General features: G+C 35.6%; 1 protein-coding gene across 2 annotated transcripts; it reads right to left on the bottom strand.

The window, feature by feature from the left end:
- Positions 1 to 96,774: 96,774 nt before the first annotated feature.
- EMB2771 (E3 ubiquitin ligase) lies at positions 96,775 to 410,354 on the bottom strand. 2 transcript variants are annotated; one of them, XR_016358446.1, is made up of 37 exons: positions 409,961 to 410,301; positions 395,354 to 395,417; positions 376,911 to 376,995; positions 373,848 to 374,128; positions 364,082 to 364,187; positions 363,786 to 363,949; positions 357,892 to 358,076; positions 357,737 to 357,806; positions 341,893 to 342,078; positions 311,438 to 311,928; positions 310,379 to 310,838; positions 292,127 to 292,477; positions 263,275 to 263,349; positions 258,159 to 258,251; positions 257,928 to 257,987; positions 240,152 to 240,250; positions 239,609 to 239,749; positions 214,338 to 214,418; positions 202,060 to 202,131; positions 186,137 to 186,208; positions 169,505 to 169,598; positions 169,268 to 169,353; positions 169,051 to 169,098; positions 168,822 to 168,899; positions 168,563 to 168,684; positions 168,308 to 168,471; positions 159,631 to 159,707; positions 159,424 to 159,537; positions 158,808 to 158,914; positions 129,611 to 129,751; positions 129,357 to 129,530; positions 129,165 to 129,228; positions 128,877 to 129,016; positions 128,393 to 128,550; positions 97,925 to 98,003; positions 97,709 to 97,807; positions 96,775 to 97,563 (listed from the first exon to the last, which is right to left on the bottom strand). XR_016358446.1 is itself a non-coding variant. In XM_089808665.1 (37 exons), the coding sequence occupies exons 1-37, from the start codon at positions 410,164 to 410,166 to the stop codon at positions 97,132 to 97,134; spliced, it is 5,514 nt and encodes a 1,837-aa protein (XP_089664791.1). In that variant the 5' UTR covers positions 410,167 to 410,354; the 3' UTR covers positions 96,775 to 97,131. The 2 variants fall into 2 exon arrangements, 1 of the variants encoding a protein (XP_089664791.1); XM_089808665.1 differs by having other exon boundaries at positions 158,813 to 158,914; positions 409,961 to 410,354.
- Between the last annotated feature and the right edge of the window lie 60,906 nt (positions 410,355 to 471,260).

Here is a 471,260-nt window from a genome sequence, read left to right as displayed (position 1 = left end):
TTAAATTAGATATGTTTATGTATGACATTAAATTCAGTACCTAATATGTTCGAAACTTTGATAGAATATTGAGTAACAATAAAATTTATCACTGTTTAAGCATAAGTTAATCATTTGCAATATGTCATCGTCATATGATTTATGATCTTGTTCATGCTTAAAGTTTTCCTTCTCTATCATTTGTTTATCAAGTTTAATTCAATACCTAATTAGTTTGAATTTTTGATACAATATTGATTAGCAATAAACTTTATCAGTCAAGATCGATTAGGACCTCCTGGCAATAAACTTTATCAGGCAATATTCGTGGACCTCCAGGCAATTGGTTACCTAAATGAGAACCTTGAGATTTATTAGGAACTCCATGAAAGAAATCAGTAGCTTGAGAAGCTCTCCATTTGTTAAGCTTCAATACATAACCACCATTATTTATCATCAATTTTAAAATGTCAGAGATAGTAGAGAAAAGATGGATTATTTGCAAAAAAAAGTCATTTTAAATATCATAAATGAAACATAATCACTGATAGTTTTCTGTGTTTTCATACATTAATGATTGTAACATAATCACCAGTTGATTGGAATGCATTGTTATTATTCTATAGTAACTAGATTAAGGTAAAAATAAAAGTTTAATAAATAGTTGTTATTATTCTTACATTGTTGGAAACAGGGGCAGCGTGAAGGATCTCTGATATTTTCCAAAATGGTGTTCCCAAATGCACACAATGCCACCAAAGACTCCAAACTTGGATTTACCTTCACCAATTGTTTCCTCCACCTCTACACACCTTAAACAACTTCAACCAATATGTTTCTAAGGTTTCCAAACCCACAAATCTTCAGTAGATACAAAAAAAGAGGAAGAGGGATTCTTTTTTTAGTTTTGTAATAATGGTAGAGGGAAAATTATAAACATTTTTTTCATTTTTAGATTGGGCTTTCTGCGTGAATAAGAACGATAGTTTGTGAATTGTTATCTTTTATCAGAGAGGAGATGCAATATATTTCAAATATTTGTATTTAAATATATTCATTTGAGATGTGTTGTTCTTTCTACTAGTTTGGTTATCTCTGATAAACTTTATAGAGTAAATTGTGTTTGTGCATATAAGGAAAACTTTGAGTTTCGTGTATCACACAATCTAAAATAAATCATTTTGATCTTTCCCCTTGATTTGCTGATTGTGAATATTTAATTTAGAATCTTTGAGTTCTTAGTTTGTATTTTCTTATTTGTAAATTCTCTCATCTACCTCATGTCTATGGATAGATGATAGCTTGCCTTCTGTGCCTTCCGATTAAAGGCATACCATCAATGTTATTCATTGAATATCCTTTGAGGGAGCTGTAACTTTATATGCAAGATATATCATTATTGGCAATCATAAGAAAAGACTCAATAACAACACATTGCTTAAGTTTCTTCAAAAATATACCAAGCCCAAAGAGCCATTTTGCATTATAAACTTATGGTTGCAACATTTTGGCATCATTTGGAATGAGCTAGTTCGTATTGCCAACACCAAGATCCACCATCTCAAAAAAATTAGTTACGCCTTTGACAAGAGAATGTTTGGGGAAAGACGTGTTTAGAGTGCTATCTTTGTAGTCTAAATATAGGCTCACTAAAATTTCATCTACAATGAATACACTTCCAAGTTCTTCTTCAAAGATAAATATCTCCAACACCAAACAAGTACTAAGCACTTCATCCTCGTATTCCACTTGGAATAATTCCATTAATCCTGTTATGGAATGGCATAAAAATGTATAAACCTTCTTCATATTTCTTTTGAATGTCTTCATGATCCTCCAATGCTTCTAGTAGCAACCTTTCTTCTTGATGTGGTGTATAATCAAATGAGAAAGCCTCATATTCTATCTGTCTGTTAGGATGAGGAATATCTTTTATCTTCTCTCCATCAATCCCTTCTTGCTTGTGTTGATCTATCAAGTTTCTTGGATTAACATCAATGGTTGGAATGATATTAGAAGCTTCAAATATAAAAGAATCAAATTCTAGAAAAGGGGCATCCATTGACAAACTTTCATTAATTTTATTATCAACAAGTTCCTTCTCAATAGGAGGAATAGCTAAGAAAGTCACCAAATCAGTTGGCTAAGAGATGTGTTCATTGTCATATTCAACATGCAAATGATAAGCTCTTGCACTGTTAGAAAATCTCCCTTCAACAACATGAGGTGTTTGAAAGTCTCTTTGATTGAAAATCATTAAATTTTTATAATGAAAAGGAAAGGGGGATGAAGGTTTTTCTTCTTTCTTTTCAACCTTATTTTGTAAAGGCATCTTTTTGGGATAAAGATTATGATAATTTTCAGATTGTGTTGCCTTCACATAGCTTGAATTTTTATATTTCATTCTACTAATCAGCATAGCATCATCTATCTTTGCAACTTCTTTTTTAGCATCTTCCAAATTATGCATTTCTTGGAACTTTAACTAGAATTTAATTTCAATTTCTAAAGATACACAATTGCTTATTTTCAGTTGGTTAATAGGATGGAGGAATTTTTCTAGTACATCTATTGAATCTATATACAAAATCCCTCATAATTTCACTCTTCCTCATTTGAATTTGAAAGAAATCTATTAATAACTTGCCAACATCAGCTATAGGCTTAAATATCTAAATAAATCTTACCTTGAGATCATTCCAACAAGTGACACAACCATCCTACAAATTCTAAAACCATTTAGCAACACTCTCAATAAAGCCATGAGAAAATAATCTGATGAAGACATCCTCTTCTTGCACGCCAAGAATTCCACAAGCAATTGTAACTTCTTTGATGTGGTCATCTAGATCTTGTATTTTTCCTCCATCAAGTGTTGGGATGATTTCTCTTGACCCTTGGGTAAAGATGAATACTAGACAAAGCAAAGGGCCCAATATGAGCTTCCCATGGTTCTCTCGCAACCAAATCCATTGTATATAATGAAACCCTCTATTCAAATATTATACAAGATAAAATACAGAGTCACCAATTTCGCATGAATAAAGGATAGCTAAGGATATCTAATCCTACACTGATCTTTGTTTTTGAATCCCCAAAAAAGCTTCCAAAAATTTGTTAGTGAACATATTTGTCTCCTTCACAAATGCTCACAAGCTTAACTCCATTAACCTCTCATGGATACAAATAAGCCACAACATTTGGATAAGTGTAAGATGGTCACTTCCCTCTGAATTGGCGTGCCTGAGATATGCCCCGTCAAAGATCACAACCCTATGGCATTTAGTGACCCTTAGCCACATTCTCGATTGGCGTGCCTGAGAACGTTCGAGCATTGAAGGGGATAGGACGAGGTTGGGGATAGGGTTTACCCAGCCACTCGGAGCTAACGGAGCAGACAGTTCGATCCCATGATGAAAGGTGAGAGAGATTTGGCAGTTGGCAACTTTGTACTGGCCGACACTGCAAGTTTCAGCATCACCCGAGATGGCATTGTAAAACAAAAATGGAGTGTGATCTCCAAAAAGTGAGAGATATTATTGTAGGTCTCTGCAACACGGTCCTGTAGGAACTGGAATCGCATCCATACCTCGCACGAGCTCCAAGATATGCCCCATCAAAGATCGCAGCCCTATGGCATTTAGTGACCCTTAGGGACATTCCAAATTGGCGTGCCTGAGAACGTTCCAGCACTGAAGGGGATAGGATGAGGTTGGGGATAGGGTTTACCCAGCCATCCGGAGCTAACGGAGCAGACAGTTCGATCCCATGACAAAAGGTGAGAGAGATTTGGCAGTTGGCAACTTTGTACTAGCTGACACTGCAAGTTTCAGCATCACCCGAGATGGTGTTGTAAAACAAAAATGGAGTGTGATCTCCAAAAAGTGAGAGAGGTTATTGTAGGTCTCCACAACACGGTCCTGTAGGAACTAGAATCGCATCCATACCTTGCACGAGCTCCGAGATATGCCCCATCAAAGATCGCAGCCCTATGGCATTTACTGACCCTTAGGGACATTCTGGATTGGCGTTCTTGAGAATGTTCCAGCACTGAAGGGGATAGGACGAGGTTGGGGATAGGGTTTACCCGACCACTCAGAGCTAACGGAGTAGATAGTTCAATCCCACGATGAAAGGTGAGAGAGATTTGGCAGTTGGCAACTTTGTACTAGCCGACACTGCAAGTTTCAGCATCACCCGAGATGGCATTGTAAAAAAAAATGGAGTGTGATCTCCAAAAAGTGAGAGAGGTTATTGTAGGTCTTTGCAACATAGTTCTGTAGGAACTAGAATTGCATCCATAACTCGCACGAGCTCCGAGATATGCCCTGTCAAAGATCGCAGCCCTATGGCATTTAGTGACCCTTAGGGACATTCTGGATTGGCGTGCCTAAGAACGTTCGAGCACTGAAGGGGATAGGACAAGGTTGGGGATAAGGTTTACCTAGCCACCCGGAGCTAACAGGGCAGACAGTTCGATCCCACGACGAAAGGTGAGAGAGATTTGGCAGTTGGCAACTTTGTACTAGCCGACATTGCAAGTTTCAGCATCACCTGAGATGGCATCGTAAAATGAAAACGGAGTGTGATCTCCAAAAAGAGAGAGAGGTTATTTTAGGTCTCCAAAAAGAGTGTTTAAAAATGCAAAAATAGCGGGGGGTCCTTTGTATGGTTTGGGAGTTTGACCGTTAAAACGAGAAATTGTCCGAGTAGCAAGTGCTGGTAACAGTTTTGAAATTTGATTGTTGAGTGTTGAGAAACCTCAAGTTTGGGATTTTTCTTATTGTTTTGAGTCTATAATAACCATTTCCATCTGAAAATTTGAGTGTTGAAACCATTTAAGAAGTATTTGCATGGTTTTCCCTAAAATTTGAGTGCATAAAAAGGGGTATGTGATTGCTCCCAAGGTGGATTTAGTGTTTTCTCCAAACAAGAGTTGCATTTTATGTTTGAATTCATCTAATATAACCAAAGTGAAGGTGTTTGAACCATTTTGGGGTTCTAGAGACGTTGCAAAGTAAGAGTTCTAGAAAGCCCTAGGGTAAAGGGGCTAGAAAGGAGGGTTTTGTAAAAACCATTGTAAAGTTGATCATGAGACCAAAAAAATAGAAGAATCCTTGCATTTGAGTCGTGTATTAAGACTTTTTTGGGTCATGGGAGTTCCAAAAGTCAAGGGATTTGTGAGTTTCTTTGTAAATGGCCTCAAACTAGGCCTAGTTGGCAGACTGAAATAGCCAGTTTTGAGTGATATTTTACAAAACAAGTGTAGTTGGCTTTGGAGTATATTTTAGAGTGAGGAAAAGGGTATTTTAATCACCCAATAGTTTAGGAAGTTCTGTGGAAAATTTTGGAGAAAACAACAAATTAGTAACTGGCAAGGGCTAGTTGGAACAAGCCTAGAAGAGGCAAAATTGAGAAAGTGTAAGAGATGAGTTGCTGAGAGTGTGCAAGGAGTTGGAACATGTTAGATGAGATGTTTTGAGATGATCCAAGGTGTTCAGGCCATGGTATGATGCCAAGGATGAGTTTTGGTACTTGCATAGGGTGTTCCAACCAAGCTACAAATGCATAGGATAGGACCTTGTAAGGTACTTGCAAATTATGGTTCTAATGCCGACAAAATAGAACTCCCACCAAACTTGGAAATTTACCTTATCTTTAATGTCAAGGACTAAGTTCAATATAAAGGGCCTACATTCATAGAAGGACAAACAAAATCAAAGGTTGAAGAAGTCACTATCCCATTATAATCTCAGCCAAAAGCTGAAAAGGTTATGGATTCAAGAATCAAGAAGAAGACTTGTCATGGCACCTATATGGAGCATCTTATCAAATGGAAGGATCAACCAGAATCTGAAGTAACATGGATAGATGAGAGTGATTTTGGAAAGAAAGGTATTCCTACGAAATTCCTTCAGATTTATCCACCATGAGTTCTTTGTCACATGGGGAGAATGGTGCAAGAGCACCTAGTGAGTTTGAAAATGATGATGCAACTACTGTAGATGATGCAAATATTGATGAGTTGTAAAGCGAGGGGGAGGAAATCACTATTGAATCCTTCCTAAAAATCAATGGCTTATTAGATGAACCAATTAACACTTTGTTGAGGAGTTATGGACAAAATATGTTCAATGCTCTAATCCCTAGATTAGGAAATATTCTTACTTAATAAGTGTAACCCCAAGCATTGTCACCATAGTTGGCAACAAATGGTGAGAGTCCCAATCAACTAGTGAAAAAAATGACTAAGTTGATGGAGCTGAATCCTACATTACACACATCTCCTAGTAGTGGACAGGAGGATGTTGGGATTGGGAGCATAACACCTATTCCCTTTCCCAGTTTTATGGACAATTGATGGGAACTCAAGTAGATGGGAGAAATTCCAATTTTTTTGAAGCGATAAAGTTTTGTGATGTATTTAGAATATCTAAGATAGACTTATTTTTTATGTGAACTAAACCATTCTTACATTACTATTTAAATGTATTTGTATTGTTATAATAGTTTGATTGTTGGTCATGGTGTACTACTAGCATACCTAAAATTTTAATTAATTTTTTTGGTAAATTTAGTTGAGAGATATCTAATTTAAAATATGTAAAGTTTAGAAATATAAATAGTTCATCATAGAAATATTATAGAATTAATTTATTTTAAATAATAGAAATAATCATAACAAATAGATAGAAATAAAAAATAATAATTTTATACAAAAAGTTTTAATTTATTTTAAATAATTAAATAATAGAAACATCGTAGAATTAATAATTCAGTAAAATCATAAGAAATAGACACTAAACAATCCCAAATTCAAACATATGAAGGTCCAACTAGAATAATGACTTTAAATAACCAAATACCAAAGCCAAACAAAGGAAATGGGACTTTTACCTTAAATGAATAAATTACATGAAGAAGGGTGGCTGGCTGTTTGGAAATCTACTTATTTTTCTTCTCTCCCTCCTGTCATCCAAGAGAACATGCAATGAAAGAAAAATATCGTCACAATAAGAAAATATGAAAAATATTGTTCTAGCTTTAAAAAAATTGGAGACATCAAAACATAAAATCTAGATACTAAACAAATCAAAACATAAAATCTATGATTTAAACTAAATCTAATCACTTACGCATCATAACAATACGGTCCACCTTAGTCATGTGGACAGTCTTGGGGAAGAGGTTGCAACAATGTATTTGGATCCAGTTGATCACTCTTTATCTCTCTCCCTCTCTCTGTATTCAATCTAATGAGCCAACTGGATCTGCTCGACATTTTAATGTCTCAAGTATTGCCTCATGGTCTAACTCGAGAACTTTCCAAAGATTCTTATTATGTGGTTTTCCACCATATTTTATCAAGTGGACATTTGATGTGACAAGAAGATTTGAATAATGAAGAATCTTCCTCTCTGTTTGCCAATCCTCGAATAACCACAATTTAGGGTTCTTCATAGAATATCGTCTAAGCCATGTGCCGGTTACAACCATCGCACCGACATGGTACTCTAACCCTTCACCATCTATAACCGAGTGATCCAATTTTTGTTTGGCTTGAACACAACGACACAAATAATAATTTGTCCCTTCTTCATTGTCTTTAGGTGCAATAACAACAAAAACATGGCTTGGAGTGACAAATATACAAAATGCGGTCATTAATTGAGAAAATAATTGGGTAAAAGTTATAAAGTTACATATTGAAATTACAAAGATATATAAATATATATATTACCAGGTTGTACTAGATCAGACAAGCGGTCAAAGTCAATAGACAATTCCATCTGTACAATTTTTAGTGCTTGTGGGAGACGATAGGTGTCAATTGCGTCCAAAACCCGTATATCCCATTTGTCCACCCATTCAGTCGACTCACAGTCATCCCAATTTTCCTCTGCACATGATGGACAACAGCATGCCATTTTTCGTGTGTGGATACTCCATGAACCTGCATCAGAGCTTCTAAAAGAGTGCAACTCACTGGATCCTGTTAGTGTGCAACAATCCTGATATGGTGCAATGTTAGTATTATCTATCAACCAAAAAAATCTACGAACCGTAGACTCACCTTCCTTACCTGGACCCATTGTAGCGTTACACCACTGGACGATGGATTTTGCATTTGTCAATATTGCTCCATCTTTGTACTTTAGTTCTTCATGAGCTAAGGCTCTTTTGATGCATGCGCCTGCACCATCGTGCTCTCCCTTTTCATGACCAGCCTCTGTGAAATTCCACATGTATTGAATTCTACACAACTTGTGCATCCTGCTCAACCAATAGAACATCCGTGCATTCTTGAATTGAGATGCACAATTGTCTGACCAAATAATGTGCTGACGATATGTGATGCCCCTATTAGCCAAATCTCCATAAAATAGTTGAAAACAACCATGTACGAACTCCGTAGAATGTGATCGATCATCGCTGATGTAAAAATGGTACTCCCTCAAAATCTTCCTATCATCCTCTATACTTTTAGGTGAATGCATGAATGTTATGTGAACAAATATGGAAACCTGTTGAGAAGTATAATACTTTTCTTGCACCTCATTTTGTGGTTGTAGTGTGTAGTTCTCTGTGAAATCTACAACCGAAACAATGGTATCCAGTGGAAACGTATCCTTGCACAACTTGAATTGCAAATCCAGCCATCGAGCTCTATGGGTATGCCTTGCATACTCATAAATAATGTTTTCACAAAAAATCTTCATGAACTCATACACTGGAATCTTTTCAATGACTAAATCACATCTTTTACCATGTTTCCCATCTTTTAGAGCATATGTCACTGTCTTAAATTTTTTTTAATCTACTATTTCATTTCCAATTGCATGTGTACTATCCATATGTTGACAAGTTGATAAAAGTTGCAAATAACCACAAAATAAGCACATACCATCCAAGCATGATGTCTTGTAAAATTGTTGGCCGTCCCCTATTTCACATAAAATGTTGGATATGAATTCCCTTGAATATCTTGGTGGCTCATTTATGTCACAATCTTGCAAAACAAACTGAGAATGCAAAATTACACATATATGCCTAAAAACATCAAAATGGTTAGAAAATTCAATATGTATCCTACAACAACAAGTTGTGCATGTGTGATTTATCTTCACATAAAAAGGTTTACCCATCTCAAAAAATCTTTGACTTATTCGAATTTGAGGATACATACCAATAAATTTTGCAAAAAATTGTGTCTGAGTTGTGTCCAAAAAATGTTTCGCATGTGGTTCGTGATTTTGGCTACCAATCCTCCTTCTTACAACATCTCTTTGATTAGGGGAAACACGTGTGTTATTTTTCCAAAAATCTTCGATCAATGATTTCAAGGCTTCACTAATTTCTTTATCCTTTCGCAGTAGTCTACCGCTAAATGTCCATAACTCATTTTTTGTTGGATCTTCCAATCTCTCACACCTTAGCATGGCTCTCCTTAGAGTACCTCTCCCAATTTTTAATTTTTTGCTTGTCTTTCTCATGAGTCGAGCTTTCTTCATTTGGCTACTTACTATTGTCAATGTAAGTACTCATCTTGCGATATTACTATCTTTGGTGCGTGATTTAGAACCCACTTTGTCATAAGCATTCATTAGATTCTTTACAATGTTTTTTTCATTTGAATCATCCATCGTTCTTAGCCCAAGAATCTTCATGATAGGCCTAAATTTTAAATTCTTCATCATTTCAACAAATAATTGGCATTGACCTGTAATATTTAATTCATCAAAAAATAATCTCCACATACGATTAACTTTTCTTTGACAAGTACGCTTACTAATCTTGTCAGGCATTGATTTCAAAATGTTACTATCAATATCAATCAAATATTTTGGTCTTCTAAAACGAATTCTAGAAGGTGTTATAATCTCTTCAATTCTCTCAACATTTTGAACATCAACATAAGGTTGAGTGTATTGTGTACCTTGAATCGAAGATGATGTGCCTTGGCAATAAGATGCAAAAGATGGAATATCACCTACTTGATGTGTTGATGTTGTGCCTTCAACATGACATGATGGAGTGTGTATATTGTCGGATCTACAAATTGGTGTCTCTTCAACATGAGAGGACGATATGACTTCAACATTGGAAGATGGTGTAGCGGACGATATGACACCAACATTAGAAGATGGTGTAGCTTCACAATTCAATTGTCTTCTTGAGCGTAACAGTCTCATTCGTTTTCTTTGTCTTTCCAATTCTTCCTCTTTGTTTCTTGGTACCGGTGGTTCTTGATCCTCTTCGAAAGTCAATTCTTCATTATTGCTTTGCAATTTTCTTTTCTCACATAGTAATTTCATTGTATCTCTTTTAATTGCCAAATCTCTCTCCCTATCTTCATTTGTTTGATTTTTTGGTTTCTTCCTTGGCATGATGATGATTTCTACATGTCAAATTATTCAAACATTTGAATTACTTAAAATGTGTAAATTACAAATTATTCAAATACATATAAAAATTATAATTATTTGAATGAATACACAATATATATATAAAATGACTTGTCAAATTTCTAACCATTTCGAAATAACATTTCATTGAAACATACAAATTTCAATGAATTCACTATATATTAAACAACATGTCAAATTATAATCAAATTTGTATCTATATATCAACAAACAATATTTAAAATAGATTGCACTAACCTTTTCTATACAAGGAATATTCAAAAAGTCTTCAAATCGTGTATCCAATGATTGAATTTGGTGTTTGCTAGCTTCCAAAAGTGTTTGCCACCTTTAAATAGTGTTTGTTAGCTTGAAATAGTGTTTGCCACCTTGAAAGACTATTTGCTATGTTGAAACCCATGATTTCTATCGAGATAACAGAGTGCAGAATAGACCAAAAGCAGAGAATGAATGAAACGGGCCCCAAAGTTGCTTTTTGACCATTTTTAGGTGATTTCACATAGTGCGTACGCGCTATAGTGCGTACGCGCTATAGTGCGTATGCACTATAGTGCGTACGCACTATGTGAGAACACATCACTCTCCACCCTCCATACTCTCTCTCTCTCCCTACTCTCTCTCTCTTCCTACTCTCTCTCCCCTCTCCCATCCCCTACACTTTCTCTCTCTCCCCTCTCCCATCCTTTACTCTCTTTCGCTCTCCCTCTCCCACCGCCTACTCTCTCTATCTCTCTCACCCTCTCTCCTCTCCCATCCCCTACTCTTTAGATCTCTCACACACACTCCCATCCTCCCTCTCCCACTTCTTACTCTCTCTCTCTCTCTCCCCCATCCCCTACTCTCTCTCACACTCTCACATCTGCTAATCTCTCTCTCCCATCCCCTAAACTCTCTCTTTTACAGATACACACTCCCATCCCCCTCTCTCTCTCCTCTCCCATCCCCTACTCTCTACTCTCTCTCTCTCCCATCCCCTACTCTCTCACACACTCTCTCCCATCCCATACTCTCACTCTCTCTCTCCCATCCCATTCTCTCTCTCTGCCACCTCCTACTCTCTCTCACACTCTCTCCCATCCCCTACTCTCTCTCTCTCCCCTCTCCCACCACCTACTATCTCTCTCTCTCTCTCTCAAGTTCTCTCTCTCCCTATCTACTCTCTCTCTCCCATCCCCTACTCTTACTCTCTCTCTCTCTCCAATCCCCAACTCTCTCTCACACTCTCTCCCATCCCCAACTCTCTCTCACACTCTCTCTCATCCTTTCACTCTGTCTCTCTCATCTCATACTCTCTCTCTCTCTGCCACCTCCTACTCTCTCTCTCTCACTCTTTCCCATCCTTTCACTCTGTCTCTCCCATCTTGTACTCTCTCTTTGCCACCCCCTACTCTCTCTCTCTCTCTTGGGCTACTCTCTCTCTCCCCTCTCCCATCCCCTAAACTCTCTCTTTTGCAGATACACACTCCCATCCCCCTCTCTCTCTCCCCTCTCCCATCCCTTACTCTCTAGATCGCTCACACACACTCCCATCCCTCTCTCTCCTCCTCTCCCACTCCCTCTCCCACCACCTACTATCTCTCTCTCAAGTTCTCTCTCTCCCTCTCTACTCTCTCTCTCTCTCCCATCCCCTACTCTTACTCTCTCTCTCTCTCTCTCCAATCCCCAACTCTCTCTCACACTCTCTCCCATCCCCTACTCTCTCTGACACTCTCTCTCATCCTTTCACTCTGTCTCTCTCATCCCCTACTCTCTCTCTCTCCACCACCTCCTACTCTCTCTCACACTCTTTCCCATCCTTTCACTCTATCTCTCCCATCTCGTACTCTCTCTTTGCCACCCCCTACTCTCTCTCACACTCTCACACTCTCTCCTATCCCCTACTCTCTCTCTTTCACACACACACACACACACACACACACACACACTCCCATCCCCCCTCTCTCTTCTCTCCCATCCCCTACTCTCTAGATTTTTCACACGCACTCCCATTCCCCTCTCTCTATCTCCCTCTCCCTACTCTCTCACACTCTCTCCCATCCCCTACTCTCTCTCACACACTCTCTCCCATCCCCTACTCTCTCTCTCTCTCTCTCTCTCTCTCTCTCTCTCCCATCCCATTCTCTCTCTCTTCCACCTCCTATTCTCTCTCACACCCTCTCCCATCCCCTACTCTCTCTTACACACACTCCCATCCACCCCTCTCTCCCATCTGCTACTCTCTCTCTCTCTCTTGGGCTACTCTCTCTCTCTCCCCTCTCCCATCCCCTAAACTCTCTCTTTTGCAGATACACACTTCCACCCCCCTTTCTCTCTCCCCTCTCCCATCCCTTACTCTCTAGATCTCTCACACGCACTCTCATCCCTCTCTCTCCTCCTCTCCCACTCCCTCTCCCAGGTCACCTACTATCTCTCTCTCTCAAGTTCTCTCTCTCCCTCTCTACTCTCTCTCTCCCATCCCCTACTCTTACTCTCTCTCTCCCATTCCCAACTCTCTCTCACACTCTCTCCCATCCCCTACTCTCTCTCACACTCTCTCCCATCCTTTCACTCTGTCTCTCCCATCCCGTACTCTCTCTCTCTGCCACCCCCTACTCTCTCTCACACTCTCACACTCTCTCCCATCCCCTACTCTCTCTCTTTCATAGACACACACACTCTTATCCCCCCACTCTCTTCTCTCCCATCCCCTACTCTCTACATCTGTCACGCACACTCCCATCCCCCCTATCTCTCTCCCTCTCCCTCTCCTACTGCCTACTAGATCTCTCTCTCTCAAGTTCTCTCTCTCCCTCTCTACTCTCTCTCTCTCTCTCCCATCCCATCCCTTACTCTTAGTCTCTATCTCTCCCATCCCCTACTCTCTCTCACACTCCCATCCCCTAATCTCACTCTCTCTCTCCCCCATCCTGTACGAGCTCTCTCTGCCACCACCTACTCTCTCTCTCACTCTCACACTCTCTCCCATCCCCTACTTTGTCTCTCTTACACACATTCCCATTCCCCCTCTCTCCCTCTCCCTCTCCCACTGCCTCTCCCACTGCCTACTTTCTCTCCCCCATCCCCTATTCTCTCTCTCCCCTCTCCCATCCCCTACTCTCTCTCTTTCATAGACACACACTCCCATCCCCCCTCTCTCTCTCTCCCTCTCCCACTCCCTCTTGCACCACCTACTATCTCTCTCTCTCAAGTACTCTCTTTCCCTCTTTACTTTCTCTCTCCCATCCCCTACTCTCACTCTCTCTCTTCCATCCCCTACTCTCTCTCACACTCTCTCCCATCCCCTACTCTCTCTCTCTCTCTCTCTCACCCCCATCCTGTACAAGCTCTCTCTACCACCCCCTACTCTCTCTCAAACTCTCACACTCTCTCCCATCCCCTACTCTATCTCTCTTATACACATTCCCATTCCCCCCCTCTCTCTCTCTCTCACACTCCCTCTCCCATTGCCTACTCTCTCCCATCCCCAACTCTATCTCTCTTACACACTTCCATTCCCCCTCTCTCTCTCTCCCTCCCACTCCCTCTCCCATCGCCTACTATCTCTCTCTCTCTCACTCTCTCCCTCTCTCTCCCATCCCCTACTCTCACTCTCTCTCTCTACCACCCCTACTCTCTCTCACACTCTCACACTCTCTCCCATCCCCTACTTTCTCTCTTACACACACTTCCATCCCCCCTCTCTCTCCCTCTCCCACTCCCTCTGCCATTGCCTAATCTCTTTCTCTTCCATCCACCCTCTCTCTCCCTCTCCCACTCCCTCTGCCATTGCCTACTCTCTTTCTATCCCATCCCCTACTCTCTCTATCTCTCTCTCCCCTCTCTCATTCCCTACTCTCTCTCTTTCACACACACCCATCCCCTCTCTCTCCTCTCCCATCCTCTACTTTTTCTCTCACTCGCTCTCCCTCTCCCACTGCCTACTCTCACTCTCTCTCTCACTCTCACTCTCTCCCTCTCTACTCTCTCTCTGCTACCCCCTACCCTCTCTCACATTTTCACACTCTCTCTCTTTCTCTCTTACACACATTTCCATCCTCCCTCTCTCTCTCCCTCTCCCACTCCCTCTCCCATCGCCTACTCTCTCTTCCATCCCATACTCTCTCTCAAGCTACTCTATCTTCCCCCTCTCCCATTCCCTACTCTCTCTCTTTCACACACATGCACTCCCATCCTCCTCTCTCTCGCTCTTCCTCTCCCACTCTGTCTCCCACCACCTACTCTCTCTCTCCCCCATCCCCTACTCTCAATCTCTCTCTCCCAACTTGTACTCTCTCTCACACTTCCTCTCTCTCCCATCCCCTACTTTCAATCTCTCTCCCCCATCTCGTACTCTCTCTCACACTTCCTATCTATTGCATCCTGTATTCTCTTTGCCACCCCTACTCTCTCACATTTCCTCTATCTCCCATCCTATACTCTCTTTGCCACCCCTACTCTTTCTCACTTCCTCTCTCCCCTCTCCCATCCCCTACTTTCTCTTTATCTCTCTCACACACACAAATAGCCATTCCCTCACCCCACCCCCCCAGCTCTCTCTTGGTTTTGGTTTGCAATTTAGGTCTCAATAGTGCATGCACACTATAGCGTGTGCGCACTACTTCGAATTCAAAAGCGTTTTAATAGCGCATGCGCACTATAGGGTGCACACGCTATTCAAAGCTTTGCATTAAAACCAAGCCTAAGGCTTGGTTTTGCCTTGGAGATCCAACCCAAAGGTTTGGAGTTTATAAATAGGTCTGAGACGTGTTTTCTAGCAAACATACAAAAAATGATTGATTTTTCTTGTGTGCTCCCCTTCAAGATTCCTCGTGGTTGGGTATTGATAAGATCAGGTTACATAACATTATAGGTCTTTGTGTTAGCTATCTAACCATATAATTTATTTTTAATTTGAACTATTTTAAGTCTTTCATCTATAATTTCTTTTGAATGTATGTTCTTTTTTTGTCAAAAACCACCATGTACTAATTGGGCTGTAGATTTTAGCTCATTCATCGAATTTTGTAACAACTTAGTTTTTTAGAAACTAGACTCCATTCTACACACTTTGAAAAAAAGAAGTTTTGATTTTAGATTAGTTTTCAATCATTTCTAGGGGGAGCACACAGATATTTCACATTTTTGGGATGGGTCTAATTAAAAAATTCATTAAAAAAAAAATACACATTATAAAATTACCCAAAAAATTTGGGATAAACTACATAGTGTTAGGTAACTTTTGACTGGAGCGATTAAAGAATTTCAAAAAAAAAGTTAAAATTTTAGGGGGGCCACACTTTGTACTATGTTATGTTTTTTTGGAATAAATAGTACCACTTTTTGTGGGCCCCTTTTTTGAGGACCTAAAACTAAACCATTTTGAAAAAAAATTAGTAGTTTAGAAACTAGATTCAAAGGACTATGACTTTTGTTTTTGTCATATCTTAAAATTTTGAGCGTAACTATCTTCAAATCCTTGTTGAAGTCCAGAATTTGCTGATTTCAGGAAAAAGGTGTCCACTTATACCCCCCTTTTGGCACCACAACTTGGTGCACTTACCCTAAGTGAGCTTGGTCAAGAGATGACCCTATTAAAGGTTACAATATACATTGTTAGGTGTGACCCTGTTAAAGGACTTAATCACCCTATCAAGATTTTCCTAGTTAAAGGGCTTAAGAACATCTCATTAGAATTCCACCTTGATTAAATGATTTACAAATAACTATTAGCTCAACCTTGATTAAAGGATTTTAAATAATACAATGGTTAGAAAGTAACAATGGGTTGATCTGATAAATACAACTCACTTTTGTAAATACATATCACAATGTAGCTTAGCTACTAATTCATTGGTTGGATTCATGTCATGTCTCCATCACTGTCTTTTGATTTTCTTGGAAAATCCTTCAACAAATCACTCTTCACCTTTGCTCTACTTCTTCTTCACAGCCTTTTTCTCAAGTTCGCAAATTAGAAAAAGTAACAACTACTAAACACTTTAGGTTATCCCTTATGCCTCCTTAAATAGCTAGCTTTAATCTTTTTCCATTTAAACATCACCATTGATCTTATGGTCAAGTTAGATTCATTGAATAATTCTATCATTGCATTTCCTTCTTCTCCTTCTAGATACTTCTCAAAACTTCTCTATGAATCCATGCCTAGGAATGCTCAAACATGGTTTATCATGAATTAAATGCTCTATCTCATCAATACTTATTCTTCACACACTTTTCCCAATCCAAAAATTCAATAATGTCAGTTGGGAATCTAAATTCCTTCATAGACTACCAATGACACTGGGTCAATACTAAGTTCCTTCGCCTCGATCATCACTAGAAAACTCAGTCAATGCAAACTATTTTTCTTGGCATACTATGTCTTTGCTCGATCTAACTTTTATGATACTCAGTCTTTACTAATGCCTAGTTGATACTATATTTTCTCAACTTATATTGTTCACTCAGTCAACACTAGCACAACTCAGCTTCAACTATAAGTTCTTAAGATTTATGCTCTATTTCTTGGTTTATCCTATGCATTTGGTCTTTCATTGATAATCTCAACCAAGCTTCAATTTAACTAGCTTATCCACTTAGTCTAATGGCTAAACAACACATTTTCTTATTAATGTACCAACTAATCAAGTTCCTATTGTAGTTCCACATAACTCAACCTTTCCTCTAGGTCTTCTTGTTATTTCTTCTTTTCAAATCCTCTTCATCAATCAAATGATATGGCACTCTACTTAGGTAGAACCTATCTCACTAGTAAGGTTTGACATTAATGACAATATAAGAATTGTTCCAATTATAGTTTCCAAAAATAGGTACAATACATGGACTCAAACATTCTCTGATCAAGCCTTTATGCAATAGGTGTCAATCTATAAGGTTCTTTTTTCTTCAAACTAGGGGTAAATTCATGAATAATTGTAACACCTTTGGACAAGCATTGTGCAATACTTGGTTGAGTACTACACGGTTGCGTATGGCTCACTCAAGCCCAAGTCAATGCCAATTGGCACTTACACATTAGGGAGTACTTATTTTCTTGACTCTAATTTATTTCATCTTAAAATTTGTAACCATTTAATGACAATATGCATCCAAGAGTGGAAGTCTTTTTAAAAATGCACATTTCAGTGTTTGTTTAGGAAAAAGAGTGTTACCCATTATTGTGGGGTTCACCCATATAAATTATTGCTTTTGGTAGAATATTGGATGATAAAGCATGTTATTTAATTTTTTGAGCATTAATGTGGGTCATGGCATGTATTTTTATAATTATAATTATTTTATACTTGTAAAATGCGTTGTATGCATCTTAGCATGGGTCTATTTAATCATTTGTCCATTGGAGAAGTCCTAACAAGATGACTCAATTACTTACTTGTGACTTGTATAGAGGAAAGTAATTTCCTTAGGTAGAATCTATGTGAATGTGATTCTATGTGTGATCTTTGATGTTGGATATCAAATCAAAGCTTAACGATTGTTATATACTTTGCTAGAGGTGTGAGTAGAATCTATTATCATCCCTAAAGTCCATTCTTTGAACCGTTTAAGATCAATGTGTTTTCATTGGCAAATTCATTATTCAAATTTGTACATATTTGAAGGTGGCTTTAGCCTTCACATATCAAAAAAGTCTTCTTGAATGTTGGTTTAACCTTTTCTCTTCAATCAATGTTCACTATTAATGAACATCTTTCTTCTCATCAACTCCTAATAGGGTTGGGAACCTTTTCATAGGGGCTAATCACTTTAATAGGTAAGTATCATTTAATAGGGACACATGTAATCAATATATTATATTAATTTTTAATAGGGTCAACTCTCCTAACAAGGGTACTTTCATATCAGTGCATGATCTTGTGGGTATCATCACCACCAATTTTTTCTCTTAGCAGGTTTGTTAGATAATTGAGAGGGAGGGTAAATCAGTTATAACTAGTTATCCTTTGAGCTTTAAAACACTTTTCTATAAACTTAAACTCTTTAAACTTTCTTATCTCTAACTCAGTAACTAGATCTAACATTTAGCTTAATCAACCAACAAACGTTAAACTTCATATACCGAGTATTAGAGTAAACATTTAGCATATATTGAGTTATAGTGTTAAATAGTAAACATGAAATAACATGAAACAAAATAGGAATCTATACAAGTTTGACACAAGTATTTTATCTGGAAACCCTTTTAAGGGAAAGCCCACTTGGGAGTCGGAAACCCAAAAATTTCACTCTTCTGAAGTGAGCTTTGTTAGGAGCCTAAATTGTTAAAGGTTACAAGCAAATTGTTAATGTGACCTTGGTAGAGGATTTTCACCAAAGATCATCTAGACCTTATCACTCCTATAGAGTGGCCTAATGTAAAGGACTTAAAAAATATTCAATAGAATGTCACCATACAATAGATTTACAAATAAGACTATTAGGTTCACTCGTTAAGAGATTTTATTCTATAACGGTCAAAATGCAACATTGAAATTATCAGTTAGGTTTAGCACTACCTTTCTTATTTTAATCTCTATTTTTCTCAATCTATTTCCTCTTCCTTCCTTATGCTCCTTTCGAGATGATCCACACACCCACATCAACTTAGCACTTCTCTTGCTTGATCTTCACAATGTAGTTCTTCTCTATTCTCCTCTAGATATCACTTTTCTTCTTCAACTTGATTAGCAACAATGAACAATGCTTTCATCCCTTAAATAGAAAAAAAAAAAATCTACTACTTGAGAACATTCCAAGTTTTATCGCTTAATCACAATTGTCATGTCTTCATCTAGATAAGACACATTGAATCTAGATACTCAAGTATCATACCTTCACCTTGAAATTTTTGCTTCAATTAAAATAAGAAAATTTCCTTCATTACATATTATTTTAATTTCTCTAGTTATTGATCTCATAAAAAAATTCATCCTTATCTTCAAAACTTCTCAAACAATATTTATTTTCACTAAATGTTGACCTCTCATTAAATCTTTTCAATGTTTTGTTTCTTTCGATTGCTTGATTAACACTACATATGTGCAGTCAATACTAGGCTTGGTTAACACTATAAATTTTTTTTGAATATTTCACAATCGTCACTTCTTTATCAAGTGCTTGGTGACATTTTTTGTAGCTCGATTAATATTGAACTCCTTCATTCACTAACCAAACTATCTTTCTTAAGCATAATCTCAATACTAATCAAATCATTACAAACAAAGATTATACTATCAAAGTATAACTCGTTCAATTTCCCATTTAATATCATACACTTATGAATACTTAAATCAACATTATATACTTTCTTCAAATCTCTTTCATTGATGAAATGATATGGCTTTCTACTGAATTAGCATAATGCCTCACCACTTAAGGCTTGACATCAATGACAACATAACAATAGATATGACACACTCATATACATTTAACAACATTATCATTTTGGGCTCAAAACCTCCCCCTTTTTCATTGATGGATACACATACATAAATTACATTGCATTTAGACATTATAAAATAATTATGTCATATATCAACATATCTTTAGCTCTCTACCTTCATTCAAGCTCTCTATAACTTTGTGATCTCTGTGTCAGTTCTCTTTGCTAAATCTGCAACATATGCTCTCAACAATTCATCCTCTTTGACTATCTCTCCCCTTTTGGGTGTACTCACTTCCATACATACTTCTTCTTTAGCAATATTATTCTATGACAACAATAAATATCACCTTCTTACTCAAACATCTCCCCCTAACTTACTCATCTCCCCATACAATACTTCACTCCCCCTTTGACAACATGCCAAAGGTATCTATAAGATTCAATGAGAAACATATAAAACCTTGTAGATGTACCTTGTATCTTTCATGTACTAAATACATCATCTTCATTACAAACATTTTCATACCTCTAGGAATAGTCCTAAAGAGTGAACTCTTTCATCAACTCCAAAAAGATATTTTGATCATCCATGAATTGATGCAACATACATCCTTTCTCAGTGAATCTTGAATAGGGGAAGGACCCCTAAATTTCCTCTCAAATACTCAAAAGAATCCTTAGGCAATGGCCTTGTGAATATATCTGTAATCTGGTCCTTAGAATTCGCATACTCCAATCTAACTTGTTTTTGTTGAACTTGTTCCCTCAAAGAGTGATACTTGATAGATATGTTCTTTATTTTTTCATGCATCACAAGATTCGTTTATATGTTGATAGTACTTGTGTTGTCAAAATAGATAGTAATAGGGTCGGTGACTTCCTCTTACATAACGTCCAATAGCTTATTGATCTATATAATATTGAACAATTAATAGCAGTAACAACATACTCAAATTTAGTAGTAGATTGGGAAATACAACATTGTTGCTTGCTCAACTATGTAATCAATCTTTCTCCTAAAAACAATGCTCCACCACTAGTACTTTCAATCCCAATCAGCATCAGTATAAAATCTTAACTCAAAATAGCCATCTTTCTTATACCACATCCCATACTCTTATGTTCCTTTCAAATGTATGAATATCCTTTTTATTGTAGTCATATGTGTCTCCTTAGGATTGGCTGAGAATATTGCAACAATACTAATTACATGTGCAATATTAAGTTAGTTGTGTACAACATATTGCAACTTTCCAATCATTTATTTGTACTATGTGTCAGCCACTTCTGCGGTATTGTCTTCTTTAGATAATTTGCATCAAATGACCATAGGTGTGTTAACTATCCTTGACTTATCCATAAAAAATATTTTCAATATCTCCTTTATGTACTTAGACTGAATCACATATATTAAACCATTTATTTGATGAACTTGTAAACCATTAAAGAACTTAATCTCACCAAAAATAGACATTTCATAATCTTTACTCATTTGATTAGCAAATGACTTGTACAACAAATCATTGCTACCAAATATTATGTCATCAACAAATATTTATGCAATCAATTCCTTATGCTCATCTTCAATTTTGAAGCACATGTTACTCTTGTCCGTTGTTCTAACAAATCCAATTTCAATCAAATATGAATGAAATTTTTCATAAAATGCTGTCAATATTTGTTTCTATCCATACAATTCCTTTTTCTATTTACATACCAAGTGCTTCTGAGTTGGCTCCACAAATCCTTCAAGTTATTCAATGCAAACCTCTTCTTGAGAATTCTATTTATAAATGTAGACTTAACATCCATTTGATAAATTTTGAATCTCTTGTAATTGCCATAAGTCAATGGTGTTTGGACTCCTTCCAATTTAGTAATAGGTGCAAAGGTGTCACGATAGTCAATTCCTTCTTCTTAGGCATAACCTTTACAAACTAGTCTAGCCTTGTTTCTCACAACTTCTCCTTTCTCATTCAATTTTCTCCCAAATATCCACTTTATTCTAGTTACATTTTTTTCTTTGGGTCAAAGTCCCAATGTCCATGTATTATTCTTAGTAATCTAATCTATTTCCTCATTCACAAAATTGATTTGGTCATCATTCTCAAGTGCATCTCTCATAGTTCTAGGTTCAAATTCAGCAATCAAATATGGATTATCCTTCAACTTACTTATTTTCATGACTCCATCACTCTTGTCTCTAATAATTTGGTCTTGTCAATGGTTCCTTCTCATATACTTTGCTAAAATAGTCTTAGTTCTATGATCTCTATAATTATCATCACTTGGTTAGGGCTTAACATTCTACTCAAGTTGTTCTATCTATGGCTCGAGTAATGTAGGTAGTTTCTCGGTATCTCAATTTTATTGCTTGATTTCTTTCTATTATTTCTCAATTGCTTTCTACTATTTTTTGGTGTACCATTGCAATGACTTAGTTAGGTGTATATGTGTAGTATCAAGTGCATCATCTTGAACATAAACAAAAAAAATTATAATCCTTAGGTTATTTCTTTCTCTCCTCATCGTTCTTATCTACAAACTCATCATTTCTCACATGTTCACTTTCAATCATTGTGTCAGTCACTTTATTCAAACATTTTTATGCCTTGCTCCTATTAGAGTAACCTAGGAATATGCATTCATCTCCTTTTGAATCAAAGTGTCCACTTCTTGAACCTTTATGAATATAGCACCTATTTCCAAAGATTTTGAGATAACTTACATTTGGTGTATGACCATATCAGAGTTTAGAGGGTGTCTTATTTTTTCCTTTCTTTAATTACACTTGGTTGAGGGTGTACATAGTAGTGCTTACAGCTTCCCTCCACAATATCTATGCAACTCATTTTTCAATTAGTAGTGTTCCATGACAATCACTAATAGATATATTCCTTCTCTCTACAATTCAATTCTTTTGCGGTGTCCTCGGTGTAGATAATTGTCTCTTAATTCTATGCTCAATTCAATAGTTAGTAAATTCATTAGACATAAACTCACCACCTCTATCAAATCTTAAACATTTCAATTTTCTACTAGTTTCCTTCTCAACTCTAGCCTTATACCACTTGAACATTAGAAATGCATTAGTTTTAACTTTTAGATACACAATTTTCATCATTCTTGAATAATCATCAACCAAAAAAAAGTATCTATCACCATAGTAACTCTCAACTTTCATAGGACCACACAAGTCAGTATGAACTAAATCAAGAATGTCACTAGATGAATGTGACTTGCAATAAAAATAGAGTTAGTCATCTTATCGACTTGACATTGCTTTCATATTGCATGATCAACTTTGTGCAAGTTTGATAGGCCTCTCACTTTCTTATTTCTACTCACTTTGACCATATTGTCAAAGCTTACATGAAAATTTTTCTTATGCCACAATCATACATATTCAACTTTAGAAAATAGGCATGTACTCATAGTAGGATCTAGGTAAAGTAGATTACTTCTTGTTTGTTCTCCAGCTCCAATCAATTTTCCATCAGCATCATATATTTTCAACTTTCTATTCAGAAACTCCAATCAATGGCTTGTGTTATATAGCTCTACAAAACTCAACAAATTATACTTCAGTCCTTGAACCCAATAAGAATCATCACATCTGATCTTATCATTTTAGCATCAATGATCCTTTGCCTTTCATAGGACATCAAACATAATTTCTAAGTTTAATAGTTCCACCATAATATTCTTCTAACTTATCAAACTTATCAATATCACCAATCATGTTATGTGAGCATCCACCATCAATAATCCAAGTATCATTTTTATGAACATGAGATATAAGATCTTTTTCATTCTCATACCTTTCCCCATCTGATTTTTCTTTCACTACAACATATAGAACTTCCTTGCCTTGATTCTCATCATTCGATCTTGACTCGATGTGCTCTTCCTTAGCAATGTATCATGACTTCTTTCCTTTGTCTTTTTAATCCTTATTCCTATGTTGCTTTCTCTCCTTCTTATCATTATTGTCACTCATGTTCTTTTAGTATGTGATATCCTCATTTTGACATATATAATTTAATAATAAATAAGCATAACATATAAAGTTATAATATAAAAATGATTAATAAAGAATATAAATTATTATATACCATATATATTATCATACATATATATTAGATATTTAAAATAATATACTAGTGAATATGTGTGTGTGTGTGTGTGTGTGTGTGTGTGTGTGTGTGTGTATAATGAATTTAAAAAAAAACACTAATACTATTAACAGTAACAGATTTCCACAATCCATTTGTAAAGTACTGAGTTTTCTGGATTAGATTGTGTTTGTTTATTTCATCAACGTTTCGGATCACACTACATGATCCATCATCAGGATAAGAAAGTGCAGGGTAGTAAGATATGCAGACTGGACCTTTCTCAAAAATTATAAGAAGAGAAGGGGGAAGCTCGTAAAACCATGCAAAGCTAAAAATAGAAAAAATAGCAAAAAGGTACCCCCACCAAAAAGTATAAGAAAGAAGAAAAAATGAAAGAAAAAGGTTTAAAAGAAGGAAACTAAACAGAAAAAATAGCTACATATATATAGAAACAACAATTAACATATATCCTGCCTCTATATATATATATATACACGTAAAATAGCTATTAATATATAGGCTATTATATAATAAAATAGCTATATGGGTAATGTATAGCTATGTAACCACTTACAATAGCTAAAGGATCAAAATATAGTAATGTACAAGAAAATACGATATACTATGAAAGAAATATATAAATAAATAAGAAATCTCTAGGAAATATATGCCAATATATATATATGTCTATATGCGAAATAAGTAAAATATACTAGACATATATATATATATATATATATATATATATATATATATATATATATATATATATATATATATATATATATATATATATATATATATATATATATATATATATATATATATATATATATATATATATATATATATATATATATATATATATATATATATATATATATATGAAAAAAACCAACAATCTATTTGTATACAATTGGTATACAAATAGATTGTTGGTTTTTTTCAACCCTTTATATATATATATATATATATATATATATATATATATATATGAAAAAAACCAACAATCTATTTGTATACAATTGGTATACAAATAGATTGTTGGTTTTTTTCAACCCTTTATATATATATATATATGTCTAGTATATTTTACTTATTTCGCATATAGACATATATATATATTGGCATATATTTCCTAGAGATTTCTTATTTATTTATATATTTCTTTCATAGTATATCGTATTTTCTTGTACATTACTATATTTTGATCCTTTAGCTATTGTAAGTGGTTACATAGCTATACATTACCCATATAGCTATTTTATTATATAATAGCCTATATATTAATAGCTATTTTACGTATATATATATATATATATATATATATATATATATATATATATATATATATATATATATATATATATATATATATATATATATATATATATATATATATATATATATATATATATATATATATAGAGGCAGGATATATGTTAATTGTTGTTTCTATATATATGTAGCTATTTTTTCTGTTTAGTTTCCTTCTTTTAAACCTTTTTCTTTCATTTTTTCTTCTTTCTTATACTTTTTGGTGGGGGTACCTTTTTGCTATTTTTTCTATTTTTAGCTTTGCATGGTTTTACGAGCTTCCCCCTTCTCTTCTTATAATTCTTGAGAAAGGTCCAGTCTGCATATCTTACTACCCTGCACTTTCTTATCCTGATGATGGATCATGTAGTGTGATCCGAAACGTTGATGAAATAAACAAACACAATCTAATCCAGAAAACTCAGTACTTTACTAATACTATTAATAACTATATCACTATAGATATAATATATGTTATTAAACTTATATAAATAATATATATATTAATATAATATGTGGCATTATTAATATAAATATATATTATTAATATAATTATATTATTCTTAATAGTATAATTATTATCAAACGACATGACTCTATGAAACATGCATATATATATATATATATATATATATATATATATATATATATATATATATATATATATATATATATATATATATATATATATTCAACATTGAGAGGGAAAAATAGAAAATCTATACACAACATTGTTTTAAAACCTAATGTTCCAATTGGAGATATAACAAGTGGTATTAGAGCATAATGTCCTACCAGCCTATGAATGAAAATTTGGGAATATCATAATAGAGAGGACATAAAATTGTGAGTGACAAAACTTAAAAGAAGAAAAACTCTCTCCTACATGGCTATGAATTATTCTCTCAAGCAACTTCCTAATCCTATGTGATGAACTGAATAATTTGAAAAGGTTGTTTGATTAGAATATTATAGTGATCATAGAAGCTTCTGCAATGCTCAATACTAACAACCATGTTCTATCAAACATTTGTAGAATATATATTACAAAAACTATTGTGAGCATCACCCATCGCTATAATTGTCTGTAGAAGTTTGAAGCACCACCGAAGATAGCAGAATTAAGACATTGTCGAAACATAGTATGGAACTGCCATCAAATTCAAAGAATCATTTTGAGGACACCAAATAATAGATTCAGATTAGACTTTGATAGGCAAAACTTAGTCTGATTCACTGAGCAAAATAATATCTCCTGCATAAACGTTGAATATTAAAGAAAGGTTCAAGTAACCGATGTATTGGGTAATACATAGAAATAAATAATACAAGGATAATTCAAGGTAATCTTCTGAAATTACCATACTTAGAGGACAAAATACGAAAAGATAAAGGAAATGAGGGTTTATTATTTTCCATCTTATAAAATGATGAAACTAAGGCAGGAGAATAATATTGTACGCAATGTCAAATGAGAACAAGGAAGAAGGTTTAGTTATGAAGCAATCCATCTTTCTAATCTATACCATTGTGAAGGAGTAAAATATTTTTTTTCAATCAACCTCGATCACCAGCATCACTTGGCTGACTTGATGAAACCCAAAATCAAATATTCATAGAAATTGATGAGATACGTGGATAATAAATATCAAAATAGTCAATTGTGAGCAGTTTGACGAGCCTTGATTGGATAAATGGTTTAATAGTTTATTATCAGCATATCAACAAATAATGAAGAGCAACCTTGAATGATCAAAAAGCTCATCAACAAAAGAGGAGACATGGATTGGAAGGAGAAATACATTTGTGAATCATAAGTAAGACTGGTGCTACATAAGAAGGTAGCAAGACCAACACCAATGCTGACGGCTGAAAGAAAACCACACCCTATATGCAAGTAGTGGATATCGAGGATAAATAGTGGATAATATGTTCCTCTCTCCATTATTGACTATTTAGGATCTGCTAAAGCCTAAGAATATTCAGACTAAGGCTCAATAGCCAAATTTCTCATATAATATAGCGACAACAAATATGAACTATTTAGGTATGACGTACATGAAGCAAGACGCCATTAGGATACTATTAGGGATAAAGAGAATTATTATCACACAAAATTAGAGGAGTCATAGGCTACCATTATTGGCACTTCATGAGATTGAAGGATGACAATAATATTAAGCGAAGGCTGGCTATGAATACAATCCATCTAATATGGAAACAATAAGAAGAGCGAATATCTAGAAAAGAAAGGAAGACAAACGATGAATGGATCAGTAGAGAGATGAGCATATACTGCAAGAAAATGAAATTATCATGGGAATTCAATTGTTAACATACCAATATCACATCCAATATATACAATAGAGTTATCGCAGATAACAACAAAAATTCAAAATTTTAGGGTAATTGGCGACTATCACTAATTTGGAATATCATGTGGCCACTAATCAATACCATCTAACATTGAAGATATCATTAAATAAGACATCAATACCTAACATTCCAAGTGTAAAATATCATCAAAGGATTAGTTGAAGACACGGATGATAACTGAAGATCAATCAATGGTAAAATCTATGGAAGGAAAATAATCACATTGTATGAACAATAAAAAAACTTGTGTACAGCTAACACAAGCTTATAATACAAAAGGATATTTGGTGACATACTTTCAAGACTAGTTTATTAGAGAGGTCATCCATTCAAGATAAATGCCAATAAGTATATGTAAAGATGTACCAAACATAAAGCAATTCCATGGACTTCATGTAGATGGAGGTTAAGGTAATAAGGTAATATAGAGGTATGTATTATTTTCATGTTTTATTATGAATATGTAGTTTAAGTTGATTCTTGGTTTTTAAATGTATTTGGTATTATAATTAAATAATTATCAAGTAGGATGATTACAATTAAGTAATGATTGATTAGAATTAAGTTTCCAAATTCTAATATTGAGTGGGATTAGTTTTCAATCATTATCACAAATACCGTTGTAAACTAAAAACTAATTTAATTATCTAAGATCACCATCTTCTAGGATAAGATAAGGTCGGGGGTGGAATGGGCTGGGTTGACATGACTCGGAGGTACTAGGTAAGGCCTGCAGTGAGATGGACATTGGGCCACATCATCCAAAGGTACTAAGTAAGGCCTATGGTGGAGCGAATACCCTAGAGTACATCATACAAAGGCACTATCTTGGAGATGATCATTAGAGAGAGATAATAGTAATGAGGGAGAATGGTGAGGCCCATGATTCGGTAATAGGGCACCCTATTATAGTTTCTCCTCCTATACTCAGACATTGATGAGTTAATAAATAAGCTATACTTTTGATTAACAAGTCACTAAATTGAGACCATGGATACCTTGTTAGGGGATTGATATAAGAAAATCCTAAAAAGGAAAATTTATATATAAATGTGTACTAATGATTCTTTGTGGTTGTAGGTCCACAATCAAGGAATTGCATAACGTGTGTCTTCATCTGTCTGCATCATGTTTGCTTCATGTCTTCATTTGTCTACATCGTGTTTTCTTCATGTCTTCATCTATCTATATCGTGTTGTTTTCTGTCTTCATCTGTTTGCATTGTGTTTGCTTCGTATTTTCATTCATTAAAGATGTATATCTCATAAAAAATTTAAGTTTTTTATATGCAAATATGTTTTGTAACTATGAAGAAGTTTGTTTGAGGACAAGCAAATTCGAGAGGGAAGGATTGTGATATCCCCATTTTGGCATATATTATTCTATGATAAATAAGCACAATATATAAAGTTATAATATTAAAATGATTAATAAAGAATATAAATTATTATATACCATATATATTATCATACATATATATTAGATATTTAAAATAATATACTATTGAATATAAATTATATATATATATATATATATATATATATATATATATATATCAATACTATGATATATAAGATTAATGAATAAATAAAATAATACTAATACTATTAATAACGATATCACTATAGATATAATATATGTTATTAAAATTCTATAAATTATATATATATATATATAATATGTGGTATTATTAATATAAATATATATAATTAATACAATTATATTATTCTTAATAATATAATTATTATTAGTCAAAAGACATGACTCTATGAAACATGCATATATATAATATTCAACATTAAGGGGGGGAAATAGAAAATCTATACACAACACTATTTTAAAACCTAATGTCCCAAATGGGGACATAACATAGGTCATCTAGCAACAATGTGACTGACTTCATTGAATTTAAAACATATCAAGGGTAGTTTACCTTTGAATCTTCCTTTACCTCTTAGTATCCTTCTATCCAGTAATGCTTCAATCTCATCCACCTCATTATCATTCAAATCTGAAACACTGTCATCTACTCTTTCCTTTCTTTTAACTTCCAATAGCCAGAGCTATCTTGAAAGCATTCTCAATTTTAGGTACACTATTATCAAAATTACTCAATTCAAATGTAGTCAATCTACTGATGAAACCATCAAGAGTAAGAACATTACCATACATAGCTCTAAATAACTAAATAAAAGATACTCTAATAGCATAAATAGGTAGTAAGGTTCTTAATACTTTACTTACAACTTCTTCATCACTGATGACTCCTCCAGCTACTTTGATGACATTAACAACTTATTTGATTTGACTACTATATTGTACAATGTTCTCTCCTTCCTTCATCCTAATCTCATCATATTTTCCTCTTAGGATTTCAGCTTTGTCTCTCAACACATTTATATCTCCACCATGCACAAGTGTAAGCTTTTCCCACATATTCTTTGCGATGGCACAGTCTTTGATATCATAAAATCGACATCAATAAGAGAAGAAGCAATCTAAACCATCAAGTTGTTGTGATCTTGTTTCTTCCTCATCTGATCAATAGGCATAGGTGGGGTAGGAGGTACATCCTAATGATCTAGATAATGTAATACATTGTCTCTAATTACTAATAGGTATAGTCTCATTCTTATTTGTAGTAATGTGAAGTTCTCCTTATTCAACTTAGGAACCTCTATCTTATACATCTTAGGATGTTTAGATCAAGTTCCTTCAAACACTTATAACCAATTATCCGATAGCCCTTAAAACACTTTTCCACAAACTTAAACTCTTTATACTTTTAGATCTCTAGCTTGGTAACCATATCTACCATTTAGTTTAAATGATCAACAAAATGTTAACTTCATATATAGAGTATCAAATTAAACATTCATCTTATACTAAGTTGCAACAATAAACAGTAAACTTGAAATAATATGCAATACAACAAGCATCCACATAAGTTTGACACAAGTACTTAACATGGAAACACTATTAAGGGAAAACCCACCTAGGAATCGGGAATCCAAGAATTTCACTCTCCTGAAGTGAGCTCTATTAGGAGCATACCTTGTTACAAGTTACAAACACATTATTAATGTGACCTTGTTAGATGATTTTCACCAAAGATCATCTGGACCTTATCACTCATGAATATCTATAGTTTCTTGATTTAAAGGACTTAAAAAACATTCAAGAGAATGTCACCATACAATGGATTTAAAAATAAGACAATTAGGTCCACTTGGTTAGGACATGTTCTACTACAATAGTTAGAATGCAATAGTAAAATGATCTGTTGTATTGAGCACTACCTTGCTTGTTTATATCTCTATTTCACTCAATCTATTTTCTCTTTCTTCCATCTACTCCCTCTAGTTGATCCACACACGAACACATCAACTTAGCATTTCTTTTTCTTTATATTCACACTTCATTTCTTCTTAGTTCTCCTATGGCTATCACTTTTCTTCTTCAACTTGATCAAAAATGATGAACATTGTGTTTATCCCTTAAGTAGAAATGTGTTTCCACTCCTCTAGAATCTTCTAAGTTCTGTTGCTTAATCACAATTGCTAAATCTTCATCTAGCTAAGATTTATTTAATCTAGACACTCTAGTATCATTCCTTCACCTTGAAATTTTTTCTTCAATTCAAATCATCAAATCTCCTTCATTAGATCTTCTTTAAATTTCTCTAGTCATTGATCTCATAATACTTTATCCTTATCATTGAAACTTCTCAACCAATCTTTAATTTCACTAAATTTTAACCTCAAATTAAATATTTTTATAATTTTATTCCTTTCCATCACTTAGTTAACACTAGGAAAACCATCAATACTAGGCTTGTTTAACCTTGTAAATGTTTGGTTAATATTGTGCAATCTTCACTTCTTTATAAAATGCTTGGTGACAACTATAATAGCTCAGTTAATAATGGACTCCTTCATTCACTAAATAAACTATCTTTCTTAAGCATGATCTTAAAACTTAACCAAATCATGTCAAACCAAAATTATATTGTCAAATTTTAACTCATTCAATTGCCCATTGAATACCATACACTTATCAATACTTACATCATCATTATACTTTCTTCGCAAAATCCTCCACATCAATAAAATGATATGGCACTATACTAAATTAGCATATTTTCTCACCAATTAAGGCTTGACATCAATGAAAATATAACATATAATATGACACACTCATATACATTTAACAACATTATCAGTTGGGTTTAAGAGGGTTTTCCTTGAGAATGAAAATCTTTGTATTATGGTGTCCACTTTTTACTTGTTACACATTGCTATATTCTTTGGTTGTGATTTGATTAAGTAATTTAGAGTTTATAATTATTACGCACAACTAATTGAAATGGAATATCTTTCAGAGAAAGAAATTCTCAACTAAAGGAAGATTAGTTCTAGTGCATACAAATCTATGTGGTCCTACTAAGCCAAGAATATACTATGATGAGAGACTATTCATTTTTTTGGTTAAAGATTACCCTAGGGTAAAATGGGTTGCATTTCTTTAGGATAAATATGAGGCATTTTATAAGTTCAATATTAACAAAGAGAAAGTAGAGAATGAATCAAGTTTAAAGTAGATGTGGAGGATTCACATTAGACAAGTTTAATGCATATTGTAAAGTGCATGGAATTTTAAAGAAGACATATGTTGCTAGTACTCCACAGTAGAATGCAGTTTTTAAAAATAATAAATATAATAATACCTGATTCTTTAAGGACTATGATTCTTTAAGGTAAATTACCTCATGCTCATTCGAGAAAAGAAGCTACCACAATATTCTATGCATTGAACAAAGCACATATCAAACATAGTACAGGCAAAACTTCATATGAACTTTGGTTTGGTCAGATATAATTAGTCAATTATTTTGGAATTTTTGGAACCAAGTTTTATATGGAAATAGATGATGAGATGGGAAATTTTGGCCCTAGAAGTGGTGAAGGCATATTCCTTAGATATTAAATGAAGAGAAAATTATGTAGATGTTATAGTCTGAGATTGAGGAAGATAATTAAAAGTATAACTTAAAAATTGATGAGAGATTTTTAAAATAGGAAAGGAAATTTGACCATGATTTAGATAACGAAGAAAATCAGGTATCTATAAATGAGAATCCAAATCAAACCTAGAGTCAAGAACAACAATAGTTCTTTGAGATTCATAATTAGATACATGATCAGATTGCAGAGCCAAGAGTAGTACCTAGAACTCCAAGTTATGTTACTTGTCATCATTCAAATAATTGTATTGTTATAAATTCTATTAGTGGTTTGATGATTAGAGAAAGGATGGGGAATTAACTATGTTTTAATTGACAAGTTGAGCTTAAAAATAATGATGAAGCTTGTAGAGATGAATCATTGATTAAATAAATGTAGGAATAATTATAACAAATTGAAAAGAACAATATATGGGAATTGGTACCTAGGCCTAAAGATAAGAATGCTAAAACTAAGAAAGTATTCTAGAATGAAATGAATAAAAAAGGTGAAGTGGTGAAAAATAAAGAAATCAGTTTGTAAAGGATATTCACAACATAGAGACACATATCTCGAGGAGACATTTTCTCATGTAGATAGAATTGAAGTAGTGAGATAATTTTTATCTTGTGTAACTAATAAGGACTTCAAGGTCTATTAGATGGATGTGAATTCCACACTATTGAATAGGGAACGTGAAGGAGTATACATAGAGTAACCTGACAGGTTTCCTTTGATCGAATAGGAAGACATGGTATGAAAGTCAAAGAAAGAATTGTATGGGTTAGATCAAACTCCAAGATCTCTCTACGTGAGATTGGACAAGTATCTTGGAAAACTTGGTTTGAGGAAGGGTAGTGTAAATAAAAAAAAGTATTGGAGAACTAATCCTAAAGATATTTTGATTGTTTAAGTCTTTGTGGATGATAATATTTTTGGTTACAATGATGAAATGAGAAACAATTTTTTTTGAGATATGAAGATGTTATTTGAAATTTATATGATAGGAGAAATGAATTTCTTTCTTGGTTTATAAATAAGTCATAATAAGGATGGGATCTTTATATCACAAACTAAGTGTCTTAAAGACTTGTTGGTAAAGTTTGGGATGAAAAATTGTAAACCAATAGGTACTAGTATGGTGATTGGTATGTTAACTTCTACTAATGATCCATCTAATACTTTTCAAAAAAGGTATAGATCTATGATAGGTGGATTACAATATCTAGCACACACAATGCCAAACATATCTATTGTTGGAATTATTGCAAGATTCCAAGAAGAACCTATAGAAACACACTTAGCAGTCATAAAAACTATTCTCATATAATTAAAGAGAACTTTCAAATATAGAATATAATTTGTAAGATCTAAGGGTTTCACATTGTATGCTTATATTGATGTAGATTGAGTAGGTACTCTTGATGACGGGAAGAGTACTAGTGGAGGAGCCTTCTTCATTGGTGCGAGATTGGTTTCTTGGTTGAGAAAGAAGTAAGATTGTATATCTCAGTCTACTACTAAAGTAGCTTATGTGGTTTTTGAAAAAAATTGTATAGGGATGGTATGGATGAAGAAAATGTTGATCTACATTTATTTTTGATGAACCTATTAGTATACATGCTGATATACATTCTAAGATTAAGCATATATCAATCAAGTATCATTTATTAAAAGAGAAAGTGGTTGAGAAAGAAGTGAGGCTAGAATTTGTAATTCAATGGAGTAAATAGATATATTTACTAATCCTTTAACTAAAGACACCTTTGAGAATCTTATATGTATGATTAGGGTGATGACCTTAAAAGAACTAATTAATGCAATAGTACATCACTGCAAAATTATTAGATCTATTTATACACTTGGACTTGATGCTTGTCATTTATCCCTGAGAGAGATAGTCACAATGGGAAGAGATAACCATTATATCTCATTTTTATTTTTTGGTGGAAATTAATTTGTCTTGTGATAGAAGTTATGCTTCTTAGATTAGAGGAATGGTAGGGATCTATGCTCAAGAAATTTGACATCAAATGGGATAGAGTATTTCATTGAGTTTGAAATCATTTGGAAGTCTTTTTCATTAATAATAAATGGGGGGATATCTTGTGAAAAACATCCATCTATTGGAATTATTTCTTAATAGGAAGAAGTAGGTCTAAGAGAGATTGTTAGTGAGGATATTCAAAAATTTATATTAAGATATTGGCAAAAATGCCAAAGTGTGATATTGTTGATTATTGGAGATATTGTTGATGATAAGGGATTTTTTTAGTTGGAATCTAATATATTCTTCATTTGATCTCAACAAATGTTCAAGACTTTCAGTAAGAGTTAGAAAAACTTTGATTATGTGTGTTATAGGCTATTGATCATAATAGTATAGATAATGTACAATATACATAAGTATGTGAGATTAGATATATGTTATAGGATGAGTGTAGAGATTATGTCTATACTAGAAGCTTTGGATGTAATGATTTGAGTAACTTACTAATGTTTTAGGGAAGATTGGTTGTAGGCCAGTGAAAGGGAAATGTGCCAAAGGTAGTGTTGAGCATCCGTTTTTTATGATTCTTAACGATAGAAATCTTTTCAAATATTTCTCTTAAAAATTTGATCAATGACCAACTCAAAGGTTCTAGATGGCTATTTTTCAACCTTTAAGTAACTCAATTGACGATAAAGGTGAATATTCACAAGGAGGCCTTTGTTGGTACCTACCAATTCTTCACAACTTTGTTGAAATGTAACCACACAAAAAAAAAATTATTTTTTGTATTTTATGTTTTATGATGAATACAATTTCTAACCAATGCAAATATATGAATTCCTATTTTAATCAAGAGTTTTGAAAAGTAAATAATGAAGATAGAGTAACGAGGGATTTAAAGAAAATTATTGAAAGGAAAATTCTTAACGAACATAAGCCAAAGTAACAACACATCTACGAATTAAATTATCAAAAAGATTTAGTAGGAAAATAATGAAATAAAAAGCAACACTTCCTCAACTCCATTGATACAACTGTCAATGGGAACTTCAGTAAAAAAATAGAAAGATGTTTCATGTTTCACCAAATTGGGAGGCCACGAAAAGTGTGCTCAGATGAGACAAAACTCTATGTAAGAACAATAATGATTCTTTCTCTAATTCATTGCAACAGAAAAATCCATTAAGTTAAACACCAAAATTAAAAGATTACACAATTATAACAATGCAATAAAAATATTAGCTCCATTATTATTCATGAGCATGCATTCACAAAAATAACACATTCTGGCAAGATTTACTACACTCATAATGAGAGCACCAATAGCATATATTATTGCATCAAATATCAACCTTGAATACATATTGCATGCATGTATTTAAAAGAAATCCCCTACTCATGCTAAAAAACTAATAAAATAAAGCTATTTACATACAAACTAACTCTCTAAATGGTGATAAGTAGGTCTCCACCCTTGTTTATATCAATTAATAGGTGTATGAGCCTTTACATGACTTAAAACAATAAAATAAGAAGAAGTTAAGAAGAGAGAATTCATGAGATGATTTGAGAGTCACTAAGAGCTCTAGAAATGGAAGTTCGACCTTCTCTAGGTGTCTTTAGGAGTTGAACTATTGTCAAAAAACATTTTTGACACATGGAATGCTCAACAATAGAAACTGGTAGTTAACACTTCTTCAAAATTGTTAGTACACCTTGCAAAAAGTGCACCTCTATAATAGGACCAAAAATTACAAAATTCTACCAAGTGTCAAAACTTGATTTCCAGCATTTGGGTTTTCTCTCCCTTCATACCAAAATGATGTTTGGATGATTGCTCTTGAATTTCTTAATCATCTCCATTACTTCCTTAGCTTTTGGTAAATCTAGTGATTCATACTTATTTTGTACTACCTAGCAATAGTTACTTACTTCTATCCTTGTGTTAGTAAAATCCTCTAGCTTGGAGTCTAGTTCCAACAATGCTTCTTCTATTGTGAACACTTGTTTGATGTCATCTTCAAACAAAGTTATTTCAAATAAAGCCCTAAATTTTTGAACTATTGTTTGCACCAATAAAATTTTGGTTCTTGGTTCATCTTCAAAAATCTCAAGGCTAGTGGTGTTGTAGTACTTTTTGACTTCCAAACATTTCACTTGAGATTTATTCTTTATTTCCTTGATATCTTCATATAGAATTTCTATGAATTTATTTCTTGTTGATACCTTCTCTATCCAATCATCTAGCTTATCTAACTCCTCTGGCAAATAAATCTCCATTAACATCTAGTAGCTTTTCCATTTTATAGATTTAAGCACTTGTAAATCATTGGCCCAAGTACACACTTCATCCATCAGCCCAAAATCTTGGTTTACAATGGTAACCAATTTGTCAACATTACTCTAGATGTTGTGCAGAAGGTTCAAATTATCTTCATTATTTGTACTCCTCTTTCTTCAAAATTGTGACACCATTTCTTACATGTGTCCAAAAATGAATCTACATTAGTTGCTTGCCCACCTCTTTTCTATCTAGTCCATCTCCAAGAGAAATCTCAAGGTTATTAGGGTCTATAGGATCCACTACTTTGCTCAAATATTCCCTCAACATTTCATTCTATTTTCTTAGCATCAAAAGCTCTGATTCATTTTCATCAAGATGTGTAAACACTTGTTTGAGACCTATAGTGACCAGAAGGTTTGTTGTATCCACTGTGGAATTCCCTAATACTACCTCCTTTATTTGGTAGTCCTTAGGAATCAACTCATTTGTATCTATGTGAGGAGGAGGAATATAAATATGTGCCAAGAGGTCTTGGTCCTAGTTCTTCATAATGAAAGCTAGTGTTTTGGCATCATCCTTTGGTAGCTTAGGCTTCTTGATTTCTCTTATCAACTCTGCCATGTCTTCCCCTTATGTCAACTCTAACTATATCTTATGTCTAAACAAGACCTCCTTCTTTAGCCATCATGATGTTGTCCCTATTGGTGATATATACTGAGCCAAAGAGGTGGATTCTAATCTAGGTCCCTTTCCCTTATCACTCTTCTCTAGGGTCTTCTTGTGTTGTGGAAGAACTTTAGAGTGAGCTTCTATATCAAGTTGAGTTGGGGACCAGCCTCTATACTAGGAGGATAATTTTTCCTTTCTTCCATAATCTTCCCTAACTCTGATACATCATCGGCATGTAGTTGAACACATTCTCCTTCCTCTAAAGTTTGACTCTCATATTCGACAATTAGAAGAGGTAGGGAAACTTCTCCTTGATCCATTATTGATGGAATATTCTATGTTGGTGGATGAGGATTACCAAGAGGCCATTGTTGTAAGGGATGACATTTATCCCAATCTTCTACCATTGGCTCATTCTAAGGAGTATATTGTATCTTCTCGCCTACCATTTCAGTTCCTATAGGCATCAAATCAAAATCTGAGATGTCAAAAACATATTCTCCCTCACCTTCCATTTCTACAATCCACTTTTTTTGTTCCTCTTCTGAGGTCTCAACATGGATAGGCTCTTGAGGCACAGAAGGTGTCATTTGACTAAAACTCTTTCTTCTCTCTTCATTGATGGCTGTAGCCGAGTGAGTCCTCTTGTTCAAGGGAAAAAATTCTATTTTCTCCCCTTCCTCCTCATCTTCCACCTTGGGGATGGTTTTCGAAACTTAAGGTGATGGAGTGCTCTTTTTCTTAAATTTCCTCCTCTTTATGCCTACCACCATCATCTTTGTTTTGGATCCTTTTGGTACTGCCAACAAAGCTTTTACTACAAGGTATTTGGGTGTAGATGCTCCTTCATGTGTTGGCTAAGGCTATTCTTGCTTAGGTTGGGCTTGTTCTAGCTTAGGTTGGGATTCTTCTCCTTGGGTAGCCAATTATACCAGAGCCTCTTCTTCTTGATCCCTTTCCCAAGTGGTCCTCTTCCTCTTCTTTCTCTTTGTCTTCTCTCTGTCAAAGCACCCTACCTCCTGCTCATGGTTGTGTACCATTTCTAGCCTTGCTGGTGATTTAGTATGGTAGGTTGCTGTAGTGAAATTTTCTCCTTTACCTCTCTTAGGTTGAGTTATAGCCTAAATATTTGGGGCTTGAGGGATTGGATCCATACTGAAAGTCTTTCTAATCCATTCTCTTATTATCATGACTATATGTTGAGCCCAATGATTGATATCATCATTCTCTTCCCATCCAATCTTTGCATTCATTATGGGCCTTTCATAAATCTTATCCCTATTGTATAAGAGATCTAATACCTCATCGGCATCATTGTCCCATACTTTAAGAGGTATCTCCATGTTTAGCACCTTCTCATTAAGATGTGGACTCATTCTACAATAGAGGATAAGGATGATTATGGGATTTGAGAAAATATGCAAATCAAATCCACGAAGCCCAAGAATACCTGCATGTAGAAAACCTATCACGAAGAAGAAAAAGACAAGAAAAGGCAAGGGTTTGATCTAAAAACATGAAAATTGTATATTTAGATGAAGAAGAGATTGAAGAGATAAAAATTACAAAGAGATCAATCCTTATAAAAGGAGATCGAAACCTGAAAAAGGGTAACCTAAAGGTGAAAGCCATTAAATAATTATTAAATAGAAACAGTTAAAAACCACATAAAGAAAAATCTTAAGAAGGGAGAAAAGGTAATTTAATAAATGAAATGAATTTATCCTTTTTCTCTAACACCCCCTTAAGATGAGCAACAATATAGAAAGAGCAAGGAACTACAATGCAATGTTGAAAGCAAACTTGGGTCCTGGAAACAAGGCTCGATGAGGTACCCAATCACAAAAAAATCTCTATGAAATAGAGAAGTAGAGAAACCTAGTGGGAAAAACTCTACTTCAAAAGAGATAACTAAAAAATCTAGTGAAGAACTACAAAAGCCTCTAACTAGAGAAATGTTCCAGAAAATAGGAACAAAGAGAGATCATGAAGAAAACCACTGAAGCATGAAGAAGCTGCAAACTCTTTCAAAAATAAAATATTGATCTAAATAATCTCCTTTGAAAATGAAAAGAAGAGTGTCTATATGGTAGATGATCCATCTCATTGAAATGCATAGGTATCCAACCACTGCAATCACCTAGTACATAGGATCAAATATTAAATACATAGCTCACTCCAATAAGCCAAGGAAGCATTAGAAATAACAAAAGAACCCCCCCTTAATGCAGACAAGGGTGAGGTGATAGGAAACTGAGAAAGTGGGCCAAAAATTGCCTGCAAAGCAGAAAGAACCAAGAACATCAAGAGTGAGGAAGAGATATAAACACCTATAAAGGCACATGTCACTGACACATCATGGGGCTAATGTCATGGAAGGGACACTCACTTGACAAAGGAAGAGGGCACTAAATGGAAATCAACTATCCCCCCATGGTACTTTATAATATAGTGCGAGTACAATAAATCACAATGATGAAAAAGATCCTAAAAAGCAAGGAGAGGCACTTTATCTCTGTGTGTTTTCATGAAAATTCTTACAAATTATGATATCAACAATAATTAGAAATGGAAAAGAGCTGATACAATGGATAGTACAACCCAAAAGAAGAGATCCCATGCCATGAAAACGAAGCCCATACCTGAAACATCCAAGATATCCACCATAGAGAAAAAAAAAAAAAAGAACATGATAGAAAGGGCATGGAGTAGAATCTGAAAGAAATTATAGCATTTCTAAAAAGTAGACAGAACCAACTTTCTAAAAATATACGTTTTCAAAAAATGGAGATGAGACGCTTAAGATATGCCCTCTAGAGTGAAAAATAAACATTCACTTTGACTACCAAAATAGGACACAAAACTCACCAAAACCAAAAAAAACCTACATCAATGTCTCTGTCTTGAAACCATCTTTCCAGTGCATTTTTTAGATCAAAAAAATACATCTATATGATCAAGTTATGGAAAAAAATTGATAGGGCCCCTGGAGATGCACAAAAAATTATTTTTTTAATAAAAAATCCACCACCCCCGCACCATCGGTGGAGTGGCGGCCAGGCAATGGGAGGCAGACCATAAAGAAATGCAATAGTGCATCACTAGTAGAGCCATTGTGGGGCCATTGGGTGGACCGCAAGCAGTGACCCCAATGGCACTGCTAGTGGTTAATTAACCATTGTGGCCTCAAAACCACTTTTTAAATATATTTTTTGTGATTTTTGAGAATTTTTCTGCCTCGTAACACATGCCAAAGGTTGTACAACCCTGTCGAGGAAAAAAAATTCCTCCCAAATCAACGTTGTCCAAAATGGATAAACTTTATATGGAAATGAGGGTTTTGATACCTTCTGGATCCATCCATGAAGTCTATTTGGCCTCAAGCAGCTCCAAAAATTGGTGACCCCCCTATTTTCTCAAAAAATACTTGAAAAAACTCTAGATCTAATATGTCAAACCCTTATTCTTTCTTTTTTTCCCAGTACCAAACAAGCTATAGCAGATTTGGCTCTAATACTGTGTAGGATTTGAGAAAATATGCAAATCAAATCCACAAAGCCCAAGAATACTCACATGTAGAAAACCTGTCACGGAGAAGAAAGAGACAAGAAGAGGTAAGGATTTGTTGAAAACGTGAAAATTGTATATTTAGATGAAGAAGAGATTGGAGAGATAAAAATTACAAAGAGATCAATCCTTATAAAAGGAGATCGAAACCCAAAAAAGGGTAACCTAATAAGATACTAAAGCTAACCTAAAGGTGAAAGCTATTTAATAATTATTAAATAGAGAAAGCTAAAAAATACATAAAGAAAAATATTAAGAAGGGAGAAAAGGTAATTTAATAAATGAAATTAAATTATCCTTTTTTCTCTAGCAATGATGCCATTATGTTTGCACAAAAGAGAGATGTCAGTATCATGATATCATAAACCTATGACAACCCTAAAGTGTGACTTGAACTATTGAAAAATTGACTGAAATAGATAAAACTAGTTAATATCCCCTTTTTATGCCTAAAATGTGTATATCTGCACCTTGTGAAACTAGCACACCTATGCATATGCGCTCCTTATAGTATTAAAATATTTTAGAGTATAAAAGTGTGCAGTTGCAAACTTAGCACATGTGCACACTTAGCACAACTACACATATGCAAACTTAACACACTTGCACATAAGTCCATGTGCAAAACTATGCACATGATCCATGCAAAGAATTCCTTGGGGGGAGCAACTAGGCTTGGTCTTTATGTGCACATGCACACCTGCACATGTGTGCATCCTCAATAGTTGAGTTTTACCTTTAAAAAGGGTGGATGTTCTTCCTCAGAGATGCATAGTAGAGGAGTTGCAAGGGGTGCACAGGTGTGATGATCGGAGATTTTGAAACAATGAACCATGTGACATAGATGCACACTCAATGAACATAGATGCACACTCAATGCATAGATGCACACTCAAGGTGTATTTTATTAACAAAATAACTTGTATGTGACAATGCTTATTGGGTTGAAGGACTAAAGCATAATCTATTGAGTGTGGCATAGTTGAATAACATTGGGTTCAAGGTAGAATTCATGAATGGACAGGCCAAACTATTGAGTGGAAAAGGAAATTTGGTTGGATCTAGAAAGCAAACAAAAGGTAATCTATTTTATCTTGATCTTAGTCATTGTTCATGTTTTATTGCTCAAGTAAAGGAAAGCTAATTATGGCACAAAAGGATATGTCATGTGAACTTTGATAATCTGGTTAAGATAAGAAAACATAGAAGAGTAAGAGGTATTCCTAGTTTGAAGAAACCTAACATGGGTCTATGCAAGAATTACCAAATTGGTAAGATGGGAAAGACTAGCTTCAAAAGTAAAAACTATCAGTCATAAGAAGTTTTGGAAATTGTTCATATAGATTTATGTGGACCTATTGGAAAAGAAAGCTATAGTAGAGAAAAGTTTTCATTCCTTTCATTGATGACTATTCTAGAATGATGATTGTAATGTATCTAAAAGAAAAATTGGAAGCCTTTCAAAAATTCAAGTAGTATCTGGCAAGAGTAGAAAAGGAAACTAGAAAAAGGTTGAAATGCTTAAGATCAGACAGAGGTTGTGAATTCATCTCCAATGAATTCAATAATTTTTGCATTGAAAGAGGAATCAAAAAACAAGTATCAACCCCTAGTACACCATAGCAGAATGGTATAGCTGAAAGAAGAAACCAACCTATCATGGATTGTGCAAGAACCCTAATGATTGAAAAGAAGGTTGCTCTCAAATACTAGAAGGAAGCTATCAGCACTGCAATTCATACCTTGAATAGAGTTTAGTTGAAGAAATATTCAAATAGAACACCTTATCAGCTATTCTATGGCTATAGATCTAATGTAAGTTACTTGAAAGTATTTGGCAGAAAATGTTATATATTGAAAGAATTTAGAAAAGGAAAGTTTAATGTAAAAGGTGATGAAGGCATATTTCTAGGATACTCCTATAGAAGTAAAGCATACATATGTTTGAATTTTTCTACTCATAAAATTATAGAAAGTGTACATGTTAGAACTGATGAGTTTGCAGAAAAGAGTGAAGAAGAAAGCAACAAGGAGCTAAAAGATTATAGAAGATTTTTTTACTATGAACCTAATACCCTACCAAATCTATCTAAAATAAAAGAAGCTTCACCTCCCACGTACCCAATAGTTACTAAGTTGCAAACAGTGCAACCCGATTTACAACTTGAAGGACCCGAGTCACAATCAAAGGCTACTAAGCTAGTTCAAACTGAGCCTGATGGACCTGAGTCACAAACATAAGGACCTAAACTTGAAACTAAAATTCAAAATGAAGATGATGGAACTCATTCAAAGCCCAAAGAGCTTCAGTTAGCAAGATATGTTAGAAGGCATCATGCACCTAATCAGATCACTAGAGACAAATTAGATGGAACAATGACAAGAAGCAAATTAAAAGGTACATGTTTACTTCCTGAATTTGAACCTAGAAGTGTTAGGGATGCTCTGAAAAATTAAAGTTGGATTGAAGCAATGAATGAAGAGATAGAATAGATAGAAAAGAACAAAACTTGGACTCTTGTTCCTAGACCCAAGGATAAAAATGTCATTGGTACAAAGTGGGTATTTAGAAATAAGCTAAATGAAGATGGAAAAGTTTCAAGAAACAAAGCAAGATTGGTGTGCAAAGGTTATTCTCAAGAAGAAGGTATTGACTATGGTGAGACTTTTTCTCCTGTAGCAAGACTAGAAGTTGTTAGAACTTTACTAGCATATGCAGCACATAAGGGATTTAAAGTATATTAAATGGATGTCAAATCTACATTCTTGAATGAAATTCTTGATGAGGAAGTCTACATTAAACAATCAAAAGGTTTTGTAGAACCTAACAAAAGGGACATGCTCTACAAATTACACAAAACATTATATGGTCTCAAGCAAGCTCCTAGAGCTTGGTATGAAAGATTTCATAATTACTTGGTACATATTGGTTTTCAAAGGATAAATGATAACAGTAGTCTATATATCAAGGAAGGACCAAATAAGAAGATTGTGTTGACAGAAATATTTGTTGATGATACTCTATTTACAGGAAATGATGACTTGTGCAAAGCATTTTTAGAAGATATGAGTAAAGAATTTGAGATGTCCATGTTTGGTGAAATAAAATTATTTGTTGGATTGCAGATACAGTAGAACAAAAATAGTATCTACATCACTCAATCTAATAATATCAAGGAGATACTAAAAAAATTTAGAATGGAAGATTCAAGACTAGTTGGAACCCCTATGTCTATTAGACATAAGCTCTCCAAAAATGATGATTCCAAAGAAGTAGATCAAACCACATATAGATCAATGATTGGAAAATTGTAGTATGTAGTACACACAAGACCTGATATTGCTCTATTAGTTGGAATAGTGGCAAGATTCTTAGCAAATCTTAAAGAAAGTCACATGATGGCAATCAAGAGAATCATGAGATATCTAAAAGGTACTGAAGATTATGGAACTTGGAGGCAATCTAGACTTAAAAGTGTTTACTGATGCTGATTGGGCAGGAAGTCTTGATGGCAGAAAAAGCACTAGTGGAGGAGCATTCTTTCTTGGTAAAAGATTGGTATCTTGGACAAGTAAGAAACAAAATTGTACATCTCAATCCACAATAGAAGCAAAATATGTGGCAACAGCAGTCAATTGTTCTAACATTATTTGGTTCAAACAACTATTGGAAGGAATGAAGGTGGAGATCAAAGATCTAGTAGTCATAAATTGTGATCACACTAGTGCAATCAATATATCAAAGAATCCAATAATGCATTCCAAAACAAAGCACATTGCTATAAAATATCACTTCTTAAGAGAATTAGTGCAGGTTAAAGAAGTCAAATTGGAATATGTGAATACAAAAGAATAGATTGCAAATATATTCACCAAGTCATTACCTAAGGATGCATTCTTGTATTTAAGAGGTAAGCTAGGGGTCATTCCCCTATCTGAAATTAACCAAATGAAGTTTAGTGATGCATCAACCAGAACCTGTTGAAGATTAATTAGTTGGTGCAAGATTAGCAAAGGACATATTCAAAATGAATTAGTACTTGAGGTACATTGGTATTTATAGAATTATTTTCTTTGGCATGTGTTGTCGAAGAGGGAGAATTTTATTGTCATATCTCTGAGAAATTTTTGAAACTAGAATAAAGTAAGGAACCAAATAGGAGAAGTTTTCCAAAGAAGAAGTTTGTTGAAAGAGGGAGAAAATTCTGAATGAACTTGGTAGCAGTTGTTGTAGATAGAATCCAGTGAAAGGAAGAGCTCATACTAAAAGAGGGGGTTCTCAAGTCTAAATCCAAAATTTCATTGTGCTATGACATGTTGTGTTGCCATCAATGCTAAAGAGGGAGATTATTGGATACAATTGATTAAATTGTGTATTGTCTTTGATGTTACACAAATGGCATAATCATTATCAGTCAGTATATGTCAAGCTCACTTGGGAAGTGAAGACAGTTTTTTGTGCTCATGATTACTCTTTTGGTGATGATACATGTATGTTCATACAATGATTTTCAGTTATCTCATGATGATGGTAGATGGATTATTTATATGCAGTTCTATAGTTACTTACCCATACTTGCATGTGTATGGTGTACTTGTCTATTTTACTTTATGATTGGCATTCCTAATGTGGTTCAGGGAGGGAGTCATAATCACTTGCTAGTTAGTATCTATACGATGTACCACTCCCCACCATTTCCTGTTTAGTTTATAATATATGTGTTTGTACATGCATGGATTTTATGCAGATTGCAAGTACCTAGTATCGACTTCCCTGAATTGTCAGGATGAGTGTACCCTATAGCAGTATTTCAATGTTATAAGTGGGGAGATAACTCTTCAGTCCAAACCCTAACCTAAGCCAATTGTCCTAGAAAGTAGGACAAGTATTTGAGTTGTTTACCCATCTGAATTTATCAAGTAATGTGAATTCGTGATTTTGACCCTGGAGTTTAATTATGTTCTTTGTCTTGCAGTTGAGTTGTCATATTTAGTCTTGTGGGTCTATAACGAGCCATTGAAATTAAATCAAATTAAAAGATAATTTAATGAATTTTTTATAAAGAAAAATCAATATTTAATTATATCTAAATAATTGAGAAATTGATTAAATAAAAGAATTAAATTTAAAGATTTTTTTTAATTTCTAATTAAGGTGTATTTATATTTATTTAATTTAATAATTATTATTTAGGATTTTTATTATTTATAATAAACTATAAATAATATTATTAGTTGAACTAATAAATATATTACTAAAATGTCTCAAGAATTTAATAAGAGAGAGAAAACATTAATTTAATAAATTTATTTTAATTAAATTTCTTAAAGCTTGTGCATGAAATTAAAATATAATAAATTAATAAAAGAAAAGGATTTTTGTGTGATTGCACAATCAAAGCCCTAATTTGGAGAAAAAACTCTTTATTAGGAAACTCAGATCTCATTTCTTGATACAGAGGTTTGGAGGAGCCATTTTCTAAGACGAGGGTTTTCGAAAGAAAAAAAATTGTTTGCGAGTTATGTGCACTCTTTATTTTAGCATCAGATACAGGTAGGATCTTGTGGGTTTTACACAATAGATCTCATTTCTTGATATAGAGGTTTGGAGGAGCCATTTTCTAAGAAGAGAGTTTTTGAAAGAAAAGGAATTGTTTGCGAGTTATGTGTGCTTGTTATTTTAGCATTAGATCTAGGTAGAATCTTGTGAATTTTACACAATAGATTCATTCTATCTATCTATCTATCTATCTACATATACATATGTATATGTATACATATACACATGTGTATATGTATACATATACACATGTGTATATGTATACATATACACATGTGTATATGTATACATATACACATGTGTATATGTATACATATACACATGTGTATATGTATACATATACACATGTGTATATGTATACATATACACATGTGTATATGTATACATATACACATGTGTATATGTATACATATACACATGTGTATATGTATACATATACACATGTGTATATGTATACATATACACATATATATATATATATATATATATATATATATATATATATGTCTTCTCCATCTCTGATTGAAATTGATACAGATTTTTTTAGTAGGTTTCCATTTTGGAAAAGTTTTTATTTTTAGTATGTTTTCATTTTGGAAAATTTTATGTTTTTAGTAGGTTTTCTTTTCGAAAAAGTTTGTCCAAAGTTTAATAAATTTAAAATTATCATTATTAATATTTTTAATAAGTATTGTTAAAATTTTAATGTTAATTATTTAAAAATTTGATTTATTACTTTATTATTTAAATATAATTTTAAAGTAAATTGAAAATCAAAACAATTAATTGGGAGAATTAATGTTTTCTTTTATAAGCTTGGATGTGTTTATATGGTTTAGATACATGAAAATGATTTGTAATACTAGGGAAATTTTATTACTCCAAAACCTTGGAAATTATAATACTTTGAGAAGATGAAAAATGTGAACCCTATATGTATATTGAAAACTCTATAAACCGCAATACATAAAAATTGAAAAAAAATAAATGGAAACTTGAAAACCTTTGTATTTTCTAAACCTTATATATTGAGAAAGTTACATTGTGTGTACTATATGCAATGTGTGGTTTCTTGTTATGGCTTTTGGGGTTGACTTAGCTTTGACAAAATCAGGATGTTTACAAGAGGCTTGGGAGTTTTTGTTATGTGATGTTATGATGATGTTTTGATTACGATCTTTTATACCCGACCATGGTGATGCGTCATGTGTGTGCTTTATGCTGAGTTGATCAGATGTTTTGTTATTACTTTCAGTTTCTCTTATGTAGAACTAAAGTGAATGGTGTGACTTTTCTGATATAACCTTTAAGTCTCCTATCAATTATCTTTGGATTGTTTCCCAGTTTCTTGTATAGGACTGAGGTGATTAAATGATTTGTTTTTGGTGATGTCATGCTATGACATGGATTTGGTTTATGTGTACTTGATTTTGGGTTAGTCTTGTTAGGATGATTGTATTGGTGAAATCTGTGATTATGATCAGTAATATTTTAGTACTTTCTAGTTGCTTGTTTAAGAACTGTTGTGTGGGTTATGGTCATTTGAGATCTTTTTCTTTTTCTGAGCTTAGAGCAGGTTATTTGCATGTCATGTTGGGAAGTGGCTTGCAATGGAGGCCAAGGCCCTAAAGAGTCTAGCAGGTAACCCATTGTAGGTTATTTTAATAAGTGATAACATTTCATTAAATGGGTTTAAAATGAATTAATAAGATATTTGTACCATAGAAAGTCACTAGGGGGTCTAGAGCATTAAAAGACTACCAGGGTAACCTTAGAGCTGATTTGTTAGTATGCCTTGTTTGTATGAAAGGATACTAATGCCACATAAAGACACTAGGGGGTCTGGAGTTTGTAGTGGCTTCTAGGGCAACCTTAGAGTTGGCTCATGTGATGACACTTGCCCACTTGCATAGTAGATTTCCTACATGTCTATGTTGCCTCTAGGATTACTTGATACTTGTGTCTTGGTACCCTTTGAGATAGTTTTTTTTTTCAGGCATTTCCTTGACCTATATGTTGGTTATGACTTGTGGTTTGATTCATGTATGGAACTTGAAATTTTCTCCTTAGTGTGGTAGGAGTGAGCCATTTAGATTTCACGAGGTCAGGTGGTAGTGCATTTTCTTAAACCATTGAATCTGATTGTTAGATGTCATTACTAGATGTGTTTGTGCAGATGTTCCTTTCTATTTGATCTTGTATTTTTATGATGGATGGTGATACCCTAATTGTATTATATTTCATTTCATAGATCTTACAAGATGATGTAATTTATTTTATGATGTATATTCTTTCAGCCTCTCATACCCTGTGACTTGTATAGTGGATGATTGTGCATTCTAATTATTGCCAAGTGGCATCTCTTGTAATTGTATATAATTTAAATGAATTTGTACTTGTAGTGATTCTTTGATGTGGATTTTTTATGTATTGGATTTAGTATTTAATTAAACTTAAATTTTATTCAACGTCATGGGACCCTTAAGAATTGTAATATGTTTTATGGTATGTTCTTATGTGTATGTTATTTCTTCCACTATGTTATTTTTTTTTTGGTAAGTTATTATCTTCTTTTTTAAATGCTTGCCAAACTTAGTGAAACTTTACGTTAATTTCTTTTGGGTTCGCTGGCTGGGCGTTATAATCTAACCATCTATCATAGCTAGGATACTTGCAACCAAAATAACATAATGTCATTGAATGCATCTCACCATGTAGATCATCATGAAAAAAAAATAGCAATGTATTTCTTATCAAAATAATCACATATTGGAATGCAAATATAGGAGGCACTACAAGAGTGATCACCCCCTAATTTGTTGAATATTGTTCTTCTTCCAACTGTGGTTGTGTTGAGTCAACACAAGTGGTTGAAGCATTGAGAATGTGAGATAATTCCATTGGTTTCTTCTTGTTTTATGGAAATCAAAATAATCTTAGCATCTTAAAAGCCTTGTGACAAAAACCCAATGAAGGAGCTACTTCAACTGATCATTGATAATTTTCAAAATCTTGGGGACATCATAAGTCACCATTTCTCTAGAAGGATTTTCATGTTAAAAGCATTTGTAGAAATTAAATTTAGAAAAATCATGCTAGACATGGGATTTCATTATTTAATACATACCATGTTTCAATATTTCTTGGTCATAATCATGAAAAAATACAATGTAGATGTTATTGTAGCCATGAAAACTATTATGGTTATGTCAATAAATGAGAGTGATGTTTGGTTTCAGCCCCTTGTATATATGTTGTTAGCCATATCAAGACAAGAAAAAATGTCTTTGAATCCACTTATGAGGTTTTCAACAAGGTGTTCAAACAATGTGAGTAAAAATATGATAATTTCAAAAAATAATAGGTTGAAGAAGAATTAATTTCACTACAATCATAAGTTGTTGGATCTCCCAAAAATATTACAAACCAAATGAGGAAAAAGAAGATTTTCTTCACATGTTAAAATGCATGGACGGGTGATCCCACAATAATGGGTTCCACTTTTTGACCAATTTTGACACTGAAATCAATATTTTTGCAACAAACGTCACGTTCAAGTGACTATATCTCCAAAACTATAAATAATTTCAAGATGACATAAACTAGTGATTTTGAATACTTTGTTCCTACTTTGTAACTATATTTTTTAATCTTTAAAAAAAAAAAATTATGTCATTTTTTTTTATCTCCTCTGAAAAGTGGTACATAATAAAATTCAATATTTTAAAGAGTGATAGTCCGTTTGACACACATAACTTTTTTTCTAGAAATGATAATGAAGTAATTCTTTTGGCGTTGGATTTGTAACATCAATATCTAGTGTCTGCATTTGGTTTGATTTATTTTTGTTGAATATTGTATAGTTTATGAAGTTTTGAAGTGACACAAATCGTAATTTAGACATACGTTCCGTTTGACACAAATAATTTGAAGTCAATTTATCATAAACCTAATTTTTTTTTTTTGAATAGTAAGGTATCTCAATAAGCTAGTGCCTACATATTTTTCAAAAAAAATTTGACCTAATTTACTAATTTTCCCGAAGTGTTGAAGTCGATTGATGTTCAATCGGTAATGAACCTATAATGAGTTAAACTCATATTTGAAAGTCTTAACGACTAAAATATGTATTAAAATTATAGTCGTTGGAAAGCTTGCTCTGAGCAGCACATTTTGACATTTTTTATTTTATAGTAGGAGATCATTCTCCTGCAATTATGGGAGTCAAAAGAGCACAAAAAAAAAAAAATTTATGAAAAATGAGTTCAAATTTTCCTAATTTTGAGTGTTCGCTCGAACACTGTGTTTGAGAGAACATATTATGCATGTTTGCACGAACACATGTTCAGGCGAACATGTTTGTTGCACTTTCACAACGGTCGAAAAAATATCTGGCTATGTTCGCGTGAACATAGCTAAAATTTCATGTTCGTGCGAACAATCAAAAAAGCCAAAAAATTATCAAAAATGGGCCCTGCACCTACATGCATGAAACATCATTCTATCCGCGAAACAAAAACCACCATGTCTCACATTTCAATCATTGATTGCAAATTTTCATTATAGACGTCATTTTGTGCCATCAATCTTCGTATTTAGTATCAACCTGATAGTGCATTGCAGGCCTGTCTTTGTCACGAATTTTGTCCACAGATAAATCAAAGGTAGGTGAGAGATTTCTCAATATTTGCAAATTAATATTCTTCCTATATTCGTTCACGCTTTCATCAATATTTCTTATCTTCATTCACATTTAATTGAATTTTTTAATTTTATTTTCAAATCAAATTCATTTGATAAAAATAAATGTGTCATAACTCTTTATGAATTCTCAATTTCTATAAAGAAATAATCTAAGGTTTTCATTTCCTTCTAGAACATAGATTAGATGATTTTGTGTTACTAATGGTCTCCTTGCAGCATGTGGCAATTGTGGGATGAAGACATGATCATAACAAACTACTAATGTTTGCTTTGTAGGACGTTGTCGAAGACCATTGTGTGTTTGTCAAAACCATGTGTGTGGATTTATTAGATTAAATAACTTTTCGTTTGGTGCTTAAAATGAACTTTTTATTTTATGCCTAGCGTATTTACAGTGTTTAAATCCCTAGGAGTTGCATTGGACGTATCCTCTCCCCTCGCCATTCATGGATCTTGGGTGTAAGAGTAATCCATGTAACTTTTGTAGGAGGCCTGCCTTGGACCAAGATACTCGATATTGGGTATGCTAAGGGACGACCTCAGAGCGGTAACGGGCCAAAAGCCAGGTCAACATTCCAGTCACTATATAAAACTCAATTACGGTGAAAGTCGTGTCGGCGGTATTGCTGAGTGATAGCTCTCCTCCAGTATCCTTGTGGTGTGTCAAACCCCAGTTCTCGAGGCTGGGAGACCTTCTGAGGAAGTTTATCACTCACTTGTTGAACGGAATGCCCTTATTAAAAACCATGTTTTAGTGGCCAAAATCCTTTCTATCCACTGGCTCAAGGGGTCACCCATGCCCGTGAAGCCATCCTACATTCTCGCGGTCCTTAGTAGAGACAACAGTCCCTTGAGAAGTCATGCCCCTTGGGAAGTGGATCTTGGTAGCCCCGAGAAGTGAATGCACTGTAAGGGGGAGCCTGTGGTGCCAAGGTCCTAAGTTGTCCACTCTAGATAAGCGCGGCTAAACTTTGGTTCAAGTAGGAATTCAGTGGATACAGTCCTAAAGCCTAGGTTGTGGTGTGATTGTTCACTTTTAACAACAGCTATTCTTGTCTTAATGTGTCTTGCGTGTGTGTAAAACATAATCAAGATAAAAGACAACATTCAAATTTACACCTTGAAAATTTGCAAAACCTTGTCAAAATATCAAACATTGTCAAAACATTTTCAAAACATTACAAACTTTGGTTCAATACATTCAAACCTTGGAAAACATAGCAACTTGTGCTCCCAAACGTACTTGGCAAAACATAGATTTCACTCTTGCATAGCATCCACTTGCATTCTTCATAGTTTGAGCCTCATACTTGCATCATATAGACTTCATATAGCACCTTTTTAGTATCCCTCATATTCACATTGCAATCATTAGCATTTAAGCTTGCATCCTTTGCATTTCACCTCAAAAATTATCACTTTGCATCTTCCATCTTGCATCTTTGCATACCCAACCCTCATCTTGACTACTTTAACCATCATTTTGGATCTCCTACACATCATTTTGAGCATTCATTTTGAATTATCTCCTTCAATGTCTCTCCCTCACTTCTCTCTCCCTCTCTCACACACACACAAACACTATTTACTTGTGTCTCATTTTTATATTCATCCCTCCATCTCTGTCTACCCCTTTCACTTCTCTCATCACCTATCCATTTTTTTCTCCACATACACCTCTTCTCTATATCCATATTTCTTCTCCATCTCTCCCTTTATCCATCTCTATCCCTATATCTCCCTCTCTACCTTCTCTTAGTTATATATTTCATTCTCACTATCTTTGTTTATCTCTTCCTTTTATCTCCATATCCCTCTTCTTCTCAATCCCTTCACCAATTGGGCCTTTTCTCCATCTCTATAGAGGCACTAGTAAAGTTTGACCCATTTTTCAACAAAAAATTTGGAAAGCATAGCTCTTAGAATTGCCTTAGTTTCAACCCAGCTTTCCAACTGCTACCTATGTCAAGGTAGATTTGGCTTTGTCATTTTGATCTTATCTTTTTTTGTCATTTTTTTGATCAAGATCCAAAGTCTATTGTCATAACGTTAAACTCTTAGGTTAATACCTTGTAAAGATTTCACCTAAGTTCAAAAAACCTTATGTATACCGAGCTATCATTAGCATAATCATATTTCTAAATGTCATTTTTGACTTACCCTAGTGGTATATCCCCCTCATATTTCATTTTTCAAACCCTAACATCATTTTCACTATCAAACCCTATCAAATTGTCCATCAACCAACTTGTCTTCTAGATCACCTATCCTCATTTTGCATAGCCTAAACGTCATTATCAACCCTAGGAAACCATCCCTTGCATAGTCCACTTTGCATACACCTACCTTTAACATCCTTACCAAGTCCAAAACATAACCCTAACCTTCATTTTGCACATCATAATCTTCATCTTGCATACCTTCAAAACGACACCTTGCATTTGCACTTGCATAACATCCCTAGGACATTTGTACTTTGCATATCAAAACCCTAGGTCATTTAACATTTCCTCACATTGCATAACATCCCTAAACACTTAAAAATATAAAAAACACTCATATCTTGCATACCCACATCTTAATTATCAAGTTTTGACCTCTTTTATCAACTGCAACCCTGTTTTACCAACTGCACACTTCATGGGCGCACTTGGTAGTTTCAGGGCGCACTTGGTAATTAGGTGTTTCATTCTAGGTTCCAAAACCCTAATCTACACTTCCACGCCTTGCATTGCATCCCAAGACCTTAAGAAACACTCTAAATCACTCAAAACACTCAAAATTTGCATTTTAAGAAACTTTGGAGCTACATCATTTGCAGAAAAAAGAAGGACATGGGAGCTACAAATAAAAGAGGGGGTTTCTAACCTTGTGTTTACTTTTTTTGATTAGTTTGGCTTTCATAGTAGACTAGTGGGTGTTAATGTATGTTGATTGAGTTTTGTGATTTCTCATAGTATATTATGCGTTTAACCCGTTTTTCTAGTCCTACAATAAGAACGAAAAAATTAAAGAGACAAAACAATTATATATTTTATAAGAAAGAAAAATTTATTTTTTAGGACAAACATTATAGTATTCATACCATGTCATTTGTTTGTGATTCAATGATGGCTTAAGAAGGATTTGGTGCTTTTCTACTTGTAAAGAATGTGACTCACAGATTTTAGTCATATAATGAAAAATATTTATGTCTTGTTGCAGACGACTACATTCTATTGATTTTTGTCAAATAATTTAAAAGTACTGACAGCGACAGACAAATCCGTACAGTGATTTTTTTATCTGGTTACTGCATGAAATTTATCTTGAGGCAAGGGATAATTTTTTTTTTTTTTTTTATAATGGGAAACAAGAGAGGAAGGCAAAACAAATATGCAAGGAAAAGATCTGATGAAGCAGAACAAAGAAATATTCAGAAAACTGTGGCACGTTATCATTGAATTAAACAAGGTGAAGGAAATGTTGAAGAAGGCTCAACAAAAGTACAAGTAGTGCCTATGGGAGAGAGGTCAGGAACACTCCCTACAGAATCTCAAACAATGAATGTTGAAGAAGGTTCAAGATCAGTCCCTACAGAGGTTCAAATAACAGAAGTCGGGGAAGGGTCAGAATCTTTCCTTGTTGAATCTCAAATAATGGATGTTGGAGAAGGCTCAAGATCGGTCCCTGTAGAAATTCCAGTAACAGAAATCAGAGAAGGGTTGAGATCAGGTGCAAGAACTAGTATGGATGAACTCTTAAATATTGTCCAATCTATAAAGTATGGTATTTCTCATAAGAATTTAGATCATTTGCTTAAAATGGATGTAGATAAATTGAGAAAACTTGTAGCTAGTGTTCAACCATTAAGTTTGTCTAAGAGAAGGTCAATGAAGAAGAAGATAAGAGAAATTATGACTCAATTTGATCATAGTGAAACACTTGAACAAGCTCAGTTGCTTTCACTTTTGCTTACACAAAAAAAGTTGCAAGAGGCATTGAAATTGTTAGGTGTAAACACAACATCAAAAAAGAGAAGATTTTCTAACATGCAAACTGTTTTGATTGAAAATGTTAAACAAGGTTTGAGAAACATAGGAAAACACTCTCGAACTAAAGATAAGTCTGTAGCAAGAAAAGTGATGTTGATGTCTATTGTAAGTAAGAATATGACCCAAAATAGACAAATATCTTCAATTTCGTCTGAAATGGGTTTTAGTAGGAAAACAATGCGAGAATACGTTAAGAGAAGATTAATTGTGGATGACAGTACTAAGGAGGGCAATTGGGCAATCATGTGCAGAGCACCTCGTTCTGATAGGATTGAAGAGTTATTAAAAAAATTAATCATATCATTTTGGATTGATAACACTCATCCTTCATCAAATAGTAGAGATGTTATTAGGCATAGGATTGCACCTGGTCAATATGAACATCATACAAAACATTGGTTGGACACAACACAGCATGAGTTATATGTGTCGTTTTGTAGTCAACATCCTAATGTAAAAGTTGGGCAAACATTTTTTGAAAAATTGAAGCCATACTTTGTGAGGTCAAACAAAGTGTTTGAAACGTGTTGTTGTCGTCATCATATTGAGTTTGATCTCCACTATTAGGTATTTCGAAAGTTTGTAGAAGACACATATGGTTTTCATGTTACTCCTCCTAGTAGGAGAAGTGAGTTTATATCATCCATTTTGTGTGACAACATAGATGATCTAGCTGGTCAAATAAATTGCATCAAAGGATTATGTGAAACATGTGGTGAATTGGCTCTATTTCCTTTGAAAACTGAAAATATTGATGTAACAAAAATATTGAATTGCAAAAGTTACAAGTATGTCAAGAATGAAACAAAGTTGGGGAAAGAAACAAAAAGGTTGGAATATGTTGAAGAGGAGTTGCCTGTTCTAACATTTATGGACAGATTTAAGAAATTGATTCAACCTTATATTTGTCATGCATTTTTTGCAAAGTGGCAAGCACAACAGTTTCAAACTCTGAGAGATAATTTTCCACTTGGAACAATTGTATCAGTTGTTGATTTTGCAGAAAACTATTCATTTGTTCATCAAAAAGCAATTCAATCAAATTATTACTTTAATAAGCAGGTCACTATTATGGTACATATTTTTTATAGACATGCACAGTTAGATTTGGATGGTGTTCAGAGAATAGTTCAAGCACGAGTAATTATAAAGGAATATCATTTTTATATAAGTGATGATAAAGAACATGGCATTCACTATGTAGAACATTGCTTCAATACGTTCTTTTCTTATTTGAAAGAAAGAAACATAAATGTTGATAAACATTATGTTTGGTATGATGGATGTGCCGCGTAGTTTAAATCATCTAGACCATTTTATGCATTGTGTAGATATCATCGCAATGAGAATATAAAACACATATGGAATTTCTTTGAGAGTGGTCATGGAAAAGGTGAACATGATGGTGCTAGAGCTTGCATCAAATGTGCTTTGCAAAAATATCAAATGAATTATCAGGGAGTTCGTGTAAATGATGCACATGATGTTGTTGAGTGGTGTAAGACTCATTTTGCATTAGATGAGGTCGGGACATCATCAACAATGAGTCGACAGACACCATATAGAGTCTTCTGGGAGATAACAGGTATGGATGTGTACGTCTATTTAACTTTTATGCACAATTAAATTATAAAATTTTATTGTTAAGTTTTATTTTTGAATTCATTGAAGTTTAAATTTAATTTTTCTATATTTTCAATTTAACAAACTTTCAGGTGTCAATAGAAAAAACATGCATGGTTGCAAGAGGATAGAAAAGACACGTTCTTTACATTCAGTCATGAGTACAGATAATTGCAATTGGACATTGAAGACAAGAGAATACTCATTTTTTTGTGACAGTTGCATTGATGAAAACTATGAAGAATGCATCAATCAGACACATGGATATACAGGTGCATGGATTTCGGTACCACTTGATGTTACTGATAAATTTGATAAAGAAGATGAAAATTTTGATGATATTCCATTGATTTTTGATGATTATAATCATATCTCTAGATTGGTAAAAGTGGGTAAGTATCATAAAAATTAATCTCAAGTTTTTATTTAATTATCGATTTCAACTATCTTATATATATTGTACACATGCATTCATGTATACTTGTTATGCAGGAGATGTCTTTGCAGTGATTGTTGAGCCTGGAAATCATGAATGTGTCAGTTATTATTTATTGTGATGTACTGCAGAGAGGACAAAGGTATATGACCCTGAAGAAAGTGATGGAATGTTGTTCCCCATAGGTAAATTATACATATACATATGTACATGCACATATATATTTAAATAAATATATATATTTAGGTAACTTCATATCTGTCAAATTTTAAAACACTTAAATTTGTGGTACAGGTTCTGTTGTGATAGAGGGGACATATTTGAAGCAAGAGAAAATAGTCCAATATGGAATACACTTTGTTGATTATCAACCTGACAAAAAAGTTTTACAATATAGCCACCTGGTCGTTGCTACAGGGCTTTGTCTGCATCCAGTCAAACTTAAGCGTGCACGTCGCAAGTGGAGACTAGACAATGAAGATCATGAAAAAATATTGCATGTTATAAGTGTACATCATGGTTGATTAGACCTTTTAGATTTATTTTATAATAATCTGAATATCAACTTTGGTGAAATGTGTTTTCAATTACATACTACGATGAAATTGTGAATATCAACTTTGGTGAAATTGTGTTTTTAATCTGAATATCTGAGTTTCAGTTATCATTAGTTTATTTTAAAAACTATAATATTAATTGTACTATGGATGAATTTAATAATTTAACAACTCGATATAAATAGGCTAGAAGTTAGTTCGAACTTACATAATTTCATTATCTATGTTACAATTCTTAAATATCAACTTCTTTTCAAACTATTGAATTTCATCTTGAATTAAATGTGTTTAGATTAATTGTACGATCATAAGTTCTTTATTTTCATTAATTTATTAAAAATTTATATAATTTAATAATTTAAATTAATTGTACCATGGATGAATTTAATAATACTTCACCTTAAAAAGTTTCAAGGAAATTCAAGTAGTTGCAAACAATAAATATGGTGATTTTGTATCATTGTAAAACAAAACGCATACTTTCTAAGCCCACGGAGGTCCTCCAAAAGTTATAATTAAAAACCATTTGTTAAAGAAGATCAGAAACATTATTATTATGATAAACTTCCATGACAAACCACTTTAGAGTCGGTTCAAAAAAATTCGTTGGACGACTAAAAATTGAACTCTCGTTAAAAAAAAAGTATTTTATGATTGTAAACCTTTATAAAATTAATTTGAAAATGAAAAAAATTACTATTCTTAGTTAGGGTATGTAATCCTTTGATTTGACAATTTAAAATCAGTAGAGAACATTCTGTTCTGGTTAAAATCAATTTTCTATTTTTCAAGTAGTTTATTAACATTGAGTTATTTACAAAAAAAATGAGCCTACACATTGATCAAGAAAAATTACTAGCTAAGGCTTTTGAGTGCATTATTTCTCTCACTTCCATCACAATGCGAGGAAACTCATAATTTAAAACAGATACAACACAACTTAAATGTATTCCAAATCAATGAAGAGCAACTTCTCCTCCACCAATACCAGAAAATAGAGAAAGTACTCTGATGCCATCAGGATATAATGCTTTGAAGACTAATAAATGATATGCAACTGTATCTATTTGGAATGAATTACCCAAACAACACAAGCGGTCAGTCAGACAAGAAGTTCTACGAGTGTGATCACTATCAAATTTTAATATAAGCTCTATCTCATGGAGCTCTAGAGGGACGAGGTCACCTGGCCCCACCCATACCAAATTCCACTCTTCACACTTTTGAAGTATATATTTCTGCGCACTATCTTGCAGTTGCCCTCGTGCATTTTGAATCATAACTCTCAGTTGATCAATAAGGACATTGCCACATTGTCTTGAGTCTATGGAATAAACATATACATATCTAATATACACGTCTCACATCTCATATACTTGTACACATATACACGTCTCAAGAATAAACATCTACAGATCTAATATATCTCTATGTATCTGAAATGCAAACCGTAAATCTCGAATAAATATACGTATGTAGCAAAATATAAAAAGTCATATATACGTACATGTGATGGTATCTAACACTGAAATACTCAATAATCAAATAAAAAGTGAAATTACATGGATGTCATCAAGGAACTGAAATACACATGTGTACATGTAAACTGGACCTCCAATATATATGCATCAAAAAATATATAAATCTGATCTACTACTAGAAGGACCCCTCAAGACACATACAAACAGAACGACCCTCTGATCGAGTCTCCTGTACATCCTCTCACCGAGGCGCATCAACCAAGCCCTGCAAATATATATACATATATACATACATGTGTTAGAGTTCTATCTTTAAAACATATACATATATATACATACGTGCATCATGTACGTATACATTCAAATTAAATACAAATTTGCATATATATAGATATATATCTAGTTTTCAAAATATTTAAATAACTTTAAACAAAATATTTAAAACTCAAGTACCTGAGCACTACCAAGTGCCTCAATAGAATCATCTCTCTCATGTATATGATGCCCTGAACCAACAGTATGTGTAACCATGTGCTCAGCAACCTGTGCCTACATGATTTATTACGAGTTAAAGATTAAATTAAATATCTGCATATATATCTGAACTAAATTTTTCAATAAATGAACATATTTTTAATTTCATATATATTTAAAATTAAAAATAAATTATATATGTACCTGGGTCTCCGGAGGTGGAGGATGATCAGCAGACTCCATCATATCATCTATTGATGCACTTGAGCCTAAAACTCCATGTCCAACTGCTAGTAAATCTGAGTGAAGTGGACTGTGTAACTGGCTGAGTACATCTGGTGTAGAATTAGTGCTACCAGGTTCGAATAATAGGTCCATGTATGATGAAAGACCCAGGGTCGAACTAGTATCAATCTCAGATAGGCCTCACAACTGCTCACCAAAATCATCAAGGCCCTCAGCTGTGATATGGACATCTCCAACTCGTATGCTCGAGTCATCTATAGAGTTTCGTGAGTCTGGTGCCGAATGCTGTGAGCTATGCACAGGTGTATCATCTATCACTAGTGTGGCGGCCTGTGTCTGTGGAACTGTGTCGGGGCTCTGATGCTGTCTAACAACATCCACCACCACGTGTACTGGAATCCTCTGTGTATCATAAATATAGCTAATAAAGTGCAACATATCCTCCAAAAAATACAGTGACATATCCATATGTGTCTGCTGTCCTGAAAGACCACGAATATCGCCTGGCAGTGGTAGCCCAGCAGCTCTATATGCATCATCAAAGGAGGCATCTAAGGTGCTACTAGATGCCTGTGAAGATGGTCGACCAAGTGGACGAGGATGTCGACTATGAAGATAACGACCAATAGAATCTGATGTGATACTAGCTGCCGCAGATGCAATGTGCCCAATAGTGTCAATTGCTTCCCTTTGGGAAGCAATGACAACTCTATCTGCAATAGGCGCATGTGTAGGAATCACAAGAGGCATCCTCGGTCCAACAAACTGTCTAAGATCTGCAGGTGGCAGACGATCTACACTGCGGTACTGGTCACGATCTGCCACCCGGCCACGCCCCTATCCATAATAATCAGGAATATCCAAGTAGTTGACATTGAGTCCTATACGGAACTCAGCGTACAAATGTTGTGCAAAATAAAGGGGTATTTGGTCGTTATTAGGATAACGACCATATGCAGCTAAAAATCGTGGATAGATCATGATAGATCTTTGGTTGGAGTGTAACTGTCAGATCTTCTATAATTCCAACTTGAGAGCCACTAAACTATAGCAGTTGATCCTAACTAGGCTTCAAGAGACTATCTCTGCTAAATGTGATATGTCAGAGCCGGTAGATCCTGGTGATTCTCATATTATCAGGAATTTAGGATTAGTGGATAAAGGATTTGGAACTAGTAGCAATAAGAGATCTCAGCCACGAAAGAGGAAGGTTTGTAGAGTGGGGAGATGGAGTCTTCCTCCTGATGCAGTCCTAAAGATTAACACTGATGGCTCCTCCCGTGAGAATCCTGGACTGGCTGGAGTGGGGGGGATTGGAAGAGACGCAGATGACAATGTTATTTTCATATTCTCTATTCAGAAAGGAGTTCAATCCAATAACGTGATGGAGGCTTTGGCCATTAAGGTGGCTATGGAGCGGGCTTGTTCTCTTGGTTGGAGGAGAATGGTGTGTGAGTCTAACTCTCAGATTGTTGTGATATGATAAATAACCGGAGAGTGGATGAATCTAGCTGGCAAATTGCCTCTATTGTTAGAGAGATTCTCCACTTGAGTAGCTTTGTGGATGGGATCTCTTTCTGTCATATTCCTAGGGAATGGAATGGAGTGGCTGATGTCTTGGCAAAATGGGCATCAGAGAAAGGTGTTGGTTGGGATATTTCTGTTAGGGATGATCTTCCTACTGATCTTGCTGGGACTTTCAAGCAATTAGTAGAAAAGGACAGAATGTAATTGGTTTTGGGTTGGTTTTTTGGTTGGTTGGGTTTGAGGCCTTCTGTAATTTGGTTTTATTTGAATAATTTTTTACCCCTTTTCTTAAATAAATAAATAAAAATGTTTCGAGGTTTAGGTTTCAAGTTGGGTTACATATATATCATTTAAAACAAGGGTCATACTTCATGTATGTGCATGTATCTCAAATGTAATTTTTAACAATTTAGGATTAGGGTCAACTTGTTTTAATTTTATGTAAGTTAGGCTTCAATTAGGTTTTCAAATAGGGTTTTAGTGTAATTAGGCTCAATTTTAGGGTAAGATTTAAGACCTTATGACACTGTCAAGGTTTACACGAACTTACATAATTTCTAGCATTAAATTTAAGGGTTAATATTAAAGTCCATGGTTAAGAATTTAGGATAAGGGAACTTAGCATATGAAGTTTATGATTTGGTTCAAGATTATGATTTAGGGTATTTATTATCATTTATAATATTGGGTTTAGAAATTAAATTTTAAGGTCAAGGTTAGGGTTTGGATAATGGTTAAGGTTAGGGTTAGGATTTGGATGTACATGTATGTTATATTCATACAGGTAGAAATGCAAATTAATCTACATTCTTATATATGTATAATTTAGGATCTCCCCTTAAGACATGTCATTGAATTATATAGTTAATTATATACTTCTAATTATTAAGACATTAAAAATAATACCATATGTACATTTAAACATGAATATTGAAAACATATGTATGTACATCTATATCTACCACATGAACATATTTACATGTACATTTATGAAATAAAATATACATTTTAATCTACATTCTTATGTATAATTTAGGATCTCCCCTTAAGACATGTGTTATTAAATATAGTTAATTACACTTAGTTATAAGATAAATTAAGATCAATAGTTAACATATACACAAATTATACATATAAAAATGTGAATTTATTAAAAATATGTACATACATTTACTTTTAACCATGAACAAATATACATCTACATCTATGTTCAAAATAAAAAATTATACATTTTAATCTATATTTTTACATGTACAATTCAGGATCTAGACCCTTAAGATATGTCACTTAATTAAACTTCTAAGATTAAGACATTAAAGTGAATTTGACATATTTACATTTAACATTAACACACACACACACACACACACACACACACACACACACACACACACACACACATACATATATATATGTTTTAATATTTTTTTAAATTTGACTTCTAAAATTTTGTAATGTTTTTCTAATTTTTTTAAAAATATTTTTTCTAATGTTTTTCTAAATTTATTTTCAAAATATTTGAAAACTATAATTTTTCTAATATTTTTCTAAATTTTTTTTCTAAAATTTATATTATTATAAATTTTCTAACGTTTTTCTTATTTTCTTCTAAATTTGTTTTTAAAAATTTATATTAAATTATAAATTTTCTAATGTTTTTGTAATGTTTTTTCTAAGTTTATTTTCTAAATTTTATATTAAATTCTAAATTTTCTAATGTTTTTGCAATTTTTTTTAAAAAATTGTTTTCTAAATTTTATATTAAATTATAAATTTTCTAATATTTTTTCTAATTTTTTTAAAATTTATTTTTTAATATTTTTAAAAATTTTTATATTAAATTATAAATTCTCTAATATTTTTGTAATTTTTTTTCTAAATTTGTTTTCTAAATTTCGTAATGTTTTTGCAATATTTTTTTCTAATTTTTCTAAATTTTTTTAATGTTTTTTCTAAATTTTCAATTTTTTAAAAATATTTTTTTTAAAAATTCTAATTTTTAACTATTTTCTTTCTAAATTTAATATTAAATTATAAATTTTCTAATGTTTTTGTAATATTTTTTTATAAATTTTTTTGTAAATTTTATATTAAATTATAAATTCTCTAATGTTTTCGTAATTTTTTTTTAAATTTTTTTTCTAATGTTTTTCCTAAATTTTATATTACATATTTTTTACTATTTTTTCTAATGTTTTCTAATGTTTTCTAATGTTTTCTACATAATATTTTTTTGTTTTCTAAATTAATATAAATAAACAATAAAAATATTAAATTAACATTTAGATATGTTTTATAAACTATTAAAAACGTAAATAACATTCAAATATATTTTCAAAACTATTAAAAACTATATAACATTCAAATATGTTTTAAAAACACAAAAAGAATGCATTGAAAACATTAAAATCTATTTTGATAATATAAAAAAAATACTTAAAAAATGTTGAAAACATTAAATTAATATTATTTTGACATACCCGATAATGAAAATGAGAACGAAAATGAGAAGATGATGTCAACAGAAGTTGCTCAAGTCACACATTCACCTGAACGCTCAATGAACAGTGCTCGCCGTAAAATGAATTTGGAAAAGTGAAGAAGACGTTTTAAGCCGCTGGAAATTTTGTCAATATATGTTTGTGCGAACATGTGCTACGTACTTGTTCGCACAAACATGGCACGATATGTTTGCGCGAACACTCGACAGAAACATGTTCGAGCGAACATGTCTAGGGTGTTCGCGCGAACGTACAAGAAATGGAGATGCAAAAATTTGTCATTTTTTTGAAGTTTCTTCCTCCCACAAAAGTGGTACCTAGTATTGTGGGTTCACCCGGACACTTGATATATGTGTAATTAGTAAAGGAAAAAACATATTACAACCAAACAATGATGAAGGAAAAAGTACATATGAGAATGGTACCATGATGCATGAGGAACAAGCCAAAATAATAGTCTTGCATACACCCATTACTATGAAAAGTGATGACAAAAAGCATAATGGTGTCCAAACAAATAATTTGGATGGTATGGAGGAAGAATCAGTCGCTAAGGATGAGTACCCAAAAATATTTGTAGGTAATTTGCACATTTTTATTAATAGAAATTGTGCAAAAAAAGTTCTTTGATGATTCCATGCATGGTCATAATGTTTTCCCATATGTGGTATATGAAGAGTGTGTGATATTTTCTAGAGAAACAATGGAGAATGATGAATATAATATTCTTACAACTAAGCTATGTGTGATAAATGATGTTCTCTAGATTACTTTGAATTAAGAGCTTTACCATTGCAAGATTTGACAGATATAATATAGGTCACAAAGTATAGGGTTTTTCAAGTATTAACAAGGGAAATTAATGATTCTCACAAATACATTGAATATCTTATGTGAATTGGAAGTAAATTTTAAGTGGAGTCAATAATGTGCAATTACATATAAAGAAACATTTAAGGAGATCAAATCAAACTGGTTGCAACTATTAATGAAAAAATATATTGCCATCAAATTTGTGGAAGACAAGAAAAAGGAGGTTGATTGTTTGTGTTACTAGCTAAGTATGACTCTTTTCTCTCTATATAAATTAAAATATCAAATGACTCTTTTCTCTCTATATAAATTAAAATATCAAAAGTTTGTTGTAACAAAAATGAAGGAATAAGAAGTTGATACAAGGGAGATAGAAGTCAAACAAATAGTAGAGGGACTTGATGGACTCCTTAGGGAGGAAATTAGGCATAATGATTCTAATATTTTATATACCAAGGAGATTCAAAATTTGGATGAAAAGATTGAAGAGCTTCACTAGGAAACACCTTGCAAGTGCCATCATTTGAAAAACCCACCTTTGATTACTTGGGAAGAGCGTGTGAGAATTCAAGCTTTGGTGATGTTTGATGAGTACCAAGGATGGATATAGGAGGAGGTTAGGCTTCTTATATTTTACAATATAAGGTTATCTTCCATTTCACATGGGAAAAAGATAAATTAAAGAAGAAACAATGAGATTTGTTACTCAAAGTACAAGTATTGACCATAGAATTATCAATGATGAAGTGCTTGTGAGAGGTAAAGATATGACACAAGTGTACCACACAAAAAAAAAAATTACAATAGATTTATGCATTTACATTATCATATGGTAAAAAATTTCTTGACATGAGAATGGTGAGAAGATTTTTTCTCATTCTAAAATTTCACTTGATGGTGATCATTTCATTATTAGCGACTATAATGTCCCATGTTTGATTGTATGCAACTTGAAGCTAAATTCGATTACAAATACCCCTTGGGTAAAACACATATGGAAATATGTTTGGTTTATTCCCAAGAATTACGTATTTTCTTGTTCAATACAATGTAATCTCTAGGTATAGATTTAGAAATTAAGCTATTTGATTTTATGTAATCAATAGATATAAAAGACACAACTCCCATATAAGTAAAATATGGTTATGAGAGAGTATGAATATGTTAGATAACTCCACAATATATAAATTTTATTTTCTTCCTTCATTCTCCCTAAGATTAATTTGTTCTCCTTTTGATTCCAATGATACTACGTGAAAATTATTTAATGTGACACCTTTTCTATAGTGCAACTTCTCTGCTTATAATAATTGATGTCATCTCTAATCTCCAATTATATACTTCCACCATATTAATTCTAGTGAGAGACTTTCTTTAGTCATAAAATCTAAATATGGATATGTAAGAGATAAAAAGTTCCAATCTGATCCAAGTTGAATGATTTTAATCTTACTCTTATTTCTTGTCAATGTTTCCATATAGTAGGTTGTGTCCTAATACAAATGTCTATCCTTGACTAATTTTCCTTCTAATCACATGATATGGGTTATCATTAGAATTTGCATTCTTATTTAATATTATCATAATAATTACTAGTAGTTTACACAATCTTTACCATTGTTGATTCCTAACATACATTGGTTGTAAAAACATCTATGTGAATAGAGTTCCTCATGATGCACCAGGACAAATGGTCTCCATTAGACTATCACAGGTGATGAAGAGTCTTATCTTCCTAAATCATTACAAGATGAGTCATAGAATTTATCTTGATTGAATGTAAATTGTTTCAATCCCAACACTCTATGAGAATAATGAAACTTACAATCCCCTACTATGAAATTTTAACCATGTAAGCATGCTAAAGATTTTTTTTGTCGATATGATAAATGATAAAAATATAATTGCATTATTTATTTGTATTCTACAATTTAGTGGTCTATATGGCCTCTAGCATGGACTATAAACTATGTCATGGCCATGTCTTTATTTAGGTGGATGACAGTTCTAGCATCAATTAAGATCATAATTAGATATTATTTTATCATCTTAATTATTATTATTATATATTTTATTATTACATTAATAATAGTCAATATTATATTTTTTTATGTAATTTACTTATTTATTATCATATTTAATATTTTAATATTCTATTATTGTAAGAGTTTATTGTTATGAGGTCCACTTCATGAGGGATCATGACAATCTTCTCTTCCCAAAATTGCTTGTCCTTATGCAATCACTAATGCAATGTAAGGGGTTTCTTAGATACTCATTTGATATCATCTTGTCTTGTGACTTTGACTAAGCCTAAAATGATAATTTCAACTTGAGTTCAGAATTGTAACACCATCATAAAATTATCAACTTTGAAAATATTTCATAATTTTATAACTTAAGAAAAAAAATTGAAAAGATAAAATTGATCTTAATTTATGGTAACACTTATGTTCTTCTCCAGGTAAGTATTGATTTGCTTCAAGAATACCATAATCAAGTTTGGAACTTAACAAAAATGCCTCTTGAACAAGATTTGACACTCACCAAGAATGCCTAAACCATGTATTGACACACCATGAATATCCCATCAAGCTTTGATGCTCACCAAGAACATCTAAACCATCCTTTGAAACTCACCAAGAATGTATCTTGATCAAAATATGACACTCACTGAGAATGTCCTTGATCAATTCTTGACACTCACTAAGAATGTCTAAATCATATATAGATACACACCAAGAATGCCCCTTGATCAAGCTCTAACACTCACCAGGAAGGTCCTTGATTAAGACTTGATGTTCACCAAGTGCAATGCCTACCCCATAGTTCATATTTTAGTTCTTATTATCAAACTCTTTTAGGTTACCTTCGTGTGTGTTGGTTTTTTTAGTGACATTGGAGATTATTGACACATGGCATTATATTATGATTTGATTTATATCATGACTTATGGGATAGGATGAGATGTCATGTGTTGATGATTATGTATTCTTAGTTACTTCTACATTATTATTAATGCATGGTGATAATAATGTTTTATGTTATGATTATGAATTACTTACCCCATACTTGCATGTGTATGGTGTACATGTTTGTTTTATACTTTTGCTTTAAGTGTTTGATATGGTTGAGGAAAGGAGTCATAGTCACCTACAAGTCAGGCTCTACAAAATGTAGCACTTCCTGCCATTGCTTGTTTAGTTTTGATGTGTGTGTGTGTGTGTGTGTGTGTGTGTGTGTGTGTGTGTGTGTGTGTGTGTGTGTTCGTCTTTTATGCAAGTTTGTAGATACCAAGCATTGACTTTCCTGAACTGCCAAGATGAGCTTGCCCTGTTGTGATATCTCAATGGTAAGAGGGGAGATAGTATAAAGACTCAAATCCTATCCTAAGTTATCATTGTCTTGAAATATGGGCAAGTATCTAATTGACTACCCATCTCAATTTGTTAATTCATGAACCTAACCTTGAACACGGTGGTCTTGTGAGTTGTTGTTATGTGGTTTAGTCTCATGAGTTATGTACTATGTTCACTTGGTGCAATAAATTCATTAAGATTAATTATGATGTACAAACAACTCAATCTTATAATTATTGAAATATTAAATATTAGAACATTAAAGTATAAAAGATTCATTTAATATCTTTATTTAAGTAAAAATCTTTAGCTACAACTTTAATTGTAAAACTAAATATTTAATTAATTATTAAATCAAAAACCCAATTAATTTCATAAATAATATGAATTGATATTAAATGTCAAATTGCATATTATATTATATGCTACATTTATTAACTATAATCTTTCAATATTATAGTGTGCCAAAATTATTATCAATTAAATATTAATATGAAATTAAAGTTGCACATTCAATTTAGTAGATTGAATAATGATTTGAGTTAAAAGTTTAGTGTTTTGTATGAATGGGGATTTTTAGTTATAGTAATCACATTTATCCAATTTTAAGTTTAGTTAAATTTCAAACTTAATCTTTTAAAATTAAAGTTGAGTTAAATGACTTAGAATTGGAATTAGATTATTAAAATATTATGTTTTCTTTTTGAAGGGTGAGTTCTATTTTTAGAAAACCTAATGAGAATTTTCTATATATTAGATGAGATTGTCATCTTAAGGATTCATTATTATAAGGTAGAGGAATTTTTGGGATTTTCGAGCAAAAGGAAGAGTAACTCAAAGCTAGAATTTATGGTTGAAAATTTGTTCTCTCTTCTTTTCTAATTCGCTTTGATTTTGAGGTAAGGTTTTGAACCTTTGTCATTTCAATAAGAAAAAGAAATAACTTTAATTTTTGGGTTAGATTTGGTCTCTTTATTTTTGAAATTGATGATTTGAGGTTTTTTTCTTCAATTTTGGTTATTGCCTTCTTGTACTGGTATGAGCTTTCATGTATTATTTTATATGTGATTTTTGAAAGAATTATTCATGATAAGGTTTTGATGTTTAGAGTTTGGATATAATTCTTTTAAAGCTCTATTTTAAGAATTTTCTATTTTTAAAAGTTTCTATTTTTAGAAACACCATTTTTAGAAATTCAATTTTAAGAAAATTCAATTTTTGAGAAAATAACTATTTTTAAAAATTAGAATTTTTAGAAAATTTTATTTTTAGAAATCTAATTTTTGGAAAACCCATATTTAAAAAAAATGATTTATAGTTATTCTATTTTTATATTGAAATTGTTTACAAATCTTGTGCTTATTCAAGTTCTTTACGAGCAACAACGCTAGAAACAACAATTAGAAGACCAAGAGTCACAACTTAGAATCCACCTTTGTAATGTCCTGTCTTCTGGATTAAGGTAGAAAGCTTGCCTCTGTAAATAGAATTGTGTGCCTTGAAGTTTACATATTGATGAATCCTTCAACTCTCTACCTAATGCTCTTGTTAACACTTTGTTGTTATTATCTATGTACTCAGATGAGATTGTACATATTCAATTGGTAACATTATTTCCTATCTATTGGTGCCTGTGATGGCTACATAGATGAGGCTTCTTCCTTACTATTGTTTCCAATTAGTTTTATCGATTGACTAGCTATGTTCTTTGTCTATTATTACTGGAGGCTTCTAATTCTCCCTTCAATGGTGATTGACTCTTCTTGACCAGTGATGGGGTGCAATTATTGGGTCTTAATTGGTGTTTGTCAACATTCCCCCATGGTCTAGGCTAGTCAAAACATAACGTTGGCTAGAGTCTTAAGTTCAGGCTTTGACTTCGATCGTTCCTTGTTCAATGTTATTTTCTTTTTCTTTCCTAAATATCCTTGTTCCTACTTTGTAAATATCCTTCTTCCTTCTTCCTATTTTTTTTGTTTTGATGCCTCATTCATTTCGTAGTTCCCGTGGTTATATTCCTCCCACCTAGTGGTAATGGCTTGTCCCATTCTTATTGTTGATACTAGATTTGCAAACAGTCACGACTTTAGTTGCTCACCTTATATAATTGACATTGTGAACTTAATTAATAATTACTTTCTTTTATATTAGTTTAATTCAATTTTTATTAATATTAAAATTAAAATTATCTATATTTTATTATAATATCAATTAGGATTCTATTTTTTTTTTATTGTTATTATAAGAATTATTATTATTATTATTATTATGTTTTATTTTGTATAATAGATCAATGATAAATTATTTTCGATATGTATTTATACTATTTATTAGAAAATTATTATTTATTTAATAAGATATTATTATTTTATTTTTATATTGATTATTAAATTCTATTATAGAAATGGGGACATTATAGTCCACCTGTCCCCAAAATTTCTTGTGTTCGAGCAATTCAAATCTCTACCATGAGTGATTGCATGTTATGTCAATATCCACTTTGGTGATCGTGAAACAATAATTTTAGCTAGAGGTTAGAATGACACATAAATCTATCAAATTAGAAAAAACTTAATATTACAAAAGTACTGAGAATAATTCAAAAATACAAACTTATATTTGATGTATTAGGTACTTCCCGCTCTTGTGATGATTGCCTTGTCCCATGCTAAGTCCTGAGGAATAATCCATATGAACCCTGGGAGAGACTTTACCTCTTCTTAGCTCTGTATGGATATCTCTTTAAGATTAATCCTCTCTATTCGATCCTTAGGAGAGACTTTATCTCTTCCTGAGGCCTCTTATGGATATCCATTTAGGACTATCCATATCCAGAATCCTTAGGAGAGATTTTATCTCACCCTAAGGTTTCTATGAGTATCCCCTTCGGACATACTCATCTCTTTGATCCTTAAGAAGATACTTTATCTCATCTTGGATCATTAGGGATATCTCTTTAGGATCACACCTCTCTATTTAATCCTTAGGAGAGACTTTGTCTCACCCTAAAGCCTCTACAAATATCCCTTTAGGATTATCTGTCTCTATAATCTTTGGGAGAGACTTTATCTCACCCTAAGGCCTCTAGAAGTGTATGGTCTCTATAGTTCCATACAAGAATATTCTTTGAAAATAATTTGAGTTTAAGTATAACTAAGTGTTTGGCATTAATTTGCCTATTTTATTACAAATTTTCTTTCTTTAATCAAATGTTCACTAACTTATTTGTTGTTCTAGAATAGTTTCCCTAACTGCAAGTGAATAATTTTACTAATTACTTATTCTATTTTGTTTTCCCTTCTCTAGTATCGGTTACTGATTTCATTCTCAAATTTATTCATCAAGTGGAATTTCCTCAAAAGACCATATATTCTCTCCTTCATTTTGTGCTTGGATACTATTCAGATCTCCTGGATCATGTCTTGATTTCTTATGTGACTCTTCTATTTCTCTCTCGAATGTTGCTTCTATTATATTAATTTAATTCCTTTTGCTATACTTGTGACCTAATGCCCATGGTTCTCTACACCTAAAGCATAAGCCTTTCTTCATTACATTCTCTTTTTTCTTGAGAGCATCATTTCCTTGGCATTGATGCCCAACATTCCACCGTCCTTTTCAAAAATACCATTCTTTTTCTTTATGATCTTTTTTTGAGTCATTGTTTCTATGTTTTTTCTTTGCTAAGAAATTCATAGATCTTTCCTTTGAAGGATTTGATTCTACCATTTTTTCTTTTTGAATGGCTTCTTCCAAGTTTTGTAGCTCATGCAATTTAATAGAGTTCCTGATGGAGTCTTTTAATCCTTCTATAAATATATGAGTGAGTCTCATTTGGGAAAGGTCTGGAACCATAACTAACAACTCTTGGAATTTGCAAGCATAGTATTCCACCATTCTAGTTTGTCTGAGTTGAGTTAGTTCTTGGAAATACCATTTGATGCCCTTATCATCAAATTTGTTCATGAGCTTTTGGGAGAATTATTCATATGATGTTACATCTTTATGTCCCAATGAGATATGCCGATGGGTCCATCAATCATGTGCTAATCCCTCTAGATGAACTATATCGAATTGCAAGGCATCTTCTTCCATCATGGGATTTAGAATAAAAAATGTGTTTGATTTTTCTAACCATTAGTGAGGTGTAATCTTTTCTGAACCATCAAAATGTGGAAGCTTTATTTAGTTAATTTTATGTTTGAGTTCTTCATTTGCAGTCCTTCTAGATGTCTCCCTCTGTCTATCATCACGAAATTCTCTGAATGATACCACTTCTCTAATGTTAGGTTCTAGAGAAGCATATGCCCTCACAATATCTTCTATACTAGTTAGTGGTTTCTTGACCCCTTCCTCTTCTCTTAGATTTACTCTTCTAGGTAGGAATGTGGGTTGGGGTAGGCTGGAGCTTGAAGTTACATTGTTATTTTTAGAATGGACTGAATTGGTTTATCTCACTATGTTAGGTTGACTTCTCAAATTATTGATCGAGTTTCCCATGTTCTGTAATGTTGTAGAAGGGCTTGATTTGACTTCTCCATTTGATTCAATATAGTTTGGTTGTTTTAAGGAGTTTTCTCCATATATGTTCTCACATCATTTGCTAAGTCATTCATTGTATTTTTATTTTTCCTTTTCTCATAATTTTTCATAAGCCTTCACTCACATGATAGCAGGATTATGCTCTGATACCACTGTAATGTCCCCTCTTATGGGTTAAGGTAGAATGCTTGCCTCTATAGACAAAATTGTGTGCCTTGAAGTTTATGTATTAACGAATCATTCAACTCTCTACTTGATGCTCTTATTAACACTTTTTTGTTATTATCTATGTACTTAGATGAGATTGTACAGATTCAAGGTAACATTATTTCCTATCTATTGGTGCCTATAATGGCTACATAGATGAGGTTTCTTCCTTAATTTTGTTTCCAATTAGTTTTATCGATTGGCCAACTATGTTCTTTGTCTATTATTACTGACAGCTTCTAATTCTCCCTTCAATGGTGATTGACTCTTCCTGAGCGGTGATGGGGTGTGATTACTAGGTCTTAATTGGTGTTTGTCAACATCCTTCGATAGTCTAGACTTGTCAAAACATAACATTGGATGGAGTCTTCAGTTCAGGCTTTGACTTCGATCGTTCCTTGTTCGATTTTATTCGCTTGTTCTTTACTAAATATCCTTCTTCATACTTTGTAATTGGTAGATGCAAGAATTCCTTCCCTTGCTATTTTTTTGTTACTCAGACTTCAATCTTCATTATCGATGCAAAAATGTTATATTTATCTTGGATTGGTTTCCTCAACTTCTTTGATTATTTTCTATCCAATCTAAATTGTGTATCTTCTATCTGGTTCTTCTGATGCTAATCAATATCTTCTTCTTAATTCTTTAATGTTTATTGTTGATGAATGGAGAATGGCAATCCATGAAATCTGTGAACAGATGAGAAAGAAGAGATTATTTTTTATTTTTTATTTTTCGATGGCTCGTTCGTTTCGTAGTTCCCTTGGCTATATTCCTCCCCCATATTGGTAATGGCTTGTCCCATTCTTATTGCCAACACTAGATCTGCAAACAGTCGTGACTTTAGTCATTCACCTTATATAGTTGACATTGTGAACTTAATTAATAATTACTTTCTTTTATATTAGTTTAATTGAACTTTTATTATTATTATTAAAATTATAATTGTCTATATTTTATTATAATGTCAATTAGGAATCTATTATATTTGTTATTATTATTATGATAATGTTTTATTTTGTAAAATAGATCAATGATAAGTTATTTTGGATATGTATTTATACTATTCATTAGAAAATTATTATTTATTTAATAGGATATTATTATTTTATTTTTATATTAATTATTAAATTCTATTAAAGAAATGGGGACATTACAACATTTTACAATGAGACAACTACAGCCAATAAAAGACCAAGAATCACAACTTAGAATTCCACAAAGATGTTCCTATTGAGATTTGAAATAGAGTCTCCATAATAAGAACTCATTGTTTCAACCAACTATGCTAAACCCCTTGGATGGTAATTCTATTTTTAGAAAAATACATATATAACTAATGCCAATAATTTTATTTGATGAGGTCTTATATGAATTATTAATTAGAGAATTAATGCTTTCTATTAGTGAACTTTATCATACAATGAGAAATCAGCGAGACTCTACATCAAAAAACTATTAAGCATTAAAATAAACTTTTATAATCAAATTAAATCCTTAGAAAACAAGTGAACTTTTATTCATCAAGAACTATTTATGTGAGTGTATGTGTATGTTTATTGTATATGTGTTTGTGGGTTATTGTATAATTTAAGTTGGCTATAGGGCTCTACATAGAGGCTTGGGAAGTAGTTGATTTTAATGGTGTCTTTTATGTGATGTTTTTAGTCATGATTATTATTTCCCAACCAATGTTCTAAACTCATGTCTTATGTTCCTATTTACCTTCTTATGGAACTATACTTTATTATCATTCAATTTATGAGATTCTTTTTATGTCCGAGCTTAGGGTAAATTATCTAGATGTATGGATAAGGGTGGCTTGCAATAAGCATCAGAGCCCACAAGTGGTTGTCAGGATGACATACTATAAGTGGCTTAATAAAGTGGTAACTTAATAAATTTTACTAGGATATAGATATTAATAAGACATTTTCCTTGCCCATTATTGAGGTCTTAGCTAAGATGGTAGTGGGAAACATTGCTTGATTGAACTCTTGCATAGTTAGTACCTTGCTTGTAGAAGAGGTTTAGTGATGCCGCATATGGTCACTTGAGTGCTGAGGTCTAGAGAGGGCCTAGCAGAATGAAACTCAAGGGTTAGATGTATGTGGTGACACTTCCCTATATAAATATAATGTTTATTATTGTATTTTTTACTCTAGTTTAGTGTATACTACCTATTCAATAGTGTATTGACCTTGAGATTAGATACCTTTTTGGGATTCAATCTTTTGTTATGTGATATTTATTTGTGGTTTGATTTCTATTTGGAGATAGTTATTATCTCCTCAACATGAAGGGAGTGGCCTTCTTTGGGTTCCACGAGGTCAAGAGGTACTATCAGCTTTACTATTAAGATATGTGGTGTCTTTGTGTATCGATGCTAGATGATCCTTGTAGTAGTTATATCATTGCAATTCATCTTGGAGTTTCATTCTATCTTCTTGCCTTATTCTTATATATTGACTATTGTGTATGTGCTTGATTTGTATTGTATACCTTGTAAAATGTGCAATAAATGTAAAGTTCTATGTATTTGGCTTATGTATCAATTAGATTTGGGATTTTCATATATGATGATGTTCATTTGCATTGTGAGTTGTACTTACTATTTGTACTTAGTAGATTTTAACATGTGTAATTATGGAACCTTTGAGATTTGTAATTTATATTTGAGTTGTAATGTATGCATGCATTACCTTACTATCACTTGCTTCGACATTTGTTATTACATTACTGTTTGTAAAACTTTTTTTTAAAAAGTATTCAATAAACATAGTTGCGTTATTTAGGTTAATCTCTCTTGAGTTTCCTAGTGGGGCATTACACCAAGAATGTTTAAACCATGTTGTGACACTTACCAAGAATGTCACTTAATCAAGCTCTTACACTCACCAAGAATGTCCTTCATCAAGCCCTGATGCTCACCAAGAATGTCAAAACCCTTTTTGGACACTTACCCAAAAATGTTGTTATTTAAAACTTTAACACTCACTAAGAATGTTTTTACCCTTCAATTCTTGATAGTCACTAAGAGTTCCTCCATATTTGATCCAAATTTGACCTATATCTTTGTAATGTCACCTTTTGAGTTGTTAAGATTCATTGAGGCCATTCATTATAAATTTCGTTACATCTACCTCCTTTTGTAATTTCATCCTTGAATATATTTAATATATGCATTGGCTCATGTTATAGTTATTTTATGAAACACACTTAAATCTTCTTAAATATTTTCCCATATTTGGTATCTATTTTTTTCTTGTCATCAATATAATATATATAGTAAAATTTATAATTAAGTGTTATCTTCTTATAGTCTATGTCTGATATTTATTATTATAAGAACTTCCAATTGTTGTTATTACGCAAAGAAACTCTTATGCTTGTTATGTTGGTTGTGTCTAAATTACTATGTATTATGAATTGATCTTGTCAACTCAATGTTTGTCTTCCTAAATTATCTTTAGTGTTGCCTTTAATAATGGAAATCACTCTATTTTTATAATTTTTCATGTGAATGTTGCCATAGATTGGCCATTCCATTTCTAAAACATTCCTACGACAAGGTTGCATATTTCTTGTAATATGTCATTTTAATGAGTAAAGACATGTTAGTTATTTCTTTACTATCATGATCTTATGATGTTTCTATTATCAACAATTTCCTCTTACAAAAAGGTATTTTGTAATGTCTACTCAATATCTCACATTCTATCTAAAGCTTTCCTTTTATCCATAATTTCTATTGTATCAAAATCTATTATTCAGATCACTATATTTAGTTTATTAAATACCAGTTGTGATATGTTCTATGATTATTTTTTAGGCACTTCGAAAATCATCCAAATATGAATTCTCAATGTGGTGGTCATTTTATATTATAAAGTTGGAAGCTTTTGTATGCTTCCATTTAGTATCGGTCCTTGGAAATTTATTCTAATGTCTTCTACGTGATATGTTTTTTCTTCTATTTATCTACCACTTTATAAAGAACATTAAGTTTGATTTTTCTATTCGTATGTTATGTTTTGAGGAGTTGTTCTATTATTCAATGTTTTCTTATATGCATGAGCTGATGTATAAACACTTACCTCAGTTCTTTTAGTAATAATAAAATAGCTTCCAAACATTTACCTTCAAGAGTTTGTTTTTTTGTGTGTTTAATGTACTTCAAGAAATAATTTATTATTTATTTTTTGATCTTGCAATTAAGATGCTATCAAGATGCTTATCAATTCATATCTATGATGAGTTTTTAAATAATTATACTTTAGAAATTTAGCTAAGATTTTTTTCTACCTCAAGGATGGCAAGATAATGCTTTGATAGCACTGCAATGTCCCATATCTCATTATATACAACTTGATAGTAAATTCAATTACAAATACCCCTTGAATAATACTTATATAGAAAGATCATTTTTTCCCCTAGATTTGGCTCTTTTCTTGTTCAATACAATGTAATCTCTAGGTATACATTTTAAGATTAAGCTATTTGATTTTAAGTAGCCAATACATATAAAACACGCAACTCCCTTCTATAAATAAAATATGATTAAGAGAGAGTATGAAAATGTTAGACAACTTCACAATATATAAATTTTATTTTCTTCCTTCATTCTCCCTAAGATTAATGTGTTCTCCTTTTTATCCAAGTGATACTACATGAAAATAATTGAATCTAACATCGTTTATAATATGCCATTTCTAATCTACAATTATATACTCATAATAGATTAATGTCAGTTAAATACTTGCTCAAATCAGCAGATCTAAATATGGATGTGTAAGAGATAAAAAATTCCAATTTCATAATGTTTGAATGGTTTTGATCTTCCTCTTATATCTTATCAAGGTTTCCATATGATAGGTCATGTCCCAATAAAAAAGTCTATTCATGAATAATGTTCCTTCTAATTCCATGACATGGGTTATCATTAGGATTTGCAATCCTTAATTAAAGTTATTATAATAACTACCAATTGTTTACACAATCTTTATTATTGTTGCTACCTAACATACATTGGTTTTTAAAAGTACATCATTGCTAAACTAGGAGGAATGGTCTCCTTTAAACTATTAGGTGATGAAAACTTATCTTCCTAAATCATTGCGAAATGAATCATAGTTTTTATCCTGATTGAATGTAACTTGTTTGAAGCCTACCACTCTATGGGGATAATGAAACTTAAGATTGTCTACTACAAAATTTTAATCAATGCAAGCATGGTAAAGATTATTTTTCATTGATATGATAACAAATAAAAAGACCACCAACATTTTAATATTATTATTCATTTACAATATAATTACATTATCTATCTATTTATATATTCTACAATTTAGTGGTTTGTATGGCCTCCAATGTGGACTGTGAATTGTGTCATGGCAATATCTTGTCTATATATTCAAGATTTATATTTATCATGATATACTCATACTATGATTATTATATTATTGTTACAAGGATAGCTTACTGTGAGAGTTAGTTAAATTAATTCCGAAGAGAGAGAGGTTAATTCCCAACTATTCAAAACTACCTCTTTCTACGTACTTTTCTCTCTCCACGTACTAAATTTTTTTATCTCTCCCCATACTAAAATCATCTCTCACTACGTACTACCTCTCACTACGTACTAAAACCTTTTTGAAAGTTAAGGTTAGAAAGTTAGAATTTGTTAATTCAAGTCAATGTTTTCTCCTTTTCATTCTCTCTTCCTAAACCTTAACTTTTTGACCTAATCCTAACATATCTCTTTTCAACATCTCAATTCCATATATTATCTCATGGAAGATGCAACCCATGGTGGGAATGAACTGTAATGTCTCAAATATATACTATATCAAATGATGTCACGATTAGAGGAATAGAGGTTGATATGTTTGGCTCGATTATTGGAATGTTCATTGATTCTCAAGACTGTCGCAGACGTTTGAGGAAGGATGCTTAAGTTATCTATGGTACTACGGTGCCAATCACAAGTGAAGTTTTGACAGGATAAGCCAAGCGACTGCTAGTGTAGAAAGGCTCAAATTTGCATGTTGAATGTGATCACGTGTTTGGCAGATAAAGAAAGGCATCGTTAATCTATCAGTGAAATGATTCATCAGTTAGAAACATAGATATTCAGTCTTTTACAAAGAGGATGGTGTCTCTCCACTCACTGTGGAGGTATGGAATGAGACAAACAAGTTGTGCGAACTATTTGACAGAATGTTGTAATATTCAACCTATTCAAAGAAAAAGACAAGGTGCCTGAACACTTGGAAACTCTGTCCATCATTTCCCCAACCCACAACCTTGATAGGAGTTTAGAAAAGGTTGTCAATGTTTGACATGAATGTAGGGAAGCGTTTGAGAGTGTGCCCACCATGTCCAATAGAAAGGATCACCTTCACCAGATTTATGGAGCAATTTGAAACCTTTGCATTGCACGAAGATCAACTCATACATATCATTCTTCCCATTTTGTTGAGTGTCAAAGGAGGATCCTCGCTGGAGCAATGAACAAGTTGATAGAGAAATGTGTGCATTGATTGTCTGTCAAAATGTTTCAACTCTCAGCACATGACATGATAATCTCCAATGATGAATTCTAGCTCGATGGGAATAATCTTCTACACACGGTTTGTTCTACATAATGGTTATTAATGTCCCATTAGCATGCCTAGTCCATCACATGAGAAAAATGCAGATATGACCATGCACATGAAACATTTCACATAATGTGTCACTACTAGCTTGTCATCTGTGTATCCTTATAAACACATACCTTAGAATCTCCATGAGCATGAACATAATCCAAGCCTCATACCCAGCCCGTGGCATTATATGACATCAAATAATTAGTAATCCATGTGGGAATGAGCTTGATGTTCTTAATGGTTGAGAATTTCCTTCGAATGTTGAACTAGCAAGCATGATATGCACATGAACTATTTGACATAATGTTCCAATACATCACTGAGCTAATGTTAACCTTCAAGCGTAGTGAATGATCAAATCATCATTGAGCTAATGCTAACCTTCAAGCATAGTTCTTGATACTAAGCAAGCTAGCTTCTTGAAGAGTTTCTATGGTGGACGAAAACTAGATCTAGAAAAGATTCATCCATCTTTGCTCCAGACTTCGCAAAAGATAGATGAAGAAGATGATAAAGATAATCATTTTTTCTCTCACAAGCCCAAATCATTTTCAGAAAGAAGTTCAACATGCAATTATAAGGAGGACATTGATCAGAAAAATGATTCATGTGACTCAAGGATGGATAATGGTGGTAAAAAAAGTATCCCAACACTTGCACTTATTTCTCATCAAAATCATACTTCCATTGATCCCAATCAAGTTGAGTTTTTAAAAAGTTTCTACAGCAATGCATGCCTGGATCCTGAAAAAGTACATCCTTCTTTACTTCAAACACTGCAAGAACTTGAGAAAGAAGACCCATGCAATAATTATTTTCTTGCTAACAGGACATCTCCTGATCCAAATGTTAGAAAGGACTCATCTGGATATTCATGGATGAAAGAAGATGGGGATTCTATGTCTAATCAAGAAGATGGTTGACAAATTGAGTCTGTAGAAGAAGAAATTTCTGCTAATGTATCAAGGCATCACTATAAAAATTTCAAAACCTAGGAGAAAGTATTCAATCATCTCGATCCTAATGAGAAAGGGAAAAAAATTCAAAATCTCAAGAAACTATACAACATATGATTGAAGATGAGGGAAATGTCGATCAAGGTGAATTTCATAATACTTTGATTCCTACTTGGTGCCTCAATGCTTTAGATGATGACTTCCTATGTGGAGAAGATCTTCCTGGTCATCCTTCCATGATCATTCAAGGTGATGAATCTATTGACAACATCAATACTTTAGATATTATGGCACTAATTGAAACCACTACCATTGATGAAGATAAAGACACCAATGAACCACTATAAATATCTACTTCCCCTGTGGAAATGGGGACCTTTACATTTAATGACATTGATGAACTTGTGATTAAAAGATCAGTTGATGAAAAAGCTAAAAATCAGCTTCAAGGAGAAGAAGATGAATCATCTAGCCTTCATTCTTTATCATGCATGCTACAAGAATATCAAACTTTCACATTTCATGAAAGATGTCTTTGAGAAGAATCAATGATTCACAAAGACATAGATATCATTGAACACATTGAAAATGAAAGCTATGTGGATTTGATGACAAGTTCATCTAATCCAATGAAAGTGCAATTAAAATCCTATGGATCATTCAAAGGTCGAAGAAATCCTCTTTTCGAGCCTTCTTGTCAAATAGGAAATCCTATGTCAAAGAGCTTCTATGAGAAGAATAACCATGATAAAAGAAGTAATGATTTAGCAAGGGATATCATGGAGGAATATGATGAAGGAAACTCTTATGATGTTTTTATCCCAAGTTTGTGCTCAAAGGCTTTCAATGGTAATTTCCTCTATGGAGAAAGTGTTTACATTAATCCTTTGTTTCTAGACGAAGGCATTTATATTGATGCTTCTCAAGTACGTATTCAAAGAAAAGGTTCAATGGCTATAGCTCCATAGGTTGCTTCACATCATAGATTGTATGAAGGCAATCCAATACGAAGTTTAATATATCCTAGCCTTAACCATCAGAATACCCTTCAAATAGAGAACTTTGATATTAATGCGATGAGACTCAAAGTTATGTCCTGCAATGTTGAAGATGGTACCAATGTAACTCAAAAGTGCCTAAAAATTCAAGATGATCTTTTGGAAGATGAGGAAGAAGAAATAGATCATGGGAAGATTCAATCTAACATAGATTTGCATCTAGGTTGGAATAATTTTACAGAAGATTCAACCATAATCATGCCCATGGAAAATAAAGAGTATCTAGTGTCAAAAATGAGTTCAAGATTTCATGATGACAAATCACCAGAAATTCAAGTAGAGGAGAAGATCAAAGATGTATTCAGAAACTTGAGAATCTAATTATGAAATTCTTTCAAGATGAAATCATTGATGATATGCGATAGAAAGAAGGCTAGATCCTAAAGTCAAAGATTTTTAATGAGGCATGGTTATTTGGATATATTCCCTATTCCAAAGCAATGGAGCATGTTAGGAATAAAAAATTTGGAATCCAAGGAGAAAGCCTACATTTGAGTTCACAAGTAATGAGGAGTTGTCACTTGTTAAGTCGCCAAGGAATATGCTTTTCTTAGCCAATCAATGGGTTTGCGTGATTCATCTAGAGCTAAAGCTATCAAAGGTAGGGGTTTCCTAACATGTACATATGTTAGCTAGGAGTTTTCGTTGTGCCTTTCCCTCCCTTTTGTTTGGTTTGTATTCCCAATTTTGGCGTGCTCAGTCCCTTTTCATGGATTTATCCATTTTTTGGGTGACTCTATAGCCCTTGTGATAAAGCACTACTCTTTCTTAACTTTGAGTTCATTCAACATCCTGCATAGTCCTTGTCCCCAAATAGAGCCAATTGTTACACGGATAGTTTACTATGAGAGTTAGTTAAATTAATTCCGGAGAGAGAGAGAGAGGGGCTAATTCCCAGCTATTCAAAACTACCTCTTTCTATGCACTTTTCTCTCTCCACATTCTAAATTTTTTATCTCTCTGTACTAAAATTATCTCTCACTATGTACTAAAACCTTTTTGAAAGTTAAGGTTAGAAAGTTAGAATTTGTGAATTCGAGTCAATGTTTTCTCCTTTTCATTCTCTCTTCCTAAACCTTAACTTTTTGACCTAATCCTAACCTATCTTTTTTCAACATCTCAAATTCCATATGTTATCTCATGGAAGATGTAGCCCATAGTGGGAATGAATTGTAATGCCTCAAATATATACTATATCAGATGATGTCAGGATTACAGAAATAGAGGTTGATATGTTTGGCTCGATTACTAGAATGTTCATTGATTCTCGAGACTATAGTAGACATTTGAGGAAGGATGCTTAAGTTGTTATGGTGCTACAATGCCAATCACATGTGATGTTTTGACATGATAAGTCAAGCGGTTGCTAGTGTAGAAAGGCTTGAATTTGCATGTTGACTGTGATCACACGTTTCACAGATAAATAAAGGCATTGTTAATCTATCAACAAAATGATTCATCTGTTAGAAACATAGATATTCAGTCTTTTACAAAGAGGATGGTGCCTCTCCACTCATCGTGGATGTATGGAATGATATAAACAAGTCACGCGACCTATTTGATAGAATGTTGTAATATTCAACCTGTTCAAAGAAAAAGACAAGGTGCCTGAACCACTTGGAAACTCTGTCCATCATTTCCCCAACCCGCGGCCTTGATAGGAGTTTGGAAAAGGTTGTGGTTGTTTGACAGGAATGTAGGGAAGCATTCGAGAGTGTGCCTACCATGTCCAACAGAAAGGATCACCTTCACCAGATTTATGGAATAGTTTAAAACCTTTGCATTGCACAGACATCAACTCATACATATCATTCTTCCCTTTTTGTTGAGTGTCAAAGGAGCATCCTCATTGGAGCAGTGAACGAGTTGATAGGGAAATGTGCATGCTGATTTGCTGCCAAAATGTTTCAACTCACAGCACATGATATGATAATCTCCAATGATGAATTCTAGCTTGATGGGAATAATCTTCTACACGCGGTTTATTCTATATAATGGCCATTAATGTCCCATCAGCATGCCTCGTCCATTGCATTAGAAAAATGTAGATATGACCATGCACATGAAACATTTGACATAATGTGTCACTGCTAGCTCATCGTCGGTGTATCCTTATAAACACATACCTTAGAATCTCCATGAGCATGAACATAATCCAAGCCTCATACCCAGCTCACGACATTATGTGACATCAGATAATTAGTAATCCATGTTGGAATGAGCTTGATGTTCTTAATGGTTGAAAATTTCCTTTGAATGTTGAAGTAGCAAGCATAATATGCGCATGAACTATTTAACATAATGTTCCAATACATCTCTCACCCGTGGCATCATAATCTTTAAGGAACTAATGCTCAAAATCAGTGGTGGATAACATGGGATCATAACCCGTCTTACTCTCTAGCCTGCTACCAAAGACTATTCCATTACAAACATTGGATAGTCTTCAAAGAACATGTGATTATCTCAAAACCCATTTCCCAGCTCGCAATTTGAATATGTTTGATTGAAAGAGCAATCCAAAGAACCAGCTTGTGGAAGATTAGTAACTCTTGTCTATAGTGAATCCCACATGGACAAAGAGTATCTGAATGCCAAAACTATAAGAAGAATGTTGCATGTGATCTATTTCACACAGTGCTCATCCCTTCCAAGCATATGTTCATCATTGTTTCATCATGCAGATGAAAGCTTCAAGGCATTTGATGATGAGGTTTGAAGTCTCTAGAGAATATGTGAAGGTAACCCATGCCTATTTCCAACTAATGTGTAGATGAAATCTATGAGGTTGAGCGAATAATATTATGGTGATAACCATCTTGATACCCAGGATGCTGGAAAGGGAAACTCATGGCACAACTCTCATGGAACTTTCAAATCTTCAAGTGGTGAAATGATAAGAAGATGAATATAGATGGAGCTAAATAGTATTGATAAAGTTTTAAGAACCTCTTGTGAATGCAGCAGGTAGGTGTAAAGTTTAATCTCATTTGCATAATTTGATGCTTCACGATGAGGAATATAAATGGAAGTGATGAAGGCCTAAGTTAGTGGGATCAGTAAGATTGCAAATTGTCAAAAGAATCCAAAATTGTTGAAGAACATGTGTGTTATGGTGGAAAGTGATATGTTTCACTTATTGTAACCAAAGTAAGGATGTTCTGTTTCAACTTCGTAAAAGGTTGAGATTGGTTGTGAAATGCATTCCCAATGTCCAAATCCTAACCTTTTTTAGTAGTTACGAACCCGAAAAGTTAGTTAAGCCAAAATGACATATAAATTTAGGAACAATACATGTAATAGGGGACTTTTTGGAATTTGGATTAAGGGAACACTTATGTTTTTTATGATAAGACAATTTTTGGAAAGTATGTACAGAGGTTGTCTTTGTAATTAGTTTCTTCTTATCTTCTTGGTGCAAGGAAATAAAGGAACATGCATTTTGTATTCTCTTTTCTTCAAATTCTGAACTGTTTGGGTGTTGATTCTGATTGTAATTAATGTTTTCATGGTATGGTGTAGATGTTAGTGAATGATTGAATCATCACTGAGCTAATGCTAACCTTAAAGCATAGTTCTTGATCGTTCTTATTGGTGGTTTAAGTTATTCAAGAAAGCTATGAAGCCATGTGGTGCATTCGTCATCAATAGCTTTCTCTCTATCTTTTAAAGTTTTAATTCATTTATGTTCAAAAATAAAATACACCCATCATACGAGGGAGCTACCCCTTTGAAACACAAAAGAAGATTATAATCTAGTAATGATCAGTTTCTATCTCTCCAACTGTTCACAGGGTGAACAATGTCAGTTTTAGAAGTAACTATCATAGTGACAAATTTGTTTACCAATAGTTATATACTACTATAGTAATTAATTAGCTTGATTGATAACACTTGGAGTGAATTAAATAACGAAGAGGTGTACATTTGATGAGTAATGAAGGCGGATTTAATTCATCTTTCAATTTTTCACGTAAACTGTCGTCCCTATTTATGGGAAATATTTAGTAAAAATCTAAAACAAATATTATTCCGGGAAGATTCAACCCTAAATCTTGAAGTAAGAAAAAAATTAAATTAAATTAAATGAAAAACTTGGTCACTAAGCACAACCGCGTCTATTAATAAAGAAAAAGACAAACAAAAGAAAAACTCCTCAACTTCAATGACATAAAAGTGACATTATTGTTTAGAGTTTTAAAATGAACTATACTAAAGAAATGTGTAGAAATGGATATAGTTTATGATTTTGAAAGTCAAAGGGTCTAGTTCCCACCAAAAAACTATATGTAAATAAACTCTTTCCCATCTAATTTCAAAATATGTTATAGATGAAATATATACCTAATGAAATAAAAAAGAATAATTAGTTTTTAACCTATATTTTCTCTTTTGTAACAATTTGAATTCCAACTCATATGAAATCAATCATTTTCATCCTCCAACATATTTTCATAACAAATCTAGCCTAACCAAAAGAAAATATACATTCTCGAAGAGGACTCTCTCCTCTAGTGAAAGGTATCTTTTCTTTTTTTTTTAATATGATTTATTATTTTTATTCCTTCTTAGAATCACCATCTTCTCAATTGTTTAACTGCCTACCTATAGTAATTTTTAATTACAATATACTATCTCTAATTAAATCACTATAAAATCTATATGACCAAATTCTTGACATTGAGCTCTACAAAAGGGTATTTTTGTGTTTGTTTGTCAAATATCAAATAAAAGAGTATAGTTATTGACCCATCACTTTTTAAAATAATTTATTTCTTTACTATTTGACCCAAATTGGTATAAAATATGTAGATATTTCTAATTGAGAAAGTTGGAGCACTTATATAACCTAGCTAGAATGGGTCTAGCTAGACGATAGGTTTGACCAAAATTGGTTTTTAGTTAGAAATACTCACATTCGGCTATGATAATAAGTTGGTCTAGAACATGATATAACTTAAGTTCACAAGGGAAAACTTTCACAATCGATTTCCTAAAGAAACAATTGAAAAGCACACTTGGATGAATAAATGACAAACTAGATCAATGTTTTAACATTTAAAGAACTTTACATAAAGCTCCAAGATGGCTCAAAATGATACACCACCCTAGGGATGAACACATAAGGTCATGACGAAAGAAAGATGGGTAAGACTCAAAATATGGCACATTAAGTTCATTTCAAACCCAAGTAAGGATTTCTATTCTTATTCTACCTTAAATTTCATTTTATCTTTTAAGTGAATCACCATGAAATTCTACTAGACTCTAGCTCCATGCTATGTAAACCATATTTAGCATTAAGGTCATTTACATTACATTTCGTCTCTAAGGCATATCCCAAAAATAATATTACAATTGCATCTTTTTCTCGAATATCCTTCCACATTGTAAATTAGATAAAACTAAAACTAAAGTGCATAAAGTAAATCTAGAGCCATTGAATGTTCAATCTTGATCCTTAGTCCTCTTGTCCCCACATAGTCCCCAATGGTGGCTTCCATTCCACCTAGAGTATAATACTAATAAGTTAATCACATTGTACTAAGAGATAGCCACAAGGCTCAAACACACTTGCATAAGACACATGGGAAGGAAGGGTATGCACAAAAAAAAAAAAACACATAATATACACATCACACAATATTCACATAACCATGATGTAAGGTGCATCTAATAGAAGTCCTGGTTAGGCTCAAACACCAAGGGCACAAACAAAAACACTTCATTGCTCACATTCACCAAGGAGACAACTATAAATCCTTATTGGACAACTTCGCCAGTGGCATGGCAATCAAATAAACACTAGGATAAGATGTTAGAGAGGATGTACAATCTCATCACAAAGCTCATTAATGTGGTTAAGTGGTATAAAGTGTGTTCAACTTGCACCTCAAGCATCTCAACTATAAGCCTACAAACCCATGGGTTGACATGTCTTCCACATTCATCCATGGTCATGTTCATTATCTTGGTTACTTTAATTTCCCATGCATCGTTAGTTTTCACTTATTAATGAATTCCCCAACATGATTGTCAAGGGGACACTTTGGATCAAGGATGTGATTGAAGCCACTCCAATACAACTTCCCAACACCTTCATCCTAGACTCATAACATCACATGATAAATGAGTGGCACAAACAAAAATACATAATTTACATCTTGCACCAAAATTCATGATTTCAATGGCTTTAATTCAAAATTTCATGAATTGTCCCCACATACCGAAAAATCGCAATTCATTTAAACCAAAAAACACTAGCTAAAAATGTTAAAGACATGCACAACACATTAAACACATGGATAAAATGTTAGAGAGGATGCACAATCTGATCACAAAACTCATTAATATGGTTAAGTAGTATAGTGTTTGATTCGCACCTCAAGTAACCCAAACTACAAGTCCACAACGTTTGACATGTCTTCCAGCTTCATCCATGATCTTTTTCATTATCTTGGTTACTTTTATTTCCCATGCATCATTAATTTTCACTTAATAAGGGACTCATTGACACTTTAGATGAAGCATGTGACTGAAGCAAATCAAATACGACTTCCTAGTACCTTATCCTAGGCTCACAACATTGCATGATAAATAAGTGGCACAAAAACCAATACATAATTTACATGATGCAAAAAACTTTACATGATTTCAATGGCTTTAATTCAAAATTTCACAAATCAACATCACATAGCAAAACATCATAATTCATTTAAAACAATCAAATTTTCCATATTTTCAATTTACTAAAAATATACAATTTTTTCAAAACCATCATTACAATATCTTGAAAATTCATCAAAATAAAAATTTGCACAATTCAAAAGACTAAAAGTACTTACAATGCCAAATGTGCCAAAAAGCAATTCTCCATTTTGGAAACAAATTTTCATTCTATCTACAAATGTGGACACTATAACAAGGGCAAGGTCAATCACTATGGGACTGAACTATTAGGTTTTTGTAGGCTTTACAACATAGTCACATGCAATGGTATGGAAAGATGGCCTAAATCTAGGAGCCATCACTTGTAAAACCTACAAGAGACAAAATGTGGTTGACTATGTCATTTTCTCTCAAGGCTACAACTCAAGGATAGTTGAATTTGAGGTAGGTGAATGCCCAACTGGGCTAAATTTCATGATCCAATTCTATTGAAGTTGGCCACTCACATAAAAGGATAGCACAACATTCAAACTGCAAGGAAGGAAAGTGCCTTCGGTTAGTAGGATTTCATGACACAAGAAAATCAGAAACTTTTTAAGGTTCACTTAACCAATTATCTAAGAATCAAGAAAATGTTATTAATATTCTAAAACGTCTTAGGGAATGTAAAAGATCAAGGCCCAAAAGAGACGCCAAGAATACTTTCTTGACTAATCATTGTTTTGATAATGAGTGCAAGCTAGCCAAAAGGTGTATGAGAGGGAAAACAAATAAAGAAAACAAAAAGGACCTAATGGAAAATTGTTAATGTGAAAGAAAGAGAATACATGGACATAAGAATGCTTGAGTTGATCAACCTTAGGAAAGCAATCCAAAAATGTTTTGAAAAGAGCTACAACAACAAAAGAAGCAAATAGAGAATAACATCATAGGGGCTCAATGGGTGGAGTATGCAAAGATACTTTATGAACGTGGGATGGGAGAGCATAGAACTCTAATAATTAAGTCCATTGATGATTTACTCAACAACAAAGATATTACTTAAGGCATAAGGAGGTTATTTGTAGGAAAAGCCTACGATACTGATGGGATGCAATCTAAATATTCAAAATGGGGTATTGATATTTGTACATCTCGTATCAATCGTATCTTCATCAATGTTAACAAGGAGGGTTTCCCTTAAAACTAGACAACTAATGTCGTGATAAAACTTCACAAAAGTGGAGACACAAAGAACCCTTCAAATTATCATACTATCATCGTTAATCCCCTCCTCGACAAATTATTTGGCAGCATGGTAAAACAAAAAAATCAATAGATGGGCAAAATAGAAGGAAAAAGAGCTAAGGGGCAGGCTAGCTTTTTACCAAAGTATTCCACTATCGATCACAGGTTCACTCTCACATTCTAGTTGAAGAAATGTGGAACACCCGAGGGGCTAAGGCGTTTTGTTGTTTTGTGGACTTTAAAAAAGATTTTTACATGGGGTCATGTGACAAACTCTGGGATAGAATGGAAGCGATGGAAATTCCCAAGGAACTTAGGGTTGTGGTTCATAGTTTCTATGAGCAAGCCACTACTAAAATGAGCACTATGAAGGGGGTGTCTAAATGCTTTGGCAATAAGAGTGAGGCTAAACAAGGGTGCTTGTTACCTCCAACTTTGTTTGGGCTTTACATTGACAAGTTGAGAGAAACATTAAACAAGTCCAATGGTGAGGGGGTGAGGCTGAGTATGTGATAAAACTACTTTCATATGTGGATGATCTCATCATAATCGCTAAGACAACCAAGGGTTAAAAGAACACCTGAAAACACTAGAAAGATTTTTCAAGAAGTGGGAATGCAAGTAACCACCAACAAAACCAAAGTGATGATATTTTCTTTAAAGAGAAACATGAAGCCCTAAAACATGTTTCTCTTTGAGGGCAACCTGCTACAAATAGTGAATGAGTACAAATATTTGGTAACTAATTTTCAAAACAAGCTCAGTTGGTAAACATGCAGAACAAAAAGACTTCAACGGGGCTAGGAACCATTGTATTCTCTACAGAATGAATGTAGGAATGAAGAATTATGAGATTAGATAAGATAAGATAATTTTATTAATGTCCAACAAGAGACTACAAGGGTGTATGGGACTAAAAAGCGTACAAGATAAAAGACCACTAGCTATAAGATACCCAAATGGTGCCAAGGAAAGAAAGAAAATCAGAAAAACAAGAGATACAAGAAGCAATGAGCACAAGAACGAGGCAAGGACTAAGGAACCTTCGTCGGTAAAAAGAAGCCAACCATTAAAGGGTGTGGACTAGGGCAAGAAGGTGCCCTAAATTGCTACCGAGAAAAGATGGGAGGGTGTCATTGAGGAGCATAACAACTATGAGGTCTCACAGATCTAGAGTGGTTGGCGATGGTGGCACTGGAAGGTTGCTTTGTCCCACGTGTTGGAGACAAGGGAGAGAAGAAAGTTGTCATAAGCTGAATCATGTCACTCTCTGGGGGAATAAGAGTTGTAAGGTGTGGTCACATCGCTGCATAATTTCTTTGAGGTACAACGCAAGGCATCTCTGGTCCGTGTAACTGAAAAAGGTCACGAGGGAGTTGCACTCCCTAAATAAGCAATAGAATCTCCCATGGATCTTGTAGTAGGCAGGATAGTGAAAAATGAAATGGATCTCTGCCTCTGTCGTGCCCAAGGTACACAAGTGACAAGCCCTATCCTCTTTGTCCATGTGGTGATCTATCTGAATTTGAAGTTGGTGGGAGCCAACCCTAAAGGAGCCCAGAGAGATGAGTTAAGGCATGACACCAACGTGAGACAAGTAGCTAGGGGACACAATAATACCATCTCTAAATGGCCATCTTCAGGTGTAACCTGCCTGCAAGGTTACACCAAGTCATGGCAATATATTGTCTATAAATATTAAGTCTAACATGTTGGTTCAACCCCTATTGTGAGGGGAGGAGGTGGACAAGAGCATTGAGAGAGAACTAGGAGGGAGGTGGTCAATATCAATCACAATCGAGCTTAATAAAGATGAAGCTTGCACGAACCAACAATAGGCCCAAGAGGTCAGATCAAAATCTGCCACAATGACAGAGGAGCAATAAGCCAAGAGTGAGTATCTAAACCAATCACCCATAGAGTCAACAAAACCACGCAGACGATGAAGAAACCAAATCAAGTCAAAAATGGTGGCCAACCTAAAGGGATGGGCCCCGAACTCGACAATAACAATATTGTGAAGGGTGAGCCAATAACATCTAATAATATGCCGAAGGAAAAGGGTATGGACATGCTTGATGGAAGCCTAGTTAGAATCAAGGAGAGAGGGCCCCCAAACCGTCGAGCTACCCAAACTGTCGAGCTATAGAGAACCATTAGTCTGAACAAGGAATCCAAGAGGGACAACTTGGACGAAGTGTCCTGGAAGTGATGTCTGAAGCACTGTCTCTCAAGAATGGCAAGGGAGCCCATACCCTTACAAACCCTAGGCTAGATGACAGGCCTCAAACTGGAGCAAGGTCCAAAGACGTTGACCCCAAGGTACACATGATGTGGTGATTTCGGTCTCATGACCTTAGAAGTGTAGATGAGAGGTCTTCAAGCAGTTGAAGATCATAACTCGAGTCTTGCTCAAGTTCACTAAGAGGTGATAAAGGTCACAAAAGGAGGCCAAGCCATCGAGAAGTCTCTGAAGACTATTCATAGAGGAGACTAGAAGGATCATGTCATCAAAGAACAAGAGAATGGAGATCAAGACTTGATGCAGGTAGCAACCGTCCACAGGGAGTGAGGAGTCTCTGAGGAGGTCTCCAACTCATCAATATAGATACCAAACAAGGTGGGGGAAAGAGGGCAGCCCTATTTCACTCCAATAGTGCTCTGTATAAGGGTTGAGAAACCCTTCGACATCCTGAAATCTACTAGTAACACTCATATAATTTCATAATGGCAATCAACAAAATATCTAAAATATCGATGTCTCTCAAGCTCTGGAAAAGGGTACTCGTGGGACAGTATCAAAGGCCTTAGGAAAGTCCATGAAGTAACAATAGACTTTCTCCAAGCGATGACAAGCCTCCTTGATGATGGTTTGCAATGTCAAAATATGGTACATGGTTTGGTAATTAGCTCGAAAACCAGCCTAACCCCTAGCTCTGCACGCTCTCCTATCAAGCTCGCTAGAAAGAATAATGATAGCTTTGTAGTTACATGAATCTAAAGCTAAGTTAGTCTTGAGAATTGGATAGATGATGTGCCTTGACCATGAGTTTGTGAAACTGGTGCAAACAACACTATTGAAGAGCACAAGAAGAAAGGAAACCAAGATCGGGACGTCGAGCTTGAGGAGCTTAGCTTGAAAATCCTCCTCGTCTGCAGCTCTACTAGGGCTCATGAATCGAATGGCCTCGCGAATGATGGTTGGGGTAAAGAGGAGAGGACTAACCAGGGATATCATAGAGAGTGGAGGCATGGGCAATGAGGGAGCGGAGGTTGAGAGTAGAGGGTGGGGAGGAGTGGGGAGGAGCAGCAAGGGAAAAAAGTACACCAAAAGAGCTTTAGGTTGTAGGATGAAGTGTCACAAGGGGAACGACACTAGGAAGAAATGAACCAATGCTTCTTATAGCCAAGGAAACGACTATAAGAGCAATGAATACTAATGAAATCATCAAAGTGTGACAAGAACACAAAGTGTAAGCAATGATGGAAGAATTTACAATCATCATTGAACCAATGGTTCATGGGGCAAGTGCTACGACAGAAAGCATGGCAATGAGGGCAATGGGGGATTGAGAGGAGAGAAGACTCCCAGATCGCAACAGCCAAATCGTCAAACATGGAGAAGACCTCGTCAGACAAGAGGGAACCAACCAAGGGAAGGAGTCATCTAAGATGGAAGAGGAAAAGGTCACCATCACTCTCAAGGAAGCAGAAGCAAACAAGGGTGCAAATAGGCACCTGCCGCGCATAGAAAGGGGGTAGATGAGGAGAGGAGGCGAAAGGTCTTGGGAGAAGCGAAGCACAAGATTGAGAAGAACATGGTCCGCTAGGGGAAGGTGGGTGACGATGAAGCAACGAATGATGGGAATGAAGGGGACACAAGCGAGGGCATAATCCACAACATTGGCACCACCACCATAGCACCTACAAGTGAACAACTTAGAATAATCCACAACATTGGCACCACCACCATAGCACCTACAAGTGAACAACTTAGAATTGTGAAAACAAGGGAGGCCATTTAGAATCACCAAGTCAGAGGACTCATAGAGCTGGAGGTGACGACTGTAAATATAGTGACCCTTGGCAATCCTTTGATGTGCGCTCAAGACCAATCAAAGCAGTGGTCGTGCATAGGAGTTTGCAAATCTCTAGTCCTGGCATTAAAATCCCCTAGTAAAATGATCTTGCCCATAGCCACTAACTTGGAAATGCATTCATACAAGTCAAGGAATGGGTCCCTATCCTTCATGTTGTGAATGGCATATGAGGAAGAAGCACAGGAGAAGTAACAAACAATGATAAATATGTCCCTCTAATGCTGACTAGTAGGACTAATATAGATCCACATGAATCTAGCATGGACGTCAATGTGGACCAAAGAGGTAGCACTTAAGAGATCATCTCTAACCAAACAGCCCACACCACCCAAGCCCTGAACACCACCAGAGGCTTACACCTCCTCCCTGTTAGGAATAAGGTGTCTCAACCTTGTATAATTCCTATTCATTATTATTTGTTTTGTAAAATGTATTTCTTGCAAATAATGTTGGTGTGTCGACATCTTGAATTGTGTGTAAGGAGATCATGGCTAAAACGGTTATGACAGATTCCTATGACACGTAAGAGCTATGTTAGGAAGATTCAATGACAGGTGAAGACATGTGGCAACTAAAATATTTGAGTACTGTACACTCTACCCCAATAGTGGGGTAGAGTGTACAGTACTCAAATAAATTTTTTGGGGTTCTTATTTTCTCGGAAAATGGTAAAACCCTAATACGATTTACCTTTGGGAGTAGCCCTAAAGTGAAGCACATGATATAAGCGTTTTTAGGGTTGTGAAGAGATGCGATGCGAAAAGGTGTATTGTTGGTACTGTAAGTAGCTACTGGAGTCTTTTGTTGTCGTTGTTGAGCTTGCACTGCAAGTGTATTGTAACCTCTTGTTGAAGATAATACATTGTGCAGGTTCTAAAGGGGTGGGGTTGTTTTACCGAAAGGTTTTTCCCCACCGGCAAATTCTTGTGTTATGTGTTTCTTTCTCTGTCTATTTTTGTATGCATGGTTGGCTGCAATATTGTTGTTTACATGATATTGAATCTGTAAGTGTAGAAGATTTTAATAGGATTTGCATCATACTTTCCTTATGAGATTAGTGTAGGAAGTTGTTTCTGCACCTGAGTTTCCTTACACTCCCTACAAATAGATAGCCACTGATACCCAGCAAAACCCAAAAGAGGATGAACGAAAGTCTCATGCGTCTCGATGATGACTAAGAATCTGCATAACCAAGAACATCATGAAGGAGACCCGAGAGGGACCACAAAGAGTTATTATTGTTCCAGCAGTTGACAAGAAGATAGACAGAGTAGGGTCCACCCTTGACCCTTGATTAGAAGACTGAGAAAATGTTGTTTGGCCTGCTAGTCACCTCTATGGTCTTGTATGAGTGAAATTTGGAGAAGCAATTTGTTGGCCTAAGTCATGGACGAAAGGCTAGATATGACAAAAAGTACATGAATGAAGCAAAACAACAATTTGATGAAATGGGTTGTTAACATTCTAGAGTGTTTGATTAGTAATGAAGAAATCAAAAAGTTTGTTCGTGAAAAGTTTCAAGATATCATGTGGACAAGGCACAATGGGTGGAAAGAATCTTTTTTTATATCAAGGAATTTAATCCCACAACAAATCACAAGGAAAATTATTAAATGGAGAGCAAAAATGCTCATAGCCTAACTTGGAAGTGGCTCTCATCAGCTGAGATGTGAAATGGGTTGATAGCTAGTACCAAAGGGATGGAAAAACACGACATATCTTTTATGTGACATGGGGGTTATTGAAATGCAGCACCATTTTGTCATGGAGTGCTTAGAATACAAAGGCATCAAATCCGAGTATGTAGAGGTTTTAGAGGAGGGCAGTTTGTACTACATATTTGAGGAAAAATAGTTAGGCAACGCCGCAAACCTGATTATCAAAATCCACTGGCAAAGAGAAACTAGTCAAGAGGTTACAGCTTGTCTAGGTTCTCTTCCTCCTTTCAAGGGGTGTGTGCTAGTTTGTGGGCCCCGTAGGCTGCTTTGACCTCATAGACATTATTAAAATCTCTCATTCATTCATTCATTCATTGCATACGTTCATGAACAGACTGCCCCATTACATTGCCATGATTCTTCTCTATATATTTGTTAGGATTTGAAGAGGCAATAATGCCAAATACTTATTTGCTATTAGAATGAGTATGAGGGAAGTAAAATAGAATAACACAAATAAAGGCAATACTAGTAGGTTACAATAATGATTGTATAACAGCTGCTAACTAACAACCATTGTTGGAAACTAACCTAGAAATTACAGATCAACTAATAATATTATCTGCATACTAGAACACACAAGCACATCTAGGAACAAATAACAAAATGAAGACAGATTACTTTTCTCTACACTGTTAGAGCTTAATTTCAGTCCAAATAGTGTAAATCAAATTCTGTCATGACTTTCCCATAATGAAGCCCGATTCTTGTCTTCATAGATCTTGCATAGAATTTTGGGTTATCATCATATTCCAATGTGTACAACGCTAAACTCACTACAAAATGATATGCCATACTGTTTTCAGACTTTGCAAAACAAATCAAAGTGTTACTAAATTTTCAACATTTGATCTTCATCATCTACGTCTCCATTGCAGTTAAACCACAAAATATCAGGTGTAAAAGCAGTCTTATACAGATGTGAACTTTTTTTTCAGTATCATTTTGCATATAGTTTAGCCACTTTCCCATCAAACTTCGGCCACCTTGAAATATTTTCATTGATAGGTAAGCATCATTTTTTTGTTTTGCACCAAACAAATTTGCATAATATTTTCAGTTCAAAAATACAAATTTATCATACTATTCTATAAAAGTTTGTACCAGACTGTAATTACTCACTATGGGCTTTTCAATACCAGAAAATCATGCAGGTCAGTGGTAAAATCATTCTTATATTTGTTAGAATACAAAGAACTGGACAATTATTTAATCATAAAATATTTACAGAAGCAGAATATAAAGCAGGACATTCTGATGTATAGAGTTAAAATGGCTTGCATCTTAGATGTCATGTCACACGTCAAAGAATTTTCAATCTTCTTTAAGTAATCTGATACATAAATAATTGTTCATATGTTTGGTATTAGATCATTCATTAATATGTATCCTTTATGTAAGACGAAGGTAAGGCAGGTTGGATGCTGGGCTGAGACACAACCTCTAAGTTAACAAGAAATATATACGTTTTATCCTTTCTGCCGATGCCTTCCAATGCAACTGAAACAGTATTGGAAATTAGACCAGAAATGTTAAAGTCAATGTCCCAGGACAGCTGACCAATATTTGTTGAATGGCAAGTTCCTACGCACTTAATGATAGCATTCATCTATGTGAGCAAGAGCACGGACATTTGTGCCTGGTAACATTGATGCCAGGAAAGGCATCCTAGGATGATCCTTTGAAGATGCAAGAGATCTGGGAAGGCTCTCTGTTAACCTTTTCATGGCTAAATTTACAACAGGTGGAGGTGGCATGTCATACCACCTAAGATAAATAGCAAGAATCATGCCAGGTTGAAATCTATTCTGATTTGATTCCACTGGGGAAGGCCATTTTCCATTGAGCAAATAATCAACAAGATCAATGTAACGATTATCTCCATCCATCCGCAACCAATGGCAATAATCAAGTATGTCTTCCACACGCTTTGCAAGAGCTGCAAGAAAAGAAGATTGAATGAGCTCTCCACTGGCATTCTGTAGTTTTCCACTAAGCAGAGCTCCACTGTAAGCTACTGCAACCTGCAAAAAAATTTGGGACAAAAGATAACTTTTGTTGAAATTGATAGAGCAAGTCATATGAAGATAGAAACACAGCAGCGGACATCTAGTTAATGACCATATCGAACATTACGATGATCTTGTTTTCATTAAAAGAGTAAAGAACCTGCAGATTGGAAAGGGCCAAGGTGTTATTGCACATTACTCCTTGACTTGATGCATACTCAGCAAGCGAGCTAACTGTTGTGAATAGGTAAAGATATGTCTGGGATTGAAACAGAACAAATTCAGCCATGTATCATGCTTGTTCCAAATAGAGAAAACATTATAATGCCTGAGGAAGAGAGAAATTCTCTACAAGATGCAAACAAATGAAAGGCACCTGCAGAAGGGCTGGCCGATCTTTGCTGACACATTCAAAGAGAACTTGTACACAAAACTCTTGGAATTCATTTTCAGTCCTGCAAATTCAAGGATAATCTCTTACAGTTATGATCCCTCATTGATATAAAATTTCTCCAATTTTCCTCAACAATATTAAAATCTACTACTCAAGGTGTTGCATTTATGTCTGTGTTTATCATATAAAATTAAAAACTTTGAAAATCATAACTACCTTAACTAATAATATGTCTATTGAATTGTGATAGATATAAGCAAGCTCTGTTGAAAAGACTGATGCAACAGGATCCAATTTGAACAATTTGTTTATATCTCATCCTGTTTGATTTGATCTTATTTGACTCTTCCTCCTTTCATTTTCCTTTTTGGCTGATTCACACATAAATTGAAAGAAGCCATGTCCCAAAAAAGGAAATTTGATAATCGGAAAAAGAAACTGAAAAGCTAAGGAACTTTTTCAACAGCTTGGAAAGAGACTGATGACCAACTCAAAGACAAGCTGTAAAGTCACGCAAAGAGAAAATAGATACAGAAAGCACAAATGAGAAAATTAAATGTTGCAAAAGATGACTGTCTTATTTAAATTGTAACACTGAGAAAACATTAAGCCTCTTACTTAAATAAACCACTAGCTAGATGCTTTATCACATCTCCTTTAACTACCTTCCATGGATGCTGGCTTTTAGGCAATAACTAAAACGTGAGATATGGCATATTTATAGCTATTCAGAGGTAGCAAGAAAAAAGGCATATATATACAAGCTGGCAATCAAGTTAATGTCACAGTGGACTGTGCACTCCTGCAGAATGGATTTTACAATAGTATAGTTTTAAGATGCACTACTGTCGAGAAGGTCAATTTTTTAGAACTTTTAAACTTATTTCATATAATACTAGAATTGATATATATAATTCACATTATATATACATCTAAATGGAAGAATAGTTGACCAATCATACATATTTTCACTAAGCAATGCAGAAAAACTATTAAACATTTAATTGCCAAATCAGTATATTCCCTTGTGCCTTGATATTTTGTATAAAATATCCCAAAATGGATCCATCTAAAGTTTCACACCCTCATGATTCAATGCCATTTTTAGACCAATTATGGACCAATTCTTTGGATAGTTTCTACATTTATCCAAAAAAAACTAATCTTTTTTATTTAAAAAAACTAAAATGAAGCATTTTGCGGACTCATTTGATGGCTTTCATCAGTTTTTCCTTACATAACATAAAGTGAACATTATTCCAGTTTCATAGCAAAACAAGAGATGTGTTTTCATGCCATTTTTTACACTTGTAAGTGCATTTCGAAACAAGGAAAAAGTTGAAAAACATGAAGATTAAAAACACAATACACAGTCAAAATTAGTGAATACATTCCATTAGAAAACAAAATTAATATTTCATTGGGACTACAATAAACATTAAAAGCATGGTTATGGGGAGATTCGTCTCTCCCCTAAAAGATATGTCTTGGAGACGGAGACGAGTCTTGGAGACTTTTTGCGGCTCCAGAGACCTCAAAAAAGGTTGGAGACTTCATGACAAGTCTCCCAATCTCCTAATCCAAAAATTGAGTCTCCCCGAAGTCTCCTGAAAAAAAAAATGTAAAATATAAAATTATTTTATTTTATGTATTTTAGCCCTCAATTTTTTGGAGAGCATGATTAGCTGAAGACCTTGAGATGGATGATCACAACCTTGTGGAGTAGATGATAGTACAATCAACCTACTAGTACTAGATAGATTTCTGGTTTTTATTTATTGTACTACGTTTGTTCATTTTTGTTTTCATATCAGCAATTTAGCATCAAACTATACTTTTTTGAATTTAAAATTTGAATATGCAATGATATTCTCAGTCATTGTCAATCTGATATAATGATGATCATATGCAATATTCAGAAAACAAGTATGACTATGAGATACAGTAATGTGATTATGTGAGTTTTGAAATATTTGACTCTACATTAATGTGACATTACTATTATTATTTACTTTAGTCTTTTAGTTTTACAATATTACTAGTTTGTATTTAATATTAGACTCTTAAAAAAAAAAAATTGTGTCTAACCATCTCCTATTTTTGAAAAATTGTCGTACCGGTACCAATACCAGCCTCAGAGACATTCAAGTCTCCGTGTCTCCCAGTGACCTTGATTAAAACATTAATAAACATGAATTTAATATTTAATATCAACATTTTTTTATTTTATTTTTTAAAATGGACAGAGCCACTATATATATTATTAAAAATTAAAAACAGGTTCAAGGGTTCATTCGGGAAAGAACTTGAAAGAAAACCTGAAATCGTCACCCGATACAAAGATGCCAGGAGATTCCATAAGAAGTGTCGAGAAAATTTACAGAATGATTGCACATAGTAATAATGATTTTCGGAAGTAGACACAAATTTATCTGATCACATGGCGAGCAGAGTTGGAGCATGTAAGGTTAATGAGAACTTTGATCCTTAAAAAACCATCCAGCAAAATTCATAGCCCAAGAAAGCAGGATGCACAAGGTCATTAAGCCACGTTGTCCTGAGACACATGCCACAAGTACATGACAAGGTAACTCAAATACAGCCAGATCAAAAATGAAGATATCAGGTAGACAAAAAATCTCAAGGGTAATCATTTCCAAAAGTGCCAGCACATCCATCTCAATTAATCATTTTTTGCAAGGCACTGAATGACGACATGGAGAGTGCCAAATGATAAATCATGACAACCTTGTTTCATTGTTAATGATATCTAATAAACTTGGATATAGCTCTGCCAGTGTAGTTGGATGCCAACTATCTAGTTTCTTTCCATCACATCCTAAGTTTGAAAGGTAGTCAGCCAATTGGTTACCTACACGATAAGTATGAGTGAGGAGGTAATTTTCAAAAGCATCAATTAGGTGCCAAGCCTGTTTTAGCTTGTATGCTAGACTTCTGCATTGAATTTGTCTCTTAATACAAGCCTGAATAATAATGAGAGAGTCCCCTTCCACTTGGAGCCGAGGTATCTTCATAGATGATGCTATGACAAGGCCGAGGAGCAAAAATGAAACCTCTGTATTATTGTTGGTGCCCCATGGAATAGGTGAAGATTTTATAATTAGAGGTATGCCCAAGTGATTTCATAAACACACACCTATACTAGACATCCCTGGATTGCCACGAGATGCACCATCAAAGTTCAACTTAACAACACCTTGGTCTGGCGGTTGCCATTTCACACTCAACCTATCTTTCTTCAATGTATTTGTGAGGCTTAAAAGATTTGGAATAGACATAAGCTTCCAGTTTTTGAGAATTTGATTATCCCAATTGGAGAAGCCAATTTGCGAAGACCTCTTCCTAATATTAGTTATAACCAGTTCGGAAATTGATTTTTCAATTATGTCAATGATAGCACTAACTATAGATTGCTCCTACCTGAAGATACGCTTGTTCCTTTCCCACCACAATGCCCAAACAACCAAGGATGGGGAACATTTCCAAAGGTGTGCTAGGAGAGATTTTGCATGTAACACTAGCCAGGCTTCAAACAAATCCCACAAGGAGTTTGGCAGTGGCATTGAAAACCTAAGTTTGCCAAGAAGAAACAACCAACAATCTTGAGCAAAAGCACACTGAAGAAAAACATGATCATCATCTTCAAAAAACTGCCCACATAGAAGGCATTTAAATCGTGGGCAATATTGAATCTTTCCAACTTGTCACTTGTTAATGGCCTTTTTCGAAGAGCTATCGAAGAGAAGCAACCTGCTTTAGGCAATGTACAATCATCCCAACAGAAAAAATAAGCCCTTTTCTTTATTAAATTATTCTCCAAACTACTAAGAGCCAAATATCCATCTTTGATTGAATAGCATCCACTAATAGTAGGAGCCCAAAAAATCCTGTCTTCTTGTTCAAGGAAGAATACATCCCTATCACTAACAGCCTGATTGAATAGAAGAGCAATATGATCTGGTATAGGCAAATTGGAAGGATCTTTCCAATTGACCTTGTAAGAGAGAGGATCCACTTGAGACACATAATCCACAACCCTGTCTCCCCAATTGTCTTTAAATATCTGAATGAAATCTGAAAACTCGTCTGGCAGCCAAAGGAGGTAGGCCATTCCATGAATCCTCTCAAAAAAAATGCTTGATGTCCATTATTAATTTCCCAAGAAACATAGTCAAGTATCACATGCCTAGATGCAGTCATAAACTTCCATATTTCAGAGCCTTGAGGTAAGTTTGATGCATTTAAGATTCGAAGAGGATCTAAGGAGTCAAGATATTTTGATTTCATAATCTGACACCATAAACTATTTGGTTTGTGGATCATTTGCCAAATCAGCTTTCCACCATAAGCTTTGTTTCTAAGTGCCAAGTTATGAAGACCCACTCCGCCACATTTCTTGTCATGCATCATATCCTCCAATGAAATTAACTTGATTTTTCTATGTCCAAACATATTTCCACACCACAAGAATTTAGTAATTATTTGTCTGATCTGTTTAATCACTGAAGAGGGAGCATGCAACACAGATGAAATAGTTTGGTATAGCAGAGAGGACAGATCTAACGAGTAAAATTTTACCCGAGAGGGAAAGCCATCTAACTTTCCATGCTGATACCCTACTTTTGATGCTATCAATGATTGATTTTCAGTATACAGCCTTGTTAGCTCCCATAAAAAAGGGGATTCCTAAATATGTTGATGGTAACAATTCTTGCTGGAAGCCTAAAATGTTAACAATCTTGTCTGAAAGGATTGCATTGGTGAAGAAGATGTAAACTTTTGATTTTGGATTACTGATTTGCTGACCTGAAACGGCAGTATAAAGGTCAAGGACTTGCTTAATTGACTTGGCTTCCTGAAAAGAAGCAAACCCAAATAACAGGGTATCATCTGCAAATAAAGAGTGTGTGATGGATATAGTAGATCCAGGCAACTGAATTCCTTTCCAACTTCCATTTATGTGTCTAGAGGTAACCAATCTGCTGAAGGCCTCTGCCATAATAATAAACAATGAGGGAAATAGTGGGTCACCCTGTCTTACACCTTGGGAAGAGGAAAAAGAACCCGAAGGAAACCCATTAATCATGACTGAAAAAACTGCTCCAGAAATACAGGCCTTAACCCATTTACACCACTTAGGAGAGAAACCAAACTTGAGAAGAACCTTAAACAGGAAATTCCAATTGACCTTGTCATACGCTTTAACCATATCCAACTTCATAACGAATGATGGAAGCTGATGAGAGTTAATAGAATGCAACATTTCATGTGCAACAAGAGTTCCTTCAATATTGTGCAAACTTCTTTATTTGACATTTCTAATTAGTCTCACTGATTCATCGTCAGAAAAGGGAAGTAAGAAAAATGGACAGCAAATCTGGTTACTAAGATAGTTTCTGGAAGCAATAAAGAATAAAAAATTAAAAAATGTAACTAACAAATTATAAACAATTAACAGCAATTGCAAGAACAAGAAAACAAATAAAAACAAAAATAAAAGAGGGATAAGTAAAACTAGGAACTAAAACCTAGTCAATCAAGAAACTAATAAAATGAGAGGGTCAACAATAAACAATGTGCAATAAATCAATTTTTATATACATTTAAAATGATTAGTTATTGAATAATGTAGTTGTGGAGAAGGAAAACAATAGACCAACCTAGAGGTCAGTTATAGTCTCAAGGGATGCATCTTCCTTTGCATCAAGTCCTTCAACTAGCCCCGCAAAGCTATGAGAATCAAATGAATGTTTGTTGTAGAAAGGTTTAATTAATTGAAAGTGTTCAAATGCAAGATAAAAATATTTGGATTACAAAATCTGAAAGAGCTAACTATGACAAGCAAACACTAAGGCCTGCAGCTCATTGCCTTGAATGTGGTGGTTGCTGGTTTGACAGGGTTTTCACTAACAGAATAGCTATCAATACTCTCCAACAAATCCTATGGAGAAGCCATCTCCAAATAGCAAACCTATCAGAGAGTTAGACCAACAGGGATAAACTATCCCTCTACACTTCTGGTTTTGCAAAACCAAGTTGGATATAGAAGCATTCACAATATAACTCCATTGCACACTCAAATCTGAATCTAATCAAGCAGATAAACTCATGTAATGCATCAAACATAACATGGAGCTACTGGCTAATGGCGAAGTATCCATTGAACTACAACCTGAATGGAGCATGAGATAGGGGTAGGACAACAACAAAAAGTAAAGTAAAAGTAACTCTGGAATTTATATCAAGTTTACAAAAAGATGAACTTGAAACAACAATATAATAGTAAAACCCTCAAAGCTGAGATCAGTGCCTTATTCCCATTAGGCATCTAAGTCATGAGAAATACAACATTGCATAACAGAGTTCAATCAATAGCCTATGATCCAAGAGATGTTGTCTACAATATTCTTTACTAGGAGTTCTAACTCAGCCTACTTACCAAATCCCTACACAATCTCAACCTAAGTCACAGGATACGCCGAATTTCATCCATGAAGTTTGAACTTGAGCAAATTTTACCCCATCCGAACTTCATCTGAATTTTATGAAATTTTATATAATTTTTTATTTATGATACTATTATTTTATTTTAAAATAATATTGAGCTATTTCATTTAATTATTTAGCAATATCAAACTATTTTGACAATTTTGTGGATATATTACTTGTATTTGAAAATAAATAAATTGATATAAGTTAAAATTTATGTCAAAATTTTCCCAAATTTTTAACCTTTCCAAATTTCATCCAAATTTTATGATCAACGAACGCGAGCTCAAACTCGAACCTTGTGACTTAGACCTCAACCAATCTGTACTTTCCATCAAGCATTTAATTGACTCTTTGAATCAAAGCACAGACAGGAAACTAAGTATCTCATAACAGGACACCAAATGACACAAATCCTTGATTTATTCATTTGAATCTTGATCAAGAAGCACAATGGAGAGATCTGGACCAGAACTTTATATTCACTAAACTCTTTGCTACCTCTGATACACAACAAAAATACAACTCAAAGACCTACTGGAATCTCGACACAAATCCGTTAAATCTGCTCAAAGAATGACTTTGCAGTGTTGCTCATAACACATCAAACTTTCTGTCTGAAATCACAGAAGATGGAACCCAGCAATAGCCAAAATCTAGTTGGAGATTTTCCCCAAATCAATCTCCTGCAAAAACACACAAGGCCTCCCTTCAAATGTTGGAGAAAACCCATTTGCAAAATGATAAAAATCCTCACCAAAATACCCATGTTCTCCTCTATGTAACTTTTCACTTTTTGTATGCTTCTACTTACTAAGCTGCACAATTATTTTACCAATTTTTACAATAATAATTTCCAGCACAATACCTACATTTTATCTCTTTCATTTGACCTGTTGTCGTGACCCTCACTTTACCTTATTATATGCATATACTATGTTTGCGGTATTTTATTACTTACCATATGCACATTACATATTTCATTAATATTTGGAGCCCTAACATTGTATAGTCCCCTTTATTCTCACTTCAATTTTGCACATTAGCTCTCCAATCTAATACTTTACTCATTTAAACATCTCAAGAGTGCATTCCCACTCATTTTTGGGCCAAACTCTGGTCAACTGCCTTCAACTGCCACATGGAGGGCCTTGATTGGCCCTGTCATTCCAATGCTACACCACTTCTGTGCACTATCATTGCCACCTCACACACTGATGCATCAACAACCTCCTACCACCTCTGCCATATGTTGTTGACTCAAATTGCAAGACCACGCAAGCACACCACCTATCATTTGGACCCACAAATCATCCTAACCCACACGCCACGTGTCACCTTCCTATTTCTCCTTCAATCCTCATCATCACTCAACTGGGTGCCACATCACCACCTGCCTCGTGGCCCACACCGCCACATGGCAGCGTCTCACGATCTTGCACTGGATATCGATTGAGCAATGTCAATCACACAATCACTCGAGCCATCCAATTTTGCTCGAGCATTAACATGGGCCCACAAGTCAACCTCTATCCTTTGCCACATGGCACAATCCAATTCATCCATTGGTCTCGTCGATGTCCACTTGGCCACCTACATTATCTTTAAGTCGTATCTCATGCCCACACAAACGGATTTTTGCAATCTCGCAATGCCAATCGACAACTGCTGATTAGGATTGTGGGATCGCAGGGTGTTGTGATCTAGATCAAGGCCTACCTCGCCTGTCTTAGAGGATGTGCCACGTGTCACACTCTTGTTGGTTTGTGCATGCTCGGGTCGTAACTCTATCGTCCTCCACATTGGCACCACATGTTGCACAAAACTCCACTTCCTTGCTCAATCACCATCCTGAGCATCCACGTTATCCACCTAGAAGTGTCAACCCACCAAGTCACCAAATCTGATTACCTCCCGCTCAGTGGACCACATGCACATGGTCTTCTTGGCTTCCCAAAACGGCTCATACCTTAGGCATTTTACTAAGCAAGTGCACTCACATAAAAGACCTATGAGAGCCCTTACACGGGTAATGTGGGACAAAGAAAATGAACCTCCAATTGGCATGCTACCTGCGCACACGCTCACTATTCTCGACCTATGAAATGTTCCCTCTTGCACTAGAGATGTGGGATATTATAACTTAACCACCCACTTTGCAGGGCAATTGTCTCGATTTTGGATCTGAGGTTCTTGCCTTCTATTGTACCCCTTGTGCAACCTCAACTCACTATGAAATGCACTAGAATTAGCTCGCACACCTTCAAAAAATAAAACATCATTTTAGCATGTTGGGCACTGTCATTGCCCATTTGACTACCTCCTCATCATGATCTTTGGTGAACAACACCATTCTGCAAAAAAAAACTTCCTCAAGTTTAGTTTGTTGGTTGTTCACCCCTTGCCAAAGCCCTCACATCATTTGTCATGTCGAAATGCCATTACTAGCAATTGGGCCCTGCCTTACTAAAACATGAGATGTCGGTTTGTTAATCACTGCCCAAGCTCCACACTCCCCAACACTATCCTTCAAAATATTGATTTATAAATAGGTGTCCATTTATTGCCAAACTATGCCACATACATTAATTATTTTTGTCCTATTTCGTGGAGTGAGCTAGTGGTAGGCTATGCACAAAATGAAATGTGTTGTAATGAATCTTAAGACACTCCTTTGCAAATCCAACTGGCATGTGCAAAGCTAGATTCATAAACTAATGCCAATCTCCAATGGACTACCAACTTTGTTAGTACAAATAGCTCCCCCCTCCAATAGGCACTGTTTATACCCTCTACAGTGTAAATTTTTAAATTAAAAGCCCCTCTGAAAACATGATCAGATCATCCTATGTCACTCATGGACATTCTATAGAACACATTACACAGTTTGGAGAACATTGATGACTTCCCTGTACTCTACCATGACTTGAAAGAAGATGGCCTCATATGTGCCAATGGAAGGTTCAAAGAGGCAACAACAAATCCACATATTTTCTTAGACAATTACTAACATTATCACTTAAACCAAAATGATTTGAGCAATAGAACATTAGTATCCATTCTAAATGTGCAAGATCTTAATGAGGCAACTCAAGTCCCAAGTGGAGTTTGCTAAAACAAAATCGATTTCATTTAATTTAGCCTTCCTAAGATAATCAAGGGATCAGTTTCTTCAGATTGAAAGATCTGATTAAGCATGTTATATCCCTAAACTGAATTAGCCTTTAAATAAATTAATGTCTTCATATGCATCGACGTTTATTTGGGAACATTAAACTAATGTTTGGTTGCCTAATTGTAGTTAGGTAATTACTAACTATTAGTCATCAAATAGGAGTGCCGATTTTTGAAGGGTAATCTATTTTGCAAAGGGGCCGACCTAGACAAGGTCATGTCCCTTCTAAGGACATGCTCCTTGGTTAGACTATAAATAAGGGGTTTGAATGTGGATAGAAGACACACTTTCAATATACAAGTCTGCACTTCTAGCATATCTACCTTGGGCAATTTATAGCAGGGATATAAAACAATTTTCAAAATACTATATTATTCTCCAAAGTAATTAATATTTTGTCCTGAATATTCTAAGGACCATTAGCAGCAAGAAGAAGGTATTTCATCAGTATTATGTTATCAGAATTTGCAAAAATCTTACATGGTATCAGAGCTCTGGTAGTTGAACCGTGGCTCTGCAAATTGATAATTAGATTTAAAACATATCTAAGCGATATCCTTCTACCTACAGTGGCCAATGCAATCAGACCCGAAGAGAGGTTTGATGGAAAAGACCACTTCATTGCATGGAAATTCAGAATTATGATGGCTCTTGAAGAAAATGATGTAACACAATTTGTTGATGAGGAATCCAAGCAACCTAATGTTGATCCTTACAAAACTATCTGGATCAAAGGAAACAAGGAAACAAGAAAGCCATGAAAATCATATTAGATGGAGTTAAAAATGAAATAGTACCTATGCTTATGAAACATCAAACAACATTCAATATGATGAGTGCATTAATAAATGCATATGAGGTTAATAATGCAACTAGAACCCTTTCACTAAAAAGGCAATTAAATCATATAAAAATAAGAAAGGGAGAATCTATGAATTCATATTTCCTAAGGGTGGCTAGTTTAAGAGATGAACTTACAAGCATTGTGTACATAATTGATGATAAAGAACTAACATTAATGACAATAAATGGATTACTAGATTCATGGGAACTATTCTCACAGGGAGTAGGTGTTAGAGACAAACTTCTAGACTTCAATAGACTTAGAGGAGATTGCCTTCAAGAAGAATCTATGCAACTCAAGAAAGAAAAGAAATTGAAAACTGAAGATGAAAAACTTCATGTTCTCAACACAAATTCCTACAAAGGTAAGAAGAAGCACTTCAAGAAGAAGGCTCATCGAAGAAATGACAAACCTAAGAGAGATCTATCCAAAGTAAAATGTTTTGAATGTGAGAAATTTGGACACTATAAAGCAAATTGCCCAGAGAATACAAAGCAACAAGTAAGCTATACAAACATTACTAAGAAAGAGGAAAATTATGATCCTAAGAAACATGTATTGTATTCAGTGCTATCAAATGAAGTATCAAGCAAAGCATGGGTAATTGATAGCGGATCATCTCGACACATTAAAGGATACCAAGAAGTACTAGACTCGATATAAAAAGTAGTGACGAAGTTACGATAGGTGATAATTCCACTCATTCTGTCAAAGGAATTGGAAACTGCACCTTGAGACTGAAGTTGGGTATTTCTTTTCATCTCAAAAAAGTACTCTATGTACCAAGAATCAAGAGGAATCTAATCTTTGTTACAGCACTTGAAGAGACAGAAGGTTGCATTCATAAACGGTAAAGTACAAACCTGGACTAAGAACTCTTCATTTAATAAATCAAAGTTAATTGGTCAAAGAAAGGGATACATTTATGAATTAAATACAGAACCTATTCAAGCCTTAATTCATGAAGTTGCTGATATAAATGAAATGTGGCATAGAAGGTTAGGAAATCTAAACTTCAAAGCCTTATCGACTATGGAGAAGATGGTTACTGGTTTGCCTAAGTTGAATAAAGATCATTCGAGCATATGCAAAGGATGCGCTCTAGGTAAGAACACCAAAAGTCCATTTTAGGATAGCACTAGAAAAACTAACAATATTTTAGAATTAGTCCACTCATATTTATGTGGACCTATGTCTGTTCCTTCTCTTGGAGGATTCTGGTATTATATACTTTTTATAGATGATTTCTCTAGGAAAACATGGATTTACTTCTTAAAATGTAAACAATCAAAAGATATCCTTAAGAGATTTAAAGAATTCAAATCCTTAACTGAAAACCTATCAAGACACAAAATTAAAACAATTAGGTTTGATAACGAAGGGGAATATACTTTAAATTTGTTTAAAGATTTTTGTAAAGAACCATGAATTAGGAGGGAGTATATTGTTCCTTATAACCCGCAACAAAAAAAGGTAGCAGAAAAGAAGAATAGAACAATTATAGAAACAGCAAGAGCTATGATACTTGATCAAAATTTAGAACATTATTTTTGGGCAAAAGCCTCATGTATGTCATGTCCCGAAATTTTGATGTAATTTTTAAATTAAATTAATTAATTAACTGGTCCCAGAATTTAAATAATATAAGGACCTTTAATTAGTTACTTTAATTAATTAATATGGGGCCCAAGTTAATAATTTGTCTTTGTGGTTCCGATTGATTTAATATATCTCAGACCTATTTTTATTTTAGTTTCCGTTGCTAAGTGTTGTCATCAACTATCTTTGTACACCATCGAAAAGGTTTTCCCCAAAGAGTATTTTAGCACAGCTTGTATGTAGTTGTAGGTATGCATCCTGATTAGTTATTTTGCACTGCGAATTCCCGTTGGGATTCTTTGTTGTTCATCATTTCGAAAGTGAAAGATCTTCCCTACTTGGCTTATTTAGTTTCAGTGGGATTTAACCCTCACCCTTTTTCGTCGCCTGTAACACTTCACTCGAATCTGGCAAATCAGAGCACCATCTTTTGGCAAATATATATTAAAAGTTATTCCTGTTCACTTCATTCTTCCACTTCACTCGAATCTAGCAAATCGGAGCACCATCTTTTGGCAAATATATATTAAAAGTTATTCATGTTCAATCTTCATTCTTCCACTTCACTCGAATCTAGCAAATCGGAGCACCATCTTTTGGCAAATATATATTAAAAGTTATTCCTGTTCAATCTTCATTCTTTTGGTGTATCTACTGAATTTGGATCTATAAGTTTTGTTGCATGACCAAATATTCTTCTTTTCTCCATTCGTACATCGTCTGTTTCTTTGCCCTACCGTACAGACAACTCTACATTCATACCATACCCCACCTCACCATCACATCGTCTCCTTCACTCCACCGTACATCCTCCCCACAATACTATACGGCCTGCAAGCTTGTCGTACGACCTTCTACATGTACTGTATGGCTTCCATTTATCTACTGTACAGCCTCACCCATTCACCGTACGGACCTGCATTGACACTGTACGACCAGCATCTGAAGATACCGTACTACATTTTCTCTCCATCGTATGGCCAAAAACCTTACTGTACGGCCATCAATTTGGCCTCCCAGCAACTACCGTACAGCCTCTTTCAGGCTTTCTTCCATGTGTAATAGGATGAATTGATTCTGACATTCGTCAGATTTATACTTGTACAGATCTATTCTAGAGGGGTAGTTGAATAACGAAACATGACACCTAAAGCACTGACCTGAAGCACTGACCCGAAGCACTAAGGGATACTACTTGGTGTACACAACCAAACTGCCTAAAGCACATGACAAGACTACCCTAAGCATACTATGGGACTTCATCAGGAAACCCTAGAAGGAACATTACAGTGGTATCAAAACATAAACCTTTCGAGAGCATCTTCGAAACTTTCGAGAACATTATCGAAACCGTTCGGGGGCTTATCGAAACCGTTTGGAACATTAAATTAATGTCCCCAAATTTTAATGTAATTTTTAAATTAAATTAATTAATTAACTGGTCCCAGAATTTAAATAATATAAGGACCTTTAATTAGTTACTTTAATTAATTAATATGGGGCCCAAGTTAATAATTTGTATTTGTGGTTCCGATTGATTTAATATATCTTGGACATATTTTTATTTTAGTTTCCATTGTTAAGTGTTGTCGTCGGCTATCTTTGTACACCCTTGGAAAGGTTTTCTCCAATGAGTATTTTAGCATAGCTTGTATGTAATTGTAGATATGCATCCTGATTATTTATTTTGTACTGCAAATTCCAGTTGGGATTCTCTGTTGTTCACCATTTCGGAAGTGAAAGATCTTCCCTACTTTGCTTATTTAGTTTTAATGGGATTCAACCCTCACCCTATTCCGTTGCATGTAATACTTCGTTTGGATCTGGCAAATCAAAGCACTATCTTATTGCGACTACTAATTGAAGGATATTTGTGTTCAATCTCCGTTCTTGTTTGGTTTATTGATGAATTCGGATCTATAAATTTATAGTTGCATAACTCAGCATTCCTCTATCCGTACATCATCCCCCACATTACGAAGTGCATCTTCCGTACTACAATCGTACGACTTGGACAACTCTGTCACTATACCGCTACTATCACACCGTATGACTTATCTTCTCCCCACACCGTATAGCCGTTGTACCTCCATCCCGTAAGGCCATAGTGACATTCCACTGTACGGCCACCACACTACCGTATGACCTCCAAGGGGGAACTACCTGAAGCACAAACCCGAAGCACTGGCCACCCAAAGCACTGAGGGAGAACTACCTGAAGCACTGACCTGAAGCACTGGCCACCCGAAGCACTAAAGGAGAACTACTTGATGCACTGGCCACCCGAAGCACTAAGGGAGAACTACCTAAAGCACTAGCCACCCGAAGCATTGAGGGATACTACTTGGAACACACAACCAAACTACTTGAAGCACACAACAAGATTACCTAAATCATACTACGGGACTTCACAAGGAAACTCTAGAATGAAACATTACAGTGGTATCACAGCAAAAACCTTTCGGGAGCATCTCTAAAACTTTCGAGAACATCGCCAAAACCATTTGGAACGTTACAATGCACTGTTGTCTATATTCAAAACAAAAGTCCTCAGTCCCACCTTAGAAATACAACTCCTAAAGAAGTCTTTTCTAAGGCTAAACCAAATATAAGTCCTCTTTAGATATTTGGGTGCCTAGTATACATACATTTTCCAAAAGAAAAGAGAACTAAGTTAGAAACCTCCGGGGGGAAAGGTATTTTTGTCAATTACAGTGAAACATCTAAAGCATATAGAATTTACATACCTGGTCAAAAGAACACTGAACTTAGTAGAGATGTTATCTTTGAAGAAGAGCTTGCATTCAAAAGAACCCTAAGTTCTAAAGATCCCTCTCATATACCTAGTTCTGAAGAAAATCATGAATCTGAGGTTTAGAGGGAGAACATTGAAGAAATTGAAGGTGAAATTCAAAATCTTAATCCTGCGGAAACTCAAAATCTTAAGAAAAGACCACATTGGGCTATTAAGACTATAGAGGAAGCACAAGACTTCGCTGCACCATCTGGAACCTTCAAAGAAAGCAAAAGAGCCAAAAGATTTCTAGCTATGCAACAAACATAAGTTACCTATCTAAATCAGAACCAACAAATGTTTCAGATGCTATCAACATACTACTTGGAAAGATGCCATGATGCAAGAATACCAATCCATTATTAAGAATGATGTTTGGGGAATTGTTCCAAGGCCTAAAGGAAATTCTATTCTCTTCTAAATGAATATTCAAAATCAAGCATGTTGTTGACGGTAGCATTGAAAAATATAAAGCCAGATTCGTAGCCAAAGAATTCTATCAAAAGGAGGGAATTGATTATGAAAAAACCTTTGCTCCAATTGCCAAATACACCTCTATAAGAGCAGTCCTAGCTATTGTAGCATCGAAGGGATGGAATGTACATTAGATGGATGTGAAAACAACATTTTGAATAAAAAGATTACTGAAAAGGTATATTTGGAACAACCTAAAGGATTTGAAACTCATAACCCTAAACTCTTTGTTTGCAAGCTCAAGAAAGCTCTCTATGGGCTTAAACAGGCTTCAAAGGCATGGTATGAAAGAATTGATAAACATCTCACCAGTTTAGGATTCTCCAAGAATGAAGTTGATCCAAATCTCTATTATAAAAAGGATAAAGATGATATGATAATTTTGATACTATATGTTGATGATTTACAAATAACAGGTGATGATCATCTTATAGATCAATGCAAGAAAGATCTACTCAAAGAATTTGATATGAAAGATTTAGGACTTCTTCATTACTTCCTAGGACTAGAAGTATGGCAGAACTTTGACAACATCATACTTAATCAAGGAAAGTATACATTAGACATCTTGAAGAGATTTGGAATGTGGAACTGCAAACCTATGTGTTCTCCAATGGAGACTAATCTACACAATCTTAAGAAAGTAGCAGCAAAATCACCCTCCAGAGATTCTACTCTTTACAGATATAAAATTGGGTCTCTTATGTACTTGGTAAATACAAGATCTAATATTTGCTATGTTGTTAATGCCTTAAGTCAGTTTGTGTATGAGCCAAAGGAGATTCATTTGGCTGCAGTCAAACACATTATGAGATAATTACACGGCAATCTTAACCTTGAGCTCAAGTATGAGAAAGTTCACTTGGACGTACATGGATTCACAGACTCAGATTGGGTTGGAAGTATTATTGATAGGAAAAGCACTTCAGGATGTTGGTTCAGTTTAGGCTCAGCGATGATATCATTGATATGCAAAAAGAAGACATCAGTAGCACAAAGTTCCACAGAAGCATTATGGCTTCTCAGGAAGCAATTTGGCTTAGAAAGTTACTTGCAAGATTATTTGGTCAACCCATGAACCTCACTATTACTCACTATGATAATCAGAGTTCCATCAAACTTTCTATGAATCCAGTTTTCCATGACAGATCCAAGCATATTGAAATTTCTTACCATTATGTAAGAGATACGGTAGACTACAAAACTGTCAAGTTAGAATACATGTGCACTAGAGATCAAACAACATATATTCTTACCAAACCTCTCTCTTGAATAAAGATAGATCACTACAGAAAAAGACTTAGTATGGTTGAATTATAATACACTTGTATTCTTTAATTATTAATGAAATAATTTTGTATTAACCATTGAAATTTGGCTCAGAGACTCGCCCAAGAACATGAAACACTGCCTCCAAGTGTAAATCGACAAACTTCCAGTGCCACAATTTGAAATCACAATTTGCAATCTCACCAACGCTAGATGGTAATTTGATCCTCTTCACCAATCTGTCAATATTGCAGCCAACCTGCAAGACACGGTATGAACAATAGGAGGAAAATAGAAAAATTGTTTATTAGCACAATTTGCAATGGAAATTATCAGGAAAAACCCTTATACTTCAACAAGGGCACCCAATTCAAAAAACTCAGAAAAGCCACAAAGGCATCAAAAGCTAATAAAATATCCAAGCGTGCTTTTCCCAATGAAATGAGCTCATTCTTATAATGCCTTTGTTGACAAAAGTTTCCAAAAGAACTCAACTCTTAAAACTTTCCAACTTAACTTTTTTGGCAACATTTAATACATGGCTTGGCATAATATTAATAATTAAAAAGGCCCCTTCCAATGATTACTCAACCCTCAAGTAATATTATAAAGTTAAATTATAACTTTATAATAAGTCATTTAATGATTTAATAATAATGTGCCCACTAATATATTATAACTCCCATAATACTCATCATTTAAATATGTCGTCTGAAATAGGAGTCACACCTATTATTTCTCCATGTGACCAAATGCACTTTCCAAAAATAGAAAGGGTCCATCTCAATCAACACCCAACTTACCACAAATAGTGAGTACACAAAACTAAGCCCAAATGAAGTCCGATCTGAGCCAAACGAAGACCAACCTGTAACTTACTGAATTGTGGAGAAGATAAGACCCTTCCAAGCCAACTCACTACCTCAGAAGACCCTCTATCCACCATAATTAGCCTACGAGGATCACAATTATAGGCTAATCTCTCAAACTCTGATATTGGCAAAAATAAGGACGTTACATATTGCTGAAAATTAGTTCTACCTTGTTCCTAATAGGTGTTTGAGATTCTAGAAAGTTAGGAATTTGTTCCATTAAATGCAGTTGAAGACTGTACTAATTAATAGTTCAAGCTTAGTTACCATTGGGATTAGTTTTGGGATTCATGAATAAACATTGTTGTGGTTTTAGATACAATAGTCAAAAACTTCTAATTTTGGCCTCCATTAGGGATATTAGTTGACAAAATTCTTGAAAGGAAAAGTGAGAAACAAAACTACCATCTTCCAATGACAATATGGGAAAAATGCCAAGTCTACAAAGTATCATGAAAAACCTTGGTCAAGTTCAGTGACAACTAAACCAGAATTTACAAAAAGATTAAAGGGAAGAACTGCTCAGCATACTAGATGAATATAATACTCTTCCTATGCATGTTAAAAAAGATTTACCTTCATTCATTACATGGGCTTTCATCCAAACCTACAAAACAGGAATAATATGGCAAAGAAACAATACCATGAGATACCTTATGCACTTTTGACATAGGGAGCTTGCAAAGGGTTGAATGAGAAGTTTTCAACAGTCAGTAGTCAACCTACAAGCAAACCAAATTTCAAACAACCTACAAGCAAACCAAATTTCAAACAGGTTTTGGAAGGCAATGAAGGAAAACACACTCACAGGTTACATGTAGTCTTGAAAAATGTTATTTGGAAAATACAGCAATGATTTGCAGCTATCTTGTGATCATGTGAAAGATGTTAAATATGGCACAAGTTTATGGATAGATAGCATAGAGGTAGAGGTTTTCCGAGGGGTTGCCTGCTCTAGTGCTCTTGATGGGCGTACAGATAACACATTGGAGAAGGTTGTCCAATCAACCAATGATGATGACTCAACATCTTTTGTGAGTGTTGATGCTGATTTTGGTCTTGACTTAATGTTATCTACATATGGTATGGATTCTTCTTATGAGGAGTTTGTTTTGTAGCATAGTGCTTCCCTAATTCCTTTACACATATAGGTATGAAAGATGACATTTATGATGTGGATGTGTATGATGAAGTACATTCCCCCACCTCATGTACATTTGATTCTCTCATACACCTAATAGTTCACCTTATTTGAAGAGTCAAATGAAAGGAACTAAAAATAATATTATTGCAGCTATATAACATATATAAAATGGTTGAAAAGCATTTTTGGAGGGAACAATTAGAGAAAAGACAAAAAGGACTCAAAGAGGAGTTCTCACATTTGTAGAAAATCATATTGATGAGCTTACTCAGGAATTAAATTTGGCACACTCTACCTTAGCTCAACATTTAGATGTGAGAGTTGAGGAGGTCGTCAGTGATGATAGCAAGAGTGTTGATCAAGTAGGGTGTGTTTCATCCACATTCGGTGGGCACAGAGTACCTTATGATGAACCATTGACCGAGGTTGAGGTTATTTATGGTGACTATACAGTGAGGAGTGCTCGTCATTTTTCATTTTATCCACATGTGAGAGGACTTGATGAGTCGCAAATATGGATTGGTTCAGAGAAGGTAACATCCATTGTGGGATGGTGGTCTAACAGCTTCAGTAGATGGGATCAAAGGCTACATTACACCTAGGGGCACCAATCATTTTTTTGTAGCGATATGTATTCGAGAGGGTTCAACTACTTCTATATCACAAAGATCTCATGCAGATACAAGGATGCAAGGTGATTATGGTGTCAACTGCTACACACTAGGTTATTTGCAGAGTCGGCCTAGAATCCGAACTCTCATAATAAGCCCACATCACCCGGTTAGCCTTCCCCTTAGGCCTCATAGGATAGTCATGACCAAACTCATAGGGACCTTTGCAAAAGAAGCATAGCTTCTTCTTACAAAGGTCATTAAGCATCTCCTTATCCAAAGGTGCAGCTAACTTGCCTTGTGAGTTACTAACCTTCTCTTTACCCTTGTTGAATCCCCCTTTATTATCTCTAAATGATGAAGAACCCTTCGAACTAAACCGGTTTGTCGAAGCTGCAAGTTCCATACTACGGACTTTCTTCATGGCTTCCTATAATGTAGGAGGATCAAAGGCCTTTACCCACCCCTTGAGTGGTTCAGTCAATCCCTTTGTGAATAAAATGACTAGCCTCCGTTCTGAAATGTCAGGCACCATCACTGCAAGCTTCTGGAAGTCATTGATAAATTGTTCTAAGCCTCCTAACTGTCTCAATTGGGCTAACTCCTGGAAATAAACTTCAGGATCCTTTTTATCAAACCTTTCTATCAATCTATCCACAAACTCCTGATAAGTGGTTACCTGATTGTGTTCCAATGTGATCATGCCATGTGTCCACCAATCATGAGCTGCCTCGTCTAAGTGTAAAGTGGCATACTTGAGTGCTTCAAATTCTGTCATAGTCTTCAGAGATAGGAAAGTATCCACCTTATGAATCCAAGCATGAGCAGTCATTTTCCCACTGCCATCAAATGTGGGTAATGCCAACTTGTTGGTGACTTGTTGCAACTCATTGTGTTTATATGCCTACTTCTGCCTGGCAGCTTTGTAGTTCAAGTACCTATCAAATGTCCATCTGTCCTGTACATATGCTAGTAATGAATCCCACTCATTCCTCGCTTATCAGAGTTCATCTGCAATATCTGTTACCATTGCATTAGGTGTGAGTGATGGAGTTTCTTCCCTGAATGTAGGACGTGTGGGTCTATCAGCTGTCCCAAACCGTGTCCTATATTGCGATCCTACTATGCTCCTGTCTTCCTGGTCATTATTATGATTATTTCTCTTGTTTTCCCCAATCAAATGTTGCATCATAGCCATCATCGCCTATGTACTTGCCTCTATTGACTATAGAAGCCTATCCTAATGCTGTAAAGCCTCATCATCTCTCATAATTTTGGGTGGGCTTTGAGAATGTCTATCAGCCATGTTCTCAGCTGTGTTGGTTCCCTGTGTAAATAGAGCCCTTTTGTTTTTGCTTTTGTAAACTAAATTGAACAGTGGCTATATAAACCCTGTCAAGCTGCCAGGAAACCGCTCTGATACCACTGTAAAGACCCCTACCAAATAGGCCTTTAAAACCTCTAAAGTTGGACTGAGAAATTTCGTCAAACACTTGGTATACTACTGCTGTTGTTCAACAAATCCAAACTAGAATCTGATGTAAAATGATGCAAAAATGCACTAACTGAACCAAGACAATTTCATAAACACTTGGCTAGCAAAGTAGAGATTAAGCTGGAACAATATACTCAGAATTGCAAAATAGTTCTAATGCTGAAAGGAATTATTTATTAATTCTTCTTCAAGTTCGAACATTACATCATATGCTATTTTTCAGCCAATATGCAAACCCTTAGTCTTCAGTTCCTTCAACTCAGCAAAAAGATACTTAGCAAATATAACTGTAAGTTCCTTTCTTCTATTCAAATGATTTTGCAAATTACCAACAATAAGAACCTGGAATCAAACTGGCAAAGTTGGACTGAACGTTTCCTGAAGAGACTGGATGTTGATGCTGGCTCGTACAGGTCTGAGAATGTAGCCCCAACTACGATTTTTGGCACTGCCTAGGAAGTGACGAAATAGCACAAAACTGAGCCACCAAACCACGGATCCCTACAATTCCTTGTAGAAATTTTAATATTTTTTATCCTGATCGAAACTGCCAAGAAACTGTGATGCAGGTACAGTACAGACTGGCAGGTATAGTACAGACTGGCAGAAATTAAAACCCTACTGAAACCCCTCCAAAAATGACACCAATAATTTGCTAAATATCCCTGGATAAAAATCGAACCCTTTGCTTGCAAAAACATGATTCCTCTCCTTCCCAAAAGGATGAATTTCTGAGTACTCCAGGCTGAGAGCAAACAACTGAAAAAACTTCTAATTTAGCACAACTTGAAATGGCTGAGTGCCACTTCCAAAGAGCAACCCTTCAAAGGATCTTTCACCCCCTCAGTTATGCAATCACTTAGGAGGTATTGTTCCCAATGATCAAGCTGAATACTTGTAGACCTTCAAGCCCCACAAATGCTCAAGTAGACACAATAGAGAAAATAGACTTGGATAATCAAATGAAAGACCCATAGGGTCTACTTATTCACCCTTTTTTTTTTAGAAACTTCCTCTAGAAGCCACTTAACTTTCTAGAGACATCCAAAATATTCTTATGAAGTCCATTTGCACTTTTTAGAAAAAGGTAACTTTATAAAAAATAAAAGTGCAACTCAACTGAAAAAAATATAACATTTTGGCCCCATATAAAAAGTAATGATAAAATATAATAAAAATAATTTCTCCAAGAGCATAATAAGCCATCCAATCTCCAAATAAACACCAAAATGACTCTCTCATCAAAACCATCTACCTACGAGAGTCTGTAATAGGCAAATCCACGAAAAATATCATGTCAAACTAAAGAGGGGAAATGACAAAAAATCTTATGCAAAACCATCAAGTAAATCTCAAGTTATGATCAAAATCGGGCTTTTGGAGGGCAAAAGCATGTTCTTCAAAAACGGACTTTTGGAGAGTCAATGCATATATTAAAACATGTTTTTTGATAAAAAAACGAACCTTTTTGGATCACTTACATATTTTAAAACATGCATCTCTCCAAAATTGCACTTTTTGGGTGTCATTACATGTTCTAAAATGTGCTCATAGACAAAAATAGACCTTTTGAGGGAGGATGCATATTTTATAATGCAACACACCTTTTAGATGTATAAGCATGAAAACTTCACTTTTGATACAATAGCATCAAAAAGGTCCACTTATGATGATTTGACATCAAAAAGGTCCACCAAAGCAAAGTTTATATGAAGTGACATGTAAAATGCACACTTTTGATGGGTTTTACATGTTATTGCATATAAAATATCCACTTATGAAGACTTCAAGTCATTTAATTCACTTAAAATTATAAAAATGTTACAAAATGGGCCATAAACAAAATTTATTTATCATATTTAGAAATATAGCATATAAACACCATTTAAAAGTAACATTTAAATAAACAATTGATTTTTAAAACCAAAAATTAAACTGAAACTATATAGTTATGCAGTTACTTTAAGTGAAAAATTAAAAAGTAACTCAACTTAAAATTACAACATAAAGTGCACTATAATCATTTAAGTTAAAAATTTAAAGTTAAAGTAACTTAAAAACATAACAAAAAGTGAATATAAGTTTTATTGATCAAAAAGTGGAAGTCAAATTGAAAATATAACATCATATTTTTAATTCGTGTCGTTGCACCCAAAAGGTCCACTTTTGAAGCACTAAAATGGACATATCTTTTGACTAACAACTCCAATTGAGCTCTAGGTTAGACTTGACGAAGGCCTTGAGTAAAAGGATTCATTATATCAATTGGTACTGATTGGTTGATCAATACTAACCAATTAAATAACAAACTAAACTCAGAGAAATGTGAAACTAAATTTGAAAAAGTTTCGTGTTGTTACCAACATTTTAAGGAGACAAAACGCAAGACAACAGTTTGTATCTTCTTATAGTAGATAGATGTGACAGCAATTTTTTGGGACCTGGGTATTGACAGAATTAGCTTCACCACTTATGGCATGGTGAAGATGAGGTTACAATTGAGCAACTAGAGTCTGATGATCTTCTTGGACTTGTTATGCTCTTGTGTGCGGGATATGGATGGTTTGTATGGTATATATACTTGTGCAGTCAAGAAGGTGTGACGGGTAGGCTTTCTATGTTGCCCTCTACTAAGACGTTCACTCTTGCAACACATTTTGTTGGATTACACCACCATTTCTAGCATGATGGCATGGTGATTTTGTCAATTGGGAAGGTATTATCATCTTCATTCATGCAAGTATTACACAAGTTAGTTAATGATATCAAGGATATCACACAGGTCTTCACTTGTGATCCAGGTGGAGCACTCACGTGGGTGGTTATGGATCAGGCAGCTAGGAGGAGTGATTTGTTGCATTCCTTTCTTGATGGATATTGACATACTGTTAAGTTCATGCCACCTCCATATATTAGAGGTGTATGTAGATACAACAAGAGTGAGGTACTTAGTTGGACAGAGGCAATTTTCTCTTATAATAGCAACGCATGGCAAGTTGCCCTGGCTAAGTATACACCTGAGATGTTTTTGGATTGTGGCATTCAGTTGCCTAGTGTTTTGGTTCATGTTGTGTTGCTTCACGGCTATGGGGTTGGAGATTTTTACACCAATGTAGCACAACAGGTAAATAGAGCATCAACTTTGAAGTAGATCTGGGATCCAAGCATTTGGTTCCAACATATAGATGCAGATTGCTTGGGAGCAAGAAATCTTTAGGGAGGGAGCACTATCATGTCCCCTTTATTGAGTCAATAAATTTCATTGGGCTATTAGCCTTTCTTCCTTGGTCTTGTGGGTTAACTGTGTTTTCTTTGGCCTAGGTAGTTTCAATTACTAGCCAATCGAGATTGTTTCGGTGGGGTTTCCGAACACTTACTATTTATAGTAAGTTAGTAGACTCGATATTCTTGGCAAATCGGTGTTGGACTAGGAGTGTCTTGCCGAGATCTTTCCAGCAAACTCACATATGCTCATCCGAGTCCATCTAATTAGCGATTTTAATGCTTGGAGATTTAATTGATTTATTAATAAAGTGACTATTAAATGTCACTATATTATTATGGGCATGTTATCCTCAATTTTGGCTTCACAAAATTTGGGCAACCCTACACAATTTTCTTATGGATTCGTAGGTACACCCTCTTAATTTTAATGTATAGATAAAGTATCATCAAGACAATTCATTATCCTTGAATTGTACTCAATGTTCCTCTATCTTCCATTTCTTTTGAAGGTTTCTGTTGAGTTGAATCCCATTTGTTTGTTGGTAAGAGTTTTTCTTCTTTGATAGAAAATGCTCAATTTTTGGCAAACCATCACATCCTTTCTTTCGTTTTCTTTGTGATGTAAATAGTTTTAGTCTTGTTTTTTCGTTAGGTGAATAGCCCTTGAAATTCTACTCATTTCTAGCTAGTTTAAGCCGAAATCAGAGTTGTCTAGCTCAAGTTATAAAGCTAAAAGTGGGGGTTTTTAGGACAACTGCATATTTTTATTTAAAGCCCTCATAAAAGTGATTTTTATATTGGTAAAAGCATGATAAAAATTTATATTTGATATTTCAAGTGGATTTTGTCATCCATTTTCAAATTTCAACTCATTCTGAGTTTATTTGACCATGGTTTTTTGTTTTATGAAAATAGCCTATTTCAAGACTATTTTTCATGTGACTTTATTAAAAAAATATAACTAGATATTTAATTTAATTACATAAGACAAATGCATTTTAAGTGGGATTTTTATTACATTGCATTTATCATTAGCATGTGAAAACCGATTTCCAATAAAATATAAGCCCCAATGTTAATTTAAATGGATCTTTTCAATGCACTAACACATTTTAATGTGCTAAGTGGGTTTTTAATATGTATTTGCATATTTAAAACTTATTGATGTAAGTGGGAAATTCTAACTCATTTACTTATGTTGTTGCATGTATAAGTTTATTTTAAAGATATTAATGCATTTAAATGGGGTTTTTCTAATCCATTGCATATGCATCTTTAAAACTTACCACTTAATGGACTTTTTAAACCAAATTGCATGTTTTCATAACATGTAAATGCATGTCTAAAGTGAAGTTTCACTTAACTTAGACATAAGTGGTGATTCTGGACCCAATTACATGTGTATGTGATATTAAAAAAACCATTTCTACCTAGCCTAAGCCAAAGTGGCGAGTTTTAGCCCAATTGCATATCTTTAAAATACATTAAATGATGATCAAAAGTGTGTTTAAGTGACTTTCAAAAACATAAAACACAAGGTGGCAAATTTTTACTCAATTACAAGTCTTTTAAAACATGTAATTGACCTTGAAGAGTGTGTTTTGCACTAAGTCTCTTATTAAAAGCACAAACTAGCGAGTTTTACCTCATTGCATGACTTTTAAAACATGTTTTTTTGCTCCCGAAAAATGCGTCCAAGGGCAGTGTTTGCATAAAGAGGCATTGTGGCGATTTGCTAACACATTGCACACATTTTAATACATGCATTTGCTCAAAGAAATCCCATTTTTTACTTGCAGCATGGATTTGGAATTTTTTTGTGCATCTTTATCATGTGCAAACATTCCCCAAAAGCGCATCCATGTAGCAACACATTGGCATATGTAATCCTCCAAAAAAGTCACATTTTTTTGTCAAATTACAAAGCATTTTTTAGCACTTTTGAGGAGTGGTGAACTTGGAAGTGAAAGCACATAATTCTGCACATGCATTTGGCCATAAACAGCCCGTCTAGGACACATTTTCTACCAAAAACGTTGCATTTCTTGGTGATTCTTGGTTTTTAATCATTCCAACAAGTTTAGGCTATGTATTTTATTTCCAGCTTCTTCTTCATCATTTTCAAGCCAAGAAATATGCCCTAGACATTGTTTTCCCAAGCCATTGCATATGGCATTGCTAAGTCAAAGTTTGTTGCAAGTTTTGGGCATTTTATCTCTCTAGTTATCTACACTTGTCCAAATTCAACCTTGACTATCATTAAGGTTTGAATTTCGAAATCTATATAATTCTTGTGATGATAAACAAATCTTAGTCCAAAATCTCTTGGATTTATTTTCAGATTTCTCAAAGATTTTAAAATGACTTGTTCTTTTGTGGTTGGTGAAGAGAGGCATTTTTTCCTCTTATTTTTCTTAAGGCATTTTGTTCTTGTTGAAAGTCTTGTTGCAAACCTTTCAATTTCCATTATCAGATTTGCATAATTTTTGTATATATGTTGCTCCATTTTCTTTCGTCTACTTCTCTAAGTTGCATGTGCAAGGTTTCATTTACTTGCATATGCAGTCGGCGTAAAATCTCATTCAAAGGAAAGACAAGTTCTTCATTTCCCTTATGAGAATGCAAGTATAATTCCCACCAATATGCATTCCATGAACCTCCATATGACTGCCCCATGGTTGAAAAGGAATTTCCCACATGCTTGTCAAATAAATAGCATGACTTACACCTATTAAAGCATGCTATGCTTCCATTTCACTATACTTTACTCCTCATTTGCACATTATAAAGCTTGCTATTCGCATGTGTAATGTACTTAGAAAATATAGGTTTTTGCTTCTCTAGTCACATTTTAGCTATTGCAAGCTTGACCCATTTGTTCCTCTGTTGTTACCTTGCCCAAAATCTGTGTTTTAACACAACAAAGCTTAATATAGACCCCTCATATGATGATGTTCTTACATTATGGGATTTTCATGTAACAATTACACAAGCACAACATTCTGAGATCTCAAAGGAGATTGCGCCAACAAAAAGCAAAGACAACAAGAAAATGAAGTACTAGGACGATCAATACCAAAACTCCATCCCACCATCTCAAGTGACTTCTTACACTGAAGAGGTTTGTGATACAAATATATCTCATATGAACATTGAAGATTTCCTCACAAGGGTTAATGTTGAAGCCACCAAAAATATGACTTGGATCAAGAGAAGTCATATACACTTGTTATCTACTTTTCCCTTAGTGATTCCTGAACCTGAGTTCATTCTTGCATGTGCTAAACACTTTCATGTGTCTTCCATAACTATCAAAGATCAAGATGGTAACACAATCATTAGTCTTGATCAAGAGACTATTGACTGTATCTTTCATGTTCCTCATACTCTAGTGGTAACCAACATTACCAAACTGAAAGCATTGGAAAGATGATAGAGTGACATGGTTGAATGTTGCAGATATGTTAATATCAATTGGTTGATTACTAAGAGGCCGAATCTTGCTAGATGGCCAAAGGGTGTGCGCCGCCATGATTTCAAGGGGAAGATTAATGATCTTATCACGTTGCTTAGCCACCTAGTTGGACTCAAGGATTCAAATGTTTTCGAACCTTGGTTGTACAAGTACATTCACCTCACCATAAGAGAAAAATAGAATGTACTCTAGGTAGAATTGATAAGTGATTCAATCTATAAACAATTGGTGAGTATGAAAGACACCACAGTATTCAACCTGAAATCTTACATGGTGTATATTGTTGCTGCCCTGGGTTCTTTTTTAGGTCTATCAACCAAAGGTGACAAATCATTGGTGCATTTTGGGAGTATTATGGTCAATTGCCTCTCAAACAAAGCCAAATACACTGTCGCAGAGTACAAGATGCCTTCTTTGGGCAATAAATGTGCTTGTTTAACAAAGAACTCCAAAACAAGCACATTTTTGATGAAGCGTGTAATAAAGTCAACAAGTATGGTTGCATGCTCCTCCAATTTTCTAACTTCACACATCTACGAGTTGGACATTTCAAAGGAGAGCCTTCCACTCTACCTAGATACCCTATTGACAAGATTGTACTCATAGAGCTAGCCAGACAACTCATGAAGGTACAAGCATATCAGTCAAACTTGCACAGGCCAGGTGTAAGAATTTCTTCAAGAAATCCTATGAAGATTGGCAGATTTTCTATAGATGCTGTACCAAAAGCCAAGAACATAGATTTTGAGTTTCAAACAATCACTCTAAAGAAGTTCGTGGTAAGGAGTTGTTTTGATTGGAGAGGACTAAATGATAAGATGAGGAAGTAGTTTGTACATGTATACAACCTTTAGGATTTTTGGATTGATGTGCATACCGAGGTGAACATTCAGCGTTTAGATTATAGTAGTGATTCTAGGATAAGGATGCCGAGGGGGCATCCCCCTATTGAAGATGGTAGAAATGATAGAGATATTATGATCATACCTATACCATTTGTGTGTTCTTCAATCATTGCACTTGCTCATATTTTCTTGTTCTCTTCGGTGTCATGGTTTGCTACCAAGTTTATTTGATTGTCATATCGGAAGTATTCTTCATATCATATGTATTTTACAGATGTCTCATGTATGGTCTCATGTATGCTGTCGAGAACTTTATTGGTGTGTAGTCATATAGTCTGTAATAGGCTTTGTTTCATAGAATATCATATTTTGATATTTAAGACTTCTAGATACATATTTGAGACATTTTGATATTAAAAGACCATGGACATATTATGTTTGAGCTGATACTACTGTTATAACACTTTATTGAGTTTTATTATGCTGGTACATTGCTGCTCTCTTGATTTATTTACTTATTGATATTTGTTATTCATTATTGACATGTCTCTCTTTCCTCCTCCCTCTATAATTTATTAATATATTTGAATATATGTATATATACACACACTAAGTCACAGGATATGCCAAATTTCATTCATAAAGTTTGAATTTCAGCGAATTTTTACACTTTTCGAACTTCATCCGAATTTTATGATATTAAATGCGATATTGTTATTTAAAATAATATTATTTTATTTTAAAACAGTACTGAATTATTTGGTCTAATTATTTAGCAATGTCAAACTATTTTGACAATGTTATGGATATATTACTTATATTTAAAAATAAATTAATTAATGTAAACTAAATTTAATGTCGATTTTTATCCAAATTTTTACCCTTGCCAAGTTTGATCTGAATTTTATGGTCGACGAACTTGAATTCGAATTCGAACCTTGTGACTCAGCACACACATATTTGTTACCTGTCTTCCCTTAATAAAGGCCCTCTAGGAAATGTCCAAGAAAAGCATCACCTAATCTACCCCCACACCCATCCCTGAAATGCCATAGAAAATAGAATACTTTTAACAGTAAATTCATAGATAAGATTAATAGCATTTTCTTAAATCTGCAAATTAAGAATCTCTCTCTAAATTTCCATTTAGGGAGAGAAGGATAATAGAGAGAAGCACTTCTAGAACATCAGAAAAGCTTATTAAATTTTTGGGGCCTTCACATAGAGGCAAATTGTGTCCTTCATAAATTATGACTTCAGTAGGTAAACTGTATAGCTTTGGCTAGTCAAGCCTTTATTATGTCCTTAATAAAGATATGAAAGTCATTTTTACCTCGTTAAATGATCAAGTTGTATTTCTGTGTTTATAGATTATGTACATGGAAGACACTTCAATTTTCTAACATGCTCACTTCAATTCTAGAAAGGGGAACGACAAAATTTAAAAAAGCTTAACATACAAACACCGCATTGGTGGCAAATATTTTCTAATTTATGAACATAATATGACAATAATATTTTAAAAAATTCCTAAGTTCTTGATTCAGGTTCAGGGACGGATTCGAGTTCAGGGTTCGGGTTTGTGGGTTCAGGCAAAAAAAAAAAAATCCCATTTGGGTTCGTGGGTGGGTTTGTGAGTGTGTGTGTGTGTGTGTGTATATATATATATATGCAACAACAAAAAAAAAAAAAAATGCATAGTTGTAAAACTAACTTATGAAGTCATTTCATAGTATGAATATATCAATGTTACTTGATCATTGATCAATGCCCAATGTCAAAGATAAAATTCATAAAATTCAATACTTGCTCATTAATCAATGTTAATATTATAAAGAAAATCATACATTGAAAATATTTTTAAAATGATATTTTAATGTAATTTGAAACACTTTTATGGCCCACAGTCCCAATCAGGGACCCTGCCCAGATCCGGATCCAGACCCAAGCACGAATCCAAACCCAGACGAATCTGGATCCCGACCTGAGCTCCAGGGTCCAAACCCGATAACTAAGAAAAATCCATTAACATCCAAGACTCTATGATGACCATTTAATTATAAAGAAAAGCTATTTCAACTTAGATATCTAAATATTTCATGAAGGCAGCCAAGATACCTATTTTTCCAAGTGACATCGCAGCAGAGTTGTGCAAATGCCTGTAGACTTGGATCAGCTGAAAATGTACTAACTAACTGGTCAACCTTCGAAAGGGGAGATCCGCAACTTTTACTAATGCTTGTACCAGTACTCAATCCTTTGCTTCTGTCAGATACCTGATTGATAAAATATTGTTTGAAAATTTTAAGCATCCGACTGACAAAATATTGTTTGAAAATTTTAAGCACCCGATTGATAACATATCATTTGAAAATGTTGATTCTATAGAACAGTTGTGTTTGTGCTGAACTGTACTGTTCTCTACTACTTGACTTTTAATACAGAAGATTTCTTGTTTGCAAACCAACTTGAATCCATCTCAACGTGACTTTATAGGGAATAATGGAGCAGTGACACACAAGATCATTGAGTCAAAGGAAAAAATCTACCTTTGAGGTCACATTAATTAACAGCTTTGCACATACTGAAGGATAAACCTAACCTTGTGCATCACACGAGACAGCAAAGACTGGCACCCTGTTGGATCGTCAGCATATGAACAAACTCCAACTTTGCGTTTTACATAGAGTACACCTCCACTGAATGGGTCATCTTTATCCATTGGCCCCCACCATGGATCGTCTGTGTAGACAACTCTTTAGAAAAACAAAAACTGAGACCACACAATAAAGAACATTCATGTTTACAGATTATTGAGTTTTCTTTGATCAGATGTGTCCTATAGACAGGAAAGTAGCTACATAGCAGTGTCTTTGAAACGTGTCCTTACCAGTAGGATAAAGTTGAATATCTTGAGGCCAGTACCGAGGTCCACAAACTTGTACTCGCTTTAACTGTTGAAGACATTGCCAGAAACCTTAGTAATTATATATATATAAAGGTTGATATGACAAAAGAATAATTTTACCAAGATATGTTCTCCAAGAAATGAAACAAAAAGAAAATAGACTAAAGAACTCACAATAGAACGCTCAGGCAAGGTACAAGGAGTCACTTGGCAATATGTTGATTCTAAATGGTTGGTTGTTTCCCTGATTGTTATCTCCAAGGGGACATATACATCTCGACCAGTATCCACATCAACAGCTTGAACATAACGTGCTTCTGTAGCCAAGACATAGAGGTGGCGGAAAGCCTACAATATATGATATTAACCTATGGAGCATTAGTAAAAATTGACCATATTGAAAATTGAACAAAAAATTAAAATTTCACCTGAAGATGTGTGTTGTTGTCATTTGGCTTTGTTGGAAAAACAGGATACAAGGAAATCAGCAATGCAGCAATAGCGCCCTTGTTGGTTGAAAATGTAAACCTCCCTCCTCCGAGGAATAGGAAACCAATTGCCATACTAACCTGCAGTGAACTCTTACAAGTTAAAGTAGCTTTCGGTACTATTGCAATGTCTGAAATTTAAGTATTCACAAAATCATTATTTCTTGAGCAATTAAAGCAACCAAACAATATTCAATAATGATAGGATAATACATGGGTTTCTAAAGGCAGGTTAAGGAAAAAGAAGAGGACACTTTCAGAGACACAAACTTAATGAGAACAAAAACCTAACCAATAACCAGAGGGCATGTAGAATAGAAATTGGAAAAATAATATAATACACTTGACAATTTTATAATATTTTCCATCTGAAACTGTAAAAGAAAAAGTAGAAAAGGAGGAAAAGATTATTCCAAAGTGATTGCAGCAAAAGACCATAAATTGATATTACAATACTCCACATAGAACAACATTATATACACCAATAGGTTTGCTCAAAACTATTTTAAAAGGTGCATGCAAACCTAAGATTTCCATCAGTTTTAACATTAATTTACAACACAACTCAACTTGATTTATACTCAACATATTGCAGGTATCATTAAGGAAATACATTAGATATTTATAGTTTTATCTCTGGCTTAATTAAGAGGGGTCATGGAAAGAACAGGTTCAAAATCATGATCAATTCCTTTCTCAAATCCGGCTGCAGCTGCACAAGCTCTTCCTGCATGCCACAAATGACCTACGAAAAAGAAAAATCCTAGAACAAAATGAGAAGTGGCTAACCAACTTCGAGGTGAGACATAATTGACCGCATTAATAAGATACTATTCAGTTTCTCTTTTTAAGTGATGTAAGTTCTTATTATTATTAGTATTTTATAATGTAAATTCATATTCTCATGTGTGGCATGTGTTGGGTTGATGTTTTGTTAGTTTTGGATTTCTTTTTATTTTTGTTTTAGTATAATATTTTGGTACATAGGTAATTGGTGAGCGGGTGCTTGAGTTCAATAGTTTCTGAATTAATTATTGACTCCGGAGATATGATAATATGGAGAAGACTTAATTGTCTGGAGCAGAAACAACTAAGGTAAAGGAACCCTTGTTCTAAAGAGAAAAACAAGCAAATCACATTTGATTTGATGGTCAAAGGCAGATTCGAAGCTGAACAGTGACAAATAGTTTTTTATAAAAAAAATTGATATTTCAAATGCCTCCTACGTTATCCAAAAGATGCAAAAGCATTAACGTATTTTAAGATTTTTTTTTTTGTTTGCTTATGGCTCTATTTCAAAGACTTATGTCATTAGTTTCCTTTTTGCTTATGGCATTTTTTACTTTATTTAAGTTGCTTATGGCATTGGTTACTCGTTTATTTAATTTTCTTATGGCATTGGTAAGTTTCTTCTCATCTGGCTCCTTGTGAAGAATCTATGGGATCATAAATAGTGAGGTCCTAGAAATCAATCAGTATTGACTCATTACACATATTAGTTATTCATATAATATGAGGATACAAATACCTCTATATGTCCAATAAGTATCTTACAGGCAAATATTAACTCTAGTTATTTGGGGTTTACTTTTGGACTCCAATGAAATTTATTCTTTATTGGTTTATTTTGCCGTCCTATCCAATGAATGATTCAGGAATTGAACCTGTGACTTCCCAATTATGAGTTGGGTGCTTTTACTATTCAGCCATGGATGCTATGGTAAAGTGATTTCATTATAATAAATATGGTAACCAATTCAATTCTATTTCTCTTTTATAGAAATAACAAGAAACTTTTTTTCACAAATTGTATAATAGTTGAATCACTTGTATTGAGGCAAAATCTAGGGTTAATGGAAATTAAATCAATGATCTACCTATTGAATTTGACGTTAAACCTCGAAGGGAAGAGTGCTTCAGGAATTCGGTTTGATCAATAAGAATCAAACGAGTTTTATTTATAGCGCTATTGTATAATTTATCAAATTAGTAACTCAATTTACAAAAATTGTGTCATGGTAATTTTCTACAAAAATTTATCGTTTTAAACGCATTTTCATTTTATTTTTTAAATTTATTAACAAGGGGGAATTCTAAAAAATGTGTCTACGTTTAGCTTTACATCATATAAAATTTAGTTATTATATAAATTTTGTATCATGGTTGTTTTATTATTATCCATTTATATTTGTTTTATTATATCTTCATTTCATGTATTTGATTCCTCTGTGATCTTATATAGGAAACCACATAAGGATTTTTGTTAAGCGGCTCTTCAAGAGAAGAAGAAGAAATGAAAAAGATTACAATTGCGAGAACGAATTGAATGAATGACACAAAAAATGATAAACAATTGCTATCGTTTTTATTTATTATATAAAAAAATAAATTTGTACATTTTTTAAATTTACTGTCATTTCTACCTATCTTACATGTTCATATACCAATCCACAAAAAAAACCTTTTCATTTGAAAAAAAAATACCTATATTCAGTAACAATTGGAATCAAAGGCGAATCACCATGGGTAGCATTTCCTTTGAGATAAAAGAAGACGTAATTGCGTAGGCGAGTGGGCTGTCAACTGAAGGCCGAAAATTGAAAAAGACAGATAAGGTTCCTAAGGAAACTAGTATGAATATATTTTCCCGAAGAAATAAGGAGCCTATCAAGTTATTTGGAGGATTCAACAAAGAGGAGCTACCCAAGTCTTGGGATCACGCATGCATGGTCATTATGAAGTACTTCACCCTCAAACAAAGATTTGGGGTTTGCTATCACTATCACTTTCCTTTGCTCAATCATTTTAGGCATGACAACATTCTTCCTTTCCTTTTTTTCTTGCTTTGTTCACTTGAATTTACTGTTAATGATGTCAAGGAGTGTCATAGCCAGGGAAAAAAGTACAGCATTCTCCACCAAGGTCTTATTCTGCATCTATACAATTTCCACCATGCCCTTTGTCTCCCCAAGAACATTACAGTTGAAGTTACTACCCCTCCCGAACCCTCCAAGAATCCTATTAAAACTTCCTCTAAGAAAATGATCCACAAAGGTAAAACCTCCCCTTGTGTTGGGTCCTCGTCAGTTACACCACCCAAATCTAGGAAAAAATCTTAAAAGGACACCACCAATACTTTTGTTACTACTAAGAAACCCAAAATTGAACCCGAGGTCTATGTGGTGGATTCTGAAGACAACACTCGAGAAACCCTCATAAGTCACGTAGAATTGCTAATAAACCCAAGCCCGGAATTAAGGAAAAGGCTTATAGGGAGAAGTTTATAGATGAGAACCATAAAAATAATGACAATGAGGAAAGTTCTACCAATAGCTCTACTCACATTGATGATGTTGCTATGGGAAGTGGAAAGAAAGGTATTCATGTCTATGAAGGATGTGTGGCCAATGAGGAGGCTATAACCAAACTAAGGGTGGAGCTGGAGACTATGGACATGGACATGATATACACCAGACAAGCAACCTATGCACTCAAGGTTATGCAATCCTCTAGTACTACTCTAAGCTTGTTGCAAGAAGCTAAAGACAAGGAGGGCTCTAATCACGATGCTTCTAGGGAGTTGTTTCCCTTCTTGGATGAAGACTAGATACAACTGATCATGATAAATCCCGAGGGCAATAATTTGATTTAATCGTTTTAATTTGGCTAAGTTAGTTTATTGCCGGAGGATCTCTGGTAACCTAGTTTTTATTTTGAATACGAGCCCTGCGTGCGCAAAACTATTATTATTATTTTTTAGTACAACTCTATTAAAAGCCATAATGGCATAGACATTTCTTACAGTACGGTGTTAAATTAATAGATAGCTATTTCTTTTTTCTTTCAATGAATACTCTACTTATTATTAGTCAAAAAACTATGATGGTTATTTGGTTCTTAAGGGATGGGTTTTTGAAATTAAGGGAAGGGATAGGTTGACAATTTGTTGTGAATCTCTGCGATTTCGAGTTGTTGTTGATGTGTTGTAATTGATGTTTGTCCTTCATGGGCTAGTCCCCTTGTTTTGTTTGCATTTAATTTCGAAAACAATACTCATATCCACAATAAAATTTGAGAGTTGTTGAAAACAAATGTATTAAAATGTTGATTTTTTAATACAATAAGTTTCTAATATCCTTATTAGTACATTGTACATATGCACATCAAAAACATGCAAATATGTGTGTCAATGCACACAAGTAATACAAATGCACAAGCACATATGTTACCCCTAGCAAGAAACCGATGCTACTGCAACAAAGCCAACATGCCTAGAAATGGAATGTTTAGAGGTGTACAAGAAACGGGTCTTATATACATACACATTTTCAAAAATTATAAATATTAAAGATTTTATATGCTTATATTTAATACAAATTTAGATTTAGGCAAGAGCCTACAACACAATGATAAATTGTGAGCCTCTCATTTGGGAAATCTCGAGTTCAAGTTTACTCAAGCAACATACAATAATAGATAATCTCAACAAATAATAATAAATACTCTAGGCTTTGGCCCATTACCTATCAAAAGAAAAAACTTCTTTAAATTAATTTAGTAAAAAACCAAAATTGTAATATAACTATATAAGAAATTATGCATTCAAAAAATACTCTACAAATATGGGAAAAATGCAAGGAAAAAAGCTTTTAGCCCTTCTCCTTAGATGGGATTTAGGGCATGGTGTATGCAAACACAGAGCAGGCAAGTCGATAGACATTATCAAGTTGGTGTCTAGGAAGGACCCAAAGTTCTTCCAGACTTCATCATGTGAGTCAAGAGGATTGCTCTGGGAAAAGGAAATCGGATTTGAGTATAACAGATTATTTACTTTTGACGAGAGATAGCAAGGGGTGCACATGAAACTCAAGATTAGATTAGGACATGAGTGTGTTGAAATCAGCTTCATAGGGTTTACATATCCGATTTACAATAATGTTTCAAATAATACAACGTATTATTTGATACAATAATTAATAAATTATTTAAATTAATTACTTATCATAACTATTCAGATATATCTCCCTCGTAAATAAAATAAAATAAATATATGTCCTCTACAATCACTGATTATAGGAAATGTAGTCATTGATATAAAACAATATTTTATAGTTTAAACTCAACAGTCATCATGACCAAATTAATACATCAATTAATCATAACCCAATATATGACTAATGTGTTGGTTATCTAAACAAACCCATACTCTCGAGTGTATAGTGTACATTTAGGTAATCGCTTGTTGAAGATAGTGTCAAAAGAATGAACTAGAAGTTATCAACAATAACTCCCCCTAGCTATGAGTGAGTATTGATGTTATTATAATATGGTCAATTTCCTTTGAGCCGACGTAAATAACATAAATAATTATGATAAAATTACTCTTGAAATAATATACTTATTAAGATATAATTAATTCTATGATAAGATACTATTATTGATTGATAATATAATAATTATATCAATTATTATTTTATTATAATTGATATATTATTTCTTAATAATATAAGTAATAATATAATAATAATATGCTATTATTAATTATATGATATAATGGTAAAATTATTATAAGTGGTGACCCTTGGTGAAGGCGCACACCAATAAATATAAAAGAAATGTTTTTTCTGCTCGATATAGCAGAAAAAATAAATTATATGTATATCTGTTTATAATCAACATGGTTTCATAGAAAGTAACAATTCAAGGAATAAATTATACAATCAGATCTTAATAATGAAACTCCAGACCAACTTGGGCAAAAGCATCACCTATAGACAAGGATTGAATTAAAATGTAAATTTAACATAGTATTAGACCATATACAAACCTCCTTTTTTTTTTTTCGAATGAATGTTGGTCTCAGAATGACATAAGATATAGAGGAAGATAAATAATCGGGAAAAAATCAACATTTGAAATGGTCAATTACTAGTCATCAATGCTCATAATTATTCATTGCAGAGGTGCAGGAAGTCAAAGGCGCACTAATGAATGAGAGTCTTCAACAAAAATAAAGACTAGAGTAGATATATCACGTCAGACCAATTCTTCCACTACCCAAAAGAAGTAATTTTAAATCTAATAATTTCAAACTCTCTATTCTTGCCCAATGACTAACACAGAATGATCTTTATATTGGTATTTTGGTTTAAATCCATTAATTTGTATTAAGCCACTTTCACGGGGGCCAAAAACTATTGTTGTATTATTATTTTATGAGACTATTTCCAAAGTATTTGGTTGAAATTTATTCATAAAGTTGCATATATATTGGTATTGCAAATACTAAATGCAAAGAGGAATATTAAGGCAAGCCAGCAGTGAATGAAAAATATTGTCGTGGGCCAAGAAATTCAATATGTAAGTATCATTCTTCCCGGAATAATCAAATATTAGTGTTTGCAGATTATTTGCGGCATGGGCTCTGATATCAGAAGTTCAATTATCCTTGCTGAACATTAACATGGTAATGGAAAATGTAATAAAGTGTTTGGGCCTTTATGAATGTAGACTCTGGAGCTAACAGAATATTGTCGTCATATTTAGTATTGCAGTTTAGGGAGATATTTAAGTTGAGCTATTATCTTTTGGTATGGGCCCAATATACATGATATTCATGATATTAATTCTTAACATTACAGGAAAGAGTTACTACATTAAATGGAAAATATTGGTAGACTATGGTGCTTTATATTCACTCTCTCCTTGTGGCACATTAGAAGACTATTAATAATGGTTCTCTGCTTATTTATAAATATTTGAAGAAGCCATAAACGTTGACAGTTATAGAGAATTGCAAAGAAGTTTGTCAATTTTTTAGAGATATTAACAAGGTCTAGTCAAATATCGGGTTTGCAAAGAATACAGACAATCATCTATGCTTAATGTCGTATGAGAGCATTTCATGAGATTATAGAGTGAGACTCTTTAAACTCAATCATGTGAATAGAGGAGCCAACAACGTTAAGTTAGCAAAATAAGGAGGCACCACATTCAAGTTTTACAAATCAGAGAAAGCAATAATAAACTAGTGATATTGCTATCAGGATTTAACTCTGTGATTTTGAGTCAAACTCATTGACCCATGTTTCATGAGTAGTGATTCGACATGAATCCATCTCTCATGAGAATAAATGGAACACTTAGCACTCATTGGATCTAGGTGATGCTTACAAGGGTGAAGCACCGAGACTTCCTGGAAGGTCACCCATCTCAGTACTACTCCAGTCTGAGCAGGCTTTACTACAGAGTTTCCTCCATGGTTAAACCCAAAGCTTGCAACCCATTTGCAAAACCTTCACCAAGTGTAGTGCCTTATGAACCATTCATTATTAAGCCCCTTAAGCTCGTCAATTGATAAGTACAAGATAATTTCCACAACAAGTCAAATTGTGATATTGCTATCAGGATTTAACTATGTGATTTTGAGTCAAACTCATTGACCCATGTTTCATGAGTAGTGATTCAACATGAATCCATCTCTCATGAGAATAAATGGAATACTTAGCACTCATTGGATGTAGGTGATGCTCATAGGGGTGAAGCACCGGGACTTCCCGGGAGGTCACCCATCCCAGTACTACTCCAACCTAAGCATGCTTAACTACATAGTTTCTTCCATGGTCAAACCCAAAGCTTGCAACCCCATTTGCAAAACCTTCACCAAATGTTGTGCCTTATTAACCATTCATTAGAAAGCCCCTTAAGCTCATCAATCGATAAGTAGGAGATAATTTCCACAGCAAGTCAAATTGTGATATTGCTATCAGGATTTAATTGTGTGATTTTGAGGCAAACTCATTGACCCAAGTACAATATAATATCTCCTTTGAAGCTAGCAAACATCAACACTCCCTCTTGACTTTTTTATAGTTTTTTGTCAACTCCGAATTAAGTCACCTTTAATAATTTTATTAATTAGCTTATAATTTGCTAATGTCCCAAAAAGGGGGACATTACAGTCCTCCTTCCTTGAGATTGCTTGCCCTCAACCAATCATGAATCTATAAATCAATACCAAGATCCCATATCAATATGCAAGCTGCTCCAAAGTGCATTCTAGCATGTCTTAAATCAAGACTTATCGTGTTACGAACCCAATTGTTAAGATGCAACTCATCCCTCCATAACATTCGTGGGCCCAAATTGTTAATCCACTCACCTAGATCCCAAATCAGCCCATTAACTTGACCTTGGAAGAAGGGAAAGATGTCCATCAATCTATTACCTTCCTATATCGACAAATTGAATAAGTACATCCCCTTACAAATGCCAAAAACATTTCCAATATGCATAAAGATTATCTCCAATATGCTTGGCTATCATAAAGTAGATTATCTCTAAAGGTCATAATTCCTCTATTAAGACCAAATAAGGACAGTCATAGAGTAACAAGATTTTGGGAATCTCAACAATCAACCCTTAAAAACCTGAGTGGAAAGCTTACCTAGCTATATGAAAGACAACATGAGAGAATCTATCTTACCCAATATAATTAAACCTTCATCGCAATAGAAAAATATGAGTCTCAAAAAGTAAATTGGGTAGTGGTTCAAACAATATAGACTACACTCTTAGCAAATCTAAGTCCGATATATTGTTGTATATTTTGATATTATATACTAAATTTTTTACTATGCTATATATCAATTACGTACTACTTTATTAACAACTTTATAGTATAAGTTTTCTTGATTATATTTTTTTAACATAATCAAGTGTTATCAATAGGGCATAGCTCCCTTACATTCTATGTTTTTATTAAATAGTTATAAACAAACTATTGTTCAATCAGGCAATAACAACGCAATGCCCACCATATAACCCGCAACAACCGCTCTGAACCATGTGGAGATCACCATCCACAGACATTCCAAAACCAACCTCAAGTTCAAATTAGCCCCCAATGACTAACCATTGATTTGCTTCAACTAAACTGCAATCAACCCAAGGTTTAAAATGTTACCAGTGGACCAGCATCCCTCACGAAATCCACGACATAGCTTAACTACCTACTATACATTCTATAATTCTAGTGGTTGTATTAGGCATTAACAGGTCAATCTTTTTGTGCAACGACAACCTTAACTTGTTACAAGTGGAATCAAAGCTTAATCACAGGTTTGAATATTCACAAGCTACAGTGAGTGACGTTGAGAGGGGAATTGTTGGCAGTGAGCCAGCACCCCTTGCAGAGTTTGCGTCATGGCTTAATTGCTTCGTCTAGATGCTATAAGTCTAGTTGTTGTATCGAGCACAAATAGGTCAATCTTTTGGTGCAATGACAACCCAAGCTTGTAACATCAAATCCAGGCCCACACACTTATTTTGTCAGCCTCTATACAACACCCTTCATTTTACCATACAAGGAATCATATTTTAAACCCTATGTATAAATCATAGTAACAAAAATCGCCATGAAATCGCCGAAATCACTGGTTTGGCAATTCGATTCATGGTTGCCAATTTTTTTGGAGCTAGCAAATCAAATCGCCAAATTCTTGGCATGAATTGGTGATTCATGGAAAAAAATTACATGAATCGCCTCTAGGAATTGGCCGTGCGAGTAGCCAAAAAGTGAAGTCAATTTTTTTTTAAAGACATTTTTTTAATATATTTGTTTTGCCTTTCCTCTTTGTTTTAACCCTAAAGGGCCTTCTAATTGTTTACCAAGAGTAGAAGAGAGAAAAAATGAGAGACAAGAAAAGAAGAGAAAAACCACAGGTTTGCAACCAACAAGAAGGAAGAGCACCAAAGAGATCAAAAGTCCATTTGCAAAGGCCATAAGATTGCATTGGGAGCATTAGAAAGTCAATAGCAACACTCCTCAACTCATTTGCAAGACGTAAGTGTTGATTTGTTTTTGCATGTTAGTGTAATATTCATTTTTTGTTAAATTTTTTTAGTTTTCATTTGCAAATCTTGAATGTTTTTAGTTTTACTAAATTGCAAAGTAGGCTTTGTTGTTTTATTAATTAGTTTGAAACTTTGAGGTTTTAATTGAATTTTCTTATTTCGGCAACCTTAACTTTCATTTTCCACAATGGGTAAAAAAGATGAATGTTGAAAATATACCAAAGACTTTCCTAGAAGAACAAAATTTCAATCTAAATGTATGTTTTGTAAAGATATAAATTTTGGTAGTATTTATCAATTCAAATACCACATTTTTGCTATACCTGGACATGATATTACAATTTGCACTCAACAAACTACTAAAGCAAAATGCACTTGTTTAGTGGTATTAGAAAAATATGAACAAGAGAAATTAAATAAGAAAAGGCGACTTGAAGGGTTAACGGTTATTGGCTCCCATGCTCCCGTAGCCACATCAACATCCACATCCATAGGTTGTGTTGGAGAGGGTTCTTCTAAGCCTCCTTTTCATCCTAGTTCTAGTGCTTGTTCTAGTGTTGATGCTAGTGCTAGTCGTTCTTATACTAAGATTAAGTCCAACCTATTGCAACCTAGAGTGTGGAAGAATAGATTGGATAGATACTTTGTGCCTCGAACTATTCTTGGCTCACAACCCACACTTGAGGGCATGGGATTGAACAAGGAGATTCATGATGCTGCTAGAAAAGAATTTTGCTACTTTTGCAACATTCCATTTATTACAGAGAGGCAATTGATTCTTTTTTATTTGTTTCCTTTAAGGTTAAAATAAAATTTTAATAATATCTACGTGTTTTATCATTCATTGAATAATCATAGATTCACTTTGCAAGCTTGCATAATGATTTGTCATATAAATTTCTAATCATAATCTATTTGTGGCAGGGCTCCTTATTGGCAAAACATGATAGATGTGGTCGCCATTTGTGGTCCAAGGTCTACAGGCCCAACTGAGGCTGAGTTGAGTGAACAACTCTTAGTTGAAATGGTATAGGATGTGAAGGTTGAGCTTGAGGACCACCTAAAGGAGTGGATTGAAAAGAGTTGCACCATCGTGACTAATGGTTAGACGAATATGAAGAATATAACACTCTTCAATTTTCTTGTTTCCTGTAGAGGTGATTAAATTGTGAATTGTGAATCATGATTGAATAATTCAAATTTTGATTTGTTGATTGCTAATTTGTTAATAATTCATGATAATTCATCGTTTTGTAGGATATACCCTATTCCTCAAATCCATTATTTCTTTTGATCATATCAAAAATGTCACATACTTATGTGAGGTTATTGAGGAAGTCATAGCGGAGGTGGGGGAACAAAGTGTGGTGCAGGTGGTGACAAATAATGCAACAAGTTATGTTGATGTAGGTAAACTTTTAACTTTTCAAATTTTGATAATAAATTTATTTGAATTTTGAACTTCTTCTAATTCTAAGTTTCCTAACATGTTTGAGTTTCTAATTAATTTAAAATTGTTGTAGGTAAACTATTGATGGAGAGGCACCCCACCATATTTTGGTCTCCTTGTTGGAGGAAATTGGCAAGCTTGAGTGGGTCAAATCATGTGTAGAAAGGGCAAAAATAATATGCAACTTTATCTACAATCATTCATTCGTCAATAGCACAATGAGGGACTACACAGGAGGCAAGGAGTTAGCTCGTCGAGGCATCATGAGGTTTACCTTGAATTTCATCACACTGCAATCCTTGTTGACATCAAGGGCAGAATTGAGAAGCATGTTTGTTCGGTGGGAGTAGATTACATCTTCCTATGCTATGACCACTGTAGGGGTAGATGTGGTGACTTGCATCTTTGATGAGGATGGCTTTTGGAGACCTACTAAAGAAATCCTTGACGTAAAGTTCTTACAATTTAACAGTTAGTATTTACTATTTGATGTTTATTATTTAATTGGTTAATGATTTAGTTTTACTTTTCATTTTATATTTAAGTTTTGACTCAAATGGTTTTTTTACATTATATGTAGGTCACTAAGCCCCTTGTACCTCTCCTATGAACTGTTGATGGGGAGAATCCCTCTATGCCCATATTTGGGAGATCATTGATTGACCCGTCCATACAACAGCTTATTATCTGAATCTAGCATTTTGTTTTCATTCTGACTTCAACGCGAATAAGGAGGTTCTCATCGGCCTATATATAGTGATCCAGAGGTTGAGTAGTGATGAGGATAACACAACTACAACCATTGAGCTACACATATTCGATAATAAGGGCCAATTTTTTCTCGCAGGATGGCCATAGATGCTTGGACAACAATTCAGCCTGGTAAAAGTAATATATTCTTGAATCTTAAGTTTATGGTTTATAAGTTGTGCATTTTTTATTTTTTATTTTGTAATTTTAAAATTGCAAATGAGACTCAGATAGATGGTGGCAAATGTTTGGGCCCAGAACCCCAAAACTTCAAAAAATTGACATTCGTATTCTGAGTCAACCAAGCAACGCTTTTGGATGTGAGCACAGTTGGTCCATGATCGAGCATATCCACTCAGAAAAGAGAAATAGGTTGTTTGTGCAAAGGTTGAATGATCTTGTCTTTGTTCATTACAACCTGTGTCTTAGGATCAGAGAGATTTTGGCTATTGACTCCTCTTCGATCATTCTGGAGGAAATTGATCCAAAGTCAAAGTGGCCCATTGAGGCTATGGATCCAGTCTTCATTGAGGAAGACCATGAGTGGGTTGACGAGGTAGATAGAGAGATTGAGGCTATGGCCATTGCAAAAGAGGCAGCTAGAACACGTTCAAGCACTAGTAGACACACACGCACACAAACACAGGCCCTAGTGATGTTGTTCAAGACCCCATCTTACATGTAGGCGCTATGACTCAACGGTCCTCTGGTACCTACGTTAGATGCCTTTCTAGAAGGTAGATAGGATAGTTAGAGGTTGAGGCTGAGGTTGCGGCCGAACTCGAGGATAATGATGAGGCTTGAGCTAGAGCCTTGTTTTTTCATTTTGTTTACATATACAAATAGACATACATTTCATCGATCTTCATCTTAGATTCTTACATACATTGTATAATATGAATCATTATGATCCTATGATTTCTATTTACTTCAGCTATAGCCTACATTTTACATTTTATGTGTTACAAAGTTATGTATGTGATAGATTTATCATTTATGTTCCATGTTTATGTATGTTAACTTCTATTTGATGATGTTATAGTGTGTTTATGTTATATTCAACAAAGGGTGCATGAAATAAGATTCAAATTGTTGAACTCTCTAAATTTCTATGGTATTTTTAATTTGCCGATTCAGGATTTGATTCGGCCTTGTTGATTCTGATTCTAGTTACTTTGGTATAAATTGCATTTGTTTATATCTTAGTTCAAAGTATCCTAGAAATATCTGCGATAAGTCTACTAATCGAGATATTTTTTGGCTCCCAAGAAGAAACATCGGCTTATCTCAAATTAGTCATCGTAAAGAAGTTTCAAAATCTCACAGAGAACTTGGTAAAATAATGACAATGTTTCTCTTTTTTATTGCGACAAATATCTAACTTATTGCTTGATGCCCCAAAAAATAGAAAAACAAATTGTTTTGATTAGAAAAGCAAATTTCCAAAGGATAGAAAGGGCAAAGAGGAGAAAGAAGGTTCAATCAAAATTGGCAAAACATATTTTTGTCTAGAAAACAAATTTTAAGTTCTCAAGAGGTTTCCAATCTCCAATGTTTTCTAATATCTTTCTTTCCACCCTCAGTGATAAGTTGTTGATAATGATATTTTGAGCTCTCTCTCTCTCTCTCTCTCTCTCTCTCTCTCTCTCTCTCTCTCTCTCTCTATATATATATATATATATATATATAGATACACACACACACACACTTTCTATATATAAATTTATAAATTCAACTCATGAGCATATATTCCCAATACAATTTATTTATTACAGCTATAGACTTATTGGTTTCTATATACTTCATTTTAAACAGAAGAAAATACATTATTATTTTTGTAATAGTTTTTTCCATTGTCTCTTGCAGTGATAGGATGACCTTTCAAATCATTAATTAGATTTCCCATATTTTGTAGAGCTTGGACAAGGGCCCGATTTAACTTCTCCATTTGATTCAATAATGTTTGGTTGGTTTGCTCCATACAGGATCTTATCTTTTTGGCTAGTTCATTCATGGTGGTTCTTTTTGTTCTCCTCTCGTAAGTTTGCATAAGCTTCTACTCACAAGATAGTAGGATTATGCTCTGATACCACTGTAATAACCCACTCTTGACTATCTCTGCTAAAGCTAGAATAATTACCTCAATATTTCAATTTTTTTCTATCATATCCTTATAATTTAACAAGGTTAATAGAGATTATAGAGTTGTCAGCTATTATTTCTGATGTAAATGATATATGTGAATGATATGAGATATGAAATGTAATAATTAGAAATAAGGAATAGGATTTACGATGAATAAAGATAAGAATCAGAAATTCAAAATTCAATAATCAAACTTTATATATATCTAGCAACTATCTCCTATCTTCAATGGCATACACAATCAAACCCGAGGACAGGTTTGATGGGAAAGAACACTTTGATGCCTAGAAATTCAAAATCATGATGATTCTTGAAGAGAATGATGCAAAACAATTTGTTGATAGAACATCCAAACAACCTCCAGTTAAACCTCATAAATCTATCTGGAGCAAAAAAAAAATAGAAAAGTCATTCAAATCATATTAGATGGAGTAAAAAATGATATCGTACCCATGCTTAGAAAACATCAAACTGCATTTGATATGATGAAAGCATTACAAAATGCATATGAGGTAAACAATGCAACTAGGGTTCTCGCACTGAAAAGGCAACTAAATCACATTCAAATAAAGAAAGGAAAATCAATGAATTCTTACTTCCTAAGGGTTGTCAGCATTAGAGATGAACTGTCATATAGGAACCATTATTAGTGACACAAAATTAACACCAATGGCTATAGATGGATTACCAGATTCATGGGAGACTTTTGCACAAGGAATAAGTGCCAGAAATAGTCTTCCTGACATCAACAAAGTTAAGAACGATTGTCTTCAAGAAGAATCCAGAAAACTAAAGAAAGGAGGGAAACTAAAAAGAGAAGATGAACTTAATGTTCTTAATACAAACTCCTATGAGGGCAAGAAGAAGCATTTCAAGATAAGATAAGATAATAATATTAATGTCCACGAGAAACCAACAAGGTTTATGGGACTGAGCATACAAACAGAAGAGCCAGACAAGCAGAAGCACCAAACTATGATTGACAAGAAACAAAACAAGAGAGAAGACAAGGTAAGGAACTAAGGGTCCTTCCTTGTCACAAAGAAATTAGTAAAAGATGGGTAAACCCGTGAACGGTCCAAAAAGGAAAATCAAAAGAATGGCGAACCCAAGACAGATCTATCCAAAATAAAGTGTTTCAAATGTGAAAAGTTTGGACACTACGAATCTAATTGTCTTGAGAATTCCAAACAACAAGCAAACTGTACAAATGTTACTAGGGAAGAAGATACCTATGATCCTGAGAATCGTGTATTGTACTCATCACTATCAAATGAAATTTCAAGTAAAGCATGGCTAATTGATAGTGGAACTTCTAGACATATGGCAGGATACAAAGAAACACTAGACTCTATTTCAAAAAAGGTTAATCGCGAAATTACCATTGGTGATAATTCAGCACATCCCGTTGAAGGAATTGGAAATTGTACCTTGAAACTAAAATCAGGAAATTATCTTCTTCTTAAAGGTGTACTCTACGTACCAGGAATTAAAAGAAATCTAATCTCAATTACAACACTTGAAGATGATGGGCATAAATAACTTGGGCAAAGAACTCCTCAATCAAGAAAGCAAAGTTGATTGCTCAGAGAAAAGGATATTTGTATGAATTGGATCCAAATTCTAGTCGACCTATTCAAGCCTTAATTCATGAAGCTAAAGACATAAATTAAATTTGGCACAGAAGATTAGGGCATCTAAACATCAAAACCTTATCAACTATGGAGAAGATGGTTCCTGGTTTACCTAAACTCAATAAAGACCACTCAAGCATATGCAAAGGGTGCGCACTGTGTAAGAACACCAAAAGTCCATTTCATGAAAGCACTAGAAAAACAAATAATGTATTAGAATTATTTCATTCAGATTTATCTGGACCTATGTTTGTTCCTTCTCATGGAGGATTTTGGTACTATATTATGTTCATAGATGACTTCTCTAGGAAAACATTGATTTACTTCCTAAAATGCAAAGAATCAGAAGAAATCCTAAAGAAATTCAAAGAATTCAAAACATGAACTGAAAACTTATCAAGACATAAAATTAAAACTCTTAGAACTGATAATGGAGGGGAATACACCTCTGATTTGTTTAAAAGGTTTTGTAAAGAAATGGGAATTAAGAAGGAGTACACCATTCCTTATAATCCAGAACAAAACGAGGTAGCAGAAAGAAAGAATAGAACGATTATAGAAGCTGCTAGAGTTGTGATATTTGATCAAAATCTAGAATATTACCTTTGGGCAGAAGCTTCTTGTACTGCTATCTATATTCAAAATAGAAGCGCTCACTCTTACCTTAGAGATAAAACTCCTGAAGAAGTATTTACTAAGGTTAAACCTACTATAAGTCATCTTAGGATTTTTGGGTGCCCCGTATATATCCATGTTCCAAAAGAAAAGAGAACCAAGTTAGAACCCTCTAGGAGGAAAGGCATTTTTGTAGGGTATAGCGAAACATCTAAGGCATATAAGATTTTCATACCTAGACAGAAAAGTATTGAACACATTATGAGATACTTACAAGGCACTCTTAATTTTGGACTCAAATATTAGAAGGTTGGCTTAGATTTACATGGATTCATTGACTCAAATTGGGCTGGAAGTGTTAAAAACAGGAAAAGTACTTCACGATGTTGTTTTAGTTTAGGATCAGCAATGATATCTTGGATATGCAAGAAGCAGTCTTCAGTAGCTCAAAGCTCCATGGAAGCCGAATACATTACAATGGCAGTGGCCTCTCGAGAAGCAGTTTGGCTAAGGAAGTTACTTGTGGGATTATTTGGGCAAGCCATGAATCCTACAATTATTCATTGTGATAATCATAGTTCCATCAAGCTTTCGGTGAATCCAGTTTTTCATAACAGGTCCAAGCATTTTGAAATTCCTTACCATTATGTAAGAGATATGGTAGACAGGAATTCTGTAAAATTAGAATACATTTGCACTACAGATCAAACAGCAGACATACTCAACAAACCTCTATCTAGAGTGAAGACAAACCACTTCAGGAGAAGATTTGGTATGGTTGAATTGCAATATATTTGTATTCTTTAAATTATTAATAAAATAATTTTATTTGTCAGGCTATTTACTATTATGGGCTCCACCATTTGTATTCATTATTTAAGAGGTGATGATCACTAAGATAATGAGCACTTGTATAAAAGACATTATGAGAGATGACGATATCTTAGATAATGTGCTAAACAGTAGAGTTCCACTTTAAAATCTAAATGAGTTCAAGATCATATTGTGATAAGTCACAATTTGGATAAAGGAAGAATTTTATTATTCTCTGAGTTTATCCTGTATTCTGGTAGGTCTTAAACTCAGGATCATGTTGTGATATAGAAATACTAGTATCAATGAGTCACAACTTGGATAAATGAAGAAATTAAATTACTCTTCAAATTTATCCTGTACATTGTATTCTTTGCAATACTACTATCACTAGTAGTAGTGATTTGTCATACTACAGGTTTAGTAATATGACATTGTATCATGTGTTCTATGATACCACAATCTAAGGAGATTTGGATAGATATATCAATTCTTGCTTGTTCATCTTTATTGATGTTGCTAAATATGATATCTCTCAGTATGATTATCAAGCTAAGAGGGAGTGTTAAATCTGCAACTTGTTAGCATACTGATCTGATAACAGATCAATCAGATATGATATAGCATGGTAAGTAAAGGACTAAGTCTTTGCATTGTTCCCTTTATAAGATCGGCATCTATCCTTAGGATTTTGCTTTAATACTAATCTAACAACATTGTTATGTTTGTGATTAATATTTAATTATTCTTAGAAAGTCGTTGACTTCTAGAGGTTAGGCAAATGACTTTGGAACAGACATTTCCTTTCTAAGGACATGTCCCTTGATTCCTATACTTATAGAGGGTAAGGATGAAGTCTAAGAGCACACAAGAACAAAGACAAATCTGCTCCTTAGTCATTACTGCCCACATTAAAATTGCAAAAGTAAAAGACAGAATTCTGAATTACATTTCTAATTCAATTAAAAGAAATACTTTATAGTTATTCTCAGCAAATCAAAGGAGAAGAATAAGATCGAATCTAGTCTATATTCAATCACAGGAATTGCAGAAACTTTACAATATTTATAATTTAAAATATTAACTTTTGATTTTTCAAATAATAAACATAAATGTTTAAAAATCTTGCTTAGAGTTTAAGTAACTATAAACAATATGGCATATAATTTTAAAATAATTTAATTTAATATAAAATTATAATTATAATTTACAATATAATATCTCCTTTGAATTTCAAAAAAAATTTAAGTTTGGTGTAGTAAGGAAAATGTTGATAGACTAGAAATTCTTCATGCATTGATCATCGAGAGTTTTTTTTGCGTCTACAATTCTTCCCCATGATCATTGATGATGTCAACCTTGGTTTTTGTTTTGATTGAAACGTGTGTGTCATGATGTGTGCCTTGTGTTATTCGTACTGCTTGGTCTCATCATTTTGTGTGTGGTTTCGTCCTTCATTTTTAAGCTCTTTTGTTTTCATAAGTGTGAACCCTTGTGTGTATCTTGTGTAATTTTCCCCCGGCCTAGTTCGCCCATGCCACGAGGAGAGCCGAATCATGGTGAGGGGAAAGGAAGTATTTCGCAAGATGATGTTATTCATAGTACGGCGGAGAATGCTATTATTAATCCTGAGGATGGTAAGGTGGGCAAACCAAAAGGAAAACTGTTGTATAAGCAAGTGGTGGAAGATAGTTCTCCAACCTTTTCTGCAACCATGGAGTTTAATGGAGTTTTTCACAGGAAGGTAGTGGACTCTAAACAATGAGGAAGGGAAGGAGGACGGTCCGCAACCAATGGAAGTGGACACTCCGACGGAGGAACTGCCAACATTGGTAGAGGTGGAGGAGAAAATGTAAGTCTCCTTCTCTCGACCCTAAGATTCTTTTGCTTTCTCCCAATGAGGACATGGTGTCTGCCATTAAGAATGAGAGGTCTAGGTTTAAAAGCATTGCTATTTTCTTTGTTTGCCTGGCTAAGGAGGCTATGCCTGCTAGGAATTTTTTTGATGAATGACTTGCTTCAGTTTGGGGTAAAAAACTTGGTATTTATGTTACGTACTGTAGAATGATACAGAAAGGATTGTTTCTTATTTTTCTGAAAAATCATAATATGCAAGAAAGGGTCTTGGAGAAGTGGTTTTCAAAAGTTGGAAGGTCGATGTTCAAGGTTTACCTGTGGTCCCCTAAGGGCAATTTTGAAAAAGTTGTGGCTCGGTCTCCACCGAACTGGGTGGAAATTAAGAACCTTAATGTGGAATTTTGGCCTTTCATTCCCCAGATTCTTAAGCTGTTAGGTTCTGTGTTACAGGTTGAGCAATCTAGGGTAACCTTGCCACACCTTAATGCCAAGGTTCTTTTGGCTTTGGCTCCTGAAGTTGAATTCCTCGATAATATTTCTCTAGATTTTGATGGAGAAAGGTTTTGTTGGGATATTGCCCTGTAAGGGCATACTAAAAAGGATTGTCCGGCTCTGCAACATACTTAGAAGGAGAAATTTAATGTGGTTAATAATAATGAGCATACTAGTAACCCGGTCTTTGGTAAGACTGAGGCTAGTGAAATACCTAATAATGATGTGGATACTGTTAACCACGCCAAGAATGTAGGTGTTGATAATTCTGTAGAATTTGATTCTAACTCTAGTCTCCAGCCTAATGCCTCTAATTCTATTGATGTTCCAATGAGTAATAGTTTTATCTCATTATCGAACCCTCTCTTTGAAGAGGAATTTGAAGTGGTTTCGGCCAAGGTTGGTATCTCGGATGTTATTCCTTGGTCCGTAGCTTCCCACCTGCCAAGAGGTGACCTAGAAGCTCCCCTGACTATTAAAGAAAGAGTTATCAAACTTCAACAAGAAAATAAGGACGTGCATGCTCTGCCTTTGGCTCCTTCCTCCTCACCTGGACCTTTAGCTATTGAAGCTTCTAATCTGGAGGGTCAATTCACTAAAGTTGTTAGGAAGAAGAGGAAGACTACAGAAACATGCTCAAGTCCTAGTGGGGACAGAGGGAGGAAGAATCTTCTAGATTGTTTTAATAAGTTGTGCAAGAGCACTAAAACTCCTCCTAACTATGATGATGATGCATATCCATAGTTGGAATGTCCGAGGGTTAGAGATGCCTGATAGAAAATACCTTGTTAGAAGATGGTGTAATAACTTGAAGTTTAAGGATTCTATTTGTTTGCAAGAAATTAAGGTGGTTGGTTTCCAAGCCTATTCCATTTTGAAGTTCCTTTGGGACAAGTCTATAGGTTTTCACTCAAACCATGAGAGAGGGAAAGGAGGTGTTGCTATTCTTATTCACCCCAAATGGGAAGGCCTTATTGAAATTCATGGGTGTTCAGATTGTTAGAGGGTAATTTGGGTTACAGTCAAGCAAGGGGAGAAGACTTTTGGAATATGTAATGTGTATGCCTCGAATAATTATAGAGAAAGAGCAAGACTATGGGAATGGTGTTGTGTGCATTTGCCAAAAATTCCATGGGTGGTTGTGGGGGATTTTAATATGGTGGAGCACAAAGTTAATAAATCAAGAGGTTTGACACATTCTTGTAAAGGCAATAAGATGTATTTTTGGCATAAATTTAAAAGGAAGTTCACTCTTTTGGACCCTATGGAACATATGCATGGTAAGTTTCATGACATTTGGTACAATTGGTGCAATAACCAGAGGGGCAAGCAAAGAGTGTATTGTAGGTTGGACAGGGTGTATGGAGATGTCTCTGTAGTATCTTTCATTCAGGAAGGTAGTCATGCCCCAGTTCAAGTTGCCCCTGCTTCTCTTTCTGATCATTCATCTATTCATACTTGTTGTAAGATAGAGGGTAATGATAATACTCAAGACTTAAAAAGGATGTATAACTCCTTCAAGCTTAACTCTGCGCTCCTCGATGATCCTAATAATGTTGATGCTATTGTAATGGTAACTGAGATTATTAGAATTGGTAATCCTTTGCTAGATCCAATAGTGCTTTGGAACCTGAAGGTTGATACTTGGAAAAATCTTCTTCAAGTCACTGGTAAAAAGCTGGCTATGGATAGGAATAAAGAGGAATCATATTGGCAAAGTAAATTGAACTGGGTGGAGAAAGAATTATAGGACAAAGGGACTAATGAAGAATTGGAAATTCATCTGATCAATATTAAACATCAATTGAGTAGTATCCAGAGATATAAGATTCAAGGGCAAAGAATTAGAGCAAAAATGAATTGGATTAATGAAGGGGATAAAGGTTCTAGGTACTTTAATATTATTAAGGCTAAGCACAAAAGAGAATTGATTAGTGAAATTCAGTTAGAGGATAGCCTTCCAAGGGATTCTGAGGACATTCAGGAAGCTTTCTATAGTTTTTTCAATAATTTATTTTCCTTAGAAATGACTCCAGACAGTCTAGTGGAGATGGAAGATTGTTTTAAGCTTATCCCTTGCAAAATTTCTGATTTGGAGCAGAATATTCTCAGCAAAGTTATCTCTGTGAGGGAAATTGAAGCTTCTATTGATGCCTATCCTAATGGAAAATCTCCTGGTTTGGATGGTTTTCCAGCTGAATTCTACAAGAAAAATAAAAAGTTGGATTTGTACCGAACTTTTGGAAGTATATGTAGAAGCCTTCAAGAAAGGTTCGCTAGGGGAGAATATCAACATAGGAGTTATTAAGCTTTTGCCTAAAGTAGGGGATAAGTCTTTGGTCAAGAATTGGAGGCCAATCACTTTGTTAAATCTTTCCTATAAAATCCTTGCTAAAGTTCTTGCAAGGAGAATCACTTCTTTGTTGAATAAGTTTATCTTTTGGACTCAAACAGGTTTTATTCAAGGGAGGTACATTTTGGAGAATTTGATCACTTGTTGAGAGGCTATAAATTGGGCAAAAACATATGGTCAAGAGTTAGCCATGATTTTGTTAGACTTTGAGAAAGCCTATGACAGGATAGAATGGGGATTTTTCATCGGTATGCTCAAAGCTTTTGGGTTCCCGGAGATTTATTGTAGATGGATAAATGTTTTATTCAAGGATTCCAATACTGTCATTGATGTGAATGCTATCTTGTCAAAATCTATTGTGTTGCACAGATCTATTAGGCAAGGTTGCCCGATTGTCCCCTTGCTATTTGTCATTACCGCGGATGCTTTGTTTTATATTTTAAGGGCAAAGGAGTTGGGACCTCCTTTAAAAGGTATCTCTTGGCATAATAATGAGGACATGATTATTGCTCAATTTGCTGATGCTACATCCCTATTCTTAGGCCTTTCAAAGGAGAACTTTGATAATGCCTTTAAGAGGATAAACTTTTTTTGTAAAGCTTCAAGGTCCAAAATTTCCCTTTCTAAGTCTAATGTGCTGGGTTGGTCTATTGATCCACCAGATTGGTTGACTAGTAAGGGTTGGCAATGGTTTGGACCTAATCAAATTGTCAGATATTTGGGTATTCCCTTTTCAGTAGAACCCAACCTCAATAATATGTGGGACTAAGTGTATGGGAAAATCAATAAGAAACACTTAAAATGGTAGACTCACTCTTTATCTATTGCTGGAAGATTTCAAGTAGTTCAAAAGATTCTTTCTTCTTATCATATCTATTATGCCTCGGCTTGGTTGTTTCTCAACTCCCACGTGAATATGATAGAAAAAAAATCTTCGTGACTTTCTTTGGTCAGATGAGAAAGGGAACAAGAATAGACACTGTGTTAAATGGGAATGATGTTGTCAGGTGTAAAGGCAAGGAGGATTGGGTTTGAAGGATCTCAAAGTTCAAGGTATCGCCCCTTGCATCTATATGGGTTCTAAAAGCTTTATGGGGTAATGAGCCATGGAAAATTCTCATTAGAAATAACCTTATGAAATCTGTTATTAGGAAAGGTAAACAATGGAAGGATATTCCAGTGATTGACATTGTTTTTGGTGAGTTTAAGATGAGACTATTTGTGACAAAGGTTTTTCAAACTTTTTGGAAGGCTTGGATCCAAGTGAGGCAATTTCTTCAAGGAAGAGAAGCAGCAAGAGGACCTTCTTATTTTCTTGTTAAAAATAGATCTATTTGGTGGGGGCTTTCATATAATAATAAACCTTTGGCCCTTACTCAGAACTGTTCTGCTAAGGCTTGGAATTTAAAAGGGATCTCCTTGATTCAGGATATCTTGGTGGGTGGGCAGTTAGGGGAGTGGGATGATTTAAAAGGCAAATATAACATTCCTGATTCTCAGAAGAAGACCTACACTTTGATTAAGAAAGCTATTAACTTTAATAGCTCTTGTGAGATTATTGATTCTAATGCTTTCCTCGATAAGGTTAAATGGTCTGATGGCATCTTGTTGACTGATACCACTACTAAAGGGTTGTAACTTTGCATGAAGAATGATTCATCTCTTATTGCTACGATGTCCCAGTGCTAGGGGCAAATTAATCCCTTTTCTAATTGGTCTTTCTTTTTTGATTATTTTTGGAAAGGTAAAGCTGAACCCAGAAAGATTTTCTTTAAGTGGTTGTTATTGTTAAAAAAATTGGTTGTTGGTCAAGTGCTCTCTTATATTGGTCTCTCTCTTGTGTCTTGCAATTTGTGTAATGTTGCTGAGTCTTTTAAACATTAATTTTTTGAATGTGTTTATGCTCGCAAGATGTGGGCTATTTTTCTTGGGTCCCCTTGTCTATGGAATTGTGATGATAGTATTTCTTGGAGCGAAATTCTTGCGGGATATGTGGAAAATTTTGATTTTAAACTTAATACTTTCTGGTTTTCTCTTTCAATTGAGGTTTTATGGACTCTTTGGAAGGGCAGGAACAAAGAAATCTTTCAGGCTGAGAGAAGGGAACTTACTGAGTTTAAATTTAAACTCACACATTTTAATATTATGTCACAGGTTGCTGTGGTATTACACATTTCTAGGAGTGATTTAATAGTTTTGATGCGAGAAGGCAGCCTGGTGATTAATAAAGATAAAGTGCAGGCAGCAAATTATATTGTTGGGTACCAAAACTTTTTAGCTCCTACCGAGATGGAAGATTTGAATAATGCGATCAATGAGTTCCAGGCCAATAGTGTGTCCAACCAGGGTAATGCTTTGGCCGGAGGGGAAGATGAGGCCCCTGCTGATGTGATACAGACTTCTGATGAGGTTCCAGGGGTTCAGTATGACCAAGGCAGCCACAATGATGGCTAGGATTAGATAGCATTATCTTTCATAAATGTTTTTTGCTATGCAATATATGTAAAAGGATGTATAAATCGGTGACTCTGTTTTACTTATAGTTCTTTTGCTTTCATCCCCCCAAACTTTGTAACTGTATATGTAATTGGGGGTATGATCAGGTTGTTTATTCTCAGACTCAGCTCTATACTTGTAACTATTTCTAGACTATCTTAATAGGGAAAAAAAAAATTAAGTTTGATATACCTTTCACTAATAAAGTCAATTTTAAAAATAAAATACATGCTACTTAAAATAATTTGCCTTTTAAAAAAATAATAAAAAAGTTGGTTTTTATAAATAAAAAATCTTGTTTATTTAAAACATTACCAAACTAAAAAAAATTAAATTATTAAAAATTTTTTAAAAACTTATTCCAATTCATATTTCAATTGTTGCAACCAAACACAAAATATGCATCTTTCGACTCCTCTTCCAGGTCAACCAAACAGGTCCAAATGATATTCCAAAACTTATTTTAAGAATGTGTGAATATCAGAAGAGAGCTTATTCCAGCATAGATGAATGTTGCATTCGGCAATTCTTCCAACCAAATAGGCCCTAAAATTACAACAGTCCAAGCAAACTAGGTTTCCTTCTCAAAGTCACCAAGCTTGACTTCTTTCAATTGTCCTCTCAAAGATTATTGTTATGTTTTTCCAAAGATCACTGCAAATGTACTAAGCACTGTCATATTGGTATGTGTTTTCCAAATGTCAACAATCTCTTATTTAAATGAGAATAAGCCATGTAAAGACATGTCCCTTCATGAGGCATGTCTAGTTGTTAATCAAATAATTAATATAATAACAAATTTAATCATATCTATCTATCTATCTATCTATCTATCTATCTATCTATCTATATATATATATATATATATATTTTGCTCCTATAACAATAAGCATATATCTCAAATATAATGAGCACAAATATATAAATTCTATCTCATATATAATTATATATAAGTTTATTCGCTGAAGCTTTCAAACTTCAACACTCCCTCTTAACTAGAGAGAATAAACACAATTAGACCATTACTAATATTAGGAATGGCAAATTTTAAGGATATCTTTGATGAGAAGATATCCACCATTTGATATCACGAGTATTGGTCTTCCAGAATAACAACACATGATATTCACCAAATACTCTAAGTAACATTGTCAAATCACATTTATATATCATGAGTACTGGTCTTCGAGAATATCAACACATGATATTCACCAAGTGCACAAATAAGGTTTGATATCACATCTAATATAACAAGAATTGGTCTCCCAGAATATCAACACATGATATTCACCAAATACTCTTTGAGTAATGGCCTTCCAGAATGGTGAGATGCAAGATATTCACCAAGTACTGTGAGTAATGGCCTCCAAAACATCAAGTCGTGTGATATTCACCAAGTACTCTATCTAATGGCCCTCCAGAACATCAATTTGCATAACATTCACCAAGTACTCAAAAAAAAAAATTAATAAGGTATGTGCACACGCATTCTCATAATGCTTACCATATAAACATCCACCATGCAAAGTATAATCTATCATGATCTACATAGACATCGTAAGATATCCATCATAATACAAAATTAAGTTACTATAAGATCATCACCTTTCAATAACTTTTGCAAATACAAGTGATGATCATTTGGAAATTGTCACTTCCTCATGATGTATACAAGGGGTAGGCCCATTAAATTATGCAGTCATACGCATGATACCAAATGTTTACATGAAGTCAAAACTCCCTCTTATTTTGATATGATCAAGATCTTCAAGGATCAACTAAAACATATCCTTTCTCTGCTTCTTCAGACGAATGTGTCTAACTCCCTGTGAACATCAATCTTATGAGCTCCTTTACCTATGAAGAAATGTCAGACTCCCTTTGAATTTGATATCAATCTCTCTTTTCGTACAATAACATTCTCAGACGAAAAGATCACGACACATAGCTCTTATAGCACTTATTATAAAAAAAACAAAGACACAAAGAGAGAGAGAGAGAGAGAGTACAACAATACACAAGGATAATAAATAATTCTGCATAATAAGACCATTCCAATAAAATATAGATAAAGTATATATTGAACATATATGCATATATTCAAACTTCTATATATACTTTAGATCTATATTTTCAATATATTATTTCTTTATCAATGCCAGATACTAATCTAATGTGACCAATTTCCCAATCTATGTTCACTTATATTCATAAGAAATAAATAATTAATACTTACCTCAAACAAATAAAAATTATTTATCTTTAATAAAAGTTATTGCCATCCTTACTAATGTATTTATCTCTGTTTTCTTAAATTGTTTTTCCTTTCTATTCTCATTCATGCTCCTTTATCACTTTGTTTATAAATCAATGTGTTTTACATCCCATTTCGTCTACCCTTTCATAATCATCTCATGATGGGTTAGGTTCACTCTTACCACGAGGCATATGAATTTCTTAATCTCCTTTTCGTCATCCATTTTGTTCAATTGATTTAATGAATTGATGCCCTATCTCTTCACCTTTACCTTGTGTGAAAAGCCATGCATGAGTCACGGTTTTAGCTTAGACCAAATACCTTGAAATGAGACTTCAACTCACTATACATAGTGCTAGTTAAACTAACAAGGTGGAAGGAAGTAGTTCCCTCATATGGGTGGACTCTGATGTCTTCACTCCCCCAATGGCTTATGTTGGTTTGATGTTATCCTTCTCTGTCACAAATTTAGACTTAGTAATTTATCTGGTACATCAATCATCTCAATGGTTTGGAAAGTTGCAAATGCGAAACCACTATAACTTCATTGATTGACTCATATAACGATTGATGGTGCCTGTCTCATTCCATTGATTGTCATAAGACTAGTTTAGGGCGTTTCGATACATTTTTTGGTTTCCATGAGTTGACAATTCCGCACAGATTATTATCATTTCTCGTATTGAACAAGGTAATGAATAAAGCCTTTAGGAAATTATTCTAGACCAATTGGAAGTCTCCAGTATTCTAGGACACAGCTCTACTTTGACAACCTCGCAAGTCAACATGCAAACTACTGCCTAAATAAATATTTGTCCAGTGGTTAACCTGTGGTTCTTGCCTCTTGTTCAAGGAAAGGAGTCTTCACCCATGTCGACCTTAGCCTCCATGAAGGTTGGGCATTGCCTTTTCCTCCCATGTGGGCATAGAAAAATTAACTGTTACATAAACAAATGTTTGGTTAGTGAATGTTGGACGTCACCTTTTCCTCCCTTTACCGCCTACTATGTGTTTATAGTTACAACTCGCACTTGTCATTAAATTTGTCGACGATGTGATTTGGTTGGAATAAGAATTTCACTTCTGTATTGAAGGGCCCACAATTAACCATCCACTCCCAAGGCATGGATCGTAGCACTGGCAAATAATTGCATATAGTTCCTTCTTACCATGTATAGATGTTATGTGACCTGATTTCTCAAGGACCTCACGTAACTTTGGACGTGACTGTTTTTATATATTCAATGGTACCCAACACCACTATTTGCTCATTCACTTTTGGAGTATAAGAAAATATTCTCTGTCATACGGTAATTATGTATATCACTGTTTGAAGGCAATTAACCAAGGTGATATTGCACCAGTGCAAGTTCACAACACTGGAGATTTTTGACCAAATTTTTATTGAACTTTGATAGGCCAAACTTCAATCACTACAATGGACCAGCAGCCAAGTTTGCAGCAAAGTTGAACGGATGCTAGGCATCCACATAACGCAGCAGTCTTGCCTTGTACACACACTCATCCTTGTCTGTTTTTTAATTTCTCCTAAGTGTCGTCCAATATAAAGATGCTTCATCAGATGTTTCCATCAAATATACGTGATTCCTTCATGTATCTTTGTTGATGTATCTATTTATTAATTTCTGATTTGAATTTTTCTACCATATATTGAATCATTTTCTTATATTTGCAGCCTACTCTGATACCATATTATGTTTTTTTGAGGATCGCTGCAAATGTACTAAGCACTGTCATTTTGGTATGTGTTTTCCAAATGATAGCAATCTCCTATTTATATTGAGAATAAGTCACGAAGAGACATGTGCCTTCATGGGATATGTCTATTTTTTAATTAAATAATTATTATAATAGCAAATTTAATCATAGTTATATATATTATATTAATTTCTCTCAGATAACAATAAGCTTATATCTCAAATATAATGAACACACATATAAAAATTATATCTCATATATAATTATATATAACTTTATTCGACTGAAGCTATCAAACACCAACAATTATAGCTTGTAAGAGAAAAGATTTCTTACCTTAACAAAGCAAAAATAAAATCACAAGTCAATTTCAATTATAATATTCATACTTGAATACAAACATCACATTACCAAAATTTCCAATTGGCGTTATTTTTCAAATGTTCTCCTAGAAGAAAACCAAATAGTACACATGGCAATCGGTATTTCACAAGCACACTTCAAAACAAACAGCAACTTATTAAAAATGCTAAAATAATCCCAGTTATATTTCCAAATGGCACAATTTTTGAAAAATAAGCTAGAATGAAATAAAAAACTGCACATGATAACAGTTATTCCACAAGCACAGTTCATTTCTATATAAATTCAAACATATTTAATACCCTAAATAAAGATTCAAAGTCACCAGGAAGATTTACAGTACAGCCATGTGGTTTCCATATTTGGTATGTCCATGAAGATCAATCCGGCTATGAAGATATCGTAACAATTTAAATGTCCCTAAGTGCCCTGTGCCAGCCATAACCTGGTCAAGGACACAGAAGAATTGAATTAGACATTAACATAGAAAGCTGTATATATGTTTCATTAACTAAGACTAAGGCTTACACTTGAAGGCAAGAACGGTAGTGTTGCCAAGTATTATTTTCAATACCATTCCTAAGTATGCTTTATGAAAAATCCATGCCACACTATATATAATCAATCACCATGGCTAAAATAATAAAAGATGAAACCATTTTCTGTAGCATTAGTTAGGAAACATAGAACATGGCATTGAAACTGCAATATATTCCTTTACAAGCTTACTGATGATAGATTAACACTGTGTTTTTCTCTTTACTTGTGTTGCCCCTAGTGTTGTGCAGACTTTCAAAGATTTAAGTGAATGTAAAATAATGTAACATTTCTGGAATGACTCTTGAAAATGCAGATCATGTTGGTCCCTGTAGTTTACAAACAGAAGCAGAAAACTGAAATGGACATTTGCGGTGCAAAACAATTACAAATCTTGATAAAGTCCAATTCCCTTACCAGAGAAAGGGAAAGAATTATGACACTAAGACATGCCTCCAAAGTTGCTCGATCAACATATTTTGAGAGGCCCTTTGGATGTCTAGCTATATTCGATGCTGCAACAGGCTTGATCTGAAAGATTCATGCAAACAAATCAGGATGGAATCAAAACAAAAGTCCTGCATAATTGCACCGACAAATAAAATTCATGTAAAAATGCATCACCTCATTCAAAAAATATATAGAATAAGAATACAACAACTCCTGAGCATCTACATTTGCTGTGCCTGCATACCTCAAACCTGTGACAATGAAAATATTGCACAGGCAGAATCAAGGTCACAAAATATTCCCATGTACACAACGTAATGAGACAATTTAAACTGTCTACCTGTATTTTGTAGCTATTTTGGAATCAAGGTCATAAAATATTCCCATGTATATAACGTAATGAGGCAATGTAAAACTATGTCTACCTGTAATTTTGTAAAGCGTAATAAAGAATTACTTTATCATCCCAATTCTCACTTCATGGAAAAATTGATGAAAACACTCGAGAATTATATTTATATATGATCCATTACACATAGAGCATCAGCACCTGTTAAGTAACATGGATCATGTCTGCAAATGTAATAATATTGCCATTGTTGTAGATATGTTTCAAATGCAGATTTGGATCTCATATAAGTATGAGAGAAGGAGACATGTCTTTTGAAGAGACATGTCTCCAAGGTTAAAACATCATTAGTTAGTATAAAATAATATAACTAACCATATGTATAATATATACATTATTATATATATATATGATATATGTAATATATATATTATATATTATATATTTATAATATATATAAATAAAGGAATATTTATATTATCATCAATAATGAAACTCATGATCATATCAATCTGACTATAATAATACAAAACATATTATGTTCTTGAGTATTCAAAGAGATATCATCCCAGTATGATATTCCTAGAATGGCATATTTAAGGATATCAACATAAACCCATTGACACACACATATATTATATATGGAATTTGCTAAATTCATAATGAGACTTAATTTCTCAACACATTTCCTTTTAGCAAGGAGGGAAATTAAGCGAATACTATAACTTTAATATAAGTTTGAATACCACTTTAAGCGTGGTCTATAATAGATTTAAGTTATGGTGTCCGACAATATCCAGCTCAAAGAAACATAACAATTTTCATGGTGTCCGGCAAAATCCAGCCTAATAACCACGATGGATATCAATGTTTCTAGCAAAATATGGCCTAATAACAATGACACCAATAATTTTCATGGTGTCCAGCAAGATCCGACCTAATAACTATGATGCATATCAATGTGTCTGGCAAAATCCGGCCTAATAACAATGACACCAATAATTTTCATGGTGTCCAGCAAGATCCGGTCTAATAACCATGATGGATATCAATGTGTCCAGCAAAATCTAGCCTAATAACAATGACACCAATAATCTTCAACACTTTTGGTGATCAAAGGTTGGTCATCTATTGATAAGATCATCACCTTGCAATAGTTACCTTTTGTTCATTATCATAACTTCCGGCACACCAAGACAACAGTCATGATAAAAGGTCCAGTTATTGATAAGATTGTCACCATTCAATAACTCCCCTCTAAATATATACATCAATGAAAGATCATCATCTTTCATGACATAACTACAACAGCATCACATAGTAACTCACATGATATCCACCATGAACCAAGTCAGAGGGTGGACCCAACATAGCTTCTACTAGATGGTGGAACAAAGGGTTTTCACCTCATACTTCTCCCTCATAGAGAAGAGTGCATTACGAAGGATTTCTCTTGGAACTTCACCTCATAGAAAAAATATCATCTATAGAGGATCGCATCTCAAACTTTCTCCCTCTGAACATCAATCCTAGGAAATCAGGTCCTCTAGTTACTTCCTCAAAAAAACTCTCTTCACCCAAGGATACCTGTCGAACTCACTCTAAATTTGATATCAATCTTTAGATTTTCTAGTGATAAGCCAATACTTTCTCATAATATACATAAGAGTAGGCCCATTAACATGCAGTCACCCACATGTATTTCTAGACTCCCTCTGAGTATCAATCTTTTAAGCTCTTGTGTTGCCTTTGAAGAAGTGTCATACTCCCTCCTAATGTAGAAGACTCTCATAATCTTAATCATCAAAGATAAGAGCCTCATTTTATCCATCTTGATCATCAAGATCTTTGGAGCTACTATCATTAGGTTGATTCTGCACTATATCTGGCAGCTTGTTTTAAGTACCAGCTTTCTTTTCCTGTAAAAACATCCTCAACCATAAAGGAAAAGATCAAGGCAAATAACTTTATAGTATATATAGAAATTACAAATAAGAGAAGATAAATGTCATAAATAAGAATACTTATCTACGCATAAAGATTCGAAATTTTCTTCTTAGATTATTTGAGGATGAAACATCTCCCCTCTAAAAATGGGAATGGAACATTGAATATTATACCCCCCACAATGTAAAATTTCCTCTTATTCTTATAATTCAATTATGATAAACTCTAATAAGACACATGAGAGATATCAATCTCTAATAATGTTATCTAAGGAGAGCTCACATTGATACCATGTCCACCACCCAACAAAGTTTTACTTTTATGCCAATATCATATCTTTGTACCAATTGTATAGATTTTCTCCCCTTGCAAATTCAAACAATTTGATGCCAATATAATCAAACTCCGCTTTAGATTACTATTGTATTTTGTAACATAAGTTGCACATTACTCAGAAATAATGGACTGCACTACTTTAGCTATAATTATCTTAGCAATAATCTCCACCAAGTATGCCAACAACTAACATATAATGAACTTTAGAACCTATATTAGCTTAGATCAATATATGAAAACCCTCAGTATTTATCAATCAAGGTAGATAGGGTCGCACTTCTAGTATAGTCAACTTGGGCTAGCTCCTTTTTCAAGTTTCCACTGTGGTCGTACATCATCCCTTTGAGTTCATATAATGTTTTGAGTCCTTGTCTGAATCCAACACAAAACACTTATTTTTCCATAACCATCTCCAATGGAAGCTATGATGATCATACGAAATGGAAGTTCCTCATTCATATAAATGAAATATAGCTCCCAAATCTTCAACATCAATTTTTATGACTCACAACAATACAGTGAGGGATAAAACAAACCTATAGTTATAGTCCATACAAAAGATACAACAAAAGAAATGTGTTTTGTATCTTTTCACATAAAGAAACTATTCTTCCATTGAGTGTGTTAAAAAATGACTTCTCTCATGTGACCAAATAATTGTCATTGGATCTTCCCCTAATCGTTGCATCAGACAGTGTATATCTTTATGCTAAGAATCTCAGTCAATATTGAGTATGATTTTGAGTAGTAGGTGGGGCATAATACACTGGGATTTATCTGGTTGTTTATGTATGGAAATAGAGTCTGCTATAGTTGCTTCCTCTAATGATCATGACATGATACAGTGATAGTCATGCTCTCTTTGAATATAAACCTCCCTCTTCCTACAATAACATTCTCGAAGGAAAAGATCAAGGTACATAACTCTTATAGAACGTAAAAATAAGAGAGAGAATACTATAATACTCAAAGATCCTAATAATAATTAGAAGTAAACATATATTAATAATAATCATAATGGTGTAATATTATTCCTTCAAAATAATATAATTACTCTATTCAAGATGATATTCTTATTTGATGTTCATAATAAGACTATTGGAAACTCCCAATAATAATTATTCAACATGTTCATCCTTACTTTACTTGGAGCTCACCATGCACATAAAAATTATACTAATATCTTAAACATATTAATAAATGAAAACAACTCAAAATAGTGTTTCTCATAGCTTAATAGGACCAGTAGGTACTTCTCATACCTTGTAGGGTTGTAGTTGCCCAATCCCTTTGTTCTTTAAGGCCTCAGTATTCGGTATGGTTTTATTTATTGCATGCGATCACTATTGATTGGATGGCATATTTCATCAAGGTCTATATTACAAGGTTGTTGCCTAGCCAAGGCTCATTTCCTTGCCTTATCAGGTATGTAGGCTGATACTATGACGTACCTTGTATAATAGTAGTCTTCTCCATAATGTCTTAGATGGTCAACATCCCTTCATCACCGTGGATCTTCTTCATTAATCATATAGGATGCCAACAAGGAACATGCACTTGTCAGTTTGTACAATCTCTTCACATGGGTGCCTACCTTGCAAATTCTTGTGTTAACTTTTGCCAAAGTTATATCGTATGCCACAGTCATTCCTATTTGCACTATCTTCTCCATGTAGGTAGCATCATAAGCTAATTGGATGAATATTATATTCGTGTTCTTTGACCTTCGATTACAAAGTGGTGCAGGACCACATATGCGACAGGAAGATAGCATACACCATTATTAATGCAAAATTGTATTGTGACAAGAAGTCTAGTGGCGACAAGAAGACAACCTGCAATATAACTAAAATGCAAGAGCACAAAGCAAATATCAAAAAGATTTGAGTTTAAAATCTGTAATTTGAAATGTTAGTGTGTGTGTGAGTTTAGAGTTTTATGTTTTAAAATAAATGTCCGTTTTTTATGTGGTGGAAATGTTTCGGTGACATTCTTATAAGCTTACCCAACATTATCCACTTGGGACTTAGTATGACTTTATTTTAGTTTGTTTTGGGTGTGTTAAAAGTTTCTAATTTTCGAAAATGTTTTATGGAAAAAACAAAAAGGAAGAAAATGATGAATATTCCTAAAGCATCATGTATAGGCATTCAAAATGTAACTACCACAAGAAAGCTATGATGGTTTCTTGGGAGTTACATTAGAAGGTTTTTCAAAAAGAGAAAGAGCGCATATTGTATGAGAGATTTTTTGGAGAGAAATTTTGGAGAGATTTTTGAGAGAAAGTGAATAGAATGAAGTCCTTGAGTTTTCTTGTAATTTTCTTGAGCTTTTAGTGTTATATAGTTGTGATTGTGTAGTATTCTACATGCATCTTTTTGTTTTTATTTAGATCATCATTTTGGAAGAAATCTGAAAATCAGATCTTAATAGTTTAGTATTTTCTTATTTTTCATTTCCTATTGGCTAGATTTCTCTGTTGTTTTGAGAGTGGCCTTTGCATAGGGGTTTTCTAAAGATCCTCCAATGGTCTTTGTCAGCCATTGGAGGATCCTCAGTAATTTCATGCATTTATTTGTTTATATATTCTTGTCTCATATCATGTTATAGGAAAACCTAGTTGTAATGCAGATTTGAATGGGCAACACAATCATGTGTTGACCCTTTGTTGAGAGAAATTTATGAAATCTGCATGCATGCATGTGCAATTTGATTTTCTAAAGGTTTTAAAATCCCTCTGCATAACAAAGTGGGCATGAGACTTCCTTCCTATTCATGTAGGTAGAATTCAATATCAATATCCTTTTGCTTGAAAATTGTTTGTATCGTAGTGTAAAACCTAGGTAATCAGTATCAAACATTATCTGAGGTCGTCAGACTACAACATCAAACACTACCCAATGTAGTCATCTATTCAAGAAATGAATTGACGCTTAGAATACTTCTGATCTCTTTTTGGGCTAGCCAAACCAGATGAAAAAGACTAAGGCTCAGAATCTTTGTGATCTCCTTTGCGAATCTGCAGACCAAAATATCGAAAAGCATTTGCACTAAAGGCCCGAATACAACCAAAACAAATAGAGATATGACTCTTGTAGATATTCTTGCTCCACTTCTTGAGCAAAGTGCAAATTCAGGAATACATTAACAATTTGCAGTTTGAGCAAGATACAATTTTCATTTAAATAGGATTGTTGCAGATTCAATTTAGTTTCCTTCTTGGTATGGATTTCATGCGATAAATGAGAAAAGGAAAAAATCTTGCCTGGGTGGGTCAGGCGGTTTATGAGCCTAGTTGATTAAATATGGGAGTCTGCATAGTTCCACAAGTTGGATCAGGCCTTGTGAGTCGGAATCACTGCTAGGATCAGACCGGGTGTCACAGTGGCAATAACTTGAGGCTTGTGTTGACACCAAATGATGAACTGTAGTGGACATCAAATCTTAGATGAAGACATTCTTGAAAACCTTTATCTGCATGAGCAGAGATCTGCATTGATTGGCAGATTGTGTGAGTGGAATCTTCAGATATGGTGATCAACCAAGAAAGGATTGGTTGGGCTCGTATTTGTCGCATGAACAAAAATATCTTGTCACCAAACAATATGGGAGCTCCATATGATCTAGTTTGTCATCTGAATCAAAATTTCTATACAGAATAGGCTTCCAACTGGTCTACTGATTTGAATTAGAATTTATATCCAATATAAGCAGTCAACTAGAAACTTGTATAAATCAACTAACTAATTTATTTCCTCTGATTTTCATTTATCTCCCAATCATGTAGGTGTGAAAGAAAATATCTAACAATCTCCTTCGACATCATGTCTGCAATAGTATTCATTGTTGGTACTTCCATTAGATTTTCCCTATCATGATGCCCTATTCCTATTCTATCTTTTTTTTTAATTCAATTTACACCTGCAATTATGCTCTAATACCATGTTAAGTAACATGAATCATGTCTGCAAATGTAATAATATTGCCATTGTTATAGATATATTTCAAATGTAGATTTGAATCTCATATAAGTATGAGAGAAGGAGACGTCTTTTGAAGAGACATGTCTCCAAGGTTTAAACATCATTAGTTAGCATAAAATAATATAACTAACCATATGTATAATATATACATTATTATTATTATTATTATATAAAATTAATATAATATAATATATGTAATATATATATTATATATTATATATATATAAAGGAATATTTATATTATCATCAATAATGAAACTCATGATCATATCAATCTGATTGTAACTACAAACTTAACAACACCAACCACTTTGAACACAAAAATGAAATAAATAGCCACCTTTTGTCTTGATGCAGAAATTTTATTAATTGAAAGCTAAGTGGTTCAGCCCATGAGACCTACAAATTCAAGTTTGATTTGGCCCAAATACGGATCCGAGTTCAGTGCATAGAGAAGTTTGTTAAAGTACTGTTAAAGATGTGAGCTCCTCAAGGGTGAGCCTAAGCAAACCTACGCCAACTTTGATGCATAGCAAACCTCTTAACAATAGATGTGTCACTTTTTTTGGTTTTTTGTTTCCTATTGTGGCTATAAACCCAAAACACCCTCATAACTTCAAAAAAAGCATTCCAAGACTTTTTAATGACAAAAGAAGCAATTTCACTCATTGTGAAAGCAAAACAAAATACCAATCATCCTTGCAGAAATTCTATTCTTGCTTACCATTGTATGAATAGAATTGAAGACTATGTAAAGAAGTTTCGAAATGATTAGCTGTGATTCTTACACGAGCAAAAGCCCATTTTTTGGAAAGGAGATCATAGGGGATCTTTGCACAAGACACGTTTTTCCCATATTCTTGATTTTTTGTTTTCCCTACATTTGTCATTTTACAAATGAGCTCTTGTTTTTCTTTGAAATTCCTATTTTATACTCATTCTACTATGGAACATGCTTCTTATTTTAATCAGTCAAAAAATATAAATATTATTTTGTTTACATTTATTTTGAATGTATTTTTTATTGAACTTGTCGCCATATTGGTTACAAGCAACCAATTCTAACTCCACAGGCCAATCCACTTCAAAGAAGACTCAAAATCTCCTCTTTCAAAACAACAGTTGTATAACCCCCTTTCTAATGACTTTGTAACCTCCGTAATTCTTTTTGTTTTTATTCATGCAATAATTGAACAAACAAGACAACAATAATTAAACCAAATATATGCCAATATTTATTATTAAGTATTTGAATTTTTATAACACTTCAAATGATAAGCATATGTCAGTGTTGTGAAAACTAGGATAATACTGATACAATGTACACTCAAAAAGCCTCATTTGCATTGCACAACAAGGACCAGATATTATTAATAAAACCTACTAATCTTGAGGTGCCTAGCCAAGCTAGGATTAGGGGTGTACTGCTTTTCAATAACCATGATCCCATGATGGTGAGATCAGAACATACTATTAACACACACAAGGGATCAACTTATCTATCTTGTGGGATATGACAGCTGCATAATCTTTACCCAACTTCGTTATAACATTAGGCTGGTTATCATAATGTAGTGAAGGGAGACCTCTAATCATCCCTTGGGAAGTCAGGCCGTGGTTGGCAATTGACTAAGCACTTAGAAAAAATTTCTATCACAAAAACATGGATGATCTCAATGATCCATCTGACCTACTTTTATAAATTCCTTTTAGGCCCTTTTATATTTGAATTTATTTTTCCCTCCAAAAGTGCTCAAAAACACTTCCAACCAAATATTACATGAAGCCTTATAATGTTTGATTTGGATGGCCACTTTATTGCACTAAAATTGTCTTTATAAATAAGCTTGGTGGTTCCAATAGTAAATATGATATTAGATTAACTAATTAAATTATTTTCAAAAGAGAAGATCAAAACAGTTTTCAGGTGGTGGTGGTTATATTTAGATTTTCAATGGGTGTTGTATCAAATATTCAAGCTAATAGAATTGGGTGAGAGCTTAATTTCAATTTTCTATTTCTTTACAAATATTTTTAATTACTAAATAGAAAAATTTCTTAATATGCAAAAAAGTCACTAAACTATAATTCTACTGGACTTTATGTATTTAAGAAGCACTTTGACAGCACAAAAAAGCAAGATTTGAAAGGAAAAAGGTGACTTGATATTAGTGAAACAATAATTTTCTAACAAAAGAAGTATCGTTAGACAAAATTTTAAATGGAAATAGCCTACCAATTGAAAGGCAAGCCCCACACACAATATTAGCAAAAGACTGAATGATAGCCTCCATATCTACATTGCCTGGTATGTCATCTGAATTCTCTGCCATAATCCTAACTCCTTCCTTCATTATAACTGGAATCTGATTTTGTACCCACGTCTCACTAGGGTTGATTCTGCAGGTTCAACGAGAGTGTTAGAATCTCACTAGAGAATATTATGCAAGTCTATGAGACCTAGTGACAGATTTTAAAAATATTACTGTACCTTTCCCATAAGATCATATTACAAGCAATAACTCGCAACAAAATGAAGTCAGGCCTCACAAACTGCAGCCCGTAATGAGTATCTGGAACAGAAAGTCTTGATGCCACAACTTCACAATCTGACTGGATATACAGATTAAAAAAACATTTATGTAAATAACAACAAAGAAACATGTCCCAAGATTTCTGTAAGTTGAAGAACTGCAGGCTTTATTAGCAACAAATAGTATCCTAGGAAGAACATTGTATTTTGATGTTACCTTTAAGAACATCAAGGCTAAGGCAACTGTTGCAGCAGGTGCAGTCACATCAAGGTTTATAAACGATCCATCCATTACCTAAAGAAAAGAAAATATAGTGATTAGTGTCTCTACTAACAAACATTCTATCACCCATAATAATGAAGATTGTCCAAATGCTTTCTTTCTATTCTCAAAACTTTAGTGTTTACTAGATAAGCAAAGACAATATGCAACTTAGTAAACATACTTGCCCAGTACTAGGCATTTCCAAACTGTACTCCATAGAAAATGACTCCTGAAAAAGAGTTGTTCCATTTTTTTCAAATTAAACCAACAAATGCCATCACAAAATCATTTTCCTAATTATATGTATTCAAGTCATTATCAATTTTGTTAGTTATTATATTATTTCTCCTTTATACAATGTAAAAGGTGTTAGAAATTAGCTATCAGTAGGAACATACATTATGTGGTTCAATGGAACCTGAAATGTACTGAAATAAACGGTTCACCAAGGTTTCTGCAAATCCAGATGCATCATTCCCTCGTCCTGAAAACAGAAGTTATTCCACAGTTTATACAATCATATTAGTCATTGTCAAATATAAGGCACTAAGTTTATTGTTATGCAAAAAGAAAATAAGCAAAACAGGAAATCAAGATCCAATCCAAATATTATTAGTGCATGCCAATGTTCTCACCCAATGTTACTAAGCCCAATGCAAGGCCTGCAGCAATAGCATAGCGTTCCCGTTCAAGCACATTGTCACCACCACTTCTACGTCCAATTTCATCCTTCATAATCCAACATGAAATATTTTGTCAAAGATCCTTTACATTTTACAACAAGATTTCATTCTCAATGCTAAAAATCTAGCACAATGGCTTCCAAGCAATGTTAACTATGCATGATTTGCTTCTTATTTTCTAACAATCACCATACACCACTATAGCATGCAATGTGACAACATAAACTCCATGCTATTGGGAATAGCAAAAATCGATGCAATAATGGGGTAGAATGAAAATGGGAGTGAAGTGGGAACACAAGCATGCATGATACAACTAGAACATGCCCTTGCCATGGCCACAAAGTTTACAGCAGATTTTTACAAAGAAAGAGAAGATAATTTTAACATCCACGAAGCTAAACATAGCCTGTGGAACAGAAATTAACTTCCTGTGATCTAAGACCCATCATACAACATTATGACATGAAATGTAGCAATACAAACTCTATTACTGAAATACCAAAAATCTGTAATGCCCCTTTTAGGATATCTTGGAATATCAAGACAATTACTTCAATGACCACACACTTACACTATCTAATCTTTCCAATTAAACTATGTAATGGAGAATATGAACAATATCACTTGCAATTTTAGATATATCCAATAATACATATGCTAAAAGTGAAATTTATATGATTATGCACTAAATGCAGTGATCTCTACTATGTCAAGTACAACAAATATGAATACGCAATGAGATATGGTATTGATTAAAGAAATATGTACCTTTTGTCTCTAATATAGAAGATATCGCCTATAGTTATATAGATTCTATATCTGACCTGATATAATAACTTGGAACAAATGGTTGATGATATTTCTGATATAAACCTTCTTCACCTGCAATCACAAGTGTTGTCTTGAATTTGTAATATGTGCTTGCAACCGGTTTATGTCAAATAGGCACATGCTCAATTGAGCAGATCCAATTAAGGGTTATATAAATTTCCAAATCAATGACTAATTGAGTGGAAGGAAATGTCTTCTTATATCTTGTGAAATGGAATGATAAGCTATGTTTCAGGCAGTGTTCCACAGGGTTTAGGTACCTTTCATTGGGGGGATGAGGAAACACATTTCACAGGCAGGGGTCCTTAGGACCTAGGTTTGGGAACCTACGTGGAACAGCAAGGAGAGGACAGCAGGGAAGTGGTGCTGACATAATGATACTGATAATACATATTGTATTACTATTAGCACTTGAAACAATAGTATTTAAAAGAAAAGATGTATAACATTATTTCTAGAATCTGGTATTAGTATTCAGAAGACAAAGGTCAAAATTGGAAATATCAAATATTGACATTATAACAACAATTTCCATCATTTTTATTGTTGTAATGTCAATATTTGATATTTCCAATTTTGACCTTTGCCATTTGAATACTAATACCAGATTCTTGATATAATGTTAAACAATTTTCCTTTAAATACTATTTTTTGAAGTGCTAATAGTAATACTATATGTATTATCAGTATCATTATGTCAGCACCACTTCCCTGCTAGTGTCTCCTTGTTGTTCCACCTAGGTTCCCAAACCTAGGTCCTAAGGTTCCCTGACCACGAAATGTGTTTACTCATCCCCAAATTAGAAATTGGTATCAGAGGAGGAATTGGAACTGATTGGGATGGCGAGTGGGGAGGGAGAAGCAAATCTGAATTTGGGAGTGAGTAGGAACTCTGCTAGGTAGGGCGTGAATCCATCGAGTAAGAGTAGTTCCCATGATTCTAGTGCTCCTGAGCAAGCTAAGGAAGTTGAGCCTAATGGGGACCCACGGTAATTCCAAAAAGACCTGGGGAAAGGGGAGATTCAGAAGGAGTTTGCTGAATCAGAGATTCTCCAAAAGCAAGCGTTCTCTTGAGGTGTTAATAGTAAGGCTGGCCTATCCTGTCATCCACTACGTTCTCGAGATGATCAGGTTTGGACAAAGTTGTGATCAACTCTTTTTGGGTCAAACCAACAAGCAAATCGAGTTTTCTTGATATCAAAGACATTTCAAATAAGGAGAAAGGGAAATTCGCAATTGTTGTTTCAGACAAGCTTATTGACCATAATATTGAGCTGACAACAACGACTCTGGTTGGTAAGTTCATTGGCCCTAGATCGAATATTGATGTGGTTAGAGCCTTTGCTAAGAAGAAATGGGACCTGAAAGGTCATGTGGAGACTTCAGCTATGGCGAAGGGGTTCCTTTCCTTTGCCTTTTCCTGCCACAAGGACTTCACAAGCATTTTCTATTTTGCACCCAAGTTGATTGGTAAGTCTTCCCTGACCCTTCAGAAATGTTCTCCTAACCTGGATTTGAATGATTCATTTTTTGTCCAGGCCCCTCTTTGGGTGAGGTTTCCAGAACTCCCTTTCAAATTTCGGTATGAGGATGTTTTTTATGGTACAGTGGGGCTTTCAGTGAGCTCTTGTCTATTGACCCAATGTCGGTGTCTTGTAGAAGGCTAACTTATGCCACGATTTGTGTGGGAGTCAAACAAGGTAAAGATATGCCAGAGGTCATTAAAATACACTCTAAACTTGGCAAGTGGCTAAAGAAATTTGATTATGAAAGCATCCCATATGCATGCTTTCACTACAAAAAGGCAAGTCATATAGCTAAGTTTTTCCCCTCCTTTATTGCGAAGGACAAAGCTTGGAAAGCCTCAAGGAAGGATGATAAGATGAATTTCGGAGAATCAAGGAAAGAAGGACGATAAGATGAATGAAGCTCCCATTATAGCTAGATCTAAATCTGAAAAGTATGCTGATTTAGAGTCCGATAAGAATGTTGAGTCAAGGCAGAAGGAGCGTAACCCAATCACCTAGGTGACAAGGAGCCCTCATTGTGAAGGCAAAGGAAATCATATATCAGAGGAGAATGAAAAGGAGGAAGGTACGAATATCTTGGAAGAAGGTGGTTCTAACTCAATGCAGGAAGACATAGAGAATGTCTTGATGGTGCCTAATTCAACTGGAGATCAATCTTTGGAAGAGCGAAAGTTTCAAGATAAAGGAGACTCTCAGGAAAGTGTGACCCCTAAGGGTATTCCTTTGAGAATGCCCAACCATGTAATATTTTGGGAGGCTCAAGCATGCAGTCCTCTGAATCAGATGAAAACAGGAAGACTAAATTTTTGAATCCATTGGTAAGGAATATGGAGCCACTATTTGCTCAATGTGAAGGAGAAGAAGCTTCAAATGAGGAGTGGGAAATTGTTTCTAAGACGAAAGTAAAGAACAACAACAGAGGTCCTTCTCTTGCTGCTACAAGAAGCACAATCAAGGCTAATGTAGGAGCCCAACGGGAAACTCCAAGAAGTAAAAGGGCAATCATGGTTAGACAAGATGAACCATGCAAGAATATAGCGGATGGGACTCATCTAACCATCTAGGAAGCCTACTCCCAAAAGAGAAAATGAACATCATCTCATGGAATATTCATCGTCTAAATGGACCACATAAGCAAGATGTTTTTAGAAACCTTAGTAGGGACCATAGACCTGCTATTGTTTTGATCCAAGACACTAAGATGAATAAGGAAAGAATGGATTCTCTAAAATTAGGTAAGAATTTTGTTGCTATCGGTTGAAAATCTAAACAGGCTTCTGGCAACGTAGTTATTTTCTGGAATGCTTCCAAATGTAAAGGGGAGATTCTTTTTGAAGGAGATAACTTCATGACTGTTAAGTTTTCCAATTTGAAAGATGGAGATATGTGGAATATTTCTATTGTGTACGCTCCTAACACTAAGCGTGGACTTGCCAGATATTGGGACAAAATCAGAAACTTTAATACTATTATGTAGAATAGGAGATGGATTATAAAGGGGGATTTTAATACTCCATTTAAAACTCATGAGAAAAAGGGTGGCTCGGAGGTGGATCTAGATAGCAAAATGCATCTTATGTATCTTATCAATGATCTTGCCCTCATTGATGTTGACCTTCAAGGGGTTAATTCACTTGGTCTAATAGAAGATTGGGAGATGAACATATCCAAGTCAGATTAGATAGGGCTTTGATTACACCTAATTGGTTATCTTTCCTCAATTGTTCCCTCTCAACTCTGGCTAGAATTGGTTTGGATCATTCCCCCATATCTCTGGTGCTTGACTCTTTGAATATTAAAAGGAGCTTTCAATTTAGATTTGGAAAAATGTGGCTTGGACATCCAAATATTAGGGATAAGATCCAAGAATGGTGGCCATATCAAAATGATGGTACTGCTATGTTTAGAGTGGCCAAGAAACTCAGGAATGTTAAAGATAAAATATAAGACTGAATTTCAGAATATTTTTGAGACCAAGGTTGGCATCCTTATGGAAATTAACCACATTCAAGAAGTTATCATGACATCATAGCTAAAGAGGAAACCCTATTGAGGCAGAGATTCAAATCCATTTGGTTGAAAGAGGGTGACAAAAACACCAGGTTTATTCACCTTACTGCTCTTAAGCACCAAGATACCAACAGGATATCCAAGCTTGTCAAACATGACACCACAATTTGGGAGGAAGAAGCTATTGTCCTAGAAGCTAGGAATTTTTGTGCGGAACTACTTCCTGTTGATCCTAATTTATCCAAAGAAAATCAAAGGAGTCTTTCCCACATTACTGTGATCATTACTAGTGAACAAAATAAGAAGCTTTGCGCTATTCATTCAATGGATGAAGTGGAGAAGACTCTTTTTTCTTTTGAAAGAGATAAAGCCCCTGGCTTAGATGGGTTCCCCTTGTTCTTTTTTCGGCATTTCTAGGATATTGTCAAAGATGATGTTGTTAAGGTTAATCAAGAATTCTTTGGATCCAAGAATGTTTTAAAGGCCGTCAATGCTACTTTCTTGGTTTTGATCCCGAAGTCTCTGTAATTCTTTCTATAAAATTATATCAAAAGTTCTTAATCTTAGACTGTTGGAGCTTCTCCCCATGATCATTTCTCTTCAACAGTCTAGCTTTACTCCTGGAAGGCAGATTCTTGACTCTATTATCCTGGCACATGAAGCTATCCATTCTTTGCAAGCAGCTCAGAAGCAAGGTTTTCTTCTTAAACATGATCTCTATAAAGCCTTTGATCAGGTGTATTGGGATCTTTTACTCAATGTTCTAAATTCTTTTGGCTTTGGCAATAAAGTCTGTAAATTAATCTCTCAATTGATTTCCTCTGCCTCTTTGGTTGTTATGGTTAATAGAAGGCCGCCTTCTTTTTTCAAACCAACAAGAGGCTTAAGGTAAGGGGACTCTCTTTCTCATGTCCTTTTTGTTATTATTGTTGAGTGTCTTGGAAGGTTGGTTTCGGCAGGCATTCAATCCAAATTTTTGGAACGGATTGAACCTTCATCTAATGATGCTATCTTCTCCCATCAACAATTTGTGGGTGATACCATTCTTGGTGGTCCAACTACTATTAAGGATGCAAGAAAGATGAAGGAGATTCTGAATTGTTATTGCTCGGCAACGAGACAGCTTATCAACTGGAGCAAGAGTTCCTTTCTTTTATTCATACCTCGGTGGAAAAACAAAGTGGGATTGTTGGCATTCCTCCTTGTGTTTTTGCTGAGCTTCCTTCTACCTACGGTAGCCTCCCTCTTGGATTAAAACTTTAGGCTCTTTCTAGAATGGCCTCATTGATAAATTATATAAGAACTTGGTTGGATGGAAGGGGTTCTTCTAAGTCAAGAAGGAAAGGCTCAACTCCTCCAATCAACTCTTCAAAATCTTCCTACCTATGCTCTTAGCCTTTCTCATATTCCTTTCAAATTTAAAGAAGCCATTGAAAGGATTCAAAAAAGGTTTTTATTGTTGGGTGTTGATGATCACAAAAGGCTTCCTCTTATCTCTTGAAATAAAGTGCGTCTTCCTACAAATCAAGGAGGGTTAGGATTGAGGAAAGTTGTATTGTTTAATGAGTATTTACTAGCGAAACAAGTTTAGAGAATTTATAATAGAAATGGCGAATGGAGCAAAATCTTGAAGTTCAATTATCTTTTTGTCAATCCTCATTTTAGGGGTTTCTTGTTCTCAAATGATATCCCTAGAGGATCTTGCATTTGGAACAAGCTTCTTAAGGCTTGAGATGTTGCTTCTAAGAAGATCAAATAGAAACTGGGTAATGGTGAATCCATATTTTTTTGGGAGGACAAGTTGTCGTGTGGTACCCAAGAAGACATGGATTTGTTCAAAGAATGGAAGGATCAAAGTGTGGCTAACTATTGATCTCAAGGAGGATGGGTGAACTTATGTGAGGTTTCCCCTAGACTAAAGCCTCTTATGACCATGTTGTCTTCTGTAGTGCTTATTAACAGGCAGGATTCTTTGGTTTGGGTTGTCACGGCTTCTAGTTGCTTTTATGTTGCTCCTGCTTATTAGACGATTTTGAGACTTGGGAAAGTCCTTAATGGGCCAAGGCGTGGTTTCCTAACCTTATTCCTAAAGTGAACATCTTTTTTCTAGATCCTTCTTCAAAACAGAGTTCTCAATACAAACTTGTGCAAACGTGGCTTTCACCTTCCTAATATGAGTATACTATGTCACTCTAAGGTGGAGTCTGTGAATCATCTATTTCTTCATTGTTCCTTTCCAAGAGAGATTTGGTTCCTTTTTTTGGAGAAAGTCAATCTTGCTAGGACCTTGCATGCTGAAATAACAATGTACTTCTCTCAATGGTCCCCCCCTTTCATGTCTATGGAATTCAAATCTATGTGGGACATGGCGCTTCCCCATATCCTATGGGGTATTTGGAAAGAGAGACAACATAATATTCAAAGAAAAAATTGATCCTCCTAGGGTGGTCTTTTCGAAAATTGATAATATCATTTTGGATAATCTTAATAGAAAAGGACTTGGTTTTCCTCGACTTAAGTTTGTTATTAAGAATTTGCACAACTATAGTCCAACTAATAATAGGAGGTTGGAAAGTAGATGGCCTTTCCCTTAGGAGGGTTGGTGCAAAGCAAACTTTGATGTGGCAACCATGGGAAATCCTGGGTTGGCTAGGTGCGAGGGAGTGATAAGAAATCAATTTGGCCATTGCATGGCAGCAATGGCACTTCCCTTGTGAATTAAGATGAACCACCTTCCTGAAGCGATGGTTGCCCTCTAGGTCACGAAATTGGCTAAAGATATTGGTGTTTCTAGGCTCTGGCTAGAGAGTGAGTCAATGAATATAATTAAATGTCTTAAAGGTTTATCTAGTACTTCATGGATTATAGATAATATCATAAAGGAAATAAGGGACATTCTTAGAACAATGGATGAATATAGGGAATCAAATATGGTTGTTGATTTGATGGTTAATGTGGCGGTGAAGTGTGACTTAAAGATGACATGGCAAGGTGAAAGGAGCTTGCCTACGGAGGTCATGTCAAGCATTGAGTATGATATAATAAATGGAAACGAAAGGGTCATTATTAATGAATATGGAGGTACTTAGAAAGGATTTGTTGGTAATTACGATGCACCAATTGGGGTGTAAGGAGGGTTGAAATAATTATTTCACTTCAACTCCGCACATATTCTAGGTGTATTTCAGAGCCTTGATGTTTATTTTCATTCAACTACTTCTAGTTTTTTATGCAAAAACTTTCGTCTTCTGTGACAAAGTTGTTGAGAGCAATTAAAATAGTAAGAATATGAGTGGGCAATGGAAATGGAGGGAGTCATCCAATTGTGAGAAATGTTGAAGGCGTATGAAGGTCTAGAGTATCTTACAAAGAAGTGGCTTGACTACATTCATGGAGAGGCTTCATGGTAGTAGACCGGATGTAACAAAGTTGTTCCTAAAGAATTGGGATGAAGGCATGTTAAATGGGGGTAGTTAGAGTGTTAATGTGACCGAGGAACTTATTTCCAAAGTCATGGGCACCCCAATTGTGGGAAGTAAGTTTTATAGAGACCAGAAATTCTCTGATCTTGCTATTCATGAATTTCCAAAGGAGGCGATGGAGAGCGAAGCCCTAAAAAAAATTGAAGGTAAGACCTACTTCCAACCAAGTTGTATTAAGAAACTATGGCATTTCGTTCTTCATGTCATTGTTTACTATGTCACTTTGGATGGCTTTTTTTTTTGGGGTTTGTTCTGATCACTTTGCTATTTTAAATCATTTTAGGCATGGGATTAAAAATTTTATTCCTTTTTATTTGTACTCTTCCATGAATGCTAGCATTAATGGTTTGAGGGATAAAGAGCTCTCTAACCCTCCTCTCCATGATGGCCTTGTGTTACTTATGTATGAGTAGATCAAGGCTCACTCTGTTTGTTAAATTTATTGACGAGAAGCGTGTGATGGGTGATGAGCAGGACAAGTCTAAGGAGTCTCGAGGCTATTTTGAAACTGAAGATAGCGAGGGTATCCATTCGGAGGAAGAGGATACAACAAAATCCAAGGGGAGGGGAAAGCGGCTGATTTCCAAAACCCCTATGAGCTCTATTAAAAAAGAAAAGAAAATTACTCTGGTTAAGAAGCAAGTCAAGATGGATATCTCCTTTCAAGAAGAGTATTATGAGGAAGTGTAATGTCCCCGTTTTGTCGGTAATTTGATTTAATTAATTTAATTAATTAAGTTGTCCAAAATAATGAATATTTTATGAGGATGACTAATTAATTATTTTAATTAAATAAATAAGTGGTATTAAGTTAATTATTTATAAAGTTATCAAATAAAATAATATTAAAAGATAACTTTATATTTAATTAATTTAATAAAGTGACTTGAATTATAAAAAATATTTTATAAAGTCACTTAATAGATAAAATAAAATAATGTTCTAGAAGTTTTTGGAGAAAGTGGAGAAAAAGAATAAATAGGCATCCTGGGCTTCATTCTCATCATCCAGTTTTTATCATTTCTCTTGACATCAAATTGTGAATACAATCACATGGTCTATTGTGAAGCCAAGGGTTTCAAATAGTCTATTGGTCTTTGGGAACGATACCTCCCAGTAGATCGCATAACTGAGGAAGTGAAAGATCTTCTGAAGGGTTGCACATTGGAAGTGGTATTCAACCATTTCATGTTGAGCTTCATTGAGTTTTCGGACTAGGGTTGAAAGTGAACATTTCTAGAGTCATTTTGGTGAAAAGATTGCATCATATTTGTTAGAAGGGTTTTGCAAAGAGTGGAACAATATTTATGCACAAATCCGATGCAGAACTGGTCATTTTCGAAGATCAGACTGGAAGCATATTTGGAGTCATAAATTCATCATACCTGGTTCGAAATTCAAGTTGCCAATTTCTTCGCATTCCTAAGACCTGGGCGATTCAGACTATGCATGATTTAGCACCGTTTTGAGAAGGAAATAATTTATACTAAAATCGAATAGGGCCGTACAAGTACAGCTGTACCTGCAGACCGTACAGTTGCTGGATTTGGGATAGATTAAGGTCGCAGTCTGATCATTGTATCTTCAGCATATAGATAACATGATTGCATCATTTCCAGGTTCTTCTTTTCAATTACAATTATCTGAATACATGTTGTATATGAGAGTTTAATGAATAAAGTCACTTCTGTATATGCTAGATGCATTTCTAAATGTCAATTGTTGTTCATGTGACAAGAAAGATTATGAATTTAGTCTCTGTTTGTACCCAGCTGCGTAGGACATTGGTATATCTTGGATAGTGATACAAAAGCATGTTCAATCCTTTGTAATCAATCTTGTCAATGCATTGTTTATTTAGTAGAAGACCATAAATTACTGGTAATCTGAAGTTGTAATTGATTGTAAGAGCGGCAACATCTTAATTGAATGCGTATATATATATTGGCACTGTTTGGGTATCATGGAGTAGTGTGGAATTGTAGCTCAACAAATATTTCCTTCAGCATTTTATATTTCAGTAGTGTAGTTGATTGCTTGCCAAGTGTTTGATGAAATTGCTTAGTACATATTCAGTATTTTACATTGCACAGTTCAGACTACATGCCAAGTGTTTGACGTAATTACATAGTTCAGTATTAGTAGTTTTTAGTGACCTTTGAGTAAGGGGCATTACAGGAAGAAGATATGAAAACTCAGGAAGAGGAAGTGAGCTCCAACAGGAAGAAATATGGGAAAAAGATTCAAGAGAAATAGGGAAAAGTGAGTCCTCCAAGAAAGAAGACCCCTACGACCAATAAACAAACAAAAGTGGTCATTTCCTCTAATGACTATAATGAGGATGATATCGAGATGGATACTAATACTGAAGATGTGGGAACTACCAAAAGAATCCAGCTTTCCAAAAAAAGACAAAAGGAGTGGGGAAGTGAGTGAAACGTTGGTCATGGGTACTCCTTTACATAGTTGGAAAACTCACAAAAGCCAAAAACTCGCCAAGGCCCAAATAATAAATTCGAGGAAAACTCAGTCAGTTTTCAGCAAAAACTCGTCAACTTGAAAAATTGCTTAAATTTAATTAGACATTTTTTTATTATTTTTTTGCAAAATTCAATGAGAAGATGAATCGAAATGAGTCAATAAAAGAGCACACAAAAGAAACAAGCTTAGTCTAGATATACTTAAACACAAACTAGATACAAAATCGCATTCTCATGAGGAATGATCATTGTTGTAAGCAAAATGTTATATAATTTATGTAAAACTAAAAGTAAACACATCATTCAAGCTACATCTTCCTCTTCTTAGCACTGGGCATGATAGTGCCTCCTCGCTTGGTATGTCTAGCTCATTTTGGTGCGTCCTCATCCTAGATGTAGCTCAGCCTCTAGCTTCTCCTCGAACTAGAAATGACTACCTATTAAACTCAATGTCATCTAGTGTGAAACAAAATCAACCCTCTCCTCCATAGCCTACCTTTCCAAGTCATTGATGTCATCCTCGTCAAAGACTCAGCTTCAAATGTTCCTCAAATCAGCTTCAAATCAATAGAAATCAGTTTGCAAGTGTTTAGAAGACTATTTTTCCCCTCAGCAAAATATAATTGAAGAATGAAGAATGAAATAAAAACAGGACTTTTTTTGCCTTAAAGTATTCATATATAACTATGACCGAGTTTTTGACAAAAACTCGCTGAGTTTTTGGCAAAGTTTTTCCCAAAAAATTGGCAAGTTCTTTTGGGCCAATACAAGTTTTAAAAACTCGCTAGGCCGCAAAACTGAGCTCGTTTTTGTAACTCAAAGACTACTCTGCCAATAGTACTTCTATGCTTCTCTGAAACTTATTCACGACCAACATGGGGTTGATTCCCCTCCAAGCGATGAGGACAACCCGAGTATGAATGTTTAATCTGATATACAAGATCAGCCTCCTGTTCAAGAGACCCATGTCCCCCCACCTGTGTTTGGTTCCCTTCCCAGGGGAAAGAAGATTGTTTGGAAGAACATGGACATGAATTCTATGAGGCTTGGTTTTGCTAGAGAAAAAATTGACCTAATGGTTAGGGAAGTGGAGCCTGGCAAGGTTGATCTCGGTGAACTTATTGATCCCTCGATGTTGATCATCAATGATTCCAGCAAAGAGGCGAATATCAATGTTCACAACAATGCCCCTAACAGCATGTTGGATAACTTCAGGTCCATCAAATGGCTGGCCCATGAGATAAATGATATCAAGGATAGGATGGTGGCCCTAGAGGGTAAAGTTAATTATTAGAAGGCTATTGTTGTTGACAAGTAGAGCCCTGGTATGGGATCTTTAACTGATATGGCAGCTTTCTACAGGTTGTAGGCTAAAACGCTGGAGTTGGACAACAAGGTAAACAATAGAGAGGACTCCTTGAGAGGCATTGCAAATCAAGGTTACAATATTCTTAAGGCGTCCAATGAGCACATTAAAATTCTCATAAGAAAAATGGAGAATTCACCTGAGAAGAAGACCATAATTGAAGTTCTTGATGATCAAGGTGGCCCTAATGATAGTAAAAAGGCCTGGGAAGAGGACCAAATCCAATACCAGAAAGATGGCTTCTGCTGGTTCTACTGAGGTTATGCAAATCAAAGAGGTTGCGGGCAAGATGGACCAGCCAGAAATACAGGCTACGGAGCCCCTCAAGAACATGGATTAATGTCCTTTTTGGGTCTCTTTGGTGTCGTTTGCTTGTTTGGTTTCCTATTGTTGTTAGCTTTCCTTCTGTTGTTTTCTTTTGTCATTTTGTGGTTGGCCTTTGTTTGGTGGCTGGCCCTGTCTAGTTTTGTTTCCATTAATTTCTTTGGGCTTAAAGGTTAAATCTCTTAGTGCTATGTACAAAGTTTCAGGGGCCCTTAAAAATCCTGTTTTCTTAATCAAAAACAATTTCCGTCATTTCAGATATTTCATTTTACAATCGTATTAATAACAATCCAATGTTCATCAAAACTAAAGGGATTGGTAGAAGGCAACTGGAAAATCACAAAAACAACAAGAAAGCTAAAAGACATAAAAACCTCAAATCTGCAGCTAGACTGAAAACTTTATTTCTCTATCTTGACGATAGTCTCCTCTAATTGATGGCAGCAAACTACTTGATGGAATGTGTAATGTCCCCTATTGTTAGCAATTAGCAGGTACAGTGAGACCAGTCCATCATTGTCATCGTCGTGGTTTGGCAAGATGTTTTGAGGATCCACGGTATATATTGAGTTTAAGTTTTATAAATTTCTTTGGGTGCCTTATGGGGGTATTAATCATTATTTCCCATGGAATATAATCCGAAGTCTTAAAAGAAATGATTTTAAATGAATGGTGTTTTGAAGAAGCCTTTAAATTGAAAAGTGCCTTCATGAAGCTTTTAGCTTGGGAATACTTGCTTTTGATGTTTTGAAGAAGTCGCATTTATTTATTATAAAAGTAATGTTTAGTCAGAGTGGAATTCATTATTCATGTTGCTTATCTTTTTTGAAATTGGTGACTTCAGCCATTGGAGACTAGGGATTCCCCAATTGTGCAATCATTTGAGGTCGTCAAATAACTCCTGAATTTTATATTCTTTGACAGCTTCAAGACAGAGGCTCTAATTGTGGTTCAAATGGTGATGTAAATGTTTAATGAAATTGAGTGATGAGGGTTTGAGAATATTTCTTCAAGCATGTATGGGTGTCTGTATGCAAGGGTTTGAATCAAATCGATCAGTGTGGATTGACAAAAGAATAGCACTTTGGGGCAGCTTATTTCTGCAATTGAAAGTCTGTGTTTTCAGAGGTAACTTGCTGCAATTTCTATTGCCTCTTACTGCTGCGATTTGGAGTTGTGGGACAGCTTCTTGGTGTTTGAATTCTGTACAAGAAATTGGTGCCATTTGGGGTTTCCTTTGAGTACGAACTGGTCTGCCTTAGCAGTGTTGCAAAAACTACACCTGCTACCTTTCTCATATTTTGGCATTGCCATTACCGAGGGCTGCATCTTAATTCTGGAGGATACATTACTGATCTGCCAAAGAGCATTGATGTGGGATTACATATTCAGCACCAATTTGTTCTTTTTCACACTCCCAACATCAAACTTCTAACTCCAGGTTGTGAAATAAATTAAGTTTAATTCATACGAATCTTACATTGTAATAATTGAAAGTTTCAATAATTGCAATTGAATTGTTGAATCGGTGTTCCAAATTAATCATTTACTTTGCATTTCAAAGCATTGTCATTTATATATTGTGAAAATTGCCAAATCATATACCTTGAAACACATGAAAATATAAAACTTACAAAGGAAAAGAATTATTGTTAGCATAGTCGGGAGTGAGCCACCAGGCTCATTACAGCATGAGCTATCATTAATTTGTTGTGTTGTATCAGTTATTGGCTCAAGATACGTTCAATGGGTGTGAGTCTATTGAAGAAACGGCTTGTATTTTGTATTGTGCTGATATTATTCATCACGGAGTGAAAACCACTTGTTAGAAAATTGAAAACACTCCAAATATTATAACACATTATCTTGAAATTCTGAAATTTGAATGAAAGAGAAGGAATGAAGTGGAAATTGTTGTTCATTGTAGTCACCCTAGTCACAATGTCAAATCTTCTATGTCAATGGAAATTGAAGGTTGTTGCTCAAAAGGTTGACACTAGAGAATTAATAATATTTCTACAAAACATCATTCGGCTTAGTTTTGAGGGTGTGATGTGAGACTAAATCTCTTTTATAATATTTCTTTATGTTTAAAAACAATGTAGGGTTGGTTTAATTAAGGTTTTCTTTTGTTAAGTTCATGATCTTTTCAAAGGAAAATGTATGAGAGTTTCTTTCATGTCAAAGGGATTTAAAAGCATCTCAGAGACTTCCCAATGTCCCCCAACGACATTCCCTCTAAACGAAACACCTCTTCTTGGCTTGAAATCATGGTAAATGTTCTCGAGAAAGAAAAGAAATGTAGCAGAGGTGGGGGGTAGCAAAGAAACACTTTGGAGGCATCCTCCTATCCCAAAAATGTCCTCATCCAGAAAATTACACGATTTTTTGGGAGAAGGTGCACCCCCGTGGAACACTAATTTCCAGAGACATGTTTCATGTCCATTCATCAATATCTCCCTTCATTAATTACATCCTCTCATGATTGATAATTGTACCTTCATACCTCAATCACAAACTCAAACAATAATATTGTTTATTATTTGTCTTTCTAATCATCAACAATTAGTAATTATTTCAACTCATGTGAACCATAAGTGCTAACTAATCATATCGGTGACTAATCTTTTGATGAGTCAAATCATTCTTGTTATCAATAGATATTTATGACTCAATAATTGTTATTAGCATATTCCAATCGTTGCACTTGTTAGTAGATACATTCTCATAAATCATGTGGTAGTATTATAGTGGTTGACCATAGTATTGGTGAATCTTATAACCATTGATTAAATCTGTTTGATGATACGATTAAGCGTATTTTATTATTATTCAATGATTTTCATTGATTTATTATTCATTAATATTATCGATGTCTCAACAAGGCTAATCTTTGTCTTCTCCTTGAATTGATTGTGCAATGTTCTTCTTGATATTGTGTGTTGTACTAAGCATGTTAGTTTGTATGTGGATACATTTGGGTATTTGTTGGGTACTTGATATGGCTTATTCAGAAATTTTTCAACCATGAATCGGCATTTAATATTTATCTTTTGCACTTGGTATTGATCCATGATCAAGTATCAATGTATCATTATATAAAATGATTTACTTTTACAACTTCGTACTTTTCTCTTCTTCTTCTTCTTTTTTTTGTATATATATATAGTGTGTGTGTGTGTGTGTGTATACATAAATGTGCACCCATACATACCAAAACCCCAACGTTTTCATGTATCCGGTTCACGTGCATGCCTCCATCACTAAACCTCAAAAGGTATCTTAGATTTAGATTTTAGGAAATATGCCTAGTTCCCTGAAAATTTGTGTCCAAGCCTTTTTGTAATTTTTTTTTTGATACTATTATCTTGTGAACCAAATACTTTTAATAACTATACCTTTTATAGTTTTGTATGCGAACCTCCATATTCAACTCAATAGAATTTTATGTGTCTTTTTACTTACTCAAATCTATAAACAATTATTAATGTTATCTTTGTAGAGAAATATCAAAAATGGGTTCCTATTGTGTATAAGTATATTTAAATCTTGTGTGCTTTCCTAATAACAAAAAAGATAGGTTTTTCTTCAAATTTGCTTCTACTGAATATTGGAAACTAATTGCTTCAAACTCTAATGTTTAATTCGTTTTAAGAAAGCTTTGCATTCTAATTTCTTCAAATTTGCTTCTACTGAATATTGGAAACTAATTGCTTCAAACTCTAATGTTTAATTCATTCCAAGAAAGCTTTGCATTCTAATTTGAAATAAGGTATATCTTTACATGTTATTTTTTTGTTCTGAAAATGTCAAGTAAAAAAACTAATAGGAAACCAGTTTTTGCCTTGATGACTCTAAGGACTTTGATAGTGATAATAACAAGAGCAATTTAAACATGTTGAATCCTCATATTTTTGAATAAGCTTATTCACTATAATATATATATATACCAATCCATACCATCACCTTGATCTCACACGCTATCCATTCCCTAGCATTTAGGGACATGAGCTACTCTCAAAGTTTTTCAAAATATCATCCTTTATAAGTTTACTGCTCTAACATAGATAATAGTGAAATTGGAATAAGATGACCCTAGCTTGAATGGTTTACAATCAATTTGTGGAGTCAAACCTTAGACTGAAAATCTGTTTATCATAAGCATTAAATTTTCAATCAGCCAACAGAATTCCTTTCTGCATATAACACAATATATATTTGTTAAGGCCGACCAACTCGTTAAAGAGTTCTTTGCTTAAAATTTATAAATTATGTCCATCCCCACAAATAATAATATTTTATGTTGGCACAAGAAAAGCTTTAATAAGAAATCCACATGGTATCCAAAAGTTTGCTCCTATATTAAGAGAAAGTTGAAACAAAAGTAAGTCTATTCACCAAAGAATGATTATTTTCTATGCATGATTGGAAGAATACAAAAATAGCTTCTGATTGAGGATTTTCCTTTATTTTAGTATATGAGAATCATTATTAAAGTAAAATGCAGCAAAAGTTTAACTCAACAAAAGAAATTAGAAAAATAAATAGAAAGCACATACAAGAAGAATTTTCATAGTCATCGGATGTGTTGATTCCTGGTAAAGTAGTCCCACTGCCAGTATTGCTGCAGACTGTAATAATAACATAGTGTGAAGCTCAGTAACATTCAAGTACTCAAATAAGGTAAAAGCCTGGATCCATTATTTATGCATAATAAAGGAAACAAGGACAAATTCATCAGAAGTCAATGTCAAGCTTAATGTGTTGAATACAACAAAATACCAAAAGATTACTTTTCAGATTGTTACAACAGATTGAAAATACACCCTAATTATTGTTATCATTTATAAGTATTTATCTTTGCGCTACACTAACAAAAATAAGGAAAACAGAAACAAGGCTCTCTTACAATACAGAAATCAATAACCTATATTTACTAAAACAATTTAATAGTATCGTTCTTATTTTGTGATAAAAGATTAGTATATTATATTATATAAAGGAACATTGTACACAACTATGTTTTTAAAAACCTTTGATTTTAAATTTAAAAAATACAAATCAGAGGAATTTCAGAAGTATTCTCTGGCTACCCCCTTGATTTACAATGCAAATTGCAGAAGCCCTAAACCAAATCAATTATCTTGGAAGAGATAATGCAAATGTCTCCCGGTGATTCATCGCCCCTAAAATTGTCACAACTTCTAGGACAAGAGATCCCAAGTTGAAAGCACTCAGAAACAATTTCCCCTCATTGTGCCATCACCAATACATAAGGGACGTCTCCCTTAGAGAAGAGATCTTTCTAAAGCATTGTGATAATTTGGATACTTGAATTAGAGAGCCAGATATCCCTAGAACCCTAAGGAGACTATTCATATCCCTCAAACACACCTATAAAAATTAGTCATCCCTTGCATCATATATCCAAGCAAAACAGCCTTTATTAATATTGCATGTTTTTTTAAAAACCTGGAACGCCAAGCCTACTAAAGGGCCAAACTAACATTTTAAACACTTAAAAAAAGCCATATAGAGTATACGTGGTATTCTAGGAGTTAATTTAAATCAGTTCACTCACTGCTAATTCTTTGAAAAGTGAATATTTGATTAGAAAGCAAGAGGACTTAGCATAAGAAAAATCATGGTGACAAAATTATGAGAATAATGTGTCATAAATACCTACGTGGGCTTGAAGGCCTTAATTTAGGTTGTGTCAGACCCTTACAAGGGTACTTCCCTTTGACCATGACAGGCACTCTACACTCACTCACCCACAAACCACACTCCCACCCAAAATCTAGGTCATTGGTCCTGCAATATCCCCATTGTGGTTAACTTAGGATATAGAAACAATTACCTTCCAAACATAATTGCAAGAGACTAATTTTCCTTAAAGTCTTACTTGACACTGTGAATGAGGATCAATCATACCTCATATGGTTGCTTATGTATATAGTTGATATATATATAGATATATATAAGATAGATAGATAGATATACTCAATATTATCTTTACAACATGTACAAATCACTGTTGTATGCAAAGATTAAATATACCTATCTGCAGATATACATGTATGGTTCTGTCCTTTCTGATATATCAATATAAACTATGCAAGAAACTACCTTTCGCTTATGTTGTATCTGATATATCTATATAACTCTGCAATGACATACTATATGAGTTATATTAAACGAGCGAAAAAGGAGATTGTTTTCCTCACCTCTATGGATTTTCAGGAGAACCACTTTGCAACTAGGTGAAAAAAAACTTGTTTATTTCAGGTTATTAGTTCATTTTGTTTTATATAATCCTGACAAAAGTATAATTGTCCTTGTTGATTTGTGATGGGGTAATTTGGTGCAAAAATACCTAATCTTGACTCTTGACATCTACATTTTGTCACAAGACATTAAAACTTTTGATTGTTAACAAAATTATTGTCTATTTTCTAGCCAATTCATCAAATGATGCTAGACAAAATGACTTAAAAATACTTGAATGACCTTGCCATTGTGTATTAAAACCTCTAATTGCATCCAAATAAGGTACAAAATCCAAGGACACATCGCCTCAATGACATCAATCCATATCTTGTTTAGGTTGTTCGTGATGTGAATTGAAAATGATTGATAACAAAGTATGATATGTTTGATTTGGAGAGGGAGAAACATGAAGAGGCTATAATGTCCGCATTTTAGCATGGCCATGATAGTGGACAGATTTAGCCTATTTATGGGTCCTTAAACGCTAATACTAGTGATTAGAGGACCATGTTTAGGGTTATGGCTTCATTTGGTGGGACCTACTATTTATAGCAAGTCAATGGATGATTTTCATGGGCTGGGATGAGTTAGGGGACTTGAATGATGCTCTAAGTTTTTATTTTTTGCTTCTGGTTTGGGTTCCAAGAATCTTGGAGGGACTGTCTATCTTTAATAACTCACCTCGTCTGGTTCATTCATAGTCTTTCTTTATCAGGATCACTCAAATCTTGTCAGATGTCGATTTTGATGCTTCTTCAGCCATTTTTGCAAAATGGGTGAATTATGATTATTATTTAATTAAATATGATAAGGTTGTTATTTTTGTCGGTATCGTATATTAGTCACCTTAGTGCCATAGCTCGTTGGAATAAGGTTGAAAATTTTAAATCTTGGGAAACAATGATCTTGTGTGTCAGAATATCATGATATTGATGAAAAGGTTGTTTTTGGTGGCAACTAGAGTTAATAAATTATATTATTCAAATATGTGTCTAAGTATAAAGCAAAGGGCATTTAAGTGATAAGGGTCTTCATCAAGTAGATGTCAGGATTACAGGGACAAAAATAACAATTACATGCAAATATAACCAATATTAAAAAATAACAAAGCACACAAAAGAGAACACAAGAGATAAAGATTTAATGTGGTTCACCCAATCCCTGGGTTACGTCCACCAACAACGAGTCCAATATTAATATTATCCAATGATTTCAACTTAAATATAGTCTGCAATCCCTTACAACTTAATACGCCACAAGAAGCTACTAAATCATCATACATCATAAAATCCCTTACCCTAAGCCATTTTACACAAGCTTTTTGTCGCTTACAAAATTAGGGCTAGTATAAGCCAATCAATAGAAAAATATAACTCCTGACGCCTTTTACAATAGTAAAGGGGTTGCTGACCCCAGGACCCCAAAAGGGGCGCTTCCCTTTTGACCCCGCCTATGGTGCTACCCCAGGACCCTGCAAGGGGCATTGCCCCTTGACCCCTAAAGGATGGGGGCACTGCCCCCAAACCCCTGTAGTAAAATTTGGGGGAACCCGCATTGAATTAAGTATGGAAAAATTAACCTCTAAGTCTAATTAGGCTTCACATAACAACAATCTCCCATTTGAAGATTGATCATAGAACTACTAAACCTGTAGTTCCCATTGGAATGTAAACCACCCTAGATTCTTTTGTTCTTTTATTCTGTTTAGTCTAGAAGACCAACTGAAGCTAAAGAGGAGTTCAATTTTCCCCTTGTCACTGCCTTTGTAAACATATCCGATGTAGTACAACCCCCAAAACGTAAACATTTACTGGATGTGCCTACTAAATATTTGAGAATACACTTGATTACATTCCAATCCTCAATCCATTGTTGATTCATATACCTATTAACAAATCTTGTTGCATGTGCAATATATGGCCTAGTACAAACCATTGCATACATTAAGCTCCCTGTAGCTGCAACATAAGGTACCTTGGACATTTCATCCTCCTCTTCCTATGCCTTTGGACACATCTCCTTGGTCATTTTCAAATGACTAGGCAAATGTGTGCTGACAGCTTTGGCATTCTGCATACAAAAATGTTTCAACACCTTCTGAATATAATCAATCTAAGATAAAGTCAAATTCTTGTTCTTATCTCTGAAAATTTTCATACCAAGGATTTGTTATATTGTCCCCGAATCTTTAAGAGCAAATGTGGTTGTTGTTGTTTCAATCCCTTAATGTGATCCAAGTTAGACCTAGCTACAAGTGTATCATCAATATATAAACATAAAATAATGTAGTTGTCGTCATCCAACCTCTTAAAATAAACACAATCGTCTGAATGACACTGAGTGTAACCATGCTCATTTGTAAAAATGTCAAATTTAAGATACCATGGCCAAGGTGCTTGCTTCAAGCCATAGACACTTTTCTTCAATCTGTACACTAAATTTTCCTTAACTTCGACCTCAAATACCTGTGGTTGTTCCATATATATTTCTTCATCCAAATCACCATTAAGAAAATTTGTTTAAAATCAAGCTGCTCCAAAATCAAATCTTCAATAGCCACAATATTTAAAATAGTATGAATAGAAGTCATTTTAGCAACTGGACAAAATATCTCATCAAAACCAATGTGTTTTTTTTCTGTGCATATCCTTTTACAACTAACCTACCTTTAAACCTTTTCTTACCTCCATCCTCTTCTTTCAGCCTATAAACCCATTTATTCTATAAAGCTTTTTTATTTGCAGGCAATTTACATAAATCCCAAATCTGATTGTTCAATAAGGAGTCCATTTCTTCTGGCATTGCAGAGTCCCACTAAAGCTTTGTGTCCACCTACACAACTTCGTCATGACATTCAAGTTCACCAGCATCTGTTAATAAAATAGAGTATAAAGACAGAGAAAATCTTTCTTGAGGTCTACTTAGCCTTGAAGATATTCTAACATTCACTAGGATTTGTGGTGTTTGTTGTTGTTGTTGTTGTCGTTGTTGTGGAGTACATCACGAACTATTGGAACCTCATCTTTTAGATTATCATTTGCTACTACATAATCATTTTTTTTCTTCTAATGCTATTGCAACAGACCATTGTACAACACATTCTCATTAAATATGACATCCCTGCTTCTTACAATTTTATGATTTTCGAAATCATACAAAAGCCTATAACCAAATTCATAAATGCCATATCCAACAAATACACAATTCTTTGACTTAGCTTCTAGCCTTGTTCTATTTTTCAGAATCTATATGCGCAAACTTCCTCTAGAATACCACAACCCAAAGGAGTAGAGGGACCTCTGTTGATCAAATATACAACAGTATCGACAGCCTCCGCCTACATGTTAAAGGGTAGCTCAACATGCAACCTCATATTCCTTGCGCACTACATTATTGTCCTATTCATGCGTTCAGCCACAACATTTTCTTGTGGGGTCCTTGAAATTGTTTTCTATCTATGAATACCATTAGTGGAACAATCATCTTCAAAATCATTGCTACAATACTCACCACCATTATCAAATCTGAGACATTTTAGTCTTTTAGCAATCTAATTTTCAACCAAGCATTTCCATTTCTTAAAAGTTACAAATATATCAGATCTTTGTCTAAGGAAATACAACCATACTTTTCTACTTGCATCATCAATGATTGTAACATAATGAGAGCCACCAAGGGCCATTTGTATGCACAAGTTCTAATTTCTCAATTTTCGTTTCTTTCCCACTCTTCACAAGACTTGCTCTCTTTTCCTTTCAATACACACAACATTCACATAAATCCATATTGACATTTGAGACCTGATAAAACTTTCTTTGAATGAAGTAATTTCATACGTTTCTCACTCATGTGCCCAAGTCTGTTGTGTCATAGTATTGTTTCAATATCTACAACAACTGTTTGTTCTCCCTTCTCAAAATAAATGCCAGAGAGATCATTGCATTTGAAAAAATGGAATAATGAAACATCAAAAGATTCATATCTTGTTAATGAGTTCTTCTCAATGAGAAAAGTTCGAGGTGAAAGCCCTTGTTCCAACCTCTGTGGTGAGGCATTCTGCAAATGCATCCTTCTCTAGGAGAAGGTTGAGCTGAAAGCCATTGGTTCCACCCTCTGCACTAAGGCCTAGTGGATGTCATGTGAGTTACTACATGACTTTGTGGTTACTATAGTAAGATGACGATCTTACAATATCGAGCCTTCTACCATGATGGATATCGTATGTTTCATGTCTAAGCAGATCAAATTATATCTTGTAAATAAATATCAACTGAGAGATAGATATCTATGTGTTATATTGTATAGATATATGTCATGTTGGATTAACATCCTTAAACAAACCATGAATATAATGTTCCTATGGTAAGAATCATTGAGAATACATGTGTAGATACCTTATGGACAATTTTGACTATTTGGTGAATATCATGTGACTTGATATTCAAAGGTCATCACTCCTGATATCATTAGATGATATCTAATGGTGAACATCTTTTGCTCAAGGATATTCTTAAACATACCATTCTTGATATTAAGTTGAGGTAATATCATATCTTGTATTTATCCTCCCTAGCTAAGAGGGAGTGTTGATGTTTTGTAGGTTCTATTGGATAAACCCTATGAAAATAAACTATTGAAATATATCCCTAGCTAAGAGGGAGTGTTGATATTTTGTAGCTTATGTTGGATAAATCCTATGAGACTAAACTATTGAAGACATATATACACATGTGTGTCTGTATTTATTTATTTTATCATGTGGGATATTATATATATATATATATATATATATATATATATATATGCTATTACGAGAAGTTAATATAACCATGATTCAAAGATATTATATATATACACATAATCAATTGAAATCATATTAAAAAATTAAACATGTCTCATTGAAGGAACATGTCTCTCCTTGCCTCATCGTCAAATACAAATGTAAGAGAGATCGCTAAATTTGAAAAAACGGAAATAACAAGCAGTGCCATTACATTTGTAGCGATCCTTCTTCTTAAACAAGGACATTTGAGGAGAAGGATAGAGAGGTGTTTAGTCAGTTACACCAATCTATTATTTAGAAGAAGATCAAGAAGGAAATGGAGCAGTTTGCCTTGAAGAAATATTTTACAAAACAGAATATTGACAAAGGCTAGAGCAAAACATCAAGCAAAACAAGCTGGCAAATTTGTTGCTACCGCAACAAGAGATGAAGAAGTTGAAGTGTTATCTCCAAAAACTGCTAAGGCTCGTACCAGGAGGCAAACAAGAAGCACTACAGTAAAGGAGAAATTCATTCCACCAAAAAAGCTGCCAGTGAAAAGAAAGGGAAAGGTTTCTAAGGTTGATAAGCCTAACCTTCCACAATAAAGAAAGCATCAGAACTAGTGAGGACTACTGGAAAGAGGAAGAAGGAAAAAGCACAAAGAGAGTAGATTGAAAATCATAGTGTAGAATAAGGTATTTAATTTGATGAAGGTCATAAGGAAATGAAGGCTAGCGGAAAGAATCAAGTAGTCGATGCCCCCATTGTGAAGAATACTCAACTAAACATGAGTAACATCAAGCAAATAAAACTGTTGACAAAGTTAAGAAAAGGCACACTTAGGTAGGATGTAAAGTGGTGTTACAACAATTTCAATGATGAAAAGAAAAATCAAATTGAGGATGCTGTAGTATTTGGCATGAACAAGTTAACAAAAACTCTGATAATATTACAAGGTCAAATACCTACATCATTATATCATAAACTTGAGGCTAGGTGGAAGACAACATTGAAACAAGATAAGGAACTTACTAAATGTTTTAGTGCAACTTCAACGGGAGTTGCCACCAAAAGAGATAAGGAAATTCTTGCCAAGATTAGACCATCCTTTAAGACCAAGAAGAGATTGACAAGAGTATTGAACGGTGAAACACAATCTGTGTAAAATGAGACAGAAGCCACATTGAAGAAATTTTTGAAATTAGAAGAGAAAAAAAAAAGAAGTACAAGCATTTGATGATGAACAAGTACAAGCAATTGATGATGAATTGGAGGAAGAGAACCCAAAGATTACTCATATTGATGAAGGATGCGATATTGCAGGTGTAAAGGTCTAAATTGATGATACTCCTATCTTCAATGCTCCTAAGGAACCAATGGAAGTACCAGAGGCAACATGCATTGATCAAATGATGGAAGAATTGTTGGTTGATGAAAATACGAAGAATGGATCTACTGGTGAGGAAGAGAAGGTATCCGTAGAAGATGTTACCAGAAATGAAGAGCACGCCGATGAATAGACACACAGTGAGAATGTGCAAACTGAAGGTGTGAAGGAGCATGTGCATATTGTAGATGTGCACAACTATCATACAAGGGCAACTAGATTTGAGCACAATGAGCCCCATTGAAATGATGATTATGGCTATGGCTATTAAGTCCAAGGGCAAAAGGGATTTGAAGGAGGTACAAATAATTTAGTCTACAAGAGATATATTATTCGACTTAATGCCAAATGTAACTTATCATGAAAAAGAGGCACCTATAGAATAATTAGGTCCCTTAGTGACAGTTGCGGGTGATCAAATAAAGACTCTTGAGGAGGCAGATATGCAAAGAGACTAGAAAGATTATGAGAAGAAATTTGAAAAGCTAGTACAACATATTGAGCTTGAAAGAGGGTCATCAACAATTGGAGCCAATTAGATCAAGGAAGACTATTAATAGACTATTAATAGATATGCAAAGAGACTAGAAAGATTATGAGAAGAAATTTGAAAAGCTAGTACAACATATTGAGCTTGAAAGAGGGTCATCAACAGTTGGAGCTAAGACTATTAATAGAAAATTTTGATTTAATTAACCAATCTACTACAACTTTCGGAGCGTTAGTCAACATTGTATGAATTTACATGAAGATCACTATGGTGTTGTCATTGTTGTGAAGAAAGTATTCTAGAGTTGAGAGATCAACCATACCGGAAAAAGAATTGGTCAGACAGTTAGATTCATCAAGAGTAGAATATACTGGTGAATAAACAGATAGATGCAGTATTTTGATGTGCAGTAATCAAATTTACATTTCCGAGTGTCCAGTTGATAGAGGAGATTTGTCAAATATATATCTACCTAGCTCCAGAGTTTCATCTACCAGAGCGATGTACAGATGAAGATTTGATGAGTTGAACCGGTCACAATGTCAAGAACAAAGCAACCGGTAGAGTCAGCTATGTTGAATCGATAATCTGGTAATGTTAAAGTCAAAGGGTGAACTAGTTACCTAGTAAATTACATTGGGTTGGCATCATAGCATAGAATTCAAGGCATTGGCACATGCTCATGAAATTGGAATCGTATGTTAAGCCGACTGGTGGTAATTTATTTTAGGGTTTTCTCACTACCTTAAGGCCATGTTAAGTACATATATGGGTCCAAAGATCTAAGTGCAATAATTGATGGTGCAATTATTGATGTTGCGATGATAGTTCAAAAGTGCAAAAGTGTGTTTAGAGCAATTCAAAGCAAAGCACTAATTAGAGATACATTGTATCTATCATGCATTAATTGGGCCACTCCTAACAAGGTGAGCAGGATCCTAACAGGTCTGAAGTACATATCATCTAACAAGGTGACTCTAAGAAGAAGTTTGAAATCCTTTAATCAGGTAGATTCTCGCAGGTCCTTGTAATAGCTCTTAACTAGGCTAAAACATTCTTAACGGGGTATGCTCTTAATCAGATCAATGTAATTGCTCCAAACAGAACAAAATTATTACTGCACAAGTTAGATTTGCGGTTACTAATTCCCACCGTCATTTTTCCCGTTGACCAAGGGTTTCCACATGAAAAATAATGGGGTTACTTTGTCGCTTGTGTTGATGTTTGATTTCTTTACTTCTATGCATTACTTTTCATTGCATGTTTAGCATTGTGGAAGATTATAGTTAAAGGATTTGTTGCACTAATACACCCCCCACCCCTCAATGCCATCTCGCATTAACAATAGTTGTGTTAGTGTGTGTAAGTCGATATAGATTAAGAAATATGTAAACCCATACCTATACCCAATGGAAAAGTTTATAAGTTCATGAGTTCAACATATAATGATAATTAATCCCAACTTTGTATTCTAGGACTTTTTATTTAACAGTTGTTCCCTTCTAGGCAATTCTTTCTATCAAATTCAAAGTGTAGATTATGCATGTGTTCTATCCAATCGTAGCCGGACAAGGTCTGGTCCAAGCTGAACCTGAGGAGAATTTGCTTACCTGTTCAAAGAGTTGGTAAAAATTACGTAGTTTTTACTATTTTTTCAACTTTTGTTTTGTCTTTTGTGGTCAACTTGACCGTCTACCCTTAGAATTGACAACAAAAAAGACTAAAAAGTTTGGAACCATATTTGGAAGATTCGCCAAAGCCAAAATCTTGCCAAGGCCCAAAAAATAAATTCAGGGAAAATTCAAGAACTTCAAAAATTGCTTAAATTTAATTAGACAAGCTTTTTTTGTTTTTTTGCAAAATTCAATGAGAAGATGCATCCAATGAGCCAATAAATGGGAACACAAAAGAAGTAAACTTAATCTAGATATAATTAAACACAAAGCGAGTACAAAAGAGCATTCCTGTGAGGAATGTTGATGGTTGGAAGCAGAATATTAAATAATTTATGCAAAGGTAAAAAGTAAATAAATCATTCCAATTACAACTTCCACTTCTCAACTCTAGGAAAAACTAAGGGAAAGGTAGAACTAGAGGGTCTAGTCGAAGAAGTCTGCATTAGGCATGATTGTGCCTCTTCCCTCGATATGTCTAACTCAGTCTATTGCTTGTCCTTCATCCTGAATCTAGCTCTACCTCTAGCTTCGCCAGGCACTAGCAATGACTACTCATTCAACTCTGTCATCTAGTGTGAAACCAAACTAACCCCCTCCTCCATTGCCTTCCTTTCCAAATCAATTATGTCGTCCTCTTCAAAAACTCCATTTAAATCTGCCTTGAATTGGTATCAAATCTGCCTCAAATCTGCTTCAAATAGATATAAATCAATTTGCAAGTGTATGAATGACTATTTTCCCCCTCAGCAAAATACAAGTGAAGAAATGAAACATGGAAATGATTTGTGTCGTTTTTTTCCTTTAAGTGTTGTTATATAACTATGATTGAGATTTTGCCAAAAACTTGTCGAGTTTTTGGCAAAAGCTCCTAGTTATTGCACTAGTTTTTGGTAAAAAAATGACGAGTACTTGATGAATTTTTACTAAAAATTGTACATATTTTTTGCACCAGTACAAGTAGTAAAGACTAGCGAGGCAAAAAAGACGGCCAATTTTTGCAACTGGGAGAGTACTCTACTAGTAGTACATCTATGGGTAAAATTGTGCATTTGTAAATGAAAAACAAAGCTTCTTGCCTTCATTGTTGGACCTTCTTGTTTCCTTGCCATTACTCAAGGAGTGTTGAAGGGTAATTGTTGCATGCTCTAAGCTGATTTGTGAGCTATTCCTATGTGTTTGCAAGGTTTGAGAATTCCTCAAAGACATTGAAAAGAATGATTTTAACAAGAGAAAGGTTTTTGTTTATTTTTTAATTTTTCTTTGCAAACTTTTTACAAAACAAAATGCTCTAGTATTATTTTATCTTTTCATTTTTTTTTGTGGCTTTGTATGTCGTTTATTGTAGCGTCCTGAAGGCAAACTCAGCTTGAAGGCGATCTTGGCTAGAAGGCAATCTCGGTCCGAAGGGGATCTTGTCCCAAAGGAGATCTTTGTCCGGAGACAACCTCGACCCAAGACAATCTTAACCCGAAGGCAATGACTTCCCGAAGGGCATCTTGACCCAAAGGGGATCTCTACCTAGATGCAATCTCAATCTGAAGGCAATCTCGGCCCAAAGGGGATCTCAACCCGAAGGCAATTGCTCTAATACCACTGTATTGTCCCAAAGGCAAACTCAGCCTGAAGGCGATCTTCGCCCAAAGGCAATCTTAGTTTGAAGGGAATCTTGACCCAAAGGCAAAGACTTCCCGTAGGAGATCTCTGTCCAAATGCAATCTCGATCCAAGGCAATCTCGGCCCGGAGGAGATCTCGACCCGAAGGCAGTTGCTCTAATAGCACTATAATATCCTGAAGGCAAAATCGGCCTGAAAGCGATCTTGGCCCAAAGGCAATCTCGGTCCGAAGGGGATCTCGTCCTAGAGGGAATCTCTATCCGGAGGCAATGTCGATCCAAAGGCAATCTCGGTCTGAAGGGGATGTCGATCCAAAGGGTATCTTGACCCAAAGGCAATGATTTCCCAAAGGGGATCTCTGTCCAAATGCAATCTCAATCCGAAGGCAATCTCGGCCTGAAGGGGATCTCGACCTGAAGGCAATTGCTCTGATACCACTGTAATGTTCCGAGAATGATTTCAGCTGACAGCGATCTCTGTCCGGAGGTGATTTATGTCCGGAGGTGTTCTCTTCAGGGAGTTGAAGGCCAAATGAAAGGAAGCCGAAGGCCGCAAGAAAGGATGCTGAAGGTCGCACAGTAGGGAGGACGAATGACAACAATCAAGTGTACCATGGGTGTGAAGTTGTCGAAGATGCCGATGGCATACGGTCAAGGAGTAGTGAGTAGTGTACGGTAACAACTATGAGTCAAACGGTAGAGAGAGAGGGTATGGTGAGGATCATACGCTATTGTCTAATTAGTGTGGGGTGTGCAAGACGCATGGCCAAGCTATACAATGGAAATAGGTGGACATCCATACAGTAATGACAGAAAAATGAAGATTGACGTGCAATGATTGGTGGTGCAAAAAGTATGTCAAAGGCACAGTTAAGTGGTTAAACAGTTGGGAAAGACCATATGGAATGATATGTGTTGGAGGGTGATTTGCCAGGGCCATAGAGAGGGATGACAGGATGGGTACGGAGGATGGCGGTGAACTACCTTTAATGAGATAATGTAGTTGTTTATTAATCACAAAAATATCAATATGAGCCAAAGCGTACAATGCTACACGCAAACAAATATATATATATATATATATATATATATATATATATATATATATATATATATATATATATATATATATATATATATATATATATATATATCTTCTAGAAGCAATGATACTTGCAAACAAGAATGATGCTCTAATTTTCCATATCCAACGCAAGTAATACAGAGACGAAATAATGTGTTATTGGGATCCTGCTGAAGGGCACGACAATGTTTATATCAAAGTGGTGCAACAGACACTTAACGACAATGTGGTGCAAGGGAGGTTTCATGACAATTCACTCATTTTGCCTACGTGCTTGGTTTGGGATTCTGGTGCAAATAGAAAAGCCAATGTTGAAGTGAACCCTGAGAATGTTGTCAGTGTGTGGGGCGAGTGCAAGGCTGCTAATCTACAGGAGAGCATAGATAATAATTTGGAGTCACATAAATGGTATTATGAACCTAGAGAATGGGGTAAAGATTGTTTGCAGGAACAATTGCTATTGTTGATTGATAATGGAGTATGCTCCTGCAACCGTGCTCAAGGCATGCATAACTGCAATCTTTTCGTGTGAGGGACTTCCGCGCGAGAGCAACAAGGTCTGCCTAAGTTACGAATTTCCAGAGAAGATTGATGAACATGATGACATCAATATATTTTATCATTGGCACCTTTGGGATCTTGGTGACTCAAGACATGACAATATTCATATCAAAATGGCACAGCAAAAGTTTGATGGCAATGTGGTGTTGCAGAGGTTTGATGTCATTTCACTCGTCTCACCTGTGCATTCGATTTGGGACGCTCGAGCTATTGGCCTTTCATCTGATGACAAATTGCTTAAGGGCAAGCAATCTTTGGGCAACGAGGATTTGTCATACCCGCAAATTTTAATGTAATAATTAAATTTACTTAATTAATTAATTGAACCCAAAATCTAAATAATATAATAAAATGACCTTTAATTAATTACTTTAATTAATAAATATGGGGCTCAAGTTAATAATATTTGTACTTGTGGTTACAATATATTTATATATATCTTGGATCCATCTTTTATTTTATTTGTAGGTGTTGTCATGTCGACGTTACTTGTAAACCCTCAGGAAGTTTCTCCCTAGGAGTATTTATGACCGGTTGTAGGTAGTTGTATAGTATGCAATTTGGATTATTTCTTTGTATTGCGAATTCCTGTTCAAATTCAATATTGTTTCTCATTTCGGAAATGAAAGATCTCCCTTATTTGGCTATTCCGGTTTCAGTGGGATTCAACCTCACCCTATTTCGTCTTTGTATTACTTGGCTCGGATATGGAAAATCAAAGCATCATTCTTGTTTGCAAGAATCATTGTTTCTAGAAGATGCTCTGATTTGTTAGATTTGAGCCAAGTAATACAGAGAGGAAATAGGGTGAGGGTTGAATCCCTCTAAACCGAAATAGCTAAATAGGGAAGATCTTTCACTTCCGAAATGGCGAACAATACTTAACTCCAATAGGAATTCGCAATACAAAGAAATAATCCAAATCGCATACTAAACAACTACCTATAGCAGGTCATAAATACCCCTACAGAGAGACTTCCCGAGGGTTTACAAGTAATGCCGACACGGCAACACCTACAAATAAAATAAAAGATGGGTCCAAGTTATACATAAATCAATCGGAACCACAAATACAAATATTATTTACTTGGGCCCCATATCTATTAATTGAAGTAACTAATTAAAGATCCTTTTATTATATTATTTAAATTCTGGGACCAATTAATTAATTAGTTTAATTAAATTATTACATAAAAATTTAGGGACATGGCAGTTATAGATTCATAGAATGGCAAGAGCTTCTAGTTCGGGGAGCTCTATGTTCAAAACAAATCCAAGCTCTACACTAAAGAAATATATAGAAATGGTACAACTACTAGGTGGTGAAAGTTATGTTTGGATTTGTAACCACTACAAAGAGCAATATAACAGCTGTTAAAGTCAAGTGAAAACACATTTGTGCATTATTTCTCAAAAAGGCACCAAGTTTTGTAGAGGAAAGCAAAAAGTTGTTGTGAGGCCTCAAAGTAAAAGCATTCCTGCAAACTCTATTGTAATGAAATATAGTAAAGAGAAAAGATAAGCAAATGAAGGAGATGGGAAAGCAATTCATCATCCTTTAGACAAGTATGTAAGTAAAATTGGAATGAAGGCCTCCACAGAATGAGGTTCCAATTAGTAACCCATATAGGGCCATTCATTCATGCATATTCCTCAAGAACTCGTGTCAGATAATAGAGCAAAGAAGTCCTTGGAAATGGTATTTTATAATGAAGGTAGACACATTGTCAAACAAGACATAGCTAGATGCATCTATGCAAATTCTATTCACACATGATATTGACAAAAAATGTTGGGATCGGTTAATGGAGCTCAACAAGAGTTCAAGGGCTTGGGCAATGAGAAGGTGTGCAGTACCTTATTGGTAAAAGAGGTGTTTCATTTTATTCCTGATCCTACACTTTTGTTTTTTTATATCCTATTATTCACTGATATACAAATTCCTTAATAACAAGAGTAATATTCTCCAATTCAAAGAGTTTTGGTTTTTAATTGTCACATAAATGTGTTACAAATAATCATTGTAAATTCAATCAACTTATGATAATCTATTTGCTAAAATGATTTTAAATCACATTTGTAGACAAAAAAAAAAGGTAAACAATTAGCTTATCGCATTATTTATAAATCCCTTAGAAAGATACAAACAAAAAAGAGAAAAAATCACATTAACAAATGTTTGACATTAACCAATCCTAAAATTAACTCTAAAATTCGAGGTACACCAAAACCAAGACATATAGATCGGTCAACTTAATGACTAGCCAGCAAAATAAATCATTGAAAAAGGAAAAATAGTTTCTATTCATCGTTGATACTTTATTATCTCCATTTAAGAAAACAGATTTGATAAAATAAGCATTTAAAATCAAGTTCGAAATCAATGGATGCTTCCAAAGTGATGTCATATACCAGAAGGAAGAGACTTGTGAAATACAAGTTCCAATTTCAAATATTTATATTAATATCAAACCACCGTATAGATAGGTCTGTTAAATAAAGCCAACACCACGATGCACACAGCAATCAAGTTGATCGTAAAATAAAATATAATGAACACCTGACAATTGGTAACGAATAAAAATTGCCCATTCCCAGATGTCAAACTAAACTATAAGTAACTATAAATAATTTACCTGCACATGTGTTGGTAATTCCAGTTCTGGAAATGAAGGTGGGTGTCGAGATGGTATATGCACATAAAGCATCTGTAGGCATGCACATAAATCATTTATAAATGCACAAAAACAATGACTCAAAAAGGGCAAATCTAGCATCACATTAAAGATTGTTTCTTATTCAACTGAAATATGTAAAGAATTGCTTCCAAGGATAGTATATAAATTCATCACAAGATTTGAAAATAGAATGTACAAGTAAAGCATCTGTAGGCATGCACATAAATCATTTATGAATGCACGAAAACAATGATTCAAAAAGGGCAAATCTAGCATCCCATTAAAGATTGTTTCTTATTCAACTGAAATATGTAAAGAATTGCTTCCAAGGATAGTATATAAATTTATCACAAAATTTGAAAATAGAATGTACAAGTTACAACAATAAAACCTTCAAGATCAAAACATTACAAATTAATGTAAACTGCAACAATATCAATGTTTTCCTAGAAAAGGAATTAAGATATGGCGATCCCACAAATATTGCCTCCGAGAAAATGCTGCATGTCTTTGTGTAAATAATATCCTAGATTAAGCCATCAAATGCACTCATGTTTACCATGTATGTTACATTGTGAAATGATAAGTATAGATGTGCACCTTTATAGTGACAATTTCATCAAAGAGATATTACTGAGATCTGATGTAACCGACAGAAAGTTGTTTATTTTTTCCACAGGTCTTCTTTCTTATCTATGCTTTATTCCTCTTAGAAGGCAGTTTCATAATATCCATTTCCGTACCTTGTATAGGTTATCCAGATAGGTTATTTTATCCTTTAGACTTAGATTGGTTTCCTAAAGCTGGGATATTTTAAAAGTTTCCTTTAACTGTCCTGCTTTAGTAGCACAGACAATGAAGTAGTCCATGGCATGCATTAAGGCTTCCACAAGTTTTACCTTCAGAGAATCTCTTATGGTAAACAAGAGACCTTGAGAATGTAAGGACCTTTTTCTGTCTGTCAAAAAAGTCTAAAGGTCGGACACAAGATGTAGTTGCTAACCTTGTAAAATGTATATGTAACCAGTTGCTGCCGATTCTTTTTTATAATCCATTGATCTTCTTGCATCCTTATCGATATAAGAAAGAGCAACTAACTTCATTAGGCATCCCAGGTTTGAAGATTGCACTTAGTCAGAGAATCTCTGAAGTCCCTATCAATTTGATCAAATGTCTTGGGATTTCAATTTTTTCGTATTCCAAAGTTTGATGGCTCAAATTTCACTATTTGGAATTTTAGAATGATGATTTATCTAAGGGCTCTTGAACTTGATGTTTGGGAATGTGCTTCCACTGACAATGTTCCTCTCATTGATGTTCCAAATTCTGAAAAAAGAGTGACAGAAAATGCAAAGGCAATGAGTGCTATCATAAGTTGTCTTGTTGATTCTCAACGTTACAAATTTCTACATCTCAATACAGCTAAAGAAATTTGGGAGCAATTATATGCTGCACATGGCAAAGATCTTCAAAAGGATGTGGCTCAAATGGCTATGGAGGATACTCAGTCTGAAGACCAAGACATTATTGAAGATGTGGTTATGGATGATGATGAAGTTGACTTAGAGCTTGAACTTGTTGCAGCCTTGCTGAAATTAAAAAACTAAAGAAGAAAAACCAAAATCTTGTTGATCTGTTGCAAGTGGAAAGTGAAGAAAAGCTGAAGATTGCTATGGCTCTTAGTGAGGCTGAAAAGCATTTGACTGATTTCAAAATTTTGGATGAGGCCAAGATAATACCTGAGAACCTTGAAAATCAGATTTAGCTAACAGAAGAAAATATAATCAAGTTAGAAGCGCAAATTGTTTTGTTTAGAAACATTGGTAAAACTACTATCTTGTCTAGTTTACAGTGTTAATGTTGTAGCTTTCATCGGATTGAATTGACCTAGAGACTATCCTTCTATGGTTATTGGTTAGTTGTCAACTAGACAGACCCTCGTATATCTACTTATATATATATATATATATATATATTAATATTGTTTAATTAAGGATTAATTTATTACCATAGAGACATGCCTCTTTACGAGACATGTCTCTTCTACGCATATTTATATAACAGTCAAATTTGCACTTGGAACACACAGAAATAATCAGGAGTGCTATTACATTTGCAGAAAATGATCCTATAAAATTAACATGGTATCAAAGCTACACTGCAAATGAATATAATATATTTGGCTTCAGACACTCGTGATTTTAGTGAGTAAATTTGATTGGCTTATCTCAGAGGTTTATTTGGCAAACTTTTACAGCAGTGCCACAAGCAAGTCTATTAAGGGCAGCAGAGAATTCACAACAATCCTACCTTTCAAGATATACTTATGAACCCTATGTTACAGTACTAGAATGCATATGTATGCCTGGTGAAAATCCCTTAGATATGTGGGAAGCCAATAAGAGGTTCATTGACAGGATAGCCTTTCTCTTTAAGAAAGGACATGACAAAGGCAGCATCACCAATTGTCTCCTCACTGCATTTTCTATGAAATGGGTGCATCAAGGTTTCTAGCTCCAAGATAAGCTCCAAAACACGACGCTTCTTGACGTTGTCAAGTATAACCCCAATTCTGAAAATCGGTGCTAGAAAATGACAGTGGTGTCCTTGACTCTTTTTGTGATTGAACGTAATAAGCAAGTGAAATCAGATCAAGTGACCAATGGTTTTCATGCTTGCAATAAAGCTTGGAATTTTCTCTCCTTTCTAGATGAGATTGACTCTCACCTCCCAACTGACAGTTTCGACAGAAGCTCATTGATGTAGTGAGTATGGCTTGCGACAAAGAATTCTTCAGGCTCCGACAACTGTATGCAAGCCTTCTTGTTTACTCAGGGAATAACTATACAAATGGCAAAGAACTTGTGCAGATGTCGAGTGGAATTGCTGGAAATAAATAATGTAGCCTGGAAAATGCAAGGAAGAGACAAGCATGATACTTATAACTTTTGCACACTCTGCAAAATAATGAAGACTGAATTAGAGAGAGAAAATGAAGGATTCAGAAGAACAGTCAAAGGCCAACATAGCAGAGGACTTGATTGCCTGGACAGAAAGGTTGCTAAGAAATATAATTGTTGCAGATATGTGGATAGTACCTGATCTGCTAGCAAAGAACTATCGGAAATGCGCCCAAGAATTCAAAGACAAGATATGGGAAGCAATTTATTAGTGGGCAAGGCCCAATCTGCTTATGCGTCAAAGAATATCAGGTCATGACGTCTTCGTGGTGACAATTGTTAACATTAAAGGAACTATCACTCAGTGCACAAATAGCATGTGACTGGACATGAACAAAAGAGGGTAAAGGAACTAGCATTAATAAAAGACAACAGTTAACGACTTTGAGTTTGAAATGATTGCTAAAGGCACTATTAGTCAATGGGCAGATATCGCAATTTCATGTGACTAGACATAAATTAAATACAAGAGTGAGAGGCGTTTAGTTACAGAGACACTAAATACGCAACATAATTTAGTTTTCATCCAAGCCTATACTACACCGATAAGAACCACGCACAGGAAAGGGGAATTAGGGAAGCAATTAACATAGAAGATAAGGGGACACCGAGATGGGTATTGTCTATGGCAGTGGGAAATCGACCCACATGGATGGTGCTAGTGGAAAATCACAGCTGGGTCCATACAAACCAGCGGACCACTATACATATGCTCTTTACACATACATATTAGCATAGGAGTGTTGATTAAAGTGGATGAGGTACTAATAGAATATATTTAAATGAAGATACTAATATATATTGAAATGAGAGTTAACAATCCTATCAAATAAGGAAGGAGTGTGTGGGAAGCACATGGAAAACTTCCAATAGAACATGATGCGTAAGACTAAGAATTATATTGATCAAAGTCTAGAGTCTAATAATAACAATTAAGCAGTACTCTAATTTATGAATAATGATAAAAGAATAAAGATACAATAAGAGTGAGACCCACCAAATCGTAAAGATCTAATGGTAAAACATTATGTGCAAGCAAGATGCTTATTTTCTTATATACTGTCATGTATCCATACATCAAATATGCTACAAGATCATTCTAAAGTGGGAACCAAAAGATATGAGCTTCTCATAAGACTATAAGCTGAAAGCTCGGCCTAATTGCCCATATAACGTCCTTCCACAATACAAATAGACTAAGGTTTTGAGATCTACTAAATGGAAAGAAGTTTTCATAAATGATGCAAAATTATTCAATGTTATAGGAGTGAGAATTTTACATTGTAGGGGTGAATAATAACCAATATTCCATTCCCACTTGACCCATCTTTAGAAGGGAGATGTCAGGGAAGGGAAATGATGCATATGGGCCTTCATTGAAGCAACTTGTATTAAAGATGTCGATGTACAGAGATATTCTTCCAAGAAAAGAAGAATGATGCATTAGGAATGTTGTTGAGTGATAACACAGGAATATCAAATAACGACAAGACAAGAGGCTTTTTCATCGATGTTTGTGTTGTGAGGTCGCTATTGTAAGGGGACAATCTTAACAATGGCTTGACTTGTTATCGTGATTGAGACTACATTAATTTGTTGTCCTGAAATGTGTCGGAGATAATGATAACGATCATATCATGATAGACTACATTAAGTTGATGTCCCAAAATGTCTCAAAGATCATGATAACAAACATATCATGATAGACTACATTAAGTTGATGTCTCGAAATGTGTCGTAGATCATGATAGTTGTCATGATGGACTACATTAAGTTGTTATCCTTGAGATCATGACTGTTATCTGTTAGACTACATTCAATTGTTGTCCTGGAATGTGTCGGAGATTAGATAACACATATCCTTTCTAGGATATTAGTTTAAGTTGTTGAGACTACGAATGTTATCTGATAGACTAAATTCAGTTGTTGTCCTGGAGTGTGTCGGAGACCACATAACACATACTTTCTAGGATATTACTTTACGTTGTTGAGATTATGATTGTTATCTGATAGACTACATTCAGTTGGTGTCCTAGTGTGTGTGTCGAAGACCAGATAACACATATATTCTCTAGGATATTACATATTCTTTCGGTAGGTATCATGAACATGATGCCAGTGCACATACCAAGAGAATATAAGTATGATAAATATCATATGATTAATATTTCTTGTTTAATCATACTTCGGATGATATCAAAACATACCTAAGTTGATGGATATATGTTGATATCCTTAAATAGGTCATTCCAAGAATATCATATTGAGATGATATCTCTCTATATACTTGAGAGCATAATGTGTTCTATAACAATCCTCCCTAGCTAAGAGGGAGTGTTAATGTTGTAGCTTTAGTCGGATTGAATTGACTTAGAGATTATCCTTCTATGGTGATTGGTTAACTATAAATTAGACAGACCCTCACACACACACACACACACACACACACACACACATATATATATATATATATTGTCAGACATAGAAATAATCACGAGTGTTATTACATTTGTAGAAAATGATCCTATAAAATTAAAATGCAATTCTCAAACAACAGAGCAAACATATCCTTGGATGACATTCTTGCTTCTCAAAAACCAACTCTAGATAAGAAAAGAAATGGTTGGGAAGAAGGTGAAATCTCTTTGTCAGAAGGAAAGGAACAGTTGGGTTCAAATGGTGATCAGCCTACTATCTCTCAACAAAATCAAGCTATCAAGGTGAACAAAACCTTCTTCTATGGTTATTGTTTTTTGTGCAAATATTTTGGACATAAGGCTGTAGATTGAAAAGTTGTTCCTAGAAGAAAGACTTATAATTTCAGAAGGATTGTATTTGGTCTGTTTAGAAGATTTAATCTAATTTGGTAGAGTTGTAACAACTTTGGTCATACCTCAAGGTTTTGCAAGAATTATGGTATGGCATCACTCATTAAGGCTGAAATTAAAGGAATGCCAAATATTGTTAAGCTATGGAAGAGGAAGAACCAAGAGGCTCTCCTCAAGGCTCTAGTTGTTTTAACTACCCTTCCAGCTTAAAATAAGATGGTTATATGGTATATTCATAGTGGCTGTTCTAGACACGACAGGTGATTTAAGTTTCATTCCATAAAACAAATGAAGAGTGGAAAAGTAAGATTTGTTGGTAGTTCTACTAAAGTTGCTGGTATAGCTAATCATTTTCTGAATAATTGTCAAACTAGTGTCGAAAATGTGCTCAACGTCAAAGGCCTGAAACATAATTGGTTATGTGTGAGTCAACTATGTGATCAAGGGTATGATCTTGGATTTAATTCAAACTCTTGCATTATTAAAAAGGGGAAAGATGTCATAGCCAATGCACCTAGGGTAGCTAACAATTGCTATATTCTTGAGGACCATAATGCTGAAACTTGTTGTTTAAGCAGTATGGATGATACTTGGCTTTGGCACAAGCATCTTGGGCACATCAATTTTGATAATTTGGTCAAAATCAGCAAGAAGAGAGCGGTTGAAGACATGCCAAAGATTGAGAAATAAGCTGATATAGTTTGCAAGAATTGTCAAGAAGGGAAGCAAACAAGGGTTTCCTTCAAACCAAAAGAGTACACCAGCAGCAAGCCACCTCAATTAGTCCACATGGATCTTTGTGGAGAAACTAGGACAAAAAGACCTCAAGGTGAGAAATGTTTTATGTTGCTAATTGATGATTATACTCTTAGGACTTAGGTTGAAAAATTAGAAGCTTTAGGTAAGTTCAAAGAGTTTAAAGCTTTGGTTGAAAATAAAATGGACTTGAAGATTAAATGTTACCGCTTTGATAATGGTGGAGAATTCACATCTAATGAGTTTATGAGCTTTCATTAACAACATGGAATTAGAAAACAAGTTTCAGCCCCTAGAACACCACAATAAAATGGTGTTGTGGAAAGAAACGATAGAACAGTCCAAGAGATGGCACGCTGTTCGATGAATGAAAGAAAGGTAAGTGACACATTTGAAAGAGAAGTTATTCATACAACAGTGTATATTCAAAATAGGACTCTGTTGAGGTCCAAGTTTAACAAGACCCCATATGAACTTTGGAAAGGCAAACCAGCTACAGTTAAAGATTTTAAAATTTATGGCAGCCCATGTAATACTAGGAGGGATGAAGATAGCTTTGGTGAATTTGATTCTAGGGCTGATGAAGAAATTTTTCTTGGTTATTCCTCTAAAAGTAAAGCTTCCAAGTGCTATAACAAGAGGTTACACAAGTTGGTTGGAAGTATAAATGTTGAATTTCATAAGTTTACTAACAAGTCTAATGAGATTGTCAACAGCATGGATTAAGAAAGGTTCAAACCAGCACTGCTGTACCTACATCTTCTCCACCCACACAAGTTGGAGCAGGTAGCAAAGGTGAAGTAAATACCAAGGAGAAGTCACAATCACATAATGGAACTGAAATTTCTTCACTTGATGAAGCTGAAACCTCACATGTGCCTTCTGAGCATGACACACAAGGTGAAATTGGTGACTCTTCTTTTAAAACTCCCTCTAAGTTTGCTCAAAAAAATCACCTCTTAGATCAAGTAATAGCTGAAAGTTGAACCAGGGCTACTAGAAAAGATGTTAACGACTTCGAGGGTGATGTTTTTTCATTAATGTCTTTATATAAAAATAAATGCTATGAAGAGGCAATCAAGGATGAAAATTGGATTGCAGCTATGAAAGAAGAGTTAGAGAAAATTCACAAAAGCAACACTTGGGAGCTTGTGCCTAGAACCAAGAACAAGAATGTAATTGGAACAAAATGGGTGTTTCGCAATAAGGTAAATGAAAAAGGTAAAGCTATAAGGAATAAGGCATGTTTAGATTGCAAAGGGTACTCACAAGTTGACAGTGTTGATTTTGATGAAACTTTTGCACCTGTAGCTAGACTAGACGCCATAAAGTGTTTCACATGGATGTCAAATCTGCATTCCTAAATGGTGACTTGAATAAGGAAGTTTATGTTGAGCAACTGGAAGGTTTTATGCTAACAAATAATTTGGATTATATATGCAAGCTGAAGAAAGCACTCTATGGACCCAAACAAGCTCCTAGAGCTTGGTATGACAACCTGGACAACTATCTACAGCAAGAAGGTTTCAAGAAAGGATATGTAGACAACAACTTGTACGTCGAAAATGAAGGTAACAACATTTTCATAGTTGTATATGTTGATGTTCTGATTTTTTGTAGTGACAGCTCTAAAATGAACAAGAAGTTTGTTGATTGCATGAAAAGTGAATTCGGAATGTCTATGATAGGTGAGTTGTCCTGCTTCCTTTGGCTGCAAGTTAGTCAATCAGTTGAAGGTGTTTTCATTTCACAAGCAAAGCATGTTACAAGGCTGCTTAAAAGATTCAAGATGGAAGATTGCAAATCGGTCAGCACTCCTATGGAAACCGGATGCAAGCTCAGTAAGGATGATGTGTCTCCTATTGTTAATCAAACCTTTAACAGGTCAATGGTAGGAAGTTTATTGTCTGTTACAGCTACTAAACTGGATATTATGCAGGTTGTTGTTTATGTTACACGCTTTCAAGCTTCACCCAAGCAAACTCACGTTCATCCTGTAGAGAATATTTAAATACTATAAAGGAACTGTTGATTATGGTCTTTGGTTTCCAAAACATTCTAATTTTTCTCTCACAGCTTATACAGATGCAGATTGGGGTGGCTTCGTGGATGTAAAGAAGAGCACAAGTGGTTGAGCCTTCTATTTAGGTGGTTGTTTGATTTCCTGGTCAGTAAGAAACAGTCTTGCACCTCCTTATCTACAGCTGAAGTTTAATACATTGCTTTTGTTCCATGTTGCACTCAAGTAATTTGGACAAAGAACACTTTGGTTGATTACAAGATTCAGTTTGGTCATGTTTGCATATATTGTGAAAATACTAGCGCTATTAATATTTCTAAGAACCCCATCATGCATTCTCGTACCAAGCACATTTTTATTAAATATCATTATTTGAAGGAGCAAGATGCTAACAATATTGTTAAGATAGAATATGTTTGTCCGAAGGAACAAGTGGCTGACATTTTTACAAAACCTTTGCCCTGGGATTGCTTTATCTTTGAAGCAAACTTGGTCTCCTACTACCTCATTAAATGGCATATTTTCAAGGGGTGCGCTTCATTGTTATATCCTTTTACAGAATTGGTATCACATTTATGGTCATTGATGTCAAAGGGGGAATATGTTTTTCAGGAAGAGTTGATTTAATATGGGTCACCATAAATGAGAAAAAAGGGGGAGATTGTTGGATATTTTCGTCAATGATGTCAAGTTTATGTAAACATTAGAAAATTAGCGTTTAAGGTGCTTGAGATGCTTAACCAGATCAGGGTGATTGAGGTGCTTAACCAGCTTAAGGAGCTAGAGCTGCCTGTATGACAACTCTACATAGGAAGTGCTGGTGATTGGCATGTGTATGGTGTTGAACCTTGCTGTACTGGAAGTTTTTGTCTTGATCTTGTTCAATCCTGTTTTAATTCATCCAGTCTTGGTTTTATCCTTGCTACTTATGTTCGCCTACATATCTACCATGTCTTTTCCTTTCAGACTGGGTCGTCTATGATCATTTTTCTCCTCTAAGAATCTGGAACGTATATGACAGATTGGTAGGAGCACCTGTAACCTGCGTTCAGGGCATATGTTTTAATCTAAATTGCTAGCTGGGTTATGTGTGGGTTACCTTGATCCTATTTTTTATGGGTGTTACCTGTGAGCCATGTGTCACTGCAGCAGATCTGTATTTACTTGTTGATTGTCTACCATGTGTTGGAAGGACTTTCCTCTCCTTACATGAAACATTCAGGCTTCCTCTACATTTAGAGATACCCACATGTGTTCCAGATCTCTGCGACCGGCAGTGGTAACTGAAATCCTTGCAGACTGAGATCCCGTTGGAACATGAGTGAAAAAGAGGCAATTTTTGATCAACTGGAATACTGTTCAACCTGCAGTTACAGTCCTTTTCAGAAATTTGGTATATGCATGTGTTAGCAAGTGTGAATGTTGGAAGGTACTAGAAGGTAGTCATTTCTTTTAATGAATGAATTCACATAGGAATAAAAACGCATGAGTCAGATGGACAGGTGATTCTACAACCTGCAACCAGGGTTATCGATTTCTTTTCAGTTTGTAACCGCCGATGGACACGAGTCTTTCAATTTTGCCGTGGAGCATATGCAGTTAGCTAAGGTATTAAAGAAAAACGAATAATTTTCTGCAGAGTATGCGAAACGCTTGGCAAGAGAAAAACTTTAGTGATTACCTGTGCCGTTTTCGTATTTTCCTTCTGGAAATGTTATAATTCGAATTTTGTCTTCAACTGAAGTGTGTATTTTTGTAAAAAAGTGTACTGCAAATAGCTGTTCACTGTGGGTATGATGAGCATCGTATGAATTCAACAACTAAGGACAGGTGACCAGATTTACAAAACAGTTGGTTCTATTTTTTAACATTATCATGTCCACAGCCCTAGGTACGAAGGATAATAATAGATCCGTCATTTGCATAGAGTCGTTTGTCAATGAAATTGAACTTTGCATATTCTTGTGGAGAAAAGGCATAAGAAGTTTTCTGAATGCCACATCTACTCTAAAAGGTGTATTAAAAATCGTTTTCATGTCTAGCGGATTCAAAAAAAATCTACTGCACACTGCTTTCCTAAGGTTGGAGGTAACACGAAAAGTTCTTTTGGAGGAAGTACACATAAGGAGCAGTGAGATTTCCTGCTATCCAGGACAGAGATATATCACCTGACAGTGTTTAATTGCAGATTGCAACTATTTGCTAATCAACCACTGAATACATGACACCACAATATTATTCAGATTTGAGGATGCAGAGTGTGGATTAATCTCTGACATGGGCAACTTGTGAAATTTTGAAGTGATGGAAGTCATTTTTTTAGAATCGCTGTCATTCCCAAAGACTAATATACTGATCTTTGTGCTTCACAGTTCTGTTTGTGAAACAAGAGCATAACTTGGTGTTTTCTACTTCATTTTCGGTTGTCTGTTAGGGGTGAAGCCCATAGAAGATTGAGGCCTTTGTTCATTATGGTTGGAGTCTTATTTTTTTTCAGTGAGCCAAAGAGTTGATGTTTGAGCAGGTTGGAGCCTGAACTTGTATGAAGAAAGTTGAAGCTTTTAATGTATCGGGATGTAGCCCAATTTTGTGATTACTGATACCCCAAAAAGGTTTCCATGAGACAAACATTTGTGTCATTGTCTTTCATGCTTTTTTTTTAGTTTCTCGTACGGTTTTAAATGTTCTGAATACTGATTCAACCCCTCTCACTCTCAGTATTCTTGTGTTTTTCAATAAGGACAGATTCTAATTCATCAACCAAATGGGAGACAATCTTCAAAGGCAGAAAAGTAAAGATAAGGAATGTGCATCTAATGAAAGTTCAGATGGACAATATGATTCTACAGAGGCACACTTCATAAGAAAGTTAAGAAAGAGTTCTGTAATATCCCCACAAATATTATTATCTCAATAAATAATGTTAATATTAAAATACAATTATAAGAATACTCGTTTTGAGAAAACAAACAATATTATTATAACTAAACCATATTAGTAATCAAATTAATCAATTAATATTATAGAATACAATTGCCATCTATAATAGTCAACGATATTAATAATACTATTTATTTAACTATCCACATTATATTAACTATCAATATAATCGACTTAATTACTATCAAACGCAAACCATACAAGTCGACAGTATTAACAACTACATATCCAACACATATAATACAAAACTTTACAGTATTTATAAATAATAAATAATATGAAAGTTTGCATAGCATTTGAAAATCTGATTTACCAGAGCCCATTGTGGCTCTACCCTATTAAGGGGGAATAATACCATTTTCAGCCAAGGATTCCAGGCTACTTTTCCTGTCCAGAAGCATGGAATATTTTTGCCTACTGTGACTAGACATGGACGAATGCCTCCATAAAATATTATCGGTTGTCCTAATTTAACTTAGATTGACAGCTTGACTTTTATGATCATCTTCTTGTCTTGTGTTTGCATTGGGAGCTGGAGGAATTGGTGACTAAGATGGCTTATAGTAAAAATCTTCACTCTCTTTAAAATGTGTGGAAAAGCCAAAATCTAACTAAATGTCCCCCCTTTTATAGGAAAAAAGATGAATGCTATCTAAAGAACAAATCTCTCCCAAACATAAGTTATAATGAAGCATTTATATCCTAGAAAATAAAATGAATCGTAGAATTCACCTTGGAAATGGTCGGATGCATTGTCCCTTTGTGTGATGCTGCCAGTCCGAGCATTGTTCCAATCATTGTAGCTTCATGGGTCTGCAAGGGGTAAAGAATTTAGAACAGCCCATTTTTTACAATTAACTGTATATGCCAAAAACAAGATGACAAGAGAAGTCAGCATGGAAATAACATATTCACGTCTACAGTATTTATCATGTTAATTGTATTGGCGCAATCCTTTTAACTGGGTCTAGCCCTCGTTGCAGGATGTTCATCTTTTATTTTTGAGTATCGACATGATAACAGAATGAAAAGAGAGGCCTAATTAGAAAATTCAAGATTATTCGAGAAACATAAATTCAGATATAGCATTGCAAACATTCTCTTTATAACAATTAGAACCCTTGTGTGAAATGGACAGACAGTGGTATTGTATGTAAGCATCATGACTATAGATTAATACTTATTTGAAACTTGCACCTTTCATTTGCCATACTAATAAAGTCACAAAGCAGAGACAGTTCCATAAAATACATACATAATCTAGGCTCGCATTGCCACTTACTGCAATAAATTATCTAATTATGGAAGCAGGGATTTTGCAAGGCATCACCTAATATGCAGTCAAGTGAAGAGACATGCTCAAGACAAACATAAAAACCAGAGGAAGCACTTTAAGTCCCCATTTTAAAATGAAAATGATAAGTATCATTTTGGAAAGAATATTATGTTTTTAAACTAGCCACTGTCATGGTGAATTGAACTGTGGTTGTCTGACTTCTGTGCTGGGAACTATTTTCACGAAAAATTAATTGGAATGGTGATCCATGTTGTCATAAATCTAGATTTTAGGATCAATTGTTAACATTAAAGCTTACTATTATCACCCAGAATGACTCAAACATGCTACAATAATTAATATCTGGAACTACAAGAAACAAGAGCTTTGAGAGAGCTAGAGTACCTGCCTTTTGCGGGAAATAGAATATGGATTTGTGTTTTGATATAGATACCACTAGTGTGTTTGAAGGCCATTTTCCTACATCTCTAGCATTTATATCTTGTTATTTTAATAGTACCATTATTATACTCACTGAAACCAAAAATCCTAAGTTCATCAAAACCAAAATTTCTAAGTACAAAATGACCTAAGTAATGCATATGGAAGATGGAAAAATAATTCAAAATAAATAAATATAAAAAGTTTATATTCAAAAAATTTTAGTATTATTTTACTCTCACATGCTTGAAATTTTTCTCCCAAACTTATAATAGTTAAAAACACTATTAAACTAAATCACATCCTTATGAAAAATGAATTTAGTAGTGCAATTCACTTATCAATTAGAAAAACACTTAATGTCATGCCTAATATTATAATAATTCTTCTCTCTTCATATTTGAGAATATATAAGATATGCACAAAATTTGAAAAGAGAATAAGAGGCATCAAATGCTTCCTTTTAATTTTTGAGTAATGCTTTATTAGTTACTGCTAGCAGGGCAAATTATGGATTTAAAAAGTGCATACTCATTTTATAAAAAAACGTTTGTTTTTTATTTTTATTTTTTTTGATTTCTCTTATTAATTTTCAAATTTTATGTTTGACTGTGAATAATATAAATTGTTAGAGAAAAGTAAAATATATAATAGATCAAAAATTTCTTCAATGCTTAAGAAATAACATTCTTTTTCATATATTTTTATATTTATAATAGAAATAAAAATATTATAAAAATTAAGAATAAACAGAATTCAATGAATTTTTATATTTTATAGGTTGAAAAATATATAATATTTTTATCCATATTTTCTATAATTTATATAAAGTTAATAAAATATATATTTTACAGGACTTAAAATCTTTTTCATGATTTCATTTGTTAACTTAATATTAAAAATACTTTTATTTTTCTATTGAAGAGTACAAAAATAGAAGAAATTCGAAGGCAATAGATTTATTTTTTCAATATTAATTGTATATGTGAATTTAGGAATTATAAAATTCTATTTGAAAAAAATATTAAAAATTGGTAGTAGAATTATAATTGAAAAGTAAAGAATTAGCAAATTTATGCTTTATAGTTAACTTTTTAATAATCAGTAATTTAGAAATTCTAAATCTTACTTCTAAAATTAATGAAATTACTATTTCTTTAAAGTGTTCATTATTATATTTAAAATATATCAAATATTCATTTTTAAAGATACAAGTACTGAAATTTCTTAACTTATAATATTGACTTATATAATTATACCTGAATCTGTGATGGAAATTTTTCTAGAAAATTACAGCATAATTACTTATCATTTATAATAAAAGAAGAAAAGAAAAAATTTAGCACTTTTTATTGAATGAGCACAAATGAAAAAATATCCTATATAGGAAATTGAAACAAAAGGAATGCTCTGTAATAGCACGCACAAGAAAAAATAGAAAGTTGAAAGTTAAGAGGAAAAATATCGAATGTCTAGAGCTCAAATCCTAAAGGCATTCACTGGAGCACATGCGCACCCATTTCCTCTGGCTGACTGGCCATCGCCTTGAGCAAGAACAAATTCCACAACCCTCCAGCCACTATTCGAACAAAAATTCTGCGCATTTCGGTAATTCATGTGAATGCTCTGATTCTGAACAATGTTTTCAAAAATGACATTCAAGTTTTCAGCGATTAGATTAGGGTTTATTGAGCTTTTCAAAATTTTGGGGTTTATTTCCAGGATAAAGACAGTTGGGTCTTCCAATGGAGGGCATTGAAAAGGCTGGATTCAAGGCCTAATTGTGTTGCTTGACACTTATGCCTCAAGCATTCAAACTCAGCCATCTGAAATATGACATTTGACTACGTCACTCACTCATAGGACAAGTGAAAGCCAAACATCAATTTGATCGAAAAGTTGCCATGGATTGCAAAAAACAGATTGCAAGCAGCCCAGACTCAGAACATGGAAGCAGCACTTCTCATGAAGGACACGGCAGAAATTAACACACGAACGCAAAGGACTTACAGTATACGCACTGATTAGGTTTACGAGTTGCGCCAACTGCTGAACACTTCAGGGACACAACCTCCTCCCTAGTCTATGTTTGTATGTTGTTTCCTAATTTTCTCAGTTTTGAGTCGCCAGGAGACGACTTTTCTTTTTTTTTGGGGGGGGGGGGGATGATGTTGTCCGACAAACTGGGTAGTTAGACGATTACCGGTACAAGCACAGTTGTGTGGCTTCATTGGCACCGTGTCAAATGTTATAAATATGGTATACACTTATGTATTTGGCATCATTGGTATTGAACATTATTGTTATGTGCGAAAGCATTTGATGAATGAATAATTTTTTACTTTGTTAAGTTATATGTTTCTTTCCTGTTCACCTACAGGCTAAAAATTTAGCGTCATTGCCAGTTCGAATCTGGAGTGGTAACGAACAGAAGGCCAAGGATAAATGGGAATACCTGTACTAGACAACTGAAAAACTAATGACAAGGAAAAGATAGAAGTCCTGGAAGGAGAGCACAAGGCAACCCAAAATTTCCACATCCTATACTGTGTAAGCCTCGCAATCTTCATACGGAGAGGCGAAGAAAGAGGTTACACAGGACACTGTGTAGGATGCCATGCATGCAAGCCATACAACAAACAAATTCCTAGACCAACTTCCCTGTTTAATTGCACAAGCATACCTGTCGCATAAGAGATGCAGGGAAGAAGTGAAACAAGAGGAACGTCGTCAATAGACCCTCAAGAATTTCTATGAGGAAAGAGATGCACAGCATTGCAAAACTAAACCATGAGCTTTTGAGCCATGGTACCAAGAGCACTCAAGAGTTTGTAACTGTCGCATGAGTTGACCACATGATGTATACAAATTAAATAAATAAAAGAGTGTTTTGTTTTCTTTTTTTAATATAATGGTATATGTCAAATGCCCAACTTCTTAAATAAAAATAGAACTTGAGGGAGGATAATGATCAATTACAATTTGTGCGTGGAGATTTAATCCAAGCCAAACAAAGGTGGCAACAAGGACAACTTGTCGAAGAACACACTATGGGCCAGTCGGAAGAATCACCAAGTGACATATAAGACAACCGTGCGGGGGCCATAGGAACCACTGAAGCGTGCCACAGTTCACCTAAAAGGCGAGTACAGAGCAACGAGGAGTTGCTTGAGGAAACATGACATAGATTAACAGTGCTTGAGGAGACGAGGGAACTGTTTCTACATTCATCCCATACACCACTACGAGACGGAAACTGTGAAGAAGTAGGAAAGGAGGTGAGGCCAACAAAGGACACTAGGGCAGAAGAAAGTGTCGGAGGGACACTGCACGGTGGTCAGGGTAACCCGCCAAGACCAATTCCTAACAGTTCTGGGACACAATCGAGCAGTACGCACACAACTAGTCATCAAAGGACAAAAAACACAATGTCTCAGAAACAAAAACTCTTGAAGTTCATAGGCGACGGGAAGGAAAACCCCGTACGGCATTGCTGTACATGTGAGATCATATGGACCACCAACTCGGTCACAAAAGCGAATGAGTGGTTGAACCAATTTCCAACCAGCCTATGAGGAGTGGCGGTGGATGGGTTTTCTGATATGGACAAGGAGGAGATCAACACATGGGATGATCTAAATAAAAAAAATTCAAGCAGAATTTCTACTGCTACGGGATGACGAGGTCGTCGTCGAGATCTACAATTACAAAAAAGGGAAAAAGGAAACCATACGAGCCTACAATCAAAGGTTCAAGGATCTTCTTAGCAGGACGGGTACTCAACTCATCGATGAATTAAAGAAACGATGGGTCGTAGAAGGACTCCGCACAGCACTGAGAAGGAAGATGAAGAAAAAGAAATAGAAAAAGAGTAAATCCTCATCCTCCTCTAAGAGCGATGAGTTCTCTAAAGAGGAAAGTAGTGCTGACAATAACAAAGAACCCAACAAGAACGTAGAGGCCTCCAAAAGGACATGGAGTAGATGAGGAAGGAGTTCAAGTCCATGAAGGGAATCACTAGCCATATAGAGGAGAGAGAAATATGGTGTACCAACTGTAAAGAGAAAGGACACACAAAGGGAGCATGTCCTAAGAAGGCAATGTGCGATACTTGCCAAGTTTTCGGCCATTCTACAAAGGAGTGCCCCTATAACATGAAGACATGAAGCCAACAAATAATCTTTACGCAGGAACAGCCATCCACCATTGGCACTAATAATGCGACACAAGGGAACAACAACAATGCCACATCCGACAGCTACAAAAACAACCGCTAAGGGGGATGGGGTGGAAATGACAACAAGAATCAGATACAAATTGACTCCAAGGGAAGGCCCATAATCCAATGCAGTGCATGTAGCCAATGTGGCCACTTTGCAAGAGATTGCCCAAAAGTGACACTCCTCAAAAATTGTGTCAATGGTGTGGTCCAAGGGACCACGAAGATGCCAACTGCCCAAAACAAGTCAACCTCCTTAACATTGACAAGGAGAAGGTCACCCGTAACCAGGCCAAGTAGGCAACGTATCCAGATCCCCTCACCGAGAAGCAAAGACTGTGGCAGGCACGAGAAGAAATAGAAAGGGCAATGAAGGGTACAAAAGATATCAACGGAACTACTCCTAGAAGAATGGAGGGGGAGAACAACTTATTGAACTAGATGTTGCAAATGGAGATGCCCATTAGAATTCAAGACCTCTTACAAATAGTACTGCAATTAAGGACGACATTATTAAACACTTACACAAACCCACCAACAATACCAGAGACGCATGAACAACAAACTTTACCAGGAGGGTCGGCCACAGAGCCCATGTTGTTGACGGTAAACAATGGCCATCACCGAGCAATGGTCGAGATGGGAATCCTTGGAACCATCCTGACGAACACCATTGTAGATGGTGGGTCTAGGGTGAGCGTCCTTCCCAAGGAGACATGGAAGAAACTCGACAAGCCTACCCTATGGCCAACCACATTCAACCTATTCGGGGCCGACCAGCAAGGGATAAAACCATTGGGGACCTTGGTGGCTCAACAGGTAACAATCGGGACACAACCCTTTTGTGCTCGATTTCATTGTGAATCCCTTGAAGAAAAAGGGATAGGACGTCATTCTTGGAAGAGGATGGTTGGTGGTAGCCAACGTGAATCACAATTGGAAAAAGAATATTATGTTGATGGAAAGCAGAGGGCCAAAGTTCGCCATTGACCTCCGAATACAAATAGTAAGTGAAAAAATGGCATCGTCGTCGAAGTCTGAGTCAAACGAGGAACATCGAATGGATAAGGGAAGAGCCCGCATGGATCTGAACGACGAAAGCATTTTGGAATCGGAGGAATGTTGAAGAGATAAGAATAGTTCAATGAATGGACTTTTCCATTGGTAGATGGAAGACTATGAGCTCATCCATTCTTACATGCTTGGCATCGAGGAACCTGAAGGTGAGAAGGAGGTATTCCCAACCATAGTTTGTGTAGTACAAAGAAGGCAATGTAGAGATCAATGAGAGTCCCACCTATCGCTTTAAAGGGAAACTCATTAAATCCAAAGAGCTGTCAATGGAGGCCACCAATCTTGGCGACACGGAAAACCAAAGGAACATACTTGTGGGAGATGACTGGAACCCCGTACTAAAGGCTACAGCATTTAAAATCTTTATGGAGTATAAAGATGTATTTGCCTAGACTTATAAAGATTTAAAAGGAGTCCTTCCAAAGATGTGCATTCACCACATACGTTTGGTGCCCGAAGCCATACCTGTGCGAAAGCAACCATACAGAATGAATAAGAACTACGTAACACGCATAGATGAGGAAATACAACAAATGCTGGAAGCCGGCATAATATTCAAAGTCCAAACAAGTGAGTGGGTGTCACCAATCATGATATCCATGAAGAAGGACAGGAACCAAATCCGAATATGTGTGGACTTCTGGTGCCTGAATGTTGTTAAACTAAAAGATCCCTTCCCCATCTTGTTCGTGGACACAATTCTGGAAGAAGTGGTAGGACATGAAATGTACTCCTTCATGGATGGATTCTATGGCTATAACCAGATCTCTATTGCTGAAGAAGATAAATTGAAAACTACCTTTGTGGTGGAGGATGGAGTATATGCTTATAACCGGATGCCCTTCAAATTGTATAACACACCTACCACATTTCAAAGAATCATTTTACACATCTTTGACAAAATGTCAGAAGCAACTTCCGAGCATTTTTGGATGATTGATCCATCTTTAGTGGACAGGACAACCACTTGAAGGCACTCCAGGAATGTATGGAGAGGTGTCGAAAGACAAGGCTGGCATTGAAGCCTAAAAAGTGTCAGTTCATGGTTCCTCAAGGCAAATTATTTGGGCACATTGTTTGCAAGTCAGGATTGAAGACCGATCCAAACAAAGTGCGGGTCATTGTGGAAATGGAAGCCCCGACAGAAGTAACTGGAGTGAAATCTTTTCTTGGGCACATTGGATACTATGGATGGTTCATAAAGAACTACGCCTGAATTGCTCTTCCCCTCGACAAGTTGACACGGAAGGGAGAACCGTACGTCTGGAGCTCCGCGCAAGAGACTACCTTCACAGAGTTGAAGAATAGATTGTTCGGGGCACTCATCTTGGCATACCCAAACTACGACAAAGAGTTCCACGTACATGTGGATGCTTCTAACTTCGCCACAGGTGCAACGTTGGCTCAAACTAGCGACCATGGCCTTCATCACCCAGTATATTTTGCAAGCCGGCTACATTCAAAAGCCGAGAAGAATTATAGCACCACTAAAAGGGAGGCCCTCGGGATACGTTCTACAAAATTTTCAACATTACCTCTTGACTACACCATTCAACTTTTACGTAAACCACCAGGCCAATTGGTGCTTCAGTACAATGGTCGCAATGCGATAAAACCAGGCAAATTCAAGGTCAAATGGCTTGGTCCATATAAAATAAGAGAAGTTGGTGATAATGGGTCTATAAAATTATGGACCTTGGATAGGCGAGAAATTCCTAACGCCATTAATGGATCAAAGCTGAAGGTCTATCATGAATGGCAGGAAGGCGAGGTAAGGAGTGATACTAGCCGAAAATTGGCCAATGTCTTCTAGAGACGGCAGTTCCAACTCAACCCTGCAGATGTCGGCCCCTCCATCCAGTCCCCGAGCCAAGAAGAGGTATTCATAGGAGTATCTGCCATTCTAGAGCCACAAGAGTCTAGAGTACCACAGTCTGAGGATGCACTCGGAGATGAGGGAGTTGTACCGGAGGTGGGCGTGGTTGTCACAGAAGGGGTAGAGAAGAAGACAGAGACAAATACAGAGATGGATACAGAGATGAATACAAACATGGATACGGAGCAAGATGACAATACTGAAGACAATGGGTTCGATGAGGACAGAGCCATGGCAAACATTAGGGCCATGGAGGTTGTGCTAGAGAGAGGTTAAATCATTGGACAGCATGCTTTGACCCATAGATGGGAGTTGCACTTGATCTGAGCTTATATCTAGAGGAGCTGTCCAGATCGTTTCAGTTCTTGCTTTGAGGCCAGAGGGTGGCCAGCCGTGGAAACATCAGAGATGCTGGCTGATTGGACTACAGAGCCCGAGTTGGGATTGTGCAACACTGCTATGGAGAAGCTTGCACATGAGATAGTAGGGGCGTATAAAGACGTCTACTATGCTCATCGGCATATAGAGGCAAATAGAGAAGTAGAGAGGGTTGCAATTGCGAGGTTCAAGGCAGTCGAGGCAAAAGCTCAAGAGGAGCTAGCTACTAAATTGGCTAGCCAATAGGCAGCATGGACGGCAGAGCGAGCAACGCTCTTGCAAGACAAAGAAAAGGCCGAAAAAGGATTGCAAGTGGCCCAAACTCGGGCCATGGAGGCAGCACTTCTCCTAGGAGATGGTGGAAGTTAAACACACGGACGCAGGACTTACGATATACGCACCGATCAGGTTTACGAGTTGCACCAGCTGCTGAACACTTCACGGACACAACCTCCTCCCTAGTCTATGTTTGTATGTTGTTTCCTAATTTTCTCAATTTTGAGTTGCCAAGAGACAACTTTTCGTTTTTTTGGGGGGATGATCTTGTCCGGCAAATTGGGTAGTGAGACGGTTACCACTATGGACACTGTTGTGTCGCTTCATTGGCACAGTATAAAATGTTATAAATATGGCACACTTATGAATTTGGCATCATTGGTATTGAATAATATTCTTATTTACGAAAGCATTTGATGAATGAATAATATTTTACTTTGTTAAATTATATGTTTCTTTCCTGTTCACCTAAGGGTTGAACATCCAAGACTATCCTATGTATAATGTCCCATTTTTCATGAGTGTTATCTTTCAGATGATTAGCCTAGTTGTTCAGAGGGTCCAGTTGGAAATATTTGAGGCCAATTCCCACTATAGATGTCAGAGATGTTCAAGAATGTTCTTTGTTTGAGTCAGATTGACACACTTACTACTTGTAGTGTCTCTTTTGGGTAAGTCAGAGTTTCTATCTTTAGCAAGACATCTGAAAAGATTGGTAGCAATGTAGTATTTTCGTAACATGTTCAGAGATTTCACTTACAGACTTATTGTTATAGTAAGTCAGCTGTGTCATGCTGCTATTTTAGACAGGGCATTTAGGTGTCAAACTCAGGCAGTGAATATTTGGCTCAGTTGATCAACTGGAGGAATTAATAAGCTAATTATTTGATTGTAATTATTAATTTACACTTTTAATGATTGTATTAAAGCTTATTATAAAGTAAGTCTAGTACATTAAATGTTTTATTGTAAAATGTCTTTTGTGCCTAAGTATGGAGGGATTATAATTAAATATGATGCAAAAAGCACAAAAGCTAAGTGCTTTTTCAAGTTATCCAAACAGTGCAATTGAAGACTCGTGATCAATTTCTCATGGAAAATTGTAAAAGTCAATGCAACAGAAAATCGAACCATTCTATTGCGCATTTTGTGTTTGTGAATTTGGCTCAGAGGTTTGAAAAAGGGTTTCAGTATTTGCATGCTGGTGGATTGGAAATTCTACTTTGCCATAGCATACAGAATTGGTCAAATATCAAACAATTTGTGCAAACAGTGAAAGTTTCACATAGGAGCCTTAATTGCGCTTGGATCTTTTATTTTGGAAGAAGTTATCAGCAGTTTAAAAGGTAATAATTGCAGAGTTGGTGAAATGCAACCAATTGATTAAGAATGCAGCATTAGAAGCAGATTGGGTTTCATTTTCCAAGGCATCCAAACAGATATTAAACCCCACGTGAGTCATTACTCCTAGGTCTGATCATTTTGTGATTTTGGGTTCCAAATCACCCCTAAATTGAGCAGCTAGTTGTTATTTATCATTGCATGGTGGTTTTGAGCATTCGAGCAAACACCTACAGGCAGTGTTTAGCATACAGGTCTGTATTGCTGCAAATACTATGCAAAGGATATGGTCGATGTGAAAAAATTAATTTCAAAAAAACATTTTCTTATGTCGCTGCTTTAAAGGTTCTAAGCAAGCTTCTAACCCTTGCCAATTTTAAGCATTTCAAAGTATACCAAATGGATGTGAAACCAACCTTTCAAAATCGACACTTAGAGGAACTTATAGGGAACAACCTGAAGTATGCATAGCAATCTTTATATCAAGAATGATGTTGATGACCTGTTGATTATTGTAGCTCATTTGGATGATATTATTTTTGGAGGTAGTAGTGACAAGATGTGCCAAGAATTTGCAATGAATATGCAGGAGTTTCAAAAGTCATTGCTTGGTGAGTTGGTTTCCTTGAGTTGTGAATTTCCCAATTAGATAAGAGGATATTTATTTCATAAACAAGGAATATTATGGAGATGATGAGGAAATTCAGGATGATCTACACATCTCCATGATTGGATGTTTATTATATGTGACAGCTTCAAGGCTTGATATAATGCAAGGAGTTAGATTGGTGACTGGTTTCGTGCAGTACCAAGGAAACTCGGGTGCAAGTGCTCGACCGAATACTCATATATCTCAAGAGTGCTATTTATTTTGGGTCGTTGTATCCAAGAGGTATAGATTTCACCCTTACAACATATATTGATGCGAATTGGGCCACCAATGTTGATGACAGAAAAAGCACTAATGGAGGAGCAATGAGCATTCTTTCATGGTAAAAATCTTGGATCTTGGCTGAGCAAGAAACAGGCTTCAGTTTCTTTATCTACAACAGAGGCAGACTAAATCACAGAAGCAGCTTGTTACACACAGCTTATCTAGATGAAATAGACATTGAAGGAAACTAAGGATTAGTATGAGCTTGCATCTCCATATTGTGTGACAATACAAGTGCAAAAATATCTTTAAGAATCCAATTATACACTCAGGAGAAAGCACATTCCAATCAAATATTGTTTGAGAGCATTATTTTGACTTAGAATCCAATAAGATTTTGAGACAGCAAAACTTATTTCTTTCAAAGACTATTTTGAAGAAGCTTTCATTTCATGTGATGTCAAAACAAGTATGAACTCAAAACCCTAACTTGCTTTAATTGTCTTTGTTAGTGAAACAGGATCGATTAATATATTTTGTAACTTGTAATAGCACTTGTGGATATTTTTATGTGTTTTCCAAATTACTATACGAATGAATATATATGTGATATAAAGAGGCATGTCTCTTGAAGAGATATGTCTCTTTAATATATTAACTAACATTAATTATACTTATAACACAAGTAATATAACATCAATATATTATAATGATTATATAACAAGATATATATATATATAGCACTCTTAATATAAGTTAATCATTCCATATATAATATTTGTCATATATTATTTATATATCTCATATATATAATATAATTTATCTGATAGAATTATAACATTAACACTCCCTCTTAATGAAGAAGGATAAAACACATAGATATTACACCATAAGTAATATTTAAAAAATTATACATATAGAAATCTTTGATCAGATAGATAAGATAAGATAAGATAATGTTATTAATGTCCCAACAAAAGACCAAAAAGAGGTCTATTGGACTAAAAGATTACAGCAGTTGGGCTGACAACAGCAAGAACACACAAAGGTGTCCGAAAATAAACGAATACAACCAGAGCAATAACAAAAAAAAAAAGAACAGAGACAGAGAAAGCACTAGGAGTCTTTCTTGGGCGAGAAGAAATCAGTCACTGAATGATACACTTGCCGATGCATAGAGGCATTGGACTGTCTCTGGCTACTCACAGAGGAGTGTCGCTGGTGCAAATAGCCAGAACGGGATCTGACACATCTGGAAAGCCCATAAGAATGAATAGAGCTAGAAGGCCTTTTTACACCCTGCAAAGCAGATAATGGTGTAAAAAAGGCAGTAATGAGCTGAGTAGATGAGTGTCGATGAGGAAGCAATAACTGGATCGTGCTATCATAGAGCCTGGTGGCCTCATGAAGATAAAGTGCAAGGCATCTCTTGATCATAATAGCTGAAAAAGTCATAGAGAGAAGCGCACCCAAAACAGATAGAAAATCCTTCCTTTGATCTCATAGTAAATAGGGCATCAAAAAAGGAAATGAGCCTCATTCTCCACCTCTGTAAAGTACAGAGCATACAGATCCGCTCCCCACTATCAATATTACGCTCAGTCTGAGCTCGAACACGATGGGAACCAACTCTGAAAGAACCTAAGGAGATCCACAAGGCATGACACCATCTCCATGAAAGGTAGCTAGGACGGACAATAATCCCATCAGAAATCTCCAAAAACTGCTCCGCATAAAAGGACATCCGCAAGTGTAACCCGCCAGGAGAGTTAACCTAGGTAGTGGTAATGTAACGTCTATAGATATCAAGATGAACATGCTCATTCAAATCCTGCCTAGAGGGGAGAAGATGAGCAAGAGCATCCAAAGAGAACTAAAAGGGGCGAGACGCTCAATGTCAATCCCAAATGAACACAACAAAGAAGAAACCTATGCATACCAACTTCGTGCACGAGACCAAACTCAGCATCCGCAATAGAAATAGAAGAACAGAAAGCTAACTAGGAGTAGCGATTCCGGCCCCTAGCAATATCCACAAACCCACGAAGACAATGAAGGAACCAAATCAAATCAAAAATGGCCGCGAGTCTAAAAGGATGAGCACCAAACTTACCAAAAATGACACTATGAAGAGTGAACCTATGACATCTGATGATGTGCCTCAAGAACAGAGTTTGAACCCTCTCAATCGAGGCCCAATCAGAGCTAAGTAGAGAAGGGCCTAGACCAAAGACCCATAAAGACTAGTCAATCGCACAAGAGCATCTAAGAGAGATAGCTTAGACGAGGTATCCTTGAAGTGATGCCTAAAACACCATTTCTCGAGCAAAGCAAGAGAACCCATACCCTTATTAACTCTGGGTTGAATAGCTAGTCTCATACTGAACCACGGACCAGAGAACATAACCCCAAATATGTGTAGAATGAAGTGATCCCAATCTCCTGCCCCTGAAAAATGAAGTGAAGGTGAAAAGTCTTTAAACAATTGAAGACCATGATCTAAGTCTTACCCAAGTTAACCACAAGCTGTCGCTGATCAAAAAATAAAACTAAGCCATCAAGAAGTCTCTGTAACCTGTTGGGAGAGGAAGCAAGAAGAACCACATCATCCGCAAAAAGAATGATGGAGATCAAAACCTGATGAAGATAACAACCATCCCCCAGGAGCGAAGACTTAAAGAGGAAGTCCTCAAGCTCATCGATATACAAACCAAATAAAGTAGGAGAGAGAGGACAACCCTGCTTAACCCCAATGGTACTATGTATCGGATCCGAAAAGCCCTTAGGAGTCAGGAGTCAAAAGATTTCTAGTATATGATATCATATAAGTATTGGTCTACCAGAATATCAACACATGATATTCACCAATTATTATTTGATATCATATTAGGTAACATGAGCATTGGCTTATCAAAACATCAATCAAATGATATTTACCAAGTACTTTGAGTAATGGCCTATTAGAACATCAACCAAATGATATTCACCAAGTACTCAATGTGGTAATGGCCTATCAAAATATCAAGGCAATATATTCACCAAGTACCTAAAATTAATCTATACAAACAACTTGTAGATAGTCAAATTAATGACATCTAACACCTAGTTGTTGATTTATAAGATAAAGCCTTTCATGATTTATTTCAACATTTACACAAAATGTATATCATGATACAAGTTATTGTAAGGTCGTCACCTTTCAATAACTTCTCCTAACACAAGTGACATCATTTCAAAGTCGTCACTTCCTCATGATGTACACAAGGGGCAAGCATATACACACATAACAAGCAAGTTCACATGAAGTCACCACGGATATTGTCGTGTGGTATTGTTATAACATCCACCATGAAACATATCAGAGGATAAGGTTTCTACCTCAAACTTATCTCTCATAGATAAGAATGCATTTACAAGGGATTGCACTTGGAAATTCTTCTTCACAAATAAACGATAACCTATTTTCTTTTTTAAATATTTTACTAACCTCCTCATCAAGGTCACTAGCAAAGTGTCAAGACACACTTTGAATCTAATATCAATTTTTCTGACTTCTTAGTAGAAGGCTCTCTCAGATGAAGTGTCAAACTCTCTCTAAATATGTTATCATCCTTCTAACTTCATGTCAGCATGTCGTGTCATGCTTCCTTGTTCAACAAGTATATTGATAGGATAAGGCCTTCTAGCCTTCATACATGAGACTTTATCCCATGAATCATGGTCCTTTAACTACTATAGTTTCTAATCATCAAAAGTTTGACTGAAGTATATCATCTATTTTCTCCCTCTCTTTGTCCAAGATTTCCTCAAATGAATTGTCCGATGCCCTTTTAATGCAGAAGGGTACTCAATCATCAAAGATATTCATTTCAAAAGAGCTCACTTCATCTAGCACGATTATCAGATGACTAATGAATTCTAGATCAAAACTTCTTTGGAGCTACTTTCATAAGATTGAGTCCTGCACAATATCTGATAGCACATCTAATATACCAATCTTCTTTTCCTAGAAGAACATCCCTACACATTGTTGATGGTGTCTCTTCTCTAACATCTTTTCTCTAAGGATAGTTCAAATGGGAATGAAACATTGTTTATTACTCCCCACCACAACGTAAAATTCTCACTCTTATATTGTTGAAAAATTTGCACCACATCAAATATTGCAACCTTCTTTGTGTTCTTTTTCTTCTTCGCAAAGAATCATTCTTGGGAATCCAAGAAAAGAACAAGAACATAATAAATAAAATGGCACTTATATTATATGGATATAGTTAAAATATTTACTATGATATGAAATAAAATTAGTATTCACGAGGTAATAACCAACAATACTTATCTCAAGATGTTCATTAACATCCTTCGTGATGCCATCTTCTTCTTTCTTCCTTCTTGTTTATAACGTACTCCTAAATCATTCCTCATTATCCTTTAACAACAAGAAAGGAAGCCCTTGTTTCCCAACATAGACACTCATGGGAGATGACATTATCTTCAATGTAAAATGAATATCACAATATATAAGGAATCACTCTAGTCTTACTAAGACCGCCTCTCTCTTTTCTAGTAACAAGTCATGAGACCAAATGACATGTCTATGGATATTTTAATTTCTGCACCTTCCCATTATCATTGATTAAACAATATCGTTTCGACTATTAATTTCCATTTTATTATAGTACCTCTCGAATCCATTACTATATTTGTCATGTGTCTCATATGATTTGATTCTTTGAGATATTGACATCGATTGTTCTCCGTATCTTATACCGTTGTCACTATCATACAATGATAATAATTATTATAGTTACTGTCCTCTATAATTTAGTCAAATAATCTGATATTCTTCCATCTTTAACCTGTAAACACTTGAAGTCTCTATTACCCATCAATTATTCCTATAATTTGGAATAATAAATGTTTTAATTATTTCCATCCCTTGTCTCTTTGTATCTTGATGTTTATACTAATCCGTGATCACAGTTTCTACCCATGTAGAGCCATGCAAATATAAATAATAAAATAAATCTTCCTTTTCAAGCATACCCTGAACCATTGCAGTCCATAGCACAGTCAACGTGGGTTCATTTTCAATCTGCAACCGTGACTTATGATCTAAGAACTTGATTATAGGCTGAAAGAGATCTGACATGGAGGTTCAAGCTAAAGATGTATTCACCATTGATTGTTAACTTTTGTTTGCATTCACTATGTGAGATCGCTCAGGTATTGTGAATTAAGTTAGTGTTACAGAAGTCATTCCAAGTAGCAATAAAACATTGGCAACTTGTATTGTTCAGCATGAAATATGACGTTATAGAAGGGCCATGCCAAGTGCTAGTCAACCTTTCTAAGCCCACGTACTCCATAGCTCAAATGGGTTGCTTAATTTACTGCTAAACACTCAATCCATTTAGCAATCGAGCATTACTCAAGACCACAAAATCATTTGTATCCCCATACGATCTGCACTTGGCAAGTCAACATGAAGCATTTGATCCACTTATAGTGACGGTGAGCCATGACCAACAAATGATTATGAAGCTTGCAATCTGCATTATTAATGTGATTATAAAATGTGATTCCAATGCATGTATTATTAATAAAGTTAATGTGAGGATGCTAAGTCTGCACTGCTATCTACGACACATATAAATGCATCAATGTTCTATTTATATCAGTGTCTATACTCTTGGGGTGGCATTGTGTTACTACAATCTCAGATCAACTTTATGAGATTGTGGTACATGCTGGCATTCAACATCTTAGAAATAACCGCGACCCATACATGCCCGAGCATTCAATGATACATATAGTGATCAAGACAGTTTGGAACTCTTGCGATATTAAATACCTGACTTCATTGATCTTCATACCCAAGAATTAAGCGGTACATCTCTACATCATTGTGAACAGGCGGTCATAAAAACTAGTGAATGTATGAAGGATCACAAGCGAATCTTTGTAACGTATCATACCAATGCTGCATAATGATATATTTATATAGTTTGGGTGACCATACAACACCATCAAGTCACTGACATTCAAGATCAACATACAGATTGCCAACATTTAGATTCTCATGAGAATGATATATAGTGAATACTTTGTTTGATGCCATCCTCGTTTCAACTCTTGGACTGTACAATCATTTGCATTTAGAAACATATTTAGATACCAATTCCATCTGAGGCATAACCATATCTTCAGATCAGATACATAATTCATATCCTTTTGTGATTGTGTAATGGCAAGTTCACATGATTAGAACCACTGTACTGCCCCCAAAACTGTAGTGATGGAAGCTCATCTTGTCTACAAATTTAGAACCAGAATTACCAGTACTCTGCAACAGTGAAGTGCTACATTTCTCTACATGCCAAGTCTAATGCAGAGGTTATCCTAAAAAATTCTTGATCGATACACATCTTATTCTCATCCGCACACCACTAGCTTGACATTGATGATATCAAACTTAGATTATCAAAAACAAGTAAAATCTTTACAAGTGAAATTATACATAATTTCTCCCAAGATTGAAACGTGCTCTGATACCATGTTAGTGAAATAGGATTGATTAATATATTCCGTAACTTGTAATAGCACTTGTGGATATTTTTATGTGTTTTCCAAATTACTATACGAATATATATGTGATATAAACTAACATTAGTTATAACACAAGTAATATACCATCAACATATTATAATGATTATATAACAAGATATATATATATATATATATAGCACTCTTAATATAAGTTAATTATTCCATATATAATATTTGTCATATATTATTTATATATCTAATATATATAATATAACTTATCCAACAAAATTATAACATTAACAGTCTTGCAGGTGAAGGATGCGAGACCCAAAGACTGGAAACACGAGGAAGGACAGACATGCCCAATCAAAGCATGATACCAAACATATAATACCATAGTCAGGCTTTTCATCAAAGTGGAAGAAAATTGGGAAAACAAACTATCATGATACAAGTTTGAAACTGTATGTTACATCCCAAATTTTGACCTGGCTTGAAATATAGCCGTTGAGGTTCACATGAAGTCAGTTGGCAATTTAATTTGATATAATTTGGCAAAATGGTAAGATAGTCGTTATGATTTCAAGTGAAAATAACATGTTAGTTGATCGTTAATCGCGAATTCATGGAATTAAGATGAAAAGTTAACTGATATGATTATTTATAATTTATAATTTAATTATAGAGATATTCCTTGTAGGGAGCATGTCGAAGGGGTTGAAGCATTGTCAGAAAAGAATTAGGCAAGGCATCACCATCACTGGCATACGGGTAAAGGACCTAGTGATTTGAAACAGGATACATCTGTGGAATTGCATAAGTTATTTAAATAAATAATTTAAATAAAATAATTGAGTTAAAATATGAAATGTATCTTAAAGGATTTTAATATATCTTTCATCATATTATTTTAATTAATATTTATAAACATTCATATATGTATAATTGATTTGGCACCATTATAATTTTCATAATTAATAAAGCGATGTTACTTGTACATATAAATAATGTTTGAATTTTAACAACATTTGAATTATTATTTTCGAGTTATAATCTTTCAATTCTTTTTCCATTCTTTTATGCTTTCCTTGTTTTTAATTGATTATATAATTGGGAATTAGAATCCATTATAATCTTTTAACTTTATGTTCTTGCTTTACATCGAAATTCATAAGTGGAATTCGTATAGTTTCTTGTAACAGATAGAAGCCGTAAGGTCAGGCTCTAGTCTATATTTTGAAACATTTACGTATCAACAATTATCCATGCTTCCTAACCGACAATCTTCAAGCACTTTGACTAGATATCTTTGGAATTCCTTTAATAATATTATTGGTGTTGTCTGAACCTTGTTTTGTTATTATTTATATTGCATCGAATTAGATCAAAAACCATCCATTCTTGCTCTCGGCATTCATCCTTGCCCTAGAATTTGAGACACAGTTCATAGCTGGTTTGGAAGAAAGATAATGGCTGTACCGCGGTGTTGTGAGACGCCTCCACCACAAGATCATCCTTCTGTTGGCGTTGGAAAGCTTGGAGCCTTCCATGACTTGACGGCTTATGTCACTGGTTCCCCTGATGCCTCTACCGCAGACATTCTGATTGTTGATGTTTTTGGTATTCTATGCCACACCTTTGATCATTTTGTTTTGCGTGTTTAATCAACTTAGTTGCGGACGCAAACTCTCACATGATTTGTTGTGAACTTTTGATTGAAGGTTTTTATTTTTATAACTCTCATTTACTCATGGTCTAATGCTGAATCAAGAAGTTGAAAACGATTGCTACCTAGAACTAAGTCTAATTCCTTCAACATGATGTTGAGTCAGTTATAGGTTTAAACCTATGCAAGTTGACATACATTTTTCCTTGTTATTGAAAGTATAAAGCTAAACGTTTTTCTATTCAGCCTTTTTAATTTATCTGCAATGGATGAAATATATATATATATATATATATATATATATATATATATATGCAGACTGCAGTCAATCTAAATTTATATATTCAAGATTAAATCGATTCTCATAGCATTGATCCAATTATAGGATTGTTTTTCACCATAATATCCGAATATGTATTATTCTGTAGATCTTCTTTGAATGATTTTTTTGATAAAAGATAATATACAGTATGGAATATTGTTTAAATCTGAGTATCAAGGAAATTCACCAAGCTAAGAGCCAGAATAAGGTGGAAAAAATACATGACATAACAATAAAGGTTATTTGTTCAGGCACCAAGGAGTCACTGGCCTGATAACCTGCTTATGGTGAGGAGGTATAGATGAACTTGTTAAAAAGAAATACGAGAATGTTGACATTTTGAGATCTCTTAAGAACATAATCATAGAATATGAATGATAGTTGTATTTAATCTTCTTGAATAAATGAAAGAGTCGCCTGATCAGAGAAACCTGAATACTTGGTACTCACCCAGTCGTGTATCTATGAAGATGGGAGATGAGCTGTGAAAAAGGATTCATCAATAATATGAAATAGTATCATTTATAACATTTCAATACTTACCATTTAAACAAATTAATAACTCATGCATAATCCTGTTATGGTGATCTCTTGCTGCCAGGTCGTATGGTGTGTTTATTTATTGAAGTCCAGTGGATGGTAAGATGTTCCCTGTCAATTCCAGGTAGGGAGGGCCTTTCTCGTTAGAGATTGTGTGGGGATATATATTGTGGTCTGAGGTTGGGTGCTTAAGCCCCTGACAATGTTTCACCTCTCTCAAGATGTTGGATATGTGTCAGACAGAGATAATCGATGCATTCAATTGTTTATTGGAAACAGGTATTATCATTTTTGTTTATGAGAAGGTAAGATTAAATTGAATTATTTCATTGTTATCATCAATTTAATTTCATCTAAGTGAATATTGAATATAATTATTTATCTAATCTTGAGAAACTCTCACAAATAAGCAATCGGAAGGAAAAGAAATCCGAAGCCCTAATTGATCGTGTGACAGCTGGAACCTTAAATGATACAGTGGTATTGGAAGCCCTAACTGAATCCGTGGTATCAAAAGCCCTAGTTGAATCCGTGGTCACGGAAATCCTAGATTAAATCCGTCGTCGCGAAAGCCCTAAATTGAATCCGTGATCGCTGAAGCCCTAGATTAAATCTGTCATCGTGGAAGCCCTAAATTGAATCTGTGGTCGCAGAAGCCCTAAGTGGTAAAGTGGTATCAGAAGCCTTAAATGAACCGATGGTAATTGATGCCCTAATTGGTAAAATGATATGTGACGCTCTAATTTAAATTATAGTGGTATTTAGTTGTAATCATCAAATGATTTTTGAGATAGCAGTTTTTAGATGATAGTTGACTTGTGAAATTGTTATAGTGTATTTGTGGACTAATCTGGGTGGTTGCAGAAGCATCCTTTGTTGATTTTCAGTCTCAATTTTTTTGAGGTATGTGATTTTCAATTTCAAAAGTAATTTCATTTAATGGTATTTCAAGTATTTAGTTAAGAAATTTTGTATAACTGTTTTTAACAGTAAATCTTATTCACGTGAACATGAATGATATAACTGTCATCCTATGAAATCGAAGTTATAACTGTATTCTATGCTTATGTTAGATGTTAATTTAGACCTGGAAAATCCGATTGTTACACCGTACAATGAGAGGCAATCCTTCCAAGTTGGCAAAGAAGATGACAAAGAATAGGATAGTTTGAGGATAATTCTCCCACCTACAATGCGATGTCCTAAATTGATAATGGAGAATGCTAAACATTACAACCAACGAAAAATGTCAGTTCGATATGGCAAGGATAAAAAGACATTAGATACCCTCACAGAAAGAGCAACAAAAAAAGCATTTAAAATTCCAAACCATAAGCTAGTCATTTATACTACTACGTATGAGGCCTTAATATATTGTGATAGTAAGCCAGATAGTTGTTCCCTTGTGGTTAATGGGGGATTGAAACAAACCAAGAAAGCATAGTGCAAAATTACCAAGGTTAACCAAATCAGACTTCCAAGATGACCTTTGTGATGTCATTGTCCTGCTATGTAGGGCGATGTGTATTCCTCAAAGGGGATTTTTTGAGCCATGGATGTTTTACTTTATGGAGAAAAATTTAAATGGGGAGGTAAGGTTTAATTGGGCAAGGATCATCAACAACAACTTAGATCTTTAATTGCATCTACACAACAGCAAGCACTTCAAAATATTCAATGATGCATTTCCTATGAAGATGGGGAGGATTTTACAAGAGGCTACTTGCAAAAGACTGTTTGTTGAAGCAGAGAAATTTATCAAGAATCATTTCTTGTGGTACATCCAGTTTTGAAATTTCACATATTCTAGAGTGGTAAAGTGCATGTTGCCCCAAGAAGCTGCTTAATGAAGATAGCAAAACAGTTGCAAGCATATGATAACATTCAAAAGCATAAACAGGCAGTTTCCTTCCCATATAATTTTGTGGCTGAAAGTTTTCCATCTCTTGCAGTCATGGAGGCAGAAGAAAAAGAATTTGAATACAGTACCTTGGGATCCAATGAAGCAAAGGAGAACTTTGATCCAAATAGAAAGATCAAGAATGCTTATGGAAACAAGTTCAAGCATGTTAAACATTTGGAGGATTATTGGGCAGACATGACTTACGATTTTGAAGTTAGGAAGATGTTCTCAAGATGGAGAGTGAATGCGATCAGGGAGTACCCGAGGAAATAAATCCAAGTACTCGACCAATTGGAGGAATATGATAGACTCATTATGAGGGATTTTGAGACAAACAAAGAATCAAGTGTTGGAGTCTTTCGACTATTTGGATGAGCATGACAATAATTTGGAAACTTTGATGATACCTATTACACTTTTCACTCAAGAATGGTTGAATAGAAAGATGGTGAGCCTCATAAAAAAGGAATTACAGTAACATATGAAAAATGAAAAAAGTAGAAGAAGTTGAAGAAGAATCATCCTGACAACCTCGATAATCAAGTGAAAGTCAAAAAGATGAAGGCAACAAAAAGAGAAAAAATGTTGGAAGGCCCTTGCAAAGAAAAAGATTCAAGGGGTAAAGGAATTAGGATGGAGGAACCAAAATCCAACGCTCCTCCATCCAAAGAAACTGCTACTTCCAAAGAATGAAAGACTATCCCAATGAAGGACAACGAAGTCAATTAGGAAGTCACTATAGAGTCACGACAAGTATCAGCCAAAGTTCCTTTGAATACTCTCCCTTAAGTCAAAGAAAGAAAGAAAGAAATCCTCCTCCGAGAAAGATAAGTGAGAATGAACTGATTGATGTTGACCATTCTCCTAAAGAGAATGAAGTTCCCAATGAAAGGACAAACATAGATGTAGCAATAATACCAATTGAAGATCAAGAGGTGGGAAATCAAAAAGGTGATGAACAAGTAAACGAAGAGCCAATAGTTGGGAGAATGGACAGCCCAATTTGGTTAAGAAAGATGTTACAAGGAAGAAGATTGTCAACCTAGAGCTAGTTAAGAATATTGAAAACATCGTTAAAAACTAGGGGAAAGAGAAGGAAAGCCAGCCAACAAGACAATTAGCAAAAGTCATCAGGTATTATTCACAATTTTGCAAAGTTCAAATTGTCATTCCAAGTGGACATAAAACAAGAGATAACATTTTTCCCCAAGATTATGATATCATTGTGCATGATATGGAGCTACAACAAAGAAATAGGAATTTGAGGATGCTTGTGGAAACATTTAAATTTTAGAGCAAAGAGTGACATAAAAGGTTGGGAAGAAGAAGAAATATAATGAAGAAATTAATGATTAGAGAGTACGTCAAGTAGGAATTCAATCCTACTCAGCAGAGAGATCAAACATTTGCAAAGAGAATCAATCAACAATTTTGGAAGTTCAAAAATGACACTTCAATAGTTAAAGGCATGTATGGAGGAGGTTGTGCAAGATGCAGATGCTTTTCTTCCAGAATTCCTGAGGTACTACCATGCAATTACATCAATCAAAGAAAGACTCAAGCCATAGATGCAGTTTGTGAGGAATTTCAACCCATCAGAGAGAAAACCATTGACGAATCACACGTTATGAAAGGAGTTCCTGAACAACTGTTAGTAAAGAACAAAGTAAAAAAGGAGCAATCGACAAGAGTTGCAGCATTCAAGACCTTCATGGTTGTTGGGCAACTGCAAGACAATGTGCTAGATTGGGTAAGAATTCTAGCCACAAGTACAGCTAAGTTGGCTATTGTATTTTGGAAAATGTAAAGGGTGCATGGTGGTCCAATGGATGAACTTAATAATAATTTTTTCATGTTCACTGAATTTGCAAAAAGGAAAAAGATCAAAGCAAATCATCTTCTAAGGGAATATATGGTGTGTCCCTGTGTGGCAATTAATTTTCTCATCAGCTAATAATTCAGTGCTTAATTTTGAATGGCCCAAAGTTTGGTTTCTTTTGATTAGGTAGTTTATACCAAACTTATTTACCATTGGCTCCTAGAAAGCATTGCAATTTTTATATTGGCCCATATGATGGTGTTTTGATATCACTGGATGATAGTGGCAACAACCCTTGTTAATGTCTGTAATGGATTGATCTAGGCCATTGATTATGGGTGTTTGTGCTTACTCCATCATTTGTAAAGTAGTATTGCTGGAGAATTGTTGCTAAAATACTGCCAAATTTTCTCTCTTGTTTATTGTTGTGTCTTACATGGTGAACAACTGTGATTTTTTTGGAAGTATTGCATGATCTACATTCCACACCTAGACAAGATTTGATTTCAAGTTGTTAAGTCAGAATTTGTTTTGAGTTGTATAGTTGGATAAGTGTAATTGTGAATGCATACTTTCTTAACTCGATCGAAAACCAAACTAGCTACTTATTAATTTTATGTTTGTCTTGTGTGGTCGAATGGCACTTGAATGCACCTAACTTCAATCCATGCTTGATTTTTTATTTGCATCCATAGATGGGATTAAGGAAACAATATTGATTTGAAAATCATTTGGATACACCGTAGAAGCTTGCTATAGGTGAGTAAAGGCAATGACAAGGACACATCTAGTAGAGTCCAAGGGTATTTATTCACTCTTTCTCATATCCATAAGAAGTAGACTAGAATTTGCAAGTACAAGTTTAAATTGCATTTCGAAAGTTGAAAATCAATAGTATAATTTCATTGCACGTTGTAAGGCTAAATCATATGAATCAATTTAAGACGTCTTACAAAAGCACAAGTCCCTTTGTGGTACCAAAATATCACACTATTTTCACTAGGTGAGCATCCATATTTGAAAAGGAACAATGAAGTCACCTTATGCTCTTTCATTGCAACCTTAGCGTAAGAGGTGTGTTTATTCAAAAGATAGTTGGGAATTTGGTATTTCATCTTGGAATACTAAGTATTCAGTTGTGCATGTTGTAACTCGCATCAACAAGTGCTACCCAAAAAAATTGATTGTCATATGGGTCTTGGTCAGATAGGAGAAAAAGATAGTATGGTAGTGCTTTTTTTAGGCCTTTATTTGTTCTCCATTACACAGGTTTTCAGTACCAAGTAGCATGAATCTTATTCTTGTTGGGCTGCAGATCCATAATAGTTCCCTAAAACTACAATATAAAAAATAATTGAAAAGTATATAGAATTCCAATTATATTTAAAATATGTACCATGTGCAAGATGAATGTAATCCAAAAAAGAGCTATGGAAAGAAGAAACAAACCTGAGTAAGATACTCATAAATATCACTACGGGCTAAAATTCGTAAGTGCCCATGCAAACCCAAGGCCATAAGAAATCCTGCGTGAGAATAATTAGGTTCCAAGGGTTTGTTGTACGTTATCCATGTGCGGGACATTCTTGCCTGCAGAATGCAATCCAGAGTGCAATAAGAAATTGAATACATCTAGTTCTAAATAAAATTCTGCAATTTGTCTCCCAAGTAACACTTGGATTTGCAGACAAACTTGAACCGAACATATGCAACACTTGCAGTTAGAGATGCAATTCACATATAAGGTCATGAACAAATTGAATCATTGAAAGTACAAAGAGCAAGGCAACAGCATAATACTTTCATAGTAAGTGATTGAAGATCCGAACCGTATAAAACATGCAAATTGACCACCAACAAAGCATAACATTAAGCTTCTAAAACATAGCAGAAACTGCCCTCCTGAATTAATTCCTTACATTATTTTTCAGAACGAGCATTGTATTCATGTAATTATAAATCATATAATGTTATCAAGCCCTGGGTGGGTACCTGATGGGGTGCAATCCTTAAACCTGCAGCCACACCATTGTGAAACTCGGGCCAAGAAATGATATCTCCTATGTTTCCATTAGGGTTAGACAGGTGCACCTGCAAGATATAAAAGTTATGTTTTTATACACCATAATTGACAAACGGGACAGATTTAGCAGATATCAAAGTGCTGAGTCACTTGCATTAAAAAATATTTGCAGATTTTCACATAGTTTAGTAGGAAGGCTATCGAGTCATTGACCCACCCTATGTGTTCAAATAAAATTCTAAATTGTTATTCTTTTCATTCTACATAATTATTCCTGTAAAGGATATTTTGGTCATCTATATCAACAATTCTCAACCACAACTATTCTAAAAATTTACAAAAATTATAAACATGTCTATAAATAATATAGAATTATACTTGCAAATATTTTAGACACATATTTGTATGTGTGTAGATATGTTAATGATGATTAGATTTATTGCAGATCTGAACTGTATATATCTTTAAAATTTCTTGTATCTTGAATGATATGCTTATTGACTGATATTTCCTTATTGCAGGTTGTAAACAGAATATGGATAATTATTATGGTTCTCAAATGAGAAATGACACATAAACAATATTATTGAATTCTGGTTATTGCACTCACAAATTTGAATCTGATAAAATGTTCCATCTTGAAGAGGCTTTCACTAATTGATTTCAGTGTTCCTCTTGGTCTGATCAGATCTGAAATATATATGTAAAATTTTAATTTGAAGGAACATGTTCATGAATAGACATAGTGCCATTTCAACACACAAACAAATGCTTGATTACCATCGGGGGCTTACACTTGAATTTGCAATTACAAATTGTGAACATTGATACCATAATCAACGATCTGCATAGGTAATGATATCAGAAAAGATCTGATTGGAAATTCTGTACTATCGATCACCTCTTGATCGGAATGACATTTGGAACATGAAATAATAATCTGCAGTATTGAATGCAGATTGTCATTATACATGGAAATGATTATATGATATTTTGATCTCCTCTATGAATGATAATTAGTTTTAAATATTGGATCAATACAATGATATTATTTCATGCATATAAATATGTATGTGTGTATATCAGTATACACAATTTATATTAATAAATATACATGCATATAATTGTATCATAGTATTGATTGCTATCATTCATATATCTGACTGAAGCTATCATTTTTCAACAAGATAGATAGATACATACATACATACATACACATATTTCTAGTTTATATAAATTACATATATACAACTACATATGCGTATATACTATATATGTGTGTATGTGTGTAGGTGTGTATGTGTATAAATGCATATACATACACACATATACAAACTTACATATTTATATATACACACATATGAATACATGTATGTGTATGTGTATATTACATTTGAATGTATGTGTGTGTGTATCCATACATACACACACACATAAAAATGTATCACACATGTATGTATGGTTGTATTACATTTGTCTACGCATGTGTACATATGCATAAATTATTAAACACACACATCAACACATATTTGTACGTGTATATATATGTGTGTGTCTCTCTATCTATCTATATATATACACATGTTTATGTGTATGTGTGTATGTAACACACATACGTCTATATGTATATGTGTATACATATATATTTGTATATATAGACACAAATATACCTCTATTATTATAAACAAGCATATATTATATAAAAAATGTATATGTATATATACACACACAAATGTGTTTGTGAAACATTTTTATATGTAAATGTATATGCATATACATGCATGTATGTATATAAATCCACAAATACACACACTTCCCCACTTTATCTTCCTCCCACTATGGAACTATTCTTCCCACTGAACCGGACAATGTATCTGATCTGAAAGTGATATGTTGGTCGTTCCACCATAATCTATAATGCCCCCACTACTAGAGTAGATGCTGAGTAGCTCCTTGTGTGATGTTCTACTTCAGTTTGACTATGAATGTTCTAACCTCCAACCACTGGTTAGTGAAATATTGAAAATTAGATATATACAAACATATACATAATTTTGGATTAGCTAAAAAGTTAAATTAAATTCCACCCATGCTACCCTTCCTAATCCTTTAAAAGAGCCTCTTTCTCAAATTACCTAACCCTCTAATGAGAACTATATCTCGACTAGGTGATTTTCATAGAAAGGAACGTCTTCCTCAAGCCTCTTTTGGGATCTCTAATAAACTACTTGGTAGAGATCCCACCTCTAACCAAGTCTCTTGTCTCTGACATATGCATATGTTTGGCCACTACAATATATATATTGTCCCTTAGGAATTCTCTATAAATTCCTCTCTAGAATCCATTTTGGATCGTGACATTCTATTATGAATGTCCTCTACAATCCTCTATACGTTAATAGATACCCTCTGCCAAGGCCCACTTGGCCTCTAGGAATATGATCTCTAATTAAGAGCTATACATCATACCTCTGTCTGCAAGACTTAACTTTAATCACCTGATATCAGTCTTAAATGTTTGATTTGTTATTGAACTAATGGTGGCTCCTTCTTACATGTATGGTGTCATTCTAGACCTTACTTGACTGGATGGCAGTCACTGAGTATTATTTCCAGTGTTAATCTTCAAAATCTCACTATGATGTTGGTATCTACAAGTTGTTTACTTCCCTACAGTGCCTCTGTGGATATTGGTAATAACCACGTGACTGTTGTTAGTTACTCTGGCTTGAGTCTTAGCGCTTGTCCACGCTATATGACTATATCTTAACTCTGGCTCTGAATGCATCTGAAACACCAAATTATTACATCCGTTCCTTCAACAATGATAATAATTCATGAATTGACGAATTCCGCTTGTTCTGAAACTTTTGTATGCTACAGGACGACGTCTGGTGTATGTTGATGTGGATGGTAACAGGGTTCAGTCTTTTTAAAACCTGCAGATGTAATTAGTTATGCCGCTGGAGTTATAAACAAGATTCTCTTGTTCTTCGATATCATTTAATCGATTCCAATACCTCTGCTTCCTTCCGTATAATAAAAATCTCTGTGTCCTCTTCGATAGGTATTGATTACCCATTTGTATGCACGTATGATCGCTTTGCTGAATACCTATGTATTTTGCATGCGTCGGTTTGGCTTTTTCGAATGGTATATGTTTGATAACTATATTGAGTGTTAGCAATTTGATTAAGTTTGATAGTTAAGTATTAAAATAAATTAATTTGATAATTATGTTAAGTATTAGAAAAATAAATTAATTTGATAATTACTCAGATTTAATTTATAATTGGTAAGAAAGAGAAGATAAATGTTTTTATTTATAATAAACAAGTATGTACATGTATCTTATCTTATTTTGGGTTTATTACATAATCTCAAAAGAGTATTTTAGTGGTGTCAGATGGGAATATAATCAAATTGAGATGAGATAGAGTCTAATTTAAGAAATTGTCCTATTGGATGTAGCCTACTCTTGCGCATATTGATTAAAAACCTAAGATAGCTACTTTCAAAAAAGAGAATGCTTATATACACACTCCTCTAGGAGATGATTATTTAATGTAATGTGTTCAAAAAAAATAGATTTTATTACTACAAGCGCTAGCATAGTAGATCATCGCATACTCACATATACATATAAAAATACATATGAATATATGTACATGTATACTTATGCCCTAAGTTACCAAATCATTTAATTTAGCCCCAAATCCTAGTTTGCCCGAGTCTGATCTCAATTTTGCCTACATTCCTCTCGGATTCCAGTAGGATTTTGGTTAGCCATTCAGATTCCCTGTGGGTTTTGTTGTGAAAAAAAGGGAATCCACATGCCCAACCAAAATCCTATCGAAATCCAAAAAAAAATCCAAAATCTGTGGGAATCCAAACTTATGGGTGCCCAAAAATAGGTTGAACATGCCAAATTTTTTATCTTCGTTCTTTTAGAAACATGTTGCATCTTTCCAATATGCCACTACGGGTGTTATGCTTCTACTCAAAATGGAATGGTCATTTTAGCATTAGATTTCTCGTAGGAGTCATTATATGAAGCAATAATGTGAGTGCCAAAAGGGGTTTCATTGCATTACAATTGGTTGTTATGGTTGAGACATCATTTTGCTTTCCCATGCAGAATTTTGGCATAAAGTCTAGTGATTACTGATTGGAAAAAGTTGGCATGCCAAGGAACGACTTGGCTTTCATTGCTAGGAGGCCACAAAAGAATTTGCAACAATCAAGCAATCTTTGGCACGACTTGGTTGGCTTAATAGACACTCTTATGTGGTTATCAATGAAGGATGGAAATGTATAGCGATCAAATAACAAACAGAAGTGAGGTAAGATAGAGAAGGTTATAGGATTGATGTAGAGCTCCATTAAGACCTATATGGAAAATCTCGAAGTATGTTGTTGATTTTAGGACTGCTACAAATGTAATAGCACTGCCTTTAATGTGTGTATTTTCCAAAGGCAATGATCTCTTAAATTTATATTAAGAATGAGCCAAGAAGAGATGTATCCCTTCATGCGACATGTGTATTCATTATTATAAAATTACTATAATAACAATTATAATTTAATAGTTACATAAATATATATATATAACTAATTTCCATGATCATTATTATATTAATTTCTCTCAATATATATTTATTTATTTATTAGATCTCACATGTTATTAATTTTATTTATATATATATATATATATATATATATATATATATATATATATATATATATATATATATATATATATATATATATATATATATATATATATATATATATCTTCAATAGTTTAGACTCATAGGTTTATCCGACTGAAGCTACCAAAAACAATTACACTCCCTCTTAGCTAGGGAGTATAAACACACAAATTTGATATTACCTCAGTGTAATATCAAGGATGACATGTTTAAGAATATCTTTCATCAAAAAATCAAGTCATATGATATTCACCAAATATCTGAGTAATGTCCTCCTGAACGTCAAGTTACACTATATTCACCAAGCACTTTGAGCAATGGCCTCCTCAACATCAAGTCACGTGACATTCACCAAGTACTCTTGAGTAATGGCCTCCTCAACATCAAGTTGTGTGACATTCACCAAGTACTCAAAAAATGTTCATGAGGTATGTGCACACAACCTCAATGATACTTACCATAGGAACATTCATGGTTTGTTTAAGCAACTCAATCCATCATGAAAGATGTGATCTATCATGATCTGCATAGACATCATAAAATATCCATTATAATACAAGATTAAGTTATTGTAAGGTTGTTACCTTTCAATAACTTTTACTAATACAAGTGATAATTGTTTGGAATTCATCACTTCCTCATGATGTAAACAAGGGGGAGGACCATTAAAATCATGCATTCACATACATGGATTGTTAGACTCCCTTTGAATATCAATTTTCTAAGCTCATCATCTGTTGTCGCCTTTGGTGAAGTGCCAGACTCCCTCTAAATTCGATATCAATCTTTCTTTTCCTGTAAGAACATTCCTAGAGAAAAACAAAAAGATCAAGACAAATAGCTCTTATAATACGTACATAAATACAAATACGAGAGAGACTACAATGATTAGATAAATGAAATACGTAAGGATACTAAATACTTATTTGTAAATCAACATCCTTGATTGTCCTCGTCATATCTGATGTGTTCATATTATGACTTTATCTAAATTACTAGTGTCACTATTAGATGTACAATTAGCAGTAAGCTATTTGAATTCTCCTCGCATCACAATACTATTTCTCCTCCTTGTACTAGCGCATGGGTTTATTCATTCATTTAAATACCCTTTATTCCAAAGGACCCCATCGGTGGCTTTGATAAGGGAACTTATTTTATCGCAGGCTTTCTTCCTTTTGTTCGGTTCAGTCACCTCTTAAACATTTACTCAACTTTACTTTGACTCATCCTTCAAAAATTATGTTTTTTATTAAGTTAATCTTATCCTAATATATCAATCGAGCATGGTAGGGTTGGCGCTATAATATCAACATTGATATTGTATATGTAAAGTTTCCATTTAATATATCTCACTACACCATCAAAATAGTCTCTTGGAATAATCATTTTCCTATTTTATAATCATCATTCATTAACTATTACTCGCTGCAACTTGCAGCTCTTTTTTATTAGTTAACTGATCTACACAATTTTCAGTCGAGGTCATTTCTAGGAAAAGGTCATGCACTTGGAATTCCTGTCATCGGTGGTTATAGCTAAACTACTGTACAAACATCTGCATTAGGATCTAGAAGTCACCGGGTTCATTTCCTTCTCTTTTTTCAATCTTTTCTTCCTCCATGTCATATCATTTTAGCGTTGGCATTCATCTATTATTCTCTTTCCTTTCCACATAGAAATCACTCTTTATCGTTCCTCCTCCCACTCTCTCAATTTATGAATATAAATGTAATTCAAGTTTTCCTTGTCCATTCAATCTTCCCTCTTAGAAATGTCTTCTAGTGGCATCCACGTCACCTCCCTTTGCTCGACAGTATTATAATGGTCTTTGACTCATGTATGATCCTTTGTCTTTTCTTATACACTCTCCCCCCATCTTCAATGATAGCGACAAACTATATTATGGGGTCAAATTATTTCTTTCCCCATGCTTTTTGGGTCCGATGACCAATGTGGTTGACAAGTTTGAATTTCTTTAATAAATCTTTCTTCCTTGTTGGTAGTAATGTTCACTCATTCAACATTGTCGATTACTACCTTGGATCCTCTAGTTTTATTTTATTCGTTCATTTGATTGTGCTCTTCTTGTAGCATCATTTATTCACTCTTGAGTTCCACATCATCTGGGGTGAGAGAGTTAGGGGATTGAACCGGCGACATGGACTCGTCATCCACAATAGATTAATTGCATGTTGTGACTATCTCTGCTCATCATCATTGGTAGATAAATTGCATACCATGACTATCTTCAGCATTTATAAGAACAAACACAGCCTTTAATATTTGCAAATATTAAAGATCACATGTTCCTCTAATATTTTGTATATTCAATTGCAGGTGGCGTTGAGTAATGCAAATCATAATTGATAGCAATAATTGTGCGAAACATGATTGGCGATATCTCTTGGCACCATATTGTGACGATACAAAAGCAAGTTTGTGTATTCCACATTACTGTTGTCTCTGATTTTCTTACATTTGCAACTAGTCTCTAATATGATGTTGATTTTACGATCACTGCAAATGTAATACCATTCCCTTTAATGTATGTGTTTTCCAAAGGGAGCAATCTCTTGTATTTATCTTATCACGAAACTTCATTGGCGATATCACTTGCACCACATTGTGATGATACAGAAGCAAGTTTGTGTATTCTACTATATCGTTATCTCTGAATTTCTTACATTTGCAACTTAGCTCTAATAGCTTGTTGATTTTAGGATCACCATGAATGTAATAGCCTTGCCTTTAATGTATGTGTTTTCCAAAGGCAATGATTTCTTGTATTTATATTGAGAATGAGCCAAGATGAGACATGTCCCTTCATTGGACATGTTTATTCATTATTATGTAATTAATATAATAACAATTATATTTCATAGTTATATATATATATATATATATATATATATATATATATATATATAACTAATTTTCATGAATCATCTCTCTCTCTCTCTCTCTCTCTCTCTCTCTCTCTCTCTCTCTCTCTCTCTCTCTTTGTGCATATATATATAAAACATCTCACATGATATTAATTGAATATATACATAATATCTTCAATAATTTAGACTCATAGGTTTATCCAACTAAAGCTACCAAAAACAATAACATATGTCATTGATTAGCGAACGGGATATGGGTAGAGCATACCAAACTTGTAAATATTCACCGATAAAATTTTCTCTAGATGATAATCTCCCATTGTGTGTGTTTTGCCCATTATCATCCATTATTTTTTTTTTGAAGGTTTTACCCAATGATGTATGAACATTGAACATGTCACATTCATATATATATATAGACACACACCTTTGATACCAAAATCCACCCACAAAAACTTATGTCATATCCGATAATTGGAATCTGAACCCGAATATAAATCAAAACGATGATCAACAACTTAGCTTATGCCTATGCCTACATGTATATGCTTATATGAAATATATATTTGTAAAATATATGTCTACATGTGTGTGTATAGACTTGTATATATGCATATATAGAATATATGTGTACTATTGTGTGTGTATGCATTTGTAAATGTATATGTGATGTCCCTCTTGGGATATTCCTATTTGTTGTCATAAAACAACAATCCCAACTTAAGATGAGAACTGTAGTAAATTTAAAACATTATTTTCTCAAAATTCAAGACATTTGATTATATTATTCATCTTAAACTTCAAAGAATAATTATGAAGATAAGCTTAAGTTAATTTTCTCTTTTGGACTATCTTGTTGAAGTTCACTATACTCAGAATTAATAAATCATGGCATCATTAATATTACAACCAAGACATTATAGCATATTACTTACAACCAACCATATTAGAAATTCATTAGATATGCTTGTATACTGCAATCTCAAAGATGGTCATCCTTGTATTGCAAGATCGTGGCTAAATTTAGATCCATTGCACCCCTCAATCCACTGATGCAGAGAGAATCTGAGGGTACCCCTATTGGAGGTAATCTAGATCCCTGCAAATAACCACACAGCAGAAACACAACAATGCAAGATCTGATACCAAATCACAACTCTTCATTCATAAAATAACTGATTACATGCAATATGCCCGACTGTAAGGCCTTCTAGGTTAGGGCCCAATACAACAGCAATTACAATAACAATGTTGCAAGATCCCTCAAGATCCAACTCCAGCTAGTCCAGATCCATACTCTGGTAGAAACCTACACAGAAATCTTAACTTGTGCTTGCAAGCCCACCAAGCAACAACTACTAGCCCTTCAAAGTTTGCATTTACACTTCATCCTCTTCTCCAAGCTGGATGACGATGACTAGAGACCCCACAAGAACCCCTACTTATACCCAACTAAGCCACAAGTCAGCCCAGTTCATTACAAATTAAATTAAATCCCTTACATTAAATATATGTTGAGCCACAAGTTAGCTACAACATGAATTAAATACCCAAAGTCGGCTTCACAAACAACTCAGCACCTACAGGAACCAAGACCGTACCGAGTGTCAAAGAGACCAAGTTGAGCATCAGCCAAACCACAAGCATTGTCGAGCTCCCAGTGCATATCGAGATCCTAACACATGTCGAGCAACCAAAACATGGCGAGCACACAGAGAGCGTCGAGCAACCAACACATGTTGAGCACTGCAATGAATGTCGAGCAATTTGTATCTATCGAGCTCCTTCAGCGACCAAACTCCTTCAATGACCGAACTCCTCAACCACAACTAGACCCTTCAACAACCGATCACCACTGTTTGGTGACCGAGTCCACAACTCTAAGCCAAAATACCTCCAACATGCAGGATTGCTAAAAACCCTAGGATGCTCCTGCATCATCCACCTTGGAGGTTGGTCGTGCTTCTCAATTAAGCTTGAATGCACAAAATGGATTTTTAGCCTCTTGGCACACAACTATGGTAGGACTTCTATTCTAACCATCTTAGATTGTGTGCTTAATAAGATGCATGAAGCTTGTCCCCCTTAACCAAGCCCAAGAGCATAGAGCGGGTTTTTGATCCATTTTGCCACTCAGTTCACCAACATGGCAAGACCTCCAATGCAAACATTTTAGGGTGGCATACAACAAGATGAGTGAACTATATACTTCAAATCTCATGAACATGTAAGGCTAGTCTATTTCATATTCACAAGGCACTTCACAAATCCAAGATATTATTTCTCATGATTTTCTAGACTATGTTCAATAAAATGCAACTTGGTGAAATAATAGATTTGTATTTAAGTAATTAGTACTACATAACACAAACTTTAACTTTTTCCAAAACTTAACAACTATTACAATCTTAATCACACAAGCTCTAATAATTATGCAACACCAAAAGAACAAGACTTATGTGGAACCTGTTGGTTCCTAAAACTCCAGATTGGAAATCCAAGAGCCTCCCACTTCTCCGATAGGACTTCTCAATTAGTTCCAGCCAACGAACAGGAATACTTTTTGATTCCCCTGCACTTCGGGCTCCACTACACTTAGGCAAGTAAACCTTCACCTTAACACGGACTGTCTGGTTCTAGGCTTTTCTAGAGCGAATTTAAGCTTTAGAGTTCTTCGAATGGTAAGGTCCTCAAACTCAGTGAAAACAAAATTAGATGTTGGATAAAAGTTGAATGTTGTGTATAAGGTTTTAAATAATTGATTTGATGTTTGCAGGAAGGAAATTATAGATTTTCTAACTTCAATAAAAAGACCAGTGCCTCTGCTCATTCGGGCGATAAAGTTAACTTCAGTGAATTATCACATACAACTTTATAATGTTTTATCCACTTTATTGCCAACAATTAAACAATCAAGATGCGATAGATCAATTATTACGCAATCTTAAATTAGTACAGATTGAATTTTAACTCCTCTGGGAGACAAACTGGACATAGATATGAAAACAATCAAATATTTCACAATATTTATGATGATCGAATTTAAATGCTAAATGATATTGTCCACTTATCCAATATTTAATTTGTATACAGAAATTCTAAAAAAATAATTACAAAGGACGATTCGCCTGTAGTTTAAATCTCCACTCCTTTAAGAATAAACAAAGAACATTTTATTTTATTATAAAAATAAAATAATAGAATTTTTATTACAAAATCATAATGAACCCCTTATTCCTCCATACAATAATAAAATATAAAATAATTCTCCTAAGAGAATATGGATGTTTGGATATTACAATGATGTTCCTTTCGCAAATAATATATCCTCCTTTTATATCTTTTCCTTCCAAGCAAATGATGTGTCCATTGGGGAAAGAGACATCTCTTTGGTTTATACTCTTTAATAAACACACCGATTACCCACTAATGTTTATGAGTTTTTAAATATGGCCAAAATAGGATTATCGGGCTTTTAATTATCAATGGCATCTCACTTGATAAATAAACATTTAAACCTACAATGCTTGGTGAATGTGATTTATTCAAATATTTTAATTCTATAAAGTATAGGACACCTGATATTCAGAAAATCTCATGCTTGCATGAACGAAGAGATGCCGGAGATAGCAAGTGAAGTTCCTAGATACATCATGCAACATGGACTTGATTTATTCTTCATCAATTGTTTTTTCCAATACCCGCGGCAATGAAACTATGGCCATTGCATAACATATTTGGTGCTATGTTTGTTCTTTTTTTTCTTTCTTTTTTCCAGTGACGTAAAGTGACTAGACGATGGTCTCTTCTAATTTTCCTCCGAGGCATTAAGCATTAATCCTGGGCCTTCTTCGAGCCTCCACGGTGGATAATTATTTAGGGCCTTCACTTCCGGTATCATCCTCTTGACCTGCAAGTCTCTTTCCTACACCAACAGCCCTCACACCATCTGCGTGTGGTCTGGAGATTAACAGTGAGGCTTCAGAGCATTTGCAATTGGAAAATCCTTACAGACAGACAGCACACGTTCAAACTGGATTTGACTTTGAAGTGATAGCATATATAGTTATTTGTGAAAGTGCAGCATATCTTTCCTTGTTCTCAAGCTTTTCCAGTCCGGTGAATCTGGGGTTTCTGTTATTGAGCCAGTTTTGTGTACTATGACATCTGCTCTTTGCTTCACAATGTGTATTGATAGAAGTTTGAATGATAACTCTTCATGCGGAATATACGAGTCTACTGTGTGAGTGAAGGATAATTCTCAACATCTTCAGACTGCATTCGTATCTGAATGTGTCATTATTGGTAATTGTGATATCTTTGGTAAATATCTTGTGGTTTTCTTCAAAAGATGTAAGAGATAAATGATAGTAGATATCTTCCTTTGATCTTCCTCAACCTGAGCTCTATCAAGAAGCTTCTTTAAGGCTCTTCTTTCTTTCAACCTTTGGAGACACTATATCCAACCTATCAGCTGCTTAATTGAAAACCTCCAGTTTTGAAAAATTTGCTACAACTGCTAGAACTCTGTTACAGTAAAGTAATAATAGCATCCCTAACTTCCCTCAATTGTTTTGTAGTTAGAATATTTTAATATGGCTAATTATAATGCTAACAACTTTCATTTGCAATCCAACTTATGTTGCTGATGAGAATATTTGGCAATTTTATCTCCAACATTATTTCAAGAATGGAGGTCCAAAATTTTGCAAAATTTTCGGTTCCATCAGAACCCTTTTGGGAAAAGACCACGACAAAATATTGCATACATAGAACTCTCTTATTAATTTTATAGGCACCAACCTACAAAAGGCACCAATCACCACAAGTAAGCACCAATTTCGCAAGAGACCCCAATCTTTTGATTGGGAAAACACCATTTTCCAAACAAAATTCCACCTTACGAAGGACACTAAGAATGTTTGGTATTGAGAAAGTGAAAAGTATTCAAGAAATAACACTTGCAATAAGTCAATTTGAGAAAAGACTGTTCATGCAGAACTATGGTAATTTATGAAAAACTCATTTATAGAGAGTTTGCATGTGGAGGTCCTTCATAATATTGAAACAAAACTTATTGTGTAAGGTATCTCCCATGGTTATACCATAGCTTATCACTTTTACAATACAAGATCCATTGAATTTTGGACCATTCGCATTGACTTTATTGCATCTATCCCTATATGTATTGTGATGATAGTATCTTCTAATTCAGTTGCATATTCTTTGGCTTGAGCCAATTCATCATTTCAGCTTGGTTTGCTGAGGCATTTTTTAATGAAAGTGCTTTAGAGTAAAAACTCTAGAAAATATCTAGCAAAGGCTTCAACCTAGTGTTGTTTCAGTGGACATAGCAAATGAATTGTGCAACAAACTCTTTTGTCAACCCATTACTATCCTTCTTTATGTTTGAAATTTGTAGAAACAAAATATGACCAACCTCAATTGCTCTGAAAAATGTCAACGTTTTTTTCCCATGATGTCCAAGCCAATGATTGAGCTTAGCAAGACGATTATACCATTTGATAACATTTCCTACTGATTTTTAAACAAACAATTAAACTAGAACATCTTGCTGAGCCACTCCCAATATAGCATGTGTATTGCTGTAGGCTGAAATGTGCTATTCTAGATGGTGACTACCACAACAATGAAAATTTGGGGAAGCCTTTTCTTCAGCCATGTAAAAATCACGATGTTCTGCAATGTCAAAGGACCAATTGTGTTTCCCCAAGACAAAGGAGGTGGAGGCAAATTGTTGTTGTTGTTGTTGCTACTTCAGTCACATGTTGCTTGCAAAGATTTTGTCTATCCCACAAAAAATATCTCAATTAGTTTGATAACAGTTTTTGAAGAAAACTTTTTAGCTCAAAATGGGGCATGAAACATTTAAAAGACAAAGACCACAAAAATTTTCTTTCCATTGTATATAGTATATAGTATATTACTTATGTAAGGTCCTAACTCTATTGGCTATAATTTTTTGCAAAATCAACTCTGAAACATTTTGTCAAACACTTTGTTTGCTAGCTCTATAACTCATTTCCTCAGTTTGAATCAGATAGGAAAATCTAGTTTAATGCTCAGAACAATAACTATAATATAGAAATATAAGAATGCAGATATAGTTTGGAAGATGTAATATGCAGATATAATTTGGATATTATAATAATCTCTCCAAAGTTATTATGCTGCTCCGTGTGCAAGTGCAAAACCCAGCAACCTCTAAACATCATAATATCCACAGAAATGCAATGGTTGCTGTTCACACCAGGTTCAGAAAAGTTTGAGACAAATATCAATTTACACAATCAAGCAATTGCTCAATGCATGAGCAAGACAGGATCAAATGAAAATGGCAATGTAAGAAGCCAGCTGGCAGATGTTCTCAAGCTAAACTCCACAAATGGGCTATCTTTCCCAGCAGGCCCAAACTTACAGTACCTGGAATTAGAATGCTTCACAAACAAATGTATAAATTTCCCACGGACCTATTCAATATTGGCCCTCATATCTCACTTCATAGTCCTTAATATAAGCTTCTCAGCACAAATACGAAAGGTAGCTTCACAGGAGATATCATTGTTTCCAGAAACAAATTCTCCTGCACTCATATGTTTAGTCATCCCTGTTTCGTACTGAATCACTGTTAAGAAATATTTCCCAAATTGGCAGAGAAATGCAGTCTCGTAATGATTAACATCATCAGAGAGAATGATTATAATGTTTAACCAAATCTTCCGTCCCTTCCTATTTCATGGAAATGAGAATACTAATATTCAACTCAAAGCATTACAAATATTAATTGACTATCAATCTTCCAACAGCCGTAAAAGTGTTTTAATTAAAATATCAAATCACAGCAAACCTTGAGCCCTCCAATAGAAATATTTCAACCTGGGCCCATATTAATAATATCCATGGCATTAATTAAATTTAATGGCAGAGGAACCTATTTATTTTTGTTCCAATGAATATAAATTTTTACCTATATAGTGCCAGCATAAATATTTCTTGAATACTAATATTTTTTATGCTGTGATATTTCAACAGAACAAAATAATATCTATCTGCTCAATACTTATTTCTACGGAATATATTCATTCTTCCAAATATTGAATATTACAGTCATTGCAAATAAATCTGCAATTCTGAAGGTCAACAAATAATTCTAAAAGATAACTTTATTCTCAATTAAATACCTCTGTAGAAAATCTTACTCAGTCTCACCATTGTAGAGCCCAGTTGAGAACTCTATTGCAAATTCAACACGAGAAATTCTGTCCAATTGACCAGATCGCCAAGGGTTCTTGTCCTGGCAAATCTGAACTGAAAGCATGAAGCTCCCTATATCTCTAAGAAAACGAAATTGAAATCCAAGCATAAACCAACCATGAATCAAAATGAGCCTCTCAATGTTCTTTTAAGCACATCCCAATGACTCTTCATTTTCTCTCTGCCTGTCTCCTCATATTCCCTTCAGTTATCCTTTTTTCTTTTACCCCCTTTTTAATTTTATTTGAACAGAGTGAAAATGACTTTATTATTTTTTTCACTGATTCATTAAAGTCATTTTAATACTAACTAAATAACCAAATTAAGTTGTCATTAAATTTATTACACTTTGACAACTTACAGACAATAGGATTGGCAGTCCAACTGCAAGATTGGTCTCTTGTAATTCATGCTCCCATGATAAGAACCAAAAGCTGATAGCATTTCGATTGGTCTTTTGTAATCCATAAAATATCACAGTTATACCTCAAATTAGACACCAGCTTACATTATGAGATCATTAATTGACTAATTCTTGAACAATATTCAATCACAATTAAAGACAACTCTCATAAGTCCTCCAAAAAAGCACCATACAAATGATCACCATTAATTTACTACTTAAGGTTTCCTATAAACAACTGAAACACTTCCTATTACAACTCTCCAATGAACACATAACACCTCTTCCCTAGATCCATTTACAATTCTCCAATGAACATCCTGCTCCAGTACAATCGAAACACAAGAACAAAGCCCACAGATAACTCCCAACACAAGAGAAAAGCCTATACAAACTCCATTAATACCAATTAGACCTTGAACATGTTTCAAAGGAATATTTCTGCAAAAGCAACTGCAGGTTTCATAGCTAAAATAAAATATGAATGCCCCAAAAACTCATTAAACATTTCAGTTGACCAGGATCGCCCCTCCAGAAGCGTCGAGTTTCTTAAAGAACAATATAGGATGCAATGACAGTTTCCTGGACCATTTGAAGAGTTCAAATAGGAAGTCTTTATTTGTATGGTCATCCACATAACAGGAAAAATGAATCAAATACTTCCAATCCATAAAAAATGCTTTCTAATGTTTCCAAGAGAATTTTTTTCTACCACAACGCTAGGATAATAAACAGATATTTGTTGAAGGCTTTTATTCTTATGGGATTTAATTTACCAAGCTCTCTCAATAAACAGAGCTGCAGACCCTTTTGTTTTCAATCTGACATTCTTCTTACTCATTTCCATCAAATAAAAAAATTTGTCCAACAAAAAGTGATCAATTAGATAGAACACTAAAAGCTGCCCCTTACTAATAGTGGGGAAACCCAAGCAAGATATGGTATAAAGGCCACCAATTACAAAGAGTATCCAAAAGTGTAATGAAGAATGGATTTGTTGCGTTACACTCCAAGTCACGTTTCTTTTCAAACATTGCAAAGTAATAATTTCCAAATACCCTTTGAAGTTTAAGAAGCATTCGTAAGTCAGATGCTTGAGAGATTTCTCAAAGATATTATGTATTAACTTTCATAACTTGAATACTTTGAAGGCTGTTCAAAGATAATTTTATATAGACTTTCATAACTGAGATGGTGGAAAGTTTCCAAAGATACTTGTATATAGACTGCCATGTCATAGTTCATACTCTGTCACAGGGTTCACCTCATTTCTTGTATGAAATTCGAAATTCAGCCAATTCCAATAAACTCTATGAAAGCCATTTTAGTTTGCCGCAAAATTTGTATGGAATGGGGTTAGGGCTATTTTAGGTGAAATACATTCAGTTTTCTGAAACACGTTCTTGAGTGGAATGAAGAATTCACAACAGAAATGAAAAACTGTATCGATGCAAGACACGCTCATGCTGGAAGCTACGGGAAGAGAAAAGAGCATTTTCTGCCACAGCACACAGAGAGACTCTCTTGTGGATGTGTGGATTGTTCCCCACAATGCAAATCCCCTCTAGCAGGACTAGGAGAGCGAACTCCTCGAACATTGGCAAGTGGTCAAAAATGCCGGTGATTCTATAATGTATTAAATAATAATTATATCGTAAGATAGAGATGGAAATAAATTTCACTTAAATAATAATTATATCGTAAGATAGAGATGGAAATAAATTTCACTTCCATCACTAGCTTATAATATATTTATTATTATTTCATATACAATAAATAACAATTTTGTGATGTAGTGATTAATTAAATACACAATTAAAATTTTAAATATATTTAAATTATTAGAATTTATAGATTTATTATAGTGAATTCAAAACATAACGTAATATTGATGAGTTCTATATAATTTTTACTTATCAGTTGTGAAACATTTATATTGACTTTCAAATTTTATGTAATGTTATTTTATTTCTACTACTAAAATAATTGTTTTATTTCAATTGCATCTAAGAATTTAACCAAATTATTATTATATTTTTTTTTTAATTATATTACTCGAATTCTTTTTGAACTTTTTACCCTTGCCGAACTTCATCCGAACTTTATTGTTGCCGAACTTGAACCTCGTGACTTAGTTCATGATATTTTTTGCACTAATATTATATTAAAACATAACTTTGGTAATTATTTTCTTTAGGTACTTTTTGGGCAACCGTTTATTGCAAACATGAAATACTGATTGCAGAAACATATCAAAGAGCTCTTGTATCGTCTGTGGTTTTGTTTCAATAGCCTTGACTGACAACTATGAAATGCTAGCTCTTGTCATTTATTATAACATTGTAATCAAAAGTTAAAACAGAAAGATTCAGCAAATTAATTTTTACTGACGTATTCCAGGAAATTTCCCCAAATTAAGACAGAATCACTGGAATTTTGAGGAAAAAAGACTATAAATGTAACTTACAATCATATTACGCATTGATGGTACACGTCCACAGACCTCAAGAGCCGGAAATGTCAATGCCTGAATAATTGATACAGGACAAAATATCATCAAATCAGACCACAAAACATCCAACAACCTATTGGCATCATGGATGGAGACTTGCTAAATGTGTGTTGTAAAAGGAATACATAATTTGAAATACTTTATGTCTCTCTTTCGTAGGGCAAGGGAGAAATATGGAAAAAATACCTCAGTCAAGAGTGTCCATGTAGTAGCAAGAGTAAATGCACCACGGCCAAATGGTTGAGCTGTAGTTCGTTGTGTCAAATGCATTAAGTATGCCTGCAAGTAGTGTACAAGTGAATGTTTAAACAATAAAATGTAACTAAAAACTTCAAAATGAATGGTCACATTGTTTAAACTCAGCCTTCAATATCTCTCTGTCCATATGTCTAACCAGCAAGTATCTAAAAGAAAATTAAAAAGAATTCCTTATGAGCAAACACAGCCCAATGGCATCAAGAGCTATGATCTGTAGCAAAACTAATAGCAAATAGGTTCCTATTAACATCAGATCATCATGTATAATCAGAGTAAACTCAGTGCAGCTTATCAACATGGTATGCATGGGATTCTTTACATGGACTGTAACAATATAGGAGAAGTTCAAATATAGCTTATACATTACTACATAAGCTTATACCACAAATTTATAACTGCAAAAGTTCATGTTTTATCTTATAGATTTAAACTTCATCAATTTGTAACTAGATTAATATAATTAATGATGTTTTTTTAGCATGTAACTTCTGTATTAAATGGTGGTGTAAAATTTACAGAAAGTGTGCCCCATCGTGATAATACCATAGCTGTTTGAATCTGACGTAGGCCTTGCCTTATGCATCCGATGGATGATATAATGTGACCAAGAGGTAGTAACCATGTGCAAACCACCCTGTTAATCAAGTCAGTAAGAAATGTGCCCAAAATCGTGGTGCCAGTTTGAAGAGTTATGCCTGGAACCCTTCCTAATGCATAGCCCTGCTACTGTTCATGGATCTAACCGCCTTACAAATGTTAGTGAAGGTAAAAATGTGGCAGTGAATGAAGGGGTGATAGTGAAAGAGGGTTGGCCTGGGATATTGTAGAGGGTGGAGGTGCGAGAGACAAGGGAGGTGTGATCTAAGGCAAGAGGAAGGGAGGACCTGTGGTTGAAGAGGGTGCACTTTAAGACCTTGGGAGACTAAAGGAAGGAAGCCGAAATGGATTAGGTGGGTTGCAAGATGAAGGAGTGTTTCTTGTAGCAGAGGAAGTGGTGGTAAAGGTCCTTAAACTATCCAAAGGAGATGAGCAATGCTTGAGGTCATGCGCAGCTTTCAGTGGAAGGAGACAATTGATTTAACGGGTAAATGCCCTTACAAGCAAGATAGGTGATTGAAGACCAATGGATGGTGTGGTGGGTGAAGAGAGGAGGGAGGCCACCAAGAGGGAAGTGACAAGGCGAATGAGCCAAGAGGAGGTGCCTCTCAAGGAAGGAAGGAGATGCTTGAGATGCATGTTGAAGAGGCCTTGGTCCCCATCCACAAAGCTAAGGGAGGTACAAGAAGGGGGGTACAAAGACAAAAAGATGAAGGCAATGGGGGTATGCAAGGGCGAAGGGGGTGGGGAGGCTGGGGGAGAAGTCAGGCAGGTGAGGCAAAGGAGGATGTGGTCAACAAGGGAAAGGCAAGTGACAATGTAGTGCCTGAAAGCGGAAGTGAGAGAAGTATGCGTAAGGGCATAATAAGCACGTTGGTGCCCCCACAGTGAGGCCAACAAGTAAACGAACCGAGGTCGGGGAGGATGGGAAGTTCATTCAAGATTGCCAATTTTGAGGACTCGCATAGCTGAAGTGGTTGACATACTTTGTAAGGGACGCCAAGAATCATTAGAGAAACCCAAAAGGTCTAGGGGGCAGATCAACCATAGAGGTGCAAATCAGATCCGACACCCGATAACGGAGTGGATTTTCTAAGTTCCTAGTCTACACGTTGAAATCACCAAAAATTAAGAATAACCCCCAAGTCAAAGAACCTCGAAATGTTGTCAAATAGATCTGTAAAAAGGTCCCCCTCTAGTCCATTGTATATGGCATAAGGTGAGGTGCTTGGTGGAAAGTAACAAACTGCAATAAAAATATCTCTAAGGCGAAAGGCCACCTAGCACACATGGACCCACATACATCTAGCAAAGCTTTCTGAATGAACTACTGACGTCACACTTTGAAACCGACTACTAACAAGGCAAGCAACCCCTCCCGAACCTCTAACACCCCCAAATCTCTTGACTGTTGTCGATAAATTCTATATTGAAGCTGACGGGTAGAATTGTATTCAAAAGGGCAAGTAACAGTTGAGTCACCCCTTCAGGAAAGTATATGTACACCGTCCGGAAGGGACTTTGGAACATCATTGTAAGCATCATAATCATATTGTAACCATTGGAGTGCATATTGCGTATATGATTAAAGTATCTGTTCTGCGTTATATCTTACTATACTACATGCGATAAGTATCCTTTTACCCTGTACGGTAAACACTAACCTACCCTCCATAAGTAAACCACCAGTGAAAACTTGTAACACCATGAAGAGGTCAAGTAGGGCTCTCATCAGTCTCAAAGACAAAAAGCAAGTTGATTGATGCAGCAATGTCCTAACGCAAGCCTGGCATAGACCAAAAGGAACCATTGTTGTTCCAACAACTAACATGTAATGTCCCAATGCTACACCCATTCTTGTCAGTGCCCGTCATTTGGCAATCATAGCCACTGAGTTGCCCACTCATCCAGGGAGTTAGTTGTCTCAAATCACTACCCTTGGTTGTAAACCATTGCACACTTGACATCCCAATGTGTTGCTACTACTAGAGCACGTGCTTTTTTGGCTCAAAAACTTGCACTTTTGTGAGGTCCTCATTTAAATATATCTTCGATGGTAGAGGGAAGAGTTTCCTTCATGCCCTAAGTACACAAAATCTATATGAAGAATTGTGGAATCATAGGAACAAGGTGGAAACATAACCAACCCATGCCCTAACAAGAGATATGTCTGAAAGCTCTATCTAGTCACAAAGGAATGAACATGCCACATCCAATGGGTCACTGGTGATGGGTAGGAAGCCACGGAACTTCAACTTGAGCTATCTAGCTTTTCTAGCCCTCCCATCCCCAAGCTTGGAATGGGAAAGGGCCTCCACACTTGCAAGAGGAGGGGCTGACCCACCCCCATTAAAGACCGTTTGTTGCCCACAATTTAAGGTGAGATTCCATTTCAATTTTCAGCAATGCTTGTTTGTTATGTAGCACATGCTGCATACATTTTATGTGTTTGATCTATGTAACCTGTACCATGTGTGAGTCTAGTAGTTGTTTGCAGTAAGCGAATTCCGTGATGGCTAGGGTAACAGTAGCAGATGTGTCTGTGACTTGTTCATTGTTCACGTCAAGCTGTTGTTTCATGTGCGCATAGTCTTTCTTCCATGAGTTACAGTCTTCCGATAAGACAGCCAATTTATCTGAAAGAACAAGCACAATGACTTCAAGGTTCTGGTTTTCGGATTCAAGGCCAGATACCCAATCCAGCAACTCAGACATGGGAACAAAGTCACCTTTAATACATTGATAAGTTTGCAGAGGGGTCGACGAAGTCCCGTGCTACCCTCGGTTAATTCCATGACACTGAGAGGTCACTGCTAGTCAATGTGAATGGACTGTAGGTTGCAGGGAGAGGTTTGGTCTGCAGAGCAGACACCCCCAGCAGTTGTTGTTCCTAGACAATAGGTTGTCTGAATAATAAGAGATATAACAGATGTGCTTTATTATAACATGAAGGGCCTTCCCCTTTTATGCAGCTTCAATCATAAAGGTAAACATATTATTAGGTTTTTATCTACACTGAAAGTTTTAGGGAAGGAAATCAACTATTTTCCTAAAACCTAAGTCACAAGGTTCGAGTTCGAGTTTGTGTTCGACAACAATAAAATTCGGATGAAGTTCGACAAAAGTAAAAAGTTCGAAAAAAAATTCGACATTTAATTTTCCTTATATTAAATTTAATTTTTATATATAACAATAAATTAATTAAATTATAAAAATAACTTAACATCGTTAGATGAAATTGAAATAAAATAAATTATTTAATTATTTATTAAAATAAAATAATATTACTTTAAATTTGAAACTTAATGTATATATTTTAGTTTTACAATTGATAAGCTAAAATTATAGAAAATAGATCAATGTAAACATTACAACAAATTTAAAATCAGTATAATGTAAACAAAATTAAAGTTTTAATTATTTATTTAATTAACATATAAATTAGAAAAGTCTTATTTATACTATATAGTATATGAAATAATAAGTAATAAATATATCTTAAATATGTACATTAAGTAATGTGTTTTAATTTATTATTTAGTACTTCATATACATTTGCGGGACTTAAAAATACTTGGAGGACTTGTATTATCTACTCTCATTTTGAGTGCTCACCATGCTAGAGAGGATTTGCGTTACAGGGAACAATCCAGATGCCTAGTAGACAATCTCTTTGTGCGGATTTTCTTTTGCAGGGATTTTCTTTTGACTGTTGGCGTGTCTTGCAGCGATATGACTTGTACATTTCCCTAGATACCAACATTGGTGTGTCTTGCATCGATAATGTTTCTTCATTTCGGGACTTCCATTCATTCCGCCCGAGAATGTGTTTCAAAGATCCCAATGTATCACCTAAAATAGCCCTAACCCTATTGCATATGATTTTTGGGACGAATAAGAGCGAATTTTATAGATTCTTTCAGAATTCGCCGAATTTCGAATTTCATACATGAAATGCGGCGAACCCTGTGACACAGCCTAAAACTATCCAGCCTAGATGCAGTCTTGCTTCTTCACAATTAACCATTATTAAATATCAAACCCACCCTGTCATAATACTTTTCCTTCTCGTATTAAAAGTACCTAGCAAAATTTTATGTTTTTATAGAGGAAGCAATAGGAGTCTGTTTCTATTAAATAAATTTGAAGTTTTCTTGCTCCCAATTCTAATTGTGAGTATGGTTATGGCAGCCGTAGCGCAGTGTTCTCAAAACACACAAACTCAATAATGAAATTCTGCCCTGTATACAAGAAAAAATGTGCCGAACTGTTCAACTATTGAAATGAAAACTGACATTAAAATTGTGATTGCAATTAGAGTTTCTAGCCAACTTCCTTGAGTTGTAATTATTATTTAACATTTCACGATGATTCCTGATATCCCATGCATAAAACTCATAATGCAAATTAAAGAATGCTAACATTCTGAACATCTATATCATTTTACCTGGTGATCTTCATCAACAGCACCATGTACTGCAGGAATAACTACAGGCGTTGCAGTGCATAAAAGGCGTCTAACCTGTAAATTTCAAAGGATTAATCCAGCCATTGCACAATCATTTACAGATAATATAACGACAACAAACGGGCATACTGTATTTCACAAAATTAGCAAATGTATGCATAAGACCTCCAAGAACTCAACTATTCCAAATATTCCAGTTTTTTAATACAAGCCACTCAATTAAACCAAAAAGCAGCAATATTGACTGTGACAACTTAAAATTGCTATTGATGCCTTTGAAGGATCAAAGTCAAAATCATTGACTATCAATCTTGCTTCTCAAAATTCTAGACAACAAACAGCTTCACCGCAAATTGCAGTGAATTCAATATGGTACAACACATGTACCTTTTTCCAAACATCATTAAAAAGTAAGAAAAGCATTAGATTAACATTTAATTTTGCAGACAAAACAGAGCATGTCCCAAGGAAACATGAAACATCTCTTAACAATATCATTTAAGTCAAAACACACTATAAAATACATCAATTGGAAGATGGTAGAACACTAGCTAACAATTCATAGCTATTGTTTCCATATATCTTGCAAATTACTGATAATAATATTCCTTTAAACAAAATTCTAGAAATGTTTCGACAAAATAAAAGTAAAACTATAATCTTATGTGCATATTATATTACTTGATGTTTCTGAAGAGTCATATTGAAGACGAACCAAACAATTATTTGGAGATGAATAGAGTTTTGATATTGTTCATAAATAGGTGCATTGCATCTCATTTGAGTGAAAGCAATTTTAAGTTTTAATTTTCACAGACCAGTTTTCTACCCTAACATTGGTATCAAAACTGACACATTTTTGCTTTCATGTGCACCAAGTCACCCTCATTTATGATTATCTTTATGTTTCATCGCATTTTATTTTCCAGAATAATTTCTTCTATTCCCTGAACTTTATTTCCTCGGCCGGTCCTCTAGATATCATATACTCGATACAATTCCTTACACGTGCAATACAAGCAGCTTGAATCTACTTCATGCCACAAGGACAAAATAATCTGCATCAAATAATATAGGTAACAACTCACAAATTGCTTTATGAGCCTGCTGAATGTGCTTCCTATTGTTCTTGATAACCCTTCAGACTCAACAATCACCATCCATCATTGCAAAGCCAAAGAAGTCTCTAACCCAATTACGACATGGAAACCCATTTAAAATCAAGGAAAAAACATAGAGAAAGCAGCTCACACTGATTTCTGTTTCTGGTTAGTAGCTTATAAGACAGCAGAAAGGCTTCAAAGGTCCTCTAGCTTCTAATTAATAAAGATCCTTTCATTTCCACCCATGGCTTGTGAGGGTTTCTGGTTGTTAATTCTGTAACTTCACAATCATGCTGGTATGACAGTACAGATCGTACAGATCTGAGTATTAATTCTATGCCCTTCTAATGATTGGCTATATTAACGATTGCCTTGTCTTAGTAAGAAATCGGTGTCTCCTTTGGATTAACTAGATCAGTCTATAAACTTGTCAAACTAGTTAGGATAAACACTAACTAATGATCTTATTCCTTGAGCGCCAATTCGAGGAAAAAATCAAGGCCGATCTAGATATGGACATGTCTCTTATAGAGACATGCCCTTTGGTCGCATATTTATATAGGGTGGGAATGTAGTTAAAGGACACACAAATAGAACAAGTCTGCTCCTTTAAGCAATTCTGCCTAATTTGAATACTTGCTGAGAAAAAAACATTTCAGAATATTAAATCGATATTGACATATCTTCATCAAGTCTGGAATAGAAGGAAGATCATATTCAGCAAGCAATATAGAAGTTATTATCTCAGTCTGATCACATAAAATTTGCAGAAACTTTACATGGTATCAGAGCTCTGGTAGTCGAACCTAGGCTCTGCAAATTAAACAATCGGACTTAGTATATCTACCATCATTCTTCTATCTTCAATGGCATACACAATCAGACCCAAGGACAGGTTTGATGGGAAAGAACACTTTGATGCTTGGAAATTCAGAATCATGATGATTCTTGAAGAAAATGATGTAAAACAATTTGTTGATTCAGCCTCCAAACAACCTGTCGTTGAACCTAATAAAACTATATGGAATAAAGGAAACAGGAGATCCATACAAAACACATTAGATGGAGAGAAAAATGAAATAGTACCCATGCTGATGAAACATCAAACAACATTTCATATGATAAATGCATATGAGGATAACAATGCAACTAGAGTCCTTGCACTAAAAAGGATACAAAATTATATACAGATAAAGAAGGGAGAAACGATGAATTCTTAATTCCTAAGGGTTGCCAGTCTAAGAGATGAACTTGCAAGTATAGGAACCATAATTAATGACACAGAACTAACACAGATGGCTATAGATGGATTACCAGATTCATGGGAAACATTTGCACAAGGAGTAAGTACTAGAGAATCTTCCTAACTTCAATAGACTTAAGAGAGATTGTCTTCAGGAAGAATCTAAAAAACTTATGAACGAGAGAAAGTTGAAAACTGAAGACGAAGAACTTCATGTTCTCAACACAAATTCCTACAAAGGTAAGAAGAAGCATTTCAAGAAGCAGAAGGGAAATCAAAAGAATGACAAAGCCAAGAAAGATCTATCCAAAGTAAAATGCATCAAATGCAAAAAGTTTGGACACTACAAATCTAATTGCCATGAGAATTCTACACAGCAAGTAAACTGTACAAACATTACTCAGAAAGAAGATAAATATGATCCTAAGAATCATGTATTGTATTCGGCGCAATCAAATGAAGTATCAAGCAAGGCATTGGTGATTGATAGTGGATCATCCCGACATATTACAAGATACAAAGAAGCACTAGACTTTATATCTGAAGAAGTTGATGGCGAAGTTACCATCGGTGATAATTCTGCTCATTCAATCAAAGGAATTGGGAATTGCACCTTCAAACTAAAGTCGAGTAGTTCTCTACATCTCAAAGGAGTACTCTATGTACTAGGGATAAAAATGAATCTAATCTCGATTATAGCACTTGAAGATGATGGACATAATGTTGCATTCATAGATGGTAAAGTAATGACCTGGGCTAAAAACTCCTCATTTAAGAAAGCAAAATTGATTAGTTAAAGAAAGGGGTACTTGTATGAATTAAATTTAGAACCTAGTCAACCCATTCAAGCCTTAATTCTTGAAGCTGCTAATATAAACGAAATATGGCACAAAACGTTAGGACATCTAAATTTCAAAACCTTATCGACTATGGAGAAGATGGTTACTAGTTTACCTAAGTTAAATAAAGATCATTCAAGCATATGCAAAGGATGCACTCTAGGTAAGAACACCAAAAGTTCATTCCATGATAGCACTAGAAAAACTAACGATGTTTTGGAATTAATCCACCAAGATTTATGTGGACCTATGTTTGTTTCTTCTCTTGGAGGATTCTGGTACTATATAAAATTAATAGATGACTTCTCTACGAAGACTTGGATTTACTTAAAATGTAACGAATCAAAAGAAATCTTTAAGCGATTTAAAGAATTTAAAACATTAACTAAAAACTTATTAGGACATAAAATTAAAACTCTGAGGACTGATAATGGAGGGGAATGTACCTCAGATTTGTTTAAAGAGTTTTGTAAAGGAATAGGAATTAAGAGGGAGTATATCGTTCCTTATAACGCACAACAAAACAGGGTAGCAAAAAAGAAGAATAGAACAATTATAGAAGCTTCAAGAGCTATGATATTTGATCAAAATCTAGAATATTATCTTTGGGCAGAAACCCCCTGTACTGCTGCCTATATTAAAAACAGAAGTCCTCACTCCTACCTTAAGAGATAAAACTCCTAAAGAAGTCTTTACTAAGGTTAAACCTAATATAAGTCATCTTAGGATTTTTGGGTGCCCAATATATATACATGTTGCAAAAGAAAAGAGAACTAAGTTAGAACCCTCCGGGAGGAAAGGTATTTTTGTTGGGAATAGTGAAACATCTAAACCATATAGGATTTTCATACTTGGTCAGAAAAATATTGAACTTAGTAGGAATGCAATATTTGAAGAAGATTTAGCATTCAAAAGAGCCCTAAGTTTTGGAGATCCCTCTCCCTTACCTAGTTCTGAAAAAAAAAATACTAAATCTAAGTCTCAGAGGGAGAACATTGAAGAAATTGAAGATGAAATTCAAATTTTCAATCTTGAGGAAACTCAAAATTCTAAGAAAAGACCACTTGGGCCATTAAGACAGTAGAGGAAGCACAAGACTTCAATACACCTTCTGGAACATTTAGAGAAAGCAAAAGACCCAAAAGATTTTCTAGCTATGCAGAAAACATCAAATGATTTGTCTAAATCAGAACCAACCAATGTTTCAACTGCTATTAAACATACAGCTTGGAACGATACCATGATGGAAGAATATCAATTCATTATGAAGAATGATGTTTGGGAAATTGTTCCAAGACCTGAAGGAAAATCTGTTGTTTCTTCCAAGTGGATATTTAAAATCAAGCATGTTGTTGACGATCGCACTGAAAAATATAAAGCCTAATTCGTAGCCACGGGATTCTCTCAGAAAGGGGGGATTGATTATGAAGAAACCTTTACTCCTATTGCCAAATACACCTCTATCAGAGCAGTCCTAGCTACTGCAACATCGAAGGGATGGAAAGTACATCAAATGCATGTAAAAATAGCATTTCTGAATGGAAAGATTGTAAAAGAGGAATATTTGGAGCAACCTGAAGGATTTGAAACTCATAACCCTAAAGTTTTTGTTTGCAGGCTCAAGAAAGCTCTCTATGGGCTTAAACAGGCTCTAAGGGCATGGTATGAAAGAACTGATAAGTATTTCACCGGCTTAGGATTCTCTTAGAATGAAGCTAATCCAAACCTATATTATAAAAGGGATAAAGATGATATGGTAATTTTGATACTGTATGTTGATGATTTACTAATAACAGTTGATGATCATCTCCTAGATCAATGCAATAAAGATCTAATCAAAGAATTTGAGATGAAAGATTTAGGACTACGTCATTACTTCCTAGGACTAGAAGTATGGCAGAATTTTGACAGCATCATACTCAATCAAGGAAAGTATACATTAGATATCTTGAAGAGATTTGGAATGTGGAATTGTAGGCCTATGTCTTCTCCCATGGAGACTAATCTACATAAACTTAAGGAAGCAGCAGCAGAATCACCTTCCATAGATTCTTCTCTTTACAGACAGATGATTGTGTACCTTATGTATTTGGTAAATACAAGACCTGATATTTGCTATGTTGTTAATGCTTTAAAAATTTTATGTGGGAGCCAAAGGAGATTCACTTGGTTGCAGTCAAGCACATCATGAGATACTTACAAGGCACTCTTAACCTTGGGCTCAAGTATGAGAAAGTTGAATTTGATCTACATGGATACACAGACTCAGATTGTGCTGTAAGTGTTACTGACAGGAAAAGCACTTTAGGATGTTGTTTCAATTTAGGCTCAACGATGATATCATGGATATGCAGAAAGCAGTCTTCAGTAGCACAATGTTCCACAGAAGCAGAATACATTGTTGCAGCAATGGCCTCTCGGAAAGCAGTTTGGCTTAGAAAGTTACTTGTGGGACTATTTGGTCTAGCCATGAATCCTGCGATTATTCATTGTGATAATCAAAGTTCCATCAAGCTTTCTGTGAATTGAGTTTTTCATGATAGGTCCAAGCATATTGAAATTTCTTACTATTATGTAAGAGATATGGTAGACAGGAATACTGTAAAATTGGAATACATTTGCACTGCAGATCAAACAGTAGATATTCTTACCAAACCTCTCTCTCGAGTGAAGATAGATCACTTCAGGAAAAGACTTGGTATGGTTGAATTGTAATTCATTTGTATTCTTTAAATTATTATTAAAATAATTTTTATTGTCAGGCTACTGACTGTTATGGGGTCCACCATTTGTATTCATTATCTAAGAGGTGACAATTTCTAAAATAATGAACACTTGTATAAAAGACATTATGAGAAATGACGATCTCTTATAGATAATGTGCTAAACAGGAGAGATCTACTGTCAGATCTAGATGAGTTCAAGATCACATTGTGATGTAGACATTGTTATGCCTATGAGTCACAATTTGGATAATGGAAGAATTTTATTATTCTCCTGAGTCCATAGTAACGAGAATCGCCCAAAAATCGCCTGAATCGGCGATTCCGCGACCCGATTCATCTTGCGCGATTTTTTTTGAATCGTGAATCGATATCGCCGATTTTTGGGCCATGAATCGCTTGAATCGCCGACTCAGGCGATTCATGTAAAAATCGCCAAAATCGCCTTAAAAAATCGGCTATGAATCGCCCGCAGCATGTAAAAAGGGAAGTTGAAATTTTTTTTTAAATCACTTGTTTTTTTCACTTTGTTTTTGACCTATTCTCTTTGTTATAACCCTAAAGGGCCTTCTATTTGTGAAGCATGAGTAGAAGAGAGGAAAAGTGAGAGAGAAGAAGAGAAAAGAAAAGCCATAGGTTTCCAACCGGCAAGAAGGAGGAGCACCAAAGAGATCAGCAGGCCATTTGGGGAGCCCATCAATTGCTTTGGGAGCATTAAGGAGCCAATATCAACACTCCTCAACTCATTTGCAAGAGGTAAGTGCTTATTTTTTTCTTGCATGTTAGTGTATTATGCATTTTTTGTTAAATTTTTAGTGTATTATGCGTTTTTTGTTACATTTCTATAGTTTTCAAGAATTTTAGTATAAATCTTGAATGTTCTTTATTTTTACTAAGTTGCAAGCTAGGGTTTGTTGTTTTCTAATTTTTATTAGCTTCAAACTTTAATATTTTACATAAAAAAATTTATTGCAGCAGCCTGTGCTCTCATTTTTCGCAAATTCCAATGGGTAAAAAAGATGAATGTTGGAAATATAATGAAGAGTTTCCTGGAAGAACCAAATATCAAACAAAATGCATGTTTTGTAAAGAAAAAATAACTTCCGGGGGTATTTATAGATTGAAATTCCACATTGTTGCTATACCTAGACATGATGTTACAGTTTGCACTCACAAAACACCTGAGGCAAAACGCACTTGCTTAATGGCATTAGAAAAAATTGAAAAAGATAAAGCAAATAGGAAAATGCAAGTTGAAGGGTTAAGGGGTATTGGCTCCCATGTTCCTGCATCCGCAGCCGCATCCACATCTGCATCTGCATCAGCTTCCGCATCCGTAGGTTGTGTTGGAGAGGGTTCTTCTAGGCCTCCTATTTATCCTAGTTCTTCTGCTCGTGCTAGTGCTAGTGCTAGTCGGTCACATACTGAGACAAAGTCCCACACCAACCTATTGCAGCCTACAGTGCGGAAAAACAGAATGGATAGTTACTTTGTGCCCCGCACTACTCCTGGTTCCCAACCCACGCTTGAGGGCATGGGTTTGAACAAAGAGATTCATGATGCTGCCAGAAAGGAGATATGCAAATTTTGGTACTTTTGCAACATTCCATTTATTGCAGCCAGGTAATTGATTATTTTTTCTTTGTTTTCTTTAAAGCTAAAATTAAAAGTAAAAGTAAAACTTTAATTATATCTACTTGTTTTATAATTTGAGTTTTTGACATCTAATCTTTTATTTGTGACAAGGCTCCTTATTGGCAGAATATGATAGATGCGGTTGCTATTTGTGGTCCGGGGTTTAAAGCCCCAACTGAGGCTAAGTTGAGCGGATACCTCCTGGATGAGATGGTAGAGGACATGAGGGTTGACCTCGAGGAGAACCGAAAAGAATGGATTGCAAAGGGTTGCACCATCATGACTGATGGTTGGACCGATAGGAGGAATAGAACACTCCTCAATTTTCTTGTATCCTGTGGAAGTGATTGATCATTCTACTTTCCTACATACATTGTAAATTTTGATTTGTTGAATGCTAATTCGTTAATGATCCATTTAATATTATAATTCGTTGTTTTGTTACTTGTAGGATATACCATGTTCATAAAATCCATTGATGCTTCCGCACATGTGAAAAATGCCACATATTTATGTGAGGCCATTGAGGAAGTTATAGCAGAGGTGGGAGAACAAAATGTCATCCAGGTGGTGACGAATAATGCAGCAAATTATGTTGCAGCAAGTAAACTTTTAACTTTGCAAGTTTTGAAAATAAATTTATTTGAATTTTGAAATTTGAGTTTCTAATTGACTTAAAATTGTTGTAGGTAAACTTTTGATGGAGAGGCACCCCACCATATTTTGGTCCCCTTGTGTGGCACACTACATTGACCTCATGTTGGAGGAAATTGGCAAACTTGAGTTTGTCAAGTCATGTGTGGAAAGGGCAAAAAACATATGCAAATTCATTTATAATCATGCATTTGTCCTTAGCACAATGAAAAAGTACACAAAAGGCAAGGAGTTAGCTCACCCAGGTATCACGAGGTTTGCCTCGAATTTCATCACCTTGCAGTCCTTGTTGACATCAAGGGATGGATTGAGGAGCATGTTTGTTGAGCAGGAGTGGATTTGCTCTTCCTATGCTACGACCACTGTAGGGTTAGATGTGGCGGATTGCATATTTGATGAGGATGGTTTTTGGAAACCCACTAGAGAAATCCTTAAGGTAAATTTATTGCAATTTAACATTTAGTATTTTGCTTTTACTTTAAGTTATATTATTTTATATTTAAGTTTTGACTCAAATTTTTTGTTTTACTTTATATGTAGGTCACTGAGCCCCTTGTAGCTTTGCTACGAACTTCTGATGGGGAGAAGCCCTCTATGGGCTACATTTATGAGGGCATAGATAGGGCCAAGGAGGTCATCAGAGCCCAATATGCAGGAGTGCAGGAGAGGTATGGCCCTATTTGGGACATCATCAATAGGAGATGGCAGAATCAGCTCCATCGACCCATCCACGCAGCAGCTTACTATCTGAATCCGGCATTTCGTTTCCGTCCTGAGTTCAAGGCGGATGCGGAGGTTCTCACTGGCTTATACACAGTGATTCAAAGATTGAGTAGCGATGAAAATAGCGTTGCTACGATTGTTGAGCTAGACCAGTTCAACAATAAGGAGGGGCCACTTTTCTTTGGCAGGATGGCCATAAATGCTCAGACAACACTATAGCCAGGTAAAAATTAAATAATATATTCAATGTTCATGAATCTAGATTCTAAACTTAAAGTTGATTATATAATGCATTAATTTTAGAGTTGTAATCTATAAATGAGACTAATTGTTTTTGTTTTTTCCTTATTTTAGATAGATGGTGGCAAATGTTTGGGGCCACAACCCCAAACCTTCAAAAAATTGCCATTCGCATTCTGAGTCAGCCGAGCAGTGCTTCTGGATGTGAGCGCAGTTGGTCCATGTTCGAGCACATCCACTCGAAGAGGAGAAACAGGTTGACAGTGCAAAGGTTGAATGATCTTGCCTTTGTTCATTACAACCTTCGTCTTAGGATCAGACAAATTTTGGGCGCTGACTCCTCTCCAATCATTCTAGAGGAGATTGATTCAGAATCAGAGTGGATCACAGAGACCGTGGACCCAGTCTTCACTGAGGAAGACCGCGCGTGGGTTGACCAGGTGGATGTAGAGGCTGAGGCTGTGGCCATGGCAGAGGAGGCAGCTAGAGCACGTTCAGGCATTGGTAGACGCACACGTGCACGCACAGACGCAAGCCCTAGCGACGTTATTCATGAGCCCATTGCCCATGCAGGGGACATGGCTCAGCGGTCCTCTAGGACGTACCTTACACGCCTTTCTCATAGGCAAATAGGATACTCAGAGGCTGAGGTTGAGGCTGCAGCAGAGCTAGAGGATGATGATGAGGATGATGAGGCTTGAGCTGGAGCCTTGTTTTTATATTTTGTTTACACTGTATAGATATTGATAGTGATATTGAATCACTGATAGACATATGTTTCAAACTTTCATGGATCTTCATCTTAAATTTATACATACATTTATGATTTGATGTCTTATAGATCTTCATGATTTGATCTTACTGATTCTATGATTTGAATCATTATGATCATTTGATTTTTATTTATTTCAGCTAGCATACACATTTTAGTACATAATGATAACATAGTTACGTATGTGATGGATTTTATGTTTCATGTTTATGTATGTTAAATTCTATTTGATGATGTTATAGTGTTTTTAAGTTATATTCAATAAAGGGTGCATGAAATAAGTCTTAAATTGTTAAAATCTTTACATTTAAAGGGTTTTTTCAAATTTGCCAATTCATTGCCGATTCACCGCCGATTCACCCCCGATTCACGATTCGATTCGGCCGTGCCGATTCCGATACGATTCCGATTCACGTTACTTTGCCTGAGTCTATCCTGTGTTCTAGTAGATCTTAACTCAAGATCATGTTGTGATATAGGAATGCTAGTACCTATGAGTCACAACTTTGATAAATGAAGAATTTAATTATTCTCTGGATTTTATCCTGTATATTGTATTCTTTGCAATATTGTCATCACTAGTATCAGTGATATGTCATATCACAGGTATAGTAATATGATATAGTATCATGTGTTCATGACACCAAATACTCAAAAGATTCAAATAGATATAGAGTATCAATCTATGCTCATTCATCTTAATTGATGATGCTAGATATGTTATCTCTCAGTATGATTATTAAGTCAAGATAAGATAAGATAATGATATTAATGTCTAACAAAAGACAAACAAAAGGTCTATGGGACTGCAGGATTACAACAATGAGACTGTCAACAATAGGAGCACACAAAGGTGTCCGAAAAATAAATACAAACAACAACAAGAAAAAGCAAACGGAGAACCAGAGAGAAACTATGAGTCCTTTCTAGGAGAAAAGAAATCAGTAACTGAATGATAAGCATGCCAAAGAGTAAAGGCCCTGCTCTATTTGTGACCACTCGTAGAGGAGTGTCACTGGTGCAAATATCCGGTCCGAGATCTGACACATCTGGAATGCCTAGTATATCTAGTGGAGCTAGAAGGCCTTTTCACACCGTGCAAAAGGGATACTGGCGTGAAGAAGGCAATAATGAGCTGAGTAGACGAGTGTCGATGCAGAAGTAGTGACTAGATCATGCCATCACGGAGCATAGTGGCCTCTCGAAGATAAAGTGTGAGACAGTGCTGATCATAATAGCTAAAGAAATCATAGAGCGAGAAGCATTCCCGGAACAGACAGAAAAATCTCCCTCTAATCTCATAATAAATGAGGCAACGGAAAATGAAGTGTGTCTCAGTCTCCACCTCACCCAAAGTACAAAGCCTACAAACCCACTCCCCACTGTCGATATGATGGTCAGTCTAAACCCAAAGACAGTGAGAACCAACTCTAAAAGACCCCAAAGAGATATGCTAAGAGGGAGTGTTAATTCTGTAACTTCACAATCATGCTGATCTGACAGTACAGATCGTACAGATCTAAGTATTAATTCTATGCCCTTCTAATGATAGGCTATATAAATTATTGCCTTGTCTTAGTAAGAAATCGGCATCTCCTTTTGATTAAATAGATAAGTCTAAACTTGTCAAATTAGTAAGGATAAACACAAACTAATGATCTTATTCCTTGAGCGCCGATTTTAGAAACTAATCAAGGCTGACCTAGATAGGGACATGTCTCTTATAGAGACATGCCCTTTGGTTGCATATTTATATAGGGTGGGAATGTAGTTAAAGGAAACACAAATAGAATTCTGCCTAATTGTGATACTGCTAGCAGGAATTAACTGTGCGATTTTTTAGTCAAACTCATTGACCCATAACAATGTCACACACATAGCTTGACTCAAAAATCACACAGTTAAATCCTGATACCAATATCACAATTCGACTTGCTGTGGAAATTATCTCCTACTTATCAATTCTACCTAATTTGAATACTTGATGAGACAAAAACATTTCAGAATATTAAATTGATATTGACATATATTCATCAAGAGACATGCGCTTTGGTTGCATATTTATATAGGGTGGGAATGTAGTTAAAGGACACACAAATAGAACAAGTCTGCTCCTTTAAGCAATTCTGCCTAATTCGAATACTTGATGAGACAAAAACATTTCAGATTATTAAATTGATATTGACATATCTTCATCAAGTCTGGAATATAAGGAAGATCATCTTCAGCAAGCAATATAGAAGTTATTATCTCAGTCTGATCACATAAAATTTGCAGAAACTTAAAAATGCTTCCAGTCTGTGTCCTCCCAAAAAAGCTTGCAAACCTGTGTTACCCCAGGGCATGTCACCAGCTCTAAACTCCCTGTCCCTATACTGAAAACAATCCCAAGACTTGGCAATGATAGATACACAAGGGTGAAGTCTCACTTTTTGGGTATTGTATGCCATGGGGAAAGCTTGTCCATTACCAAAAGAAAAAGAAAGGACACAGTACCATAGATTAACATTGAGGCTCAAATAGGGAAACAAGGTTTGGCAATGGCTGCACTCTCTTTTGCAAGTGCACCAACATCTTGGCCTATGTCATCCACTATTAGTAGTAGTCCTATTGACACAAGAAAAGAAAAAGATGAGTGGTGGTGTGAAGGGAGGCATAGTTGAAGGTATGTTTAATGTGTGAACATTAGAAGCTAGAAATTCTTCCATTGCCATCCCATTTGCAAGACTTCGAACTATAACCAATGCCACGTTACTCCAGCACATCTTGAGAAAGCATGCTAGGAGTTGTATATTTTTGAGTCTTCGTTGCCCACACATAGTTTGGACTTTTATTTGGGAGATTGTTGGAGATTCACATGTTCCTCCATTCCTATATGATCCTATTTCAAATTTCCTTATGCTACTTGATGATGCTCACGATACTTCTTTTGATGATGGTACCATAGAGAAGTTTGAATATGATGTCCAACTTGAGCATTATGATTATCTAGAAGGCTCCTCCTGCAGCTCCTTTTTCTCTAATTAAGATCAAACATTCACCCCTTGTAAATGATGCATCCTATTTTCAAGAGTGGGTTCGTTGTTTGTGGATGCACACATTTCTTATTTAGAAGACACATTTGAGTTATGTCTCTCCAATTTGATTATAGTTGTGGCATGTTGGTTGTTACTTTATATGTCGTTGGACCTTGTTTAAATTCAGTTTCCATTGCTTGTCATATTTTATCATGACTGATCACGTACCTAATTTGTCAAAGGCATTTTCATCATCTATGAACTTGGTGACACATGAGCATATCTCAGAGGCAATGTCATTCTACAATTTGATTTTACTTCCTACCAATTTTTATCCAAAATGGAAAGCATTCCTTCAGTCTTACTTGGTTTGTAAAAGGGGCATCTTCTCTCTCTTTCTTCCATCCTATGCAAGAATACTTGAATGTGCATAGATGATATATTTAGTCCTTGGGGGCATGATTGAGTCTCCATGCATTTTCTTGTTTGTTTCTTCTCTTTGGAAGGGTTTTTCCCCATTTCGTAACCAATTTCTTTGCATTCAGATGTACATGGTGTTTTACACTAGATATGGAAGTGCTTATGTGCCTGAGTTGAGATGGATCGCACAGGATTGCATAATACCACAGATAAACGAAATACAACAATAGCATAGAATCACATTACAGCATAAATGATAGAAGGATATATCTTTCATAGCATTATTGTTCCAACATTAACCTCACCTTTCACTTGTTCCAAAATCCATATAAATATACTCGACATGGTTGATTACGTGTCCAACCGTCACCAACCGACGACACAATTGACACCCCTTCAAAACAATGTTTTGTTACATTAACTAACAGAAGTCTTATTTAACTATTCTTGGCATAATTGTCACCTACTCGATCTCCCCCAAAAAGAAAAAGTGATTGTGGTAACACAATAATTTTTCTTGACTTTGTTGTCACTACTCTGGAGAAGAAGGGATACAAAGCCCTCCTTGGAAGAGGTTGGCTCATCACGACAAAAGCCAACCATAACTGGAAACAGAACACGCTATCTATCAAGCGCGAAGGGAAGAAATACATCATTAACCTCAAAAGCCAAACAGTAAGCCAAGAACCAATGATGCTCACACCTGAGGTAGGAAGGGCCCCCGTTGTAGTAGAAATGGAGATAATGGGACACACACTCACTAATACCATCATTGATGGAGGATCAAGAGTAAATGTACTCCCCAAAGAGACATGGAAGGCACTAGGAAAACAAACACTTTGGGCCCCAACATTCTAATTAGTAGGAGCAAACAAACATGGCATTAAACCACTAGGGACACTCATGGTGTAGAAAGTGATTGTAGCAACTCACAAAAGTCTTATTTAACTATTCTTGGCATAATTGCCACCTACATCATCTCCCTCAAAAAGAAAAACTCATCTTAGAGACGACAAGTATGCATTGAGTAATATCAAGGAAAACTAATGGCAATAATGTAGATAATCACTCGTATTGCACAAACTCAGAGATGTAATGTAGTTCAAAAGTAAAACGGGGGTCTAGAACCAACTTCCTTGATAGGCAATGCTTTCAAAACCACACAAAACTCCATGGCACAAATCATTTTCTTGATTTTTTTTTAATGCCATCTTTCCTTTGCCAACTTCTATCTGACAACCAACTGTCATCTCCCTTTGCTATCTATTGAGTGCAAAGTTCCTAGACTCGGGCCTAGCCCTGACTTGACAAGGGTAACTCGACTCGTGAATTGTCTTAGACTCACCTGTGACTCGGCAGTCGCTCAGCAAAGCAACAAAACCCTTAAAAAATTTATGAAGATTTACCCTTGCCTTCACCCTTTTTGCTATCATATATTGAAACTGGTGGGACTGAGCCATCTCACCCTATTGGATCTGACAAGGCTGACCCAACTCCCAACTCGGGATACTCGTCGACCCGAGATACTCACTTGACTCGAGGAGAGTCTCGAAATTATGATTGAGTGTGCCAACCTTTTCCATTAATTTCCAAGCTTCCTTCTTGAGTGTATAGGCTTCAAGTGTATTGGTATTGTATGGTGTACAAGCTTTCCTTTCCTTTGTATGAACGCACAAACTTTTAGCATACATGCAATACACATTTTACCAACTGCATAGGCTCCTCTTGTACAAACTGTGTCAACCGTATGGACTCTAGTGCCAAGCCTATTGTTGCCATCTGTAGGCCTGTACAACCAACATTTGTACGGTTGGGGTTCATACAGCTGCTATCTTTACCCATTGCAGACACCTCCTTTGGTCCTACACCTTTGTTTGGTACCTCCAACACTTCGGTGAAATCCTTGGGGGAATAAGATACAATGACATTTTTCTGCAAATACTAAACCTTTCATAAAGAAACTTTCAATGAATGATTTTCGTCTGTTGTACCTTGATACCAATTCCTACATTCTATGCCACAAATTCCCTTAAAAGTGGCACTTGCCTTGTCACTGTAACTCCTTCCACTTTGTCTTGACTCTTCTTGTTCTTTCTTGAAGTTGACATTGCGCCTTTTCTTGTTTTCTTGGCCACTCCTTGCCTTTTATAGCCTATCTTAAACCTACCCTTACAAGGGTTTTCGAAGTTGTCTTTCATCATCTTCAAGGTTTCTTTGATGATCATCCTCCACGCAATTCGAATTGTTGTAAGCAGAGGCACTGCTAGTGTTGTACGAGCTTGTCTGTTAATCCTATGTTTTACTACTTCCTCCTTTTTGCGTGCCTAGAGAATGTCTTGGTTGGTATACAAGCTTCTTTGTAAGGCATAGGAGTCGGCTTGGTTGGTATACGAGGTGCCTAGATTAGTGTACACTTTTTTTGTGAATGTTGTGCAACTTTTGTGTACATGTTAATGGCGCATTTCATGTAGGTACGGACCCTTGTGTCTTCCTTCATGCCCTAGTTCCACTATTTCGCTTCATATGACCATCTTTCGTACAGAGTTTTGCCCTTACTTGTTGGAAGTTCCTTCCACCTTGTCGTGAACAATTGTGTTGTTCAATTGAGATTTTTTACTCTTATAGTGGCCTTCTACTAGTGTTGGGTTATTGTAACTTTTAATTATATTTTTGTTCTCCTCCCTTTCTCTTTCCCTATAGCACTTACCATGTCTTTCTTCGCACCTTATAAAATTTGACTTTTTCCTTTTTATTCGTCAAGGGACTCCCTTTATATGCTTCAAAGAACTTTTGATCACATTCCTTTCTTGTCTTTAGTCTCTTATGCAACTTCTTTATGTGCCCCTCCCACAGCTCTTCTTGTTCATGTTTTCTTCCTTTCTACCTATGGAACAACCCACTAAGTGAACTAGTTTTATCTTCAAAGCAACTTCCCAATCTTAGGACACCCTCATCATCTAACTCCATCCCTCCATTCTGATATTGGATCCTTGTAGGCTAATAAGGATGGTTAGAGGGTCTTTTGAGGATTGATTCATCTCCAACATTCAACGATTTATGGACCTGGCCCTCGTTCAATGTCATAGTAAGTCAGGGGTAATAGAGATGGGCCCTTTCTATTTTTGGAAAGTGTATTTGGTCACATGGGGAATTATGAGTAGAGATTTCCATTTCAGACAGCACAACAATCAGACAAGTATTTCAAGAGATATTATAGTTCAAGTGACTTAAGTGATTTATTTATATATTTTAATGTTATAAAGTTACTTAAGTGACTAAAAGACGAAATAGTCTTTTATCCCACATTGCTAAGTTGTTCGAGCCTCTTTTCATTTCAAAGTTATAAAAGAAAGCATTTGCATTGGGATGGTTACCATGAGATATTATGTTATTCAAAATTCCAAAAAGTTTCTTTATTGTGACTTGGCTTTTCCTTGAGGACGAAACCCCTTGAGAAAAGAGTGAGACTGGACACAAACCCAGTAACTCATACTTCATTCTGGATTAAGTGTTCGGATAGATACATTCTGCATTCGAAGGAAAGATTGGACTTACTAAGCAAGAATAAGGAAGTTGGTTATTGAAGAGAGCAGTTGTGATAGTACGTACAGGTCATAGAAGCAATAGACGTGAGCTAGTAGGCAGGCTGGAGAATAGTCATACCATAGCCATGATAACAAAGGTATGCAAGACGGGGTGTTAGTTCTCCTTAATGCTAGTTCTTGCCCAAGACAGGATCTTACTAGTAGCGAACAGCCACCTAGGTTAGCGTGGGGTTAGGAAGCAACAGGCCCGCACCATTCTCAGCTCCATAGTCGACTCACGCAGTAGCAACCTCATACAGAATGTTGGCTACAAGGGCAGATAATAACGGTGAAGTCGGGCACGTAGATTGGAAATGATTGTGGGAAACGTTCTAGTGGTCTAACAACGTCCTCATATTGCAGCAGCATAAGTATCACCTACCCTAACAACTTGGGTTCACTATCCTATAGCAACACGGGTACTCCCTCTCCAGCAGACAGCATCATTCAATTGTTGAGCTCAAACTGTATGTTATCTAGCCATTGTTCTGCAAAGACACTCTGGTGGTCTAATGACATCCTCATATTGCAGCTACATAAGTATCACCTGCCCTAGCAGCCCGGGTTCACTATCCTACAGCAGCACGGTACTACCTCTCCAACAGATAGCATCATTCATCTGTTGAGTTCAGAATGTGTGTTATCTAGCCATTGTTCTACATATTAGATACGTTGATTTTTGCATGATTTCCTTCGTGCGTAGAGGTATGACTCTAACTCAAACAATGTGGAGAATATTACTTGGTTAATCTCCATAACTCAGGTCTTGCAATTTTATATATATTGACACACCAACACTGTAATCTCTTGCAAATAATAAATCCAATTTGTGGGACAATTATTTGTTAGTTTGGTTATGATCATTAACAATATAACAATGACATCAATAGTTGATAGCAGACACGAGTATGCCAACTGTTTGTTGAAATTTGGTTAGTCTCATTACCCCATTGTTATCTCTGAACATATTTACACTGCTGAGCACTCCACGTGAATATTGTTTTCTTGTTAAGATCTTTATTATGGGAGGATTATCTTGTTTGTAATACAGTCGGTTCTACTTAAGAATATATATTGAATTAGAATCAGCAGTTACCCTTGCTAGATGTATACAGCGATATCAGAACTCTCATACCAGGCTGCTCATGAATTGTTTGTCAATATGCCATTAATCCAATTCTAATTTCTTAGTCAAATAAGAGCTGGAATATTTCAGTAGTGTCAGAGCTTAAGATCTAGGTAACACACCAACTGTTTGACAAAATTTCACTAGCCATAGTTCAACTTCTTTGATCAAATTATGCAAGGATTATTGCATCCATGTTGGAGATTGCCACTTTTAATTGCTGCATTGTTTTCGGTAGGTTTTTCACTCGTACTGGAATAGTAGCCTACAACATATGTTTTATCATATTAACCTCAAATGTTGATCAGGTCAGGGTACTTCTGGCCTCCTGGATTTGTTTGTGTTCTTTTTCCATTACCATCTCCATTTCTCTTCTAGCTTCCTCCAACATTTCCTTTTTTGTGTGTGGATCTGAGTACATAGCTTTCTTGGTTTGGGATCTATGATTGCTAAAACTTCCTCCACCGAATTTGTTACTGCTATCAAATTACAGTCTCCCAATTGGGAGAGCCAACATCCCCATTGTTCCCCAACCCACACCATTTGCACAACATATTACCATCACCTTGATTGCTCTGACATTCCCGTGTGAAGAAGCCCCATTCATTGCATCTCTTGCATTGTATCATTGGCTGTCCCTTTATGTCATACTCAATTTGGCTTTGTGGCATATTGTTGTTGTTGTTATTGCCTCTGCACGTATTGATCGGGTAGACACACTTGGGGAGGCATTCGAGATGGCAGCTCTTGGCAGTGTGGTAGCAAGTGTCCCAGTACTTGACATGTCGCAGAATGATTTTTCTGGACAAATGGCTCTTGTATAGCTCTCATTTCTGCATTCTGCACACCATAGTTCTTTGTTTTCTTTGACCTTGTTCTCCCTCGCCATTTACTTCATCATTCGCATCATATCTTTGCGCAGAACCTAGATTATTAGGGACTTTCCATCATTGTTGCCATCACTTACTTTTTTCTTGTTTCTTGACGTTTTGATCTCACTTTCAATATTTATTTCCCGATCACAGGCCACCTTGTACATGAGGGGGGCGCCACCATCATATCCTTTAGAATGAAAGGAGATAAACCCTATATGAACCACATCTTTTTTAATCCATGGACTAGTTTATTCTCTAACTTTCCCATGAGCTCATTCAGACTACAGTGATATGCCCAAATAGTTTTTGCTCTTTCCTTGGTGTGTGTCATATATCTCCGCTACTAACTCGTCATCATCGCGTAATAACCTAAATTCTACTTCAAAGGCCCTCTTCAAATTGTTCGAAGTTGTCTTCTAGGTAGCTCCAGGGTCATTGTACCAATCGATGGCTATACCTAGCAAGGTGGCCGGTAAGGCCTTCACCCAATCATCTTCATCCTCTTATCCAGTTGCCTCTCAAATAGTCACACATGTCTTGCGATGTTGTGTTGGGTCTTCCAACCAATCATCATTAAACTTGGGAAGTTTTTGTTTGTCTAAAGTGTTTGACAGTTTTCTCTCTTGATTTGCACCCCCTATATTTCTACAAATTAGGCGGGTCAATGGTTCCTCCATGCCCCCCTGGTACTTCTCCTATACCATCAAGTTATGAGTCTTCCCTTCTCCCACCATCTTTGCATATACCTCGGTGGTACCGATACACTCTCCTTGTTGAGGTCTTTGGCTTTGTCCCTATTTTTACTTTGGTAGTAATTGCCAGCCCTTTTCTTTAGCAAACCGTACTCTCAAATAAGTCGGCTACTTTACCTTCCAAGCTTCTTTCTTTGTAACTAGCTTTTTTCGAGTGCACACATTGCTCTATTCCACCTAAATCATTTCTCCAACTATCAATGTCAACATCATTGGGGGTAGTATCAAGTACTACCAAGTGGTGACCCCTCCATATGATTCTCGTTGGTTTTGTGAGGGTTGAGGGACCCTTTAGCAAGGTGTCGGAACCTTTGTCGTCTCTCTATTTGTTGCAAAATTCATAGGCATCATCTCACACCAGCTTCGTTTTCCTCGAGTTGTGTCTCCTTATGACGTCTCCTGTCCTTATTAAGCAGGAAGGGCATTAATTGTTGGCATTACAAAATGTGCAATGCGTGTTTGTGTCGAGGGATCCTTCTATCAATTCCTTTCTTGGTATAGTTGTAGTATTTGTCATCTTCGTTGATTTGTATAGCCTCCCACTCTCCTTCTACTTCCACCAACCCGCGTGCTAGTAAAACCTCGAAAGTCTACCTTCAAGATCATACACCACTTTGATCACCATGAGATCGACCTATACCATACCTATGCGGAGAGCCCTATGTTCTTCGTCCTGTCGTACGTACTAGTCTATCACTATATCCCACACCTAATCAAGGTCTTGTGTCAGTTGATCCTAATGGGACACTTGTTTTTCTCAACGTCACTGTCTATGATCAATACTTATTAGACAAAAGGAAGGCCCATTAGACCTCCATCTTTTCACATGTCACCTTGAGACCAGGTTTGTACTAGGCAACAGTGCCAGAAATGTTATGGGCCAGATAAGGAAGTGCTTATATGCCTAAGTCGAGATGGATTGCACAAGATTGCATAATACCAGAGATAAATGAAATACAACAATAGTATGGAATAACATAGAATTACATTACACCATAAATAACAAACTGATATATCCTTCATAGCATAATCGTTCCACATTAAACACACCTTTCACCTGTTCGAGACTCCATACAAATAAACTTGACACAGTTGGTTAAGTCTCCGACCATCAGCAACTGATGAAACAATTAGCACCCCTTCGGACCGATGCATTGTTACATCAACTAACAAAAGTCTCATTTAATAGTTCCTGGCATAATTGCAACCTACACATGGTTATCATGGCCTAATTGTAGGCAACCATATTGCATCTTGCTCATATTACATAATAACCTTCTCCCTATGTTGAACCTTTGGGGGTTGTTGGTGTAAATAAGGTTTTACCAAAACACCTTTTCTTAAGTTTCACGTAGGCAGCCAACATAATAGTTTGTTAGAAGATTAGTTCCATTATTATTTAATGGTGTTAGTATGTATTAATAAGTTACTAGATTCTCTCCAGCAACCCTCAAAGTCTGATTCAATTCTATAAAAAGTCTGGTCCTTGTCAAATTCTCTCCAAATTCTCTTGCAAAGCTACAAATTTGCTGCAAATTCTGTCAGAGGAGACCAAGCACAATTTGCAGCGAAGTTTGAAAAATTTGGTCTCAGAACATTTTTTTTAGACTTTTTAAAAGTGTTTTTTGTCCTCCCAACCCTATTGCGAACTCTAAAAAGACCAGAAAAGATGTTTATATGTCATTTATGCATTTGCGTATGAAAATGAAAACCTGCTTATAAAGGAAATCTAAATTGACAATAGGTGACAACTAAATTGATGATTATAGAGGAATGTCTTTATAAAGATATGATATCTTTGAATCCTGGACATCAAATTTGTATCTCAACTTTTGATATAGCCTGGTTAGAAATGCTCTAACCAATACAAAATAAAAATTCAGATAACTTATCTTTTGATAATTCCTTTCATTCTCAAACTGCCCCCTTGATATGGAAATATGTTCCATGCATGTGACCAAGCAAGTTTATCAAGTTGTATGTATGGCTAAATGATGCAATTAATGTTCTATTAAACCAAAACATAGATTTGGTGGTGTATTTTGCTATATTCCTTCACTATTAGCAGATTCAAGTATAGATTTATTTTTTGTTGCATATATATATATAGACACACATATTCTAAAAATATCATATGTTTTTGTACAGATGATCCCAAAACGAATCCGAACCCAAGCCCAAAAAAAAAGATGAATTTCGAACCCGAATTCCGGAATCCGAACCGGCAACTTAGATGTATTACGTTACTTGCGGGTAGCTGCAATGATACTTCTGACTACCAATTCATTCCTTGTCATTATAAGCGAGGCACACGTGTACAATATTTCACATCTCAATACGTTTTTCATCTTTTTGGTAAAATATTTTGCTCCGTGAAGGCTATCCTACAGGTTGCAATTCTAGTGATGGAGTTTTACTGCAACAATCTTATCATGAAACCTTATCAAAACTGCTTTTAAATCTGCATTAAATCTTCTTTTTGTGTCAATTTAAATCATTCCTTTTATGACACATTAAATTTAGTTTTATGACATATATCAGATTTCATTTATCCTATCATATACTCAAACATTCTTTTGTTGTTTACTTCCAAAAGCAACAGCCAGTTTTATGTGATTTGCTTTCCTTTCTTGGCAGCCAAAAACACTTACTTTATTTTATCCAAATCTTCTCCACCTTGCCACCCAACATGAAACTTATATGAATTGATTTTCATAAATATCTTTCTGTTCTAACACAGGCAGATTTTCTCCTCTAGCTAAATATAGATGCTGCAGTATCACTATCAAATACTAGCCAAATTCTTTCGAACACAATAGCATATTCTTTCTAACAGCAGGTTCTTGTAACTTCTTGCATGCATCAAGTTTTGACATCAATGATAATTGTAAAACACTAAGATGATCCAAAAACATTGGCATCACAAACATCTGGTGTTGGTTCCTAAATCCAGAAGAAAATATTCTGCACAAGTGTTAAAGTATCAGATTTTATACTAATATTATTGACAGTGATATGAAGTGAAATTGAATAACGACTCTATACTCTGCAAAGTATATTGAAGGAATGAGAAATGAATAATATCTGTTCTGCTGAACTTGAAGACTTTTGTAAATATGTGTTTGTTGTGCTGCAGAAACAGGGCGGGAGAAGATTATATATATGTGGCAGACTCAGGTAATACAAGGGTCATGACCAATAGTCGTGACTCATATTTGAGTCATGTCTATTGGCATGACTGACCAACATATGTTTAATATTAACTAAGTCAACTTTATAACTGCCGCTTAATATATATATATATATATAATACCTTCTGCATATATATGAATATATATAATACCTTCTGCATATATATGAATATATATTAAATATATATATATATATATGAATACATATATATATATATATATATCAATAACCCTTTACTAATCTATACATTAACACTCCGTCTTAGATTAGTAAGATAAACACACATAAGAGGTCTTTGATCAGAAGACTTCTTTTATCCAATGTCAAAACATTGTGACATGTGAGAGTTGGCCTGTCGGAATATCAATTACATGATATTCACCAATCTCTCAAGAGCAATGGCCTATCAAAAACATCAACTTAATGATGATCACCAAATACTCAGAGTGGTAATGGCCTGTCAAAATATCAGGGCAAGATATACGCCAAGTACCGAGAATATATCTATACAAACAACTTGTAGATAATCAAATTAATGATATCAACCGCCTAGTTGTTGATTTACAAGATAAAGCCCTTGCATGAAACACTTAAAAAATGAATCATGCTACAAGTTATTGTAAGAATGTCACTTTACAACAACTTCTCCTAATACAAGTGAAATCCTTTTGAAGTCATCACTTCTTAAAGATTAACACATGTTTTATTTATAATATAAAAAAATGTACAAAATCAATTTCTCTGAGACATGTCCTCAGATTTTACAATCATACCAAGTTCTTTGCGAAAATGTTCCACTTTTGTTTTAGCAAGTGGTTTGGTAAGAGTGTCTGCAATTTGATTCTCTATACTAATATATTCCAGCTTGATTACATTCTTCTCAACCATATCTCAAACATAGTGGTAAGGTATCTCGATGTGCTTTGATCTATTATGAAACACAGGATTAAGAGATAGCTTGATGCAGCTTTGATTATCACAATAAACAGTAGTAGGTGGAAGTGGCTTCCCAAATAATCCAAATAGAAGTGTCCTCAACCATATAGCTTCTCTTGCTCCCATAGATGCAGCTATGTACTCAACTTATGTAAAACTCTGTGCTACTGAAGATTGTTTCCGACTAAACCAAGATATCATTGCTGAGCCCAATGTAAAACAACATCCAGAAGTGCTCTTACGATTTTTTGAATTTCCTGCCCAATTTGAATCTATATATCCCTTTAAATTTAATTCAATTTTAGTGTATTTGAGACCATATCCAATAGTACCACTGAGATACTTGAGAATGTGTTTTGCTACTACTAAACGAGTTTGTTTAGGTTTGTACATGAACTGACTGAGAACGTTTACAGCATAACAAATGCCAAGTCTTGTGTTCACCAAATACATTAGGGAACCAATTATCTGTCGATATAGAGTAGGATCAACACTTTCAGAATCTTCAATTGCTTCTTTTAGTTTCAAGAGCTTTGTTTCCATAGGAGTTTTCATTGCCTTACTATCCAAAATGCCAAATTTGTTAAGTAGATCCAAAGTATACTTGCCTTGATTTAGGAAGATTCCTTTTGAATGTTGCCATACTTCTAGTCCCAAGAAAGTGTAGTATTCCTAAATCTTTCATTTCAAATTCAGATATGAGATCTTGTTTACATTTTTCGATTAGATGATCTTCTCCTGTAATCAAAAGATCATCAACATATAAAACCATGATTAACATATCCCCCTGTATTACTTTGTAATATAAATTTGGATCTGCAATGTTTTTAGAGAAGTCAAGTTTAGTTAGATGCTGATCTATCCGTTCATACCAAGCTCGGGGAGCTTGTTTCAATCCATATAAAGCCTTTTTCAATTTGCATACATGTGATTGTTTATTGTGAATTTCAAATCCTTCTGGTTGTTCAAGATAAACTTCCTCTTCTATAACACCATTCAAAAATGCAGTCTTTACATCCATTTGATGAATTTTCCATCCCTTGGATGTAGCAATGGCTAAAACAGTTCTGACTGAGGTATATCTAGCTGCTGGAGCAAAAGTTTGCTCATAGTCTATTCCTTCCTTTTGGGAAAATCCTCTAGCAACAAACCTTTCTTTGTACTTGTCAATGCTTCCATCTGCAGCATGTTTAATTTTAAATAGCCATTTTGAGAAGACAACTAATTTATTTTTGGGCCTAGGAACAATATCCCAAACATCATTTTTAAGTATGGAGTTATATTCTTCTGTCACGACATCTTTCCAATGTTGATGTTTTATAGCTTCTTTTACATCAGATGGTTCAAATTTGGAGATTTCACTCATTAATGCAATGTAACTTGAGTATATATTAGGACGTTTCCTCTCCCTAATGAAATTTGAAGGAATGGAATTGTTTTCTTCAATTAACTTTCTGGCTCATAGAGGTCTTTTCTTTTCCTCGGAGGTGTGAGTAATGTCCATGGGTTCAATTGATTTATCTTCCTCCATTAGAGGCTCCCTCTCATTTTCAAAGTTTTGTTCTTCTAGACTTTCTTCTGAATTTGATTCATCTTTAGATCTTTTGTAGGCCAAATCTTCATCAAATATTACATCTCAACTTAGTTCAATATTCCTTTGTCCAGGGATATAGATACAATATGCTTTTCAAGTTTCACTATAACCTACAAAGATTCCTTTCTTTCTTGAGGGTTCTAGTTTGATTCTCTTTTCTTTAGGAATATGTACATAGACAGGACAACCAAAAATTCTTAGGTGTTTAACATCAGGTTTTGTTCCGGAAAATACCTCTTCAGGGGTCTTAAATTCAAGATAAGAGTGGGGACACCTATTTTGAAGGTAAACAGCAGTGTTTGAGGCTTCACCCCAAAGAAAAGTTTCAAGATTTTGATCATGAAGCATTGCTTTAGCAAAATGAACTATAGATATATTCTTCCTCTCAGCTATTCCATTTTATTGGGTATTATAAGGAACAAAACACTCCCTCTTGTTCCGAACAGTTTTACAATAATCTATAAAGATATCAAAAATGTACTCTTTACCATTGTCTGTTCTTAATACTTTTATTTTCTTTCCAGAAAAATTTTCTACAAGGGCTTTAAACTCTTTAAATTTGGTCAGAATTTCCTCAGATTCTTTACTTTTAAGAAAATAGATCCATGTCTTCCTAGAGAAATCATCCACAAATATGATGTAGTATAGAGAACCTCCTAGAGATGGAACTGACATATGACCACATAAATCTAAATGAATTAGCTCTAGAATATCTTTGGATTTGGTTTGACTATTATGGAAAGTAGTTTTAATATTCTTCCCTAGGGCACAACCCTTACAGATTCCTTCATGATATGGATTAAGTTTAGGTATACATGTTACCATTTTTCCCATAGAAGATAATCCTCGAAAATGACGATGACCTAATCTCCTGTGCCAGATTTCATTTTCTTTGAAGGAATCATGAATTAGAGCTGAATAAGAGATAGAGTTAATCTGATAAAGACATCCATGTCTAGAGCCAATATTGTATGCATTTTTAATGTTAGAATTCTTAGGCCAAGCTAAGACCTTTCCTTCTATAAATGTAATTCTGAGTCCTTCATCTTCAAGCGCAGAGATAGAAAGCAAGTTCCTTTTTATGCCAGGTACATATAGAACCTTAGTAAGTTCAATTGTTTTCCCCGATTTTAGATGAATAGTGCATGTTCCTATTCCCATTACAGGATAGCTTGTATCATCTCCAATGGTTACTTCATCAACATAGTCTTCTTGTAAAGAGTCCAGCTGTCCTTTAAAACCTGTGATATGTCGAGAGGCTCCGCTATCAATTACACATGTACTTGATCTGTTTGATGCTTCACTGGAGAGTGCTGAATAGAAGGCAGTGTGTTCAGAATTTTCTTTAGAGTTTTGAATGGTTGCAAAAGTAGCTTGAGGCTTAACTCTATCAAGGCATCTAGATGCTGGATGTCCAATTTTATTACACCTATAACATTGCATTTTGGAGAAATTTGGTGGCTTCCTTTTTCCCTTGAATTATCTTTTCTTCTTATTTACTTGAGTTGAAAGAACTTGTAAATCTCCTTTGGAAGAGGAAGCAATTTGACCTCAAGCTATTTGCATGCACTCTTCTTGTATACAATCAGCTTTAAGTCTTTCAAATTTGGGTAGTTTAGACCAAGAGCATACCCCTTGTCTGAATGTATCGCAAGATGATGGAAGACCTTTAAGAGCCATTATTGTTAACTCCTTTCCATCACAGATGTGTCCTATGGATGAGAGTTGATTTCGAAGTTTAGTTATTCTCATAAAGTAAGAAGAAATTTTCTCTTCTTTATTCATTTTAATATTTGACAATTTGTCTTTTAATGTAATAATCCGAACAGCATTGTTAATCTCAAACATATTTTCAAGAGCATTGTACATCTCATATGCATTGTCCAGCTCTGCAATTACAGGAAGTAGATGAGTTTTAACACCATCCACAATAATTTTCATCGCTTTGTTGTTGTCACTTTCCCATTTTTCATCATTTTCCTTAGGTGATGAATCAGATTTTTCAATAAATTTATTTAGGCCATGTTCTTTTAGTAAGAGTTTCAGTCGAAGCTTCCAGCCTGCAAAATCTAAATCCCCTTCTAATCTGTCCTCCAGCCTCATGCCATTCACCATTTTTTATTTCAATTAATATTTGTTTAAAATCTGATATCAGGATTGCTCTCTGTTTATTTAATAATAAGCCTGCTCTGATACCATGTTAAAGTATCAGATTTTATGCTAATATTATTGACAGTGATATGAACTGAAATTGAATAAAGACTCTATACTCTGCAAAGTATATTTAAGGAATGAGAAATGAATAATATCTGTTCTGCTGAACTTGAAGACTTTTGTAAATATGTGTTCGTTGTACTGCAGAAACAGGGCCGGACAAGATTATATATATGCGGCAGACTCAGGTAATACAAGGGTCACGACCAATAGTCGTGACTCATATTTGAGTCACGTCTATTGGCGTGACTGACCAACATATGTTTAATATTAACTAAGTTGACTTTATAACTGCCGCTTAATATATATTGCTTTTGCCGCTTTATATATATATATCACTTTAATATTATATGAAGATTTATATGAATCGATAACTTAATTCAACATATTATGTATTTTCATATATATATACCTTCTGCATATATATGAATATATATTAAATATATATATATACATGAATAGATATATATATTAAATATGAATATAAGATATCAATAACCCTTTACTAATCTATACATTAACAACAAGATCAATACTGCCAGCCAAAGTAAGGGGGTTTTGCACCAGTGTTACAGGACTGACTTTTAAGGATCATTCTTACTTAATGCTGCAAAATCTAACGAGTAATCCATTTATTTCATATAAACTTTCATTTGAGCTTCACCAAGTAGTCCATTAACATAGAAAGCATTTAATCTATTTTAACAGCATTACAAATCAATAGTGTCCTTGATGTCCTCTAAGATGCAATAAGATAAATCCATGTGTTGAATTCATGTTTTCAACATATTTGTTTTCTTTAAAGTTTCTTTCATTCATGCAATAGTATACATTAGTATCTAACATAAGAGAGGCATTTCTAGGCAGACATTATCTATTTTTGAAAAGCAAATGGAATTTACTGAAAATTAGAAACAAAAATCCAGCAAAGGAAAAGTGTTTGTATTTTCATAAATCCTAAATACTGGCTGTGCAAAATTGTAGGATGAATTCTCAATTCTGTGAAACAAACGATGGCATGATAAAAAATAATTTTGTAGGCAAGCTACAGATTTATAAAATATCAAACAGAGATAAAAAATATCGATAATCTGACTGGAATATTGCCTATGTGGAAGATTGTAAAAAGCTGTAACTGTATTCTTCAATGCATTAGCAAAAAAGATAGACGATCAGGAAAAACAGATACCTCACTTAGTCGCAAATCACGGCCAAACCGCAACTGTGTGGTTGGGTTGAACATATGTTCCATCCCATCAACAACTGATTCTGCTGTGGAATCCACTCTCTGCTTCCCAGAGACAACAGTCGCTTCAAGGTCAGTGGTAGATGAAGGAACAATCAATGGGTGCAAGTGTAATGTGTATGGTGCAGACATAGATATGAGATTAAGATAATTAGAAACACTCAGCACTTTATGAGCTGATCTCTCTGCAGTTGAACGCCCAATGGCAGTTAATGCCAAATCTTCACGCCCAACAAGAACATAAGCTGCTGCAGGCCAATCAACTGGAACAGATTCTCGACATCTATCAAGAGCCTAACAGAAAGCAACAACCAAACTTGCAATAAGAATATCCATAGACCAAAATCTAGTACAATCAACATTGTTTCTTTAACTGATTTTACAGGATCAATATTTATTACCTGAAACAAATAAAAAACTGTTGGAAATATTAATTTAAAGACAAAAAGCTTCATCACAAAAGTGCTGAGTGCCTTTAACAATTTGTAAGCCAGCGTCCCAGACATTTAATCAACCTCGAGAAACTGCCTAAAGTTACATTAACCTTATAAGGCCTATTTGAGATTTCTGATATAAATTTCAAGAAAAAGGAGAGAAACCAGATGGTTAATCTAACCAAACAGAATATCATGTGTAATTTGAATGGTTAAAGTAAGGACTGAAACCCTAAAACGTTACAAATAGTCACACAAAAAATGTCCCAGAAACCGTCCGAAGTCACTGACATGAAAATAGTATCTCCAAAAAGCTGTGCATTAGGCTTGCTGCATGCAGCTGCAGAGTAATATATAGGCTTTTTAAAGATTAAGAATGACAAAAGTTACAAGAAATGCATAAGACAAAGGTAATCTTCAACGAGTCTAAAAGCCAGCTAATAATCACCCCCATAGTCAATGCTTCTTAACATCAGAGTCAGTCATTAACATAAACTGCAGCAAAAATTTCCCTCTCCTTGTTCACCTTCTTCCTAATGTCCTCAAACCATATCTTGTTATTATATGAATCGGTGAAAAGCTACATTCCCCCAACTTTCAGGGACAAGGTCGGCAAGACGGATTTCTAGGATGGCAAAACTTTTTGGAGATTTTTTTTCGGGGGTGGGGGGGGTGGGGGCAAATGGGGACAGCTAGATATATATAGGAAAATTTTAAAAAATACATGTCATTCATATGAAACTAAGCACAAAGCATGTCATTTAAACATTATAGAACCTTAACATACACCTTTCGAATGTCATCTAAGAAATAATAACTGATTTAAGTACTCAATTGTCAATATGCATATCATTATGTGAACAAAAATATTTAAATAGAAGTTAGCAGTGAACGATATCATAAAAATCTAGAAATCTAAATATGCCCAAAGGCTAGAGGTCTGTCATAAAGTTTCATCATCATACTCAAATTTAACATAGAAAACAAAATATAGAAAAATGAAGCAAACTGTTGCTCCTATTCTGCCTCTACCATCATGGCATCAAAATCGGAGTCCTCCTCATTATCATCCTCTACAGGAAGTGCAATCTCATCTAATGGAATCCCAACCAATGCTAGTGTTGTCTCATCCTCATCTATTTGGGCCACATCCTCAAGATCAACGTCCCACCACAAAGCCAATCTCTACCTATACTTTGGAGTCTAACAATCTGCAAGCCGAAGAGCATTATACACTGCCACTAGCTTCTCTACTCATTTAGAGGTAAGTTTCTTCCTTTTGATAGAATGGATACATGAAAATGTGGACCAATTTCTCTCTACAGCTGAGGAACTAGCAACCTGTGCAAGGAGGGGAGTGTCACGTACTTTTAACATGAGTGAATCTCTCCCATGCCAAGTACACCATCCAATAGGATCTCTTTGTGCCAAAATCACTCTATCCAACCTCGTTTCTGGCTTACCCAAGTTTGGGCCATGACGGTTAATGAACTCAAGGAATTGTACACAAAGTGTAGAGACCTCTTGCGCTGAACACATCTTATCAATGGCTCTTGTGAAGCCATCCAATACCTCGAGATCATCACATGGTAGGCCCCTTCAAACCAACTTTGCATACCATTTGCGATTTAGAGCAAAGGTTGCCATATGAAGTGGAGCATTCATTATGTTCCACCTCCGCATCACAATAGGCCTAATATGCTCGTCATAAAACTCCAATGTAGGATCCTTTGTTGCAACAATTCTCTTCATCTTCCCCAACATGCTATCAATAGTCTCATATATCTCTCCTAGACTACGAGCGTCAGTATCAACATATCTAATGGCATCCACAATGGATGCTATAACACAGCAAACATAACTGCAAGATGCAAACAAAATTTAAAATCAGAATTAGAAATTTAAAATTTTTAAGTTAGTAACATTAAATTTAAAAATCAGCAACTTATCTCATTGTGGACCACCAGCTCTCATCAAAGATCCTTTGTATCACCACTTTTCCTTCAGAGGACTTAGAATAGGACCATCGTCCCCACTCTATATTCACCACCATCAATTCGAGGGCCTCATACGCCTCAATCATCCTCTCCATCAGCATGAAGTATGTGCAATACATATGGAGACAATTATAACTTAAAATAAAGTTAAACATTAATGATTAAAAACATCACATGTAAGTTTGTAACAATTAAAAATAAAAATAAACTTCAAGCAACTAAAAGTAAACTATGATTAAAATTGGCATACCTTGTCTCATTTGGTTTGAGAAACTGCTTCTTAGAGAAGGATTTGAATAGAGCAAGTGAAGTGTGGCAATTGTTGTCGATAAAGCTATAAAATAGCCGACGGGTAGATTAGCATGTAGTCAGTAATTATTATGTATTTTTCTTTTTGGGGGGGATGATGTTGTCAGTAAACTTATAAAATAGCCGACGGGTAGATTAGCATGTTGTCAGTAAAGTTATAATATAGCTGACAGGTAGAATAACATGTTGTCAGTAAGGTTATAATATAGCTGACAGGTAGAATAGCATCTGAAAGGACGCGTGACAGTTGAGTCACCCCTTCGGAATGGTAAATGTACACTGTCCGGAATGGACTTTGAATCATGGTTGTAATCATCATTGGAAGAACTATGTAATCTCTTCGGCATATATGCGAATAATAAAAGGAGTATTGTTGTGTTACATGTTCTTGTCTGTATGCATTAAACTATTTACCCCATACGGTAAACATTTGGCGCCATTGCCCTATGGACCTGAAACGAAAGCAGAGGAATGAAGACTAATGCCGAATCAGCTAACAAAAATAAGAATAAGCTAAAGGAAAAAAATGAAATACGCACCACACAAGGGAATTTAATTTTGGTACAACAAGTCGAACGTAGACGGAGGTTTCAACAGATTGTTGACGAACACCGAAGCACCAAGGAATTTTTGGAAGAGACTCGATAGCGGTTGGATTTGGTGGAAGAAGCAAGGAGGAAATTTCTTAACCTGTATATGCCGAGGGAAGAGAATCCAGACGGAAGAGAATTAACTTGCATGGCTCGGAGTGCCGAGGGAGCACGAGCATGGAGTGAACTCTTCATCCGCAATCCACTTCCAAACAAACAACTTCACTTAACGAAGACCCTTTTTCACCAAGTAACGTGGTTGTTGGAAATAAGACGACTGTCTGAAACAGCGCAAGTGTGCAGAACAGTGCGGCTAAGCAGAACAGCGCGGGTGTGCAGAACAACGCGAGAGTGCAAAATAGTGCGGGCACACAAGTACCTCAAACTCGAATAGTAATGGCTGGACCAAACGAAAAATTGCCAAAGTTTAATGGTGATGGAATGACCGATCCAATCAAACATGCAAAACAATTTGGACAGCGAATAGCGTAACAGACACGAATGAATGGGTCCGACAATTTCCAGCAACCCTAAGGGGTGTAGCAATTGATTGGTTTGCCGACACGGATCCCCAAAAATTAACTACATGGGCGGGAATTAAAAAGGAGTTTATCAACAAGTTTCAATTGCTGCGAGATGACAATGAGATCATAGCAGAAATATACACCACAAAGCAAGGGAAAAATGAAACAGTCCGTGTATATGCCAGAAAACTAAAAAAATTAATAAATAAAATAAAAAGTAAGCTGGCAGATGGGCTGAAAAAGAGATCGTTCATTGAAGGACTACGCCTGGAGTTAAGTACGAAAATGAAGATTGTGTTGACATCATCATACACCGAAGAGTACAATCGAGCGATGGACTTAGAGAGTGAAAAGAAAACGAAAAAGAAGAAGAAAAGTAGCTCAGCTGACTTAGATGACACGTCTTCAGAAGAAGATAGCAATGGTGATGAAAAGGACAGTAAGAAGATCCGAGCTCTCCAGAAGGATATGATCAAAATGATGAAGGAATTTAATAATATGCAGAAAGAGACAAAGGGAAACGAGCTATGGTGCTCAGAATGCAAGACAGAAGGTCACACGAAGGGGTCCTGTCCGAAAAACCAATTCTATGATATCTGTCAGATTATGGGACACTCCACAAAAGAATGCCCCTTCAATATGAAAACAAGAGGGCATCAACATGTGCTCCTGACACAGGAGACTTCCACGTCGGGAGGAAGTGGAAACACTAGCAATGACGATGCCACTTCGGGTGGGTACAAAAATAATAGAAAAGAGCAAAACAACAATACCAACAATAATAATGGGGGCCGCAGCTGAATTCAGTATGATGCAAACGGTCGCCCGATGGTTCAATGCCGAGCATGCAATTTGTGGGGCCACTTTGTAGGGAACTATATATCAACAAACGCACCAAAGTTGTTATGCAAATGGTGCGGTCCTGGAGATCATGAAGATGCCAAGTGCCCGAAATCAGGAGTGAAATTGATCAGCATCGGCGCGGACGATGAAGTCTTCGCAATCACTTGTAAACAAGCAAAACTATACCCCGACCCGATAGAAGAAAAGAGGAGATTGGAAGAAGCACGGGCAGAAATTGAGTAAGCATCGTAGGCAGAGAAATCACAATTGAAGGACACTACTGGTACCTCAACGAGGAACTGCACAGAACAAAACATCATAAGGCAAATATTACAAACTAAAATACCAGTCTAGTTAAATCATCTGATCCTCACAATGCATCAACTACGGGCAACACTCACGAACATAGCCTCGACTGCTAAACTACCAGGAGAACATGGAAGGGAAAAGGAAAGCAGAACAAGTGCAATGGACCCAATGCTGCTAGCACTCACATCTAGACGACATCCGGCGGTCGTAGAGATGGGCGTATTAGGAACAATCCTTTCAGACACAATTATAGACGGAGGTTCAGGGGTAAACATCCTACTAGAAGATACCTAGAAGAAGTTGGGACAGCCAACGTTGTGACCACCTATGTTCCAATTACTAATGGCGGACCAACATGGCATTAAACCTCTCAACGTCCTGATGGCACAACTATTGACTATTGGAACACAGTCATTCCTACTCGATTTCTTCGTCATCCCGCTGAAGAGGAGAGGATATGACACCATTCTGGGCCGAGGATGACTCGTAGAAGAAAAGGTTAAGCATGACTGGAAGAAGAATACACTATCAATGGAGAGCAAAGGACGAAAATTCATTATTGATTTACACACACAAATGGTGGGCGAAGAAGCCGTATCATCTGATTCCAAAGAAGAGAATGAAGAGAAGCAGCGATTAAAACCCAATGAGGAGAGAGTCTTATTGTTGGAAGGTGGATCAATGGACGATAATTTGGATTCGGTGAATGGCCTTTTCCACTGGCAAATGGAGGATTACAAGCTCTTTTCGAGCTGTAATATGTTAAGGGTCAATGAAGGTGAGAATAAAAAGGGAAATGAATGTCCAAAGGAATACAGAGAAGCGAAAGATGAAAAGGCAGTTAGGACTAAAGCTGAAGGGAAGGACATATAATACGAACCCAAAAAAAGGAAAGATTCTCCCATACGGTACACAATAAACCGACTGCGCAGAAAGAAAATGTTACATCGAACCACGAATATAGTAGAAAGGTGCTGGCAGCAAGGAAAACACATCATACAGTCTACAACGGAAACAAAGAGGAAGTGTTTAATAAAGCTTCAGCAATAAGGAGTGAAGGTTCTAAAATCAAAAATACAGTTATTGATGGCAAGGAGTGGCAACCGAAGGAATTCTTGGTACCGAGTTTCGAGAATAAACTGGGCGATATGGAAAATATAAGGGAAAGATCGTGTAACTTAACTAAACTTGATGAACAACGATTGTAGGCACAATGGGCCACGGAGGTGACATAGAACAGGTACAAAGCATGGCATGATAAGCACCTAAAACTGAACAAGTTCCAAGCAGGACAACTGGTGTTGAAGTATGGCGGACGAAAACGAAATTAAACCAGGGAAGTCTAAAGTCAAATGGGTCGGGCCATACCAAATCCAGGAAGTAGGTGATAATGGAGCAATAAAGCTATGGACATTGGACGGGCAGGAAATTCCAAACATGGTGAACAGTTCCAAGTTAAAAATGTATCATGCGAGAACTGTTCGCCCATTCATGAATAATGAGGAGCAGTAGTAAAGAGAGAAAGAAAAGAGGAAAAAAAAGAAAAAAAAGGTTATAAAATCATTGTACGGCCATATAACTAACCTATAGAAACCGTATGGTCCCTTCCCAGCACCGTACGGCATCTTGAAGCATCCTGGAAGCTTCGTACGGCATTTGAAGATAGTGGACGAGCAACATGGAAAACCGTACGGGGAATGTTTATGAAATTGACCGTACGGGCATTAAACAAAAACTATACAAGGAGCATTCGCAGACCGTACAGACATCCAAGAAAACTGTATTGTTAAGTTGGAGACTATAGAACACCATATGGTCACGCAACAAACAGGGGGGAGATACACTGTAACTGTACGAACACCATGACACACTGTATGGTTTACATAGAATAACATACGATGTAGAAAAGAGAGGAATTTATGAGATCTGGTGACATTTGTACCGCTTCTACCACCGTACAAGCTGAATAATTGAGAGACCGTACAATATTTTAAGCCATTCATAGAAACCTTGCAAGAGGGCCATATGAACGCCTAGAAGGAGAGGAATTCGTGAAACAAGGTTGTATGGAGAAGTAATTGACCTAACTAAGCAAAAGAACAAATGGAATCTACAAGAAAGAGGAAGTGGAAGATTACAGCTAAAAAAAAAGAAAAACGACAGCAAATCAAAAATGTTCAGAATGAATAACGCATGATGCCAAAGGGAAGGGAAAGACATAAACAGGTAGCAAAACATAAGCAGTTGCTAGAAAGAGTGTGGGATCAAAAGAAAATCACAAAAATGGTGTATTCCATAGAATTTTGTGTGACTTTTAGAGTGTTAATTTGGTCTTGGCGGCGGGGGTGCTACCTCTCGACCCCGTTGGGAGCGTTGCTCCCTAGACCCTCAATCGCTTCAGTTATCAATCGTGGGAAGTCTGACCAGTTGATGAGACATGGAGCTGCTGCAGGCATGGAGTGTCTATGTACCAAAGGTGGAGGGAACAATAGAGCAAGCCTTTCGAGAGGGGTGATACGCTTTGAGGCACTCGGAGTAGGTGTTGGGCGTGAGGCTATCTTGGTGGATGCATAGAGCTCGGGAGGAGTTGATCATCCAGTTGAAAGCAATACAGCGACACCTGGCTCAGTGTACCCAGGAGTTGGAAGCAGAGAAAGTGGCATGCGTGGATATTTTGTAATTGTCGTCCGGAGACAACTTTTCTTTTTGGGGGGGATGATGTTGTTGGTAAAGTTATAAAATAGCCAACAGGTAGATTAGCATGTTGTCGGTAAAGTTATAAAATAGCCAACAGGTAGATTAGCATCCGAAAGGACGCATGACGGTTGAGTCACCCCTTTGGAATGGTATATGTACACCGTCTAGAATGGACTTTGGATCATGGTTGTAATCATCATTGGAAGCACTATGTAATCTCTTCAGCATATATGCGAATAATAAAAGAAATACTTCTATGTTACATATTCTTGTCCATTGTCTACATGCATTAGTAAACCATTTACCCCGTACGGTAAATAGCAATTGCATATAAACATTTGCACTTCTCTAGCTTCTAACACCGCATGTTTCACCCATTCAAACTTCCCAATGTCCCTCACTGCATTGTTCAATGCATGAACACAAGGGGTCCAAAAGATGTGCCTTAAAGCACCCACTATCATAAAACCAGCTAATTTGCAGACAAGTGCAGAATCTGTAATAACCTATACTACAGTAGCTGGCCCAACCTTCGATATGCCATCTCTCAATATGGTGAGCTGAGCTTATGCATCCTTCTTTCCTGAGCAATCTATGGCTTTCAAAAAATAAGAATCGATAGGAGATGTGGCAATAACATTGATGAGTGGTCAATGTCTAACATCGGTCCACCCATCCATCACAATATAGTAGCCTGTACCAACCCAAGTACATTTCATATCCTCAAACAACAAAGCAACCCCAGAGTACCTTTCATCTAGGATGATAGTTAGTAGCTTATGCTCACTAGGGGATACAAATGAGGGATTCAAATTCAATATATCTTTCACCATTTCTTTAAAATAAGTGGAATGAGTTACATAATATGAGATACCATTAGCAAAAAAAAATCTACCAATGGATGTCGCACACTTTCCTTTGCTTGTGCATTAAACAAACTTTCCATTAAGCCCTTCTCACCACTACTCATCTTCCTCTTCCCTCTAGACTTAGTGGGGCTGCCACTAGTACCAATGGCGGATGACATATGCCTAGATGATTGTGACTGAATAGATGGTGATGTCACTATAAAATTTTGCCCCTCCATTTCAGCCTCTAAATGCAATCTTTGGTATTCTAATCTTTGTGCATCAATCAAGTCTAGACAAGCTTTGACTCCATGGCATGCAACTCCTAAAAACTATGAATTCATCTTTGTATAGCTACCGCTAAAATCATCTAGACAAACATAGCAATCCCACACCCTAGGCCTCCTACATTCTTTTTATCTTTTGGCCTAGGTGTGACAAATTGGAGAAAAGGTTTTTTCGTATTAAAAGGACCCTTTGCGAAATCCTTCATGATGGTGGAAGGGCATTTAAATAAATCATTTTTAGAATCAGCTCCTTTCCTAGTCCCACTACTAGCAATATCACCCCCAGCTCCATTTTCCTTCTCATCACCACTACTACTAGTACTTCCACTACTGCTCATTGTATTTTGTTTTGAGATTTAAATATGCAATGAAAATATGTGCTAAAACAAATAAAAAAATATTTTTTAAATCAGACTTTTGAAGCTCCAAATTTACTTTAAAAATGGAAAATTGAAGCATAAAGAATTTCATAGTTAGTGCATAATAGAGGAAGCTCAAACCCCTGCTCAAGTTCATGGAAGCAAAAAAATCACCTCTTCTTGCAAAATGAAAACCCCATCCAACTACAACACACTCCAACTTCACAAGTAAAACCAAACAAATGACAAAAGAACCATAATGTGGTCTTTTTTTACCTTTTAGAGCATTTGGAGGGGTGGGGCCTACCTGGGCGACCAAGTTAGAAGTAAAAAATTTATGGTTTTTTATTTACCTGTTTTTGTTTTTCCTTTGCAAAACTTGGGGACAGTCGATTGTCCCTAGTAAGGCCAGAGGACGTCTAGGCGTCCAATTTTTTTCTCCCAGACCTCCCCAAGTACCGCGGACGTCTCTTACAATTTTTGCCAATCTAGGGATAACGAGGGGACATCCCATACCCCTCCCCCCATCTCGTGGACATCCCCATCTCAGAAACCTTGTCTTTCCAAGCGAGAACACATCCCCGAGGTACGTAGGTGAAAAGCAACAAGACCATAAAAGCATAAGGTTGCATCATTTGTGATCTAGAACTCTAACAATATAGATCTAGAACTCCTAGAATATTTTCAATGTTGTTTTTGGATTTGATTGTGTTATTATTTTCCCCTAATGCTTTCTCTCTTCATCCTGAGGATGGATCACAAAGTGTGATCCAAAGCATTAATGAAAACTTATAACAAAATTGAATCTAGAAACAACATTCAAAGTACTATTATGGATTGTAGAAATCTGTTTACTATTACTCCTGGAATGTTGTAATAAAAAGAATTTGTATTCTTACAATATCTGAGTTCAAATACAATTTTATCTTTAAATGCCACATATCAAATGTCATCAAAATGAATCTACTAGTTAGATATCACAAAAAGGTCAGACTGAAGAAATTAAATAAATAAAACTAAAAAACCCATCCATAAAGCATCAAAAAAAGCATGAGACTCATAATACACGGCTTTTGGTAAAATAATGTGCTTCCCAAATTGGCTAAATGATGGACATAAAAGCAGTTTAATCTTAATTCAAAATTCAATATTTATGTTGGCAGCAAAGGATAATCCTCATGTAGTTGTCATCAGTCGAACCATTAAAGATGAAAAAATGAACTATACAAATGCTCCTCTTAAACCTATGGTTCCTACTTGAACAATGAGGCACACACAAAGGTCTTTCACTCACTATTGGCAAGGCTTGCCAATAATTGAAGAAAGGTGTACCTAGAAGGCATCCAATGACAATATTTAATAATATCAAAAGGTGAGAATGTCCTGATTAGTACTAAATAGAATAATCAAATTTCCTTGAGTGTTGAGGTTGGTAATTATATAAGACAATTCAATAACAATCATAGTGGCAATCAAAAGATAAGGATCTCGTGACTTTTAGCTCAATGGAATCAGTTATAAAAAAAATTATTTCCCCAAATAGTTGTGTCAGTAAACATCATTCATTCAAATGCAAGGGAACTTCTCTACCAATGTTTTAGAAAATGAAATAGTTAACTGTAATTATAAGGAGCGCATTTATCACAATCCCTCTACATGCAACTAATCCCCCTCCCCTAAAAACCATATTAAAAATGACATAAGAACTCAATGATAAAATATGAAGATCGCAACTACAAGTTTTATGCTTCCATTACATTGTCCTATGTTTGGTAACTTGCATTATTTAATTTTTTCAAGCATGCAACAAAATGAAGTGGAAATTATTCTTTTGTAAGGAGCCATAGGATCAAGGCTGTAGATGACTTGCTAAAGACCAAGTACAACCAGTCACAACCAGTTATAAAGGAACACACACCTACAAATATGAAGGATGAAAACATTGACAACAACACATTTGAAGCTTTTTCAGGAGCACTCAAACATATTACATTCAAGGTTTGAGAAGCATATCTAGATAGGAAATAACAAACCTAACCATTTCATTAAAAAACTTTAACCAAAAGAGTGCCCAAATAAAGCACACCATATTTAATGAATTCAACTTGGATGCCTTCATAATATATTACATTCCTAGTGCATAACTTCTTAATAGCACTCTTGGTTATACACATAGAGAAAACAATAAAAGATGATAATGGATTTTGGGAAATTAACAATATGTTGTTGGGGTACACCATATAGTGAGCTAGTATTGGAAGCTTATGCATTGGAGATAATGGAAAAGGATGTAATTGTAGTTTTCTTAGGAAGTAGATCTACCAAAAGTTCTGGAGAGTACTTAAGTCACCTAGAAGGATGAAACTCAAACTTTAGTTCATGGAGAAGAAACTAATACTCCCCATAGCTGGATGATATCGAGCAACTATTAAGATAGGGAAAAAGATGCAATTGTCATCAAACCATCAATTCAATGGATAGAAGCTAAGTTACCGGATGTGCACCTTTCTGATTTGCATCGGATCTAGATGTGCTCTGGTTTAGATGCATGCTCTCATCCAGATGCATGCGTCAAATGCTCTCCAAACATGCATTTCAGATTGTGGGTGTGCACCAGATGTACAACCTACGCATCAATAACTCAAATGCACACCTAATGCACATTTGAAGCGTGCCCGGGAGCAACCACTAAGCGATCACTTTTTGTGACTTCAAAAAACTCAATAAAAATATTTCTTTCCTATTTTTTTTTGCTCAAAACGGTAAAACAACCCTTTATGAAGCCATTCAACCTAACATATCAATTTTTTGCTCTTTTGTCCTCATCTAATTTTGTCTCAATTTTGACAATACAAAGGGCAAGTAGGTTTTTCCTAAGGGAATTGTTTGTTGGTCCTAAAACGATCCTTTATAAGAACATAATTATGTGAGCCATGGAGTTTTGTGTGGCTTTAAAGATCTTAATTTAGTCTTAATTATGGACAAAGTAATAGTTGCATTGATGGTTAGAAAAGGTAATAGTTGTTTATTACGAGAATAACTTTTGGTATGAGAAATGACAAAGCTCAAAGCAAGACAAAGTATAGATAGGGATGCCCAACCTAACCAATTGGATCATTAAGATCCTACTCTCGAGCAATAGCCATCATCCTTTACAATAGTTGATCTTTTTAACACATTTTTCTACCGTGGTCTTTGAATGCTCACCTCTAAATGTTCCTATGAAAAAAAATGCCCAAGTATTTTGAAATAAGGTTTTCACTATTTAAGTCGAGAAGATTGGTTATTCTTTGTTGCCATGATTTTGGTGTGTTAAAAAGGACTACTTGATTTGCCTCTATTGATTGTTTTTCATGAAGCTTTTGAGCATTCGGATAATGTGTTGTTTATCTTGTGTCATTTGCAAACATTTAACAGGTAAAGGATGTGAAATTGTGCATCATACATAACATTTTCTTTCTTCTAAAATTCTCTACTTAAAGCATTTGCTAAAATGACAAAGAGAGGGGAGAGGAGAAATATCTATATGAACTCTAGTGCTTTGAAAAAAAACGCATGAAGTACCATTATGATGATCGAATATCTAGAAGCAGAGCAGCAATTGAAGATCCAATTGTCTCACTTTTATTCAAACTAAGATTTTTCCATTACTTGACTAAAAATCTCCACTTGACTTTGTCGTAAGCCTTTCTCACCTTTAATTTCATGGTCATGCCTTTAATATTAAAAGTTTGAATAAACCATAAAGCCTCATTTGAAATTGATTGTTTTTGTGCCGATAGAACCAAGTCTTAGGTAGGGAATTGACACTCTCACTACGACTTAGTGATGAACATAATAGAGTTACATTACCTAAACTACGTTTGCAGTTGGAAATTTCTAGATGATACTGAAAGCTCTTAATTGGGTTGCATCCTCAATTGAAAAAATCATCTAGACAATGTGTGATTTCTCAAGTGATGACTTAGAAAAGATGATATTACTCAGATCAAGAATATCCTTTGGATACCATTGATTTCCTTGTCTCAAGATGCATAAATCAAATTGTGGCAAATGTTTGAAAGGATGGACCAACAAATAGAAGAATGGGCAAGTTGTCAAAACAACAAAGACAGTGGAGATGTACTAAATAATGAACAAATTGCTATCAAAACCTATATTCTTAGATTTGAATCTATAAGGGAGGCAAACCTTTCTTGCGAGAGCAGTGAAGAACCTTACATGCAGTGAAGAACCTTACATGGAATGTCTAAGGCTTAAACACTATTGATTAAAGGTGCTTGTTTAAGTGTCATTTAGAAACAAGTAGAACAATATTGGTGCTCATACAAGAAACAAAATTATCTTTGAGAGAAGTGGCTATCTTCATTTTTTTTGAAGTGTTCTAATAGGGATTTTATAGAGAGCACACATGTAGTTAGAGTTCATTGGAGATCAAACAAGGTGACAATCAACACCAATTTACCCTCTCACTGTCAAATGGAAAAGGTTAGATAATTGAGTTTCACTGTGGATTTCACCCTTTTAATCAAATATAGTTTGCTTGAGATTGAAGGTAAAATAATTGTATGGGGGGATATAAGCAATGAAATATTTCCAAGATACGTGTGTGGTAGGCAGTGATTTAAATGCGATCTTGGACCTAAATGAGAAGAAGAATGGTGTTGGGTGTATTACACTCCAAAAAATGATTTCTAGTTCCTAGTGGAGATAGCAGACTACTCTATTGTGCACTAATCACTGAAATACACATGGAATGATTGGAGTAGATTTACTAACATAATAGATAGGCTTGATTGTTTCTTGATTTTTGAGTCATGAAGGAATTGATTAAACATACCCCCGTCTCTCATTTATCTAACACCTATCTTGGATAATTTTTAAGTGAAATTGGAAATATTAGAAGTTATAAGGGGCTGATCTGTAAACTAGGATTTACAAGTTTTATAACTTTAATCCAAATACAAATTTAATCCCTGATCCAGGCAGTAATTGTGTGGTATGTATTTTAAAACTGTTGAAATTACAAGAAGAATAAAGCTTAAACTCATAATTTAACAGTGTTTAATTACATAAAATAAATAAATTGAAAGAAATGAGAGTAAGAAAGAGAATAAAGAGACACAAACAATTTGAAATGGAGTTCATCCGCGTAGGACTAGGTCTCCAGGTCCGCTTCTCGATTGAGGGACCACTTTATTAATTTTGCCAAGCAAAACACTTTGTTACAGAATCCAAGCTTCAAGCATTCACAGTCTCTTCTATGCACTTGAAGACAATACACAATGCCTTTGTGCTTACCCTCCTTTACAAAAATTCTCTCTACAAGACTATTTCTTTCCTCAAGGAATAATTACTTGAATAATTTCTTCAAATCACCCTTAGCTACCAATGCCCAAACTCACTCCCTTTTATAATATTACATTTGCCTATTATGGTAGAAACCATAATATTTTACAAATATTTCAAAATCTCCCTTACATAGTAAAAATATTCCAAAATTCCCTCATATCTACTATTTAACCCCCTTTTCCTAATTAAATCCATTACATTTTTGGACTTACTTTTGTTTAAATGGCTCACATTACTTTGAGCACAATTAGGGCTAATGGAGATAGGGAATAAAGCTCCAACATAGCCGACCAACTCATGACAAGTATAACATCGACCACATCCAATCCCGAAAATCGCGCTAGTGCAGTTGGTTGTGGATGGAAATAATGTGTTCGACGTTATGGGTTCAACCCATGTTGTTGCTATTTTGTCTGCTAGCAGCTTTGTCCTTTTGCACAGTTTAAATAAAGTAACCACCTAATGCAATTCAAAGTTCACACTTGGTGTAATGGTGGAGTGATAATGTTACACATTGTAAGTCCTAAGTTCGAATCTCGTGAGAACCATTTTGCATAACAAAAACCTCATTGCCACATGTCAAAACAGAACTACTCTATGTCATATAACTGCTGTTTGTACCAGCTGACGTCATCATTTTGACTTAATCTCTTTACCATCTTCAAATGAGCATATCTTCCACATACGAACTCCGTTTTCAATGAAACGAACATGGTTGGATAGATATCGACGAAATCTATAATTTGAAATCCATTTGTAACTACTTTTGAGTTGGTCAAATTTTACCTTTTTGGTCAACCCTTGTTTAGCATGTTTGACCCGAACTTTGACCAACCATAACTTCTGCACATGATCTCCTTTCGACACGATTCAAATTGCATTAGGATTGTATTATCAAGCTCTAGTCACTGATGTTGATACTGTGAGATTCTATGACTATAAATTTTTCAAGTTCTTTGGATCCACCTGGATCACGGGCCAAGGGCTCCATATTGTTCTGAGAAAGTATGGCTCAAGCATTCGGATTCGATTTGTAAATTTAAAATATGTCGGATAAAAGATCTCAGGGGTATCTATTTGAAAATGTTTATATTCCATAAGAAACTTCAACGACTCTGAAAATTTGAAAATTTGCAATAAGGAAGTGCTTTGCGACATATTCACTAAGAATTGAAGCAGAGTTGACTACTTGAAGTGATGTTGCTACACACTTAGTAATGAATCAACTAGAATTAATCAAAGAAAAAGCCCTTATAGCATAATGTTAATCAATTTGTGCAAGAGAGGAAACTTATTGGAGATCAAAATAAAGTGAGACTTGGTTGGCTAAAAGAGACCCAAATGCAATTTTTTCTGTCAACTTGACAAAAGCTAAACAATTGTTAAACAGATTTTGTTAGATAATCCCATACAAATTCAATGCATTGGTGTGGCACATTTCCAAGATCTACTAAACAATGACATTGATGAAGACATCCTTAATCACAGTTTTTTAAAAATATTTGCAAGGGGACCACAAAGGACAATATTTAGTTTTTGATAAGCCAAACTGCTTTGAAGGAGGTTTTAAAAAGCTACACTTACTTTGCATCTAGACAAAGCTAGGTCTTAATGACTTATGTACAATAATCTTTCAAGTTTGTTGGGACTTTGTGGTATGAAAAGAAGGTTAAAGCACGAGGAGATTTTTACATCATCTTGAATCACACTATGTGATCCATCATCAAGATGAACATGAAACAGAGCATAAGGAGTAAATGAATAAAGTTGTAAACTTAACTATTAGAAAGATGGATAAAGTAGGAGGAGAGAGAGGGAGTTGGGGGTCTTTCATGTTCATCCTGGCGATGAATCACAAAGTGTGATCTGAAACGTTAATGCAAAAATATTTACACAATCAAATCCAAAGACAAGTCGTAGATAATCTCATGGATTGTGGAGAGCTACTAGTTCCTCTCCAACTTAAAATTGATGTTGCACCAAATCCCCAAGCGATGTCCAAATATAGCAAGGCCATCACTAGTCCCCTCCTAAAAATGTTGAACCCATCCTAAAAATAGTAAAGTGTCTCAAACAATCTGGAATGCCTCACAATGCCTCCTAATCCATCTCCCAATCTCCTAAAAAATAGTAGATTGCATCTAATATCTAAAATGGCTCATAAAGCCTCTTGCTTAGCTCTGTTGGCTCTGGGTAGTCAATGAGCAAGCTAACAACAATTGGTACATCAAAAGTGGCTCCATGGACCTTTTGCATTCTCCTCGACAAAATTAGGCCCCTCCTAAAATTCAAGAAACCATCTAACCCTAGTGATGTTGGACAAGCTGCCAAAATGTGGGCAGAAGATGTCTTCTGCAAATCTGCAATCCTTAGATGGGTTCCCTATCTGTCTTATTGGCCTGCGACCCCACTGGAAGGTAAATCGCTAGCATGCAACACGATCACTTGGGGTACGTTTGGGACATCGGGACAAATTTCTAAGACAAGGATAAAAGGGCATCAATTTCGGGATGATGGGGGGATGGCAGCAGGGGGTTGGGGGTAAGTTTTGTAATATACTATATATAGTATACTTGAAATGCTAGTTATGAAATGATATATAATAGTATAAGAACTAACAATATCAAATACTTGAACATAGCAAAATTGCACCATACACAATATAGAATACAGTATACTATACTTGATCAAATTGAATATCAAATTACTAGTTACTATTAAAAATTTGAATTATGGAGAAATGGAAGTTTTTTATTTATATTATATCATAATATCATAAAGATGATTACAATGAGTAGCATGGATATCAAAACAAATTTGGATGAAAGACTAGTCAAGTACATTCTTCAAAAACAAACTACATTTTGTTTACAATAACAGGAAGACAACACACAAACTTAAAGATTATAATCAACAACTGAAGCATGCGTTGATAACATAAGGTTTGCAACTTCCACCATTTCCTCTTCTCACTACACAGGGAAGAGGGCGAGTCATAGATGATTGCCAAATCTGATGGTCACCATTTCACATAGGGAATATCAGACTGCTTTCTTTCATAAAGCATAGTACATGAAAGGGCAGTACATGAAACATCGGTAATAGTCCGATATTCACTGAACTTCATTTCTCTCGAATAAGATAGCTTCTTCAGCATTCCAAATTCTACAAGCTTGCATTTCAGACAGATAATAGTTTTTAGTGCACATCAAGTAGAACTTGTGCCTGACAAATGTCTATATATAACTGTCAATACACAAAATATTATATCACTGTCCAAAGAAAGGATGTTAAGACATATATTACATACACAAGCATGGAAGTAATAGTGTTTAAAGTTTATAATATTGCCTTTGCTTCTAAATGTAATCTATGTCAGGCATGGGCCTTGAGTGTGAGAAACTCCAAATGAACAACAATAGAAATAACAAGAATAATTAGAGATTGCACAGGTAGGTATACAAATAAAGATCACAAAGTAAAATGAGTCGAAACATTCTTATACACAAATATGCTTATACCTATATCATTGTATGCTGCTGAATATAATTGTAACCAGAATATTAGTGCCTTCTTTAACATGTGTCAAGAAGAACAAGATGATCAAACCAAGCAGTCATTTGCATATAAAGATCAACAGACTTACATGTCTCAATGGAAGAGCTACCCCACAAGGTAGACGATCTAGTTGTGATAAACCAAACCCTTCAGCAACCATTGACAAGACGGTCCACTGCTCTGGAGTGTTAACAGTGCCAGTGGCAACATTAAAAGATACACCTGAGACAAGATGTTTACCAGTGCTTTCACTGCCTAGCAAAAGGCTATAAAATGCTACTACTTTTCGGGACCATTCTACAGCCGTTATTCCTTCCTTACAAAGCAATGAGGGCAGTCCTTCCCTATCCTTGGAACACCATCCATATTTTAACCGATTCTGCAGCCACTGTAACAAATTAGGTGGACTCTTCAGATTGGATGTGTTTCCAAGTACAGGAAAAAGCGGAGATAACCCAGGAAAATCACGAACATAATAATCAACATAGTCTGCCTCGCCTAGGCATGCTGCTATGTGACTCAAGAGAGAAGCAAGTTGGAGCAAATCCCTGAACAAACCACCAGTAAGAGAAGATAAACTGAAAATTAAAAGGTTCAAAGAAATTAAGACATAAGAACCATAATAATTTATTGATTATGTTATTAACGAGTTGAATGCAATATAAAAAGGGATTTGGGGGAAAAAAAAATTGACTGGCATCTCCAGTTCTCATTGCTGCCCAAATAGCTTATGCACAAGCTAGAAATTGAACAATATGCAGTAGAAAAATATCTGCTTTCACGTACTGACAAAACTATACAGTGCAAAAATAAGTTTTGGCAAAGGATAATACAGAAAACATTGTGAACCATAAAAAACATTTCTAGATTAAAATGGTGAATCTTATAGTGCCATGAAGCGTTTCCTACAAATAGAATAAAACAAAAGATTAATATAATCCAGTGCTTCATTAAATCACATTGTCAACATTCTTGACTGCTAAAGGCATTGGTATCTACACAACATGCTTAACAGTAAACATCCATTAACTTATGCCTGCCTACCCCTAATATTTCCTTATGCTGTTTTCTATTTCCAAATCAACAATATAAATAATAATTTTTGACGATCGTAAACAAGAGCATTATACAAGGCCAGGACACATACTGTTTGTGAAGTATATCCAGCTTATAGTCTTCATACACAGCATGTAATGTGACTAGCACTTCAACCAAACCCTTTTCATAGTAAGAGATATTGTCAGGTGAGGGCTTAGCAGTAGTGTTTCCTGATTGGCATGATATTTTTGAGCCTGAAACAGGAGGAAGCGAAATCCCAGTTAATCTAGGATTATTGACATAATTCATGTGCATTTTACTGCACAGCAAAAAATCCCAGGCTGACTTTGTCTTGGCCTCCACTTGTACCGGATATGCATAATTCACATTTCTTATCCAATCCATTATAAGTCTTGAAAAGATCTGCCACTCATAATCAACTTCAAAATCTGTATCTGAAAACGACAAATGACAATCTTGGCCCCAAAGTGATTTCAAAAAAAATAGAAAAACTGAAGGGCTGAGTCCCTCGGACAAAGCACTGATACAATCTTCCATTACTAAGGAAACTGGTTCAGCCCTCAATGTACATCTCAATACCTACAATAAAGTCAAAAAAAATCTCATCATTAAGAATGAAAACAAATCTATCAGCAGTATATATAAAAAAACAAATAAAGAACTTGCACTTTACAGATAATGAAAAAATGCATAGAACAGAAATGTACTGAGTAAACTAAAGACAATAGCAATGACCAATGCTTGAGAGTATCCGTAACTAGAATATCCACTAAAAGGACAAATTTTAGTCATTGAATGCAAGTATCTAAAATGGATATCATTTTCAAGCCAGTTTATCCACACTCCGGAACTAGGAATCAGATAATTCTGTTCAACCAAAGAAAATTTGTGCAAAAGTACTAAAAATTTGGAAAACTAATAATTAATAGGAACAGTAACCATAAGAGGCTTGTTAAAAGACTGTTACTACTTTCAAAAAGTTACTGGTTAACTTTAAAGCTAAGATACCGATGCGTCTGGTTTCAAGCCAGATGCGGGTGCTGAGGCATGGTGATACACGGATGCGTTAGGATGTTGCATGGTTGCTGTCAGGAAGCACAATTCTTTCCTGCAGATGCACGCGGGATGCTTGGGAAAGAATCCAATGAGAATCAGTAGAGCATCCGAGCGATTCCAAAGAGCATCCGACCTTTTTGAGCGCCCAATCACCTAATGACTTACTAAAACCCTAAAACAGCCCTAAAAGAGGCTATTCATTGCTCATTCTTCTCATTTTGTTTGCAGTTGGGCTTATAGTGTTAGTGTATATATATATATATGTGTGTGTGTGTGTGTGTGTGTGTGTGTGTGTGTGTGTGTGTATCTATATATATACATGTATACATGAATAAATACATGCATATATGGACGCACCCAAACGCATCCCAAATCCCCTAAAAAAAAAAAATCAGCGCATCAGCATCAGAACAAGAATCGGTAACTTAGCTTCAAAGTATTTTACTGAACATCATAAAAAATAACCATGCACAATATACACATGTTTTCAAATAAAGATTGAGCTTGACTATCACCCGAATCATCATATGATGGAACTGTATATACTATCAATATGGTTAACACTAAAATTTAAATCTTAACTGACAATTTTGTTAATGACCAACATTAGAGACCAGCACTCAAATTCAAAATCAATAACCTTCACAATCTTGAATAGTACATAGCCTTGGAGAGCATTAAACACAAGAGGACATCTCAAACAGAGCTATGACAAAAAAAGCAGAGATAGGCTGCAAATATTTGAGTATACTACAACAACATGTGCTGCCAATATTTAATGGTTCTCCAGGACTTAATTTGAACTTCCAAGGACTGAATTTCACAAGGATTGGTGTATGATGTAACTACAATATTGGTTTTAACATGGAAACATAAATCACAATAGAAACATTATAATATCAGCCAATACCAGTTAGAAGCAATCAATATTCTTTTCAACATTGGCAAGGTACATAGCCGTGGATAGAAGCACACAGAAGATGATATCTTAAAAAGGAATATGACCATAGTTGACAACATTGACACAATGATAACTCTGCAAGCCCAAAAATTATAAAAAAGTGGGACTCCAAAAACTCTGAAAAAACTCGAATTATTTTATCAAACATTTTATACACACAAATGTCTAAAAACATTCATCAAAAACAGACATTTCTATATTTCTTAAGCATATTGCTTATTTCCATTACAATAGTTCCCAGGGAGGGTTACAGGCATCTGACATCCAGGGGACAAAGTTCAACTGTAAATGAGTTATAATGCCCACTTCCACTAGACATATGTAGAAGGTGCCTCATCTATAAGATTTTTAGCAAGTTGTACACTAATAACACCTAGGTAGGCACACTCAAAATTTATATCCCAATTCCACGTCACCCCTCAATGTAATCAAGTTTTTTATTTGATAAATTCCAATAACTAATAGTGATTTGGAAATGGAGATCCCAATGAAGGTGAGCAGTAGTGCCTGCCATAAGGTTTTGAGGGCAATGCCCCAAAAAGGATCAAGAGGCACCACCCTTATAGGGGTTTGGGGCAAATGCTCCCCACAAGATCAACAGGCAGTCCCTTAAAGGGGTTTGGAGGCAACAGCCCCAATGGGTGGTAGTGCCACTAGCCTGCCCCATAACACAATACAAGGTTGTTTCAAGGGGCTCACCCCCTATTTCACATCCCAAATTAAGGCCTCTGAAACCTTTAGCACCAATCAAAATCATATTATTAAATGCAAGCAAGTAAAAACAAGTCATTCGAAATAGTTTTCAATACCATAATTGCAATATTTATAGGAAAAACTCATCATTGGTTTTCCAAAAACCATTGGAGAATTTTTGGGCAACTCGCCTAAAATTTTGACTCAGGAGTACACGTGGGCCAAAAAAGCTTTTAATAAGTTTGTCAACACTAAATATGACAATAAAAAGAGAAGCAATGTTCTAAATACTTGAGTATTTAAGAATAGAACATGTTGCACCCGAGTCTTCTATGAGTTGGCACTTTGTAAATAATTAACTATTTTAGATTATGCAACTAAGAAACAATGCTGTATATGGCTTTAAGAAGTATAATAATCAAAAATGGATCAAGTAAAAAAAGAGGCACTAAAATAATAAAGTAAGATAGAGGATCCATTGAAAACAAAATTGCTTTGTAAATCTTGCATGATAATAGTGAAACTGAGGAGATCCCAACTTCAAAGAATTTTTCCAGATTCAGTTTATCCAAAATACCTTCTTATGTTGATTTTCCTCTTTGTGGGTTACTTGAACCTTTCATATCTTCATTTTATTTTATACAAGTACTTATCAAAGTTTAACACTGAAGGCATCACAATTCTAAATTATTCAATTAAGAACATTAGAATTTATGGGCGTTAGGAAGAGTGTTGAAGATTTATGAATACAATGTCTATCCTAATCATGTACTAAGTCCAACATTAAATATTGAGTTGACTATTTTTATGGACTTGAGATATTTTAAGGTATTGGTTGTAATGGCCTATGACTACTACATCAACATGGAAAAACAGAGATCTCATTCTAATGAGCATTCCATTTATAATCCATGTAGCTTGAACAAAATCTGTAACACTAATGGACATAATCCTAAGAGGATAATTATTTAGATTTCATATTTCCCATTTTCTCTAGAAGTTGACCAATCATCTAGACCATAGTTTAAAATCATTATTAGCAACTTAACATCGAGGGAAAAAAACAATATTGGCAAATATCGGATATAAGTTGGGAACTTCTCAAGAAAATATCGAGAACTTAATAAATTGTTTTAGTTTATTAGAAATGCAATTTTTTGTGGAATTCAATAAGGAGATGCATCTAATAAGTCAACTAATGAGTGAACAAACTAAACAAGCTGATCTAGGTATATATAAATGCAAATTGGATACAAATCGCATCTACATGCGGAATGTTGATGGCTCGTAGTGATAGTTTGATAGTCTAAACTATAAAGCAAACTAAAAATAGCAAATTTTCTTTATAAAACTATAAGCAAATACAAGTGTCTAGTACAATATTAAAATACGCTAGATTTTCCTCTTTCCCTTCCAAACAACTCTAGTAAAAACCATTAGAGTAGGAAAGAGTCCAGGCCTAGAGGTTTTTTGTGGTATTGGTAATGCCCGAGTAGACACAATTGTAGAGGTATCCCTAGGGCATTGGCAAGCCCTTTAGCTGACACAATTGTATAGGTACCCCTATTTGCCATTTTGATTGTTAACACTTTAGATTGTTAAGGTTGTAGCTTCTATTGAATTGATTTTAACATGAGATACCTTCTTGATGGTAAATCATCTTTAAGATAAATATCTAATATATATAATATATATTATATATATTGTCCATTATATATTATTATATAATAATATATTACATACATGGTTAACATATTAATATTTCATATATGCTTAAGATGAGTTACATATATGGCTATTTATATTACTATCGTATTAATTAAGCCGAGAGGCTTTCTACAATGGAAGCATTCATCAATGTAAACATTTAGCCTTCTAAAAAACAATTGATGCCTATTTCCATTAAAAAAGGGTAGTGGAAGAGTGGAAGGCCATTACCGATGAAACATGTAACAAATATGGAGTAGGGGAAGAGTCACAACATGTAACGGATATGGAGGAGTGGATGAGTCAGCGGGCATAACTGATGAAACATTTTTAAATACCAATGCTCTATCCAAAAGAAGAACGTATAGCTGGTTCAAATTGAGGAACTTATGTAGAGTGGAAATATAACTCAAGTTTACAGAGATATGCTAATCATACAAAATAACACAATTGAGATACATGTAAAGTAAACATAGAATGTATCTTTAATACCACAATACCCATAGGCGAGGAAATGGTTTCTTTATTAATACCAAAAACATCATGACTACATTGACAATATTTCAAGTACTTATAGAAGGGTCGATTGGTTGGGAAAACCAACCACCTCCTAACTACCCAGCCCAACTAAGCTTTAACAAGTACTAAGCACAATAGTTAGTATATTCCGACCACATCTATCCCCCCCAAAAAAGAAGTCAAGATGATTGTTGAACATGAAAACAACAAAAAGAACTTTGACTTCAAGAACAGGGATGCGAAGACATCCTTGTGCTAGGAACTCTTCGTAGTCGTTGCAGGTCTCGTTCAACTGTCTTTTGTTTTTTCCAAACACCTTGTAGTACCCTTAAAGCGTCCATTTTCTTTGCTTCTGCTTTGGCGATCTTGCTTTCCAATTCAACTTTCTCTATCTTCCAGGCTTCCTCCATGGCAACTTTTTCTGCTTCCCATAGATGTTGAAGATTTTGTCTTTCCAGCCCCTGTGCCTTAGCCAAGCTTTTTTCCTACTTAAGTTCCAAGAAGGTTCCCCAAAAGGCAACTTCCATAGCTACAAGGGCCTTCATGAGAGGCGGCGATTGTCCCTGTCCACTGGAGATGATAGAACTGCTTGTCCATGTAGCAGCCATATCCTCCTCTGAATATCCACTTTGCTCTAATAGTCCCCAATCTGTATAGCAGCCAGTCTACATAAACGCAGCCAATGCTTCCGCTATTGTTATGACAACTTCCAAATTCCGAGACCTAGCCTGTTGCATGAGCTCCCTGGTAGAATGCTCCATGGCATGCAACTCGGTGAGAAACAACTCTGCCTTGGCTGCAAAAGAAGCAGTGTTCGAAGGTTCCCCACGCTCGCTTTGTATCTCTACTTTAGCCTCAGCAAGTGCCCATAGAGGGGAAGACACCATGCCTTCTTCCTCGAGTAACCTGTCAGCCTCTTCCAGGACAATATACGCCATAGCCATAGCCATCACACTCTCCTGAGGGTGTATTTCTCCCTACTGGTTACTATTGCTCTTGTTGACAGCACTACGAGTGCAACTAGATGTACTACTTCTGAGCCTAGAGGTGTTTGCAACCTCACCTTATGTGCACACTTTGCCTCTGCATTATTCATTGTTTCCATTGCACATAGTCATTCAAGCAAAACCAATATCCAGCTTGCAAGCAAACTGTCTAATAAAATTATGGTGATTGCGAAGGTCATAAAATATCAGACCAAGGGGGAAGCTTGCAATTAAAAAGAGCAACAAGTTACAAGTTCGATATCAAGAAATTCTACTAAAGTACTACCACTCCAAGCAGCATGCTGAATTACCAACATAATGACGGTGCAAATAGAACATTCAAGAAGAATGATCCTGCTATAGTAGCAACCTTTCCTACTATTTATCTAGGACCTAAAACAAGAGAAGTCAATAACAAAGATAGCAGTCCAGCTGTCCAAGAGACCACAACTGGAAGGCAGTTTGAGGATATGATGAACTCAAAACTAAATCCATTACAGAGCAACCTAGAATTTACAACCAAAGCATCTAGCGATTTTTCTGACACTGAGACTCTTATTGAAAATATAGTTTTGGGAAGTATAACTGATGTTAATGAGGTAACAAAGTTCTTGCAACAACAAGGAGTTGGCATCCACCCAAATTAAGTCCGGTTCTATAAACAATGGAATCCACTCCTCTGTCTCTATGAGTGATTACAAAAGGGATAAAAGGCGAGTCAATAGACGACCCTTCATGCGTTATAGCAATCTTGAGGAAAGAGTTGAAAATTCTGGACTGTGGGGTTTCCAATCGGCAGATATAAGAACTAAAATACTCAGCTCTTTTAGGGAGTATCAAAAACTTCCTACCAGAATTCAAAATGTTTTACCATTCAGTGATTACGTGGATTTTCATATGGAGCAAAAAAATAAAACTGATATGGCAAAAAGAAAGTATTTGGAGTTGGTCCAAGATCTCTTTGCAAACGAACAACACACAAGGGTGTACGAAGAATTTATGATAGACTATAATTATCATTTGGACGGTCTTGAAATAGAAGAGCAGACAACTACCAATGATTTGCAGCCTTCTCGCGATCACGTAGAAGATGTTACACAAGGTGCAGATTTCTTTGTTGGTGACTTTGAAGTGAGCCTTGTCAAGCAGAATAATGAAGTATATTGCACACAAGGAAATAACAATTTCGGACCTTGGTATCATGAACCATATATTCATGATACTCAGAATATGAATTTAGAGGAACAACCTAAGATGACACTGCAAAACAATAAATAGTTTCAGCAGGGAGATAGTGGAATACATGCCTTACAGAATCAACTGAAGGTTAGTAAAGACATGGTTGTTTCATCCTTGGTGCAGTATGACAATACCCACGAGTTGGTTGAGGAACTCTACACAAAGGTCCCAAGGGAAGGGGAAGGTGACTAGCATGCAGCCGATTTACAGAAGGTCAAAACAGCCCTCGAGATGATGAAATCAGATTACTTATATCTATTGTCCGACAAGGACTATATTCTTAACATTGCTGAGATTTATGCAGCACGGTCAAATAGGGAAAAGGATGAGGTTGAGGATCTCAACAGGACGCTTAAGTATGTTTGGGAGGCACTGAGTGAAACTCAATTTTCTCTACAAAGGGCAATCAGAAAATTCAATACCTGATGTTGCAGTAAGTGAGAGAATTCATCAAATAAGCATCAAAGTTCAAACAACTTTTTATAATCTAGGTTTTGTATTTCACTAGATTGTTACACATTGTTGTAATGTCCCTTCTTTTAGGGGACATTAGAAATATTAATAAGGGATGTATTTACAATATTAAGTTTGACTATGTGAGCTATAAATTTATTATTAAAGGTCAAATTAATATTCCAAGTGGTCACAAGAGGACAAGGAGAGATAAGACGGAAAACCCAGAAAGGAAGTCGAAGGGTCACAGTTGTGAGAATAAAAGGAGAAGAGACCCCTTCCTTATGATATGCCTGATTTTATTATTCAGTTCAGTTTTCTCTATTGTCAGAGTTTCAGAAAGCTTCAGCTTTTAGCTAGTTGGAGGACGTAGCCCCTCGTACAGGCAGACAGTGGATGCAAACCCATTGTCCGAGGAGATACATCAGTTCATGTGTTTCACGTCTACTTACAGGATTTTATTCTAGTATTCCAATCTGACTGTCAATCTGTATTAAGGATTGTTTACCGCACAGGTTAATTAATTAATGCACATAGACAATGAACAAGAATAGCAACAGCAACTCCTTTATTCGCATATGCCAAGAGATTACATAACTAATGATAAGATAAGATGCTTTACAATGATCCCAGACAGGGTATAAATACTTCCCACCGAACCTTCCCGAAGGGGTCCGTCGGCTAACTAATCTACCCGTCGGCTACAAAATCCTTACCGACAACATGAACCCATCGGCTACACAATCTTTACCTACGACATCATCCCCCCCAAAAGGAAAGTCGTCTTCGGACGACAATTACAAAATATCCGAGCAAATTAACAAACAAAATACAGTAACTAACTAACTACAACAAGATAGATCACTTCCACATTCGTCCTGTGCCTGCACCAAACTAGTCTCCAACTCACATTGCATTTGTAGCCTCTGCTAACACAATACTGGTTCCTTCGTTGACCTTGATACCCACCCATGCTACTTTCTCTGCTTCTAACTCCTGGGTACCCTGAGCCAAGTGTCGTTGTACTGCCTTCAACTAGATGATCAGCTCCTCCCGAGCTCTCTATGCATCCACCAAGACAGCTTCACGTCCAACACCTACTCCAAGTGCCTCTGGTACACACACTCCATGCCTGCAGCAACTCCAAGTCTCATCAACTAATCTCACTTCCCATGAGTAACAACCACAGCGACTGGCAACTGCTTGCATTTCCCACCTATATATGTCTTTCCCTTCCCCTCGACATCATGCATTACTCATTCTAAACTGTTTCAATCTGTCGTCATTTTTTCTTTTTTTTTGCTCCTCTACTCATTGGTTGTTGAGCCTCTTTCCTCTTATCTGTCTCCCTATCACTCCTAACTGCTCTAATGCTTTAGCCTTTATAATGCAAGGTTCCTGTCACTTTTGCCTTCCCACGGAGAATATGCCTTTAAAATATATTTCCCCGTTGCTTGCTTCTTTCCCGACGGTTCCCTTTCAACAATGAAAATAATATTGACTCCTCCGTGTTCTAGTGACGATGACTCCAATTGTGTGCAAGAAATTCAAGGGTGAAATATTCTCCGGTGGTTTGAAAGCAGGGCTTAGAATAAGCCATTGTTGAAGAAAGAAATGTTGCTACCCGCAGAATGGAAAACGTCCGTGGAGAAGAAGGTAAGCCGCAAGGTGGAAGAAGAAAACTACATCCATGGAGAGGAAGTTTAGATCACGGCTAGGAAGATGAAATCGCAACTCACAACCCATACGAACAACTACATCCACGAATGAAATCACAACTCAAGGAAGATAACCCGCAGGAGAATACGGCTTGCTGCAAGAGAACGGAACCATTCGTTGGAGAAACAAGGGTATCCGCGGGAGAACACAACGTGGGGAATGAGCTAGGCCGTGGAGGAAAAACACTTGCTGAAGGAAAAAAGAAAACTGCGGAGATAACAGCTTAGCCAATTGCCGCGGAGGTAAAAGACACCGTCTGCGAGGATCAAAGCCATGCCGTAAGTGGGTCAACCCACGGGGCATTCCGCGGAGGACCTAGCTTGCAGGCTGCCTCCAAGCTGAATTTTTTTTTTCATCTCTCTCTCTCTCTCTCTCTCTCTCTCTCTCTCTCTCTCTCTCTAAAATACAACTCAAATTTGCCTCCAGACCTCGCCATCCTGTGACGACAACGACGAAGTCTTCCTTGCATGGTACAGCTTCAGCTTCGACCTGTTCACTACCTGAGGCACTGTTTGTCCATCCAAAGTCCACAATTTTATTGCTCCATTGTCACCTACCTCCCGAATCTGGTATGGCCCAACCCACTTGACCTTAAACTTTCTTGGTTTATTTCATCCATCATACTTCCACACCAATTGCCTCGGCTGAAACTTGCTCAGTTCCAGGTGCTTATCACGCCGCGCTTTGCATCTGTTCTATGTCACCTCTAGAGCCCATTGTGCCTGCAATTTGTCGGCTGCCATCCTTTGCCGTCAATAACTGTATTCTTGACTTTAGAACCTTCACTCTATATTGCGGAAGTTTTTATTAAGCCTATTCTCTTTGTTTCTTGCACAAACCGTGCGATGTGTTCTCCTTGCTGCCGGCACCCTTCTAATATATCAGTGGTTCGTCGTAACATTTTTTGTTTGCGCAATCGTACGGTGGGATCTTTCCTTTTTCTGGGTTCGTACTGTATGTTCTTCCCCTCAACTTCAACCGTAACCGCCTTTCCTTCTTTCACTTCTCTGTATTCCTTCAGACATTCATTTTCCTCTTTTTTTTCACCTTCGTCCACCCTTAACATATTATAGCTCGGAAAGAGTTTGTAGTCCTCTATCTGCCAGTGGTAAAGACCGTTAATAGAATCCAAATCGCCGTCCGTTGATCCTCCTTCCAACCGCAGGACTCCCTCCTGATCTGGTTCCATACGCTGCCTCCCTTCATCTTCTTCTTCAAAATTTGACGATGCTACCTCCTCACCTACCATTTGTGTGTGCAAGTCAATTATGAATCTTCTACCTTCACGCTCCATTGATAGGGTATTCTTCTTCCAGTCATGTTTAACCTTTGCTTGAATAAGCCATTCGCGGCTCAGAATGGCATTGTATCCTTTTCTCTTCAGCGAGATCACGACAAAGTCAAGCAGGAACGACTGTGTGCCAATTGTCACCAGTTATGGCATCAAGACGCCGGGAGGTTTAATGCCATGTTGGTCCGCTGTCAACAACTGGAATGTAGTTGGCCACAACGTCGGCTGTCCCAACCTCTTCCATGTATCCTCAAGTAAGACATTCACGCCGGACCCTCCGTCGACAATTGTGTCCATCAGCACACTTCCGAGAATCCCCATCTCTACAACTACCGGGTGTCGTCCAAATGTGAGAGCTAACAACATTGGATCTTCTCCACTGGTGGCAAATTTCCTTCCCTCTTCTTGGTTCTCCTGGTAACTTAGCAATTGGCGCGATATTTGTGAGTGTCGGTCAAAGCTGAGGCATTGTGAGCAACAGATCGCCTATTTTGACGAGTACCTCACTTTGTAATATCTGGCGTACGATGTTCTGTTCCACGTAGTTCCTTGGTGAGGTGCCCGCGATGTCCTTCAACTAAGTTGTCTCCGCCTGTGTTGCTTTCTCAATTTCCTTCCATACTTCCTCCAACCTCTTCTTTTCTTCCGCTAGGTCGAGGTATAGTTTTGCTTGTTTCTGTGCGATCGCTAGCACCTCCTCTTCGTCCGTTCCGACGGTGATCAGATTCACTCCAGACTTTGGGCACTTGGCATCTTCATGATTCCCAGGTCTGCACCATCTGCATAATAATTTTGTTGTGTTTGCCGTTGTAAAATCCCAAGCAAAGTGGCCCCACAAATGACATGCTCAACATTGCACAATCGGTCGTCTGTTCGCATCGTACTAAATTTGACTTCGGCTGCCATTGTTATTGTTATTGTTTGCATTGTTGTTGTTTTGCCCTCTGCTATTATTTCTGTACCCGCCCGAAGTGGCACCATCAATGTTTGTGTTTTCGTTCCCTCCTGATGTGGAAGCTACCTGTGTCAAGAGCACTTGTTGAGGTCCTCTAGTTTTCATATTGAAGGGGCATTCTTTTGTGGAATGTCCCATGATCTGGCAGATGTCGCAAAACTGGTTCTTTGGATAGGACCCTTTAGTGTGACCTTCTGTCTTACACTCCGAACAACATAGTCCACTTCCCTTCGTTTCTTTCTGCATGTTCTTAAATTCCTTCATCATGCGAATCATGTCCTTCTGGAGAGCTCGGACCTTTTTGCTACTATTTTCCTCATCGCTACTCTCTTCTTCCGAAGACGCATCATCATCTGACTCGAAGGAGCTACTCTTCTTCTTTTTCGTCTTCTGCTCACTTTCCAGGTTCATTGCTCGATTGTACAGTTCAGTGTATGACGATGGCGGCACAATCTTCATCTTCTTCCGCAGCTTTGGGTGCAGGCCTTCGATGAACCATCTTATCTATAACCCATCTGTCGGCTTATTCTCCATTTTGTTTATCAAGTCTTTTAATTTCCTGGCATATACTCGAACAATTTCATTCTTCCCTTGCTTTGTGTTGTATATTTACGCCACAATCTCATTGTCGTCGCAGAGCAGTTGAAATTCGGCAGTAAACTCCTTAAAAGTTGTCCCAAGTGGTTAACTTTTGTGGATCTACATCGGCGAACCAGTCAATTGCAACACCCCGTAGGGTGGCCGGAAACTGCCGAACCCATTCGTTTGTATCGGTGATGCCATTTGCCCTCCAAATCGTTTCGCATGTTTTACAGTGTCGGATTGGATCGGCCATACCATCGCCATCAAACTTCGGCATCTTTTCCTTTGGTCCCGCCATCACTACTAGATTTTGTGCACAAGCGTTGTTCGGTCCTGCAACACTAGCGTTGTTCACTCCCACACCGTGGCTTTGCACTCCCACACTGGTGGTCTGCACTCCCACACCGGCGGTCTGCTCTCCCACACCGGCGGTCTGCTCTCCCACACTGGCGGTCTCAACAGTTGCGAACCTTGGTGAAGAAGGATCTTTTGAAGTTGTCCCTTCTGGAAGTGTATCTCGGACGAAGAGTTCACTCCACGCTTGTGCTCCCTCGGCACTCCGAGCCGTGCGAGTCGATTCCCTTCTGTCTGGATTCTCTTCCGTCGGCGAATACAAGTTCAAAAATTTCTCTCTTGCTTCCTCCACCAATTCCACCCGCTGTTGAGTCTCCTTCAAAAATTCTTCCGCGCTTCTGTGTCCGTCGACAATCTTCTGGAACCTTCTTCTGCATTCAGCTTGCTATGCCAAAATTAAATTTTCTTGCGCAGTACGTATTCCATCTTTTTCCTTTACCTTATTTCGATCTTTGTTAAGCTGATTTGGCATTAATCTTCATTCCTCCCTCCTCCCAGGTTCTTAGGGAAACGGTGCCAAATGTTTACCGCATAGGTTAATTGATTAATACACACAGACAATGAACAAGAACAGCAACAGCAGTACTCCTTTATTCGCATATGCCAAGAGATTACAAAACTGATGATAAGATAAGATGCTTTACAATGATCCTAAACGAGGTATAAATACTTCCCGTCGAACCTTCTCGAAGGGGTCCGTCGGCTAACTAATCTACCCGTCGGCTACAAAATCCTTACCGACAACATGAACCCGTCGGCTACACAATCTTTACCGACGACAAGGATTGGACTCGTAGTGTTGGTTATTGTATTACTATTGTAAAATGCAATAACGTATTGTAAGGAGTTATAAGAGTTTTCTGGTGTTTATCTTATTGGTTTGTAACGCATTATTATATGCTCGAATCTTGAATGTTATTTTTAGAAATAACAAATTATTATTTGTGGAGAAGCTTCTGGTTTTATTGATTGTCTCATATTACATTTGTTTATATTCGAGTCTGGATATTATATTCAAGAAGAGACTGGATAAATGTCAGTTGGTATTTCTACTATTTACAAATATGCTGGAAACTATCTGCAATGTTTTATTTCTAAGCATATTGCTGATAGGAAAATTTAGCAAAAATCTAGTTAGGGGATATTACAATTGCACACTTAAGAAGCAAGTGTAATCCTTTGTATTTTCTTTTGAACAGGAGATAGCTGATAATGGATATTTTGAAGGATATCCCCAAGAAAACCGTTAGAGACAAATTTGAGAGCATCGCATATGAATCCGATATGAAGAAGAGAAAGATAATTGAACCAATAAATGATAAAACTAGGTTCTCCCAGTTCCATAAAGACAGAAACTACGTAGGGATGAAACTACATAGGGATGCCCCAGAAATATATATGTCCACTCCCACGTTGTGGGATAACTGTATATGACCCTATTGATCAATCATTGGAGAACCTCCCTCCTATTCCTTGTGGATTTCATATATCATTTGTTTCCCACTTTGTTTGTGTGAATCACAAGCTCGTTTTGATTGGTTTGAAACATCATGAACAAGAGAGTCAAAAAAATTCGGTATATGATTTCAAAACTATGGATACAGTCAAAGACATAGATGACATGAATTATGTGCATGAACACATATGTTATACCCTATTATTGAATATTAGAGCCCCAAACATCAGACATTGCAAATGAATGAATCGTCCATTGATTAAAATAACTAATTGAGACTATTGTGTTTCACCTGAATTCGTTGATGGAGATTTGGCTGCCTTTATTCGTTGAATAGGAAAGGACGAATTCACAAAACCTTATTTAGGTAATAATATATAGCTAGTAGAATGCAAAATATGCAAAAGAACATGTGGTTAATAATATGAATAATATATATAATCATCGCACCAGCAATACAACAAAATCACAACACCAAAAAAACAATCTCAAATATAGTATTACAGTCAGATTGGACCACTAAGAAAGAGCATGAAATGCAAGGTGAACTCCATCATGAATCTACTCTAATGATGAACTGGGCTTCCATCCAATCCACAAAAAATCCTGAAGGATTCCGTCCTCAAGCTTGAACAATAGAAAGCAAGAAAATTTCCCAAAATCTTGGCAAAATCAAATCACAAATCCAAGTCTTCTAAAAATGAGTTCCCTCTTTCTCTTTTAAGCACAACTAGTCGACTCTTCATACTCCCTTGCTTGTCTCTTCATTTTATTCTCTTTTCTAATTTCATTGTCCTTTTTTCCACTTAAGGGAGTAATATAACCTTATAAACATAAAGTGACTTATTAATTTCCTCCTTTTTTATTTAAAAGTCACTTTGCTAAAACAGTTTAATCTGCTCGTGTGATAGCTCATCAGAAACATCTCGACAAGACACAACTAAAAAGTCAAAAAAAGAAACACCTACTAACTTACTATAAATAGTATCTTGAAACCCCTATTGTATCAACTTTGATTGGCCTAAATCTGAAAGTACCAAGGCCAAATCATGTATCGATCCCTGTAAAGTCTTGTTTAGCACACGGGACCACACTAAAAAGGGCTAATGACGCATCAAAAAATAATGGCTGGAAAAAGGGAACATTACAATCCTCCCTTCCCAAAGATTGCTTGCCCTCAAGCAATCTATATTTGTATGTTGTCACAAGAATGCCTAGATCCCATATCAACCTTAATGAGCTTGCTCTACAAAGTCCTTGTGCTACTCGGATAATTATCGTATATCTAGAATTCTGAAGTCGCTCATCAATTCCCACAACAATACACCAAGCATACTAATACCAAGGTTCCTAGATCAAGTGGCATATGCATAGCCTATTGAATCAACCTTCCATGTGTCGCTATCATATGTGGGTAGATCTTCAATGCAACTCAGCGCTCACACCAACTAAAATCATAAGCACCACTAAGATCAAATAAAGGTGTGAGCTCAACATTATGTCAACCATCTTCCTAAAACATTACTAACCATGTGACTGATCCTCTTGAATCCCACAAACAAAAAAGTCATCAACCTTCCCAACTATCTCTAATATCTTGATGATACATACACGTAATAAGTTGAATATCCAAAATGTTTGACTTGCAAAACACTGCCCCTCTAACATATATCCCAAGATGGTAATTGTGTTGAAGAAGCAAACTAGCAAAAATGTTGAATGTGGCTTCCTCCTTCACGGAGGGAAGAGTAGAAACTAATCGCCCCCACACCTATGTAGTAATTGCAATAACAAATCCTCTACAGGTTGGTTGGATGGAAAGCAAAATGTATCACATACAAAGCAATCATAGCATGATGCACTAACTCTCTATGAATCTTGAATCAACACTAGGATCCATAATTGTCTCTCTGTAGCATGAGTCATACAATTTACATCATTGTAAGAGAAATACATACTATTAATCATACCGAGCTCAACCATCCAATGTTGAATAGACTCTACATGAGTGTTAACACCACGCTCAATATTCGTGATGATAGAATATCTAATGTGTGAACACCATGCCAAAAAGAAAGTTGTCTTTGGACGACAACATCCAAAATATCCGAGACGACACACAACAAAATGGGAATGATGACAACTACAAGATTTATGACTAAGAAGAAGGGGGCGTAGGAAGCATCCCTGAAGAGGATGTCGAGTGATCTGCAATAGAAGAGGCAAGTTGCAGTATGGAAGGTCCCAATTAAGCACGTAACTCATAAACCTATGCAATCCTCACCTCCAGCTTGCGCTCAGTAACCATTTAAAGTTCTAGTGCAGACTTCACCATCATCATAACCTCCAAAAGCTCCCCTTCCTTCTCATCAACCTCATTCCTAACTCGGACCAGGCTAGTCTCTATTGTTTGCCTCTTAGTACCAGTCGTTGCCAACTGCTGCTCAAGCGAAGCTCTCTCTAGCTAGTCTGCCCTCAATAGCCACGTGAGCTTCATTCTCAGCCTCCATCTCCTAGGTACGTTGAGCTAAGTCTCGCTCCATTGCCTCCAACCTGGTGGTTAGCTCCTCCCGAGCTCTCCGTGTATCCACTAATGCAGCCTTGTGTCTAGCCGAGACATACTTTGAGCGACTCAAAGAGTACTACCCCTTACGGTAAGCCTTCTCTATCTAGCGGATAAGAGCACATACCTCACTCTTTATCATTGCCATGGGGACAACTCATGTCTGCAACATCTTCGAGATCTCCTCAACGAGTCACAACCCTTGCTCAAAACATTCTGCAGAAGTTGTGGGACAATCCTATCATACAAAGGTAACGAGACGTTATAAGTCTGCAGTCACACCACTCAAGGCCTGAGCCTCTGGGACAACCACAATCCGGCAACCTCATATTCCTCCAACCACATCCCTGCCTCGGCCAAGTGCACAACCTTACCCACTATTAGGGTCTCATCTACCTCATGCACTGTTGGCTCAATGACCAAGTCTTATGTCATGTCCTCCATAAGCAAGTGCTCAATGTGCTTCCCACCTCGTGGATTTATGACCTCTACGTCAACAATCTTTGAAGGTTCTCTTGTTGTAGAGAAAGAATTGTTGCGTTGACTGGTTCTAAAAGTGACATCACGAACCATTCTTTAAGCCAAGAGCTTGTGGTCGCATTCGAGGGACCTATAGGGGGTGTTGGATCATCTCAAATCTCAGTATCAATAGTGACTACAGCATCAGGCCTACTACCTCCAGACGAGCCTAGCCCTCTAGGATATCCTGGCCACCCTACTGCTCTCCACCCATCACATTCCCCATCTCCAATCTTGCAACCCCAGACTCTGCTACCACCTCTGCCACCTCATGTGTAGGTGGGGTCTCTCCCTCAACGGCCTCAAGTACTCTCAAGGGTGTTACGGTCTCTGCTCCAAACACCGAAATAGACAAGGAAAAGCTTGTACTCACCATCCACATAGAAGTCAAGTGTTTCGAGGATAATAGAAGAAGCAACGCGAACTAAACTAATGGGGTAGCTTCCACCTGAGTGGAATCCATCACGGACTCATCCATTGTAGTATCACTATCATCTGTCGCCGAGTTCTACCAAAAGGCTTTGTGGTAGCTTCCTTGCCACTAACAATGTCTTTGAGCTCTGATTCTTCCACTACTTGCCTACACCTCTTTTGACCCATCGTCGTCCCCCCAGCATCCAAATACCACCAATGGAAAACTAGAGGATCTCTATTAGCCAATTTGCCCTAGGGAACAAGTTCCAATTCATCCACAAGAATCTCCCACAGTGTAGCCAATGACATGGTTGGGCATGTTAAATGTGCGGTGTTGCATGGTCATAATTTCATACATCCTATATGCTAGCACAGATACCCAGTCATATACAACTTTATTCATGAGGCCATTCATATAAACTATCTACGGTAAAGCAATATTTGAAGCTCAGCTTGCTTCAAAAAGTCTACTTTTTATTACATCAAGTATGCATTGCCACGAGCCCTCTGCAACAAATTTCTTTCGAATGCCTCTGCCCTTGGTTGCCTTCACTATGGACTCTAACTCCACTAGAGTGAGGTGATGAGAAATACGATTGATCCAAAACTCCTTCCGTTCCTATGCCATTTCCTATGTCTTTATCTCAACTCTGTGCCAATCCTTCCCTCGTATGCCAAAGACCTATATGAAGTCGCCAGCCATGAACAAAACAATTACCACATGCTTCTGGTACTTGTATGCACTCTTCCTTGAATGCCTATCAAATGTATTAATCATTACCTGCAAAATAGTCTCAAACTTTCAGATAGGAAATAGATGTCTCTAAATCACCCAATGAACTCTAACATCCCATAAGAATTTTTTCACCTCATCCTTCTCAGGGATTTCTTGCCACCATTTCCGACATTCCATTCCATTAAGTCCTTCAAATGTGACAGTCTGATATGTAACCTATTTTTTTGGGCAGCTTTCTGAACCTTAGGTTGTATCTTCTTTTTGCTACTCATGGTTGCCTCTATCTGTTGTGCAACTCAAACTCCTGAAGGTAAAACTATTCCCCTCTTTTCCATGCACGAACTCCTGTAATTGAGCTTTCCAATTTCTTTTACCTGCTGAATGCATTTGGTTTCCCTCTTTCAAATTGAAAAACCATTAAGAAATTGCTTCATGTTCTCCTTTCTTCCTTCAAATTGTGCCTTCCCCTTCGGTATAGTCTCAAAATTTCAGATAGGAAATAGAGGCATCTAAATCACCCAATGAACTCCAGCATCATGTAAGAATTTTTTCACCTTATCCTTCTTAGGGATTTCTTGCCACCATTTCCGACATTCCATTCCATTAAGTCCTTCAAATGTGACAGTCTGATATGTAACCGTTTTTTTTGGCAGCTTTCTAAACCTTGGGCTATATCTTCTTTTTGCTACTCATGGTTGCCTCCATTTCTTGTGCAACTAAAACTACTGAAGGTAAAACTCTTGCCCTCTTTTCCATACACAAACTCCTTGCTTGTAATTGAGATTTCAAATTTCTTTTACCTGCTGAGTGCATTTTGGTTTCCCTCTTGCAAATTGAAAAACCATTAAGAAATTGCTTCTTGTTCTCCTTTGTTCCTTCAAAGTGTAGCTTCCCCTTCTGTGTTTTCTTACCCCGAGAGAGGTTCTTTTATTTCTTTTCTCACAATGTCTAAGCAAGGCTAAAAACTCTTTGCACAACACTATATATATCTCACCGTTCTTGTTGTGTGCCCTTCACATATGGTTGTACGGCCTGCTACCTTTTGGTGTCGTGTTATGCCCTTGCCGGAGGTTTATTTTCCTCTCACCCTTCCTAATGTCGTTCTTGTGGAATTTAAGATAGCAATGAGTTAAATTTTGGATGTCTCTATAGTGTGTACGCTACCTATATTGATGGTTATACTTCCGCAAGTTTTAAATGCAATTAAACTTGTACCGCCTGTACAATGTTATGCTTCTCGTTGTCATACGGCTGCCTTCGCCTTCTGTACACTATACGATGATCTCATCCATTACTCTGTGCGGTAATTTCTTCTCCTTTGGCCATGCAGTCTTGTGCTTCAAGTTTTACGTTTCCTCGCTATGTTTTCATGCCTTAGTTTTTTTCTTTCACGTCTTCAACAGCTTCTTTTCATATGACAATGACTTGCGACCATTCAGTGATAGCCACTATTCGTCGTCAATGATGACAATTCTCCCTACTTTTTTTTCCTATGTGCTACAGAGCGCCTGCCAACATCGATCAAACCTACTTGTCATTCGTGGTATATTTTTAGCTTCGACCTATTCACAGCGCTGGGAATTTCTCTTTCGTTAAGTGTCCATAATTTTGCAACTCCATTGGCTCTAACCTCATGAACCTTATAAGGACCTAGCCACTTTACCTTGAATTTGCCAGGCTGGATTTCATTTCGTCTATTAAATTTCAATACTAATTGGCCAGGTGTAATCTTAATTTGACAAAGGTGTTTGTTGTGCCAGACTTTCTTTCATTGTTCCACCACCTTGGTCGTCGACTGAGTCATCATCCTTTTCTTATCCAATTTGTTTAAGGCATAGAGCCTCTCCCTCGGGCTCTCTGTATCACCTAGTCTATTATAAATGGCTATCCGCGAACTTGGAACCATAAACACAATAAGTACTACCATCTTTTATCCATACATCAACTGAAAGGACGTATGCCACATGGTCAACTTATAGGAGGTGCGATAGGCTCACAATAGTGAGAGCAATTTTTCCACCTAGTTATCATGCTCAACTCCACACAACTTATAGATGACCCCTACCAAAATTTTATTGGTTGCCTCCGCCTACCTATTCGCCCAAGGATAGTATGGACTTGACAGCATGTGAAAGATTTTGAATTTTGTGCTGAGAAATTTGATAACATGGTTAACAAAATGACCACCTCTGTCATTGGTCAATTGAATCAAAATGCCATCCCTCATTATTATTTGTTCATAAATGAACATTGTAGTGCTCAATGTTGAGTTGTCTAGCAGTACACATGCTTGTACCCATTTGGTTAAGTATTTGGTGTCTTGTACACCTTCAAGCACAACAAACCTTTAGGGGTCCGACGAAGTCTAGCCCCCATCTTTCAAACAACTCTTGGGCATGAGAAGGGCTGAGTAGCATGAAGTATTGTTTGAGAGTTTTCCCTACTCGTTGGCAAGTATCGCATCCCACAACCCACTCCCTTGCATCATTATGTAATATTGGTCACCACAAGCCTGCCAAGAGCACCTTCCTCGTCGTTTCAAAATCCATGTTTCCTCCTGCTGGTCCTTTCTGGGCTTCTCTAAGCACTACTAGTGCTTCTTCCACCACACATCCTCTCATCACTTCATCTGGCCTTATTTTGTATAGAAATCTATTCATCAATAAGAAACAGTTGCTCCTCAGGACCAACTTTCTCTATTCTCTTGGGGGCATGTCCCATGGAAATCGGATTGTGGAAAAATAATCCCCTATGATTGTATACAATGATGAGTGGCTCGCCAAACTAAATGTGAGACAGTTGATCGACAATCACGTGGCTACGTCCTGGCTGCACAATGATATTGAATATGTACTCTTAGAGTAACAAAAGCCATCAACTAACCCTCCCCTAAACTATGGGCTTATTGACCAAGTACATGAGGACTTGGTGGTCGACATAGAAAAGCAAATAGTGTGGCTAATAGGTAGTGGCAGAATATTTGAACAGAGTAGACCATTCCAAGGGCTTCCTTTTTGTGGTGATATAATTCCTCTCCGCATTGGACAATAGCCTCACTGCAAAATATATCGGGTGATCTAGTCCATGCACCCCTTCCTAAGCCAAGGTAGCCCCGATGGCATAATTTGACGTGACCACATATATGTGGAAAGCTTGTCCCAATTAGGGAATGCAAGAATGGGGGCACCCAACAATATTGACTTTAATTCCTCGAAGACTTCCCCTTGTACCTTCACCTAGACATACAGGTCCCCATTCCTCATGAGCCTATACAACAGGTACAAGATCTACGCAAAGTTTTTGATGAATAGGTGGTAGTATCCAGTGTGGCCGAGGAAGGATTTAACTCCAGTCACATTCGTAGATGCCTCCATTTCCACTATAACCAATAATTTGTCTCAGTCTCTTTTTAGTCCTACCTTACAAACTATGTGCCTAAGCAACTTCCCCTATGGCACCATATATCGACATTTCTTCGAGTTAACTGCCAAACGAGCACACTGACACCGTTCCATGCACTCCCCTAATACCACAACATGCTTGTCTTGCCCGTTGAATAAGGACCAACTGTCCACAAATACTTTAAAATTTCCTAGTGACATATTGTCAAAGATGTGTAGGATGATCGGTTGAAAAGTTGCTTGCTCATTGCAGAGGCCGAAGGGCATCCGATTGTATGCGTACACACCATCCTCCACTACAATGGTTGTTTTTAACTTATTTTCCTCTACAATGGATATCTAGTTGTACCCAAAAAACCCATCCATGAATTAATAAATTTTATGGCCTACTACTTCCTCCGAAACGCTATCAGCGAACGAGATGGGGAACAGGTCCTTGATAGTGATTTCGTTGAGGCATCCAAAATCCACACAAATGCAGATTTGGTTTGCTTCCTTCTAAGGATATAACAACAGGGGAAACCCACTCACTTGTATAGACTCGAAAGATGATACTTGCCTCCAGCAATCATTCAATCTCGACCTACACCCTTGCAGCACAATTCTTATTCATCTTGTACAACCACTTCTACACATGTTGGGCTTCGAGAACCACAGGAATTTGGTATATGCATAGCTCTGGAGGTACACCCTCCAAATCCTTGTATGTCCAGGCGAATACGTCCTTATACTCCATAAAGATTTTGAATGCAATCATGTTTAGTATCGGATTCCAATCATCACCCATCAAGATGTTTTTGGGTTATGCTTGTCTCCTAGGTTTATCTCCTTCAATTTGGCTTCTTTGTATCTAATAGGCTCATCCTTGGAGATTTGTGGGTAGGACTCTCCTTAACTCTAGCTTTTCCTTCCCTGTATTTTTTATATTCCCTAGGTAACCCATTCAACTCTTCCACAATCTCCAGTACATTACAAGATGGAGTGAACAGTTTGCAATTGCTCATCTGCCAATAAAATAGGTTGTCCCCCGAGCACTCCCCGAACTCTACTACCCCTTCATCATTGCATTCCATACCCCTTTTCCTTTCATCTACTCCATCATCGGATTCTGAGTCTAAAGAGGATGCCATTTCCTCTCCGACCATCTAACTTTTGAGATCGATCACAAATTTTCTTCCACCCTTCTTGAATGATACAGTATTATTTCTTCAATTATGATTAGCTTTGGCAATCATCAATCACCCTCTCCCAAGGATGGCATCATATCCCTTCCACTGAAGAGGGATTAGAAAAATGTCCAAAGTAAATGGTTGTGTCAATAGTTAATTGTCATCTCATTAAGGTTTCGAGGGGCTTGATGCCATGTTGGTCAGCACCCAAGAGGTTGAAGGTCGACAGCTATAGCATCGGCTTCCTGAGGCTCTTCCAAGTGTCTTTGGACAAAACATTCACCCCTGACCCACCATCAACAATGGTGTCAGTGAGAATGATGACAAGATGGCCCTCTCTACTACGGCAGGGTTTCGTCCACTATTTACTGTAAGTAGCATTGGGTTTGTTGTAGGACTGCCAAGAACCTCGATCCGTTCTAGTGTACTTGTCAGAGCAGTTGAGGTGCTTAGCAAGGTTGTCCTTAGGTGGGGCATTGTCTCAAGTAGGTCCTTGGCCTTTACAAGCATTTCTAATTGCATCATCTGCCTCAGAACATTTTTTTCTGCCACTGCTCGCGCAGAAGTGTCAGCCGTATCCCTTGGCTCCCTTTGGGCCTGCAATTCTTTCTTAATGTTAGCCTTCGCTTCCAATGCCCTTTGTTTTTCCGTACGAGGGTCAAGATACGTGGTCATCTTGCCTTGTGCTTGCGTCATTACTAAGATTTCTTCCTCCATACCTCTCCCTTCGACGTCAAGGAGGTTAACACCAAGCTTCGTGCAGTTGGTGTCCACATGGTCTCCCAACCAACACTATTTGCACAGCCTTAGCCTCTACGAGATGTTGAATATGTAGCATCAATCAAATATTGAAATATCTAATTATTGCACTGAGAGATGTCTATATATATACAAATATTTATGTATATAAATATACATATATATATAACTATATGTGTAGTATTATAAATTGATTATTCAAAATGGTTTGATCTGATCTGAGAATTGTTCAACACTATCTGTGATCCCCAACAATCATAATTACATTATTATTCAATACAGAACGTGGATTGTGATCACATTATCACAAATTGGTCATAGACCATGATTACACTATGGACCGTGGAATGTATTTATATTAAATTAGACTGTGATCATGAACCATGCTATTTATGTTCACCAATTCATGATCAGTATAATAACAAATGTGTTTTTGAATTTCTTAATGATAACAAGCCAGTCCCACATAGGGTCATTACCCTACGTGGCCTAATGTAGAGTGATGTCTCTACATGGGACATGACTATTCAAGTTTATAAACAATAGTCTTTATCCATTGCTTGAAAAACATCATGGAACACATGCCATTACCAGCGATTGTCTTCTCTATATGTGCAGTCACAACAAATTGGTGATTATCAGTATTACACATTGTGTAATTTAAATTACAAACAGCAGAAAAACACAAACATCATACATATACCGTTGTAGTCATATGATTGTAGAACTGTAGAATCCATTAATATCCAAATCAGTGAATCTCCGATAACAGATTTATAAACAAAATTAGAACTGTATCACAGATCTAGATTCACTAACACGAGATCTCCTCCTCCTGGCAATCCTGAACAAAGTGTCCCCACTGATTGCAAGTTCAACATTGTATCATCGGTCTTCCCTTCGCATCATACTGTATCTAGGTGTGGGTATTGTTGTTATTGTTTTTCCCTCGACCTCCCCGCTAGTTATTTCTCTAGTCGTCAGATGATGCAATATTGTTATTTTGTTGAGTTCTGATTCCAGATGTGGAAGGTTGCTCCTGTATAAACAACACTTGTTGGTTCTTGGCCCTCAAGTTGTAGGGACATTCTTTAGTGGAATGTCCCATGATCTGCAAGGTGCCGCAAAAGGATTTCTTTGGACAAGAATGTTTTCGTGTGTCTAGCTTCTTTGCAATTACTACACCACACTTTGCCCTCCTCGGTTTTGTTGGATCCTCCTTGTGTTGCCTTGAGCTCTTTCATCATCCTTTAGAGGTTTTTTTGTAAGGCACGTAATTTTTTACTCGACCTCACTAATTTCCTCTAAGGACTCGTCATCCGAAGACTTGTTGATTTTCTTAGAGGTCCTATTTTCTCTCTCCTAGATATCTATGGATGCTCCTGCTCACCTACTTTGGATTACGTCCTAAGATGGCCTTTTATGCTAAGCATTTTCTTGAGATTCAGAATGGTATTATTGTTCACGCCATGCAATTCTCTTTGGGCTCCTTTAGAGTTGGCTCCCACCGTCTTCGGGTCCTAATCGATCACTGTATGGATAAAGATTGTATTTGTCGAATGTGTACTTTGGCAAAGGTTGAGACTAAGACCCACTTTATATTTCGCTGTCCTATATACTATGAAATCAGAGGGATATTTTACTACCTATTCAAAGATTGTTTTCCTCTTTCAACGTTCTTCAGCTATATTGACCAGCGGTGTGTTGCACTTTACCCATGGGCGGCCACCCAACTTCATGAGCATTCCCTAAAGTCACTCATACCTCAGGGCCATATCTCAGACAAGCTCATCATTGCCATTTTCTCCCCCTTGTCTCCACTACAGGGCATGAAAAGGCCATCCAGTATCACTCGCTCCAGATCAGTCAGACACTGCACCAATCTTTCCAAGTAGCGACACTCCTACAAGGTTTCTCGACAACGATCTAAGACTCTGGATCGTCCACGGTTATATCCCTCTGTGACTGATTTCTTCGTACCAAGGAAGGATCTTTAGTCCTTACCTTGGTTTTTCTGATTTCGTGTCTTGTTTTGTTTCTTCTCAATCACCGTTTGGTGCTCTTGCTTTGGCCGGCTCTTTTGTTTTTATGCTCCATCCCATAAATCCTTGTGGTTTTTTTTTTGGACATTAATATTATTATCTTATCTTATCTCCAAATCCATTGTACAATTGTATGCATTTCCGTAAGATGTAGAAGGTAAGATCTTCATTCTCTTTCAAAGGGAAGTTTTCAATCACTCGACAAACCATTCCTTCTTCAATTCATTGACTGGCACACTCCATCTTTCCAAGTAATTCCTTTAGTCCTCGTCCATAAGCTCTAATGGAATCATTATTTCCTTATTTCATATTGTAAATTTCGTCAAGAATTTCATTGTCATCTCGCATTGTCATCTCGCAACAACTTGAATTTCGTCTGGAATTCCTTCTTCAACTCCTGCCCATGTCATCAAGTTGGCTTTATCCACACCAAAGTACCAATGAACGGCTCCCTCCCTTAGTGTAGTGGGAAATTGGCTGACCCACTCATCCTAATCAGTGACTCCATTAGCCATCAAGATTGTCTTGCAAGTTCAACAATGGCAGATAGAATCCTTCTTCACATAGCCCATGAACTTCGGCAATTTCTACTTGTTTGAGGCCATAACTACTAGTTGTGTTACTAGTTGTACTGGTTGTGCCCCCAGTGGTGGTGGCAAGGTCTGTGTCTGTGCACTCGTGGTCCTGAATTGCAGTGAGGTGTAGCGGGGCTGGATATAAAGTTTCGATAACACAGTATTACACTTAGATTGGAATACCAAGAAAGAACTTGAAATGCAAGGTGAATTCCATGATGAACTAGATTTATGTCCTTAGGTTTAAACAATTTAATCTTCAAGCATTAAACTGGGCAATCATATGGACTCATATAACCACATTGGATGGCTCATTGAAAAGGTCTCGGTGAGACGCTCCAAGTCCACACCGAAAAGTCAAAAAAAGGAACCCTTGTTGACTTACTATAAAAAGTAAGTATCTGGAAACCCATCTTGTATCAACTCTGTAGTATCCCCTCTTGGCTCAAGCTCAACAAAGATACTAATCTCCTTAAGCATCTAGTTATTTGACATTTTGTCAAACAATTTGCAATCAAGTTTAAGCAATACTGAAAATGGATCAAAAAATTCTACCGCCTAAGTTGATAGATAGCAAATACATATATTTCCCTTTATGCTTGTGCTAAACACTTGTGTTCAATTCCCTTGAGTTCTTTGGTAATAATGATTATTGGAAGAAACAATGCAATGCTGAAGATTAAATCCTTTATTGCTCAAATCTGAATTTGCACAAATTACAATACCAAATGCAATTTATATTAATTGAATAGAACCTGGAAAGAGCAGATCAAATGAACAGTAGAATACCCAGTCGAGCTGCTAATGGCAGATTGCAACCCCTTTCATCATTAGTGTTCGGTAGGTAGAATGCCACAATTAATCTCTGGACCAAATTGCAGCCACCAATCACTGTTGTGGGAGCCTTATACAAAATTGTGGAGTTCTGAAATCAAATTGCAGGCGTCTGGAAATGATTTGCAGGTTGTATATGATACCCAAACTCTGTTGTAGATTGTCATACCAGCATTCATGAGGATGCCAAATTAATTCTTCCAGCATACACAGATACCAATGAAAGACTTCTCAATTTGTAACTGAATTTCAAAGCCACTCAGCTGAATGGCAATTAAATGTGCCAAACCCATGAAACTCAACTGCTCCTTATTGTTCACTATGATCCCACAATGCCAAACCCGACCACATATGCTAGATGTCCTTGGGTGGCTCACGGAAATGCACATGTAAAAACGGCAAGCAGGGGAGCTGAAACATAGACGTGGCTTCCCAAATCCCTTAGCACGACTGCTGATTGGTAACACAGGCTCCAGTAGATGCCGCACGACCTCTAGACAACTATTTCCCCTAAAGCACGGGCTGAAAGTAATCACTGGGCACAATGATGGAGACATCCAGCCTATTCAGAATAATCTGCCTTAGTTCCAATCCTGGCCACTGGTAGTAATAAATATGCAGACTTCCAATAACCAAATTGATCTCTAATACTGGCTCTCAGCAAAAACGTTAAACTCCACACTTCCAAAATTTATTAGTAATGAATTCTCCAAGCCACAGGAATACAGTAAGGAGACTCAGCAAATTGTTTACAACAGCACAATTTGCAATGAAATTACCTGAACAATCTCCCAAATACAGCAAAACACAGATAGGAGATTTAACTAATGAAACCATTATACATCATTAGTGACTTCAAACATCAGAAACTTCAGAGACCCTTATACTTCAGCATGGGCTCGCAATTTAGAACTCAGGAGAAAGCCACCAAGGCACAAAAAGCAAATATATTATCAAGCATGTTTTTCCCAATGAAATGAGCTCTCACTTATAAGCTTTCATTGGCAAAAGTTTCCATAAAACTCCACTTCAAAAAATGTGGAAGTTTCCCAAAAGAACTCAACACTAGAAACTTTTCAAATTGCTTTTTAGAAATATCTCTAAAAGTCATTATTATACTAATATAAACATTATTATAATAATGCAACTCAGTGAATAATAAATAAATAAGAGCTCATGCAATTATTAGCATGATCAACCGCAGGTGATGACCAACTGCCAAGCCACCCACTGCACTGCCAAAAATAGCAACTACTAAAAATATACTTACTAAAAATAGTAAATCCATAACTGAGACCCCCAAAACACCCTGTCAGCTCACAAAGATTGCTATTGTGAACTAACTTGGCCAACTGCAGGAACTTGCTAAAAATGAGGACATTACTGTTGGTGTAATTAAATATTCAATAATTACGCTTACTTAAGCTTACTTAGGATAATGCATTGCATAGTAGTTTGTGATTGAGAAACTTAGCAATTTGCACCTCAATTAAACACATGGTGTAGGAGAATTCCGCTCTAGGTGGTCAGAGTTGTTATCTCATTCCACCTTTAGTGCACATCACATTATCATCCTCATCATCGCACATACTTCATTGCATAATGAAAGTTGATCCACCTTTCGTGGACATGTGATTCCATCTTGTGTGGGTGATAACTTATCTTCTCCTTATCATTGTCTCTTATTGCCTCTCCTATATAAGGAGGCCTATTATGTACATTTAAAAATCAATCCATTGGATGTCAATCTAAGTCCATTATCAATAATAGCATTCTTGCATCTTCATGCAATTGTCTTGCCATTCTCTTGTGGAAGTTATCTTGGTCTTTCATTTGATCCTGCGAGTGTTGTAGAGACACCTAAAACTCTTAACAATTACAAACTTTGATTGGCATAATTCTGAAAACACCTTGGCCAAATCTCATACTAATCTCTATAAATTCCTGGTTAGCCCACGGGACCATAGTGAAAAGGGCTAACTACACATGTACGTAGTATATATGAAAAGTTTTAGTAGTTTAGAATCACAAACGTGTATCCCTTACGTACTGATGACCATGAAATAAGCCCTCCCCTCCAAATACTGAAAATGCGATTTTATTCAGTTAGGCATATAAATTTATTTTGTTTCTTCCATAACTTATAATATACAAGACTGCATTTAAATGTCCGCAACATAAAACATTGTGCATCTTATTTATGAAACTTTAGGGATATTCAATCTGTCACTCATGGGCATCATAGATTCTATTCAATTACCATTAAGAAAGATTTACATTTCTTCCATAATTAATTCAATACAAGCCTTGATTTAAACAAGAACAAAATAGAACCTTTTTTAATCAAATTTATTAGACTTCAGCATATTGTCTGGTAAATCAAGGGCATTAATACAACTTCCTTCATTTTATTTCTTAAGTGAGATTAAATAACAGTCTATGGCAATGGGAGCTTGAGTAGGCTAGAAATACACGGTGTAGAGCTTTTTAGAAAGCACAAAATTTGGAGTTGGATAATACCCCATCAATATTACAAAATCAGAACAGATTCTTTACACAGGTTCTCTGGTAAAGAGGAAATTATTTATACAGGTTTTCTGTGATGAGGAAACTGTCACTAATGTTATTTAGAGATGTCATATTTTATCCAGTTATTCATTCCGTGGTCACCTATCTTGGAAAGCCACTCTACTCAGGTGAACATAAGTTATCGGGGAAAGCAACAAATTTTCGTAGCACACAATTCAGCTGAGGACTATTGAATTTCAGTTACTGCAAAGGAAGCACACCTTTCACGATCCACCTTCTCTCAGCTAAACTCGAGAGATTCAATGGGGATATTAAGGCAATAGCTTTTAAGGCCTGAGGTCAGTGCCTTTTAAGGCCAGAGACCTAGATGTAATATTATTGTTCTATTAATATGCAAATTTTGTTTCTTGATTTACTACCAGATGCATTTCTTATATTTAACCCAAAATAAGCTTCTGGCACCCACTGGAAGATTTTCCCATTGTTGGAAATGATTCTGCATACGAACAAAACTAAGCCCCGAGCAAAGAAATATATCAAGTTAAGAAAGGCAAGCCAGTGAGAAAACCACATTGTAGTGCAGGACTGCCACTCAATAAAGATTATCCCATACATATTATTTTGTACATTATTTATAACTGATTTTTGTGACTATTATTGTCACAAAGTAATCAAATCGTATCAATTCACAATTTACATTTAACTAACAAAAATCACCAAAACTGGCTTTTTAATATCAACCTATAGATATATCTATCAAAAATAACAGATCAAACTATAGAACAGGTAATGAGAAAAAAATATAAGCAAAAACATGAAATCTATCAATAATTTACCATTGCCCCATTGGATCTTGATGAATAATGATTAAACTAACAAGAAAACATGTAGAGAATGCTTGCAATGTCTGCAAAAATTCATATGCATGCACAATACACATGATTTATTTACACCTACATATGTTTGTCAAATCAGATTGATAGATTATAAGAAATCACTGACCAACTATTTTTACACAGAACATATATTACCTCTCCTGAAGCAGTTGTACAGTTTATCCGTCCTCGAACTGCATCAGACAATCCAGCTATATCAAATTTATTCCCATCCTCTTGTACAGCATCCTTCATATGTTGATTGCAATGTGTAACAGTTGTATTTGGAACATTAAGCACACTTTGTGGTAGAATAAACTTGCAAAGACAATGGCGCCCTACCTAAAATTCATTAAATTGTCAGTATAAGACAAAATATAAATTTTAGAATATAAATTGTTTCGTGCAAACAAAAATAAACAATTGATGAACTTGTTTAACATCAGCATGTATTAACAGATAATACTTTGCAAGGGACCTTTATATTTTGCAATAATAGTCAAACATGCTTCAACCAATTGACATTTGTAGCCATAACTTATTACAATATGAATTCTTCTATAGAATTTAGGAATAGGAAGAAAAGCATTTTCTGAATGGATTCGAGGATTATGAATAATCCCATGAACTTAAATATGATCCTCAGAAAATTGCAACTTATCCCATCTGGGCACATGGTTCAGAAGGTTTAATCCTACCATTTTGCCCCAGAAAGGAATGGAATCAGGCAGAAAACACTGGAAGGCTCAATCTTTAAGGGTAATGCAGAATCGTATCTATAAGAGTGGCAGGATCTACTTCCAAAAACATGTACTCCAAAAATTAACCATCATTGTTTATAAACCAAGCCCAATGATCGTACGTCCTGACAAAGGGACAATGAGTATGTAGAGGAGATTATTTATATTATGGCATGATTTATACTATAATTTAAGGTTTAAAACATAATATAAATAATATGAAACCGTATATTGTAATAAAGCTTTATATATATTTTTGGGTCCATTTTTTCATAAAATTTTATTTCTACTCAATCCAACACATTAAAAAAATTCCAAAAACCTCACAAGTCTGAAGGTTAATGTTCTCTTCAAGACCTTAATTTGGTCGTAGTGATAGGGGCTCTACCATTGAAACTGGTACAATATCATGACAAGTAGCATACTAAGGATAATACAAATGTAAATATATTGGTAGGGCCCACCCATCTTGCCACCATCCATTGGAAACACAAGGACCTATCGCTGTCCCCAAAGCAGTCAGAGGAGATGCAATAGTTATTACAATAATAGATAAGTCGTCTATTATTAGTTAATGGTTATCTCTTGTAAATATCTTAAGCATTAAGTTTGCTTTTGTTTTTTGCTTTCTCTAGAATAGAATGTTTCTATTCTTTACGATCGTTTCCTAAGGAAACATCATCTCATTCTTTTGTATATATTGACCTTTCGGTCTCTATTAATATCAAGTATTTACCAATTACCTCGTAATATGGTATCAGTGCTCATACTTAAATTTTTTCGAAAAAAAATTATAATTTCTTCGTGAAATTATTTGTTTAAATTTTTTCAAAATTATTTTCATAGATTTTCTCTCAAACCAGCCTAGGGTTTTCGACCTAGCGAAAATCTTGAATTCGGGTCTGACTGCAAATCCCGTAATTCCTCCCAGTCTGCAGACAGCCACATCCTAGACTCAATCGTTTGCAAAATCGTCTATAAAAATTGCATTCGTTTTTTTTTTTTAAATGGCGATTTCTCTGCTCGTGATTTCTTCTTGCCCCGCCGGAGTCGTGACTGCTAGTTCACACAACTGCTAAGCATCTAGACTGCTCAGTTAAAGACAACTACATATCACAGTTTTGGCCGCCGGATTGGAGCCGGGTTTGCTTTAGACTTCCACACGATTTGCAGAGAAAATCAAGTCTGGAACTCGTGTTTTTTCTCAAACTCATGTCGAGTATTCTCCTACACGTTTGGAGCCAAAGACTGTAGCCCTAAATCCGACTGGTTCTGCAACATTTTTTTTCAACAAATCCACCATTTTTTTTTGAAAATTTGACTCTCCAATCCAATGGCTAGGGTTTTACCCAAAACCCTAATTTTTGAGGTCGAAAAAAAATTTATTGCAGATTCTTGGTGGGTTTATCGAGAGCTCAATTGGGTTGTCGATTTTTCCTAGGTGCCTTGTTTTGTGTGCCTCGATTTTTGAGCCAGTGGATCTAGAAACCGATAGCAGATTCCTTCTAGGTTTTTTGAGCTCTCTTTTGGGGCACTCTCTGATTCTTCTGGGTCTTCCAGATTTTTGCCCCGAAGATTGTGCCTTCACAGATTTTCATATTTTTTCATTGAAAAACGTGCCATGGCATTTCTGACAAATATTCTGCTCGAGCATAACTCCAAATTCAATGGTCGCAATTATGGAACCTGGAAGCAGTGCATCATCGCAATTTTTGAATATCGGAACACCGATCAACTTGTTTTGGGTGTTACGAAGCGTCCGACTTCTCCAGGTCCTAATCAAGATACATGGGATCTAAATAATCGTGAGGCCGTGATGCTTCTCAAATTATCCGTACTTGATGATCAGTTTTCTCAAATTCCATCCGGCAAGACAGCTGCCGAAATCTGGACACATCTAAAAGGTCTTCATGAGACTTCCGACAAGAGCATAGCCTTCTTTCTGAAAAACACTCTATTTTCTATTGTCATGGATGAGCGTATCATGCTCCAAGCACACCTAAATTGGATTCAGGAAATCCGTGATCAGCTCCTTGCCATCGGTCCCAAGATGGACGAAGAGGATATTGTGGTTAGCACTCTTCGGAGTTTACCAAAATCCTATGAGCATTTTATCGAGATTCAACATCACATCTGCTGGTGTTGATCTAAAGTTCACTAATCTCTGCACACTGCTACTTCAGCAAGATCGATGGAAACAATAGTTCAATAGCAGCTCCAGTTTCACCTCCACAGAGAAAGCTTTTGTTGTGAAATCCTTTCAGAAGGATAAAGGCAAGTTTCAACAACCATCTCAACAGAAGTCTTCTGCTCCAGCATCAGATGGTTCCAGAAAAAAGAACATTCAATGCAATTACTGCCACAAGTTTGGTCACATGAAGGTTGAATATCAGAAATGCTTAGCTGCCCAGTCTAAGCAATCAAGTTCGTAGCCCAAAGCAAACAGTGTAGAGCACATTGAGCAGGTGGAATCTGTCTTTTACACGTTCATGGCAAAAAGACCTACAGATCATGTGAAGTCGTCTGCCTGGTACATTGATTCAGGTGCCTCTCGACATTTCACTCACTGCAGCGACTAGTTTACTGACTACCAGCCTTATTCAGATTCTATTATTTTTGGTGGCAGAGAAGAGTACACAGTTGTCGGTAAAGGCAACATTCAGATTCAGTCTGTTGGCAATAATCTCATATTCCTTAATGTGTACTACGTTCCAAGGATGGAACTAAATCTACTCTCAATCAGTCAATTGCTACGACATTCTCCACACTTGGCAATCACCTTCAGTTCACATCAGTGCACCATCACTGATCAGGCGACTAAGTCTACTGTTGCAGTAGGTCTTGAGGATCATGATCTTTTCAAACTTACTAATTCTGGTGATTCTCAGGACTTAGCTATCGCTGCTCGGCGATCTTCTGTCAACACCCTTTGGTATCAACGATATGGGCACTTAAATGTGCATTATCTCTCACAACTTGCTCAGGATGAGCTTGTTCTTGGATTACCAGAGATTCAGACTCAACACCTTGGAGTTTGTGACGCATGCCAAGCTGGAAAGCAACATCACACACCTTTCACAAGTGGCAACTCTTGGCAAGCTTCTCAGGAACTTCAGCTTGTTCATGCCAATATCTGCAGCCCTATGGCCACTCCTTCTATTCTTCGGTCCAAGTATTTTATATTGTTTGTAGATAATTTCAGTAGAAAAATGTGGATGTATTTCCTTAAAAAGAAATCAGATGCATTTACTGTATTTCAGAAGTTTAAACCCTTAGTGGAAAAAGAGTCTGGGAAATCTATTATTACTCTTAGATCAACAAATGTGGGGAAACTTTGTTCTAATGCTTTCTCCAGCTTCTTGGATACACATGGCATCAAACACCAGTTAACCACACCCCACACGCCACAACAAAACAGTGTAGTTGAACATTGGAACAAGACAATCACCGAGATGGCTCGTTCAATGCTCAAACACAGACATGTTCCGAAGTAGTTTTAAACAAAAGTAATTAACATTGCAGTTTATCTGTTGAACCAGTCACCCACAGTGGCTGTCAAAGGTAAAACTCCAAAAGAGGCCTGGTAAGGTCACAAGCCCAGAATCAATCACCTGAAGGTTTTTGGCTTGCTTGCTTTTGTTTGGATCCCTGATGCTTCCTGCACCAATTTGGATGCCAAGAGTCAAAAACTGATGCTTGTTGGATATAGCAATCTTCACAAAGCCTACCGCCTGATTGATGAGACATCTCGTCTCATATATAGTCGTGATGTAGTCTTTAATGAGCAGCAAGAGCCATTCATGCTTGTTTCTCCCGTTCTTGATCTAGCAGACCAGCCTATGATAGCTCATGATTTGGGAATACGCCTTCCATTAGGTCCACCTGATGGGAGGGCTCCAATAGCTCGTGCAGCTCCAGTTATTCCAGTGATACCTATACAGACACCTTCGGCATCTCCTGCAGGATCACCTCACTTTGTAAATGCTTCACTTGACTTTGATCCAGCTTCTTCTGATGAGGATCCTACTGATCAAACATCTCCTAGTGCTACTGTCGGTCATTCTCCTATCCGGCCTAAGTGGTGGGCTAAGACACTTGTTGATATTCGTGATGATGAGCTCATTGATGGGAGAACTGCTCGAAAAAAGAGCGAAACTGCAGATTCTGTTAACTTTGCTCTTATGGCCAACATTCACAAGGTGTTTGAACCTCAAACATATTCCGAGGCTAAAAGAATTCCAGAGTGGGAACAGGCCATGACATCTGAACACCAAAGCCTGTTGAAGAACAACACCTGGGTCCTTTCTGATCTTTCACTAGGGAAGAAACCCATTGGATGCAAATGGGTCTACAAAATCAAATACAAATCAGATGGTACTTTGGACAAGTACAAAGCTCGATTAATGGCGAAGGGCTTTTCTCAACGTCAAGGCATTAATTATGAGGAGACCTTTGCTCCTACTGCAAAGATGAGCACCATCAGATTAGTCCTAACCATGGCAGCACAATTTGGTTGGAAGGTGCATCAGATGGACGTCAAGAGTGCTTTCCTGAATGGTGATCTTCATGAAGAGGTCTACATGACGCAGCCTCCTGGTTTCAAGGTTGCTAGTAAAGACCATCGAGTTCTCAGATTGGTAAAAGCTCTCTATGGCTTGAAGCAGGCCCCTCGGGCATGTTACATCAAGATTGATAAGTACCTCAATGATCAAGGCTTCAAGAGTAGTTCTTCAGACTCAAATCTGTACATCAAGACTACTGACAGTGACATCATCCTTCTGGTTTTTTATGTGGATGATTTGATCATCATTGGCAGTTCGACATCTTTTGATATGACTAACCTTGGGCTCATGCATTATTGCCTAGGTGTTGGAGTTTGGCAACAATCTTCTAATATATTCATCTCTCAGTCCAAATATGCTAGGGCTCTGTTAGACAAATTCCGAATGCAAGATTGCAAACTTGCATCTACACCTATGGAGAAAGGTCTCAAGTTATCAGCAAAGTCTGATTCTCCTTCCATTGATGATACTACATACAAGCAACTAGTAGGCAGCCTTATCTACCTCTCTGCTACTAGGCTTGATATCAGCTTCGCAGTCAGCTATATTTCACGCTTTATGGCAGCTCCTAAGGCTGATCATTGGATGGAAGCAAACCGTGTGCTTCGTTATGTGAAGCGCACTTCAGATTATGGACTTCTATACTCTCGAAGTTCCAATCCTAAACTTGGTGGGTTGACAGATTCAGAATGGGCAGGCTCTATTGATGATAAAAAGTCAACATTTGGATGTGTTCAATTTGGGATCCGGTGCAATCACATAGACCAGCAAGAAGCAGCAAACAGTTTCTCTCTCTTTTACAGAGGCTGAATACAAAGGGATTGTTAAGGCAAGATGTGAAGTTGTTTGGCTTTGTCGAATGCTTGGGGATATGCAGATGTCACCAACACAACCGACTACTCTGTTTGTTAATAACAAAGGCGTTATCAAGTTAGCACGAAATCTAGTCTTCCATGAACGAACCAAGGATGTGGATGTTCACTGTCATTACATATGACAGCTACTTGAAGATGGGACTATAGATTTGCAATATGTTCCTACCACAGATCAGACTGCAGAAATTCTCACCAAGCCTCTTGGTCCTAATAAGTTTGCCAAATTCAGAGGACAGCTTGGTGTGTTCAATAGATTAACCATTAAGGAAGGGTATTACAATAATAGATAAGTCATCTATTATTAGTTAATGGTTATCTCTTGTAAATATCTTAAGCGTTAAGTTTGCTTTCGTTTTTTGCTTTCTCTAGAATATAATGTTTCTATTCTTTACGATCGTTTCCTAAGGAAACATCGTCTCATTCTTTTCTATATATTGACCTTTCGGTCTTTGTTAATATCAAGCAAGTATTTACCAGTTACCTCATAATAATAGTGTCCCTCAATCCCTTCAAGGGACACCCAAGCGTCCTCTGTCATGTCACAAATAAAAGTGCAATTTTATTTTTTAAAGACGTTTTTAATTTGTTTTTGGGTTCGACTGAAGTTTGTACTTGTTTCGATATCATGCTACTCGATGTGATCATATTTATGATTAGATACACATACTTTTGATATCTATTATATTTGTTGATTCGACTATTTAATATTTTATTGTTCAATGTTCAAAGTTCAATACAAAGTATTTAGTAATCCTAATTTGCTATTTTACTGGTTTATATCTTTATGACATAGATTGTTATACATATTTTCATAACTAGAATTTTAAGTACCACATGTATAGTAATTAGTATATAGCATATACAAAACCCTGGTCCGTCGTCGTCCCAAAATTTAGGCCCCTTTGTCTCCCTGTCTCCCAGGGAGGTGTAATTATGGATAATACCGATGGGCCAATGTTCCACGGGGAAGCATCCCCTGTGATTTTCAGGTCATATGCATCCTAGGGGACGCGGAGATGAATTTTTTCCATACCCATAGTCATTCCATTTTTTCCAAATTCGAAAATGTCCCCGAAACGGACAATTTTTTTTGCAGGAAACATGGGGATGGCCAGCAATATCGGGGGCGGCTTTATCATCCCTTGTATGTCCCCAATCCTTCTAGTTGTCCCCTTCTTTCCAGCTGGACAAGTAACGTAAAAACACCACCAAAAATCAGTTTTTTTAAAAATTTGTTGTCCACGCGAGCCCTAGTGGTCTTAAAGTCATAATAAAAATATACAAACCCTATTTGGTCGATTAAACCACTAAAACACAAACTCTTCTACTCATTTTTAGATTTCCCATACTTGCTTTCAGGAAGAAAAGCAGCAACAGCAGTGAGGTATTTTGATTTTTGAAATATGTATGTGATATTGTTATAATGGAAGTACTTAGTATTTGTCATTTGATAATTTTCAATGTATTGATCTTCTAAATTGTCTATGGTGAATGATTTATCAATGTATGATATGGATATTTGAATTTTGTCTTTATTTATTAAAAAAATGCCCTATGTTTCTAATTGCTGTCCTCTAAGCTCTTTTCCCCTAAATTTTGGCTTCGACCATACCCGTACCGAAAACACATACCCATCCCCATCCCGAAATCTTCGTGGAGCATAGCCATGGCCCGCTGTTTTCTACATGAAACTTACAAAAACAAAACTAGGATTAGTAATTTATAATCATATAACACTAATGTGCATTTAGATGATAAATGAATGAAAAACTACTCATAACTTTTGTGAGTTTAATTGTGTACATATTTGAGGATTATTTTAAAACATGCACTTAAATGTTCAAAAAAATTACAAAGTCTAGGATGCTTATGCAAGTTGACATGTATGAGTGAAATTATGGTTTACGAAGTTTTGAGAATTCTTAGACTTCTAAACTATTATTAAATAATATAAAATATAGATATTCATTCATTTGCTAATAGCACTTTACCTTCAACAAATTATTCACACTATATAAGTTCAAGATGTATAACTTTGGAACAAAGACAAATTTGATGTGGTATCATGCTTGCTCGATGAAGCCACAGGTGTAAGAGTGCCTCACATTCTTATAAATAATGTGTACCTATTCATCCACCATGCACCAAAACAAGACAAACAAAAGGATGGTCAATATCAAGGTAGAAACCAAGACAAGAAGAACACATTTGAAGGAAACGCGTAAATGAGAAATTGTTATTGTGATTTCTAATGGCAATCAAAGTACTTTAGGCAATGTTCTAGACCATTGCAAATGGGGACCCCCTCTTTTGCTTGGCAGTAGTGGTCTTAGGTGGTCTTATTTGGTGATATTTTTCAAGTCAATCAGAGGGTATGAGTGAGAGTTGGCCTAAGCCAACCAACGATGTGGAGTTGAAATCAAAGGATTTGTGATGAAATGAGTTAGAATTTTTTCAAAATCCTTGTTCCAGTTTCAATTTCAACTTAGAAAGTCAGGAAAAGTTGTGGGAGACCACATTGATGAAGGCATGTTGATTGATGAGATTTGGCTAAATCTAGAAATTTTTTAAAACTCCCAAGATTTAAATCTTTGGTATAACTCCAATGAACCTGAAACCACTCTCAAACATCCTAACAGTATTTATATAAAATATAACTTAGAAATCATTTCACACTCCAAGCTAAAAAAATGGAAGTAAACAAGTTAGGAGTTTCAAAATGCAAAATCAGGTCAGATTCAAGATCTTGGGAATTATCCCCAAGAAAAATTCTCACTTCTCAAAATCCCTGTCCCCCACCCCCCCCCCCCCCCCACCAGCTCTCTTGGGGGATGCATCCCCTGCCATTTTTCCCTTGCAACCATCTTGGGGAAGCACCAAACTATTCAAAGACATTTTGTCATAACACTTGCATACAAACTAACTGTTGCAAATATTCACAAGAATTCTTCTTCAATCAGTTGCAAGAAAAAAATTATTTACAATGACGAACAATGCATTGCAATATAAATTTATCTGCAATAATAAAAGCCTGGAGAATATCACTGTTATATATTTTTTGGCCAGAATGTAACATTGGCGAAATCTGAGAGTCTTGGAACCTTGGCGCCAATGTTTAATGGGCCAACACAGCTTAAAATCCCAAACATGGCTTCTTCCAGCACTCACATTATATCTTCTAAAGCCCCGCGTGGCTACTCAACTCCAAACAGCTGCTTACAAATATACCAAACACTGTTAATAAAGGTTTTGATCTGTCTTATTCGCAGTCTTTCCACCCTATGCAGCAATCTGAATGTTATTACGTTCTATTATACCCTAGCACAACTATCGCTTCGGACGTACATAGCCGATCTGCACAGTTCACTGGATATTCAATGTGCTTCACAATTGCTCAAGCCAAATACTTTTGTGAACCTTTGCCAAATATGTCTTCACACAAATCAACAAATAACAAAGCATGGAATAGTTTGATTTTCTCCTCTTTGGCTTTATATATTTCTTCTCACCAAGAAGCTTCTGCATCACATCTCAAATAACTTAGGAAAAACATTTACTGAACCACATAATAAAATATTTATTTAATGCACTTTATAATTTGACATAAAAATCATTTAATCTCCTTTTATAATAAAGTCAAAAAAAAGCATTAAATGCTCTTACCATATAATTTGACTTCACAATATTAAATCCCCTTTAATGGTAAAGTCACATGAAATCAATATAAGATTCTATTAAAATAATCAATTATTATTCAAGTAACATTTTGGTAATAATTTCATAACTCCATTAACAACCATTATTTAATTATTTTGACTTCCATCACTAGCTAACCTACTACTTCCATTGTCAATCTGGATGCTTTACTAGAAATATAGTAAGGGTCCCCTCTAAGATCCACTTACTATAAATAGTAAGTCCCTCCGAACAGAGTCAGAAATATCTTAATATCAATGCCTCAGAACAAATAAAGGATCTGGTGAGATAAACACTCACAATGGCCACCTAAAGAGCTCCAAAACTCCTAAACTTGACCCGTTAAACAACTCCAATAGCCTATGAGGCTCAGGAAATAGGTTAATCCTTTGGAAGTTGATGCTCGTGAAAAAGGGGATATTACATATTGGGCGGAATTATTACAAACTTGGGAATTTCATTCAACTAGAATTCAAAAGGAAATCAAAAACAATGAAAATCTAAATTCATGGAAATCTGGGCAACTTGGATTAAATGATGAATTTCAGATTCAATTTTATTGCTGGCCCTTAAAGAGGAACTCCAATTGTTTGAACAAACTAATAGTAATTTCATTGGCCTAATATGGTACAAGTCCCCAAGGTCTAGTGACATGTCCCTTAGGCATTTAGCGTCTATATAGGGAGGGTCAAATCCTCTCATTCAACTATCAGATCAAAGCAACTCACCTAAAAGGAGCAGAGCAGACCCCTTATAAGAAGTGATTTGAATGATAACAAGGGCGAACTTGAAGAAATAATAAGAGACGTCTTATTTTATCCAATCAGAACTTAAGATTTGCAAAGGAGAGAAATCTGGCTTAGTAAAACAAAGAAAATCACAACCAAAGCGAGCTAGAAGAAGGAAATCTGGGTTGAAACAAGGATAAATATGACCTTCGGAAAATCAAATTCTTGATCAATTTACTTAAATAGCAGAAAAAAATGATCCAGATGCAGTTTCATGTAAGCTTTCAGATTTCCATAATATCATTTAGACTCGTCATTATATGAGCTTGATAAAAATAAAATTGTTTTTGCAAGGTAAACTATGAAAAAGGAGGGACTTGGAGAGCGCAAGATGATGGCAAGATCAAGTTCAAAACTTCGAGCAAGAATATAGTTTGAGTCCAAGAATCAAACTTAATATGTGAATTCAAAGATCGAGATATAGAAAGACCAAATATGCAAGCTCACAAGTGAGAAAATTATCAAAACCTGAATTTCCTAAATGAAAGATATCCCATCACCAAAAGATTATGGCCAAGAAAATCACAATTTCCAAAACCAACAAGTACAATGAGAAGATTTCCAAATGAAAGATGGAGAAAATTTGAGAAGATGAAGCAATTTGGGAATGTGTCATTACAATTGAAGGCTTGGTAATATTGAATATCAAGAGATAGTTTTCTTATCGCCAAAAAAATGATCAATTCTAGGATACAAGGATGTTGAGGTGGCACCCACTTGTCCTCAACCAATGACAAGGCTCCAATTACACATTTTCAAGCACATTCAATCATATTATGCAAAAAGTACATGTGGAAGGCATCTAGTGCCTCTACCTAATCTATTTTCTCATTGGTTCTCAAAGGTATTGTAATTTTCTTATTGGCCCACAAGGTTATCCCTTCATGTAATTGGATGAGAATTTAATGCTTGTAGCAGTTACGTAGATTAGGGCATAGTTAGCATAATCTTGGCCCTTGATCTTGAATGGAAATTGACCTTTCATTGTAATTGAACAACTATAAAAGGCCAAGGTCTTCTATTTTGTAACTCGTTAAGATTAGAGAGGAGATTAGATTAAATTAGAGTAGATTAGGAAAGGAGACTTGTTGAAATTGTTGCCATAATAATATCAAAGTAGTTGTTGATTCATTGTCAATCTTCATGGTGGATTACTTGTGTTGCTTTGGAGTAGCGTGATTTCTACAGTCCCTGACTTGCACTAAACTTTCATTTCTTTTTTATTAGAAGTAGTGTTTAGTTGAATGGAAGATATTTTGGATGCATCTTTGGTGAACTCACTTAGACTAAACCACTAGTTGCTTGCTGATTTTAAGTTTGTCTTGCATGGTCGAATGGCATTTTTATGAACTTTAATTTAGATGGTGTTAATGGAATAGAGGTAGATTGAATGTCTTACATTTACCTTAGCAAATCGCACTAGCTTGGTTGATGTCGATGGCTGAGCTAAGTCTAGTGGAGTTACAAAGACATCCACAATTACTTGCATTCTAGAAGTAGACTAGCTTTCAAAAACCTTTCCCTTGAAAGTTGTTTGGATGGAGGAAGTTGAACTCAAACTAATGTCTGTTGAATGAATGGCATAGGTCCCTTTGTGCTAACCAGCATATCACATAATAAAATTGAACGAAAATCCACAATAAGTAACCTTGGGATTGTCTCATTTGATCACACAATCCAGATACATTGTTTAGCATATAAGCATCCTTATTCAAAGAGAGTTAGAAATTTGGCATTCCATCCTAGAATACTGCATATGTGATTTAGTATGTTGTAGTGAAATGAAACTCACATCAACACAACCCATGTAGCTAGATCTACTTGCACACAGGTCGAATTTGAGATCCAGTCTGGTCTGCCTATGGATTCTACCAAGGTTTGACACAATGAAGCTGGATTTTGTTGGAATTAACCTAGGAAATACCCAAGGAAACCTGTCATACCTATTCTCAATTTTCCTCTTTCACTTTCTTTTATTTTTTATTTGAGTTTGACCCAACCCTCCTAAAATTGATTTTAGACTGTAAAAGTCACTCCTGAAACATATCAAACACTAACACAATTTCATTTTAGCTCATTTCCACTGCAACAAAAAAAACTTTCAACCAGGCTAAACATTCATTCTTTTGCTTTTTGAATTAACGAATAAAACTACAAATCAATCTTTGAAAATTCTACAAACAACTGCATTGTAATTCTTCTTGCTTATAAGTGTCCACAAGCTGCCAAGGAAATCATGCAACCATGTTCTTTCAAAGTCAATTTTTTTTTCATTTTTCCTCCTTTTTACAACTAAAAAACAAATTCTTTACTTTGTTTTCCTAAGGTTTTATATATCTATTATTTGTTTTTATTTTCTTTTTCTTTTGCCAAAATATATTTCCATAAGATATATAATTGAAGCTATTTCTAGCTCCATAACTCAATCCAAATTCAAAATTGGTTTGAATTCTCCTCTGTGGAAATATGTTAACATCTATGTGAGACGAAAACCTGTTCCTTGTCCTCAGGGGACTAGTTTCTGTCCCCAAAACATTTCCAAGACAGTGGGATGAAAAGGAAGCATACCACATTCATCCTCACTATCAAAAAACAACAATAAACTGTAGGAAATGTCCCCTAAAATTTGGGGTCCCCTATTTGTCCTTGAAATATCTCAACCAGTCCCCAAAACAATAAAAGCATCCCTGAAATATTCAAATGAATTTTGGCATTAAAAATTAGATAAAAAACTTTTTTTTAATTACTTTTTGCTAAATCGACAAAGTACAGGGGCACAAGGTGTGAATTCATGCCTGTGTACGATAAAATTCACAATTAGATATTTAGCAATAAAATTGTGATTAAATATTTTAAAAATTTATATATTAAAAAATATTAAAATTATAAATCTAATATTTAATTTAAGTTTTTAATATTCATCATAATAAACATATGTTGAATAATAATAATAATAATAAATTATAATTATAAATTTAATTTGACAGCTTTCATTTATGTTGTTATACTATTGTTGTAACTTGTGAAGCAGTGATTTATTTGCATATTGTCTTGTTAATAATCAAAGACTGACATATCTCTCATTCCCTCTCTCTATCTATACTATGTTGATATATTTTGAAAAAAAAAATATATATATATATATATATATATAGATAGAGTGTGCCCTCTTGCCTTTCTTCCTGTGATCTTAGCTTCCATTACCATTGTCACCATAGCTCTCTCTCAAAAATGTGTTACTTACATCCCCCCATCCCGTCCTCGAAACACTGTAGAACATAGGTTAATATGATACAACTTGTTTGTTGGTTATATTTGAATTTCCATGGTTGTCATTGAAAACGATATTCTTTTTAACCTTTTATAAGTTGTTTACTTTCATTAAATTAAATTTAAATTAAAACTCAATAAGCACCACAACAACAACAAAGTTTCCATAAAAACTCATGCAGAAGAAAACGACGGAAAAAATTGTACTTCTAATTTACTTGCACATATGGGGAAATCAATGAGCAAGATGACGACAACAAAGTTTACGTGGAAACCCTCGTAGAAACAGACCATGGCTTGTTCTAATTTACTTATGACAAAATTTGTAGGGACAGTCCCTCATTCACTTTGTGAGCACCAAATCACTAGAGGCACCGACCCCTCATTCGGTTTGTTGTCACAAAAGGTATAACACTTTTGGTCAAAACTGTTACAATACCCTTCTCAAAAATCTGCTATAAAATGATCATATATCTGCCAAGAAAGTTTCACAATCTCCTCCTGTAAGTCTGCTACAAACTTCCTATACTCTTCTTATTAAAACTACAAATGATCCTAAAATATCCTCAAAAATCTGCAAATGATGTTCTTATTAACTGCTCCTCATAAACCTGTGGTTATGCTTGATCTATAGTCTTTTCACTCACAATTCACATTCTTCTCCTTCATTTTCAATCTCTCCATATATCTTCCAATATATGCATTTCCCTAGTAAAAAGACATGTCACTTCTCAACAAATAGACACATTCCAAGAACCAATCACATCACTTCTTTTTTAATCATCATACATAAGCACACCTCCTTGGATGAGTCAGCCTTGAACAATTGTTGATTTGTTTTATAAAAGGTGGTAACTAACTTAAATGAGTCAGACAGATTACTTGTTAATTGCATCCTTCAGAAACTAAATTATTTGCACATAATAAATCCTGTCATAACAAATCTTTGCCCAACATTGTTGGTAATGGTAACCTTGGAGGATCAAAAATTATGATGAAGTTAGCTTTATTATCTCTGCATTTGTAATTAATTTACCTGACATCGGTAACAAATTTCCAGAAATCTCCCACTTATTGATAAGAGGGAACCTCTCAATTAAATGATCTTTGATTATACAGTTCTCCAAAGCTCCCCCTCGCTCATCTTCTCTTCCTTTAACATCAATGGCAACAGGCATCCATGGAACTGTAAGATGGTGCAATGAAGAGCTCCCCTTACATATAGATATCTTTAATGGCTGGAAGCATAGAGTATTCCCCCTTACTATTTCCTAATAAACTCAGAAGCCTCTTTAATGGCTGGAAGCATAGAGTAGCCCCCCTTACTATTTCGTAATAAACTCAGAAGCCTCTTTGAAACTTGGATTTCAATCCTGAAGATGAAGTAGCATCAGTTTTCACTCATTGGAACTTATGACTGAGATTATTGTGATAAGAACACCAATATAGAAGGCTTCTGGGAATAGTTGTTCATACTTATGTTTTTGCTATACAAGAAGATGCATTAAGCAATGACTCTTAATCAGACAGTATCTTAATATAGAAAATTATACATAAGTGTTGTTAGAGTATTATCCATTTATGTCAAATGTGTTGTTTGTAAGAGTCATTACAGCAGTATAGCATATTCAGTTTTTGTTACTTGAGCATGTGTTATAAGTGACTACAACCATCAGGGATTACTGTTTTAATGTTAAGATTCTAGAAAGAAAAGGAAAGCAGGATAATTCAGCAAAAAATGAAATAAATAGCATCAAGGGGAAGAAAACCTCAATAGGATTATAAGCAGACGTGTACTTGAAAACTATGAGAATTTTGCATATAATAGTACAATTTATTGCAAAAGGACTCTGGAATATCAATATCAACCGTCTACTACATGCATTAGCATACAAATCATGAGCATGGATATGTATAGTTTTTTCAACATTTCTATCATATACGAATTTTATAGAACAATGAATTTTTTAAGGGGTAGACCATGTGGAAAGTCAAGATAACTGTCTACAAATTGCTTTTTGATTATAAGAGAAATGCTCAATGAATGGAAAAAGAGAAATGTCCCTTACATATAGAAAGAGGTCACCATCTGGAGCTAAGATAAGAAGATCATATTGATGCATTCCTTGTCTCTTTAGCCTGCCAATATGAGAGAGATATCACAAGATTGATACTGAATATCAACAATGTCATAGACCTCAAATCAAAATTTGAAAAAATATACTTTGAACGAGTCACAACAACTGGTGCTGCATCAGCTGCAGGAATTCTCCAGCTTATATCCGTTGATTCTGTAATAATATCTTGCTCTCTTTCTCTCAAATGAAGCCTTAGAGAGAGTAGACATTTTTTATCTTTTAGCATAAAGCAGATGATTGGCACCCCATCTTCATCTGTTGCAAAAAATACCTACATGATATTTTATGAAAGATGTGAACAAATATTTTGGTGCAAATTCCTATAAATAGTACTACCCTACCATATGCCTAAGATATTTTTACTTGTCACAAATTTGATGCATCATTCATGAGACGATGCGTTGTAATGTAAATAAATCTAAATCTCCCTTCCCTTTGTACCTCATCCACTCTTTTTGTAAATAAACAATACAAATAAAGCTACAAAAAGGACGTAAAATCTATAGAATCTTAAATGGAAAAGAAAGTAAACAATAGTGTACTTACAATATAATATTATAATAAGATAATCCACAAAGGGAAACATTTTCCAAAAAAAATTAAATAGGCAAAAACACCACACTTTTACTATACTAACTCAACCATTTACAATACAATGATATATTACACTGCTTAACCCTAATCTATATTACATTGTACTGAAAAATACACATGGTTCCATCATTGATAATATCACTACAAAATTTTCTCATTGAGGAAAAATATTTTGGAGAAATGATCTATATTATGGGGTGGTAGAAGAGCTTCATGTGTATATGTAGTCCACAGAAAATTAAGAGAAACATCATTCAAAGGGCCTGGAAATAAAGGTTTTCAAAATTTTTATAGTAGAGAGATAGTTGAAAGTCCCATTGTAGTTGTATTGTCCCCTCCTTAGGCACTTTGGTTACTGTTGTGTAGTTTTCACACCATCACCCCATTGCAAATGCGGACCCCCTTTTTTTGCATTAGCAAGTAGAAGTCGACATCTTAGGCGATTTTGGTTGGCAACTTTTTTGTGGTCTCCGAGTTTGAGGGTAAGTTTGAGCAAGTTTAGCTCACTGAGAAGTAATTTTTGTTCGAGGTTTGTGTGAGCATTTTCATGCCATTTTGAGGAATTTTCGTAGCCTAAGTCCAATTGATGGGTTGAATTTTAGTCCGGATGATAAGGGTTTGCATGTTTGAGAAATAAGACAAAGTTTGGGAGTGTACTAGGTTCGGGGGAAATTTCACATCTCTCAGGATTCCCTTCCTAGGGAAATTTCACTTCTCTCAAGATTCTCCATCCAAGAGAACTTCCACATCTCTCACGATTCTCACTCCTGAGGAAATTCCACGTCTCTCAGGATTTTTCTCTTTCTCCCCGTCAACCAAAAGAGATGCTTGCTAAGACATTGCAAATTCGCAAGTTTAGCAAAAGAATGGGAATAACACATAAGATGGAAAGTTTTGGGAAGTATAAGTGGCAAAAGTGCATCCAAGGGAAATTCCTAACACTCAGAATTCTCCCTCTGGGCAAAACTCCCAACTCTCAGGATTCTCCCACAAATTATTTTTCCCAACTTTGCCATCCCCTACGGCATTTAAAGACCAATTTATGGCATGAGGGCAACATCATGAGCAAGTATAACAAGGAATCACCATGGAATGATGAACTGAGAAATTTTTTAGAGCACCATGTTTGGCAGAAATTCCCAACTCTCTGGATTCTCCCCCAGGGGAAATTCTTGATGATCAGTATTTTCCACAACCTACTCGCATCCTTATGTAAATCGCCAAAACAACCCTACCTCTCTTCACACATAAAAAAATTGAGGAGAGAGAGTGATGAAAATTAGAAACAAAAAATAAAAATATATTAATAAATAGTTTTGGATTGAGATGAAATTAAAATTTGCCTCAACTTTGCAAAATGGTTGGTTTTAAATTGGGATGAGTTTTATTTATTATTGATGTGAATTATTTTCAGCATTTTTCATTAACTTAATGTTTGTCTCCTTTGTTTTGCAAGGTGAATCCAACAAGAGCTGATTGAAATTCATTCATCGAAAATTTTGGAAAAGAAGAGCATTCTTGGTGCACATCCCCCATTGGCGTGCCAACAGAAATTGGCAAGGTGAATTCAAGAAGGAGAAGCTAGAGGGCAACTTGATGATCAAGGCCTCAAGACTGCAAGTGGATACTCCAAGGAGATAGCTCAAGCCCGAGGACTCAAGTGGGAAGGAAAGATTCATGTTCAAGCTATCAACCCACAAATTCAGATTGCAATCAAGAGGAAATTCAAGAAAGCAAAGAAGGTCCAGCCATATGAGGACATATCCAAGGAAAATCAAGAGAGATCAAGTTCATAGGTTCACCAAGATGTAAGCGATTCATGTCAATTCCATGAGGAAATTCCCAAGGATGATGAGGTGGCAATTGGTTGCCTCCTCCAATTAGAAAATTTCAGTTTCAAGCACAATCAATCAAATCATAGCAAGTGTCCCATTTTCTCATTGGCTATTAAAATCATTGTAATTTTCTTATTGGTTGATGAATTGGTGCCTTCATGTAATTGATTGTAAACTTTGAAACCCTAATTAGGGTTTTTGGGAAGAAATTTTGGCCCTCGATCTGTGCCCCTCCTTGTAATTGAGCAAATAAAAGGCCAAGGCCTTCTCATTTGTATTTCATTACATTAGATGAGATTAAGAGGACCTTAGGACATTAATTTTAGGAGGTGAGATTAGAGAGCTAGATTAGAGTAGGGTAGCTCAGGGAGAGACTTGATCAAATTGTTGTTACAATGCTTGTTAATAATTCATTGGTGGTTCTTCATGGTGAATTACTCATTTCATCCAAAACATCTTTGGTTTCAATTCTATATCCCAAACAAACTTAGCTATAATTTACATTATATATGATGGATTTATCATTTATTTCTAAGTTCATGTATGTGATGAAAAATTAGCTTCTATTTGATGATGTTATAGTGTCTTAAAGTTTTATTCAATAAATGGTGTATGAAACAAGTTTCAAATAGTCAAAAATCTCTAAATTGCAAGGGTTTTTTCAATTTGCCAAGTTGTAGCTGAGTCATAAGTCAAGTTAGCCTTACCGAGTTCGAGTCGAGTCCGAGTTTGGGAGCTTTGGTTTGATCACAGAGGATAACTAGTCATCCATATAAGTTGGAAATGGCTAGGCATCCCATGGCTATCCTAAGGACAACTACTCTCCCTATGCCATCCATTGCCCTTTCTAGGTTGCTTTAGAAATTTTATTTTTCCTACGAGTTAGGCCCAAGAATTCCAAGATTCAGCACACCTTCAGCACTATAATTCCCCATACGCATTCTCCCTTTCTAAGGTCAAACTAAAGCTAGAACAAGGATTGTCTAAAGGTTTTAAGTTTTTAACTCACTTCATCCAAAATCCCTTTGGTTTCAATTCCATATTCCAAACAAACTTAGCTACAATTTACATTGTATGTGATGGATTTAACATTTATGTTCCTTGTTCATGTATGTGATGAAAAATATTATTCTATTTGATGATGTTATAGTGTCTTTAAGTTTTATTCAATAAAGGGTGTATAAAACAAGTTTTAAATCATTAAAAATCTCTAAGTTTCAAGGGATTTTTCATTTTGCTGTGTTGTAGCCAAGTCATGAGTCAAGCCAACCTTGGCTTGAGGACAACTGGTTATCCATATAAGTTGGAAATGGCTAGGCATCCCATGGCTATCCTAAGGACAACCTCTCTCTCGATGCCATCCACTACCTTTTCTAGGTTGCTGTTGGAATTTTATATTTATATATCAAGAACATTCCATAGCTGTCCCTGCATCCGGAAAAATCCAAGGAATGAGAATGGTTGAATTTCCCCAACAACATTTCCATGTGGAAATAGTTTATTATGCTTTTTTTTCCATGCTAGTAGGAAAACAAAGCATAATTTTAGTTTGGCAACAGTTACCAGCAATCTTCAGGATAGACAAACTAAGCCATGGAGCTGCCACTATTCATGGTTCAGGAGATTATAACCTCTCAATACTTATTATTGATTATTCTATAACTATTTTATTGTATAAAGGGTCCCAAGTTCTATGTGAACCATCTTATGCTATGTGTACTTGATTCTAGTATCTCAAGAGGTGTGGCATGAGTAAAAGGATTTCCTGACCATGATGAGTATCTTAACAAATTATTTGCATGTTAAGAGTATGACACCACAAGGGCAGAATCTGATGAGATAATGAATTTTGTGTATAAGGTGGGTTTTTAACTAAGAGGATCCCTTGTTCTAGCTGGAAATTTGTGCCTATTCCCAGAAAGTAAATTACTCATATTCCTTGATAATTTCAATCATGATTGTTTTCCTACTGGAGCTCATCACGCTTTTGCAAGTGTTAAGAGCCTTTTAGGATGTCATGTCTCATTTGTTGTTTTTGCAATTTGTACTTATACCAGCACCCACCTTTAAACACTCAATTACTTATTTAATATCGATAGGAATAGTTTCTCTGTCAATGGCTATTGTTAATATATTAGTCTTAAAAACTTGAGAACAGTTCTTCTCATCCGCGATTGCTTTATCACTTTTATGTCAGCCTTGAGTCATTTTCCAGTAATTGTCAAGTTTGCCACTATCAATTCTAGATTTACTCATTTACAAGGCCTGAAAGAGAAGGTTGTCAAGCATACCAACAAGGTGAATACAGCAAATTGGATGTTAGGAAAGCAAGGAAGCACTGCGGTAGACAAAAAAACATCACATGTCTTGATGATGGAAAAGCCACCTGTGGGTCAGTTTTCACCAAGCACGATGAAGTCAGAAAACAACAAATCAAACACACAAAACCAAAACGAATCAATAATATAATTGGTCTAAGACGAAGGTCATGAGAAATTGTCCACGCCAGAATTTCCCACAACAAGAAGGAAACCAGGTCATCTCAACAACTTTGGCAGCTGAACTCCACACAGCAGTCAAAACATGCAATTTCGGCAAAGCCATATTTGTCAGCACACATACCATATGTAAGTTCCACCTCCCCCAGAAGGTACTTATGAAATTCTTAAGTCTCAACCTAAAATAAGCATAGCTAAGGGCAAACAATCTTGGAGTTAGCAAGTTCAAAGGTTCATTGAAGGAATGTGCTTTCATCTCACAATGGGTTTTTGATTCTCCATAGTTCATGCATATAGTTTGCAATCTTCTGAACTGGGAGATTGGGAGGGCGCACAGCCCCTTCTTAATTGCAGTTCTCATCCAACATGTGCTCTAAGGTTATTTTAAGCCCATGGTAAATTATGTACATCTGTGTATCATCTTTCCACATCCTCTATTCAATTTCCTCATCTTTCATCCGGTTCCAGCAGCAGCACTAAACCAAAAACTAGAGCCCTGTTTAAATGAGAATACAACTAAAAAAGGAATTGGTATTTTGAATTTTCAGATCAATAGATTTATTTTATCAATTCACTGTTAGAATTCATTTTGGTGAATTAAGAACTGTTACAATTATACTTTATGAACCATTTGCTTAAGGTACTCTATAGACCTCATAATCTAAGTTATAGAGAACATTTCAGGAACATGCCTTTCTTGGACATCCAATGAACAGTGTGAATGCTATACGATAATAATATTTCAAATCCTGTCCTTGTCGCATGTTTTATCTTACAATTCAGAGCGGAAAATTGAACACCCCCAGAGACATTTCCACCAATGATTAAATGCACTGATAGAATTCTAAACAAAAGTTCCAACATGGCAATAGAAGAACTCTCTTCCATCTATAATAATGTGAAAATACCATATTTGAAAAAAGAAAAAATGCAGTAACGATAAACTTAAAACACAAAAGAAACTATGCTTCATTCAACAAATTTAGACATGGTTTCCACTAACCCAATAGCCAACTACTATAAGGTCCATGCATCAAGAAAAGGAAAACATACCTGATTAGCAACTGGCTGAAAACCCCTATCTTGCCAAATACGTTGCAAGCACAAACCTTTTGCTTGCTCACCAACAGGAACCATATTGTGGACTGTAAAGGTAGATGGTGTTTCCATATTATAATTAACTGTCTTTAAATACCACAAGGAATGCCGCATGTTCCCTGTAAGACAGTCAAATCTGATTAATTCTTCCCTTGTCTACAATCAAAACAGTGCACATATAAACAATGAAATTCTGAGATTAAAAAGAGAAAACGTCCAAAGATTTAAATCAAAATCGAAGAGAACCTTACCCTTGTGGTAGGATACAATATAAGGTACAATTTCACTTGTCCACAGTATTTGTTCATGTGGATCATTAATTGCTAGTGTTTTTCCTCTCTCTTCAACTAATAAAGCCTGTAGAAACATTATATGTCACAAAAGGTTGAATATCAACAACTAGATTAGGAAATACAAAGCCTTCCAATTCCTATTTACACTATGTAAGTCACATCAACCAATTAAAATTCAGATACGTGTGAACCTGCCTCACTAATTAGGACATCCAGGGCATACTTCACAAGTAATTTCATTAACAGCATATATATTAAGCTTAGATGGAGGAGGTGTCTTCTGCAGGTCCACACCAGATGTGGATATGTATCCAGATGCGGGCTGGGTGCACACAAGATGCATGCCCACCCATCTGGACACATGCAGACTTGGGCACACATCATATGTGTTCCCAACCTGTCTCCGCGCAAATCAGTGGGCTCACTTTGGAAAAAGCGAACCAAAAAACATTTAAAAGTATACCACCTGACTGTACCAACTTGGATGCAACCATTGAGGCTCTTGCTAGAGCCACTATGGATAATGATGATCATGATAATGATGGTGATGACATACCTAGACATGGCGCATCTAATGGGAGTGGAACCGCTTTGGGTTAACATGATCTTGAACTTACAGCAGCGGAAAATAAACAACCAATTTTGATGATGACTTTATTTGATAATCGTTTTGATGATTGATGCATAATGAGCTACATTTTGTAATTGCAATAGTTTTCATTGCAATCGTGAACGTAGAAATATATGATATTGATATGGCTTATTTGAATATTTTTTGAGCTATCAATTGGTTTTTCATATTTATCTTTCACATTGATCCATGATGAAGCACCATATTATCCAATAATTTAGGTTTACATTTTGTATATTTCTCAATAAAAAAAATTGTATATATTACACACACACGCACGCACCCAAACAGATCATCTAAAACCTAATCACTAAGCTATTCAAACCAACAACTAAGCTACTAAAAGCTATATAAACAAAAACCTAATCACTTCATCTAAAAATGCATAAACAACTACCAAATAAAACTCTTGTGTAAATAAACATATGACCAAAGTTTAGTGAAATTTACATACAAAGTCATGGTTTCTTTCCCAATTGCTACAATTAAGGGTCATCTGGAATGCTTCATGCTAATCACAAATATTATTAGCATGCTCAGTTGTAGCTTACTTTGGGCGAAAATTGTATAATATGGATGTGAAGAGTTTCATCCTAAACAAGGATTTGTACATGGTGCAGCCTAAGGTTTTTAGGTGCACGGTAGCAATCATTCAGTTCGCAAGCTTCTTAACTCCTATAATGTATTAAATGCGCAATTAGGATATCACCTTAGTAATTAACTAACCAATCACTAATTACATAGCTCCCTTATTACTTCATTATACTTTAGCTAAAACTTAACAGTGTTTTTCAAATAGTAGATTTGGTTAACTATAGTTCAAGATGCCTCAAGTCATATGATTAAGACACTTGACAGGCTCTAATTTAATCCTCTCCTAGGTTTTTCATTTAGGTTTTTTTATCTTTATGATCCGTAAGCATCCAGTATAATCTTTTTGGGTTATTCACTAAGTTGCAGGTTTGGATGCAAGTTCAACATTCGAGTTCGACATTTGCTCAAATATTTTTGGGGCTGGGTTCAAGTTCGTTTCCGGTTCGTCTGTAGAATTTTTATTTTATTATATATATATATATATATATATATATATATATATATATATATATATATATATATATATATATGTAAAAATATTCTCTAGCAAATAAGTTCATACACCCTAATGATAATATTAAAAGTAATCTTGTTTGGACTCATTTCTAAATTTAAAGTTAACCACATCATAAAAAAGTTGGATTGAATCACATTCTATTTGAGGAATTAATGTTGATGTGTTTAGGAGAAAAATATACGAATGAGTTGTTCACCCGCAGTGGGTATTGCGAAACATGAGACATCAGATTGTTGAAGCGAATAGTTTTTGGACACTTTGTTATAGAATTATGATGACATGTGATGGAAAAACAAACATATAATTGAAACCAAAAAGTATATCTAATTAATTAAGAGCATATGGATTGTTATTTGAGTATGGTTTTGCTTAACAAAGTATGATTACAGGACAAACAAGCACAGTGGTGCAACTGAAGACCCTACTAAATGCAATTAGTCTGTCGAGAAGTTTAGTCGAGTGTCCTATTCTTCTTTCCCATGCGTTGTAGAGTCAACCACAAATCAACTTCTTAAGCATATCTATTAAATGTTACTATGTATTTTTTATGGTTGCTAGACCTAGACTGTGTTGTGAGTTTGCTCATGTGCAATGAAGAGACATGTTGTTTAATACCACAAAACGTTAAAGAGTTTGTCCTGGAATACACAAGCCATCTAATATGAATGTTGAATGCCAAAAAGCATTTAATAATCCCGTCGTTTTTGGGTTGAAATGACAAAAATAAGTAAAACTCTCTGTTGAAAAGTCAAAGTGACAAAACTCGCTCCTCATTTCTGAAATTCGACCAAAATTTGAACAACATATTGTGCGAATTTGAAGCGGATTCCATAGTCTAACAATGAATATGTAGCAGTTTCGAATCGATTACAAATTTCACGCGAATCGACTTCTGACTTCCGGGTCTGGGCAGCGAATATGGTAACTTAGGTTATTCCTTTTAACCCACTATCTTTGATTTTATCAATTATGCGACAATGAAAAGGTTCTTAAGAGCTCGTCAAACTATTAATGCAACTTCTTTCCACAACTTACCATAGGTATATTTCTAAGTTGTCGATTCGGGTCCGAGTACAGATTAAGGTTCAAGGTTCGGGGTTCAAGTTCGTGGGTTCAAGCAAAAAAAAATTCCCATTTGGGTTTGTGGGTGAGTTCGTGAGTATATATATATGCATTATATTTACAAAACAATATATATATATATGCATTATATATTCAAAAAAATCAAAGAAACCCACAGGTCCTCCTAAGTTCATCATGGGTCCTCTCGAGTTCGCTATGGGTCCTCTTGGATTCGCCATGGGTCCTCCCGAGTTTGTCGTGGGTCCATCTAGATTCATTGTCTATCTGGGTAGTGTCCTTCACCTGAACCCGCAGCTAACCCGAGCACAAACCCAGACCCAGATCCAGGCAGCAAGGTCCGAACCCGATAACTTAGGTATATTTTATTCATTTTTTGTGTTTCACATTTGAAATGAAAATTTGGCACATGAAAAGGACCAATTTGCGTGAAATGACTTCATCAAATCTGCTTTGGATGCACTGAGATTATTGTATTATGCTTTTTTTTTAGAGTTATCATGGATTTTTCTATTTATCTTGTTGTTGCCATCCTAGAGGAGGATAATTATGAGTCTTGGCAAAATGACATCCTCATACATCTCAAGTGGCTAGATATTGAGCCTTATTTGTATGGACTCATACCTAAGCCAGCCACACCAGGGGTAGATCAACTTGGGGTATTATCATTGACCATGTTGTAGGAGTTATTTGTGTGTTGAATCATACATGATTTCCCCCAAACACTTTAAACACGACTTTAAGAGATCCATGGAAACCCTCATATCTCTCCATTCCTGAAGGATCTCGCAGCAAATTGTCTCATTCTCCTTGCACACGCAAATTCTATAATCTACAAACATTCTACCTTAGAAAAGCTTGAGCATTTCATAGGTCTTGCACGTCCAAAAGGATCAGAGGCTTGTCTCCCAATTTCTACTCCTCTCATTGAGATTTCATCTCCATCTTCTATTGCACTTGATCTGTTTGGCAACAGCACAAGTGTAAGCCCCATTGATTGAATACAGCTAGACATCCATCACCTTCCGAAACTAGCTACCCAAGACTCATATCTTGCATACATATCATCTTTCTCGGCAAAATCTTAGAATGTAAATTTACAAGATCATTGAGGAATTAATTTCCTCCTTCTTGACTAGCATGCGATCAATATTAGCCTGTCATCATCAATTCAACCCATAGCTACTTGCGGTTCATATCTTGCAAACATCATTTTTTTTGGGTGGATTCTCATATTGAGATTCGAAGGATTGTTTTAAGGACATTCATCCCCTCTTTCATGATAGCCACATCAATGTTGTCAATCCATCTTCATCAAACATGGATCTTGCTCCACATCAATCTTCACAGGTTTCTCGATTGATAGCATCTCATTATGACAAAAGGACATTTTAGTGGTTTTGAGAGGCATACATCATTTGGTTTTGGGATATTGATTCTTCTACTTTATTGAAAAATGGATTTATAGACCTTAGTAAACGATTAAATAAAAACATGACAAGTGTCTTAATAATATAACTTGAGACAACTTGACACATGAATAGTTAGCTCAATCTATATCTATGTTCCCCAGGGATGCGTACCCAGCCTAAAACTCGACGTTTCGAGGACGGGGACGTCCCGGGGATGGGGGGACGGGTATAGGACATCCCCCAGCCGTCCCCAAATGTCCCCTTTTTTCAGGGGACATTTCGGAAACTTGGGGACGTGGGGAGGACAAAAGGGGGACATTCCGCCGTACCTGGTACGGAAAGGGGACGTCTGGCCGTCCCCCAACCGTACCGGGTACGGCCAGCTGCCCCCTTTTTTGTATGCTCAAAACTTTTTTAAAAAACATTTAATGCCTCCTTCTTGATCGGCTAGTGAGCCACACTCCTCCAAAAACCCTAAAATGTATATAACACCACACATTTAAGTTGTTTTAACAATTGTTTGGTTTTCATTTTATGTTGCAGCCAGCTGAAGTTTTCATTTTGCAAGTAGAGGAGGTAATATTTTTGCTTCCAAGAGCTTGACCAAGGGTTTGATCTTCTATTTTGTCCACCAAGTAAGTATAAAACTCTTTGTGCTTTCATCAATCAATTTTTTAACAAATTTGCAGCTTGCAAAGTCTGATTTTATTTTATTTTTTCATTATTTCAGCTCATATATCTATTCAATTGCATATTTAAACACAATGAACAGCAGTGGGAGTACAAGTAGTAGTAGTGAAGAAGAAAATGTAAGGGTTGATGTTGCTAGTAGTGACACTATGCAAAAACCCAATCCTAAAGCTGATTTGTTTAAATGCCCTTCCGCCATTATGAAGAATTTTGCAAAAGGTCCTTTCAATAGGAAAAAACCTCTTCTCCAATATGTCACACCTTGGCCAAAAGATAAAAGGAATTCGGGAGGGACTAGGGTTTGGGATTGCCATGTTTGTCTTGATGATTTTAGGGGCAGCTATACAAGAGTGAAGTCGCTTTTTTTAAGTGTTTCATGCCAAAGAGTCAAAGCTTGTCCTAACCTAACCGATGAACAAAAATTAGAATGCCAAAGATTGCACTTAGAGGCTGAAATGGAGGGACAAAATTTGACAGTGACATCACCATCCATTCCCTCACAATCATCTAGGCATATTTCATCCGCCATTGGTACTAGTGGCAGCCCTAGTGGGTTCAGAGGGAAGAGAAAGATAAGTAGTGGTGAGAAGGGCTCGGTGGAAAGTATGTTTAATGCACAGGCAAAGGAGAAGTGTGAGGCATCCATTGGTAGATTCTTTGTTGCTAATGGTATCCCATATAATGCAGCCCGTTCCACTTACTATAAACAAATGGTGAAAGATATTTTGAGCATGAATTCCTCATTTGTACCCCCTGGTGAGCATAAGCTACAAACCACTATCCTAGATGAAGAGTACTCAAAGGTTGCTTTGTTATTTGAGGATATGAGACGCACTTGGGTTAGGACAAGCTGCTCTGTTGTGATGGATGGGTGGCCCGATGTTAGACATCGGCCACTCATCAATATCATTGTCACATCCCCTACTAGCTCTTATTTTTTGAGAGGCATAGATTGCTCAAGAAAGAAGAAAGATGCAGATTTCCAGTTCACCATTTTGCGAGATGCCATAGAAGAGATTGGGCCCTCTAATGTTGTACAGGTTATCACAGATTCTGCACCTGTGTGTAAATCAGCTAGTTTGATGATAGAGGGTGCTTATAGGCACATATTTTGGACCCCTTGTTGTGTTCATTCCTTGAACAATGCATTGAAGGACATAGGGAAGATTGAATGGGTGAAACAAGCGGTGCTAGAAGCTAGAGAAGTGCAAATGTTTATTTGCAACCACCACACTTCACTTGCTCTATTCAGGTCCTTCTCTAAGAAGGAGTTTCTCAAACCAGCCGAGACAAGGTATGTCAATTATAATTATAGTTTACTTTTAGTTTGTTTTAACTTTAGTTATTAAAAAAAATTATTTATAAGTTTACCTACATGTGATGCATTTTGTTTTAAATTTTAATCATTAATGTTTAAGTTTAAATTTTTAATTTTTAATTGTTGCTATAGGTATTGCACATATTTCATCTTGATGGAGAGGATGATTGAGATGTATGAGGCCCTTCAATTGATGGTGGTGAATCCAGAGTGGGGACAATGGTCTCAATCTAAGTCCTCTGAAGGAAAAGCGGTGAGGCAAAGGATCCTTGATGAGAGTTGGTGGTCCACAATGAAGTAAGTTGTTGATTTTTAAATTTACTATTAGTCTTGTGCTTGCTGATTTTCTTGCTAATAATCTTAAAATTCTAATTCTGATTTTTATTTTTGTTGGCATCTTGATCTTGCAGATATATTTGCTCTGTCATAGCACCTATTGTTGATGTCATTAGATATGCTGATATTAATGCTCCTAGTTTGATGCTCCTAGTTTGGGAGAGATCTATGAGACTATTGACAGCATGCTGGGTAAGATGAAGAGAATTGTTGCGGCAACGGATCCTACATTGGGCTTTTATGAGGAGCATATTAGGCCTATTGTGACGCAGAGGTGGAACATAATGAATACCCCGCTTCATATGGCAGCCTTTGCTCTAAATCCCAAATCCTATGCACAGTTGGGTGGAAGGGGCCTCCCATGTGATGATCCTGAGGTTCTGGATGGCTTCACAAGAGCAATTGATAAGATGTATTCAGCTCAAGATGCCTCTACTCTTCGTGCACAATTCCTTGACTTCACCAACCTTCGTGGCCCAAACTTGGGTAAGCCACAAGCAAGGTTGGATAGAGTTGTTTTGGCACAGAGGGATCCTATTGGATGGTGGACCTGGCATGGGAGAGATACACTTGAGTTAAAGATACTTGTCAGTCGCCTCCTTTCACAGGTTGCTAGTTTCTTAGCTGCAGAGAGGAATTGGACCACATATTCATATATCCACTCTATCAAGAGGAATAGACTTACCTCTAAAAGAGCGGAAAAGCTAGTGACAGTGCATCATGCTCTTCGACTTGCCGATCGTTAAACTCCAAAGTATAGGCACACACCAGCTTTGCGATGTGATGCTGAGCCTAAGGATGTGGCCCAGATAGATGAGGATGACACAGCACCAGGACTGGTTGGGGTTCCATTAGATGAGACTACGCTTCCTGTGAAGGATGACAGTGAGGACTCTGATTTTGATGCCATGGCAGTAGAGGCAAAATAGGAGCAGCAGTCTGCTTCATTTTCTATGTTTTGCTTTTTGTGTTGAACATGAACATGATTATGATACATTGATAATACGATACTTATTACTTTATGGCAGCCCTCTACCCTTTGGGCCTATAGCTTTGGGCATATTTTGATTTTGATTTTCAGATTTATCATGCTTATCATTATGAGTTTTATGATATTGACAATTGTTAATAACTTAATGTTCATTGTTCAATGTTCTCTGATATTGTATTAATATGCATTTTGACAATTTGGTACGTAAATAGTAAAATCGGATATTATTTCATAGATGGCATTCAAATTTTGTATGTTTTGGTTCTATTATGTTTTAATGACATGCTTTGTGCTTAGTTTCATATGAATGACATGTATGTTTACAAATTTCAATGTATATTTTAAAATTTCCCTATATATATATATAGCCATCCCCGTTTGCCGCCCCCCCCCCCCCCCGTCCCCAAAATCGCCAAAAAAATTTACCGTCCCAGAAACCCATCCCGCCGTCCCCCGCCATCCCCGTACCAGAAACTTGGGGGAACATAGATCTATATAATAGAAAAGCACTCCTAAGTTTAGCTGAAGTTTAATAAAGTAAAAGGGACTTGAATAATTACACCAAAAGTAAACACTAAAGTGATATCCCAATTACTCCAATATTAAGTAGGCTCTATGAGCTTGGTACACAAAAATTGACCAACTTCTTAGAAATTCAAGATTTAAAGGACATCTTTCTACCCAAAATATCTTGTCAAAGGTGATGGTGATAACCTTGTATTTCTTGTTCTCAATGTTAATGATCTTGTCATTGCAGGGATGGCAATGTATTTTTAACAGTAGAACTTTTAAGCATCCTACAATATTCGTTTAAGTGTAGAATTCTAGGAACATGTCCATCTCATTTTAACAAATTAATAGAACAAATCCTTGACACTATATGCTTTTCTAGCAATCATCACTCACCCGTTCAAAAGCATACAGATAGATAGGAGGGTGTCCGACACAAGTCAATTCAATGAAACATGTATATCAGACAATAGTCTGGAAACCTCTCTGAAAACCAATACCTTGAAAAGCAACGTTTCAAGTACTATAGCATAGTATTTCATAAAAGTATGACCAATTATGACTGAGTTGTAGCTAATTGCAATGGAGCTTTCTTCAAATTTATGAAATGTATTCAATTAAAAGTTGTGCCCATAAAGAGAGTAACTTGTTACTAACGTATCTCACGCAATAGTTATGAAGTGGGGTGAGTAAGTGAATCCATAGTCAACTTGGAGCCCCTCACAATTCAGCACTTTGTTGGAGCAAGCTTTAAAACTGCTGCCCAAACATGACGTATTGGAAACATGTGACAAAGAAGGGGGAGGGGTAGGGGACTCTAATGGCAGGTTGATCAAGGATATCATAAAGAGAATTGGTATAAGAGACCCAACTGAACACCAAAAGATCTCAGGTGAGTGATGGAATGTAGTAATGATCTTGTTCTCTCATGACTCAAGAAACTCATGTTTCTTATGCTAAAGAGGCAACTATGGTCTCTAGAAGTGATAAAAGTGGAGGAAGGATTTTGGACAATGCTAAAAAGAACTCTCATATGCAAGGCTTAACATTCATCATCAGATCAACAATGCATAGGGTGAAAACCATGAAGATGGGGTGGGGTGGAGTAGAATAATCAACAGTTTGGTTTAAAGAGACAAGAGCAACCTCCCAAAGAGCATTAGAGAGAGTCTTATACAAGACTGGGAAGCAAAAAGTGGAAGCAAGTAAAATTTTGAAAAGTAGGAAAGTCTGAAAGGATATTAAAGAGAGCAATCAGCACTGAAACAGATTATTACAGGGAGGGGAAGACAAACAGAGGGTGAAGATCAGAACAGCAGAACAGCAGAGTCATCCAAGGGTAAGATGTGAGACACAAATGTCCTGAATAAGAGAGATGACCACTGCTGCGTGGGAAGAAGTTTATATGTGAGAACCAAAGAAATAGGAGAGAGCACTAAGAACATGAAGCCTGTGTATTTACCATAAACAAAGACACAACTATTCAAACTGGCCAAAGTCCTTGATAAGGCAGCTCCAAAGTGCAATTCAAACCAATGGAAGAAAAACCTAGAGCTATCTTAACCCCTCCTGTCAACGACTGTCTTGTCAACTGAAAACAAAAGAGACATCAAACACAATAGGAAAAGGAAAAAATTATATAAACCTGAGGCTCTTCCAAAGTATCTTTGAGAATGTAGTGTGAGGAGATTACTCGATGATCATGAGCTGGCCATCGAAAATTAGGAGGAGAGTGACTATTAAAAGGAGTCAGAGAACTCTCTCTACTAACACGGCCCATCTCCCGTGTAGCCGGCAAAGACTGACCTGGAGAACTTGCATTAATAGGTAGATAATTCCTGTCAGCTGCTCTTTCTAGCAGCAACCCACAAGGAACAGGCCAAATCAATGCAGTACCAGGAGGAGTTGGAATTGACACCATGTCTCCTGTCATTATTTCATCCAAATTTAGAATGCATCATAATTAAGTATTGCAACAGAAAAAAGCTAAATTTTATGAAAATATTCAAGACAACTTGCATAACAAAAGTTTATACAGTACTTACAAATCTTATATGCTTATGCAATAAATAAAGTTGCATAAAACACATTAATATTTGAGCATGTGAATCCTTTGATAGCCATATTTTCTAGTTATGATTTAATAAAATAAACAATAAAATGGCCTTAATGTGCCATTCATCACATAACATGTAATCTACATAATCAGTCAGTTTCTAAGACAAAGGCAACACAGATTGATAGAATCTAACTTTTCCATTGAGTATATAGAAGAATTATACTGTTGATGATGCACTTTATTGTAAGTGCAGCTACTCTATGTAAGGAGATATATTATAAATAAGACAGCTTATTAGAAGATGATAAGTAAGACAAATGGCACTGTGATTGGACATAGAACTGACTGCTAACTAATGTGCATGTGACTACTCATCTTTCATTATGTTGGAGGGTTGCTTATGGGATATATGGATGATTCGTTCCAAGCTCCAACTATAAACCGATGGTAGTTGCGCTATATGTTCCATTTTTTTAAAGGTAATAAGAAAGCTCTATTGCAATTTTTATTGAATAATATCATCCTTGTATTCTTTAAGGCCTGTCCATTGAAATTGATTGCAATGAGAATAAAAATAAGTTTCTATATCACATGTTTGGTTTTATGCTATTGATCCAAATGGTTTAAATTTTATATGTAGCTGAGTTTCCTAACAGTGTTTAGAATAGTTTGTTGTTAACTCACTACATTGTACATTTGGCATCAATGACACAAAGTTGGGTCCACAGATGTCAATAACTCACACAACAATATCAGTTCATAGCAAAAGGAAGGACATAAGCTTCTGAAAATGTTGCATGTAGTTCTACTACATGATCATTCATGTGTAGGATGCTGGAGAGAACATGAATCGGATAAAATGTCAATTGGTTGAAGCTTCCCACAGTCCCTAAGATACTGTAATTGAATATGATGTCAAAAGAGAAGCATAGCATGCATAGATTTCACCTTATTCTATTATTACCTACACAGGCATATAAATCATATTGTTCTCTACCTACCCAACCTCGTGGCACGTTGACTTATGTTTGTGTAATATATGTATGACAAGCAAAGAATGAACTTGAATGAGAAACTGTTAGAGAGCGATGTAAACATATATTTGACTGACAAGAAGAAGGCATTGAATATATATATACCCCTGGTCTCCTACTTTCAAACAAAGTAGCATTCTTCAAAGAGGCAATACAGAACAGAATAAGAGGAGAGCAGAGCCGGAACTCAGAAGGTTTGCACAACTGGTTACAAATAAGAAACGAAGCGAAGTTGTATGAATTGGCAACAAGAATACATCCCATTTGAGGCATAGTAACAAGAGCACAGCGTCACGAGCCACTTCACTGTCAAAGAAATGCACTGTCCTGTCAAAATGAAACTCACCTTACAAGATATGACAAGATATTACCCCGTCTCCGTGAACACTTGAGGACTGTAACTATTTCTAAAAAGTGACATGGACAACAAACAAAGAGACTAGGACAAATTAGCACCCTATTGCCGAATGATATCAAAAAGGAGGAAACACAATCTGAGATGACCAAGGGGCAAAAAGCCAAGCTGCGAGGATTTTACCAAAGCAGGAGATAGTCGCATTTTTTCAAGTGACAGAGAGAAGGACTGTTCATACCATTTTTGTACCAAGTTTTCGGAAAAATGAATAGGAATCTCTGTGGCTACCATCCATGTCAGAGGGAAGAAACTACTTCTGTTAGAGAGAGAGAGAGAGAGAGAGAGAGAGAGACCATGTCAGACATCGTAGCGCACTAGTGAGACTATACTGGCCAGGATGTTCAATTAATGAAATGATTGCATACAGTTATTTGCAGATACCCTTTAATCAATAGTAATTTAGTGCATGGACCATCCAAGAAACCATTTTCAGAATTTGGAATGGATTGAACATTACCTTTAAGATAGAATTTCAGCTGTTGAGAGATGATAATGAATCAATGATATGAGATATATGAGGCCAAATAAGGAAAATAGACGATTGAAACTTCAAGGTCAGATTGAAAGAGCTACTTCGTAAGCTTGAGAATTCACCAGCAAATTGCATCTAAGAGTAACTTCCATAGCACAGGAAGATAACAAATATGAGCCCATACAACAACCTATGCAAAAGCGAACATTCTTCCTGTGAATCTTGAGACTGAAGACAAAGCAAGTGTTGGGGCCAACAGAATCAATGCTTAGAAGATAATGAAGTCAGAATCCAGAGATGGGCCTCCATGACTTCATAAGCTGAACTCCAAGCTAACTCTTATATACACACGTTCCCAATGACTTTAAAAGTAATTTGGATCAATGAAATAAAAAATTAGACTAATTTGATGAATTCAGAACCAAAACCTTCATGGAAAGACTCACAAATAATATGACAGGTGTAACTGTATATGGTCATTGTGAAAATTAATCACCACAAATGATGGAAAAAAAAAATAGAATAGGTGCCTACTCATAGAAAAAGAATGTCCCTTCGACAATTAACAAAAATACATTCAATCAAATTAGATTTTTTGTTTCAAAATTCTACTTTCAAAAAAAAGCATACAGAACTAGTTCAGGGGGCCATTTTTTCAAAAATTAAAAACCAATATGCCTTTGTCAACAAAGAGTCTCTGGAAAGTTTTAAGAACTTCTTCCACTCACCAGATGGTGTGTATGCTATCAAGCTATCAAGATGCAAAATACACAGAAGTGGCTCAGATATGGATCCCATGTGGCACCATGAAGCCTGGAAAACCAATTCATGATTATCATAGGAGTCAGAATAATATCCACTTCTTTTGGAAGAAAAAGAACGCAATATAAATACAGAACTTTTACAGACAATTTTATGTGTGTTCCAACTTTCAATAGAGATATCATTCATGGTCCGGCACAAACAATCTCTGCAATTATTTTGCTATGCACGCTAAATTTCAACCAGGAATCTGTCTGTTGACAATCAAGCAAAGCCCTAAAAGTAGCCTGCTAGCAAACAAAAAGAAGCCTGTATGTAAAGGACTTCTACATGTGAAATTGTGTATACATGTCCCAAATTCATTATTATGAATGCCTAACCATGTTATTAAGAAACAAGAGTTCTACCAAATAGAAAGCAAGTGAACCCATGTCTAAGAGATTGTAATTTGACAAGCAAGCTTGCATTCTGGCCCAATTCAATCAAATCACAATTGCAGTAATGCACATTTAATCAAAGTTCTTGTTTAGTAAACCAAAGAGACAGTTGGTATGGATTGGTTGATAATGCATCTAAGATTTGTATTAATGGTATCAGGTCTCCTGAGGATATTATATGATTGAGAGAGATGGCTATGACAAACTTTATTGAAGCAATGAATTACTAAACACTGAAACTGCAATAACAGTGAACCCTCACTGCATCTTGTATGTTAAGATAGATCAAAGAGTCTACAAAGTGTCACCTTAAACGCTTGACTGTATGTAAAATCCATTTAGCAGGCATAAGACCAATGTACACTCTCCAACAAAATCTTACTAGTTTTTCCATACAAATTGTGGAAGCATTAACAAAGCACGTAAAGGGAAGTTTTAAGTTCTCTATATTTTATTTTGATTTTGATTTTATTTCTCTTGAAATAATTTCAATCCTCCTTTTGATAAAATAAGGGTATTACATTAAGAAAATATATGATATTTATTTTATTTTAATTTATTTATCCATTTAAGTGGTATAATAATAAAATAAAATAATCTTGTAATATTTTCATTAAAATATATATTATTTATTCATAATATTAATAATATATATCAACTATGAGCAGACTATTGTGCTAAGTTTGATTCATGACCCCACACTCTCTAGGTTTCATCCTTAGGAGATTGTATACAAGTGAGGAACACACATACACTAATTTTATGCGACTTAACCACATGGCCCAAGTGCATTTGTGTATGTGTGCATGTGATTCCATCATGACAAGTTGGCTCCATCAACTAAAACTCTCCTTGATGATACTCTATCTCCGATTTAAGAAATCATCCCCAATTCCTATCAAAATAACATTATCGGCCATAACCATCATAATCATTCTTCAAAGACACTAAACATAATCAAACCATATTGCCTAATTGTTTACTATTAAACAATTAAAAAACAAAATTCAATAATCAAGTTAGGCTAATTGAACAAGATGTGATACCAAGTATAATCTAGAATCATTTTGTTTACATTTGCTACCCTTTTAGTGTTAGCTTACCTCTATATAGACAATAATTGGCTGATGAGTGTACCAAAAGTGGCCTCTCACACCTTCACAAGTCGTCTCAAGATGATTGTATTGGATGTGAATCTAGTGTCAACGGCCTATTTCAAAATTAAAAATTAAAAACAAAAAAAAAGAGGGTGGTCATGTTGTTCCACCCCTCAACACAAATTGAGTACACCTCTTTCAAGAAGTTAGGATCTTCCTCTTTTAAATTTAAGTTGGATTTCCTCTTCTCAATTATTGAGTCAGTGCCATCACAAACCTCTCCCCAGCAAGGCTTATCCAGGTCAGCAAAGTTCATCATGAGCTTTGTGAACCTAGCAAGATATTGCTCGAGGTCCCGCGAAGCATCATCTAGAATCATTTGCTTTACATTGGCTGCCCTCCCAATGTTATATTAACCCCACATGGATGATGATCTGCTAATTAGCATACCAAAAAAGTGTCTCTCACATCTTCAAAAGCCATCTCAAGATAATTGTGTTGGATGAGAATCTAATCTCAACAACATATTTGAAAATGAAAAACTTAAGCACAAAAAAATGTATATATTTTTAAGAAAATAATAAAGTAAACACAAAATTCAAATATCCACTATTTCAATTACCATTAATAGCTCTAGTCGCAAGAATAACCTGAACAATACCCAATTACATGTGGTGGTTTGTGATGACCATTTGGATCTCTTAAACATCAACATAGACTTCTTTGATACAATATATTTTCATAACCATTTTCTATAGCATAAGGTTGACTGAATGCACAACACAAGGTGTCCAAAATATATCTAAGAACCGTGTCTCAACTAACATACCAAACACTCTGCCATTCTGTGATGTCCATTATAACTTGCAAAACATTTTGAGAAATCACTTTTTGGATGCACCATACAAAGATGTCAATAGTAAATTATGCATAATTCACCTACCCCTCATAGTCCACAACGTTCAAAAAAATGCCCATTCAAGGCATGGTGCAATCACATTGATTAATGGCCTATTTTTGCATCCCTCCATCCATAAAAAAGAATAGCCATGCTTGTTTCTCTCCATGAGGTCTTCATGGGAGACAATGAAGTTTCTCTATGTTTAAAGTACAATGCACCTTCTCATAACTTGGGCTCGTGTACCCCTTTGGAGTTTCATTTACTTTTCCCACCATGTCTTGCCAAGTGAATGATCAAACATCGTTAAAATACAAATCTTTTGCATAGATCGTCTCCTCAACGGATGCCTTGTTGTATTTGCAACTCTTGCATATGCTTCCTCTTGCTCTTTGATATAGTCTTCTATTTTATAAGTTGCAACAAATTTTACTAGACCAGCTTTGATTACCAATCTAGGAATTCCATTCAAATGGCCTTTCACCTAATTGTAGTAACTTGTATACTGCATATCATATCCAACACATATCCAAACATATGTCCGCACCTAGAATTTGCTTTATCATTTCTAGATGCCTTCACAATGTGAATTTATGTCAATTTTGAAAGAGTTTTTGCTGACAAAGCTAAAACTAGCTACCACGGTAACAATGTAATCAATTCTCTTTGTGCAATATGTTGGAATGTGATGCTAATGTTATTGTTGTTACTATAATTAATGGTTGTCATTGATGTCAACATATCCTATGCTTAGATGTAGATTGGATTCTTTGGTAATACCGTATAGTGTGCTCTAGATGATGTAACATGAAGATCTATCTTTAGTTGTGTTTATGTTGGTCCCATTCATCTTGCTTTTAATGTGGTAGCATCTTTCAGATTGATTCATGATAATGATTATGTCTGTATATAAATTATATATAGATATACACACACTAACGTGAACAATTATTATAATCCAATTTATTAAATCAATCTTATCTCATAATGAAGCAAGTGTTTAAGGCCTGATTAGTTAAGGCCCGATGCTTCTTGTGAAGACCTGATTATCATCAGGATTCTTGTAATTAAAGTCAACAAAAGACCACGTATAACCCATGCAAGGTCATGCCCCTGCGTGGGTGACCTTTCTCATATAATACATAGCATGTGTATTGCATTTGGAAAAGCATTGATCAAACACATGCAATTACCTCTCCAAACTTATGTCTGCTCTGCTACACATTATTTTGCATATCGGCTTATTTCTTAGTGACAGTTATATAATTCAGTCTAAGAAATGGAACTTGTCTGATATCACGGATGAGAAATATATTTATATATATCAGAATTGGCTTTTTCAATAAATAATATCAGATTTATTTGTATTCTATCTGAGATCATATTCCTTCATATGGTATTAGAGACTAATTGATAAAGTGCAAATAAACATCGAATGAAATTATTACTCCATCAACAGATTTATATAAAATCTATTAAAAAGAGAAATCATGGTGAACGGTGTCAAACTAGAAGACAGACTCGAAGGTGTATCAACCTTTGCATCATGGAGAATATGGATAATGATCATCCTTCGAGAACTTATATTGGAATTATATGTAGAAGAAGAAATTCGATGCCTGAAAATGAACCAGAGAAAACAATATGGAAGAGGCATAACAATAAGGCCATTAAATCATTATTGATGTTATTAAGGATCATATCCTTCAACATATATCAAAATTAACAACCGCTTATGAGATGTTCATGACTATTCAATATACATATGAGATCAATAATACAAGCAGACTGCTTACATTGAAAAAGCAACTTCTGCATATCAAGATGAATAAAGGAGAAACAATTACATCTTATTTTATGAGAATCTCAGAATTGAAAGATCAACTTTCAACTATTAGAAATAATGTGGATGACCTGAAATTATCCTTAATAGCTCTTAAAGGGTTGCCAACTAGTTGGGAATCCTTCATTCAAGGTATTAGAGCAAGACCTACTTTACCAAAATTTGACCATCTTAAGAATGACTGCACTCAAGAAGATTCTAGACTAATTACATGCGGGATCAGTCCGAATAAAGAGGGAGAAATTCAAGCCTTTAATGCGAACACAAACAATAAAGGAAAGAAGAGGAAATTCAAACAGAAAAGAGGGAAGAATAGTCAAAACTACAAAAACAGAGATTTGTCTAAAGTTCAATGCTACAAGTGCGATAAGTGTTACATCCCAAATTTTTTGATCTTTTAAAATAATATTATAGCCGTTGTAATGGTTAGTTAGAAACTCTCGAATATCACAATCTTATGAAATGGAAGTTATGATTAACTGAATTGATTCATGTGTAAACGACTTGTTAGTTGATTATTGTTATTTCGACTAAAAATAAATGCTTATATTTTAAGATAAATGTCAGTGGTGGTTAGCCGTTGTGACAATTATCAATTTTTGTGTTTTCTTGATATTTAAATTTAAAGGGAGGAACATGTTATTATTGTGGAAAATGCATTTTTGGTTGCAAGCGCAGACGAAGGGGAGGAAGCATTGCTAAACGGGATTCAAGGAATGGGGTACCAATTTAGTCCATCGTCAGACCATTAGGTATGGGTTCTAACTTCTAACTACTTTGGTGAAGCATTTAACGGCTCAGCAACGAAGTATACCTTGGACAATCATGAGCTACTTGGACAATTTTTATAACAAGAGAAATATTAAACATTTAATATCATATGAACTATTACCTCTCTTTTATTTTGAGTGTGGAAGTGGTCAACATTGTAACTTCTAACTACTTTGGTGAAGCATTTAACGGCTCAGCAACAAAGTATACCTTGGACAGTCATGAGCTACTTGGACAATTTTTATAACAAGAGAAATATTAAACATTTAATATCATATGAACTATTACCTCTCTTTTATTTTGAGTGTGGAAGTGGTCAATATTGTAACTTTACATATATTTATTTATTTATTTATATAATGCCACCATGGTATTCTGGTAATATCTTTGAATTGCACTTAAATATATATATATACACATATATGCGTGTGTACCTAGAGAGAATATAATGATAAAAAGGAATTATACATACTCTCAAGATACATACACGTATAGATATATATATGTATGTATGTATGTATGTACAATTATAGGTAGAATTCAATAGCATGATGACATAATATATATTTATTTATTTTTGTTTTAAACAATGAGAAAGTATAATCTTTATGTTTTATTATGACTCCATATTGATGAGCGTTGCCACCTTATTGGCATCAAACTTTTAGAATTTGAAATTATGAAGTTCTTGTAACCTATATCGAGCTCTTTCTTGTAACCGGAAGCACGAGAGGCTTTATCTTCCCTCCTTGTGGCTAAAGGATCATTCTTTTTATTCACTTCCTTCTTGTTATGTGATTACTCTGAACCAAAGTTTCACCTCTTCTTTCTGCCCGTATTCTGGAACATATTACCATACTTGATCTGCAATGTTGGGCCATGCTGGTGGAAGCAATTTCGCATGGAGTTGTTGCCTCAAGATCACGTCAACGATTGAATTGTTTTCTCAGGTCATGAAACATTTGATGAGCGTTGCCACCTTATTGGCATCAAACTTTTAGAATTTGAAATTATGAAGTTCTTGTAACCGATATCGAGCTCTTTCTTGTAACCGGAAGCACGAGAGGCTTTATCTTCCTTCCCCGTGGCTAAAGGATCATTCTTTTTATTCACTTCCTTCTTGTTATGTGATTACTCTGAACCAAAGTTTCACCTCTTCTTTCTGCCCGTATTCTGGAACATATTACCATACTTGATCTGCAATGTTGGGCCATGCTGGTGGAAGCAATTTCGCATGCAGTTGTTGCCTCAAGATCACGTCAACGATTGAATTGTTTTCTCAGGTCATGAAACATTTCACGAGTCTTTTCTTATTTCATGCTATGCCTTTTTCAATGCAAACTTCTCTTTATATATCACTGTCGAATGAAGGAATATCATGATCACGAGCTTGGTTACGTATCTAGGCTGTAACCAAGGCTCAAACGTAGTAAGAATTTATGAGAAGCATCAACCCTGCTCATTCTTTATTTATGACTAGTTTCTTATCTATGCATATTGGGTGCATACCCGTAGGGACTAAACTAATACAGTTCCCTTAAGACTGAATGCTCAACAATTTTTTAATGCATAATATTGCATGTTGTATAAGGTCTGTTCCATCATTTGGCATAAAGTATTTTTCTGACTTATACACTGGTATTTGCTATATACCAGCTGTGACAATAATCAGATTGGTATTCACAAAATCTGATTGATAAGGATCTCATAATTACCAGCAATCTTCTAGTATGCACCCAAGGATAGCAGAGCCAAGTGTAAATGAGTGGAAAGAAGAGGTATTCCTGCAAGAAGAATAAAGTATTAATCAACGTCTAAATTGCATGAACATTTAAAAAAAGAAAATTGTTTAGTCCAAGTCAACTCATGATTGACCAAAACATATACAGTTGTCAAGTTGAGCAGTGGTGATCGTGTTGTTCATTTGTCCATCTAAATCCTTGGCCAAGGTAGACTACAGGCATGTTTGCCACAATTTATCACTAGAGGTTGATAGGGGAGTTCCTCAGCCTTGTCTGCTACTTCGCTGACACTCTCTTGAATGCTTGAATGGCAAGACTATGGTGCACCAAGCCTAACCCGAGGTAGGGAGGGCCTTTCTCGTAAGATATTGTGTGAGGATATGTTATGGTTCGTGGTTGGGAGGTTAGGCCTATGTCAATGCTTCTCCTCTTCACCAGATGTCGAGGCCTGCACAACACATCGACAGTTATTTTAGTTCATGTATGAATTCTAAAACTTTTACTTGTACATACCTTTATATTACTTGAAATGTATAATTGTAAATATGGTTAAGTTTATTTGTTCTTCAAATGTAATCATTGAAGTTAGTTATGGAAGTTAAATTAATTGTCTTTCATATAAAATGGATTTAGTCGTTACTCAAATTCTGATTTTATATCTTGCATAATCAATTTAAAAATAGTTTCATTTCTGTAAGATGTATCGGTCTATAAATTACTTTATGTCATTCCGTTATGATATTCTGTTATAATCTTAGAATATGTTCTTGACTTTCAGCTTAGTAAAAATGGTATGTTTCAATAAAATTGGACACACTCAGAGGTACCACCCAGAGAGGAAAGCTCAAGCCTCTATAGCTGAAGTCAAGGAAGCAAAAAATCCACTATTCTTCTTAGCCTTATCAAGTGAACTAAACTCGAAAAAGCATACTTGGACAATTGATAGTGAGGCATCTAGACACATAACTGGATTTCAAAGATCAGTTTGAAACTTTTGAAGGGCACCTGACAGAATAGGTCACAATAGGTGACAATTCCACCTATCCAGTGAAAGGAATTGGGACCTGCTCAATTAAATTAAGAAACGGAGTTACCCTACAATTAATAGATGTCTTGTTTACACCAAGCATCAAAAGAAATCTGGTCTCCATTTCTGGTCCAGCAGATCACGGATATCGTATCACCTTTCAAGAAGACAAAGTACTATCATGGTCAAAAAATTCCAACATCAAAAATGCAATATCTATAGGACTTAGAGATGGAAGGTTATATAAACTCTGTAATGTTTAAAATCAAGCCCTAAATCATGAAATTTCACAAACTAATGAAATTTGGCATAGAAGGTTGCGACACCTCCATTTTCATGCCCTATGCTCTATAGAGAAAATTGTGACAAGATTACCTCATCTAAAAATTGAACATATTGGAACCTACAAAAGTTGCACCTTATGAAAGAACTCCAGAAGATCTTTTCCACATAGTGAACATAAATCAAAAGTTGTATTAGAACTTATCCACACTGTTTTGTGTGGTCCAATTTCAATACGCTCTTTAGGGGGATTTTTGTATTATATGATTTTTGTTGATCACTACTCTAGGAAAACTTGGATTATTTCCTAAAGAATCAAATGAAGTATTGTTGAAATTCAAAGAATTTAAGGCTTTAGTGGAAAATCAAACTGGGAAGAAAATCAAGACTCTAAGATTTGACAATGGGGGTGAATACATTTTTTGAAAACTTTAAAGAATTCTGCAATTCTGTTGGGATTAAGAGGGAGTTTACAATGCCTTATAATCCACAACAAAACAGAGTGGCAAAAAGGAAAAACAGAACTATCATTGAATCCGCTAAAGCCATGATGCATGATCAAAATCTTCACATCTCATTCTAGGTTGAAGCCTCAAATACAATAGCATACATCTAACATAGATGTCCTCATTCAATCTTAGAAAATATATCTCCTGAAGAAGTCTTTATAGGAAACAAACTAGATTTAAGTCACTTCAAAAATTTTGGTTGTCTTGTATATATACATGTATCTAAAGAAAAGAGGTCCAAACTAGAATGCTCAGAGAAGAAAGGCATATTTATTGGGTATAGCAAATCCTCTAAAGGTTATAGAGTTTACATTCTAGGACAAAGAACCATAGTTTAAAAAAATGACAGTATATCGCCAATATTGCGTCATTTCACGGATTGGAAGAGCTCCCGATACAATCATACAATAAACCGGTTCCGAAATATTCAAAGATATCGCTGTGGAAAAAATGCAATATACCGCTACTAAACGCAACTTGTATGCAAAACTTTCGGTCTTTTAGTAAACGCAATTTTAGGTTTGAGTCTTTCACATCCATGTAAAGAGGAAGCTGGGATGTAAATGAGAAAAGTCGATGACTTCTCTGCCGTGTAAAGAGTGGACTTCTACTGCCACATAATAGACTTTTGTTGCCACCATTTCTTTGCCACTTTCTTTAGAGACTTCAAACATTAAAGCATCCTTGGAAGGAGCATTTATCGGAGACAAAGCATTTCTTAGAAATAAAGCTTGTGTAGAAACCAAGCCCATTCTCAAAGCACAACAATCTCCAAAAGATTTTGGACACAAATAAGTGGAGTGATAATGTCGTTCAATATTAAATTTATACTGTGTTTGCTAGTTTAGTATTTAGTATTTATTGTGTTTAAATTCAATAAAAATTTATACCATACATAAATTTAATAAAAAATAATATTGTATTAAAGTGTTTGAAACTTTAACATTTAATCAAAAATTATACTGTGATTTTTTCTTTTTTTTTATACTGTGTGGTGTTTAATTTAATAGATACTATTTACAAAATTTCCAAATTTATTAAATTTATACTGTTTATTAAATTTATACTTGTAACTCGTAAGTGTATAATAGTAATTATTAAATATTTAGTAAAAATAATTGAAATTTTATTATATTAATGAATTTCATTTATAATTATATTAGTGAATATTAATATACAGTAAGTTACTAAATATAAATTTTATAAATTGTATTTACTATATATTAAAATTTTAAATTAATAAATACAATATAAAATCTTCTTGAAAGTTGAACTTGATATTTATTCAGAAGTTGTAGTTTCATAGAGTTTGACTTCTATATGTATTGAACTCATTTATATTCAAATGTTGTACTTGTTTTTTGGTATATGATTCTATTACTACATTAATATACTAAGTTTTAGTTGTTATGAATTACTATTTAACTCAAAATTTTGATTTAAATAAAGTGAATATCTCAAATCATTATATGGTCTACAAATTTGGTGTGTATGTATGCATTTTTAAGAATTTTTTTAAGTTATTGAATATTTTCAAATGTTCGATAAAGGTGCCAATTTATTGCCAAATTTTTCACCAAGCTTTTGCCGATTCCAAGATTTTCATAAATCTTGGGCCGGCCAAGATATTGCCGAAACCGAATTTTTAAACTATGCAAAGAACTATTTAAATCAGCAGAGATGTTAAATTTGAAGAAGATGCTACATATAACCTTTCTAAAAACATTGAAAAATCTAATGAGGAACCAACTGCAGAATTAGATAAAAACTCTACAGTTCGGATTGAGGAAGAGAATTGTTCAAAAGATCATGAACCTTTATCATCTAATACTGGAAATGTAGAAATTCCTAACAACAAGAAAAAGCCACTATGGGCAAGAAAGATGATTGAAGAAAACAATGTAGCACTTGATGAAATCTTTAGAGAAAATATGAAAACTAGAAGTCATCCAAGCTATGTTGCTCTTATATCTGAACTCATCAAATCTGAACCTTCAAGTGTTGAAGAGGCCTTAACATGTCAAGCTTGGAAAGATGCAATGATTGAAGAATATCAATCTATATTGTTAAATTTGAAGAAGATGCTACATATAACCTTTCTAAAAACATTGAAAAATCTAACGAGGAACCAACTACAGAATTAGATGAAAACCCTACAGTTCAGATTGAGAAAGAGAATTGTTCAAAAGATCGTGAAACTTTATCATCTAATACTAGAAATGTTGAAATCCCTAACAACAAGAAAAAGCCACTATGGGCAAGAAAGATGATTGAAGAAAACAATGTAGCACTTGATGAAATCTTTAGAGAAAATATGAAAACTAGAAGTCATCCAGGCTATGTTGCTCTTACATCTGAACTCATCAAATCTGAACCTTCAAGTGTTGAAGAGGCCTTAGCATGTCAAGCTTGGAAAGATGCAATGATTGAAGAATATCAATCTATATTAAAAAATGATGTCTGGGATGTTGTACCTTGGCTTAAGGACAAATCAAATGTCTCTTCTAAATGGTTAGATAAAATCAAACATTACCCAAATGGTAGTATTAAAAAACAAAGCCAAATTCGTTGCCAAGGGATTTTCTCAAAAGGCTGGAATTGACTATGAAGAGACATTTGCTCTTGCTGCTCGATACACGTTTGTAAGAACCATTATTGCTATTGCAACATCCAAAGGATGGAAGATTCATCGAATGGACGTAAAACTGCCTTTTTGAATGGTATTATTGATGAAGAAGTATATCTAGAACAACCACAAGGTTTTGTCACTCACGACAAAAACTCCTATGTGTGTAAATTAAAGAAGGCTCTCTATGGCCTTAAACAAGCCCCCGACAATAATCTTACCAAACTAGGATACTCCAAAAATAAAAACTAATATATACTTTAAAATATCAGATGGTGACATGCTAATTCTTGTTTGATATGTTGATGACTTACTAATAACAAGGGAAGATCATCTTATTGTAAAATGCAAACAAGATCTTGCATTTGAATTTGATATGAAAGATCTAGGTCTTCTACACTATTTCATGTGCCTTGAAGTATGGCAAAAGGAGAACTACATTTTCCTAAATCAAGGAAAATGCACTATTGACATCTTGACCAAATTTAGAATGATGGTCTATAAAACATTATCCATACCGATGAAAACAAATCTTCATAAGCTTAAAAGTGATGCATTTGAATCTGAACATACTAATCTTACATACTACAAATAAATAATTGGATCTCTCATCTACTTGTTGAATACTCACCCTAATATTTGTTATACAACAAATGCATTGAATCAATTCATGTGTGAACCTACAAAGATTCATCTCATGGCAGCCAAGCACATTTTAAGATACTTACATGGTACTGTTGGACTTAGTCTAAAATATGACAATGTTGAGATTCAATTTCGAGGGTATTCAGATTCTAACTGAGCAGGCGGTTGCATTGGTCATAAAAATACTACAAGATGTTGTTTCAGCCTTGGATCGGCTATGATATCTTGGTTTAGCAAGAAGCAGTCAGCAATTGCTCAAAGTTCCACTAAAGCCAAATACATAGCCGCCTTTATGGGAGCTTGAGAAGCAGTATGGTTAAGGAAGTTATTGGTTGGACTATTTGGGAAGTCCTTTAATCCCACGATTATACACTATGATAATCAAAGTTTCATTAAATTGTCAGTAAATCCAATCTTTCATGACAAATCCAAGCACATACAGATACCCTACCACTACATCAAAGATATGGCAGAGAGGAACGTCATTAAGTTGATATATATCACCACTGAAGAGCAACATGCCAACATATTTACCAAACCTCTTGCAAAGTTGAAAGTGGAGTACTTTAGAGGTAAACTTGGTGTGACTAAAATGTAATTGTAATTCCTAAGATTAAGTCTCAATCATGTTTAAATTTAATAGATATTCATTTATATTTATATTTTAAAAGAGTTACAATGTTGATTATGTGGTTTATGTCATGAAATGTGACGACTTTTCATTTGATATATTTATAAGTTCACAATTGCAAGGTGATGATCTTAGCAACAGCTTGACCAGTTATTATGATAGACTACATTAAGTTGTTGTCCCAAAATATGCTGCAGATCATGATAACAAAATGTATTATAATAGACTACATTAAATTGTTGTCCCAGAATGTGTTGGAAATCTTGATACTGAGATTGTGTTCTTAAGTCTTGAGTTTTCGTTCTATTATCATGACAAACTACATTAGCTTGTTGTCCTGAAATGAGTCATAGGTCATGATAATTATGTATCACGATGTACTACTTTAAGTCAATGTCCTGGAATAGGCCAGAGATCGTGATACTTGTGATATAGGAGATGGTGTGGAAGCACCTAAGAAGATAAGAACACCAGGAGGCCAAAGTTCATAATATGATCAATTTAATTTCATTTTAGTCATTCATGATGTATTAAAGTAATCTGAGTCAGTTGGAACAATAATGTATGGTTGAAAGACAAAATTGTAAAAGTTGTCCATTCAGGACCTAAATTACTCAAAGGGTCAAAATTGTATACAAAGCCATGAAAAGGTTAGAAAGCATTTCAAATATCCTAAAATGGTTATTTGAACATGTCTATAGGGTTTTTAACTAAGTTTATGGTCATCTTGTAGAAGTGTCCTAAAAGTGGTCAAGAAAGTGCAAAATTACAAAGTTGTAATATTGCAAAGTTTCACTAAATGTTGCAAAAAGGAAGATGAAACGTCATAGGGGTAGTTAGATTGTTTCTAGCTGCCTAAAATAGTATAAAGAACATGTATTGGTCATTCCAAATCATAACAAGGAGGAGAACATTTTGGACTAGCTATTTTGATTAGCGTTAACTATTTTTATGTTGTTTCCAAGCCTTGTATAGAGATTTACAGCCTAGAAACCATATATATTATATATATTGATAGTAGGGTGAGTTATCTTCCTTCTCTCTTTGGTTTGGAGTAATTTCATTTAATTATTAGGAACTTATGAGTATTTCAGCGAAAGTGTTTGTTTGCAGATATAAGATTCCCTGACAACAGTCATGTTGCAATGTTTGGTATTGACACATGGACAATTTATGACCTCTAAACAGACTCATTAAAAAGATATGTGAATAATCTTTCATTTCCTTTTGGTTTGAGTCATTTTTATGCAGATTTCGGAAAGTTATGGATCTTTTGGTGAAAACTGGTTTTTCAACATCTTTAATGGAAAACTGAATGGCATACATAATTGGAAACTAGGCTCATAAGGGTTTAATATGAAATTAGTTTGGAATCATTTGGTTTTGTTTTGTGAAAGATATTGAATTCCCTATGCAGGGTTGCATGTATCCTTTCCGGTGTATGACAATGAAAAAGGGTCTCAGTGCAGAGACCATAACTTGTAAATGAATCATTGGATTGGTCTCAGCTCTGGATATGTTTTCAAAGGCCTAGTTTGGAACAATTCCACCAAAGGGTTTTACAATAAGATGTCGGGATTAAAAGCTATGAATAAAACAATCTGGTATAGAAATCAAACTTTGTGAATGGAGAAATATTGATAAACTTATGTTGAAACATGTTTTGTTTTACCTCATGAGATGCCTCTAAATAAATGAAATTGTTGAATGGATGTTGAAGGGATCTGCATGGATCCTATGGATTGGTTGCTTTTGGTAGATGCTCTACATCAGGAGACTAGTGTGTTGTCCCTAAGATCAAGATTGTTATCTAATAGAATAAGCTCAGTTTTGTCCCAGAATGTGTCGGAAATCAGATAACTTATATCCTTCTAGGATATGATTTAGTGTGATATTCTTGTTTCACAAGACTATGAGAGTGATGAAAATCATACACATGAAGATCAATCCTCCCTCGCTAAGAGCGAGTGTTAATGTGATAGCATCTGTCAGATTGATTAATGATAATGATTATGTCTGTATACAAATTATATCTATATATACATATATATATACACACATAAATTGTGTGTGTGTGTAAACAATTATTATAATCCAGTTTCTTAAATCACTCTTATCTCATAACGCAGCAACTGTTTAAGGCCTGATTAGTTAAGGCCCGATGCTTCTTATAAAGACCTGATTATGATCGGGATTGTCTTGTAATTAAAGTCAAAAAAAGACCACATAGGGTCATGGCCCTATGTGGGTGACCTTTCTCATATTATATATGGCGTGTGTATTGCATTTGGAAAAGCATCAATCAAACACATGCAATTACCTCTGCAAAGTCACGCCTGCTCTACCACACATTATTTACCATAACAGGTTATTTCTTAGTGACAGTTAGATAACTCAATCTGAGAAATAAAGCTTGTCTGATATCACAAATCAGAAATATATATATATATATATCATAACTGTTTTTTAAAGTCTGCAAGTAAATAATATTAGAGATATTTGTATTCTATCTGAGATCATATTCCTTCATACTTGCAACATAATGTTGTTCATGTCTTTGGGCCCATTCCTATCTGGAAAGTGACCGCTGTGTTTCAATTCAAGTGTTTGCATCGTAACGTGTAGATCATATTCCTTGGTTCTGAAACTCGTGGTGAATGTGTAATGTTTTATTATGAGTGAGATGTGTTTTATTGTGCAAGGAGAATGCATGTGGTCCACATTTCATTTTTTACCACCACGGGAATACTTTTAATTGACCTATTTCAAATTGTATTCAGCCAACCTAGATGTTGACAAGGCATGGTATAAGAAAGCGATGATTCGATTCAATGATGAAGATATGCAATATGCAAGAATCTAATAAGGAAAGATATGTGTGTTGATGTGTATGCAAGTTTGTGCATCGATAGCAAATTGTAATATCATTCATATGTTGTTGATTGCTGGTGACAGACTTCAATGGTAGACTAAATTCATTTCATATATTCTACCAGTGAGCACTTTTTGTACTGACAGTGAGCCCATTACTTCTGGGCAGTTAGCCCAATCCCCAGTGAGCCTACCAGTTGTGAGCCTTACTTGAAGTGAGCAAACAACCACTAAGCCTTTGTAAAAATCACCTTAATTGATGTTCTATTCATGAGAATTAAGTTCTCCATGATTTTTCCCATTGTGTTTCCATGTATTTTCTAGTGTTCATGGTGTTTGGTGTTTTGTGCTTCCATGTTCAAAGTTGTTATAAGTTTTTGATTGCTTTAAGGATTCACAAGATCAATTATGGTTAATGAAATTGTTTTATAGTTTCTAATTCAACCTACAACTCTACCCAACCCTTCCTTTTACACTTGCACGGCCCCAAGTCGGCCTGTTATAGATAGAATCATCTAGAACCCAAATAAACATAATATGCCATAGTCAGCTTACAACAATCATTAAATACGCATGGGAGAAAGAATCAAGACCCCAAATAGGTCCTCACACATCCCACGATCGATCCACGTCACGATCACACACTACACATTAAATGCACCAAAGTCAACCGATCAAATCTCCAAGAGCATCTAGTCAGTGAACCAAACCACCAAGCGTGAGCAGCAACCACCGAGCATGCCAAGTATACACCGAGCATATCGAGCAAGCACGTCCACCAAGCTCCCACATGTTCACTGAGCACAAATTCCACCAAGAAGATCATCTGCCAAGTACCACAAGCATCACCGAGTTCGTCTGGTGTACCTACAACCAATAACCACCCCAATAGTGACCGAGCATCACCTCCTTCCAACCAAGTTCTCCAACTCCAAGGTCAAAACCACTCCAACATACAAGATTGCTAACTACACCAATATGCCTCTACATCAAAATTACAAATAAATCTGATGATTCAGCTACATAGTTAAAACCTAGGTGGGCAATGGCCCATATCAAGTAAGGGCAATGTAGTAGGCAAATTTTCTAATTTGATACAACATCCTGTGAAGTGCAAAGCCACCGAACTCAACTTAAGCCTTTGAGGCAATTGGGACCTTCAAGTTGCATACAATTTACCACTCTAATGAATGCTCCAAAAATTTCAAAAAGTGCAATACAGGATAGGTTAGATTATTTTTAATTTTATCTATTTTAATACAATAACCAATCTTTAAAATTCTCTACTTTTCAAGATCCTCTTAGGTTAGCCAAACTCATTGTCGAATACAAATGATGAATTGTATTCTTCATTTCTAGAACTGTTAAAACCCTTTTTTGTTCCTAATTCCTAAAGACACACCATCTTATGCTTGTTTAAGTTGGTCTATTTATGAGAGATAGCATATACAACAGGGTATTATCAAATGTACTGAGCTTAAGTGGTACAAGTAGAAAAATACAACTTTTCTTACTGACAACAGGCAAGCAAGGTAGAAAATCAAAGTTGAAGTGCTTGATCCTTATATCTAGATGAGATTCACGGTTTTAAAAGATGATCCACTAATAATAAGTTAACAATATTTTTGGCTCTTAAGGGCATAGTCCACTAATTTACCTGGTACTGGTGTCATTGCCACCAAAATTTAGAACTTCACAGGCCATTGAGCTTCTGTGCTTTGTTGCCCCTATTGGGCTGTTGGGCTCCGGTCTTAGACACTTTGCATCAGTTCAAGGGATGAGGTGCCCATTTGTATCATCAAACAACTAGGGCTGAACTTGATTTCTTCATGTACCAATCACTGCCAATAAAGTTTTATTAATTATCTACTATTTTCTGAATTTAAGACTAGACGAGAGGATGGTATTAAGGTTACAAAGTTGTAACAAAGATTCAAATACTCACATATTTAATAAAAACCAAAATGTACAGATATCTATAATTTAAATAAATGTGTTTTCTCATTATGTTATGTGACTGTCCTACTATCCACAGTACAATTGAGCGGCATTAGATATCCTACAGAAATTCAGAAGATGGGAACACATCCACATATGGTCCCTGCAGAGAAAGTCATTGCAGTGAAGGGTCGTCCCAAGGAAGATTCCCTGCAATGCATGTCCTTCCCAAGGACAAACCGCTTAGCAGTTGATAATAACAAAATATGGCAAGGAGATGTTTCCTCACTGATCTCAATGGAGAAAAAATTGTTCTATTACAATTAAATAATCACTATTATGGGATGCTCTTTCTGCAAACCTGTGGAACACCGTTCTTATGCTTTCTGAGTGGTCCACACACATGGGGTTAAGCTTTTTGAACTAGCAACATTTGAATTCATAAAATCTTATGGTTGTTTTGCTTATTAAATGTATGCTATGTCATTATCTTTGGTTTTAAGTTAAAGTATTTATATGTCAATCATGTTTACATGTTTTTGGTATGGAAATGCCTGAGCTAGAAAATTGCACATTCACAAATCTGACCAGGATCTAAACCAAACAGTTGAGCTTAATCACTGTCTGGATAAAGCAATTTTAATAGAGCTTGTATGTTGATCGTTTCTGGCCTCTTTTTGAATAGATCCTATTGTCAGCCTCTAATTAGCCTTCCTTTTAAATTTCCATTAACTCAGTGTTAAAACAATTACCACACAGGCATCGGTGAAAAAAGAATTTTTGTGTCTCGAGCCCATTTTCATTATACAAGAAAAAAAATCAGGATGCCTATTAGAAAACTTGGACCTCAAAACACCACCTTAACAGCAAGAAGCAGACAATGTCTCAAACTTGACAAGCATACAAAATCATGGCAAAATCTAGACAAGTGTTATACAAAATGGGATTTAAAAACTTAGACAAAAATAGATTTGATATTTGAACCATTGAGCTCTTACAAGTTGATCAAACAATCAGTTGCCATTAAATGTATTCATAATAATAAAGCATCAATGTTATATTCATAGACAATTTTAACAAATATTATAGTACCTTAATGATTGTTGATGGTGCACTGTATCTTTTAAGAACTTGAGAACCTGAGCTCCACACCAAACTACAAAGAAAGAATAGAAAGGATTAGTAATAAGGATGTATTAGATGAAATAATAAACATGAAAAAGGATATCATACATTGAAGAAAGTGAGACTCACTGAGACACCAACAAGAGAACGACTTGATTGAATAGATCAGGATATTGCCACTAAAGACTAATTGCATTTGCATGAATCAAAGCATGTAGTACTACTACCAACTAATAATTCTCTATATGGTTTGCCAAAGTCCTCCAATGTCTAATCTCCTTAAAGAAGAAAGGTCTTGAATAACACAAGACTCAATAATGATTCAGTGTGTGTGGCTCCTTATTTAGAGGTGATTAGCAATGTGGCTATGTGCAGTCTGGTATCAAATAATAATAAGCCTTCAATTGTTGTAATTCCTCCTTGAACTTCTCCCTACAGAAATGCTTTATATTAGCATGCCTTGCAAATTTCTATTCACCCACCAATTGCTTTAGTTTATCAATTTTAAATTTTCCTAGGCAATGAAAATAAACTTTCAGCAGATTACAGTTTTTTCTTTGATTTGGATACTGAATTTCCACAAACAAATTCATCAGTTAGTTTACAGCCTCCTCAGTAAGATCAGTCTCCTGAACCACTGGATTATCATTGTTGGGTTCTGTGATTTCCTCACCAATGTTGTGCATACCCAAAATTCCCATGACTCTCAACAGCTGTAAAAATATAAAACTTGTCCAGTCTTTTATCCTTGCCACTGAAAAAAAATTTGATGCTTCACTTGATGGGTACAAATTTTACATTTCAATGTTTCTGACTAAGCAGCTTCCCTTCAATTTGAATAAATCAGGATACTACTGTCTCGCAACAAAATCAGCGTGCCCTTGCTATCACTGCAAGACTATTTTCTATTACTGCAAACTCATTTTCTAACACTGCAAATGCTTCTCCAAGTTGTTCTATATGTTGTTACATAGTATGTTGTATATGTGCTATTGTTCGTGCATGTGCCCTTGTGTAGTCTGCTTGGATGCTTCCGACATTGTAGCACCGATTCGTTTTGGTCCCCATGTTGCAGGTTCCTCTATTTTGTTGTAGTTCTAGTTCCTTTGGGGAATGATAACATTTCAATCTTGATATAATATTACATATTATCACATGATCATATCGACCCCAAAGTTCGTAGACCCCTTCATGCTCTATTTTTGTCATGTGCTTATTTCCCTTGAAATGTTCTATCTTGGGTGCATTTTGTTTACCACCTACGGTAAACTGGTTTAATTCATGCTGTGATACTTAAAAGAAAGTATAACACAGAAGCAATTGCAAATGTTTCAAGAAACTACAAATGTATATTCTATTAATGCCTTCAAGTATATCACATAACAATACAAGACAAGATCAGAACCAAGATGAGATGCCTTTCTCGTTTATGACAAAGCATACATATACTACTTGAAGGGTTGTGACTCAACTATCGCATCATAACAGATTTCCCTTCAGTTACTAACTATTTCCTAACAACATATTTAACTATTCCTGAGAGATAATACAGCTTTACAGACAACATCAGCCCCCCAAAAAAGAAAGTCGTCTTCTAACGACATAGAACAAAATGGAGACAATACTTTTGACTATATACACATCACAGAATAAAAACTAAGAGCAAGGGGGCTGCAGGAGCATCCTTGAAGGTGTTGGTCGCAATGTCACTAAAGGAGTCACTTAGACCCGCAACTCATGCACTTCTTGGGTCTTCACCTTCAAATCTCATTTTGCCTGTGCCTATGTCTCCAACGTTGTCTTCAACATCATAGCAAAATCTACTAGCTCAGTCTCCATCACCTCGTACTTCTCCTTTGCAAGTGGTGAAGGCAGTAAGGCACCCTACTCTCATTAACGACAACAAATGCTCCAACTCCCGAAAAACATCTAAAGTTTGGGCCTGTACAGAGACCACCACCTAGCGGCCTTGAGCTACCACATCTCCCAAGTACACCTCCACTGCCTAACGGCCTCAAGTCACCATATCTGCTAGGTACACCTCTCTATCCTCATTAGGTATGTCTCTGGATGACTTTGTGGTTGGTTACCCCTGTGCACTCAATACTGGAGTCTACATGGCCTCCACTGTGGCCTAAAAGGACTCTACTGCAGCTAGCCTCTCATCCATCTCAACTGGATGATGTTCTTTGTTCTCTGCATCAACTACCTACCTAACTCCATGACCTCGAGAGGAGGTGTGCCTCTCATAGGTGAAAGTATGGTAGATCCAAGTGTGACTGGTGTGAGATTGAACTATTGGGTCAAGTAGGTACCCATACCCTCCAACCGTCTTTGGTTGGGTACCACTTAAACCATGGATCCTCTCTAGTTGGCTTAGCTAGCAATGCAGCATCCACCGTCACCGCTACATCAGACCCAACCACCTTCAATCTAATCTACGGCTCCTCGTGTGTATTGTTGCCCTGTATCTCTGGTGTCCGATTAGGTATCTCCAATACCTTCTCAGACACAACTCTAGGTGGTGATGTGTGGGACTGTCTCTCTCTGGAATCACTACCACTAGACTTGGACAAATTGCCTTAGGAATAGCCATAGGAGCTCTCTCTACCACCACTATGAATGGAGACATGTTTATGGGTGCCTTAACCTGTCTGAAAGCAAGGATAGGTGTTGTGCTAATAGCAGTCAAATGTGTTGTAGTAGGCAGGAGAGGTCGTGCAAATAATACAATTGTCAAAGTGACTACCTCTACCTCGTCCTCCTCGACCATCTGAGTGCTAACTCCCTTGTCTGTGTCACTATCACTCTATGAGGTATCCTATCAACCACTATCTGTCTCTCCGTGCTCAAATGGTAAACTTGTCTCCTGCCACGACCTTTTGTCCCATGGATGTATCCAAGTAATGCCAACACATGATTGGGGGTTCACCTGGCGCCAAGTGTCCTAGTTTAACCTCCAATCTGTCTATTGGAATTTGCTTAAGCATAGCATCCAAGAACAATCCAATCGCATAGTACGACATGTAGAAAGTTCTATGTTGTAATGTCATCAATTCATACATCCACTCTGAAAGTAACTCGGCCCAATCAAAAACCTTACCAACAATCCGTTCATGAGTGCAATTTGTCGAAAAGCTATGTCAAAGGCACGACTTGATCTAGTAAGCCTACTTTTTACCAAGTCCATTAGGCATCACCAATGTCCCTCTTGGATGAAAGATTTCTTTACTCCCCTTCCCTTGGAGGTCTTCATTAAAGAATCTATCTCTATTGATGTGAGGTCTATACATACCATTCTGATATAGAATTCCTTTACCCCTTGCTTATCTTCTTGGCCTTCAACTCAAATTCATGTCCCCACCCTAGTATACCAAATACCCTGCGTGAACTCAGCTACAATGAAAGAAATCTCTACATCACATCCAAGATAGGGGATTGTACTAGACTTGGAGTGCCTAGCAAAAGCCTCAAATATAGCGCACAAGAAACCTTCAAAAAAATTGATACAGAAGACAAGCATTTGGATTGCCCATTGCACTTGTGCACTCCACAGACTATCCTTTACGAGATCATTCTCAGGCGTCTCTTGCCACCATTTGTGACATTCCATCCCATTCAAACCCTAAAAGGGTATAGTTTGAGGCATGATCTAACCATTTGACAAGATTGCAAGCATCATTGTACATTCGGTCTTATCTTCTATTTCTTCCTAGTGTCAATCCTTCCTGCAACTCGCACTCCTGAAGGCAAAACCTGTACATTCCATATTGCTACTAGAACCAAAGCTACTTGACAATGTCTATAATTTCATTTTCCAAATTCTCTTTCCTGTCGAATTCATAATGATTTCTTACTTTGTTGTTTTATGCAAACAAAATAGTCAGGGTTTGCGTGAGTCGTTTCTCCTCCTTTGGTATTTGTACGACTTCCAATCTTTAGCTACACCTAAAAACTTCCTCCTTCAACTATGCCTAACCTTTTCCCTTTGTTGTATGACATTACATGTATCCTTGTCTATGCCTCAAGCGGTCTTCAAAGCTCAATGGTTTCATGTGTGAATATTTGTGTAACAGCCATAAGTGGATGTGTCCTCTATGCAGCTTGTATGAAATGAATTCCCTTCGCTGTTGATGTCCTATCTTGATGCACGTTCCTCCTTAAAACTCCCCAATGATTGAGTGTCGTCGAGGGTTTGGGCTTTTGTTCACTATGCTTTGATCTCCCCTCAATCTTCCCAAGTCTATGAATGAGGCTCGAAGGATGTCATTCACATGTCGCTAATTCGTCTTTAATGGGATCGACTCTGTGTTTCTCTTTAGCTTCTTGTGTTGCTCTTCCTTAGCGTCTTATCTCACCACATGGTGAATTTCGGCTTCTATCTTACACCTCCAATCGTTGTACGATGCTTGTTAAATGTGTCTTTCACATAGTCTATATTGTCACACTAATATTATTTCCTTTTTAAAAAAATTATTTCTCTAATATTATTATTGTAGGGAATTCTTAAATATCCTAAGTGTTACTTTTTAATCCTTCATACAAAAGATTCGTTAAACCTCTCTATAGTTCTTTTAAAATTTAATTTATATTTTAATCATTATCTCTTTTGAAATTTAGAATATATCTCTTTTAAAATTTAAAAATTTATTCTAAAAATTTATCTCTTTTAAAAAGAAAATCTATGAGATTTTAAAAAAAATATTCCCATTCTTTCCCTACCTTCATTCAGTTTTTTTTTAGTATCTGTCCTTATTATATCTATAGATCGATTGTTGTTTCTAAAAAATCTCATTCTTTTTAGTTTTTAAAAAAGGAACTCTAATTAGAAACCCTAATTAGATATTCTTGCTGAGATTTTTTTCTTGAACGCCTTTCAAAGACGCTATCAACATTGTATGTAGCTGCTCTTTGATTTCCACTGCATCACCAAGCCGCACAGTCTTATCACCAGCGGTAGTCGCAGCCAGAACTCGCTCCCTCCATCCATTGTCTCTTTGCCTCTATGATTGCGAAGTTCATACTGCTCAAATTTCGTGTCTATCGGCCCTCCCAACCTGCTCGTGACCGTCCTCATCGAAGGATAAGCGATTCCAGCAGATTCTATGTAGCGGCTTTGTGATGGTGTAGCGGCAGATTCTATATAAGTGTCTCCCAACCGCTTATCACTTTCCTAGTATCACTTTCCGCTTCTTTATCTGCTGTGAGTAGCGGCTTCCTTGATCAGCGGCGCTGTAATCTTCTCATCGAGGTTCATTGCTATATCCACACAGCTGAGAATCCACTCCATTCTCCGTTTTACATAACGGATCCCTGTTGCACGTTTTGCTATATGATAGTAAAAAAACCCTTACCCTCAATATTCCCATTTTGCTTGGAAACGTGGCACCACTTCTCTCCTGAACGCCCATGCTTACTGATTCCTGAAGGTCGGTTCTGAATCCATGCAGTAGTCACGCTCCTACCTGAGTTAATGCATGTGACGCTTTTTGATACGTGTCACTTTCATTATCATTTTTCCTGCAGATACGTTTTTAACTTTGTTCCAAGTGTTGCATCTTAAACGTTTTGGATGCTATTTTTATCAAATCGCCTTTTACGTTATCATTAGAAGCGTTTGAAATTTCGTTTCCTTCTTGCATGCAATTGTGTTGCATTCAATCATTGTTTTTATTTGGCATATCATTAGGTATCATTAATATAGGCATCCTAAATATAGAGAATTAGATTCGTTGTCCTTTTTAGGCTATTATCATTCTAATAACGCTTCTGCAGGATTCTTTTTCAGGTTTATCCTTGTACTAACATTTTGTTGCAGAATTATTTTTTTTGTTTTTTGTTGTTCAGTTCCATCATCACGTTTTTTATTCAAGTTAACGTATAAGTCATATTTCTATTAGGGGGGGCATTTTTATTCATAAAAATGTCAACCTTAATTCCAGAAATAAAACTTAGTTATTCTAATTATCATTCCTGGAAAACTCATATCTCATTCATTTTTCGTTTTAAACACCTCTTCGAAATAGCCACTGATCCTTCTCTTGAACCTGGTGCAGCGGCTACCCAAGACAAAAAAGATACTTGGAAATCTAAAAATGAAGAAGCTTTAGGTTTAATTGGTATTTCCATTATTCCAGATTTATATGTGTTAATTGCTCACTGTTCTAAAGCTCATGATGCCTGGTCAATCTTGCAAACCAAGTATGACAGTGGAGATGAATACCGCAAAATACAGTTGCAGGATCAACTTGAAGATCTCAGGTATGCAGATTTTAAGAGTATGGATGAATTTCTGTTAAAATTTGATTCTCTTAAAAGCCAAATTATTGCCTTAGGTATTCAATTAGAAGACATTCGTTTAATTCATCTTATTCTTAAAAAGTGTCTTCCTAGACAGTTTCAACAGTTTATAACTAATATTCATGCACAGCTTGCTATTCCTACTTTAACTTCTCAGTTAACTTATGTTATTTTTCAAACTTTACTAAGACAGGAAGAAGCTAAGCTAATTCAGTTTGGTACCCTTAAATCAACTGAACATGCATTTGTGTCTCGAAATTCAAATAATAATTTTCGTTCCAATAATAATAATAACAACAAACAATATAATACTAATTCAAATAATTCCAACAATAAATTTCATGCGAAATATAATAATAATAACAATCATCATAATAACAATCGTAATACCAATAATCAAAGGAATCATTCCAATTCCAAACCTCATTGTTCTTATTGTGGCAAAGATGGTCATATTGTCAATAACTGTTTTAAAAAGCAAAATGATAAAAAACCTATAAACAACAATAACAATAATCAAAAATCCAATCACAAAAAAGGTAACTCTACTGGTTCTAATTCTCGTCATGCTTTTACTTGTAGCTTTAATCTTTGTAGAACTTTAGAATGGATTGTTGACAGTGGTGCATCACAACATGTAAATTCTCATAAAGAAATTTTTGATTCTCTACAACCTGATATTGCTAACATTCCTATTCAGTTAGCTAATAATCAGACTTGTAAAGTTGAAGGTTTACGTGATGTAACTATTCCTAATGGTATATTGCATGATGTATTATATGTACCTGATTTGAAAACTAATTTGCTTTCTGTTTCACAGTTATGTCAGGACTATAAAGTTGAATTCTACAAAGATACATGTTATGTCATAGATCCTCAAACTCAAAAAGTGATTGCTCATGCTAAAATGGATAATTACAATTTGTTTAAATTCCATGAATTTGCTAGTTCACAATATTCGTTACATACTTCTATTGATTTCAATATATGGCATGAAAGACTTGGCCATTTAAATTCAGATTATATTACTTTCATGCAAAAGCACAATATGGTTGATGGCTTGCCTCACATTATTCCTTCTAAGATTGCCTGTACAGGTTGTATGAGTGGTAAGATGCATAGGGAGCCCTTTCCAAGTGGAAAATCATGGCGGGCAACTCATAAGTTGCATCTTGTCCATAGTGACCTATTGGGCCCCATGGAGAATAACTCCATCCAAGGTTCTCGGTATGCACTTACCTTTGTTGATGATTTTTCTAGACGAACTTGGATCTATTTTTTGCATAGCAAGGATCAAGTTCTTGATATATTCATTGAATTTCAGTTATATGTTGAAAGGCAATCTGGTTTTAAACTTAAAATTCTCAGAACTGATAATGGAAAGGAATATGTGAATAATGCTTTTCACTCTTATTTGAAATCATGTGGAATTAAACACGAGCTTACTATTCCTTATACACCACAACAAAATGGTGTGGCGGAAAGAAAGCATCGGACCATTGTTGAAATGGCTAGAAGCATGTTGCATGCTAAGAATCTGCATTATAAATTTTGGGCTGAAGCCATGTTTTGTGCAACTTATATTCTTAATAGGACTCCTACCAAAGCTCTCAAGGTTATTACTCCAGAAGAGGCTTGGTCTGGTAGGAAACCTAATTTACATCATTTGCAGATTTTTGGATCTATTGCTTATGTTCATACTCCTAAACAGAAAAGGCATAAATTAGATGCTAAGTCATCTCCTTATATGTTTGTTAATTATGATGAAAACACTAAAGGTTATCGTGTTTATGATTCCACTACTAACAAAGTTCAAGTTGCTAGAGATGTTTGTATTGCAGAAAATGGAGTCCATGACTGTTTTACTACACATGATGGAGAATTCAGTGGCACTAAAATTGTGTTGGTGGAGGACCAACCTCCTTCTCTTAACCCTACTCCTCCTCTTAACCCTTCAACTCAAGTACCACCTATTATTTCTGCTCCTACAAGTCATGATATTCAAGTAGCTACTAATGATGCTTTTATTGCTAATGATTCTTCCTCTAGTGATAATTCCATTGCAACTAAACGTAAACCTAAATGGGCTCAAAACTTAATCAATGAAGGTGATGACTACATTTCTAGATTTGGTGGAATTAAACATAGAAGGATTAATTATTGTAATTATGCTTCGATGACTACTATTATGAATTCTAACGATCCTAAGTCTTTTGATCAAGCTAACTCTCAACCTCATTGGCAGAAAGCCATGCAAGAGGAATATGATTCTTTAATTGCTAATCAAACTTGGGACTTAGTCAAGTTACCTTATGGCAAGAATATAGTTTCATGTAAATGGTTATACAAAACAAAATTGAATACTAATAATGAAATTAGTAAATTTAAGGCTAGACTAGTTGCTAGAGGTTTTTCACAAATTGAAGGATTAGACTATAATGAAACTTTTGCTCTTGTTGCTAAAATGCCTACTATCAATTTAGTTCTTGCTTTAGCATCTAAAATGAATTGGCCCATTCATCAAATGGATGTTAAAAGTGCCTTCTTAAATAGTGATTTACATGAAGAAATCTATATGGCTCAACCTCCTGGATTTGTTAAGAAAGGTAGTGAAAATCTAGTTTGCAAATTGAACAAATCTATTTATGGTCTTAAACAATCACCTAGAGAATGGTATTCTAAAATTAATTCTTTCTTTATTTCTCAAGGTTTTGCTAGAAGTAAGAATGATCCTAATTTGTATATTAAACATACTAACGATGATATTATCATTGTTATTGTTTATGTAGATGATTTAATTCTCACTTCTAGTTCAGACGCTTTGATTTCTGATATCAAGTTCCAACTTAAACAGAAATTTCAGATGACTGATTTAGGTATCTTACATTACTTCTTAGGTATGCAAATTTGCCAAACTCCTAAGGGTATCTTTCTTTCTCAAAGCAAGTATGCTTATGATCTTTTAGAAAAATTTAAGATGAATGATTCTAACCATGTTTCAATTCCATGTGAATTAGGAACTAAATTAATGGCTGATATGAATACTCCTTTTGTTGATGAAACTTTGTATAGACAGTTGGTAGGAAGTTTAAATTATTTAACTCTTACTAGACCTGATATTGCTTATAGTGTTGGTTTTGTTTCTCGATTTATGTCTAAACCTCAACAAACTCATTTTAAAGTTGCTAAACGAATCTTAAGGTACATTAAAGGAACTATTAATATGGGATTATTCTATGATGCCAATTCTGAATTTATTTTACATGGCTATACTGATTCTGATCTAGGTGGAGATCCCAATGATGGGAAATCCACTTGTGGTTATTGTTTCTTTGTTGGTTCAGGTGCAATTTCTTGGAAAAGCAAAAAAGAACACTCTATTTCCCTTTGCTCAACTGACGTTGAATACACAGGTTGTACCAATGCAGCTAAGGAAGCTTTATGGATTAGAAGACTTCTTGACGATTTGGGTCTACCTCAACAATCACCTACCCCTATACATTGTGACAATCAAAGTGCTATTGCCTTGGCAAAGAATCCAGTTTTTCATGCACAAACCAAACATATTTCACTTCAACATCACTTCATTCGAGAACAAGTTGAAGACAAGCAAATTACTCTTCTTTATTGTAAAGGAGAAGATCAAGTGGCTGATATTTTAACCAAACCACTTTCTAAAGAGAGATTTCAGTTCCATTGTAAAAATTTGGGTTTACAACCCGTTGATGTAAACTCCCCATGTAAAGATTAAGGGGGGGTGTTAGAAAGGTTAATCTTTCCTTGGATGTATTAATTGGGATATTCCAAGGATCCCTAAATGTAGTTTGTCCTATTGTACACATGTGGAGGACATGTCATTGTTTGTCCTTTATTCCACATGTAAGGACAACTCTTTTTTATTCCTTTATTTAGTTTATCCTCCTTAAGAGGATTGTGACACTTTGCACACACCTATTATGAATGTGGCATTCATAGAAATGGGAGTTACAAATGCAACTCCTTTCTCATCTCTATATAAGAGATGCTCCTCCTTCTTTCTTCTTCACTCTTAGCTCTTGATGTTATTGTATTGAGCTATTTTGCTCCAACACTCTCTCTCGCTCTTCTCTAGGCATTTGCCTTCATTCATAATACTCACAAGGGGTTTTCTTTGCTTTCCCCTTATAAATCCTTGTCTCCATTGTTGAACCATCTTGGTGTATGCTCTTGGATTTTGCTTATCTTATGGTAACATTGTTTCACACTTAACTTACTTGGATTGTTTCTCGTTCCTTGCTCAATCTTATCATTTCTTACAGATCTCCCCCTTCCGATATGCTTATGTCCTTATGTATTTCACATAGTCAATATTACAAAGGTTATACAATCATCTTATTTTACGCCTTTGCTCAACCTTACTTTTGCATTCTTTGCATTGTCTATATGATGTTTAAGACTCTCCGTACAATATGATAGTTTCCTTGAGAAAAAAATTTCAATTTTTTTTGCCCAAGTCTAAGTTAATTCACCTCTCTAGGCATGAGCCATTACCTCTTGGACCCTCTTGCCTCCCATGGTAAATTTTCAACTTTGAACCATTGACGGGGTACACTATTTCCTTCTTGTCTAAAGTCAATAATTTAACTACTCCATTGTCGCCAATTTCCTACACCTTGTATGGCCCAAGCCACTTTACTTTAAATTTGTCTGGCTTGATCTTGTTGCGTCCATTATGTTTCAACACTAGTTGTCCAAGAGTGAATCTCATTCCCTTGAGGTGCTTGTCATGCCACACCTTTCGCCATTGTTGTGCTATTTCAATTGTCACAATGTCATAAGACATCGTTCATCCAATTTGTTGAGATTATATAGTCTCTCTGTAACTCTCCATATCTCTCAACTTGTTCTCAATAGCAATTCTTCAGACTAGGTACCATGAACTCGCTTGGTACAACGGCCTCTTGTCTGTACACCAACTAAAAGGGTGTGTGTTCCGTAGTGATCTTGTAAGTGGTGTGATAAGCCCACAGTACAAATGAGAACCTTTCTTCCCAATCCTCCTTATTGATTTCGCATGACGTATATCGCACACCAATATCTTGTTGATGGCTTCGACCTCCCCATTAACTCTCGAGTAGTAAGGGCTTGAAAAAGAATGAAAAATCTTGAATTTTGTGGTGAGTAATTTTATCACATGGTTGACGAAACATCCGCCTCGATCACTCGTAATGGGGATGGGTATGTTGTATCGTGTGATTATTTGTTCACATATAAATCTCATCGTACTCAAGGCTGAGTTATCCAAGAGAGCTTGTGCTTCAACCCACTTCAAAAGGTTTATGTTGCTACAACAATATACCTACAATGTTGTGCTCTGCTTGCCTTGAGTAACCCCACAAAATCCAATCCCCATCAGTCAAACAACTCTTGTGCAATGGAGGGGTTCAGAGGCATGAAGTCTCTCTTAAGGGGCTTCCTTGCTTTCTAACATGTATCACAACTCACCACCTATTCCTTGCATCGTTGTAAACTGTTGACCACCACAATCCTGCTAGTAACACTTTTTGTGTCGTTGTATCTAGTCCCATGTGTCCTCCAGCAGGATCTTCATATGCTTCCCTCAATACGCTCAAGACTTCCTCCTCGGTAAAGCATCAACAAAGGACTTGGTTAGGTCGCATCTTGTATAACAATCCATTAATCAGCAGGAACATTGTGCTCCTCAACACCAACTTCATTCTCTCCCCCGGTTGCATCTCCTAAGGGAACTACCCTGTTGAGAGGTATACTTCAACACTTGTGTACCAAGACAGTAGTACTGTGATTCTAAATAGGTGTGCATCTGGGAAGTCGTCATTTACACCTTCGGGTGGCTCTCCAAATTTGATTCTCAATAAGTGAACCGTGCTAATATGGCTCTTCCCGAGTCATACTACGATGCTAAATGTAAGCTCGTGTACTAGACGTAGCCATCTACTTACCCACTCTTGAATGTTTGGTTTATTTATATGTACGCTTCCGTTAAAATCATAGTGGAAACGTTTCAATGGATGCATGTACGTTATCATTAAAGTCAATGCTCTCGTTAAGGCATTTGCAATCACCTTAACGTGGGGGCATACACTCTGCTCACTTGTGCACACACACACTTTGATGGTTTGGTTTCCACTATTGAACTACTGGCAGTTCATGGGGCTCGATGTTTCTCATTCTTTTTGGATCTCTTTGGACTACTAACAGTCTAGGAGGCCCGATCCTTTTTTTCATCCCTCTTTTGATTTCTAACAGTCTAGGAGGCCTGATTGTTGTTTGATCCTTTTTTGGAGCATTAACCGTCTAGGAAGCCTAATCTTGTTTCCAATCCCTTAAGGACATACACATCCTTATGCCTTGGTTATTTTTTTATTCTTCTTTTGGGATATGGAGTTTCCTTGAGGATGAATATTTTCGATGAATTGACTAGCATGCCACACACACTTAGTAGACCATTCAATTCACATCTTTGATGAGTTGACTAGCATGCCACGCACACTTGCTACAGCATTCAACGCCATCTTCTGTTGCAACACACCTTTCTTTTTTTTATAGTTCACAATAAGGAACACAAACCTTATTAGGTGAGTTGGCTACACTTTTTCTTGTCAAAAATATCTTTCTTGTAGTGATTCTAGATATGATGAAGACTAAGTTTGTTGGGAGATTGATGGTTTCTTTGTCTTCTTAGTCATGATAAGATCAGCTTTTTCTTTTGATCTACTATACTATGGGTTTGATGCAACACATATTCCCACTAAAGTGGGGGCTAAATGTACCTTCTTAAAATGGAAGCACCCTATCATTTAAGACCTTTTAGCTCTCATCCTTTAGTAACCTTATGCTCCATGGATAGATTCATGCTCAATCAACTCTTTCTCCTATTCTAAACACATAATGAATAAAGGGAAAGAACATCCTATAGAGACTCCTTGTTATACATCTTTGAAAGAGCATAAGCACCCCTACATCCATTTGGGTGGTGCTAGTCAACTTTGGGTCCATTTGAGGGTAATAAGGATGCTGAAATTTTTGCTAAGTATCGAAATCTGAAGGGAAAATTTCCAGTCAGCTATCTCTTTTAGAGATACTTGGAGGTCGCCAAACACAAAAATCCAAAGCAGAAACAGTGGAACCAAGGGAAGAGTATTATGGGATATAAAAAAAGTTGGGATGTCTATCCTTGCAAACTTTGAATGGATCATCTGAGGGTACAGCTAAAGCTTAAATTTAAAAATTGGAGACTTACCATGCCCAGAATATGAAGCCAAAAGAGGCTATCAAATTTGCTATCCTTCACCTTGAAGGAGCTGGAAGTGAATGGTGGTATCATGGTAAAGTGACAGGATCACGGTGAAATAGTTTTTTTATGACCATTTTTGCAGTACATTGATAGAGCAGTTTGACCACAAGGATTCAGAGGCACACTCTAGAGAAATGGCTCAGTTGAGACAGGTTGGGTCACTCGATGCATACAATTCATAGTTTCAACAATTTTCATTATTTCAGCAATGGTTTCTGATGTGACTGAGAAGAATTCGACTTCTTTGTTCATAAAAGGTTTGTCACAACCTCTCAAGGATTGGGTCATAACTTTTGATCCGCCATCTTTACAAAATGCTATTAAGCGTTTCAGATAGATGGAGCTATCTACACCACAAGCTAGGTTTCCTAACAAATTCCTGCAGAGACTCTTTTTTTTGTTTTCTTCCTGTAGAGACTCTTATTACAAAGTTTGCAACAAAGGAAGGACAAGAAACCAGAATAAACTAGACCAGAGGGTGAGATGTTTAAGCTAATTTGGTGGTGCACCTGGTGATTCGAGGAGCACAAGTACAAAAATTAAAATGTACAACACGGATTGGCCCAACGAAATCCCGTCAAAAAGTAGGTACGGTAAATAAAACATATATGAGATTATATGTATTTGCGTTCCTTTAGAAACATTCATTGTCTAAAAACTATGTATTGCCCAATGATAGAACCTAGGACCTCCCAGGTGCACTTCGAGAGATTTACCACTGAGCTCTTGGCTCTCATTATATCGGCATGCTGCTTGAATCCTCTACGAAAACATAAAATACAGAAAAATGGATCAAACAAAGTTGCTTCAAGATATATGTTCAAAAAATTCATCCACTAATTGATGCAACTGATTAAGTGACGTGAAGTAGAATAACTAGAGGAATAAATTGAAATTTTCATAACCGAAAGAATCGCCCGGTGTAATGGAGAGAGGACCAAAAGCAAGAAACCGCTTACTGTTTTCCACGAATAAAAAGTTCGTGGTCGCAGTCGTTGCAGGAAGCAGAGATGATGTCTTCTTTTGATCTAATAAGTTGTGAATCGAATAAAGAATACTTGTAATCTCCCTCCAAGGGCTTCCCATCGCCATTATCAGAGGCTTCGACGGTCAAGCCGAAGGGTTCGAATTGTTTGAGCACAGTTAGTCTGCGAACGCCTCCCATCTTTATTTTGCAAACACAAGTGCTTTCAAAAAGGATTAAAAATGCATATGAGTGGTTGCAGGAAACATCAGTTCGATATAAACCGCTTGAGATTCTCGCAGCGCTCAAACGGGAAAACCAGTAAGACGAAAAATTTCTGATAAACAGTATACAGGAAAAATGTAAAATGATTGGGAAGTATCTTTTAATGGAGTGAGCCCTGGTTTAGATTGAAAATGCAATTATTATCGAATGTCTCCGAAGAGAGAGAGAGATCGAACATGCAAAAACAAAGATTGGCTTGTGAAAATAATAAAAGTTTCTCAGAGGCGGGAGAATTAAAGAAAATGTTTTGCTAAACCGGTTTTAAATTAGTCAGAGGGTTTTTAATGCTTTTGGAATAGGAACCACGGCAAGCGAGAAAACGGTTAAATTGTCATCCACCCTCGACCTTTGTTTTACTTTCGATAATGCATAACTAGAATATAGTTTATCACTAGGTTGAAAGGGATAAGTGATAGAGTATTTAGTATTTTATGAATATTATCATGTCTGAAATTGCGTAGATCACTATAAGGTTCAACATTTTTTTCTTATGATTCATGGGATTTTTGGTCATGAAAGTGCTTCACAACAAATGTATTTTCCAACTCCTCAACTTATCTCTACTTATAAGATTTTCACAACATTTATATTTTCAACTTCCTAAGTTATCATTTTTATAAACCATGTATGATTTGACTAACTTTTGCATTTTAGGTGAGTTTTTGACACATTTTTGCAGTGGTGTAAAGCCTATTATAATTTTCTTGATTAAGTTATGGATGTGATTGTGTAAAATGAATTTATTAGCTATATTTTCCATTTTAATAATATTGATTAACTTATGGATATGATTGTGTAAAATAATTTTATTAGCAATATTTGGAAATATATTTTATGATTTGTCATAGTGTGAAAACTTTCAAAGATTAGGATTACTTTTTTAACTTTTTCATCCTATGATGAATTACCAAGTATGATTCCAAATCATTGATTATAATAAAAACAACAAAAGACAAACAAGTAAATGGCGTGCTAATGACTTGCATAATGTTTGTCTCTATGGCCTCAAAGGCCTTCAATTAAGCTTGTTGACATGTTGAGATAGGCTCGTGATGGGGCAACACCAAAAACCCTACAAGGGATGTTACCTTACCCTCCACTGAGTAAAAAGTTAGAACCAGCATTGAATTTGGTAAATCTTGTAACTATATTGTTGAATATTTTTCCAATAGAACATGTTTTAAAGGACACATTTATTTATTCGATCATTATGAATGGAACTATATTGTTTTCAATTCCTTTTATCTTTTTAACTTTATAAATTTTTAAGTTAAAATTGATTTTCCAATTCTTGAAAACATTTTTATTATATAATATTTATTCTTTCTTATAAAATATTAAGAGTGAACTTTTAAGTTGGTTAATAGTATTTATTTTGAACTTTTATAATAGATTTGTTTTGTATTTGTCCAAACACAGACTTAAGCAATGAAATATTTGAAATGCTTTTCTAAATAAATCACCTTAAATTATTAATATATTAAATTAATTTAAATTTGTATTTAAACTTTATTAGAGATTGATATTAATTTCAATTAAATTAATTTTAATAAACTAGTTATTTAATCTTTTATAATTAAAAAATTAAAATATATTTTTAAATGCTTGAGAATATTTCTGTTAATTTACTCGCAGATCCAGATCACTATGAAAGTCAACAAGGCGAAGTTTAAAAGATTACTTAAAGATGGCTATGTCACTTTCTTTTCTAATGAAGTGAAGCTTGGTTATCTTTGGAAGTTGCGCTTGGACAACATGCTCACTTTCAACTAAACTATCAACCACATCAGCATGGAGACTAAAAGAAACCCCCAGAACACTACTAGAGATATGCTCTACAGGCGTCAGCTAATCCAAGATCATAAGAACTTGGTTTGGATGGAAGGCACTAAAGGCTGGATTATGTGGGTGGATACCTTTGAGGAAGTGTTACATTAGTTGTTTTTCCTTCTTTTGCTCTGGTTATATGTAACTCTTGGTTATTTTGATGTATGAGGCTTGTCCTCTGAATTTTGGTGGCTCTTTGCTGCTCGGTGTTTTGTTGAACTCCTTATTTTTAATACAAAAATAATCATATAAAAAATAAATGATAAGTTACATGACGTTTAATTATTTTTGTTCAAAGCTTTCAATAGTAATTATATATATAATTTAAAATATTTTGAATTTTAGAAAAAATAACATTTTGAATCAATTAAATTTTAAATAAATATATTTATTCTAGATTATTGATGAAGTTGACTGAATTTTTTTTTAAATGGTATGATAATTTTATAAATTGTAAAAATTATCAATTCAAATCTAATAATAATAAGTAGGTTGAAAATAGGATATTTTTGTTTGGAATAAATTTTAAATAATGAATACATTAAGTTATCTAAATATATTTTTATTTGAATAATAGTAATTTTGTAGTTTAAATTAAATTATTGATAATATTTGAATTGCTCATATAAAAATTGAAATTAGATTATAAAATCTATTTTTAAAATATTAGAAAATGTTGAACATTTTTCTTGACCAATAGTCATTATTTTTACTATAGTTTTTAATTTTATATTTAAATTTTAAGATTTTTTAATTAATTTAAGTCATAAACCATCTTGAAATGTTCTACCCAAATTTTCAACAAAATTCCAAAAATATTCTACTTAAGCTCACGGACATTTTGTCAATCTTAATCTTTCATATAGACAATTGGTCAAATTTGAAGTCAGAAGAATATAAAGATCAAAGGAGCACGTAAAAGCAAAGAGAGAAGGAAGAATTATTTGGAGGATGCGAATGAAAAATATAATAACTCAAGTGAAACTAAGAGAACAATATTTTTCATGTCACATGGTAGGATAGACGTGTTTTATACTGGTTGATGATTTTTTCTAGTGGAAGTGGAACAAGAATAGAATCAATGATTTTGTCAAACAAAAAAATACTAGTTGAACAAGTCAAAAGAACCAACGATTTTGCTAGGCAAAAACCACGTGAGATAAAAAAAAAATACAACCAATTTGGACATGAGACATGGTTTGAGCGTGAGAAACTAAATTGCATTTATGGTAGGAGGTTCCCTTCGAAGGAGAAGCCTATCGTCTTAATTAGGTTTGTTGTTTTATTTAGTTGTGTTTCTTTAATTAAAGTACTTAAATTGTCCATTTTTTAAATATCCACATAACTATAATGGATGTCACCATATGTTAGGCACTCCATGACAAAATGTTGTTATATTTCCTCACATATTTTTCAAATATCTCATAAGAATGCTGGTCTTGTGGTTTGCATGAGGACAATATGAGAAACATTATTGAATTATTGTTATAAATTTTATTAGTATTTATCAAAGTGAAGTCTCCATTAAGCCTCTCGATCATCCAATCTCAAACTAATTATTAAAAACAAATAATTGATTAAAATTTATATTACTTTCTATATAAAGAGACAAAGTAGCTAAATTTATATCAAAATGTTAAGTATGCTTAAATGGGCCACAAATGGAGTAGGGGAAATCCACTAGCTAATATATATGTAGCCTTGTTTGACATTGTATTTCTCGTCTTTATTAGCAATCCAAATGAGCTTATCTTTGTTATTATTGAAGAAAAGTGACCTCAAATTAATGATAGATTCTATCATATGCCTTCGGTCATCAGGCAATGCAATAGAGGAAAGGTGCTTGCAAACACATTCTAAGTGGTAATCTTTACTTGTAACTACCATACACTCTGTCTCTAACACACTCACGATGTAGATTAGGCTTGTGTTCTTTTTTCCCATTCTCCATCACACGTCAAATGGTGAGAACCAGTGAGCTATAAATATTTTTGTGTTCATTCAATATTTTCTCTTATGTGTATTTTTTTCCTTATGGTCTCTCGTGGGTTTAATTTTTTTGATATGGCAGGCATTATTTTATGCTCATTTTGTTTTGACCAAACAATACTCTTGAATTTTTCTCACACAAACTTATTTTGTTTCATCATTGTTATATAGACATTCTCATAGCTTAACGTCCAATTTTTTCATCCATTTATCATTTGCTTCATCCACTGCTCTTTCTTCCACCAGTGTTTCCTTCGTGATCAATTTAGGCCAAATGTAATTTTCCATATTTTGAGTTGTCTTTAGGTAGCTTCAATAAAAACATTACTGGAGCCTCTTATAGGAAGATGTTGTTTTTGCCAATAAAATATCATTAGGGACAATGGTTTTAATTTTAAGATTGCAAGTATCTAATAAGTGTGCTAAGGGGTCTTAGAAGTTTGTTAACAAAGATGTTATGTTTGTGCACTCTATGAGGTCAATTAGTAGGTCATTTAGCAAACTATATTATTTGTTCAATAAAAAATTTAATGGAGAAGTGATAGCTTTTAAAAAATTGTACATGCACTTAAAAGGATTCAAACATGACTAAAACAAAATCTCTAAATAAAAAAGATAATTAAGCTCCATTACAATTCACCTCACATTGTGTTTACAAGAAAAAGAGAGGGAGATATAAGATAGAAAAAGGGAGAGATATATGGCGGAAGAAAGGGGATACGCATCAATCATCCAAATCTAATATTTTACAGCTTTCTTGCGACAAGGATTCAAACATTATAGGTGTTCAAGGAAATTCTTCATTGGAGATCAATGATTTAAGAAGTGAAGCAATTGAAGGAGTGTATTTAAGGTCTTTCATACCATTTTCAATATTAAAGATCTCCCTTTTATACATTTAAAATCCTTTGTTGCATCTTCTACATTCATCTCTGTAATACCTACATTCACTCCTAAGGTGAATTTCAAGCACATTCATTCATGAAGGTTATAGGCTTTGAAAAAAAAAGAGTACAAATTCAATTACTCATTTTCCTGAACTTCTGAAATCCAATATTACTTTTGTGATTAGGCGCAGTAGGATGAGGATAAATTTATCCACTATCCTAGAAATCTAACCATATCCTAAACTAGGACACATTTCTTCCCAATACCAAAAATTTGACTCTATCTTGGAGCTGAACAATTTATGGGTTTTGTAGATTTTGTAATTTCAAGTCTAAAATTTGAGTTTCATCAATTTTTGATATCATCTGACAATGTATTTACAAATGTGTATTCCTCAAATTAAGTTTTCTTCCCTTTTCTATTTCAATATATATTTATATTCAACTATATTTCTATTTGTGTTACATATCTACCTACATAAAAACATCTCTTTATGGAGGTGATGGAGAAGTAATTCCAAGTAATTCACTCCTTTTGTATAGGTTACAAATTGACTCTTTATCTTGTGTTATCCGGGCCTATATTAGGAGGTGAATCTTAATTTTTATCCTTCATCTTCGAATACAATAGGGGATTCATTCCCCCCTACACATTTTGGTGAACTTAACACATCCTCTCCTTTTTACTTTGGAGTTAGATCCCTTGATCTCTCTTATTTTGTATCATTTTCACCTATACATTTGGGTGAGTCCTACTTGTGACATTTCCACTATCGTTTGTTCACTATACATTTTTGTGAAGTCAACAAGTCTGCTTTTTTATTTTTGGAGTTAGATCTCATGATCTCTCTTGTTTCCTTCTTTGCATTGATTGTTTACCTTCTTTTGGTGAACCTGACATTTCCCTCTTTTGTGTGATTTTGGAGTTAGATCTACTTTGTATGCTATTGTTTGCACTAGTAATATTTAGATGTCCTTTTGCATTGTTTGCAAATTATAGATTTTATTTCATATATTTTCATTGTGAAAATATTTTAAAAAAATTGCATCTAGTTCATTTTTAGATCGTATTTCTTTTATAGTCATTGCATTTCCTTTCACTAGGGTTGTTATTTTTGTTTTCAAGTTCCATTCATGATCTTTAGGATGTTCCATTTTATGTATTTGATGAGAATTTAGTTTTTCCTTTTTATTGATTCTCATCTCCTTCTAAAGGCTTTTTCAAATATGACATCTATCAACATTTAGTGATTCATGATGTTCCTAACCTTGATAGTGTTGCTATTCAGGATGAGCCCTCGGATAGGAACATTGACTTCTCTCTCCCTCGTGAGACTTTTTTAGTCATGATTGTTCCTCCTACAATGTGTCCTTTCTTCCCTCCTTGGATGATTCAACTATTTGGGATGAACCCTTTAATAAGGATATGGATTACTCTCTTCCTCCTCACGCAACTTTTACACACTTAGATGATAACAATGTTATTTCTCCTAATGATCAACCACTTTGCATGCATCTTATTCCTTCTATACACGAGGCCTTTATGAGTCTTGTCTATCCTTCTCTTATGAGTACTTTAGAAATAGAAAACTACACCCTTGACTCTTCTTCCCATTCCTCTCAAGAGACATCTCAATTCAAATTGGACCTTGTTAAACTTGATGATCATCGTGACCTTGTTTTCACAAATATCACATTAGATCATAAGGACCTTAATCACATTGAACCTATGGGTGGCTTCTCAACTCTTCCAGATTCAATAACCTTAACTTTCACACCAACATTCTATAATGACACGTACATCCTTGAGTTTGTTAATCAAACACCTTTATTTAGTGAGTATATACATTTTGATCTAATTACACTTGAGAGATCTTCTTTTTCTATGCCTCATCCTTATTTTCAATCTACATAATTCATTGATTGTGCTATATTTTAGATGAATTGTAATGATGAATGATATCTTTTCCACGATCATTCTATTTGATACAACTACATCTCTATTGCGTTGTTCTTGACTATGTGACTTTATTAGCCTATCTTTGTAAGCTTATTGTTCTCCTTTGTGAGCAACATAATAGTCATTTCCCTTGTCTCCTCACTTTGGGGGCAAGGGCCCTTTTTCCCTTTTCTATGTATTTTGAACTGAATGAAGGATTTGAGCAATACGCAATACAAATCTACAATGCCTTCGAATACTTGCATGTAAAAACCTGTCACAGAGAAGAAAAAGACAAGAATAGGTAAGGGTTTGCTCTGAAAATATGCAAATTGTATTCTAAAAAATGAAAAAGATGCAAGATAATTACAAACAATATATCCTTATAGTAGAAGATCGAAACCCGAAAAGAGTAACCTAAAAGGTAAAAGCTATTTAATAATTACTGATTAATTATTAGACAAGAATGCATAAGTGCATAAAGTGAAATCTTAAGAAGGGAGAAAAGGTAATTTAATTAATGAAATTAAATTAACCTTTTTCTCTAAAACCCCCTTTAAGATGAGCAACAATGCAACTACAAACAATGCAAAAAGAGCAAGGAAACTACAATGCAACGAGGAAAGAAAATTTGGGTCCCGATAACAAGGCTTGATGAGGTACCAAAACACAATCAAGTCTCTATAAAATGGAGAAATAGAAAAAACCCAGTGGAAAAACTCTACTCCAAAAAGTGATAGAGAAGAATGCACAAATGAAACATCTCAAGAGAGAATCTCTCGAGACCATAAGTACAATGAAAACCTCCATAGCCCCCCCCCCCCACAAAAAAAAAAAAAAGGCAAAACTCCTATGTCGATGAACATACCAATGTGGCTCCAATCTAAAAGAAACAAAGGCAGTGGACAAGGATGATAAAACCCATGCATGTAAGGTGCAACTAGAAGTCCCAGGTGATGCTCAAAGGAGAAAGCACGAGAATCTTGAAATGGAATCTCCAATAGAGGTGGAATAACAGGTGTGTTGAATATGTCATCTGAGAGGAGATGTGTGTCCTCTAATGTAATGTCCCTTGTCCCATGGGTTGGGATATCCAGGAAACATTCTCAAAAACTTTTAACAAAGACTTCTTTTTAAGCAATATATGAGATTTGCACTGATCATATGCACAAAATATCTTCGACAATAAACTTCTATAATAATGAAAGCTTCTTGATTCAATGGGTGTGATGTCACCCAAATTAAGGGCTAAGTTTATTTAAGATCATTCATCCCTATATTTAAGTTAGGCCGTGTAAGATTAAGTTTGTATGAATATGGTTCCAATAAATAGTATCTATAGTGATATGATATGTGAAGCTAGTTGTAAGAGTAAATTTGTTATGATAGCCCATAATACTTTGGGGGGTTGGCTTGATTTACTTGTGCTATCTATAATTTTGATAATTTGATGCTCCTCCAATAATAATGTCCTTCTTTAAGACAATTTTGATGCCTCTCACCTTGTGTTTGAAACTTGTGTAGCAATTAAAAGATTAAGTAGAGTACTCCTACGAAGTACAACTTTAGATATTGGTTGGTATGGTTGAATCTATTGATTCTTGCAAATTCGTATATTCTTGCTATGATGTACAGCTGGTACTTGAACTAACTGGATTTATACTGGTATAAAGTTATAGGTATAATTTGTCATATTTACCCCATCCAAAAATAATCAACTATGTTATGAATTTAAGACCTCTTTACAGTGGATTCTTTGTAACTATATTCGGTGTTCTGGTTCACATCTTATTGTTGTTATTATGCCTTATGAATAACCTTCATAAATCTCAGTGGCACTGTTCGATGTCTGTCCTGTATACATATTGACTCTCATATGTTGCCTATGAATGTTTACTGGTAGAATATCATGGGTGTGATGTAATATTGAATACGGTGTATTTTGTTTTGATCTAGCTGTTGTGTATTCCCTTCTGTGTTTGCTAGATGTTGTCTGGACTTATCTGTGTGTTGCAAGTGCTTTATATAGATTGTCACTTCTCCTTATATGAGTTGTGTATGAAGGGTTGAGTCTTGTGAATAAAATGGAAGACTATGAATTCTTATATCTTGTTTGCTGATTGTTATCCATTTCATGTTCCTCCCTCCATATTCAATGCTTGCTATCATTCTACTACGGGCTATATTCCCCACCAATCATACACCATCGTTGAGTCAGATTTTTTTATCTAATATAAGGAAATGAGTGATGTTCGCATCTGATTATACTAATCAATTTTTTTATGGTGTGATGACTTTGCCTTCCTAGTTGCCTCCGTTGTCGGGGAATGAAGGTTTGTTCTTTGCAATGATATTCCTCTATTCGTTCCCTGCTATCATTCAATGTTAGTTTCTTCCTCTCTTATATTGTCGGCTGACTGTATTGTATTGAACACATATGTGAACGTCTTCATTTATCTTCCTATTTTCATCTCTAAGTTTTTCCCTCCTCCCAACTTTGTCCGGCTATCTATCCTATATATGCTTGTATGATAGAAAGGATGTGACCTTTAGAAATCTAATTGTATTTTGATATTTGAATATAATTACATTTAGTATATATTTTAATATATTCTTACAATTAATATTTTATATTAAATGTTAATATTTAATATTTGTTGTACATTGGAGGATACACTTTTGATGGTATATATTATAATATGTATATATCATAATTATATTATCATTATTCTTAATAAAAATATAACTCAGGTTATAATAAATAGATGGTAATATTGGTTCAACTTATTAAAATTTATATCTTTCATTGTAATTAATTTTAATTTGGATAATAATACTCTATAAAGTTTTATTATTATTTATTTAACTTCATCAATATAATTATAATTTTTATTTATTTATTTAATAGAATTATATTATTTATTTATTTATAATGTTATATTATATTCTCTTTCTTATTATATTATATTTAATTTATAATAAATAATATTGTAATTTATTATTAAATCGATTTACCCAAAATAGAGGACATGACAGTCTGCCCTTCCCAAAATTGCTTGTCCTCAAGCAATTCAATACTATCTCCTTATGATTTGAATCGACGATCCTGCAACAACAAAATTTTAATTTGGGATTAGATAGTTGAGAATATAAAATTAAATATTAAAAGATTAGATTTTAAATTATTAAGATCAATTTGAAAATAAGGAACTTATCTTGATATATTGGAGCTCCATTTTTACTCTTGACAAATGTATCCCTCTCTATTTAATCCTTAGGAGAGACTTTATCTCGTCCTAAGGCCTCTATGGATATCCTTTAAGGATTATCCCTCTTGTTATCCTTAGGAGAGACTTTATCTCATCCTAAGGCCTCTATAATATTTCCTCTATAGTGGGGTGCCTTAGCAGTTCTCACATAATCACAGTGTAGTAGGGTGCCCTGTTAGCAATATGGTGCAAAGCACCTGAATCTAATAACCAACCAGAAGAATGAGGGATAGTAGTTGCACATAGTGCATGACCCTTTTCCATATCTTTACCATCTAACTAAAATGATGACAATGAAGAAGGTATGTGAGAAGTAGAAGAAATTTTAATGTTGCTCTCTTAAAGGAGAGTGTCAAGTCTAAAACCTATTTGGCATGGCCATTTAACTTCTACTCATAGCAATGTGACTCATTGTGATTAGTTTTACTACAATAAGCATATTTTGATCTCTCTGGCTTTGATTTACCCTCTTTAGGAGGAAGTGGCCTAGATGAGCCATGAGTGCTGGAATCAATCTAAGACTCTGCAGAATGAGAATTTTGAGTCTTCTCCTTTGTCCTTGAAGATGGTTGAGCTACCAATGCATGACTTTGTGAGCTTGTGAGAGAATCCAACTAAGAGAGCTTAGCTTGCTCTTGAGTCAACCGATCACAAAAAACCTCAAAGGATGGCATGGTAAATCTATTACCCAAAGAATCTTCGATGGAATACAAGGTAGAAGAAAAAATATAAAAGTTTCCACGAAGCTTAGAAAGAATTAGGTAGATATGTACTCAATGTCAATCTTCATTTTCCCACAACCCTGCAATAAAGATCTCAGTTGCTTGAATTTCGTCAAGAAGTCCTTAATGGAGGGAAAAGAATCTACTATAAGTGAGGTAAGCTCTGCCTCAATTTGAAGTGCCCTAAACTCATTCATTGTACCAAACAAGCCTTCAAGCTCGGTCTACATAGCTAGAGGGGTATTGTACCCATCAAGATGAAATTGTAGACTCTCAGAGACCCGTAAAGCAATCAATCATATTGCCTCATCCATCTTGTTCACGTGTTGCATGACTTTAGAAGGCCTCTATAAAATTGGATGCACTGCATCTAAACAAAACCACAACCCTTTTGACCAGAGAAGTCATGTCATCAAGGTCTTCCATGTGTGATAATTATGAGGGTTCAGAAGTTGTAGACAAGAAGAGGTCTCGAGTATTGTTTTAGAAGGTATTGAATTTTTTTTTAATGTAGTTCTAGTTTACATAAGTAAATAATAGAAACAATACGACAAAACATCGAACCCCATCTGCTAGAAGGAATGTGTAAATGAGAGAAGAGCAAAAAAACTTCAGATATGAATCACAACTACCTATTTTTTGTAGGCCAAAAAATGACCAAATGTTGAAAGTATCCAAACTGATACCAAATCTAGAAAGTAGATAATAAATCTTGCACTTTTTTAAAAATATCACTTGAGTGTGTGTCCATATGAGCCTGAACAAAGCCTTTGAAATTGCAAAAATTAGGATTTGCAATTTTTAGAACAATTAAAAAATAGAGATCACAACCAACTTGCCTCGATGTGTAGATCACGAAATTCTACCCCAAAATAAAACAAAAAAATTACTTGAAAAAGGGAGTTTGTATGAGTGAGACATCGGTGTTTAAAAATACTTTGTAATTATTTTTTCTAAATCACCGCCATCGCACCTCCAGAAATCAAAGAAAAAAGCCCAAAAAATGTCAAATTTGTTTTGTCAAACCATTGTACTCCTTTTTCTCCAAATACCTAACAAGCTACAAAAAATTTGGCTTTGATACCATGAAGGATTTGAGCAATACGCAATAGAAATCTACAAAGCCCTCAAATACATGCATGTAAAACCCTGTCACAGAGAAGAAAAAGAAAAGAAGTGGCAAGGGTTTGCTCTAAAAAATATGCAAATTGGATTCTCAGAAATGAAAAAGATGCAAGATAATTACAAATGATCTATCCTTATAGTAGGAGATTGAAACCCGAAAAGGGTAACCTAAAAGGTAAAAGCTATTTAATAATTATCAATTAATTATTAAATGAGAATGCATAATTGCATAAATTGAAATCTTAAGAAGGGAGAAAAGGTAATTTAATTAATGAAATTAAATTAACCTTTTTCTCTAATACTAGAGGTTTTATGTAATTCTAATGGATGTGACCTTGATGTTCTTGCTTTTTGAGTGATCATGTTGGCACCAATGAGTGGTCTAGACTCTTAAGTGATTTGATTTTTGTTATTGTATCAATAGACTAATTGTGCATTATATCTTACTTATGAGACTTATGATGTATTTGATGGCTTCACTGAGGTATGTGCTAGTGGTTACCTAGATTGGTATGGTATCACAATGTTTCGATAAAGTAAAAATAAGTTTTAAAGGACTGAAAACCTTTTACTTAGTAGTAAGAAAATAAAATCTTAGAAACCTAGAAGAACTATGCATCAACACCAAAGAACAAAATAAGCTAAAACAAGTAGCTAAAAATAAAAAGTTGGAAAAGACAACAAAAAGACAACACAAAACTAGCTATGGGGTCTTTAGTAGATTTTTTGCCTGGTCTACAAGGATATTCATGTTTTCTACAGAGGCCTTCAGATCATCCCTTTCTTTGGCTTTGACACCCTCTGTCTTTTTCGAGTTGGCCCAAGTGTGCTTGCTAGGTCCTTCAACCTTGACCCTTCCCTTGTTCAAATTTATTCAGGAGAGTGTTAATGTTGTTTGCCATAGTATTTAAAATAGAGCAATTCTAATTAGCCAGTTTCTTAACCGTCTTGTCCAAATTAACCGCTCTATTATATAGACCATCCATTTTTTCTAGAAATCTTTAATCAATTGATCCAAAGCCCTATTATTGGCTTCCAAGGGTGGAACACATTTCATAAGATTATTAACCTCTTCAGCGGTACTAATTAACTTAGAGAGTTTATCAATATGTTGTCCTAGAGTTGTCTCCCCTCTAGTAGTTTTGTTGAGCTAGTCAAATTCTCTTAAAATATATTGCATCTGCTACTACAAACTACTAATGTCCTTCTTCATAAGCCCTTGGTTTCCAAAGATCCCTTTCAAAAACCCTTGGTCATCATTGACCTTGTTATGAGTAAGGTTATCCTCATCCCTGCCTACATTGTCTCTTTCAAAATTAGTCTCCTCAAGCCCTTTTGCATCCACCTTCCCTTGACGAAGTGCATTTTTCCCTTTTTGCTCCATCTTCTTAATCAAAGATTCATCATCAAAAGGTATGCATGATACCCTGTCCATATTCTTCCCCTTGCTTTTAGAGACCTTACCAATAATATCACTTTTCCCCTTCCCCTCTTCCAACTCCTCTTCAAAATTTGCATCCATTTCAGAATCAATCTCCTTAAGCTTCCTTTTCTTCCTAGACGAGCTTCCATACTCAAGTTTTTTCCTCTTCTTAACCTCAATCTCCACAACCTCATCAAAGCCCTCATCTTGTTCACTCCCCTCCATTTCTCATTCCATAGTTTTCATACTGTAATGGGGTCTATCCACTTTTTTTTATTTAAGGAGGTTCATAACCAGTACCATTAAACCCTCATGACAAGCATGGTCACCCTCAAGATAATTCTAAATAGCTAATATTGTATTACCCTATGAATATCTAAGGTAGAAGGGAAGATTAAGCCTAACCCTATGCCTAAAATGGTTTACCAACATAAAATGGTACACAAATAGCTTAGTAAAGAGGCCATCCAAAGTTAAGTATTCAATAACCACGAACATGACAAACCTGCAAGGGCAAGATATATAAGCAAGCCTAAAATAAGAATTACCAATTTTAACCAATATTTTCCACTCCTTTGTCATTTTCACAAATTCCTCCATAGCCCAATCCAAAAGCTTCCTATCTCTGTAAAAGTTGATACCCTCTGTGTCAAGGCCTGTAGCTTCCGCAATGATGTCCTTAGTAACCTCCATTCTCTGATTACCCACTAGAATGCTCCTATCCTTCCAAGTTTTAATGAATTAGTGGCTAATAGAAGGGTTGCTACCCTTAAGCTTCTCCATAAAACCTGTAAACTTCCCCTGTTCCAAAATTTCCCAAATCTTTGTCTTATTTTTCCAGTCCTTATAGCTAACTGGTTCGACCCTCTTTCTCCTTCCTCCCATCTTCTTCAACTTGTTGCGAATTCTCACAATCTCAGGGTACACATTCAGAAAGAGAAGCTCAGTGTTGATATCAAAGCAAAGGAAATTGATAAATAAATGTGCCCCCAATTTGTGTGGCAATGAATGAAAAGTCCTTGCTAGTCTAATCATAGTCCGCGACACCCCAATTCTGCCCAAGTCATAATAAATCATTATTGCTTTATTCATCATTAATAAAACTTTTTTGCCTACTTCTCACCTTATTATACTCAATAAAAAATATTCTCTTGAAAGGGATATTATCATCTTGATTCCAATTTAGCTTCTCATCACTTTTGCAAGCTACATTTGTAGCCCAATCAACAACATGGTTAGTTTCTCTATAGTTACGAGTGATGATAAAAGTATGAAACAAATTAATTAAATAAATTACCTTACAAATAATATTATGAATTGTCCAAGAAGGGTTGTTAATTTTATTAAGACAGCTAATCATATTGAGGGAGTCCCCCTCTAGCCAAATCTTGTTCAAACTCATGCTCTTGGCATAGTTAAGACCATAGAGAGTAGCACTGACTTCTACCACATGATTCATTTGTTCCCCGATAGGGATGGCCATCACACCCAAACTGTCCCCATTCATATTTTTGATGATGACACCACAACCCGTTGTCCCTAGGTTTCCCTTCGAGGACACATCAAAATTAATCTTACACCAGTCCTAAGAAGGGCAATCCCACCTAGCCAGATTCCTAAGGTTATTCCCATTTTGAGAAACACTTAACCCTTCCAAATTCTATTTCTGAATCACTTTTTCTTCCTAATCAGTCTAAGGTTGATGCCTTGTCCCAGCAGTCCTAATATTCTCAATCACTAGATACTTAATCCTATAGAACAACTGGATAGAATCAGTCTCCTTACCCCTAAACACCCCTTACCCCTAAACACGCTATAATTTATTTCCTTACACACTCCCCAACAAAGAAAAGGGAGGATGAAATCCCAAAGCTTCATAATCAACATATTACAAGTGGGAGACTTCCATCCTTTAAAGAACTCTCAAATAGTAAGGGGGGAGACCTAAACCAAATCCAACAAACCATATATTCTTTCCCATAACCTTCTAGTATAAGAACAATGAATAGTCAGATGATTTACCGACTCTTCTACATCCTTGCAAACATAGCACATGTTGACAAAATTCACACCTTTCTTCATCAAATTATCAATGGTTAGAATTTTATCCTGTAAAAGAGTCCAAAAAAAGATATTAGGTTTAGGGGTCATTCCTTTAAACCAAGCTTTAGCCCAACAAGGCACCTGATATTCCTTAAAAGCATTGGCATACAAAGAAGAAATAGAGAACAACCCATTGGGATTATATTTCCATATTAAAGTACCCTCCTCTTGAATAAAAAGACCAACATTCAGGATTTTGTTGAGATCATTAAGATTGATATCCACTCTATTGAGGTTAACCCATTTTTCCTCTTCCCAATTATCAACAACAAAGATTCCAAACAGGTTCTTGCATTGATCCATAAATCCAATCCACCTCTGATCATAACTGAGGGTATGATCAAGAATCCAAATATCATCCCAAAAATGAATAGTATCACAATGTTATTCCATGTGTACCCTTTACATATGAATAATGGTTATATTGTTTTATGTTTTTGAGTAGTACTCCTGATTATGGTTCCTACAGTAGTGTTAATTTATATGTTTGATTAAGTTCTTAATACGATATTGGCTTTATCTATATGTTTATGTCCTAATGATGTTATCTGGTGTGTTTTGTATTTTAGATTATTGATGTTGCTTCAGGATGACCATCTAGGATTTTATCCTATATTGTGCCATATATACTACTGAGAAATCCACTTAGTTATTTTCATTAATATATGCTTAGAATAATTAGAAAATTATTTATCTATATTTGCCTTTGGGTTCATGGATTATATTTGTATGTTGAGATGCTCTAATGACTATACACTATTTTGATTACCAATAACATAGCTGCTGTAGAACTAGAATCAGTATGCAAAGAACATTAACAAATAAAGTAAACATTCACAAACCAAAAACTAAATTCACATATATGCTTAGACAAAGGAAGAAAACAAGAAGTGCAAACCTCACAAGAAAAAGCACTCCATGCTTTCTTGATTCTGTAGATGTGTCCTTTTGCTGTGGATGTATGCTCAAGATGCTCAAAAGCTGCTTCAATGGAGATGGGTAATGGCAAATTGGTAGCTTTGTGAGCTCTCAATTTGGCATTATAAGGGTATGGTTGATGGCTTTGGTTCTCAAAATAGCATGGTAACTTTGGCTCAAAGATTGTTGATGAAATGGCTTGGGATGGGATTCAATTTATAGGCTAAGGGGTAGAGGGATGGAGGGCTTAGATGCAAGGATGGATGAAGGCTTAAGGAGGGCTAGGATGCACTCAAAGGAGAGCACATGGATTGTGCTTGTTTAGCACCAATGGGAAGGTGACACTTGTCACAAGGAGGATGAGTGTGAGAGGGTAGGGTAAAGGGTTGGTTAAAGGCATGATGAGTGGGGTTGAGTATGTAAGAGGGATGTAAGAGGAATGAGTGTGGAAGAGGGAAGAGTGTGTAAGATGGATGTAAGAGTCATGAGTGGGCTTGTAAGAGTCTTTTATGTTTTGTAAGAGCACTCATGACTTAGTGGTTGGGTTTTTTGAGGGGAGACTTTGGTTTGGATTAGGAAAGTCTTAAACTTGTTTAAGGAATGTGACAACATTAGGGGGTGGATTAGGCTTGGGTTTAGGATTAGATTAAGGATGTTAGAGATGTGCAAGTGGATGGCATTAATGAGGGTGGGTGAGTTAGTGGCTAAGCTTGGTTATTATGGGTGGATGGGGTGGATTAGGCTAAATGGAGGATTAGAGATAGGTTAGGGGTTTTTGAATTTGAGGATTTCATTTATCAAATAGATTTATTTAATAAATGGGGATTTTTGGAATTAGATAGGAGAAAAGGATTTAATTGATAAATAATAGATCATTTGATTTATCAATTAGGACTATAGATGATTAATTAAATTAATCAACTAGGGGATGACAAAGGATTAATTAAATAGAAATTTAATTAATAATGCCTTTTTAGATAACTAAATAGGATTACTAAAATAGTGTAATCAAATTTAGGTGTCTACATTTTTCCCCTCTTTGACATAGTGTTAAGACAAAACTATTTCAAAGAAGTTTGAATGAAGACGACACGAGGAAGATGTTTTAGCAACAAGGTTGCCCCAGTCTCGGATAGGAAGAGGAGAGACTAGACTTAGATGATGCCCCCTCAAGAAGGCGACGGGGAGAGAAATGAGGCTCGACGACTTCTTGAAAAGTACAAGAAATTGAGACGAGCTGAGACACAGGTTGGCAAAGAGAAGGGGCTGAATTAGCTCAAACTCTCACTATGGGAGAATGATAAAGGGAAATCAGAGGCACAATAGTAAAGCAAGCTTAAGACTTTCCAGGATTGGGGGGGGGGGAGGAGGAGCGGAGCGCTATTAAAGGAATCCATGGTAGGGAGATGGATGATAGAATGATAAAGCTGATGCAACAAGATTTCAAAGAGTCAGATTGGCGGAAGATGGGTTTCGAGAATCCCTAGGACTAGGATTGTGGATCTCGAAAGATGAGGCTTGGTGGATTGATTTGATTGGTGGATCCCTAAGACTAGGATTGTGGATCCCTAAAGCTAAGCGTGAGGAGTGATTCAAAGAGATACTGATGCATAAGCTGGGGTAGGAGCGACAAATGTAGGATATGGATGGGGGATAATGGAGATGAAGGGAATCCATTGAAGCTTTTTGAGCGGGGGGATACTTCAAAGAGAAGTACCACCATGTAGTTGAGCACTAGATTTGCTATAGGACTGTTGGTTAATTGCCAAGGTTACCAAGAATATCAAGGCCTTTTCACCAACCGTCTAGAGGACTGACGAACTGACTCGAAACAAACATGCAAGGATTGCCCCAGTATCACACATGAATCCCAGAGGAAGCAACGTGGAAACGACACTAGGTAACCCACAAGCAGAAAAAGAAAACAAGCAAAAGACCTGATCAAGACCTTATGCTCTAATTGCCCCATTCACAGCATACCATGATATGGAAGATCGTGGCAACTTTGAGGAGGGAACAAGGAGATTGCTTGGAAAAGATATTTCAAGACCCAAAAGGGAAGATCCCAAACCAAAAGAAAGCGAAAATCCAAAAGAGAACTGTTTGCCAACGAGATGGGTAGGACGAGGTACTAACGGACCAAGATTAGACATGAGGAAAGCTATATCCTGCAAGGACCTATTGGAGAGCACCTAAGTTGATGGATCAAGATGAGTAATGCATCTGGCAAGCTGAACTAAGAAGGATAACACTTTGGTGACATGAGATCTAGCTAAAGGATGCATTGGAATAGCTAACCAAGGTGTGCAATGTGTGCAAGATGTTGATCAAGGACAAACTGACACGAACGCTGGATAGATACAATGATGCTAAGCTAAAGAGGATATACAAGCTGACAGACCAAGATATGTTACAAATGTACAAGTTTGTTCATGTTTTTTTTTTTTTTTGTGAGATGGAAATGTTTGTGAAGGATGGGATGTCTATAATAGTTGATAGGTGGATAGGTAGATGGTTTGTGAAAAGCTTAAGGAAAATGGGATTCTGTGTGTGCATGTGATAGGATACAGGCTAGGATACAAGATTATTTACAAGCTGGAATATGGTACAAGCTTTGGACAAGATTTGGATATATACAAGGTATGGTACAAGATTTACAAGGTATAATACAAGCTTTGGTACAAGATTTACAAGTTGTACAGGAGGTATTGACAAGCTCCATCAGATTTTGGATATTTGATTGGAACACCAAGGGAACAAGCAGGCGTTTTATGGGATGGTGGGTGGATGGATGAGGGATAGGATAGTGATAGATAATGGATTAGTCTTTAGCACACAAGGCGCCTGAATTACTAGGTTTTCACCAAGGTACCTATCCAAGGCACTTGAATTGCCAAGTTTTCACCATTGGACACTTATTTCTCTTTACTATTTTTTTTTGTATTTTTCAAAAGCTGGGTATACCAAGGATCTTCAAGCATAGAACTTCTTGAGATGAATGATGTTAGTGGGATCATTCAAGAGTTCTCCTTCTGGTGTAGATAATTGATAGGCTCCGGAGCCAAAGGAGGCAGTAACCACATAGGGACCAAGCCATGTAGGTTCAAACTTGCCTTTCTTTTCTCGATCTTCTCGGACTTTCATATTTTCTTTGAGGACCATGTCACCTGGCTGAAAGTGTCGTGGGAGCACCTTCTTGTTGAAATTCCTTTTGAGACGAGTTTGATAGACTGTGAGATGGTCATAGGCTTGTTGTCTCTTCTCGTCTAAGAGATCTAGCTGGGTGAGTCGAGCTACTCTGTATTCTTCATCTGAGATTTGCCCTCGCAAAGATATGCGTAGTGAGGGAAGTTCAACTTCTATAGGTAATACCGCTTCGGCACCATAGACTAGGGAGTATGGAGTTGTGCCTGTGGATGTACGGAAGGAAGTTTGATAGGCCCATAGAGCTAGATTTATTTGAAGGTGCCAATCATGGCCGGAATCATTGACAACTTTCTTTAAGATTTTGAGGAGGGTTTTATTAGTTGCCTTTGCCTGGCTGTTACCTTGTGGGAAATATGGGCTAGAAAAGCGGTGATGGATGCGGAGGGAAGTGCATAATTCTTCCATGTTGAGATTTTCAAAGTTACCTCCGTGGTCAGTGAAGATGGTGGATGGGATGCCGAAGCGGCAAACAATGTGGTACAAGATGAACTTGGAGACTTGAACTCCTATAGCTGAGACTAGGGGGACTGCTTCCACCCACTTAGTGAAATAGTCTGTAGCTGTTATTATCCATTTATGTCCATCAGATGAGAGAGGTGTGATAGTTCCAACTAGATCAAGGCCCCAACAAGCAAAAGGCCAAGGTGGTGCAATAGGCTGTAGATCCTGTGCTGGAGCGTGCACAAGATTTGCATGCTGCTGACATGGGAGACACTTTCTGACAAAGTCACAAGAGTCTTCTTCAATGCTAGGCCAATAGTAGCCTGCTCTAAGGATTTTTCATGCTAGGACAATACCACTCGTGTGGGCACCGCAAAGTCCAGAATGTACTTCTTTTAATGCCATCGTGGCCTCATTTTCATCTAAACATCGAGAGAGAGTATCGTGATAACCCCGACGATATAGGGTATTGGCTATGATAACATAGCGGGATGATTTTCGGATGAGGTTCTGGTGTTGGGTGCGTGTGAGGTGAGGGGATATGATACCATCGTTAAGGTAAGCGTAAATTTCATGGTACCAAGGGGATTGGGGACCAACCAAGATACAAACACGGTTTGAATCCTCATTCGCATAAGCGGGTGTGAGGAGCTGCTCAACTAAAAATTCATACTGCGTAGCATCTTGGGGAATTTCCAAGAGCGAGCCGATAGTGGCCATGGCATCTGCTGCCTTATTCTGCATTTGAGGTACTTGTGTAAACTGAAGCTTTGTAAAATGCTGGGTCAGCTGATCAACTAGCTCTTTGTAGGGTAATAGCTTTTCATCTTTGGTTTGCTATTCATTTAAGACTTGTTTGATGATGAGCTGGGAATCGCCAAAGATTTCTAACTCAATGATATTCCATTCTGCAGCTATCTTTAATCCTGCTACAAGAGCTTCATATTGTGCTATATTGTTGGTGCTAGGGAATTGTAGTTTGAAGGCTTTTGGAATGTAATCTCCTTGAGGTGTAACTAATAATATTCCTGCCCCTGATCCATAAGAGGTGTATGAGCCATCAAAATAAAGCTTCCATGGGGGTTGTTCTTCAATTAGGCAGATATGCTCATCTGGAAATTCTGTGAGCAAAGGATATGCATCTACTAGAGGTGCATCAGCTAGGTGATCTGCTATAGCTTGCCCTTTGATTGCCTTTCTGTCCACATACTGGATGTCAAACTCACTTAGTAGTGTAACCCATTTGGCCAAACGGCCTGTAAGTGCTGTTCTGGAGAGCATATACTTGAGAGGGTGAATCTTGGAGACTAGTTGGATGGTATGACTTAGCATGTAGTGGCGAAGCTTTTGAGTTGAGAAAACAACTGCCAAACAAGCTTTTTCCATAGGAGTGTAATTGAGTTCATAACCAACTAGGGTTCTACTGATATAGTAGATGGCTCTCTCTCTGCTATAATCATCATGTTGTGCTAGAAGTGCCCCTAGAGCAGTAGGTGTTGTTGATATATACAAGATCAAGGGACGACCAGGAACTGGTGGAACCAAGATAGGGGGATTGGTGAGATACTGCTTGAGCTGATCGAAGCTACGCTGACATAAAAGATCCCACTTGAAGTTCTCATTCTTCTTTAGCAAGTGTGAAAACGGTGTACACTTATCTGCAAGTTGGGAGATGAAACGCCGGACAGATTGAAGTTTTCCCTTAAGAGAGTGAAGCTGTCACAGTGTCTGGGGAGGAGGCATTTTTAAGATAGCCTTGACCTTTTTGGGGTTGATCTCTATACCTTGTTTAGAAACTATGAAGCCTAGAAGCTTGCCAGATGTGACCCCAAAGACACACTTCTTGGGATTTAGCATGAGATGATATTGGGCCAACCTATCAAAGACTTTCTCCAGGTCAGCAAGATGATCCATGAAGGTGTGAGATTTGACTAGGATATCGTCCACATAATCCTCCAAAATGCTATGGATAAGATCATGGAAAATGGTTGTCATAGCTCTTTGATAGGTAGCCCTAGCATTCTTTAGGCCAAAAGGCATCATGGTGTAGCAAAAGGTTCCCCAAGGGGTAGTGAATGCTGTCTTATGCTGGTCCTCTTCTGCAATCTTGATCTGATTATACCCAGAAAATCCATCCATAAGGGACAGAATTTCATGTCCAGCTGTAAGATCTACAATCATATGTATGTTGGGCAAGGAAAAATCATCCTTTGGACAAGCTTTGTTAAGATCTCTAAAATCAGTGCAGATTCTGATGTCACCGGAAGGCTTAGTGATAGGGACCATGTTGGAGATCCATTCTGAGTAGTCGATAGGTCGGATAACCTTAGCAACTAACATTCTTTCTAGTTCAGCTTTGACTAGTAATGCCACCTTGGGGTGCATTTTTCTAAGCTTTTGTCTGACGGGCTTGATCTTTGGATCGACTGCAAGATGATGAACTACAAGCTTTGGATCAAGTCCTAGCATGTCTTGATATGACCATGCAAATCGGCCGATGTTCTCTCGTAAAACCTCAAAGAGGAGGTCAGCTTGGTCTTGTGATAGGGATGTAGCAATGTGAACAATTCTAGGGATCTCTGAAGAACCAATGTTGACTTCTCTAGTATCCTCTATTAGAATAGAAGACACCTCTGGTCGATTATCTTGAGGAGGCAATACTAAATCCTCGTGTTCTGCTTGTGGCTCTGGATTTTCTTGCTGAGGGGTTCTCTTCGCTGCCTTAGCTAGTCCCAGATTTACCTTAGTTCCAGTTTTGGGTGTATCGAAACTAGGTTGGGGATTTTCTCCAAAATACCCCTTGGGATCTAGCTTGTAGATGTAGGCAGAATCTGGCTTTGTCTTCTTATGAGGAGTTTCAGCTCCCATGAATCTTAGAAGCGCTTCCTCTGATGCGAACTCATCAATATGTATGACACTTGGTTGGTCCCAATCTATGAGTTGTGGATGAGCAAGTGGTAGGTCAATGAGATGGATGGATAGTTCTCAGAGAACAGAGTCTCCTAGGAAGATTTGGTCTGGGATATCGTCGTAGGCTCTCTTTTCAACTTCCTCAGGAATGTCTTCAATTTTGATAAGGTCGCGGTGGATGTTTGAAAAAGCGTGACCATTCTCGTTGGTGACCCCAGTTGTGGGTATGTCAAAGCCAAGACCTGACTTTATTTCCCAATTATGTGCTTCGATGGGACATTGCATGCCCCTTTCTTCTGGTCCTAGTCCACCTCCTTGATAGTTCCATTTTTTAGTGATGAGGTTATGTTGTTGGGGATACTTCTGGCTGAAGTGATCAAGGCATGCTTGATTTCTTGGAGGTGCATCCTTATGTAACCAATTGTTGATATCTGGAGTGAGCTCCTCACGAAGAGGGGTTTTTGAGGACACAAAGGTGGTTGGGCCAAACTGTTTGTATCGAGGAGGTGGAATCTCCTTAGCTTTGTGATATGTTGGTCGTCCATGGGTATGTGGATCAAGTGGGATTGCTCCGATAGCAAATGCATCTGATAGACTATATTCTCCACAACCTTTGTTGTTGATCTTTACAGTAGATAGGGTGGAGGCAAGGATGGTTTCTGCGTCATTACAAGTGTGGGATGAGCTGGCGATGGCTGTGCCGATGTCTATTCCAGGGCAATGGTTTGTATATGAAGCTTCAACCGCATTGCAGTAAGCAAAGGGTTCTGGATCGGCATGGATGGTTACCTCAGTGCCTTGATGTAGAAATTTCATGCACTGATGGTAGGTGGATGGAACGGCCTTCATAGCATGAATCCATGGGCAATCAAGGAGGATGTTAAATGGTAGGTTTAGATCAACAACATGGAAAACTGTCTCTTGGATGACCGGCCCAACCTTGATTGGTAGCAAAATAGTCCCTTCTGTGGTCCTTTCCAAGTTTTCATAAGCTTTGATGGTGATAACCTCACTGATCATATCTGCCTCAGTATACCTAGCTTGTTTTATAAATTTTAGGGTGCAAATGTTCAAGGCTGATCCATTATCTATCATTACTCTTTTCACAGCAAAATTGGATACCATGATGGCTATGCGAAGCGAAAGGGTGTGATCTGGCTCAACCGTGGGTATGTCAGTGGGTTTGAAAGATAGGGCACATGAGGATGGAAGGTGTCCAACAAGATTATGAAAATCAGTAGCATTGATATCAGAAGGGACACGGGATTCTATGAGAGCACTGTCAAGGATGTCTTTGTACACAAGACTAGTGCGGAGGTGGTCTAAAATGGATATTTGGGCCGGCATGTTCCCAAGGTGTTCCAAGATATTGTACCGGCTTTTTGATGGAGCTGATGGTGTTGATGAAACTGGTGGGCCTGCGATGTTAAATCGCGCTCTTCGAGTGGTGACCGCACACTCATTGTCTGGTCCTTGGATATTGATAACATTGACAGAAGGCTCTTTCTCAGATATACAACCTATAAGGCTACCATAGTCTATATATGATGAAGTGTGGTCATTGTTCTTTCCATGCTGTTGGTTTGGCTGGCGGTTGTTGGTGTTGTTTTGGATAGGTGCTTTTCTAGGATTTTGGTTGTTGTGTGGAGGAAAAGCATTTTGATAAATCTGTAAGCCTGCATTGGGAGAGGTTTGGGCACCAACAGTGATTTCCTTCCGATCAATGAGGTCTTGCACATAGTCTTTCAGTTTCATGCATCTAAGGGTGGTGTGACCGCTTACCCTATGGAACTTGCAATACTCATTGTCCTTGTACCATGCAGCTTTGGATTGGCTTGGATCAATTTGCTGGGTAGGAGGAAATTTGATGAGGTTTTCTTTAGCCAATTTCTCAAAAATAACATCCAATGGCTCACCAAGGGGTGTATAGTTTCTAGGTGCAGGTTGGAATCTGGGCTTTTGCCCTGCAGCTACATTGATGGCATTAGCTTGATTGTTAGACCCTTGAAAGTTGGGTCTTGTATTGTGGTTTTGATAGCTTTGGTTATTTCGTTGTTGGTAATTGATAGCTTGTTGGTTGTTTGTTTGATATGGTGGGTTAGACTGGCTTTGAGAAGGACCAACGATATTCACATTTCTGGTGTCAGTAACCCCATCTGTTGCAACATGCTTGTTTTTGTTCCAATACCTAGACTTGTCATTGGAATGTGATTGATTTTGGTTGGCCTCTTTGTAAATCTTTACCACACCATCTTTGATGAGTCCTTGCTCAAGGATCATTCCTTTCTCTTTGATATCCTTATAGGTTTGTAAACAATTCATGGTCATGTGGTGAGCCAAGCTGGGATGTGCATTATCAATAAACATTTTCACCACATGGCGTTCTGGCAAGGTGCAGGATATGCGGGTGGTAAGGGTTTTCCATCTTTGCAGGTATTCGGCAAGGCTTTCTCCACCTTTTTGCTTGGTGTGGACAAGATCAACTATTGATAGCTCTGTTTCAACAAGATGGGCATATTGGGCTACAAATGCCTCAGATAATTCAGCAAAGTTTTTAATTGTGCCATAGGGGATTCTATCAAACCATTCAAGAGCTGATCCAGCCAAGCTCTTGGGAAAAAGGCGCAAGAGGAAGACATCATTGTATGCCACGTCCTGGCAATGCATGTAAAATTCTTTGATATGTGTGACAGGGTCTCCTTTTCCTCTGAATTTGTCAAATTTAGGTACCTCAAAGTGTTTGGGAAATGGTGTCGTGGTAATGGCTCTGTCAAATGGGTAAGGACACACATTCTCAAACTTGAATGTCTTTGGATCATTCCCTTCTTGGATGGCTTTCAGAGCTGTCTTCATTTGCTCCCACTCTGAATTGATAGGTGATGGTTGGGGTGCCCCCAATGTAGGAGTGCCTTGAGGTAGGTATGTGCTGGATGGGGCCACTGAATATGGATGGCTGTGAGGGATTTGCTGATAGGGATTGTACATTGTTTGGGTAGCTGCATGGTGGATGACGGGTTGTTGAGGGGGAGGCGGCGCATATTGCTGCATGTGCTGCGAGGCTTGCTGTTGATATGGGATTTGAGGTTGGGATTGAGGAACATAAGCTGGCTGTGGGATAAATGGATTGCTTTGTGGAGGTAAGGTATAAGATGGTTGTGAGGCTTGGGGAAAGGATCAGAGGGCTTGTGGGGTTTGACCAATATATGTGGGTTGTGCCCCCATTTGGGATGGTATCTGCAAATAATTGGTGGTTGGTTGGGGTGGTGGATTACCTCCTAGAAGTGGCATTGAAAAGTAGTTGGTAATTGGAGGTAATGGATTAGTTGGTGGTGGAGGTGGTGGGAATTGAAAGCTTGGGAATGGAACTGATGGGGTTTGATAGCTTTGTGGCTGGATTTGGAAGCTTGGTAGAGTGGTGGTGGGAGCTGGAGTCACTTGGGAGCTTGGTAGAAGATTGGTAGTAGCTTGTGGGTTTTGATAGCTTTGTGGAGTGAAGGTAGTAGCTTGTGGATTTGTGGCTGGTGGTATTGAGCTCCCAAGACTTAATGGAAATGATGGGATTGTACTTTGGGCTGTGGTGAACAAGCTAGGGGTGATGAAAGGTTGATTACTTGGCCCCATGGGTGGAAACCCTGTTGTATATTGTTGAGGTTGGCCAAAGATGCTAGCACTGATTTGGGAGATGGGTGGATTTGGAAGGCTGGGTTGGCTTGCGGCATGGAGATTTCAACTTGGGTGGATGATGGTATGTTTGGGTCTGTTGGGTCATATGGATTGGCTGGAGGCTCTTCTTTTGGAATATATTGAGGATAATTTGGATCATGAGAGCCTATGGGTGGTGGCAGCTGCCCAAACAATGGGTGAGATGGATCTGATAATGGAGGGGGTCTTCCAAAGTCAAAGGTTCCTACATTGTCCCTTCGAAAATTAGCCATGATTGTCTCTTTGTTTTTGTCTATAATGGCGTTTACCAATACTGCATTTCCTGGTTTGTTCATGAAAGCTTCAATGTCAGTAGGTGATGGCATAGCTTGCTCTGGGCTGAAGGATGGCTGAGTGCTCAAGGGGGGTGAGGCTGTTCTATCCAAATGATAGGGCTCCATTGTTTCTTTCTTCTTGGCTAAGCGAGTGACGGGTGGCATGAAAAATGCTCCTAGGGATGAGATGCAATAATGCTGATGGATGCAAAAGGGGGAAGGCTTTTCTATGCAAATGATTTCCTAGGTTGAGGCAAAGCTATATGACAAAACCTAAGGAGGATTGGGTTGGGGATTCTAACTTCAAAGATATGTTGTCAAAGCACAAAAGGTCTGCTTTCCCATGTGCAAGCTTGGTGGTGATTGTGTCAACTTAAGGATAGACTGATGATCCTTTAGGAAGAACACAAGATTGACCACTTGCGAATCCCAACCTTTAGCTCAAGGTGATGAGGGATAACAAGTGACAAAGCTAGATTACCCTAGACAAAGCTCTGTCAAAGGGATAACCTTGGTGAGATTGGTGGATTTGGAAGATTTTAGGAATGGCAAACTTTTAGCAAGGTGACAACAATTTTGAAAGCTTAGATGTGCAGATTTTTGATTACTAGCTAGATGGTATGATTCTAAATGAGATGGATGAGCTAATAATGCTTAAGGGGATAAGCTACGATGGCTGGCTTTTCTACAAAGATGACTCTAGAGTGAAGCTTATCCAAGAAGATGTGGAGAAACAAGGGTGTCTAATGATAGAAATCATGCCTAGTTGGCAAGGCATAAGTAGGATTAACTCCTGGATGTTGGCTAAATTTGATGGTGCACTCTAACTAGGCCTCTTGAAGTGCTTCGTCGGTAGCTTTGTCCTCTGCTTTGTGGAGTTTGGAAATTCATGGGCTTGGTGTTATTTCTTTTCTCTTGGCTGAAAGTTCTTGGTATGCTAGAGATGGCTTGAGTTTGACCTTGTGAAACTTCTGTTTGGGTTTGGGTTGTTCCGACATAAATTCCTGAATTTGCTTGGCTTTGGGAAAAATCTCAGTTGTTTTGCTTCAACTTGTTCAACTTCCAAAATAGGCAGTGACTACGCTAAGTGTGCCCTAAGCTAGGATTGACCAAGTTTGGCAAACATTCATTCAACAAGTAAAATAAAAACAAGCAATAGATAGGAACACCCAGATAGAAGTTTGTGGTTCTCAGAATGTGATACTTGCGCCAAGGAGTGTGTATGTTCTACAAATTTTTCGATCAGTCACTCCAAACACATTAACATCCTAGATGGTTTTTTGCAAGGTTGACAATTGGTTTAGCTAGGGAGTCCTCGATATACGCAAGGTACGTGAGGCCCAAATCCGTAGATGAGACCAAAAGGATGTCACACAGCCGAGAGGAGCGGTAACCCACTTCTCCTCTTTCACTTCTCAAGGGTATAAAGTTCCTTGAGGCTTAGCCTGAATGACAAAATCTTGATCCCAAGAGAGGTGTCTTTCGATTCACCTCTTGATTCTTATACTCCGCCGGAGCGCTAGAGTTGAGGTCGTCCAAGGGGTGATGAAATCCCCAAGCAGGCCTCCTAAAAAGAAACAAGGTTTTGGATCCTAATCTTATGCACCCAAGATGGCCTCGAAAGATGACAAGGGGAGAGAAGACTCGGATGACCTTGGGCTAAAAAACACGCTTGTTCTTTTACCAACTGACTCTTATGTGTGCTAATCTAGACTTTGGAAACACTCATGTTTAAGAGACAATGTTCAATTCCAACTTGAAGTGCCAACAAAAGTAAATCGATCGAAGAATGCAAACAATAAGAAGAGTTAGGGTCAACAAAAGCAAACTCGCGCGCCCGAAGGCCCTCCACGTCAAGTATCGATTAATTTTTTTTAAGGCATTCAAGATTGAGTGTGAGTTTGTTTTAAGCCCAAAACAAAAGTGTGTGAGATTCGATTTCAAGTGCGCGCCCGGAGGCTCTCCACGTCAATTTTTGTTCAATTTTAGTGCCCAAACTTGAAGTGTGATCGATTTAATCTAGAGTTTTGGCCATTTAAAATTTTTGATAAAGTTAAAGCAAACGTTCAAAGACCAAGTGAGTGAGTTAGATTGTGGAACATTTAACACCTTTTTCAAGTAGACCCATCCCCATAAATGGTGCTGAGATTGCAACCAATGGTTAATATTTGATGGGTGATTAGAAAAGAGGTGAGTCCAAAGAACTACTCAAATTGATTTTTGTAAATTTGTATTTTAACTTAACAAAGTTTCTTAAATGTCCAAAAATCAAACTTTACCTAGATTGCATGTGAAAAAGAGATTTGTTTTGTTCAATTTTAGAAGTTCCAAATGAAGTGTTTGATATTGTAATGGTTAATTGATTCTTGGCATTCAAGATTGGATTTTTTGTTTTAAGCATGCATTCCAAAGAAAGTTGATTTTAATCCATGACATTCAAGAGTGTGTTTTGAGCAACATTCATTCAATGGAAAATGTGTTTAACCATTCAAGTTTTTTTTTTTTTTTAGCAACATGCATTCAAAGACAAATGGTTAAACATTCAAGTTCATTTTTTAGCAACATGAAAACCTGCAAGAAACATGGTTAGTGGTTCCATATGTGCTCCAACCTGCAATGAGACAAAAAAAAAAAGCAATTTAGTTAGTTAGCCAAAATCTTCAAAAATGAGAGCTTAACTATGGGAAAAAAATTTTAAACTTTTTTTGTTGTTTTTTCTACGCGTAAAAATGCTTAAAATGGTCTAAATCCTACGGAATCACTAAAAGTCAAATTTTGATTTATACTCTTTTTTTTTTTTTTAAAGCTACAAAGTGCAGAAATAATAAAGCAGAAATGGAACATAAGCAAGCAGAGAAGACAGTCTGTCAAAATACGAAGATGCTGAAATACAGAGACGCCAAAATACGAAGAGGACAAAACAGATTTGCAGCACAGAACGCAGGTGACAAGCAGAGACGCCGATTTGCGCAGATGCGGATTTTCGCAGACGACGATTTTCGCAGATGCAGATTTTTGCAGACGCGGATTTTTGCAGATGTCGATTTTTGCAAACGCAGATTTTCGTAGATGTCGATTTGCGCAGACGCGGATTTTCGCAGACGTCGATTTTCGCAGACAGAACAGGTTGCAGATGCCAAAACTGCGCCAAAAAAAGCTGAAAAATGCAATTTTTTTTTTTAGATGGTATTTCTTCTTCCTAAGTGGGTTCTTTAACCTGCAAAAACAAGCAAAAAACCCTCACAACACACTCAAACAACAACAAACATTAGATGGTTAGAAAAATGACATATAGATGAAAATAGATGATTAAATGACCCATAGTGGGGTCCCACCGGGCGTGCCAAAATGTAGAACCAGAATCAGTATGCAAAGAACATTAACAAATAAAGTAAACATTCACAAACCAAAAACTAAATTCACATATATGCTTAGACAAAGGAAGAAAACAAGAAGTGCAAACCTCACAAGAAAAAGCACTCCATGCTTTCTTGATTCTGTAGATGTGTCCTTTTGCTGTGGATGTATGCTCAAGATGCTCAAAAGTTGCTTCAATGGAGATGGGTAATGGAAAATTGGTAGCTTTGTGAGCTCTCAATTTGGCATTATAAGGGTATGGTTGATGGCTTTGGTTCTCAAAATAGCATGGTAACTTTGGCTCAAAGATTGTTGATGAAATGGCTTGGGATGGGATTCAATTTATAGGCTAAGGGGTAGAGGGATGGAGGGCTTAGATGCAAGGATGGATGAAGGCTTAAGGAGGGCTAGGATGCACTCAAAGGAGAGCACATGGATTGTGCTTGTTTAGCACCAATGGGAAGGTGACACTTGTCACAAGGAGGATGAGTGTGAGAGGGTAGGGTAAAGGGTTGGTTAAAGGCATGATGAGTGGGGTTGAGTATGTAAGAGGGATGTAAGAGGAATGAGTGTGGAAGAGGGAAGAGTGTGTAAGATGGATGTAAGAGTCATGAGTGGGCTTGTAAGAGTCTTTTATGTTTTGTAAGAGCACTCATGACTTAGTGGTTGGGTTTTTTGAGGGGAGACTTTGGTTTGGATTAGGAAAGTCTTAAACTTGTTTAAGGAATGTGACAACATTAAGGGGTGGATTAGGCTTGGGTTTAGGATTAGATTAGGGATGTTAGAGATGTGCAAGTGGATGGCATTAATGAGGGTGGGTGAGTTAGTGGCTAAGCTTGGTTAGTATGGGTGGATGGGGTGGATTAGGCTAAATGGAGGATTAGAGATAGGTTAGGGGTTTTTGAATTTGAGGATTTCATTTATCAAATAGATTTATTTAATAAATGGGGATTTTTGGAATTAGATAGGAGAAAAGGATTTAATTGATAAATAATAGATTATTTGATTTATCAATTAGGACTATAGATGATTAATTAAATTAATCAACTAGGGGATGACAAAGGATTAATTAAATAGAAATTTAATTAATAATGCCTTTTTAGATAACTAAATAGGATTACTAAAATAGTGTAATCAAATGGAGTGCTTTTTCTTGTGAGGTTTGCACTTCTTGTTTTCTTCCTTTGTCTAAGCATATATGTGAATTTAGTTTTTGGTTTGTGAATGTAGATGTTAAATGATGCTACTATTCAATTTGATCATAATGCCAGTTATGTGATATGATGCTTTATGATGATACCTAGTTTATTTCATATTGAGACATGGATTATGATGTACGTATAATCAGATGGATGTTCTTGGATTCATTTCCTAGTGTGCTTTAATACTATGGATATATGTCTTTTACCTTCAATAAATATATACTCAAATAATGAATAATAATAATTTAAATGCTTTATCATGTGATTGTATTTTGTTATGTATTATTGTACCACTACTATGCATGGATTTCCATTGTACTAAAACAAATTCGTATTCACTTTCTTATAAGATATATATGGTGCCCTATTCTCATTCACATGACTATGTGTCTTTACATGCTTCAACTATTTACATATTGAGCATTTGCACTTGATGTTTGCTTTTTTACTAAATAAATATTAGGTACATTCACCCTCTATTCAAGATCCGAGTGTGTAGCTATATCCCTGATAGTGGGCACTAAAAGATAGCGACTTTGACCTTTCATGTTGATCCAATGTCATCCCTGCATGGGTGACATATTGTTATATTTTTTATGATTAACCCTCTGGTAATTGGTAAATCCATATTCATAATGCATTATATGATTAGACTTGTGAGCATGTATGTACAATTTTTGTGAAAAATATTAATTAAAATGTTGATTTAATTGGTTTGGGGGATTTTATTTATTTGACTTAATTTATGTTAATTACCAACTAATTTGTCGTAGTTGAATTACAAACCCTTTGAGTTGATTTATTTGTTTTGATAAGGAGCTAATTGGTCTATTTATTCTAATTTATAAGGCACCTTAATAAAAGTGTTTGTATTAGGTAAAAGAGAGCTTTATTATTCACTTCTTACATGTTAATTTCATGTTTGGAAGATTTTTCTCCAAAACCCTCTTGTTAGTAATTATGGTTTGCTCGTTGTTGGAGTTTGGATTTTCAAATCTTTGTGAGAGAGATCTTGTTGGATTTGTAGCAGGGTTCTCCTTCTATGTCATAACTTTCAACATTTTTGGAGCTCTCTCTAAATTATTCTTTCATTCCCTAGTTTTCGTCTTTTTGAGTGAGATAGGGCTCTTCCATTTCTTTCATTTTACTTTGTTTTATTTAGTTCTTTTGACTGTTAAATGATTGGAGGTTGGGAACTAGTGTTCCCATCCATTTTCATCCAATTTTCTCACCTGGTTGGACAAGAATGAGTATTTCTTTGTTTCATGTTTTAAAAATGAATATTTTGGTAAGGTTATGTTATGTTACCAAATTTTGCATGTGCATTTGTAACTTAAATTTTATTTTATTTTTGGAAGTTTGGGCATAATTTTTAAGTAGGTTTTTTTTATTTCATCAAATTCCAAATAGTTTGGTTTTTGGGCGTTGCCTCATTTTATGTGCCACCCAATATTTATTTATCAACTTGTTTAGCATGAATTAGTTTATATTATAGTGACCTCTTCTACAAAGAATAAGATTGCAGAGTCAGAATGATTAGAGGACATTCTAAGGCATTTTATATTCTGATCTGAAAGTTTGCTTTTAATTGTAAACATGGATTTTGGTTCTTGTTGGATTTTATTTGTTTTTTTATTTTTTTAAAGGAGGGGTAAAAATTTATTCAAAATAAATCCAAGTTACAGAACAAAGGCCAAAGGCCCAAATCAACACTACATACTCATGTCTTCCAGTGACAACTGCTTAAAGATCTCACAATATTTAGAAGGTAACTCATCCCTACCACTAATATCCCATCTACCCACATTCTCTGAAGCCCACTTTGCCAAACAATTGGCTACTCTATTCCATTCATGAGGGACATGATGAAAGGAGACAGAGTCCAAGGAGCTACAAAGACTAAGAATTTGTTTGGCCAAAGAGGCTAGATGCCAACTAACATCCTCCAACCTCTGGGTATTCAGCATATCCACAACAATTTGGGAGTCAAACTCACAGATGATCTTCTTCCACCCTAAAGAACAACCACACTCAATAGAAACCTTAATAGCTAGGGCCTCCATCAGATTATTAGAATGTTGACCCTTGTAAATAGAGAAGAGAAAAACAACTCCACCATCATTTCCTCTACCTATAGCCCCAATACTAGCATGACCAAGGTTCCCCCGAGAAGAGCGGTCTGTATTGATCTTCAAGATCCTAATTGGGGGAGGAGATCACCTCCCATCCTAACAAACCCACTGCTTAACATGGCTAGGTTTTTTACCAAGAATGCATTCCTAGTTGTTATCCCCCAGGTTTAGGTTCCTCACAATAACTTGATCCCCAGGATCTATAGTAACAGACATATCACACTTTGCATGAATAGTCTCCTAGAGTCTATTAAGAATCATTTTCCACACTTGAAAACTTGATAGTTTGGAGTCAAAAAAACTTTTACGGTTCTGTTCCAACGAAAGATTCTAGAGAATGAAGATTAAACCAACCATCCAAGCAACCTGCAAGAAAGAAGTCTTCTCTAGAGGTCTACCCAAGCTTTCCTAGAAATCAATAAGAGAGGAAGCATGAATACAACCATGACACCAAGCGTCCCACCATTTATGCCATATCTCTCTCAAAAAAGAGCAAAGAGAAAACAAGTGGGAAGCACACTCCTCATTATGCAAACAAAGGAAGCAAACAAAAGGTCCTTGAAAACCTCGTTTGCAAAGATTCTCCCAAGTGAGGTATTTCTTTTGAGCCAATAGCCATAAGAAAAAGTTACATTTGGGCCATGAAAAATTACTCCAAGCCTTCTTCCACCAGGGCACTTTAGCCAGGCCATGTAAGTTCCTGTCAAGTGTAGCATAACCTTGAGCCACAATAAATTTACCTTTTGGACTAGGACTCCAAGCCAAGTTGTCCCTCCCATTAAGGAAGCTACAAAGCTTGTTCTACAAAACTTTAGAAAAAAGGGCATGATCCTCATCAGATCGACCAACCGGTCACTCTTGAGAATCCTTCTAGCAAGTCACCTCAACCTAACCTAGGCATTTGACGATCTTAAAATGCTCCACCTTAAGCCATCCAACATTAGTAAAAGCATGGGAAAGGGGGAGAAGCTAGGGAAAGCTAAAAAAGAATGGGAGGGTGGCCATCCCAAGAGTCTTGCCAAAATAAAGCATCTAAGCCTCTGTTACAGATCCAGAACAAACCCAACTTAACAAGTTGGGCTCCCTTCTTAAGAGTATCCCAAATATAGGAGCCTTTACCCACCAAAGGAAGTCATGGCACATCAAAGCAATCTGTACTAGGAAAGTACTTATGGGTAAGAATCTTGGCCCAATCTTGATTTTGATTGTTGCATCATCATCAATATAACTTGGTAGCTAGAGTCGTGACAACAAGAGCCATCGATCTAAACCCAAGGCCACAACATGTTTTGGCCTAGATACAGACTCCCACTTGACCAGGCTCCACTTCAAGGATAGAAGGCTACCAGACCAAAGGAATTGTTGAGATAAAGCATCAAAGTCTTTCACAAAATTAGAGGGGGGGAACTAAACACAACACCTATAAATGGGGAGAGACTGCACCACAATCTTTAGTAGAACCACTCTCCCAATAGAAGATAACCATATGCAAGTCCAGTGACTAACCTTCCTCCTAAATTTATCCAAAATACCCTACCAGTAGTCCCTTTGCTGAGCACCTAAAGATAAAGGGACCCTGAGGTACATAAAAGGAAGAGAGCCAATTTGAAATCTGAGGATTCTAGCAATCTTGTTCTGAATAAGCCAAGGAGTATTAAATAAATAAATAGAAGACTTATCATCATTAATTCTCTGACCTAAGGCTTTGAAATAGGTATCCAAAGCTTTCCTGATATTCACTGCCTCCTTGATTCTAGCCATGCCCAACAATTCCATATCATCTACAAACTGAAGATGAGAATAGGAAGGGCGGTTATTTTTCCAACTCTACCCTTGGATAAGACCCTGTTGTACCTGAGATTTTAGAAATATACCAAGGCCCTCTGCCATGATAATGAACAAGTAGGGGGATAGAGGGTCTCCTTGCCAAAGTCCCTAAGAGACCAAAAAAATTTGAAGGTTCTCCCTTAATAAGAACTGAGAAGGAAGACGAGGATACACAACTAATTACCCACTCCACCCACTCCTCAGCAAACCCAAAAGCCAAAAGAGTTTTCTGTAAGAACTCTCAACTCAGCTGATCATAAGCTTCAACCATGTCCAATTTAATGAACATAGCTTTCTCCTTAGAAGAAGCCATAGAGTGGACCGCCTCCATTGCTATCACAACCCCATCCAAAATTTGTCTATCATCAACAATGCCACCCTGTTCGGAAAAGATCAAAGAACCAAGGAGTGGCTTGAGTATCTCAGCAATCAATTTGGTGATGAACTTGTAAACAACATTACATAATGCTATAGGCCTAAATTGATCCAACCGATTAGTCTCTTCCTTCTTAGGTATGAGAGCTAGGAAGATAGAGTTTAAAGACTTCAACATCTGTTTTTTCCTATATGATTCCTGGACCACATCTAGGATATCATACTTTATTATCTCCTAGAATTCTTGAAAAAATCAATCAAAAACCCATCCAGGCCGGGGGCCTTACCTTTCTTCATATTAAACACAACTTTCTCCAATTTAGGTAACAAGATAGGGCTTAAGAGGGCGTTATTCATCTCTGCAGAGACAAGGTGGGGGATACAATTCCAGATGACCCGCTCCTCGATCCTAGTAGAAAGTTTCTCTTGAGTAAAAAAGGTTAGTGAAATAATTGACTACTTCCCTAGAGATATCTTCCCAAGAGAAGATCTGAGCTCCACCAGTTACGACAAGAGATGAGAGAAAGTTCCCTTGCCTGCAGGCCTTAACAGAGTTGTGAAAGAAAGTAGTGTTGCTGTCCCCCTCTTGAAGCTAATCAACACAAGATTTATGCTTCCAATAAATCTCCTCTCGAAGCTCCCATTCTTCCAAATCCTTAAGAGCCAAGCACTCAGCTATACTAAGCTCAGAGCTCAACCCATGGTCACAAATTTGGTGGGTAATATTATCCAACTTGGTCTGAGTAGAAATCTTTTGAGCATGTAGATTCCCAAAGCATTGTTTATTCCATCTCTTAAGCCCAAACTTCATGCATTGAAGCCTCTTACTAAAATTAAACATGGTCGTACCATGGGCAAGCTTCCCCTCATACCACCAATCCAAAATAAGTTCTAGTAGAGACAAGTCTCTTAACCACATTAGTTGGAATTTGAAAGAGGGATTTTTGGTGGCTCTATAAGAGGAGATGGAAAGCCTAATAGGCCAGTGGTCAGAGCCCCTCCAATCAAGAATTTCAAAACTAGTGATCCACCTGTTGTTCATCCAATAGCAGGAAACCAAGAATCTATCAAGCCTTTCTAAGATAGCCTCGCCACCACTTCTCCAATTATTCCATGTAAATACACCATTGGTTGGCTTCACATTAATGAGATTCAAGGAGCTTATCATGTCCTTAAGCAGATTTGAAGATGGGTCCAACCTGGCTAGTCCTCCTTGTTTTTCGTCCAAGCTAGAAACAACATTAAAATCTCTAGCCATAATCCATGGGGGATATGGGTCCAGGGACCAGATGAATCTGATATGAGCCCATAACTGGGACTTTCCTGAGAAATTAGTAGGAGCATAAATATTGGATAAAAGGCACCTTTCTCTTGTCTTAAAACTAGAGGTAACCAAAGAAATGGAGGACCGACTAGAAAGCCACCATAAGGGGGAAACTTTCCTTGGGTTCCAGAAGCAAGCCACTCCCCCAAACTGTTTAGAGCACCCACCCCCTGCCAAGAGCCCTGGGGCCAAATTTGAGAAGCACAGTTAGCCAAACCATCCATTGAAAGCTTAGTTTCCTAAATAAAGACCACATCAAGAGATTGAGACTCAATTCTTTTGTGAACAACCTTTTGTCTGGGGATGCTATTCAACCCCCTTACATTCCATGATAGAACAATCATTTATGATGTTGGAAGAAATGAGAATCAATGGGTTTCACAGACCTATACTCAACCAAATTTTCACCCATTATCTTCACTTTCTCTTGATTAGTCTTTCTACCACTCTACGAAGATTTTTCTGAAGGCCCATTTTTTAAGGATTTATGTTGAATGCCTAATACAGGAGGGGCCTTAATACACTTTACAAAATCAAAGGTCCCCTTAGGCATAAGGGAATCAAGAGCCACCAAGACTGAGCCCTTTGAACCCTGTGACCCTCGAAGGTCTCCAATATCTTGAATAAGAGGAGGCAAATCAATATCCAGTTGTCCAACCTGTTGGTCTCCTAAAGATAGAATCTGATCCCCCTTCTACAAATTTGCAACTAGATTCTCATGCTGACCTAAGTCCCCTAAAGCCAGCTCAACTGGGTTACCTTCCTATTGGACCAAATCCCCAAGGGCATCAAACCTATTAAAGGTGTCATCAGTCCGTTTGTCCATCTAGGTTCTCTTCTTACCCTTGCCATTGTTACAGGACTTAACCTGAATAAATCCCTTGCTATCAACAGGTCCATTAGAAATAGGGGCCTTTCCTTTGTCAACCCGAGGGGGGCCAGGGACAACCAAGGGGGGAGACTTATTCCTGGGACATCTACGATGTAAATGGCCATTTTCATGGCAAATTCTGCATCTAAATGGAAGGGTCTCGTAATCTAGCTATTGGATCCAGGAAGATGATCCCATACAAATCTCCATAGAATCTAGCAATGGATTATTTAAATCAACTTCTACGCAAATATGAGAAAAAGAAATTACCTTACGATCTTGAGTTTGAGTAGTTGAACACACAGGTTTTCCAAGAAGCATAGAGATTGAATGAAGAATATCTTCCCTCTAGAATTCCAAAGGAAGCCTCGATAAGCAGACCCACACTGGAACCCACTAGGGGATCTCCTCAGCAGAGTTGAAACTTGTGTGCCAAGGTTTGATGAAGAGCCCCAACTGGTTAAAGAAATAGAGGCCTCCTTCAAAAGCCTTATTTTTGTCCGACATGCTTGAAAAGGTAACTAGGAAGTAATTATTGGCCACTAGCAAAATCTCCATGTCTCCTTCCGGATTCCATGTGCGATGTGCCCAAGAATCCGACACTAGCAAAGAGAGGCGAAGGCCCAAAAATTTGCAAATGAGAGCATGATTACACTAGTAATCGATATCTTTCGAAACTTGTGTTGGTTGAATAACCAAGACTGGCCGATAATAAGATATATGCAAACACCCATTAACTTTTCTTAATCGAACCATCCCTTTTGGAGAGGGATCCCCTTCCCACATCAAGGATTTTCTAGTAAAATCCTTATTGTTGGCATGCATTAGAGATGACGACTCACCCATCTCCATATCTCCGAATAAAATATGAGAAGAGACTATGCCTCAATCCCCCATATAGATGAACCAAGATTCAGCACTAAGAGAGCAAAAGATGGGGTAGGAGCCCCATAATAATGAAAACCCCTTAGGCCACCCCACTGAGAGCACACCAAAAATGGGTCTCTCAAAGAAAGTGGCTCCCCACAACAAGAAAACAATGAAAACATTGTGCAACACGGCCCCCACTAGTCAAATGAAACAAACACCCCCCATAAAGAGCAGTTGATCACCCCAAAGGCCTGGACGCCCACAACAAGCTTAGAAAAAGCTAGGGGATGCAAGCCCTAGCGTAAACCAAGACCCCGCATGCTGTCGACCTCAATTGTTGCTCTGTTGGTTCTTGTTCGATTTTGCCAGACTTTGGTATTTTAGATATTGTATGCCCTCCTCATGATTTAACAAGATAATTGGATGGTTCCATGGGAATGTGTGTTCTTAGTAAAGTAGTCGATTAAAATATGTGCTTTTGAGATTCATTATGATTTTCACTCAAATGTATTTTCTCAAGTGCGTGTATGCTTGTATCATTTTTTGTATTTCCTAAATCAAACCCTTACATTGGTTTTACATGGAGTTGGTTGTGCCCACAGACAAGCATGTGTATATGTGTGTATGGAGGGATGTTGCAAGATTGAAACTCCCAAATTGAGGTTGGTTGAGTGTTTATTCATTTGGGGGTTGGGTTGTAAAATTGGATTGCCTATGGACATTCATCATGTGATGAGAATGGGTATGTAGGGTAGATGGGTGGGGTGTTTTCTCTCATGTACCCTACCTTAAAGTGGTCGAAAAGGTAATGTGAAGAGGTACTAACAAGTGATAAGAAAATTATAAAAATGGGATAATAAAACTTAATGCAATATAAAAGAACACCCATACAGTCATCGAGCATCCTAAGGGAATCAATGCTAGGGTGTGTTGTCTATATGGTATCCATTCTTGCACATGAGTTTGTTTGAGTGCATAGTATTTATATGGTCGCTAATCTTTTGTGGAAGTTGCCAAAAATGAAGAGAATAAATGAGAGGGGAGGGGTGAATCAGTTACTCCAAAAAAAATTCCATGTCCTTAGATGTCAAAACAAACTTCACTGATAATGCAATTCTTTATCTAGCTCAGTTAAAACTATGTTCTAGTTGTAACTCGATTAACAAAGCAGTCTTGTGAATATTAATCTGTTTTAACATTTAGTAACTTAATTGTAGAAACATAAAGCATAAAGCAAATAATATGAGCACAGATGACACCAAGATTTAACATGGAAACCCAATTTGGAAAAGTCACCATGCAACTATTTACAATATTTTTCACTCTTCTGAGATGAGCCTTATTAGGAGCCAACCTTGTTAAAGGTTTCAATAGATATTGTTAAGTATGACCTTGTTAGAGGATTTAGTTTACCCTATTAGGAGTGTCCCAGTTAGAGGTCTTTAAACACTTTGTTGGGAAAATAAGTATTTACACTTTACTTAGGTTAATACATTATTTTATTATTTATTAGTGAGACACTTAGGAGTTTGCATACTTTTATGAGTTGTCATGTTGACGACATAGAAGTAAGCAACTCTAATTCAACACATGGTGTCTGCAACACTAGGGTTTGCATAATTAACTGAGTTATCATGTAGACAACACAATTATTCACACTCCTATTTTAGCACATGGTGTCTACAACATAATCTTGTGTGCTACACCTTTGTAGGCTTATCCTCTCATCATCACACTTACTCCTATCCTTAATGGAGGATAACCCACACCTGGTGGACATGTGCCTCGTTGTATAACTTATCATGTTGCTAACTTCTAGAAGCATTCCATAGGCCTTTATATATAGGCACTTCTAGTGTAATTTTACATTGAATTGAATACATATCAATATTTTTTGATCATACTCTTTTGGTCTACTATTGTGCTTGTGCTTGAGTTCCTTGATCTTGGGTGAATTTTTCCCTAAGGCAAATTCTTACATGGTATTAGAGCTTGGAGAATTTCTCTTCACATAGTCATTTAAAACCATCTTGTTGCTTCAGCACCTCGACCCAGATCTAAAGTATCGTAGTCATTAGGAGTGCCTAGAGCCAGAATGGACCTTGCCATTGTGTCCAAAATGTCGATTCAATGAAAATTTACTATAAATTCGCCTATGTTGTGCCAAAGTCAAATTTGAGGCAATTTTTTTTGCAAATTGGCACCTGAAGGTTTGATTTGCAATTTTGGGTATGATCTATTAGATCTGTAATTTAATTTAATTCAGATCAATATTTTAATTTTCTCTATATTTTCGTCAATATTTTTCTGCAATTTTTCAGAAGAATTTTTGGTAAATTTTTTTTGCTCTTCGGGCCTATAGAGAATTTTTTTTGTAGGAATCAGGTGTCGAAACCCCGACCCCCATAGAGAATATTCACTTTGCACTCAAAATATTCCTTTTATCGGTGGCATTCTATTCCTATCGACAGGTTTACACACAAATCTAGGCGTTCATTCCAACCGGTTGAGCACTGATCAACAATCTAGCAACTGCCTTTTCAAACTTCCCAACAATTTCTTTGTTTGTTATCGTAATGTGTGTTGTTATTTTAAAATCACATAGGGTTCATATTCCCCATGCATGTGGGACTAAAGAGAGGAAACCCTGTCGGCTGTATAAAGTTTTTAGCACCTACTTCTGTTAACAACAACTTCTCTGGCCACCCGAGTAAGTTCTCTGGCTGCTGTGACTGTATTTCCTACCCATTGACACGATGATTTCTGGCACGACTCACAGCTTATTAAACCTATCTTGGTCACCATTTCATGCCAGCAACAGCTGTTAATCGTCACTGGTGCCAATTGAAGTATTTCAGCCCGCCCGTGAAAGCATTCAAAATTCTAGTTCATGCCTTGACTCTAGCTGCCATTTTTTCAAAACCCCCTGGTGATTACTGTTTATCTAGCACTACGTGAATTCTGACATTTACCAGCCAAGTCCACAACAAACATGTGACACAAATCAATGCCTGCCATGTGGCAAATAATTATTGCTCCTGCTGTATAATAGATCCACCATGGTGTCTCCACGTCAACAATGACATGTAAGCTAATCATACCATTGATATCATTTTCATATAGTTTATGTCATCCCGACGTCACTGCCATGTCAGCAGGGGACCTAAGTTTTCACTGACATTAGTAGTTTATGACACTAAATTTGATGACTGTCTAACCGTCATTCCCAAGCAAATTTGAATTGTTGCGATGGTCATTTGACCATCAAATTTAACCTCACATTTTTCTACCTAGAATCCTCTCTAGATGCAGTTTTGATTTGATCATCCGACTTTAGGAGGCCATAACTCAGTCCTTTGAACTCCAAATCAGGTGCAATTTAAAAAAAAATAATTGGGTAGAATTTCCTAAACTTTTTAGTGGTGTTGTTCTTTTTTGGTTTTGGTGTACGGATTTGTCAGAAATTATTTTTTTGGCGACTATACCTATCTAATTCTGTATTTTGCATCTTGAAACACTCCATACGGGCTCATCTAGACTCAAAAATAGGTTCCATTTTTATTGAAAGTGCTTAATTTTCATCTACTTTCCAGATCTACAATCATATTATAGGGTTATGTGGAAAAAATTTCACTTTTATACTTAGGGCCTTTTCTACATTGTATTGCTTTGATTACTTTTCAAAATTGTTGTACATCTGAGCTACAGTGCTTAGTGGTAGATTTGAGTCTCAAAAGGCAGTTGTAAACAACAAAATCAAAAGTCCACTTTATACATTTTTACAAGTGGCCTATTGTACACGCACTACATATAAAGTGCCAAAAGCATATTTTTTTGTGGGGTTTCTTTGATTGAGTGAATAGGGGGGGTGTCTATTATGTTTTTATGTCTCTATCTTTTGCTCTTTTCATTTTTTGCATCATGGGTTCACCTAAAGGTCCACTTCTAACTTGACATAATTATTCTACATGGAGAGATATTGTATGGAGTAGATTAATGGAAAAAGGTCTAAATCTTTATGTTGATGGTACAATCCCCAAACCCATTGATGCTACAACACTCTTTGATTAGAAAATTAAAGACAAATAGGCTTTAGGAATTATCAAGAGTTGTGTAAATAGAGATCTCTTCTTCCACATTTCTAGTTTCAAGGAAGCCAAACCTACTTGGGACAAACTTGAAGCATTGTATGGTAAGGTAGATGAGGAAAAAGGTTTCTAGATTGAGGATGATCTACTTCTATTGGATCCATAAAATTTTCACACAATTCAAGATTATATCAACAAAGACAATGAGTTTAGAGCACTGCTTAAAGATTGTGGGAATCCCATGAAGGATGATAGATTGATTCATCACATCCTGAAGAGGCTACCTTAAGAGTATGCTTCCTTTGTCTTGAGTTATAACACTCACAGGTTGACCATGGGAAGTGCTTTCCAAAAGCCTACATTTGATGCATTCGCATAAATGTTGATTTTTGAACAAACCAAGTTGATAGATATGGGACTTCTCACGTCATCAAAGTCCAAAGCATTGGTGGCTAGTGATGAGAACCAATCAAGTCAAAGTGAAAAAAATTCTAACAATAGCAAGAAAAAATAGTGGAAGCAAAAATCATAATTTGAGACACAACAATCCTCCTCACAATAAGGTGGTTCTTCTTCCAACAAGAAGGGAAACAATGAAAAGAAGGACACACTTTTTTGTGCATATTGCAAGAAGCTGAATCATGATGAGCATCATTGCAAGACTAAGAGAATCGATGAGTTGGAAAACCTACTCAAGAAGAACAAAATCAATGTGCCAAATGATTCCAAGGATTCAACTCCAGCCACTTCAAAGAGAAAAGGGCAAGCACTTATGGCTGGTTCAAGTTCTTCATCATAATGGATTCTTGACTCAGGTGCCTCATATCATATGGGTTCTTCAAAGGGATACTTTTCTTCATTGAAGAAGTCATAGGTACCACACATCTTTGTAGGATATGATACCAAAATGGAAGTTGAAGGGAAAGGACATGTGGAGATGGAAAATGGGGAATTCAAAGATGTTCTCTATGTTCCAAACCTTAGCTCTAGTCTCCTCTCAATTTACCAAATTACTCACCTTGGAGATGGCAACAAAGTTGAGTTCCTTCCAGATTTAGTAATCGTGTGTAGTCTCAAAGATGATTCATTGGTTGCAGTGGGGAAAGTCAATCATGACAAGAGGCTTTATTCCTTCTCCCACTTTGTTCCTAAGTCTCCTTCACATGCCTTGTTGAATCAATCACATTCACAAATCAAATTATGGCATGAGTGGTATGGTCATCTTTCCTTTCACTATCTTCAACAACTTTGCTCAAAAAACATAGTCAAAGGTCTACCAATAATCAACTTTTCTAAGGGTGAATATTCAACATGTTCAGTAGATATGCATCTCGCAGAGAAATATGATAAAGGGAAGTCTTCAAGAGCACCAATTTTTCTTCAGTTTGTTCACATGGTTTTAGCAAGTCCTTTTGCAGTAACATCAATCAACCAAGGTTGCTACATCCTTACTTTCATTGATGACTTTCCACACTACACATGGGTCTACTTCCTTCATCACAAGAATGAAGTAGTTGATAATCTTTAAGCCTTCAAAAGTCATGTTGAATAACAATCAAGAAAATCCATCAAGGTTCTTCCAATGGACAATGATAACAGATATGTGAACACAAGACTTAAAGACTTTTGCAAACTTGAGGGTGTTGATATTTAGAATCCACTAGTATTCAGTCCACATAAGACAAATGTTGTAGCACTGAGGATATGAACTCTTAAGTCAATGGCAAGTTGCATGATACAAGCCAAGTCTCTTGATCCAACACTTCAAGTTGAAGCTATAAGCAGTGCCACTTAGATACTTAACAGGTCTCCTCATAATGTCTTAGATGGTAAGACTCCTCTTGAGGCATGGTGTGGCAGAAAACTAGTTGTGAAACACTTCAGAGTCTTTGGTTGTCCAACATGGCCAAACATATCTTCCAGGGAATACAAGGCATCACCACCAAGGCCTTGTACTTTCATCAGATATGAACACAGTGTTAAGGCATATAGACTTATGGATCTTGAGACTCATGAGATTTTGAGGAAAGTTCACCCAGCTTATTCTCTAATCCTCTCCGCACTTCGTACATTATGGAAACTAATAGTGACACCAATAATAGTGATTCAACAAACTTAGATTGGGATCCTATTGACAGATGCAAAGAGAGGTCATGCCATCAACACTTTCCACATGCATACATTGCCACATTGATAGGTCCAACACAACAAGGTACACCTTGTCTTCCAACTCTAACAAAAGGGGATGAATACATAACAGATATCTCAGGTTTGTTTGTGGAGTCATACATAGTAGATTTGGGAGACATCACTGATGATATACATCTTCTCTTTGATGATGACAATCCTTCTTCAGCTATTACAAGGGCTCACTCTGACCCTCTTGTCCATTCTCTACATGATCAGTCTTCACAGGTTGACATGATTGTGGATCCTTATGTACAACAGTTGCAGGAGGTCTCTTTATCATTTGAGGAGATGGTTCTTTGGGATAGGTTCTACATCCAGCCTTTCTAGATCTGCACTCATTCTTTTTAGTAGTCTTGGAAGGGGCAACCATCAACATCGACACAGGGACAGTTGAGCAGGTTTTAGAGACACCATTCCTCATTGGGATTCTTTCTACACATAGGGGAAGCATCTCACTTGTACCTTTGCCATTATTTCTTCCAAAGGGGAGGAACATTATTCAGCACTCATGGACCAGCTTCTACCTTGGAGCAGCTATCACTGATCGACACTTTACATTTGGGGAGGGGGGGAGACTATCTTGTCTCTCTCCTTCTTCTCTCTTATGGGGGGAACTTTTTCCTCTTATTGGATTTTGTTCTTCTCATACTTCTCTTTTTTATATACTTGATGTATGTCATAATTGGGGGGTGGGGGGTGGGGGGGGGGGTTCTTGATTACTCCATCCATCCATGCATGTTGTCTTTTCATCTCTCTTTTTGGGGGAGGGTTTTTCCCATGAGGTTTTTCCTCTTTCTCCACTTTATGAGAGATTGCATTTCATTATGTGCATGGGTACCTAACATGGCCTAGTAGTTAGGACCCATTATGCATTTCATCCTAGTTTTTGTGAGCTCAAGTGTATTCCCCTAAGTTGCACTTAAGTGGGAGTGTTGGTGTAAATAAGTATTTACTATTTACACTTTACTTAAGTTTACTTAGGTTAACGCATTATTTTATTGTTTATTAGTGAGACACTTAGGAGTTTGCATACTTTTATGAGTTGTCATGTTCACAACACAGAAGTAAGTAACTCTAATTCAGCACACTAGAGTTTGCATAATTAACTGAGTCGTCATGTAGACAACATAGTTATTCATACTCCTATTTTACCACATGGTGTCTACAACATAATTTTGTGTGCTACACCTTTTTAGGCTTATCCTCTCATCATCACATTTACTCCTATGCTTAATGAAGGATAACCCACACCTGGTGGACATGTGCCTGGTTGTATGACTTATCATGTTGCTAACTTCTAGAAGCATTTCAGAGGCCTTTACATATAGGCACTCCTAGTGTAATTTCATGTTGATTTGAATACATATCAATATTTTGATCATACTCTTTTGGTCTACTGTTGTGCCTGTGCTTGAGTTCCTTGATCTTGGGTGAATTTTTCTCTAAGGCAAATTCTTACACACTTCAATCTTGAAATGTCACCTTGTTCTATGATTTACAATTTGACTATTAAGTCAACTGTGTTAGGATATTTCTTCATTGTTACAATGGTTAGAAGGTAACAATAATTTGACTTGATTTATGAAGCAACTTCTTTTTGTAGATTTAGATCATTATTTGGCTTGACCTCTAGATCCTTGATGATCAAAATGTTCTTTGTTGCTTATCTTCCACACTTGCCTACTCTTTCATTTTCTTTGATCACATATCCATCTTGTTCCACATCACTTTAACACTCTCCTCCACTTCTTGAACTCTCTTATTTATCTTAACCTTTTCCAAGTTGACTTAAATGCCTTTTCAAATAGTCATTAAACATCCAACTAGTCAACCTTAATTATTCAATTAATTAATAAGTGTAATCTATTGATACTCAGTTAATAATGGGATTAACCTCTCAATTAATACAAATATTCCTTTGATGTCCAACCACTCAGTTAGTATTGAGATTTCTTTGATGTCTGAGCACTTGATTAGTACTAACATTTGTGTAACATCAACGACAACATAAAATTAGAAAAATTATATCCAATAATATCGCTCTCTGGAATTGATGGAAATACAACATGTCAATCATATAATGATAAAAGTATGAGAAATTAGATAATATCCTTAGTTTCATTCTGTTTCTCATCCATACCAACTCCCTCTGTGATTCTGTCTGGAGTTGTCTCAACAACTTCCAAATCAATTCTCCCTCTTTCATCTGTCATTACTTTGCTTTATACTTTTGTCATTATTCTACCTCTTTGTTGTATATTCTCATCATCTGTATACTTTCCCTCTTGAGATACTAAACTCTCCCTCTTTGACATCAAATGAAAAGTATACATAATTTGAATGTACTATGTACCCTTTGTACTAATTCATATGCAATATGTTCTAAATTTTACACCTAAAGTGTGACAATCTGCATTGACTTGATAGATCTTCAATGAATCTTGGTTGACGCATCACCATCTTGTGCATTAGTGAGCATCAGATGGGGGAATAACCCCTAGTTTACCTCTCAGATACATAAATTCATCCTTAGGTAATGTCTTAGTGAATATGTCTACTATCTACTCCTTGGTGTTCACATATTCCAATCTCACCTCTTTGTCTTGAACCAATTCCCTTAGGTAATGATACATGATTGCAATGTGTTTTGCCTTTGTGTGCATCACGATTTTTTTGGATATATTGATTGCACTTGTGTTATCACAACAGATAACCACTGGTTCCTTTATTTCTTCCTTCATTCCTGATAATAATTCCTTGATCCATATTATGTTACAATAGTTAGTTGTTGCAACAACATACTTTTCCTTTTCTATTGATTGAGATATACAATTATGCTTCTTACTTGTCCATGATACTAATCTCTTTCCAAGAAAGAATGCTCCTCTATTGGTGCTCTTTTTGTCATCGGTACTTCTTGCTCAATCTACATTAGTAAAGGTTCCTAACTCAAGGTTTCCTCATTTCTTATATCATAAATCATATTCACTAGTTCCTTTTAGGTTCCTTAGAATCCTTTTCACTTCCATCATGTGATTTTCTTTAGGATTTGCAAAAAACCTTGCAACTATGCCAACTGCTAATGCAATATCAGGTCTAGTGTGGTCCACTTACTGAAGTTTCCCAATCATTGGTCTGTAGGTAGTCTAATTTACCTCCTTTGAATCATCAGTCTTTGATAGTTTATGTCCATTAGATAGAGGTATTCTAACTAGTTTGAAGTCTTCCATTCTAAATGCTTTCAATATTTCCTTGATGTACTTTGACTAAGTGATGTATATGACATCCTTCATTTGATGAATTTGTAGGCCAAAAAAGAATTTTATCTCTCCAAACAAAAATATTTCCTCATTTCTTCAACAAATGATTTGCATAACATCTCGTGTCCTCCAAGTATTATATCATCCACAAATATTTCTACTAGCAATATCTTGTCCTATGATCCTTCCTTTATATACAAACTAAAATTATCATTTTTTTCTTTCAAAAACAATTCTTACCATATATCCATGCAACCTTTCATACCATGGTCTTGGAGCTTTCTTTGGTCCATATAGTGCTTTGTGTAGTTTGCATACCATGTCTCTTTTGTTTGGATCAATGAAACCTTTTAGCTATTCAATGTAGACTTTTTCCTCTAGAATTCCATTTAAGAAAGTTGATTTTACATCCATTTGATACACTTTCAATCCTTTATGTGTAGCATATGCTAGTAGTATCCTGACTCCTTCAAGTCTTGCAATAGGGGCACATGTTTCTCCATGGTCAGTACCTTCTTGTTGTCCATATCCTTTGCATAATAGCCTTGGCTTTGTTCCTTGTTACTTCTCCTTTCTCATTTAACTTATTTATTAATATCCATTTTGTAGCAATCACATTTTTATCCTCAGGTCTAGGTACAAGAGACCAAGCACCAAGTATTATTCTTTTCTATTTTCTCAATTTCTTCATTCATTGCCTCTATCCAATCTTCATTTTCTAAAGCATATTTTATAGACTTAGGTTCAAATTCACTAAGCAAGCATGTACCTTTTAATTTTTTCCTTATCAATATGCCATCTATCTCTCCTCCAATCATTTGTTCAAGTGCATGATGTCTTTTGACATATTTTACAGGTTTAGGCTCTTTCCTTCTTGTTTTTGAACTAGGTTCACTTGGTTCTCCATGCTTGTAATCTTCTGCCTTTTGCTTGGGCTCCTCTGTCTGTGGCTCGAGTGCCTTTATCTATGACTTGGGTTCTTTTGTCTGTGACTCGGGTGCCTTTGTCTATGACTCAAGTTCCTTTGTTTGTATTGGCTACAACTTGGGTTACGCTGTCTGTTGCTCGACTTGAATTGTTTGTGACTTGGGTAAACTCTTGGATTCCTCCTTAGAGTAGACAAACTTTATGTAGTCTTCAAGTTCCTTCCTAATTTGTTCTTCACTTCTTTCTGCAAACTAATCAATCTTGACATGTGCACTTTCAATAACTTTATGAGTAGTTAGATTCAAACATTTGTATGCCTTACTCTTATTGGAGTAACCTAGGAATACGCCTTTATAAAAAATTTGCATCAAGCTTTCCTTTCCTTACATAGCATTTGCTTCCAAATACTTTTAAATAACAAACATTTGACTCATACCCATACCATAATTGATAAGGTGTTTTTTTTATACCTTTCTTTAGTTGAACTTAGTTTAGTGTATGAACTATTGTGCTGATTAATTCTCTCCAATATCTAGGTGCAACATTTTTATCAATCATTAGTGTTCTTCCACACTCCAAGATGGGACCACTCCTTATTTCTTCTATACCATTCTTCTCTAGTTTTCTAGGTGTTGATACATGTCCTTTGATTGATCTTTCATGCAAAACTCATTGAACTCATTTGGGATGAATTCATCTGCTCTATCCGATCTCAAGCATTTTAGACTCTTTCTTGTTTCCTAATCAACTCTAGCTAAATACCATTTAACATTTTAAAATTTGATCTTTCTTTTTGTTATCTTCTTTGTTTTCCATTAGCCATTGGGCACTCTGAGAGTCAAGATATAAATGAAAGAATTAAGGAAGACAAGTTGTTAACCAACAACTGAATAACCTCATATGCTTGATTAACACTGTTCACTTTGTTACACTATCTTTTATCTGTAACACTTGCTTGCTCAGTAACAATTGTTTGCTTGATAACACTTAAAAAATTTACTCTCAAACTTATACTTGGTACACTTCCCCCAAACAATATATTTTCTCTCTAAGCACCATTTATAGCTTGGTAGTAGACACTTATTATTACTTCATCATTTCATTTTGTAGATTTTACAAACTTTTTCTTTTCTCAACACCACATCCTTTAGATGATTTGGAAACTTACATATATTAGTAAGTCAGTAGTCTTGACATTAATGGAAAAATAACAACTGATCCAATTCTCCTACATTCCTTTCAGTCCTCAATCTGTTAACCTTATTCATCATCAACATCAATTTAGGTATCAATATTAATTGTAGTAACATAGTTTTGAGGTAACTCTTGAGAGTAGGACTGGGAATCTCACCACTAGGCTTGTGGTCAATGATAAAAACAAAGGAAGCCATAAGGGTGTGATGATTTAGATAAATAAGCCCATTGCTGAAGGATTTGGGCAATACAAATGCACAAATCTCAAAGAATACCTGCATGTAAAAACCTGTCACAGAGAAGAAAAAGACAAGAAGAGGCAAGAGTTGTGCTCTGAAAATATGCAAATTGTATTCTCATAAATGAAAACGATAAGAGATAATTACAAAAGATCAATCCTTATAGAAGGAGATCAAAAACCTAAAAGGGGTAACCTAAAAGGTAAAAGACATTAAATAATTACTAATTAATTATTAAATGGAAATGCAAGGTGCATAAAGTGAAATATTAAGAAGGTAGAAAAGGTAACTTAATAAATGAAATGAAATTAACCTTTTTCTCTAACAACCCCCCTTAAGATGAGCAACAATGCAACTACAAAAAATGCAAGGAAACTACAATGTTGAAATCAAACTTGGGTCCCAACAATAAGGCCTTATGAGGTACCCAATCACAGTCAAATCTCTATGAAACAGAGAAATAGAGAAAACCTAGTGGGAAAAACCCTACTTCAAAAAGATATAGAAAAGGATGCACAAATGAAACATCTCAAGAGAATCTCTCAAGATCATAAGTACAATGAAAGAATCCATGATAGAAGCTTGAGACTCCATAGCCCCTCTGGAATGGTAGAACTCTTGTGTCGATGAACATACCAATGTGGCTCCAATATGAAAGAAACAAAGACAATGGACAAAGATGATAAAACCCATGAATGTAAGGTGTAGCTGGAAGTCCTAGGTGATGCTCAAAGGAGAAAGCATGAGAATCCTAAAATGGAATCTCCAATGGAGGTGAGATAATAGGTGTGTTGAATCTTCCATCTAAGAGGAGATGTGTGTCCTCTGATATATCCTCAACAACTACAGAAGGTGGCTCGATGATAGAGCTGCAATAGTAGGCAATGTTGAAGAGTAATGCTACGCAAGAGATGGAATCTAAACATGAGGTGGAGGTTTGGAAGTCACAACACTGGTCTCAAGAACAACATATAAGTTCAAACAACCTAAATTCACCTCAATAAACTCTCATGAAAAAGGAGAGCAGGTCTTTAATAATGGAGATGGTGGACCAAAATGTGACAAGGAATATAGGTGGGAAGTATGATCAATAATTGATCTGATGGTCGGATCTAGACTAATTGCAGTATTGAATGTTTAAATAAAATCAAATTAGCGAAAGTCTTAATACATTTATACATAAGTGAAATTATGCATCAAAACTTAAGGATTTAAGGTGAAATAAATAGAATTGGGAGAGAAGAAGATAGAGAGTGCAAACAAAGTTTGATTTCGGTGTTTGCCACAAACGTGACTACGTCTCCGGGTCGGCTCCAATAGAGTACGACCGATCCGATTATTCTCCAAAAAAGATTACAAATGCACCAAGACTTATCCCCTTAAACACATCAGCATAACATGCCCTTGACGTGCAAAATAGTCTTCAAAAATCTCCTAAACATTCTCCTATTCTCACCACCTGAATGCCTTTCCAAAAGGCCTAATAACCCCCTTTTATACATAAAAATTACTCAAATTGGTTCATAACCAATTGATTTTCAAAATCTCCCAATATCCCCTTTACATAGAAAATATGATTTGAAAATTCCCCCTTATTTACATAGGAATATTCTCCCGTTAAAATAATCATCCAATTTTGCATAAAATCTTCATGAATGGCCTCTTGTAATTTTATTCCATAATCTGTTTCAGGATTTATTAGGAGATATGAATAATTCACCTTTGAATATAAACAGGCTTGATTTTGTTAAGGATTTAATCCTTAATTATAGGGGGTGAATTGGTTGAGAATTTGTTTTTTTCTTTAAAAATAATGTTTACATTCCCCTTAAAAAGAGGATCTCCCAACCACATGTTTTTTTAAATATTAAAGGGGTTTTATCCCATTTAAATAGGGGTAAATTTGTTTTGTTTTAAATTAAGACCCCACCTACTTTTTCTCACGTAGGCCTTAAATTAAGGTTTTTAAATGGGAGGAGTGGTAGGCTTTTATATTTTATTTTTTTATTTTTTGGAATTGCCACAATGATGTCATGATGATGTCATCACTATTATATTTTACCTCCAAAATTCAAATGGCCATAACTTCTTCATATGAGCTTCGTTTTTTATGAAACCAACGCCATTGGGAAGCTCTCGACAAAATATTTGATTTGAAATCCATTATGGACCACTTTTGAGATGGTTTGATTTCGCCTCTTATTTAGCCCTCTGGTCTGCTTGTTGACCGAAACTTTGATCGAGAGTAATTTCTCCATTCGGACTCCGTTTTTGTCTGTTCAAGTTGCGTTGGAATCAAGACGCTGAGATCTTTCTCATGGTGCAAATTTTGGAGAGAAATGAGACACTTCAATTTTCACTGAAAATATCCATCGGATCAGGCCTCCCCACTGAAGACCTTTTGGACCTCCAAAAGTGACATTTACTCTGACATAAAGTGAGGACTTGGCCTCCCCACTTGTCCTGTATTATCTGTACATCTAAATACTTGGCTCACAAGCACAATGAAGACTGCAACAAAATTGTTGATCATGAACATTATTCTATCACTTCCATAAGCATCTACATCAGTTGTCATAGCCACTAACCAACAAACATTGACTAGCATCAAGCTAAACAATAATGTAGAAATGAAAGAGAATAAATCAACAACATATTGATCCTTCATAACAGGAAGATTTTTACCCAAGGAACCATCAATGCTTTCAATCATCATTCCCTCATGTTGTACTACAAGTGCATCCTGCAACATCTGACCCTGGTTAGCTACTCCAAGTTCAAGTGTAGAACCACCTGTACTAATAGACATAATAGTTAACTCTTTACTTGCATTAATTACCCTCTTTAACTACCCTGTGTTTGCAAAAGAATGATCAGTCTTAATCCTGTGAGAATGTACAATATACTGAATGCCATCTTTAAACAAGTGATAATGATTCTTTTCCCTGTAGAAAATTGCTTTTCGATCATAAAGATAAGGGCTACCAAGCACTATCCCACAGATATCCAGTGGAACAACATCAAACTATACTTTATCCACAAACTTACTAGTGATTGTGAATCTTAAGGTGCATTGTCTTGTTACTTGCAACTTTTTTTTAAAAAATCCAACCTAGTGGATAAGGTTTCTTATGTAATGTAGTTTTCAATCCCAAGTTCCATACAACACTTTCAGAAATCAAGTTCACTTGAGAACCACTATCTATGAGTGCATCAATTTTAGTGTTCTTAGCAACAACCCTTAAATGAAACAACTCATTCCTTTTCTTATCTTCAGGGAAATCATTAACTTTAGATGAAGTAGCACAACTATGAACAGAAACACCAAAGATATGAGATTTACCTTTTACACCCATAGTTGTTATCTTAGTCTCATCATCTGAATATGAACCAAGATCCATAACAACATTTGTGGCTTTCTCCTTACCTTTCTGTTTTTGATTCTGTCTTTGAGCCCACTTAGGCTTCAATTCGGGATGCAACTTCCAACAATGTTCTTCATCATGACCCTTCCTGTCACAATGAGTGCAAGAAAGTTTCTCATCCTTCTTAACTGTAGCTGCCTTCTTTCCTTTCTCTATCTCTGCATTCTTAGAAGATTTCTTTACATCATTATCAAACTTATCAATAAAAGATCCTTTACCCCTTGACTCTAAGTGCGTAGCTTGAACTGACACTTCATCCAAATTACAAGGGTTTAATACCAAAATAGAATGTCTAAGGTAGGAATGTAGACCTCCTATGTACTTCAACAAAGTGTCCTGGGTGTACAAAGGAACATTCAAAGCAATAGCCCTTTTCCTAAATTCATGGGTGTACTCCCTGACAGTTTGACCTTTCCCTTGCCTAAACATTTGCCAGTCCATCATTAACTGTTGCATATGTCCTAGGGGATAAAACTGCTTCTTAAGAGCATTAACAAACTCTGCCCAAGTTAAACTGACTCTACCATGTTGTAAAACTTTTTCCTTAGTCTTACTCTCCCATCAGGTTAAAGCTATACCTCCTAATCGAAGAGTAGCTAATTGAATCCTATCAACATCATCTAATAGGTTCTGGACTCTACAGTAGACTTTTAATTGCTGAATCCAATCATCCAATTTTTCAGCATTAAGTTCACCACAATACTTAGGCAAGTCAAATTTTACATCCGGTTTGATCTTAGGCTTATAGCCACTCTTGAAAGGATTAGAAGAAGTAGAATGAGGAGAAGATGGAGAAGAAGGAGAAGATGGAGGAGAAGAAGAAGAGGGTGGATCTGGTTTCTTGTCACCATCTCCATGATGATTCCCTTTCTTGTCTTCACGTTCTTTTCGATCTTATCTCTCCCAAAAAAGAATGTCCACCTTAGCCTTCATCTCGAGGAATGCTCTTCGAAATTCCTACTCACTGATCTCATCAGGAACCTCCATTCCAGAAATAGACATCTTCAAAAATGTTCTTCGCTTCCCAATCTCAGGATTAAATTCTTCAAGCTTGCCTTCACCCTTCTGAATCCTAGATCTTGTTAGCATTAAAAAAAAACAACTGCAATAATAGTCAACTGGTCTCTGATACCACTTTTGATCTGATGGTCGGATCTAGACTAATTGTAGTATTGAATGTTTAAATAAAATCAAATTAGCGAAAGTCTTAATACATTTATACATAAGTGAAATTATGCATCAAAACTTAAGGATTTAAGGTGAAATAAATAGAATTGGGAGAGAAGAAGATAGAGAGTGCAAAAAAAGTTTGATTTTCGAGTTCGTCACGAACGTGACTACATCTCCGGGTCGGCTCCAATAGAGTATGACCGATTCGATTATTCTCCAAAAAAGATTACAAATGCACCAAGACTTATCCCCTTAAACACATCAGCATAACATGCCCTTGACGTGCAGAATAGTCTTCAAAAATCTCCTAAACATTCTCCTGTTCTCACCACCTGAATGCCTTTCCAAAAGGCCTAATACCCCCCTTTTATACATAAAAATTACTCAAATTGGTTCATAACCAATTGATTTTCAAAATCTCCCAATATCCCCTTTACATAGAAAATATGATTTGAAAATTCCCCCTCATTTACATAGGAATATTCTCTCGTTAAAATAATCCATCCAATTTTGCATAAAATCTTCATGAATGGCCTCTTGTAATTTTATTCCATAATCTGTTTCGAGATTTATTAGGAGATATGAATAATTCACCTTTGAATATAAACAGGCTTGATTTTGTTAAGGATTTAATCCTTAATTATAGGGGGTGAATTGGTTGAGAATTTTTATTTTTCTTTAAAAATAATGTTTACATTCCCCTTAAAAAGAGGATCTCCCAACCACATGTATTTTTAAATATTAAAGGGGTTTTATCCCATTTAAATACGGGTAAATTTGTTTTGTTTTAAATTAAGACCCCAACTACTTTTTCTCACGTAGGCCTTAAATTAAGGTTTTTAAATGGGAGGAGTGGTAGGCTTTTATATTTTATATTTTTATTTTTTTGAATTGCCACAATGATGTCATGATGATCTCATCACTATTATATTTTGCCTCCAAAATTCAAATGGCCATAACTTCTTCATATGAGCTCCGTTTTTGATGAAACCAACGCCATTGGGAAGCTCTCGACAAAATCTTTGATTTGAAATCCATTATGGACCACTTCTAAGAGGTCTGATTTTGCCTCTTATTTAGCCCTCTGGTCTGCCTATTGACTGGAACTTTGACCGAGCGTAACTTCTCCATTTGGACTCCATTTTTGTCTGTTCAAGTTGCGTTGGAATCAGGACGCTGAGATCTTTCTCATGGTGCAAATTTTGGAGAGAAATGAGACACTTCAATTTTCACTGAAAATATCCATCGGATCAATAATCCCTGTAACAATAATATTGTCTATCTCACTATCTCTAATGTGCACTGAATCTTGTGCAAACTCAATTGTCTTCCCTATCTCATTGTGCATAATCTGATAGATTGAGAGAAGGTTAGAGGAAAAAGATGGAGCACAAAGTACATTATGAAATGTACCATCACCAATGTCAATAAAACCTTTCCTACATATAGTCATAATAGTGTTGCTTCACATCAAATTGTGTGGAGTAAGAGAAGCCTCAAAAGAAGATAACAAATCCTAAGAAGATGCCATATGGTGTGAATCACTTGAATCTAGTAACCATGTAGAAGAATGAGGAATAGTAGTTGCACATAGTGCATGACCATTTCCTATATCTTTACCATCTAACTAAAATAATTATGATGAAGAAGATCTATGAGAAGTAGAAGGAATATCAGTGTTGTTCTTTTGAAGGAGAGTTGTCAAATCTGAAACCTGATTGGCATCTAACTTCTCATAGCAATGTGACTCATCGTGATTAGGATTCTTACAATAAACACACTTTGCTCTTTCTGGCTTTAGTTTTCCCCCCTTAGGAGGAGGTGGCCCTGATGAATTGTGAGTGCTAGAATCAATCTAAGACTCTATAAAATGAGATTTCTATGTCTTCTCCTTTGTCCTTGAAGATGGTTGAGATACCAATGCATAAGTCTATTAACTTGTGAGAGAATCCAACTAAGAGAGCTTAGCTTGCTCTTAAGTCAAATGATCACATAAAACCTTAAAGGATGGCATGGTAAATCTATTACGCAAAGCATATTTGGTGGAATAGAAGGTAGAAGTAAAAATTTGAAAGTTTCTACAAAGCTTAGAAAGGATAAGATAAATGCACTCAATGTCAGTCTTGGTCTTCCCACAACCCTACAATAAAGATCTATATTGATTCAACTTCATCAAGAAGTTCTCAATGGAAGGAAAAGAATCCAGTAGAAGAAAGGTAAGCTCTACCTCAATCTGAAGTACCCTAAACTCATTCACTATACCAAACAAGCCTTCAAACTTGGTCCACATAGCTAGAGGGGTATTACACCCATCAAAATGAAACTGTAGACTGTTGGATACCTATAAAGAAATCAATCATATTGCCTCATCCATCTTGTTCCTATTTTGTATAACCTCAAAAGGCCTTTGTAAAATTGGTTGCACTACATCTAAATAAGAACACAACCCTTTTGACCGAAGAAGTTGTGTCATCAAATTCTTCCATGTGTGATAGTTATGAGGGGTCAGAAGTTCTAGACAAGAAGAGGTCTTGGCCATTGTTTTAGAAGGTGTTGAATTTTTTTTGAAAAAATTCTGGTTTACTAATGTAAATAACATAAACAATAATACAAAACACCCCCACAATACAAAAAATTGAACCCTAGTTGCTAGAAGGAATCTGTAAACAAGAAGAAAGAAAAAAGACTTTAGTTTTGAATCACATGTACCTTTGAGAAATAATGATGAAAAATAGAAGAGAATTTGAATAGGGCTTGAGAAGAGATTTTTGATGCTTTTTTTGAATCAAAAAATAGAGCTATAACAAAGAAGTAACACCCTCTGGAAGATAGAAGTCATCAACAGAATTAAAGCATAAAAATAGGTACCAAATTGGGAAAAAACCAAAAAATACTTATTCCATCATCTCTATCTCTGAATTAGCTTTCTGACACTTCTTTCAGATCGAAAAAAGACCCCGATATGCTCAAGATATCGTAAAAAAATGACAGGGCCCCCAGAATTGCAATAAAAATCAATCAATTTAAAAAAATAAAAATAAAAAATAAAAAAAAATTTCACCACAACCACCATTGATGGTATGGTGGTGGCCTAGTGGTGGAGCCACAAGGTGAGTTGCACTATGGAGGAGTGACGATGGCAGAAAGTGATTGACGGCGGCATAAGAAACTGACCGAAAGGTGATGTGCAAAACGAAAACACTTGGAGTAGCCAAAAAAAATTGGCGGTGACCATAGCGGTGTTTTAAACACCACACGGTTTTAAAAAGAAATTGTCACGATTTAAACTGTTGTAGTGTTTATTTTTTATTTTATTTTTGAAAGAAAAATCATCTTGATATGCATACAAGCAGCCATATGACCCAAGTGGGCAAATTTGTTTTGCCTTCCAGGTCAACGTTGTCTAGAAATGACAAACTTGATATGAAAATGGGGGTTTTGACGCCTTCAAAATCCAACCGTGAGCTCTGTTTGGCCTCAAATTGCTCTGAACATTAGAGATCCCCCTATTTTCACAAAAAAAAACACCAGATCTATTATGTCAAACCCTCATTCTTTTTTTTCTCCAAATATCGAATAAGCTACAACAGATCTAGCTCTAATACCATGAAGGATTTGAGCAATACAAATCCACAAAGCTCAAAGAACACCTACATATAAAAACCTATCACAAAGAAGAAAAAGAAAAGAAGAGGAAAGGGTTTTGCTCTGAAAATATGCAAATTGTATTCTCATAAATGAAAAAGATAAGAGATAATTACAAAAGAACAATCCTTATAGAAGGAGATTGAAAACCTAAAAGGTAAAAGACATTTAATAATTAGTAATTAATTATTAAATGGAAATGCAAGGTGCATAAAGTTAGATCTTAAGACGGGAGAAAAGGTAATTCAATAAATTAAATTAAATAAACCTTTTTCTCTAACAATTGCAACATCTAAGATTTCACAAACTATGTCAAGGACTTACATGGAATTGCAAAAGGTAGGAAAGGAGTGATAATAAGTTGCAAAGGAGTTGAAAAGGGTCAAAAACAAGTTGAGGAATATTTTTCTCTTACAGGATTCTTCTATTGATGTTGTAGGACAAACTACTTCTTTGTGAGGCCCCCACCTAGAGCCATCATAGTGTCTAATACATTCTCATTTTAGTTTCAATACTTGATACACTACGTTCATGTTTAATGGATTCATACTATATTAATAGGGTTCGATAGTGTCAAATGTGATGCTTCACATTATGATAGGCTATTTCACTTATCATGATATTATTATCCATTCATATTGGTCCATTAGACAGATTTGGTGTCATGGTTATTCACCAGATATTTTGATGTTTATCTCATGATGGCACTATTAGGAATTTCATTATGGTTGAATGAATTGAAATGATATGACTTGTGATGAATATATTTATTATATGAGATGTCTCTGAAAATGATTATTTTAGTTAATGTGATGTAATTATAATTTCAGTGTGGATCATTTATGTTTTATATTGTATATTGGAAATATTGAATTGAATTGATTAGTTTAATGATTTTTTGAATTACATGATGTTATGAATTTTGCACATTGTTATGTATGTATGTGTGAAAGTGATATATTGGCTACTAATATTTACAAGAAAGTCCATAGAATTAATTTGAAGAACTAGAAACCAAACTTATGTAAATAGTCAACCAAGGTTCTGTCTTTTGAGAAATAAAACCTCGTTTATAATAGTTTTTTATTCATAAATGTGTTATTGCGTAATTGCAATTGTTATTTGTTATTTTTAAAAGTTAATTTCTAGGTGGACAATGTTTTAATTCCCGGCCCAAAGATCCTTGGAGCACAAGGATAAAACATGCATTGAATAATTTTTTCATAAGTTACTTAACAACAACATAAAGTAACCAAGTGCAATAACGAAATACTAGGACAAGGTAATCAGAATAGGGGACATGACAAGACTCACATGTTCACCTACACCAGTGCAAGTCTAACAAACACTTCCAAAGATCTCCAAGCTCTAAACCACAACTCACAAACCAAGATCACATGAATCATGATAATGTACTAATGGGATGTTCTTTTTCAAACCCAAAGTATTAGCTCCTACCATGGTAAGATATATAGGTCCATATCCACTAAACATATCATAATTATGAATCTTAAATAGAGACCAACAATGGTCATGCATAATACGATGGCACAAAGTTACCACCACTCATCTCCTAAACATCATGTTGAAAGTTAAATGCTGCCTTAGAAAATTTGGCAAGTCTAAGATTCTGAAGCCCTGAAATTTCCTAGAATCTTTATCTTGACTTGGAGAGGTCTAGAACCTATCTTAAATGAATCGTTGAATATTTTAAAATATATCCTAAGTATAAGGAATTCTTAAATAATATATATAAACCCCATAGAAACTCTATTGAACTAAGAAGTAGTGTTCTGAAGGGTACCCAAAACACCAATCATCTCTCAACCAAAAAGTCCAGAGATACATATTGTTGTCTCGAGCAAGCTTTTGTAAGAAAACTAGGCAACACTTTCCAATAGCTAGGCAATATTTCTCACTATAGTTAGACGATACTCTTCACCTGGCCATATTGAGAATTATCACTTGGCCATACTTGTTCCAAGGATCTCCAGGTGGGGCACAAATGCCAAGTGTGTTGTGATGTGTAATTAAGCTATCACTTTGCACATGTGATGTGTATATATGAAATGTCCACCTAGAAAACATGTGAATCCTACCTTGACTATAGTAATTTAATAGATTTCCCATGTGACCCACTTGGTTAGAGAGCCTTAGGATGGGTCAAATCTCTTAGA

The sequence above is a fragment of the Cupressus sempervirens genome, chromosome 11 (assembly GCF_028749045.1).
Source record: "Cupressus sempervirens isolate cs-2001-9-10 chromosome 11, ASM2874904v1, whole genome shotgun sequence".
Lineage (NCBI taxonomy): Eukaryota > Viridiplantae > Streptophyta > Pinopsida > Cupressales > Cupressaceae > Cupressus > Cupressus sempervirens.
The sequence above is the reverse complement of the archived record's forward strand: the minus strand, read 5'-3'. Positions and strand labels throughout refer to the sequence as shown.

What these genes read in the sequence shown, in the direction of transcription:
- EMB2771 (XM_089808665.1), bottom strand. Translation starts at nt 410,166, where the DNA reads ATGGGAGGCGTTCGCAGACTAACTGTGCTCAAACAATTCGAACCCTTC. An exon ending in ACAACAACACACATCTTCAG is followed by an intron (nt 129,531 to 129,610) that starts GTGAAATTTTAA and finishes CATATATTGTAG; the next exon opens with GCTTTCCGCCACCTCTATGT. An exon ending in TATTCAACTTTATCCTACTG is followed by an intron (nt 129,017 to 129,164) that starts GTAAGGACACGT and finishes TTGTCTACACAG; the next exon opens with ACGATCCATGGTGGGGGCCA.